This window comes from Hypoxylon trugodes (genome assembly GCF_022578975.1).
Source record: "Hypoxylon trugodes strain CBS 135444 unplaced genomic scaffold F4822scaffold_5, whole genome shotgun sequence".
In the NCBI taxonomy this organism is placed as follows: domain Eukaryota; kingdom Fungi; phylum Ascomycota; class Sordariomycetes; order Xylariales; family Hypoxylaceae; genus Hypoxylon; species Hypoxylon trugodes.
This window is the reverse complement of record NW_026250020.1, coordinates 2,809,731-3,328,139: the sequence shown is the minus strand read 5'-3', so window position 1 is coordinate 3,328,139 and position 518,409 is coordinate 2,809,731. Positions and strand designations below refer to the sequence as shown.

The 518,409-nt window shown below is 46.7% G+C and overlaps 163 protein-coding genes and 4 non-coding genes across 167 annotated transcripts; 84 read left to right on the top strand and 83 right to left on the bottom strand.

The window, feature by feature from the left end:
* Positions 1–540: 540 nt before the first annotated feature.
* Positions 541–1,782, top strand: F4822DRAFT_429785 (NAD(P)-binding protein; the record flags this gene model as incomplete). Its single annotated transcript, XM_051461162.1, has 3 exons — positions 541–1,001; positions 1,056–1,280; positions 1,362–1,782. The coding sequence occupies 3 exons, from the start codon at positions 541–543 to the stop codon at positions 1,780–1,782; spliced, it is 1,107 nt and encodes a 368-aa protein (XP_051314946.1).
* Positions 1,783–2,454: 672 nt separating this feature from the next.
* F4822DRAFT_405224 (acid protease) lies at positions 2,455–4,860 on the top strand. Its single transcript, XM_051458272.1, has 6 exons — positions 2,455–3,327; positions 3,381–3,620; positions 3,675–3,869; positions 3,924–4,032; positions 4,098–4,477; positions 4,537–4,860. The coding sequence occupies exons 1-6, from the start codon at positions 3,042–3,044 to the stop codon at positions 4,662–4,664; spliced, it is 1,338 nt and encodes a 445-aa protein (XP_051314945.1). The 5' UTR covers positions 2,455–3,041; the 3' UTR covers positions 4,665–4,860.
* Positions 4,861–4,862: 2 nt separating this feature from the next.
* F4822DRAFT_271616 (uncharacterized protein) lies at positions 4,863–6,178 on the bottom strand. The gene is made up of 3 exons (XM_051454718.1): positions 5,756–6,178; positions 5,157–5,682; positions 4,863–4,992 (listed from the first exon to the last, which is right to left on the bottom strand). Exons 1-3 carry the CDS (start codon positions 5,977–5,979, stop codon positions 4,933–4,935), a joined length of 810 nt encoding a protein of 269 aa, XP_051314944.1. The 5' UTR covers positions 5,980–6,178; the 3' UTR covers positions 4,863–4,932.
* On the top strand, positions 6,140–7,819 carry F4822DRAFT_271726 (thioredoxin-like domain-containing protein). Its single transcript, XM_051454720.1, has 5 exons — positions 6,140–6,508; positions 6,578–6,593; positions 6,651–6,842; positions 6,891–7,251; positions 7,354–7,819. Exons 1-5 carry the CDS (start codon positions 6,379–6,381, stop codon positions 7,705–7,707), a joined length of 1,053 nt encoding a protein of 350 aa, XP_051314943.1. The 5' UTR covers positions 6,140–6,378; the 3' UTR covers positions 7,708–7,819.
* F4822DRAFT_271656 (putative alkaline serine protease AorO) lies at positions 7,793–10,996 on the bottom strand. Its single transcript, XM_051454719.1, has 9 exons — positions 10,203–10,996; positions 9,988–10,144; positions 9,817–9,923; positions 9,485–9,768; positions 9,309–9,429; positions 9,040–9,257; positions 8,167–8,972; positions 7,992–8,098; positions 7,793–7,927 (listed from the first exon to the last, which is right to left on the bottom strand). Exons 1-9 carry the CDS (start codon positions 10,457–10,459, stop codon positions 7,879–7,881), a joined length of 2,106 nt encoding a protein of 701 aa, XP_051314942.1. The 5' UTR covers positions 10,460–10,996; the 3' UTR covers positions 7,793–7,878.
* A 1,177-nt stretch (positions 10,997–12,173) lies between these two features.
* F4822DRAFT_271590 (uncharacterized protein) lies at positions 12,174–12,931 on the bottom strand. Its single transcript, XM_051454717.1, has one exon. It carries the CDS (start codon positions 12,830–12,832, stop codon positions 12,326–12,328), a length of 507 nt encoding a protein of 168 aa, XP_051314941.1. The 5' UTR covers positions 12,833–12,931; the 3' UTR covers positions 12,174–12,325.
* A 141-nt stretch (positions 12,932–13,072) lies between these two features.
* Positions 13,073–14,752, bottom strand: F4822DRAFT_405212 (P-loop containing nucleoside triphosphate hydrolase protein). The gene is made up of 3 exons (XM_051458271.1): positions 14,385–14,752; positions 13,685–14,328; positions 13,073–13,631 (listed from the first exon to the last, which is right to left on the bottom strand). Exons 1-3 carry the CDS (start codon positions 14,519–14,521, stop codon positions 13,240–13,242), a joined length of 1,173 nt encoding a protein of 390 aa, XP_051314940.1. The 5' UTR covers positions 14,522–14,752; the 3' UTR covers positions 13,073–13,239.
* Positions 14,753–15,292: 540 nt separating this feature from the next.
* Positions 15,293–16,429, bottom strand: F4822DRAFT_429779 (uncharacterized protein; the record flags this gene model as incomplete). The annotated part of the gene is made up of 1 exon (XM_051461161.1): positions 15,293–16,429. The coding sequence occupies one exon, from the start codon at positions 16,427–16,429 to the stop codon at positions 15,293–15,295; it is 1,137 nt and encodes a 378-aa protein (XP_051314939.1).
* A 2,305-nt stretch (positions 16,430–18,734) lies between these two features.
* Positions 18,735–20,339, bottom strand: F4822DRAFT_271564 (histone H2A.Z). Its single transcript, XM_051454716.1, has 4 exons — positions 20,256–20,339; positions 19,833–20,195; positions 19,245–19,376; positions 18,735–19,128 (listed from the first exon to the last, which is right to left on the bottom strand). Exons 2-4 carry the CDS (start codon positions 19,941–19,943, stop codon positions 18,940–18,942), a joined length of 432 nt encoding a protein of 143 aa, XP_051314938.1. The 5' UTR covers positions 19,944–20,195; positions 20,256–20,339; the 3' UTR covers positions 18,735–18,939.
* A 2,526-nt stretch (positions 20,340–22,865) lies between these two features.
* Positions 22,866–23,543, top strand: F4822DRAFT_443872 (uncharacterized protein; the record flags this gene model as incomplete). The annotated part of the gene is made up of 1 exon (XM_051463148.1): positions 22,866–23,543. The coding sequence occupies one exon, from the start codon at positions 22,866–22,868 to the stop codon at positions 23,541–23,543; it is 678 nt and encodes a 225-aa protein (XP_051314937.1).
* Positions 23,544–31,184: 7,641 nt separating this feature from the next.
* F4822DRAFT_437502 (uncharacterized protein) lies at positions 31,185–33,068 on the top strand (the record flags this gene model as incomplete). Its single annotated transcript, XM_051462419.1, has 3 exons — positions 31,185–31,583; positions 31,647–32,196; positions 32,248–33,068. 3 exons carry the CDS (start codon positions 31,185–31,187, stop codon positions 33,066–33,068), a joined length of 1,770 nt encoding a protein of 589 aa, XP_051314936.1.
* A 1,334-nt stretch (positions 33,069–34,402) lies between these two features.
* Positions 34,403–35,502, bottom strand: F4822DRAFT_271217 (uncharacterized protein). Its single transcript, XM_051454714.1, has one exon. The coding sequence runs from the start codon at positions 35,299–35,301 to the stop codon at positions 34,771–34,773; it is 531 nt and encodes a 176-aa protein (XP_051314935.1). The 5' UTR covers positions 35,302–35,502; the 3' UTR covers positions 34,403–34,770.
* A 4,686-nt stretch (positions 35,503–40,188) lies between these two features.
* F4822DRAFT_271141 (uncharacterized protein) lies at positions 40,189–41,269 on the top strand. The gene has a single exon (XM_051454713.1). The coding sequence runs from the start codon at positions 40,461–40,463 to the stop codon at positions 40,887–40,889; it is 429 nt and encodes a 142-aa protein (XP_051314934.1). The 5' UTR covers positions 40,189–40,460; the 3' UTR covers positions 40,890–41,269.
* On the bottom strand, positions 41,270–43,107 carry F4822DRAFT_271140 (uncharacterized protein). The gene is made up of 2 exons (XM_051454712.1): positions 41,908–43,107; positions 41,270–41,831 (listed from the first exon to the last, which is right to left on the bottom strand). The coding sequence occupies exons 1-2, from the start codon at positions 42,876–42,878 to the stop codon at positions 41,651–41,653; spliced, it is 1,152 nt and encodes a 383-aa protein (XP_051314933.1). The 5' UTR covers positions 42,879–43,107; the 3' UTR covers positions 41,270–41,650.
* A 694-nt stretch (positions 43,108–43,801) lies between these two features.
* F4822DRAFT_437500 (actin family) lies at positions 43,802–45,522 on the bottom strand (the record flags this gene model as incomplete). Its single annotated transcript, XM_051462418.1, has 7 exons — positions 43,802–43,867; positions 43,924–44,757; positions 44,810–44,896; positions 44,947–44,993; positions 45,049–45,276; positions 45,365–45,387; positions 45,488–45,522. 7 exons carry the CDS (start codon positions 45,520–45,522, stop codon positions 43,802–43,804), a joined length of 1,320 nt encoding a protein of 439 aa, XP_051314932.1.
* Positions 45,523–46,512: 990 nt separating this feature from the next.
* F4822DRAFT_271108 (N-terminal nucleophile aminohydrolase) lies at positions 46,513–49,253 on the top strand. Its single transcript, XM_051454711.1, has 3 exons — positions 46,513–47,292; positions 47,355–47,554; positions 47,617–49,253. The coding sequence occupies exons 1-3, from the start codon at positions 47,024–47,026 to the stop codon at positions 48,948–48,950; spliced, it is 1,803 nt and encodes a 600-aa protein (XP_051314931.1). The 5' UTR covers positions 46,513–47,023; the 3' UTR covers positions 48,951–49,253.
* A 132-nt stretch (positions 49,254–49,385) lies between these two features.
* On the bottom strand, positions 49,386–51,093 carry F4822DRAFT_405150 (transcription factor Tfb4). Its single transcript, XM_051458270.1, has one exon. It carries the CDS (start codon positions 50,693–50,695, stop codon positions 49,556–49,558), a length of 1,140 nt encoding a protein of 379 aa, XP_051314930.1. The 5' UTR covers positions 50,696–51,093; the 3' UTR covers positions 49,386–49,555.
* A 1,388-nt stretch (positions 51,094–52,481) lies between these two features.
* Positions 52,482–55,018, top strand: F4822DRAFT_405135 (putative actin cytoskeleton organization protein). Its single transcript, XM_051458269.1, has 2 exons — positions 52,482–53,387; positions 53,494–55,018. Exons 1-2 carry the CDS (start codon positions 52,635–52,637, stop codon positions 54,853–54,855), a joined length of 2,115 nt encoding a protein of 704 aa, XP_051314929.1. The 5' UTR covers positions 52,482–52,634; the 3' UTR covers positions 54,856–55,018.
* On the bottom strand, positions 55,019–57,234 carry F4822DRAFT_405134 (S-adenosyl-L-methionine-dependent methyltransferase). Its single transcript, XM_051458268.1, has one exon. The coding sequence runs from the start codon at positions 57,173–57,175 to the stop codon at positions 55,094–55,096; it is 2,082 nt and encodes a 693-aa protein (XP_051314928.1). The 5' UTR covers positions 57,176–57,234; the 3' UTR covers positions 55,019–55,093.
* A 380-nt stretch (positions 57,235–57,614) lies between these two features.
* On the bottom strand, positions 57,615–58,005 carry F4822DRAFT_429766 (uncharacterized protein; the record flags this gene model as incomplete). The annotated part of the gene is made up of 2 exons (XM_051461160.1): positions 57,615–57,941; positions 57,994–58,005. The coding sequence occupies 2 exons, from the start codon at positions 58,003–58,005 to the stop codon at positions 57,615–57,617; spliced, it is 339 nt and encodes a 112-aa protein (XP_051314927.1).
* Positions 58,006–59,044: 1,039 nt separating this feature from the next.
* Positions 59,045–61,982, top strand: F4822DRAFT_270921 (uncharacterized protein). Its single transcript, XM_051454710.1, has 3 exons — positions 59,045–60,379; positions 60,450–61,134; positions 61,233–61,982. The coding sequence occupies exons 1-3, from the start codon at positions 59,349–59,351 to the stop codon at positions 61,620–61,622; spliced, it is 2,106 nt and encodes a 701-aa protein (XP_051314926.1). The 5' UTR covers positions 59,045–59,348; the 3' UTR covers positions 61,623–61,982.
* On the top strand, positions 61,962–64,798 carry F4822DRAFT_405125 (gamma-glutamyltranspeptidase). Its single transcript, XM_051458267.1, has 6 exons — positions 61,962–62,388; positions 62,455–62,636; positions 62,696–63,122; positions 63,191–63,239; positions 63,306–63,361; positions 63,413–64,798. Exons 1-6 carry the CDS (start codon positions 62,385–62,387, stop codon positions 64,441–64,443), a joined length of 1,749 nt encoding a protein of 582 aa, XP_051314925.1. The 5' UTR covers positions 61,962–62,384; the 3' UTR covers positions 64,444–64,798.
* Positions 64,799–64,940: 142 nt separating this feature from the next.
* On the bottom strand, positions 64,941–67,439 carry F4822DRAFT_405123 (glycosyltransferase family 4 protein). The gene is made up of 3 exons (XM_051458266.1): positions 66,546–67,439; positions 65,504–66,491; positions 64,941–65,444 (listed from the first exon to the last, which is right to left on the bottom strand). Exons 1-3 carry the CDS (start codon positions 67,131–67,133, stop codon positions 65,269–65,271), a joined length of 1,752 nt encoding a protein of 583 aa, XP_051314924.1. The 5' UTR covers positions 67,134–67,439; the 3' UTR covers positions 64,941–65,268.
* A 268-nt stretch (positions 67,440–67,707) lies between these two features.
* F4822DRAFT_270846 (uncharacterized protein) lies at positions 67,708–69,304 on the top strand. The gene has a single exon (XM_051454709.1). It carries the CDS (start codon positions 67,888–67,890, stop codon positions 69,046–69,048), a length of 1,161 nt encoding a protein of 386 aa, XP_051314923.1. The 5' UTR covers positions 67,708–67,887; the 3' UTR covers positions 69,049–69,304.
* On the bottom strand, positions 69,233–70,645 carry F4822DRAFT_270843 (t-SNARE). The gene is made up of 2 exons (XM_051454708.1): positions 70,018–70,645; positions 69,233–69,942 (listed from the first exon to the last, which is right to left on the bottom strand). Exons 1-2 carry the CDS (start codon positions 70,312–70,314, stop codon positions 69,418–69,420), a joined length of 822 nt encoding a protein of 273 aa, XP_051314922.1. The 5' UTR covers positions 70,315–70,645; the 3' UTR covers positions 69,233–69,417.
* Positions 70,646–70,766: 121 nt separating this feature from the next.
* Positions 70,767–73,408, top strand: F4822DRAFT_270835 (nucleoporin protein Ndc1-Nup). The gene is made up of 3 exons (XM_051454707.1): positions 70,767–71,086; positions 71,144–71,967; positions 72,025–73,408. The coding sequence occupies exons 1-3, from the start codon at positions 70,948–70,950 to the stop codon at positions 73,036–73,038; spliced, it is 1,977 nt and encodes a 658-aa protein (XP_051314921.1). The 5' UTR covers positions 70,767–70,947; the 3' UTR covers positions 73,039–73,408.
* Positions 73,409–73,924: 516 nt separating this feature from the next.
* F4822DRAFT_270805 (uncharacterized protein) lies at positions 73,925–75,668 on the top strand. The gene has a single exon (XM_051454706.1). It carries the CDS (start codon positions 74,026–74,028, stop codon positions 75,391–75,393), a length of 1,368 nt encoding a protein of 455 aa, XP_051314920.1. The 5' UTR covers positions 73,925–74,025; the 3' UTR covers positions 75,394–75,668.
* Positions 75,669–76,332: 664 nt separating this feature from the next.
* Positions 76,333–76,845, bottom strand: F4822DRAFT_429759 (uncharacterized protein; the record flags this gene model as incomplete). Its single annotated transcript, XM_051461159.1, has 2 exons — positions 76,333–76,561; positions 76,811–76,845. 2 exons carry the CDS (start codon positions 76,843–76,845, stop codon positions 76,333–76,335), a joined length of 264 nt encoding a protein of 87 aa, XP_051314919.1.
* A 3,959-nt stretch (positions 76,846–80,804) lies between these two features.
* Positions 80,805–82,304, bottom strand: F4822DRAFT_270794 (HotDog domain-containing protein). The gene is made up of 4 exons (XM_051454705.1): positions 82,080–82,304; positions 81,953–82,018; positions 81,751–81,899; positions 80,805–81,522 (listed from the first exon to the last, which is right to left on the bottom strand). The coding sequence occupies exons 3-4, from the start codon at positions 81,886–81,888 to the stop codon at positions 81,100–81,102; spliced, it is 561 nt and encodes a 186-aa protein (XP_051314918.1). The 5' UTR covers positions 81,889–81,899; positions 81,953–82,018; positions 82,080–82,304; the 3' UTR covers positions 80,805–81,099.
* A 1,337-nt stretch (positions 82,305–83,641) lies between these two features.
* On the top strand, positions 83,642–86,797 carry F4822DRAFT_270765 (WD40 repeat-like protein). Its single transcript, XM_051454704.1, has 4 exons — positions 83,642–83,890; positions 83,971–84,258; positions 84,331–86,157; positions 86,212–86,797. Exons 1-4 carry the CDS (start codon positions 83,737–83,739, stop codon positions 86,469–86,471), a joined length of 2,529 nt encoding a protein of 842 aa, XP_051314917.1. The 5' UTR covers positions 83,642–83,736; the 3' UTR covers positions 86,472–86,797.
* Positions 86,798–87,330: 533 nt separating this feature from the next.
* Positions 87,331–87,422, top strand: F4822DRAFT_t69. Its single transcript has one exon. It is a non-coding gene; the product is annotated as a tRNA-Glu (tRNA).
* An 843-nt stretch (positions 87,423–88,265) lies between these two features.
* On the top strand, positions 88,266–89,837 carry F4822DRAFT_443838 (kinase-like domain-containing protein; the record flags this gene model as incomplete). The annotated part of the gene is made up of 3 exons (XM_051463147.1): positions 88,266–88,387; positions 88,424–88,673; positions 88,725–89,837. The coding sequence occupies 3 exons, from the start codon at positions 88,266–88,268 to the stop codon at positions 89,571–89,573; spliced, it is 1,221 nt and encodes a 406-aa protein (XP_051314916.1). The 3' UTR covers positions 89,574–89,837.
* Positions 89,594–93,724, bottom strand: F4822DRAFT_405111 (TBC-domain-containing protein). The gene has a single exon (XM_051458265.1). It carries the CDS (start codon positions 93,423–93,425, stop codon positions 90,102–90,104), a length of 3,324 nt encoding a protein of 1,107 aa, XP_051314915.1. The 5' UTR covers positions 93,426–93,724; the 3' UTR covers positions 89,594–90,101.
* A 582-nt stretch (positions 93,725–94,306) lies between these two features.
* Positions 94,307–98,119, bottom strand: F4822DRAFT_443823 (uncharacterized protein; the record flags this gene model as incomplete). The annotated part of the gene is made up of 2 exons (XM_051463146.1): positions 94,307–96,586; positions 96,635–98,119. 2 exons carry the CDS (start codon positions 98,117–98,119, stop codon positions 94,307–94,309), a joined length of 3,765 nt encoding a protein of 1,254 aa, XP_051314914.1.
* A 3,315-nt stretch (positions 98,120–101,434) lies between these two features.
* F4822DRAFT_405107 (glutamate decarboxylase) lies at positions 101,435–103,930 on the top strand. Its single transcript, XM_051458264.1, has 5 exons — positions 101,435–101,852; positions 101,988–102,015; positions 102,178–102,798; positions 102,864–103,484; positions 103,586–103,930. The coding sequence occupies exons 1-5, from the start codon at positions 101,608–101,610 to the stop codon at positions 103,637–103,639; spliced, it is 1,569 nt and encodes a 522-aa protein (XP_051314913.1). The 5' UTR covers positions 101,435–101,607; the 3' UTR covers positions 103,640–103,930.
* Positions 103,733–107,605, bottom strand: F4822DRAFT_443821 (uncharacterized protein). Its single transcript, XM_051463145.1, has 5 exons — positions 107,478–107,605; positions 107,102–107,413; positions 106,465–107,045; positions 105,750–106,406; positions 103,733–105,692 (listed from the first exon to the last, which is right to left on the bottom strand). Exons 1-5 carry the CDS (start codon positions 107,576–107,578, stop codon positions 104,254–104,256), a joined length of 3,090 nt encoding a protein of 1,029 aa, XP_051314912.1. The 5' UTR covers positions 107,579–107,605; the 3' UTR covers positions 103,733–104,253.
* Positions 107,606–110,402: 2,797 nt separating this feature from the next.
* F4822DRAFT_270617 (putative GMC oxidoreductase) lies at positions 110,403–113,179 on the bottom strand. Its single transcript, XM_051454701.1, has one exon. The coding sequence runs from the start codon at positions 112,586–112,588 to the stop codon at positions 110,771–110,773; it is 1,818 nt and encodes a 605-aa protein (XP_051314911.1). The 5' UTR covers positions 112,589–113,179; the 3' UTR covers positions 110,403–110,770.
* Positions 113,180–113,319: 140 nt separating this feature from the next.
* Positions 113,320–114,342, bottom strand: F4822DRAFT_429749 (oxidoreductase; the record flags this gene model as incomplete). The annotated part of the gene is made up of 3 exons (XM_051461158.1): positions 113,320–113,912; positions 113,969–114,217; positions 114,267–114,342. 3 exons carry the CDS (start codon positions 114,340–114,342, stop codon positions 113,320–113,322), a joined length of 918 nt encoding a protein of 305 aa, XP_051314910.1.
* Positions 114,343–114,821: 479 nt separating this feature from the next.
* F4822DRAFT_270631 (heterokaryon incompatibility protein-domain-containing protein) lies at positions 114,822–116,288 on the top strand. The gene has a single exon (XM_051454702.1). It carries the CDS (start codon positions 115,290–115,292, stop codon positions 115,980–115,982), a length of 693 nt encoding a protein of 230 aa, XP_051314909.1. The 5' UTR covers positions 114,822–115,289; the 3' UTR covers positions 115,983–116,288.
* On the top strand, positions 116,288–117,530 carry F4822DRAFT_270669 (uncharacterized protein). Its single transcript, XM_051454703.1, has one exon. It carries the CDS (start codon positions 116,594–116,596, stop codon positions 117,407–117,409), a length of 816 nt encoding a protein of 271 aa, XP_051314908.1. The 5' UTR covers positions 116,288–116,593; the 3' UTR covers positions 117,410–117,530.
* An 879-nt stretch (positions 117,531–118,409) lies between these two features.
* F4822DRAFT_429747 (uncharacterized protein) lies at positions 118,410–118,941 on the top strand (the record flags this gene model as incomplete). Its single annotated transcript, XM_051461157.1, has 2 exons — positions 118,410–118,827; positions 118,886–118,941. 2 exons carry the CDS (start codon positions 118,410–118,412, stop codon positions 118,939–118,941), a joined length of 474 nt encoding a protein of 157 aa, XP_051314907.1.
* Positions 118,942–118,977: 36 nt separating this feature from the next.
* Positions 118,978–120,980, bottom strand: F4822DRAFT_405089 (uncharacterized protein). Its single transcript, XM_051458263.1, has 3 exons — positions 120,097–120,980; positions 119,342–119,967; positions 118,978–119,282 (listed from the first exon to the last, which is right to left on the bottom strand). Exons 1-2 carry the CDS (start codon positions 120,803–120,805, stop codon positions 119,351–119,353), a joined length of 1,326 nt encoding a protein of 441 aa, XP_051314906.1. The 5' UTR covers positions 120,806–120,980; the 3' UTR covers positions 118,978–119,282; positions 119,342–119,350.
* Positions 120,981–123,268: 2,288 nt separating this feature from the next.
* F4822DRAFT_437486 (amidase family protein) lies at positions 123,269–125,391 on the top strand (the record flags this gene model as incomplete). Its single annotated transcript, XM_051462417.1, has 2 exons — positions 123,269–123,728; positions 123,785–125,391. The coding sequence occupies 2 exons, from the start codon at positions 123,269–123,271 to the stop codon at positions 125,389–125,391; spliced, it is 2,067 nt and encodes a 688-aa protein (XP_051314905.1).
* A 2,721-nt stretch (positions 125,392–128,112) lies between these two features.
* On the bottom strand, positions 128,113–130,044 carry F4822DRAFT_270588 (uncharacterized protein). The gene is made up of 4 exons (XM_051454700.1): positions 129,793–130,044; positions 129,510–129,701; positions 129,379–129,458; positions 128,113–129,326 (listed from the first exon to the last, which is right to left on the bottom strand). Exons 1-4 carry the CDS (start codon positions 129,865–129,867, stop codon positions 128,372–128,374), a joined length of 1,302 nt encoding a protein of 433 aa, XP_051314904.1. The 5' UTR covers positions 129,868–130,044; the 3' UTR covers positions 128,113–128,371.
* Positions 130,045–153,461: 23,417 nt separating this feature from the next.
* F4822DRAFT_405059 (peptidase family M41-domain-containing protein) lies at positions 153,462–157,276 on the bottom strand. Its single transcript, XM_051458262.1, has 2 exons — positions 154,715–157,276; positions 153,462–154,660 (listed from the first exon to the last, which is right to left on the bottom strand). The coding sequence occupies exons 1-2, from the start codon at positions 156,743–156,745 to the stop codon at positions 154,181–154,183; spliced, it is 2,511 nt and encodes an 836-aa protein (XP_051314903.1). The 5' UTR covers positions 156,746–157,276; the 3' UTR covers positions 153,462–154,180.
* A 328-nt stretch (positions 157,277–157,604) lies between these two features.
* F4822DRAFT_270415 (glycerophosphodiester phosphodiesterase GDE1) lies at positions 157,605–161,356 on the bottom strand. The gene is made up of 3 exons (XM_051454698.1): positions 161,162–161,356; positions 160,988–161,106; positions 157,605–160,934 (listed from the first exon to the last, which is right to left on the bottom strand). Exons 1-3 carry the CDS (start codon positions 161,176–161,178, stop codon positions 157,714–157,716), a joined length of 3,357 nt encoding a protein of 1,118 aa, XP_051314902.1. The 5' UTR covers positions 161,179–161,356; the 3' UTR covers positions 157,605–157,713.
* A 569-nt stretch (positions 161,357–161,925) lies between these two features.
* Positions 161,926–164,957, bottom strand: F4822DRAFT_270410 (uncharacterized protein). Its single transcript, XM_051454697.1, has one exon. It carries the CDS (start codon positions 164,827–164,829, stop codon positions 162,250–162,252), a length of 2,580 nt encoding a protein of 859 aa, XP_051314901.1. The 5' UTR covers positions 164,830–164,957; the 3' UTR covers positions 161,926–162,249.
* Positions 164,958–165,158: 201 nt separating this feature from the next.
* On the top strand, positions 165,159–166,160 carry F4822DRAFT_405055 (DUF866-domain-containing protein). The gene is made up of 5 exons (XM_051458261.1): positions 165,159–165,237; positions 165,295–165,409; positions 165,471–165,536; positions 165,619–165,741; positions 165,802–166,160. The coding sequence occupies exons 1-5, from the start codon at positions 165,203–165,205 to the stop codon at positions 165,943–165,945; spliced, it is 483 nt and encodes a 160-aa protein (XP_051314900.1). The 5' UTR covers positions 165,159–165,202; the 3' UTR covers positions 165,946–166,160.
* Positions 166,161–166,294: 134 nt separating this feature from the next.
* Positions 166,295–166,819, top strand: F4822DRAFT_429738 (LSM domain-containing protein; the record flags this gene model as incomplete). The annotated part of the gene is made up of 4 exons (XM_051461156.1): positions 166,295–166,300; positions 166,372–166,409; positions 166,493–166,648; positions 166,753–166,819. The coding sequence occupies 4 exons, from the start codon at positions 166,295–166,297 to the stop codon at positions 166,817–166,819; spliced, it is 267 nt and encodes an 88-aa protein (XP_051314899.1).
* A 424-nt stretch (positions 166,820–167,243) lies between these two features.
* F4822DRAFT_429737 (Skb1 methyltransferase) lies at positions 167,244–169,839 on the bottom strand (the record flags this gene model as incomplete). The annotated part of the gene is made up of 4 exons (XM_051461155.1): positions 167,244–167,423; positions 167,500–168,968; positions 169,068–169,656; positions 169,705–169,839. The coding sequence occupies 4 exons, from the start codon at positions 169,837–169,839 to the stop codon at positions 167,244–167,246; spliced, it is 2,373 nt and encodes a 790-aa protein (XP_051314898.1).
* A 746-nt stretch (positions 169,840–170,585) lies between these two features.
* F4822DRAFT_270361 (Prefoldin, subunit 4) lies at positions 170,586–171,560 on the top strand. The gene is made up of 4 exons (XM_051454696.1): positions 170,586–170,693; positions 170,762–170,890; positions 170,960–171,027; positions 171,094–171,560. Exons 1-4 carry the CDS (start codon positions 170,679–170,681, stop codon positions 171,374–171,376), a joined length of 495 nt encoding a protein of 164 aa, XP_051314897.1. The 5' UTR covers positions 170,586–170,678; the 3' UTR covers positions 171,377–171,560.
* Positions 171,561–172,136: 576 nt separating this feature from the next.
* Positions 172,137–174,275, top strand: F4822DRAFT_270345 (uncharacterized protein). Its single transcript, XM_051454695.1, has 4 exons — positions 172,137–172,573; positions 172,645–172,918; positions 172,979–173,391; positions 173,455–174,275. Exons 1-4 carry the CDS (start codon positions 172,257–172,259, stop codon positions 173,951–173,953), a joined length of 1,503 nt encoding a protein of 500 aa, XP_051314896.1. The 5' UTR covers positions 172,137–172,256; the 3' UTR covers positions 173,954–174,275.
* A 5,461-nt stretch (positions 174,276–179,736) lies between these two features.
* F4822DRAFT_270298 (uncharacterized protein) lies at positions 179,737–180,351 on the bottom strand. Its single transcript, XM_051454694.1, has 2 exons — positions 180,140–180,351; positions 179,737–180,053 (listed from the first exon to the last, which is right to left on the bottom strand). The coding sequence occupies exons 1-2, from the start codon at positions 180,242–180,244 to the stop codon at positions 179,814–179,816; spliced, it is 345 nt and encodes a 114-aa protein (XP_051314895.1). The 5' UTR covers positions 180,245–180,351; the 3' UTR covers positions 179,737–179,813.
* A 6,443-nt stretch (positions 180,352–186,794) lies between these two features.
* Positions 186,795–188,336, bottom strand: F4822DRAFT_270263 (uncharacterized protein). Its single transcript, XM_051454693.1, has 2 exons — positions 187,799–188,336; positions 186,795–187,594 (listed from the first exon to the last, which is right to left on the bottom strand). Exons 1-2 carry the CDS (start codon positions 188,062–188,064, stop codon positions 186,871–186,873), a joined length of 990 nt encoding a protein of 329 aa, XP_051314894.1. The 5' UTR covers positions 188,065–188,336; the 3' UTR covers positions 186,795–186,870.
* Positions 188,337–190,379: 2,043 nt separating this feature from the next.
* On the bottom strand, positions 190,380–193,696 carry F4822DRAFT_405031 (pre-mRNA-splicing factor ATP-dependent RNA helicase PRP43). The gene is made up of 3 exons (XM_051458260.1): positions 193,186–193,696; positions 191,244–193,110; positions 190,380–191,167 (listed from the first exon to the last, which is right to left on the bottom strand). The coding sequence occupies exons 1-3, from the start codon at positions 193,530–193,532 to the stop codon at positions 191,051–191,053; spliced, it is 2,331 nt and encodes a 776-aa protein (XP_051314893.1). The 5' UTR covers positions 193,533–193,696; the 3' UTR covers positions 190,380–191,050.
* A 947-nt stretch (positions 193,697–194,643) lies between these two features.
* Positions 194,644–200,085, bottom strand: F4822DRAFT_429731 (uncharacterized protein; the record flags this gene model as incomplete). The annotated part of the gene is made up of 5 exons (XM_051461154.1): positions 194,644–194,976; positions 195,030–195,921; positions 195,973–197,487; positions 197,539–199,592; positions 199,669–200,085. The coding sequence occupies 5 exons, from the start codon at positions 200,083–200,085 to the stop codon at positions 194,644–194,646; spliced, it is 5,211 nt and encodes a 1,736-aa protein (XP_051314892.1).
* Positions 200,086–202,248: 2,163 nt separating this feature from the next.
* Positions 202,249–203,569, top strand: F4822DRAFT_270131 (Alpha/Beta hydrolase protein). Its single transcript, XM_051454691.1, has one exon. The coding sequence runs from the start codon at positions 202,430–202,432 to the stop codon at positions 203,396–203,398; it is 969 nt and encodes a 322-aa protein (XP_051314891.1). The 5' UTR covers positions 202,249–202,429; the 3' UTR covers positions 203,399–203,569.
* A 1-nt stretch (position 203,570) lies between these two features.
* F4822DRAFT_270140 (transmembrane amino acid transporter protein-domain-containing protein) lies at positions 203,571–205,708 on the bottom strand. Its single transcript, XM_051454692.1, has 2 exons — positions 204,138–205,708; positions 203,571–204,075 (listed from the first exon to the last, which is right to left on the bottom strand). The coding sequence occupies exons 1-2, from the start codon at positions 205,476–205,478 to the stop codon at positions 204,016–204,018; spliced, it is 1,401 nt and encodes a 466-aa protein (XP_051314890.1). The 5' UTR covers positions 205,479–205,708; the 3' UTR covers positions 203,571–204,015.
* Positions 205,709–210,744: 5,036 nt separating this feature from the next.
* F4822DRAFT_270078 (NAD(P)-binding protein) lies at positions 210,745–212,465 on the top strand. Its single transcript, XM_051454689.1, has 3 exons — positions 210,745–211,044; positions 211,100–211,639; positions 211,711–212,465. The coding sequence occupies exons 1-3, from the start codon at positions 211,002–211,004 to the stop codon at positions 212,166–212,168; spliced, it is 1,041 nt and encodes a 346-aa protein (XP_051314889.1). The 5' UTR covers positions 210,745–211,001; the 3' UTR covers positions 212,169–212,465.
* On the bottom strand, positions 212,465–216,572 carry F4822DRAFT_270090 (ubiquitin conjugation factor E4). The gene is made up of 9 exons (XM_051454690.1): positions 216,417–216,572; positions 216,068–216,353; positions 215,605–216,010; positions 215,331–215,544; positions 214,526–215,284; positions 214,170–214,468; positions 213,880–214,118; positions 213,702–213,828; positions 212,465–213,647 (listed from the first exon to the last, which is right to left on the bottom strand). Exons 1-9 carry the CDS (start codon positions 216,471–216,473, stop codon positions 212,762–212,764), a joined length of 3,273 nt encoding a protein of 1,090 aa, XP_051314888.1. The 5' UTR covers positions 216,474–216,572; the 3' UTR covers positions 212,465–212,761.
* An 896-nt stretch (positions 216,573–217,468) lies between these two features.
* Positions 217,469–219,000, top strand: F4822DRAFT_270009 (uncharacterized protein). Its single transcript, XM_051454688.1, has 3 exons — positions 217,469–217,988; positions 218,172–218,464; positions 218,574–219,000. The coding sequence occupies exons 1-3, from the start codon at positions 217,750–217,752 to the stop codon at positions 218,690–218,692; spliced, it is 651 nt and encodes a 216-aa protein (XP_051314887.1). The 5' UTR covers positions 217,469–217,749; the 3' UTR covers positions 218,693–219,000.
* An 842-nt stretch (positions 219,001–219,842) lies between these two features.
* On the top strand, positions 219,843–222,501 carry F4822DRAFT_270000 (uncharacterized protein). The gene is made up of 5 exons (XM_051454687.1): positions 219,843–220,271; positions 220,328–220,361; positions 220,416–220,483; positions 220,574–222,254; positions 222,310–222,501. The coding sequence occupies exons 1-4, from the start codon at positions 219,971–219,973 to the stop codon at positions 221,821–221,823; spliced, it is 1,653 nt and encodes a 550-aa protein (XP_051314886.1). The 5' UTR covers positions 219,843–219,970; the 3' UTR covers positions 221,824–222,254; positions 222,310–222,501.
* A 510-nt stretch (positions 222,502–223,011) lies between these two features.
* F4822DRAFT_404998 (uncharacterized protein) lies at positions 223,012–224,216 on the bottom strand. Its single transcript, XM_051458259.1, has 2 exons — positions 223,527–224,216; positions 223,012–223,471 (listed from the first exon to the last, which is right to left on the bottom strand). The coding sequence occupies exons 1-2, from the start codon at positions 223,568–223,570 to the stop codon at positions 223,291–223,293; spliced, it is 225 nt and encodes a 74-aa protein (XP_051314885.1). The 5' UTR covers positions 223,571–224,216; the 3' UTR covers positions 223,012–223,290.
* F4822DRAFT_404991 (uncharacterized protein) lies at positions 224,217–227,029 on the top strand. Its single transcript, XM_051458258.1, has 5 exons — positions 224,217–224,660; positions 224,715–225,093; positions 225,262–225,577; positions 225,631–225,908; positions 225,958–227,029. The coding sequence occupies exons 1-5, from the start codon at positions 224,361–224,363 to the stop codon at positions 226,467–226,469; spliced, it is 1,785 nt and encodes a 594-aa protein (XP_051314884.1). The 5' UTR covers positions 224,217–224,360; the 3' UTR covers positions 226,470–227,029.
* A 1,857-nt stretch (positions 227,030–228,886) lies between these two features.
* On the top strand, positions 228,887–236,210 carry F4822DRAFT_404989 (uncharacterized protein). The gene is made up of 2 exons (XM_051458257.1): positions 228,887–235,062; positions 235,111–236,210. Exons 1-2 carry the CDS (start codon positions 229,590–229,592, stop codon positions 235,740–235,742), a joined length of 6,105 nt encoding a protein of 2,034 aa, XP_051314883.1. The 5' UTR covers positions 228,887–229,589; the 3' UTR covers positions 235,743–236,210.
* A 972-nt stretch (positions 236,211–237,182) lies between these two features.
* F4822DRAFT_404986 (uncharacterized protein) lies at positions 237,183–239,797 on the top strand. The gene has a single exon (XM_051458256.1). The coding sequence runs from the start codon at positions 237,783–237,785 to the stop codon at positions 239,367–239,369; it is 1,587 nt and encodes a 528-aa protein (XP_051314882.1). The 5' UTR covers positions 237,183–237,782; the 3' UTR covers positions 239,370–239,797.
* A 4,923-nt stretch (positions 239,798–244,720) lies between these two features.
* F4822DRAFT_269310 (uncharacterized protein) lies at positions 244,721–246,707 on the top strand. The gene is made up of 2 exons (XM_051454685.1): positions 244,721–245,209; positions 245,268–246,707. Exons 1-2 carry the CDS (start codon positions 244,978–244,980, stop codon positions 246,545–246,547), a joined length of 1,512 nt encoding a protein of 503 aa, XP_051314881.1. The 5' UTR covers positions 244,721–244,977; the 3' UTR covers positions 246,548–246,707.
* A 928-nt stretch (positions 246,708–247,635) lies between these two features.
* On the bottom strand, positions 247,636–249,568 carry F4822DRAFT_269301 (ASST-domain-containing protein). The gene is made up of 3 exons (XM_051454684.1): positions 249,349–249,568; positions 248,500–249,232; positions 247,636–248,447 (listed from the first exon to the last, which is right to left on the bottom strand). The coding sequence occupies exons 1-3, from the start codon at positions 249,462–249,464 to the stop codon at positions 247,758–247,760; spliced, it is 1,539 nt and encodes a 512-aa protein (XP_051314880.1). The 5' UTR covers positions 249,465–249,568; the 3' UTR covers positions 247,636–247,757.
* Positions 249,569–253,698: 4,130 nt separating this feature from the next.
* On the top strand, positions 253,699–254,976 carry F4822DRAFT_404952 (uncharacterized protein). Its single transcript, XM_051458255.1, has 2 exons — positions 253,699–253,929; positions 253,991–254,976. The coding sequence occupies exons 1-2, from the start codon at positions 253,785–253,787 to the stop codon at positions 254,260–254,262; spliced, it is 417 nt and encodes a 138-aa protein (XP_051314879.1). The 5' UTR covers positions 253,699–253,784; the 3' UTR covers positions 254,263–254,976.
* A 1,761-nt stretch (positions 254,977–256,737) lies between these two features.
* On the bottom strand, positions 256,738–258,399 carry F4822DRAFT_404951 (UbiA prenyltransferase family-domain-containing protein). Its single transcript, XM_051458254.1, has one exon. It carries the CDS (start codon positions 257,905–257,907, stop codon positions 256,879–256,881), a length of 1,029 nt encoding a protein of 342 aa, XP_051314878.1. The 5' UTR covers positions 257,908–258,399; the 3' UTR covers positions 256,738–256,878.
* A 247-nt stretch (positions 258,400–258,646) lies between these two features.
* Positions 258,647–260,764, bottom strand: F4822DRAFT_269243 (FAD/FMN-containing isoamyl alcohol oxidase MreA). The gene has a single exon (XM_051454681.1). It carries the CDS (start codon positions 260,455–260,457, stop codon positions 258,733–258,735), a length of 1,725 nt encoding a protein of 574 aa, XP_051314877.1. The 5' UTR covers positions 260,458–260,764; the 3' UTR covers positions 258,647–258,732.
* On the top strand, positions 260,654–261,664 carry F4822DRAFT_269253 (uncharacterized protein). Its single transcript, XM_051454682.1, has one exon. It carries the CDS (start codon positions 261,072–261,074, stop codon positions 261,513–261,515), a length of 444 nt encoding a protein of 147 aa, XP_051314876.1. The 5' UTR covers positions 260,654–261,071; the 3' UTR covers positions 261,516–261,664.
* Positions 261,665–263,623, bottom strand: F4822DRAFT_269241 (FAD-binding domain-containing protein). The gene is made up of 2 exons (XM_051454680.1): positions 262,397–263,623; positions 261,665–262,343 (listed from the first exon to the last, which is right to left on the bottom strand). Exons 1-2 carry the CDS (start codon positions 263,341–263,343, stop codon positions 261,815–261,817), a joined length of 1,476 nt encoding a protein of 491 aa, XP_051314875.1. The 5' UTR covers positions 263,344–263,623; the 3' UTR covers positions 261,665–261,814.
* A 329-nt stretch (positions 263,624–263,952) lies between these two features.
* Positions 263,953–266,939, bottom strand: F4822DRAFT_443799 (cytochrome P450; the record flags this gene model as incomplete). The annotated part of the gene is made up of 7 exons (XM_051463144.1): positions 266,161–266,939; positions 265,906–266,088; positions 265,358–265,829; positions 265,190–265,301; positions 264,656–265,052; positions 264,305–264,581; positions 263,953–264,238 (listed from the first exon to the last, which is right to left on the bottom strand). Exons 1-7 carry the CDS (start codon positions 266,603–266,605, stop codon positions 263,953–263,955), a joined length of 2,172 nt encoding a protein of 723 aa, XP_051314874.1. The 5' UTR covers positions 266,606–266,939.
* Positions 266,940–267,149: 210 nt separating this feature from the next.
* Positions 267,150–269,546, top strand: F4822DRAFT_269186 (putative GMC oxidoreductase). Its single transcript, XM_051454679.1, has 2 exons — positions 267,150–267,547; positions 267,607–269,546. The coding sequence occupies exons 1-2, from the start codon at positions 267,335–267,337 to the stop codon at positions 269,212–269,214; spliced, it is 1,821 nt and encodes a 606-aa protein (XP_051314873.1). The 5' UTR covers positions 267,150–267,334; the 3' UTR covers positions 269,215–269,546.
* A 190-nt stretch (positions 269,547–269,736) lies between these two features.
* Positions 269,737–270,787, bottom strand: F4822DRAFT_429710 (uncharacterized protein; the record flags this gene model as incomplete). Its single annotated transcript, XM_051461152.1, has 3 exons — positions 269,737–270,030; positions 270,153–270,526; positions 270,583–270,787. 3 exons carry the CDS (start codon positions 270,785–270,787, stop codon positions 269,737–269,739), a joined length of 873 nt encoding a protein of 290 aa, XP_051314872.1.
* A 3,290-nt stretch (positions 270,788–274,077) lies between these two features.
* F4822DRAFT_429709 (amidase signature enzyme) lies at positions 274,078–276,118 on the bottom strand (the record flags this gene model as incomplete). Its single annotated transcript, XM_051461151.1, has 4 exons — positions 274,078–274,859; positions 274,987–275,770; positions 275,826–275,928; positions 275,994–276,118. The coding sequence occupies 4 exons, from the start codon at positions 276,116–276,118 to the stop codon at positions 274,078–274,080; spliced, it is 1,794 nt and encodes a 597-aa protein (XP_051314871.1).
* Positions 276,119–276,324: 206 nt separating this feature from the next.
* On the bottom strand, positions 276,325–277,706 carry F4822DRAFT_269140 (uncharacterized protein). The gene has a single exon (XM_051454678.1). The coding sequence runs from the start codon at positions 277,553–277,555 to the stop codon at positions 276,725–276,727; it is 831 nt and encodes a 276-aa protein (XP_051314870.1). The 5' UTR covers positions 277,556–277,706; the 3' UTR covers positions 276,325–276,724.
* Positions 277,707–280,152: 2,446 nt separating this feature from the next.
* On the top strand, positions 280,153–282,693 carry F4822DRAFT_269128 (sugar transporter). Its single transcript, XM_051454677.1, has 6 exons — positions 280,153–280,520; positions 280,575–280,723; positions 280,788–281,128; positions 281,187–281,581; positions 281,640–281,826; positions 281,880–282,693. Exons 1-6 carry the CDS (start codon positions 280,321–280,323, stop codon positions 282,246–282,248), a joined length of 1,641 nt encoding a protein of 546 aa, XP_051314869.1. The 5' UTR covers positions 280,153–280,320; the 3' UTR covers positions 282,249–282,693.
* A 444-nt stretch (positions 282,694–283,137) lies between these two features.
* Positions 283,138–284,052, top strand: F4822DRAFT_429706 (uncharacterized protein; the record flags this gene model as incomplete). The annotated part of the gene is made up of 3 exons (XM_051461150.1): positions 283,138–283,215; positions 283,278–283,802; positions 283,855–284,052. 3 exons carry the CDS (start codon positions 283,138–283,140, stop codon positions 284,050–284,052), a joined length of 801 nt encoding a protein of 266 aa, XP_051314868.1.
* A 292-nt stretch (positions 284,053–284,344) lies between these two features.
* Positions 284,345–285,212, bottom strand: F4822DRAFT_429705 (Frag1/DRAM/Sfk1; the record flags this gene model as incomplete). The annotated part of the gene is made up of 3 exons (XM_051461149.1): positions 284,345–284,408; positions 284,462–284,620; positions 284,677–285,212. 3 exons carry the CDS (start codon positions 285,210–285,212, stop codon positions 284,345–284,347), a joined length of 759 nt encoding a protein of 252 aa, XP_051314867.1.
* Positions 285,213–285,567: 355 nt separating this feature from the next.
* Positions 285,568–288,302, bottom strand: F4822DRAFT_437463 (Six-hairpin glycosidase-like protein; the record flags this gene model as incomplete). Its single annotated transcript, XM_051462416.1, has 11 exons — positions 285,568–285,674; positions 285,732–285,782; positions 285,844–286,276; positions 286,335–286,547; positions 286,604–286,679; positions 286,739–286,866; positions 286,930–286,955; positions 287,012–287,898; positions 287,953–288,017; positions 288,072–288,189; positions 288,241–288,302. The coding sequence occupies 11 exons, from the start codon at positions 288,300–288,302 to the stop codon at positions 285,568–285,570; spliced, it is 2,166 nt and encodes a 721-aa protein (XP_051314866.1).
* A 1,174-nt stretch (positions 288,303–289,476) lies between these two features.
* On the top strand, positions 289,477–290,814 carry F4822DRAFT_269004 (uncharacterized protein). Its single transcript, XM_051454675.1, has 2 exons — positions 289,477–289,769; positions 289,837–290,814. Exon 2 carries the CDS (start codon positions 289,852–289,854, stop codon positions 290,524–290,526), a length of 675 nt encoding a protein of 224 aa, XP_051314865.1. The 5' UTR covers positions 289,477–289,769; positions 289,837–289,851; the 3' UTR covers positions 290,527–290,814.
* A 1,737-nt stretch (positions 290,815–292,551) lies between these two features.
* On the top strand, positions 292,552–294,839 carry F4822DRAFT_268942 (cytochrome P450). Its single transcript, XM_051454674.1, has 5 exons — positions 292,552–293,186; positions 293,286–293,888; positions 293,944–293,968; positions 294,026–294,514; positions 294,579–294,839. The coding sequence occupies exons 1-5, from the start codon at positions 292,773–292,775 to the stop codon at positions 294,734–294,736; spliced, it is 1,689 nt and encodes a 562-aa protein (XP_051314864.1). The 5' UTR covers positions 292,552–292,772; the 3' UTR covers positions 294,737–294,839.
* F4822DRAFT_268934 (uncharacterized protein) lies at positions 294,745–295,892 on the bottom strand. Its single transcript, XM_051454673.1, has 2 exons — positions 295,435–295,892; positions 294,745–295,355 (listed from the first exon to the last, which is right to left on the bottom strand). Exons 1-2 carry the CDS (start codon positions 295,604–295,606, stop codon positions 294,943–294,945), a joined length of 585 nt encoding a protein of 194 aa, XP_051314863.1. The 5' UTR covers positions 295,607–295,892; the 3' UTR covers positions 294,745–294,942.
* Positions 295,893–295,917: 25 nt separating this feature from the next.
* On the bottom strand, positions 295,918–298,457 carry F4822DRAFT_404909 (putative amine oxidase). The gene is made up of 6 exons (XM_051458253.1): positions 298,310–298,457; positions 297,461–298,234; positions 297,192–297,387; positions 296,985–297,110; positions 296,183–296,921; positions 295,918–296,126 (listed from the first exon to the last, which is right to left on the bottom strand). The coding sequence occupies exons 2-6, from the start codon at positions 297,791–297,793 to the stop codon at positions 296,048–296,050; spliced, it is 1,473 nt and encodes a 490-aa protein (XP_051314862.1). The 5' UTR covers positions 297,794–298,234; positions 298,310–298,457; the 3' UTR covers positions 295,918–296,047.
* Positions 298,458–299,959: 1,502 nt separating this feature from the next.
* F4822DRAFT_t68 lies at positions 299,960–300,052 on the bottom strand. Its single transcript has one exon. It is a non-coding gene; the product is annotated as a tRNA-Ser (tRNA).
* A 1,294-nt stretch (positions 300,053–301,346) lies between these two features.
* F4822DRAFT_404905 (uncharacterized protein) lies at positions 301,347–303,017 on the top strand. The gene is made up of 2 exons (XM_051458252.1): positions 301,347–301,738; positions 301,833–303,017. Exons 1-2 carry the CDS (start codon positions 301,676–301,678, stop codon positions 302,850–302,852), a joined length of 1,083 nt encoding a protein of 360 aa, XP_051314861.1. The 5' UTR covers positions 301,347–301,675; the 3' UTR covers positions 302,853–303,017.
* A 1,078-nt stretch (positions 303,018–304,095) lies between these two features.
* Positions 304,096–306,257, top strand: F4822DRAFT_268886 (cytochrome P450). The gene has a single exon (XM_051454672.1). The coding sequence runs from the start codon at positions 304,249–304,251 to the stop codon at positions 305,800–305,802; it is 1,554 nt and encodes a 517-aa protein (XP_051314860.1). The 5' UTR covers positions 304,096–304,248; the 3' UTR covers positions 305,803–306,257.
* On the bottom strand, positions 306,150–306,706 carry F4822DRAFT_429697 (Mss4-like protein; the record flags this gene model as incomplete). The annotated part of the gene is made up of 3 exons (XM_051461148.1): positions 306,150–306,377; positions 306,457–306,582; positions 306,641–306,706. The coding sequence occupies 3 exons, from the start codon at positions 306,704–306,706 to the stop codon at positions 306,150–306,152; spliced, it is 420 nt and encodes a 139-aa protein (XP_051314859.1).
* Positions 306,707–306,956: 250 nt separating this feature from the next.
* On the bottom strand, positions 306,957–309,581 carry F4822DRAFT_404902 (monooxygenase-like protein). Its single transcript, XM_051458251.1, has 4 exons — positions 308,974–309,581; positions 308,800–308,923; positions 308,613–308,738; positions 306,957–308,557 (listed from the first exon to the last, which is right to left on the bottom strand). The coding sequence occupies exons 1-4, from the start codon at positions 309,055–309,057 to the stop codon at positions 307,065–307,067; spliced, it is 1,827 nt and encodes a 608-aa protein (XP_051314858.1). The 5' UTR covers positions 309,058–309,581; the 3' UTR covers positions 306,957–307,064.
* A 33-nt stretch (positions 309,582–309,614) lies between these two features.
* F4822DRAFT_404901 (uncharacterized protein) lies at positions 309,615–312,349 on the top strand. The gene is made up of 4 exons (XM_051458250.1): positions 309,615–309,956; positions 310,018–310,431; positions 310,500–311,695; positions 311,745–312,349. The coding sequence occupies exons 2-4, from the start codon at positions 310,322–310,324 to the stop codon at positions 311,948–311,950; spliced, it is 1,512 nt and encodes a 503-aa protein (XP_051314857.1). The 5' UTR covers positions 309,615–309,956; positions 310,018–310,321; the 3' UTR covers positions 311,951–312,349.
* A 787-nt stretch (positions 312,350–313,136) lies between these two features.
* F4822DRAFT_404895 (uncharacterized protein) lies at positions 313,137–314,786 on the bottom strand. The gene is made up of 3 exons (XM_051458249.1): positions 314,110–314,786; positions 313,824–314,051; positions 313,137–313,763 (listed from the first exon to the last, which is right to left on the bottom strand). Exons 1-3 carry the CDS (start codon positions 314,351–314,353, stop codon positions 313,387–313,389), a joined length of 849 nt encoding a protein of 282 aa, XP_051314856.1. The 5' UTR covers positions 314,354–314,786; the 3' UTR covers positions 313,137–313,386.
* Positions 314,787–315,070: 284 nt separating this feature from the next.
* Positions 315,071–315,866, top strand: F4822DRAFT_404894 (uncharacterized protein). Its single transcript, XM_051458248.1, has one exon. The coding sequence runs from the start codon at positions 315,200–315,202 to the stop codon at positions 315,488–315,490; it is 291 nt and encodes a 96-aa protein (XP_051314855.1). The 5' UTR covers positions 315,071–315,199; the 3' UTR covers positions 315,491–315,866.
* Positions 315,071–317,456, top strand: F4822DRAFT_404893 (glycosyltransferase family 31 protein). Its single transcript, XM_051458247.1, has 2 exons — positions 315,071–316,697; positions 316,754–317,456. The coding sequence occupies exons 1-2, from the start codon at positions 315,720–315,722 to the stop codon at positions 317,087–317,089; spliced, it is 1,314 nt and encodes a 437-aa protein (XP_051314854.1). The 5' UTR covers positions 315,071–315,719; the 3' UTR covers positions 317,090–317,456.
* A 428-nt stretch (positions 317,457–317,884) lies between these two features.
* Positions 317,885–321,412, bottom strand: F4822DRAFT_404890 (glycoside hydrolase family 2 protein). Its single transcript, XM_051458246.1, has 4 exons — positions 320,807–321,412; positions 319,774–320,726; positions 319,296–319,718; positions 317,885–319,246 (listed from the first exon to the last, which is right to left on the bottom strand). The coding sequence occupies exons 1-4, from the start codon at positions 320,941–320,943 to the stop codon at positions 318,165–318,167; spliced, it is 2,595 nt and encodes an 864-aa protein (XP_051314853.1). The 5' UTR covers positions 320,944–321,412; the 3' UTR covers positions 317,885–318,164.
* A 140-nt stretch (positions 321,413–321,552) lies between these two features.
* Positions 321,553–324,116, top strand: F4822DRAFT_268681 (fungal-specific transcription factor domain-containing protein). Its single transcript, XM_051454669.1, has 4 exons — positions 321,553–321,796; positions 321,871–321,906; positions 321,978–322,052; positions 322,158–324,116. Exons 1-4 carry the CDS (start codon positions 321,708–321,710, stop codon positions 323,989–323,991), a joined length of 2,034 nt encoding a protein of 677 aa, XP_051314852.1. The 5' UTR covers positions 321,553–321,707; the 3' UTR covers positions 323,992–324,116.
* Positions 323,812–326,175, bottom strand: F4822DRAFT_268781 (FMN-dependent dehydrogenase-domain-containing protein). The gene is made up of 5 exons (XM_051454671.1): positions 325,774–326,175; positions 325,665–325,723; positions 324,438–325,611; positions 324,301–324,374; positions 323,812–324,245 (listed from the first exon to the last, which is right to left on the bottom strand). The coding sequence occupies exons 1-5, from the start codon at positions 325,799–325,801 to the stop codon at positions 324,159–324,161; spliced, it is 1,422 nt and encodes a 473-aa protein (XP_051314851.1). The 5' UTR covers positions 325,802–326,175; the 3' UTR covers positions 323,812–324,158.
* A 27-nt stretch (positions 326,176–326,202) lies between these two features.
* F4822DRAFT_268702 (general substrate transporter) lies at positions 326,203–328,705 on the top strand. Its single transcript, XM_051454670.1, has 7 exons — positions 326,203–326,784; positions 326,836–326,867; positions 327,025–327,105; positions 327,157–327,821; positions 327,875–327,941; positions 327,995–328,223; positions 328,275–328,705. The coding sequence occupies exons 1-7, from the start codon at positions 326,550–326,552 to the stop codon at positions 328,625–328,627; spliced, it is 1,662 nt and encodes a 553-aa protein (XP_051314850.1). The 5' UTR covers positions 326,203–326,549; the 3' UTR covers positions 328,628–328,705.
* Positions 328,706–329,196: 491 nt separating this feature from the next.
* On the top strand, positions 329,197–329,796 carry F4822DRAFT_429688 (uncharacterized protein; the record flags this gene model as incomplete). Its single annotated transcript, XM_051461147.1, has 1 exon — positions 329,197–329,796. The coding sequence occupies one exon, from the start codon at positions 329,197–329,199 to the stop codon at positions 329,794–329,796; it is 600 nt and encodes a 199-aa protein (XP_051314849.1).
* Positions 329,797–330,715: 919 nt separating this feature from the next.
* F4822DRAFT_429687 (uncharacterized protein) lies at positions 330,716–331,627 on the top strand (the record flags this gene model as incomplete). The annotated part of the gene is made up of 1 exon (XM_051461146.1): positions 330,716–331,627. One exon carries the CDS (start codon positions 330,716–330,718, stop codon positions 331,625–331,627), a length of 912 nt encoding a protein of 303 aa, XP_051314848.1.
* A 1,937-nt stretch (positions 331,628–333,564) lies between these two features.
* Positions 333,565–334,355, bottom strand: F4822DRAFT_429685 (uncharacterized protein; the record flags this gene model as incomplete). The annotated part of the gene is made up of 2 exons (XM_051461145.1): positions 333,565–334,239; positions 334,335–334,355. 2 exons carry the CDS (start codon positions 334,353–334,355, stop codon positions 333,565–333,567), a joined length of 696 nt encoding a protein of 231 aa, XP_051314847.1.
* Positions 334,356–336,548: 2,193 nt separating this feature from the next.
* Positions 336,549–337,579, top strand: F4822DRAFT_268609 (ubiquitin-like protein). The gene has a single exon (XM_051454668.1). The coding sequence runs from the start codon at positions 336,656–336,658 to the stop codon at positions 337,478–337,480; it is 825 nt and encodes a 274-aa protein (XP_051314846.1). The 5' UTR covers positions 336,549–336,655; the 3' UTR covers positions 337,481–337,579.
* A 3,664-nt stretch (positions 337,580–341,243) lies between these two features.
* On the bottom strand, positions 341,244–343,667 carry F4822DRAFT_404864 (uncharacterized protein). The gene is made up of 5 exons (XM_051458245.1): positions 343,044–343,667; positions 342,911–342,996; positions 342,469–342,845; positions 342,314–342,363; positions 341,244–342,241 (listed from the first exon to the last, which is right to left on the bottom strand). The coding sequence occupies exons 1-5, from the start codon at positions 343,234–343,236 to the stop codon at positions 341,817–341,819; spliced, it is 1,131 nt and encodes a 376-aa protein (XP_051314845.1). The 5' UTR covers positions 343,237–343,667; the 3' UTR covers positions 341,244–341,816.
* A 1,500-nt stretch (positions 343,668–345,167) lies between these two features.
* Positions 345,168–347,525, top strand: F4822DRAFT_268478 (uncharacterized protein). The gene has a single exon (XM_051454667.1). The coding sequence runs from the start codon at positions 345,493–345,495 to the stop codon at positions 346,963–346,965; it is 1,473 nt and encodes a 490-aa protein (XP_051314844.1). The 5' UTR covers positions 345,168–345,492; the 3' UTR covers positions 346,966–347,525.
* Positions 347,272–348,997, top strand: F4822DRAFT_268327 (lipase 1). Its single transcript, XM_051454665.1, has 2 exons — positions 347,272–347,840; positions 347,914–348,997. Exons 1-2 carry the CDS (start codon positions 347,578–347,580, stop codon positions 348,953–348,955), a joined length of 1,305 nt encoding a protein of 434 aa, XP_051314843.1. The 5' UTR covers positions 347,272–347,577; the 3' UTR covers positions 348,956–348,997.
* Positions 348,998–349,003: 6 nt separating this feature from the next.
* On the bottom strand, positions 349,004–350,151 carry F4822DRAFT_268370 (putative short-chain dehydrogenase/reductase). The gene has a single exon (XM_051454666.1). It carries the CDS (start codon positions 350,030–350,032, stop codon positions 349,127–349,129), a length of 906 nt encoding a protein of 301 aa, XP_051314842.1. The 5' UTR covers positions 350,033–350,151; the 3' UTR covers positions 349,004–349,126.
* A 531-nt stretch (positions 350,152–350,682) lies between these two features.
* Positions 350,683–352,256, top strand: F4822DRAFT_443788 (uncharacterized protein; the record flags this gene model as incomplete). The annotated part of the gene is made up of 2 exons (XM_051463143.1): positions 350,683–350,786; positions 351,173–352,256. The coding sequence occupies 2 exons, from the start codon at positions 350,683–350,685 to the stop codon at positions 351,744–351,746; spliced, it is 678 nt and encodes a 225-aa protein (XP_051314841.1). The 3' UTR covers positions 351,747–352,256.
* A 28-nt stretch (positions 352,257–352,284) lies between these two features.
* F4822DRAFT_268315 (methylated-DNA--cysteine S-met) lies at positions 352,285–353,277 on the top strand. The gene is made up of 2 exons (XM_051454664.1): positions 352,285–352,733; positions 352,805–353,277. Exons 1-2 carry the CDS (start codon positions 352,542–352,544, stop codon positions 353,102–353,104), a joined length of 492 nt encoding a protein of 163 aa, XP_051314840.1. The 5' UTR covers positions 352,285–352,541; the 3' UTR covers positions 353,105–353,277.
* A 199-nt stretch (positions 353,278–353,476) lies between these two features.
* On the top strand, positions 353,477–353,776 carry F4822DRAFT_429676 (uncharacterized protein; the record flags this gene model as incomplete). Its single annotated transcript, XM_051461144.1, has 1 exon — positions 353,477–353,776. One exon carries the CDS (start codon positions 353,477–353,479, stop codon positions 353,774–353,776), a length of 300 nt encoding a protein of 99 aa, XP_051314839.1.
* A 468-nt stretch (positions 353,777–354,244) lies between these two features.
* F4822DRAFT_429675 (uncharacterized protein) lies at positions 354,245–354,592 on the bottom strand (the record flags this gene model as incomplete). The annotated part of the gene is made up of 1 exon (XM_051461143.1): positions 354,245–354,592. One exon carries the CDS (start codon positions 354,590–354,592, stop codon positions 354,245–354,247), a length of 348 nt encoding a protein of 115 aa, XP_051314838.1.
* A 325-nt stretch (positions 354,593–354,917) lies between these two features.
* Positions 354,918–355,491, bottom strand: F4822DRAFT_443784 (uncharacterized protein; the record flags this gene model as incomplete). The annotated part of the gene is made up of 1 exon (XM_051463142.1): positions 354,918–355,491. Exon 1 carries the CDS (start codon positions 355,467–355,469, stop codon positions 354,918–354,920), a length of 552 nt encoding a protein of 183 aa, XP_051314837.1. The 5' UTR covers positions 355,470–355,491.
* Positions 355,492–356,406: 915 nt separating this feature from the next.
* On the bottom strand, positions 356,407–359,891 carry F4822DRAFT_268279 (uncharacterized protein). The gene is made up of 4 exons (XM_051454663.1): positions 359,734–359,891; positions 359,152–359,314; positions 358,260–358,519; positions 356,407–358,163 (listed from the first exon to the last, which is right to left on the bottom strand). Exons 2-4 carry the CDS (start codon positions 359,238–359,240, stop codon positions 356,515–356,517), a joined length of 1,998 nt encoding a protein of 665 aa, XP_051314836.1. The 5' UTR covers positions 359,241–359,314; positions 359,734–359,891; the 3' UTR covers positions 356,407–356,514.
* Positions 359,892–365,055: 5,164 nt separating this feature from the next.
* F4822DRAFT_429672 (tRNA-splicing endonuclease subunit sen54 N-term-domain-containing protein) lies at positions 365,056–366,510 on the bottom strand (the record flags this gene model as incomplete). Its single annotated transcript, XM_051461142.1, has 1 exon — positions 365,056–366,510. The coding sequence occupies one exon, from the start codon at positions 366,508–366,510 to the stop codon at positions 365,056–365,058; it is 1,455 nt and encodes a 484-aa protein (XP_051314835.1).
* A 418-nt stretch (positions 366,511–366,928) lies between these two features.
* F4822DRAFT_t70 lies at positions 366,929–367,042 on the top strand. The gene has a single exon. It is a non-coding gene; the product is annotated as a tRNA-Leu (tRNA).
* Positions 367,043–368,252: 1,210 nt separating this feature from the next.
* On the bottom strand, positions 368,253–369,968 carry F4822DRAFT_268212 (arrestin domain-containing protein). Its single transcript, XM_051454662.1, has 3 exons — positions 369,737–369,968; positions 368,698–369,582; positions 368,253–368,620 (listed from the first exon to the last, which is right to left on the bottom strand). The coding sequence occupies exons 1-3, from the start codon at positions 369,824–369,826 to the stop codon at positions 368,378–368,380; spliced, it is 1,218 nt and encodes a 405-aa protein (XP_051314834.1). The 5' UTR covers positions 369,827–369,968; the 3' UTR covers positions 368,253–368,377.
* Positions 369,969–372,299: 2,331 nt separating this feature from the next.
* Positions 372,300–373,832, top strand: F4822DRAFT_404833 (cyclophilin-like protein). Its single transcript, XM_051458244.1, has 2 exons — positions 372,300–372,805; positions 372,859–373,832. Exons 1-2 carry the CDS (start codon positions 372,728–372,730, stop codon positions 373,279–373,281), a joined length of 501 nt encoding a protein of 166 aa, XP_051314833.1. The 5' UTR covers positions 372,300–372,727; the 3' UTR covers positions 373,282–373,832.
* On the top strand, positions 373,833–375,844 carry F4822DRAFT_404832 (uncharacterized protein). The gene is made up of 5 exons (XM_051458243.1): positions 373,833–374,575; positions 374,636–374,843; positions 374,894–375,000; positions 375,053–375,168; positions 375,227–375,844. The coding sequence occupies exons 1-5, from the start codon at positions 374,197–374,199 to the stop codon at positions 375,368–375,370; spliced, it is 954 nt and encodes a 317-aa protein (XP_051314832.1). The 5' UTR covers positions 373,833–374,196; the 3' UTR covers positions 375,371–375,844.
* A 720-nt stretch (positions 375,845–376,564) lies between these two features.
* On the top strand, positions 376,565–377,618 carry F4822DRAFT_268104 (uncharacterized protein). Its single transcript, XM_051454661.1, has one exon. The coding sequence runs from the start codon at positions 376,813–376,815 to the stop codon at positions 377,428–377,430; it is 618 nt and encodes a 205-aa protein (XP_051314831.1). The 5' UTR covers positions 376,565–376,812; the 3' UTR covers positions 377,431–377,618.
* Positions 377,619–377,637: 19 nt separating this feature from the next.
* F4822DRAFT_404830 (PAP2 superfamily-domain-containing protein) lies at positions 377,638–380,149 on the bottom strand. The gene is made up of 3 exons (XM_051458242.1): positions 379,647–380,149; positions 378,159–379,537; positions 377,638–378,067 (listed from the first exon to the last, which is right to left on the bottom strand). Exons 1-3 carry the CDS (start codon positions 379,697–379,699, stop codon positions 377,982–377,984), a joined length of 1,518 nt encoding a protein of 505 aa, XP_051314830.1. The 5' UTR covers positions 379,700–380,149; the 3' UTR covers positions 377,638–377,981.
* Positions 380,150–381,515: 1,366 nt separating this feature from the next.
* Positions 381,516–382,713, top strand: F4822DRAFT_268079 (NAD(P)-binding protein). The gene is made up of 5 exons (XM_051454660.1): positions 381,516–381,831; positions 381,934–382,093; positions 382,153–382,239; positions 382,303–382,395; positions 382,540–382,713. The coding sequence occupies exons 1-5, from the start codon at positions 381,595–381,597 to the stop codon at positions 382,689–382,691; spliced, it is 729 nt and encodes a 242-aa protein (XP_051314829.1). The 5' UTR covers positions 381,516–381,594; the 3' UTR covers positions 382,692–382,713.
* Positions 382,372–385,558, bottom strand: F4822DRAFT_404821 (uncharacterized protein). Its single transcript, XM_051458241.1, has 6 exons — positions 385,030–385,558; positions 384,581–384,751; positions 383,522–384,526; positions 383,208–383,469; positions 383,071–383,155; positions 382,372–383,017 (listed from the first exon to the last, which is right to left on the bottom strand). Exons 1-6 carry the CDS (start codon positions 385,096–385,098, stop codon positions 382,735–382,737), a joined length of 1,875 nt encoding a protein of 624 aa, XP_051314828.1. The 5' UTR covers positions 385,099–385,558; the 3' UTR covers positions 382,372–382,734.
* Positions 385,559–386,036: 478 nt separating this feature from the next.
* Positions 386,037–387,856, top strand: F4822DRAFT_268055 (uncharacterized protein). The gene is made up of 6 exons (XM_051454659.1): positions 386,037–386,582; positions 386,712–386,866; positions 386,935–387,295; positions 387,346–387,551; positions 387,615–387,686; positions 387,792–387,856. Exons 1-4 carry the CDS (start codon positions 386,171–386,173, stop codon positions 387,516–387,518), a joined length of 1,101 nt encoding a protein of 366 aa, XP_051314827.1. The 5' UTR covers positions 386,037–386,170; the 3' UTR covers positions 387,519–387,551; positions 387,615–387,686; positions 387,792–387,856.
* F4822DRAFT_429663 (DNA polymerase delta, subunit 4-domain-containing protein) lies at positions 387,815–388,484 on the bottom strand (the record flags this gene model as incomplete). The annotated part of the gene is made up of 2 exons (XM_051461141.1): positions 387,815–387,988; positions 388,056–388,484. The coding sequence occupies 2 exons, from the start codon at positions 388,482–388,484 to the stop codon at positions 387,815–387,817; spliced, it is 603 nt and encodes a 200-aa protein (XP_051314826.1).
* A 1,803-nt stretch (positions 388,485–390,287) lies between these two features.
* F4822DRAFT_404808 (uncharacterized protein) lies at positions 390,288–392,003 on the bottom strand. The gene is made up of 4 exons (XM_051458240.1): positions 391,584–392,003; positions 390,975–391,532; positions 390,808–390,915; positions 390,288–390,723 (listed from the first exon to the last, which is right to left on the bottom strand). The coding sequence occupies exons 2-4, from the start codon at positions 391,507–391,509 to the stop codon at positions 390,608–390,610; spliced, it is 759 nt and encodes a 252-aa protein (XP_051314825.1). The 5' UTR covers positions 391,510–391,532; positions 391,584–392,003; the 3' UTR covers positions 390,288–390,607.
* A 257-nt stretch (positions 392,004–392,260) lies between these two features.
* F4822DRAFT_404807 (glycoside hydrolase family 72 protein) lies at positions 392,261–394,549 on the bottom strand. Its single transcript, XM_051458239.1, has 2 exons — positions 393,807–394,549; positions 392,261–393,747 (listed from the first exon to the last, which is right to left on the bottom strand). Exons 1-2 carry the CDS (start codon positions 394,113–394,115, stop codon positions 392,632–392,634), a joined length of 1,425 nt encoding a protein of 474 aa, XP_051314824.1. The 5' UTR covers positions 394,116–394,549; the 3' UTR covers positions 392,261–392,631.
* A 758-nt stretch (positions 394,550–395,307) lies between these two features.
* Positions 395,308–396,103, top strand: F4822DRAFT_404806 (uncharacterized protein). Its single transcript, XM_051458238.1, has 2 exons — positions 395,308–395,386; positions 395,449–396,103. Exon 2 carries the CDS (start codon positions 395,588–395,590, stop codon positions 395,834–395,836), a length of 249 nt encoding a protein of 82 aa, XP_051314823.1. The 5' UTR covers positions 395,308–395,386; positions 395,449–395,587; the 3' UTR covers positions 395,837–396,103.
* A 397-nt stretch (positions 396,104–396,500) lies between these two features.
* F4822DRAFT_429659 (guanylate kinase) lies at positions 396,501–397,368 on the top strand (the record flags this gene model as incomplete). The annotated part of the gene is made up of 3 exons (XM_051461140.1): positions 396,501–396,510; positions 396,671–396,990; positions 397,111–397,368. The coding sequence occupies 3 exons, from the start codon at positions 396,501–396,503 to the stop codon at positions 397,366–397,368; spliced, it is 588 nt and encodes a 195-aa protein (XP_051314822.1).
* A 561-nt stretch (positions 397,369–397,929) lies between these two features.
* F4822DRAFT_267966 (Septin-type guanine nucleotide-binding (G) domain-containing protein) lies at positions 397,930–399,482 on the bottom strand. The gene is made up of 3 exons (XM_051454658.1): positions 399,077–399,482; positions 398,411–398,973; positions 397,930–398,354 (listed from the first exon to the last, which is right to left on the bottom strand). Exons 1-3 carry the CDS (start codon positions 399,186–399,188, stop codon positions 398,025–398,027), a joined length of 1,005 nt encoding a protein of 334 aa, XP_051314821.1. The 5' UTR covers positions 399,189–399,482; the 3' UTR covers positions 397,930–398,024.
* A 213-nt stretch (positions 399,483–399,695) lies between these two features.
* On the top strand, positions 399,696–400,700 carry F4822DRAFT_404802 (uncharacterized protein). Its single transcript, XM_051458237.1, has 2 exons — positions 399,696–400,267; positions 400,323–400,700. Exons 1-2 carry the CDS (start codon positions 399,898–399,900, stop codon positions 400,364–400,366), a joined length of 414 nt encoding a protein of 137 aa, XP_051314820.1. The 5' UTR covers positions 399,696–399,897; the 3' UTR covers positions 400,367–400,700.
* Positions 400,701–400,857: 157 nt separating this feature from the next.
* Positions 400,858–402,464, top strand: F4822DRAFT_404800 (WD40 repeat-like protein). The gene is made up of 4 exons (XM_051458236.1): positions 400,858–400,932; positions 401,007–401,043; positions 401,136–401,687; positions 401,740–402,464. The coding sequence occupies exons 1-4, from the start codon at positions 400,930–400,932 to the stop codon at positions 402,108–402,110; spliced, it is 963 nt and encodes a 320-aa protein (XP_051314819.1). The 5' UTR covers positions 400,858–400,929; the 3' UTR covers positions 402,111–402,464.
* Positions 402,465–402,789: 325 nt separating this feature from the next.
* F4822DRAFT_267942 (uncharacterized protein) lies at positions 402,790–404,208 on the top strand. The gene is made up of 2 exons (XM_051454657.1): positions 402,790–403,532; positions 403,714–404,208. The coding sequence occupies exons 1-2, from the start codon at positions 402,941–402,943 to the stop codon at positions 403,935–403,937; spliced, it is 816 nt and encodes a 271-aa protein (XP_051314818.1). The 5' UTR covers positions 402,790–402,940; the 3' UTR covers positions 403,938–404,208.
* A 4,035-nt stretch (positions 404,209–408,243) lies between these two features.
* F4822DRAFT_267841 (uncharacterized protein) lies at positions 408,244–408,955 on the bottom strand. Its single transcript, XM_051454655.1, has one exon. The coding sequence runs from the start codon at positions 408,753–408,755 to the stop codon at positions 408,366–408,368; it is 390 nt and encodes a 129-aa protein (XP_051314817.1). The 5' UTR covers positions 408,756–408,955; the 3' UTR covers positions 408,244–408,365.
* A 2,224-nt stretch (positions 408,956–411,179) lies between these two features.
* Positions 411,180–412,846, bottom strand: F4822DRAFT_267857 (uncharacterized protein). The gene is made up of 3 exons (XM_051454656.1): positions 412,586–412,846; positions 411,993–412,328; positions 411,180–411,908 (listed from the first exon to the last, which is right to left on the bottom strand). Exons 1-3 carry the CDS (start codon positions 412,722–412,724, stop codon positions 411,682–411,684), a joined length of 702 nt encoding a protein of 233 aa, XP_051314816.1. The 5' UTR covers positions 412,725–412,846; the 3' UTR covers positions 411,180–411,681.
* A 2,667-nt stretch (positions 412,847–415,513) lies between these two features.
* On the bottom strand, positions 415,514–417,039 carry F4822DRAFT_267804 (S-adenosyl-L-methionine-dependent methyltransferase). Its single transcript, XM_051454654.1, has 3 exons — positions 416,444–417,039; positions 416,165–416,369; positions 415,514–416,099 (listed from the first exon to the last, which is right to left on the bottom strand). Exons 1-3 carry the CDS (start codon positions 416,925–416,927, stop codon positions 415,622–415,624), a joined length of 1,167 nt encoding a protein of 388 aa, XP_051314815.1. The 5' UTR covers positions 416,928–417,039; the 3' UTR covers positions 415,514–415,621.
* Positions 417,040–418,787: 1,748 nt separating this feature from the next.
* On the top strand, positions 418,788–420,783 carry F4822DRAFT_267711 (uncharacterized protein). The gene is made up of 4 exons (XM_051454651.1): positions 418,788–420,017; positions 420,076–420,286; positions 420,359–420,572; positions 420,637–420,783. The coding sequence occupies exons 1-3, from the start codon at positions 418,915–418,917 to the stop codon at positions 420,470–420,472; spliced, it is 1,428 nt and encodes a 475-aa protein (XP_051314814.1). The 5' UTR covers positions 418,788–418,914; the 3' UTR covers positions 420,473–420,572; positions 420,637–420,783.
* A 266-nt stretch (positions 420,784–421,049) lies between these two features.
* F4822DRAFT_267751 (uncharacterized protein) lies at positions 421,050–424,765 on the bottom strand. The gene is made up of 2 exons (XM_051454653.1): positions 423,103–424,765; positions 421,050–423,048 (listed from the first exon to the last, which is right to left on the bottom strand). The coding sequence occupies exons 1-2, from the start codon at positions 424,673–424,675 to the stop codon at positions 421,538–421,540; spliced, it is 3,084 nt and encodes a 1,027-aa protein (XP_051314813.1). The 5' UTR covers positions 424,676–424,765; the 3' UTR covers positions 421,050–421,537.
* Positions 424,766–425,322: 557 nt separating this feature from the next.
* Positions 425,323–425,397, top strand: F4822DRAFT_t71. The gene has a single exon. It is a non-coding gene; the product is annotated as a tRNA-Lys (tRNA).
* Positions 425,398–426,459: 1,062 nt separating this feature from the next.
* On the top strand, positions 426,460–429,848 carry F4822DRAFT_404769 (cobalamin-independent methionine synthase). The gene is made up of 4 exons (XM_051458235.1): positions 426,460–426,862; positions 426,943–427,055; positions 427,136–427,293; positions 427,357–429,848. Exons 2-4 carry the CDS (start codon positions 426,983–426,985, stop codon positions 429,424–429,426), a joined length of 2,301 nt encoding a protein of 766 aa, XP_051314812.1. The 5' UTR covers positions 426,460–426,862; positions 426,943–426,982; the 3' UTR covers positions 429,427–429,848.
* A 2,981-nt stretch (positions 429,849–432,829) lies between these two features.
* On the top strand, positions 432,830–434,641 carry F4822DRAFT_267663 (uncharacterized protein). The gene has a single exon (XM_051454650.1). The coding sequence runs from the start codon at positions 433,078–433,080 to the stop codon at positions 434,104–434,106; it is 1,029 nt and encodes a 342-aa protein (XP_051314811.1). The 5' UTR covers positions 432,830–433,077; the 3' UTR covers positions 434,107–434,641.
* Positions 434,642–436,121: 1,480 nt separating this feature from the next.
* On the bottom strand, positions 436,122–438,183 carry F4822DRAFT_267650 (CENP-Q, a CENPA-CAD centromere complex subunit-domain-containing protein). The gene is made up of 2 exons (XM_051454649.1): positions 438,085–438,183; positions 436,122–438,034 (listed from the first exon to the last, which is right to left on the bottom strand). The coding sequence occupies exons 1-2, from the start codon at positions 438,085–438,087 to the stop codon at positions 436,247–436,249; spliced, it is 1,791 nt and encodes a 596-aa protein (XP_051314810.1). The 5' UTR covers positions 438,088–438,183; the 3' UTR covers positions 436,122–436,246.
* Positions 438,184–438,397: 214 nt separating this feature from the next.
* Positions 438,398–440,267, top strand: F4822DRAFT_404761 (uncharacterized protein). Its single transcript, XM_051458234.1, has 3 exons — positions 438,398–439,161; positions 439,231–439,645; positions 439,701–440,267. The coding sequence occupies exons 1-3, from the start codon at positions 438,849–438,851 to the stop codon at positions 439,771–439,773; spliced, it is 801 nt and encodes a 266-aa protein (XP_051314809.1). The 5' UTR covers positions 438,398–438,848; the 3' UTR covers positions 439,774–440,267.
* F4822DRAFT_267631 (Cnl2/NKP2 family protein-domain-containing protein) lies at positions 439,884–440,686 on the bottom strand. The gene is made up of 2 exons (XM_051454648.1): positions 440,296–440,686; positions 439,884–440,235 (listed from the first exon to the last, which is right to left on the bottom strand). Exons 1-2 carry the CDS (start codon positions 440,590–440,592, stop codon positions 439,972–439,974), a joined length of 561 nt encoding a protein of 186 aa, XP_051314808.1. The 5' UTR covers positions 440,593–440,686; the 3' UTR covers positions 439,884–439,971.
* Position 440,687: 1 nt separating this feature from the next.
* Positions 440,688–443,671, top strand: F4822DRAFT_267618 (MRG-domain-containing protein). Its single transcript, XM_051454647.1, has 4 exons — positions 440,688–441,573; positions 442,852–443,123; positions 443,172–443,287; positions 443,344–443,671. Exons 1-4 carry the CDS (start codon positions 440,782–440,784, stop codon positions 443,511–443,513), a joined length of 1,350 nt encoding a protein of 449 aa, XP_051314807.1. The 5' UTR covers positions 440,688–440,781; the 3' UTR covers positions 443,514–443,671.
* A 5,652-nt stretch (positions 443,672–449,323) lies between these two features.
* Positions 449,324–450,722, bottom strand: F4822DRAFT_404748 (ribosomal protein L30p/L7e-domain-containing protein). Its single transcript, XM_051458233.1, has one exon. The coding sequence runs from the start codon at positions 450,186–450,188 to the stop codon at positions 449,928–449,930; it is 261 nt and encodes an 86-aa protein (XP_051314806.1). The 5' UTR covers positions 450,189–450,722; the 3' UTR covers positions 449,324–449,927.
* Positions 450,723–451,252: 530 nt separating this feature from the next.
* Positions 451,253–453,309, bottom strand: F4822DRAFT_437454 (citrate synthase; the record flags this gene model as incomplete). Its single annotated transcript, XM_051462415.1, has 2 exons — positions 451,253–452,785; positions 452,857–453,309. The coding sequence occupies 2 exons, from the start codon at positions 453,307–453,309 to the stop codon at positions 451,253–451,255; spliced, it is 1,986 nt and encodes a 661-aa protein (XP_051314805.1).
* A 3,286-nt stretch (positions 453,310–456,595) lies between these two features.
* F4822DRAFT_266938 (uncharacterized protein) lies at positions 456,596–459,128 on the top strand. Its single transcript, XM_051454643.1, has 2 exons — positions 456,596–457,251; positions 457,740–459,128. The coding sequence occupies exons 1-2, from the start codon at positions 456,811–456,813 to the stop codon at positions 458,763–458,765; spliced, it is 1,467 nt and encodes a 488-aa protein (XP_051314804.1). The 5' UTR covers positions 456,596–456,810; the 3' UTR covers positions 458,766–459,128.
* Positions 459,129–459,310: 182 nt separating this feature from the next.
* On the bottom strand, positions 459,311–461,158 carry F4822DRAFT_429642 (uncharacterized protein; the record flags this gene model as incomplete). Its single annotated transcript, XM_051461139.1, has 3 exons — positions 459,311–459,392; positions 459,446–460,418; positions 460,447–461,158. 3 exons carry the CDS (start codon positions 461,156–461,158, stop codon positions 459,311–459,313), a joined length of 1,767 nt encoding a protein of 588 aa, XP_051314803.1.
* A 424-nt stretch (positions 461,159–461,582) lies between these two features.
* Positions 461,583–469,413, bottom strand: F4822DRAFT_266746 (polyketide synthase). The gene has a single exon (XM_051454642.1). The coding sequence runs from the start codon at positions 469,266–469,268 to the stop codon at positions 461,991–461,993; it is 7,278 nt and encodes a 2,425-aa protein (XP_051314802.1). The 5' UTR covers positions 469,269–469,413; the 3' UTR covers positions 461,583–461,990.
* Positions 469,414–470,265: 852 nt separating this feature from the next.
* On the top strand, positions 470,266–472,092 carry F4822DRAFT_404737 (O-methyltransferase). The gene is made up of 4 exons (XM_051458232.1): positions 470,266–471,031; positions 471,109–471,290; positions 471,353–471,462; positions 471,529–472,092. Exons 1-4 carry the CDS (start codon positions 470,541–470,543, stop codon positions 472,012–472,014), a joined length of 1,269 nt encoding a protein of 422 aa, XP_051314801.1. The 5' UTR covers positions 470,266–470,540; the 3' UTR covers positions 472,015–472,092.
* A 312-nt stretch (positions 472,093–472,404) lies between these two features.
* F4822DRAFT_429639 (NAD(P)-binding protein) lies at positions 472,405–473,515 on the bottom strand (the record flags this gene model as incomplete). Its single annotated transcript, XM_051461138.1, has 3 exons — positions 472,405–472,530; positions 472,596–473,039; positions 473,117–473,515. The coding sequence occupies 3 exons, from the start codon at positions 473,513–473,515 to the stop codon at positions 472,405–472,407; spliced, it is 969 nt and encodes a 322-aa protein (XP_051314800.1).
* Positions 473,516–474,020: 505 nt separating this feature from the next.
* On the top strand, positions 474,021–476,331 carry F4822DRAFT_443768 (uncharacterized protein; the record flags this gene model as incomplete). The annotated part of the gene is made up of 4 exons (XM_051463141.1): positions 474,021–474,092; positions 474,170–474,448; positions 474,503–475,128; positions 475,215–476,331. 4 exons carry the CDS (start codon positions 474,021–474,023, stop codon positions 476,227–476,229), a joined length of 1,992 nt encoding a protein of 663 aa, XP_051314799.1. The 3' UTR covers positions 476,230–476,331.
* Positions 476,332–477,053: 722 nt separating this feature from the next.
* F4822DRAFT_404731 (uncharacterized protein) lies at positions 477,054–479,552 on the top strand. Its single transcript, XM_051458231.1, has 4 exons — positions 477,054–477,735; positions 477,787–477,806; positions 477,861–477,968; positions 478,031–479,552. The coding sequence occupies exons 1-4, from the start codon at positions 477,510–477,512 to the stop codon at positions 478,868–478,870; spliced, it is 1,194 nt and encodes a 397-aa protein (XP_051314798.1). The 5' UTR covers positions 477,054–477,509; the 3' UTR covers positions 478,871–479,552.
* A 294-nt stretch (positions 479,553–479,846) lies between these two features.
* F4822DRAFT_404726 (cytochrome P450) lies at positions 479,847–481,854 on the top strand. Its single transcript, XM_051458230.1, has 5 exons — positions 479,847–480,039; positions 480,097–480,247; positions 480,312–480,371; positions 480,423–481,046; positions 481,101–481,854. Exons 1-5 carry the CDS (start codon positions 479,962–479,964, stop codon positions 481,727–481,729), a joined length of 1,542 nt encoding a protein of 513 aa, XP_051314797.1. The 5' UTR covers positions 479,847–479,961; the 3' UTR covers positions 481,730–481,854.
* Positions 481,807–483,962, bottom strand: F4822DRAFT_404724 (cytochrome P450). The gene is made up of 7 exons (XM_051458229.1): positions 483,712–483,962; positions 483,118–483,650; positions 482,710–483,045; positions 482,542–482,652; positions 482,318–482,478; positions 482,106–482,219; positions 481,807–482,036 (listed from the first exon to the last, which is right to left on the bottom strand). Exons 1-7 carry the CDS (start codon positions 483,923–483,925, stop codon positions 481,991–481,993), a joined length of 1,515 nt encoding a protein of 504 aa, XP_051314796.1. The 5' UTR covers positions 483,926–483,962; the 3' UTR covers positions 481,807–481,990.
* A 359-nt stretch (positions 483,963–484,321) lies between these two features.
* Positions 484,322–486,643, top strand: F4822DRAFT_266206 (oxidase/Diels-Alderase). Its single transcript, XM_051454638.1, has 6 exons — positions 484,322–484,826; positions 484,880–485,211; positions 485,269–485,421; positions 485,500–485,827; positions 485,890–486,095; positions 486,178–486,643. Exons 1-6 carry the CDS (start codon positions 484,582–484,584, stop codon positions 486,444–486,446), a joined length of 1,533 nt encoding a protein of 510 aa, XP_051314795.1. The 5' UTR covers positions 484,322–484,581; the 3' UTR covers positions 486,447–486,643.
* F4822DRAFT_266355 (glutathione S-transferase) lies at positions 486,644–488,579 on the top strand. The gene is made up of 2 exons (XM_051454639.1): positions 486,644–487,745; positions 487,807–488,579. The coding sequence occupies exons 1-2, from the start codon at positions 486,840–486,842 to the stop codon at positions 487,966–487,968; spliced, it is 1,068 nt and encodes a 355-aa protein (XP_051314794.1). The 5' UTR covers positions 486,644–486,839; the 3' UTR covers positions 487,969–488,579.
* Positions 488,580–488,723: 144 nt separating this feature from the next.
* F4822DRAFT_429632 (amino acid transporter) lies at positions 488,724–490,831 on the top strand (the record flags this gene model as incomplete). The annotated part of the gene is made up of 8 exons (XM_051461137.1): positions 488,724–488,909; positions 488,964–489,012; positions 489,063–489,220; positions 489,328–489,714; positions 489,768–489,841; positions 489,897–490,014; positions 490,078–490,708; positions 490,785–490,831. 8 exons carry the CDS (start codon positions 488,724–488,726, stop codon positions 490,829–490,831), a joined length of 1,650 nt encoding a protein of 549 aa, XP_051314793.1.
* Positions 490,832–491,194: 363 nt separating this feature from the next.
* On the bottom strand, positions 491,195–493,416 carry F4822DRAFT_266417 (major facilitator superfamily transporter). The gene is made up of 5 exons (XM_051454640.1): positions 493,008–493,416; positions 492,769–492,949; positions 492,473–492,705; positions 491,744–492,407; positions 491,195–491,658 (listed from the first exon to the last, which is right to left on the bottom strand). Exons 1-5 carry the CDS (start codon positions 493,287–493,289, stop codon positions 491,291–491,293), a joined length of 1,728 nt encoding a protein of 575 aa, XP_051314792.1. The 5' UTR covers positions 493,290–493,416; the 3' UTR covers positions 491,195–491,290.
* Positions 493,417–497,223: 3,807 nt separating this feature from the next.
* F4822DRAFT_443763 (putative multicopper oxidase) lies at positions 497,224–499,040 on the top strand (the record flags this gene model as incomplete). The annotated part of the gene is made up of 2 exons (XM_051463140.1): positions 497,224–497,592; positions 497,700–499,040. The coding sequence occupies 2 exons, from the start codon at positions 497,224–497,226 to the stop codon at positions 499,038–499,040; spliced, it is 1,710 nt and encodes a 569-aa protein (XP_051314791.1).
* Positions 499,041–499,215: 175 nt separating this feature from the next.
* On the bottom strand, positions 499,216–500,270 carry F4822DRAFT_404698 (uncharacterized protein). The gene has a single exon (XM_051458228.1). It carries the CDS (start codon positions 500,129–500,131, stop codon positions 499,349–499,351), a length of 783 nt encoding a protein of 260 aa, XP_051314790.1. The 5' UTR covers positions 500,132–500,270; the 3' UTR covers positions 499,216–499,348.
* Positions 500,249–502,349, bottom strand: F4822DRAFT_404697 (3-oxo-5-alpha-steroid 4-dehydrogenase). The gene is made up of 2 exons (XM_051458227.1): positions 501,772–502,349; positions 500,249–501,713 (listed from the first exon to the last, which is right to left on the bottom strand). Exons 1-2 carry the CDS (start codon positions 501,850–501,852, stop codon positions 500,937–500,939), a joined length of 858 nt encoding a protein of 285 aa, XP_051314789.1. The 5' UTR covers positions 501,853–502,349; the 3' UTR covers positions 500,249–500,936.
* A 308-nt stretch (positions 502,350–502,657) lies between these two features.
* On the top strand, positions 502,658–506,128 carry F4822DRAFT_266126 (uncharacterized protein). Its single transcript, XM_051454636.1, has one exon. It carries the CDS (start codon positions 503,072–503,074, stop codon positions 505,871–505,873), a length of 2,802 nt encoding a protein of 933 aa, XP_051314788.1. The 5' UTR covers positions 502,658–503,071; the 3' UTR covers positions 505,874–506,128.
* On the bottom strand, positions 506,129–507,691 carry F4822DRAFT_266132 (uncharacterized protein). Its single transcript, XM_051454637.1, has 3 exons — positions 507,529–507,691; positions 507,137–507,240; positions 506,129–507,072 (listed from the first exon to the last, which is right to left on the bottom strand). Exons 2-3 carry the CDS (start codon positions 507,177–507,179, stop codon positions 506,384–506,386), a joined length of 732 nt encoding a protein of 243 aa, XP_051314787.1. The 5' UTR covers positions 507,180–507,240; positions 507,529–507,691; the 3' UTR covers positions 506,129–506,383.
* A 1,266-nt stretch (positions 507,692–508,957) lies between these two features.
* Positions 508,958–512,615, bottom strand: F4822DRAFT_404694 (telomere repeat binding factor-domain-containing protein). The gene is made up of 5 exons (XM_051458226.1): positions 512,421–512,615; positions 511,853–512,286; positions 511,236–511,800; positions 510,718–511,182; positions 508,958–510,661 (listed from the first exon to the last, which is right to left on the bottom strand). The coding sequence occupies exons 1-5, from the start codon at positions 512,476–512,478 to the stop codon at positions 509,505–509,507; spliced, it is 2,679 nt and encodes an 892-aa protein (XP_051314786.1). The 5' UTR covers positions 512,479–512,615; the 3' UTR covers positions 508,958–509,504.
* A 146-nt stretch (positions 512,616–512,761) lies between these two features.
* Positions 512,762–514,037, top strand: F4822DRAFT_266104 (uncharacterized protein). Its single transcript, XM_051454635.1, has one exon. The coding sequence runs from the start codon at positions 513,269–513,271 to the stop codon at positions 513,761–513,763; it is 495 nt and encodes a 164-aa protein (XP_051314785.1). The 5' UTR covers positions 512,762–513,268; the 3' UTR covers positions 513,764–514,037.
* A 2,122-nt stretch (positions 514,038–516,159) lies between these two features.
* F4822DRAFT_437448 (aldehyde dehydrogenase) lies at positions 516,160–517,842 on the top strand (the record flags this gene model as incomplete). The annotated part of the gene is made up of 3 exons (XM_051462414.1): positions 516,160–516,221; positions 516,354–516,756; positions 516,814–517,842. 3 exons carry the CDS (start codon positions 516,160–516,162, stop codon positions 517,840–517,842), a joined length of 1,494 nt encoding a protein of 497 aa, XP_051314784.1.
* Between the last annotated feature and the right edge of the window lie 567 nt (positions 517,843–518,409).

The following is a 518,409-nucleotide window of genomic DNA, read 5'->3' as shown; positions in this document are numbered from 1 at the left end:
CTTCGGGCACTAGCAAGGTCGATGATTCATCACAACCTTCTATCTTACTCGAAGTACCATGCTTGCAATCTCTATGGCTCGTCTCGAATACCGAGATGCAACTGATGAGACGGTGCATAAGCTAAAACCAATCCTGAGCTCTCCTGTCGATCTGGGGTGACAACCCTCAAATTACGTCGCGATTAGTACACAGCCTCGGCGACAAGGTGAATGTACGATCACGTGGGCGGCATTTCTGTCAAACATTCTATCTTCATGTTGAAAAATGCGGGGATTTGTCATCGTAAACCGGTGAGCGGACAAGATGCCCGCTCGATGCAGATGGAGATATCTCATGTTAACTCAGCATAAACGCCGGATGCTACCTATGTACATTACTCCCTGATATCAGATCTGACCGCCATAGATCGCATCGCGTATAAAAGGCCCAGCTTGCCTGTATAATACAAGACGTACGAAGACAGTTTATTTCACCATTCAACACTAGAGTGCATTATTTACCTAGGTGTATCTTTCTTCGTTACCTCGATTGTTCGAACGATGGCGAAAGGCTCCATTCTGGTAACCGGCGCCAACGGTGGCCTAGGCTCGGCCGTCGTTGAACGAATTGTTCGCGATCCGTCTTTGGCACAGGATTATCATGGTCTTTACACAGTACGCAAGGTTGAGACTGCTGACGATGCCAAGGCAGCACTGAGAGGCGCCAGCAAAGCAAAACACCAATACGACCTTGTTCCTCTAGACCTATCAAGTCTTGATAGCACGCGCAAGGCAGCTGCAGACATCAATGAGAAGATAGCTAGTGGCAAAGTACCACCTATTCGAGCTCTCGTTTTAGCAGCAGCATACCAAGAGCACACCACGCATAACTTCACCAATGACGGTTTTGACATGACTTTCCAAGCTAGTTACCTTTCCCACTTCCTCTTGACTCTGTTATTACTCCAGAGTATGGACAAGGAGAAGGGCCGAATAGTCGTGATAGGTAGCTGGACACATGAGTAAGCAATTACGATCTATATCCTAAACATAGGAATATTGAATCTGCGTGTCAGAGTTCCTGACCAATCTGTCACTAGTACTACCGATGCAAGGAACAATATAGGTCCTTATGGCGATATGTATGTGCCTAAGGAGTTCCACCAGATCTTCACCGACCCCGAGGGTAACACTGAGCCGATTGCCAAGGGGAAATGGGGAGCTCGGGAAGGTCGCACAGATAATCCTTGGTCTGGCATGAGGCGGTATGGAGCTTCGAAATTGTGCGAAGTTATGATGATGTAAGTTACCTACCTCCTTGCCTACATATCTGCTTAGGGTAGGTAGGTAGTCAAAATAATTCCAAGACTGACAGTTCCTAGGCGCGAACTTGCCCGGCGGTTCCCTTCTGATCCTACGCTCTCGCACGTCTCAGCTCTAGGCGTTGATCCAGCAGCGATGATCAGTGGTTTGACGCGGCGTAGCAACTGGCTTCTACGCGTTCTCATGCTTAAACTCATAGGGAATCTGCTAGCGCCCTTATTGACATGGCTATCACCGAATGGTGACCTGCGCACGACCTGGAAATCCGCCGGTGACGTTATTCGCGCGTCTTTCGCCGTAGATGCGGATGCACATGGAACTCTCGGAGAACGGCCTAATGGACTCTATCTGAACGGTACGGCCGTCGCGGACATTGGTCCCGAGGCCAAGGACGAAGCAAAATGCCGCCGACTATGGCGTGATAGTCTCGAATACGCGGGCGTCAAAGAAGGTGATACTATACTGGCAGACTGGAAATGAGATGATGATTAGTGATTATTTGGAATATCTGGCTCCTCTGCCCGGTTCCTCCTATGTGTATATAGGTCATTAATTGGGACAAGATTAAAGCGGCTCGGGTGGTCAGGTGGTTTAGTTATATTCATCTCTACTGATCATATGCAAATATGTAGGTTGTATAATGAATATATAACTTACGAATGTCGGCAGCGGATGGAGCTTCAGATCTGCCGAGTATTAAGTGAGTGCCGCCAGGTCGGTATCGAGATAGCTTACAGCTGCCGGAAACTAGGTCGATCGTTCAGGCAGGTTACATACTAAGGTAAATGGTTCTGTAGGGACCGTCGCAATCCGGGACGCACGAAATGCATCACTTTCGCTAGGCGGGGACCAACAACAGGTTTACCGTAACTATAGATTGCTGAGATTGGAGAGAAATGCGGTCATATGCAGCCTTGCCGTGCCATTATGAGAACGTTACATATGTGGGGTTATATATTGCGGCTATATTGAGTACTTACGTCCGTTAAACTGTTTTCTAAGCACCTGTTTGGTTGTTTACTAAGTCTACCCGCTCTTCCGACTAACGGAAGCGCGTAACTAGATCCGTTACGATTCTGTGCGAGAACCAGGGACGATGCTCGTATTGTCCATGGTTCACTAACCCCTAATTCCGGTGTCATAGATGGTTAGGCTGAGTGTCAATAATCCTTTCACGCTTTAACCCCCGGAAGTAGCAAAAATCTAGTAATGGGTTTCAGAACTTTTCCTATTTTGCTATTTACCCGCATTCGAAATTTTATGGTGATCTACCAACATAAAGAAGAGGCTAACGTGAATATAATATTGCGGTTAAAATCGTGGCGCGTGACCGACGACGCAGATCTTGGGGAAGTATGCAATGTAGCCCGTCCTATACCGACTAGGTAGGTAGGACCAGCGTCGTCTCATATATACACCTACTTGGTGAGAGCTGGGCTCTGATGAGAAGCTCATTGGTCTGGACCTGCCGTATGGGGTATCTAGAACAACCGCGTGCAGGTCTGATTCGACACTTTGCATGCTTAGTAGTTGTTTCGACAGATCTTGTTCTAATTGACGGGATTTCTCAAATATCCTCGGAATTATCATAAATCCCCCGTATAGGATTCAGGCCGGAGCTTTCAGCAATGTGATCGTCGGGATACGACTATGATCGGGCGGATGGAAGACCGTATCTTTCTGAGCTGTAAGTTTTCTCTTCGGAGGCGACGGGTTACCTGGCCTACGATCTCTCGACAATGGCGCTCCTTAGGTTGCTCCTCCTAGGCTTGTTGCCATTCTTATGTCTCGCGATCACGATACCGGATCCCTCATGGCCTCCTCGAACGGGGCTGAGAAGTAGACCTTCCAGCGGAGACGTCGATTCCGACGGCGGAAGACACATAAGAGCTAAGCTCCAATCTCGGAAAGTCAATAACGTAACTGGTGGTACCGTATCCACCTATGCGACGTCTCAAATATCAGGCCGGTCGCCACGGGAACCATTGGCGAGGTATGGAGCTGGAATAGTATACATGTTGGAGCGTATGTCTCGCGCCCCTCATAATAATGATACAATGACTGATAGCGTAACGTAGTTGATATCGGAACCCCCGGACAGACCGTCTCGGCCATCCTCGATACCGGATCATACACGCTGCTCGTGGATCCAGACTGTAAGCAAGCGGCCGACCCGCAGGCTTGCCAAACGTATGGATACTATGATACAGCGCAGTCATCTACTGCTAAGAACCTGAATGGATGGTTCTCTGGCCAGTTCGGGACTGGTTACATGGAAGGACAGTGGTATAGTGATACTGCTTATGTCGGACTAGACAGTATGTATAAGTCCTTTTCCCACCAAATCAAATTGAAGCTCTAACACGTGGTAGACCTACCACTACCTGGGTTGAGAGTTGGCGTTAGCAAGTTCAGCCAGTATATATGGGCTGGTGTGTTGGGTGTCGCATATGGTAAAGCATGGAATACTGCATACCAGACTTTACTGGACCTTCTTGTCGCACAAGGTTATATCGCCGTGCCGATATTTAGCTTAGGGGTAGGTTATCAAGGCGGAGGAAGCCCAAGTAAGTTGCCATACGCCTGATTACCGAGGCTTCAAGTGATCTGATTATGTTTAGGCGATATTATCTTTGGTGGAGTTGATAGGAAGAAATTTCGCGGTTATCTTGAGCCTCTCGAGATTTACCCATATCCAGACCAGCAGCTGAAGCGCTACAGCCAAGTTGGGTATGATTTATTCACCCCATCTCAACGCATAACACAACAGGTCGACGCATGCTAATTCAAAAAAGCTATCGTGTCAATTTGACATCATTGGCGGTTACTCCTCCAGGCCAAAACGAAACGAAATTGACGGATAGCGATTTCGAGCGAAACGTATTGATTGATTCTGGGTCTACCTATACCTATCTCGATGCGCAAATGGTTGCCGTCATAGCGCAAGCATTAAATGCATTTCAAGATGAAAATGGTGTCTATCGCGTGCCATGCGAGAGTCGGAACCTAGATGGTTCTGTGAATTTCGGGTTCAACTTCTATAACATCGTCATCCGAGTCAATTATGCTGACTTTATCGTCGATTTCGACAATTGGTGTGCTCTTGGAGTCCAGCCTACGGATAGTAAAGATGAGTCCTGGGTACTAGGAACTAGTTTCATCAGAGCTGCGTACCGTAAGTGCCACCTCAGCATGTTTCCATTTTAAAAGCGCATAGCTAACAATCGTATGTAGTTGTGTTTGATCAGCAGAGCGACGCGGTGTGGATTGCACAGTACTTGCCATGTGGTGATGATGGGATCACAGATCTAACAAAAGATGCTGGTAGACAGCTTTGGTTAGAAGTTACAGGCCTATGCTAAAGAATAGAGGATGGAAAGCCGCCTAGGTATGGGGGGATTCCATAACTGAGACCAATGAATGGTCGCCCTACCTGGGGCATAAGTTAACACCGTTGTCGCGGTGTACGGTGGCCTGAACGAGGCCTAAAATTATAGAAGTATACGCCTAATTATGTATGAACATATTAGCCAGAAATAAAACTAGTCGTTACGCTGGCGGTCCGTGAATCCGATGATTTCGATTTCTAAATGATATGTACGATAGCAAGATCCATTCACTACTTCTTAATTATACATCTGGTCCCCTAATATCCTCACTTAGGGGGCCTTGTCTCGTCCAAATATTCATCTGTGAGGATCAAGTTAGTTTTCAACAAGATCCGGGGACTTTGGGGGGCTTGAAATAGAAGGCTTTGGGTGCGCCGTTACCGTATTCTAGCGGTTCGGCGATTTTTTGAGCAAACATGGAGCACCGTAACTAGCACTTTTTAGGGATATCTAGAAGCCACTCACCCCTATCTTAGACCCATTAGTGACCGGAAGTCCGGCATGTAGCGTCCGCTGATCGCCTGTGCCGTCCTCGTGTAGGTTCTGCCAGAAAACTGCATTCCCAACAATAGGCCTGAACGTAACACCATTCTCCCAGGGCTCGTCGCAGTCAACATATTCGCACCAACGATTATTATGTGGTGCAGACACCACTGGGAAATTGGTGCCACCACTAGTAAGATCATCGCTGGCATCGATATACGCAAAGAATGAGCTCAGTCGGTTTCCGCCAAGTTCAGCAGTTGCAGGCGCTGTACTCGTGTACCAATCTGTATGAAAGGTGTATCGCTCACCCCGCCCGTACTTGACGAGTTGTAATGGCTCAAGGTGTGTCCGCGGTATGTCGAAGCCTTGGAATAATAACGCTCGCTCTTCGATACATCGTACTATAGCATCGCGCGGTACATTGGTCGATTGCGAGGTTCGCGTCCGTCGTAGTCCTTGGACACCGGATTCATCGGCGACGGCTGAGTGCGAAAATGTATCCTTGCTACCGAAATTGTCAATCATGGCCTAGATCTTGGCGAGCAGCCAACACCAAGAAATGGGTTCATATTACTTACGTTGCTTCCTTTAGGTGAGCTCGCTCTTCTGGCGTAATGAAATTCGCTAGATATATAACCAATGGCGATTTGGATACTATATGGCTTTTATAGGCGGGATGTTGACAAGTATAATCATTTGAAGTTATCGGTTTCTGCGCACCATCGCTGTGATGATGGCTATGTGCACTGGCCGACCCAGCAGCGAGTGCTAACAGTAATGCTGACTTTAGGGAGCTCATCATAGACTTAGTAACGCGATAAAATCAAATAGCGGATTCAGGTTAGCAAGGGAAAAGATGAAGATGAAGTTACGTATTTCATCTTCGACGGGAATATTCAGGAGAAGACCCCTCTATCCTAATATTCATACCTACGCCATGGTCAGGAGAACATGCAAGATTGAAACGTCAATTGTTTGTGTAAAAAGGAGCTTCCCCTGTTCAGCGTCGCAATGAACTCCCGTATGAGCTCTTTAGTGGAGGGCTTTAGCGCAGATCCAGGGTGACGGAACCGTGCATCGTCAGATCTACCCCCCTGATCTACAGGGTAGTTTGGCTGTACACAATTGCTTGGTATTTGACCCCGCGAGCTCCTTTTTCAGCTTCAATCAAGAACAATTATGATGTTGTCGTAAAGAGAATATGATGAATATTAGAAGTTTACAGTTACTACTATCCCTATTAGTAGGCTCTACAGTAGTAGCCTGGGAACATATCGATGAAGATGCATTTCGTCGAGCTATAGCAGGTCATAACTATGCTCTAGTTGCGTGTAAGTACAGTACCGCCCGTCCCCCGCCCGCTAAAGACGCCTAAGACTAATATTCCAGCGTGGAAATAGTTATAGAACCCTCAACGTGAGCCACTACCAGTACATTTCATATCGATCACTGATTAACACGTCTTACCTACAGCGCTGCCAGCCAAGCTTTAGAGCCAGAATGGACGTCTGCGTTAGAAAAAGAGAAGAAAGGTCTAATAAGCATTGATTGCTCTTCGGCGCCTAGTTTATGTCGCGAATTCGATGTCATCTCATGCCCAGCGCTACGCTTTTTTGACGGGCATGGCAACACAGCGCCATATAGGGGGCCTAGGAGGACCTCTTCGTAAGTCAGCCGCTCACTAAAGAAGACCAACACTTACTCTTTTACCAGAATTCTCGCATATCTAAAGAGGGCAATTCGTCCAATTATCACTAGCCTAGACTCAGATGCCAAGATTTCGGCCTTCCAGTCAAGCGATGATTATACCGCTATCGCTCAAATCAATCCGCAGGACTCTCATGTCAAGACTGCATACGAGACACTCGCGTCACAATACCGCGACCGGGTATCCTTCGGTTTAGTGGAGGTGACCGACATACCAACAGCTGTCGGGTGCTACAACAACTGCGACAGCTTACAATTCACTATTTCAGACTTCACGAGTATTGATGCCTTGCCTAAACTCATCGAAAATTGTCTGGAGCCCGTTATTGGGGAATTCACCCGGGCGAGTGAAGTCAAGTATCTTCAGGTAAGCCAACCATAAAGCATCAACCAAAGCTCGCCCTTTTTCTAATTCCCCAGGTACAATTAAACCCCATCTATCTCGCCCGCTAACGATATTCTGTAATAGTCTGGAAAGTCGCTAGTCTTCTACTTTACCACATCACCCAAGGATCGCGATGCTTACGTAGACACCATGCGATCAGTAGCAAAGATGTACAAGGAGTACCTAAGCTTTGTAACAGTGGACGCGAACGAGTATGGCGATCTTACGGCACCATTAGGCCTAGCACCTGCCACTTTACCCAGGCTTTCCGTCCAGAACCCTATGTTCGGGCAGGTATTTCCCTACCCACGAAGTCGCAAGATCACGCCCGAAGCTGTGGGTGGTTTCTTAATGGATATTGTGCAAGGCAAACAGAAGCCTTGGGATGGTACGTTTACTGCGGATGAAGCGGGTGGTCACGCACGAGATGAATTGTGAATGAGGATGTCAGACTAGCACAGCGAATGAAGCGATAGGATAACCAAAATGATGATATTGTATTTCATTTCGTATATTTGATATTCCAATGATTCAGATTCCCTCAAGCCTCGAACGAAAGACCCGAAGACTATATGAAGACAGACCTTCGGCCGCTCTCAGGCCCAATCTCTAAGGTAAACCCAAGAAAAGCTCCAAAAGCTTAGGATAATTAGGCGTACTAATGATATCGTGTCAGCTCTCATCTCTAACAATCGCACAGGGTTATTTAGAGGAATACTCACCCCATTCCTGTCACAGGATCCCACCCTTCAATTGCTGGGAATCCAGTGTTCTTACACGCCCTATTATCGCCCGTGACGATGTCGTTAAAGACTTCGGGGTGAGAGTACTACGACGACGTTAGCCAACCACATCCCAAACACCGCATAATTATCTCGTGAAACAGCAAAAACTCACCAGAACCTGATGCACAAATCCAACCGGCTTCTTCCCTGCCGCCAACCTCTCCTCATTAATCAGCGTAATAACCGATCCCCAAAGCGGCGCACTCGCCGACGTCCCTCCAATCCTCAACAATTCACCACCACTCGAAATCACAAAGTGGTCACCATTTGCGGAAACATCGGGATACGCCCTGCCTAACTTATTATACCTCCCAATACCCTTGCGCGCATTACTATAATTGCCACCACCACCCTCGTATCCCTCAAACGTCAAGTTTGCCGCGGCGAGATATTTAGCGACAGCGTCCTTCTGGTAGTCAGGTGCCTCATAAATATTCGAAAACCCGCCGCCGGACCGGAAGCGATCAGTAGCCTCCTCTGGGTCGACGCCGGGAGTTTTATTCGTCTGGAGGACAGTCGATCCAACTGTTAGGATATAAGGGCACGAAGCGAGGAATTGCGGGTTAAACACGTCACGCTCAGGGCCGAGACAACCCGATGGTGCGCCAGGCGAGGGGAAACCACCGACGCCGTCGTCGCCGGATGATATAACGACTGTGGTGCCTTGTAGACCTAGCTTCATAATCTCGGCGCATTGACGTTGTTGGTATGATTCGGGGAGGTCGACTTCGGCGCCACTATATGAGATGCTGATTACGTTTGTCGGTTTGTATACACCACACATGAGTTCACCGCTGTAGCCGCCTCGGTCGTGCGGGTTGGGGTATTCGGGGTCGCGACACTCGGGGCGCTTGCAATTGCCGGTTTCGTTGAAGGCTTCGAATGTGCAGTAACTGCCGTCGATAGCGTTCCAGAGGTCTGATTATGTTAGTTGGTGGATGATTATATAAGTGACATAAGATTCTAGGGGAAGTTTTGGTCCTACTGTTGAAGAATCCGGTATATGCAGCTGGATCGGACGAGTAGACATTCTGATACCATTCATCATCAACCTGATAAAGCGCAGGCTCTTGTGGCCAAATCAAACCATATGCCATTTGGAAGTCGAGGTTCGCCTCTGAGCCGGCCAACCTAAGACTTGTAGTAGCTCCTTGTCCGCCATCAACGGAGAACAATTCGGGGTGGGTTCCATTGGGAATTTCGCTATTATCTGTTAGCCAAATTTCTCTATCCAACAAATACAGGCCAAGGTACCCTGTGAAGCTCCAGAAAAACTTGTCAAGATCGTATTGAGTGTAGTGTTGTCCAAGGGATTGGAATATGCCCATTTTGTTATCCGGGTGCTTTTTGGTTCCTTTCGGGATGTTGTACAGCGCTGCACTCGGTGTTAGCTTACTAGACAGCCACTTAGAGCATAAGTAAATATTTACCCCTGATACAATCCGGAGTAGTATATTGGTCACATCCACCCGGCAGAGTGTAGTTACCGCTCGCAACATCGGAAGGCTTGGCTCTACTAAGTCCTCTACTCCTCTCGCTCATGAGATTCGCGACATCGCTCTCGGAGATCTTTTCGCCAAAGCGGGGAAGCGTTCCTATTTTCGCGTCTCTTCGTCTCTTCATTGGAGGTCCTTGTGTGTCGCCGTAACCCATCAACTTAATACCAGGGGTAATATAATCGATATGTTCCTTAATGTGCTTCGGGACGTGATATCTTTCTCCTTATTAGCGCTTATTTGCATCCCATGGATATCGTACTCACTCGTCACAAGCAATGTTCTTAACTCCGATGTCTACGTGTTCCCAAACGTGGTAGTCCGTCATTAGGAGGTCTTCCACGTGCTTGACAGGAGCATCAAATTGCACCCACTACCAAGGACTTGGTTAAATTATTTCTAGCCCAATACAACCTGCTGATAATTGCGAAGCTCACTTGTTTATTAATTGATTGCGAGATATTCTTCGAAGGAATGCCCGCTTCAACAAGCCAATCCTTGATAGCCTTGAAGCTATCTTCCAGCGGCTCGAAGAATTTAATGATCTCTTCTGCGGAGAGGTGTTTTCCATAGTTCTTCGAATCTGGGTTCGAGCTTTAGAATGATATTAGCCACGTCTTGATCATATATCGGAGTATGAGGGTTGGCGCACATTTCCATCAAAAGGTCGTGTCCCGATTGAAGATTCCGTTGCTTCAAGCCTATGCGAACAGGTATTTTGGCATCAGGCACTGCCCTAGCCATCTTCGTCCAAGACCTCGCTTGTATCTCTGTTCTCTTCTCATGTTGAATGTGAGTATCTGGGATACTACGTCTCAATCGAGTAGACTCCACACCGTGGAAAGGAGGTGCAGCGAAAACTTCCACCGCGACCAAGCCCACCAGGGCAACAAAACTAAGTAACTTCATGTCGACGGCCTCTTGAAGAAAAGAAGGAGATCCCGCGTTCGCAAAACCACGCGACCTTTGAAAGACGTCTAACAGATATTATATCAGCACCATCGCAGCAGCTAAGCTCCGTTCCGCTTCTAGCGATGGCGCAGATACCACAGTGAGCTTCATGCCGAAGGGTCTTTGGGGGATTGCTCTAGCCAAGGCTGGAAATATACAAATTCCCACTCTTACTGGGTTCGGGTAAATGTATCTGTGAGCCAATTAGTAGGACCTTGGTTTTCCTCATAATCAATGTGTGCTTGACAGTTATCAGCAGGGGTCCAATTAATGTAGTGATATTGGGGTATTTGGGGATTTATTGATCGTCATCTCGTGAGCTCAAATGAAAGACCACCGAGGTAGAAAGACGAACACTTGAGTATATTTTTTCTTCAGCTACTTATAGGTGTAGCTATGCCTAATGAAATCCGTATTGTAACTTTCTCAATCCGATCATGAGACCTATCCCAAGTGAGCGATTTTCGGTACCGTATAGAGCTTTCATATCCGAGCGACCGTCAGTAAGTGAGCGATACCTTGACGGGCAGTGAAGCTAGGAACAGGAAAGGAGGGGAAATGCGAGGTTTTGATTAGATATTACATGGTTTGGAGACAATCTACTTTAGATAGAAGATCATGGGGATTGATTAACCTAACCGCGATCTACCGGACCGCATCGTATTAACCGGTACTCACAAGAGTGGTGTAGGTGCCGTGGCGGATAACCCCTCTCACAGACGATGTTTGTCAGGTCAGCCCGCATTCTCCACGGTTCTTGCAAGCGTGTAAGATATCTATCCCCAGATCCTACCCAAATAATCAGGGTCTCCGGGTTCGATATAAGGTAAAATGAATTGCCAATGCTTAACCTTGAGTAGAAGCCGTTTAATGATCGCTAACGAGTATATGCATAGTCCCAATGACTTCCGATGTAACCATGTGTAGCTCTTCGGTTCATGGCGTGCGGCTGAGCGTTCCGTATTGACCTTAAGACTATCCAGAATAAAAGTGCTCATTCAAGAGCGCTGATTTAGTCGTGATTCCGAGCATTTATTCAAAAGAAATATCATGTGCCTTCCCAATCAAAAACTCGCTCAGAGCATCACGTTCTACGTCGTCGAAGGTCGTAGGCGACTCAAAGGACCAATATTCTAGGTCATGTGGAGCAGTTTCCTGCTGTCCGCTTATTGTGCCATATATATGAGCCTCTTCCAAGTTCATCGTCCTGACTATAGGGAAGAGTTTGCTCCAAGATGTTTTTTTAAAGTCGATATCTCGCAGATATAACTTTCTAAGGCTGTTCCTGTGTCTCCCTAACACTGACATCAACTCCTGGCGTTTGCAGGTAATATTTCCCAAGGTAAGACTTTCAAGATGATTCCATCTGTGCCCTAGTGGCAAGATGTCAGTTAATTCGGCGGGGTATAAAGTGGCATCCGAATCCGGATCCGTACTCTCAAAGCTCCAGTTGAACACGATGTAGAGCGTCTTAAGTTGGGTTAACGACCTGATGAACGAACGAAGTAATCCCGTTCCCATCAAATCTCTACAGCGACGAGCCGCAGTACCAACGATTAAATGTTCCGAGCTGTTCTGGTCCTCATTCACTATGCCTGTGTCGATACAAAGTTCCAAGCATGTAAGATTGGAATAAAAAGGAATTAGTTCCGAAGATAATGAGAAGTATTCCCATGAAACCGTGCCGGCAGTCAACTTCTTCAGGTTAGTCTTACCCCACGAGAGGGCGCTGAGGAGAGATTTAAGCTGTCGGGTTCCAGTAGGTTGTAATTGATCGGTAGGCTTGACGAGACAGTCCTCGTATGGATTTTTCTTGTTGTTTTCCTAGAACCAAAAATCCGTCGACATAGTAACTTCGCGGAGGCAGACGAAACGAGGAATAGCTTCTCTTAATATTGCGAAATCTTGGCGTTGGCGAAGCATTTTATCCTCTTCCGCCGCAATACGTTTATATTTTTCGTAACGTCGTCGGAGCTGATCAATATCTAGACGTGCTTCGGCCGGTCCGGTTCGGTTGGTAGCATAATAATTGCGAAATTCGTTGAATGTTTTTTGAGGTTGTCCTATTGTATGCCCGATGTAAACTAGAGAGTGGACATTTCTTGATGCGATACTATGCAGCGAAATATATCGAAGCATATCGAGGTCATCTGGATGAAGACAGAAGACGATTTCACGAAATGCGTAACAAGCACCAATGTCAGCGAGAGCTTTACAAGATAAACGGGCTCTAATTAGATCTTCTATCTCGAGGAATGAGCATATAATGAAGAGTATCTCGGGGATCATAATTTTCGATGGAAGAACGGATGGTGGTTGATTCGACTCCATTTTCGTGTCCGTTAAGAGTAGGCTATGCTTTGTTGAAGAATATTCCACGATTGAGTAAATAGAAGATAAGTTGGTTTGGTACCTAGTATGTCGATTGAATGATGGAGATGTAATGGTAAGTGGCGTCGGTTAGGCGTACGACAGCAGTATATTCTAGGCGTTGTACGCTATACGGGTGGCGGTTGCAGTAGGGGTTATTAGTGATGTTAGGTAACTGCACCTACCTGCCTAGGTACCTATAAGATGACATCGTAGCCAGCATGCAAGTGAGTTCCTTCAACGCCCCAAGAACATCAGGGCAGGTGATAACCTCGGATATTTTATTTTATTTCATTTCTTTATCAGCCAGTTCCTGGTTACCTAGGTAGATAGCTTACTTTAATATCTTAGGCAAGTACTCACATACCTTATCCCATGAGCTCACATCCTTCCCTTATTACACCAACCACTGCACCTGTCTGGATAGCTTCACTTCCACCTGCAGAAACTCTGTGTTCTATCTCAGCCAGACCATCAAGCCACCTTATCATAACTTCAGGCTTGACCTCCATCTTCATTATCTCTTCCGACAGGGCAGTAATAATATCTGCCAATGCAAGGCCATTTGCTACCTTCAATGTATTAATGGTCGAGAGACATGTGGTTACGTCGCTAGTAGCAAGCAATGTACAAGCAATCTTCGTAATCGCATCGGGAGGAGGTGCTGCTATGCAATTGTAGATAGTTTCGGTTGTGATGTTTTCTCTGACAATGTCCTTATCGGGGATCTTCGGTGCGTCTTTGGGTTGCATCGGGGTACCTAATTGTGTGAGGACAAAAACTTGGGATTGAAACCATTGGAATAAGACTTACTGGATGCGTAACAAGCCTGAAGCACATTCAGAGCTCGTCGCATATCACCTTTGCTCAGCTTGACTAGAGCATCCGTAGCTTCACCCGAGATCTTGATTCCCTCATCCAGAATGACTTTGTCTACTAGAACTCGAATATCACCCTCCTTCAGCGGACTAAACCTAAAACGCGTACATCGAGACAGAAGTGCAGGTGATAACTTGTGTGTGTAATTGGCGATAATACAGAATCGTGTGTTCGCCGTGTACTTCTCCATAATTCGTCGCAGAGCCATCTGTGCTGTGTTTGTCATAGCATCAGCCTCGTCAAGAATGATGAGCTTGTAGCTTGCGATTCCACCAGGACGTGATGCACCGCCCATAGTGAAGATCTGCTTTGTCGATGCAAACGTCTTTATTTGTTCTCGCACAACATCAATACCTCGATCGTCCGAAGCATTTAATTCCAAGACCATTTGGCGCATGTTATCCGCTCCGTAAATTCGTCTCGCAAGTGCTAGAATAGTAGAGGTTTTACCCGTTCCTGGAGGGCCGTAGAGGAGGAGATGTGGTAATCGGTTCGTATCGACGAATTTGTTGATAGTAGCTAGGATATCTTGGTGGCCCGAAACATCAGATAGAGATACAGGTCGGTATTTCTCAACCCTAACAAACACTTAGCACACAGCAAATTATACGAAGGCCATTCACAGGAAGCCTACCATGGTAAAGAGTCTTCGGCCTCTACAGGTAGGTTAGCAGCACTACGCTTGCCTTTTGCCGTGTTATCAGAAGAGAATGTGATATCATTTGATGGTGCAGGACCATCAACGTCCATCTCATCTTCAAAATCCGACATATTGAACTTCGGATCCTAGTATTGGGGTTATTGCAACTCGCCGTGAATATCGTGAATCCGCTGAATCGTTGTTGATGGAGAAGTCGGCGCAATTGACAACTGGTAAGCTGCTGAAAGCTTTGGTAATCTTCTTGAAGGCTATAAAACCGGCGTCGGTCAAAAAAGACATGCGACTCTGTTGTTTGGCTCGATTAATATGTGATGATGTAAAATGTTGGAAATTGGAAGACGCGTAAATTGAAAGTTGAACGCGTCGATACCTAGAAGGTACCTATCTAGGTACTAACTAATAGCGGGGTTAGGGTTCACGCTGTCGCTGAGCCAATCATAATGTGGTGCAAGCTAGCTAATCGCCGCCCAATTGCCCCCTATAAACTTCCTAAACTTCCCACCTTCAATTTCACATCATTTCATCGTCCTCCTTCTTCAAATATCCACCAGAACTATTCATTTCGCAAGCAACAGGTTTGATATGAACAATATGAAATCTATTCCAGAATTATTCTAAATCTATTTCAATTTAGAAACACGATATCCAAACGAAAAAACGTTCTTCATAGTCGAAGCCCATAACCACTTACTCAAATTTCGCTCAGATATTTCCCATCACCAATTCAATATCAATCATATTGGTATCAATAAAGAGTGGTATCGTATATCGTAATCGTATGCGACATACTAGATCGCAATGTAAAATCTTAATAACAGATGTAGTCATCAATGCCATGCCATGCCCACAACATTAATACCCAGACAGATATCATGTATTAATTAATCATCCAACAGAAACGACTTCTCAGCTTCGATCATTGCCCGCAATTCTCGGTCCAATTTTTCCTCTTCATCTTTATCCTCTTTATCTTCATTATCCATCTCGGAACCAGATGTCTCCCCACTAGCTGGAACCCATTCTCCATCAGATGAGGCAGATGCGGAGGAAGATTGACACGATAGCGAGGAACAACTATCCGAGTCACTATCTGATGAGTTGTCATGAACCTCCAACTCACCTGCTTCGGTGGAATTCCGAACGGTTAATCTCCTCTTGCTCTTCGGGCTCTTCCGGTGCGAAAGCCTAGATTCGCATCTCGGTTCGGACGTCTGTTCCTGGGTATCGCGAGATATCTTGGCCCCAACTTCTTTCAAGAATTCATACAATGTATCTGAATCCATATTCACTATATCGACACCAGGTGAAGTAACCGCTTCTATCGTCGCCGACTCAGCTCCAGTGAACTGCTTATCCTTCTGCTTAGAGCCTGTCTTTTGCTTTTTCTTCTCTGCTATCTCCTCGGCCCACCATATTCGTACTTCCTCTTTTTGATCGGCATCATCCCAGATGCTGAATGCCTCGCGAAGTGGGCTAGTTGGGCTCTTAGATTCTTCATTTTCATCCGCGGTTTGCCTTAATTCCAATGCCTCGTTCAACGGCAACTCATCATCAGGATTCGACCGTGTGCTCGTGACAGCAGTCGGAGGTGGAGGTGGAGGCATGGTCAACGTAGGAGTAACCACCGGATGTTCCAACCTCTGCCGCGCCCGAAGCGCATCCGCCGTCTGCAGTCTATACCGCTCATGATGACATTCCGAAGGGAAATCACAATCGTACTCACAATTGTGTCTCCCATTCGCGAAAGCTCGATTGCGTGCCAAGGCACCCGCATCCTGCCCTCGTACTCTCCGTCGCCATTCTCCCCAATCAGCCCAACCCTGATAATCAAATTCGGAGACGCACATCGGCGCGTTACGACGGCGTTTTTTGCCCTTTTGAGGAGGTGCGGAGGCGCAATATACGTGCGAGCAGTTGAGACACCGGCGCGTGCAGGCGAGTCGGTAGACTATCATGCAAGAATGGCACCTCCATAGCCAAGGGTACGGGTCGCGAGGCGGAAGTGGTGGTGTAGGCATACTCTGCGGCGAAGCTGGTAAGATATTCCGAAGATGTAAGCGGGGAGGTGGTGTTACAGGAAAAGAAGCTGGCCTCGCGCCTGGTGTTGATGGAGATGTAGAAGTTGGAGATACAGGGCGTTGCCTTGAAAATAAGCAAAGGCTCGACAAGCGTCTGGGACGGCAAGGCATGTCTTGTTCTGGTATTGATGTTGTTACGGTGTTTCGGTTTCTGATGACTACGTTGCAGGAAAAACAATATCGAAACTCTGATTAAAGAGGGTATATCCGAATCCTTAATGACTCGAGAAACTAGCTCGATGTTTGTCGCGATACAAACACAAGCTGTTAGCAATACCTATAGGGTATGTGTTAAGGGAAATTAGGAGATTGAGGTTATATCGTTTTGATGCTGAATGCGGTTGTTTAAATTGTCTCGTAAGGAGTGTCGGCGAAAGAATTATTCGATTGTATAGGGAATACACAAATAATAAAGAGAGACTTAAAGAAAAAAGAAATTGACTGAAATAGGAAAGAAGTTGTTTAGGAGACTTGTATGTCCAGCCGAATCTCTCACGGAGACTGGGCCGTCAAGATGTCACTAACACTTATACAGGCTGTTTCTACTTTGTCTAAGTCACTTAGACAAAGCGGCGGCTCGATATATGACCTGTCCCCCCCCCCCCTACCCTTACCCACGAATTGCGGTGTAAGTACGTCCGAAAACTACGTCCGTACGACCATTCCACATACCTTTGTCACGATACCGTCCTTCCCATTCACTATTTTGGTAAAGGTGCGCATGACAGCAATGAGGTGATAGCCCGGAGCCTCCTCCGTGGCATGTCGACAAAGGCGGGAACGGCCAAGCGGACAAGGCAAGTTGGTCGCTTAATAGTAGTAAAGCAACGATGACTAAGGGACAAAGCAGGAAAGAGGGATATATTATATGGAGAGGCTTTGCTTGTCGAATAATGGGAAACACAAAGGCTCAAATGTTGAGTGGTATTAATATGTCGGCGAATAGAGGTGCGAGTACGAGTAACAATCTAGGTTGAAACTGTCGGCAGCGTGACTGGCGAGATAGAGACCCATGTGCTCTATTAATTCTATATTCAGGTGTCGAAAATACCTAATAATAGCACCCATAATGTGGGTATTCATCGTGTTTCATAACAATAAACCCTCACCTCTATGATGAGATGGTGATGATCTATATATCTTCCATGTTGCTCATTCATATGTTGAACATTGTGCGCCCAATGAATGGTCTTCTAGTCGCGTGGAAGAGATCCAGCATAAAGGGGTTTCATCGAGGTTTGTGCGTTAGGAAAGAAGACTAGTCTTTATGGGTGTCTCTTGGTTTCGCTATTGAGGCGTGATCATACAATTCAACAATTAAACCAGAGTACCGGTAAGTGTAGACAAGGCTATTGTAAAAATACTTTTACTATTTATAACGGGATACATTGACTCCTGTAACTGAGAATCCACAAAGAGATTACGACCTTTCCTAAAATACATATAATTCCCATCGTCAACAAACCTACGTAAAGCTAACCATATGATATCTCTACCTACGTGAAGTCGAAGAGTGAGGCTAGTTACTCAAGCTTATTCTAGTGTCCAAAAGGGGGGGAGAATCCCTCAAGAAACATACAAGATCACCGATGAAGGGGACCTAGTATCTCAAACTATGCTGTCCCTGTAATTCCCTCGCAGAGATAGGGAGATCACCAATCGTGAAGGACCAATGCTGACCAGTAACACATCAAGCGATATGAAGTGTACCTCCTGCTGCCGAGCCGACATGTCTTCCTCAAGCAACTTAATGTGACACCACCCTAAGTTGACATGAGTTGCTTCCCACACATACTTTGAGGTACACCTCAGAAATACATGGCATTATAACCTCGTACCGCATGTTCGAAGTTCGTAGTTATCATACTCACATAAAAGTGATAATAATTCACGGGCAGCGGCTAGTCCTCAGTACAGTTGAAAGCTGCAGAAGGAAAAGGAAAGATATGCAGGATGCAAAACTAGCAGTACAGTGGAGCAAACTGAGAAAGCTTGATACAAGCTTCCTGATATCGAAAATCATCTCACGTAAAACTATCATATTAAGGAGAAAATCGGAGCGATGTAATATTATTTGTTGCCTCTAACAAGGCCGTAAAAAGCTTGCGAGATAGCTAACGCCTCAACTCTCCAGGTAGGAATAACCTAAGCTATTCCTGCCCGGATGCTTCCTTTCTCTGCACCACATCTGGCAGCACCTTTTCCCGTCTGTCTCAGACCCCGAGAGACGTGTTAACGTTCCAGATAAACTCAAGAGCCAGCAGACTTAAACTCGACCGTAATCCATAATTAGGAGCCCGGAAAATTCGTCATATCAACCATCCTAGGTCATGAGACCTGCGCTGCCCATCCCCAGACAGAAAAAACTCGTTCCACGTAACAAGAACACCGAGAAACGAAAAAGCGTAAAGACGACGAGAACGATTCGAATACAGAGGTTGGCAAGTAGTTTATGCCTCGATTGCCTTGTTCTTCTTCTTCTGTTCAACCTTGAGTAACAACGCACGGTTGATGTGGGGTAAGACACCGCCAAATGCGATGGTTGCACGAATTAGGGTGTCCAGTTCTTCGTCACCACGGATAGCGAGTTGGAGATGGCGAGGGGTGATACGCTTGACCTTGAGATCCTTGGCGGCATTCTAGGCAGAAAGTTAGTGTTTATTACACAAAGAAAAAAGCATATGGGCAGACACGTAGGCAGGCAGGCAATGGTGGCAAAGTAACACAAGGCAGACAAAGAGAGGGAATGACTCACTCCTGCAAGTTCGAGTACTTCAGCAGTTAGATACTCTAGGACAGCAGTAACGTAGACAGCAGCCTTGGCACCGACGCGCATCTTGTTTTGAGTGTTTTGCTTCAAGAAACGCTTGACACGACCACAAGGGAACTATAGATAATTATCATGTTAGTAAGATTCCGCGACGACACAGAAGAATAGGTATTTTGAAAATAAATTCAAGAGGCATGGTTGCATGAAATGTTAGGTCGATGTTGCACGAAGTTGACATGAAGAAGATCGTTATCGCATCGCAATTCATCGCGTATTTCGTAATATTCGTAGATAAGCATAAGACGGACATAAAAGTCCAATGAGCAAGGTGGGGGAATTATAAAATTTTGCGCAGTAGAATATTTCGACGTTGGAATCGGAAATCGCGATAATTGTCGAGGTTGTTCGGTGGTACGTGTCGTGAAAAAAAAGGTGCGCGTCATTCTGCGAGTCGAGGGGTAGGACGATGATATCGACGAGATTCGCAAAAATTCGAATACGACGATATTTCGATAAATCGTGCAAAAAGTTTCATGGCAACGCATTTTTAAATGCAAGTAAAAAGAATCTTACCTGAAGTCCGGCGCGAGCAGAATGGCTTTGCTGCTTCTTGGGTGCCTCAGCAGCAGAGGTCTTTCCACCAGAGCTCTTCCCTCCGGCTGATTTGCCTTTTCCGCCAGCCATTGTATGTATTTATGCGCGCGAAGTTGATATTTTTATCTGTATTGATAATTCGGCTAATCGTTACAGGCGACGAAGTAAAGTTGTTGTCGTTTCGGAACGTAAAAATAGGATTGCGCGCGTCGAGGATGTTTGTCGGTGAAAATTGTTTTTTTCGTTGTTTGTGTTTTGATTTATTTCAACGTTCGGGTTCGGGGGAAGAGATGCGTCTGAAAATCAAGAGGCGGCGCGGTACAGTTGGGGAAAGCGGGCTGGCTGGTTAGGTTTTAGTTGTGATGGGGGGGCGGGAAGCTTGTATGTAGGTAGGCTGGGTACCTATTGCTTTCCAATTCTAGGCTTCCCGGGTTGCTGCTGCTGTTTCTTGCTTGCCTAAAGTTGGTTTGGGTGTGTTTTTTGGTGCGAGTCAATAGGGTGACCTTGCTGTATTACAGTTGGTTAGGCTTGCAAACTTTGAAAGTTTTGTACCACTAAGGACTTCCAGGGTTGGCGTTACAGGCACCAAATCCTGCTTTCCAGAAGACTCGGAAGACCTGGAAGGAAGAATCACCCCGCCTAGGCGTTAAAAACCTATGCGACGCTAAACTATATCAGGTTAGATAAGGCTTGTCATTCCTTATTTTTCGGTAAATCTCCGGGGTTTAGGAGTCAGGCCGCTTGCTCTGAGGAGAAACAACTGTCTCGATGAAGCGATTGAAGACTATGATATCACGGACATGCTGCATTAGTCCAAGCCAAAACCGAAGAAGAAAAAACAATAGAGACAATATTTATTGACTTACAAGCATCATTTTGGCAGAAATACACTCGAGGACGGTTAGATGTTTGACTACCATAGTAGCAAAATATCCGCCGTAGAGCGGCGAGTTAGTCGCAGGATGGCAGCATCATGCTTAACAAAGAGCAACGGCAACATACATGCCGCATCTCCAGCAATTCTGGTGCCATCTAGACACTTGAAATTCAGTCATATCATTTGATTTATGGATTTTGACCATAGACAAATGATATGTTGAAGAGATGTTGAAGTATGATGTTATGCAAAAGGGTGGACTTTGGATAGAATTTAGAGATTAACTGTGGTCGGTGCAGGTTGGCGGGTTTGGCTTGGTCGCTTCGAAATGCAAGATCGACGCCAATCTGGAATGGGAACCGGACTGCCGAAACGTCTGTGGCTTACATGCAGCTGCAGACACAGCCACAGCCACATGGGTCTATCGAGTATATTCTTAAACTAAAACTACAGGCGCACCTTGCCGGGATTACTGTTCTATCGCGCTGATGACGTAACGTCTCAGGGGTAATGGACTGCATTTTCCTTGTCAAGACTCGAAGCATTTACAATTATCTGGAATACTTCTATTGAAAGATGATTTGGGAACTAAATCCTGGGAACCCAGAGAAACCTATAATTGAATTTTTAGGGGGAAAATACCTCGTGTTGACCAGATATGATTGAGTGATGCCGTCGTTAAGAATTCCGACTTAGGTATGGACGGGGATGCTTGATCTAGGAGTAACAATAAGGAGTCATTGATTAATTGAATTTGTTATTTGAATACATAGGTACATTTAATTGACGTGAACTAGGAAGTTCTCGTAAAATATGGCGGTGGTCGGGCGGGGGGTGATTCATGGTGCGTTGATGTTGAGATACGTTGTGAAGGGGAAGGGGAAGGGCGAGGGAAATAAGAATAAAAGCGACAGAATATCTTCACGATATCAATTAACCAATGTTTGAAATAGTTCATTGAACAAACTTGCTGGCAACTTATTAAGTACCTGGGTACTTAGGTAGATACTCAAAGGGCAAGGGGTAAGGGGCATGCTTTAGACTAGATTCATATGCTATACCTTGTTATACACATATCTATCATAGATATCTGAGTGATAGTAGCTAAAGCACCAATAAGCACGTGAGATTTCCTAGTATGCATGTGCACAATGGCATAATACCGGGTCTAAAACAGTGCCGAAGAAATTCCTACGGCAACCGACCAGTAGTTTATAGTCGTCGATAAGTTCTCTACCATCAATTAATAGATCAAAGGGTGTGCCCTGGTGGCGACTTGGTGGTCTCACTGGTACTCCTGACTATATATATCGGCGCTAAAGACGCTAATTGGATAGTGTTTCTTGGAGATGGACAGGCCAGTACACCAAGTAGGAGAGTTCGATTCCTCCAACGCTCAACACATTTTTTTTGTCTTTTTTTTTCTCGCCCGCCCTCTTACCATTTGCTTCTTACTATTCAAAGTATTTATTATATGATTCCTTCACGATGCCTTTATGACTGAGGCCCCCCTCCCCTTTCACTCCACCAATAAATATCGTCGTACACCAACACAGACCTAAACATGGGTTCGCACCTGCAATTCTCGTCAACGTCACGATAAACACTTTTGTCATTGCCCCATTGCATATTAATTGTAATTATTAGCCACCAATATATATTTCCCAACACTTAACATCATTATTTCATTCGTAAAACCTCCCACACACCAGTACCCTGACTGACGTCGCCTAGTAAGCTCGTCGCACCCACGTACAATTCGAATACGTCAAGATCATTTAATTTCACAAGTTACATTTTACACTCACCAATTCATTGCATCAAAGTTTGCTGCTTCCCTATCAAGAATGATCATCTCTTGTGTTTCCCCAATGCAACCAAAAGCCTCCTTCATCGTCAGACAATAATACACCCTCATACAAATTCGTGCTATGTATGGAGAACACCAATGCGACCATAGATGAACATGAATACGTAATCTCCAATTACACGAACCAGATATATAATCTAGGATGGGATCAAGCGTGCCACTTGCTTCCTCTACCTGGCTATACATCTGGCAGAGATCGCCGAAAAGTCTCTGAATACATATCCACCTCCCATTCTTCATTCTCGAACTCGAACAAACTACCATAATGATACCAAGCAAGCCACTCTTCGCATTCGCGCTATCCCTTTTCTCAAGGATCACACCCACCCACGCCCTCTGCCGCTCTCCTCCCCCTTCGCAAGACGCCAACAACATCGCCACCTCGGCCGATGGTCTTATATGGATAATTCTTCCAGACAATGCAAACACAACGCTTCACTATAAGCAAGTAAACATCCGCCCGCTCCCCAGTATCCCAGGAGGAGGCTTTCTAGCCATAGACGAGACATCGCGCATCCTCATCACCAGTTTCCGGAACGGCACTCTCTACGGCAATACCCAAAACGACAATGCGCTTATACCGGACTTGAAAGCATACCTAAACCTGGTGGCTAATGGTACTGCCAGTCGAAACAAAATCGAAAAATACGAAATCATCTTCTCGAACACTACTCAGGGGGAGTGGGTTGAGCTGCACACTACCGATGTAGACATGGGTACCAATATAAATACGTGGTGGATCGATCACCGCGACTTCGCCGCTGCCAAAGTGATCGGGCTCACGGTATGTTTTATGGGTGGTTCCGGCTCCAAGAAGTGGTATCAATTGTTCTTCATGGTGAGTTGGACAGGGGAAAGTTGGGACGTGGCTGGGTGTGATGATGTCGCGGTGCAGAAGACGCTGATTCCCGGGTTCGGGAAGAGGGATGGTGAAGGATGTTAGGACTGGTGGTGTGTGGTTTGGGGATATCTTGAGGGAATATTAGTAATGGGAGAGGCCTGGGATGATGATAGGGGAAATTGCTTGTCTGAGTCTGTCTGGGGCTGAGGGGCTGGGTGTAGCTACCTCTACGACGTTCTTTGGGGGTGTTGACCTTTAGAAGGAATAGTTAAGACATCGTTTCCGATAAGCAGAAGCTATGAATGCGTTTGGGTTATGGATTGGACTCTGGAATAAGTTCGCCTGCTTAGACGAGTAATCAACCTGACGGATTAGGTAAGATACATTGTTACCGGCTCACCGGAAACGTTCACGATAGTCTAGAAGCGCGCAGTATTCGCAAACCGCATACCCCAGTAGGTTAAGTACAATACCAATAGGCATAATGCTTGAAGCGTCGTGTTACAATTTGCGGATGCAAGATGCCTATTTAGATCCTGCGAGGTCTTTTCGCACGCGGAGAAAGCTCCGATTGTGATTCATCAGGTAGGACAGTTGAGGGACGATGAACGAGAAGCAAACATATAATGTTCTTTCATCAATTCGTCCGACTGAATTCGGCTTGACAAATATCTTAAAGTGTTACCAACTATTGGATCGTTAATTCTAGGAAATTATTTGCATCTTGTGCTCGGTCGTACGTTGTTTGTCGGGTTTTTGTGTCTCGCAACTTCATGAATTAATAGATTCGACTTTCGATATCATATTAACTCTCCAGGAACACTGTTTATATGTGTTTGTTCGTCCGATTCGAAATGTTCATACAATTTTTGGTTTCTGTATTCCAGAACCACCTATCGACCATAGTACTGGAACATATATCCATGTTATCACTGATGCTTGGAAATATTTGGAGTCGGAAGGAGAATTAATACTAGTAGACAGGTACGTTTATATTACGTAGGGTGTTTGCAAAAGGCCATCTTCTCTTCTCTGGATACTTTTCTTCGTGTATCCGGGCTCGACTGGGATCAATATGGTCAATTTCGAGAGGTTGAAAGTGTCGAGTAATGCTAATTCGCATCAATTCGCCTGATTAGGTATTCAGCATATCAGTCAAATAATGCATTGTGACATATTATGACGTCCTGGAGCAAGCTAGCGTCGACGCATTTACAAAGGCTATGCATATTCTGGTAGCCTTCCAAAGATGCTTGCCAGGTACCTAGATAATTGCGACATAGGAGTCACCCAAAGGCTCAACACTAACCATTCTAGTATAATGTATTCTGAGGACCCAATATTTGTGTCAGCTGCAAGTAACCTGTGCCGTTCTTGAAGATGGCTTGAGCGTCTTCAGCTTTCTCGAGAAACACCCTGTCACAACGGAGAGAGCTGGCGAGTGGTGAGACAGACGGGAAAGGAGCTAGAACACCTCTAGTTATCTTCAGACATGCCACGGCTACCTGCATTGCGCCACGCTTGTTGCCCCTTGCGTCCCTGCCTAAACGTTGCTCGAACAACAAGTATCTAGGCATGGGAAACGAGATGAGAGCACATGCTGACTCTAATAGCATATAGATTTCTGTCAACTGTTGAGTAACATCTTGACGAAATAATATTATAGTCAGAGGTTCTAGACCATGATTAAAATCTCCCAATGTAGATAATGATACAGTACTTGTTAGCCTTCATACTTATTCTACTCTAGCCGAATAATCATGTCATTTCCCGAGGGGAGTAGTTTCGGTTGCGAGGACATCGATGTTGATATTGCTGGTCTGGTTCGGATGAGAAAAAAAGGGGGTCTCGGCTTGACGGATCACTCACCAACCGGGAACATCACCGGTAGTCTAAGATATGAGTAAGAGCCGATATATTGGCCTTGGCAGAAACCTTTGGAAAGTCGTTTGCGTTTCGCTCCTTACGGGAGAACCTAGTCCGGCTGGAGAAATGACCCTATACTCAGGCCAGACAGCGTAGCAAAGCTAAAAAATTCCTTCCAACTGTGACGGTTTTGTTTTGAATGATTAAGTGAGCTTATGCGGCCCATTTCTTCGCCTCACATTAGAAGAACCCCGTCAGATACGAGAGAGGAAAAGAGTAAAAACACGGGAAGTTGCCGATTGGATGACTAGCTTGACGTTACTCTCATAATGCCAGCTCCCGAGACAAAAAGCTTAGTGTCTCTTCCTCCTCCACCGAGACCAGGAAATAGACTCCCAGAAATTTGGTGACATCTTGACCATGCCTTGACCATGCACGACCCTTGCTGGTTGCTGTTGTATTGGTAACCGGGGTTGTTGTTGTCTAAACTGTGTTTACGCCGTCACCTAAACATCCAGGGTTTCAACATTTGGGATGTTCCACTTATCGACTTGCCTAGGGGCTTGTCTATTTGTAGGTACGGCATTCAGCTTTGTCAGAAGTTATCCATACGAACACAAAACACGGTCACATATCGATGGCGAAGAGGGAGAGGTAACTATCGATCGATTTTGTAAAAGAATCCATAGCGGCAGTGAGTTTGTCAGGTCTGTGAGTTTCGAACTCGATGAGAACCATCTCCATACGAATTTTGGATCGGGTGGCTAATCGCTGTCGCCTCCAAAGTCTTTGCGAGAGTGTCCCCTTTTTTGTTTACTTCGGGTACCAATAATCCTGGTTAGACTACCAAGGTAATGTTCCGTAGGACAAACGGAACTGGGACGGAGAAGTTGATTGATCTGTTGGAGCCGGGCATGGGTATGTTCTTAACGGCTAACCTTCCTTGTAGTCGCGGCAACCGGGAACTCATCAGAGGAGAACGAGGTTGTAATTAGCTAACCAACGGCGCTCATGGAGTTGAACGTCATTGATGTGACATTAAATAAGAAAGCAAGGGACAAAATGGTAATGATGGGTAAGAAAAGAAATGACGCAGACCTGGTAAAAGGAGATAACCTACGTAATTGATGAGCTATTGTAATGGAGGAAGATGAGTTCCAGAATATGCCAAGATTCTAGGTTCCATGGAGGGTTGCCTCGATTTTCTCGAAACAGACGCAGAACTGTCTCTGATTTGCTGGCGATGGTGAACGATCATTTCGAATCCTTAGGGGTTCGACGGGGGGAGGTTTGGGCCACCTTGCGATCCGATCTTCGAACGGGACCCTTGGAACTGGGAGTGGTAGACGCACAGACGGTTGGCAGGCTGAAAGATTGATAGGCTGAGGGAACCTGTTTTGAAAAACTCGTGACTTTGAGAAAAGATGCCGATTCCGTAAAGACAGGGATGTTGGAGTCTGAAGAACTAGTAATTTTCTTCTTATTATTGTCATTTTTGTCAATTATTATTCTTGGTTATAAGAATAGAGTCTGTCGTTTATATCTTTGGACGACCTCGAAGCAAGGAAGAAAAGAAACTAGACGATGCGGCTCGGCAAAAGCCAAGGTTGGGCATTGTTTCTAGCATAAGGTTGGACCGAAATGACGGTCCTCTCTCATTAACGAGACGCGGGGAGAGGACTGTTCCATTGTACCATTGTAGGATTTGCAGATTAAAGAACTTGCAGAATGGTGACATCCGCTGCATGTTGCGCTTCGCGCGTTGGCTAGGTACCTAGATCAGCGGGTCTGCCATGCAAGAATGCTCGTGATCTACATGAAATGAGTGCATTAGGCACATTTTATCACCAGATACATCACCGTAGGGGAAGTGAGATTCATCATTTGTCGGGACTGACAAATATTCCCAAGGTTGAATTTGTGGCGCGCTGATCGGATCCGATTGGTGATTTTCTGGAATTATTCTATTATTTGTAGAGTAAAGAGATTTGGCGTATCTTTTTAGTAGAAGACTTGCCGGCAAGACCGGGACTTTGGGGGTGATAAAATAGGGGGCTTGAGATGGATTGGCATCCTAGAAGAACTGGCTGAGTGGGAGCACGTAAGTCAAGATAATCAATAATGATAGTGTTAGTAATAGAAAAAAAAAAAAGGTGACGTAAAGTACTGGAGAGCTTTGGATAGATCGCGAAATCTATCCAGTTAATCTATAGTTAGAGGGAATGGTTGGTCTATCTCCAGGATTGTTTCCAGATGATAGATGAGAGAGGAGATGGATATGAGCGCGGCACGCGGTTCGAATAAAGAAGTAGATTTGTGGGTGAATCTGAATTCGTTCGGTACCCTTGTTGAATGAGGGCTATCGAATTCGTTCGTTGATTCATTGTTCACCTGGGCCATCCTTTTGGGGGGGTGTCAGTATGATCAAGACGCTATGCATGCATGTTTCACCTGTATAATCGACTCTGTATGGCCAATGTAGAGTCCCAACTACGACTCGCAGCAGAATGCTCCACAGGCAAACCCCCCTTTTCAACCAACAGGGTTATGAGCTTTGTCTCCGGTGATGTATGTGTGGTGTATGCGACGGCGTGCTTCGTACATACCTAGGTGCCTATGCGCCGGGCCAAGACGATGAGAGGCGTATGTACATACATTCTGTACGTTGGGTACCTAGGTAGGCAAGTATTCCGTCCCATAGATCTTCATGGCCGCATTAGAAGCGGGCAAGAATCACATACTTGACTTGGCTGCAGAAAAACAAACCTCCGGGTTGATTTATATCCAGAATACTAGTACCGTATTTAAAATTCCTATTCAGTTGTATTTTGTATGTTGTATGGTATCTTTGAATAGATCACTTGGCGTCGCGTTGAAAAGTGGACTGGTTGAAATAAAAGAGGGTGTGCTGAAGATGTTCACGAGGCTTCTAATCGCTGTGGCTTGTGGCCTTTGTCTCGTGATGAAGTTCTATCATAATGATAGTAATAGAGAGACATATAGACATGGGCAGCCTAATAAGAAAGGATAATCATGTTGATAGGAGATATCGGTAGATAGTCGCTCAGCTGAGAAGGTTGGCCTCGTTGCATAAGTAGGTATGGTTGGTGATAGGTAGACTGGAATGCGTATAAGTTTGTTGTATCCATGAATTGCGCACAACACAATAATGATTAACACAATAATAATAGTGCATGTATAAGAGACATTTCGTTGATGGGAGATTGAAAGTGTCTGGGCATTTCAGCTCGTGGATCGGAATATGACTATCTTGGTCCTTGTTAGAAATAAGTTGATTTAAATCAGTTAGATGTCGACAGATTCTAACATTTTTATTTGTAGTCAGATTAATTGAGGGTGATGACGATGCTCGATGATGAAGATGATGATTACCTTTTGTTGGGGTACATATGTATCTTTTCTGTCGCTGTTGCCCTGTGTATTATGACACATTGTTATGACGACCGCCTAGCCTTTCCTACCTAGGTAAATTACAGTAAAAAGCCGCTTTGCGATGCACTGTGTAGAATGACAAGGTTAAGAGGCTTAGGGCTGGCCTATGCACCTTGAGAAATGGACCAATTGATGCTCCGAGTACAGTGTGAATTTTAATTTAACTTTGATGTATGTACGAACTATGAACTACGCCATCTATGTACCCAGCTGTCTAGGTAGGCCCGAACTACGCTATTCGCAAAACTATCTCGACTCCAGTTTCCCCCTTCCCCCCTAAAGCCCCCTAAAGCCCCCTAAAACTCCTTGGAAGCTCCTGCTGTTAAGGCCTCCAAAACTAGTGTCAATAGAAGTTTGGACATTGCGTTGCTCCATTTTGATATTAGAATTGTTATTAGAATAATTAACTACTGCACCAATGAACTTTCTTTAAGCTTCTCTTGAATTTGTTTTTTTTTTTCTATTGCCTTAGTCTATTTCGCTCCAATTCCCCGTCAACCTATCCACGATCCACCTATCCAATTAGCCCCCTTCTCCCCTTCTCCCTGGGAGCTTTTTTATCAAGTGCCAAGTTTCCATACCTACTCTATTAGAAAAATTCTAGCTCGACATATTTTTCGTCTTTTTCGAAATATTACAATACTACCTACTTAATAACATATCACATTTTCAATTCGATGGTCCTCGTCTTTCATTGAGGCATATTGCCATCCATAATCGCTCTTCCATCTTTGCATCTTCGTATCCAGTCCCTCTCTTCCCTCCTTACCAACACGCCCACCTGGGTACCGACGCTATAGCTACATATCCACCGGCCTCCTCCGAACTTGTGCTTGATTGGATTTAAACCTGAACCTATTAGGTATCATTATCTCCTTGCTTTTATGCTTGGAACTTCTGATTGGTTTCTTCCCCGTCTTCGTCTTGTATCTTTCATTCATCCCACTGTACTTGCGCCGAGATCTCTTAACAACAGATCCAAAGGTACATAAGTACGGGAAGAAGATTAAAAGTGAGGCACATAACCGGCACCGGATACCGTTAACTTACCTACATAGACCTACATATTACGTTTCAGTAGGGGGAAGTACCTAACTTATACCTGTCTATACCCGCCTATACCTAGCACCAGGGGTCCCCCTCTAAACAATTAGAGTGGTGGACAATCCCGCAGTTTGGTGCTTTTCCGCCTACCCATCGACCACTTTTTTTTTTATTCCTACCCGTCCTGATAACTCAACTCAGCCTACGCTCAGCCTGACAAGAAAAAGGCAACCTGATTATTCTGTTCTGGCCGACTATCTCACCAATCCAATCTTATCAGTTGTCCATTTGCGCCGAGACTTCTCTTCAACTAGCTGTCCTAGGATCTTGAGAGGTTCTCCCCCAGTTGATGACCCATCATCGCATTTTTACGTACCATCGTACCCTTGCTCGACTTGCCTACCCCCTACAGCCTACATAGTACTTACATAGTACCTGGGAAAGCCGGTTTATTGGACCTAATCGATTTCGCGCGTCGCGTACGAACACAGCCTCTATTTCTTATCCTCCCCCCCCCTTACTAGCCGCCCCGAAGGACTCCTCAGTTCAGCAGGCATACCCGAATTTATTATAATTATTTATCATTATTATTTTTTATATTTTTAAAACATTTACCTCCGACGAAAGCTGTGTGGAGCGACGCAATCAGAGTTTAAGAAAGTTCTGTCAACGTCCCGACGTTCAGGTTAGCCCTTCGTTTATTTTTGGCGGAAGGGGAGGAGGAAAAAATTCAAAATAATAAAAAAATAAAAAATAAAAAAAAAGCGAAAGGAAAAGAAAATCCTAACTTACCTAGGTTGGGGGGTCCCTGCGGTCGAGCCCGCAATTCTTCGCCGCCTTTTTTTTCAGTCTGCCCTCGCTGCAGGCCATTTTTTTTCTCCACCGCAATCACTCCAGGACAGGTCCAAGTCCCCTTTCTAGAGGTTTAGGACCTATCATATATACCTTGGAAAGATTTGGCGACTCAGTACACGAGCATCAACTTTTCGGTACTTGAGCTCCGTCACCCGTCACGGCGTGCTACCCGACTTAATCTCTTCGGCTTCCTGCATTTTTACTGCACAGCCAAAAATCCTGCCTGACATTTCCAACCAACCAGCCATAGCCCTCGCCCTCGTTGTCCCATCGACCGACTCCTACCTATCTTTTTCCCCCGACCTTGCTTTCTGCAAAGGACCGCGATTCTTTCCGACGACGCTTCGTTCTCTAGCCTATTTTCCCGCAGAGACGAAAGGCGAATAGGAGTCTCTGGCTCTGGTACTTATACCATCTACACATCATTTCGGGCATTTCGCCGACTTATATACACGTAACAAGGGAGCCGCAGTCTGCTGGCTCCCCACAGCAGCTGCATCAGCCCTCATCTCTATTGTGGCAACAATGAATCAACAGCAGCAGCAACAACAACACGACATGTATTACGACTATCCGACAGCGGCAAACCGGTCGCCGGGGTCGACGAGACAGGGTTATGCTACCGTTGGCTTGCCTTCTGGCTTAGGGGGTAACCGATCCGGACAGAGACAACTCGAGTCTATCGGCCAGCATATGGGATCTCCCTCTTTATACGGACATGATGATCGGGTCGGTGGCGCTCAAGGCTATGAGTCTTTGTCTAGATTTGACCGCGTCGCACCAAGTGGAATGCAGTCAGGTTACATGTTGGAGAATAGTCAAACGTGGGGCTATAATGGCGGAGTAGCCACCATGAACGGTCCCATGAATGGGAATGGTAGGTTGGCGGTGAGAGCTGTAAATCGACGAGCCGCTTTACCTACTGTAAGTATTTTTTCCGTTTCGTATTCCGATAGAAGAGGGTTGCTAACGTGACGTGTGTTTAAGACTTGGACTGATCAATCTGGGCTTGGCGTACATTCGATGCCTCAACTATACGATCCGAATATGTCGATGAATGGAAATGATCATGATTTATCGAGCGCAGATTCTAGAGGAATGATGGGAACACCAGGAGCATCTGACGCTGAACAGCTTATTCCGACAGCTATTGTTATCAAGAATATCCAGTTCCAATGCCGGAAGGAAATCCTTCAAGGTCTAATGGCATCCATGAATCTTCCACAACCCTATGCTTTTAACTATCATTTCGACAAAGGCGTGTTTAGAGGACTCGCTTTCGCTAACTTCTCGACCGCCGAGGATACTGCTATTGTCATTTCCAAGATGAATGGCTTGGAGGTCATGGGCCGAAAGTTGCGCGTTGAATACAAGAAGATGTTACCGCAAGATGAGCGTGATCGAATCGATCGAGAGAAACGTGAGAAGCGAGGTCAACTGGAAGAACAGCATCGGGCACCGCTTCCTATGCACCAACAGAGTGCTTTACAAGCTCTCGGCGTCAGCGTCAACAAGCAACCCAGCAATTCGCCTCTACGTAAGTTCTCTAACCTCTAATCTATCTGCAATATTCTTGCTAACTTCATAGGTGATGTTGATCTGAACGACCCGGCTACCCTCGAATTCTACACGCAGCTCACCTTATTCAAGAACGATCCATCCCGCGAAGCCCACATTTTCTCTCCCGACGTCACTCCTGAGCAGCGTCGACAGATACATATCCTCGCTCATAATATGGGTTTGGAGCACAGGTCCGTCGGCGAAGCTGATCGAAGACAGATACAGATTATGAAGCGCCCGCAAAACTCGCCTCCTATCCACACTCAGAGCCAACTACCTAATGTCTCTTGGGAAGATCACCGACGTGGTCTTAGCCGCGCCGCGACCTACGACTTTACAGAGTCTCGGATTGGATCTAGTGCCTACCACGCACTCGGACGGCAGGGTCCAACCCTGGAACTCCCTGGCAGTCCCGACAACGGAATACCAAACAACCTGAGAGCTGCCAAAAGCTTCGCAGATTTGCGCACCCACAGTCCTAGTCCTGCGCCCTCCGGCTCGAGCTATGCCGGTCTTGGAAATGGCCTTGGGGCCCGTTATGGTGATTTCTCCCAAACCTCGTTGACCACGCCGCCCAATTTAACCCCGACGTCAGGTCAAAACGCCGCATCGAGCACCGAAGCTTTGCTAGCGAACAACATGAGTTCTATGAGCTTAGGGTTTGAGTCGAACGCTTCTCACATGCGCGCCAGAGAGACACCGGGTGCTATCGGAAGTCAGAGACCTGGAGCAAATGGAGCGGCGAATCGTAACGCCCCAGACAGACAGCCGCGCGGCCCTGAATGGGGTGAAGCCAGTCAGGGTTTTGCTGGGCGTAGTCGGGGCCATATGCAACGAGGCAGTGGTTAGTATCAATTTTGACTTCGAAGTGTATCTTACCGTTAGTTTTGTTCGTACTAACCCTAGTTGCGCACAGATTCATCAGATGCAGGCCGTAGCTCCGGCACTGCTCGTTTCCATTGATCTAACCGGGTCCGATGCGATGTAGAGAGGCGAGCAACGTAAGGAGGAGCGACATCTCGTCAACCATAGGATCCGAACACGCCCCGAACAGCTTCTCATAGATGAATGATTCGGATTCGATATCTGAATTCGGCAGAAGTACACGGCGGTCATAATATCCTGGGGCCTTTTCTTCGTTGCCCCCTTTTCCAACGCCACCCCCTAACGACTGTTAGATCTCCGTCATCACAAGCATATCACAACGAGAGACGATTTATGACATAGATTTATTCCCTTCATTGACCTGACGCCAAGGTTTAGCCTGTCGCAGCACGATTATCGCATTTCGATCGAACTTTTCGACATGCATTATTGCCATTTTTATCTCTGATTCATTTCGCTGATTTCATCCGATAATACTGTTGTAATATGAGATTTGATTTATTTTGGAATATTTGTTTTATTCAACTTCCATCTACGTTTCTCCGGCCGTCCTGGATTGGGAATAACTACACATCACTGGAGTTTGCGATGGTGAAAGGTTGCAGTGTTGCATGGAAACAAAAAAATTTAAGGGGAACAATGATGTACATCGTTCCAGTTTTACAATACCCTCTTCACGATGATCGACAATGAAACCATCTCTGGATACACCATACAGCAATTTTATGGGCGACCATTCACGGCATCACGACTCTCAAACTCCTATACCCTCCGAGGTATCTTTGAAGGTCTTGACGACTTCCGAAGGGGGGTTGTCAAGCCTGGAGGACCTCTTTACGATGGTTACGCTGTTACGACGCATATGCACATCACTAGATGGCAACGCGATGCTGGCTAGCCTTGCCGACTTAGACAATCTACCCTATTAATCATTGTTCCAAAAAAGGAGCATCTACCAGGGCGTCTATGTCGATAATAGGCTAGCTTAGCTTCGGAGCAATTGGAAACGAACGAACGAACGAGGCGATGAAGATGAAGACAGCAAGAGTTTTAAAAAAAAAAAATTCGTTGCTGAGCAAGGAATTTGTTTTCACTGGAGGACAGAACAGAAGAACGAAGGCAGACGGGACACAGGAAGATGAGATAAAATTATTTGCATTTGTATATGGTTTATTTGCACTGTAACGACCGACGCTGTGCTGAGGTTTCTTTTTCGTCTTTTCCTCCTTAAACCGGCATGTCATCGGGACCTCCCCTCCACGTTAATTCAACTCAGCGTTTTCCCATCTAATGAGTTATAGCCATCAACAGGGCGACGATGCATTGTTGTTTGGGAGGTAACGGGGATCTAAGGTCTCGTGCAAGGGGAGAGTATTCAGTTGACGGAATGAGGAGAGACATTCGCTATAGGCGCTCTGCTGCAATACAAAAAGTATTTGATCGTTTTCAATTTGGAATCTTTTCGTGATATGATTATGTGTACTTTGTTTTGAAGAAAAAGGGAAGCAGTCTGGTCGAGATGGGGCCAGGAACTTCATCTATGAGAAACCCCTCCTAGTTCGGAATACTTGGGCAGAAAATATCTATTAATATGGTATATGTACAGATTCTAGTAAACCTTTCGCTTTGCTACTCCCCTCCCTTTACGACTACACGAGTTCTCCGTTTACACAGGTACTATTCTCCACCTCACGACTCCTGGCGAACATGTCATAGACCCTTCGATACCGACTTTACCTCCCGCCGCACGGCTAGCAGTTATTGCAGATCCGAGAATATCTACTACATCTGTACCACCCACATAGACTTGGTCGCTTGACGGCGGCGTCGCGGGCTGAACTTGGAACGCACAGCTTCCTGAAGTCAGCAGCGTGTTGAATGCATTTGTTGCATAATTCGCTAGGAAGAAATCTCGTGGTGCGGACTGTTCGGTTGTGCGCAGAGATGTGCATGAGTCTAGCCAAGACGACGAAGAGGACGTCGATGTGGAGATCGTGTTGAAGCTGCTGCCTCCACAATAGTCGGATGCTGGAGATGTCGAGGCGTACCATGCCCAACATGCTGGTGGATTATTGGGACTTTGGGCGTACTTGTAAAGACCGCATGTTTGGGCGGCGGCGCGCGGTGCGATTGTTGAGGGTAGACTGAGCGCTGCGGTGGGCGCGATTAGAGATATGAGGAGTTGATGAGGATGCATCTTGACTCTTGACAGGGAGGGTTTGGATTTTAGTGGTGTTGGGTTTAAGGAATTGCGTTACGCATCATATATGAGAGCACCTGGTAGAGCCGGTGAGAAGAGAAGGTGTATGGAGTTAGTTATGTGAGAATATCGTCGGTGAAGCTACCAACGCTTTACGTATGTTACTTCCTTGACGGGCCAAGCCGGCTTGAACAAATCAACCGGGAAAAAACCAACTACTTGCATACTAACATGGTCACTTGACCACTTCTAGATCAATATTATGGCCCTTCATATCCCCTACTCTCAACTTCATCATCGTCACTGGCTGAACCCCATGAACCCCCTCTTCTTCCCCGGCTCAAATCTCAACGCACGAGTTCATCACACAAATCAAAAAGCATAGGAGAATAAAAAAGATGAACAGATCTCCGCCACAAAACCTGGAAATCGGATTCGATCTCGGTCGGCCAATCCAATTGCGGCCCAGAGAAGTGAGAAAAAAGCGTGCCTTTATGCTGTCCAATAAGAAGCGTAGAATCGACGATCACCGTGCGCTGGTTCGTGAACTCCGGCGGCTAGAATGCAAACGCAGATTTCAGCACGTTTTTCTGTTGGTGGAATCGGGGATCCAATAATAGACGTCAATTAAGAAGTCTATATCACTTGATGGCCGGTATAGGTTAGGTTAGGTTAGTCTTGTGTGAGCTGTTATAGGGGAGGAAAGGAATGCCGAGACTAACCCCCTGGACTTAATAGGGGATTTCCAGTTGCCTGTTTGGGATTGAGGAAATGTGACATGCTTTGAAAGCCCGCATGATTTTACTTACACCGATATGGCTTCTAATTTTCTTTTTGTGTCTTTCGGAGAAGTCCTACACCTTCCCAAATGTGTGGCTAGCTGACACAGACCAGTCTGAGAATGATTCCGTTCGCCCTATTGAATGTGACACGTCCCAGCTGGACCTCAAGTTAGCTACATCTTTGCAGTACCAGCTCAATGAGCTTGGCGGTTGGAATTAAGGGAGTACAAAAAGGCGCCGATGTATGAATTATTCAATTAGAATAACTTGTGCCAGAATAAGTGGCTTCCTTTACTACCTATATACATTAAACATTGCTGTATTAGAAATCTATATCCCAATATTCTATCCATTAAGCCCATCCCGAACTAGACGAGGAATCTGCATCCACGCCAATTCGCACAGTACCCGAGGAGCCCCTTATCTCGCCAAATTCGTATTTTAGTCCCATCTCGTTAACTCGCCAATCCCTATCTTTACGCTTCATTGTGCTCAAGCCCTCAAGACGGCTTAGCATCCATGAATCGCACACGTAGTATAGGGCACCCGCGACAGTACTAGGGTCGACGGGCATATGTGGCCAAGGGACGAAAAAGGAGCCGACGACGACTAACACCATGATACCGAGGATACCCACGGCGGACCATGTGCAAATGGTGTGTATTAGGAAAGTCTGCGTAACGCGGTAGGGTATGTTGGAAAGGAAAATCGTGAGAAATTCAGAAAGAATGGATGTTACAGCCACGATGGCAAGGAATGCGTGCCGTCGCTTGATTGACGACCACAATCCTGAGAATGCATTGGTAGGTGGCGCTAGTAAGATCGAGCGTCGCGCGTGCTGCGGCGAGCTGGATAGAAGCTGGTAAGGACTTAGGATAGCGATGCCTGGAAGAGTGTTAGATATTTTAATTTAAAGGGATGACAGGGTGGACTTACTGCTGAAGAATGATGCCCAGAAGAAACTGATAATAACACCAACACCGGTGAAAAGGAACCGAACGCCGAAGGACTCGCTATCCATGAACCTTTCGAAAGGCGTGTCGCCGCCGGTATTGTTGTAGTATAATATCAGAGCGAGCAATCCGCATAGGACGAATAAGAACATCGATCTTCCCACGTACCCCAGCATTAGGAAGGGTAGATGATGCTGTGATTTCGTACGCGCAGCATGGTGATCTTGTGGTTCCTTCTCGTCGGTAGACTTCCCATGAATATAGCTGCCCCTATTTCCTTCAGCTAGCATTATTCCATACTCGACAGTCCCATTTGTGCCGTAGAAGTACCCCAGCTTAAAGCAGCGATCCTCCAACACCGACTCAAGCAACCCCTTTGGCATCCTGGCATCAACACCGGCAGGTAAGTCAGTAAACAGCCGGCGCACATCAGGGTTCAAAGCCAGCGATGCCGTTCCGCAGATACTCCAAGGGTTCGTCCGAACACCCGAAACCCAACTCGCTAGAACCACAACAATCATCAACGTCGCGATGACCATAGCACCCAAAAGTCCAATAACTGCCTTAGCTGCCTGATCAAATACACTAAGCACATACGCACAATTCCTCGCTGACTCGCCACCCTTCACACACCCCTCTCCATGTAGATCGAACGAAACCGCCTCCGCAGCCAACGGAATCAGTAACGCGGACGCAAGCACCAGCGCCGAAGTCAAAAACGCCAACGGCTTGCCACCGACAAACAAGGCCCTAATGCCCGCGACAGCAGATTGCCAACCATTGGTATTCAGACACAATGAATCACGCCCAGGTGCACCGCGCACATAATCCGCGGATCGGGCTAACTCATGCCACGGCTGCAGGATCTTGGCATTGACGTCGAGGATGCGGATTGGCACGGCGAGAAGGATGGCTAGGAGCGTGGGCAGGAACATGCCGATGAAGTATTGCCCGTAGCTTATAGCGTAGGTTTTTATTACGACGTTGGGGTTGCTGGGGGTGGAGGGGATGACGGGGTAGAAGGTTGCGGTTGCGGTAGGTTTACCGCTGAAATCTGTTACGATGGAGATGGAGGGGGTTAGGAGGATGTAGGTTTCTTGTGTGGCGGTGGGTTGGCCTTGGGAGTCTGTTAGAGTAACTGTTTGGGGTGTTGAGATTGGCGTGGGAGTGTCCATCGATGTGAATGTGGCTACGCCTTGGGAATCAGTCAAGGTGGTGGCGCTTGGGGTTACGAAAGTAGGCGTCTGGACGGGAGGAGTCGTCTCTGAGATTGTGACACTCCCTACGTCGCCGTAATCCGTAGTCGCAGCGGTCTCTGTAACTTTTTGCGATCCCACATCGCCATAGTCAGTACTACCCTTAGAAGGTGCCATTGTTGGCGTTGGCGGCGTGCTGATCTCAGAAACAGTCACAGGTCCGCCGACTTGACCGAATTCATCCTCTGGTTTAGAGTAAAAAGTTGTAGGCTCTGCATCGTCAGGACTTGCGGGATCGGTTATCTTGGGTGCAGGAGTTGTTGTGGGGTCTGCTTGTTCTGTAACGGTCTGAGCCCCGACATGTCCAAAATCGCTTTGGTCGACTGTTTGTGCTGGCGTCGCTGAAGGAGTTTCGGCGCGTCCACCAAGAGGAGCGGCTGTAAAATAACGCCTAGCATTGGGTATGCCTTGGATTTCTCTTGCTTGCATGCCCTCGGGAAGAATATCGATGTTGTTGTTCACAACCGGCAGAGTGTGTAATGCCCATGCTATCAATCCGATAAACGCCAATATGACGCATATCAAGAATGTTAGAAAAGGCCATCTTAACGCCGATGGTTTGTAGTTGGGACGCTTTTGGTTTGTTTCAGGCGGGACATCTAGAGCGACTTCGTTGTAGGCGATCATATCAGGTTTGTAGCTTGTTGAGACCCTCGTATAATCTGTTTCGGTACTAGACCATGGCCGATCACTGCCGTACTTCGGAGGGCTCTCGTATTCACCCATAGATTCAGCTAAGACATCGGCGTTGTGGCGTCTTCCACCATATGAGATATGCTCTTCGTCGTATCGTCGCTCATGCTCCTGGCTCATATGGCCTCTATATTCGTACGATTCGTCATGATCTTCGAAGTTATCGTTTTGGACATGTGATTGGGGAAGGGCACCGAAGCCCCCTCTCCCACCGTGCGAAGTCGTCGTGATATGTGACATGACGTGGTGGCGCCTCTGGTCAATACATGTAACCACTCAATCTCTCAACTCATTTCCAGAAAGGAATTATGATATTCCAACCAAACTTGAAAAGTCTGAGGGAGAGGATAAAAATCCACCTCCATCGCGCGGTAGGGGACATATATCCTTCATATTTTTATTTTTGATGCGTGGCGGAGCGAAGTTATCGTTCCATCGTTACAATACCAGTCGTCTTGTACATGGGTATAGGCTATCCGCATACCAGTACCATGTAATTTAGTGGCTAGTCGGCCTTGGCAATGCTCAGCTCTGCTTGCTAAAGCCTAGAAATAGTAGAAATAGACCATGGCGTCAATTCCTTTCGCCAATCGAACCCAGTAAATCTGAGATGGACCCTAATAAAGCACCCTAAGTCAAATGGCTCCTTGCCGATCAGCACTACTAGCTGACCGACCCGGCAGGCTTCAGAATCAGAACGTTCCCTTAGCACATGGTTCTTTATATTATCGCCTATAGGAAGCTGCACAGCTTACTCAGAAGATTGTTTCGAAGCTCGAGTTAATCGATCCATACTTGTGAGTAATACGACCATACCTAGGTACTTAAAATCATCGACCGATCTAATGTCTTGTTTTCAAGGTTTTCGAGTAGGCAATCCCTACCTAGAAACGGTCGTAAAATAGCCAAATGATTCAAAGACATAGCTTTCCGTATAAAAGTGAAGGGTTTGCAGAATACGACACGTTACAGCGCTGAGTACCGCGTGTAGGTACCTATGGTGTTAATGAATTCATTCGAAATTAGGGAGACTGAGACGACATGGAATCACTATAAATACGCCTATCAAGCCTGTAAGGATTCTATCTTATGCCTATTATATGTGCTAGACGAAAAAGGTCTAGGCTATTAAAACTGCGCTGGAGCCTGTAGTTCAGTGCCACGGGGTTTTCCCGGGATGAGGTGAGACTAAATTAAACATCATTCACAATTAGTCAGAAGATTCTTCCAGACGAACGACATTCGTTAAGCTGCGGTTTGCGTATTCCGATATAGTTTGACTTTTGGTGAAAGGTAGGTGTAGAATCTGCGAGGATCATGCAATTTCCTCTTGAAGGTCATCGATGGTGCGTTCTTACTTAGGTACCTACCCAGGCACCTATGGTAGGTGTCGTTTGTCGAGGTCCGAATGGCTATGCGGGATTTCTGCTGACCTAAGGTATAGAAGAAGTCCATTACGTTGAAGAAACAAAATGTCTTTCAATCCCTCATCACCTATGAGGTCGCTCTTCTTAACTGAGGGCGTCCTCAAGCTTATCGGCGGATCGATATTCATGATTTCACCTCAAACACCCTTGTCGGTCGCAGTCGGTGCTCCAATCCCACCATCAGCCCTTCTCCTAACTCGACTTTTGGGTACACAGACGTTTACGTTAGGCTTGTCAATGCTTCTCGCATCCTCAAGAACACCAAAAGCTGTGCCAAGCAGACGAATCGTATATTGGACAATATTTGCAAGAGATGCCACCTTGATAACAGTGCTAGCGCTTCAGTTATGGTTTGGTGATAATACCGAAGCTCTGGGTTTCTCGCCGAAAGGATTACGCGCGTGGCTTGCGGAGCTGATGCCCTTTTGTCTCGGCCATTTATGGATTCTCATTACTAAGCCACATTGGTTCTGATACTGGCAACAATCTATCCTGCCGGCTTGCTACACGGGTTGTTGATTCGTATTCAAGATAAAAAGGTTATGATTAGTAAAGTGTACATCTGATTCCCCTATTTGCCCAATTTCCCGAAATACGACCTAGGATATACGGGGAGATTAAGATGTACCCTTGCGTGTAGAGCTAGATTCCGAATTGTATGAGGTTTGTAAATTTAAAATCCAGGCATGACAACTTCCTCCGGAATTCGAGGAGTTCTTCAATTCTATCGACTCACCCAAGACCGCCAGACATGAACACGATAGAGCACCTCAGAACTCTTTAAATCATGTGGATGAAAGCTTAATCACCCTGATTCGTCTATGTGCCGAGTCTGAGTGCGCGCTATTCCGATCTAACTCAGAGCACCTTGGACGTAGCTCTGAGTCTGACGAGGTTGGTGTGAGTGTTAGCTGGGGGGGACTTCCCCTACGAAAAGTCGATGAGAGACAATCCCGGATTATAGCGGCGAGCTATGTCGATGGCATTATGGACGGATAAGCTGCTGCAGAAGGAGCAAAGAAATGTACGATCATCCGAATAGTATAAAGGTAAGACGACTTGTAGTGTTGGCGAACTTTCTCATGCGTCATTTGCCATTTAAGGCTTATCGTTTAGATCAGAATCACAAGAATTTAAGGAAGATATTTGTTTATATCGTACCAAGGGCGATGATGTTTATTTGTTCGAATTTATCATTTGTTATACTACTAATTTCCCATAACACTACCCCCTTATTAATTGTAATCTGGAGGATATCTCTGTTCAACACACTGGGGATAGGTCCAATATATTAATCCAGCCATAAGCATATTGAGCAACCGTCTTTTGAGAGGTAACTGTGGCACGTAATGCTTCGTCATATCGTACTCGTACATCAACGCAATATTGCCGATGAAGTTCAGCAACCTGAACAACCTGCTTTAGTAGTTAGCTCAAGTAGTAGGATGACAAGTCCGGGATTTCCCCCGTCGGAGTAACATAGCGGACTTACACATTAATCCCATAGAATCCCAACGCCGCCATAGCACTCCTCTCAGCATTTCCAGCCTCTATCCCCTTAACCACCGCATAAATCGGCGGCACCCACAACCCAACAATCACAAGCTCCAGAATGCCAACCCAATGATACGTCCTCACGCGATTCCCCCGAAACGCGAGGAACGCCATACACATCCACAACAACGCAAAACTCGCAATAGCCGGCGCGAAAACCAGTAATTCCCTCCGATAATATATCAAAGAAAGCGCCGCCGCCGCAACCCCCACCGAGAACTGCACGAACCCAAGACATAGAAACATCCACAAAACGCGGTAATACCGATCATAACACGCGACATGAAACTGCTCATTCGCCCAACTCGGCGGCCCTGCGATCCCACCGATAGGCCATCCGCACCAGCGACATACCCACGTTGACCGCATATTCGCTAACGTGACTGTGGTTCCTACGCGGAGATCGTGGGATTGGATTGCGCATTGGAAACATTTAGAGCTTGGCTGTCCATCGGTGCCTGAGGTAGAAGTACGTGGTGCTAAGAGGACTAGACTATGACGTCCCGGCCGCTCGAGACATGAACGACAGTGCGAGACCAGCTGGCGTGCTAGTACGCCGCCGAAATGTGCGCGGATGAATTCGGGGTTAAGGAGGTAATGGAAGTGGTGGCATGTTCGGCGGAGACGCTGCATGTCGCCGAAGTTGAGGTATATCGCAATCATGTACTGGAGCTCGTTCGGGAGCTCCAGGAGCCAGGAACGGGGCTCGGCGGTGGAGGAGTGTTCCCCGGAGTTTCGTTGGAAACATGAGTAATCGGTGTTCCGGGCTCGGGATCGGCGGGATCGGGGAGATGCGGGCGTTGATCCATCTCCGTCTTTTTCGTGATCTGTTTTCTCTCGAAAATGTTCGATCCCTTGTCGTACTAAAAGGTCGATCCCGCTGGTTGGTGTGATGGTGTTCATAGCCATGGGGCGTAGGGCTAGGGTCGAAACGAAGATTGTTTCAACTCATGGATAGTCTCGATGCGTTGAATACCCAGGTAATTTTTGATAAGTGTCTGCGTGCGTTCCCCTCTCGTAAATAGCTGATGGCTTCGATGTCGTGTAAGAATAGTTTGGTAGTTCGCTGGATGACTACTTTATCTGTGATGACTCTCGGTTACGGTCTGTGAAGTCGACTTCGAAGTGTTGAATCTATAAATATAAATATTAAGATACGTATTTGTAATCGCGATAAGTTGCGTCTATGTTAGATGCTTCTGAGCTTGCGTTGTATATGCAGGCTCTTCAGCGTGTAGAGAGGCAAACCTCACACATAAAATCGAAAAATTACCAAACAATAAAATAAAATCTTATGATGTTTATCTAATTTTTATTTTCTTTTCATATCTCTTGATAATCGTGCCTTTTCTTCAGACATTTCTGTATCAGATAACGAAACGAGGGGAAATAGTGGTGACGGCCAAGCTCTTGGCTACGAGTTTTAAGAGTCTGAGCGTTGTAATCAACACCGATACGGTAATCCGATGATCGTCGACTGATAGCACACGTATGGTGATCTGCGTTAAGTAAACAATTAATAGGGTTTTCATATTGCTTTGTGACTAGGTGAGATAGGGCTCACCTTGTGCCATATTTGATAAAAACATGTTGAAACGAAACGAAGCCTAGATATAGTGGCTACACTATCTCATGAGTATATCCAGCCTGAAGGACCTTGTCCCTTAGAAATGTTCATATTACCACGATAAAAACAGCAGGGGTTGGAGGAATTGACCATTTGCTTATAATTTTAAGATCAACTTGGAAGAACACTCTTTTGGATACACGTCCAGCTTTTACACTCCCCCTTTGCCGTCTATCTGGTATCGTAATCAATTGACAAATTCACTCTACGAACCACCAGGACCACCAAGCAGAGCAAATCTTCGCACAATTCCGGGTCCGTATTCTTGGTACTGTAGGAAGGTTAGCCATTGCATAGCCGTACACATTATATTCAGAGACAACTCACTTCAGCCTTGGTGTGGCAATATGATCGGAATTCAGGGGTTTGTCCTAGCAAGCTACCGCCAAACCATGGACCATGCCGTTGTCGCTTGTGTGTGATGACCTGAACTTCCAAACCACCACTCTTCGCTCCTCCACTGCGTACCTCACTGGCTCGAATCCTTGCGTCTACTAGGTGCTTAATGTCTCGTTGTAATCTTCGGCCAAAGTCTTTGTATAATGTGCTACCTCCAGATAACACAATGTTCTTGTATAATCCTCGCCGGACATCGATAGGACTGGATTGGATGACGCCGTCAACAACAACAGGTAGAGGTGTAAGGAAGTCGGAGGAGTAGATTTCGGGGTTAAAAAAGATTTCGGGGGCAAGGAATCGTTCGTATCCAACGTCGACTGTGACTTGACGACCACCGGGTTGCGAGACCACGTGTTTGGCGAAACGGCTGCGATCCCGGTCGAATCTCGAGAATTCCTTAACGATATCGGGGCATACGTAGCAGTATTCCTCCTTAATCTCCTGGGCCGTCTTTAGCGAGCTGTCGGGTTCGCCTCGGTCACGTAGTAAGGATTGAACGAAATAGGTGATGTCTCGACCGGCGATAGGGATAGATTTAATCGAGGAACCGATAACGTAACCTTCCGCAACAGGAATGACGTGAGTGACACCATCACCCGAATCGATAACAGTACCCGTCAGGGAGCGATCGGATACTTTGGACGAAGTCCAAGATGCGGCGAGAGCAAGAACAGCTTGAACGGCGATGTAAAGACCTGCACAGTTAAATGACTCGAAGAATATTTCGGCGGTATTTTCTCGATTCTCGGGAGGGTTTAACGGCTGCTACGTGTCAGTAGTTACTCGGGGTAAAAAGGCGACGATAGTGGCATACAGGCTCGGTTAAGAGGAAATAATGGTCTTCGGGTTCGACACGTAGGTACTTGAAGATGGAGTTGGACCAAAACCTTTCCATATGATCCTAACAAACGTTAATAGCCGAATCAATAGTAATGTATCGAAGGTTAATACCCAATTCTCTATTTGACCGTGTCGAATTGGGTAATGTAGCCCATAACCTAGGCCAACGTCAATATTATTGTCGTGTTCGCTAATTTGCTGTCGGTAACAGACCTGGCCCGTTTGATGCGGCAATAGCTTCGTCGCCGATGAAAAAGTCTAGATCTTCGGTTCCTCGTTTATTCGATAAGTGCCCCGTAGGACCAGCACCTCCTGTAAGGAAGGACGGCTTGTTGGCAACGGCGGGTCGACCTGATCCGGTTCCTCCACTACCAGCTGCTGGGCCTTTCGTGGCTATCGCAGTTGGGAAGACGAACGAGGGAGAATCGTTACCGGCGAAACCTATCGTCGTTCAAAAGCGGTGGGTTAGTTGGATCGTGATCGGGAGGCACATGGCGGTCTATCGAATTAACCCTCAAGATTGGCTTACCGAGCTTGGAGAAACCCGTGCCGCTATTAATCCATGGAGTATTAGCATCGTATTTTTACATTTCGAAATTTATGTAGCATTTCGTAAAAGGAGCTGGTGATTGCGGGGTTGGGAAAGACGTACTTGTCCATGACAACGGCAGGGGTTTGGTTCGCCATTGTGAATGGTTAGGAGCTGTATAAGCTTCCTAAAATCTCAAATTAAGACCAGCACAGCGGAAGAATAAAAAATGCAGCTGTTGTGTTGAAGAGAAACCCGCAAGGTACCTAGGTAGCTGTTGGAAATGAGACTCGGTCGATGATGATGCAGCCTGGAAAGTCGGAATTACGTGCCTATCGTGAGGTTTAGGTGCCCGTCAGAGTTGTGGCTGTGTATTAACTAATTTGGCGGGGCCAATGCGGCTGGGGGGTTGTCTTGGGGAAAACCCCACCCCGCTTCTGCAAGGGATTGTATTACATAATGGATGTACATATGTACCTGTATCGTCGGGAACTTCCCGAAATGCGGCTGTCTAACACCTGCGTTGTGTACATCCAGCTCAAATATTTAACTTCTCTCCCCCGATTTCAATTGTATTTTGGGATACTCGGACTTATATATCTCAAATATTCTAATATTATATTGGAAATTTCATAAACAGTATATTTTTGGAATGATGTTATCATAGCAGTCTATCCTTCCCCGTCAACTGATGACGTAACTTTTTAGGAGTTAGGAAAGAGTATAATATTGGGAAGGACTGAAGGAGAGATACTTGAAGTCTATACTATAAGCTGGGAAGGTGCGACGAGTATATGAACCATCTTATCTATATTCTTAAGAAGTAAGGGACATTCGACTCCCTCTTCCTCCCCACATATCTCAATCTTGTTAATATTTCAATCATTCTCATTGGACATGCACCCTCAACTACTTCCACTTATACATACAACCAACATCGTCATGAGTTCAACTTCCATTTTTGGATAGCTTCCAGAAAATATATCACTAGTACATCATTTTGCTCAAGAAGTATCTGCTCCTTAATCTTCCCATCTTCTATCTACTCCAATCACCTCCTTTAACCCTCCCTATTTGTTCTCACTCACTCTCCCGACATCTAGAAGGGATCGATACTATAGAATACCCCTTCGATCAATTTTGTATATGAACATCTCTCGCTTACGAACGCTAGTTACTCTATATCTGCCTCGCTGCTTCATCCATCAATTAAAGGCGTTAGCTCGTCGCTCAAGCCTTGACTTTCTAACTCTTACGTTATTGCGGGCTGAGCTGAGGCCATTGATCCTGCGTACCTAGGTGTTTAGCTCTTTCGATAATCCAGTTCTTCAAAACTCCGAATCCATATTCAAAGTGCTATGAGCTAGGCCACACCTAGATCACGAATGTCACCAACCGCATCCGATCTGAGTGGTTGTAGTAGTTAGATTGGCCAGGAGAGGTTAGAAACCGCGCCCTTCACGTATTCATGATGATATGCAAACCATTGCTGCTGGCGCAAATAGCCCAGAATATACTCATAGCAAACGATTCCCATTCTCCCGAGACGCAGGCTGACTGAATTCACTCACTTCCAGATACAAGGAGATTAGAAACCAGCAACTCAAACTCCCCTCGTAAGATCAACATCGTCTTTGGTATTCGTGCTTACAACGCGGAATGGATTCCGATGATTTTTTGGATAAAGATGGCTTGAATCAATGTGAAGAATATGGTGAAAACGAGGACGTTATCGACGGTTTGCCCTGGGTTACGAAGCGTCCAACATCTCCTACTCCTACAAATGGCGATAACATCCCTTCCTTGGATGGGGCCATAGATCGATGGGGAATGCGCAGGAAATGGCCAACCGGTGCCGTCTTCATTCATGCCGGTGCTGGGTATCACAGTGTTGCTAATGAGAGAATACACCTCGAAGCCTGTAGCGAGTAAGTGTCTCGATTATCCATCCGGCCGAAGAAGTTGGGTGGATAATTCTAACAATGACCAGGGCTGCTCGTGCAAGCATGAAAGTTTTACGGTCAGGAAACTCGGCCGTTGATGCTGTTGAAACCGCTATCAAAGTCCTCGAGAACAAAGAGATCACAAATGCTGGCTACGGGAGTAACCTGGCAATCGATGGGACGGTAGAGTGTGATGCCACTCTTGTTGATCATTTTGGCCGGAGTGGAGCATGTGGTGCCGTCTCGAGTAAGTGGATTTAGAACCCGTAAACAGTTTTTGTTTGAATCATTAACAATTAGATATTGTAGATATCAAGAATCCTATCACACTGGCCAAGACCATCCTCCAACGCAGTAATAAGCCGCTAACATTGCGCCGCGTCCCTCCGAATCTACTCATTGGAGAAGGTGCTAAAGAATTCGCTCGAGAATCGGGTATATCGTTAGTACCTAACGATTGGCTAGTATCGAAAAATGCCAGGGATCGTTTTATCAGATGGCAAGATGATTTAAGGCGGGCTGAGGCGAAGAAATCTCCCACTCCAGTACCTGGTGGTTATGATCGTGCATTCATAAACACATCCTATAATGAGCCAATTCAAGCTGGGCAACCGGATCATACGAATGCGATTTTAACTGGAACTTGGAATGAAGGCCAACCTGATTCACCAGCCGTATCATCCATCCAGATGCCCCTACATCCCTTGCAACATCCTCATTCGTCTGTGCTGATCAATGCCGACATTGCTCCACAGCTTGTACCCACAACTCCAGCCGAGCACAGTCTACTTGGCTTTCTAGGCTCACCTTCGAGCACTAAAACCTTAGGCGGGGAGATCCCAGCGCCAACTCCAAAGCGGCCAAAGTTCTTGCCTGTGCCGAGCAATGAATCTCTAAGATCAAATCCCAGTACGTCCGCACCTATCAATGCGACTGGTCCGACTCTTCATGATGGCGCTGGGTCGGAGAACCTTGCGTTTGGGATTGAAGAAGCCCCTAGCGTTTCGGCTACATCACTGAATCCTGATAAGTCATCACCACCCTGGACTATGGATGGTAGTCGGGATGATGATGATATTGACTGTATCAGCGATACAGTAGGTGCGATCGCAATCGATTTCACTGGAAAAATTGCGGCTGGGTCATCTTCGGGTGGTATTGGCATGAAACATCGAGGACGAGTTGGACCAGCAGCTTTGGTAGGCGTTGGCACAGCCGTCATCCCGGCTCATGAGCAAGATGAAGATGGTATTGCTGTGGCGGCCGTAACAAGCGGCACAGGCGAACATATGGCAACGACCATGGCATCCCAAAAATGCGCAGAACGGTTATATCAAGGTACGCGTTGTGGGCCAGATGGAAGAGACGTAGCCGAGGAAGATGAGACATCCATTCTTCAAGGATTCGTTCTCAAGGACTTTCAGGAGCACCCAGGCGTCAAGTACTCGTCCTCGAATGGGGCTATTGGCGTCATGGCTGTGAAGAAAGGTCCTTCCGGGTATTATCTATATTTTGCCCACAATACCGACTCGTTCGCTCTCACCTCGATGGGTTCCAACGACCTTGCGCCGGCTTGTGTCATGTCTCGCGTGAGAGAAGGCGGTTCCGGGATTGCCCAGGGAGCCCGGAAAATTCATATATGAATCGGCAGCATGGGTCATATTATTGAAGAATGGGATTCTAGATATTTGTTGGCTCGAATTGGTAGAATCCCTTTTGATGGATTTGTCAATTTCTTTTTCTTTAAATATTTCTGCATTATCCTTACTTAAACCTCACATCACTTTTCCTACTCGTACCTAGACTGGGATGGATTATACCGGGTTGGAATTGGTGTTTTTTTGAGATACCCCTGGACAGACACTCTTCAGCATCAATAAGGATATTCATTTTAGTCTTCACCTGGCCTGTATTCATATGGCCCAAATCAGCTATCACCTTTTGAATCAAAGTCAACTTGGGCTAACGGCGGTGGTCCAAACCAAACAACAAAGCAGCGATTGCTTGGCTGATGATGACAAGATCACTTAGACAACACTTAGATAGACCGAGTATACAATGAAGTTTTAAATATCATATCTATGGCAAGCTGACTGGTTTACAACTACGCCTATGCTTTTTTGAATTCGTTATAGTTTTCATTCCCATACCAAACGCCCGCCTTATATGTATATGCAAGTCCCCTAAGTCAGTATAGTACAAAGTCCCTCCACCATATAATGAGAAGTTTCAGCTTTCGTGATCATACTCAAGCAGGCGCAGGGGTCCCCGTGGCACTACCCGTCTCCTCCCTACCCGCACTACCATTAACACGAGCCTTCTTCTTCTTCTTCCTAGCGCGGGGCACGACCGCTGGTTTTGCTCCGTAGTTACCGAGGGCGAGCTTCGTCCCGCATGTGAAACACTCGGCGCCTTCTGGTACTTCGCAGAATATGGAGAGGCATATACTGCATACGAATCCCGTATCTACGACTTTTCGGTGGCAGAAACAGGCTGCGCGGAAATCGACCGAGTCTTGCGTTGGTGAGACTAGGGATTGCCGTGCTTCGGCGTCGGCGAGGAAGCCGAACATTAGGTAGGAGAGGAGACCGCGCGGGTTATTGGCGGCGGAGAGGAAGGTCCCGCCGGTTATGAAGGCGGCTTGTTGCAGGAATGCTGGGGGGGAACCGCGGAGGGAGAGGGTGTCGAGGGGGATGCGCGCGTGTGAGGCTGCGAAGACGGCGTTCATGGTTGGGATGTATTGCGCGGGTTCGGAGTCGGAGACAGAGAGGACGAGGATGCGGGAGTGGAGGGTTGCGGCGGTGGATTTTGTTGTATTAGATGAGGATGTGGTGGCGGTCGTAGAAGGGTTGGCTGGGTCGGAGGATGTTGCTGCTGGCTCGAAGGCGCGCGACATTTTGTTAATGTAGGATAGAGCTAATGTAAGAGCACCTGAGATGAGCGTCGTGGGGTGTAGGTCCGAAGGCGAGGTACCGTCGATGAGGGTGCGAAGAGAGGTCAGGATAGATGTCTCTATTTGTGCGAATTGGGGGAATTTGTTGGCTGAGCCGCTGAGTTCTTGTACTCCTCCTGAACCATCTGTCATCTCGACATCCTCATCATGGCCATTCTGTCGGGCAAAGCGATCCGGATTCGGCGACTCGGGGTATAGCCATACGGCACGATTGGGATGCGCGGCTATTATGGCGACATGGCTATCGTTGCCGAAGGAGAGATGGGCGTTGACAAAGACGAGGAGATTGGCGAGGGCTTTGGAGATGGGTAGGTGATCTGAGAGGGCAACCCACGCGCGTGGATTGGTGTCGACGACGATTGTGAGAAGGGAAGGTATTTGACTAGCCGCCGAGGCAGGCTCACTGTAGTGTTCGGAGGCGTCGATACGATTCATTGTGACGGGATGATCTGCTTGTCTCTGCTTATGGGTTTATGGTTGCTTGCTCTCATAAGTAGGAAAAGGGCTCAAAGGCCGCTTTCTTTGTTGAGTATATTCGTTCCACCATCTAAACTGCCTAGTGTAAACAAAGTGATTATGTCAAGATCGTGAGAAAATCATTGGTATTGATTTCTATTTGTGGTAGTGATATTCCACAGCTATGTCAGCGATGATGATTGTGTATAGGATAAGCATCGAATGAAGCATCAAAGCTACGAATGCTACGAATTAGAATGGAGAAAGATCGATAACGATAAGGTTACCTAGCTCTTCTCACCGGGTTCACCGAACAATGACCCGCCTCGATGGTGTAGGACAAGGGCAGGCGGGCTGGCGGGACAGGAAGGTTGGGGAGGTACAAAGTAAAAAGTAAATTTTGATTAAAAGCACGCGCCTTGCGTTTCAATGCCGCGATGAGCCGGGTATGATCATCCACTAAGAAACACGCCTGCTCACATGACTAATAGCTAGACGTCATATTTGAGCAGCTACTACGGAACACATCCCTGCAGCTACTTTATCAGGCGTTTAAGTATATTGATAACTTTATTGGCGCTCTCGGGGCTTAAAAGTACTAGGGGAAACTTATTTTAGCGGGGCACCTTCTATATCTCCAGGGCTCCAGGGCTACTGTACATCCTACATCCTAGCTTACGTGGGTGGGTGCATATGAGGTCAGTAGCTCTAGCCATTACATGTACCGTTTCCTTCTGTTGATTGCGTCGAAGTTTAAACTCTAGCAAAAACAACTTAATTTAATCGGATTGACCTCATCCTCCATCTTTCTTCCAACCTTCAACAACATACACATCATACCTTACACCCCTTTGACGACAGCTTCCCTAAATTGACCTTAACAGCTATATCTGACCTAGGTAACTAAGCCTTACCTTTTGCGGCTAAGTTAACAATATCGCTGTTTCGAGACAACCATCATCTAAGCTCACATTCACCAAATCGCATGTGACAGATGACCTATTTGCACACTCCTGCTGTCCCGCGCTCCTACACCCTACACTCTCGGATATCGTACCAACAAACACAAAGCTGTATGTTGATCTTCCCCCACATTCTTCTACATCAATTCCCTTGCAGCATATTGCATTTACTCCATGCTTGGTCCCCCATTTTCACTACCGGCCAGTCTAGCCAATTCGCTCCTCTCCGCATTCGTCTTACAGTCTTATATGGTTAGCTTAGGTTACAATACCTGACACCCAATCGAATTAGGCCGTGCGAGTGAATATCTCGAAAGAGCTTAAGCTAGCTTGTTGAGAATCTATTTACACTCAAAAATATTCCCTAGGTTGGTAAAATCCTTCATGATGATCCTTGCAGCTAACTAGTGCTGCATCCCTTCCAGTCGGATCACAAGCCTACATACGTACAGGTAAGTAAGAGGGAGATGAGGGTGCGGGATGTTTGTATAATGTCCTTTGTATCCCAACCTCTTTCACACTCGTCACGGGTCGAACGCAAGCTCACTACCTACTTTCTCGTACCACATCCCCCATATCTATCCGATAAAAGCGACTCTAAGCGATTAGGTCGTCATCCTTTCTGATCTAAAACTCGCTGCCGTTATTGAACGTTCTGATAATGAACCATAATTCTTAGCACAGACATTATTATCCCACGGTCCTCTCGGTCATTACAAGCAATTTACTATATATACCAGCCATTATCTCCGAATATTCACTTCATAGCTACCTAGGTATGATATTCGGCGCTGACTGAGCCTAGATCCAACATACGCCACATTACCACATTTCAATTCATTAAGTCCGTCACGACCCCAACTACTTCTACATTATTTTTCTACTTTTCAGAAGACATCACCATCTTCGTACATACGCCAGAACTCAAGGGATACTTATTCCCCTTTGGTGAAAAAATGGACGAATCACCTATTGATGTTACCTCCAACCGCGAGGAGATGGACAAACTGAACACCGTGGAACAGACACAACTCATTCTTGCGCGATTAATGGAAGGTGGCCAAGAAGATGACGATACTTGTCAGGAGCTCGATCGACTCACCAAGCTTTTAAATGAGGATATCACAAACAAAAACAAGACTCAATCCATCTGCGATGTAATCGACGATGTTTGTGTCGATACCATTCTCGGTTACCTTGACATGAGACAAGCCGATACCGTCCGTGGACACGCAATCTTGAGCGCTTCGGCATATCTGAAAGCTGCCGGAAAAAAGGGAGACGAAGCTCTAAGTAAATTCTTTTTCGATCGTGTGAAAAGGGGTACTTATGATGACTACATCGTCGCTTTCTGTGTCGCCGCCGCTATCTTCCCAATCGCCCCAGAAACAACATCGGCCATATTCCTCACTGAGGGTTTCTTACCTTCCCTTGATCCCTTGATGCGACGAAAATGGAAGAGCAGAAAAGTCGAGACAGCATGCCTAGACATGCTTAACGCCGCTTCTATGAACTCGTCATGCCGTGAGGCTATCCGGAAGTATTGTACCGACTGGCTAGAGGAGGTTGTCGACCAAGACCCGAATGAACTGGCTAGGTCGATCCACGCGGCGGATCCCGAAGTTCAGGTTACCGAAGGTTCAATTGCTATGAGGAGGCATTCCGAGGCGGTTCAGCATCTCGCTGCGGTGATCCTAGCAAAATTGAAAGTAGGCACTTTAAAGTTTCCGTCCTACTCACCACCCGCATACGAAAATCTTCGATGGAAGTGATCTAGTATGGTCAAATGGAGATGGGCTGACCTGAAGGTTTCAGGCTGTGCCCTCATCGGCGCAACAGACGACGGAAGGATCCGAAGGTAGAATTCAACAAGCGACAACTAGTATCGAGGATCTCTCTAGGATGTTCGGTTCGATGATACTTGGAGACCCAGAAAACGAAGACGGCAAACGACATTCAGTAGAGGGTTTGGCTTATGCGACTATCCAACCCGCGATTAAAGAGGAAGTAGCTCACAACAAGGAACTTGTGAAATCTCTGGTTAGGATTCTAGCTGACGCACCCGCGAAAGCACCTCTAACATACGGAGCACTTAGCATTTTTATGAACCTAACGCGATATCAACCAGTACAATCCGAGGAAGAAAAGAAGATGACTCAACTCAAGGCTTACGCTAACGCCAGTGGAAAGCTCGCGCCGGCTAATCCGTTGAACGATGACAATCATGTTTCGGAACGATGCAAACGAGTTTTTGAAGCCGGTATAGTACCAGTTTTGGTAACTCATAGTAGGCACGGTTCTGTTGCCTCATTAAATCTCATCGTATCCATTATTTCAGCATTATCAGTTACGACTGGTTTGCGGGGTCAGCTTGCCCAGCAAGGTGCTGTGAATTTACTTATTGCTGCTTGTACGGCATTACCAGATACCGAATCACAAGCTAAGCGCACTGCTGCTCAAGCTCTTGCCCGTATACTCATTAGTACGAACCCGGCTCTCGTTTTTGGTGGTACTCGCGCACGTCCCCAAAATTCTGCCATACGGCCTCTCACCTATATTCTTTCTCCTGATCCCACAGCGGAAACTCGAGATCTTTTGCCAACATTCGAAGCATTGATGGCTCTGACTAATCTCGCATCGACGGACGACGACACACGAGTTACAATAATTCGCAATGCATGGTCCGAGATCGAAGAGTTACTTCTGTCCTCCAATAATCTTGTTTCAAAGGCAGCAGTGGAATTAGTATGCAACCTGGTTCAATCTGTCGAGGGTGTTGCTCTCTATGCAGCCGACAACCCACAGGCGGCCAATCGGTTACATATTCTACTTGCACTTGCGGATGCTGAGGATGAAGGGACAAGAAGTGCTGCTGGTGGTGCATTGGCTTCTTTAACAGCATACGAAGCTATTGTGACTGGTATTGTTAAGAGAAAACGTGGAGTTGAGGTTGTCTTGGGTCTTTGTGGGGAGGGAAATGAAGACTTGCGGCATCGGGGTGTGTTCGTAGTGTATAATATGGTTGCCTATGAAGGAGAGGCAGGTAAGACGGCACGAAAAGCGATACGGGAGAAGAATGGGGTAGAGGTATTGAAGGGATGTGCAAAGGCCAGCAGGAGAGCTGAAGTTGTCGAGGTTACTATTCAGGCGTTGAAAGTTTTGCTTGAGGAAGATTAGGTGTACGACTTGAAAAAATGGATGAATTGTTATGCTTTGCAAATTATTGGTGCAAGGGACGGGAATATTGAATTGTTGAAATGTGTACTATTTTGACCTATTATCCGGTTCGGATTTTTGAGCGTGCCATCTATATCTAATGTGTATGATTTGACTCTCTGGATCCTTTCCTGTTCTAAATGATGCATTTTGTAGGCCTCAAATAGGTCCTTGTAATCCGATTTTCAATACAACACTTCTAATCATCAACCCGATTCAAAACAGCAACACCCTCCACATGCCCTGTCTGCGGGAAGAAATCAAAGCCGCGAATACTCTCGATAGTATACCTCGTCTTCTTTTTCTTCTCCCCCATTTCGCCTGAAGCCATTTCAACATCACCGTTACTCTTCTCTGTATCACCATTCTGGGCTTTTCCAAATTCACTTCCAATCTCCCCACGCACCAGTATCCCCACATCCCGCGCTTGTGAGTGTACATTACAGGACACGTACACGACTCTCTTCGGCGCGAATTCTAATAATTGATTTAAAAAGCTGGCATCGCAGCCTTTGCGCGGGGGATCGATTACGACGGCTGTTTCATCGGCGGGGTAAGTTTCACGTAGGTTTGGTGTGAAGAGATTGGATGCATCGGCCGCGATAAACTTGGCGCGCTCGGGCGGAAGGGAGTTGGCGGCTGCGTTGCGCGAGGCGAATGCTATTGAGGACGCGGCTACGTCGATGCCGACGGATCCGCCGGGGAAGAGACAAGAGAGGGTTATGGTGAAGAGGCCAGAGCCGGAGTAGGCGTCTAGGAGGTATTTTATTTGTGGTGTAGTGGTGTCCGGTGAGGTGAGTGGTAGTACGTGTTCTCGGATGTAATCGGTGAAAGTAGGGAGGATGGAGTTGTTATTTTGGAAGAATGAGCCTGCGGGGTTGTGGAAGACGTAGGGCCCGATGTACTCGGTTGATGTGCCGTTGTTGTCCGTGACGCAGGTCTTGAGGTCGGTGTATTCGTCTGTTTCGACGCGGATTACTTGGTCTGAGGGGGGTTGTGGGGATTTTGAGCGTTTTGGTGAAGATGATTCGGGTTCTTCTGGTTTATTATCGCTGTTTTTGAAGATGCGTTTGGTGCTTTCCCGTAATAATATTGTAGCACCGCGCGTGTAATTTCCGTATTCGACTTCCATACGGGCGCGTTCATTCTTCATGCCCATACGTACAGCGTCAGTACCGATGGGGCAATCCTCTATATCAATAGTATTGCGCTTTCCCTTGGGCATAAACCCAATAGCGGGACGCTCTTGTAATGGTTTATTTCCTTTTCGCCAACCTCCAGGGGGATCGAAATGCGGTGTTAGCTTGGTGCGGTAGCCGTACTGTAGAGGACTACCGATTGTATCCTGAATGGCAGGTACCAGCTCAGGGGGGAGTTGGGAGAAGTTACGATACGCCTTTTCGACGATACGTTTTTTGTGCTTCAGTTGTTCGGCATAGTCGAGCATCTGAAATTGGCAGCCTGAGCATTCGGCAAAGTATTTGCACTGCACGCGGCTATCGTCCCGAGATGGTGATGGCTTCACGACCGAGATGAGATCTGCGACTGTGTACCCTTCCTCTTCTAGGTGACGATATACTTTCACTTTGACCGTGTCGCCAGGTACTGTGAAGGGCACGATGTAGACCTGTTTAGATCCTTTCTGTACAGCCAAGCCTTCACCCGTCGATGAGAGTTCGACAACGTCGACATCGATTTCAGAACCTCTTTCCGGTAGATCAGTAGCTTCTGGTAATTTGTCCCAACTCTCCTCCGCTGCTGCGGCTTCTTCATCCCGGTTTAATGATTCGACCAGACTTTGTATGTCGAAAGCCAAGACCTCCTCGTTGGAACCATTAACCATATCACCCCCCTTCTTCTTGGCCTTCTTTTGATTTTTCTTATTTTCTCTCTTCATCCCTCGTTTGGATTTCCCCTCATTATGAGGTCTCTTCATATGGTTGGGTTTCTGCTGCTGCCCTGGTTGTCGAGCCTCCATGTTCACTTGTGTATCTGCGGAAGCCATCATGTCAGATGGATCCGATCTGATCATACGCAAAAATTGCTCGGAGGTCAAAGTTTCGCCCAAATCGATTTTAGAATTTTTAGCCTTTGCACCAACACGGACAGTGGAATGATACTGTCGATGCCACACACTTTTTATCTCCGATGGATGAGTGAAATGTCGATTGATGAAGATGAGGTATTCACTTGAAACATGCGACGAAATCTTGGCAACGGCATAACCTGTGAATCTAGATTTTAGAATCAGTCGGGAGGTCGCCGTTGCGTATAATCTCATTGGTATATCCCTCTTCTATCTCGTTTTGAGATTTTCTTTTTTTTTTTTCTTCTTTTTTTATGAAGAATTATATTGAAAAATTAGAAATTGTCGATTTTTAACTGGAGGAAAGTTTGACCCTTGTACCGTATCCGATTACGATAAGATACCGTATACTTCCCCGCCGTATCTATCTCCGTATAAAATGCTACTACCCGATAGTTTAATTTGTGTTACCGTACTAATACTTGAACCTTCTTTTCCTCTTACTTATTAGTCTCTTCCTTGGTCTCTTCCCATCATCAACATTTTACCTTTACATATTATTCGACATTGGAACAATTTGTAAGGCACACGAGGTTTTAACATGTCTTATTGAAGCGACGATAAATACTGCAAAAATGGATATCAAACAAAGATCAAATGGTTATCGGGGCTGGTGATAGGTAATTGGCCCTTCTTAACACCCTCCACCACCGCCGCCGCCGCCACCACCACCACCACCATCACCTCCTCCTCCACTGCTACCTCCACCCCCGTCACCACCGCCAAAAAAGCCTCCTCCCCCTCCATCATGTCCATGGTGACCTCCGTGGTGTCCCCCGTAATTTCCATGATGGCCGTGGTGGCCGTGATGGCCGTGATGTCCGCCATAACCAGCATCCCCCATGTACGCACCCGCTGCTACTCCTCCATCGGCTCCACTGTATCCTGCTCTGTATTTGTTGGGCTTTTGGCCATATCTGACAGGCCTTGGTGGTTGTTGAACCGGGTAGCTTTTGCTTGACTAGAGTTTTATTAGTCGCCATGTCTCAAGCAGTGCTTGTTAAAACACATACCCCGAAACACATATTATCTGATAGTTATACGCTTGTGGGAAAATCGAGTTGGATGTTCAAGCAACTTAATCCTATTATCACGCAGGAACTGACAACATATTTATACTTGAATTATCTGTATTCTTTTCGATTCATTTTCCTTGTTTTTATTCGGATTACAGACTGCGGACTTCACTAAATACCTTCATGGACACCGACGAATTGAGCTGAACACAGCCCTCCGCCCATCGCTCGTCGAGCCACCACTATGACGTAGTTCGGTGAGATTGGCGTCGATACTTAACATTATCCATTAGGCGTTTTTATTATTGACTTCATCTGTATCACAGTCGGATTACATGTGGCGTTTATTAATCTCCGTACACGGAATCAATACGTCGTATATGATGGTGGTCGTTGGGCGGTAGAGGGGTGGGTTGGTATTTAAGTCGAACATTGCCAAGTGCAAGTGTACTTATGTAATCTTCATGACATATCAGATCATTCTCAGATCAAATCTATGGTAAGTGGAGGATGCCCTACTCTCACGCGGTTTCAAACTAAAGCATGCTGACACGTAACCCCAACCCCCTTCATTACGCGCCTGTATTGCCATTTGGGATAGTATTCCTTACATGTAGCGAGCACCCAGACTGCAAGAAATTCGCCTCGGGACCGAGTCAACCCCTGTACCCTGTTGACACGGAAATCTTGGGTGACCTTGTAGCGCTTGTGCTCATTAGTTCCACCAGATCTTCCAGTAGCTGACCATCTTTTCAGTGGATCATTCGCGACATCTTCGACACTTGTTACAGCATTTTTCAGCTCGATGACCGAGCCTCAATTTACAGGACAAGCGAGCACTGCTTACGAAGTAACTATCACGTGCCCTTCAAACCAATATTTCACTTCATAGATACTATTGTATCTGTTGGTAAGGTAGATGCCTAGGTATTCATAATGTTCATAGCTCATAATCTAAAGGTTGTTAATATTTGCTAATAATAATACTAATGCCACCCTTTTTCATGATGAACCAGCTAAGTATACTACTACTGCAGTATACTATACTAACAATAGAATGCGCCGCCACCGCGCATAGATGCCTTATTAGTCAATATCAGTAACATCGGTGACAGACCATATTCTGGTTCAGCTGGGGTAGTTTGGGGGTGCATGGCAAGGATTTAACCCCATTCATATTGCTTCGCCAAGATATTGTTCGCTAAGTCACTGCACGATGTGGTCCAGTTAAAAAATGCTGTGAGACGGGGCTCTCTGGAAATGCTCTTATGCTGCGAGAGCAGCACTTGCTTCCCCGGAGGCTTTTCTCTAGTTCTCGAAATCTCTTCCTGTTGTTGAAATAATCCGTCGTCATGTCTCTCCCATCGTTCCTCTCAGGAGACGATACCGACTCGGGTGCCAATGAGATATCCACTCAGTTTAATATTCGTATGGGGATATGGACGAACTGGTCTCGTGGGAAAATCTTTGGATCAACTGTCACGCTTCGCAGACAAGATGCCGATCTGATTATAGCGCTAACAGCCTTCTTCATTGGATTTGCCGGAACCCGTTTCTGGAGAATCCTGTGTTTCCTAATTCATCATTGTCGATCCTCGCCAAAACCCCAAGATACTCTATATTACCAGAGCCAGGCTATCCTCCGAAACTCTGCGACTGCTGAATCGGGTCTGTGGACTTTCATCTCACTTTTTTGGACATGGCGTAAGAGACCAGGAAAACGATTGATTCGAGCGATTCTTCTTATTCTTACGCCCGCATTCTGTATTGCCGCCTTCATCATAGCCGGTGCTTTATTCTCCGGAATATCTACTTCTATCGGCAACGAAGTGCTTGTTAGTGGTTCTACTTGTGGCGCCTTTGTCAACCCCTCCTATGACGCTTTCCTTTGGATGACTGCTACTTTTACAAGTCACATCACGAGGGCCCTAGGCTACGCCCAACAATGTTACTCGGAGACTGTACCATCTGGTGCTATTGATTGCAATTTCTATACAGTCAAACAGATCCCGACAATCAGGAACTATAACGCACCTTGTCCATTTCAGGATAACATATGCCGAAGCAATTCATCTAACTTGATGCTCGACACCGGTCTCGTCAATATCCACGACCACTTAGGGGTAAACCTGCCTGCTGGTGAGAGGATACTATGGAGAAAAGTCCTTTCATGCGCTCCTCTAGTGACTTCAGGTCGTACAAGCAACCATTCCACTGCTGACGGAAATTACACAAGATATCACTACGGTGACGTCGTAAGGACACGCAATTCCACGGGCACTGTCAGATATAATTTCACGTATTCAATTGATAGCGTGGAGTCACAATATGCGCCTTTCAATTTCACAAATATCTCGTATGATGGCAATACGTACATTCTAGCGTAAGCCCCCGTATAAATCTTCATCACAAACACGTAAACGGATACCATCTAACGCATAATATTCTATCAGGGCTAAAGCAGAAATGACTGCAAATGAAACCACCGCCTCGAGTGATCCTTATACACCTATCCCCGAACTTCGAAGAGACGATGGTGATCTCACATTATTGTTTCTATCCGGAAATTCAATAGCTTTTATGGAACCTCTAGATGATGATTGGTATCGTGCTACGGTCCCTTATAGTAACATCAGTTCAACGGTTACAAACGAGGTAAAAGACCTGTATCGAATGGCGGACGCAGCTTCACCGATGGGGTGCGTTGAACAGTACCAATTGTGCGCAGAGACTCCTAATATCTGCGGACCTTTGGCTGGCTTCCTTGATGCTTACGTTGGAGCTGTAAAGCAGGTCAATATGACGATGACCCCCGATAATGCGGGGACGGTGAACGCGAGCGTGCAGCGCCTAATACGGTTCGGTACAATGCAGACAGACCCTGCGGCAAATACAGTGAGTATGATTACCTCGGTTCTCGGATCCCGGGCCCTGGTTTCACAACAAACCCTTTTAAGCAACCTGCAACCTACCTTGCCCAAAGACCAATGGAAAAACGACATGACTCAGATGTGGAACATAGGGCTAGCGGCCCTTCAAGGGATGTTCGTGGAAACTGTTTCCGAGGGCGTGGACAAGAAAAATGCCAAAGCTCTAGCTCCTGGGTCTGATGATGAATACAATCTATGTCAAAATGTGGTATGTGAGCTCACAGAGGAAGCATGCGATGAAAATTCAACCGTCTCGGTTGGAACTTCGTTCGCGTCGTAGATGATCGTCACTAATCATACTTACAGAAAATTCGAAGTTCTCGGCACAGCTCATTCAGTCTATTCTGGCTCATCTTTACATACGCCATCGGAATTTTTGTTATCACGATATCTTACATACTGGAACCTTGTCTAGCTTGTTTACACCGACGTCATGGATATAGGGGATATCACCGTCTCGAATGGCTCACAAATGAAACACTTCAATTACAACGTCTCGCGAACGAAGATCCGGGGTCGGAGTTTTGGCTTCGTTCCGATGAAGATATTCCGATGACACGACAAGGCGTTCAATTGGGTGGTTATGATTTACGCGATCCTGAGCATCCTAGGGTTTTCCCTCCGTATTTGGCGAGTCCTGTGAATGAAGAAGTTATTTTGCTTCAGGGGACTAAATACACATCTAACGAGGGATAGAAGTCTCCATGGTATATACGGGAAGGTTTATTTGATTTATGTATTATCTGATGCCCTGAGCGATGGTTTAAGGAGTAAAAAGGGGGTATGATTGGGATGGATATTAAGACGATGGTAATTCCCTAATTAAATGTTCTTGGACAAAAAATGTTAGAACGGAACAATTAAATAGTAACGAAACGAAACGGTGCAATTCACCCTAGTCCAGTCCGAGTATAGTACTCCGTAAGTACTCCGTAGTAGATTAATTGTAGATAGATGTGGGGCATCGGAGTCTTATACTATAGGCAGGTACAAGTTGGCTATTAAGCTTTTGCTTGGTAGATGCAGGTAGCTTATCTTGCTTTATAATCGAAAACTAGTTATCTATTATCACACCGAGGCCGAGATATGTATCCGATAGGTTTGGCGCTAATGGAAGGAATGTCCGGATCGTGATGTACTCTTTCCGTATCTTTCGTATCTTTTTTGTATTAATCATTCAAGACACTTTTTAAACTCTTATCACTTACTTTAACTCTTACGACTTCAACTTTATAATTATATTTCTTGTAAATAGATTTAGTTGATTGTCGAGTAAGTCTTGGAATAGTGTTCTTTGTTGGGTTGCAACTGAGGAAGAACCCGACACCCCCCCTCGGCATAGACATGCTCTGTCTTAAGGGTACTTGGTATTAAGCGGAAGATACATTTATAAGCCAGTCGGATAGATTACAACATCCTAAACCCGAATCACAACATTTCTTCCCTCTTACCGATACGATGAGTGAGTGGCTCTACCTGTCACATTCTCTTGATCTTCTACCCTCACCTTGCTAACCTCAACCCTTAGAATCGTTTACGAGGTTACCACACGGCCTTCTTTTGTTGTGCTTATCTGTCGCACCTTCAATAGCAATACCACAAAATATTCAGTATGTCCTAAGTCAACAGTCGAGTTCGGGGAAGCGAGGTGCTGTCGCGAGTGAAAGTAAAGTGTGTAGTCAAATCGGCATCGACCTCCTTGCTCAAGGTGTAAGTAATACTAATAAGCAATTATCAACTTGTTAAATTGCTTATCATCATAAAAATAGGGGAATGCTGTCGATGCTTTCGTCGGGACGCAATTATGTGTGGGCGTGATCGGAATGTACCACTCGGGGCTTGGTGGTGGTGGATTCGCTCTCGTACGGGATAGCACGGGCAACTATACCGTCATTGACTATCGCGAAAGTGCACCTGCAACAGCATATGAAGATATGTATAAGGGCAACATAGTAGGGAGCGTTTTTGGTGGCCTTTCCGTTGGTGTACCCGGTGAATTGAGAGGTCTTGAGTACGCGCACAAGACTTACGGAAAATTACCATGGAAGAATGTTGTGCAACCCGCTGCCGCCGTGGCCCGCGACGGATTCACCGTTACGGAAGATACGGTACGATATATGGGATACGGGCGGAAAGTAATTGGATATAATTTCCTGGTAGACGATCCCTCGTGGGCTCAAGATTTTGCTCCCAATGGTGAGAACCCATATATCCCAACTGCGAAATGCATTAGTGATATCGATGATGGCTAACCTCCAATTCAGGAACGTTAGTGAAATTAGGCGAGACGATGACGAGGAAGCGTTATGCTGAGTGAGTTGAAATCGGGGACAACCTGACTTTACTACATATGTAGTATAGACTAACCGGACAACTTAGTACCTTGAAGAAGGTAGCCGAGCATGGCGCCGATGTATTCTATACCGGTCCGATGGGTTCGTAAATCCCCATTTCCCCGAATACATGCTGGACTAATCCCCCTCAAGCCGAGGCGACCATTAGATACATCCAAGAGAACAATGGCACCATGACCATGAAGGATATGTCAAGTTACAAGGCTGTCATCCGCGACCCTGTCAGCATTTCGTATCGTGGGTATAAGCTGTTCTCATCAGGCGTACCCAGCAGTGGTGCTGTCTGCCTCAGTACTCTCAAGACAATGGAAGGCTACGATGCGGCTGATCTCGCTTCCGACACAAACCTCACGTTACACCGCTTCGACGAATCAATGCGCTTCGCATATGGCGCACACCAGGCTCTTGGCGACCCAGCATACGTTGACGATATGTCTCGCCTCGAAGCCGCAATGCTAGACTCAGCCCATGCAGCCTCGATCCGAAACCGCATCCGCGACGACCGAACCCAACCCGTCGAGAACTACGACCCACAGCATGTATACGCACCTTCTAGCCACGGGACCTCGCATATCTCAACAGCCGATGCTGAGGGTTTTGCCGTCTCTTCGACTACGACAGTTAACTTGCTGTTTGGTAGTCTACTCATGGTCCCCGAGACCGGCGTCGTGCTCAACGACGAAATGAACGATTTCTCAATCCCAGGTATACACAACGAATTCGGATACGCTCCCTCCCCAGCGAACTACGTGCGACCTGGCAAACGTCCCCTGTCCTCCATCACACCCGTCATCGTCGAGCGTCCCAACCCCGCCTCTAAAAGCGGCACATCCATCCTAGCAGCCGTAGTAGGAGCCGCAGGTGGTTCGCGTATCATCAGCTCTACCACGCAAGTTGTATGGAACATGCTAGAGCGTGGTCTAAGCGTTAAAAATGCAGTCGCGGAGCCCCGGTTCCACGATCAACTTATGCCGAACGTGGTGACTTTTGAGTATACGTTTGATAATAGTACCGTAGCGGCAATGAAGGAGAGAGGTCATGATGTCGTGTGGGTGCGCGAGGGATTTAGCGCGGTCCAGGCGATTCGACTCAAAGAAGAAGATGGCATTTTTGAGGCTGCGGGCGAGAGGAGGCAGGGGAGTAGTGGGGGGTTGGTATTGTAGATTTTTGGTTGTACATATTTGCTTGTTGGCCGGTCGGCAGGGCTAGAGGTTCGGTGTACACGAGGTTGAACAAAGAGTGTGTATAGAGTTACATTATTATGAATATGAAGTGTACGAGATCCAAATATATCAACCTAACGATACAGATGGGGGAGAAGTCAAAATCAACTTGGCTCTAGCGCCCGTAGTTGGTATTGAGTACCTAAGGTGTGTTGGTGTGACCAAGCAATTTGGTAAAGCAAAAATCGCACGGCCAAGGCAAGGTGGCGCAGTACCTGGGTACACAAGATCGCCATCTAGCTCGTATGCAGGGCGTGTGAATAATTATTCATTTTTATGTCTACATCAAGTGTCACAATAATTATGAGTAGGTTACTTTAAAGGTCGGCACGATCTCTTTAGCGATATTGACCTCAAGCAATCTGGCGATGTCCGCACATAAATTATGCGCGATTACGAACTGAATAATGTAGAATATGGGAGAACAATAGAAATAATTCATCAGGAAAAATACTTTTATTCATAACTCTACGAGCTCGTGTGTACCTAGATATGGATATCTTGTAGGACCATATCTCATGCATGGCGTCGTTTGTCCGCCTTTTCGCGCAAGGCAACGGGAAATACAAGTCAATACGAGATAGAAAGCATCGTAAAAGCAAAACGCAAAACAAACTCCGAGTCCGCCTCCTGCCGCGCAATCCTGGGGGTATCGGAAGAGTCTATATCTATCTAGTGTGGATGTAGTCGTACTTGCTGTAATAGGGAGTAGGAGTAGGAGAGGAGTTGAGTAAGGGGGAAAACTGGGTTGGTGTATTGATGTATTTACAATTTCATGGCAACGAGCTTTTCCAACTCAGTAAGCCACTTCCTAGCGAATTCCTCTTCAGTAAATCGCTTGGAGGAGAGACGAGCTCTGCGTCGGACTGAGAGTGGGTCGGGATGTGAAAGTGCTTTCTCAAAGCCTTCAGCGAATTCTGATGTGGTCGAAGCATGGAAACCTGGGAATACTTATTAGTCATTAGAATGATAAAAATGCAAACGAAGGGAATTAGCATACCTGTGGGTTCGCCGTCAACATCAGTGACGATGTCTAGCTTAGGTCCTCCACTGTTGTGTACGACAGATATCAAACCAGCCGCAAGATACTCAACCACACCAATTCCGAAGTGCTCATTCCACATGCCATTCACTCCCACGAATGCTTTGCCAAGCCATTGGAGAATCTCAGACCACGGCGCATCGAGTTGAAATATTACTTGGTCCTTGATGTGAAGTTCGTTAACCAGTAAACGAAGCTTGTACACTCGCCTCGAATCGTTGTCATCCCTAACACTACCGAGGAGGACCAATTTAGCCTCTTTTGCCGAGTCAGTACCAGTCTTGACAAATTCTGCGAACGATTGGATGATAAGTTGGTGGTTCTTCTCGGGTCGAAATTGGGCGATGTAGACCAAGTACTTCTGACGTCTCTTTTCACTTTCTTCGGAAATCTCGATTGCCTTTTCAATCTCATTCACGGCACAGGGTGGATATACAACAGCAATGGGATGTTCTCGACCCCTTTGCTTTCGACGTGGTCCCCATATAGACTTGATGTGAGCTTGTGTCCAGGTGGAATTCGTCATGACGACATCGACCGAAGCACCCATCCAGGAGTAAATAGCGGCGAACAGTCTCCAGTAGTGTTTCTTGATAGCACCCTTAAGACCAACCCCTTTTCCAGCATTGACACCCTGACTTCCAACGGCGGTCGTAGGATCGAGAGAATCAAGCATATCGGTAGAGATGGTAGGATAGTGGACATAGGCAGCAGTCGGCATATCTGGGAAAAGGATCTTGCTTAACCCTAGAACGAATGCGTAACCCATAGTGTCGACAAAGATATCGGGTACTATGAGAGAGAAAGCATCCAATCCCATAAGTAAAGAACCAAGTGATTGTCCTAATAGGGTCATATGCGGCCATGTGGAAGAGAGAACCCATGATCGAGTGGATAGGTAGAGAAAATGGATCGTGGGAGGGTGAATATCGATACTGAATGTATTCTACTATGCAGTTAGTAACGTTAGGCCCATATTCACAAGGTATATAGCTCGAACCTTGACGCGAGAGAGCATATTCTCTTTGGAGACATCATGATCACCTGTATAAACGACGATCTTGGCGTTGGGCCATCTTCTTTGGGTGGCTCGAATAGCAGCCCATAGGACACGCTCACCTCCACCTCCAGCATTACAGAAGGGGTGGAAGAAGCCAATAATGCCATCCCAATCGCGACTACCTTTCTCTCCGTTACCAGAAGTTCCTACAATGGAAGCTTCAATATTCTCCCAGCCCTCATCATCGCTGCTAGCATTACTATCTTTTCCTTGAGCTTGGGTCTCTTTGAATTTGGCCTCGTTTTCGGCAGTTGCACGTATAATTAAGGAACGACGACCTTCGGAACCTGATCGTAGACAGAAGCCGCAGAATTTTCCAATCGTGCGAGAGAAGATTCGGAAGAAGAATGGGAGTAGGTAGTTCCATCCGATTAATATCGCGAACGGGGTACATGCGACGGCAATGGCCGTAAAGGCCAAAGTCTTAGGCTCCATACCGAAGGAGTAAGGTGAAGCTCCAGATACGGTTGAACAGGTTGAATCGGAATCGAAACTAGGACTAGATTGTGAACCGCAGTCGCTCGACATTTGTCGGGAAGTAAGGCTGGCGAATTGATAGAGGAATATTGTCCGAAGTATATGGATATGAAGTGAACACAGATACTAGGTATAACTAGGTATACTTCGCTTTCTATGTGTCTCCGTCTTGGTAATTATAACCTAGGCATAAGTGTCAGGAAATAAATATCGTTCGGGCCTTGTCAGGCTACGCCAAAACCAGTCCAGTTGACCCATTGAAAAGTGAGGTGTATGACTTGGAGGTGGTTGTTGTAGGAAAGAAGGTTGCGCTCGTGGGTTGTCCGCTGATAAATTTCAGCGTGTGACCGAGTTGAGTAGACAAGAGACAAGAACGACAAGAACAAGGTGTTCCCTTCCCCATTAATTAATTCACTTAATGCTGCTGTAACATCCCACCAAGCAGGTACGAGGTACTTCATCTACGTACCTACATTCGTCTAGCTACATCCTAGTAATCGGTACGTACCAAAGTATTTCTGCAGGGTAACACAGTTCCGTAGGGTTTAGTACGACACGGTGTTAATCGATACGGTTTAAAGCTGTTATCTTATCGACGGTCTTTCAAGGTCCCCACATATTGCATACAATCTCTACCATAAGTTTAACAAGATTCAATTCACAAAGTAACTTAATTAAGGTACTTTCTATAAGGAGTTAGCTATATAAGAGACAGTCTTATATGGACTATATAGCCTTTGAAGCTATCATGCTACCTTCTATGGAATCACCCCACCAAGTTCACGGAAAATCGACATGATTCATTATGAGTTCAATTCAATGGTCTCATTCTCTTCGAATAGCTAGGCCTTTTGGCTTACTATCAACGACTAGAACTCAACTTCAACCTATACAGTCAAGTCGGATTTCACTACCCCATCATGGACACCAACCTGGAACGAGATCTTTCCATTTAAGATCAATGCTTGTTGTCGCTTCACAAGTAACTCAAGAAACTATCATCCACCTCCATAGTGTCACACATATACCATGGTTCTTATGGATTCCTTGTGTATCACTTGGAATCAGTCTTGTGTTCCGATTACCATCTAAGGTATATACACGTAGGATCACCCAGCGTCGAGCCACATATCTCCCAGTCATACAAGCATGGAGTTGGCGTATTCAAAAGAACATCGCCGAGGAAAAAGTATGGCCGTCGCGGGTTAAAGATGAGATACGGAAGAGGTACAAGGATGTAACCAAGAGGATATATCGCAACGCAGGACTTCAAGAATGGAAATTATACACTGGAATCCTTAGTTTCCCTTTCTGGATCATCGGTATCGATTGCATTAGGCGGATATGTGGTGGTCCAAAGGGCATCGTTGGAAATATCCTCACTAGGCCTAGTGATGCAAAAATTTCCGGCACACAAGAAACTGTCCAGGCTGCTACATCTCAAACAGATAATATGGGGGCATCTATCGACGGTGTCTTGGCAACAGCAACTGAAAACATAAGGAATCTACCTGACCCTAGTATTACGTGGGAAGGTTGCCTCTGGTTTACCGACCTATCCGTTTCCGACCCCTATCATATCCTTCCTACCGCTTTATCTACTATGTTAGTCATTAACTTATTGCCAAAGACCAAGAAGGGGATATGGCAGTTACTTGGTCTCAAATACGAAAACCAACCCGTGATAGAAACGCAGTCGGCCCAGATACAACTCAGATTACGTCGAATTGTTATCTTGCTATCTGCTATGATAGGTCCTCTTACGGCAGACCTGCCTGCTGCTTTGCATCTCTACTGGCTAACATCAGCCGTGATGCACGCTATTACAGACTGGGTGATGTCACGCTTGATGCCAATTAAAGCCAGAGGTGTTGAGAGATGCCAGGGGACGGAATATTCTTACCTACAACCAAAACCCACTGAGAAACAAACATCTCAAACAAAACAGGAAAAGGCTACGAAATGAAGTAGCAAACTAGCTAAAGGGATATTTGAAGTTACGAGTCCAAGGCAATCTTATGAATTGTATCGACAGGTGTAACTATGTAAAAATAGTATATCAAGGCCGATAATTGGGATTTCCCATAATTCAGATCACACTCAAATCAAGGTTCTTGAAGGGTGTGGTTGAGTATTTACCCAGATCCGATCTCAAAAACAACAAATACAGAGACGATCAACTCTTGTCAATTATGGCCTGCAACAATCCTACTATGATATACCGAATGAATGAAATTGCGTCCATGCTAACTCCAAAAACGCCCTAATGCCACCACATGTACACTCTATTAAACAGACAGATAAGTGAGAGTATGACTCGGGTTTTTCGACTAGTTCATCCCAGGAACACAGCCAACAAGACAATAGCCATAATGACAGCTAGAACCAAAAGTAAGCAGCAAGCCTTGCTTCGGGCATTCTTCTGGTATCTTGCGGCACTCCTCAACTCGTAGTCGGCACCGCGCGTATCATCACGAATGTTAACGGCGTTGTTCTCAATGGTCTCGAGAACTTCGCCTTGCTCGCCGACGATTTGCGCGACTTGTTGGAATAGTACGTTTAAATCACCAACACCCTCTTCGATTTGTCGGATTTCTTCTTCGCGCTCGGTAATAAGGGCCTCCTGGAAATCGACCTCATCTTGGGGTGCTAGGTGAACTTGTTCCTGCTGTTGAAGCTGTAGCTGTTCGCCTTCACCTGGAGTCACACCTTCTTGGCCTCCTTCATGGTCGAGGGCGGCTTTGGCGGCGGTAACGGAAGCTCGTTGCTTCTCGATGGCGGTACGCTGTAGAGCTTGGAATTCGCCGAGGGAAGCCTTGAATTCGCGCGATAGCTTTTGTTGGGAATATTTCTGGGTGGGCTTTACGACAGGCAAAAAAGTTAGTGGCGCGCCACCTTAATAAAACATGATATATTGTATGGTATGATTACTTACCGTAGGCTCTTCCCAGGTCTGTATCTTCTTGATGCCTTCACCCACTTCCTTGAACTGTTCTGTAGATTCTTCGATGGTGGTATGAAGTCTCTCTCGCAATCGAGGGTTATCGCGGCGCGTACCGAGAAGGCCAATATCCGTCTTTAGCTTTGATATGTTACCCTGCAGATGAAATAGCTTATTCATAAGACCCTGCGACAGACGAGAGAATTCCGGGTCATCCGTATAGGCGCCATTGTTCTGGCGACGACCATCTCCGCTACCAGATTCTATCGAAGATAACTGGTCAAAAGACATGGCTGGGCGATTGTGGATTCTTTAGAGAGCGACGATGTGGAGTGCGATGAAGTTAGATGGATAAATGAGAGATCGTTCACGGATTATGTTGTTGTAAAGATTGGATTGGTTGTTGACGTTGATTGAAACGGATTGAAATGGCAGAATGGATGTTGAAACTGCGCCTGCTGCTGTTACGTAGCTTCGGTGTTAATCAGAGTCACCTGCGCCGATCGTTACGGAGTAACAGACAAGGTAGCCGAATTGGGGATTTACGTTTAGAGTTGCACATGTACTAGCTTACGTCAGTTGAAGCTACATGTAAGCGTGGACACATACCAAGAACTCCACCTTATGTAAGGAATGCATATAGCATGGCTCGTGCACTGAGTTAGGCTAGATAGGTTTAGCGTATTCTCGGTGAATCTACTGCTAAGCTCTCAGTCTACGATTTTTTATTTACTTTCACCAATAGTGACTACACAATCCTCACCAAAGCAACCATTGCCTGAACCGTCGTTCCTTTCTTCTACACTCATAATTGTGCACACATATTTGCGCACGCCCTGCACCTCCTAAATTTCTCTACTCCCAATTCAACTCAATCCAGACAATGTGTTAATCTCAACATTTTCCTTTTTTGCGGTTGCGAAAATGCCTCCCAGAGTTCCACGCCTTGTGTCTTATAAAGACTTGTTACAGCCTGCTCTACAAAGACGATTCGCCTCGACTGCTGGCGTTTTGCTTGCAGCCGCTTACATCCAGGCTATTACCCTCACAAAATGGGATCATGGTATGTTGTATCAAACTCTGCTCTTATCAATAGCTCGCTCACCTTACCTCTTAACAGCTATCTGGTCATGGTTTCCGCTTGGACTGGCGGGTTTACGAACCCTAGGGATATTCGCTAGTACCCTTCCTATCGTCATATTACGAATTGCTCATTGCCATATGGGCATCCGAACCTCTAATTCACCTTTCGATACATTCCGTCGCTATGCGTTTTCGTTGTCGACTATCGAGACGTTACTTACATTCGCCATCTCTGCCTGGATATTCAGTCAAACTTACCTATTTTCGATCCCAACGAGCGCAAACATTGGCTGGATTACATACTATAGCGGTGATCGCGCGCGATTGAACGAGCGAGCCCTCTTCTATACCGTCAACATCGTGCTTCTAGGGATTACTCAAGGCATAATACACTTGACTCTGGATTTCGACAAGATGGTTTTAGGAACAGTGAAGCCGAATCGTGGCGGGGAAGCGACCACACCAGCGATAACCGGTTGGGATGTACTTGGTGTGTACATTCCTAGCATTATTGTTCGCGCAGGAATGGTTTCGATATCTACCTCCTTAGCCAACTACATTGTGTTGTACCACTACATCCGTCCCTACGCCTGGAGCTGGGCTTTGTCCTTTTTCCGAATATTTTACAACCTTCCAAAATACAACATTCCACCCTACCAAGCACCATGGAGTGTCTGGATGTTAGGTCGATCGATGTGGGCTGGGTTTTTGATGTGTTCGTTATGGTACATTGGGGATAACGTCTTCAAGGTACAGCTCACGAAGGCACCTCTCAAGAATAACAGGCCTCTTAGTGTCGAATGTCGAGATCCCAATGGAAGTCTACTAGCCGGATTAAAGAGCCAGAAGACACGCATAGTAGTAAGTGATTTGAGTGATTTTGCTCGTTATTGAAGGTAGTTGCTAATGGTTCATTAGTCTTTTGCTATGTGGGAATTGGCCTTGATTGCAAGGGATTTCGATGATAGGCGACGAAGCATCTTCGAAGATATCGATCGAAAGGATGGTCCTATGTGGTCGCAGATATATGCCGCATGCATTGGCAAAATTCAATTGCTAGAGAAGAGAGTTGAGGAGTATGGGAAACCTCCTACCCCGCCTGCCGCACAACCAGCCGCTGCTGCTCCTCCCCAGCAGCCAGCCCGAATTGTTCCGCCTCCCAAGACCGATGATATTGAGATACCTGCCCCACAAAGGCGCCTCCAAACTTCTCTTAGCAAGTTTGTTAGTTCGCCGGGGAAGTCGCCCGCTGAGACATACCTACCCGAAGTTAAGAGGAGAGTATTAGAGGCGAAGGACCGCTTATTGGCGGACGAGCAAAAACAGGTATTAGCATCCGTACCCGTTAATACTTTGTTCCATTCCCTGGCATCCCGAGTTTTGCGTACGCCCGTGATCGGCGGTTTATTCCAACAGACCTTCGGCCGCAGAATATCGACTTGTGTACTTGGTGAGCCGTTTGGCGAGGTTAGCATTTACGTAAATGCGGCTTATATTCTTTCCGCATTAGCAGTGTCTAGTTTGACAGAAGACCGATACGGCAACGTACAGAGAGACGTACCGACTATTATACGGACGTTTACGAGAGTGATCATGAGGCTCGAGAAGTTCAAGGATGAGCTACCAATACACTGGACAGATATCGAGGGACGCCGCGAATGTCAGGTGTCGGATGAAATATTAGACGCGTTGAAGGATGGGCTTGACGAGCTCATCACGGCATTTGGAGAGTTTGCTGGTGACCTACGTCTTACCCGGGCGGATATGAGACTAGCTAGGGAAGCAGCTGTGAAGAGACAGGCAAACGCAGAAGAAGGACCAAATGAGAATGGAGCTATAAACGGAGCTGCCAACGGAGCTGCTAATAGGGCTGCTAATAGGGCTACGAGAGAAGCACCGCCAGCACAGCCGGAGATGCGGCAAGTGCATTAGTGGCAGCATGTGCTTGCATCTATCGAGTCTAGTAATTAGGAGATTCAAATATGAGTCGAGTCTCGGAAGATAAATGCTATAACTTATTATGATAAAAGTTTAGTGTAATGAAGTTCTTTTTCTATGGTGTTTGCCTTGTCATTTCATATGGAATAGCGTAATTACACGATGAAGTATAGAGATATAGGGTCATAAAGGGGAAAGGGAAAGGGAAAGGGGTAAGGCTATCAGTACTAGTCCTGGAAGAGCTGGACTGTTGCCTCGTTCACGCCTGCCAAATCGATCAAGATCACTTCACATCTATATGTACTACCTAGGTATGCAGGTTTCCGCAGTAATAACCAATGAGACATCTGAATTGGATTTATAATCTTATCTGAGTTTGAAATTTCTGCACCTTTTCGCAGCTGACTCTCACTTCTATGCATAATGTGCACATATATGTACGTACGTGTACGTATCAGGGACAAGGCTAAAAAGTCGGGGGCCACAAGGCGTCCAATTAAATGTAGCCTAAGCTCAGTGGGGAAACACAAAGTGGAGAAAGTGCATGACCAAGCCGGGATGGTATGCCTTCCATGTTATTTCTATGGTTGATACAATCTTATCTTAGGTAATTGCACTGTACGACAGTACTAACTTTTGAGTTACACGCGCGATAATATCAACTTCGCCCTTTTTTTTATTTATTTATTCCTTACTTTCTTTTATGCTTCGCATCGTCACTCTGCATCTCTTCTCATTATTGCAGCCCTCCATGGATCTCGGAATTAACAGACTCTAATCCCACAAATTACAAATACCTAGAGAATCGCTTCATGAGCAACTTATCTCTTAATATGAGATTCGAATACGCCTCATTTAGTTTTACCTCGGTCGCGCCATAGCCGGAGCCTTACCGTGCTATACCGTGTTGCACCGTGCCGGACAGCATGAGATTATCATATCATTCCCGCCTCTTCTAATACCACACCACCTTGTAATATCATGCCGAACAATACCAATCTCTTCTCTCGAATAGCCTACCATTCAGTTTATGTCTTACTATGTCTTCTTCTCGCCGCCTTACTTCTTGTCGTCCCTGGCGACTTCGTTCGGCAGGTATTACTTTCTAATAATCAGTACATCAATTTAATTCTCACGGCTATTGTCTTTGTTCTTACTGTACTTATTGTTTTATTTGTTTACGCGTTGAGGCTGTATGTCACTCGTACAGTACTGGCCTCTATACCCAAAACCTGGATTCCAATTGAGAAAGGCGATGTAACCAAGGAAGTCCGAAAGATGATTACCAACAGCCTCGGCAGAAGTGCTGCTATCGCACGGGGGGCTCGGCCAAAGGTGATTACGCCAGCATCTCGACCAACATCTCTGGAAAATGCCGCAGGGGATAACGGAGCGGTCGACAGTAATGCAAAGGAACAACGAAAGTCTCTTCAGCTTTTCCGGCCAAAACCAACTGCGACAGCTGAGGAGCAAATGGGTATTGCCTTCCCACCATTACGGCCTGTCTGGGGTGAGATTGAACATGACGGATGGGGTTCACCAAGCTCGCCAGACCTTCCCAACCTTCAGTACAGCACTGTTCTCTCGGAGCTGCCGAATCTTATCGAGGCGAAGGCCGTTTCTCAAGCACCTCCGGATCCCGCATCTCATACAGATCCGCCCACGTTGGATGCTGACGCCGTTGCCTTACTCCAACGTTCTCATACCATGACTATGAGGGATTACGTCATGAATCTCATAAGCCTCGGCGTACTACCTAGCTCGCAGAACGCTTTCGAGTTCCTTGATAGTTATGAACGCGCCCGCTTCTCAACTCGGTCTTTATCCGAGACGCATTTCAGGCAATTGATGCACCTTTTCGCCGAGCTGCTGCGCGCAATGCAACCTCTGGATGCTGCCTCGATATACGAGTCACATGACCCTGATGACGGTTATTCTGAAAGTGACGGACATATCGATGATGATGCTCCGAGGGATACTACCCCTACCACACCCGCCCGCAGCAACTCCAGCTCACTCAGCCTAAGCGGGAGCAGCACGCGCTCGCGTGCTCGGAGGCCAACCCTTCCGGCCCGGAATTCGTCAACTCGGACATGGCACCAATACCGGACAGCACCAACAACACCGAGAAGCAAAGGAGCTAGTGGTGGTAGGGGTCTATCCCATTCGCCTAGTACAAACAGCGGAACTAGTAGCTTCGCACAAACGCGACGGCCCTATTATCCCACCAGCCAGTCATCGAGTTCAAGCTTGCGTTCGACGTCCCAGGCGTCATCAGTTATCCGTCTTGCAACGCGAGAGGACCGCGGCGACTTGCCTTATGTCCTAAGAGTCGGAGAAGCCTACTAAGCTATCGCGACATGCATAGCATATGTTTCAAGGAAAACGGTATAAAGAAAATGGATGGTTGCATCTGGTCGGCGTTAGGGATCACCGGCTCTTCCGATATAAGTTTTGATCTGGAAGAGAACGGTTTGTATAAATGAAATTTTTGATATTGTCTAATGTAATCCTTTTCCCCAATTATTAGGTCGCATCTCACCGGGTCAACAATGACGACAACAACAATAACGCTGCGATATATATCCGACACGTTCGTATAGCATAACGCCGCTCGACATATACATATGCATACATATCTATGGGCACAGTTTTAATACACTGTTGTATATTCGATGCCGCCCGAGATGTATCGAATTATTCGGTTGGCCTCGATCCAAAATGTGACCCGACGAGTACGCCTCCGAGTTCCAATAGTCCCACACGCTACCCAACAAACGCCGTACTCCTTTTATCGTTAATAAATGAGTGACGAGGAATCGAGGCGCCCCATGCTGCCTTTAAGCGAGCACGGGCATCACCTGTTGCAACGTTAGTGTCGGGTACGTATTGAAGATCGATGGGGTTGAGGCGTGGGTGTGTAGTCAATCAGGTGAAGCTCGAATTGGGTTTTCAGCGCCCGATGAAATTCCTAACGGGTTACTCAATTCAGCGCTCGGCGGGTTTCTTGATTGAGGCCCTCGATCGATTATTTGTTCGGATGTTCCATCAAGCATTTGATAAAAATACCTGATTGGACGTTTCGGTTGAGGATTCAAGTAGGCGCTCGATGAGGCACTAAGTGAGGCGCCCAATGAGAATGTCGATACGACGCACAGACTAGCCCGCGGTATCTCCGCGCAACAACGTCAAGCAGCTATATCGTACGACCTCCCAGCAATCGATATATTGGATAATCGAAGGTGTGATATGTAGATGGACGTTCGGGGATGTTGGAAGGGACGAGACCTACTTGGTTGATGCCTGGCTGAACTTGGCCAAAGCGTCGTAGACCTCACGGTGAACCTTATCGCCTCGGGCAGCTATGCTTGACGCGGTGCTCTGGGGTTGCTGGAGAAGAGTGCCGACAGGAGCCAGTCCCGCGGTGACACCCCCCGTGTAAGCGAGAGCACTTTGTGATGTAAAGAGGGACTGATCGGGCTGGGTGTTGGATGGAGTCTCCTTAGATGGGATAGAGCTAGATCGAGGATGAGACAGATGTCAGTTGAAGTGGTCTTGGCTAGATCAACAATGACAATGAGGAATTCGGAGGGTTGGGTATCAATATCCGTGACTGATGTGGGGTGTCCCAGGTTACACGAGGTGATCCTCGGCACGTTCCTTGCTCGTGCACACCTGACACCCATATCTCCAGCCACAGTTAATTGCGAGCTTTGGCCTTAATGGACCCAGAAGCGAGTATTGACAAGGAAAGATCGATTCTTACCCATCGAAAACGGACTCCCTAGAAGTGTTTCCCATGATGAAGGATAAGGACGAGAAGGGTTATTGGTGAGAAATGAAATCGCGATGCGCGACCGATGAAAGAGAATGGTATAAGAGGACGTGTGAAATCGAGATTGATATCGAAACCTTTTATATAAAGAACTTAAAGTGTCTTTACTCGACATGTTTAAGCGATGGAGGGAGGGGGTTGGCCTGGCCTTCTTATAGAAGACCGGCGTGCTGGGTGAACGTAATGTACGATGAAGGTTCTCGTAGAGCCTCCCGACGTACCCAATCATACCAGTACCCATTAAAGAGAATAGCACCGACCCAATGAGGGTGGTTAGCTTAACCACCAGCAACATGTCAACCACGAGCGTTTCGGGGCCGTCCTTGTAACATGGTGTGCTGAAATATATTAGAGGCGAAGAGTTTAGACCCGCTCGGGAATTTCGTCTGGAAGCAGAGACGCTAATAATCGAGTAGGTAGGGAAAAATGCAGAAAATGAACATGGATTTCTGTTGGCCGTTGAAATGACGCCGCTCCTTTGCCGCCCAAATGGCTGTAGATCACTTGATGGTACGCTGTCCACACCCACATGAAGCGGACGTCTGCTAGAAATATTGTATCTTGCAATACGTACATACTTATACCCTGCAACACCTAGTTGCCTTGGATCTAATCGCGATATCTTGCGCGGCACGGTCAACTACTATGAAGGCGCGGAAGGATGCGAGGTGTGGGTACAGTAGCGCATTGAAGTATCAATGCTTCGCAATTCTCACATTTCCCCCGAATCCCTGGTTTTTTGGGCTGTTTGGCTCGCAGGTTCGCATTTTTGTCATGTATATCATGTAGGAACAGTCGCCTCGCCCACATGTTTTCTATACAGTGTATCAATTGGGAAATGGCCCTCTCACCGAATTAACGGGATTTTTACAAGGGGTGCATGTACAATATATATAGTACGTCTGCGCTTGTTTGCGTCTGCCTCGTGGTTCGCGGCGCATCGCAGCCTGACGTCTTCTCACACTGTGTATACATGTCAGCTACGCTTTCGATGCCAAGCACACATTTTCAACATGCAGAAATGCAAGAATGGTTCGCGGACTATAGTAGAGTCCTACGTACGTACACTGTGTAAGTACTTTGTCTTTTTTTCGGAGATGGCATCACATACAGCACATCTCTCCAAAGTTCATAAATGGTTCGCATCCAGCCCAATTTTGCCCTGTACGTACACAATCTTCCCATATACACCATGTAGGTGCCCAATACCTACAGAATTGCTTGCATTCATAAGAGGCCACATACTGTACGGAAACACAAAAGAATCCACTGACGGTAGTCGGCAAGGATAGTAGGCTGGGGTGCAGTACTTCGTCCAGGATGATAGACTATCCTTGTACCTAAGTAACGGATGAAGTCGGAATAGTATCCCAATTTTGATGTTACGCCGATAGGTCGCAGATTGCCGCAGAAAGCTGTAATCACTTGTCATCGAGTTCAGCAGAGATGTTTCGAGGTTTTGCAGTATTATTATTGCTTGGCCTCGTGTTATTATTCAATATACTAGAAATATCATGCGTCTTTTCTATTTCTATATCATTTCAAATATGTATGAGACAGCTATAACTTCAGCTTTCTATACATACTATACGAAGTTCTTAAATTGGGAGACTTCGGGCTCGGAACTCTGCCGACATGCATACCTAGGTATGTATCAAGTAGAGAGAGAGCCTCATAAATAGGTAGATAGTTATTCTGCAAGAAGGTGGGTAGCAGGCCGAAGTGCTACTACGTTAGCTGCCAAGATGCCAGACGTATACTCTGGAAGAAGAGGCCATTAGTTGAGATGTACGATGTGACATATCAACAAGTTGACGTGCAAGGGTCTTAAAGGGCCCAACTGCAAGTAAGCCCTCCACCAGACCTCTCATTTAGGTGGTAAACCCTGATTATCCATGGGTATCGGAGGACTGCTGTACATACATCAGACAACATACAACATACATACCTGAGGCAAAGACATCTAGATGGAGAACTAGCTTGGGTCTGGGGTTGCCTCATTCGAAGGGAGGCACGGGCTGGTACATCTCAGAGTTCCGCCCACGGAAATAAAAGTGCAAGTTAAGGTACTCGATGAACTCTTACTGACGTATGTATGATCAGTTAAAAATAAAGAAAAGAATATTACCTAGATAAGGTCTTATTTTTTTATTTTATCTTTTTTTATTACGACGTATTTCTATAGAAAGTATAGGCGCTTAATTCTTTAATTGTTAAGGTTCTTACTCCTTTCCGTACTTGACCTGTCTGCTTATAGTATCATCTTTCTATACTATACCCGATTTATACATCAGCTTACACATTCCCGTCTGTACTTACAGGCAAATGAGATTCCTTATCCCTACACTTGCATACTACAAAAATAGGGGATATTTGAGGTATACCACGGAACAATTATTAAAAATTGCCTAGCTCCAGTGCCGACGCGTCGCTTTTCATACATCTGTATTTCACGACACCTAGGTAGTCAGAGTAAGTGACCAACGAGAGTCCAGTTGAGGCATCAGGTGGCTGTGATTTGCGAAAATATCTTTTAAATATAGACTTAGAGCAATCGCAAGAGAATATGTCTTTTAATAGCACCCACCGCTTCTAATAAGTTACGAAGTATGATTCGTTTTCTTGTACGATTTATTTTAAGGTAATGTGTAAGAGACAAATTGCGCATTCGCGTTTCTAGGACTTTCTTCTCCTTTTAATGGGCAGTTTTGTTTACTTCGGGTATGCGGGGTGAGTCGCTGTCTACTATTATCATCAGCTAATCATGATGGAGAAATCAATAGTAACATATCTGGATAGATTCTACGGCTTCCTCGAAATGGAAATCCTAAGCGCATGTGAGAAGGGGCGTTTTTTGATCCTGACCGGTTCTAAAAAGTTGCGGAGGTGGAGTGGTAATGTTCGATCGGTTCCAGCTCTCATCATTTTTTAAACCCCAAGGTAGTAGTGAAAGAAAAATAGAATGTTCGTTGTAGATAGTGAGGCTTGTATAGAAATCTGGTTTTCAGCGGCCTTCTAACCCTCCCTGATGGAATTTTCTACAGCGCCCTGCGCCTTAATTTGCTTCGGTCCTTACATGCGCAGAGACAGTGAAGACCCCCAATCGCGGGCCACCTATCCGCATGAATGTGATACTGTCCTCGACCTAGGCAAGTACTTCCACGGACTAATTTTCTAGATGATATCAAAATGAAACCAAAATATCTAGGAGTGTTACATACGAGATTTTCCAAGCTTTCATCGTGCACGACAGATTCTCAGACGCAGGGCACAGGAGATATCGGGGTCGCCTCAACTACGCCACGCCGTAACATAGAACTTTTTGACTGCATCGTGAACTCATATTACGGCGCGGTTTCCGTGACTCAAGCCTCGGAAGCGATCAACATTCGCGACTTCAAATTCCGAGCCGTAGCATTGACTCACGCTGTCTCACATGTTTGCTCTAACGTCATCGGACGAATACTAAGCGCATTTCTATTGCCTATCAACACCGAGGAAACCGGCGAACACCAACCCCGAGTCCTCTCCGACCATCTTATAAATTACCTAGGTATCGTTGGTAATACTGCTGACACTGAAAGAAAAAAGGATAAAATGGGAAGGTGTGAAGCTGATTCGGGGTTGTGAATGTGACACGGCATATCTGTGCATACCCAGGTGCCGCGCAGAGAATCCTACGCCGCGAGGCAGATCGTAAGGCAGCCCGCAGTAGCCACTCCACGGTTTCGAAATGGGTCGATAGGTTAATGAATATACCTACAAACCCATATACTTTTGGATACGATGAATCCGACATACCGCTATATACCTAGGTGACTCCATACCTCGCGGCTCCCACAGCCTTATATTGGAACATTTATATACGATGATGTCCTATATCTAACACTCGCCACAACGAGCTGATGTGAGAAATCCCCAAATCGCCCCATGAATCCTCCCGTCTCCCTAAAAAGGATTGTTTGAACATGGTTCCCCAACCAGGCTCCCGAAAGGGACACCACCCACGTGTCTATTCGCGCCGCACGGCGCGGCAGGTCTAATTTCTAGGAATCGTTATATCTCATATCTCGATCATCAGCCGCGATAACCTCGCGACAATGTCCCCCGAACTCGCCACTACCTACCGCTACTTTACCTAAAGTAGCCACCGAGTGGTAGGTAGGTAGGTAGTGCTCGCGACCACCCGCCCTACGCCCTTCAATCCCCTCATCTTTCCCTCATAATTTCTCAACAGGCGGATCCGTATTCACCTTCCCATGATCGCAAACCGCCAACAACGGGCCCTCTCTCCCGTCCTCACCCACAGCGCGCATTTCCCCGCGCAACGCGCTTTGATTGCGACCTGCGGCCAGAACCTCGCATTTGATGGTGATAGTAGTGCCTACCGGGATCGGGCGGAGGTATGTGACGTTCAAGCTCCGGCTTACGCCCATGTGCTCCCAGAACCCTGGTTTAGCGATTAAGTGGAGCGCGAGTGAGGTGCAGGAGTCGAAGATCGTGGATGTGCAACCTCCGTGCATGTTATTCAACCCATTGGCGTGGATAGGTAGGACGGTCAAGAGGAAAGTTACACTCGGGGTTGGGGGAGAGGGAGAGTGGGAATGGATTTTGAGATGGGGTGTTATGGTTGTCATCCATTCCTAGGAGGAGGTTAGTTGGTGTTTATGGTATTAGTATTGGGTTCATGTCATGATGATTGATATGCGGCTCTTATTTGAGAGTGTAGGTAAGTAAGATTTTACTTATAAATCATTCAGCCCTAATGGTCTGGATTTGGGATACGAGAACGCATATAAGATCGATTCAACGTAAGCACGAACTTGATGACGCGGGGAACGAGAAGGCAGAAAATAGGTAGGTAGGCTTACGTGGTTTTGGGGGTCTTGGTAAGATTCTGATGCCAATTTTAAAAAGGCCTCAACTCTTTCGATACCTTTGAAAGGTTTCAATGCTTTCATCAGGTTTATTATAGGGGTTTTGGCATCTTTCTGAGAGGATGCGGACATCTTGGAGGCACCTAGATAGTCTCTAAGCAAAGCAGCTAGCGAGCAAAACTCAAGGGGTGTATACAGTTGATAAGTGTAATAAATGCCAAACTGTCAATATATGTTTATATATAAAGATAAAATACAATGCCTGGATAATTGATGGTTAGGGAGATGTGTGTCTTTTATTGTAAGATGCGTATCGTAAGTACCTAGGTAGGCTAATGACTTTGTACCTCGGTTGTAATTACCGTATTATCGGAGCCCAAGATAATATGCTTTACTGCATAGCCAAATGAATGGGCATGGTGTTTTAACAACTTTGTAAAGTAAAAGAAACATAGATAAATGAATGGATTACATGTAATATAAAAGGGAATATACCTAGGTCCTGAACTGAGGAATATTCTATATAATAGCGTGATACTTAGACTGTGATATCGGCGCGAAGGTGGTGTTCGTGCTTCTCTTATGTGTAGTTACTAAATCGTTGCAGTCTGTGACTAAGTAGCAGAGAGCTGCAATACCTTTTAACGAACATTTAAATCCATCGACGAATGGTTTAAAATTACTGGCTAGGGCTTTGTCTGGGCAGATCAAAGTGTCAAGACGTTGTTATTTGTTAATGGGCCGTTAATAGTCGGATACTAAGGTGAATATTTGTTCGTATTCTTCTTTCTCGTGGTACATAGGTAGTCAGTCTTCTTGCTAAAGAAAGATAAACCTAAGCCTATGATAGACTAATAAGTATGGCGATCATGAGTAAGAATATCCACGATTAACGCTATCAAAAGCGCGTCAGGGGCTTGTTTGTTGAAGATCTTCTCATTAGATAAGCAAAAATGAAGAATGATGGAAATGATGGGAATGATGAGATTGATGGTTGACAAGGAATTTGGAGATAGCGTGGATAGCGTGGCCCCAAGCTATCTATATAAGGTTAGAATCGTAGATGATGACATGGTCCGTGCATATACAGCAAAGATGCACAAGTTCAGGGGAAGTTTCGCCTAGCCTTGTCGTGGTACGGAGTACATGATTGGTGGGTTAGCTGTACTTGAGTGGCTCGGGGGGCGGCAATGACCTAATTTAGCGCGGTATGGTAGTATGGTAGGTACCTACACACACGTACTGATCCTACTTCTTTCCTCTGTTATGTATGCAGTAGCGCTAGAGGTAAGGGTAAGGAAGGAAGGTTAAGGTTTAACGTACCTAACAGCTTACCCAAATCAATCCGTCGCCCATCACGCCGGAAACTCAACTCCCAACTTTCTGCCAATTTTGACGGAAAACGGCTACGAATTCTCGAGATTCTTTCTCCAAACTCCAAATTTCAATACCCAAAAATCCAAATACCTACCTCACTTCTTCACGATCCGATACGAAACGATACGACAACGGCGGGGAAAAGAAATAATAATTCACGACGAAATTTGTAACTTGCGTCGCATTGTGTTATTATTATTTTTTATCGAGTCAAGTTACATCAATCCTTTCCAACTATCTCGATTCTCTTCACTCATTTATTCAACCCTGTTTAATTTCTTCTTCCCTTCTTTAATCGCCCCACGAACGAAAGCTACAAACCCGACCTTCACATCACGATCGTTCGAGTATTTTGTTTTTCGCACACGAAAGACCTTTTGTCCATCATAGCGTTCCACTTCTCTCGAACCCATGAGACGTTAAATCAATTGATTTTCCCTTGGTCGCAATCCTTCCATTCCGGATACAAGGTCGTATCTCCCGGAGGTGCTTACAACGCAAATGCGCATGTCGAGAAGACAACATCAACCTAATCGGTGAAGACGGTAGTTGAGGGTTGAACACCGTCAATTTGGTAAAACCGGAAAATTTACAAAATTACCCATGAGTTTTTATCAGGTCTCCGCTATGGGAGCCGGTGGAAATGGATCTGGTATTCCGGGCGCGGGCGGTGTCGGCGGCGGACAAGAGATGCCCGGAAACGGTGCACCTGCTAACGCGTCGAATCAGCCGCATGCTACCGAGTATACGCTACAAGGTACGTTTCGATACTCCAATCACGTCAGCCTCGTCGTATCATAGAACCCTTTTCTTGGCTAACCCAGATTTACCTAATAGGAGTAATGCGCTTCCTCCAAACCGAATGGCATCGACACGAACGAGACAGAAATGCTTGGGAGATCGAACGTCAAGAGATGAAAGGAAGAATAGCTGCTCTCGAAGGATCAGCAAGAAGAGCCGACGCTACACAGAAAGCGCTCAAGAGATATGTCACCATCTTGGAGAAGAAAGTCAAGGATCAAGCTGCCCAGCTTAAGGTCGCTTCTACCACTTCCGCCACCGACCATTCTGTGAAGCAACCTCAGAAGATTGATAGGGCGGCTTTGATACAGGAGAAGCTAAAACGTACGTGTGAAGATGAAAAACCCTGTAGCCCCGGAGATACACATGAGTATGTGATGCTAACTTCTTCAATAGCTTTGGGTGATAAACCAAAAGAGTCGGTACCCGGTCTAGAAGGCCTCGTGGGCGAGCGCGTGCACGAAGATGAGGAGCGTGAGAACCTAAGAGTCTTTTTGGATCAGTGTCAAGCTGAATTCACATATCTGATGGTTACTCCTGCCAATCCCATGCCTCCTCGCGAATCGCCACCCTTGCCTCTGATTGACGACCTCAGAGAGGGAGATTTCGGATTGCCTATGGTCCAGCAACCTCTCGATGCTGCTTTTCAAGCAATGAGACTTAACCAGAATCATGTGAAGGACCCAAATTCTCGCCAAGGAGCACCGAATGCGAATAATGTTCATCCGCTGAACTTGGGTCAACCGAAAAATCCAGACCTACAATCTGCACCTATGGTTCGATCAGGCGAGGGACCTGCACCGATGTACTCGCATCCTAACGAATGGGTTGCTTCTGGACAACAGATGGCTCGAATGCAGGAGGATCCAAACGCGAAGCCGAATCATTCAAGCGACTCCGTCCGTACTGAGTTTGGTGAAGGTTCGTTGGATAAGCGACCAAACGATGGAGATGCTTGGGACTTTGGCGAAGGAACTTTCCCCGACCCAACATCCGCGCAGCAACTACAACAACAATTACAACCTCTCACTCATCGTCCGGACACTGACGCTTTCCCTAATGCCGAAAACCTCCCAAAGTCTCCGAATCGTGGTCCTACTTCGCACAGACGAAAGACTTCCATGTCTCGTAGAAAGAGTGCTGACCAGGAGCTTTCTCTTAACGGTACAGCACAGAAATCAGAAAATGGTAGTTTCAAGTTGCGATTCGGGCTTCGTGGTCACCTTAACACGGTTCGAACTGTGATATTCTCTGGTGGAGGAAGTCCTGGCGAGCCTGAGATTTGCACAGCTGGAGACGATGGTCTCATCAAGCGTTTCCATATCCCAAGGGAGAATCCCAGCCATCTTGGAGGTATCTCCTCTGACCTTGACGTACCCGCTGATTTCACTCATCGTGGACATACTGGCGCTGTATTATCATTGACATCATGGTCGCCATCTCCAAACTTCTCTACAGGTGGTCGAGCCCAAGGTGATGGTTGGATTTTCTCAGGTGGTCAAGATGCAACTATTCGAGTATGGGAAAGGGGTAGGGTAGATCCCAAAGCTACATTGGATGGCCACACTGATGCCGTCTGGGCTATTTGCGTGTTACCTGCAACTCTCGGCGCCGTCTTCGGTCAATCGAATCCTCATGGCAGTCCAGATCGCATTCTGGTTGCCTCGGGAGCAGCTGATGGTGCTGTGAAGGTATGGGCTGTTAGCGCGCCCCCGCAACTTACATCGCCGCAACCAGGTCCACCTCGACGTGCTACTGGAAGTGGTCGTGTTAGAGGCAACTCCATGAGCTCTGGATCGCAATTCCCAAGTTCTCCACAACCCAACATGGCTTCGAATTCACCTTTCCATTACACACTTATCCACGACGTTCGACGTTCTAACGGTTCGTCAGCCTCACCCACTTGTATCACTCCGTTATCGCCAAACGGAGAAACCTTCGTAGTTAGTTACTCGGATGCCGGTATTATCGTATTCGACACGCGAACAGGCGAAGAGATTGGTTCCATGGCTAGTCTTGAGACTTACGATAATACAATCGGCACAAGTGTCAATGCTGTGGTTGCAACAACCGCAGGTCTTGACCAGAGCTCTGGACCAGGCTTGGGTGATGAAGACACCAGCGGCCCTACTGGCGGTAGTGGTACAGCCGGCAGTGGAATTGAAGGTGTTATCATATCCGGGCACGAAGACCGCTTCATCAGGTTCTTCGATGCTAACAGCGGTAAGTCTACAAAATTCGTATACTTACAAATACGTTTTGCTAATTTCCTACTAGGTCAATGTACATATAACATGCTCGCCCACCCGGCTTCGATATCGTCTCTTTCCCTCAGTCCCGATGGCCGCGAGCTCGTGTCTGCTGGTCACGATGCAAGTCTTCGATTCTGGTCTCTGGAAAAGCGAACATGTACTCAAGAGATCACTAGCCATCGAATCATGAGAGGGGAAGGTGCATGCGCTGTCGTCTGGAGCCAAGATGGCCGATGGGTCGTTAGCGGAGGAGGAGATGGAGTCGTGAAGGTCTTTGCACGATAACGCTAATCGCGTAAAGGCTTCCATTCGATATACCTGTACGAAAGAAATTTTCGATAATGGCATGCACCTGAGTTAAGGGGTAGATGGAGGTATTCTGAAAGAAAAAGAAAGACACCTTCGCGCAAGACGAATGAATTATCATATTACGATACTCTCAACTATACCTGAGCCGTGTTTTCGATTTGGAAGGGGTTTTACGCATGCTTTCGCGTTTGAGCATTCGAGTCATAGGCAAGACTCGTGTAAAAAAAAGAATTTTACGAAACTTCAGAATAATAGGAAGGCGTTGTTAGGCCGCGACAAACTGTAGGATTGTGTAAATCTATTCTTGCCACCACCACTACTATTACAAGGGAAGGCTAGGATAGGATTGCAGTCCACCTTCGGTTCGATTAAATTATGATTAATGGAAGAAAGGGGGCTCGGACTAATCTACCCAGGATGAAATGAGAAAGGGGGGAGAAGAGGAAAGAAGTCAAAGCACCAGAGAGAGACGCGCAAGATCATTTAGGAAGCATTAGTGTTGATGTGTAGATACGAAGGCTGAGCCAAAGCTGAAGCATTGCTGGCGGGGCGTAGATAGCAAGCTGCCAAGCAAGCAACTTTTGTCGTGTAAAAACTTGTTAAGAAAGAGAATCGAGTTGCATTCTACCTACAGATTTCTATGGCGAATAAGAATAATTATAGCGTTAGTGTGACTGTTATCTGTTACGTTGGTGTTTCTAGCATAGCAAGGTATTAATGTAGGACCAGGTAGGAAATTTATCCTACCCACAAATCTTAGTGGCCAGTATTAACCCTTATAAGTAGTATAAACTTAGCGCCAAATACATAGGCAGACTGACGACCAAAGTTGAAGTCCGAATTGGTGTAGTGGCTAACATTTGACGCTCTCATGGCTTAATACCCTGAAGATCCGTCAAGCCCGGGGTTCGATTCCCCGATTCGGAGTAACCTTTGCCTAATTTAATGATTTAAATTTTTGTTCCTTTTTAATTGAAAACCGATCTTTATAACCTCCCTCCTCTATTTCCTCTATGACATACAACCGATGCCGTCCCTTTTGATTGATAGGTCAAATGATCACAGGAGAGTATTCAGCTTGTTCCTAAAAATTACAATAAGTGACCCTGCCTGCGAACCACAACCATCACATCCAGACCAATGTGTAGTGACACTCATCTTCTTTTAATAGTATATCTTATGAGAAACCAAAACCCGCTCGGTTGATATTCAAGGTACCTTCGTTCCCCACGCCCCTGAGAGAAATATCCAACACCAGATTCATGGATTTCTCAAACAGTGGTTACACATAGTCTGCACTCGATAGCCATTAACGTTATAATTCGGCGCAGGACAAATGCAGAATCCGGTCACTCCAGAACGAGTGCGTCTTGTCTCGCACTTCAAGAGAGATGGCTATGACTAGCAATCATCAAAAAAGGCGCTGGAAAAGAATCAGGCTGCCTAAGCGCTGGGCTGCTAGCTTAAGGTCGCTCTTCAAAGCCTCATCTCGGCCAAGACCGTACATGTTTACCAATCAGCGCTCGAGGTATTGGAGGAGCTGTTGGCTAAACAAATATCAAGGGCCAACACGACCTACTTTCAAACTCTTCCATGTATTGATTACCAGTCATAAACTCGCATCTAGCATGTACTATCGGACTACATATCGACAAGTTCACTTCCCGCCATAGCTGCTTCTACTCTCTAGGCCGGGCGGGCTATTTTACGAAAGAATTAGACTTCAATCCGATTTCAATTCTCATGTGCTCAATTTGACACATAGCAAACATGCTTAATGACGACTCGAAATATTTTTCCCTAAGTGGTGATATGCCCATCGGTGGGCCAACCACCTGGCATGTCACTGATTGGGATCAAAGACGAATAATTTCAGTTACTATGGATGGAGAGTAAGATGACGATAATATCGCTACCCAACATCTTAGCCGCTATAGCAGCGAGCTCCCCCTTAGCGTATATCGTATCTATGTATCGGATAATGGTGAGATTATCACGAAGTTTACAGATGCCAAGGACGACCAGACGTCATATGTACACTACCTAAGTCTTCGTGATGTCGTTCTCCCTGACGGCGTTCGGACTATACGGCGTGACGAACTTGAGGAACTCGATAGGCTTGGTCCTGACACTGACCTCATCGCATATCCCCCCTGTGCAAACGAATCTGCTAAAAAGGTGAGCATACACCGACCATCTTATTTTTCCTATGAGCTAACCTTGAAATAGGTTGTGTTTAAATATTATTTCCTATGGCAATACGCACCAATGTTTTGGAAGGAGATGAACTTATGGATGCGCTTACCCCGCCACCCAAACATAGCCCCTTTCGATAGCGTCGTCATTGACGAGCTTGAGGGTCGCATAATTGGGTTTGTCGTCGATTATATTCCAGGAGGAAATCTAGAGGAGAATACATCGCGCGTTTTCAAGTTAGATTGGCTCCGTCAGCTCATACGGGCGGTAGACGACTTAAACCTTCGATATGGCATCTCTCACCAAGACATCGCTCCGCGAAACCTTCTTGTCGATGAGTCAACCGATTCTATCATGCTCTGTGACTTTAATTACGCCGCTCGTATGAAGCGTCCTACGCAGGATGAGAGCGAATCATATATTAAGGAGCGGAACGATGTTAAAGGTGTCGTATTTACTGCTTATGAGATCATCACGCGAGATGATAGTCTTCGTATGAAGCCCCACGAAGAGCAGATTCTTGAGAGTGTCGAGCAAATCAAGTGGGAGAAGCATCCGGCAGTAAAGTTAGACTACCCGGTCGAAGCGTATCGGGAAGTACTTCGAGAATGGCAGAAGAAGAGGAAGGCGGCGGACTTGACTAATGGTGATACTTCGAAGTGGATTCATTGGCCTCCTAGGCCTAAACCACCAAAGAAAACTATTCAGACAACAGATATGCTTGGGAATCCAACCTCATTTACTATTGATGAGTGGTCTGAGAGGCGACAGGATGTATTGGCTAGGGGAGGAAAGGTCTTAAATTGGGAACGGCCGCCGCAGCAGAGACTTTTGGATGAAGGAATTCGAGTGCTGGCTACTGGCGAAATAATCAATTGTTGAATCCACAAAAGAATGGTAGGATTGTAATAATATTCGTGTCGAGATTTATATTCTATGAGCATTATGCTTTTATCTTTATACCACTGCTCCACCCCAGTGTATTCCGATTGTTTCTTTAGAGCCTCTCTTATTCTAGAATTTTATAGTGAGTAAAAATGATATAATAAATGTACTAGGAAGGGGGTATCATGACATGCATGTATGGACCAATCTCTAAAAAACACCAAACAAAATAGAAAGCACCAAAGGAGAGTGAAGCGAGAACTATCCCGCTTTTGAAAAAGAATGCAAAAGACAAGAAGCCAACCATTGCTGTCACCATCACCATCACAACAACCATCACATGTGTATCCAGTATGAATATTATGCTTGTTTTTTTGTTTGTTCCTTGCAACTGTCTGTCCTCTTCTGACTTGTATTGTACCACCCTCTTCATCTTCTAACGATATAGAAGGGGCTTGCGTTCCACATTGGGTATCTCCCCCTTTCCATACGTATAAGACCACTAGTTTATCACCCAATCATCTTTCATCCCAACCCAAATGCCGCTTCCTCCTCCATCGGCATAGGCGGGCGTATGCTCAAAATACTCGCATTGTGTTCCTGCCCTTCTTCTCCACCAGTAGCATCCAAGGCACTCAAACCAGTGACACTATCCTGCCTGATTATCGGCCCAGCCGCCGGACTAGGTAACGCGGATACACTTGTCTCCGTGATCACCGCAGGCGATAATAAACTCTTCTGACTCTGACTCTGCACTAGACCCTGGCTTTGATTTTGACTCTGCGCACGTCTTAAAGCACCTCTTTCCTCGCGTTCTCTCATTGATTGCCTATCTGCTTCGATTGCTCTATTCCGTCGTTCTTCTACATCTTCGCGTCGGACAACTCGTCGAAGACCTTCGGATGCTTGGATTAAGCCGTCGATGCTGATGGCGTGGTTGGTCATTTGGTGGTTGATGTAGGTGTATATCGCAGCGGGCGTATCGCATAAGAGGAGTTGACGCTCGTTGAGTTTGAGTAGGGCTAGTGCGACTTGGAAGAGGAATGTACTGCCGTCGTTGATGCAGAGAACTACGTCCCATACGCGGAATAGAGCCTCGGCTGATAGACAATCAGTAAAGACGCTGAGGAACCATTGGAATGTTAAGGCCTCGAGTTCGATACTGAGCATATCTAGGTGTTGCGATAGCTTCGGAAGTACTTCGCTGACGTATTGTCGTAGAACGTGCTGGTCCGCGCGAGATGCCATGAGACTGTGGTCGTAGTATCCCGCAGGTAAGATGCGCTCAATAATCGACACAAACACCCAAAATGCATCTTCGGCGGATGGCATAATGAGTAATAAATTTGCCGCGATCAAGTTCATGCCCTGACAATATCCAACTTCAGGGTTGTGTCTAGCATACGCCCGAAGGACTTCATTCAGCTTAGCAACACCAGGACCCTTCCGGAAGAAAATATTATCAGTAAGCGTGCGATTAATATCCATCTCGATCTGTGAAATCACAATCGCATCATCAGCTTCGCTAGGTCGCGATACAAGATCCTTGTAGTAACCAGGGGTTCGCTTAGAAAGTGCGCCGGAGCATTCCGCCCAGATCTTGGGTCGGTTTACTACGGGGATACCGCCGAGTACTAAGTTCCGGAACTCGTTCCATTTCGCGCGACCGACTTTTCCTTTTACTCCTAGGTCTGCGATACCGATGGTTTCGCCGTCGGTGAGTTTCGCTTCGGGGATCATGACGGGTGCGATTTGGAATCGGGCTTCGGCGGCCGCAGCGGCATTAGCGGCTGCGGCCTCACCTTCGCGTCGACGCTCAGCGCGCACTTTTCGGAGAAACTCGTTCCAACGGATTGATTTTTCCCTTTGTAAGTTATCGTGAACATCGCTTAGCTGCTTTAATAATAGTTTCACTGGCTCAACATCCTCGTGGACTAGCGTAGCAATAGCTGATTCTTCCTCTTGTCTTGGACTCGCTTCCCTGGCCGGAGCTGATGTGGTAGTACCTGCGGGTGGGACAAATCCACGATCGTCTGGATTCACCAGTGCTGGTGATTTGGGCTGATCGTTTCCTTCAAGAACCTCTATACCCGATGCTGTAATAGACGGAGTATGTGACAATAATTCTGTCGGGAAAGTCGCAATCTTTAGATAATCTTGCCATCGTTTCGGTCTGATTTGGTCGGATGGACCTTCTATTGAGGTTGGACTCTCTGGTCGGCTATCGTTTTCAATAGTCCGGATGGAACCTGACTCATCATTATCAAGTAAGTTAGGCGACAGGTTGGATCTTCCGCCCGAAAGCATCTCATGCCCTTTCTTCATCTGTAGTGCGACCTGGTTTGCCTCTCGTTGTCTCTTCTTTCGACGCTGATCGTATATAAACCCGAAGCGATCGATCAAGTACTCTCCATTATTATAGTTATTGTATAGTTGCGACAGAGCCGGGGGTTGACCTTCAGGGGAGAATATCGTATCCATCTCAACAGGTCCATAGTTATCCGGTCTATCGGCCGTCGAACTATCCGCATTTGTTCCAGGCCCTTCCCACCTATCCCGCGGTCGCGGGTATTGCGCATTTATAGGCTTCGGAGTCCCGCGTCGCATTGACATAAGTGCCTTCGGACCCCCCTGTGTGGACGACACAGCCCGGTTCGAAATCCCTGTCTTGGTACTAGCATTTGACGATGATCTCACCGAACCCCCCTGGCCCGCTGAATTCGATCTTCCTCTAACAGAATCAGAATCGCGGACTGAGGAGGCCTTTCCAGCTACTAATTGTAGCGCCATACTCGCGAATGAAGCGGATGGTTTCTTGGTTGTGTGTCCAGAGTAGATGCTCGAAGTGCGGCTAGAGCTTTGAACTGAATCTACATCCGGTGGGGTGAACAAGTCATCTTGGAGGGCGGGTCGACGATCCCCTGGTGTCGATGCACGGATAACGGTTCTTGCGATGTCTTCGTTTATGCTGCCCGCTCTGCTGGTCTTCTTGCTTGTTCCACCCCATAGATATTCCTTCCAAGCTTTCATGGTGCCCTTATTCGTATAATTATCCCTTGGCGCAGACAAACCGCTGGCTCGAACCGTACCATTATTCGCCTCGTTGATACCTAGCGCATTATAGGACATCGAATCATGCATCGCATCGCTCATCATGCCCGAAACATCACCACTCAGCGCGCATTTTATCTTATCCTGGGCCTTGAGTTCCGCCTCGACCGATCGGAGTTTCGTCTCGAGGTCTAGACTCGATAATCCACATCCTAGTATAATCTTCCTTAGTGCTCTTTCCCTTTCATCCGCTCTTCTACGTAACCTTGCGATCTCATGGTCACGATGCGCCAGGTCCTCGGCGATCTGGCGCACGAGGTTGACAGCACCATGTTTCGCGATTAATCGTTCGATGTGGTCGTCGTCTGCGTGGTGGAGGGCGCCGGGGATCTTTTGGGTCGCTACGGGTGTATCGTCAAACAGTGCGTTACGCGCTGTCTTGTTCGTCTCGTTCGAGTTTTTCGTCGAGGTTAGACTATCCACGATAGATAATCTATTCGAAACCGGAGCAGCAGGTGGCGGCGGGGGTTTATTCTCGATATTAACAGTCTGTGTATGGGACTCGAGAGTACCGAAAGAATGTTCGTTTCGCGGGGATTGTGGAGAGAAAGACGGAAATGAGGTAAGAGACTTGTCAGATGTAGCGACAGAGGAGGCGGAGCTGGAGGGCTGTGAGATTAATTTCCTTGGTTTGGATTTCGCGCGCGTCGAGTGGCTTCGGGGACCCCTTGCCGAAGCCGAGGTGGTAGATAGCTGTGATGCAGATCGCTCCAATGGCGCATTTGGCTCGGAATCCATTCTGCTGTCGTCGTATTTATCTCTGTTATTATTGTCTCCTTAGGAATCATGGTCTTCTTCTGTCCCTTCTCCTCTGTATGTAAGCGGTTGATCGTTTCTTAGCTTGTAGCTGGAATTTGAAGTGAAGGGTCAAGAAGATCCTCTGTAGTTCCAAACATGAGGATGTAAAGGAAGAGTCATAAAAAGTAAAAAAGTAGAAAATGGGGGGTTCAAGAAAAAAACGACGGTGATGATGCGTTCCTAATGATGATTATGTATGAGAATATGAGAATCGTTTTATGCAAGAATGTTAGTTGACGTTGTATCTTTACTATGTGTCATGTATGGGAGGAGTACGAAGGAGGAGTGGCATGTCCGTTAATAATTAGTTATTAACGTAGGTTACGGCGTTATAATAGTGGCGTATTAAGGTAATAACCCCTGTCCATGTCCATTCCATTCCATCATTCCACTCCATTATTCCACTATTTTTACCCTAGCTTAGTGCTTAGGTACCTAAATAGCTGCTATATTATTACTTGCAGCAACTGTAAGTTTCTTATCGTTATCGCTTTTCATCTGACGCACCTCGAAACCTTGGAACTGAGCATTACATAATGATGGTGAATTGGCCATGATTACATAATGATATATATGATTATGTAATAAAGCGATTCTTACTAAGACCAATTTCCCCTCCTCCGTTTTTTGGTTCTCTCTTCCAAAAAACATGCGTGTCGCGCTTATACAATCCAATCCTCAAAAGAAGACAAGAAGAAAAGCCAGAGAAAAGCCTAGAAAAGCAAGAATATACTCAAGAAATATACCAATTCCTCAATTCTCCAAACCCGCTAGCTCATATTCGTCTCTTAGCCAAGTCCCCAGTATTCGTATCAAGCACCTTAATTCCCTCGTCCCGATCTTGTATTGCGATTCCTATCCTGCAATAACTGAACCAGAGCACTCAGTATATCAGGGATTTCCCTCATGCAGTTCCCTAAAGACGTCATGTCTCGACGGAGGTCATCTAAACGGCCCGAAATCTGATCCAATCTCGCATCGTAGTTTTGCGAGACTTCACTTCCTGATCCACGACTTTCAGTCTGTTCTCTAATAATGGCTTCCAGTGCAGCAATTCGGCTTTCCAACTCATGTCGCCAATTATCTTGGCCTTGTTGGCCTGGTATGTTTTGGCCTGAGGGCTGAGGATACCACACTGTTGGCGCGGGAGTAAAGCTTTGGGGGTAAAGATATGTTGGTGCCAAGTTCAGATTAGGATGCTGCGCAGTGAAATATTGATCTACACTTCCATGTGTAGGACTGTATGCATCGCCCCAATGTTGCCAATGGGCCTGGGCAGCTGGATACGGTTGAGGCGAAGTATAACTCGTTGACCACCGATCTTGGCTAAGGTTTGTTGCGTATAGATCTGTCCGGATTGGGTGATGAGTTGGGTAATACGCCTGGTACCCCGATGTCCCCGCCCTACGTTGATTCCGGTCCCTAGCGGTTGGCGAAAACCTTGGTGGTGCGGACCGTGTTCCTGGAGTTGGCCCACGCGGATAGCGATTCTGCTGCGTGTCAAATCTTGACTGGGAAGGTCTTTGGAACCGCCTACCCCGAACCTGTTGCGGCTGTTGCGTACGTAGAGGCTGTTGGCGCTCTACATTATCGGCCAGCCCTTCGCTCTCCCCATGTTTCGTCTCGGTTGTCTGAGGAGAATCATTCGGTGAAGTTGTCGAGCCACAATCTAGTTGTGAATCTGCTGGCTCAAACTGGTCCATTTGAGTCTGGAACGACGAGGGAGTAGAAAGTCCGGGCTGAGGTACTGCTTGAGTAGTTGCCAGCGATGAAGTATCAGGCTGCTCTTGGGTAATATTTTCCCCCTGCACTCCTTCCGTACTCGGCGAACTAGGCTCCTCATAGTCCTCTTCTCCTAGTATAGGTTTGTCAGGATTCTGTAACTCCTTAAAGAGTTTAGTAGACTCGGTCTGTTCGGGGGAACGCCAAAGCTTGGCGCCATCGAGATGAACAGATTGCGACCCCGTTTGTTTGGGGGGATAATTCTCCGACCATGGCTCTCCGAGAATATTTTCTGTGTGCTTATGGGACGAATCTAGCGGCTCAGGCCGTTGAACTTCAGCATCGGGCGCGCGTTCGATGTTTTCGTCTTCCTGGGGGTTTGAGCTCTGGCTTTCAACTACATGCCCTTCCTGTTGGTTCTGTTTTCTGGGCACATTCTCGGCGGCCTGTCCCTCTGCCTTGTCGTTTCGTTCCAAAATAGAGATTTCCTCCGCCGTACTCTCCGAAGTCACCGGATCCTTGACTACTTCCTGGACTGAAGATGATTCTTCGGATCGCTGAGAACCCGCAAAGGTCACCTTTGTATGGCTAAGGAGGCCTTTTCCGCCGTCGTTTCTCTTCTGGGCCTCATGGCTCTTTGTAAAATGGGTTATGGGCTTCTCGGCTTGGGGCGGTTGGTTTCCATCGTTCGGGCTGGCTTCGACTCTGAGTGTGTTGGTCCGACTAGCATCCTCCAGTGTTCTTTTCTTCTCAGCTACCACTCTTTCCTTCCGCTCGAGCTTTTCTTTCTCTTTTTGAGCTTCCTCTGCTCTCTTCTTCCGCTCGGCCTCCCTTTGCTCGAGATCTATCCTCTTCTGCTCTGCTTTATTTTGTTCCGCTTTTTCCTGTTCCCTCTTTCTAGTCTCCTTGAGCTTCTGCTTGGCATCCGCCGCCTTCTTTCTGGTTTCATATTCTTCGGCGGCCTTCTTCTTTTCCCTTTCTCTCCTCTTTGCATTTCTCTCTCTATTTTTCTGCTTTCTGATTTCTGCGTCCCTTTCGGCCTCCTCTCTGGCTTTGGCCTTCGGGTCTGGCTTTCGTTCGCTGCCTACGCTTGTCGCTAATGTGGTCGTTTCACCTGTAGCTTCTGTTTTCTGGATTGATTCGTTAAAATCAGTCTTGAACTCGGGATTAATCGATCGGTTGGCTATCTCCGAATCGGTCTTGCTAGGTGATGATTCATCAGCAGGTTGAGTTTTCTGAGATCCAATATTATAAGAAGAGGCATTATTAATCGGGGGCGTCGCGTTGGAGGTAGCATCGACGCTTGCCTTTGCCTCATTGCCCACTGCAGAACTCTCAGCTTCATCTGCGATGCAAGTAACTGGGACCGAAATTTTATCCTATAAAACTTCGGGACACGTTTCTTCACGCGAAGCCGATAATCTTACATGGGTTTCGTTGACTCTAGGCGGGCTTTCGGGTCCATTGACTTCGGTCTTTTCCCTTGTTGTAACATTGACTGCTTTATCGACGGCCAACTCTCCCGACTCTATCATTTTGTTCCTAAGGGTCCTCTTTAATAGCGTGGTTGCTTTCGTAGGGAAATCCGAGAGGACAAGAGCAGAACTGGCAGCATTTTCGCTTTTTGGTGCTTCAGGATTATTGGTTGGGTCCAATTCTTCCGCGGTGCCATCGTCGGTCTGGTCACAACTAGGTCGGGACCGTTCTATCCCCTTTACTAGCGCTGCTATTGCACGCAGTTGTTTATCGTTATTGACCAGCTTTAGATCTCCTTGCACAGTCGATGATGTCAGCCTATTTGTAGGCAGCTCGGTATTGTTCACATGGTTCGGAATAGGCGTTATTTGGTTGCCTTCCCTACTTTTTTGCTTCCTGTTTCTCTTCCCCCTTCGTAATAGATTCACTTCATTGGCTTCGGTATTTAGATCCCGATGAATTTGTTGGTCTGGAGAAGGATCGATTATGTGAACCTGCTGAGCAGCTGGTTGCGGATGACTTATTGCTAACAATGGCTCTGGAAGTTGAGGAGCCTGGCTCTTCGCACTCCTTAGCATCGTGTTCTCCTGGTATTTGTCCAGGTTCTCCCATAGGGTCTTGACTACTGATGCCATCGATCCTCCGCCTGGTTCATCCGATTCGAGAGGCCCCCAGTCCTTTCGCCTTTGAAATATTCCCTTGACTTCATCTCGTAAAGCGAATACGGTTAACATAGGCCGACGAATATTCTCAGAGGGTATCCCTATAGGGATGTACGCTTCAGGTCCAGGAAGTTCTGGATGATGCAGAGGACCGATTCTTAATGGAAATAACGCGGCGTTAGGTTGCTTAGGCTTCTTAGACTTGACCTCGGAACTTGGGGGCTCTTGGTCGACGTTTGTTTTATGCGCACGGAGCATCATTGTGTCGTAGTATAGGCGATCATTCTCCGATCGTAGGTCGTTCCCCTCGTATGATGTTGCATTAAGGATATTTTCTAACCCTAGATCGATGCCGGGGATGGGTTCGAATTCCCCTTTAGTGTACTTGTTTACTTCTATCGCGGGCGGAGTATCGATCGATTCTTCAAGATTTCCCTTGTCCGTAGAGGGAGAGTGGTCGCCTCTACGAATATTTTGGTATGAAGTTCCCGAGGGTTGCTGATCCATTGGCGCAGTGTGTGCAGAGTTTGCTTGGTTGTCTGTGGTTGGCTCTGAAGTTGAAGATTTATTTTCATTGGTGGGGTTCGCATTTTCACCAGTTGCCAGTTGGTTTTCCGCATTCTGTAGTTGAGGGCCCTGCGTCTCCGGGGTTACCGTGTTGGTGGGGTGTTTCTCGAGACCAGGAGTTTTCGTCAATACCCATACTTCATTAGAGTATGAATCTTGGGAGGAGGATGCGTAGATTGTTGTACTTTCTGTTGAATGGTCGTCCATCGCTGACATATCCTGAGGAATGAATGACTAAAATGTTGGTGTTGGTATGGGCAAGTAGCCAAAACGAAAAAAAGACAAGCGATTGTAAATATTTAGATATATCGATCTCGGTGGGTTGAAAACCTGGAGTGAATAAAATTCACAACGAAATAAATGATGGAGTTGTCACAGTATATGATGAAGCTTAACAAAATCCAAAATATGACAATTTATCTATCCACTGGAGGTCGTTGGGCGGGTATCACATGGCAAAAATTGGTAAAGGGAGTAGCAGTCGCGTTCTCGCCTAGATGGTGAAGGAAAGAGAAAAGGCGAATAAAAATATATATGAAATCACCGCGCACTTACTTGAAGCAGGAACTGGTTTTCTTTTAGACCTGCTTGTTCGTTCATCGACGGGGAAGGTCTTGTTTTATATATGTAAGGAAACAATACTACACGTTGAGGAAAGAGTAGTAGAAGGATATTGAAGTAGATGTATCAGGTTTTACCGTTCATTTACCTGTCTCTGGATGACATCTTATATAACGACACCGAATATTTGTTGAGCCATCTCTTTGAAGGCGGTGTCAAGCAACTGGGCAGGGGTCAAGGCCCTTTTACTTTGATCATATAATCATGCGGAAGTCTACGTTTGTCCGTTTTGACCTTTTTATAACATTGCTTCTACGAGAGATGAATTCTATTGCAATAGAATGCACTTTGGGGAGCTCCAGAGCCCATCTTCAGGCCACTTAGCTCGTGGAGATGCTTTCTAGTCTCCCTTTCGCCTGGATTTTCCCATTCTCGGGGCTGCCGTCCGGAAAATAGCTCGTGTTAGAGTTCTGTCACGGACGCAGGCACTTAACCTTAAAGAAAGGTTGAAGTCTATCAAGCAGGGATGGCCCGTGGGCAATGCATGGATATTGAAGCTTAAATCCCATCCCGCGTCCAGCCTTATACTTTATAGCTCTTTCTATTTCCGCTAGCATGCACTGACGTAATGAAAGCTTAATTGGTTTGGAATCAACAATTGACGTCAATGAACATTAACTGTAGAATGAAGACGGGGTTCTAGAATGGCATTTAGAACAGTTCTACAAGTTGTCAAGTACAGGATCGTTACCATTCAGTGTCAGCTGCCTAAGGCGTTGTATTTCACCTCACCTATAATATCACCCGCAATATTCGATTGCCATTGTCCCCAGCCTGTATGTAGCCCTTAAAGAAGAGAAAGAAGACTTGAACAAGTCCTTGAAAATTAATACGGCAGAAGATAAATCTGAGAGAGTTATGAAATACTACTCCTTTACTTACACCAAGCCTTTTTCTTATCTACGTACCTACCTAGGTACTGTAGGAAGATGCTTAGTCCCTGTGCCTAGCTTTTTGGGTATTTCCGTGCGCTAGGGCCAACGCTAGGGACTACCATGCAGCGTCTTCAGGGCGGTCCGTGTCGCTGGGACACAACTAAAAGGCACTTGAGCGTGATGTCGTCAGTGAAAATTTCAGCAGTAAACCACCAACCGGAAGCAGGCAGAATTTCACTCGGCATTTTCGGAATAGGGGCAAAAAGCGAATATTGTTAAGCTTCAACTGTCAGGAGAAAAAAAAGAAGAAAAAATCAGATAGGCTTTTCGATAGAGTCCTAACCCAAGAGACATAGCCACGTGTACGAATCGAAGACTAGTCCGTGCCATGGCCCGAATTGTTGCAAGCTCGGCAGATACGGCAATGGGTCCTTCAGGAGTATCCATTTTGTTGTTTAAGTTGACGGGGTATGGATTAGGTAACTGAATGAACACCAGCTGAAGTTGCCCACCACTTCAATTTCGGGTGTCATGATGCGCCAAAGAGGTCGAATTCAGACAGAATATAAGCAGGTAATCTTGAGGGATCTATCTCTAAGATGACGTGGACTCGGTAAGTCTGGGTAGGACGATATCCAATGCAAAAGAGATATTGGTACTTGATGTGCGTGATGTGATGTGACACTTGGATCAATTCAAGCTTTTTTGACACACCGTATTACAGCCCAACAACAGCGCTTGTAGATTCGTCGTCGCGGGTAGAATTACACTGACGTAAGTGAATTCATGCATAATGACCTGTGGATCACAGCAATCCCACTTCTTCACAAGATCTGAAACTTTTAACGAGCGATATTGTGTACTTACGTACACAATTAGATCTCGATGTTAGATGATCGTCAATGTGTATCGTATACTCACCCAGAAAACATGATAATTTTACACTGATTCACACGGATATGTAGTATGTAGGTGATGAATTACCCGTGCTGTTCTCCCTTCGTTGTCTCTCCCTACCAACAGACCTATCCCCCGTTAAACAAAGAAAATTACTGGGACTGGAGGTCGCCATAGCGGGACAAGACATGTACCTATTCTGAATTCTACGGTTGGATCCGCAAGCAACAAAGCCGAAACCAAACTAAAAAGGGTTCATCTATTCTCCCATTCGCTAGGCGTTCGTCGTAGCGGGATCGATCCCCTGTAATCTGAAGCTAGCGACCTGCCCAATCTCTACCAAGCTTTTCTGCCAAGAATTGGCAACGTGAAATTGGGGGCCCTGTTTTGGGAACTGGGGAACCCGAAGATCCCCAATCCTTCCCTGTTCCTTGCCCCTCGTTCCTTGGAGTATCAGTATCTCTCCCCTGAAGAGATCAAAGAGGGGTGATACTTACTTTGTACATCCAGTTGTAAGACTTATTCTATATAGGGAAAGGAAATAACACAAGCTTCTTCTTTTCGACAAGTGAAGGAATTCACTTAATTTTGGACCCTCACGCGCGTCGTCACCCTTTTGGACACTACTCGTGCCTAATGCCTGCTTATTCCCCTAGGTATGTATCATGTAAGGAAGGGGAATGGGTATCAATTGTGGGAAAAGGGGGAAGCGGGAGGCCTTTCAAATCGATCGTATTCACCGCCACATCCCCGTAAACCTGCATGTCATATATAAGGTCGGTGTGCTAATTCCAAGTCTACAGGTCAAGGGTAAGTAATTCACTTGTACAATTCAGGATAATCAGCTATGTCAGCTACCTATTACGTACTATAAGATGCTTCACTTACCAACAAGCTACCCCGCATGATGCATCCTATTTCATCTAATCCCATGTAGACTGTCCTGTCAGTCTACCTTGTAGTCTACAGTAGTGTACATAGATGTGACCTGTAGAGGAACGCTGCGCTGGAACGTGGGGTTCTACAATTGGAGAGCTTAGCTCCCTCCCGCGCCACCTTTGTATATCTTCCTCACACCTCTTAGCTACTTATTTATTATGTAGCGGATGTAGAGAGGTACTTATATGTAAGTAGGTCCGAGTCGATAACAGGTATTTAAGGATAATACGGATCTCCCTCTCCCCCTTCAACGATCCTTCAACTTCGTTCTGACCCTCTTCGCTTTTCTGTCTGTGTAACATACACTCCCTAATTTCATAACACATATACCTAGGTGTTGACGACATTTGCCCTACCGCGAAAATGGTGCATTTAGCAAGGGTACCTACCGAGGTAGAAGTCAAAAACAACAACTTGCCCGAAGCTGTCAAGAAGATCAGTCTCCAACTCAGCAACGATGAAGATAGCTTCACAACTAGCGTCTACGGCTCCAAATTCGCCGCCGAGGATCTCCCCAAGCACGAGATGCCCGAGGGTGAAATGCCCAAGGACATTGCATACCGCATGATCAAAGATGAATTGAGCTTGGACGGCAACCCGATGTTGAAGTAAGTACAATTATAGCCGCATATATGCATAATCTCCTGATTGTGCTTCCATGCGGTCTTCTAGAAGCGTCACCTGAAAAAAATAAGGCGAAATTAGTGGGCTGACGAGCTGACGATTGATTTTCACCGGTGTAGTCTCGCCTCGTTCGTTACGACTTACATGGTACGTGGGCAATTTCTTGGAAGTCTTGGCTTAATCTCAGCTTCTGCTAGTATTGGTGGTGGTGGTGTTACATCACATAGTACCTGCAAAGTGGATGGGATGTACCTATGTAGCCAGTCAGTCATAAGAACAACTTCGCTAACCCCTAACTCCGTCGAATAGGAAGAAGAAGCTGAGAAGCTCATGGCTGAGAGCTTTTCGAAGAACTTCATTGATTACGAGGAGTACCCCCAATCGGCCGATATCCAGAACCGATGTGTGTCTATGATCGGTCGGCTTTTCAATGCGCCTGTGGATGGCACTGAGGGCGGTGGTGCTGTGGGTACCTCATGTGTTGGTAGTTCCGAGGCTATCATGCTGGCCGTCCTCGCCATGAAGAGGCGTTGGAAGAACAAGCGCCAGGCCGATGGCAAGTCCACCGAGCACCCCAACATCGTCATGTCCTCAGCTGTTCAAGTCTGCTGGGAGAAAGCTACACGATACTTCGAGGTCGACGAGAAGCTCGTCTACTGCACACCCGATCGCTTCGTTATCGACCCCAAGGAGACTGTCGACCTTGTTGATGAGAACACAATTGGTATTTGTGTCATCCTAGGTACTACCTACACCGGCGAGTATGAAGACGTTAAGGGCGTCAATGACTTACTCGTGGAGAGGGGTCATGATGTCCCTATCCATGTTGATGCAGCCAGTGGTGGCTTCGTCGCGCCATTCGTCGTTCCCGACTTAGAATGGGATTTCCGATGTGAGAAGGTCGTTTCTATCAACGTTTCCGGTCACAAGGTAAGTCGTACACTATATCTAACCCTTCATCGGCTTCCCTACCAAATCATCTAACAACAAAATAGTACGGTCTAGTCTACCCCGGTGTCGGTTGGGTCGTATGGCGAGATGCAAAATTCCTACCTCAAGAACTCGTCTTCAACATCAACTATCTCGGAGCCGACCAATCTTCCTTCACCCTCAACTTCTCCAAAGGCGCAAGTCAAGTCATCGGTCAATACTACCAACTAATCCGCCTCGGCAAGAAGGGTTACCGCGCTATCATGTCCAACCTAACCCGTACCGCTGACTACCTCTCCGAAGCGCTCACCGCACTAAACTTCGTAATCATGAGCAAAAAATCCGGCGAAGGTCTACCCCTCGTCGCCTTTCGCCTGCCGGATCTACCCGAAGGCGCACCAGAACGGACCTACGATGAATTCGCACTGGCGCACAAGCTACGCGCGCGCGGGTGGGTAGTCCCCGCGTACACGATGGCGCCGCATACAAACGACTTAAAAATGCTGCGTGTGGTCGTGCGCGAGGACTTTACTAAGAACCGATGCGACGCGCTGATTTCTGATATCCGGTATTGCCAGCAGTTGCTTGATCAGCTGGATAAGGAGGGTATTGCGCGACAGGAGGAGTTTATTCGTAAGCATGCTATGAATAGTGGACAGGCTAAGCATAATCATCCCCGTTTCCGCGTAAGTATTCCCTTGCCTTTCCCCTCCCATTCTTTTTGGAGGTTGGGAAGTTGGGTGTGTGGCTTATTGGTGAGATATAAACTAATACGTGGCATCAACAGAAAGAGAAGCATTCGATCCAGGGTAAACACGGGAAGACGCATTCCATTTGCTAGAACCTGCCTCCCTACCCAAGCGCCTGGGGGTATTTCGGTGTCTTCGAATTTATCAGTGGTATGAAAAGGCAGTGATATAGTAGAAGCATGGGCCAAATTAGACGGACATATAGAATTCCTTATGGAAACAATTTCTCGTAGGAGGGTTGCATGATCATGACGGATATTATGACGGATGAGTGGCGATGATGTTTACCCCTTTTCTTATACCTAGAGGGCAGCCGATAAGAATAAGAAAAAAATCTTTTAAATATCAAATAAATACGACTGTCTTCCTGTTGCTAAAACTATATATACTGGGTATCTATGATTCTATTTTCCGCTTAAAAATAACTCTTACTACGATCAAAGAAAGCCTTGCTTCTCCTTACCAGCACTCATGCTGTAAGAACGCCGATAATTATAGCTAGATGAAGGAGTCAATTCACGGGGAGTCGCTCGCTCGATACACCGCTGAAATTTTATATAAAGGGGGTGTTGGTTCAAGTTCGGAAAGTACCTCGATGCAAATAAGGAAGCGTTGGTAACAAGACGCGAATCCAAAAGTATAGGATAATACGGCTAATCAGGGCCTTTGTGGGTTAGATTTAACGTCGTGGATAGCCTGATTCCGACTACTCTTGATTTTCCCTCCATTTATTCATGAAAGATCGCAGATGACTCCTATTCAGAGCTTCCCCTGGTTCTTCACCAGCACCATTCGTATTAATCATCATATCCACCCCCCTGGTGCGAAATATATCTCCAATCCCCAGTAAATCCCTGGACTTGGGCCGTCGTTCGGCTGGTAGGCCTGGGTTGGACGAGTCGCAGGAGTCATTACCTTCGCCGACGGGACCCGTATTTATTCCAGTATCGTTTTCCGCTCCGTGCGCGCCCCAGTCCACCCATCTCCATAGGTACTTCCAGCTGTGGCCAAAGAGTAGAGCTCCCTGTGGTGTTAAGTCGAGGTTTAAGCCAGAAAGACTTTTAGAGTTTCTGTCCCAAAATTGGGACAATGGGGGCGTCGGAGGTGGGTGTAGCTCTTGGATACGTTTGGGCTTCCTTGCGGGGACTATGGCGCAGTTACATGGCTCGAAGGTCTTGTCTGGGGCATGCCAGTAGATGCTACCAACCGACCTCAAAGGGCTTTCGTTTTCGCGTCCCCATTTATCTAGAATATTCTGCCACTCCAAAACGCAGACAGCGAGAAAATCCCTTCCTTTAGGAATTGGAACATTAGCAAAACAAGCGTCACACCCGATTGCCCTGTTTTGAGCCGGACGTATTAAGTCTCCAAATCCAATCCCAAACAATGTGATAGCATTTATTTCTCTCAACAGGTCAACCCAACCTCTGCCGGGTGTTTGTAGGAATGCGACTCGTGGCCGCAGTTGGCCTTCGTCTGTAGCGATGTCTATGAAGTCGAAACCTTCCAGTTGACGGCGTGTAGTAAATTTGAACTTGAAGCTTACTCCGTCCTGTGTAGAAATCTGATCCTGATGCGCCGTGATTTTTTCTAAAGTATCGCAGATACTTTCAATTCTATCTTTCAGACAATAATTCGTCTTTGTCTTGCTAAGCTTACTCGTTCGTGAGCCTGATTCATTAGTGCTTGTTTCCTCCAGGTGGGTGTCCGGTTTCGCATATAAAGGAATTTTCAAGTTTTCCTCATTAGTCAAAATGCTAATCGACGCTGCTTGGCCAGTATGGGGCGTGGATGATTCGTGTAGAGAAGATTCATTATAGAGGCAGAGAGACTTGAAGGGGTCGTTTAGGCTGTGCCTCAGGGATGCACGGACTAGGTGTAGTAAAGCGCTCGCACCATCGACCAGATAAGCCCTCCTTTCTTGTGCATCATACAACGCCACGAACTGCTTCGATATTCGTTTAAGGCGCATGGTGTAATCCTTTTGAGCCTCGGCGCCTAAACTTTTCGCTTTTCTGAAGATGGTGGCAGAGGCGCTAGGAGTAACGTACATCCCAGCAGATATCGTAATTCTGTCGAACACACAGCCGCCACTAGGCTCTTCCAGTCTGGAGCGGCTGATAGCATAGTTAGCATCAGGGGAGCCTAAAAGAAGTGTTAGATCTTTCTTGTCCGCGACACAGTAGGATTATTTATCCCCACCTGCGTAATTTGTAACTTCAGTACACCAACCAAGTATATGTCGGGATCTTTCGATATCATCAACGCTTAGGCCTCTCGGATACTGGTTGAAGAACCCTTTCACCCTGGCATCCGCATATGATATATACCTTCCATCCTCATTGGAGACCATGTGCCAAAACACAAAGCCTCCTTGTCGTCTCGTTGGTACAAGGATGGTAGAATAACCCTTGATGAGCATATGCTCAGAGAAGAAGTTGATCTTATTGGTATTCACCAGCTGCGTCATCATAATTAGCGGCATTTCCAGTCCGCTGTTGCGACATGGACGTCGTGGCGTAGGATATCCCGTGACTAGAACTTCATTTTGGAACATATTGGTCCAGCATTCCCCGGTTTGTGATAGGTCGTCCGGCGTATGCACGTACTTGACGCAGATAGGCTGACACATTCCCAAATTACCCTCATGGCAGACTCTTGCCTGAATATTCATTTTACAAGAAGGGTATTGGCAAATTATGCCCTCGCTAGCTTTGGGTGAGCTCAGACAAGTGCTGAACCAAACCAACACTTCGATGACATCAATGATAGAAGCCGCGGAGCCCGTTATGGTTACTGTGTAATACGCACAATCTTGACTAACAATAGCGGACAGCAGAGTGTGGTCCGATAGGGTGTCTACGCAGTTTATAGTTAACCAATGGTAAGATAAACAAGGCAAGGGACAGGTACTTACAGAGGCAAGTACCCGAAGAGCCTTGGCGGAGTAAGGATTTATGAAGATCGAGAATTTGGGTCCCGATATCCGGCCAGACTAACTGTACATATTGTAGACAAGTCGAAGCCCATGCCTGGTTCACAGCACCGGTTAAAACAACGATATTATCGATTACTTCGTATGGTGGAGCCTCAAAGTCTTGCTTTTGGAAGAATTTAATAATCCAAGGGGCTTGGAACACTATATTGTATTCCGTGCGGTGTTCCCTGTCACTCGTCGGAAATGGGAGGTTTAAACAGCTTTGCAGAATTCGCGTTTGCACTTTAGTTTGTGCATTATGAGAGGGGGCCTCCAGCTGGGCCCCTCTTGATATTGAATTAAGAAGCCATTTGTAGGCTGGTGACTGCAAGACGTTGTTCCTGGTGACATGGAAATCCTGCTGAGTCAGCTCGGAGGCTAGGTATTTACGCCATTCACCATTATCTGTTTCTTTGGCCTTGATCTCATTACGGCCGAGCCTATCAAACCGTTCCTGGAATTCTACCTGGGCTTGGGTTCTCTTGGCGTTGATTTTGTCGATGATGATGTCGATGATTTGTCTAATCCATTGTTAGCTTTTTACTAGTCTACCAATCAATGCGAACTAGGCACTTACGATTCGTATATAGGTATGAAATCTAGGAGGAATTGTTGCGATTTCCTGGTCGCATTTAGGTCGTGTAGAGTTGTAAATGTAGGCAGTAACAGAGGGAGAGCGGATAGAAGTGCACACAATTGGTCTATTTTAAAGTCATCGAAAAATCTAAAATCGAGGGCCTCGACCAATGGTGGAACATCTCGATACAGGCAACGACGTGGGTTGTAACTAGTCGGGGGGCCGGGAAAGGGGAGCGAGTCGCGGAAATCAAAATGCCTGTATATCCTGTCCCACTGCTGTAACACACTTGGGGATTGGTCATGTATTGAGCTGATATGTGAGTAGTTAGTGATCACTTTTACAAATGCGCGCGATGTGGGCTTATTTGTAATACCCGTGGCTCTGCACAAAACTAGGATGTTCTTCGATGTTTTGTGATGTATTTGTATATTGCTGAACGTTGTTCTCTGACCTTCTGACTCGGGAGGAATCCATAATGGGACGCGTTGAACAAAATCATGGAATAATGGTAATGTGAAAATGTGTTGTTTTTTTTTTGGAAAGCTGTAACTGGTCTTATGAGTGCCTACCTAGGTACCTAGGCAGTGGCTGTCGTAAAGTATGCAGGCCATTCATTGCTACCCAATCGAATTGCTAATTGGTGAGAAACCAGTGTCAGACTCGGTAAGCCATCATGGGCTCGGTAGGTTTTCAACTGCTTTTTGGATCCGTTTTCATTATCTACCTCATCGGTTATCGTGATATACCGTTCCGTCTCCTGCCACCTGATTTGCTCCTCTCGACATGATTTTTGAGAATATTCCTGGTTGCCACGAGACTTCGCTTCTGCTTCGACTTTGCCTTGCCTAAAGTCATCATAAAATTTTTCCTACGCGCCTTCTCCTTATTGGTCGAGGACTTGCCCTCTGCCTCCTTTTTGGATTTTCGTATAGCTTGCGTAGACTTATGCTCTTCGCGGTTCGGCTTGCCTTCTTTAGCTAATGCTATCCTTTCCTCTTTGGTGCTCTTGCGTAGTTTGGCTGGAGCTTCGATCTGCTCCGCCGTTAATCCCTCGTCAACATGCCGTGATTCCATCTCTTGCTTCCGTTTTCGGCTGCCCATAGCCTTGTCGATATTGGCCTCCATCCGTAATTCGCGGAGCTTAGCTAAGTCGGCTGGCGTAAGAATTTGAGTCGTGGCCAACTTAAGGAAATCCACAGCCTCATCTCCTACGTTTTCTTTATCGTCTTCGGGATTTTCCGAATCAACTTTCTGCTTCTTCGGCTCAGGTTCTGCCTCATCTTCCGAATCGCTTACCCGAATCCACTCTCCGGAATCACTACTGTCATCCGATGCAACTTCCCAATCGTCAGAATTCCACCCATCCTCTTCGTTTTCACCGTTTGGTTTTTCGGCACCTTCCGTTCCTTCAGGTAATCCCAATTCGGCGCGTTTCCGCTTTTTCTGTTCTTCCTTCCATTTCGCTAGAAGTTCGAGACCTTCAATTTCCCCAACTTCCTCTTCGCCGTATCTTTGTTGTTTTAGGTCACCGCTTTTAAGTCCTATGGTCGCGTCCTTGCCACGGTCTTTCTTCCTTAACATCTCTGCACCCTTTTCACGATAAAGTGAAAGTAAACCTTTCGCAGCCATCATAACTCCCTTATCCTTGCTCTTTCTGTACTCAACCAAATCTTGTAATAGTGTCTCATTCATCGCCAGCGGTTGTCGAGCACAAATCTCACGAATGGCATTGAGACCTGCAGAGCAAACTTCCGAAGCCGATGCTTCGGACACAAACTCGTTTGCGATTTTTTGTATCAAGGGCTCGATCGCATCTGGTGGTACTAGGTTATGCGTTCCCTGAGCGAGCGACGCTAGGAAAGATGAAGCGGATTGTTGCCTTGGAGTTAGGTATTTTATGAACCAGGAGTAGAGGGAGATGACAGTCAACTTGTGCAAACCCACTAGTCGTGTAACGAGTTGTAGAATCAGAACTTTGCTTTCCAGAGATAACTTCGACTTCGAGTTTTGAAGGTGTTTCTCAAACAAATTCTCACTAAAGCCTTGGGGATCTTGTAGAAGATGTAGAGCTGAAAAGTTGAGAGGGTGTGGCGCATTCTTCTTGCGATCCTGCTTTTTTACTCGGTCTACCGCCCTTTCGAGAGCTTTTTTGGACTTTTTCGTTTTTTTGTTGATTTCAACCAAGTGCTTAACTTTTTTGATGTCAACAGTTTCTTCGTCGCTGCTCTCGTCTTCAAACTCTTCTCGCTCCTTGTCTCCCCCAAGGAAGAATCTTACGCCTCCTACAATCACCTTCTCATTGTCCGCTAGACAAGCTTGGCGCATAATATCAACCGTCTTAGCATCCGTCCATATTTGGCGCCTCCATAGCTCTCGTACTAGTTTTACAGCCCACAATGCTTTCGGCGAGGATCGATCCGAGGTAACAAGGTTGTAGAGGACGGTTTGTATGGTTCGATTGACTTTGTGATTCGTTGTTTTTGTGTTCGTATTTCGTATGTCGCTTAGAATCTTCTGGTATAAGATCATTCTTAGGGATTTGGAGGGGGTGCTGATGAGGATGGGAAATAGGGTAGTGAGAAGATAGTTGCTGTCGATGACATCTTTCCGTCTTAGGAGGGTAAGACTAGATACTATCTTCTCTCGTAATGTCGGTTCTAATACGGCGTGGTGTTTGGTGAGGACATCCTTTAGGGAATCGGGAAATGTAGCGGTAATTTGAGGATACAATTCGGCACAATGGGCAACTATTAACATATTAAGATCATGAGCTCAGAGTCGTGACAGAGGAAGTCATGAAATACTCACTGAGATCTATTTGTTCTCGGAAGGTAATGAGGGAATTCGAATCAGCGCCGACGGGAGCGGCTAGGAACTTTTCGTGAGCGGCATCGAATTGTTGCCAATTCTCAATGAATTCTTTTTCATATGCGCTGCAGACAAATCAATTAGACAGCAGAACCAACGTAGTGAAGACAAATATACATACTCTGGATCTTTTCGGATCTTATATTGAAGTCCGGCAAGATCTGCCTCGATCTTCTCGAGGGCGGCGACCTTTCTCTTACCCATCGTAATGCCGACCGTGGTAACAAAACGAGTGTGAAGAGTGTTTGTAAGTGGTGAGGGTGTCGCAAATAAAAAAAAAAAGAACGGTCCCCTGTAGGAATAATTTCTTATCACTATCGTTATCTTATCGTCATTAATTCCCAAAGTTATGGGTCTTGTGGGGTATCTCTAGCGTATTTAGGCTGGAGTTTATCCCCTGGACTTCTTGTCCCCCACCATCTTCAACCACCTAATATTTCGCATTAGAACGCTTGCCCATTATCCGTCCACTCTTCATCATGATTAATCTTGTTGAATGTGTTATAGACTTTTAAGACTGCAAATCGATTCGCATTTCTCATATTCCCTAACTTGAGAAATTAATAAGTCAATCAAAATTTTATCGAAACGACAAATCGGAATCGATTGCTGAGAAGAGCAATGCTTCTACTATATCGCCTGTTGTCCACAGGTGGAACGATATAGCGAGAAGAACACATCAATATGACACACATATAGCAATTTTCTTATTTCGATCCTATATGCAATTTCTCCATTTCTACCTTGTAATGTTTTATCGTGCTTCTATATACTACCAAGGTAGTCCTTATCTTCCATCTAAGTAGAAGAAGAAGCAGCCTTAGCATCCCCCAAAATGTCGTCCGTCGCCTTCTCCGCGAGCATGAATACAGGACAGACCGGGAACGCACCAGGTACCGCCGGGAAAGCAGAAGCGTCGACTACACGCAAATTCTTAATACCATGGACCCTAAATTTCGAGTCTAACACCGCCAACTTATCCTCAGCAGGGCCTATTCCGCACGTGCTTGTGGCGTGGTGTGAGTAAGTCTGCAGCTTCAGGAATTCCTTCTGTGCTTCGTCCGTGCAATTCTGGTTCTCGCCGGGGCAGGGATGCTTCTCATTGAAGGGCGCGATAGGTGCGCCAACCGATGTGATTGCCTTCCGGAATATCTTGGCAGCATCTAACATCTCAGTCAAATCCTCATCTCCATTGTCCTCGAAGAAATTGAAGTTAATCTCTGGAGGCTCTTGTGGATCAGCCGAGAGTAAATGAACATAACCTGCTTGCGATCGTGGGTTCATGTGAACGAAAGCACATTCATATTGCGATGGGCCGTACTCAGTCGGGTATCCGGGCCAGAACCCTTCAAAGGAGAAAGACTTGCACCAGCCGTAAATGTTGCGGTTCTTACGCGCTGTGGGCGTTTTCAGCATCACTGCAATAGGCCCCGCTGAAGATCCATTCAGTGCCTTGCTAGCGAGTGCCAGCACACTTCCCTCGTAATTGTCGGCTAATTTCTCACCCACACCGGGAAGGTCCTTAACAACTGGAATGTCGAATTTCTTCAACTCTTCAGCAGGACCAACACCACTAAGCTTGAGGATTTGAGGCGTGTTAAACGCTCCACCGGAGACAATGACTTCCTTATTGGCGAATAGCTTAACAACCTCTCCTTTGGTGTTATTGTAGCGAGGATCCGCCTTGTATAAGGAGGGACCACGGAGAACTTCAACTCCGATTGCGGTTGGTTCCTTAGCATCCTCGGAAAACAAGATCTTAGTAACGAGACTCTGAAGCTGGACTGTTAAGGGGAACTTGGCTGGGTCATCTAAAGTCGCCCGAACATATGTGTTCGTACCAACGCGATGTCCAGTCGGATCTGCGTGGCTAGCAAGCCCGAAAACACCGGTAGCTTGGTCTCGATCCGGGTCAAGCGAATTGATGTCCCGCGTCACCTCCCCACCGACTGTCTTAATTATGCTATTTGCGATAGCTTGTACATCGGATGATTGTTGCATAAAAGCTGGATCGCTTATTGTCACGTTGAGGTAGCCGGTATATCCATGACCAGGGGTATCGGCTGGCACATATTGGGCCGTTTCTATCCTCTCGAAGTATTGTCGCATATTTTTCGCCAACCAGGTATCATCTCCGGTCTTCTCGGCGATCGCGTCCCAGTCGTCATCGGCGGGTAATGAGCAAACACCACCGTTATGCATCGCGCAGCCTCCAAGTGTAGCCGAGCGAGGGTAGTAAATACCCAACCGTTTCGAGCCCTCGGGAGGGTCCAGACCAACATAGAAGGATCCGTCGGGTTTCCGCCATGTGGTGTGTTCGTATTTACCCTCGCGTTCTTCGTCCGAAGAGTGCTTAACGAAGAAGTCCCATCTCGATTTCTCGTCGTTGGCCGCGAGATTGAAGTTGGCCATCTCCGAATAGTTCTTGTTGTTGCCGAGGTCATCACCCGCTTCTAACAGCAAAGTTGGGTATCCCGCCCGCGCAAGGTTGGCTGCGAGAGGCGCGCCACCAGGACCCGATCCCACGACGATATAGTCATAATCGGAAACAGCAACCGCCTGCGCGACGGCTCCAGTGACGGCAAGGAGCCCTAGCGTCAAGAGTTGCCTTGCCATATTTGGTGTTCGAGTTGCCTCAGGATACCCCAAGTTTCGTGGCGAGTGCGAGTGTGAAGCAGGCCCTTATATACCATCTATAAGAGTACCCTGACCACCGGCCTCGCTCCTTGGAGAAGGCCCAGGCCCATGCCACCTTCATATCGTATGCGGAGTAGTTAAGGGCGTTATCCCCAACGAGATTAAATTAATATGATAATACAAATATGTGATGAGTTGCCATTGATAGCTCTAATTAGGTCTGGCTAAATGGATAGTTGGAGAAGGGCCTTGGGGGGTTCATGAAGAACCCGGTTGGGGGGTCTTGATGGCATATTGATCTTATTAACCGACAGGCTAGATTTCTTGCGGCTGATTAAGAACATGCGAAATGGGAGACTCGGAAAGTCTATCATTATCCGTGTGATCTAGCTCATACGATCGACACGCCGTCAGCTCGGACTAATATATGTGATTATCTGATGAATTGATAATCGCTGACTTTGGTCTAGCCCCTATTTATATGCCTTTCCGCTGGGACTACATTCGTTTCAATGATATTGGGGGCATTGGATATTATAGGCCCTCCCTGATTAGGAACAGAGTGGTTTCAATAAGTAGCGATTCTATTCCAATTTGTGATAAGATCATGCTGAACTCGTATGGCTAAATGATACAGCGATAACCCAACCCAACCTCAGGGTATCTACATGGTAAGCTTATATACACGATTCTCTTTACAGTCTCGCTCCCTATTCTATCCACTTCTCTAGCTCTTTTTCAGTCCAATCCCAGAGCTGACCTGGGAGATCAGGGTCCTTACTCCTCGCCGTCTCCATCTTAGACAATTTGCCAACGGGTTCATAAAACGCACCCGGTTTAAGGGAGTCTCGCGGCGCGCTAATGGCGAATAAATGGTTGAAGGTTCCCTGCTCCGGCGTCAAGACTTGACCAAGTTGGCTCACGTAGACGATACCCTTGTCGAGAAGACCTAAGTCGCTAACGAGACTTGTGCTCACGACACCAGGCGTCAAACTGAAAGAAAGTACCTTCGGATACCGTCGTGCTAGTTCTCGCGCATAGAGTAGGTTGGCCAACTTGCTGTGGCTGTAGCGCATCCACCGGCCTAGGTGGCCTTTTATGGTAGTTTTGAATCGATCAAACGGCAGACTACCACCACCCCACGCTGTGCTCGTCGTGATGATGACGCGCACGTCGGCGCCAGGCAAATCAGCTGTTCGCTCGAGGAGTGGTAGCAGCTTTTTGGTTAGTAGCGCATGTCCTAGGTGGTTCGTTGCGAATTGAATTTCGTAGCCATCTGCGGATAGGCCTTCGGGTTTCGCCACTTGATTGTCCGGTTAGCGATGGCTTTTCGAAGTTATTTGATAGCACGCGACTCACTAATTCCAGCATTGGCCAGGAAAACATCAAGACGATCCGTTTCAGCAAGGATCTTACGCGCGGCTTCATTTACAGACGCCATGCTCGCTAGATCGCATTGTATGAAAGAGACTGGGGCGTTTGGGGCCGCCACCTGGGCACGCTGAATAGTAGACTCCGCAGATTTCGCATTGCGACCCGTGAAGAAAATCCGACCCGGATTGTGCTTTACAAGCTCCACGACTAATTCAGCACCAATTCCACCAGTGCCTACGTATTCGATTAGCATTCATTCATTCCACCGGGAGACGCTTCTTACCGCCCGTGATGAGAATGACTCGCCCGGTTAAGTTCGGGATAGTACTCTTGTCGAACGTAATGTTAGTGTTGGTCATTTTTGCACCTGGTCTATATCGAGCAATGGAAGGCTAATTTCAATTGGAGTCTTTAGGTATCTGAAGGTGAGTTATTTCCATGACTATTATTTCTACGATACTTATATATCTGTGTAAATGTCTAGAATTAAGGAATGCGGTGATTGAGGATAAATCAAGAACCCGAACCCTCAAATAACTATCCGAGCGCGATGTTAAAGTTAGTAACATAATGGTCTCTATATAGAAAATCGCATTACTGATATCCAATCCTTAGGCAACATACCCGGTGACGTGCTCTACTTATGTGGGAAACTACCCAGGTATATTTTAGCTGAGGCTTCCATTCTAAGTGCACTGGAAGAGACCTACCCAGATCAGTAAAGTCTTATATTATTAAGAAAAATCGGATGGATCCCCGTTCCGGTACAGAACATGTCAGTCCACATGTTCCCCGTTTTTAGCGGGACGGGCCAACGTTGAGGCCGACTGTGCCACTATTCAATGATACCCTACAACGGCACGTACTATTTAGCAAAGGAATCCAATATCTTCACCTATGTTTTTACACTTCCCTATTATTGGTTAAAGCATCCTTGATTCTCCTACAAAATGACGGTAGCATTTCCCCGGAAAGGGGTGAGTATTCGGGGCGAGTGGGTCACAGTGAGATTCTTGACGAATAGTCCGACCGCTACAACGATTCAATACTACGCAGCTAAAGTAAGCGATATCTTAACTAAGGTTACGTTAGGAATAAAAAGAATGCATGTTGGTAGCAAAAAAGTCGGCGGGAGGCTGTGCAAGCCTGATGATGCATCATGAAACATAGCGATTTCGACAGCAAGGAACCCCGCCTCCTATCTAGGTATATAAGAACCTTCTAGTTAGCAGGGGATCATATTATATGAGTTTCCCAATGCACTTTCTCAAGAAAATCAGCTCGTTGAGGTTGCCTCGAGGCGATCATGTCCGGTATGGCACACAGTCCGGGGAGAGTATCCATTGGCCCTATTTCAACAACAGCCGGTTCAAAACTCACCCCTGAAAGCCGACGAGCAGTACTCGAGAAGATAGACTCAGCATTCTTTTCATTCCAACAAGAGCCTGTCTATGAGCTGCTCGATGCGCCAACTGGTGAGATTCGGCTCCTCGAGATATTGCCTATACGATATTGGATAAACGAGACAGTACGCTGCCGACTCTATAAAACACGCTTAGTAGATGTCCTATTTCAATATGCAGCACTGTCCTACGTCTGGGGCGATGAGCAGAAAACCAAAAAGATCTTCATCAATGGAAATCAGTTTTATGTTACGGTCAATCTCGCGTCTGCCCTAAGACGTATCCGAAACAGTGAGACTTTACAGGTTCAGAAATGCAGTGGACCCGGCTCGGTTCATGATGGCGATACTTACGAGACGGTACCACTTCATTGCTTGCCGATATGGGCTGATGCTGTATGTATCAATCAATCCGACCCGGAAGAATTAAATAGCCAGGTCCGTTGGATGAAATATATCTACAGCAAGGCCGCTAATGTCATCTCGTGGATTGGCGAACCTGATGAGCGGCGTATGGACCTATGCTTCGGCTTTTGCGCAATTTCAATGAAGTACCAACCTATTCTTCCCACGATGCTGAAGCCCGCTCCGACGTAGAGCATATCCTAGAGAAGGTTATGAACGAGCCCCATCTGTCTTGGGTGGATGACGAAGTCGAGGACGATATAAGAAACCCACATTGGCGCGCCCTAAAATCACTTCTCACCTGCGAGTACTGGGACCGTATCTGGATTCAGCAAGAGGTTTTTTTATCCCGTTCGGATAAGACGAACATAATTGTCTGCGGCGATAATCAGACGTCCTACTTCGAGATTAATAACTCAGTTAATTTCCTCTTGATGGTTCTAGCAATTTATGGCCACTCCTGTCCATTGAATATGAGCCGGAACTTGTGGTCCAGGACGATTTATGGATTTCGCTTCGTCAATCTTTATGTCCCGGGCAAAGACAAGACAAATGATATATCTCGTAAATTCTTAATACACGCCTGTACCTGTAGGGCTACAAATCCTAGGGACTACGTCTATGGACAGGTAGGAATGCTGGATGCTACGCTCGATATTGATTATAAAAAATCGGTCAGACAAGTATACTTGGATTGGGTATACTATTCCTCCGAGAACGGGACATTCGACATTGAATGATACCTTCTCTGGGCGGGAACTGGGCTCCATGATTATGAGAATCGATACAATTTGCCATCCTGGATGCCTAATCTAGCTAAATTGACGCCGATTGGCGTTACGATTAAGGCCCTCGAGGTAGTAGACCTACGTCAAATGTTTCACGTACCTTCATTGCGAATAATGGATGGTATTCTGAACATCTACGGCGCTATATGCTACGAGGTCAGACGAGTTATACACCCGGAGCAATTACCCATCTGCGATATGGAAATAATGTTTATATCGCCCGAAATACTTCAATTTATACACCTGTGGATACGAGTTATAAATAACACGGACGAGATTACATACAAAGGTAGTAAGGTGTCATCTTTCGTGGCCCTTATATCCACGTTGTTTAACATCTTCCCGGACCCATTCGAAAAAGATCAACCACTCATGGACAGTTCATTATTTATCGATCTTTTCCGCGTATTCTTCGTAGATCAGGTTGATCGTGTGAGGGAATTCGTCAACGATCCGGCATTTCCCACTTCCGAGGCTATGCAACTCCTCCGAGATGAGCTGGGAGAAGGAGAATACACTTTCTGTGAAGACCTTGACACTCACAGAGCTTTTAATTCCCAGATGAAAAAGGTAGTTACTAATGCAATTTTGTGTACAAAGCGTTCCATTATCCATACGAGTTGCAAGAATTTAGGTGCAGGGCCACGTGGAGCACTTCCAGGCGACCAGATATGCATCTTGGACCAATGTTCCCTTCCAATGATTCTCAGGAGAGTGGGCGAGAGTTGGCAATTTGTTGGTCCGTGCTACATCTACGGCCTATCTCCGCACGAGGAGGTTGAAAGGGTCAAGAAAGGAGAGTTGAAGCTTGAAGAATTCAGAATCCACTAGTACCGGGATCTTGACTTGCGAGAGGAATATCGTATCTTTGTTGATTGTTGGTGTAGTTCAGCTACCTAACACTCCGGCTATTGATGATTATGATGTGTTTACCTAGGTACTGAGGTATGAATGAATTCTTATGTCCATTTAAATCTACGACGGAATCATCTATACTGGCAGTTACACTGTATCTGTTTGGATAGGTAGTATACAGCCCCTCAAAAGCGGATAAAGATGGGTATAGAAGTTCAATGCATAGCCATCCAAGTAATAGACCTAACGAGCTTTCCCATCAACTATCCAGACAAGCATCTAAGCATAAGGTCAGGGACGATATCCAATTCCCTGGAGAAAATAGCAATGTGCTCTATGGAGCCCACGCAATCGGCCGTCGTATTCGAACCAGTCACTCGCGAAGCTCATAAAGTATAGCTATCACTCACGGATTCGAATATCTAGTTAGTATAAATTTAGAAAATATCTGCTAAGCATCCCATTGACTTGCCAAGCAAAGCCCTATAACAATATCGACTCACCGGTACTCTCGTTTCCCTCGCATTTTCAAGCTTCTCCAATTATCATTGAATTCCATATACCTAGGTCCACCACCTTGTCAGCCAAAGGTGCAGATCATTAACATGAACCGTATCGCTGAAGACAATCAGTCTTGTCTTTTTCTTGTCATTACATAAGGGTTCGCGCCCTACGGAATACATGGTCACAATGAGTCAAAGTTGTTCCAGCGTCGCCCGCAGTCCAGAGTTCAGTCGGTGTTCAGATCGAGATTGATTTTCATCAGCTTGTGACCCCAAAGTGAAGTAAGGCAGACTACGGAAGGACAGAACATAGGGAAATAGGAAACAACGTAGGTATATGCTCAACTATAAAGGTCTCGATAGGCCGCAAGATACTTAGCTATGTTTACTCTCCATTAATAAAAATTCGGACTTCAGCATCTAACGACAGCCTCTTTTGAACACATAAACATCCCGCCCCTATATAATCCAACATGAAGCTCCAAACAGTCCTTGCTCTCACCACAGCCACACTCAGCGTAAGCGCTGGGAAGTTTTTAGACCCAACTTTCTACGCGCGTGAAGTCGCCCCTCGCGAGTCCTCACGTATCGAAGACTACCGGGCTGCCCATGTGGGCAATCTTACACCGGAGCAAACCATAGTCCTCGACGACATCCAAGCTGCGATTCCATCCCCTGCTGATGCAGACTTGCCCGGGCTTGAAAATGCTTGTTTCAAGGCCTTCGAGGCTGCGGAGTGCAAGTTTCTTTTAACTGGCAAAACTGCGGCTAGCAAAATGAAGCGCGATAATAATTTGATCCGTCGAGCTATGTGTGATTGCAGCGATGAAAGCGATTGGTGTGATGATGGCTTCCGATGCTCATATCACCAGGATAGCTGCGGCGTCTATAGTTCGTTCCCTCAATTTCGAACGCAACGCTACTGTAATAAAACTGACTCGAATATTAGGTGGTTGTGGCACTCTAAATGCATATCCATGTGACGGGTTATGTATTGTGCAATAATTTCTCGAAAACTGCGATCCCCCATACCCTCCGCGCGCACACTTTGGGTTGAATGAAAAAGGGGGAAAGAAATGGCTATATGGTTCACTATCATGTATTTACTTGATCGCTCATCCGCTCATTACTTCATTGATACTATATTATTTTCTTTTCGTTGAATTTTGTACAAGCCCCTTTTATCACCGCCAGCTTGCCAATTTGCCCCTATTTTCGTACTCATAACCCAGCCGTTAATACTACACACACGTTAAATATAAAAAGCCAAACCTGTGACACAATAAAAACGCTTCACTCCGTAGAAAAACCCCGTCAACTCGTACGGTTCGATTCATTATATTGATCTGGAAGAATTAGCTCCTCACTCCTCGCTGAGGTAACAAACGAACGACACTCCACTTGCTAAACATTATCATAATTCCGGCGCAGCAGGATCGTCCGTTTCGTTGTGTACTACGAACCCAAGACCCTTGCTAGCTGCACAGTGCTTCCAAGCTTCAGTCATCGCTCTTCCTAGTATGAAGCCCTTAGCGCGTAATACCGCTTTGCCGGCATAGCATTCGTACGTAAGGACGAACCACTCCAGTTGGCCATCGCTAAGTACGTATTGACACACGCGGGCGAATAATAAATCCGGCATGCGACAAGCAGCTCGACCGATTGCGACGAGGACCTTGTGAACAGATGCCAAAGCCTCGATCCTATTGGCGACACGTAAGTACGGCGCTTTCATCATATACGAATTCCGGACATTAAGTCTCTTCAACCGTATCCAGAACGGCACGTCCTGCCCTTGAAGCGACTTTTCTGTTGCGGGACCGACCAAAAATGGTGCGAAGAATTGGGCTGCGTCGATGCAATCGTCGAACTCGAAGGACTCGCATTGTTGACTGAAATTTCGCATATAAACGTAGAAATCTGACCAGGGTTGTTTCGGAGGTGAGGGTGAAGGTGTGAGCATCGGACTTGGTCGGCGGAGGCTTAAAACGCGGACGGTCTCGCCGTGTTGGTCGAGGCCCATAGCAAAATCTAATAACGTTCGCTAGGAGTCAGGTTGGGTATTGCTAACAAATATGCATAATAATATTCAGGTAACAAAACAAATCATGATAAAAAGCCCCCGCGCAAATGAAAAGAAGTAAGAATAATGCCACTGACTGTTCCTCTGTTTCACGTCTCGCTTGCGCGTTGAGTCGTGGTTGAGTTCGACGTCGAGATATTCCAATGTGCGGAGCCGGGATACGATGGCTAGGATTGAGGTAGGTTGTAGATGTCTCCCTGTGCATCGGAGACCGCTGAAAACATCGATATGTGGTAATGAAAGTGTCTCGAGGTCAAGTTTCAAGTACGATGTTAATGCTCGTCCTGTTACCATAGGTCCTCCATTTTTACCGGTGAGTGTTGATGAATCACTCGGTGAGTCGACAAGCAGATGGAGATCTAAGCCGAGGGGTGAAGTATCACTCTTCCGCCAATTGGTCATAACCCGAAAGAAGGATCCGAGAGCTGCGGTCAAGACTTCGGTGCCTCGCCGCCGTTCGGCTGATGATTCTTGTTCACCACCTAGATGCGGCTCATATCGATCGAGAGAAACATGGAAATGAATGGTCTGCACAATGGCTCTCCGGCGGGGTGAGGTGACGATGTGGCTGAAAGATTTGAGACGCTTCGGGGTAACTCGTAATTCCCGAAAGGTGAAACCTTCAAAAGCCTCTTGCCACTCCCGCGAGACTGTTGCATAATGTGCGATGGTTGGTGCCGAGTTGCCGCGCCAGTAACCAGAATCCCCGGTCTGTCGTCCTACGAGGGAGTAAATTGTCTGGCGTATCTCGTATGGTAAAGAGTTCAACGACGGCGTCACGGCCATCTTCGACGGTCAGCGGGATAAACGGCCATAACCAAACCAGTAGGTAAGTGAAAGGGTGTGAAGCCCGGACACGGGGATAAAAAGGGGGTTAGTTTAAATAGGCGAGGGGCAAATGCCCGCAAAATGGCACTTTGAAGAATCCCATGTTGAGAGAGATGGGATTCTTGGTTTTGCCACCCACCTACATATACCACACCATTTGAGAAACCAACGCTACAATATGCGCCCCTCATGGAGAATTTCGTGCGTATAGTACCCGCCCCTAATTCCCGGGTCCTTTTGACACATTCTTACTCGCCACGAATCCTACTAGTTAGTCCGCTATTCTAGAACGGTCGGTAGCAACCGAAAACACTAAAAAATGCCGGAGGCTAATAGCAGAATACTATAGCGAGCGACTATGCTAGAAATACATGGGTTAGATACTATAATAACCCACGCTCTAGTCATGCATAGTCTATCCAACCTATACCTACTAGATAACCTATACAAATGAATAAGAGCGATTCCCCTCTTTCTATTGTCTTATTAGGTAATAGATTTTCTCGTATTGCTCGCAAAAATCAAGAGTATAACCAAATAGAAGCTTGAATGAATAGAATATTTAATTCAAGCTTAGCTGTAATTAATTGTTGGTGAGAAGGAAAAGGGGGCACTTAGGTGTGCTCCCGAGATATCTTAGGTACATATCCGGGGCAGTACTTAAATAATCAATTGCCCAGGCAAATTGGTAGGGGTAGAGACAGCTTTTAGACCTAACTATATCAGCATCACATATAGAGTATTTCTGGAAAGAATTTGTCAACGAGTTTCACATGCTATACAGAAACAAAAATATTGTTCAGGAGTTGTCTTCTAAACAAATTAGTAAGTCAAAGCAGAGAGGCCGCCAAGTAGAACTATTTGATATCCGGGGTGGCAAATCGCGATAGTTCAACCCACTTCGTCTTTCACTACACAATCCCGCGGATGCGGAAAGGAGCGGCCCCGTTTGAAAGTGAAACAAGACATACATCTCAATGCGGTTTTCTTTACCTCGGATATGTACAGCTTCCCACTACGGATCAACGGGATGTATCAACTCGCAGCGGCAGGCTGCTTGGTGGCGCCGTGAATCGCTCCTCTAAAAGGCCCTCAGCTGCTGGAAGGGTAGGGAAAAAGAAATCTCTCGGACTTGTAATTGAATTTTGAATTCAACATGGTGGTTGCGGGAATTAATGTAAATATTCTCAAGTATTCTTGAAGTACCTAACAACGCCGAATTATGTATTTTCCAACATCCTCTAGGTAGGTAGTTCTCCAAACTCTCCTCTTTTGCTGACATCGTGGAATGCGACGAGTCAGGTGGGGTCGAGGCGGGTTTTATAACTGTGTGGGAGGTATTCAATGTGAGACCGAGTAATATTGTGGCCTTGGATCGAAAGCAAGTCATGGTGTACGTGGCTGCTTTAAGTCCCTTTTGTATCTCGACATTGCTGTTAGTTGATTCCTAGATGACCGGGCGTCTAAGAGTTTTCACGAAGCAGCCGGTTCCCGAGACAGCTAGGATATCACGGAAGCTGCCCGTGTCATTAGACGCACTGTCCCGTATCTCTAGAAAAGTAATACAGTACCTAGACATTCAGGGCTGTCAATAGGACATGATATAAATCTCAGGTCACCTAAAGCTTCCACGAATAATTCATAAAGCCCATATAATTAAGTCAGCTCTAAGAATCACGAGACAATTCTCTCAGTTGGATATATGAAGTCCTCCCTCCCTTCTCTCTGGTTCGGATCCGATTTGCAGATGAAAAAGCGGGGGAGCTGGGGCAGTTCTTACAGAAGAACATAGAGGTTGCATAGCGCTGCATAATCTATGCGCAGGTACTCGAAAGGGGCTCGAGGGTTGCTTGGAGGCGGGGAGTACCGAGCTTCAGCAGCAGATAAACACGTTTTTCTTCGTATCTTACCTCTCGTTTCTTTCCGCTTTAGCAAACTCCAAGCGTGAAAGCGTACATACCAAGATCAAAGGCGACCAACGAGAAGGATAGGAACATACCGATCGTCCATCAGATAATCTACATCCATCATCACCCCAGACCGGTGAGGCTAGGATAACTGGCTATGAATACGACATCGGTTTGGGGGTTTGTAGGATTCAAACGGGAAATGGGGGGGCGTTCACGATAAGCCACAAAGGCCCTTCTCCGCAACTCCGCAACTTCGAAAGGCAGCCAAGCTGCGATGGGAAATGAGAAGAATGCCGAAAAAAGATAAGCAGAAATCCCACGAAATCGGCGTTCTGCGAATAACCATGCAACGCTTGTCCAACTATAGGAGTAGTCGGGGTGAGGTATAAATCATGGATGGTCATCATGAGCAGACCGTGTTTCCAACCTCGAATGATTCAGGATTACCGGTCTAGGTCAGCCGTACCAGTCGGAATCGAGGATGGGAATCACGAATTTCGGTCCCCGAGGCATGGCATTTTTATTACTACTCCTCTTGTTCGGCGTGTGCTCGGTCCTCGCTACACCCACGAAACGCGCATCCTGGAAATACCTGCAGACAACGCAACATGGTGGTGTTGCGTTCGGCCTAGGCAATCAAACGTACTTTGCGAATGTTCGGCATCCTAAAGCCATCGTCGATGGTGATTACTCGGCTATAGCGGATCAGTCGAGCGCATTGCTGCCGTTCACCGTTATATTCACTGGTGATGAGATCGTGACGGGCGAGTATCTGCAGAATGTTGTCGCAAGCTACTTGGCGGGCGATGATGTATTCTCCGAGGATTTTCTTGAGGGTGTCTACATCGCGAGCAACGAAACAAGCAACGGCACAAGCAGTAGTCCGACTCTCGATGCGAGCGCATTGGAATATCTGAACAGCCTTGCACCAAAACATTTGCTTTTGGATGCCGTTTTCGAACAGAGCCATCGTAGGTTTACGCCCGACTGCCCTAGCGGTTAGAACACCATATTAATAGCTCTTTAGCTTCCTCGGAGATAACAGCCACCTACGTAACCACCCCAAGTAGTAATCTCACCGCCGGGCCCTATGTCGCATCTATCTCAGCGTCTTCAATAACATTCAACACAGTATACCTTCTCTACCGAGACTCCCATCGCGATTTTCTCTACGGCACATACGACTCCAACGACGGCAATGGTACATTTAACCCGGTCGAAATATCCTACTCCCGGTTCTGGGATCCGATGATCCCAGTACCATCTCGGATCTACAGTTGGAGTGATCCGCGACCGTTAGCCGGGTCCCGTGTCGCTATTAAGGATCTATTCGACATGAAGGGCTTAATCACTTCAGGCGGTAGCCAAGCATGGGCCGAAATAGTCGAGCCCGTGAATGAGACTGCGCCGTCTGTCCAACGCATTGTTGATCTCGGTGGTGTTCTAGTGGGTAAGTACAAACTGGCGCAATTCGCTTCGGGTGCAGATCCTTGGGAGTGGCAAGATGAGCATTATCCTTTCAACCCGCGTGGCGATGGGTGGCTCACATGCTCGGCATCGTCGTCGGGTGGTGGGTGTTCTGTCGCTGCGTATGACTGGCTTGATTTTGCTATTGGTTCTGATACGGGATCTTCGATGAGGCGACCGGCGGCAGTTTCGGGGACGTACGGGAATAGACCTAGTCAAGGACTCATGAGTCTAACCGGGGTTATGCCTCTCGGCGCTGCGACGGATACGGCCGGTGTATTCTCCCGGAATGTGCACGACTGGGTGCATTTCGCTAAGAACTGGTATATCCCCGAGTTATGTCAGGACTCTTCCGTCACAGGTTTAAGCCCCCTTAAGGCACCCGACTCCTACGGGTTTCCGAAGCGCGTGCTTTACCTCACAGATTACTTACCTCTCCGAAACCCAGCCGCAGAAGAGGTTCTCCAGGCATTCATCCAAAACATGACATCAGTCTTCGGCATGACAGTCGAGAACTTCAACCTAACAGCAGCCGTCTACAACACTACCGACGACGTCCCCAAATACGGCGCCCTGGAAAACATAACAGGAGTCCTAGACACCATGACGCAATGGCAAGTCGTAGGGCAACCCCTAATCACAACATGGGCCGAGCGCTACGAAGGCCGTTTCCCACCCATCGACGCAGCGCGGCGGGATATATGGACGAACTACAGCGAATCCTACTTCACCGACGAGTTATACAACCAATCCATCGCGTTCAAGCGAGCGGCCGTAGACTGGTTCGAATCTGAAATCTTATATTCGACGGAAGAGTCTTGCAGCGAGAGTATTATGCTCTGGGACATCGGAACAGGTGGTCTACCAAGTTACCGCGAGGAATCGCTAAACGGCTGGCCAGGCACGACTTCGTTCCTTGCGACTACGCCGCCGACGGCGGGTATTAACGGCGCATACCTGTGTCCGTTTTACGGATGCGTTGATATGACGATCCCGATTGGGCAGGTGCCGTATTCGAGTAATGTCACGTTCGTCGAGGAGATGGTGCCGGTGACTATAAGCGTTATCGCGAAACGAGGTTGTGATTTTATGCTGTGGAATATGTGGGAGAAGCTTGCAGATGAGGGCGTGCTTAAGACTATTAAGACGGGGAGGACCGCATTTTAAGTGAGCATTAAGACGGTGGAAGTGGATGATAGTGGTGACCTACCTAATATAGGTAGGTCCGTCATCTAACCTCGGCGGTGTGGCCGTTTTATGTGCCTATCCAGATCCGGCCGTAACTAGACTCGCAGCGCAGACCGAGATGATTTATATAGGCGTTGATCGTCTCCATACCAAACCGCGATAAGTTACATTCGAAATTATTCCCAAGACCGAACTTACTACGCAAAAGGCAGGTCACTTACGACGTCAACGTATCGACTTCGAAATGCCACCGAATAACTCCGAATTATTCGAATAATGCATTTTGGCTCCGTGACAAACTTATTTTCCATTTTATCATTTTGTTTAACCATCAGCTTTTCGGTGTAAGCGTCGTACAATTCGCCGGGTAAATTCATAGTATTCGTCACCTCTTATGACCATTCACGTCATGAGCGTCGTTAGCATTACCAACCGTAAGATATATAAGTCCGATAAATTTCAATAGCCCATCATCATCATAAGCAACGGCGGGTCTTGGTTGCTATATATATAGAGTATGCATAGAAAATGCAACGATACATGGTGGTATCCAATCCATCGGTTCCTGAATGGATCCATCAATTAATTGCACCTATATAAAGTGGTACACATGGCAAAGGTATGGTATGAATGAAGTATTAAACGCAACACCATCGACCACTTTTGCAATTCGGTATACTGAATTGACATTGACCTCGACGCCTTGACTGTTGTACCACTATATACTTTCAACTATCACCCACGCATTTGTTTACAAAGTCCGACCTCAAAGTCCATGATAGTAAACAATATCCCCTCAAATTCAACCATCACCTATAAATACGTCCTCTACCAATCCAATCCATCACCCACCACCGATTCGCCTATCTCAATCCTCAATCATCCCAACGAAACAATTCTACCACCCCTCATTCGTCGGTCCTCGTTTTCACGTCGCATGGAACGAGTTTCCCAAGCTGCGGCGTCGCCTCGAAGGATGCATGCGGGCATCATGATTCGGGTAAGTGTACCTCTTTTTTTTCAGCTCAGCAGTGGATGCGATGCGACCACGTGTATTACATACGCCCACATACACCATCACCCATACCAAATCTATCCATACCCGTCCCCGAAATGATTTATATTTAGAGTTTCTGGCATGCAAGTCAATAATTAAAAAAGGGGATCGGTAAAGAATACAAATAACGAATAAGAATCTATGAAATATCTAACTGTGCCTTGCTTTTTTTAATTCCTTTTTTTTCTTTGATTTTCTCCTTTCATCCGTTGGGTTAGTCTTCCAGATCCAGAACCAGATTCCTTTTTTAGTCTCCCAAAATCCCACATATGCGCATTCCACTGTCTTCTCTCAGGATGACGCTCTCATTCTTTTCTTTCCAACTTCGCCCTCTAATCCTCCAATCTTTGGAAACCAAAACCAATAGATATCCAAGTGGATAAGATGAAATCCGAGAGGAAAAAAAGAAAAAGCAGCAAGCACGCAAACTGGAAAAATATCAACGAAGTCATACCAAAACTATTATTCAACACATCTCAAGCGAAACTACACGCATAACTATCGTACAAACGCATTTTTTCATGGCTAATAACTCAGCCAAGGCATGGGACAACCTTTTGTCACAACACAGGAAAACTTATTCCATGTGCGACATCGACGCAAGCAAAAATTCCGCATAAGTTCTTGCGCCTCCCAAAAAACACAACCAATTAACAAAAAAACAAGGACCCGATCCTATTATACAAGGTTGATAGCGGATACATACCGCTTCAACTGGTGGCTAGCATTTGCCACATATACTCCTCCAGTCTCCAGTCTCCAGTACCCCTCCACCAAGTAGCTTCTTTTTCTTTTCCTTTCTTCTTTTCTTCTCTACTTCTTGTTGGGCTTGAAACACGTCCCTCCGGTCGAGTGAGTTGGAGGCGGACGGTATGATTACCGTGATCGGCATTATGTCTTGTGTCGTCAAAAGAGAATCGGGACGTCGTTAATGTCAGTTTTCTTCCGGATGGCCAAACCAACGATTAGGAAAATTTTAATATATACGGCATAGTCTGCCGGTCCTCGTCCCCCCTCCCTTGGACTATTTTTCTTCTCCGCCTCCCGCCTAGGTCCGGCTCGCTGCTCCTATGGTATCGCGCGCTGAGTCCGTCTCTAGTGGATTGGTGGCTTCTGAACAGATTATGGAGATATGCCGGAGTTTGGTGTCGTCGCGTTTTTCGTCACTATCTTTTCGGGGATCGTTTTCGTCGGAGCAGTTTCGCGTTCTCCGTCCCCCCTCTTTATTACCGCTGAAGGAATTATTGAAATACAGATGACTGAGAAATTGTTGGCGTGGCCGTTCGTCATACATACTGACTGACTGAAGGAAAAGGGTCAGATGAATAGCCCATACGACCGAGAGATGACAATAAGGGAACAGTGTCATGACATGACGTGGCATCTTAAATTCGGCCGTGGCGCGTGATAAAGGTGTACCGCAATGCGTCTTAATGAGTCCGAGGTTGGCTGTCAAGGTCTCCCGGATTCATATCATTCGAAGTTGCGTCCGTGGTCGAGAATGTCAGGATCATAATGGCTACCCGAAGCACGCCGGAAATGATATATGATGTACTCCAACCCCAAGAACCCAAGAGGTTGCTGCGCGTACAAATCGAAGCCAAAAACCAATTAACTTAATGAACAGCAAGTGAGGGAGACAGCACTGCGCCTGTGCACCACAAAAAAGAAACGGCCCATAATCTGGTCCTGTGAGCCCTCGTGGTATATCCTATTCGACAAGGAAAAAAAAAAAAAAAGGAAAGATGGGTAATAGTACAAGAGCAAGTCGGAGGCTCATAACAGAATTATTAAGGATGCTACCGATCCATTATAAAGGGAATGCGTGCTGTACGGGTATGATAATCAAATTATGCAACAATGGAAGAGAAGGAACATTCGTATGTAGCGGGTAGGATCCCGTTACATGTTGTCGATTCTTGCGCTGGGCATTTGTATCGACCCGTCTTCGAAGTCAGGTTTAATGGCCCATGGATCATAAACTCCAGACCCGAAAGACGGCAGAGGTCCAATAGTGCTAACCTCAACTGGGGCTTGATATGGCACTGCGTTGTACCATTGCTGATCTTCTGGACCCGGTTGTGGTTGGTAATGTTCCTGGTTATGAGGTATTTGCTGTTGTGGAACCGGGGGGTGGACGGACTGAGGCGGATGGATCTGTTGCGGCATCTGATGGGTGTACTGCATCATAGGTTGCTCAACAATAGGCGAGGCGCCATTAAGCGCATACGTAGGCGCCTGCGGAGGCTGATGAGTGTAAAATCCATCTTGCGCAGATGGACTTCGACCTTGAGCGGCGGCCGAGAAGGTAGTCGGACTGCTCTGGAGTGAACCTGTCATACCAGCGTTATATGGAATCTCTAACGGGAGTCGCTCGGGTTGTTGTCTAGGCATCTGATACGGTTGCATCGGGTTGGTATTCATGGTCGCGACTCCAGGGTTGTTCTGCTCCGTTACATAGTAAGGATGTTGAGGCATGCTCGCCGTTCGATGTAGCATATGGACTCCAGGATTCTGCGGTTGTTGTACTGCGTCACCGTGATATTCGTTGGTACCTCCAGCGGACACGCTATGTCGATGGTTGTTATTATACGGCTGTTGGACGTTATAATCGGTCATCTGTTGGCCAAAGTCGGCGAAGGATGAGGCTCGGTGGATGGTATGGCCTTGCAGACCTGGGTGGCCACCAGGTACGAGGTGATTCGTTGTTGGCCATGACATGCCATTCTGGTGTTTCGGGGTAGACGGAGACTCGCCGCCGTCGGACTCGGAAGTGAGGTCGTCGACTTCCGACATATGTGCGCCTCTTTGGTGGGATCGCCTTTGGTGCTTCACCATCGTCGTTTTCCGGCAGAAACTGTTTTGCGACGTCAGCTTTCGTTCTCAGAGGTGCTCTTTTCTCATGGTACCTCTTGAGGCATCCCTCATGGGCGCATTTATACGGTCGCTTGCCGGTATGAATACGTCGATGCCGAGCTAAACTTGAGGACTGTATAAGTCAGCATACTTATCGCCTATCGAAGGTGTCGATGCGTCCTACATCTGAAAAGCGTTTGCCACATCCGAGATGTTGACACTGGTGGGGTTTCTCGCCGGTGTGGGTGCGAATATGGACCGTCAACGCGCTTCGTTGTATGAAGCTCTTGCCACATCCGGGTGTACTGCATGCGTACGGTCGTTCGTTCGTATGTATCCGATAATGTCTTTGGAGGTCAGACTTGCGGTTGAAGCTCTACATTTTTCTCAGTCAGTCGACAGGCGAGCACGGCGACGACGCACGGTCCGGTAAGGGTTGAGCGCCAGGTAGAGGCGTCGGCACGTACCTTGTTGCACCCATCCCAAGTGCACTGGAAGGGTCGAGCCGTCGGCTCATTGTCAACAAGTTCCATCAACTCCATCTCTTTGGTGACCCCGAGATCTAGGACCCGGCACCAAGAGGTATGAGTGTGCGAAAGAGACTACTTATATGTATTACAGTGCGAGCCAACATGGACAAGGGCGATGAGCAGGGTGGACCAGGACCCGATGTCTCTTAAGGCAAAGGGGCAGGGGTAGCGTGGGTCGTTCAAAGGCAGCCCCAAGTGTGGATGATACCCTTGTTCGGAACGGTATGTAAGCGGAATCTGTTCAATGCGACGCCGAGATTGAAATCTATGCGTGGAGACAGCTTGTCTCCAGAATTCGGCCCAGGCCGATATTGAGATTATGAGATATCCAATGCGGATGCTGAATTAGGCATACGAGTCGGATTCTCAATAATGAGCGTCCAGCGCAAAATAATGATGTGAGTAACAACCTGATACCACTGGCTCAACTTTATATGAAAGAAGGATGAGAATACGAGTTGAAGGGGTAACCTTTTTGACGGATGCAAAATTTGAGTAACGAGCGGATGCTTGAGGTATAAAATGGTTAGCTGTACTCGATACGAAAAGTTTGAACATGAATCGGTCGGTCGTGACAGATTTATCAACCAGGGATAGTCGAAGGAGATGATCACGAGAAAGGAAAATTATTAATTTTGGTGAGTGGGCTATAATGAACTTACGAAAGGACTAATAACAACTTTGTCTCGAGGTCGTCGAAGTCAATGATAGTAGCGCGAGTTGCTTCAGCGGGTAGAGTGGGCAATCTGGTGACTAAAACAGACCTATCATTTACAAGCGCAGCGAAATCGACGTCGTAATGGCCACGAATTAGTCAACCGGCTCAAACTTGTTAGGTAGGCTGAAGTTGTATAACTCGTTATCGGCGCACAAGCGTTCCTCTAAGTTTAGTTTCAGGCCCTCCAAGGTGGTCAGTGAGAAGCCAGAGTACTCGAGCGAAAGTTCAGATGTTGAGACCAGTATTGTCCTTAGATCTGGTGTATTGTTGAGGCGAAGTAAATGGGCGTGGGCACAGGCAGTCCAGTTGACCAGGTCGTCTCACTTTTTCTCTCCCCTTAGATGCTTTGCTGCCGGCGCACAGAACTTCTCCCGGGTACTGGCCCACCTTGTTGTATGAGCCAGCGAAAACAAGCCTACCTACTTCGAATATGGATTAGGATCCTTTTCGAAGGGTCGACGTTATTATAGCTATAGTAGGCGAAGTCCAGTTACCAAATGCCTTGGCGAAGTCGAAGAATAGGAAGGCTTATAAACCCAGCAATGAAATCCACGGCGAAAAGGCAAAAAATGAGACGGACCAACGGCAGATGTGAGAGGAAAGGACCAATACGATGTGGGTATTCAAATCGGAACCTTCAGAGTGGCGACGAGGTAGGTTATATGTGAGAGCCAAGTGGTAAACACCGTTCGAGCGACGGTCGTCCTGGGAGGAGTACCTAAGCAAGGCAGGTCCCGTCCTAGCTAAGAGTGGTTTGAATTAAGACTGCTATATTATCGAGGTTGATTATTACTCTCCCTGAAGCGGCCCAGGACGGCCGTACGAAGATGGGATGCCTTCCTTTCCTGGTTGTGGAGTCTTAGGTGATGATCGCAAAAGGGAAAGGAGAGGGCTCGAGCACATCCGAATCGTAGCAACGGGCATGAGCTACAGAAATTTGACGAGATCGCAAGGGGAAGACCAGACCGGCGATCCCCTTCAAAACAAAGAGGAGCCCCCCCAGATGCGCAAAGGAACTAAAATGGCTAGTGTCGATATAAAAATATATAATGGCGCGTAGTTAAGATGTGAGGGTCGTGGTGGTGGCCCCGTGAGTGGTTTCGTTCCTTACTTGCGAATTTGCGTACTTGGATAATAGGCCCGTGTTGATCAAAGTCCGTGGGTATTCCCGTATGTACGTGAGTTGCGTACATGCGAGATTTGCTAATATGGAAACCTGACAACTAGTTCAAGCAAGCCGAATTGGCAGGTCTCTTTAGATTGGCGACCACAAATCCAGCCTCGTTCTATACTAGAAGTTGACTGGGTATACTGGGTATGTCGGGTATATGGGGCGTGGTGTTTTTGTTGGTTATTGTCGTTAGCGGACGTCTCGGTTAGTGTACCGAATGAACCGCAGCAAAGTTGCGACGTCCGAGATAAGATGAAGAATTCTCACTTTCTCACACAGATCACGGGCTTCTATGAGATTTGAAATGTGATGGAATTGTCAGGTGACGGAGCCCGCGGATTGGAGAGACAATAGAGAAAAAAAAAAGGGTATCATATAGCGGGATTGGGTGGTGGGAGAAAAAGATGGTAGCAGTTACGGTAGCAATTATAGTGGTAATAGTGGTGGTAATAGATGGTAGTGCTGGTCTTGATAATGGTAGCAATGGTTGCGTGGTATTGGTGGTATTGGTAAAATAAGTGATAGTGATTGAAGAACAGACGAACATATGAACTGAACAAGACGGCGGCGGATTACGGAACAACCCTTGATGACGACGGCGAGAGAGAGTTTTAGGAGTTAGTTAGGCATCGTCGCTGTTTCCATTTCCATTTTCTTTTCTTTTTTACTTTTCTTCGTCTCTTCCTTCCTCGTTTCTCTCACGATTATTATTTTTTTTCATGTTCAAGAAGGTAAGTACCCCCTCAAGCATCTATTTTACCCCCTGTACTTATCCCCACGAAATAAAAAAAATAACTCTACCCAGTTCGATATAAATGAGTCTTGTCATTTACAGTTCTAGGGGTAGTTCTGTTTTTCGGGTGCTGATGGAGGTACCGAACCGACCGTTGACTACCCCTAGGTCGACTTACAAGATATAACGAGAAACCAGCAGCGGTAGCAGTAGTGGTTAGCGGTAGTGGCAGGCTTGGAAGTATACATCGGGGTTGGTTAGGTACCTAGGTAGGTACTATGCTAGGTACCATTAAATGCCATGGTAAAGTATTGGAGGTACGGTAGGTACTAGAACTGTCGCAGGCATCGTGGGCATGTCAAAAAGAGGAAAGGGACAAGGGTGGTAGGGGTTATGTATGTCAGGGTTCATGGATCATATATACTTGTACCTGCCTAGGTATACTAGTGGATAAGAGGGAAAGAGGGAAAGAACGCGGCCGGCGGTCGGGTTCTAGGATGTAAGAATGCATGCTGTCAGCAACCATGGGTAGTAAATCTCCACTTCACTTTCCTGGGTGGCATGTACTTAAAAGTGTACTTCGCACTTAAAAAGGTTAAAAAGTATGTAAGTACCCATTTACACATACATCTAATGGAAATTGGTATTAAGTTATGAAAGAAGATACAGGGCTATTGTAATTAGACTTGCTGTAAGCGGGCTTCATCGATACCTAGATACCTAAGTAGGGGGATCAGTATCCCATTCTATTTTCCATTATTACTAACTTACCCTGTCGAATTTTCTTTTCTTTTCTGTTTTGAAATTCGTAATATTTCTTTTTGGTTTGCCCTAGTTTTTTTACTTTCCCAAAAACCGTTATTCCTCATTATTAGTGCCTATAAAATAGTCAGTTAAATCAAAGACTTCGGTTAAATGTTACTTCGCCAAAGTATGACATAATATTTGTTACTTAGGATGTATATTTATCACATATGCTTTGCTGATAGAGTTTAACCTAACTCGATTGACTCTATTCTATATAGTGGAGAATCACTTATGCTCAGATAAGGTCATTTTTTATCTTTTTTATTTTATTTTTATTTCCAAGCCTTCAAACCTTCAAACCTTTTCAACTGAAACATAAATTAATTTTATACTAAATTCAACCACATCGCATCGTGTCATTGTTGGTCATAATCATGATATTCTCGCAGGTCACATACTGCTCGCAGCGTGCGGGTGATTCTACATCAACATGCTGTATTCGTATTGGCCAGGTGTAGCTGGCTGGTTGCAATTACATTTCCATTTATCTCCAATTGGCCCTTTCAACTCCGTATCATACCTCACATGTTGACAGAGCATTAAGTATAGAAATAAGATGCAAGATTAGCAAGCATATCCCACCGTGCACATTGAGGGGGGTAAGGGAGAAGAGGGGTAGCATCCTAGCTGTGAGCCAGCACGACATAGCATGCTGCTATGGTTCGGTATGATCTGAATGGCGCGGCGTGGCGTGGACATGGAGAACAATAGAGTGTGATAGGGAAACTAAAGTATACATTGCCCTCCTATTCATTACCTACAGCTCTACGATGACCATTCTAGACTCAGATACGCACGATATAAACTCATATATCTGTATGTCTTCCTTTTTGATTATAAAGCCACCATTGCAATTCTTTATATTATTATTTTATATATCTAGGTCTTAGTTGATTTGAGATGTTAAAGTATAGTTGAGTGAGAATGTCTTGAATCGCAATTGTGATCTCAATTCAGTACATTATCAGTTACCATTTATTGTAAGATAGGTCGACGACGATCAGTGAACCAGCCTCAAGAATTTTTTTTTATTATTATTATATGTCGATATCAGGGGTTGTTCTTGGCGTTATTGGTAGTACCCAGGTATTCCGCTATTAACGACTTGTCGTTCCCTACGTACCTACTAAGGTCCAATACCTAGCAGGTATGTTAGGTACCTAAAGAATTACCCATGGCACGTAAGCAAGCTTGATACAGGCCTTGATACTTTTGGCCGGCTCGTGCCGTAAGTCCGCACCTTTCGATATACCAGGCATTATCAATAATAAAGGATGAAAGGATGATTACGATGACGGGGAGGAGAGGTAGATCTAAATGGCGAAATCCCAGAGGTTTGGTAGCGCTCTTTGGGAGTGGTCACTGGTAATCTTCTATTTCTTACTGCTTGGGTACACATAAAATTCAGCCTCTTTTTTTACCAAGGGACATAAGGGACACGTGGATAAATGAAATTGACGTAATTTGATTCTATTGCAGACGAACTATTTTAATCAAGTATAATAGTATAGAGAATATCATATGTTATAGAATATAATATATCATACCTGAAACATACAATTGTATTATTTCTTCTCATTAACACGAGGGTGGGATTCAAGAATGAGGCCGATGGTAACAGTGACGATGATACCTAGAAGCATGTACGAAGCAGCTCCAATTGATAAACAATTGCTTTCCCCCCCTGCACACTTGTGCCTCCCAAGTCTAAGAAAACTAACCCATAGTCGGATAGGTATCCAGTGTAGCGTAGCATTGAACGTGGGCCCACAAGGGACCGGGACTCCGTTCCGAAGTCGTGGTATCACGCGAAGTGACTTCGATCCAGGCTGTTTCAGGAGAGCAGTCCAAACTCACCGTCAAATCGTCATGAATGATTCTGAAGAAGACAACATATCAGCCCCATTGTTTCAGAGGCCTGAATCACTAAACCTCATCGAGCCTTCAACACTAGGCGAGCTTTTTAGGGTTGACTTGAGAAGGGAAAGGGAAAACCTGACAGCCAAAGACGCTCTGATTCGCTGCATCCCGAATCTTTTACGATGCACAATACCTTAGGTACACGATAGCTTCGCTGACGCCTACGCCCCCCAACATTAGGAACTTCTACCACTATAAGGTATGCAGGCAACGTATTGGTTGTTGGAGTGAACTCTGCCACTTGACTGCATAGGTACTTAATGGAGTAGATGATATATACATACAATGCCATAATGTATGAATAACATAATTTCCAAAATACATATATGTATGCGCAAGTACTCCATCGCAAGATAATAGTATTTTCCTACTTAAGTACCTACCTATGATAGAAAGGAGAAAACCCACTTCAGCGCAGAATCCTAGATAGGATTTGTCCGGAAATGTTCCCCTGTGCAAGCCACCACCGCCTCCTCCATCTTCCCTGAGGGCTTCATCATCCCCACATATGCATTGCGCTACGCCTGCACGCAAGCGAGCAGAAGGGTACCTTTAATCCCTGACGTATCGGCAAGCTCTACTAGCTTTAGGCCCTAGGGACATCATATTGCGAAATTCTTGATCCGAGTCATGGAATAACCCACCAGCGATGGCGACAATATCGCTGTGATGGATCTCCGCGATAAAACTCCAACCCCAGAATTAACGTAACGTCCTCACGATTGATACGAAACGATTGAGACCCGAAAACAGGCCCTTGAGAGTCGCTAATCCACGATAATTGAAAATTTTTATCCCCAAACGGTTAATATCCACGTCCGAGCTACAGTCGATTTCATTGCATTTTAAGGACTTAAAAGGGACACATATTGTTGAAGCTCGTCGGCAGTTGCTGTTTATGGACAATGACAACTTTACCGAGACCCTTAGGATGATCAATTACTTGGAGCTGTCTCGGAGATACCGTGGAAACGGTTTGGAGACAACGTGCTCTTCCCGGTCAATACTAAAGGACATAAGGATACAAGCGATTAAGTCTAGAAAGCTTCGAAGATTAATAACGATACGCAATGGAAGTTGACCTTGCCGCAGCGCAATCTTAATCACCAACTTACCTAACTTACACCGGAAGTAACCGATATAACGGTACATTGAATTAATATCATGAAATTTAAGCCTCCTCACCGGTGACAACATCTTCTTTCCCTGTCATATATAGCCTACCCAGTATCTATATCAACTTTTCCAGATTCGATCGGCTAGGGACACCATGCCTCGATGTTCATTGGAGCGGCCATCGAACCTGAAATTGTGCACTCAAGGGTTTCTACACGAACTCCAACGCCCCATTGACCAATGAACTGCAAAATGGACCCCTTTCGTTTTGAAACATATAAACTATACATCTTAACTACAGGTAATAAGACTGTCGTACACGTAGCAGTGCATACAAGTGGCGGCTCGCAAGCACATGCATATTAGTTTCTATATGCCGAGCACCTGCATTGCAGCAGGTCTTAGGAGATATCTTAAGCATAAATCACACTTTTCTATGGTGGAAATGTGCAGGGTGGTACGAACTTAAAGGCGGCGGCTACTTTCTATTTCTATTGTGCGTAGTTGATCACACACCTACCACGGACGGGCGAGGCGGTTACTGTCTCAAATTCGACTTTGATGATAGGTGGATAGATAGCTGTATCCTACTATTACATATAATGATACATATAATAATAATTTACGACGTGTTTTTAATATTACTGAAAGGTCGCCGATATTTTGACCTAGCGTTATTACATTATTACATGGGGGAAGTAAATACAACCAAAGGCAGTATCGTGGGTCGACGCTAAACTCCGGAACCCTACGATTGCATGTCCCGTAACTGACCACTTCGTTAGCTCTTCGTCCTAATATGTATCCACTCGAACGAGTCAGGAATTCGAAATGCAAGCCATCATTACCTGAAACCCGTCTTAGCTTCTGTCAAGAGCTAAAGCTAGCCAGCTCTACTCTCGATCGTGCCACGCGACACCTCGTGGGAGTCAAGGTTGACTCGCAGGGATCGCCTTGCTCATCTAAGTCCCCCCAAACGGGCGGATTCTACAAAGCCCGTTCCTCAGCCGCCGCCGTCTAACGATCGACATGGTTGCTGACGACGCCGTTAGCCCTTTTGTTTCTTCAAGATAAAAACCAAGTCTAACCAAGTATCAATTTCAACGTTACCGACGGCAAATTCCATACGATCCAAGTAGATGCATATGCAGACATGAAGTTGAGTAAGAAGTAAGGCTGCTAGCGCATCAGGTATGTTCTTGTCATCCGATTGGCCACGCGATGAATGTACCAGGATTGATGTTCCTTTCCGTAGGTTCTCGCCCTAGAGCTTTTCGTTTATTCTCTAAATACAAGCATCGAAGTAACCACACAGGTTTGAGTCTACCTCCATCAGATAACAGACTAAAATGAACCCTAGATTACGTACTTCCTAACTTGATTTTTTTACCTACCTCTGTTGCCCACTACCTACATTTTCCTGAAGCGGAAATGAATAAGCGATCGCTTTCACCGGCTTCAAACTAACAGAAGACTAGAATTTGGCTAGAAAGCTCTCAACGAGTAGGCAGCGCATTATAGAATAGGTAGACGTTTACAATGACGTTTCCTATCTTCAACGAATTCAAGCATTGCGTATTACAAGCTCACACCGAGGAATAGATGTATCCCATCGTCATAACAAGCAATTCCCAACAAAATCATACGATAATCAATTGTCGCGGAAACCCCAGTATGATGCCGCTCATATTCAAGCATAATGCTTTGAGACGAATGATTCGTACTACCGGGGCGGATTACCTTTGAACGGCATAAGGGTTGCCACTCGGCGGATCGGAAACGGAGTCCACAACGGACGTTTATCCCAAGTTGAAACCCAGCCAACATCGAGTCCAATCGAATCGACATCTTCTGCATTCCCCGCAGTCGATTATAGCCAAGAGATCCATCCTACGGTCCGAGTAATGCCCCGGAACCCGAAGTTCATGTGATACGAATGTCATGCTAATCAATGCGAACAGGAACAGGTTTTCCGGTGGGTTTTGAAAGGAGCAGCCCTAGACGGAGATCGGTATCCGATGTTTCTATCAGGGTCCTAAGGGTCCTCTCACGAACACCCCCACCATTTTCGCCCTTACCGTTGCCCTTACAGTAGTCATTTCAAGAGTCAAATTTACAAAAATGGAAATTCTGAAGGGATAGAAAAAGGATTTGCAACGATGGCATCAACTTATTTCCTGCAGAACTAGCAGAAAGTTCACACCGTTAAATTTCCAGCACCTATATCCACCAAACGAGGTCCCTGTACATAGTCGGCAATGCGTGCTGTACTGACCGCCTCCACCCATTCGGAAGGTGACGGCAGCGATTTAAGCCTTTGGATACGCCGTTGATTTCAGAGGCTTGAAGCCATCGACTGATGCAGACGCAGCTAGCTATTACTAAAGGCACCTTAAGCCACAAATCGGTCACGCGTTTACGGCAGATAATGATGCATCTTGCCTTGTGATTGTAACGGACGTGCTGCGGATGCAGATCAGTGTCTGTGCGTATGGGGACAAGTAGTTTGTATCTTATACCAAAAAAAATTAGACTTCCTACTATCATGTCAAATTCTTCAAGCATATAGTTTAGTTATTCCCTGAAACACAAGTGAAAGGTTTCGTAATAGATTTCGAGAATGCGTACCTGGGTATACATTGCGAGATTTACCAACCTCCAAAGGAATCAAGAAATCAAGAGTTCTCCAGTAAGTTCGGGATACCCAACTTACCCAATCCGAGACAGCCGGCTTGGCTTCAAGCCACCGGCGAGTCGCATCTTGAAGAACATGTCAAAAAACGTTGGGAGTTAGAGAGATCGAGATAGCAAAAAAGCAAAATAAATAAGGGGCGTTGATACGATACGCCACATTGGAAGTTGTGATGACAGGGGATCCTTGCGCTTCGCAAACCTCGAGTTGCCTAAACAGGAAATAGACTAGCGCACAAATGAACTTACACCGGTTAGGTACCTGGGTACCAAGGTGTCTTCAACAAGAATATCGTCAATATTCGTCAATGATGCAGAATGAAATATTGAGCTTCCTACGCATCCGAGATGGTTAAAAATGGCATGTGTTACCTCATCGAAGGGAATTAAAAGAAAATTGTGCCTTGACCGATTGTGGTGCAATTCCCGTTAGGGCTAATACCTTAGTTTATATGAGAGTTTCTAATATATCAACGCTTAAAGATAAATTAAGACTACTATATTTTCAACACCGTCCTATCCACCCTCGCGATGAAAGGTATTCGTGTCACCCACAACGGCGATGTCGGAGGATTAAAACAAGGTCATAAGCCTTTCATCTTCAAGGTTCTCCGTACGCCGTTGGGAATATACACCCTTCACGATACGCATGATAAAGGTTACATGCATTTTCATGCTTATGGAACCGGTATGAAACTGAAACAGAACGGATGCCCAAGAACCCTCGGCACCTTTATTTAGGAAGTTTTACTTAGAAAAAGCATTTGATCGCGAACCTCCTATTTTTAAATCTACCGGAGGTTAGAGAAGAGCTTCCGAAGTCTTATAGAATTCTCATCGTCACCAGATTACGCATCGTGCCATCTAGGGAGAACCCAACCGCTTGGATTAGCGACGTTCGATTTTTCCGACTTACATCACAACATCACTTAGACCAGCACCTAGCCGCGCAGTACACGCCGAATGAATCACCCTTATGTTACACTTACAACTTTGTAACTTGATAACATAAAGGAGTTTATAGTCTTTAAAGATGAATAGCTTATGGCCAATGAATATCCTGGTATAATTACTTAGGTACGTATCCGACCCATGTTGTCCTCTCCCATGCTTTTTTCTTCACCGCTAAGATCAAGGGGAGAACAATGCCGAGCCACTGCAGAAGGATACTATCTGATCCAACACCCGTAATGAAGAACCATCCAACGTATCAAGATTGGTACCCCTCTTACTAGGTGTTTGGTCGACTACCGTCACTCGCAGAGATTTCCCATGGTATTACCATCTCTGGTCGTATTCATTAAGTCTACACCAGATTGCATACTACCACTTTTTGAACTAGTTCTCTCCTGTTATTTCAATTGTCTTCAGGGTTCTTCTGCACCTAGGAACCGCAGTAAAGTTCATATATTTCCGACTGCACAATGCGTCATGCATTGCAACCCGGATGCTTCGTATACTTCCTACACTTAATTCGTGATCTGAAGCATTGAAGGATCCTCACGACGTCATTTCGAACGATGTTTGACAATTGACCTTGTCATTTCTTCCTACTTGGATCTTCTACCAAGACCGAAGTCGTGCCGTTGAAAAGCGATTAGGTGGGGAGAATATGCAGAGCACTGACTTTCTCGAGTCTAGACAATTAGTTTCTCCCAATTTGTGACGTTTTACATCCGGTGACAGCATCTAAGAGATTGGCTGCTACATAAGGAGGAGTTGAGACCCACGACGACCTTGTGAGTTCTGTGGGGATTCAATTCAGTGAGGGTCCGTCTTCCCTATCTTCACGGACGATACGACCCTATATAGTAGTGTTATGTAAGGAGCCTGTAGGTACAGAGCCTTAGAGACTACACTACTGCATTATAGAGCTAGATGCCATTCAGTGAACCAATAGGAGATTTAACTCGACATTAGGCCGGAAAAATAGCGAACCGGGTTCGGTAGTTTGCGATACATAGTAACATTCTCCTCCAAAAGGAGAATATGCATTCAGCCCAGCCTCTCTATACCACATATCTCACGCTATTTCTTATTTGTTCGAGGTTACATGTGTCTAGACTTCAAGGTATAGCGTGGTGTTTTCACCTATGTCTATTACTGCGTATTTAAGTTAGTAATTCGATGTAACTACGTTAAGGTAAAACTTGGCAACCCCTCAAGAAGGTTACCATTACATTTAGATGCCTTGGTAAGGAGGTAGATAACCCCATGTCTTTGAAAGGGTTATCTTGAAAACCCATGTTAAGAATATGGGATGAAGAGCAATAATCAGAAAGGTACAATTTATTTTGTTAATCTATTTCGTTAAGGGCCATTGGCTAGGTGCCAAACCAAGCTTTTGGTGATCCTTGACGATCCCCCGCGATTATGAATGTGGCGGCTATAATACAGGTTCTTAGGCGGGGTACCTTGAAAGTGTCAGGCATCGTTGATTCTGTGATATTATTATTATTTTCCTCCTAAAAGAATCATCAACAGTAAGACCTTTGGGGCATCCCCCGCAAGGGATAATTTCAGTTTATTTCGATGGCCAACTCATCTGGATTGCCTGGTATGCTACTCACAACGAACAAATGCGCTTGAAACTAGAATTACATCTAAACAGGATTCCAGGAACACACCAGAATGTTCTCGGCGTGTACTAAGGCTTCTTCGGAGGTTTTGACGGAGGGTCTAGTACGATATTGCCCGAATTTTGACGGACTTCCATTAGACAATTTTACTACGGACGTAGCAAGCAAGCGCACCAAGTAGTCAGTTTCGGAGATATTCCCCAGGAGGCAGATAACTAACTACTTCTAGCTACATTAACAGAAGCCTTCTGAAATAAGGCGGCAGAGCCAACCGAATTCGGCCTCCTGTATTGCTTCGGCACCGATAACGTCTCCGCTCAATTGCTGGCGGGATTATGAAGTCGGTCCCGCCATCCCAGTGGACAACGTTAATTTAGTCCATGAAGTCCGCTCGAAGAACGATTTTAGCAATTTTTTTGTGATCTCAGACCTCAAGAGCACGGTTGCCCGGATCTCGGTATGGCCCGGGTAGTCTAGAGGGTCGATCTTGCTGGAGAGTCTTTTTTAGAGCCATTGAAGCAAACAGTGAGTTTATCCATCCCTGACTGTCCCCAATTCCGGTTGCTTTTCGTTATGAGTCTTATGATACTCTCTTCTGTCGTACGTTAAATGGAATGATGATACAGTACCACGGATAAGAGCCGCAATCACCTTGATCTGTTACATGACAGACTGACAGAACATATGTTCGTGCCGCCCCGCCTTTTCAGCTGCATATTAAGGTGCGGTGCGGTTCCGCTGTCAACCTTGGAAGTTATCTCGACTCTTTTCACACTATTTCCATATTAATCGTACCCACCTGAACCTCCACTGATACAATGGAGGTTCTAGAAAACTAGTAGGTAAGATCTTTTCTAACATCGCCAAAAGGACAGAGCTAATAGTGTCTAGTTAATTTATCTATTCCATACTAAGGTTTATCTCGTTAAAAATGCCTCGACACAGCCATAGATAAAAATATCATGAACCCCCCAAATAGCGATTTTGGGACACACTGCTTTAATTAAGACCCATGGGTTGACCCGTAATTCAATGCAGGAACACAGCTTCGGGGCCCTCCCCAACCAATCATGAGCATCAAAGAGCTTCAGCCGCAGTTCGCTATCCCCTAACTAAAGACCATCCCCGCAATCTCGTCTGTTCTGTTCGCTAATCGGTTGCCCTACCTCTTTGTCTATTTACTGTTAGTGTCGTACTATGAACAAGTACGGCTACTCTCGCATCGTTAACGAAGAATACGAGAGCCAAGTCCAGCTGAAAGCATGGCCAATTCCAAGTAAGATAATTCTAGTGTGTGTTTGAGAAATGCCGCACTATTCTGGGAATATCGGTTCCCGCTATCTGGAACGTGGCTTTTGTTCTAAAAATTCCATGTCGCTAACCCACAGACATTTCGAACTGGAAGCGACATCAACGTCGCTTAAGTATAATTGATGTTTTCCAATTATACGCTAGCACAGTAAGGCGTATTTTCTGCTGTGTAATCATTAATTCTCTAATTGTATGAGTCGTATATGAGGTAAGTAATCTTATACGTGTCGAACGGCGACGGAATTGGGTAGCTTGTGGAATTCGAAATCCATAATGAACCCTAGACCTGTTCGTCGCAGGGAACCGGGTTCGAAATCTTGTCATACAATCCCCATACGTGCGCGCGGTCCGCTGTGAGGGTCTGGTCTGAGCTCACCAACACGGCGTTAACTTCGTAAGGTACATGACTTTTAGTCTTTTCTTGATGACTTCAGAATTCAAGGTGTAACTATTTACGCCAAGTGTCTATCACTTTCTTCTTTTCAACTAATATGCCGATAGATAACTAGTAGATTCGGCTCTCGCTGTTCGGTGAGGAGGTCTAAACTAATATGGCTAACTACATAACACCACGAATTTGTTACCGTATTTGTAAAGAATTCGGATTCACTACCTGCAGTAGGCAACGATCAAATGCCAGTATTTAGTGTAAATGTATAAGTGTGTACACACGCCTCCACCGCCGCTACTGCAACCAGGTCTGGGTTCTAATGGTAGCACTGTAAGGTACATATTGTACATACGGGGGTAAGGATCGAACCCATGGCACAGAAGGTGCATGTCAACAAGGATTATCCATAGATTGCCGGCAGGGGGTGTTCATGGGTTTATTTTTCTCACACCTCCACACCGTACGCAAGGCCTTTCCTAAAAGAGTATTCTTCGTCGTAGCGTAGATATATTTTACCTACTGCAACCATGGTTGTTCTCGTTTAAGGGAACTTGTTGAAGAACTGAGATATAGCAGCATATAGCTTCAAAGTAGAACTGATTTGGATATTCTGGATACTTTGGTTAGTAGGTATAAGCCAATCTCGTTCATGCGGCTTAAGAAATTAGGTGGATCGCATGTGGAATTTAGTCTATTGCATAACTCCGCGTGTAAAATTAAAGCTGAAGATTCTAACCCATTAACCGATCCAGATATTATGTAGATCAGCGATGGGGCCTGCTAACTGTTGAAATTCAGTCTACTTATACAACCCGAGTATCCAACATATCTAACATACGAAATAAAAGGCAAAAGGCGGTAGAGGAGGATATTACATGTCATTATGTATGGTCCTAAAGACTTTATGTATTAACGATGATCGATTGCCTGTTGCGTATGGTATAGCTGCAATGACCTGGGTGCGTCTGCGGCCGTAAATGCGTACATAGTGGTGTACCCAGGTAAGCAACAAAAACTGTAGATCCTGAATTCCTTCCCTAATGGTCGGTTCCCTCACTGAAAATGTCCGATGTCAAAATATACTCTATCACTGTGTATCTAATAGACAACTCTCCACTGGATAATAAGGGAGTCGCAAGTAATCGTTGACCACTTACAAGCTCGGCGTTTCAATTTGAGAACTGTTCCCGCCCCTAGGGCAGATCCGTTGATCCACGTGTTGTACGCATACTAGGTATGCCAAGCTCGCCGCTTAATGCGAATAAAATCTTGAAAATATTACCTCCGTCACAGTCGTCGTCATCCTATTCGGTTCTAGTTACCAGCCCGTGAGACGAAACAAAAATTTTCATGTTTCTCTAGTATCGTCACATTGAGCAGGGTAACACCAGATACGTACGATTCTTGTGTGTATCCATGTAAGTACCTTACCCAAGAAGCTTGCTCCGCTTCCACCTCCCCATCTCACGATGTAACGCTGGAGCGGATACAATTTACCAGGGTCGAGTACATATAGGGCTTGCATGTATAATACACCACGTAATGCCTACCTAGCATTCAATACAACTCTATGTACCTCGGTATGTATATTCCATAGTACACTGTAGACGGGCACATACTTAAGTACCTTAGGTAAGTAAGTATCCAGGGTGAGAGGATGTTTATCAACTAAACTTGGCGTGATCGAGTTTGGCTGAAACAGTATTCTACTCTCAAGTTTGCGAAACCTCACGATAATACCTGAAACATTCCTAGTTAAATTTAACTGAAAAGAATTCGGCTGTTTCGGGTTTTTATCTCCGAAGCTTGTCACGATAGTTTTGGGTTAAGTGTTGGTTGGTTTTTCCTTTTCGTATTCCCAAAACCTTGGAAGTCCAAGGTTTTTGTTCCTCGCTGGTTTGTAATTCATGAGTCAGGTAGGTGTAGCATCACCGAATCTTCCCCGCGAAATGCGTCCGTAGATCTAACAGCAACAACAACTACTACTACTACCTACCATTACCAAGAAGCTTGTTAGAACGGCCTGGCCTGTTTCTCTAAGGTGTGCTGTCAACCCCAGCGTCTTGTCGGGCGTTTTCTACAAGTTCTCACACACCTACATATGCGCCTAGTCACTACCTAATTGTCGCGCTATTAGAATACTTGCAAGAATTACCGTAACACTTCCAACCTAGACAACATCACATCGCCCCGGCCGACTTCCGGTAGTCCCCATCCGTAAGTATACGGCGGTACAGCCGGAGGAATCTGCACGCGCCTCATAATGAAGAGAGGTACAGCAATTCTAGCCAGGCTCGTTGTGGAGTTCCTCTAGATGAGGGGTTCTCTGGCCAACTGTAGATTCAACCGCCGATCTGCCCCGGATACGGCCTTCGTGTGGATTCCCACCCCATGCTATCGGTTTGGGCACAATGGTGACGAGGCTCACAAGTCTCGGTCCAGACCGCGCCAGACTGCTGGATGTTCCCGATGCGGGAAACGATTCACAAATATCGGCCACTTTCCAGGTTTCTTTACCCAGTGACACAATTAAGAGAACCCGAACTTTATGCAGAGACGCATGAAGGGTCAGTCACGGGATACTCAGACGAGCTCACACACTGGAAGCCGGGTATTGCGAGCCGGGTAATGATATATGACTGTTGTTGGTTCTTCGTCGTGTTTGTACATCTCTAAGAAAATGCGAAAACGGATATCCTACAGAGCAAACCCCAAGTTGCTTATCGAGCGAATGAGTAAAAGCCTAATAGGACAGGGTGAGCCTGTACATAGCAGGATTCTGTTATTCCTATGGTCTGGGAATCAAACGTCGATCGTACCCAAGAGCCGCCAACAAATCAGACGAGTGAAACGATATGAAGAAAGGAAAAAGAAAAAAGAAAATTGTTAAGGAATACATCCATACCTTGGGTACGTAATACGATATAGGTACATATCACGATACTTCCAGTACCTACACGACGTAAGCTGCAGTGTATTGTAGGGGATAATGCAGTAGAGTGGGGGAAGCCTTTTTCCGGGGAAGGGATTCCGAGGCAGTACCCGGGAACAGCACCCCCTGGTTTTTTCTTCCTGCAGCTTTTCCAAGTTCGTTCACGTATTTTTGAAGAGAATGGGGATCTAAGCCAGTCCAGCCCCTCGGAAATATATTTCCTCTGGCTCTTTTTGATAACTACCAACTAACTTGGTCTTAGTCTCTCAACTACGGAGGATAGGAAAGGTCCTTGCAATAACAATTTTCTCCGCCGGTACGCTTCCGGCAGACTTATGCAGAGCCCTTTCTGTCATTATGCCTGTTCCATGCAAGAATTGTGCCTAGGGCGCGATCCTCCACTGCAAGCTACCGATTCGGTTGAGAAATGCACCCATAGGTATGCAAACCAACCAACGATTCGGAGGTTTTCTTTTTTCCTATTTTCTTGTGGGCGAGCGAGGCACTATGGATTACATGGGAGATAGCAGAGATTGCTAATACTTGCATTATAGCTGCATCATTACTCTTCCCTGCGTCTGCACAATAAAATACTACTGCAAGGTGAATCACCTATTCCCTTTCCGTCTCTTTTCACCGAAATGTCTCTCCATCTCATCTGCCCCTTTTGCCGCGAAACGGCAACATCTTGCCTATCACAGGAGTCAAGACTCCTCTCTCACTCCACTCAAGCACATTCGGAGAAATATTATCTTATTTTATTGCAGTTCAAACGACGGCAAAGCGCTGCGACGAAGGGTAAAAAGCTCACGGATAACGGATAACTGCAGGAGTTCGCACTCGTCGGCTGATCGCCGAGTTCATGTACGTACGGTGAATCAATCACCTTCGCCGTCCACTAACGGCGCGTAAGGTATTATAAAGGTAAGTAATATAGTCTATTATGGCATTCGCATTTTAATAAGAAAATTCGTTACATTGAGCGGTGTTCTACCTACTGTTAAGTCATCAGGGAATAGATTTATTACTAACGAGTTACGATTGGTAGCTCAAGACGATGCAAATGCAGCTGCAAATGCGATGCAATGCAGACAGTCATTAAGCCCCCTTATTAGATACTTCTTCAACCTACCTATGTATCTATCTACTTGGGTATCTATTAAGCATGGGAAAGAAAAATTAAACATGTTGGTCCGGTTTCGCTCGCCTCTCCCGTACTAATGAGTGAGTGAAGAAGAAAAAGAAAAGAAAAAAAGCACATGGGCGCCCCCGGTGAAGACCCGACGTTGGATTGCATATGCAGGTCCAAAAAGTCAGGGGAAAATGATGTATCGCCTCACCCTTTTGAGAATCTGGTTCTCCCCACCTCGGGGACGTCCAAAATCAGATGTACAAATGTGACGAAAGCGTCCGGGCTGCATTACGCGATCAAAAAGAAGTCTAGTTGAAGTGACACTGGAACGAACGGACTGGACTCACGATAAGTTTGGGAGTTAAGTCGGACACAAGCTCATCCCACAACCCAAAAATTGAGGCAATCTACAATCTACTATTCTTATTGTTGGCGTTATCGCCGTGTCCTGTCTCACTGCGCTATCATCGTGCAGATGCGCACGTTCGGGTTCCTCAGGATCGGCTTGTCAAAATGTCTGTTCGCCAGACCAAACTATTTAGCGCTCCCCCTTCTTGCAGCGTAAAAGGTCCGCGATAATTGGCTTACTGAATTCTCTAATTAGGGCATCTAACGACAAAAAATTCACCTTTAGGTGTGGCAAAGATTCGAGATGAGTTGAGAATCCCAAATTTACACCGCTCTTTGAATGCTCAACGATTTTCAACTTCTGCAGGTCATGAATGATGAATCTGTATGCCCGTCAATCTGTCAGTCAGTCTGTTCGTCAGTCATCCACCCCAGGGGTCACCGCGAACAGACACTTCTGGGCAGTGGCGAGCAGGTCATATGAAACGCAAACGCCGCCACCTACACGGAAATTGGGACTAGTTTACGAATGATGACAGATACTCTTTTGAGGTTGTTGATGGATCTCGAATTTCCATGAGTTTATGGGATATGATGATATGATGGATGAAGAAGTATGGTTCTGTTGTCCATCTTCGGTATAGAGGAGACGAGGTTGGTGAATTGCGCTCAGACGTAGGATTTAGATCTAAATTTTATTAGTCCCTAGCAATTCATGCTCCCGAAATTTCCAATGCTTGAGGTGCCATTATGCATTCATCTGTTCGAATTTGCGTGCGTATTCAGTATCGTCAAGTTGGCATGAAGCGCTGCTGTCATTCATGTAAGGGAGTTCCTAGCCGCCGTGTAATGTTCGTTCCAACACGAAGGGCTGGGATACACTGAAGTTTGCCAGCGTGTCATACTCTATCTCATGCGCAAGGCACTATCAATTGAAGGTCCTCAATTGGCTAACCGATGGCACGTCTAAGAATTCTCATGTTTGTATGGACCTTTCCAAATAACGCCCTGCGTACGATGCTGATATTGGACAACATCGATAGGCGAGCCGGTGTCCGAAATCCTTTACGAGAAACTCAATCGCCGTCTTTTCTTTAACTACCGGACCCGAAAGCCGTTTACCATCTTCTCGGTAGCATTCTGACAGATGTCTTGATAATTCGATCCTCGATGCGCAAACATGCAAATCGCTCTTAGCCCCCTCACCTCCCTCGTATGGCCCCCCGAACGTCCCATAATATCGAGTCGGCCGAGTCCAGTCCATACTACTTAGGTAGCTACGAAAATGCCGACATTGCAACAAGAACCGCATAGATGGAGAGGAGAGTGCCTAGTCTTGCATCTGCTATAGAAATGACTCAAAAACAAATCAGTCTAGCAGTATCCCCTGCCCCTGAGCCTACCATTTAGAACAGATATCTCTCATACATACCTTGGTAGAACAACCTCTCTGATTAGATGCAATGGGGGGATAATTACCTAGGCACTTGGTTTTACGTATTATCAATCTAGACAACAAGACTAGCTACTGTGTAGATAGTGAGTGTCTGGACATCTTCTCCCCAACTTGGCTACGTAGGCATCCAATCTTGCTCATCCGTTTCGTTAACGGGCTGGGTACCTAAGTAGGTACGCATAAATACCAATGGAATGTTAATAGTTGACCATTAAATATAGCTCATTTTAGAACCGTACGATTCTTTCCGTCTACATTTCTAAATTATAATACGTAGCGAGGTAGGACAGATCTTCCTTTCCGGCAGTCAACAAAGCTGTCATGACTTGAACACTTACAACCCATAATACCTTTTTTTTTCCATACTTCTTATTAAATATTTAGAATAATTCGAATATCCCTCAGATATCTTAGGGGGTTACAGATGTCAACAATCTATACCTAAATACATCATACCTCTATGGTTAAGTATTTCCATAATATCATTTACAAGACATTAATTTAGCCGCCAGCGCGTCTATATTGTCATTAACAAGCTAACGTTTACACTCCAGTCCCCCGTATTTCTCGTCGACCTAACGATTCGACCCGGAAGAAGAAAATTCTCAATAATAACTCCGGACCGCCACCGACCTCATATCTCGTCAGGACCTTCCAACAAAGAAACACAAACCCCGCGGAGAACCACCAACCGAAACGCTGTACTACCATACTGCATAACGCCCGCAAACCACTTCGAGCCAACCTACCTACCTACCTACCTAGGTAGGTATCCACGAATGTATTCAAGGATGTACCAGGTAATAAATGCTAGAGATATCACAAAACTTTGTGCTGAGACGCATGTATTGCAACAGAGGGGCGTACAGGGGAAAATCATATGATAGCAATAAGTGATAAATTATAAAAGAAATGGAAACAACTGAGCAAAACTATATTGCTGCCTTGAGCCAGCAAAGCTCTTGGTATTTTCAAAGTATACTGTCTAGTAGATTCTACCCTTCACAGGTGGCGTGTTCTATACTTAGGTAGGTAGTTTCGGTAACGAACTCTACCTGCTGGCGCCAAATCTTGCCGTTCGAAAGCTTTCGTCATATAGATAAAAAGCAAAAATCACCTAGCATTACGTAGCTTGATTACGTGTCTCACGTATTTCCGATGATTTGGTGCACCATTTTGTAGTTGAATTGCCATTCTCTTGCTTCTACTCCCTATACTTGAAGCTAACGATATATGATACCGAACCAAATCCGTACCGGTAGAACCATATGATCATGTGTAAAGACAACCACCAGGCCTGCGGAACGTAACACTAGCAAATATACTATATTTGAACTTTCAAATCACCCCATTTCTTCCCTTTTGTATCGATTAGACCAAGAAATTCAGGTTTGGTGCCTCGTGTTCGTCAGGCACGTAGCCTACCTAAGTAATGAGGCGTTACAGGGAACCCAATACGACGTTTTCCCCTCAGCAAACCCGAAATAGGAAAACAACGAATATGCGATATTTCTCTTATTCTACGCGCCGGTGTATTCTCAACAACCAATCCAATCATGCAGATAGTCATTCCCAAGCTGTCATCATTGTCTAGTTGGGCTGAAGATCACGTAAGGGAACAAGGCTTCATTCAGGGACTTGACGTGAGCCTCGCCCTTACGCAAACCCGATAGTTTGGTACCGTTTAGCCCTCACTTACGACAGCCGGGTAGACTCGGAGCCGAGTCTGCAGTCCACCCTGCAGGATTCGGAAAAAAGAGCCGGTGGAAAATACCAAGTCCAAGGACTCGGGGTACCACCATGATGGGTGAGACGAAAAAAGCTAGGTAAACATCAAAACGTCCAAAGTACGGTATAGATCGACTTACACCTGAACTACACCTTACTACACCTGGCTTCTCTAGGGAAATCTTATGGGATAGGTTTCATTGCGTGGGTGGATACTAGGGTGACCCTATTCCTCGGGAGCCCCGTCAACGTGGATGTGGACAACACATGGCTAACCAACTAGGTAGATGTCATAATACGTTGCGCCATTCATGTAAATCCTAGGTCAGGTGGGCCTTAACAGAAAAGGAGGTAGCCCTAAACGGAATTCCAGGGCAGTGGATGATAGTCCAAGTACCTTAACAGAAAGGATTTAGGTACGCAGAACATTCGGGTATTTCCTTCAACCTAGACATCAATGCCACGTCAAATCATCAACAATACCTATAGCATAGCATTAAGGGCAATATCTAGGGAGGACGTGCAACACCGCTCTTTCGTCTGTCTGTCTGTGAGCCATGGGATAGACGTCGTCGCGAAACATGGCCCACTCGTGGAAATAGCCGCTTCCAAATTTGCCTGCCGGGTCCCTCCTACCTACGTGTCCTACAGAGCATTAGGAGATTTCGGTAGTCGTGATTAGACGACCCAAAGTCTGACAACTTCGCTTTGACGGTCAGGGAAGTCACACAACCAGCCCGCGTTCTCGGACTCTTTTCAACCTTGAGCTGCCTGGTTGTTCGATATCCATCCACCCCTACCATCGTAGGACCCTATTCTAAACCATGTCTCCCCAGCTCCGGCTTTACCCATCCGCCCATCCTTCGAGGTAAAGTACCTATGCCATTTAGGAAAATGATATCGACCACAACATTGGAAACGACAAAGCGCATTCCTGAAATGGGAAGATGTCGCTTACATATTATCTAGGAAGCTACCTAGCCGTGCCAAGATGGGGCGTAAGACGACTAACTTACATAACTAAGGGCGACCAGGATCAAGATGGCCTCAGCTAACGTTCTACGGAGCGGAAAGGGGCGGATGAGTGGAAATTATGCCAGTCAGTTTAGTTAAGCGATGCTATTTCGAACTTGCGCAAGTCGGTGAATACGTGAAAACGGCTATCAATTGGGGGGCGAAGTAAGCGGGAATTCACGTTATTCCAACTCATTCATACTCCTGGTCATTAAATGAGGCTGTTATACATTACTGAGCCGTCACATATCAGTTAGTGCCCCCCTAACCCCTAATGGATCGTTACCTAATTCAACCACCACGTAGTGGGTTAGAATCTTATACCGAAATAACACGACAAATTGATACATACGACCATAGGACTTGGAAAACTCGGGATCCTGTCTGCTCTCCCCTGATAAACCAAATACCGCTGGACTAGTACTCTAGTACTTGGGTCGGTGACGACCAGCGAATCCCCGGTGTTGTATGTTTCAATTTTTTCCACAATCTTTTCTCTTTTTTCTACACTAGTTTGGAGCGGTCATTGAGCTATTTGCGGTGGTTAGTAGGTAGTAAATTTTATCATTGTATTGAGCGTAAATATGTGCCTATTAAATTAATGATAACCTGTGTCATTGTAACCCGTAGCCAGACAAAATAACGCATTGTTCTATTGATGAATAGCTACGAGCTATGGCATTACCTGTTCTCAGATAGTTAGGCTTCTCCCATGTGGTGTGCTAAATGCTGGAAATTGGGCGGAAAAGGGGCCCTCGTAGGCTGTTCTACAACCCGCAAAGCTAGGTACCTAGGTAGGTATACCAACCTCAAGTATGAAGTAAAATGAATATCGATATAATTAAAATCTAAGCGTGTTTAAACTCATGTACGAGCTCGCGGTAGTTGTTGAAGTTATTCGTGTTGCGTCTTATATGTGATTATGAATACGTGTCTTTCTCTCGAGAAGCTATATTCTCTTGGGCGCCTGAACTTATGAATACGTCTCAGGCGTGGTCTTAGATAGATGATGATATCGTGTACTTTCTTGTATTGAATGGGCCTTCATGGTTTCATAGAAGTCGTATTGGACACGAGACTCTTTCCCCTCTATCCGTTTTCATATGAATTAGTTACGAGATATCCTTAATACCTATGGGCTAACGACAATGACCGTGACCATCTCGACCCAGCTACTATGCCGCAATACTCGTGTACCTGCGATACCAATCGACCATAAGACGAGTAGAATAGTGTACGAATGCGTTTAGGCACACTAATACTGCTACAGCGTTCGAGGTGTCTTTTGGCAGGTGTTGAATATGTGTTTCTATCACCACTTTTCTCTTCACAGGCAACCGTGACCAGGAAATGAATATGACCACATCAATGATGATCTAGAGGACTAATACCATCCTAAATACGGTAGTCTACTCACTCATATCACGCCCGCCACCTTACCTAAGGTAGGCAAATCCTTAAGGCGACAGCTCTTACGAACAGGCATTGCTTAGGTAGGATATGAAGTTATCCTCGACCTACAACATCTTCACGAGAACACGTTACACTTCATATCTATATCTGCAAGTACTCCCTTTCGATAAAATACCTAATTTTCTATTCCTTACTTCTCCCCACCCTCTAAATTTACCTCTACTTCTTATTTTCTCTTCCTATGTTCCCCTTTCCTGCAAAACCTCCTACCTCGTTCATATACACATGATGACAATGAATGATACCAGTCACAGCAACAGTACTAATACCAACACCGCCAGCAACACTCACGACAGCAGCAGTGATAGTAGTAACCAGCAGTTAATATATACTTCGTAGGCACTGACTGTACTAATACCCCGCCCCAACCACGTACCTATCTATCCATCCATCCACCCATCTCGTTCGCTTTTTCCATCCGAATTTTTGCCATTTCCGTATGTATTTACTTACTGCCTACCCTAAGTAGAAGTGCCTAAGCAGAAGTAGGCAGAAGATATGCATTAGACAACGCTGAACACAAATGTTTTGCCTGCCCTACTTTTGCACATGCTCATTCTGCCCTTCTTGAAAACAGACTGTCGCTGTGCACCATGCCCTCTATTCCGCCCTGCTCACCATAGTCGTTACCGTACCTCCTATCACATCCCCAACCCACCAACCATACAAGTCTCCACTCACCATCATCACCATCCACGGAACAAACCATCAATAGTGGCGGAGGCAATCGGAAAGGGGAAAACATGATAGACAAGATAGATATAACTCATTCACTGGTATTTCGTATTAAAGGAGACCTGTCTGACTACCTGCTTTCACTTTCCCCACCTCTCCCGTCCGATATCCTCGAGGGAGCAAGTCCACCGGGCGCCGGAGGTACCGGCGGCGGCGGCCTTCCGCCATCACCACCTGGCGCAGGTGGCGCAAGCTCACCTGGAGCTGGTGGCTTCGCAGAAGAAGGTATGGTCATCGGGCCCTTCGGGACCGCGATACGATCACGGAGGGGTTCGCCTCGAATGACCTTCTCAACCTCCTCTTTGCTTAATGTCTCATATTCGACGAGAGCCTTGGCCAGGAGGTCAAGCTCGTTGCGGTGGTCCGTTAGGAGTTTTCGGGCTCGCTCATAGGCCTCGTTGAGTGTTCGTTGCACCTCGGCTTCGACTTGAGCTCTGGTTTCGCTGCTTAGAGTGTCGTATCGGCTTCTGTATTCCATGTTTCCGAGCTTAGAAGACATCCCTAAGCTAGCGACCATATCGAAAGCAACAGCAGTTGCCATTTGAAGGTCCTAGATGATACCATTAGTATGATTGATATATCGTGAAGGAGTAGTGATTCTTACCGATGAAGCTCCACTGGTGACTTGGTTGACTCCGTAGACGATCTCTTCCGCGAGCTTACCTCCCAAACACATATCTATCCTCGCCAGATAATTGCTAATGGTGTAAGAATACTTATCCATTTCTGGGAGAGCTGCTGTATGACCTAGCGAGTGTGCACGGGGAAGAACAGTGACCTTGTATAGACTTGAACCGGAACCCTTCGTTAGAAGGCTGATAAGCGCATGGCCAGCTTCATGGTAAGCGGTCATTTCCTTCTCTTCGGCGCTGATAACCATAGTCTTCCGCTCGGCACCCATGATTACTCTATCTTTAGCCCAGTCGAAATCTTCTTTCCTGACAAAGGAAGCCTTTGACTTGCTAGCGTGGACGGCGGCCTGGTTAACGATGTTTTCGAGTTCAGCACCAGAAAGACCAGAAGTAAGAAGCGCAATAGACTGTAGATCGACGTCCTTAGCAGCTTTGATCTTCTTCGCGTGGTACTTCAGAATAGCAAGACGGCCGCGAACGTCAGGTAGGTCGACGGATACGTGGCGATCGAAACGGCCAGGACGCGTAAGAGCCTTGTCAAGCAACTCGGGGAAGTTTGTCGCGCCAATGATAATAACACTGCTAGTCTGGTCAAACCCGTCGAGTTCAGTAAGAAGTTGGTTCAGAGTTTGCTTGACGTAGGCAGCGTCGCGCGCATTACGGCGGCCTCCAATAGCGTCGAGTTCGTCGATGAAAACGATGGCGGGTGACTTAGACTTGGCGGCAGCGAATAAATCTCGAACTCGCTTGGCGCCGACACCAACGTATACCTCATCGAACTCGCTACCAGACATGTAGAAGAACGGAACACCAGCTTCACCAGCAACGGCTCTCGCAAGGAGAGTCTTACCAGTACCAGGAGGACCAACCAGTAGAATACCCTTGGGAAGCTTGCCACCAAGCTGGGAGAACTTTTCGGGATTGCGGAGGAATTCAACCATCTCTTGTAATTCTTCTTTAGCCTCATCAGCGCCGTGTACATCTGAGAATCGAGTCTTCTGGTGTTCAGCCTTGACCTCACTCTCGACTTTACCGCCGGGTCGCTTCAGCATACTAAGAGTCTCGATAAGCATTGTCACAAGCACCAAACTGAGGTAGGTGAAGAGACAAAACCAAAGAAGGAATTTGACCCAGCGGAAGACGCTACCTCCGAGTGATTCATCAACAACGACGTGGAGAGGACCATCTTTCGCACCAGTGGCTTGACCACCCTTAGCAACAGCTAAGTTGCTACCACGAGATCGAGCAGCTAGGGCCTGGGTTACAGCTTGTACCTGAGTAGGTGTTAGGTTTCCGGGTAGATTTTTGACGGTCTGGTTGACATCCTCCTCTTGAAGTCCCTGACTGCCATTAGGTGAGATCACGCTTAGCGCCTTCTGGTAGGCCTCGGTTGCAGCGGGATTGGTAGCGAACCGTCCGGACTGATATCTCTCAATAATGATGGCAGGCATGTTTGCTCGTAGGAGGGCCTGGTAGAACGCATTCTGGGCAGTGGCGCTGGTCGGATTTCTATTGGCAGATTCCTCCATATGAGCGAGCAGGTTCCTAGACAGTCCACCGGTTTGAAAAGATCTTCGTTGAGGCGTGTTCATGTTCATCGGGGAGAGGCGGTTTGGAAAGAAACGTAGAGCGGTTGACGTAGACATAGACCGAGACGAGAGCAGTTGCGGGTGCAGGCGACGCACCACCGGGTTCGACGCAAGTAGAGTAGCACGCTGCATGGTTGAGATCGAAGAGCGAATATCGAAAGGAGTGGAGATGTTCTTTACAGAAGGGACAGTAGGCACAATCGCATTCGATCGAGCGCCTTGAAGGAACTCCAAGAGCTTAGGTTGAATGGGTGTCGACTGCGCACTTGACTCGGCTTTTTGTGTTCGAGATCTCGGGTTCAACGGAGGTAGAGTAGAGGCTCGGAGTGGTACCATTAGAATCTTTGCGATGGTTGGCCATAATTCCGTTGTCGCCGCCGCAATGCTCGGCAGAGCTGACGTTTGTAACGCCATGGCGACTAAGTTGGAGATCTCGCTCGTTGTCGTCAATTAGTATCGTATCCTAAGGCTGTCGCGGAATAATACTTTTCTTTGGTCGGTGATATATTTCGACAAAGTTATTTATGAATGTGTACGAGAGAAGCGCAACAATCGTCGGCAACCTCAATAAATGATCGAGTGAGGTGTGTAAACCGGTGAGGGAGAGACAATAGACAGAGACAGAAAACACCGCCACCAAATGACTACTGCATTAAATAGAAATGAATTCTAAGAGAGAAGAAGAAAAAAACAAATAGAAGAAGAGCGGTTAGCTACTAATTGATGACTAGGGAGGAGGCCGCATTCTCCTCGGGAGTTCAAGATTCGCGAAAAACTCCCCTTTCGATTTTGTTGTAATGGGGAGGAAGGAATGGGAAAGGGTAAAGGACTAAAGAAAATTGCGGCGAATCTTTGAAGTTTTTGGATTTAACGTTTAAACGTTGGTGATGTGATCACCGGCAGCTAAACTTGCTAAACTTCGCATCGTCCCAGCCGTTTCTTACTACGTACCACCTTTTACCTTATCCAATCGGCCGGTCCTCGGTGAAAGTTTGTCGCCGGTTTATCTTAATTGAACTTACTTAGTCAGCAATTTGCTCAATTATTGGTTACAAGATTATCGACCTTATCATTGGTTATGTCGTCACCACGGACAAGTCACGGAATAGAACCTGCCAGATCTCCCAAAGTGGATCCATTTTGAGATTCATCCACTTTATTTAGACGCTAACACCCCAACAAACTACAAAAGCAATTATCTATTTTATTTCGCAGCTGCATCGGCGATAGGACTGGAGTAACTACCTAGGTAATTAGCTCCCTACTCTAACATATAATGCTATCAGCTATCTGTCAACCCTTGCCGAATAGCAAGCACATTATCCACGATCACAGCATCGATGCCCTCCTTGACTTGTCGCTAGATAGAAAATCGAATCAGTTCAATACTCAATCATCAGCATATTAATAAGGAATAGACTCACCTGTACTAGAGTAGGATCATTATTCTGAACCCCATAACTCACACAAACCAACCCAGTCTGCTTCACCACCTTGACAAGTCTAGGACTGTTGACAAATGGCTCTGCATTACTCACGATACCTAGCAAGTTCCAACGACTTGCAAACCGGACCGCCTCTTGAAGACTACTAGCTCGGATATCACTTACCTCGTCAGTACCCGCGTCAGTTAGGAACAAAATCGGAATACTGGGCTGCTTGAAGCTGAGGCAGAGGCAAATATCCGGATTAAAGCTGCTGAAAATGATGTGACGATTCCGACCCAAGTCATACACCTTATTCAGAACCGTGTCACAGAAGGAGTTGAGCTCGATCGCATATGTATCCATGTCCTCTTTCTCGCTTTCGAATAACATCGGATACTTCATCTCGATGTTGAACCCAACGTTCTCGGGTATCTTTTTGAAAAGCTCTTCAAGAGTAGTGAATGGCGCTTGTACGAAATTGCCACGGGTATTGGCCTTGTAACCTTTCTTTTTGTAGTCGAGAGTGTATTTCATTCGCTCGTCAAGGTTGTCCTTAACACCCTTGGCCAAGTCCACTGAATGTGATCTCTGTCTAGGTCCGGACTCCGTTACGCCATTTCCACCGGTTCCATTTCTCTTTTTCTCCGGCGAATCTTTTCCAGATGTCGGGTGTGACCCATCATTAATATGAAGAAATTGTTCCAAGGTCAAGGTGTGAACCGGTGCATCTATACCAGTTTCACTCACCAAGAAATCGTGGTAAATAACAGGAACATGATCCTTGGTGAGTTGGACGTCAAATTCGACATAGTGAGCTCCTAAATTCGCCGCTGCGATAAATGACGAAACCGTATTCTCGCCCAATTGAAGCGATTTGTTCCCAGGGAAATTCTTTCCAAGACCACGATGACCGAACACCATGGTAGATGACAACTTCTTCCAGTATGTCTGTTGAGAGTTGACTTCCATATTTGGATGCGAAAACGGTGTGATAACGAGGAAATTGAAATTGACGGAACCGATGATGTCTAGGTTCGCGCCTAGAATCGGCACACATACATCGCCCTGAAGATTCATTCGTTTCGCGCCAATCGACGGCCGAATAGAAGATAACAGTGCAACAGCACGGCCTATCTTGTTCTTCTCATCCCCAGAGTAAGTAGGAACAATATCGAATAATAGTCTGACCTTTGAAATATCCGAAGTAGTAAACACGATTGGTTCAGTCGAGATATTTTCTTCCACGGGTAGATCGATGATGGTGGGTTCTCCTTGTGCACCCTGAGCTGAAACCACGATAGAAAGGGCTGTGTCGAGTTGGTTCGTATGAGCCTCCGTTAAGGAAACACGCTCAAGCTTGACAGGTTCGATGTTCTTGCGCATATCCATGGAGCCTAGGCTCACCATCACAAGACTGCTGTCTTTAAGATATCGGTGACCAAATGACTTAATCGGCTCCGTAACCTGAGTGCTTCCTCCTGATCTCCGGTCTTCTAGCGATGACGTTTCCGGAGCTGAAGACGGCGCTTGACTATTTTCTAGACCTTGGGCTTGTGGAACATCGACCATATGCTCTGCAAGGAGTTTTGCAATCTTCAAATGTCCTCTCAAAGCTGCGTGTTCCTTCGGCGTCCACCCAAAAGAATCCATTTTCCCGACTTCCGCTCCGGCTTCCACGAGCAATTGTGCCACAGCAAGATGCCCGTCTACAGCCGATACATGCAGAGGAGTCCATGCAAATGACTTCTCAGTCAACTCTAAGTTTGCCTTCTGGTCGCCTGAACCCGCGAGCAGAATTTTGGTACACTCTACACGACCGAACCTAGCAGCAATGTGTAGAGCGCTTTCGCCTGTCTCGTCTTGCCGATTAATATCGATACTAGCGTTAATGAGTATTCGTAGGATGTCTTTGAAATTGGACCTGGTGGCCAATGCCAACGCTGCACCAGATTTTGACACCAATTTTCTTGTAGCGCCCCCCTTATCTCCCTGCAAGAGGCATTTCGTCGTCAACGGATGGCCGCCAATAACAGCCAAATGAAGTGGCGCATTTCCTTCATTATCCTGCCACTCAGGAGCATCAATTCCATCTTCAATGTTGTATATGCCCCATTCTTGCATCTTCGCTATGAGGATCTGGCAAAGAACGACGAAACCAAATTGTGCTGCATAATGCAGAGGGATGCGACCAAGAGCATCCTTGATGACTAGAGCCTGTCGCTGTTCTCCCTGGAGAGACTCGAGAACATAATTTAATATCTGCACGGTTTCGTCCTGTTTGCTCGATGATTTCGAATCGGAACTACCCTCCCTTACTAACCGCGCGGGCAGTAGACTATTAGTCTGAGTTGGTGCGACGTAGTGGCTGTTGTAATGAGAGTTAATTGGGAGTGAGACGGCATTTGGTTCCAGATCACCCGCTAGGGATGATTTGCTCCGCCCGATATGAATAACTAGGCGGTGGATGCAGTTGCGCTCGTTCAGATCACCTGGCTCATCCAAGGTCTTAATTTGCTGCAGAAGATACGCGATACAAGCTTTTGATCGAGCGGATATAGCGCGTTGAAGTAGATTAAGCAATATTTCTTGTGAGGCCGATTCGAGTGTCACCAAATTCTCACTAGTTAAGCTACTCTGCAGTGTTGCGACGTCGTCCTTGCGAATAGCAGCATCTAGCTTGTCAAGAGTGGGTTGTGGGATATTGAACATGGCCTTGGCAGTCACCCTTCCCAGCGAACGCACTGATCGGGTAGAGATTTCCGATTTGGCATCATCAACATGTTGGGCATCACCCAGAGCCGAAAGCCATTTGTTGATCTCATTGATAAGTCGCACCGTAGTCGTGTCCTTAGCAAACGGTTTAGGGTCAACTTTCGTTGTGATGTATCGTTGCTGGGTAGTTGTATTCGGTACTTTCTTGTCCAATTTCTTTGTAATCTTAACGAAACCCCTGCGATTTATCTCGCCAAACCATTGTAAGTTCCTCAACTGATTTCGTAGGTCGAGCAGAGCTCCCATTAACTCTTCTGTCTCCTGTTCGTCCAGGACCGCGACGACCTCGGGACTTCGGCCATATCTATCTTCAAGCAGCTTGATGCGACGGTGGGCCTCGGAAAGCTTCTTATTATAAAACGAATCGACGTCCTCGAGATTACGGTCTAGGGCGAAGAAGAATTCTGTTGGGGATTGTGTTAGGGAATATTTCCAATGCTGGAGGGGCCAAGCCTACCTGCTAAATCAACTGATTCTCCCGCCGACGCAGCTTTAGTAGCTGTCTTGATCAACTTCTTCAGACCCTTGTAGTCAATGTAAGAAGGTGCCCACTCGGGGACTTGGTTACGAGGTAAACTATTACGAATAATGAGCCACTATAGGATATATAAGTTTCTTTTGAGTACCCTACCTTCTCCCAAATTTCATATTATACCTTGGTCTTCTAGTTCGTTTATGTGTATGGGCTAGATTGCGATTGTAAGATCAACGTACAAAGTAGATTGAACTGAGCTCCGTCGAAGAAAAGAAGACTATAGTTATAAGTGTCGGCAGAATATCTGAATATCTGCTATGACGCGATCGACATATATCATGAATAGCCGGTCGACTGGATCTTTTGCTGTCGGTGGCTAATATTCACAGCCATCGATAAATAGGAGTTTTCTTGCGTAGAACAACCACCACGAAAAAGAAGGATATATGATTAGAAATAAGAGCGGGAACTATTTATTAAGCTACCCAAGCCGCGAAACGTGTTCGTAGCTTGTCCACATGTGTTTGTACCTATTCAGGTAAAGAGTGGGAGGTATTCGGGATATCTAGAGTGGAAGCACATGCAGTAATGACACCCCTAGCTTCAGGTAGCTTAGTGGGATGTAGCTCCCCCTCACCAAACCTTAGAACTAAGAGCTCCATACTAAGTATTTCCAGTGACGCAGTTTTTGCCCTGGAAATAACCCATCCAAGCTCCGCTTTTCCCTTCTTAACCTTTTTCGGGCGGTGAGTTTGGATGGGGCATCCAGGCATCGCACATTAAGTTTAAAGCCTCTTAATTTTAGTTCGTGGAGTTGGACCAGTAAATCCTGGCCGTGGGGAGACGTGATGTAAGTCCTGAGCTGTGATTGGTTAATTGGTGGTACTGCTACAAAAGCATAGAGGTATCAGAGTGTGGTTGAACAAACAGCTCGATTTCAAAAGATAATCCCGCAGACCTGCATGAATTTTTAACATGTGTTATATTTCTTGATAATAAATATCATGCGTGGATAGATACGCATGTAATATGCTATCATATATCTCCAAATCGGTTCATAGACGGTTATACATATACAATGTAGGTAGTCTAATGTAGGTATGTATGTACATGTAGGTACACGTCGTGTCTATATACAAAGACTCGTAGGTCTTCATGCCGAATTGCTCCGGGTCCAATTGAGGCCATTTTCTTCTATTCAATCGGGACAGCTTCATTGGCTCTCCCACTCTTCATTCGTATCTTCATCCCCATGCCGGGAGGGTCAGAGGGGTATTCTCATCGCGCAACAATGACGGATCCGCTGAATGATTTTTACGGATTGGTAGACCTAACCGTAATCTCCTCTCCATCTCTAACCGGCGTAACTCACGTCTTCTCGGGGGGGGATTGTTTGCTTCATTTCCGTCACTCCGCGTCGTTGGTGGCACGATTGTTGATAGAGCTTCTTCGCAATGCGATTCGGCATCCGTTTGTTCGATATCTATGGCTACGGAGGGCTTAGGAAGACGTCTCCGTAGGTGACATCGGACAAGCTTCTCCAGGGGCATGCTGTACCAATCGGGGTATTGGAACCTAAGACTCGACTGCGTATAGCCACCGAGGTGTGCGAAAAGAGTCGCCTTGATCACGTCTTCCGCAACATTGAGTCCCCGCGATACTAACTTCCAACCCTTGAGTTTCGCGATATTTTCATATTTGTTTTTCATGCGTTGTTTGGGTGAGTATAATGATATCAACGCTCGCAATGATAGGTTTTCTAGATTACCGGAGTTTTCAAAACTCCTTGCTAGTACAGCATCTTGTAGATGCCGAATAAGCTGTAATTTGATATCCTCCTGTGTCATCGGACCTTGGCAAATCTGTATTTTCTCTAGAGCATTTAAAAGAGAATCATAGCGATCTCGTTGACAGCGATTCATCGGTGATTTAGAAGTAAGCAGGCCCGATGGATCGAGATCGTAGCCTGTTTTCATTTTCAGGGCAGTAACCTTGATTGAAGGGGTCAATTGTTTGATTTCCTCTTCAACTTGACAGGAATTCCTGGCTACCGCAAGGATTTTTCCTGTCCTGTTGAGACCATCAAGAATTTTCGTGACATTTTGCCTGCCCCACCGAGCAGAATCTAGGATATCGATGGCTCCTTGAAGTCGATTTATCAGTGGACCATCCGAGTAGAGTGCCTCGATCACGCCCATAAAAGAATTTTCTCCTTCTCGTAGCTCAAGCTCGAAACACGCCTCGTCAATATAGAACTTGAATGTTTGTAAGGCTCCAGGACGGGTCTTTGTGAATGCCGCGAAAGTCTCTTCGAATGGAAACCAAGAGAGGTCCACCAAGTGAGAGATACTCATCAGAAATTGGCGAGATGTCGCTATTGACTCTTGGCCAACCACTCTATCGACTAGAGCCATGAACATTTTGAAGTTCTTGACGAATCCCCTGACTAGCTTCCGCGCTGCCTGGTAATCGGTCATGTTTAGACAAGTTGTGAAAAGTTCTTGCATGGTTTGAATTGGAACGGAGCTTTGGTCACGTAGGCAAGCTACGAACGCCGTGCAGGCATTCCCCAGCTGTCCGCAGTATAACCACCCCTTCACCATGCAGTTGAAAACATCGTCGCTTCGTCGTGCGCGTTCTACAAATGCACTTTTCCGCGAAGCGCAACTCTCTGTGGCCCATGCTAACCAGTTTTCTGTATAGATGAGCCCCTTGTCGACAATGCGGAGATTTAGACCACGGTCTCTAACTCCCCTCATTCTCTTGATGATGTCCCGGAATCCATCTACTCCTTTAGATTCACGGTAGTGGGTAAGTAAACATACAATCGTCTGTTCGGTGGCAGGCCAGCCCGTCCTGTGAAGATAGGAATCAATGACAGTCTGCGCGAGATCAGGACGTTGAATCCGGTTGAAGCCAGCAATGAGAGTATTATATGTGTGAACGGACGGAGTCGCAGTGGATGTCAGTATATTGTAGCATATTTTAGCTACAACGTCTTTGTAACTCCCGGCCTGATTGAAAATATGCCGTATTGATTCCCCAAGAAGGGATCGAGTACTTGTGGTGTCCTCCGGATTTGTTGAGGGATGATAATAACTTGGGTAATACGGGCTTTGTAATATGTATTTCAACTCTTCCAATCTATCTTCTGTCCTGGTATAGTCTCCTTGCGTTCCGTCGCCATCTAGATTTTGGACGTTTTCGAAAAGTTTGCCGGTCAGTACGAGTTGATGTACCAGATCGACAGTTGCCGAGATGGTTTTTTCGAACTGTTGTACGTTCCTTGGTTCCCTAAGTTGATTATACGGATCCCGTTCCTCCGCAACGATAGCAGATTCGATATTTACCCAATCTAACTGGTTTTGTATCCATGATGAGCGTGGGAGTGGCCGGCGATTGGTTTCACATAAGACTGCCAATTCTTGTAAAAGGATACTTGTCGCACTTTCGGGCTTTGGTTCTTTTCGTCTTCGGTCATAACGTCGACCGTGCGGGGCATTCGAAGAGCTCAAGTCGAGATCATAGTCCTCTTCAATTTGGCCAGTAGACGAGTCTTGGATACCCAATTTCTCTACCGCGGCTCTGGCCCTTTCCAATTTCTCGTCAAGCTCTCTTTTCCTAATCTCTTTCATATGTGTGTCAATTACAACAGCAGTACCAAGTATGGTACTGTAACACGCGGTGAATAGGTCAGCAGCCGTAACTTTCCGTCGAGGAGCCGCGGTGGTGGTTCGTCGCAAAATGGAGCGACCGGGTTGGAGGCATATTCGACATCGACACGAAGACTGAGCTTGTGTAGCCCTCGAGAATAGCGAATACATAACTTAGGCATATCGTCGGGGATTGTAAGAGCCCAATTGGCGATTCTGAGGCTCTTTTACATAATCCCCGCGCGTTTGGATTGATTTGATGATGTGATGGTTCGATGTTTGTGGATGAAGTCCGGAACATTTGAAGCTAAGCCAAGTAAATTTGGGCAGAGAGTGGATACATGTAGGTACAAAGATATAAGTACTTCTTACATCGCGATCGATCTGACGTATCTTATCGATAATAGAGTTACACTCACACCCAATAAATGCATACACTTAATCTAGATACTCGATTAATACATGATGCCTTCGATATAATGCTGAGTCGTCGAGGTTCAATTTACTTCTCAGGCTTCAAGATTAAAACATAAAAAAGCCCAACATGTATGCGCTCGTATTAACTGCCGAATTAAATGGGTAAGTGATAGTTGAATGGAATAAGTCATTAATACTCGGCTAATAGGAAATCTCTAGGGTCACGAACCTTCGACCCAAGGATATAACCGAGAGTCCATTCTGGTATACCTTCACGGTCCAATGTACCTCATGTCGAGAAACACATGGAAATCCGGTAGCAGTCAGCAGATTTGTAAGACTTCTCATAGTTCGTCTTGTTTGATAGATATTTTAGTAATTAACTCAATTTCTAGGAGACCAACGAACTTAGTGGTAGCAGAGGAGAGGCGAACTTCGTATGGAAATGCAAGAATTGCAAGGTGAGTTTGCGCCAAAGCTCACAACACCTTGCGCAATGTATCATGAGGCCAGACAACAGTATCTAATACTTCGCATACACAGCGAGAATCTTCTTGTTCAATCAAGACAGCCCCCAAAGCATATGAACAAGGCGAACCACCAAAACAGCAACCCATCATCGAGTTCGACTGTCGAGGTTTGGAATTTACATCGTTTAGCCCAGAGGTAGGTTTGAACTATATCCCTCCGCAACAGGATCCTACTCAGTGTTAACTTCTATACCAGGGAGAGTGGCTGGCAGATGGTATAGAGTCTGGTACCAAGTTTGAGGGCGTAGATTTACAAGAAGGGGAATGGTATGAATACGACGAGAAAGCCAATGATGAGGTTTCTATCAAGGACTTGAGTTGGGATATTAAGAGGGCTTGAAGTTGTGGATAAGAAGCCACTCCGTTATTAACTCAAGCAAGCGAAACCCAATGAAACCAAAATAAATCACTGATATATCTAATTACCATACCTTTAGTTGAACGCGAAGTTTGCGATGCTATCTCATCTCGCCTTCGTAGCAGCATAGGTAGAAAGCGGGGCAGAACCCGAGAACTGCGATACCCCATTAGCCACTTAAGACCATTACATAAGCCCCATTAAGTAACTAAATCAAACTCTAGGCTCAAAAATTCCAGGTACAACACAGCTGCCAAAGCTGCGAAGCTCAACGCGAACAAACAACAACTTCAGAATAATTTAATCACGATTCTTCATACCCCCGTCCACCATGAGTGTAAGTCAATTCGGCTACCCATATGCATATCCATTTGATTGCAAAAATTTAACTAACCGAATGTCATGCAGTTCGTGCCAATCAACCCGCGGCCTATGCTGCAAGACCTGTACGTCTCCCAGCCTAACATTTACCCTCCTTCCCTTTGCGACACCCGAACGAAGCGATCGTAATGCTAACCACCAGGTATAGAGTCAACAAGGACATCGTGGTCCGACTAAAGTGGGGCGAAACCGAGTACCGCGGCCGACTCGTCAGTTCCGACAGCTACATGAACATCCAACTCACCAATGCCCAAGAGTTCATCGACCAGAAGTTTACCAGTGATTTAGGGCAAATCCTAATTCGGTACGTTCCTACGATGCGGCAATTATATCTTGATGGAGGAGGAGGGAGTGGGGAATAAGCGGTGTCTTTATCGAAGGAGTAACTGACATGTGCCCAATCTGCAGATGCAATAACGTATTATGGATCAAAGCCGCCGACCAAGGTGGTGCCGACGTCAATATGGGCGGATAACTTGGATTATTAAAAGTCGAATCGAGTGAAAGGCCGCCGATATACCCTTGAGAAGACAAAGTCTAGTACCCTGAAACCGAGGGCAGGGTAGAATACGGAAGAGAGTTTTACGACAAATAGCCAGGCGTCAATGATCGGATGGCGAACACGACGGTATAAAATACATTTATGGAGCAAGAGAAGAAATAGAAGGCAAAGAATCGTCAAGTTATAGTGGTTATCTCATTCGTCGTGGGTTAGAAGAATCTCTACCATCTCTATGATCTCAAACGGAGTCATGCGAGCAAGAGAACTAGGCACGGTCTAAAAAATGCAAATACTTTTTCCCCGGAACCTCAGGTCTTTCTTCGTAACCCCTCTTTTTGGTCCCGTTCCATATCAATGTCCTCAAAGTGAAGACTTTATCATCCTCTAATCAAGCAAATCACAGCAAGCAGGCCACCTTGCGGCTACTGCACAAATCCGAACCTCCAACCTTGACCCTCTGCGTCGGGCCAACCCACATGAACGCCTCAACCAACCATTCATACCATACCCTAGTATCGTCCGTCTGTCGCCACATACTGACTTCCAACTCTGTGTCCGGCGGGAAGTAAAGTGGTTGCTAGGATATCCGTTAATACACGGAACATATGGCTAGAGAACAACAAAGAAAATATGACACATCAAAACACACATACCTTAAGCGGGAAGAAAATCGGGAACCAAGAAATCATATCCTTGCTCTTGCGGTCAATATTATCCGGCAGCGTGCTCAGTTCGATCTTCGTCTCCTCATCTCTTGTCTCTCCTTCCTCTCGCTCCTGTGAATTGGCATCTGGCGTATACAGCACCGCCTCAAAGTATCCCGCGAGACCATGCACGACGCCGCGGCTTCGACATACAAATGTCATATGGCAATGTCTAGCATTATGGTCATTCGCGCCGACAGACCCGGACATACTGCCACCTCCACCACCCACAACACCGCCCTTGCGACGAGCCTCCGCGGCATCCATGACGCGCTTAGGTAGCGGGTGCATGAACTCCCATGCTGTCTGGAAGCGCGGATGATCGGGTACGCCACGTTGTGCGACGAAGTCTATAGCAAACAATCGCACAACCCAGGGTGTATCAAAAGCAGTCAAATCAGCATTTGCCGCGCGTTGACGTATATCAGCGTAGATACGTGGAGCCGAGATAGGACTCGCGTGCGCAGTGTACGACGCCGGAATAGAGATACCACTTTCCGGAGCTAGGACATGCTGAATGCCGTCGAGACACTCAGGACTGAGCTCATTGTCGGCGAAGGAACCTAGGAGCTCCGAGACTAGGATATCGACTTTGCCATAAATAGGAGCGTCGGTGGACGAGGGGTCAGAGAGGAGAGGACCTTTCCATGCTCGCATATCTGTCTTGACGACGGTGACACGACCACTCCATTCTCGTTGGTTTTGTCGGAGCAGGTACACATAGGCGTTGGGGTTCTTCTCGACAGCCCAGACACGTACGGGAACACCGGTGGATTCGCTGGCGCGCAGAGCTCGTGTGACGAGTGGTCCACGACCGGAGCCAGCAACTGCGATGACAACTTCACCTCCTGGGCTGGATGTAGGTTTCTTCAAGGCAGCCCAGTCTCTAAGTGCTGCCGCAATCGCCACCTCATACTGGAAGTATTTAACGGGGTCGCCCTCAAAGACCTCATATGTGACAGATTCGAGGTTGTCCGAAAGTGGCTGTAGAGGGGATTGTAGCCAGTCCTGGAAATTGGTCAAAGTGTTCTGTTCCAAGTCATTTAGAGGCTCCTGTTGTCTCTCGAGGTATCTTAGGTATATGGTATAGTTATTCGGGGCTAGTAGTCTAAAAGTGCCAGTGTTGCTTGAGGATGGCTGTGCAGCAGCTTCAGCTAGAGTTGGGAAATTTGCCTCCGATAATCCCTCAGCTTTAGTGTCTACCGGTACCTCAGGTCCCACATCATACAATAGAAAGTACGGTGTACTCTTTAAACGCATGTAGGTGAAAATCATCTCCTGGTGGTAGCGACTAAGGGAAGGATAACCGGTTTTGTTCATCTGGAACGTTTGTGGCCCCAAAGTCAAGTATTGAAGAGGTTCAGAGAACCATCTTGTTTGAAGTTCCTTCTCCGGGAGGGCTCGTGGAATTCTAAGGGCTTTAATTCTCATCAGTTCGACTCACGGCGGTTGAAGCGTATTGCAGCTCAAGTGTAGCTTGAGTATTCAACATGACATAGTACAGGGAGGTCACATACCAACGAAAAGTCTAGCGTCATAGTCGCAAACAGAACGAATAGTATGCCAGGAGTCCCAAGAACTGAAAAGATCGATTTCTCTTCCCGAAGATTCTTCATTGTCTTGGTCGAGCACGGATAGAGTTGGTACTTTCTCTTCTAAACCAGGCTCGCGATACATAGGAATATGGACCATGATGCTGACCCGTGTACCGATGGAAAGAGCTTCCTGGATAGCTCGAGCATATTGGGCGATGCCTCGATCATTTCCAGTTTGGATTGAGTCATGTCGGGGCCCAGGGATAATAATGCTCCTAACACCACAGAAATTTGCATAGGATACCTCGAGATTCAAAACCTGCCGGGAAATGCTGGATAGAACATGATTTGAAGAGCATAGATCGATCCATGGGCTAGAATAAGCGATGAGTCCACTTGTATATGTGCCTGGAAATAGGTTGGTATCCTCAATGGTTATGGGAGGTACCACTGGGTCAAAAATAGAGCCAGGTTGCTCATCATTTGCGGCATCCAATAGACTAGCTTCCGCGAGCTTCAAAACACGATCATGAAAATTTTCGTTGGCGATTGGTGTTGTAACGAAAGTAAACTAAGAATATGAGTATTGACGAATAAAATTCATGAAATGGCCACTTACACCAGTATTTAGAACTTGACCGTATTGTGTATCGGTCAAGGTTTCCGTCCTTGTTGAATCATGTTGGCCGATATAAAAGATTGGGCGGACTTCGTGGGCGTCCTCAGACTGCTGGTCCACAAGTGTCTGCGACATATTGAAGATATTCTCTTTGCTTTGCTAGCCCTAATGATGTTCAAGGATGCTGGCGTATTGAAGGATCCTCGTTGCTGGGTACACTTTGGGGGGGAGGATGAACCACTAAACCCCACCAGTAACGAGAATTAAGGAGGGTTGGGTATTGTTATTCACTCGAAGATCACAAACCCATTGTTGAATAAGAAACAAATTTAGAGCACCTCGCCTAGGAAATGGATCAAGGTCAGACAGAACCACACCACTCCTTCTTAAGGGAAGAATGCATTGTTATTAGCGATGTGGTGTGATTGATTCATCGAATCGATACGAAAGAATGGGAAAGAGAAAAAAAGTTGCCCAATATTTTACAAACGTTCAACACGCCTATTGGTCTAGAACCCGCTGGACCCGATGTATTATTTCTTCGCACTTAGACCAGGTCGGTCGGGTTTTCGTATATTCCTCGAAAGGATGAAATTGTATATAGTAGAATTTCCATAAGCTTTGGAACTTCCAAGGTCGTTATCAAAGGTTATATTGAACCACGGCCATTCTTTAATAATGGCGATGAATTATTTCAAAAGTTAGAGCTAAGACGGGATGTTCTGCATGTTGTGTTGGTGTAGAAATATCCGTTTCTTATCTTATCTTTTATACGTAAAGCCCACGTGACCTGCAAAATTTACGGGAAGAGCAAGAGCTCCCCCGCAGTGAGTTTGGAGGTACCTAAAAACCCACCTAAGGTTCAGTTCACCCCACCTTCTAAAAGCTTGGAGACTTACAAAGTTGCGACAGCTTTATCTTTTACCGAAACTTGCCATTGCGACAGACGAGAAACACCAAATAATTCAGACAATATGAATCGGCGCATGGTTAGTACTTACTTCACTCACAGAATATCGTGCCCCGGGTTTGCTAACCATTCTGTCTTGTTCATTAGCTTACCAAGGAAGACGAAGCGGCCGGTGACGAAGTCGAAGTTCGCCGCGAAGACCAGGACAAAATTAATAAATTCAGTCGGCTACACCAAAGGGAGTTAAACCTAGAGGAAGAGTTGAAATCCAAGAATGTATGAAAGACGGGTTATAATGCGAAACTATTCCACGACTATGGCTGCTGACGACGTTTTATCTCATAGAAAGAGAAGGAAGAATTAGACGACATCACCATGGAGCTCGAGCTTGCAGACGAAGACGACAAAGTCCCGTAAGAGCCCCTCATATATCTTACCCTGTACAATTGCCGCGAAAGTCCTCCCTTATCTAAGAGAAGAAGCGAATGTACAAATACCCACGATAGCCACGACATCTCCAACAATCCGATCGGCAATGAGACACAACTAACAAATAGCTCAAAATGCAGATATAAGATCGGCGACGCATTCTTCCACCTACCGTTATTACAGGCACAAGAATTATTGGTTTCGTCGACTACACGAGTTGAAGAAGAGGTATCAGCGCTAGAAGACAAGTTAGGGACAGTCAAAGACGAGATGACGCAGTTGAAGGTCGAGCTTTATGCACGATTCGGACGAAGTATCAACCTCGAAACATGAAACTACTATTCAGTATACGGGGAAGACTGGTATTAGGATCGCGTTGCGCTTTAAAACGTGTGTTTAGGGGTCAGCTTCCACGGCACGAGGAAGCCTTAAGTTGGAGACTTCGTCCTAGCCGAAATTCTCAAAAAATTATGCCTCTCAACTTGGAAAAATAAGCGGGTTCGCTGTCACCAGATGGAGATGGTCCCGCGAGATGTTTAAGGCGAGGATATTAAAAATAGCAATAAGGATTCCACCCAACTAGACGACGATAGAAGTCCGAAGTGGTAATGGGCCTGAAAGTGGCTTCGATCAATTAGTACCCCTCAGCCACACCACGAATAAAAGTAATAATACCTCCACGATACAATAATGCGCCCAACTAAGGGACGCTCAAGCATAGAGATAATTCTATAGTCACCTTCGATCCTTCCAATATTTTCGCTGTCAAGGGGAAGCGGGGCCGATGGTACCAAAGTAGCACTCGGGGCCGGCCGCCATCAACTAACTTTATTTGATGGAGATTGGCCGATTTCCCTGGTGCTTTCCACTTGCGCATGCAGGAACCATAGCGACCTAATGATGTCATAGCCAAGCCCCCGGGAACACACAAAGGATTTCCAGTAACAAACAAGGCACGACTAATCCCTCGCATGACGATGACCTACCCCGGTCATTTACATACACATCGTCATGAAATTGGCAATTTAATTAGAAGCAAGCCACTCATCTTACGCACCTACATAGAACTACATCATCTCCCTACCTCAACTTGATCTAGATCCCGTTATTGTCGACCCACCGCTTAAACGTCCTCAACCTCTTCTACAACCGCCGTGACAGTAACGGGTGCCAAATACTACGCTACCGCTACCCTAGATACCTCTTAACCTAAATGGCAGCCCTACTACATCGCTTAGTGCCCGTATGGTTGCTGCCGCTACTAGTGGCCCGGACAATTCTAGCCGTACCGGCACATCCTATGATAACACCAGCTCCAGATATAAGAGATCGAGTTGCAGCACGCGATTTCGACCCAGGCAATTATATAAACAGCGTCTTAAGTGGTCTTGGGAGTGATGTGTCAAGTTATGAAGCATCCGGTGTGCCTCAATTCTTCCAAGACTTTCCTAGTGGAACAGCCGTGGAAAGTTCTTTGGGTATAAAAGATTCAGACCTTGCCGCTACACCGACCCAAGTTTTAAACATTCCGTAAGAACAACCTCATCATTAAGGCTTTCTGCCCTATCATAGGAATAATACTGACCCGTTCTATGCCGTAGGGCATATGCTAATTGGACCGACGACGGATGGAATGTCCGCGTTCATGGCAATGTGTATAAGCAGCCAAATATCTCGGAAAGTAAACTCAATAGCCTAGCCAATGTATTCCTTGTCGGTACAGACATAGAGGACCTCCCTCAGGCACAGCAGACTCAAGCTCGCAACTTGACGGCGGAAATATTCGTCGTTCAACAAGGGGATGTAAATGTTACCGTCAACTTTGAAAACGATGTCGATGTTGACCCAGATGCAAGCGGCGGCGTAATTAACGCCGTAAGTTAATCCATGCCATTATCGTGTATAAGTATAGGGCTAATAGTAATCGATTTGTAGAAAGGGGGCACGCAGTCTCTTCAACTTCCGTACTCAACCACCGTCGAAGGCGACTTCGACGCATTTATCAAGCTTAAAAACACAACTGGTCCAAACGGCGGGCACCTGATGGCCGGCAACGCGACTTCATCCATCCAAGCACTCAATATGTACACCAATGGGACCGACACAGGAAACGCAACGGCCTACCTCGTTCCGCCGACGGGTTTCACGATCATTTCCGATATTGATGATATTCTTCGTGTCACCAAGATCTACGACCCAAAAGAAGGTCTATTGAACTCGTTCGCTAGGGCATTCACACCGTGGATGAACATGCCGGAGATCTATGCGAATTGGTCCGCCACGATACCGAACTTTCACTTTCATTATCTCACCACGACGCCGGAGCAGATCACGAGAAACTACATGGAGTAAGTCCCTCATAGGCTATGATGCCATACTGCCAGATAGACTCAGGTATTAACCAAGGCTAGGTTCATCTACAAGACCTACCCCCTAGGCTCCTTCGATACGCGACCACTCAACTTCTCCGACGTATCCGCGACGCTATCGATCCGTAGAGCGCTACTAGACAAGATCTTCCAGACCTTCCCGGAGCGCAAGTTCGTGCTCGTTGCTGATACATCTAATTCGGATGTCATGAAGGATTATCCTCAGATGGTACACGATTACCCGGGTCAAGTCCAGTGTATCTTCCTACGCAACACAACTGCGACGGACTCTTCCGACTTATTCCCGTATGATACTTCAGGGTTTAAGGACATAGATCAACGCCAGTACATGTTCTTCGTAACGCCTGATGATCTGAGGGACGTGGATATCGTCGGTGGGAACTGCTATAACCCGGCCGTGGTGCAGAACGTGACATTCGGGTATCAGGGTCGTGGGTTCGGCAACGCTGGGTCTTTGATAAAGTGGAATTTGAGTTGGAGTTGGTTCTCGGTAGCGGTTGCTATGTGCTTGTTGTTCTGATATGGGACTTGCGGTTTCGGTTGGTTGGCTCGGCGTCAAGGTAAAACTTTGGGATACTACTAGGCTAGAAGGTTAACGATAGGTAATAGCCCATGCTATCACGATAATATTCGAAGGTATAAAAAAGGAGCATCTTCTTATCGTTGGGCTATTCATCATGGTAGACGCGGACGGTTCAGTTGGGATGGAAAAGATGTAGCCTATCACCTCTTTCTTAGACGGACCTAATTATAGAGAAAAATGTCAAGAGGCCAATGACATTCCCCAGTATGCTTTATATATTTACAATAGCGTGTGGTTGCTAGGCGCTAGGTATCTTGTCTCATCCTTCCAGGATAGGTGTTGGTCTAAGAATCTAAACCTACCATCTACGATAGGGATCTTATGATTCGGTAGGGATCGCTGCCTTCAGTGCTATGGAAATAATATTCCCCTATTACTCTATCGGTGGGATCCGAGGCTCGGTCGATGATAGCGGTATGCAAGCGGAGGTTCGCGTCGTCGCTGGCATCGTATCCGCTTTGGGAAGGATGAAGCTTGGTATAAGATAGGACGTGGCTACCTATGTTGTGCCAGATGTTTATAAATGGGGGATGAAGGACGTCTGTTTTCGAATGAGGAAGTCGCTCAGGTAGGAATCGCGTTTGACGTATTTGCGCCTCGTAATCGTCTTAGCAATCTAACGGTATCTGTTTCTGAAAGTTAGTAGAATAGAAAGCAGCTAGATTTCTGATGGCTCTGTTGATTAACTTTTTGGATTGTTTCGGAAGTTCAACTATACTGTTAACAAGGTGTGGTCTGACCGATATAATTAAAGGAAATTCTGGTTTGGGATATCGATCTGATCGATATTGTTCTATACCCCTGTTTTCTGGTGGCAATACTATCGTAGCAACTTCCTTCAACACGTCACTATGAAGACATATCAGTATTTGTCTAACTTGTTGTTTACATACATCCTGTTTTATTCTTCGTCCTTTAGAGCATTACATGAGACGCCTGGATCTTCCATTATACTCCAGTCTTCCCTATGTAGCTCCATAGTAGTATAATATAAGACAAGGGTCTTCACCAAGCTTTCCCAGTCCCATTCCCCCCGCCATAAACTCCTTTTCACAGCAATTCTACTTCACTGAGTTTCCGACAAGCTCTTACCCAACACTCTGGCTCATTTCGTTATGTTTTCGCGATAAACAAGTTACCTCTACTTCGTCGGTGCGATATTAGCACTCTATCGTATTATGATTCGGAGCTAGAGATTTGCGACAATTATGAAATGCCTAGGTACCTGCTATGGGTAAGCCGCGAAATTCAATATTACGACACAGGAGGTACAAGATACATTACCCAATTTTGATCTACGGATGGAGTTTGGAAACAGTCAACCGACAGTAGATCTTGTAGTCACCAGAAGGGCCGAAGAACGCGAATGAATTCCAAGGATAAGAACGTTCGCGGAGGAAATGTGCCGCTCACGAGAAGTTGATCCCCCGAACAAGGGTGTGATTGATGGGATCCTATCACGGCTTTTCTCTATAATCTATTCCACGTTGCACAGATAATACCTCGCAAGAAGCTACTGAAGTTCCCTGCCAAATAAAAAAACCCAGATAGTTGGCGTGGTACGGTACCTGTAGAGAGCATATTGCGAGCCCCTCTAATTTGAATGTAACTAAATACTGTAACCTCATATATTTGAAAATGATAGAAGTGTGTCGAAGATTTACTCCAAATAAGCAGCTTTCGGCAATGTGAGTAGTCGTCGCCCTTCGAGACCTACCCATCCTCTAGTCGTCATATTTCAGGGCGTGGGAGACGGGTTCCGCCACTCCAACCCGAGATGAAGCCGACCTAGACGGCCATACCTAGGTAAGAGACTAGAACCAACAAGCATATACCTATGTCTCATTGCGCTAGGTGGACCATAACCATTCGGTATTGCATAGTGCCATACCCCCTTTAGCTTGACCCTCCACAAATTAGTTTACTTAGAAAAGCCGTTCCAAGCCGCGAATGATCACGCTCGATACTGCAGAGGCATAATCTTGGAAGTGCATGACTTGGTCGTCGCAAAAATGTGGTACGAGTTTGACATATTGATCGTGAATACGTGGTATTCAGGTCTATCTAGCCGAGATTTGCTCCATGGGACGCTACCAACCTATCACTTCTCTTCATCTAAAGTTAGGGCTGATGGTCGGTTGCAAATATCCCCCTAGTATCCTAAACCGAGTTAGGGGTCTAGTTCTGGTTGGGGGGTTCGAACGACGTGAGCTAACCTCAGAGCATGTCGGTAAACTGATGCAACCATCCTTTAGAACAAATCCATGCAGGAATATTCTGAAAGCAACCTGGCCACTCACTGGCTGAATCATGAGAGGCGCCACCTGTTTTAAACATTAGAGGGTTTATCAGCTCCAACGGTTGTATGGTTCCTATTGCCTCTACAGCAGGTAATGATCAACAATAAGAAAATACCGACACCCTCTAAAAATAATTACTAGTTGTGACTCAGTAACCCGACCGTCTAGAAAGACGTTTGCTGATGCTAGTTCTACGTACGCGAATCCTCGTCGTGGCGAAGGAGCCCGTACCTAAGTACCATTTACAAATCATATCTACCAATCATCTACGGGAAAAGAAGCAATGAACCAAATAGAACGCATTGCAATTGGTCTATTTCAACCCAATCAGCTAATTAGCCCTGAACTCAGGTGCAAGGAGAAAATACATATTTATTCCTCTTCAACTTGCTCGGACTAGGTGTTTGAACCATCCATCATGGGATAAGATTTTCCTTTCCCTTGGATACGCGTTCGAAATGGATCACTTATTCCAGCCTTGTGGGATTTAATAGGATGATTCTATATTTGTATTAAACTTCCAGAACTGTATCTCGTATAACCATGTCTTAGCAAGTTTTTTAGGTATTACATACCTACCTAGGTAGGTACCAAACCAGACTTAAGATGAACGAAACGGCTGGCGATTTGACGGTGCGCTACCGCAATAGTTCTACACAGGAAAATTTCTTTATCGTCTTGAAAATGGTACTGGACTACTAGGCTGAGCGAATAGCGTATCCGCCTCGTTTTATGAGCCTACCTGGGCGGCTACCTGCGTACCTAGGTACCTAAGTACTTTTACAAGTCGGGTAGGCCGCGATGTCGTGTCTTAGTGTTTATGTAGCCGGGGAGACCTTCAAGCTCTAAGCGAGGACCTTGTTTCCACAGGTAACTGCTAATAGGTACATATACACCTATTAGTTACTCTCAAGATGCTTATGTCTCCGTTTGACCACATGGCCACCAATACCAATTGAAGTCAGCGCCGAATTATAAGCCTAAGACATTACGTAGAATTAATAGTAAACATCGTATATACGTACTTGTAACTGGTATTGCGCCAGATCGCGGTAACGGTCGTAGAAATCAACCGAGATACTAGGAGACGTATATGATCTCTTCCCACAGGCATCAACCCAAGCCCACCAATAATAATACCCTATGTAGGTACGGAGATGATCGTCTACCGAATGCAACAGCCGAATCCCGCATTTGGAGAGAAAGTAAAAGTTAGACACGGCATTGCTTTGCTCGGCGCGGCGTGGGACTGGTCGTATCTTTGAAGTATATCGGAGGGAACTCTACGCGGATCTGGGCTTGGGTTGGGTCATGAGCGAGATATTCACACGCATGAAGGGTGGCGCCGAATGAGCAGGTGCGAAGTTCGAGATACAGCATGTAGTGAAAGTCTTAGACACGTAATCCGGATATCCGGGACATACGAATCAAACGTAGTTGGTGAGTATATGTAGCGGTATCACAGCATGAGACATCAATGCATTTGAGGAGTCGTACGAGATTTGCAGATGCCAGATATTTTCCTTACATCCTGGTGTATCGGGGAGCCGGAAGATATATAGGAGTTTGTAGTTTGACATTAGAATGGCGTGAACATTTATTGATAGTTACACGTTCGGTAGTCATCGTTTAAGTCTCTGGTGAAACCCCCAATATTAAACGTGGAGGTAATCGTCCCAACACGAAGGTAAAGTGGTGTAGAAGAAAGTGAGATATGAAGAATTGGAAAATTGATAACTCTTGTGAAAGCGGAAAGGGATGTGGAGACGAAGGAAGTGGAGTTCTGCGGTCCGGGAAGGTTATTCAAGGATCCAAGGGCCAAAGCACGTGGCCGAACAGGGCTCTAAGTACCCCATAGCCGGGCGACCCCCACCTATAATGTCCCCTAATATGTAACGGCTACGGCTAGGTGCATCCTAGCGCTCCCGAAATCCCCAACCATCCTTATCCATGTAACTGACCGACTGGGTCAGCTTGATGGGACCGCTTAAGTATACAAGTTACCGCTTCTGTTCAACTTCATCATTGTTATCGCATACTTTGTAGGAACAGTAAGAATATTGCCTTGGCGGTACGTGATGTTACGTATCTTAAGGTAGATGTATGCAAGGTCTTTTTTTCGTTCTTCTTCCCAACTTGTTTCTTCATTACACTGTGCCTTTCTTACACATATCTATGTACATACACATGCACATATATACATGCACATATCATCCAGTCGTTTGCCTACTATGTACTATAAGGCAGGTACCAGATTCGTAATACTATGTACGTATCCCTGGTGCAGTGTAGTCGGATCGTAGCATTTGATTCTTGCAACACAAATCGAGCATCACAATTCCACGTTATGCAACTCCACCGAAACACACAATTACAACTTTGCCTCGCAGACGATTGCCCTTTTCTTGGATTCGGTTGTCTTAAATCGGTAATATCAAGTTGCATTAACGTTGGAACTTTTCCTTAGATCGACCACCACATATTCTCTTTTGAATCAATCATAGTTTTGGTTCCCACAATCTGGGTGGGTGCAACTAATTCTGTCATATTCTAGACAACGAGATTCGCCTGTCGGCGCTCTACCTTCTTGCAGGGCACTAAATAATAAGTCGCAGCACTGGAGCAGATCAGTCATCACGAGGCTCTCAGCCGACGCGATTGCTAATGCAACAGGCCCGATTGAGGACTCCGAGATCTGGATTGCAACGCTGTCCAGTCTCTTTACGAGCTGGCATTACGCATCGCCGCGTCTGTCTCGCTTATCTTTATCCGTTTAAAAAAATCCCTGCGTTTTAATTCCCCTGCGCGACAAAACAAATAAGGCCCAACCTACATTTTACATGTCCATTTACCGGATGTCATGATATATATATCGAGTACCTACATGCATGGGGGTACAAAGGTACCTAACCTACCCATATTTCTTAACCAAAGACGTATTTAGAATTTAGGTTAAGCATGAAATTAAAGTATCGCGTGGCTTTCGTCATAATTTTTTACTTATTTTCTTTTTCTTTTCTTCCTTATTTTATTTTTTTTCCTTTGAACGATACCGAAAAAAAATTATCGAAAAATGGCGTATGTACGTACTTGCTACTATTACCTACCTAAGTAGGTATCGTGATTTCTTCTCGTCTCACTATTTTTTCGGGTTTCCATTTACGTCAACGGAATTTGGTGGGATGTCGAGTGAGAAATATTATTTTGACGCCAATCTGGGAGTGCCTTGTCGTTACGTTGTCCAATCCATTCGCAGCCCCGGCCAAATTATCCCCATCATAGGCGGAATTGGCACAAACGCCGCCGCTTCCGCCATAAGATCGTCAGTTCGCCCATTACCATAATGGCTGCGCCCCACCAACCTAGTTAGATATCCTTCAAAGCCATAACTCGCTATCTCATGATGCCTAGAAAATGTATCAAATAATCTCACTTCCTCCCCATAAACGCCCAATATTCTTCGATTGCCGTAACAGGCCACGCAAGCCATCGTGGCTTCAGTAGCTAGTTGCTGGAACTGGTGGTCCCGGAGTAGCGTTGGTCGTAATAACGGTAGGGATCTGGCTTTGGTTTACTTTGTATCTGAGCGTCCATTGGTTGCCAGACTCGTCAGTGTTGACAATTTCCATCAGGGTATAGTGTACAACACCGTCTTCAACTCGTGGAACGCAAATATCGTGTGCGTATCTCGACGGGGGCATCTCAGAAGCCCCTCCGTCGGCGTCTCGTCCTTCCGCCTAAACATATAGAGGTTAGTTACCGTGGTATCAACTAAGCTAGTGCGCCATTTCTATAATTCCCCGTTTATATGCGAGTTACTTACACAGCAGTTTGCGCAAGGAGAGTTATTGACATAAACCCAATTAGGACAATTATGGGTATAAAAGTATTTGCATCGGTACTTGTAGAAACCGCCGCTTCCACTCATGATGGAAAGGACCCTGGTGGTTGTCCTAATAGACAGCACCTGGATAGTCGGCTTTAAAAGTAGAAGGACTTTCTGACAGCTTTGAGGACTGAGCTGCGGGAATAAAACATAAGGATAGAAGGTTCTAGACGGTTGGGAGTTAAGGACTAAAGGGGGTTACTGCCCGCTGGCAGCTAGCGACGGGGGGTTTTTACTGACGGACAAGAAAGCCCGAATCAGTAAAAAGAAGTTCTGAACTCTTGGAACGAGTAGGCCTGAGCCGGTTCTTGTTGCAAGGATGCCCGAAGTGGAAGGGAAGATCTACCCAGGGTAGCCGGTGCGGAAGCACCCTTATTTATATTTACATCTCTAGGGCTGTAATAGCACGCAACTGGCGTACACCCAAATCTATATATACCAGCTACCTCGCTACCTCTGCTGGAAAAAACGATTCCCTTTCCATAGGTATCTACAGGTCTTTGGAAGCCGTGTTGAGCATCGCCTCAAACATAAACTACTCTCCCACACACAGGCAGGCGATTATCCTTCTTTCTCACCAACCGCAAGCCCCCCCCCCCTGCACTTCCTGCAATGGAGCATTGAGACCCTTAGATGACAAGGGTCAGTGTGGGTCACATCTATTCTGGAAACATGTGCTGTATGCGGACATAAGTACCCAACCAGGTACCTCCCTAGGTGGTTAAATGAAATACAGAACATCCATTGACATATCATAATACAGTCCACACTGCAACGGATTCAAGATTGCACTCTTTGGCCCGCCTCTTCGTGTAACAAGAACAAGAAACAATCAACCCATTATTGGTTATAAGAACCAGATGCGACGCAATAGATATCTTCCCATTGGCGCAGCAAGCCTTGGATCGGAGAAGTAATTCGGACAATCACACGGGCGAGAGGTAATCAAATCTGAATTCTGACAGAACAGCTCATAAGCAGTTGCCTTCTAAAGCAAACCAAATCATTCATTGGCGTTTTTTTATGCTGACGCCGTTTTTATTGTGGCACACGGCATCCTTATCCTTGAGAAGATCTAGACGGTACCGAAAGCATGAAGCCCGTCTTTTGCGCATATTGTTACACCTACCCCTAAGCATAAAGTGGCATGGTATGCGTACCGTGCGTTGTAATTGTTGCAAAGGCTTAAAGCTTCCCAATAAGGATTCACGAATATGGGATGCCAATATCGGACCCCCAAAACTGCCCACCTATGTGACGTTGCTGCATTTTTTCTTGACTTTTCATAACGATTGTATTTAGCGTAGAAGTACACGTATGGTGGACGATGAATTGTCCAATGCTAACAAAACGTACGACCTTGATTTTTCATGGTGAGGCTGAAGATGTGAAGGTTGGAAACCTTTGGAATTGATAATTGGCCGGAAGAGTCTCCGCGGTGAGTGACGGCGTCAAGTTGATTAATCTCCTTACGCTGTCCTACCTGCCTTCGTGTATGTTGCGCTGGTTAGGTTAAGTTAGGCATTGCATTCCAGTACTGACTGGTAACTAGTATAATAAGTGTGGTTGTCATAATCAGATGGTTTCCCGAACTTAATTACAAACGTAGCTAGCCTACCAGCCTACTAGCTCGCCAACGGGCCCTTGCGTCTTGATTAAACCATGACCATGTGAAAAGGAAGGTGGGAAGCACTGACTCCCGTCGTGCAAGGTCGGGTAAGGACCCCAGTAGGCAAGAACTAGGGGGTCCTAGTGGATACCTCCACTAAAAAAATCGAAGAAAATCTCCGGGGATAGGGGTCCGAACAAGAGCTAAACCTACTTGAGCGGGGGTGTTCCAGAAAACTAAGATTCCTTATGGATACTCCTACCCTTGAACGTCGAAACTCAAATATGCCACACCATTTTTTAAGCCCTCCTTCAATCAAGTCAATCCAGAAAAAAACAACACAAAAACGTAGACACGAATAAAATCAACTTCTATGCCACTACTTTGTACACAGATTACTCCCTCACTTTACTCCCACCTATCATTTCATATAGTCGTACACTTAAACATACCATATCCTACCCTTCTTTCCGTCTATCGGAGTCATGAGTTACAATGGTGTCGTTCGTTCATCCAAAAAAATTCACCCACCTCATTGTATGCACCATGGAATCCTACCTAGCCACTCCAAGGCACCAGTCCATCCCAATTCGCTCGAATTTCATCTATTATTCCTCGAGGTTTACTAATATCGAGTCAATATATGAAGTACTGAAACCAAATGTCTTTCACTAACAACTACTCGCTACGGGAGCCGCCAACACGCATTTGGGACATCTCTTCCCTATCCTATTCGTCAATTTAGTCTTGCCTCTACCGTGATGGGCCTGTAGCGGTACAATATCCCCCATACTAAGACATGCGCATGGGAAGATAATATTCCAGCTCAAATGTTACACCACCAATTCGTTTTCGTGCATATCTCATACGCATGTACATGCGTAGTTGAGGGCTCATCATTTACCGTATCGGGAACGAGGCCTTGGACATCCCGTTCTACAGTAAACCAGGTTACCGGCTTCTAAGTATATAATGTTACCTTTCGATCCCGCCTCATCTGTAAGGACAACCAATCGCTAGCTTGGATTTGAGCCAACTCGATTTCCCATATGTCTATCGGCAACATTACCATGGGCTTTTGAGAAATGGACTTATGACAACTCCGAACTGCCTACCTAGTTAACACGTCGATCTGGTGGTTAAAAACGTCACAATACGCCAAGGCTCTATCTATATGCGGATGCCATTCATTATTCCTACAAAAAGCATCGGGACATTCTTAACCTATAGGCAGCTTGACCGATTGGACCGCCGATACAATTGAGACCTCGGGTTGAAACGATTCGATGTGTTATGCATGCTCGGCCGTGGTGGGCCATGCATAACCTACCTAGGCACTTGAGTCTACTACGGCTGGTCTCAAGGTAGCCCTCGTACCTACTTCTTCTAGAGTACACAGCATAGCATGAACGAAAATCATAAACCCAACAGTACATGACTTTTCACCCGTCCGGCAGCATGGCGAGCGGCCAATCTGCGGCCAACACTACGCCTTAGACAACTCGGTCAGTAGGTTTACTCGGTTTGTTATCCCTCCGGGACTCACTCCACATGTAAAAGTTTTACAAAGTGGCGTCGGGGTTTCCCTTCTCGACGGCTGGATCAGGTGGATTCTCATGATATCATGCGGCTTAATGTTTTAATAATTGCTTAGTCCCCGCTTCGCTACGGCCCGCTGTAAGGAGGCGGGAGGGATCTATTACACGGGATTTGAACGAGTTTGGAAACCCGATTTCCCCAGCCCCCGATGGATGGCCTTGAAAAATTTTCCCTGATAGTCGCATATGTCACTTTTCATTCGCTGGTCTGCAGACAGGGCGTACTCTAGGTCGTTGTTCCAAGGCTAGAGCTGTATTGCGATCCTGACCGAGCTCCAGACCGGCTGGCTACCACCGTCAAGTCACCCTACCGGTTCGACGCCTGTACTCCGCAGATACGGCTGATGGCTTTCAATAGCTCGGCTTGCCAATCATAAATTTTATGCTCCCACGGATTGGAGAATACTAACAAGTTTCATAGCGAGCTCAGCTCATATCGGCAACCGGGTACATGTCGGCGTCCTTTTCTGATAGTACATTGATCTAGGCCTGTCGACCCAAACCGTTGGTTTCGTTACATCATTCATCTATATACCGTCTACTCGGTAGGAAGCCTTGCTCTCCGGGGTTTCATTTCTTGCCCCATTAGCGGCATGCAGTGTAATGTTGCTCGATAGTTTGTTGCGTGATGCTACAACTTAAACTTCAGTTTAGTGATGAAGGTGTATCGGTGGTATTGTGGGTAGAAGTCTAACAAGTAGGAATAGCAGCGGCAGGATGTCCGTCCAGCCTTTCATATCTTAGTGTATACTATACGAGCCCACCATAACGAAAGCCCGGTTTCCTGTCCCAGGTGCTTGGAAATGCGAAGACGACTTACTATGCCGTTTAATATCCACAAGGAACGCCTTCTGGATAGCGGCATAAACGACGGAGGCAATACAAGAAGCTTTTAGGAGGAATCGCCGAAATCTTCCAACTTGGGAGTCTCGCTTACCCATTCTCAAGAAGGGAATTTAACACGTGTGATCTCCAAACCACATTACCCTCTACCGCGAGCCAGATGCTGCCCCTGTGGCACCTAAGAGGCTAGCTATAACAGCACCTCTAGGACCTCGGCGTCCGGTGTCCAGACTGCAGTGCAACACCAAGACCAAGAATTGAACCGCATGAGAATTCTGTCACACATCCCTAGTAGCCTAGGCGTATAACTACAACAGCAATACACGCCAAGCAGTCCCTGCAGAAGTTATATGGAGGTTTTACTGCAGTTTGCACAGCGACGCGCACATTTTGTTGGCTCGACTCCTATTCGTGCATCAAGTTTCGCGGACTCTAGATGTCAATTCCGACATATTATATAGGGAACCAATAATCATACCCTCCCTCCATGCGGTTGGTTGAAAATGGAAACCTATACCCCCGCTTGATGCAAGGCGTAAGTGCGCTGCTGTTTAACTAGACTTCGTTCACACGATTTCTGGTAGAGTGGTTAGGGGAATAGAGGCATATTAACGTGCGAGTCGGTGACAATCCCGTCAGGTGTTGCCATCACCCACCCACAATAGTGAGAATATTGATACTCGGGGTTCTCAGTGGCTAGCTAATAACTTCCCCATATATACTTGGATCGGATTTGTTCCCTGCCAGATAGCTTGCCACGAGGATGGCGTTAAGGGGGCAATTGTGATCAATCAGCTAAGTTGGCATGGTACAACGCCTGGATTGCTCATGGCTGAGGTTCCGCGTGGTAGTCCTTTGACTTGATCGGGGACACATGACGTACGATACCTAAGGGGGTATCCCTACTCGTTAATCCCCAAGAGCACATGAAAACTTTTTATTTTATTGTTGTTGTCAAGTCCCTTTCAATCAAACTCTTGATTTGCGGCAACGCTGGGGGGCTTTGAGATTCTTAAGGATGATGCGACGTTACTCGAGCATCGAGGTAAGCTTGTCGGTCTGCGAAAAGGCTAGGACTCGCTGAGCTTGTGGCGGGCTTCGACTCCCACAGTGCCGATGCCGAAAACTCGATTGCTCGAGTCCCGGGGTTATAGCCTGATTTGGAGAACCTGTATTAGTTTACTCGTTGTGACGAATCCATCGTCAATGCCTAACGTCCCGACCCCCGCCGAGAATAGAGGCTTCGACTCAAAGTTGCCACATAAGGATGTCTGAAACCTGATGGCGACCCTGACGGATGCTTCCCCAGATCGATCTTGGGGCTGATTCGCATCTAGGGACCCGACTGTTTGGCCCTCTCCATAAGTGCTCATCGTCGAACAAGTCATCAATAGGTCTGCCCCAATTTTCCAATATGACCACTTGTATGAGCGGTTTTCCTTCGGACTGATGATCATTTCAGATGCTTGATATGATATCGCCGCACGGGTTCATGACTGGCGCCCCCGAGGGGCAACCCCAACATCAGGGCGGGGAGATCATTACCTGTATGTTGGATTAGGACCGTCCTAGCGAAAATCGAGCCATCACGGGCATTTGATTGTCTAGAAGCAGTCTAGACTGTTCCAGAGCGAAGATCTTCTGGGCGCCAGAGCCTTGTGATGGCCCTTCAGGCGGCCTCGTCAATTGCTACTATGCATGGAAGCCGATATTTTGCGCTGGAGGTGAGAAATGTAGCCGACGTTCGTCACCTCTTGGATCTCATCTATTTTTTTTGGCCAGCAGCATCTTAACCTCGCTGCATGTGATAAACTCACACTTCCCTGGTCTGAAGTGTCTGTGATAAGCATACGCCAGCGATGATCATGGTTGCACGCATATTTTACCTCTATCTCCTCTTTCGCAAGTCAGCAACTAACGTTTTACTAGGTATGAGCAGTAACGCATCACCTCGGTAGTCTCACAATGATCGAATGATGTTCTCTTGAAAGAATCATACTGCCACCAATAATTTTAGAAATTCATGCCGGGCGAGCTTCATTTCCTGATCGGATGTCGCCATGACCCGGCTTGCTTCATCCAGGCCTGCCAGGTGCTCCTAAGATTCGCTCAAGCTGGTTTGGAACTTTCATCTCAAGCCACGTTTCAGCATTCCTCCAATCCTGCTTGTCAGTCAAACAAGAGCATTCAAGGGGAAGTCTTGACTTAGGTTTTGAGGAGCTTCTCTTCATGACTTTCTTACTCCTGAGCGCGAGCAAAGCGACCGCAAAATACTTTGAACCCCCCCCTTTCGCCCTTCGCGAAGACGTTCTCAATCACGCAAAACACTGGAATACAACACCTATAATATTTTCTCCGCCGAGTTTAAGTTATCTGCTCCACCTAATTGTCCAGATCCTACATTTTAGGGTCGGCTTCGCGTTCGAGGATACCTCGTTATTTTACGACCCCCACGATCTTAACTAAGATTCATCAATAATTACCACAGTTAACAACTACAATTTAGACACAATTTAATAGCTTTATGTTAACCCATTGATGTCGTTAAATACTTTGCACTTTGTTATATACTTTGGCATCTAAACTATTATATTTGGTTCTTCATTATGCTGGTTACGTTAACCCCCAGGTCCTATCACCCGGTCTGTAAGCGGGTATTGGTACTGCAGATTCCTACCATCTTTCTCGATAGGCACTTGCTGTTCGGCGCTCATCTCCTTGGGAGGCTCATTCGGGTCCGGGGGTAGCCAATTCACTGTCGGCATATAGTATTGTTGCTGCTGTTGTTGTGGATACGGCGTTGATCCCCATGTCGTCGTACTCTCGCCCCAAGAACCTGGATGCTGCTGACTGTATTGCTCCGATTCTAGTTCCACTAGTTGCTGCTTTCTCTTACGCCGCCTCGACCAGAATAGCCAAAATATTAAACCGACTATTGCTAGGACACCCAACGCCGCTCCGATTCCTATGCCGGCCGCGGCGCCAGCACTTAATCCACCACTGCTCTTGTTTCCATCGCTATTAGAGTCTGTCTCCGATGCCGAAGCCCCTGTTTCGGATGCCACGGCAGAACCACTCGATGTTGACCCCGTACTTGATGTTATTGACGAACTTGTCGTTGCCGTCGCGCCGCTATTTTGGATGATAACACCGTACGCCATGATAGTACCCGGTGCTCGTAAACTCATGATGTCGCCCGCCGACTCGCCTCCAGCTAGTGTTCCCTCGATCGTCGTGAAGCTTGTTTCCGTGTCAACCCTATACACGCTCATACAGCCCAGACTGGGTCCCCATGGGTAGCTGTAGCTGCTGGACGTCGAGGCGCATACGTAATTTCCTTGTCTATGCATAACTGTTAGATATCCAATCAGCGTGTTTATGAATTTTATTTTAATTTTTCCCTTTCTTCATCTCATTCGAATGTCTCTTCATCATTGCCGTGAATCTAGCTAACGTATCCAAACACCCAGCTCCGTACAACCCGCTCTCCACATCTTCCTTAATCTAAGAACTCTAAAATCAGGGAAAATTAAGAAATTGACTTACGGACAACAAGTCGCCCTCGTAGCCTCTATACTTCCCTCGCTATTCGTCGACGCGAATTCGCATGCTCGCGTGTACCCCACGGGACATATCCCGGGTGAGTAGTACTGGTTTTGATACGGCGAGTAGGAGTCGGGGAAGCATGATGATTGTAGAGGTTTGCCGTGGAGCCAGTAGAATGTGGATTGCGTGTTCACCCAGTAGAGTGCCGAGGACGCGGTACAGTCCGATAGCGGCGTGAAAGTTGTTGTTAGGGGACCTAGGGACATCGTGGCGGTTGTGTGGGCGGTACGGTTGTAAAGGGTTCGTTCGTGTTTCCTTCCTCGTTATTCCTCTTGCCTTCTTTTGTTGTGATACCCGAGGATACAGCCAACTGAAACCGATGGGAGCAACCGCGATTATCTCGCGACTATGCAGAATATTATCACTCGAGAGGAGTCGTGTTTCGTCCCACTACCTCCCGTCTAAAAGAGACATTCCTTATTTCATGAGACTAGGTAATATCTTAGGGTCGGTTTGTCCTACGTCTCTATCTCACCGGTTGAGCTCGCCAAGGAAAAGTAGATCTATGACGAACTGGGCGAGAAACGTATTGGGTACCCGTAGATGGGAAGAAGTAAGTTTTATTTCAAGCCTCGTAAGGCGTACTGACTATTATGCATATGATGTTTAGATCCATAGTAGGGCAGACAAGCTTGGCCCCTACTCCCCTTAACGCCGAGAAGCCCCAATAGCAGAAGTTAAAGAAACGAGAAGGATGGACATCCTGGCCTAGTAGATTTGTCCGTGGCACGTAGCTCTATAGTATTTAGTACTAAATCGATATTTCGCGGACTCTTGGTCTACCTGCTTTGGTAATTCTATTCACTTGCCCCCCTGTCGCGCGGTGTATCAGGCGAAAATGAAAAGATCCAGGAGCCAGGATGGGGATGGCCGCCATGTGGGAACTCAGCTTGTAGGCCCCTAGCCAATCACCAATCCTAACGAAGTTTTGGGGGGTCTTTTTACTTGGCCGCGTAGCCTTCCATTCATGCACGCTTGCATGCATAACGTAGCTTGGGTTACATCGAGGCGCCTTGGAAATTACTTATTTAGGTAGATGATCGACGTGGTTTTAAACCTGTGCGAATTGGTAATGAAAGGACGGTGTCTCATACCTAGGTAGGGGCTGAGAACCTCAATTTGGTACAGAATTCTATATATACCGACCTATACTTATGTATGTCTCATCTTATCTCATCTTGTCCCGTCTTTAGTAGTTCATCTGATCAAGCCGCTTGTGTAATTGGCGCAAGACTTTTTGCTAAGGACGGGACGGAGTTCGGAGTAAAACAACGAGGCTTGTTACCCCCTTCTTGCTTCGTATTTTGACAGCCACTTACTCAGTAGATTTACAGCGGAGGAAGACGATATTAGGTAGACTACTCCGATTCAAGGTATAGCGCTTCAATAGTCAGTAACCCGGGGATTTATCTCCATAGCACGGAATTTGCCGTATAGAGAAAAGAAATACAATACTTTAACCAGAAGTAGATGACTAAAACAATCCTATCCTCCTCCCCAGCTTCTTCAACGAGACCGGACCGGACATTAGGCGCTTTACATACACCAAGCGCCCGCCTAGCCAACAGTGCCGTACGCTAACCCTAGCCTTTAATATGCCTATGGGGTTTGACAAGTCCCATGGCCTGATCTAGCCACCACTGCGCAGGGGACAGCTTCGGACCCGAGGGACAAGCCACGGTTGACATAACAATTTTGGTTCTTTCCGAAGCAAGGGGATCAGTAACAGAACGGGAGAAAATGACAAATGCAGAAGAAATCCCTAAGCGGTGTTGAAGAATTGTTCGAATATCAAAACGATCCGGATAGCATTTCTTGAATAGGGATCTTGAGTGATGATATCCGACTCTGAATTTGATACAATTGCGGCTTACGTATTCCTCACCCAGTAATGAGATCCGGGGAAGGATGACTTATCGAATTGATCGCCAACTGCGTTTATGCTTAACTAATTTTTCAGCTGTGATGTTTTATGTAAGGCTTGTAAAACAAACAGGGGTCATGATGCCACCCATTTTGGATTGTTGCCGTACATACGTAGATCTCCGAATCCTACGCGATTACGTCTCTTTTATCATATCCTTTTACCGACCGACGAAGCTGTGGATTGTGAAAGAAATGAAATCTGATATGATATCAACGACTGACCGACGTAGGAATAGTTCTCTCATTCCATGTCATACTACTACACACATACGTCAAACACGCACCCTTTTCTTGACCGTGACGTCGAGCGATCTACTCAATACAAACGCGGGCTGCCCCACCGAGTTTTACAATCCATCCTTCACCGACTTGACACCGCCGCCGCCTCCGTGTTTACTACCTACCTTATTGTATCCAGGTGACGTAGGTATATACCCACCCATCTAAAATACTATACAGATCTGATATCCTATACTCCATACCTAGGTACCGAGCAGATAGAGTATACTAATCCGCGTTTCCGGTGGCGGGATATACCATTATAGGAAATCCTACCCCTTGAAGCTTGAAAACCTTGCGGACGATCCGCTATTATTCCGCTTTCAAACACTCCGCGGATAGTCTATCCGGCAGACGACAACGGAGATATCACCAATACTGGTAATTTACCTCCATGTTACACCCGCTCCCCGGTTTGCGATTTCCGCAACGGCGGACTTACCTGCTTAGAATGTCCTTTTTCTCGGCGAACTTAGGCGAATCTTACAACCTTACACACATGTCATCGTAGGGTTTCTCAAATGTTCGTTGTGCAAGCTCGTCGTGTAAATAAATTGCACACGTAGCAAAATACCTATGAGCTACATAACGTTATGTATCCGAGCCAAACCACCAACCTAACGATGGCTAAGATAGTAGGTAAAGCTGTAGCATGAGCTGCTCTATGTTCTGCCTTTAATGTGCCCTCATCTAAAATATTTGGTCGCCTAGCTTTTGCGACTCTGTAAAATACAACGCCCTGCTGTAGTTTTTTACAATACAACGCCAGAATTTCGTATGCTAGTCGATTGACTCGCAGTTTGGTGTGATCGCGTACCACTATACTTTGATAACCTCGGAGAAAATCCTTTCGTAGATGAGAATACTGGTCGAGACTTTGGCGGCCAATTCACTGGCTTCGTGCCCCATCAGGCCACTTCAACCCTATGGTAAAGGGTCACTCGTGCCGGTCTGCCGCGTGTCGTTTCATATCGATACCATAACTTCTCAACGACCACCCTTCATAGCAGCACGGCGTCTCACCTTATCCGCGACCTGCTTCAACGCCAGCTTGACATCCTTCTCTTCCCAGTTCTCAATATCGTAATATGTTGGCGCAAGTTCCTGTAATAATCCGGTTAGCCCACTCTACCCTTCAACTATAATTTTTTCTTAAAAAGAAATCTCGGATTGAACTTACCAAGAGCCACTCCGGTTTAATCCCCGTAACCGTACGAATATAATTCTTCGATGTCATAACGAACTCATTATACAGCACCCAATCGTATTCCGTCTGGAGCACAGTGCTCGGGTGCAGCATAACCTTCTGACTATTATCCTTGAGCGTCCGGTATATACGATTACTCTCCTTCTTGGCGACTTGCATGAAGAAGCCGCTGACCAGCGCGCGGCGGATGTTGGTATAGTAGTTCTTATCGTTGAAATCGGTACTAACGAGGTCCAAGCCTTGAACTTCCATAATACGTTTGAGCTGAGCACGGACGTTGTCTGCGCTGGAAAGATGACGGAATGATAGGTAGTGTTTGTGACACCACGTCTTCGCGTCATCGCCGCGGTTTAGCACTCCCTTAAAGGCGTGGTACACATTTAGCATAGTTAGATGGTCTCCATCTTGGTGCTTGAAGAGATTCTTCATCTCATCAGCCTCTCGTCTCTTTTGCGCTGGACGCACAAAGATCTGGGGTACTGAGAGAAGTGCTGTTATCGATAATATTTCGTTGGAGCAATAGAATTCGGGACTGGAGATCAGCATGACAGCCAATGCAGGATCTAATGGGAATTCCGACGCCAAACCACCAAGAACTGTGAGCGCACCGTCATCATCAAGACACGCTAGGTAGTTTAGTTCTTCGAGGGCGCGCATCATTGTTTCCGGAGCAGGAGGATCCATGAGATCAAAATGCACCAGATCCTCAATGCCAAGCTTCTTCAGTTCCAGCACAGTAGAAGCAAGGTTAGAACGAAGAATCTCAGGATATGTTTGCTCGATCAACTCATCCTTAAAGGCCTTTTCAGTGTAAAGTCGGAAGCATTTTCCAGGCTTCGTTCGACCAGCACGACCTGCTCGCTGTTGAGCAGATGCCTTTGAGATAGCAGATACGAGTAGCGACTCTACTCTTAGTCGAGGGTTGTAGATCTTCTGTTTACTAAAACCAGGATCAACAACGTAGACGATACCGTCAATAGTCAAGCTGGTCTCAGCAATATTGGTAGACACGATGCACTTGCGACCGGGTCTACCACCTTTCCTATGTGGAGGTGGGGCTGGCTCGAAGATCTTCTGTTGTTGGTGTGGAGGAAGAGTACCGTAAAGCGGGTAGACAACCATTGGGCCAGCATCTGTTTCTCTGGCGAGCTCGTCAACCTCGAGCGAGATTTTTCGGCATGTGTCTTCGATTTCCTCTTCACCAGTGAGGAAGAGTAGGATATCTCCTTCATCCTCACCAGCATGAATCTGAAGCACTGTTCTTATAGCTCCTTCCACGTAGTCCTTTTCCGGCTCGGGCGTGTAAAAGATCTCGACGGGGAATGTTCGACCGGGCACAGCTAATAGAGGGGCATCGTAGAAGTATCGTTGAAACTTCTGGGCGTCTAGGGTGGCAGACATGACAATGAGCTTAAGGTCGGGTCTGCGTCTAGTAACTTGCTTAAGAAGGGCCATGAGGATATCGGTAGCGAGAGTACGTTCGTGTGCTTCGTCGAGAATGATACAACTGTATCGCGACATTTCGTGATCGTGCATGGCCTCTCTTAGAAGCATACCATCGGTCATATACTTCAGCATCGTCTTGGAACTAGTCTTGTCTTCGAAACGGATACTGTAACCAACTTCCTCTCCTAGATTCACGTCGAGTTCATCGGCGACACGTTGTGCGACGGACATGGCGGCGACTCGTCTCGGCTGGGTACAAGCGACCAGCTTTTTGTTAAGATGTGGTAATTCGTCGTATACGACGTATTGAGGGATTTGTGTGGTTTTACCCGAACCGGTTTCACCAACGAAGACCAATATTTGCGACTTCTGATATAGGTCAAGGAATTCCTGTCTGTTAATGATTCATGGTCAATAAGATTGTCCCGCTAGTATGAGAAAGATGGGTAAGAAGTAGAGCTAAATTGACCTTTGCTTATGAACAGGAAGATTACGTCTGGACTTCAAGATATTGAAGTACTGTTGGGAATGCGGTTCACCGGTAAAAGGATTATTGTCGCCATCCTCAGCCTTGGATGCTTGTTTCGCGGTAGTTTTTCGTCGTTCGAAATGCGCCAACGGAGATCCTTTCGGCAATCGATCGCTATTCGCATCGCCATTTCCATTATCCCAATGCGCTAGGTAGGGATTGTATTCAGTAGGCTTCTCGTCATCTTCTTCCTTCTCTTTCTTAATGCGCTTAGTAGGAACTTCGATAGCTGGACTGCTAAGGCGCTTTCGCTCGTTACGCGGGGCCTTATCCTCAGTAATACCCATCTTATCTGTTATTGCGTCGATGGAGTAAAGGAATGACCTGTAGTTAGAAATGAGAGGGATTGTTGGATCAGATCTTGTCGCAATAAGCAGTTGTCCACAAGGCTGACAGGGGGAAAAAAAACGGAAGGATGGAAATAGTTTAAAGTCAATAATTTTTTTAGTCATTGCAAAGCGCCCCACCAGCTGGCGTCGGACCAGAAACCACCGTCGTCTCCACTTTATTTGTGCAACCCGTTGCGTGTGCTGGGCTATCAAACTTACGCATATGTACCAAAGTAGTATCTAGGAGACATTTATGAAGTATCACGTTTAAATTGTGCAGGTTTAGATGAATAGGTATGAGCAGTATATTTCTTTTTATACTACAAGCGCACTTAAAGTCCGGAGCTGAATCATGTCGACTCAGTCCTATATCTAAGCAGTACTATGGAGCAAATGTTCCACTACAGCTCATGAACCTAAGCACTTGCGGACTCAGCAAACCCTTCGTGCCATCCGAGATTCAGCACTATCAAGCGCTTTTTTTCTTTAAAAAGCAAAAATTCCTACAGGTTCCAACAAAAAACAACAGCTCGCCGGCTGCCTTTCCTTAGTATACATCCTTCTGACTCCCCTCAATCCTGTTTCCGACTGTCTCCTATAAATCTCATTCGTGAATGGGATTTAAGATGTGCGAAAAGAAGCTCTGTCGGCTCTGCACCGTAAAAAATCAGGCGGCTAACTGATGAAGAAACAAGCCTATGGAGGCAACACATCTAATGCTGGCACAATCATCTGCCCCGAAGGAATGCATATCTCCGAAGAGAAAGCGGAATCCTTTATCTTCAACGCCGAAACTCCATAGAACAGGGTATGAAGGTATTATAATGCAGCCCCAGACACGTGGCTGTACCTAACATTGGTGCCAAATCTCTTTTACCCTTGGGATGACTCAGAGAAGTCGGGTCGACATTCACCTGGACCTTTTTCTGTGCTTTCATGAAGTCGTAAATAGTCACACGATGAGTAGTAGTTCGTTCCAATATGAAAATGAGAGCGCATATCTCTCATTTTTCATCTCATCTTTGGTATCGTCCCTCATCACTTCGTCGTCTTACACCATGATGGCCATTTATTTACCACCATTTGTGGTATCCCAGTATGTGTCACTTATACGTCGAGCATCTCTTATAATGCTCTCAATCAACTCCATCGATTCATCCGGCACTTCCGGCAGATCGTCTGTCCCTACTGCCGGTGAGCGTGCATACGTCGTTGTCAAAGATTTCGTTGCTACTGCTAGTTGCACGGACCCTAACCCTCCTGAGGTCCCTCCATCTGTAGCCGTGGTTGTTGTAGTTCCCGTTGAGGGCTCTCCTGCTTGAGTTGAGGATTGTCGTACGGTAATTGGCTGTACGAATTGTACGGGGGCTGGTTGTGACTGGTCTGGCTGTAACTGCTGAGACTGCTGTTGTTAGGCACTGTCTGCGGAAACTTCTGCCAAAAAGGTCCGCTTACATTGCTGGGCTGGGGCCCTGGGCTTGCCATGTGCCTCGAATCATCGTATTCGTTGCTCATATATGAGCCTGGTGCATAGGGGATAGTCGTCGGGTTGCCTGCGGCTTCGTTCGCGCCGTTAGGAGGTGCGTCCTGAATTGGGATCTGTAAAGCGGATTGCACCGGATTCTGCGGCTTTCGTATTGCTTCCCACGGTCGGGGAGCGGGAATATGTGTTTGTTTGGAGGGCACAAACGGTACTTTTGTAGGACCCGCTCGGGCCATCGGTGGCGAGTTCTTATCATCGTTAACCGAAGCCGATCGCGAACCATTGTCTCTGTATTGTATAAACTCCAAGCCGGGTGATTGAGTGGGTCTTGTTGTTGGGTCCAAATGATTTGGTAATGATGCTAGAGTAGCAAATGCCGATGGTTGACTTGGTGTTGTAGCTTGTTCGTTGGCATTTGGTTGAAAGTTATCGGTATTCCTCGTCTGCAGTATTGCTGCATATTGCGCTCGGATCGCCGGGTGTAGTTGAGCCGCAGGCTCTTGATGGACATCCGGAATACTCGCAGCACGGCTCATTACGTGTTGGTTAACGGGCGGTGTAGATGGTGCCCCTGCCGAGAACGGGCTGGGAGAAGCAACAGACGGCGAAGTAGCTGCTTGACGAGATGAACTTATACTACCCAGATGCGACGTCAAAACCGGGGTAGCCTTATTCGACGCGGGATTACTAAACGGATTTCGGGGTATGTGTTGGCTAGATGAGCCAGCACCGAAGCCCATGGATCGGTTCCTAATATCAAATAACGCCTCAGGTGATCTCATTAGATGGGCTCGGAGACTGCCCTCATATCCGTTAGTAAACCCACCCCAATGAGCGTAAGGCGTCCTGTACTTCGTTGAATCCCTAATTCATAATTAGTTTACAGTTTTTCCGTGGTGCAGCTAGAAAATATACCTATTGTGATGGACCTGGAAAAAGGGGTACTTCTGGACAATATTCACAGGCGAACGATCAGTAACGTTAACCTGTTGCTGAGCAGTCTGAGTAGTCTGAGCAGCTTGAGCAAATTGAGCAAACTGAGTTTCACCGCCCGATGGTCCTTGAGCCGATGCAGAAGAAGGTGGCCGGATGGCAGACGAGGTCATCGGTGTGTCGTATGAGCGGTTAGATGCGAGCGACCCCGACCTGGCTCTGGCTTGAGCCTGGAAAAGTTGGCCGTTCTGCGGTGATGGGGAGGGGCCAAGACCCGGGGGTTGAGAAAACCCATGTGAGAAGGGTGACTTAGCCGCGGAGTTAATTTGGTTAGATCCATACGAGAAAGGCGGTGTCTTAAACCGATGATCTGATCCAAAGGGTGACGGCTGTCCATTCTGAAGATTAAGTGAGGAGCGATTCCTCTTATGCCCATTCTGCGTAGGTGCAGTTCGAGGTATAGAAGCTGATTTGGTATGTGAGTGTGGAAGAAGGGGAGGGTTTTGTTTGCCCCCTTGTGGCGTAGAGACGGGTGTAGACACAGGTTGATGTGGGGTGGGTTGAGGTTGGACGCTAGGTTGCGGTGGAGAAGCTGGCTTTGGTACCATTCGCGGGTAGGAGTGTTGTCCAATTTGTTGGCCCGTGTAGGCTGGTAGACGCGTAGGCGGTTGCTGCGGAGAATAGCCCGCGATGGGTTGGAAGGCCTGCTGAGGGGGAGTAACGTGGTGGAAGCTAGTGTGCTGAGGAGTTATAGGTGGTTTAGCAAATACTTGTTGCGAGAAATGGCCGTTGTGTTGGTACGTGGGAGGGAGTTTCGGTATGGCTTGCGGCGGAGCAAATTGTATGTTCTGTCGAGGTGCAGGAACAAGGGGAGGTTGTGATTTCGGCGCAGAGGCGGGTTGCGAAGGATATAATGTCGGCTTCGGAACGAATTGATGGGGCGTGAAGGAAGCAGGCTTTGGGACAAACTGCTGAGGGGTAAAAGGAGAACGGGCATATGAAGGTGCAACGGGATCTTTTGGTTTGTATTGATATGGTTTGTCGGGTTTCACTCCTGTGAAACCGGTAGTATGCATCGAGAACGTGGAACCGTACAACTTTCTCGGCTGAACCGGAGGCAAAGCTGGTTTCGGTATGGTATCCAAGAAGTTGCTCTTGACATTATGCTTAGGGTTCTTCGGATCCTCTGTGTATTGGGGTCGCGCGTCGGTCGAATATCTACCAAGATAATGCCACAGTTGATTCTCTTTGCTGAAGTCCACCTTGGCTTGCAGTTTATTGGTGCAGTCATATGTATTGAATTCGGCCCAAGTGAATCCCTCAACAAAGGGCGCATCTGGCCGTGGCGGCTCTTCGGCAACTCTCTTCGTGGCATTAATAAGCTCCTTAGCCTTGCGTGAAGTTGGCATGGGTATGGCATTTGCTGACGCCTTCTGTAGATGGAAGTCGGCCGGATCTGGGAGAAGAAGCCATTTCCATTCTACTTCGACTCGTTCCCTAAAATCTGTTAGTACTGATGCTGTGCAAACTTGACGGAAGGTTTCGTACCCATGAGGAATGACATCAACAAGGAGCATCTGTTCATCAGCCCGATTTTCAACGACGACACCAGCAAATATATCCCCACGATAATATTGAAGTTGGCACATGTCGCCTTTCTTGAGAGCCGCAGCAGCCTGATGGGTCTTAGAGCATTCTCCTAGCGCATGTACATCCATCTTCCTATCCCTCTTCGTCCTGTGGAAGCGACAGCTGAATTCAAAGGTGTGTTCCTTGTATTCAGTTCCATCTTCGCCGAAAATAGGGACATCGGCTTCTTCCACCAAGACACCTGCCGCCATAGCGCATGTAGCATGGTAAGATCGATTGCATTTCTTCTGAGAGCACTGCATACACGCCCCTCTCTTAGAGCGACAATACAAGCATTTGGTGTCACCACGTGCTTTACCAATGCCCTCTGTATTAGCAACAGTTTCTTTTTCTTCAACCGTCTCGATCCACGTCTCCGGTCCGTATAGGGCACATAGGCGGTGAGCCTTACGGCCATCGGCTGTAGGCAGCAACTCTTGGCCCGGTATATCATGAGGACACAAGCAGCACGGAGGTTCGATATGGTTCTTGGCACGGAGGCGAATTTTCTTGACTTTCCTCTCGCCCTTTTCGGTTGGTGCGCGCTTGCGTTTTCTCCCAGGCTGTTTAATCCTGACTGCGTGGGATGATTGCGGCGTGGCGACAGTATCCATATCTTCGTCATCCTCTTCGTCTTCTTCGTCTTCATCCTCGGTCTCTTCGTATTCGGTTTCTTCTCCTCTTAGCTTACGCTCGATCTCGTACACGTCGACCCAAACACTATCTTGAGCTTGGGCACATTCGCACCTCTTGGCAATCCTGCCCATCGGTAACCAAGAATCCAGAGCGAAATTCACGGCCTCGGCGCAGTTATAACCCAAGTTATAACCTGAATGGTAACCATATGGGTAAGTAACCACAAACTCTCCTGGGTAGGAAACACATTTGTTGACTTTGATGTTGAAGTTCTGTAGAAGATGATTCGGCGAAATCAAGAAGGCCTTGTGACGTAGGAACTGATCGCAAGCCTTGGCATCCGTCGGCCAAATACTCTTCATAGCGGCTTCAAAACGGCGTGCATCACCCTGGGATATACTGTACCATTGTTTTGGAGCTCCAAAATGGAGATAGTTGATACTGTATAAATCAACATCCTCAAGATGCCATGCAAAAGTAGCTTTCCACATGCCAAGGTAGAGGTATGCTGTGTTAACTCCAGGTACTTTGGTGCCTAGAACATCCAGGAGATTTGGAAGTTTGTTGAGATTCCAAGAGGTACAGTCTTCATCAAAGAGGGTACCAGGAAGATCTGCACCGTACAACGGTGGTGCGTAAGTGAGCGTTTTCCAGTATATTCGCTCAAGTTCCTCACATCTTTCGGGTGTATAATCGGAGATGTCCATCTGATAATCGAAGTCTTTGAAGGCTTTCTCGTCGATCTTAGCTGATGCTTCCCGCCTCGCATACTTCCTACGGGCAGATGTAGACTGCGTCTTGGGCTTGGCCTGCCTAGAGCCACCCATTCGGCCGACAACGGGAACATCATCGTCGTCATCTAAATCGGCACCAAAATCCTTCTCCACTGATTCAATGATGTCCTCGTTTGGTTTTGGTGAAACGGGAGTCATAGGTCGATCGTCTTCGGTATCATTGTTGTCCTTAGCTGCAACTCGTTTCCCCCTAGCTCGAGGTGGTCTTCCACGCTTTCTGGGTTCCCCACTAGTTGATGTCGATGGTGCAGCTGGCTTCGGTTTAGCTTGAGCTTGCGCACGTCTCTCACCTCTCCTAGCAGGAGGTTGATGCTCGCTCTGGTCGCAGAGTTGTCGCCACTGTGGGATGTTATAAGAACGTTGATGTAGAATGTTCACCTGTCGATAAGTGCCGTTAGAGCCCATAATCTCCTGCTTAATGGGCTCTTTGACTCTAATTTGTTTGATCATATCATCAAGAGGGCGACGTTCGTCCTTCCACTCTTGCGGAGGGATGATCTTGATAATACCAGATTTCATGCCGTAACAATCCACCTTGGTCATCTATAGGAGTGAATAGGTTAGTGTTGTCGGACTCGAATACAAAGGGGGTTACCGAAGGGATAGGTAAGGTTCATACGAATTTCTTAAAGTCCTTGAATTGGTGCATGTCCGGCTTAAAAACAGGCACGGTACCAGACCAGTGATCAGGAAAGACATCGCCGATATCTTCTTCCTCTTCTGGTTCTGGCTCTTCTTTTTCTTTTCCTCCTTCTTTAGTTTCCTCATCATGTATTGACGGGTTGGAGGGGAGAGGATGCGACGAGTCAAAGTCCATATCTACATTCATATCGATAATGGAATGGTCGTCTAGGTCACTTAATTCGGAATCGTCGCTACCGTCCAACTTCATTGCGCTGTTACTATCGGGCGGTGAGTGAAGGCCGGTAGGTTTATTGCCGAGTGCATCGTTGGTAGACGGATGGTTGGCGACTTTGATCTCAACCATCTCAGCCTCGGGCGCAGACGCCATTGCGGCGGTCGCTTCGGCGGACATGATAGGTTTTGAGACTACATGCGATCGACGATTGAATGGAATGGTCCTTTTTTTACAGTACGGACGTTTGGTACAGCAGTTTTGTAATTAAACCGCCCTATTCTTCGGTTGCGTGCAGGACGGCGATAGAAAAATCAAAACGGATTGATAGCAATATATGCAGCTAGGTGCGTCGACAGACCGGTGTCTCCTTGGTCCTTGGTTGGATGAATGGGGTGGAAATGAGGTCGGTCGGGCGGTCGGTGGTAGCAAATTGGTAAGTTGGTAGGTAGGTCGTAGCAGGTTCGTAGCACTGTGGAGGCGTCTGGGTGTGCTAGTAATGGAATGATGGGGGGTGCTGCGTCTGTGTACGTGAGATGCAACTGCCAAAGTGGATGCAGAAAGACTATCAGAACTCAGAGCCTTCCCTTGGGTTGGCTCAAAAAAAGGAACAAGCCGGCTAATCCCCGGCCACCACGCTAGTGGTATGTTAGTGGTACGTTTTTTACGTTTTTAGGCGTCTTTTGGGGGGAAGCGGAGGGTGAGTGTTGGGGGTAAGTTAGGTACATCAGAAGTACCGTACAAATTTTTAGTGCATGTGTCGAGGTGGAGGCCTTTTTTGGACCCAAGGAATGCATGCATGCAAGGCAAGGTCGTCTTTGAGGAAAATGGAACTTGAAGGCTGGGAAAAGGGCAAGGGGTCCTGCCAACTTACAATACTAGTTTAGATTGTTTGTACCTAATTAATAATTAAACTTGAATAGTCTAATTCTAATAGGAACTTAGGTAAACATTAATTAATAAGTGTAGGATTAGAATTCAATAAGGAAAAAAAGTTGTTGGATGAAAAAAGTAGAAAAAAAGAAATAAAGTCAAGTAGAAAAGTTGCCTAGAGCCATCAGCGGCGTATCAATTTGATACTGTGTGTTACCTCCTTCCTAGCCCATAATTTACGAAAGGTAGATTGGCACGGTCCACAAAACCAAGAAATATCCACGTGCGCCTAGTCCTATTTAAGTAGGTAGATCTCTTGTTTAACGTTATCAGATGCTGCACGCACGGGGTTATGAAAGATTCCTATTGGAAGTCGGCGGTCGGAATTTAAGGATTGGCGGTTTAGCGATTGGCAATAGCAGGTGTTAGCAAGCGGAATGTTAGGCGATCATCTTGGGAAAGAGCCTCTCCCGTGTTCGGTAGATGGGATGTACTGTATCTCAGATCTATGTATCTAAGTAACCCCGCAAGTTCCTTTTCTACAGTCATCCATCTGTCGCTTCCAAGTATCTTGGTTTCCCCACCAAACATTCTTCAGAATGTGCTCACAACGTTTTAAAGACGTAGTTGCTTCTTTTACCTCAGCTCAGATACACGTCACAGATATGTCAAGACTAACCTAAAACAGATTAGGGCAGAATAAACTCTCGAGGTGAGAAACTTATTTACGAATTATCCCATGCCTAGCTAGGTACAGACAGATCTTGACTTTCTTTCATATCTTTATTCCAAGCAACACACTTAATTGTAGCATGTGCATCGGCTCAAATAGTAAAGTCAATGCGAATATTGTCTACAATAGTATGGCCTAGTTCGTCCATTTCAGACGACACCCAAAGTATCAATGCGACTCCATACCCATCAAACCCTTACAGCGAGAAAGGCATTACTCGGTCTACTATGAACTGTAGCGTCCTACAAGCTACATGTAGGCGTAATATGTACGCCCAATTGAACCTCGATTAGCCAGGAGAAACAAGACAAAGCCTCGGAGCCAAAAGGCAGAAAGGGAGCTCACGACTGTCAAGCCACGCGGGTTAGCGGATTGAAAAATATCCCTAGTTTCATCAGATGGGTTAGTGGCCGTGTGAAGGCTCGGCTGGTCCCGGGAAAGCCGTCGTGGACCAAATTATCGTGATGGAAAGCGACAGCTCGGACATGACGATACACCGATATCGAGTTCAGCAGCATTGGCGATCGTCTCCCGCATTCTACTCCGGCATGAGTCATACGGTTGCCAATATTCTAACGGTTTGTCCAACATAGGTGTCGATAAGAATGATTTATTCTAGTTAAAATGGCATTCTATTTAATATCTAAAAATGAGAATATTCAAGCATCATCATGTCATTGTTCTATAATTGTTTTTGCGGCATCTACTTCAGCCCATTAACTTATTAACCCATGTAGCAGACAAGCCACTTTTAGCCTAGATCGACACGGCACCGGCTTGTTTTTCCACAACGCCACCTACGCATGTGCCGTACAACTGCATGCGATAGTTACAGACGAAGCAAGACATACATACTCACCGGTCAATTTCCCATATCGCTATCAAACCATCGTCCACTCTCGGGGCACCAGTTCAACCATGGCGCAGGAACAGCAACGCCATGGCTTCTTCCAGTATATACATCTAAAAATCATCGTCACTCTATTCAGGGTTTTGATGCCATGGGCCAGCAAAGAGCGAAGAAACCGCGATAATGCATTGGTCCCTCAGAATATTGCGCGGGAACGGGTGAAAATCCCATCGCGGGACGCCAAACGCCACATTCTTGCAGATCTCTACTACCCGCCGAATTATAGCTCATCATCGACATCGCCGGTACCGATTCTGGTCAATTGGCACGGCAGTGGTTTCATCATGCCCTTATTCGGCACCGACAACTTCTTCTGCTACCGCGTCGCACGTGATGCCGGCATCATTGTGCTTGACGCCGACTATCGTAAGGGGCCGGAAACGCCATTCCCTGGAGCAATCCATGATGTCGAAGATGTCCTCCGTTGGGTCGCCACACAAAATCACCGCTTCGACACCTCGCGCATCGCCTTATCAGGATTCAGTGCGGGTGGTACTCTGTCTACTGTCGCGGCGACAGCAATACGAAAGAAGCTTGAGGATCTCATCACCGTCCTGGTCGTCTTCTCCTTATACCCGCTTCTAGACTTCGCAGCGCCTGTGGAAAGCAAAACGGTACCTAAGCCAGTTAGAGCTCATCCTCCGTTTCTATTGCGTTTATTCAATGATGCTTACGTGCCGGATGAGAGTACTAGAACGGATCCTTTAGTGTCTCCGAACTTTGCGGATGCGGCTGATTTCCCGGAAACGACGGTGCTGGTTACGTGTGAGGGCGATATCTTGAGGCCTGAGGCGGATGAACTCGCTGAGAGGTTGTTGCGTGCCAATGTGCCTAACAAAACGGTTATTCATAAGATGCTACAGGGCGTTCCGCATGGGTTCGATAAGGGTGTCAAGAAAGGTACCGTTGGCTGGGGTCGGCGAGAGGAGCTTTACACCATAGTAGTCAAACTTCTTAAAGATACTTTGGGTTTGTAGATGATATTCTGGCTAGCTGCCTAGTTAGCTATGTATATACACTCTGGATGTATTGATACCCAAATTTCCATAAGAGTGGTATGCCATATAAACTCGTAGTCTTACGATGTTAGACTGGGGTTGACATGAATACTACATAGTCAAGGTTCAACATTGAGCAATGAATCTACCAATCACGAGACATCACGATACAAGTAAAAATAGATTTACCGAATACATTCGCCACGCTGAACATTTACATAAGCAATGAAGCAGCTTCCCAAACAGTAATGTACAAGGTATATGGTCCCACCGAAAACACCAGAATGCACGCTCTCTCAACTCCTGATTTTGCAGGGGCTCCCCATGAACCAGGTTAGGTTTCTATACATCGAGTTGTTGTGTACCTAGGTATCCAGCGCTCTTTGAAAAGAGAAATAAAACCGTTGATTCTATGATAATCCCATGCTCGCGTGATATATGCATTCGCCGTCGCCGAATAAAAGTAGGTAATAAAGAAGTTATCATGATATCATCAACGGGCCACATCCATACCTCTCCTATTTATAGAGAGGGATTACTGAAGGGGCAGTCTTTTGTTTGTTTTTACTTTCGAGGTTATGTAAAATGAAGATATTTTACTCGAATGGGGCGCAGGTGAATGCGCCACGAACTGTGCCGGTCTTGTATCCGTCGATCTGTTAGGTGTTAGTACTTATTTTCGGATTGACAATGTTGGATAATTAAGATGGAAACTTACGATATCAACAATACTGGCATATGTGCCACCGACCAACACGATCATACCAATGATGAACACCAGCCCGTTGAGCAGACTCTTCCAGATGTTCTCTTTAGCATGCCAGCTGCCCTGCTTGATGAGCTTGAACCAGAAGACAGCCGGGAAGTAGAAGGTGAATCCAGAGATGAAGAGCGCCGAAGAGATAGCCAGGAGATCGGAGAAGAAGGGAATAGCCTCGGCAATAACCCACGCGATAATAGTAATGAAGGTGATGAGCGCGACCCATGTGACCCATCCCTTGGTGGTGTTAATGAAGCGGGTAACATCGTTCTTATAAACACGGCCGTGGATGTATCGACCAACAACGGTACCATTGATAGATCCCGAGATGAAGATGACGGGTAGAGCAATACCGAACGCGATCTTCGAGATGAGCGTGCCAGCAGATAGAAGAGACGGGGACTTGACTCCCTGACCAACGAAGGCGTAGATTAAGGCTCCAGTCAAGGTGTAAATGAAAATCTCAATTAAGCCAAGCGCCCAGATCGACTTAACGAAGTGCTTGGGTGTGTGCATCTCATCCATGAAGGAGAATTGGCAGATAGCGAAACTGTAAGCGAAAACAATGTTCGAAACAGCGACGAAAGCCTTGCTGAAAGTAATGCCCTCCTGAGGCCAAGCAGACCAGTCAGAAGCGACCCCGACATCGCCACGCTGAACACCAGTCGCGATGATGGTGATGAAAATGGCGCTCATGATGGATACGAAGTCGATGTAACCTAGAATCGCCACCTCAGCGAAAGAGGGAGGGATGGCGAGGAGAAGCAGAATTATGGCTGAGACGACACCGAATACCAGCGAGCAAGTACCGTTGTTGGTGATGTTGAGGAATGCAATGGTACCAGTTAAACAATGCGATCCAACGAGGAAGACCAATTGCAACACAAACATAGCACCGACGAGCTCATATCCAAATTTACCCATAATTAATCGACCGGCATCCGCATAGTGTTGTACTTCCGGGAACTTCAGCTTCACCTGACCGACGACGTAGCTGGTGTAAATAGCGATGAGACCCAAGAAGACACTCAAGATAACACCAGCTACCATTCCCAAAGAGGCGAACGCAGCCGGCATACTCAGACTACCGAGAGCGATAGCCTCCACAATCAACACAACGGTGAGTCGCTTCCATCCTAACCGTTTGAAGTGCGCATTACCCAAAGCTGCTTTTTGTGCCTCGAACCCAGATATATCGCTCACTTGGCCGACGACCTCGGTGCTGGAACCCGGTTCGTGTGTCGAAGGCTGGTCCGAATCGAACAACTTCTCATTCTTCTCGTTCTTTGTGTCCGCCATTATTTCCGTGAGGTCCGGTTGACCTTTTCCTTTCCGCGTCTATTCGTCGAGGATACGGATACTAGATGGTTATGTATCTAGAATAGAGGAGTGCGGAGAGGCGGGGGAGGCCTTTGGTGAGGAGGTTGACGAACGGGAAGGTTTCGTATTTCCTGGGAAAGGAAAAAGTAGGAAAGACAAGGAAGAGAAGGTAAAAAAAAATATCAAAGCGCCAGCCGCACACACAGACACTATTACAAGTTTACGGGGGCGGGAACAACTTAAAAAGATGTTGACCTTTTCAGGGTTTTTATGACCAACAGACCGAGGAACAGGCGAGACAATGCTGCACTAGGAAAGTAGTCAGGTGGATTAGGGATTCACTATTACTTCTCCTCCTCTCCACCGAACAAAAAGACAGACATACATGCTCCGTACATAATAATGTACCCATATCCGTGGACCCGTACACGAACCAAACATGGGAACATGGGCAGATGGGGGTGGAAATGGGGTGAGCCCCATTGTGGGTGGACCAATCACCGGCACCACCGAGTACTGTACAGTACCCGTTCGTGACGAAAGCACTAGTGATCGACGAGATTATATTACGTTATTGGGTCGACGTCGGTGGCTGAGGTCTCCAACATGCGGTAGACCCCCCGGGATACCGAGTAACAAGTTGGAAATTGTCAAGTTGAGAAAGTAAGCACTGGTAAGGATCTCTTATCTTTCTTCTGCGTGTCTCGCGTGGTCTAAGCGAAGGTTGAGGTCCGTGATGACTGAGCTAATTCCATATTCATCAGAAGGATCGTTGGTTTTCCCCAAAGTTTTATTTTATTCCCTGTCTTCTGACATTTTTCCCCTGGAGGAAGACATGGGGATTTCCAAATTCGACAACGAAACGAGACAATAATAGATACAAGAGTTATCGCCAAGCAAATTACCACGGGCAGCTACCGACGCTAAGCTTTCTATGAACCCATGAACGTCACGATGAACCCCTGGTCTAGTTGGTTCTGGTTGGTCTGGCACACCCCTGGACCTTCTAGAAGGAGAAGAGATTTCTTAGTGTTGCCGATCCAGCAGCTTCGGTGTTACGCTATTCGTCAACAAGTAAAAGTGAGTTCCCACATTGCGGCGACTCCTCTTGGCTCTCTCGTCTTCTCTGGATCCTTTCACCGCCGACACAGGAACGCAACCTGGTTACTAAGGACATTACAAGCAACGAGCTTATCATTCCATTCCTGAGTCTGTCACTGTATTTAGTTCTCTTTTTCTTTATTTCTGCTCTCGTGCTCTCATTCTTTATTAGACATACCTAGGTACCCCGGTTTCGCTCCGAATTAAGCAAACATGTCCCCATTCACTTTCCGCCTTATCTAGGCTTACGCCACATTCCTAACCCCTCTTCACTCCATTTTCATCTCAGCTATCTCTGTCAGGTTTTTATGAGCTCTGTGAGTGGACAGAACGAAGACGGTCCCCATGCGGCATGTCATCATCCGTTTCTGCAGCTCGGAACCCGGTACACACGTAGTGGAGGGTAGCGGTAGTATTATGTGGTGTAGTGTAGTGTACGTATGCATGCAAGGAGCCGCTTAATCCGATTGCCTATTGTTTTCATCAAAATTAGAGGGAAGTACCCGGTAGACCGACGTTTTTACTTCTCTCTTTTCCTTGGGGCCAAGCATCGCAAAGGAGATTAATAAAAAATCTTAATGTTGTAGCTCTAGATGAGTGGGACAGATCTCATCTCGTTTTACATAAAAGATCATGGTAATCGAAGCTCAACTCTAGAGATAACGGATTTGTCTTTTGCGGCTTTTGCGCGACTAGGGCGGGTACCGCATTTATTGTAAGACATAAAATGCATAGCCATTGTTCACTTGCTCAGATGATTGCGTTCGGGCATAAGAGCCACGGTGGAAGAGCCGAGACAATTTTTTTTCATAAAACTTTTCATTCGCTATAATAAATTCTTCCCCAGTCTTACCTTTGGAACAACCGCATTCAACGATTCAATTCTTCTTGCTTACCATATGTTCGTGGGCAGCTGAGTCCTGACTACACTGTCTAGAACGCGGCGCGTGACATCCTAGCTGTCATTATGCCTGCATAGTACATAATAACATCAAGCAATCTGGAGTAAGATCTAACGTTATGCATCATGTACGAAATATGGTGGATATGCTGATCCAAAATAATGGACATCAACCCCGATAAAATCCGTGCTCGGTCCCTTGGCGAAAACGTCACGGTGTAGATATTCGACTTGAAACGTTGAATTCGGCCGGTCTTATTCGTCGATCTTGGAAGGGATTGGCCTTTTCTCTTACATGAGGGTCGAAACTAAGTAACGTTGAAGTGGGACGTCAAACCGATCGTGGCTAATGGGATCAAGTCTCGCATGTTAGGGCTACCCCTAATACATCAACCATTTTGCGGCTTTTTTTTCGCGACCGAGAGACTACGCATTGCTCTACTACGTATAAAGCAGCTATCAGCTAACATCAATCATTGGGCACCTATGCTTCATCCAAGAGCGATGCTATGGCAACTCAATAGCCCCGGTCAGAGCTTTACGCAATTCTATGTTGTCGACAGACGATGGGGTGTTTCTTATCTATGCTCAAGACCTCTCGGTGTGGAAATTGGCATCGTGATCCGAAAACTACCTGAATGATGGATATTTCCGTTAGAACGTCGCGCGAGCGGACCACTATGAATTGCAGCGCAGCTGAGATATCGTGATGATGTTAGAACTCGACATCATATTGTGTGATATCCTCCGGAGTATCTACTTAGATGTTCTCCCTAGCCTTATAGTCGTATCATTTCACGCTAATGCTAAGCAAGGAGTAATCTAGTTGGGCTTTGTCAATTCGCAGAGCTTCTAAAATACGCCAATTGAAATATTAGAGGTTATCTCTGTACAACTTGGTGGCGTTTATGAGATCGCGGTCCCGAGCTTTAGCGCGATAGACTGCCGTGGGGGATCGCCTTCATCAAAGGTTACGACCCGTGCGTATACTAACGAAAGGCAGATTATGAAAGAATATTATAACAAGTTATTAGTTGGTATTGAAGAAGAAAAACAAGTGATTAGTCGCTTCGCTAGGTTGCACGCTTTGCCTATCGGCTATGACCCCAGTCTATCCAACTCAGCATGGCTGCAATTTCGGCATGATCTACTTCAACTCTTCGCCCTCCTCCTCTATAGGGGGCAAGCCGAATCTTTCTATACTTTGCCGCAGTCTTCTCTCCCTGAATATCTGCTCCTCTAACAGTGTATGACGTCGGTAAACCGCTCTAGATTTGTATATTTGCAGCTTCAACAACATCTTTGGGATCACAGCGCGATCCTTGACTGACGTATCCTTATCGTCATAAACTTCACGGAGTTCAATGATGGTCCTTTCTACATCCTGAATGAACCTTTCTGCCCTTGGAATATCCATTGTTTTGCAATTCTTGGCATCGGCCTCAAGGAGAAAGAACACCGGCATGGCTTCGGGTATCGTGAGCGATGGTAGGTTCTTGTGTTGTCTTGGATTTGTTGGCCATTAAGAGAAATATCGCTTAGTTATGTGATACCGAAGGTCTGGCAGCTGGCTTTGGATAAAACGATTGAATGTTGGATATGAAGCCCGAGAAAGAATCTGTTATGTAGGTATCTATAGGTATGTTTGAAGTTGTGTTGGTGGTACCATATTTCCATAGTATATATACGGACAACAAACTTATTGATTAAAGACCAAATCAAAACGAAAGATAATTGCTGTTTGGTGTTGTTGTGACCTTCGAATAGTTCCATGGCTCCTGTCCATCCATTGGTGAAATTGTATGCGAGACGCGTCGTGAGTTCGTTGTGAATGTGCGTTAATCGCAGTGCGGAAAGTAAGATGCCGTAGTAATATCGAGTATCATGCTTAGTTTAAATGATATTACATATGCGCTTGCTCCCTAATCTAAGAGGGATTCTTAATCAAGAAGTTCTAGAGACTCAAAGTCTTAGAAGGTCGTGGCTAGTTAAGGAAGCAGGTAACAACATCCTCAATCTTTCAATCTTATATGTTACCCTCACTTCAACACTTACCTTCTTGGGAGTTCCTTTACCGATAACTGTTTGTGAAACCTCGGAGTGATATGTATAATGCCATCTAGAACCAAAGACGTTGGTTATTGCGACGTGCATCAATGCCTCACTCATAAGTTCCTTATTCGTATGGATAAGCAACTTATGATATAAAAAATACTGTCAATAATGAAAGAAATACTAGCATTACTAGGAATAACTACCCAGGTACGGCTGACAAGTCAATGTCGAATGTCTCTCATACGTCAGTGGCTTGATTCCTTCCTTTCTATTCAGTTATTTAGCATGGATATGTCAACGGCGCACAGTAGTGATTCTAATACATGGTTGTTGCAATGGATTTTTAAGATAGGTGCGACCCCAAAGAATCCATTCATTCTTACTATAATAACCTTGTATTATACAAGAAGCGAGGGCGATGTTGCACAACTGCATCGAGATTGGATGGAGGTTGACTACCTAGGCAAGTTGTTGTCTTTCGGAGTTAAGTAGTTGATGTTATACCCGCCACGTTTCGACATTCGACTCTTAACTAACTTCTTAATAGATTAAAGACCTTGATATATATAGAAAACTCTACGGCGATTAGGTTAGAATCGTGAACCGAAACTAAAGACGAAAACGCGAGGTTTACATATATCTTTGATGATGTGAGACTTTATACCTATCGCCATCGACCCACTCCACGTAAACGCCGAAATCAATCAGTAGTAGACCATTTTACTATACCGCCAATTTTGCCGAAGGAAGACGCCGATGAGGTACCCATATAATGACCAGGGTTACTATCTAGTCCCGCCTAAGCTATTGATGTATCCATCGGTCTTAACAAAGACCTACATAGGACTGATTCATACCGATTCATACCTGGGTATTTCCTTGTCCTACCCGTTGACCACCGAAACATCTTTTGGTCTCAGCAGTGAATAAAGCAATTTAATGGGTACAATTTGAGTCCGGGGAAGGAATCCTAACCATTAGTCATTGCCTAGTCATGATCCCGAGGTCTTGGTTATTGGTGATAAAATGCTATCGCCGAAATAGTCTGGCAGAGGAACTAGCCGTTTGGTGACGTGACTATTCATTCGGCATAGGTAATAGGTAATAGGAGGTACCCATACTATTGGATGTAGCTATTAGCTACTAATCAATGGGAGATTTGCGATCGCATACCTGATGCGTGGGAATTAACCCCGCGATGTTGCCATACTGTCACATTAGTTTCGGGTGAATAGTAGACGCTGAGGAGATCTGAGAAAGATTCATAGACAATTGTGCATAAATAGATCTCGACTGAACGACCTCGAAGTCCATAATCATTCCACATAAACTCATTCATCTCCTCATTTCGCCATAGAATCTGTATTTCCCTGATTCATAGATCATTGCCTAGATCACCGCCCGCCTAGACACATATTAACCGACAGTTTCAACCACACCTCAAAATGCCGAAGGTACTACTCACTGGTGGATCAGGCTTCATCGCCGGTAAGTAACCAACGCAAACACTTCCAATCACCCAACACCCACTAACCCACCCCAGCGCACGTCCTGGACATCCTCCTAAAGCGCGGATACGAAGTAATAACCACCGTACGCTCCGAAACCAAAGCCACGCAAATCCGCACCAAATACCCGAACGCCCCGCTCTCCGTCGCCATAGTCCCAGACATCGCAGCCCCCAACGCCTTCGACGACGTGCTAGCCCAAAACGGGTCCGGGCTCGACTACGTACAGCACACAGCCTCGCCCTTCCACTACAAATGGAAAGACGCGCGCACCGAAGTCCTCGACCCCGCCATCAACGGGACCAACTCGGTCTTCGCGGCCATCGCCAAGCACGCCCCCGCCGTCAAGCGCGTAGTCGTAACAAGTTCGTTCGCGGCGATAATCACAGAGGGTGATTTAGTAAACCCCGCGCGTACGTTCTCCGAAGCCGATTGGAACCCGAGTACATACGAGGACGGGTTAACCGGTGCTCCGGCGACGACATACCGTGTCTCCAAAAAATACGCCGAGAAAGCGGCGTGGGATTTTGTAAAGAATAAACCGGGTTTCGATGTCGCTACTATCTGCCCGCCGAGTAAGTAACCTAACTTACCTCTCTATGCCCCTCGACGACACATAATATACCTAGATACTAATTTATAACAGTGGTATTCGGCCCCGTAGCACACCACCTAGACTCACTCTCCGGGATCAACACCTCCAACTCGCGGTTCGTCGACCTAATCCAAGGAAAATGGAAAACCGAAATCCCGAATTCTGGCGTATTCGTATGGGTCGACGTGCGCGACGTAGCCGAAGCGCACGTTCGCGCTATGGAGCTTCCCGAAGCGGGTGGGAAGCGATTTTTCACCACGGCGGGGTACTACGATAACCGCTCCATCCTACGCGTTGTTTCCGCGGCTAAGGTCCCTGAATTAGTAGAGAAAGATGCGTTACCGACGGATGTCGATGCTGTTAAGGGAGCACCCGGAGCGGACTTTGCACAGGAGAAGGTGCATAAATTTGATAACGCATTCACGACGAAGACGTTGGGTATTAGTTGGACGCCTTTGGAGAAGACAGCGGTAGATACGGTGAAGAGCTTGTTGCAGATTCCCGCGTGAGGGTAGGTCGCACAGCAGGTACTCTCGTAGGTACTTGTTTCGTCGTAGAAACTGGAAGATGGTTAGATGAAGAAGAGAGGTAGACATTGTCACGATGAAACTGCAGCTCAGATATCACCTGAATACAAGCGATTTATGGACTATTTTTTCATTCTTTGATATTGATGTGAGGTCTGCCTGTTATATCTACTTGTGAGGCTTGAGGAATAAGACTCTCTTGGGTGCTTAGTCAGACCGAGCTATATATCATAAAGTAGGAGGGTGGGGAAGTCCGTGACTGGCCAGTGTCATCATGAGGAACAAGGGGATTGGTGTATCTTTATTTCCGAAATCTAAAGAACTCAAATGAACTTCCTTGACCCTTGTTTGGGTATTTACCCTGCTGTCTATAACACACTGACCACATCCCTATGATGCTCAAAAAACGTACCAAGAGCCAAGAGCAATGTCTATAGACGGCTGTATGGCCAAATATGCAATAGCTCCACCTTAGTGTTTCCCTGGTAGCAAGCCGTATGTACCCCCATACGGTTGCACTGCGATGTTATTTGGATTGTTATACAATGAACTTAGGTTTAGCTGGAATAATCTCCCTAACCAGCCGTAGTGTCCATCGCATCCCCTGATGCTTTGGCCTTGGATGCCGCAATACGCTCGGCTTTCCACTCTTCAATCCGACTGCGCAAGTCATCAGCCGGCACTACATCGTCAAGAGTCATCGGGTTTCGTGTAAAAGGATCAAGAGGATTAGATAGTAGTTGCTGGACGATTGTCGAACGATCGACGATATTCTGCGACGGTAGAATAACAGGGTCGGTCATTAGATCACCCATCAACGGATCCTCAAATTCTTCGGGTATCTCGCCTAAATCGAGTTCAGCCTTGTCAAGACGCTCTTTGGCCTGGGCGAATTTCTCCTTCAGTGCGTTCCAAGCAGGCACGACATCGCCTTTATTGACTTTACCGGCTAGTAGTTCTGACGCCTTATTAAAATTTGCTGGTTTATATGAGCGGCCATCAGCTGCGACTGCTTCGATGAAAGCGGGTTTCGACGCCAAGTTTAGATATATGTCGATGAAGTCTGATAGAAGTGCCTTGGGCTCAAAGTGGTACTTCTGAGCATTCTCTACCTTGAGGTTGTTACGCTTCGGCCCGACCAATGACTCTAAGTTGTAGTTAAGCATTCCTGCTAGACGAGTTACTATCTCGGGCATAGTGAATGCATCGCGTAGCGCTTTTGTGAAAAGCTTCATCATTCCCATGGTGTCGTTGACGAGCTGCATCCAGGATTGGCATTGCTGCTCCGCCTGTTCCAGATCTGCTTGCGTCTTTTCCCTATCCTCAGGAGATAATGTCGGGCTTTGTAGTTGCTTTTGGTAGTCATGAATATTGACCAGTTTACTCAGTGCCTCGTCGAGTAAATATGTGGCGTCATTTAGGAGCAGGTTGACAAATTGCACGAAGAATTGACGATTGACTCTATTTTATTGTTAGAAGAGGGCATAGTGGCGGACTGCGCCTGATAAGACTTACTTGCTCTCTTTACTGAGCTGTTCATGGTAGACGTCGTTGTCCCAAATGGTCTTGATAACTTGGAATATCTCGTACCGAATATTGAACCTGTCGTAAAATGCGGAACTGACACCGCTATGCTCACATTCTGCTGTTGTTAGTGCCTCATACTAGACTGCCATTGTAGAGATGGACCTACCAATGTAGAATTTCATGAGCGAATGGAGGAGATGCTCATGCGCGAAACTTGAACCGACCAGGCTGTCACCAAGTACCCCCTTGCTAAGGTGGTATATGGGCCACGTGCCTGAGAATAATAGTGTGACAAGGGAAGACTTCAAGTAAGGGTTCTTGATATATTCAGAAGATCTTAAGAATGTGATGCATAACGTGATCATCTCTTCTCCAATGGCGGACATTAGAATCGAGGGCAAGTAACTAAAATGTGATCAGCTATGAGGGCGCGTAATTCGATCAAAGGGTACCTACCGAAAGGCAAACTTGAAATTCTCAACGACATCCTGAAGCGCATATTCAGGGAGGCAGCTGAATGCTTCAGGTTTGTTGGCTGGTAGTGGAAGCTTGAAACCCTTGCCTGGCTTGTAATCTGCTCCACTCGCAACTCGGAGGAGCCATACAGAGACGTATCTCATAAATCGCAGAGACAATTCTTGCATAGTGGTGTCCAGTACAACACCCTCAATTGCATACTTGAGCGCAAGAGACTTCTCGACAGAATTGACAGCATTTTGGAGATGTTGTTTTGCCACAAGAAGTCTGACAGGATCCTAATACAATGAACACGATTAGGAATGATATGATTTTGGATAAAGGAGCTGACTTACGTTCTGCAACTTAGGCAGTTCGGCCTCAAGCTTCCTAATAATGTCGTCAACATACTTGATATCCTTGTCAAGATCTTTCAATTTTGAGTTGGTTGCCCCCATGCCATAATGATGACCAGCCAGGGCTAAGAAGAAGACTTCTGAGATAAAACTGGAATTTCCCGGAAGTTGAGACTTATAGAATTCATCTGAAGTAGCTTGATCGGCATTTAGCTTAGTCTCATCGCTTATGTCGACTCGAGGGTTACGGCGGAGGTATTCCACCTCAATTCTTTCTACCTTAGAGTAAGTGGCGTCCATAAAGGGCTCACACAATTGATCTATGATAGCTGTCATGTTGACCATAAAACCATCCGACGCCACATCCGTCGGTTTGACTTGGAGAGCACGTCTCTTGTGGTTTGTATTAAGGGCGAATGCGAACCAGTCAAGAGTGCTACTCCGAGCGCCCGGGCTTGCTCGAACGAGTGCATTCGCGATGGTCATAAGGTCACCCTGGTGAGCTTTTAGTGTCATCTGTAGAGCGGTCTGTGATGACTTAATGTGGCCTGGATCGATCGTCCGTGGACTGGCGAAGTAGGTCTTGGTAACTTCAGTTTGCAACGGCGAGATACGGAAGAAAGGTCCTAAGATGGTCTGGCTCTCAGTAGCCCGGGCAAGTTGCTCTTTCGACATATTAGGAATCGGGTTTACTTGGAACCGGGGGTGTTCTACAAGGGCATTGAGTAAGGGAGGAAACTTCGAGTATGTAACAAGACACTATTACTGTTAGTATTACACGCTTCATAAGATTGAATGTACTTACATTGATGTACGGTTTGTAATCATCGTTCATTGTCATCGTCGCAACCTTCCTACTCATTGCAACCATGGCATCAGTGAACATAGATGCGACGGTATCGTCTTCTGGAATACGTGACACAGCCTCGACGAAGAAGTCTAAACAAATACCATCCTCGTTATCGTGGTGGCGAAGGAGGTAAGGTACTAGAGAATCGTGCTTAGGATTCGGGTCGCGACTTTTAGTTGTTAGTATGAGGAGCCAGCCATTCAAGGTCAATTTTAGGGGAATTACTTACCCAAAATATTCGGGCATAGTGAGTGCAAATATGCAGTTGCTCATACATAATCTCTTGGCTTCGTTAAGGACAGCTTCCCTTTCTGCCGGGGGTGGTCTAGCAGGTTTAGAAGCTTTCACAACTCGTTTCCAACATGGTAGAAGATAGTCTAAAAGTGCCTTGTCCGTGGGCACGTGTCTGGCGGCTTCGAGAATGGCCGAGTCTATCGACGATGCAGTCAACTTGACGGGATCGCCGGATTGCTCGAGCTCTGCTTTCAGTTCAGGTAGATAAGTGAACTTGGTGCCTCTGTTATCGGCGGTTCGAGTCTCATCTAACGTGACACGAAATATCTCGCCTAATACTCTATTGGACCATGTCTCTAGATTCTCTTCCTTGGCGATATGTATCTTTTTGGATGGCTGGGCTGTTGTATTGCCTAAGTCAGAATTTAAAAGGGACCTCTTGGAGGTGTTGGCGTTACCTGAATCCCCAGTGGCGGGGCTTTTGCTAGAATCCGTCTTGTTCTTAACACCAAGTTGCGAGAAAGGGTTTGGTGATGAGGATGGATTTGGGGGGTTGGATGGGGTCGAGCTGGCTTGCCGACTTGGTAAAGGAGTTGGTCGGAGATTCTCCTGGTTCGGTGGGTTCAATTTGGGCGTAGGTGAAGAAGCCGATGGTGTTGAGGGCTCGGTCTTAGAGGCTTCATCGGGCTTTGGGTTGGTCGACGCATTCCGTGCATTGAAGGCAGCCAACCGTCTTTGGCGCATCTAGAATCAACGTAAGTAAATTAACATAGGTATGGAAATCCAGACTTGATTGCTGTCGCATACCTGTTCCTGGGGTGGTAGGATGTGCTGCTGTGGCGGCGGTTGCTCGTTTGGATCCATGATGATTACCTAGGATCCAGGTACTTTTAGGTGACGACGATGCGAATGATAGCTACGAATGGCGCGATATACTCCGAACGACGTGAAATGAATTATGTTAGTTCCGGGAGAGAATCGATGGCAGATGGAAATAATGCCAACAATAAGGCGCCGTAGAAATGGAGGTGTCTAGAATGTATATCTAGAATTGTATGTAGAAATGTGGAAGTTCGGCGGCAAGATGAGATGTGAATCTCGTCGAGGTAGAAAGAATGATTACCTAGGTAGGTACTGTACTTTAGGACTTAGGTCGTTTGTCGTTTGTCGATTGTCGATTACCTAGTACCGATTACTACAGGTCCGATAGGTACAGATGGACGCTGATGGAATGAGGTAGTAGCCCCAGTTAGTTTCACGCTAAACAGTGTGATTGGTGCTTTCCCTGTAATTGTATTAGTCAATATCTTATCGATAATCCTCAGCTCTCTAATCAACTGTATGTGTCCAGGCTTTAACGGAGTTTACAGTGGGTGAATTGCGACCGGTCGGCGGGGTAAATTAGGTAGCCCTACGACGCTAACGTGTGCTGAAAGTGTGAAAGTGGGATTATATAAGCCTAACGCTATCACCCCTGGCTCTCTTTTTTCCTCGATAAATTTAACATTCCCTTTTATGACAAACACTTACTCCTTCACTCAACTTCCTATGTTTCCGTTAGGAGATACTTCCCTTGAGTATTATAAAGTAATTAGACGACAGAGTCAAATCATCACTTGGAGGGGGTTATACTTTGCTTCAAGTACTTCAACCATTAATTAATATCGAACGAGCTTCTTCTTGTTGACATTCTAAAATATATGTGAAACCCAGGACCGAATTCCGAGGTCTATATGATAGAAATGGTTATCCTCAGTTAGCTACTAAGTAGCTGATAGCTGCTTAGGCATGGGCAGAAGCATTCGATCCTAAGCATCTATCTAAAGGCTATCCGACGTCCTTATATGAAGTAGTCTCTATTTATAAGACAACATGAACACAACCGCTCTTGGCATCGGCTTACTCATTCACCGAGAAAGTCCATGAGGGTCGGATACAGCACAAAACTAAGCTCAATAGTACCTGGTATCACTCTTCAAAACTTACCAATCGGGACCTAATGACGTCGCAATCCGGAGGGAATATTGATCATCTCGACCGGATTCCGGGACCATTAGTCTAGCCTCATGTTCAACTTCGAATCAAAAACCATTGCGTCGGTCTAAACTCCTGAAAGGAAGGCTGTAATTGGAAAATATCGATGAAAATCTGCCACGGAAAGGTGTTACTAATCTTGGCATCGGCCTCTCTAGAAATGCGACACCCAACAACTTACATCAAAATCTGGCATGCTTCGTATACTATTTTTACATTATCCCATTCGCTTTCTAAACCGAAAAGCCATAATAGAGTCCAGGGATTCGACGACAGAATAAGTCTGCGTTTCGATAGTTTGTCCTTGGAGCGCCACCTCGGAATGTCGGTCGAGACTCTACAGATGTTCGGTTAGTGATCTGTGCCGCGTTCAGCCGAGCTGTCAGTTGAAGCTCATCTCTTCTTCTTAACTTCATAGCGGATGTAAAGAGTCAAACGACTAATCATAAGATTATAAGATTAGGGTGCTCCCTGGTAATTTTATGTTGTCGATAGTATTCCAGGAGCTGATTATTGATATACGTATAGCATCATTTCCTGTCACTATCTCTCACCGCCAACACCATCGTCGGACAGAAATCCTACTAATGCGAAGTCTCGGCTGTACGACACACGAAGGATCCCCAAAATTAAAGCGAATAGGCGATTCCCACATACTTCATCGAGAGCCTCGACGATCTGCGTCGTCATCCGACCATTATCATGTTGGCCTAGTAGTCAGATTCTTATTATATGCATGGTAATTATTTCGAGTCTGACGAACAATCTGCGCGCTACTAAATGCCGACACATTATACCGAGCTATCAACTCGACCTTTATGGTAACGTCTACCAAGATACAAGCTCTTCGTGGGAGATGTAAAGACCATCTCACGAGTCCCTTTCTACCTGCACCTCTGATTTGCACATATGTAACTGATTAATATGCAGGTCGTGTAGCAATAGATCCACTGTCCCCTGTTTTCATCTTACTCAACAAGAACGTATTTCCTAATCAAGAAATCTACTTAACCTTCCTTGCTCTAGAGTCTGATGGCAAACATCTATGAACGACACGAATCTCCTTAGATGTTCGCCATCATACGGTAATACGATGCGAACGACTTTTGTTTTCTAACGTGACACAATATCCTGTGATGGCTCGCCTAAGTACGTCAAGTTATTGGACGGACACCACTCATCCCTGTTAAACCCGATCTTCACCTTCTTCGGCCGACTCATACTCCATTATTCGCTGCTCTTGTTACAGGTGCATAGAGATGGACTGAAGGATGTGCTAGCTCATCGATTCTAGCCGTCGACTTTCGAAAATTTTACACGCTAACCTTCATACCTTACACCGCAGGAGTAAGTCATTCAAGCGTGAGGCAGTGTCCCGGCTAGAGCTTCTTACTATAGACGACACCAATGCGGTCTAGAATGGCTGGGTTGCTATTAATATTACAGCTCATAAATGGAGGGCCTCTCGCCTCCATGGTTACTCATACTAGAGAGATCTTTCAAGAACTTGAAGCCGTCCCACGCCAACCAACCTCGTGCAGTCCTAGTTAAGGGGTATCTAAATCTGGCCCATCGACAATCTAAAGTGATGCGATGGAGATTGAATAGGCCCCTTCAGCTCCTCGGAGACCATTTCGGCTGTCATAGAAATTCTTGTGTTGTTGTATGCTGTTTCAGCATCAAAAAGATTTCCAAGATTTGAATCTTGCAAGGGGCGCGCATAGCTGCTTGTCAGCTCTGCGGCACCTTACGTGGTATGGTGTTAGCGGCCTCTTGGATGCGATCTGCTGTCTTCCCGCTGTACCTACCCATTCTTCTAGAGAAATTCTGCGGATATGTGCAGCCCCCTCAACCCCCCCATTGGCGAAGTCGCACAACCGTTTCCTTGCTGCCATACGAGACTTATTATCGTCCGGCACGGGATGTTGCAGGAATTATGTGATACACACCATCTCACTTGTGCTGGGAACTTGGTCGCCATTTATCCTAAATCGTATTCTCAGCGCAACGGTGTTCCGTTGTGCGAAGCGTCACGGCGTCGTGCTATGGCTTGTAAAAGCCGGGGGCTAGTAACGGGATATATACGTGCGCACATGGCAGATATATTGCAGACGCCACACCGGCAGCCAGCGCTTCGCTAGTATAGAGCATTCTTTCTCTCGTTGAACAGCTGGGCATCCTTTACACTCGTTTAGGCCTCCTTCACCGCTTTTAATATTGATCCTTCCAGTTCACCTTCCCCGAATATGCCTCCCACTTCTTATTCCCGCTCGACTGACTTCGATACATATCCATGATACAAGAGTTATAGCTCCAAACCGCTTATCATGGATACCTACCAAGATGACCTCGACGAGTATGGAGTCAGTATAAGGGAGGACCGCCGTCAAAAGGAAATTAGAGGCGATGATTTAAATTCTGGCAACATTGAACCTCGCAACGCAACGGCATGCGTAAACACATGTTTCGACAGTTTCGTCAACGATTGGTCTAAGTCGGTTAATGGAGGGTTTGAGGATGTTTGCAATTACATGTCGAATGTTCAGCATAATACGGATCTGTGGAAATTATACTGCTGTGATGAAACAAGTTGCGGTGTTTGGATAGATGGTGGTAAAGGGCAAAGTCGTTCGTTAACCCCCATGAGAACTGATCTTGACTATCCAACTGACTTGTATCGCCAGCTAGCGTCGACAAACTCATCAATAAATGCTCTAAGTGAGCCCAACAGGCCAGCCAAGCTTCTCATAGACAGGTACTAACATCCTTCAGTGCTGGCAATTATTTGATTTACGATCCGGGAGCCCCTTCGCCCGACACATGTACTGTGGGATTTAGTAGTGAGTATCTTACCTACGCTCTTAAATATGACCTTTCTCTGATCGAGTCCATTCACCTAGAACCTGGGACTGAGCCTGCAACAAATACAGTAGTCGGCATCTTTACAGCAACGACGACCGCTAAATCTAGTCCGTCGTCTTCAGCAGTGGGGACTTCTAGACATAACTCTACACTATCAGGTGTTACCGCAGCGCCAAGCGCACTGATGGGCCTTACAGAAGGGAGCAAGGCTGCGATAGGTATATGCTCTGGCTTGGCGATAATAGCCATCCTCTTTCTAGTAGGCTTTATGATATGTCGAAAACGACCACACCCCAAAGATTATTCGGATCGCACCCTCAGTGGATCTCGTCTTGGTCGCTCATCTTCTGAGCCGCCAAGCGGTTCACGCACACCTTTAATCTCACCACCATCGGCGTCATCGAAAGGTCCACCATTAACGCCGCCCGCGCGACTAAGCGATCGTAGATTCCTCCCATCGCTACTTAAGCAGGGCGGCACACCGAACTCGTCAGTAGCGTATGGTATGGAGGGGGTAACTTTCCTGGATTCCCCTCTTAGCCCTTCCGCGGAGAAGAAGTCCGCAGTACGGCATGATGAATGGCCTACAACGGATACCGTCACAAAGCCACCTACCTCCCCGTCGCATCCAGCCGCAGTGCATTTCGCGCCATACTTTCTGCGCGATAGTGGTAGCTCGTATAGTAGCGGGCCCGGAGGAGCCTCGACAACAACAGTCGGATCCAATAAACCCGGCTCACTGCATTCCAGATCAGCGACAATCACTGGGACCAGTACACCACCGCTATTACTACCATTATCCCCAAGTCGACCCCAACGTCCCCATGACGGACCCCTGGAGATCCCAAATCTAGTCACACCAGCCGGACCGCCGCCAAACCGTGCTCTTCCAGCTCCGCCTCCGTATCATCCTACATCACCTACATTCTCCGTATCCCCCGTGTCTCCTCCAAGCTCACCCATATTCCCACTTTCCCGGCAATTAACAGTACCCAACGACAACAACCACATCGATACTAAAGGTCCACCGGAACCTTCACCAATCGATCTCGAGGGTTCCCTCCCTGCTTCAACGAAAGATTTGCGCGACCTCACGGAATCGTACGCGCGTGAGACGTCGGAGAGTTGGGGAAGTTGGGGAGGGGCTGGGGGTGGAGGACCGGGGGTTAGTATTAATGGAGGGAAGAAAAGGGGTCATAGGGGGAATAGAGGGTCGAGTGGGGAGAAGAAGGATAAGGATAGGGATAGGGATAGGGAGAAAGGGTCTACGGCGTCGTTGCCGAAGCTGGATTTGGAGAAGTTGGGTGGGAAATATTGATGTTATACGTTATAATTTAGCTAGGTAAAGTACCAACATTGGCAGCGACAGGGGAATCACAAGTTCTTTGTGATGTAGTTAGGGTAGTGGGAATACGGCATGATCTCTCGTTGGGTATACCTATCCTTACGTTGTTCTCAAATGGGTTATAATTGAGAGATAGTGGGGCTATCATATAATGACTACGGGTACGATTATATCTACTATATGCGGTTCTAATAGTGGTATATATGACTGAGACAAGCTGCAATCGGGGACCTTTGGGAATTCATTGCGTGTATGCGAGAGGCCTAGGTACGACAAATTGTTTCGTCGAAAGGTGTGTAAGAGAAGTTAACTCTATCAGATTCGTCTAGACTGATCATCTATTTGATAGAGCACTCAATATCCTAGATAATCGAGGACTTCTGGATGAAGAACCACCATAGAAGGTATGACGAGAGCCTATCCTACCCTCCATGATTCTGCTTATGCTGATTTCGATAGGACCTTGTACGAAATGCGCGCTCGAGTAGTTCGCGACGTAGTACAAAGGAAGCAAAAAGCGAGATTGGATGCCTCGATCTAATATTAGAGACAAACACGAGGCGTAGCTAGCCGCGACGCGTGTACATATACATATCCCTTACTCTAGATACATTCTATCCATTTGCTACCGTACATATTATCCTATCATATAGACGAATGATTTGCGTCGGTCTCCCACCTAGGTAGACTTTTATGATGAATCTGCACTATACTGCGATCTCGTGATTTGTATCAATCATGTCCTAACGCCCGATACATCTTCAGGGCGTATAATTACAGGACATTTCGCTTGTGCTGAGTGAGCTGTAGCCGGCTGCAACCATTGATCATGTTGCACAAGACTGATAGGTCTATCCAATACTCCATTCCAACCCATTAAATAGCAACCGATGACAACAAACCCAAGCCTATGATAACGACCGTCGATCAGGTCCCGTGGTTTCTTAAATTGCTGCCCGAAATGCGGTTTCTCCAATGTCCGCGTCGCTGGCCGTGGGGCCGCGAAACCTATTGGTTGGGAAATTCGGCACCACGACAACAAACGACGGAGAGGGGCCGGGGCGACCTACCACATGCCAACACAATCCTCCGAGTGGGTTAAAAATCGAATGAAACAGCGTGTCGATGATATGCGTAAAATAAGAAAAAAGAGGATTCGGATGCATGAATGGATTTTCGTAAACGAAAAAAAGGGGCGGTGTGGGAAAGATTTCTAATGGTTATGTGTGTATTAGACCGCTCAGACCCAGACTAACAAATAAATCTGGGGGCCCCGAAAGGGATATATTAACAACCACTGCATCCCTATCTTCGTGCGCATTCGTTTTCCTTTCTCCTGTTTCTTCTTCAGGTTTTGTTTATTCCTAGTCTTGGTATCTTTCCCTCGTCTCTAATTATTACACCATATACGCCGAACCAATGCCCGCTTCTTTATGTTGACTACCGAGTGTCTCCTTTGGCTTGCTTTACTAGTGCATCTAATTGCTTCTCCTTCTGCTTCAAGAACGCCTTCATCTCTTCGTTAGACATAACATTGCCTTGGACAAGTCTATCCGTTGTTGTACTGGGGTGGCTGGCGAGGTAATGCTTCATCATCTCGGATGATCCTCCTTGACGGTTCCTGTCATACCATCATGTTAGCTGAAGGGGTCATATTCGGATATTTTCCCACTTACTCATCGCCGGAGACTTGGTTCGACTTGATGGTAGGTTGGGACATGGTAAGGTCCTTGGTCGCACAACGATGCTATTTTGGAATTTGGGTGATAGGATGTTGCCAAGATGCTGCGGTGGACTTCTGCAATTTGGAAAATTTTAAATCCCTGGGCAATTGAGTTGACAGAATATCAATTCGAGCTAAGTTCTTGTCAATCGCGAGAAATAAACTTGACGATATTTCTTTTTAGGATGCTGGTAGATACATTGCACTGACCGAGTCCCGCGTCTTCATTTTATGGACATGACCAACCCCCCGCGCCGAGGCGCGACAGCAACATTGAGGCTCCGTCCAAGTCATTTGCTCGAGTCATCTTGATCGCCTTTGAGTTTTCGATATACCTACAGAACCGATTCGGATGGTTTCCGCTCCGCGCGGTACGACCGGTATACAGTAGTGCACCGATCGGGAATTCGCGGTGCGAATTCCATAGTGCTGACCTCGCGAAGGCGTATCATGCACGATACTAGTAGGTCTCATCGCCCTGCGTCTTAGGGGTGCGGGATTCTAGGCAATCAGCATCGAGCACGTCGCTGCACCCGTGATTGGCAGATTCTCAGCCTGCGCATATCTCCACTTCGTTTTGCGCTTTTGCGCAGAATTGGCGAGGCATAAATATAGTCGTTTTCGGCTGAGGAGAGGGGGGAGATTTCTGGTGAATCCTTGAGATCCCAGCTCCCCCGCCTTTCTCATCACTCCTATTTTTCGAGAAAATATCAAAAATTTAATCAATGCTACATATACACGACTTTTGTTTCTTCAATGCCTCCGTGATGATTGGGTATCATACCACATGAGAGAAATGCTTCAAAGACCTCGGGATCTTGCAATTGCATATGTCCAATATCACCAATATCCGGCGAGTTCTATTGCAACACGGACGCAATCGGTCCCCAACTGCCATATCAACTCTTTTAACGCCTTCGAAAGCACTTGGAACGCAACTAAGGCAAGGCTTGTAGCCAAGTGGGAGAAGATCAACAACGCTCGTCGTGAGCATCGCCTCAAGCGAAGCATGGTCAAGAAATTGACCCCACTTAGGAGCACTGTCACAGAAATACATCTACTAGGACCGACAAGCGTTGGTGATTCGGTAAGACACCCACAAACAGAAAAAGAAAATCCGTCCTTACCATTACCACTTTAGCAGAATAGGGGAGCTAAGCCAGTAGCTTTCCCAGGCCAACTAGAAGCTGAGAACTCATTTGTTGAGAAGACCTCATCTATTAACGAAATCCCCAAGCGATGCCTGACTGAGTCGAACGTATGCATGGTAGAATTGAATACCCAAAACGACGGAACTAAGCTTGGGGAAATATCACAAGAGCAGTCGAAATCAGCCGGTCCTATGGATAGCGAAAGGAAGGCAAGCGCTGCTCAAGGACTCAGCCATTGCCAACTCGACCATAAAGGTGAGAGAAAACTGACGCCAGATCAGTACGTGGCCATTAAGAAACAAGAAGCTGTTGCGCTTGTGATGGCTCACTTCAACCGCTGGTTAAATAAGAGACTTGAGATTATTTCCTGGTCAGTATAATCATACCATTCGTGGCGGTCTGCTATGATCGCCGTTTTGTCATTTTGAACGTAAGCTGATGTGCGTATAGTACGTCAGACAATGATCTCTTATTTCGCTTCTATTTTCTTTATCCACTTATAGTATCAATTTGTTGCAGTATGCTAACATTGAGAAGATGCGTATGAAGCTTCTGAGGCTTCGGGAAACTCCGTTAATAACTCTGGTAGCGTGGGGTCTGGAAGTGGTGACGCCGGACAGGGCCGATCGACTCGTTCAACTCGAGCGAAACGCCGACTGGGTGGGGATGATCAAGATAATTCTTCAGCTGGAGGCAATGAAGGTGACCCGAGTAGGGGTGGCAATAAGCGGGCCAAGAAGGACATAGAGCCGGATCGCAAATTTGCTTGCCCCTTTTATAAGCATGACCCAAAGACACACAGCAAACATCGTAGCTGTGCTGGGCCGGGCTGGGCATCGTTACATCGTCTTAAGTAGGTATCCTAGTACACCAACTAATATTGCTGTGTACTGATGATTGCAATAGGGAACACCTATATCGCGCACATCGTTTACCGAAATATACCTGCCCGAGGTGCAGCGAACCTTTCGAAGATGCTCAGGATTTAGCTGATCATATTCGAGCGGACGTGCCTTGTGAGAAGCTAGACGTCGTCCCAGCCTTCCAAGGAATTGACGAGGCTACTGAAGCTAAGTTAAAGATGCGGAAGAAGAATTGCCCGGAAAAAACCGACGAACAGAGATGGAGGGATATCTACATGATTTTGTTCCCTGGCGCTAATATCCAGGCGATACCATCTCCGTGTAAGTTAATTCAAGTTGCGATGGTATGAAGTCGCTAACTAGGTTGAAGATTACGACAGCAATGACTCTCAGAGGTACTCGAAGAACATCGAGCAGTGGAGAAAGGTCAGGAAGCGGATGGAAAACGAGCTTCCCGATCTTGTGCAGAAGAAGGTTGAAAGGTCTTTCGAGAAGGTGGAAGTTGAAGTGCTAAACCAGTTGCCTAACATTATTCGAGATGGCCTATTTGAGTTCTTCAAGGACTTGCCGCGTGATGATCGGTCGGCGTCGGCTACTCCAGCTGTAACTCCGAGGGCCCATACACCCAGCTTCCCTGTTATCGAGGAACAACCTGCCGCAGCGACTGACGAAGTTAAGGACATTTCCCTAGACCTCTCACAATGGCTCGAGCCTGATATGTCATTCTTCGGTGGATTCGAAGAAGTTAACTTTACCGACTTTCCGTATACCTCATGTGAATTTGCGAACTCAGCCGAGTGTCGGTTGTATGACAGGGAATCAGACTCGGGCTATGCTTCGACCATCGCCGGAAGAGATGGTGCCGTAGAGACGGAGACCTAGGGTTTTGTTTTCCTATTGGTTGATGTAGAGTTGGATAGCTGTGCTTCCACTCCTATTTACAGCTCGTTTCCCATGGGTTCACTATTGCGATGACGTGTTGAATGAGTATATGAAGTTAATTGGTTAACAGTGTGTTGTCCAGCTTTACGTTTTTATGCATGAATTTATCATATCACTTGAATAAATTCATCTGATGTTGTTATTAACTTGCCGGTTCGCTTAAGACCGAGTAGGTACTCGAATACGAAATATGTGAAAGTTTAATGCGTTTATGATTTCGAAGATGACGCGTGTCTTTGGTTATACTGTCTTTAAATACTAAAATCATAGTTAGACTTAGGAGCGAAGTCGTCTGTTTATAGTCCCTGGTGGGGTGATTTTCCGTGCTGGAACAAGGCGTGTACTCAGTTGAGAATCTGGCTGTGTATTATATACGGTTGCTGGCGTTGGCCTAAATTCGATAAGTTTAGACATTTGAATTGTTTAGATGAATGTTCAACTTTTGATGTTTTTCGACGTGATGAATTGCAACTGGTCAAGAATAATAATGATAATTGTTGCGGGATTCGTAAGATGCTCGATGATCATGATTTCTCACTGTTCCTGTGTTCATCTCGGTACTTATCGGGGTACGCTACTGCAGTACATCAAGATCGCCTGGTACCTGTAAGCTATCGTCATCGTATGCGCCTATCGGCATGAGAATGAGCTCTTGGTAAAGCCTATCGGTACCAACCAGAACTCAACTACCCCACGGTACACGGAAGTTCGGCTCTGACTGTACTGTACAGCACCTGGCCGGCAAGGAAGGGCCTGCATATTGGCCACTGCGGGGAATTGGATCTTTGGTTTTCTTCACTTGAGGTACCTGAGCGAGTATGTGGCTTATTGGATCGGTCGTTTTCCGAGCAAGATTTCGTCCAACATCTACTGAAAATGGACGGACTTGTGATCAGCAGTAGCCATATGCGAATCGGAGATCAAGGTCATAGCGTTATTGTGTTGTTGATATGTCGAAATTCGAGAACAAAAAAACCTGTAATTTAGAAATATCGATAGGTAGGTTAGGCCGGATGGTAGACTGGTTAGTATACAAGAACCCTGATTCTATGATGGATGTGAGATATGATATGAGAACTCATATCGAATCTTCAGCTAATGACTATGATAGCAAAAGACCAGTAGACCGGTAAAATGAAAGTGAGAACAAAATCCCAGGCCGTTCAAATTGATGTAGGCATGATGGCTTCAATGTATGAGTGATATGCTCGGGGAAGCCTTGTATTGAAAATTGGACTGGCTGAAATACCTCCCAATGATATGGTCATGTTTAGGTGTGCCTATCAATGGTTGATCAAGGTGTTTTACCTGTCTGTTCAAAGTTAGAAAGGAGAGAATCGATCGGCGACCTAATGCATGATTCACATGTTGGGAACATTATGCTTTTGTGATGTTGTCAAGATTATGCAATGTTGAACAAGACGACACAACGGGTATAACGACACAAGGGAGAGAGAAAGGATGAGAAATATCAAAAAGGGATAGAGGATGAAATGAGATGAAAAATAGAGACGATTGTCGCCTAGGAAATTTGAATGCGTCTTGAATAATTCTCCATATGGGTTTGCCAAGGCCGGTAGCTTCGTAGCTCTAAATGAAGTTCGCATGCGAAAGTGGTACTATGGGATGGTTGGCACATGTCAAGATATCTTGGGTCTTGGGTCTTGGGAGTGTTCCAGTATTTGTTGTGTTCAGTGGGAATGGAATAATTAATTATTACCTAGTTGGAGAAGGTTCAAAAGTTGGAAGAATTGATCCCGCAGCGCCCGCCTAATTCATCTGCCATGTGGGTTTTTGATACGATACATATATGTACATGTCAAGTACCTGGAACGTGCGCATTAACCCATTTAACTGAGATATCTCAAGCCAAGGGGGAAGCTAAGCAAGCTAAGGAATACATAGATACACCGCTAAAGCCACGCTGACTTGTATTGTCGCATCTAAAACGAACCTCTCTAAGCCGTATGAAGCATTAGCTCACTACTTAGGTACTTGAACTGTAGCCTAATTGCCCAATTGGACAATTCTCCAGGTCTTAAACTTTATCATCAGTGGCTCGATTCTCCTGCAACCCCCTGCAAGCTCATGGTCTTGTTTGCTCTTGTACCTTAAGTACCCTGGATAGCGTCAGGGGTTCGTCGACACACTAAATTTCTTAATTTTCTCAGTAATCTGTACCAGACCTTAGACTTTTTAGTACATTGAATAACCCCAACCCCTTGCCTGCTGTACAACATTTATGAGTCTTAATCAATTGTAGGCAGGTACGGTACCAAATCGTGGTATACTGAGGTAGTAATCGACGAGACTATTGGATGGTGGACTCGAACCAAATAATCAAGCAGATGCGGTAGCAACCCCCCTTGTCAAACTTTGTTAATTTTTTTTTTCTTAGTATCAAAGTATTATCAAAGTTCTTCACTGCCTATACGAGAGATAAACCGTAGTACTTCAAGTACCCTATTGTGTGAATACCCTCTTTTTTAACCTTCTGCCGGTTTCTTCGTCTTAACCGTGTTTAACAAGTTTAACAAGTTTAACAACAAGCTTCGACTATCCGAACAATTACCTTCCTTCGTCAACCGTCATTCCATTTGTTTGATCTTTGATACCCCCCATCCTCTTCGCTCCTCTTTCCCATTCTCTCTAAACAATCTTTCTAATGATTTTGATTTGATTCTCTTTCCTCTAACCTGAACACATTTCTCTCCCCTACCCCAGCCGTTACAGACTTAGCTAGACTATCCACACTCACGATTTAGCGACGACTGGGTCTAAATCCAAATTCCTAAAACCACAACGGGAAAGATTCTGTATGAAACGGTCGTTCAAACTATCATTTTCCTTCCTTTCTAGGTCCACCCGCAACAAGCTCCCGCTTGTTCTTTAGTCACCCACAACGATAGAAACGAATCAATTCTTGTGATCCCATTCCTCCGTCGTCCGTCCGTATCCGCGCGCGAAGTTAGACCCCAACTACACACCCTTCTACTCTCTACCGCCTCATGCGGTTGACCGATCCGAAGCCACGCAGCCACGGTGCGACCACCCGTTCCAATGCCCTGGCAACCCTTGCCTCGTATCGCCTTCGCCGTCGCGACCTACCCCTTCGAGACCAAGAACGAAAATGAACTCCCCCTAGAGATCGGCGACGATTTATATATTATTGAAGAGTCATCCGATGGCCAATGGCTGCGGGGGTACCTGCTGGCGCCACCTTCACTTCTAGCAGGCCTTACTTCCGTCAAGGGCCAACCTCTCGAGGCTCGTGTTTTCTCTGGCATTTTTCCACGTAGTTGCGTCGAAATTCGCGAGGTGCTAGGTGACGATGAAAACTCGGACAATAGTAGCAATTACCAAGTCGACGACGATGCGCCACAAGTAGGTAGTGACTCTGGGAAGAGTGGAGTGGCTTCGAGCACCCGAAAATCATACCTTAGGGAGGTAGAGGGTGGAAGTAGGACACTTCGACAAAATGGTGCTATATTGGGTGGGACGGTTGCCCGCATACCCGAACTGAAGATACGCGAACCTGGTGCGCCCAAGCCGGCCGCGCCAGTTCCGATGCTTCGGCTAGGAGACGAGACCCCTACATCTACTATGGAACCTTTGATAGATGAGATCGCGTCGTGTCTGCGCGAGTGGCACTCCACAAATTTCCACGAGCTGCTACTTACCAGGCAGTATTCCAAGCTTGACAAGGTCTCGCAATTAATCCAAACCCTGGATCTATCAAGAAGGCAATTCCTCCATAACCTCCTTACGACCCGCGAGTACAATGCGCTTCGAGAAAAGACAGTTTGGGATCTAGTTAGGGGTAATAAGCTTTGTGGAGGAGAGGTCATAGTACGGGATCCTGAGGAAAGGGGTAGGGTTCTGACCGGTGACGACTCGGTGGTAGAAATTACCAAGTTGCAGTCGGTTATGAGCTTGTTGGACGAACCCCCGCAGCCACACGTTGAATTATCGGCGTTGCACCACTTGATGGTCGATATCAGGAGTTTTGCTGGCTCTTCCAATGAGCCGACGACGTTAGTGTTGTACCTTGTCAGCAAATCGGTTGGAGGAACTTTGACGACGCTTTCGGAAAGCTACATGATTGAGGTTCCGTCTGGTGGCACAATGGGTTATTTGACTAGGAATCCCCAGATGCGCACCCTTTTCACCGATCTTACTTCTGCTGATATCGGTGATGGGCCTTCTGCTGACTCGGAATTATACTTGATTGTCAAGGTCCGCTCGCCACAGCAAATCGTCATGGGCAAACCAATCTCAAGATCAGGATCATTTGGCCAACCCAATACGCCATTTTCGAAAGACAAGCCCCCTTCGTCCAGTGGTCCCAAGACTTCTAGGAGAAGTTTGATGTGGGGTACTACAAGGTCCGCATTCTCTCGAGGAGGCACGAAACTCGACGCCTTATCCGAACAGCCAGAAGAACGACCAAGAACGGATAATCTCGAGAGCAGAGATGGCGGGATGCCCCCTAGTACTGCGGGCTCGAGGGCACCACGACCATCTGTAGATGGACCACAGCCAACCCAGATGCTAGCGGATAGAATGGTGGGTATGGGTGTCCTAAGTCTAAATTCGATCATGAAACAAGACGAAGAATCGGAACACGTAGTGACGGTCTGGTCACCCTCTGCGAAATTCACCGCTGAAAAATACGATACCGCGGAAGGATGGGATGGTCTAGTTCGCGATCTCTTGGAAAGCAAGTCGGGTCACTACGAAAAATCTAGAAGGGCAGAACGGTTACAAATACACCTCAAAGCTTTCAATAGTCCCGATGCAGATGCTCTTATCAAGGCGACGCCTACTTTGCTTGCCGGTATTAGCAAAACTAGCAAGATGGGATTCTCCGGTGCCCCGACAAAACCCCGATCCGACATCTACGTGACCGTTAACGAAGCTCTCTTGGCTCGACAAAACTTGATTTCTCGCTTCGGAGCTAGTGCCACGACTTTATCAAGTAATGTACATGGCACAAATTTAATGGTTTCTCTAGAGGTACGGCGGCAATCAGGAGAACGCATTGAAGACTGCATATACCCTTCCTCAAATCTAGAACCTCTCACAACATGGCGTTCGTTTGCTGTGGAGCGCGGTGAGCATTGGGACCAGACCCTTCGCCTTTCGCTTTTGCCCTCCGACGTCAGCGTGGCTCATGTTGTATTCACTGTTTCTGACTTACCCGGCACGCCTTTTGCAATTGCTTATATGCCACTATGGGACCAGCAAGCATTTTTGGGTGACGGCCCACATTCTTTACTTCTCTATAAGTTGGACGAGTATACACAAACTGCACAAGCTGGTACCGCTGGCCGGGGTGGATACCTTTCTCTTCCTTGGGGTGCCCGTAGTGACTCGAGCGAAGTCACCGGCCCACTTGCTACCCTTCGGATTGAGACGTATCTTTGTAGTACAAGATTTTCTCAGGACCGAATAGTCCTTGGTCTGCTCAAATGGAAAGAAGGTCCACGGGATGAAATTCCGTCACTATTGAAACAGTTAATATTCGTACCCGAGATTGAGGTAGTGAAACTGCTAAGCGATGTTCTGGACGCACTTTTTGGTATTCTAGTTGAGTATCAGGGAAACGATGAATACGAGGACCTTGTTTTCACCGCTCTCGTCCGCGTACTCGGAATAGTGCACGACCGCCGATTCAACCTCGGTCCTCTGGTTGACCACTATGCGGAGAGCAAGTTCAACTATCCTTTCGCGACGCCCTGCCTCGTACGATCTTTTACACGATTGTTAACGAAGCCAACGGAGTCAGAGACTGCCCGAAAGTTGCGAGCCACTCTCAAAGTTGTACGTCATATTCTCAAGTTCATCACGCATGCAAGAGGCCAGCAGAAGGTTAAAGAGGCTGGGATCGGTATCACGGGTAGCACTGCTGGCTTTACTCGACATCTACAAAGCATCTTCAAAGCCCTTGATTCAATGATGAGAAGTACTGCGCCTGTTTTGGTCGGCAGTCAGACGTTAGCTGTACAACATTTCCATACCTGGCTACCAGAACTCACCGGATTGCTTACGACTGAAGAAATACTTCACATTGCCATTGACTTTATGGACTCATGCGCCTTGGTCAAGGGTAAGCTCGTATTATACAAGCTTGTTCTAATCATTAATTACTCCAAATTGGATCTTTTCGCTGGCCCAGAACAACGTTCTGCCCTCAGCGCAAATACAGTGAGATGGATCGCACCTCATTGGGGACGAGTAGATGAGGTTACAGAGCAATGGAAGGAACAAGTTCGTCTCTGCTGCTCGGTACTTGCTAGCCAAGTTGATCATCTTAACTCCGAAATCCCTGATTACATACCGAAGATTGTTGGCTCCTACTTGTCTATACAAGCTACAGAGCTGAAACCCAAGAACCGATTCTCACTTCTCTTCCCTACCACATATCCCTTCCCAAGCAAACAAATACCCGGAGAAGCTGTACAGTTTGACGAAGCTTTGATCGAATTGTCGGCTATCCTATCTGCGCTTTCGAACTCACCAAATGGAATGCAACTTGAGCTAGCTGCGGAGGACCTTACGACTCTTCTCAAAAATACCCTTACCGTATATATGAGTATCCTACAAGGCGAAGCTTTCCCATCAAGTTGGCTTAGCGTGTACATATACCACCATAAATCCACTATGAGGACGCTACAATATCTTGCGAGTATTTTGCTAGAATCATTTCTACCGCATCCCGATGAAGCTGAAGACTTTGATACGGAGCTATGGCGAATGTTTTTCTCTACAATGCTGAAGCTTGTTGGTAGTGGGCACCTAGCACTAGAAACATTCTCAGAACAGAAACGGCGAGCGGTTTGGAAGATCGCGGGCGATGTCAGAGAACATGGTGCCGAATTATTACGAAGGACTTGGGAAGCCATCGGCTGGGAAACTAGTCCCGACGAGAGAACACGATATGGCTTAACGAAGATGGGAGGTTACCAAGTCCAATACGTGCCTACACTCGTTGGTCCTATAGTTGAGCTTTGCCTAAGTGTTCATGAGGGATTAAGGAGAATGGCCGTCGAAGTTCTCCAAACCATGATTGTTAGCGAGTGGACACTGAGCGAAGATCTTTCCGTCATCCAGACCGAGATGATTGATTGCCTAGATGGGTTCTTCAAAGACAAAACTATGACGGAGAGTATTTTACAAAAGCTGTTCGTCAGCGAGCTTCTTGAACGGTTCGAACCACTTTCGCAAATCCCCGGGGACCCACTATACACAGCTCTAAGGAGTTTGATCGAAACTATCGCGGAATTCCTGGATCTTCTTGTCGCCGTCCACAGTGGTGACATCACAAGCGAGGCTTCTCATCTAATCAACCGCCTGCAGCTTATGGAATTCCTCAGAGATATGCAGAAGGAGGAGATATTCATTCGATATGTCCATCAATTAGCAACGTTACAGTATGATGCTAGGAACCATACTGAAGCTGGATTGGCTCTTCGTCTCCATGCAGAGCTATACGATTGGGATCCTTCAAAGTTAACACCCGCCCTCCAAGATCCGGAGTTCCAAGAGCAGTCGCATTTCGAGCGTAAGGAGCGCATCTATTTCGACATGATCAAACATTTCGAAGATGGAGAAGCTTGGAGTAGTGCACTTGCCGCGTATAAGGAACTGCAAGTTCAATATGAGACCAATATCTTCGACTTTGCGAAACTCGCAAGAACTGAAAGGGCTATCGCGACCATATATGAAAAACTCGCAAAGGGCGATAAATTGGTGCCAAAATACTTCAAGGTTATCTACAAGGGTCTTGGATTCCCATTGAGCCTACGCGACAAAACATTCGTATATGAGGGAGCGCCTACTGAGCGTACATCGGCATTTACGGATCGTATGCAGGAACAATACCCAGCCGCTCAAATCCTTACGTCCAGTGACGTTGATAGCGAGGTTGAAGGTCAATACCTTGTCATTTCAGTTCTTAGCCCGCATCGTGACCTGAGTCACCAGGTCTTCCAACGTGCTCGAGTGCCACAACCTATCCGAGATTATCTCTTATCAGCTCATGCTCAAATGTTCTCGGTATCCTCTAAGCGTAGTACCACTGGTCCTGTCGATACACATTATGCTGAGAAGACCCTTTACACCACAGCTGAGCCCTTCCCGACAATACTGCGTCGCAGTGAGATTGTGGACGTGCGGACCATTCGGTTGACTGCTAAGGAAACGGCCCTTGAGCGTATCGTTCGAAAGACGCAAGAAATGACAACAGTTGAGAAAAGATTAGCCGAAGATGAAGACGAAGAGATCGCACAACTAATGGCAGACGCAATAAGCATATCGGTGAATCCTAACTCCGAAAGCAGCGTGGCCTGTTACCGCGAACTCATTCCTATTGCTCAATCCGAAGAGGATGAGGAACCGGAGTTAGACCAACAAGAAAACGCAATTAAGATGGCCCTTGTCGATCACGCAATTATGGTTAAAAGATGTTTGACAAGCTTCGCTCGAAGCTCGAATCCCGTCCTTTTGAAGGGCTACGAGGATTCGTATAAATGTAAGTTGTTTCTACTTGCCTGGTTTTACTCAGCTGACAATGATCCAGACTTCTTGTCTACATTCGCGCCAGAAATTGCCATATTTGCACCTACCCAGCCACCCCGCGATAATGGCTCGAACATGTCGTCGCCAACTTGGCAGTTGGCCCCCGCCGCCGAAAATACGCTTCCAGAAGCTAAGATGGGCGTTCCAATAGCAAGCCCCACCGGCGTAGTTGAGGAAGCGTCGGCGGCTCAGCCTATATCCATGAGACAACGGGGAACCCGATTGAGTTTCTTGGGTGGTAAGAAGAAAGAGTCGCAGCAATCAAATGGTGATGCGTCGAGCCTGCAGCAAGGAAAGGGCGATAGCGATTCTAATAGCCAAGTGAGCCGAGGCAAGGATAATCCAAATCGACGAAGCATCTTCCGCACTCAATCGAGCGATACCAATAACAGTGGAAATCCGTACGCTCAGCCGTTCCCGAATGGTATCGTGGATCCTACCACGCCCGATTGGGGGGTAGACCGATCACGAAAGAGTAAAGAGATAGTCGATGTCCTGGAAAGAGATCTTGATAGACCTAACGAAGGGGTAATGGGACTTAATGCAGTCAGAAAAAGGCTGAGTATCCTCAAGTTGGGAAAGAAGCCTAGCAAACCAAATGGCTTCATCATGGGTGGCGTGAATGAGGAGTAATGGGAGAAAACATTGGAGGATTTTGGGTTGCTACAACGAAAAAAATACAATGGACACTGGACAAGTGAGGTTATACCAAATTTGGTGGAGCAGGATAATGAATACCTAAGGTAGCTTGACGATCAAAACTGGCGTTCTGGACTATCATTTGGAGGGAGAGGCGAAGTAGGCGCCGGAATTGCTTGCTGTATCGAAGCCATTTACCCGCACTGACAGACTATTTAGGTCTTGCTTTCTTCGCGGTTACTATATTTTTCTTCTCCAATAAGGGCTGTTGCTGATGATGATCTCTATTTGGCCCATAGAGAATTTGTAGAGTTATACATTCTTGACAACGAGACTTCCGTTGTTATTTTCAATTCAAAAGGTGTCGGCAGGTGGTCGAGGTTATGATTTTATCTATGTTCTTTTACATGCACTGATGTATATATGGTGTTTAATTAATATTCGACATCTCGATGCCCTTTATTTTCGCATACATCAGTAATACCTAGTATAATTTGATCGTTGATTAATCGTTCGCTGGCCTATGGATTTTGGGTAGATCAGCGGTGTATATTATTTTCTCGCGATCTTCAGACCTCGCTGTATAACCATCCGCAAATTGACGGATAAGTGGTCTGTGATCTACAAACATTTAACTTACCATAGCACCGGACCATATGGACGGGTTTCCCTATTTTACACCGGATAATTAAAGAATAGTGTACCTTGCGAGGAACCGAAAGGAGAGAACACGGTCCTTTTCGGGGTTACCCATGGAAGGGTATAGTGGTGTATAGTCCAATTGCATCGCTGACCTTCCGCTACAGGAGACGATCGCTCGCTATAGTACCTAATGTAGGTAACTAGCATAAAAGTAATATACAGCGTGTCCCGACAGCATATACAGCAGCAATATCCCCTGTTCCTCCACTGTGGCGTAGTGTTTAGTTGTTGGTTTCCAATCGTAAATCTCGTGAAGAATCTCTACTTTTTCTTACCCAAAACTCGGAAAGATTCCCTCAAATGATGTCAATTTGGTCCTGCTTCTGTTTAATCTGCACTATCATATGACATAGTGTGTTTGGTTTGCTCCATGAAACATTCCAGGCCCTCTCTGCACGGGTAATTTAGGGCACTGAGTCCCCACGTAAGCACACCTAAGTAAGCATGGATCTCTCTTCCCGCTGGAGCTTGTTGTTCCTGTAGATCTTATCGTTGACCCCTGGAACATGGTCTAAAGTCTTACTAGTACCTTACTGATTCACGTTTGTGTGGACTAAGGTGCTAAGGATGCTACGCTAAAAGAGATACCGATTACCTGCGCGAAGTCGGGCTTTAGAGGCTCTGGTTGGGTAAGAACCTTCTAATTCGGCATGTTTTAGCTCAGGGGGGAGATGACCAATCCGGTACTTAACGCGATAGCTGGTTGTTTGCGACGGTGGCGCGGTACATATAGTCCATTTTATTAGGGGACCTCGGACGGGCAGCGAAGCAGTTGGCTGAACCCAAGCTGTCGATCCCGGTCCTATCCAGCGAATGAGAGCGGCGAGGTGCCCGAGATGGATATCTCCCGGCTTGGCGAAGTTTGGGGATAAGGATCCCTCATTCAGCACGCAAAATGTTTTTCCTTAGGTAAAGTAAAGGATGGATGAACAGAGTGTCTTGAAGGGGGGGATGTGGGAGGTAGCACAGATGGCTGAAGTTTTCCCTTCCGGCATTCCAATCTTTTTCTATTCGGTCTCTCTCTGGTCCTTTTTTTTCCCTTTTCTACTTTTATCTTCTTGTTTATCCATGTGGTATTCCCCCCCTTGATCGAAATTTCCTCCCTCCTACCTGCGTGTCCTTAATTGAAAACAAACCTACATACATCCATCATCTACCGGTCGGGGTGCCGGTTCAATAGATTGCTTACGTCGCCATTTTCATATAGAGGTTCAAGCAGCACGGTTCGAGAGCCACGATTCAGAGAGCTCCGGTAGAAGGCGCTCCCTAGGCAAAATCTCGACCAATATGCTTAGCAGAGCCTCTATGGTGCGGAGATAGTCACGCTGAACGATGATGCGAACCGTATCGAACCGGGTTTTACCCCTTGGCGCCCGCTACGTCTCTGTGCTATTAGCTGCCCTACTCGTCTACTACGTCATTCGTGAACCCCTCAACTCAGCTGTGAGTAATATATCAATAGGAGGGAAGGGCAATTTCTATACGACTGGTCCGGACAGCGATCAAGATGGTGTTCCTATTCTTGGCGGCGATAGTAAGTCGCGCTACGTAGGTCCCGCTGGCGCGGCGCAAGCTATCCGCGACAAAAATGAACAGCAAAGGCCAATGGGGGATAATGGTCATGCTATCGCCTACGTGAAGAAGTACAAGCCAGACCCGGAACCATATACACCAATTGGAGACCATTTTCCATTTCTCACACATTCCGAATCCCCACCGGCCGTCCTCGAAAATAACCTACCTCCGTTCCCCCACGTCGAAGAAGCAACACCGCTCCTTATCGGTTTCACAAGGAATTGGCCATTGTTACTACAATGCGTCAGTAGTTACATTGCAGCGGGTTGGCCGCCGGAGGATATATACGTGGTCGAGAACACGGGGGTATTCTATTCGAATAAGCGGGGTGAGCTGGAATTGCAGAATCCATTTTTCCTCAACCACACTGCGCTCGCCATTCTAGGAGTTAAGGTCATCACGACACCGACACTCCTCAGTTTTTCGCAGCTGCAAAATTTCTTCCTGCAGACAGCAATTGATCGCGAATGGCCCTTTTACTGGTGGAGTCATCAAGACGTGTTAGTCCTCAGCGACGAGGACGTAAAAAAGAATGATCGCGACCACGATTGGGACCACGATCCCTACGCGACCATCTACGAGCGTTGCGTGGGACTACTAAGGTACCTCAATGGCCCTGATATGCCGCCCTGGGCCACCCACTTCTTCGCCTTCGACCACCTCGCTCTCGTCAACCGCGATGCGTACCTCGACGCCGGCGCGTGGGATACAAATATTCCGTACTATTCCTCCGATTGCGATATGTACCTTCGCCTGCATTGGGCCGGGTACTGGCAACCGCAAAGCGAAGTCGGTCTGATTTTCGACGTCGCGACTGTGCTTGACGATATCTCAGCGCTGTTCCGCGTCCCTGGCGCCCATGCTACGTTCCAGGGCGATCCGGTATATGCGCTTGTGGCGGGCGGCGATGCGAGTTCTGAACAGGAACGCGCGCATCGCGAGGCGGAGCTTAAGCGTGAGCAGGATATGTGGCCGTGGGTCGATAAGGAGGGCGAGACTTTTGCGCATCTCGTGGAAGTCGCTGGGCGCATGCAGGATGCGAAATGGGCGGATGAAGGTATTAATCGCAACTCCTGGCAGGGAAGGCAGACGGGTGGTCAGTCTGATCCGTTTTATCGCGACCCTGAGGGCTTCGCGGCGGGTATTGAGACGTTGGTGGAGGCTGGACGCCGGGTTTTCGCTGATAAGTGGGGACATCGTGGGTGCGACTTGTTGTCGCTGGGTATTGAGGGTAAAGATGCTTGGCGCCTTGAGCGCGATTGGGATATTCATGAAGCTCCTGGAAATGAGGGCGGGAGCTGGGGTAAGGATTGGATGACGGGGGCTCTGGATCTAGCTCCCTAGGTTGCCTTCATACCTTCAACCTAGGTATAGAAATAGGTAAATGGATGTGAATGGAGGGGAGTCGGTAGATTTGAGCAAAACATATCGCTCGGTTATGAGGTGGCAGCGATTTTCAAAACTGCGTGTATATACTCTTCGGCGTTAGATGGACGGATTGGGAGCAGCGTCTCCCCTGGCGTTTCTGAGACGATTGATCTTTCAAAAGCGCTTGCGCGTATATATAAAGCTCATAGCAACGATACAATTGTAGATAATTTACTTATGATTTCGCTTTGCGATTTTTTGCCTAGGTTGAAGATGGGATTCATGTCGTGTAGATCTGCAAGACACCTGAAGAATCAATCATATACAGCTCCTGAGATCTACGATATTAATTGTCTTCATTATACATTAGGTATCATAGGTGCATTCGACCACTGAGACCTCCTACAACCGCTCATAGTTTGAATATTTCAACAGCCATAGCTGATAGGCTTGAGAGGTTATATTCAATTGCTTTTTTTCCATTTCGGTGACCAGGATTGACACACAACACGCCTACGATTTACTGGACATCGTCAATTGAAGCCACGAAAACATGTGATATCTAAACGTGGAAGGTCGGTCAAATAAAACTTGATCTACTCGGTCCGCTTTGCCTTGGCATTGAGATACTGTGCCTTACGCGCGTTCAAACCACCTGAACGAAGAGATAGATAAGGCTAATGATTCATCGAATATGGAAGTAGTAGAAGTAATATCGTCGAAGCTTGAACTTTGAATACAGATGAGATATTACTTACTATGGAGGTAGATATTCCTCGGGATGTCTCGGTGGTAAGATACCAGTCTGGTGCGAGCTTACGGACTTTAGGGAATTTAAGTAATGTCAGCGCTGTAAGGGATTCTTTAGCGATCCCTAAGCCCTATATTTAGTATTTCGTTAAGGCGCATGTGCCGCTGTAGCACATGGTTGTGATGCATGTCGCATCGATCAAGGTACTGTAGAAGGCCCGAATTTGGTGCTTCTCTCTGCACTGCAACGAGATCTTGCAACTAACCCTGCATAACTGAGATACTGATTTACGTAGGAATGCGGCATCAAGCATGTATGATGTGATAAGTTAGGCAGATACCTCTTGGACTTGCCCAGACCCATAAATCCGACCACGATGACTTCTGTCCTAAATGGTACTTTTGCAACTAATTGGCTATTACTTTCGAAGCTATTATCGCATCCAATAGGTCAACCTACAGTCAATCCTCATATCAGCACTTGATCGTGAAACTCACTTATGTAGTTTCTAGGCTTGGCATCACGGTCATATATTGGTGTCCCTCGTCATAGGTAACCCCAACTGGATCAAAATGGGCCTTCGAGCGGTTCAAACGAAGAACTCACGAAGAATTTCTTTACGATCACATATGGAGGGCCATTAGAACTCCAGCCTGTTAACTCGGTGGCTTAATTCGCGAGCACTGCAACTCCGAGCACCGTAAATTTCTGGGCCCTTTTCCAGCATGGGCGGGGTTCGAGCGCAATGCCCATTTCCCCAGTGGACGCCATCGAATGCTGGCTCCCGTCTTTTTAATCAATCGTAGAGGATTTCAATATAAAATTGAGATCGAATATTGAGACATGTGGAGGCAATGGCCATATCTTCGCGGGAGCACCGATGAGTAACTCCGGCTCATTGTTCTCGACCGCGTCGCATTGACGGTGGTTTATCTGATGCATATCAGCTCATCGCCGCTACAGTTCTTAGGTAGATGTAAATAAGAGCCAAAGAATATGAGGCGTAAATAAGACATAAGTAAGAGCATTGGAAATGTAGGATTGAGGTGGTCTTACATGATAGACTATTCTATCTTCCTTCGACAGACGGTAACACATTCTAGAGTGCGCCATGGTGCTCCACACTTCGTAGCCTGATACTGGCCATTTGCTTTCCAGTTGAAAGGACTTGGTAACAGTTGATAATTTTAGGACACATGGTGAAATTAGCTCTAAGCTGCATGGTGTTGATAGAGATTTAAGGGGCTTGGTTTGCTAAAATACGTACATTTGTGGAAGCCAAGCGCGAGGAGGCCGGAATATCAACACAGCCACCGGAACCGAGACATTCCCACATTTGACTTGGGCATTCCATGGCTATTATTGAATCTGACCGGAGGATCGTGATATTACGGTCTCTTCGCAGTAGGTAGGCTGTGGTGATGTTTGAATAGCACCTCGGTGGGTACGGGTTCTGGAGCTGCCGGATTTGAGGCACCCGTGCTACGGCTCACCAGCCTTTGTCTTTAGGAAGGAGTGCATGAATCCTCGGCGTCTGGGGTAAATCATAATTCTTGGGGTTTGAATCGGTTAGGAAACTCGCGACAAATCGTAGACAAGATCTCACGAATTCTATGAAATCATCGCATCAATGCTATAATATGACATTATATCACTGATTCCAAGGGAGAATACACTTAACTGATAGTTAAACGTTATAAGGGTTACTGATGACGATGACTTCATATTAGACACAAGCTATTGGCCATCCTTATTCGACCAGCGTTGCAGCATGTATGGGAGTTTGCTACCACTTCCAAGTTATTGGGGTTACACAACCGCATTCGGATGCAGCACTAGAAATGGCAACTCTGTGAGGGCCACACCATCTAGATTTGATCAATTGAAAATATTATGGTGGCAACAAAAGGCCAGGCCGAAATTCTCAATCGGGCATCAGCTGTGGCGGGAATAGTTGTGCATGCAAGAAGCTGATTTCAAACATATCGTGCCTCATTCGTGCGATGGGCTATGATGCGATAGATAAGAGTTGATGTTATTGAATCACGCATTCATACGCCAAACTGTGCATTGCGGTCGTAATCTCCGTCGTTGATACCTAAGGGAGTGGCTTAAGCTTGATCGAACGGACGATGTGGTTCGAATCATCACTTGGCAACGCTCTTGAATGAAGGATGGAGTCTCGAGATAGCAATATTCTCGAAGGTTATAACTCGTCCAAAAAGATAATTCTATTGGATCCAGCTTCCGAATTCGGTTTAACACCGGTTCTGAAGCTCAACTGGGTATGATCGCCTGGCTGAATAGTAGTCTGTAAGCCTATACTAATAACGCTTACTATGACCTGTTCCTCTAGCGACAACACTAGATGTAAGCAGTGTAGTGTAAGCGTGATCGCGGGGCACCTGGACTGTAGTAAAGGATACTGATCGTGGTCCACCCAGTTGGTGAAGAAGATTGGATCATCAGGGAACCTTTTTTATTTTCCCGACATGTGAATGAGATGTGAACAGTATAGAAGACAAAGTGGAAAAATTAAGGGGTCCAGAAGTCTGAAATTCCTTCATAATGGGTCAATGGCGTGATGTCATTGGACACGACACGGGCGACGATGCAACATTTTCAGCCATACAGTCGTGTGGAAATCAGATAAGGTTGGATGGGTTACAGGCATCGGAACCCTTGCACGGCAGAGAAAGCAAGTCCCTAGAAGCCGGTCGGGTGATGTTGAAGACCCGATTTGTTCGCATCGGTCCATATCGACAGGGTGCTATAGCTTTGCCGAGGTACCTTCAAGATCAAAAGTGCGTGGTAGAAATTAATTGTAAATGAAAGATACAAGTTTAATCCATTTGTCGGATCAGTGAAACCAATACGAACGTGCGTAGAGAGTCAAGGATTAAGCGGGGACTAGAGACCCCTGAGCTGATCGGCTCCTCCGCTACGATCAGCCCGATCTTGTAGGTACCTTTTCTATTTTCTGAGCTGACGTTTTAAGCCGGTCAGCTCGGAAAAGTCATCTCGGTACAGGTCGGATTTAAATAATCCTATAGTTCCTATCCAGGCCTAGAGAGCCCATCAACACTTGTATTATTACCTAGTCCAAATCCTGACCGAGTGATATGCCTAAGTACGTAGGTAGGTAGGTAAATGGGATTATACGCCTTATACCGTACGTTAGGATCGATGAGAATGACTTACTATCCAGCTCTGTATCGGGAACCTTGGCGGTCATGCCAAGTCTTCAACCACTCAACAGCCGTGGACCTCCTACCTCATATGATGGTTTTTATCGCGTAACAACTCTATTAAACTACCATTGCGATGGGGATTCTTGCTTCCCTTGTAACATCATCTGGCACTACATTACCCCTTTAGGTCTCATCCCGAGGGATGCGAATCTAGACAACCATGACCCGCCACGGGCAGAGAAGTCGGATCTTGGTGGCTACAGAGATAACGCTAGACGAACCCTCGAAATTCAGCTATCGAAAGTACCATGGGGAATATGTAGTAAGTAAATGCCTGTGAAGGAGGCGTCCTTCTTAGTACTCGACGCAGCGACATGGGGGGTCATTTGTTGCAAGCCAATGAGGATGTTACTCGTAACACCACAGGGATATAACCCAATGCTACCTGCCAAAGTGGTACCTCAGCCTCAACACTGCATTGGCTTGACTGAGTGTGTCGAACACCAACATCTCAGCCAATGCCTGTCCATTCTGCTAACGTGACTCAATAGCATTGTGTTATTGCTTTATGTTATTCAGCAACCCCGAGCACCCGGAAGGGCTCTAGCAATCGCCTTTAATAAAAAGTAAGGGGTAAGTATATTGCACTCGGGCCTTACTTCCTATTCCTATTCCTATTCTACATATTCTATATAGGTGTCTGATAGCATTCTAGGTATAATCGCCGCAAGCAGTTTGCGGCGCCTAATGTTATAAGACCCATATGTTTGATATTAAATCAACTCTCCACATGTTCGATGTTTACTAGCATTGGGATACGATTATATAATAAACGATTCGACCCATAACTACGTCCAACCCACACCTAATACTGACAAGGTATGTTCTATCAACTATCGTTCTAGTGTAGTAAGTTATAGGCCTCCCCCCCAGCTTCCGATGACTAGACTCGCTCTGAGGTCGGGTACACACCCTTGATAGGGCTGGGCATGTTAATTGTCCCAGTAAACCACCACCTAGACCCTCACCCGGTTCTTTACAATGTGCCGATGTGGCGTGCAGATATCCACAGATATGCTGCGTTGCGTTGCCTCGCAGTTGACGGTTCCTGAGTCCAGGAAGCTCCATCTCCACAACGACACCCACGACAAGCTACCTACCCACGCAAATTCCCCTAGTGAGGGTACAAACAACCTCCGCCGCCCAGTCACGGTCATTCCAGATCACCTTTGAGGCGATATGGACTGGGATAATCCTAGAAGATTTCCAAATATGGTAACTCGTAAGCGAAAGTATACAAGACTTGATAGCTTGGTTGGACCCATTGACGTTGAAACTGGGGATGCACGTAACGCCCATCTAGGCTCGGGGGTTCTGCCATGTAGGAGCAGGTTGTCGACGATCTCTCAGATATCAAGCGAGTACATCGTTCGATGGGCTGCTGATGAGTAAGGTAGGGTCGGGCATATCATGCCTCATAGTCACTTACACACTACACACCCACACACCTATCCCATGAGTACATATATCGCTTCCCGTCTCTCTCTATCCATTCTCTCGATTTCTAGATTCCCTGTGCCAACCAATCCACAAGGACAACGACCAAAAGATCACAGAAAGACATCCATATTCTCTTTTCACCATGACTATCGGCCACTCTGAAAAGGGACAGGCGGGTGTCTTCCACCAGGAGGATCTGACACCGGTCTCGATTGCTACGACGGCTTTGCCCTCACCGGGTCCGTCTACGGGGACAACTACCCCGTCGATACACTCCGTCGGCAAGGGTGGTGACGAGAAGCAAGTTGAGAGAGTCACCGAACGTGCAATCCTCCCGGACCAACTTGGGAATGAGTTGAGCCGGCAAGTCCGCCGTGGGTCTTCCCTTCTATCTTACCTTCTATATGTAACACAGTACTAACATCACATTAGACAAATATGCCTCCTCATACAGGAAAATATTTGGAGTTATCTTCGCCGCTAATTTAGCCGTCTTCGTCGCCTTGATGGCGATTTATAAGGGCAGCCCTAATTCGCGAGACGTCGGTAGTGCCGCGTCCGCAAATCTTATGGTCAGCATTTTATTCCGTCAAGAAGAATTCGTCAACCTCTGGTATGAAATCTTTACTTGCGTCCCCCACTCCTGGCCTATCTACATCCGAAAACGCCTTGCAAAGGTCTTCCACTATGGTGGCTGTCACAGTGGTGCGGGTACTGCCGCCGTGGTGTGGTATATCCTATACACAATATTGGCTACAAAGGAGTGGATTGACGAACCCGTCACCGATGAGTTGGTGAACATGATTACCAGCTGGGTCTTAGTCTCGATGTTCGCGATCATCTTGACATCGGCCCACCCAGACCTCCGCCGAAGGTTCCACGACTACTTTGAGGCTTTCCACCGTTTCGCTGGTTGGACAGCTCTTACTACATTCTGGATCCACAACATCTTCTCCGCTAGAGTCACTGCTAGACAGTGGGACGCCTCTCTTGGCTACGTTCTAATTCACTCACCTAACTTTTGGTGCATTTGCATCTCGACCACCTGCACCATCGCCTCTTGGTCTCGTCTGCGCCACCGAACCGTGTACCCTGAGAAGCTGAGTGACCACGCCACCCGTCTTCATTTCAAGTACAGGGGTATGGCTCCTTTCTACGGTCTAAAGATTAGCGACAAGCCCATGACTGAGTGGCACGCTTTCGCCACTATTCCCGACATTGACCCAGAATCTGGAAAGATTAATGGTTTTAGTGTCGTCGTCAGTAACGCTGGTGACTGGACTAAGAAGCAAATCATGACGCCCCAAGAACGAAAGCTATGGGTCCGTGGCGCTCCTCTACACGGTCTTCTCTACACCTCAAAGCTCTTCCGACGGATAGTAGTGGTCGCTACTGGATCTGGTATCGGACCCTGCTTATCACTCCTTTTCGCTGATGTCACACCCCGTCGTGTATTCTGGAGTACCCGAGAGCCTGTCGCGACTTACGGCCCGCAAGTTGTGGCGGAGGTCAAGCGAGCTGACCCCAACGCTGTCATCTGGAACACCCATGAAAGAGGATACCCCGACATCGTCCGCGAGGTATACCAACTTGTCCACGAAGCTGACGCTGAGGCTGTCTTCATCATCTCAAACCCCAAGGTGACGGAGAAGGTTGTCTACGGCATGACTACACGTGGTGTCCCAGCATATGGTGCCATCTTCGACTCGTGAGCGACTGAAATGACTATACGAATAACCTGGAATGAATGATCGTTAATACCGGTAAGTCCCGCCGAAGTCGCAAAAGGCACTTGGGTGGGCGAAATCATCATGGTGGTGTTGTACGAAGAAAGTATTAAGTTGGTGTTCATTACGTGGGATCCCCAGCCCGAGGAGTGGCATTATCGACGAGAAGTTGAGCTATAAGGTTGAGCGAGTAGCAGAGCCGCTCCTGTAACTTTTCTCTTCACGACGCTCTTTTTCATAACCACACCCTGTTTATCTTTTCTCTTTATTTCTAACCTCTGCAGGATATGATGGAAGCTTCACGATGAAACTGTACATAGATTATTGGATATGCGAAATGCTGCTTCTCAGGTTGGACATAAGATATCAAACCAGGTATCAAAAGCTTAGATTAGAATTTAGATCCCACCACGTAACGAACCACCATGAATTCAATCTTTACCTTCTGGTAGCTGGCTTCTTTTGGCATTTCCTAGTGCGTTCAACCACTGCACACCTAGGTAAGCGCCCCGGTAGGGCTCTAGACTGAATTCGCTTGGCATCAAAACCAAAAGTGACGATATGTCGTAAAGTATCGTAAACTTCAAATCGGCGTGGCCGATTCCGAATACGAATTCCAAATATTGGAAAAGACCGAATTGCCAAGTATCGATTTTGACTATAATCCCTTTACGGCCGTCTAGAATTTTACTACGGATGACGTAGTTTGTATAGTAAACCCCAGCGTTACCTATTGCCTTGTTGGGTATTACCGAGAAGGTGGTGCAAGATATAACACTGGTGGTCGGGTGGGAATAACAGCCCCTTCGGTCCCCATATGCAGAAGCGAATGTTACGACGGCTTCCATGCAGTGGAAACGGTAACCTGCTATGGAGCCTCGACTTCCTTGGCTATGGTCTGGACTTACAGGTTGTAGTGAATAATCTTGAATAGGTACCTTGACGGCAAACACCTTATTCTTCGGACGGGTACTTAATCGAGATCCATATAGTCGCAATTTTGCCTTCTCTACTTAGGTACTTGAGTAGGTAGGTAGGTACTTATCTTATATACATGATTTCAATGAGAATGTGTTTGGAATATCTATTGCTCCCTTGCTGCACAATATACAAGATTATTGCCGTAAGTTCGATCAAATGATGCGTTTTTTGAGGACTTGTTCCATGGTTAGCCGGCGAAGCTTCCCCCTTTTACTCAGCACCCGCTCTGAGTAGACACGATTGGCGACGCGGCAGTCGTCATACCCAGCCCTTGCGCCTGAACTTGTATTTGGGGGGCTTGCCCTGGTATGGTTATTCTGGTCTCGAATCCGGTTTTTTCTACCTCAGCAGCAACAGTTAAAGTAGAATTATTATCTCCTGTCAAAACCTTCCATGATCTATGCTCTGTCGCGCCAAGCCAACTCATATAGACGGTGGTTTCGTTGTTCGCTTTATCGACACAAGCAAAAGCGCTCGGCGACGTCTTCGGTCGACCAATCCATGGGAGACGATACCCACGGTAGGAAAATACGAGATTATCTCCAGGTCCAAACTGAGCAGTCATCACAACTGAACCGTCTGCGTCATACTCCCGAATCTTAGGCGTAGATCCGTAACCCATGATGACGTGACCGTCTTCTAGCTGTTGTACGTTCCCCTGAGAAAATGCGTATATTGGGTCTTCTGGGTCGACGTATTGCTGGTCCAGAGTAGCCCTCATGGTGTCGGTGTCTAAGGTCATTAATACGCCCTTAGTTTGACTTACACCCGATATGACTTCGGAATTGGCGTTGTCAAAGAAACTAATTTGAAGAATATTTTCATTTTCGTATCGGATCCTAGCATCATGCTGGTAAGAGAAAGACAGCTGAGTATCAAGCTCGAAGTCGCCTCCTGTTCGACCCTTTGATATGTCAGTCTAAAGTCCGTAGCTGGAAGCTTTCGATTGTTCTCACGTTCAGGGTCCACTCCACCGTTCCATTTTTAGAAATCCTGAAAATAGAACCGTAGTTTCTCGAGGAAATCAAATATGACCCATCTTCGAATTTGTCTACTGAATTGATGTGGAAGTAACCATATGGAATTGACTGGTTCCTCCCGAAATCTTCCAGCGGATAGGATTGAAGGACATCCGAGATCGGGATCTGATCAGCATGGCCCAGAACACTCCATTTGAACAGTACTTCACTTGTCTTGACGTCTAGTTCATAGAATAAACAGTCGGTCACCCAACCGTCCTCAGGGCCTCCAACGGAGCTTAAATTGTACTTAGTAACGTTGTATGCTGTAACTAGGATGGTATCTTGTGCCGTAATTCGAGATTCGTGTAAGTCGAGGTAAGAGATGAGCAAGTTGGGATCGAGATCTGATATGGTCACAAAATTCTCTTCCTCTGCGGTCAAGGAAACATTGTATATGCTTGTATAAGAGTCGTCGAGAATTTGAATGATGCCATGACCCCATCCCCAGGGCTCTGCCAAAGAAATTCCATTGAAGAACGTCAATACTGGTTTCCCCTCGAATATCTGCGCCCTGAAGTCGGCATAGTCTCCGATAGGACTTTGCCAGACGAGTTCATTGTCGTCCGACATAATGAACAAGCCATACTGGTGCGCGTATTGGCCATTTTGGTCGAAGAAAAGATACCCGGGGGACGTTGGGCCGTATTTTGTTATGTTTAGGGATGAGCTGCATAGCGAATAGTAAGTGACTACATTCTTAGAGGGGTCGGATCATCGGGGATTATCCAGGAGCTCCCGATTGTCGATTGGATGAATTGTTGAGAGAAATTAAAAACTACTTACGGTTCCGCGGAAGAGGATTTATATGTTTGCCATGGCCATGTGTTGTTTTGTGCCGAAGCCAGCAAAGCTTGAAGGGATAATGCTAATAAACACGCGCGATGGTGTGATACTTGCATCTTGGCTAATGACGATTTCCCCGTGGGAATTGGCCTCGAAGCAATGCGAACAATTTGCGGCCTCTCAAGTGCAATACTACGCTATATAAGATACAGGTGCTATATTTCTCAGATAGTTCCTAGTCTCAATTCTCAATGTGGATGACGCTTGTGATCCGATAGCAGTAATGATAGACACGACCCTTACCATAGGCACCTAGCTAACGCTATAGTAAATACGGGCTTCTACATGGGTTATTCCGGGAAACCATCCCTGAGACCGGATTCCATGCCCGCGAAGAGCTACAAGATGAAGTCTTCTCCGTTTAAGGTAGCATACCCTAGAGAAAATGAGTAGTTTTATGCGATGGACTAACGTTTTCATTGGGAAGAAAATTCGCGAGCGTTGGTGGGAGTAATAGGAATATCAATCTCGGCCGTACATCACATGGAGATGCTGGGTATCCGGGAGAGTCACAACGACAGGATCTAATCAGCGGATCTGATAAGATTAATGAAGATCAAGAGCCAATTATCGGTTTGCTGCGAGAGATTAGCGTCGGACTTGTTTCTGTCCTTGGCATACCTTACAAGCATGGCCTTTATTAGCAGAGATATGTTTACGTGTCGGATTCGTTTACCTGATATTCAACTCACACAATTACTTAATTGTTACGAGACGATTAACGCGATAAAACGAAAGATGTGAAGACGGCATCTTGCGAAATTGAGTGGGTGTGTTGATGTTACAAGAATGGCACGAGCGCTGAGACCGCCCACAATACCCAGGGGTAATAGCGTGCAAATGCAAGGGATATTTTTACCTGAAATTACTAACAAAAACGCGACTCATTTCAGACATCCGTTATCACTTTCCTCATCGTCAGATAGCTTTAACTAACTGCTATCAATTCTCGTATGCGCGACTAAGTCGACTCGGTTGGTGACGTTGATAATACCCGACCTTGCCCTATCCGAAGGTTCTCCTACTGAGATTTCAACGGTTTGGAATGAATCTCCACTAGAGTCAAAAACTTTGTCGATATCCCAATTCTCGCTGAGACTCTTGCATTTAGTAGCCTTTCTAGACGCTCCTGGACGATGAACGAGTCGTTGATATAGTGGGCGATATGTATGGATCGACGCAGCGAGGATGCAACTGACGTTTATTAGTAGGTAACGAACTTCCCACACATGTTACCAGTAGACTAACTATTTGCACTAGGTGCTTGTCGGTTGCGTAGATGATATGTTTTCCTATCCCATAGCGAGCTGTCACACCCAAACAAACATCGAAAAACAATAAAAAATACCTATTTCAAAAGGCAAATATAAGCATTCGGATGGCCGCCGAGCTGCAATGTTATGTGGTAAACGTACCCAGGCTACTGTGAGTACCTAGACCAATCACTCCAATTCGGACGTCCGTCGGAAACTAGACGGCGAGAGATAAAACGTAGGGCCAAGAATACAATAGAAGCGACGCCACATATTGATGCGCACGCAATTATATCGGGCGCCATGTCGTCATCAGGGTGGGCGGCCATGTAAGCCATTTTATCATCTGTCGGAAGGGGAGGCATAGTGATAGGTTGTGTTCTAGCATCTCTAGACCTGCGACTGGTGATTTGTTTTCCATCACCAATCTTTTATTTTGATGCCGCAAAACTACCTACCTAGGTACCTATTTACAACATGATAGGATGGTAGAATTGCCCCGCTTACGTTTCTACGTGGTACAGCTACTTAAGAAATTCCGCTCGGGGTACCACAACATGGATTTTGGCCTTAAGCTGAGCTCTATCTTCCAGCCGTGCTGTACGCCTCCTGGATAAGTTAGGCTGTATATCCCTGAAGCTAGGTACACGAGGTCCCTCTCCGGGGACCGGTGTAAGGTCTGGGTTTTTTAAGCAGATTTCAATCGCCTAGTTAACCTGTGCCACCATAGCAGATCCTTCGTTCTTAGCCCCCTAGCCATGAGAGTTGTACGTTTTATGATGGATCAATGAATTAAACCGTTTGTCCGAACGATATATTTGCCATTTACCATAATAGTCATTGTTGTTATATTTTTTAACATCTGAACGGCGTAGGTACAGGCCCCGTGCCACTTTTAGCATTCTGGGGGTCTCTTTCTATGCCTTTACAAGGCTAGTTTACCATAACAGCGAGGACGCTAAAGATCTATTTTAGGCCTCTATTCCACGGGCCACTGCTAGTTCCTGTACCAATTCCCTACGCCATCGCCGCTCGGAGGTATGTTATACACGTTCCTCACACCATTCAGCTGTAGGTAGGATTACTACCCAGTTACACTCCCCAACCGCAGCCTCAACATGCGATCCAGCTCGGTAGACCCGTCCGCCTGTATAACTCCCTCGTCCATATCCCGGAGCAACTTGTCGATGTATTCTCCTGCTGCTGATAGGTGAAGGATATGCGCAATAGCACGATGGACGGCCAGGAGTCGAGGCGATGGGGGGTCAATTGTTCGGGTTTTGGTAAGATAGAGTGTCCGGTTAACAGGTAGGTTTAGATCAGCGGAGATATAAGAAGGGAGCAGTGAGTCGATCCGGTAGGTATGTGGCGCTTCATCTGGAACGGGTTCAAAGAAAATGTCGAAGTTGCCAAAGAGATTACGATATTTCTGGGTAAGGGTCATGGCGTTGTATGGCCGATCGATATCGGCGCCTTCGATGAGATGCGCAACTCCTTTATCAAACATGTTAAGGATTGCGAGCGCCGCTTGCTTCGAAGGGTCCTGAACAAATGTCAGCTGGGAGATCAATGCTCGTACGGATAATAACCTTAGTTAGCGAATGCGGAATTATATGGGCTACTTCCAGAACTTCAAATGAAGCTTCGCTAAGTAAAATTTTATCATCATCTCGAGCATCATTGCCTTTACTGCGGAAGCGGCTACGCGCTTCATCTAGGTCAAATTTTCGGGTCATCACACAACGATGGCGGTTGCGCACAAGACAATCACCCCGCAGAGCGGACACTCGGGCTGACGTTCCTACGAACGATGCTGTTCCTTGTATCTCCCCGAATGCGGATCGTAAAGTCGGGGTGGGCTGTGGCGTCTTTTTGGTAGAAGTTTTTACTAGGGAACGTTAGTAAAGAAGTAGGCATTTCATATATAGAGCCTTACAAGGCAAAAAGGAGTTATCTAGCAGATAATTCGCGAAGTTAGAGAACATCGGGCGAAGCTCCTCGAAGTTAATGCTTTGATGATCGTCGTCCATGGTGAGTGCCATGGCCTAGAAAAAGGCCCGTAACAAGTTATCGCGAGATTCTTCGAACAGCGCATACTCGTATGTGAGCTAGACGAGTAGGGGGCGTTCATAGGGGCCGCTATGGCTGTTGTTACTGCTGGTCTTGAAATACTCGATGATACGATAAAACGTGTGCTTGGCGACGGTGCGCTGTTCTGGTTCTAGGGGCGGCTCTGCCGAAAAATTGATGACGTCTTCGAGGGACGACCGGTGGCGTTGAAGTGGTGATGCCATCTTGTTTTACGTCGGAAACTGGGAGAGTAGAAAAGATGAGAACGAAAGGTGATGATGTACTACTGTACCTAGCCTAGGTAGGTAGTAGAAAAAGCTGGAGCAATGGATGTTGTATTTTTTAGGAGTAAAGGTGTAAAAGCTGTAGTAGGGTGCAGGGTTTAAATACTTGATACAGTGTGCCGATAACGGTGGAGAATTGTACCTTCCCATCTGGTGTTGGGTAAGGGTAGTTACCAAGGTAGGGAATCATACATGTACCGTAACTTCCCTGCGAAAGCTAAGATTATTATCAAGTACGTACCTAGGTATGTATATATTCCTACCTAAGAGATGGGCAGGTACAGCTCATTACCGTTATCGGCGCACTGTATTAAGTATTAAAACCCTAAAAAATACAACATCCTTTACTCCCACTTTTCTTTGGGTACCTATGGGGTACCTACCTGGGTACATATATATGTATGTAGGTACATACGCGGCACATGTGTGCAGTTTCTTAAAACTTTAACATAACCTAAGGTTGGAACCTTTGTATGTACCTATTTAGATACCTAGCACGGCACCTACCTATGTATGTACATACGTAGGTAAGGTAGGCAGGACATAAGGTACATAATGTAGGAGATTTACACATGTAGATACGTACTTGCAGAATTACGTTACAGCACACATGCAGCTTGCATCCAAAATTAAATATTGGGGCTTGTAAAGCTAACAATCTCCAGCTGAACCTAACCTATCTAGGCAATTCCCAATTCCCAATTCTCTTAACAGCATCACGTCGCGTCGCGTTGTTCAAACGTATCCTATCCCTTGTTCTCTACCTGTCATGGACCGGTCAGAAATCATAAGAAACAATCCTATAGGCGAGGGCCTTGAGGCTTTCCTTACCTCGTTCGCGCGCTTGTGCGAGACAAAAGAAATCACTTGGGGAGGAGAAGTCCCTGACCAGCTTGACCAGCTTGGTGATGAAGGTAGGACGAATGGGATGGATGATTATTGTTGTGAGGAGTACTTTTACTTACTAATGGACAGACGTGCGAGACCTTGTGTACGAGCTTTTGTCGGCCCTCTGGAACCTCCGTACCTCCCGACAATTGCCTTCTTCGACTGGTCATGGTAGTCTTCGAACCGACTTTCTAGACCTTGAAGCTTCATTCGAGAGAGAAGGCTTCGACTACAAATGCGTTAAACCTTTATTAAAAGCGGTTGTCGCTAAGAAATCTAATGAGGAGATCTGGGATCAAGTTTACCACATTCTTGTCCCATCTACCCCTCTATTTCGGCCCATCCTCTCAAACCTCTAACAAACATTATGGCTACACAATACAAGCAGCTTTGCCAATTCCTCCAAACATTGAAAATATATGGATGCCATCCTCAAAAAAGAATTGGATACTATATATATTAGGCTCCATAGCTTTCACCAATCATATTTTAGGTCTATACCTGGTCTTCAAGCAGTGTCCAAGGCCACCTTCACGGAATGCTCTCAAGGCAGCAACCCATTTTTTACCGATCACTAGATTGGGTGGCCACCAAAGGCTAAAAAGAAAGATATTCTAAGATGGTTCCAAGATATTATCCCACCATCCTACAACCACTCCAGCACAAAGACTGATTATATAGCCTAACAGCTTTCTCTGGGGCTCAACAACGGGACATAAGCTGGATATAGGTTTTATAAACAACTCCAAGGCCAATAATATTAAGTATAGCTGATCCAAGTTCTTTGTACCAGGTGAATTAAAGAGTAACCCAAACGCCAATAAGTTTAAAACATGGCTTAATATCAGGAGATATGCGAAAAAAGTACTCAAAGCCCAGGATACTTAGCAATTTGTCATGGCTTGTATTCTTTATGGGCCGTTTATAAGGATATGGGTATTTGATTGATTAGGGGGAATTGCATTTAGGTGATTTGATATTAATAAAGATGTTTTTTATTTGTGTTGATGATGTTTGGATTTCTTTGGATGCATGAGGAACAGTTAGGATTTGATCCTGTAATTATTATATTAGGTAATAAATCATATATCGAAATTTCTTGGAATGGTTCACTTAAGTAAATTATTTTAAATGGTATTATACAGTACGCACCTTATATTACCGGCCGGGTAATGATTTGTTGGAAAGTTTATAGTGAGGTAGATCCATATATTTCATTTGTGATTAAGGATTTCTGGTAGTATATAGAACACGAAAAAAAGGCTTATTACTTTAGGAGGCAACTAAAAAGGGTGTAAAGTACATTGCACGGCATTATTATCATTATATTGTCGAGGTATATAACATTATTGATGACGTACGGGGCAATGTTTGAAAGGGGCTGGATATTATAATAGCAGAAAACTATTGCCCAGAACGTTCAGCAACCTTACACACAGCCATGGCCCCGGCCTTAGCTGTGTCGAATTCGCGAGAAGGCTATAGTATTGCTGAGAATCGAAAGCGACTAGCCAGCCAAACTGACATAGTTCCCCCGCCGCCAAAGATGCGATCTTATCTGGTCTCTCTGAGTAAAGCGGAAAGTAATCTGACAAATCAAGTTTATCATCGCGTTATTATTCGCGACTACGGGAAGCCTATATGTTGCGCTAGCTCTCTCATAGCACTACTAGCTACACTAGAAAAGTGCATTGAAAGGCATAAGTTACTCCACGAAGCTGGTATTCTCCACCGCAATATTTTAATTAATAATTTTATGATTAATAAAGATAACAAGGATCTTTTTTGGCTGGCATTTTTAATTAACCTAGACCTTGTTATCAATGTATAGCGAAATGGCGTTTCAGATACAAAGGGAAAAACAGGAACGAAGGCTTTTATGGCGATAGGGATGCTCTTAAACGAACAGCATTTTTTTACCCATGACCTGGAATCTTTCTTCTGGGTATTGTTTTGGATATATGTGTATTACGATAGTCCAGGGAAGGGTAAGGTCGTCCCTGAGTTTGACAAATGGAACTACGTTGGCATGCATGAACTAGCGACGTTGAAGATAGGTACTACATCAGCGGAGCCGTTCTTCGTCGGCACGCTGGAGACGTATTGTAAGCCATACTATAGCCCATTGATACCTTGGCTCAGTAAGCTGCGAGGGGTTTTGTTTGATAGGGGGACGGGATGGAATCGGACATTGTATTCCCGCATGCAGGAAGTCCTTCGCGAAGCTCAGAGCGATGACAGGGTGCAAAACAACTAACTGTCCATTACCTATCACGATACATTATCATGATGAGGATCTCAGACTCGCATGATGCACGGATGTCAAGGTATCACGCGGGTCGGTCGGCCGAATACTCGTGCTCCACACCTGTAACACGATGAGAAGGTTACGGACCATACCTATCTGCTATGATAAATAACTAAAGCCCTCAGTTATAAAACGTTCTTAAGAATAGTTACAGTTGTCGACTTATAACCATATATCTAAGTACCTACCTAGGTAAGGTAATTAATGCGAATAAATAAGCGTAGAGTAACTCGAGGGACATGGAAGATATGGTACTACATCGCAAAGGTCTTATATATGCCTAGGCTATGGATTTATTCACAACCTAATTTGGAGGTTCAATTACTCTGGAAAATACCTGGTAACTCCTATTCAGATTCCTCGCTGTAGCTACCTATCTACCCTACGTAAGTACCTAGGTACGTTTGCTACTAGGCATCCGAACCTACCTAACCACGTACGGAAGAATCGTAAGACAAAATAAACGGTAGACATGATGGTAGCTTTAGTCAATGTTATGCTTTAGCGTATCTAATTATGTGTATTGGTTTATATTTATATTCCATAAATCTAATGCAGAGAATCTCTTAGAGTCAACGAACTACCTATTATATGGAAAGCCCCCACCCACATAATTATATCTCCGATGGGAGATTCCACCTCCTAGCGTACTTGCTTCCATTATGGCCTAACAAAATACGCAAACAATTATGTGCAAGGGCTGAATGTATAGAGTAATAGTCCAGAAACACCACCACTTCCAGGATTTAGTATCCTCTGTAGGGGTTCGGTGGGAGATGACGTTGAGAATAACGATAGCCCCAGGAATTCCCGAAGTAAGATATCCTAAAGGACCAACCCCCCAAAAGAAGGGGCAGACGAACGACCAGAGACAAATGAAAACCACGATAGAAGTTCGTGAAACTATATCCCCCAGTGCAAGAGCCAAGGTCTTCCGGCCCCGGGTCCGGTCACCTTCCTGGTCTTTAAGATCTTGGATCTGCATGGTCGTCAAGATAACCGCGCTGATGATAGCGGCCCACATGACCCCTTTAGGGTTGATCTGTCCTTTTTGGCCTATGGCGATCTCCAAAGAAGCTGTGTTAAATAAACCATAAGCAACTGAGATGAGAGGGTCCCTAATGAGTTCATCTCCGCCTCTAATGTCGTTGTATAGCCATGTTATAATTAAAATAAAGACGCCTTGTCTCCAGACCCCTAGGGCATAGTTGAAAAGCAAAGCTAAGGGAATGGTAACTAGCATCGCCCTGCGAGCCTGCTCCATCGTAATCTTGCCTGTAACTATAGGTCGCCATGGCTTATTGATCTTGTCCTCCTGTAGAGACTCGGGGGATCGTTGGTTGGCGAGGTCGAAGTTGAGCACGTTGCACCAATTGAACAGCACGACGAGGGGAGCTCGTGCTAGAATATCTACCGCAGATGGATGCATCCCATTAGTGAGGAATGGGGAAGCTAAAGCTCCTAGAATCCCGAATGAAGTGTTGGGAATAACAAAAGTAGTGAAGTTGCTCTCGGTAAAGTCCCAAATAAGACGAAGGGCGAGAGTTATTGAGGACGCTAGTGATAGAAGAGCCAGGAGAATCCTCTTTACGGATTTGATAGACGTATCTCCTAAATCTCTTGTCGTGGCTTGGCAGACCTCTCTTTCAAGGATTGCAGGTTCAACCTTCGTCTCGGCGGATTTGTTCTGGAACATGGTTGAGGTATGTTCAATAGTTCAACTATTCGTAAATTAGAGTATCTCATTGCCTTAGAAGTTGTTAACACGATAGAGATACTTACTGATCGGGGGACCTGGTCTTTTTAAGTTAGTGATATTTTTCAAAGGAAACTATACCACCTCGTCGATTAGGTGTTTAGGAGATACCTTGGGTGTGCAACCCCACCTAACGACCACCACTCCGTTCGTGATTGGCCTTATTCATGAAGGCTTTTAGCCTCGTGTCCTACATCTGCTGTACACACAGTAGGATTTCGTTAATGTACACTGGTAGGTAGGTACAAGCCTTCGGCGGATAATGCACCTAAACTACGTAGGAGCCATAAGCATGAGTTGAAATGATTGCCTATAGATTACTCCATCAATACCAACGTGTAGGAACAGCTTACCTAGGTAACGTTGGTAAACTTACTTGCATTTTCGATAAACATGACGAGTGTGCTTACGCATCGCGGTATACCTCTTAATCCCAATGGCAGTAACAGTGGACGTAATCATAAATCTGTTAATATAGTTGGGCATAACCGCAACTGCAATGCAACAACCAGCACAATACTAGCAAGTCGCGATAGGCTGGTTGTTGGAGCGCATACCGAAGGATCTATGAGACTATGACAATGACAATACATGATAAATAAGCGTTGTGTTACAAAAGTATCAGGTCATGGCAGAGAGGCTGCATAGCTGGTCTATATACATAGGTAGGTATACACGTACCTCTAAAGTCCTAGGAGATACTTATAGTATACATTGAAGCCGAACACTGCAGATTCGGGTTATGATTTCGAATATTACCTAAGACTATCCATGACATAGTCTCCCATCGGAGTTTTGTCCCCATTGTTCACTTCCAACAGCCGTTTGAGCATAGAATATGTCCTGCGGGTCATACTGCTGCTTGATTTGTAATAGCTTGTCATAATGGTCGCCGTAGAAAGTTGATTGGAAGTTAGGTTGATGAACGTCGCCTTCACTAAGGTAAGCGCCGCCGCCAGGTGTGAGTGTCTCAAGTTTAGGAAGAAGATCGTCGGTAATGTTGCGAATTCTAGTAGAGGTTGTGGATTTGCTCATGTAGTCAATATAATTTCCTACAGTAGCACTGATAAGAGCTTCGCGGAAGTGCGGGTTAGCTGCGATGTCATCTGGGGATGAGGCACCACCTTCAACACTAATAGCGTTGCCAACGAATAGGGACCCTGCCTGTGTGCTGATGTATCTGATAGCGTCGACAAGGGCGTTCGTGCCGTTATTTTCAACAAGAGATCGCGGAATAAACCGTCCACCAATGTTCTGATCGGAGACGTTGGAGACTGTGGATACAGCGTTGAATGTGCTCAAAAACGTTGGATATGCTGATGAGGTATAATTATATGCGAGGTTTAAGCTATGCAGCTTGTCCAATACAGGATTGAAATGACTATCGAGGTCTGTCGGCTGCATCCCGGGTGCTATTGCAGGCGTGAGGGAGAAACCTGTGGCGGATACAACAAAAATTGCAACAACGCCGGCATCGACAAGTTTCGGGAGTGTCTCTATGAAAGTTCCAATAACGGAGTATAGTTGATCTGTGTTGGTACCATTGTTGGGTATTTGCAAGTAACTCATCGAGAATGAAGTGTCTTGGAATGCTTTAACGGTAACTGAAATCACAATGCCATATGTACTCCCGCCACCCCCACGCAGCGCCCAAAATAGGTCGCTATTGTTATTATCGGATGCTGTAATGAGCTTACCGTCCGAGGTGACAACTTCATACTCAAGAACTTGGTCTGCAGCAAGGCCGAAACGGGACGAGAGTGGGCCATGCCCTCCGCCTTGGATATATCCACCGGCGAAACCCACAGTTGGACAGTTGCCTCCTACAACGATGAGGTTATGCGAATCTGCGAACTCGTACGCCTCAACGACTCGGACCCCCGCGCTAATTTTAACAGCAGGCCCCGTATAGTTTTCATCTTTGAAGTCCTGAATTAACTCCATAGACTTCAGGTTATGAGTCCATATACCGAGGGCGTGTGCTCCAGTGGATTTCCCAAGATAGTCGTGGCCGGTGTTGCGAATAACTAATCGTATATTATTCTCCTTGGCGAATTGAAGTCCCGCCTGAATGTCCTCGACGCTAGTCGCATTGATAGCATAAACGACGAGGTATCCGATTGTGCATGGCGTTTCGGGCCCTAAAAACGGGTTGCAACTGTTGTTGGAAAACATATACGCCATAGGAGACGAAGATGAGGGCAAATGTGTTGTTGGGTAGAACCACGTGTTGAGCAGTGCATCGCATTCCGCTTGATTGAATATAGGGCTTGGTTCGCCGAATAGTGTCTCGTGGCAAGGTGCCGCAATTGGTATCGTAGCAATGAGATTTCCGTTGACAGTACGATTCAAAAGATCCCATTGCTCCGAGGTTGGCCAAGAGATATCCCCCGGAATGGTTCGACAGCCTGAAGGCGTTGAGATACCTTCTGCTGAAGCCGTAAGTACCAAGTTAGCCAGGAGGCAAAGGACGATAGATTCCAACGTCATTGTTTCTCGTAATGGCGTTAACTGACCAGAGAAGTACTTAAGAGTTTAACGGCATACGTCGATAGAGGGGCGTATTAAGTGAAAATGCGACGACTTTAACTGAAATTTGAATATTTCTTTGCCATTTTCATTAAGGTACCTAATTGACTCGACCAGGGCATACGCCATCCTTTGTCTCCCTGTCGGATTTTGAGAATCTATTAATAGAACAACATAACCGAGTGAATGGAAAAAGAGATTAAGTATAAACAGTCCTTGCCGGGTTAGATCTCATCTACTTAGTTCGTAAGTTGACGCTTTCGCTTCACATTATGTTAGGAGCCAGGGGAGCAGGATTTTCGTGAGATTAGGTACCCTATCTCTGGTGCAGAAGCCCACTAGGCATGTGCCTATAGGGAGGTGAGTACCTAAAGCGCCTGGGCTAACGTGCTAGGCAGGGAGGCCTAAGTGAGTAGTTGCATTCGCTACCACACAACGCTCGAGTCATTACTAGGTATAACATAAGCCTCCTTGACTCCTTGTAATTATAAATACGTGGGAAACGCTTCTTTTGGGCGTTGGCGTCCAGAGGTAGCTAGAAGATACAGACCCCTGCCAGCTGAGAAAGAAGAAGTATGACCTATACCGTTGTGGCGCTCCTACGGCGCAAAGAGGGCATATCCTCAACGCAATTCCGCAAGCATTATGATACCGTTCACCTTCCACTCCTCATATCACTCCTTGGATCGGCTATGCCCTTGACGCACACACGCTACTACGTTTCCCGAGAGACGCCAACTATGCATTGGTCTGTCGAGCCATTAACCACACTCAAAAGATCAGCGGCCGTGGGCGAAGAATTCCCTCCGGCAATCATGTATGAGGGGAGCTTGGATGATGTCGCGTTTGATTCGCTGACTGTGATGGTTTGGGAAGATAAGGAATTATTTGACACCTTCATCAGAATCCTTCTCAGCAAAGATGTAGCCGAGAAGATCGGTGAGGATGAAGAGAATTTTCTCGACCGGGGAAAGAAAGTGGTGTTTTCAATCACGGATTCGGTTACGAAACGTGCGTGAGCATACCTGGTGCGGATTAGGGGCCGTTGGGAGTCTTGCCATAGTGAATAATTTAGGTACTGCCTAAGACCTACTTAGGTACGGCTTAACAGACGATCTGAGCTGTCATAAAATCCTCGCAAATTCGTCAGCGGAGGGGGTACACCCACGAAAAGCAATTATGTGTCTTGCATAAGCCACCTGATAATCAAGTAATCTCACCAACCGTCTCCATCTCCATCCAAGGATAAGCCTGGGTTTCAAGGTTATGGAGGGTTATACAGCATTAATGGTACCCAAGTAGCACCAATCGAAGAACTTCAGTGACGAATCCCCGAAGTCAAGTCCGATACATCCGAGATCTTCCACCCGCCTGGGCACAACTTCTGAAAGACTTGTTGCGGGTCATATTTGGCCGCCACTTCCTTCATGATTTTTACGTTGTCTTCTCCATAGCTTCCAAGTACATTCTGGGACTTGTCTGCATAGTTCATATAGATCCATGGCAAGTTGCCTTCATCAACAGTAACGGCCGCATATTCCTTGACTTCCTCGACGGCTTCACGTACCTTCGAATGTGCAAAGTCCTTCTGCGCCGAAGTCTTCATCATAGCCGACAATAGAAAGAGGACGCCGTGGCTTTTATGGCGTTCTAGTCCCATAATATTACCGCCTGTAGCGGCCGAAAGCCCGCTAATTAGTTTTGGTATTGGCTGGAATATGCACTGTGTCCTGAAATCCTGTTCGGGAACATGCAACTTAAGTGTTTCTACGAGATTTTCGTGGGCATCTACGGCTTTGGCAATTATACGCTCATCGTTCTTGAAGCTCGCCGTAAACCAGACGTTGCTACGAAAACGCGATTAGTAAGGTAGTATATCCAATTGCAGGGTCCTACTTACTGGTAGCCCGGAGGCAGCAGGAATTCAAAGGTCGTATCGTAAATAGTGGTCAATTTCGTTGTATTCAACATCATTGGAAGATCCATGAATTCGCTCAGGCCTGGGTCGTCCGCAATCCCTTGAGTTTGAACTATAGCCGCTGAAGCAAGTATGTCATCTTGCTCGGGGACGTAGGTGATGACAATAACCATATTACTGTCCGGATACTTCGTCACTGTCTCTGAGAATCCCGAAGCTATACGGATGACGTTCGGGATCGTGGCCTTAGGGGCAATTGCTTTCCCTCCCCAGACACGATTGCAGTGTACCGTATTCATGGTAAAACTGGTTATAATCCCAAAATTATTACCGCCACCTTTCAGAGCCAGGAACAGGTCGGGATGCTGGTCTTCTTTAGCCGACACAGTGGTGATCCGACCATCAGCCAGGACAACTTCGTATGAGACTACGTTGTCACAACCCCAACCTGTCCGAGTCGTTATCCATGAGTATCCTCCGCCAAGTAGGAAACCAGCGACGCCAACATTTCCATCTCTCGACCCTGCTACCGTTCTGTCAAACTTTTGAAGTTTGTATAATTCTTTCCATTTCTGACTAGGGCCAAGCCTCACTGTTTGAGAATGGGCATCATATACAATGTGATTGATGAGGCTCAGGTCAATGGTTACCCCATCCTTGATGCTACTAACACCAGTAGAAGGGGCATGGCCACCACTGCGCACAGCGAAGCTCTGTCCTGCGTTGATTAGAGCCTTTAGAGCAGCGGGCACTTTCGTAGCAAAGCGAGGTCGAACTACACAAGCTGGGCTCAAGCTCGCAGACCTCGACCAATAGGTTGCTTCACGAACCCTGTAGCCTGGGTCGGATGGTAATAAGATTTGCTCTCGGAGCCCTGCCTCGATGAGGCAATTAGCTTGAGGACAAGACGATTCTGAAGGGGAGGTCATTATTCTGAGTGGTCCTTAGAATCAAATCGCTAGGAAAATGCACGTTGATGAGTACGAAATCGAATCTCTCGTAATCTCTTATTTATTGTAGACCACCTCTAATATTCGCAGGGGGCGCGGTATCCGATGGTGTACAACCTCAATGCATGCCGCCCCCTCCACACCGGCACTATCTTGGAGACATTCTTATGGTAGCACTACCTAAGTACCCCGGATTGGTACTTGCCTGGTTGGATGAAGAGTTAAGAAATCACTCTCCGCATGATATTCACGTTCAAGGATGACATTGCTACCACATCTGCATGTAAGTAAATGGTAGAGGACACAAAGAATATGCAGATTTACAAAACTCAACCGGCATGGTTACACGACATGCAAATGTATCTTTGATGCTGACAACTATTTAACACTGGTTTCACGAAAATGCGCTCCTTTCGGGGACCATGTTAAAAGGGGTAAAATCGACGGACCAATCATCTTATTTGAAAATATTAAAAGGGGTAAGATAAAAGTGGGGGCGTACAGATACCTTTTGGTACATAGAAAATCCCATACAATTACATGTATACGCTAATCACCTACAAACCCCTAAAGGGCACCATCGAGATCTCAACCCACTCGACACAAACGACCGTCAGCTTGGATCTGCCAAGCTTCGCTCCCTACAGCTTTTAGACCGTAAAATATCTCGTTCGGGTCATATTTCTGCTTAATACTAAGCAGTTTATCGTAGTTGGCCCCGTAAAAAATCTCCTGGAAGTCAGGCTGACCGGGGTCAGCTTCATTTAGGTATGCAGCTCCACTCGGCGTTAGCTCCGCAAGCTTCGGAACGAACATGTTGGTGATCTTCCCCTGACTAACAATGTTGACCTGCATGTCATAAAGGCCGTAAGGTCTATAATCTCATGTGTTGGTAAAGAGTACTTATGCTAACAAACGGGGATGGGCGGGAATGACGTACATGGCTATGACAGCGCTGAAGAGTGCGGTCCGCCATGCTGGATTTACGGAGTTCGGAACGTCTGGTAGTTGGGTTACATTGACTGCTACCCCTGAGACCTCACCGCCGTTCTCGATTATGAAGTTCATAGCATCCATCAAGCGACGAGTCGAATCATTTGATGACACGAGCGAGCGTGGTATGAATCGGCCGCCGATATTGGCTTCGGTAATATTGTACTTAGGGTGTGCTAGGTTGTAGCTATCAAGGTAACTAGGAAAATCCTGGGCGGAGTAATCTGTTGTCGCGGAGGTCAGTCTTCTGCACTATGCCCAGGGTAGGGTTCTACAACAGGGCGAGATCTTGTCTTACTGTACGGGATGCCGTTCTTAGAAAGACTGTCCAGCGTTGGCTGTAGGAGAGACTCCAACTGTTGAGCGGTCAGGTTAGGAGCCGATGCTGGCGACAATGTGAACGACGTATTTGTTAGCAGCCAGATACATACAACCCCTGAATCTGTGATATTGGGGAGAGTGGTTAGAAAAGTTTGTATGACGGAATTGAACGCCTCGGACGATACTCCTTGACTCGAAAAGGTGAGATTTGCAGCAGAGGTTTTTACATCCGCATATGCCTTCACGGTCATTGAATGCACAAGCCCATACGTTCCACCTCCTCCTCCCGAAAGTGCCCAATATAGATCCTGATTCTCAGTCGGTGTCGCTTTTAAATATTCACCCGCGCCGGTAAGAACTTCGAATTCAAGTACCTGACCATTTCGTCAGTAAAAAAAATGCTCGTGACCCCCTCCTTCGTAGTCTTTCTAGCTCCACCTGAGAGTAAGACAGGGTAAAGTCGTGATGTTTCATTGATAACAGCATTAAGATGAGGTAAGTGATTCAATACTTTAAGGTCGTTGACATCAATTTCTCGTAGCTCTTCGTAAATCTTCTCCGTGTGATGAGGATGTTTTGCCAACTCACAGAGGATTGCGAGAAGCACGTATGCCGTTGGTTCGCTTTCGTCCAACCGTTGTTAGCTATACAAATTATTTTTGGGCCATAATCGACTAACCTTCCTGCTACTACAGCGAGTAGGCTATCACCATGTACCCAATACAGCTTTTCTTCATAACCCATAGTACCTCCCTGCTCCATTAGGTAATGGGTGAGATCGATTTGTTTTTCATTGACTTGTTCCATTCTCGTCCGCATTTGCCCTTTACCCCATGCTACCGTGTCATGCCAATCTCGGATAACCCAGACCTTGGGACTAAGTCGTAAGCCGAGCTGAACAAGCCAAGGCGCTGGGGTTAGAGGGCCTAAAAGAGAGAGGGCATTTTGAAGACGGGTCACAATGGAATGCCATTTCCGATCAGACAACATGTCGAAGGACTTGCTAAAGATGAAGTTGCCCATAGCATCAAAGCCAAACCAGAAGCAGAGATCCCTCATTTCCGATTGTTTGCGGGACAGAGCATCTTTCTCAAGACACTGGTCTAGTTTATCGATATGTTTGAGGATCTTCTCCTCATGTTGGACAAGGGCTAGATAAAACACAATGTTAAATATTCCGTTCTCACTCCTACGCCAACCTCCAGTGTAGCAGGGGATTTAACAAACCTTTTGTTGTAAATCCGCGAACCCATTCACGGCGCCGGCTTGCATGTATTGATTTGTCCCTCGAAGACACAAGTGCGCGAAAAGGGTAAAGGAGATCATACCACTCCGACTTAACGCACTGTGATCTTGGACCATCGACTGCCGAGAAAACTTCAGGATGGAAGACGGTGATTTCGGCCGGGCCTCGAAGATAATCAAAGTTAGCTATATCCTATTCTTATTCGAAAACTGAAAAGAGAGGTGGGCCTAGTTTACCTGTCCTCACAAAATCACCGTATTTCTGGCGAAGACCTTCTAGGAGTAGGTAGTTCCTAGAGGTTCTCACTTCCCAGACATGACACAGCTTAGACAAGCGCAAGTACCAAGGCCCGGGGAAGCCATCCCTGGTAAGCCTATGAAACCAGAGGCGGTACACCACGATACTAACCAGGAGAGCAGAAACATAGCAGGAGAACGCATATAGAAGACCCTCCAAGAGCAAGCGATATTCCGTTGAGCTACCCAGGGTCTTCCCTGCCAAAGCAGATGTAAAGAGGAGGGTATGAAAAATTAAGAGCTCAGGAGCTCGAATATGCCATTCTCCGTGGATGAACAGAGCGAGGTGCGCAATGATGCCCGTTAGGATACCGCCACCACAATAGAGAAGAATTGGCAAAGAAAACATATTGAATTTTCGACAATTTTCTACCTGGGTACTCATACAAAGTGAGAAACAGAAGATGGCACTCAAACGGACTCTCTTTCAACATGATTGCTACGGCTTGCTTCTATAAGAAGCCCTGATGACAACCGTAACGCAAGTCTACCCCCAAGGGGACTATACGTGTATGGCATCCTGCAGAGATTTTGAGGTGGTGTCCCTAGACAAGTGAGCGTATCCTGCTCAAAATGTTGGCTGAAGGGGGTTATCGTATATCGATTCTTGCATTATCTCAGTACCTGTGTACTTTCCAGGTACCAAGGTAGCATTTTGTGTTATAGGACTTCGGTACTTCGTAGAACAAGTATGAACGCGTAAAATCTGGGGACTTGATATGTAGGGCTGCGGCTAGGTGCATGTATGTAACATTATACGCGGGTAGGCGGCGCCCCGAATGAATGGGTGTCCACCTAGGTAAGTACTAGATAAGCTAGACACAGTATCTATACTGTCATATTGGAATCGGTGAGATCGAGTTGTGTTACACAACATTTAATCTAAATACCCCCGTGCAGGTGCTTTGATTGCGTACAGTATACTTTTCGAAAGTACAAAGAAACCACAATATGTGACCGAGAGGCGTGAAACATCCGACCAACAGAATGGTCCCCGGGCCATCGTTTCCCTACTAACATTAGAAGAAAAAATGAATTAAGAAACGCATCAACTAAACTTTCTCATGACTCCTCACCTCTAACACCATTCTCCTCGCACACCAAATCACATACAATGGTGTCAGCAGACTTCGACTTCGTTATTGTAGGCGGAGGCCTATCAGGCCTTGTGCTAGGCGCCCGTCTCTCAGAGAATTCGGAAATTTCGGTGTTAGTAATCGAGTCCGGACCGGACTTCAGAGATGACCCTAGGGTCAATATCCCTGCGATGTGGTCGTCGTTAGTGGATGATCCAAAGGCAGCCTGGCAGTTCAAGACACGGCCCCAAGTAAGTTTCTAATGTCGCCATTGAATTCATTAATACATGACTTATCTTTAACTTATTAGGATGCCTTAGAAGGCCGTGAGATTGGCATCACTCAAGGTCACCTTTTGGGGGGCTCTGGTGCACTGAACGGACTCGCATTCAGCGCCGCTTCCAAGGCAAACATCAACGCATGGGAAGCCCTCGGAAACCCCGGGTGGAACTGGGGCAACTTATCGGCGGCTACGACTAAATCATTTCGCCTCGGGGGTACTAAGGATGCAAACGGCCCATTGCAATTGACTTTTCCTGACAAGGATGAAAGTGAATGGCCACGGGCCTGGAGAGACACCATAAAGGCTCTCGGGTTCCCAGCAGAAAACACCCCGTTCTCAGGACAAGTCCTTGGAGCTCTAGCAGTTCCCGATACCATCTATCCCTCCACCAAGCAAAGAAGTTATTCCGGTAATGCGTACCTCAATTTGGCAATAGACCGACCGAATTTCACTCTATGGACGCAGATCCCAGTGAACAAAGTACTGTTCGACAAGCCGAAGAGCGATGATGGGTCAAGTGCTACAGTGGCTTCCGGCGTCGAGTATACCACCAGTAGTGGCGAAATCAAGACAGTGCGAGCTCTTAAAGAGGTGATACTCGCAGCTGGGTCAATCAATTCGCCAAGGATCCTTGAGCTGTCGGGGGTAGGTGACAAGAACCACCTAGATTCACTGGGTATTTCTACTATCATTCACAACCCTTTCGTCGGCGAGAACCTTCAAAACCATCCTATGTGTTATTTGAATTTCCAAGTCAAGGGAGATGAAAAGGGGTTCGAGACATTGGAAAAGCTCACGCGGGGTGATAGCGACATGATCGCCGCCGCCATGAATGCCTACCAAACCAAGCAAACCGGGCCATTCGCTAAGAGTGGTTCCAACAATGTGGCACAGATCCCATTCCCCGGAATTAAGACCGAGGAAGGAAAGCAGAAACTTCACAAGATCCTACAGATTGCGAAATCCGAAACTAGTACCTCGGGGCCATTCGCAAAAGCTCTAGAATCGTTCATACATTCCGTTCTGGAATCTCCTACGGAAGCCTCCTCCGTTTATATCTCAGCTCCCGTATTTTCCAATTCCACAAGTGACGGGGCACGAGCATCCACGTTGAAGCTCGAAGAAGGCGAGAGATTCTTCACTGTCGCGATTCTTCTGGCCCATCCAGCGTCCCGCGGCTCTGTGCACATTACATCCAAAGCTGCGCCGACCGCAACAGACAACGTCGCAATTGATCCAAAGTACCTCAGTCACCCTCTTGACTTGGAAATTCTAGCAAGCCATCTCCAATACGTAGCTGAGACCCTAGCAACCACGGAACCACTAGCAAGCCACCTCAAGCCCGGCGGGAAATTCAACCCCACCATGCCACAGACCGGAAGTTTCGCGGACATTGAAAACGTCAAGGAGTACGTGCGCAAGACAGCCATAGGCGCCATGCATTTCACGGGCACTTGTTCTATGATGCCGAGAGAAGTGGGTGGTGTTGTCGACCCCGAGCTGCGCCTCTACGGCTGTTCGAACCTGAGAGTTTGCGATGCTAGCATCATACCGATCACTCCTCGGACAAATCCTCAGGCTACCATATACGGCGTCGCGGAGAGGGCGGCTGATATTATTAAGTCTAGCTTATAAGTAGACGGAAGCGATACCATGTGGCTTGCTTAAGACAGTGAGCATCTGCTTGGAGAATCTAGAGTCTTTAGGGGTTGCCTTGATTCCTGGCGATAGTCAATCATTATGTACCTATCTTCAAGGCCCATATTAAATCCAATAAAAAGTTGCGGGTGAACCTTGCTTGAGTCATGGCATGATACAAGTAGGTAAGAAGCTACACTCGTGTAACAGGATACTTAACCCCCGCCTCCATCTGTGGTCGCCAAGCCGACGGAGATAAGCAACATTGCTCTTGTGAAGATGTCTTCAAATATAGATGGTCAATCGTAAGTACATAATAAAAACCAGGTGGGTATCATCATCTATCCGTATTTCCAACAGCGCCTAGCAGTTAGCCATCCTTCCGTATCCCATTTCTGTATGTGACCATGTCCCGAACTTCTCTCAATATCCACATAACCACCCATATTAACCAATTCCAATAACATAATCATGATTTATTCATATCTTAACATTTTCATGGGACTCGTCATCCCATTCTCACGACTCGAGCTTAATCTCGCGCCTCAGGTCCGGGGGCGGGTTCGGAGGCGTAGAACATATTTCCCTCGTCCCCACGGTAGTCGCAGCTTCGCTTTCGTTATTTAGCCCCTTATCAGACGGAGCTTCGTTCGACATGTTATGATAGTTCTCTTCCTCGTCACGGGATTCTTGAGCGGCGGGCGTTGCGGGTGTGGGCTCGACTCGCGACGGCGTTTTCTGAAATCGCTTGGGAATGAATTTCGAATACATTGTCTTTCGGAATGTGCGCGTCGTTCCGAAAACGATGAATACCTGTAGAAGGTTTTGTATAAGTCAATGCGCATAGGCAAGTAGTGGTCAAGAACCCCTACTCAATCAATCCCATGTAGGCGGGCCGCCGCGAAGGGAAAAAAAAGGAAACCCCGGCGACTCACCAGCAAGCTCGTCGAAACACCCGGAATGAAAAGTAGAAAGTCATTCTTAGCTCTCCCTGCCGACAGATCCGCCGAGTCCCCCAACTTCTCCTTAGTGTGGTTGGACAGCTGAGATATTTCCGACAAAATCGTAATAAGTTGGAATACCGCCAACACGACGAAGCTGATTGAAAATCGCAAAACCAACCAACGGTCGTAGATACTTTGACGGCCGTCGCCTCGATCTAACACGTTGAGGATTTCTCCACCTGCTTCCTGCGACCTCCTCGAGAATAGATAGCGAGCGTTCCATGAAACGAGTTGATGTCGAGTATAGATGTACTTGATAAGTATTGCTATTAATAGTATGCTTCCGACCGTGAGGCTTATCATTACTACCTTGTGTTATAATTGGCATTCTCGCGATGTTGATTGTGGTGGGGGTACGTACTATTGAAATTGGCGATCGCCAAGAAAGCTGCGAGGGAACTTTGGATCGCTTTCAGACGCAGGAGACACATAAGAATAGCGGGTAAGATAATCGCTATGCCTTTCGCTATCTGGTTGATTCTATGGCGAGTGCGTCTGAAACTCGATAGATCTATGAGCTTGAAGACAGTATGTGTGAGCGCAATCGCCCAGAAGAGAGTGAGCATTGCTTCCGCGTTGTATGTATAGTATTCTAATACGACAGTCAGCAGGGTCTAGTTGCCAATTGAAATTTGAGATACTTGCGTATATAGAATAGAACAAGATCCAGGCCTACCGAAGGCCCCGCGATAGCTATCTCCGGACTGCCGACATGCGCAAGAGTATACTCATATTGTTGGAGTTTGACATCTTTCCACCATATAAATGTGTGAAATTGCTGAATTATGCTTGCGGCGGTTCCTAACAACGTGAAATAGGATAGAAATGCAACATCTAGATACGAGCGCGGTCAATTGATGACGTTCGGGAGATTGAAATAAGGTATCAGACCCTTTTCAACTTACAGCTGTCTCTTTCGTGATGCGTCCAGACCAGCCAGATCATAATAGAACTAGCAGCCAGACACAAGAATGAGTAAATAAGAACAATAACGGCGACAGGTACTACCTCATGGAGGAGTTGAACCACCATGTCGGCTCGACAAGAGGTGATTGAGGCATTAGAGAGGCCAGAAAAGTCGACGTTGGGAAACTCCAAGACTTAAACACCAGACCACTTCGGAAAACAAGCTTTGCTGCCCAGGGGTTTCCCCGATCCCGCCATTTAGTCCAAGAGCTATGTGACGACTCAGCACTGCCGCCGGCTGGAGAAGCCAAGACGCCGGTGAATGTCACCGTTACAACGCTACTCGGGTGTGTTACCGAGATAATCCATGTGAGATTTCCTCTAAGATCGACGTGGGGGGACACTCGCCGCTAAAGAGGGTCCACGGGGCTAGAAGACTTTAATACGAGTGGGAGGTGTTCCTAAGCGAGAAAATCCGCGTCGGCCAATTGAAGGAATGAAACTCTGCCGGTAGGTGTTTTGACATTGGGGTCATCTACCGCGCTCTGGACGCTGATGAAACTTCAACCCCACGCCAGGGATACCTTGGAAGAGAACCTTGCAAGTCTCAGGGCATGATAGATGGAAGACCCCGAAGTTCGTCGACCCCGCCATATTTTGAAGTCATGATCTTAAAATCAAAAGCGAGAGATATTTGATACCGGGTTATGGCTTGAGTTAGCACGAGGCGAGCATATGACGATGCTTACTACGATAAGAGCCGCTTTCTAGGAAGCCCTCCGATCAGCGCATCTTGCCAGGGTCAGTAAGCCCGGTTTTCGAGATCAAATACGGCGATCGTCGACAGGTTTGACCTAAAAGAAATCCATTTCATCCCTGGTACAGGATCTAATCAATTGTGGGACTGTCAGATCTGATTTTCGCTACATCTCCTGAACCGCCTTTGGTGTTGTGACTAGGTGAATTTATGTGTCAGGTGTAAGGAAGTAAGATGACTAAGTCGCCTAGGTGAATGGAAATGAACATTTCCTTAATAAAATCCGAAAATACCTATTAGAATATACCTAAATGCTGAATCCTCGGGCTCCGTCAGAGCGCATCGGGCGAAATTCATGATCAGTATTACATAACATTAGTCAGGGGTATGGAAGTTCAAGGACGGATGGTCTGGATGCTGATCATCACAAAATTTCCTCTATTCCGTAAAAGAGAATAGCATGTCTTGCAGCAGGTGTGGTGGGGCTGCAGTGATAGGTAAGTCTATCATGAAAAGTACTACCTAAGAGTTATAGTCTCCTATAATAGATCCGACGAATAGGAGGTCGAATCGGCGTATACCCTCAGTACATCAACACATTGGTTGTTACGAGAGGATCTCCGAGAAAGCGACGTAACTAAATGACGGGCGGCATTCACCTCGCTGACTTGCATGTTAGTCTTAAAGATCTGCAACAATTAGCTAAGGGTTGCAGAACTGAGTGACATAAACCGTTCTCGTGACAAGGGTTAAACGGCGAAGAGTATACCCAAAGGCTCTATCTGAAAGTAATACACAAACATACCTCTTGTTGCAATAAGTTTACCTAATACTTAAAGTATCTAGGTAGACATTTATTCAGATTTCTTGTGATACGAAAGCCGGGTATCCATCAGTAGTGTGACATTACTGGATCCCCTTTCCTTGCTGCGACCAGAGCAGACCCACACCATTCGCAAACACCACAAGAAATTCGCTTGGTCGAAGTGAAAAGAACTCACCTAGTTCTCCAGCTCATTACACAGGAGAGGCTCGATCCTCAAAAAAATTATCCCGTAGTATCCCGTGCACTCTGGGGTGCAGAGGCGAAAGCGATTATGGTGTTACCTTCCTGTTAAAGGAGCCCGTGCTAACAGATTAGTATAGAGCCCCTACGCAGACGCGGTCGATTTCATAATCTCAAAACACATGATGTGGGATGTAAACCATCTTATTAGCAACAGACAAGCTCCCGGCAATTAAGAACATGTTACTACTTCGTGGTTAAGAATCGCCGCTATGGTAAGAATAAAAAAATAATCGACTGGTTTCCTTATTTACCGAAAAAACTGCTTGCGCGTCGCGTCGCACTCCGTGTAATGCGTTCTTTAGCCGCCTCTCGAGAGTGAGAAGTCATATCTCAAGAATGGAACTCTGGGAGCGTTACGTTATTGACTCGCGAATTCAGGGCAATTGGATGATTAAGTTGCACCGGGCCGATAGGTACCGGCTCGTCTGCTTGCGTAAGTACGTGGGAGTAGTGGCACGTGGTGGGATTCTGGAAGGCAACCTCATCTAGTCTTCGATACCTACCTCTAGGTATCTAAAGTTGGTAGATGCTACGTCCTGATTAATCCATATCGATGTGATATTAAGGTGGGTATAGCTTATTTGATTCCCCTTTGGAGTCGAAGGGTGTATCATAGTGTTAGTCATTGATTGAGCGTCCAAGGAGCGTGTGTACGCAGATGCGCGGGAGGGTTGGTGACCCGACCGATTTGCATAAACACCAGTGAGCTTTGCGACCCAACGAGTGAATAATATATCAACTCAACCTTCTCGCCCCGGGCAAATCATTAGGCAATATCATTTACCAAAATCACCACGATAAGTCAAGCTCTAGCAGTGATGTCGAATGTCCTCACAAACAGCGTGGGGTTGTCTGAATAGCTTCAATAACAAGTAACGCTCGTCGACCCCCTATACACCGCTAAGTCTTAAACGGTAAGTGTTGACAATAAAGCATCGTAATCGAAATACTTGTACATACCAACATCTTCACCCCCCATGTCTAGTACGGTCTAAGCTCTTGAAGTCTGAAAAACCTAGGGACCTTCCATCGAAAGCAATCTCTTACTATTGCATTACGTCTGTCATCGGGCTCCACGACGATGATATGCGCGCAATCGCCATCCTGGAGCCTCATCCCTGAATCTATTTGACGTCCTTGGCGATCTTCACAACATCAGCCCACCCCTTAGGCCGATAACGGCCTCCCTCATAAACACCGTTCAAGTACGCCTCAGCTTCTTTGGCCCAGCCTAGGAGCTGCTCCTCGGCGCCCCACTCTCCCATAGCCATCAGGCCAATCGGTAGCCTACCGTCGCCCTGTTCAGGCTCGGCATAGCCCACAGGCGCCGTGACGGCAGGGCAGCCCGTCGAGTTGGCCAGCCAGATGTACATCATGTTGCGGAAGGTCAAGTTTCCGTCACTGAACCCATACGCCTGGTCGCCAGGGTGAATCTTCCAGCCGGCCTCGGGAGTCGTCGGCGTCACAATCAGTAGGCCGGGGTATTTCTTCCATAGGTATGCAAGGTGCTGCATGTGTAATTCGCGCAATTGTCCGTACTTAATCATATCAATACCAGACGTGTAAAAGCCACCCGTCATCAGAAGTTGGTTGCAGTAGTTAAGACCCGCGAACGGGTTATCCGGATCCGCGGCGCGGGATCGCTGGTGGTCGGCACCTTCAGTCAGTGCCCATGCACTATGACCATATTGTCCTTCTGGTAGGTACGGGATCTCGATATCAACGACTTCGTATCCTAGCTTGTCTGTAAAGTAGGAGACCGCTTTTCGAGTAGCGTCGAGGACCGCGGGAGAGGCTTGGTCAAACCATTCCCGGGGTATGCCAATTGTTTTCTTAGCAGTAGGGCTAGGCGGGACGGACAGCGCAAAAGAGCCCTGAATTGGATCTTCTGGGTTGGGCGCGCTCACTATAATAACAATTGTCAGCATGCAAGGTCCACGAATAATCGGGTCATTGTGAGTGTTTTCAAGTTCATCACCCGAAGGCGGCTAGGTTGGAGAGGTTAGAAGAGGAAGAACAGCGGGAAAACTCACTAATACGATACGCAATAGCCAAATCATTAGCGGTCGCAGCTAAGGGACCAATAACACAAATCGACGACTTCATCGTGAACACACGATGCAGCGTAGGCTTAAGCCCATACGCGCCGCAAAACGACGACGGGACGCGAACACTTCCTCCCGCATCTGTGCCAATTGAAATAGGTACCAGCCCAGCAGAAAGCGCAGAACCCCCACCAGATGTCGAGCCACCAGGATAATACGCTGGATTGTTCCAATTTATTGGTGTTCCCCATGCGGGATTACAGCCGCTGACGTCGGAGCCGAGTTCATGCATGACCTGTCTGCCAATGACGATCGCGCCAGCAGCTTCCAATTGGGCTACAGGCCATACTGTCTTAGTCGCAGGCTTAAAGAACGGGTTGGATGCGTCGAAGGCGAGCCCCATGTGAGCGATGTACCCCTCAACGTCTACATCATCCTTAACTCCTATCGGAACTCCGTCCAGAACACCTAAGGGTTGACCGGCAGCATACCGTTCAGTAGACTTTTTAGCAGCTTCGAGTACGCGATCCTCTTTAGTGACAGTCCAAGCAGATTCGTATTTAGCTGGGGGATTCTGTCCTCGAGTGATTAACGGGAGCAAGGCCTTGGCCACTTGAAGTGGTGTCAGCTTTCCAGATTTGAAAAGGTCATGATAATCCGCGACGGAGTAGAAACGGCCAGCTAAATCATCAGGTTGAGGTTCATAAAGATCTGGTGTGATTTCCGCCTTAGTTTGAACAGCACCATCAGGTACGAGCGGCGTGACAATTGGCTGAGAAGATTGTCAATTGCTTGATGTTTCATAAATGTACGTGAGGGCGGCACACCTGAAGACGCCAATCGTATTCTTCTAACCCTGGAATATCCTTGACGCAGCCGAGCTTCGCATTTTTCCAAGTAGCTCCAGCGAGGGTTGGAGAATAATTAATACTAAGGATCGTATCAGTGAATGCCATGAAGATAGAAAGAATATCAATTGATGAGTCCATACGTACAGCTTGGCTGCGATGATCAAACCCCATCCTCTCAAGGCCGGATTCTTATCGACGGTCGGCGTGTACGCCACCTTGGGACCCTCTTTAGCGATCGGATAACCTGAGAATCGTTGCTTGGAAGCCATTGTAAATGCAACGCTTCTTATAAATCAAACGCGATGAATTGAATCATTGAAATAATAAACCTGATACCTAGTAGTATCGAGTGGTCAATTGGCAATTAGTTATCTTGGAAGAGGAATTGACAAATTTACAATACCACCAAATAGTTGGTGTTGGTTGGTGTTACGAAGCTTCTTCGCTCGGTCCCTTAACATAAAGCAAGGGAACAGGGGAGGTGAGCGAGCAAGCCACCTATCCCACCTCGGCACGGGAAAACTCCGCTAAATCCTTCAAAATGGAAAGGGAGGAACCTTGAACGTGTCGGGAAGGCCGGTCTCACTTTGATTGGATCATCCTTGATTACCCACCAACTCAGCCAGCCACAGATGCAAGCCACAGGAGAGTTACTCCGCTTGTACTACTCCGTGTGTAAGTATTTCGTCAAGGTACTTAAGTACCTAGGTATCATCCAGAATTATCTTGATTATATATAACAGTCCAACGTATTAAGTAATTGAAGGCTAGGTGCACCATGAAATTAATCGTGGGGGAATGATGAACATCTATGTCACAATCTGGCTGTGTATTCCATCCTAATCGTTCTGCCGTTTCGTTAACCATTTTCCCCTTTATCGCCATCCTAAAACCAAAAGTGCTGGCCGGAATTCGGGCAACCGCCTCCACTGCTGAAGTATCCACGGATGATCCGAACTAATGGGTGTATTCGTAGGGAATGATCCCCTGGCCGCATCTTCGAGGTGTCTGCCCTGATGTAATAATCTCTCATGGTAACCACGAATCTCGTCCAATATGACCTTATCCAAACTTGATCTGAGAGCGAGTTCCACCTCGTCACGTCGAGGGAATACAGGCGACATCTCCTGGAAGCGAGCCCATGTCTTATATGCATCGATTTTCTTTTGATCCTCGTCACTGCATAAGTCAAGAATCGACCCTTTTCCCTTGTCTTGTTCGGTTATATCTGGTCTAAATCTAGGCCAGTATGCTGTCTCAATTTGATCGACTATTAAATAAACCATCTTCACGCTGTGAAAGCGGTGTCCCTCGATCAAGTCTCTAACAACCACTTCAATTTCCCCTTCGAAATCGCCAGCGTTAATAGCTATTCTCTCCGCTGCAGAGAAGAAGGGTTCTGGATTCGATAATGGATACGGATAACCGCTATGGAGTTCGAGGATGTCTCGAGAGCCTATGAACCACGTGGTAGTCTGAACGTCCTCCGCGGTTGGGAAGCCTCGAACAACTGAGTTGTTAATAGCGACTTCTCGTGATTCTTGGCTGACATGAGCAATAAGTGGCGGTAATAGACGCCAGTTTTCCCAAGGGACATTCTTGGCAAAGAGTTGGATACGGCCTCTAGGTAGGGCATGAATCCAGATTAGGCGTCTAATTTCTGCAGGAAGTCGGGGAAATTGGGGAAAGGACTGATGGCTGGACATTTGGATTACTCGTATTGGGGGTATATCTTGGAATGTGGCTGATTCAGGTACGGGAACTAGTAGGGAGGCTAGCGGCTAGGCGTCTCTCAAGCAGGCTATTTCGACACAAATAGAGTGTCCGTGGCCACTCTTGTCGTAGAAATTCGATCAAAATGCTGTAAGTTCGAGACTCGATCATGACTGACAGGACGTAAGACTCCCAGGGTTAGTATGTTGATGTTCCGGCATCCGGGGAAGGAGAATAAATACCAGAGAGGAGCATGGAAACGATCGAGGACGCCGCTGGATGGATGGTACCCAAAGTTCTTGGAAATCCATCTGTGGGTATTGACATTTGGTATATATACCATATACAATTATAATAATGCAGGAGTTGGAGAGTGTTCGACTGTCGTGATTGTACGGCGATGGTTTCCATTGCGTAAGGCTGTATGGCCAGACTGGGACTGATTGGAATTTGTGGATCCAGTAAAGGGCACTGGAGTTGACGTGATTAGTTGGGCTGATCGCATCATTTGCTCGTTAGTGGTGGTTCTCCAATGTTTTGATGCCGCAATTCTACACAACTTGATGATATCTTCACCTAGTTTCGCATTAGGAAATCGAACACCAACTCCTCTCGATATGAGCCTTTCTATGACGATCAATTGTCTAGTGATTCTTTTCCATCCCTAATAACGATCTTCTCCGCCTATACCCTCATTCTTCTCACGTCATTCAACGTGTGACCATGATGAACTGAGTTCGTGTTTTTAAATTGTCGTCATTGTCGCCTTCTTTCTCTCCAAGACGCAGTTTTATGGACGTAATAATTTAATAGAAAATGTTTCCCAGTGGGGGATGATGAGATTCCTTGGCTCGTCTGACTATTCGAACGATGCAGTCAGGAGTGAAGAATCATATACTATAAGCGGACTGGCGTATGGGAGCTTCCGCATTGTCGCTTCATTCATCATGCCAGGAGGTATCGAAAAGGTAATACAGGAATAATGGGTAGTACCAACCACACGAAGCCCCCACGAACACGATCACCTTTCGTTTTCAGATTCGTCTCTCCTAGCTTTTTCAACTCTCCATTCGGCCCATTTAAGGGCTGCTTCGGTTCCAACGTAAAGACCAGGCCAGAAGATGACAGCTCTAAACATGGCTTTTCTAACGGCTAGCGGCGGAGTCTTGAAAAACCTCGTCTCGACGACAGAATGCCATAACGATTCAAGCAAGAAACCGCCTATACATAAACGTCCAAATTGGTCTTTTCCGGTTGCATTGTGCAAACGCTCAGCTATTTGAAGCGACAACGGCTTAGATGATGAAAGCATTATTTGATCACGAGCTTACTAGGCTTTGATGTGTAATTCGCAATACATAAATGGTAGGAAATTGTGAATGTTTTTTTGTGGAGTGCACGGTCCCATTCCTAATTCCAGACCTTGGGAATTATGTGTGAAATTTAGTGTGGACTAGAACAAGCTTAAAAATATGGAGCATTTCCGCCAAGACTTCCAAGGTTGGATCTACCGCATTGTTACCCTATTAAGCACCGCCACATACGTCCTTATAAGCAGCCACATATGATACCTAGGTATCGGTACCTCTAGGTACTTTAACATTTTCATGCAACTCAATGAATCCAACTCTCAAAATATTCAGAGAAGTCTCTGAAGACCGCGATGGACTCAAGTATAGACGCCAACAGGATGATGCTCAGACCCTATAGAGCTTCTCATAGTCGTTTCAAACCCGAAACGCACTACATACTTTTCTAGAAATTAAAGTGCCTTTTTTTCAGCGCCCTCCTGGAGTTTACAGCAGCATAAGCTCGACAGTCGCAAATTCGCGATATCACATCCACGACTTTTCATCCATATGCTTCCATGGTGACGACTACAGCAACTAGTTTCTAAACCGTCGCCATCAATTCGCGTTCAATTTTTTCTTCATAGCCCGATAGACTAACCCTATTTCGCTATTTCGGGCCGCATCTCCAGCGACTTGCCCTGATGTTGCTGGTCTTGGTCACGCCCCGCTCGTTAGATGGGTTATTGCTAGTATCAAAGAAAGCTAGCATTTTCTTCTCCAATTTACTAAGTAATTGGGGTATCCTGGTTATAGAGTATACCTCTTTTCGCGATGCTGTTGAGAATGCGAGTGTAGATATTGTTGTGACCTCTGTGGGCGTGTTACTCGGTAACACTACTTCATGTGTTTACATAGCGACGTATGGAGCACATCAATTTGAAGGAGCATGCAGCCCTCAATTCCTAATCTTGTCACATGGAAGAGGTAGATTTTGGAGTAGGATGGTTGATATCACGAATTGCTATCCGGCGAAGGACAGAAAAAACTCTAGCGTACACTAGGTTACGGCACGTCGCCTTAATGGTTTTCTCGGGTCGGAAGTGAAGCATTCTGAATGGTGGATTAAAGTCAACAGTATTCGACTATGCTGGGTAAGGTGGCACGATGGACATGGTTAGACCAGAGCGGGCATGGATACCCAGATCTAACTAGTTCCCCAGACTTCCCCAACCTCCGCATCTTACCCCGATCTTACCATTGGTCGGTCCCTATTGACGCGGCCATCGGTTCCATCGCCATGGGGAAGATGGGTCTTCTAGTGACATTCATGTTACATGGGAATCGCCCAAGTGTGGTTCAATATAAGACCCCCCTCCCCGGCCCTTGAACGAACCTCAATGTTCTCTCAGTACGCCTCACCCGACGAGGCAATTCTTTCATTGGAGTCAACGCCATAATAGCCCATCATGGCGGCCCAAGTCCAAGCTGGTAGCGCCCAGAAGGTTGCCGACCAAGAGTTGGAAGAGAAGTTGGGGCACACCGCCATCCTCGACGCCAAACAAGCCACAGACGATGAACATGCGCAGACTCTCTTCCAGGGTCTGCGGGAGAACCGTAAGGCCGTCTTCTGGTCTATATTGCTCTCTATGACCATTGTTATGGAAGGGTAAGTCCATAAGCATTTGTCATTGCTGTTGGAGATGTGTACTTACTCTAGTAGATATGATACTATCCTCATTGGTAACTTCTTCGCCTACCCCGAATTTCAGAAGAAGTTTGGGGAGTATTTCGGCGAGAAAGTTGGCTGGCAAGTGACGGGAGAATGGCAGACCGCCTTGAACATGGGTAGTACTGCTGGTGCTGTTGTTGGTACGTTATCACTGGACTCCGTCCCGTCAATCGGGAAAATCCTGAAGTTAATAGACTTCTATAGGTGGATTAATGAACGGTTACATGGCTTCCAGATTTGGTTACAGATGGACTATGATCATATCTCTAGCTGTGATCAACGCATTCATCTTCATCGTTTTCTTCGCCCCCGGTCGAGAGGTGCTCCTCGTCGGTCAAATCCTCTGTGGTTTATCATGGGGTGTATTCGCGACGCTAGCACCTGCGTACGCGTCTGAAGTCTGCCCTACTAATTTGCGTGGTTACTTGACTACCTATGTTAACCTATGTTGGGCCATTGGTCAACTCCTTGCTACCGGAGTGCTACGCGGATGCCTTCACATTGAAGGAGAAATGGGATACCGTATTCCTTTCGCTATGCAATGGGTACGAACCATCCTTCAACTTGTTGATTCTTATAGGCAGTCCATCTAACTTTTAGCAGTTATGGCCCATTCCCCTAATGGTCGTCGTATTCTGCGCGCCTGAAAGTCCATGGTGGCTCGTCCGCGCTGAGCGCCTAGAGCAAGCTAAGCATTCCATAGTAAGGCTCAGCGGCGAGAAAACTCAGGAACAGATCAACAACCAGCTTGCTATGATGGTCCACACAATCCGAATAGAGGCCGAGGCGACAAAAGGCGCAACATACCTGGACTGTTTTAAGGGCGAAAACTTGCGGCGAACAGAGATCGTTTGTGTTACCTTCATGGGACAGATCCTCTCTGGTAGCAGTTTTGCTTACACGCCAACCTACTTCTTCACTACCGCCGGCATGGCTACCGCGCAGGCATTTAATCTCAGCCTTGGCGCTAAGGGCATCGCATTTGTTGGGACAGTATTGTAAGTTCGCGTTGCGATTCACCTATTTTTGATGGCGTTCTAACATTCTCGGCCATAGGTCATGGTGGCTCATCACATATTGGGGCCGACGTCCTCTATATGTCGGCGGAATGGGGCTCCTTTCCATAATCCTCTTCCTCATCGGAATTCTAGATGTCTCCGCTGGCGGCAAAGGCCTTTGGCCATCGGGAGGTCTTTGTGTGCTTTGGTTGTTCGTGTACTCCCTTACAATTGGCCCCCTAGCAGTAGGTAAATACAGCGCATCTAGCCCCTAAACCCCACTAACAATACGCTGCAGTACAGTATCATCGCCGAAACATCTTCTGTCCGCCTCCGACCCTTATCCGTCGTGCTCTCACGCACATCTTACCAACTCATCAACATTATTTCGCAATTCTTACAAGCATACATGATGAACCCCGTCGAATGGAATTTACTAGGAAAGACGGGGTTCTTCTGGGGCGGCACAGCGTTTTGCGTTTTCATCTGGGCGTATTTCCGTCTGCCTGAGGTTAAGGGTCGTACTTATGAGGAATTGGATATTCTTTTCATGAATAAGGTCCCGGCACGTAAGTTTGCTAGTACGCAAGTTGACCCGTATGCTTCTAGTGCTACGGCGCCGGCGGACGACGCGATGGAAATTGAACACAAAACCTCGTCGGGTTAAGGTAATTGAACTCGAGCCTCATACAGAAATCTATGTACCCGCAGTCATAATTCAATCAATGCGCCTCTGTTTATTCATCCACCCTTTAAATAAAACGATAAAAATCGCATGAAGTTTTTGAGATTGGCTTGGTAGCCATATTTCGTGGCATAGCTGTCGTGTAGAGAAAAAGGCGTTAGATTGTAGAGGTTATTGGGGGTTCAATAGCGCGTTTATTGCCCTGAAAGACCTATGGTTTTAGCGGCGTAGCGCCCGTAATTACCGACCCCGATCAACACAAAGCGCCTACTACCAGGTAGGTAGCAAAATCTCCAGTAAAACTCGCAAGGCTTTCGTCAACCACGGGTTGGGGTTCGTATTCTATCATAATATGCTTCTATGCTTTCTCTTCCATCCTCTGTGAACTATATGATACAAAAGATGTAAAAAGTTCGTACTACCGTACGCATCTCCCGTGTAGGCACCTTAACAAATTCCTAGTAATGCTCCACTAACTCCATTGTCTTTAGTACGCCGCTGATCCTCAGGGACTAGGATTTTTTCAACGTGGTCGACGCATGTCGGTTGGCGGCGTATGGCGTAGCCAATTGGCTATTCTATGGTTGCCAATGAACTAAATGGTCCGTCTAAGTAAATGACATGATCCACGACCCTGTCGTATCTCTTCCCAATAGAAATCCTTCCATTAGTCGTCGCCAGCTATTGTGTCGTAAGTCCGTGCATTGGCCAGCGTATCCCAGTTTCAGCTGAAAGATAGGAATAGCTTTATCTTCAAACGGTTTCCTCGATTCTGTAGTTTCCCGAAATCTTGAACATAACCACATTCACCACCACCTTAGGTAAAGTTACTAGATCACTCCAGTAACCATCACCGACTACCAAATCCATCATGACCACGAAACCTTCCGACGCGCCGTGGGCGGATGAACCCTTTCACTTAATTAAGACACCATCAACCTACCTTACGGTACGTAGACTCGGATAGTTCATGGCATATCCAGTCAAACAACTAGGCTAATTCATCTCTAGGACTCGCATTCCTATGTTCACACAGCCTCAGAAATGGCCCATTCTCATAACGTCATCATAAGAGGACTGAACGCCATAATCCAACAAGCCCCTTATGTGGCCATTTCAACGGACAAGAACTATATCGCCCAGGACGTAAAAGACCTCCTATTCTACGTCCATTCATGGGCCAAAATGATGAACCACCACCACTTCACCGAAGAATCGTCGATATTTCCCGAGATCGAAAAATTCAGCGGTAAACCCGGGCTTATGGAGGGCCCGAAGCAGCAACACGAGGTCTTCCACGGCGGGGTAGAGAAGTTGTTAGAATATTCGTCGACTACGAAACCTGAAGACTACCGATGGGAAGGGCCGAATGGGATGAAAGCTATTATAGATTCGTTTAGTAAAGATCTCACGGACCATTTGTACAGTGAAATTGATCTCTTCCTCGGGTTTAAGGATTTGGATAATGATGGTTTGAGGAAGTCCTGGGATAAGGGCGAAACGGTTGCCAAGCAAAACGGGAATCTTGCCATGCTAGTGAGTTTGACGCATCCGACCTTTGGTATTATATGGGAATTGACTTGTGTAGTATGACGTGTTTCCTTGCGTGCTCGGATGCGCCGATAAAACCTATGAGGTTGGGCACACGTTCCCTCCATTGCCTTGGGTAGTGCCCTACGTCATCCAGTATTGGTTTGCTGCTGGGAACGGAGCATGGAGGTTTAATCCGTGCGACTGGTGGGGTCGCCCGCGACCTCTGACCTTCGGTCCGCAGAGTGGGAATTGAACGGGTGCGGTGTATCAGGAACGCGCTGAAAATGAGAGTACAGGGTAAACACGATTTTCTCCATATAAGACCCCGTTGATGTGCTTGGGATTATTCTCGTGGCGACCCTAAGAATGCTTCGAAGCGTACGCGGCTGTTGGTAACTGACGATATACCTAAATCGTTTAAGGGGATCATGCATATGCCTGAGGTTGATGGAGGAACTTGAACTTGCTTCAAAAGTCGATCGTGTTAATATCACAACTTGGTTAAGCCGACCCGTGTTCGAGCCGTTCCTAATCGTACAGATAACTTAAGCGAGCAAGGGCTGTCTCTCGTTCTCGCCCTCAATTATGGGCTCTTCGCCTTCTCGGAACCTATTTTACGTGTTAGCTTGAGAGCCAATGTCTCTACAGTAAAATTGACTTACATCGTATATCCAACAAACGACAGCAACCAGAAAGAGCCCAAATAAGTCAGACACCACTCAAGGATTCCCGACGCTTTGAACTGGCCATCGTACATTAAAATCACAAACGCGAGCCCACAGCCGAACTGGCAAAGCACCAAAAACGTATTAAAAATACACCTATCATGATATTAACGTTAGTATCCCTTCAGAGGGCGCAGTTACACAAGACATACCATTTCCGCAGCCCTTTAAAGACAGTGGGGCCCGAAAGCTGGTCCCACCATACCACAGTCGTAATCACCGCGCTCACGAACAATCCTCCAAACGTGCCCATGAGAAGATGACGGTGGCGTTTATGCGCATCATCTGTATCGAATATACTAAGATTCGTCAAACTTATCGCGGCAGCTAGACCTGCTATCTGAGCAACAAGACTAGCAGTCTGTCTCCAGGGCCAATCGTCCGTCAACCCATAAAACTGGGGCGAGTAACGGACGTGGTGGACCGCGAACATGGTCCCGATGAATGTGATTCCTGTTGCGCAGCATCCTATGATGAACACAGGTTTGAACTGATGCGCAGCAATGTCGCTAATAAACGGTACGTAGGGATTCATTTGTCCGGGATATTGAGGGCGGCCGATAGCTAGCCAGCGGACTAGCAGGATAGTAAGAGTTAGAAACCAAAAAGTCCCCGCGAGTAACGGGAAGAGCCACAGTCGACGGATAGAGAAGAAATCTCGAAACGTGCGATACCATATTCTCGCCATCGTGACATTAATTAATTGGTAGAGCCAAGATGCTCACCGTAGCAGACTATGGATGGATACTTCCAGTCAGTGGCTTCTCTTTATTAGAAAGAGTGGAAGGAAATTAACTGGAGACGCCGGAACTTAAACCCCAAGATCTCCAACTTAAGCAAAGGGTCACGAGTTTGTCATAGCTGCGGGCTGACCCGAGGGATGGCGGGGTGTGTGGGTACGTATATGTTTTAGAAGATTTCATTGGATACCAGCAAGGGAATACGAGTGTGGAGAATTAAAAAGTAATGATTTGATTGGCCGATTCCTCTAAGGATGAACACAATAATGTTCCCCTTTTTGGTTTCATTATTCATAGGTAAGTTTAGAGTGCCTTTAATAAACCTTCATGCTTTATAGTCCACGTCCCGTCTTTAGGGAAACCAGGAGCATCAACTTTCGATCCATTCCAACCAGCGACCATGTACGCAACTAGAAGAATGTTAGACTGATACTGATCCGAAACCAATTTTGTGGAACGTTACTCACCGGCGTAGAGGAAACCTGCATTTCCCGGTATAAAAGGGGGCGGGGTATCTCCTATCCGACAGTTAGTTAATCATGAGTTTCTTCGTTTCTTTCCTCAGCCAATGCAACTCACCATCACCTCCTCGCACAGCAAAACCCGCATCATCAAACGACCAATAGTCATATGCCGTCAAATGATAGATAGCACGCTCGGGGTTTCCAATCCTCGCGGAGTTAATAGCTAGCACGGGTCTTCCCCAACCACGGATTTTATCGTCTGTCCAGACTTCCCAAATCTTATCCGCAGTCTTGAGCGCGACATCGGGATCGACAGCAGGTGTATCAGGGAGAATTCCTTGCAGCATGATAAGACTACGAGGATCGCCATTGAGCTTCGAGTTTTCCCACCACGAGCTGTTCAACCCCTCGTAAACGGTGTAGAGCCCGTCTACTTGAGGTGGTGGGGCGAGATTCTCAGCGACGGTTGTCCATTTTTCGGGTACGGATTGGCCTAATCGTCTTTTCCATTCCCGAGCAACGTCTAAGCCGTACCTCCAGTATGCGATCTAGAAAATCAATCTTAGCCGTGCGGCACCATCGGATTTAGTAAATGCGCCAACTCACTTCATAGGCCAAGTTCAACGTTTCTGCTGGAGGCGTATTTTCTGTCACGCCGTAGCTAGGCGGACCGAGATCATAATGGCCCGAACTCTCATTCTTCCAAGCATAAGATGCCATATAATCCGCCGACGCGCTCAGAACCGTATCCCATTTTTTCAGAGTCCCTCGAGTGGGCGAAGCTTGATATGCTAGCTCTGCCAAGTACATCAGGTGGGGCTATTGGGGAATGACCGTGTTAGTATCATCCGTCGGTATCCGAATGTTTCACGTACCTGTTGCCATAAGAGAAGCCCATTAATGCCTCCTGGCGAGCTGACTCCGGTGATAGTCTCAGTCATCTTCGGCCACCTAACAATTATCCCGTTAGTATCGCATGAATCTTCTAACACGGGATTCAACATAATTACCTTGCGCCTTCCCATCCCATTGACTTTGCTCTTGCCAGGGATGAGGGTAGAAAGGTCTCGTAAAGCTCGGGGAAGATATTGTCGAAGTACTTCTGTCGACCCCAAGTACTCCAATGGGCATTATGCCACTATAGGGTCCATTGTCAGCAATACTTCCATTTAAATTGGAGGGAACTCAAGGAGTCACATACAACAACCATTTCCATATGGAATTTACCTACGGGTTATTAGTACCACCAGCGATGCAGCGCTATAGAAACCGGAGACACTTACCATACCACCCATTATTCATGAGTCCACTTTCTTGGGGCGATTGTCCCTTAGCCGCGCTATTGACTCGGACGTGGTACATCGACAAAATGATACGACGCTGCAACTCATCGGCTTTCGAGTTTGACGAAGATGTGAGGTCGACGAAACCACCCTCATTCCAGTATTGGTTCCATCCCTTGGAGTTGCGCTGTCGGATAGACGAAGGGAATTCCGCCGTTCGTTTATCAGGGGAGAAATGTGCCGTGAAGTCTATGGTATTAGGTCTGTGACGCGACTTGGATGCAGCCGACAGGGTATATCGGTGGGCTGTTATGGCAGTTGAATTTGCCGGCTCGACTCTGGACAGACCAAGGACGTTATCAACGGGCCACCTCAGATTCACGAAATATTTCGTCTCTTGCAGTTCATGGTAGATATGCGCCTCGTCCACTCGGCAATTCTTGACAATCGAAGTGGTGTGATTGAGCGGGAAGTCATAGACTCCTGCGAATACTTCATACTTGTACTTCGTAGTATGGATTGGCGGGTAAGGGAAGTCCAACTCAACCTCTAGATCACCTGAAGCTAGTAGCTCGGATTCAACACGGAACGCTACGGCATCCGATTCAAAATCGCTTTGAGTCACGACGGTAACACTCTCTCCGGCGATTTCAAAAGTCGATGTTATGACTCCATTCCATAGATCGAGCTCCTGGACCTCGTTGGTAATTTGGAAAGCCGACAAAGTGGCACCTTGGTATCTTAGGCCGATGCGACCCAAGTTGATACGATTGGGATTCGATATGAGCCATTGTGAGATTTCCGGGAGCTCCGGGTCGGGAATATCATATGAGACATTTCTGCCGTGAGTTATCATAGCTACCCCATGATAATCGCTGAGGCTTTCACTAGATCTGGGTTAGTCATTGAGTTTATACAGGTAGGTTACACGACTGACATACCCATTGACAGGTAAAGTATCATTATGCCAGGCCCAACTCGACAGTGTATTGAATGGTAGGAAAGTCTTGAGATATTGTTAGTGAACTTTCCTTAACTCGATACACTAGGATATCATTACCTGCATCCCCGTATTGTCGACATTGAAGGCGAAGTTACCATTGCCGACTTGCAAGGGGGTGGTTTCGTTGTCAATTAACCTTTCCCTCTTGACATTGTACTTGGAAACGATACTCTGCCTTTTTGGCTAAGTTAGGATTCCATTTTCAATTATGAGTATGCGTACCTACCTGTCGATCTTTCCAAGGGCCAGATCTGACAGTAACACAAGGCCAATCAATAAGAAAGCCATAGCTAACCACGAGATGGAGCTCAACGGTGACTTGAACAAACACGAATAGTAATCTAAGAGACATCATGATCCAATTTATTGGGATATCGACTATTTAGCCAAGACGAAGACCGGGGCAAATGTAACCGAACTCATGCCCCGATCGCTTCTAGCCGATACGTTCATTTCAAGAGAACGTCGAACCCATGTTAAAGGTTCCCCGCAAAGAAGAAAATAGCAGCATAGCAGCATCGTTGGCAGGGACTAGCTTCATTATAGAAATGAAGTCTACGATCTAGCAACGAATTTGGGGTAACGCCAAGATTCTATACCTGGTCATCCCCATGGGGCTATTGACTTCTCGGTAGGAACCCCGAAAGCGTAAGCGAGGGTAGCCATAATGTGGGACTAGAACTTCTTTGTATCGAAATAGCCGAGCATGATATTAAGGCCACCGAGAAAGCGAGTGTAAAAGATGTAGGTAGGCATAATCGATCATAGTATTATTCTATGTTAACAAGACAAATACCTACCTAGGTACCTAGGTTTCAGGCTACCCCACCCCGAACCCATAGGTTGCTTTAGGGCGTTGTACCTGCATATGAACACTAAATTGAACTCTACCCTCTACCCCGCCATCACGAAAAGCGTACGCTTCTTCACTAATCTATCTGACTTTTGCCTAGAACATCATTAAGCGCCAACCTACATGTATCTAAAAGAGATCCTAAGATACCTATCTGATACCTAGGTACTGATAATTTGAAGGCTTCCCGAACTTCGAAACAAAGGTTGAAATTTCACATTACAAGCCTCCTTGCTATGTATTCTTTATGTTATATAAAGTTACAGGCCCTGCACTAGTACTTTGTAAATAAAGAGATTAAATAAAGGAGATGTGATTTTATACTAGAATCGGTCCAGCATTTAAGGGGATCTATGTCCCTACGAGTAGCACCTAGATGTCATACAAGCCTCTATACCCTTTGAAACTTCTTTTTTCTATCCGTTTTATTAAATATACAATTGTATATAATAAAAGCATTGTTAAGATTTATTGGTGATTCGTTAATTGAACCAATTGATGGGGTCATATACCAGTCACCGTGCGCCTCATAATCCCATATAAAAATCCTATATATGATCAATCACATTAAGACACCCTTATATAATCTTTCGAATATCCACAACTACAAATTCACTATTCTATTTCACTACTACCTGATTTCCACCGATCGTAGCACGCATATTACGGACTGCCGTCAGCAACATCGTCAAGGGTTGTCCTCTCCTTCACCTTCACACATGGCTTCTTGCACCTCTACTATGAACCCTAACGTCGCTGAGGACGTTAGATATATACCGCCCGCGTACGAAAACGAGAAGTCAGCTAAGAAACGACGTCGTAGCAGTTCAGCATCCAGTAGAAAAAGGAACTCTCATCCCCATCAACCCGAACCCGAAACATTACCAGAAGCGCAGCAAAATGTAAGTTAATTTAACTTATCGATGTATTATCTTATCTGTCTGATTATGAAGTTAACATGTAATAAAGCAGCCAAGATAAACAATGCAGCAATTCATCGAACTCGAACCTACACAACTTGAACGCTTCATATTCGACCAAGTTAGGTTTCCTCCCGATAATACGGAACTTGTCCTCGACCAAAAACGATTAATACGCGAATTCTATCGAACCGAGGAACTACGCTTAGAGAATAACCGACGACATATTCACCGTAGCGAGAGTGACTCCGATCCCGAAATGGAAAAAGTTGACCCCATAACTTATAGGAGAGTCCTTGAGGCTAATGGCATTGAAGAACTTGGACAAACAGAATGTCTGGCTCGCGCTCCAACTTTTGTTAAAGATATTCTAAAAACGCTTGACCTCGTTGATAGTGGGAACCAGACTCGTCGCCGACATTCCCATCCTAAATGGTACATTGAAGAAGACGACCAAACGGCAAAGAAATTCCTATACTACGAGAGCATGCTCCGGTCCATACGTAACGGGTCCAAGAAAACTATTGAAAACATTGTATACTCCGCCCTTGCCTTGGACAGCAACGAATGTGAAGCATGCGATGCTGCTATGTGTTTAGCAGCTGATCAGAAGTTCGGACGAGTGTTTCTTAATCACTTTCAACACCCTGACCTACTCGTTGTCCCTCAACCGGACTTATACTTTGGATACGAAACAGATGAATTTCTCGACAACGACCAATACATACCGAAGAACTAGCAAGATCTTCCAACGGAGATATATCAGCCCTACTGCGAAATATCGGAGCCAATTCAAATCTGTTATCCTTGTTTAATAATGGAAGCGAAATTCGATGGTCGGAGCATAAACGGAGCTCAAAGACAATACATCGGCAGCTGCGCTACTACCTTTGCAGCATTGCATTTTGCATTCCCGCAAGAGAAGGAGTTCGTTGTCTTCGGTCTCACAGTTTCACATATGACTGCGGAAGTTTTTGTAACGTAGAGAACGCTCGGCGAGGACGGTAGGGTCCATTATTATTTTGGACCCGTCAAGGGGTTTAATCTACAAACGAGATCCTCGTTTATCGAATGTAGGAAATACGTGCGCGCAATTCATCACTGCGGGGTAGGAGATCGGAAAAAACGAATGAAAGAACTGTTGAAAGAAGCGTGGAAAGAGCTCGCGCGTTTGATTAAGCCGAACCCAGATGAAACCGAGTCGGCTTCTTCTTGTGAGACAAGAGAGTATGTCAGCTATTAGTTTAGTTGATAATCATCATGGCTCTTCAAACCTATCGCGCTTGACCCCTTCGTATCTAGAGGACGCGGAGGATGGCCGAGGGAGCTGAGAAAGGAAATTTTGGAGTAGTTGAAAACGGAAAAGGAGAAAGTAACAACATTCAATGGATCGAAGAAATCAGTAATGCAATGGATGATAACGGCGAAGGGAACATAATAAACGGCGCCAATTCGATAGCTATTTCATTAGTGATAGTTTAGGAAATAGATGTATTAAAATTAGGGATTTATTTTCAATCTACATCTAGCACAGCTCGTAACTTATACGTGAGTCTATTTCATTAGGAAGATATTCCGATACATAGTTCGGATCGCGATCAAAAAGCGAAAACGCGACCCGGGCGCGTACCTAGGTGTACACATAGAATTTGTGCATGGTAATCCCCTTGATATTTATTTTCCATGTTAGGTTATCATAAGGAGGTAAGAATTGGGCTTTTCCTTGTGATGGAATAGCATACCCGTGAATTGAACGTAGAATACCACTAAAAGTATAGCGATATTTAGCGCGTGCCTCCTTATAGTTACAACAGCTGAATGAATGGATAGGACCGAGGTTAGGCCTTCCAGGGCTAGTGGTACCTATAACGTAACGCAATTCTCGATATAGTGTTAGTGGATGACTGTGCTTCGAATCATGACCTCGGGAGGTTTAGCTGTGAGTAGAGCGCTGCAGCCCACTGCAATTATAGTGAACATCGGCGTCTTGCGCCCCGTGTCTACAGCGGATAGTATGCTATAGAAGCTTCGTGCGTAGAAAATATTGTCAGGCTTCAATTCCATCGTCACTTTATCAAGCTTTCTATAACCGCTTGCTGTTTCAAACCATCCCAACATCAAATGATGAGTTGGTTTATGACATGTCATAGGAATCAATAGGGTTGTGAAGTGAGTTCCACATGGTCCGGAGAATACCTAAATGTCCCGGGTCGTCGCCCCTAATTCAGGGGCAATCGGGGCAATTATAGTGGGACTGGTCTCGGCTTCGGATGGTGGGCCGCTCGCGTAGCGAGACGCGAGGCGACCGGCGTCCAGTTGTGCCTTCCCCTAATCCGATGCAACATCCAACTTCTTCCTAATCCAGTGAAGTAATGCCAATAATGTATCAACTAAAGCTGGTTACTGATGAGAAATTCGTCTATTTTCTGATTTGAAATATTTAGTTATCCTTTTGTCAGTGGGATGATTGCATGAGAAAAGTATTGAGGTCTCATGCCTTAGTAGAATTTCCGATCCAACTTCTAAGGACGGAGGTTACTGCAACATCCCACATCAAAGGGGTACATTATTACTTGAGGGATGTCGAGATGAATTGGTGGTTCGAATGAGCTTGCGATATCCCTAATATTCCCCTGAGGCCGGATCGGGATACGTCTGAAGGCACTCTGCGATATTCATGTATCTCAATGTAGTTAGATATGAAATAGCTACATTGGTCGGGTGAAGCGGGCTTCAATGTAACTCTATGTGCATAGAGCTATATACCCCACGAAGCATACGACATACGTGCATGAATGTGGTCCCGTATGATATTCATAGTATTTCTAAGCCACCAAGTTACTCCCCAACAGCTGTTCCGAGTTTGCCTATATACCTGGATATCTACTAACGCTTAGTATAAATACACCTTCCGCCTCGCGGTGCCTCTTCACCTTACCCAACTCTTATTTATCCACTACGAAGTCCCGACTTTGTATCATACATATGGAATCCCCTATTCTCTTTGGCGGCGTAGTGACCGCCGTCCTTCTATGGACCTTAATTCGAAGGTTAATCTACCCTCGACCCCTACCCGGCATTCCCTATGATAAAGAAGCAGCCAAGAAGATTACCGGAGACCTCCCAAGTATCGTGAGTACATACAAGGAATTGACCGAATGGTCAATACCTATCGGCCGCCGCTCTCTCCAATATGGATCACCAATCCACATGGTCTTTACAGCCCCGTTCACGAAGCCGTATGTTATGATCGATGATCCGAGAGAAGTGTCCGACATTGCGGTAAGGAGGTCGAAGGAATTTGACAAGAGCACGAGAGCTGGTATTTGGCAGACCTTTATCCCGCATTCGACTATTGCACAGCTGTCAACGCCAGAATGGAAGGCCCAGCGGAAGACGGTACGCGATATTGGACACATTTTGCTCTCTTCCAGCCAATGCTTTTAGGACCCATCTGTGAACCATATCTAAAGACTAGCTGCTAACCCTTCACCATAGTGGCAAGATGCTATGCACCCAGACTTCCTCCGACGCGTCGTAGCGAAAAATATCTACGCCGCAGCCGGAGACTTGATAAAGCTCTGGGAAGTCAGATGTGCGCATTCGAATGGCCTTCCAGTTAATGTCAGCAGTGACTTCTCCTTCGCGGCCCTCGACGCTATCTGGACTGCGACTTTCGGCGAGCGCTTGGAAGTGGTCAAAGCTCAGATACAAATGCTAGAGACTGGAGAAAAAGTCGAAACCAAGGGCCTTGATATGCATAATACTGTCCAGTATATCAACCACCTTGCGAATACTTGGCGAGGTTCCTCTTGGCCGGCTCTGACCCGGTGGAAATTGCAGAGAAACCCGGCATATCGCAAGTACACAGAGGCTAAAGACAAGGAGATCGATCGTATACTGCTAGACGCGACGGCCCGTTTCCAGAAGATATTGGATAAGTCTGGCGATGGTAATGACGATGGTGAAGAACATGATACATGCGCTATGGATCTTGTTCTGAGGCGTAACATGGTAGCTGCTCAAAAGGCTGGAAGGCCTATTCCGGACCCAACTAAGGACGTGGGAATGAGAGATGAACTACTCCTCTTCATTTATGCTGTAAGCTGAATTGCGCCACATAAAATTTGGAGAATATCAGTTAACGTCACGATAGGGTCATGATACAACCAGTATAACTTGTACGTTGATAGGTGTTGCCTATTTTTTCTCGTTGCGGGGCTAACTCTACCTTGCAGTGCAATGGTTCGTAAAGTACATGACCAACAACCAAGAAGCGCAAACCAAACTCCGGGACGCCTTGCGATCCGCCTTCCCTGGCGACTCACTGCCCGATGTTTCAGAACTCCTCACCAAGGATATCCCGTACCTAAGCGCGACCATCGAAGAGACGCTCCGATGTGCTGGCACGGTAGGCCGCATTGTGCGCGTCGCGAAAACTGACACAGAGGTATTCGGACATAAGATTCCTGCCGGGACTGAGATGCTTTGTCTCACGACGCTTAAGTGGCGCCCCGCACCTGTGCCTGAGGAGAAACGCAGTGCGACAAGCCGTGCTGCGCTTGAGAAGAGTGGTGGTGTCGACTGGACACAGAAGCCTAGCGGTCAGGACTTGGACAAGTTCGCTCCTGAGCGATGGTTCAAGACTGACGAAGACGGGAATGAGGTTTTCGACGCTAATGCACTACTTCAGATCGCTTTCGGGGGTGGCAATAGAGGTTGTTTTGGTAAGTTCCCTTGGGATTATTGGGGATATTGAATAGTTATAGAAAATTGCTGACTTTTGGGTAGGGCGACGATTGGCCATGATGGAACTACGCATCATGATTACCTTGGTTGTGATGAGTTTCAAACTCCTTCCAATACCGCCTGAGCTCAACAGTTTCCAAGTCACTGAACAATTGCTTCGGAGTCCTAAGCAGTGCTTCGTGAAGCTTGAGGCGGCTTGATATTACATGAATGGGTCAAGGATTGATGTTCTGCGAGTCAAATGGTAACTAGATGAGGCGACGCACCGTTGTCAATTTCGTTATTCACCTAGAATCCCATGTCCCAATCTTAGTATACCGGTAGTTTCATTCTCAACCATATAGCCAATACGATTCTGTCGTTAAAGATCTCTAGAGCGCCCTAGTAAATGATTTATGCAGTTCACCTAATATCCATTGGACCAGCCCTTCGCCTTGTTGATTGCCTCAGTCGGTAGAGATTCGCTTAGTTCCTTAAGCTTGTCAAGAGGAATACTACCCCACCACTGTTCTGCAATCCCTCTAAACTCAGCCATGCACATCCCATTCTCTACACTGCCCCGCGAATCATCGTGACTTTTGAAAACGTCATTTAGCGAACACTCTAGCTCATCAAATGAGCTGGATTTGGAGGATTCGTTCGTCTTACTAAATCTCGATTTTAAGGCAGCGCCGATTGCGGTGGCCGCGCCTCCTCCTTGAATGACGCCGTTGACGACGGCGAGACCGTATCCACCCATGCCAGCGCTCTGCAGTGTGGCGAATACGCTTCCTGCGGCAACATTGCCTATTCCGGCCTGGGTTGATGCTGCTAACGAAGCTGTGGGAATTATATTTGTGTTAGCAAAATGCCCTCGAGTTATTAATACACGAAAAACTGCGAAATTTAAGAAACGTACCCGCTACAGGCCCGGAAGCACCAAAGCCGGCTGCTGCCAGGGCCGGAGCGGCGACCACCGCTGGCACTAAAAGGAGGGTGCCAGCAGTGGCGTACGCCGCTGTATTTCTAGGGTTCTCAGCTACCCATTGGGCGGCTTGATTGGCACGCTCGGCGATAAGATCGAAATTCATCTTGACGTTGTTTTTGATGAACTTTAAGATGCAAGACTGTAGTACGTTTTTTCGCCTCTGATAAAATAAAAGATGAAATATCGGAAAATAAAGACTGGGAGGTAAAGAATACACCGGGCAGACTTTATTTAAGCGCTTGCGATGGCCGACTTTTATGGTCGGCGGGATTCGTTATGGAGGGCCTGAGGCACCTTGGGTTGCACAACAGTCGGCGGCCTGTGGTTCGCACAAATCTGCCTTGCCATCCATTTACACCCAACACGTTAGATTAGAAGACCAACCGTTTGCATTGTCCATGGCCTTTATTAGGTAGTTGGTCTGTTTGAGTTGTTCAACGTGTCAAACGAGGAAGCGGACTAAAGTCCCGTTTACGTGAGTGTCAAAAGTGACGTATCACTTTTTAGCTGGGCTGGTGGGTATTGACTCATTGACCTGCTACATTTATTTTTCAGAAGCTGGCCTTGCAAGAAATCCGGGATGAAACATCAGAGGAAAGCCCCAAGAATCAATATGTTTACATGTAAGTAACACTCCTAATCCGTACCGTTCCTGTCGATCCTAACGTGAATTTTTCAGATATCACGTAAACGCGCGATTACCTCATCCGCACCTCTCTGACCCGAACGAATCGCACCGTCCATATAGCCCTTCCAAACGATAGATGTCTCCGTACCAACGAAATGAATATTCCCCACAGGTTCCCGCAGCACGTAGGACCCGAGCGACGTAAGTACACCCGGTGCCATGATAGGAGAGGGTGCGCCAAGGAAATACGGCTGTTCTGACCATCTCTGTTCGTGAATGGCAATGGGCTGGGGAACGGTCACAGCGGTAGAGAAGACCGAATTGAATTGTTCGAGTATCGCCTCCCGACGCTCCGCTTCCGATAACTTGTTCCAAACACGTCCCATTTCACCCACCACAAAACAGCTTATAGACCACTGGTCGTCCTCGGGGGCGCTGGTGTCGCGCGTGAAAGAGATCGGTCCCTTATAAGATGTCATTACACCTGATAAATCAGTTGCGTGCCACCATGGCTTGTCGAAGACTAATACTACTTTACTGTAGTATCCGAGGGTGGTACTTTCGCCCAGCTTTCGCTTCTTCTCTGGAAGTGGTGGGGTGAATTCAATCGAGCCGTACAAGCTAGTCGGGACGGAAATGATGATATGCTTGGCCGTGAATGCAGTGCCAGCTGTGGTCTCTACCTCGTAAGATTGGTCGTCCTTTTGGTGAACAGATCTGACTACAGTGTTTAGGTGGAGTGAGTCTTGAGCCAATTCACCCGCGAGCCCTTTTGATATAGTTTGCATGCCTATGGTATAGAGCATCTGATGTCAGCCTTTGGAGTTTCCATATAGCTCGATTCCTTTCGTACCTCGTCTGGCCCGGATATACTGGCCTCCGTCCTTCTTGTCTGACGTTATAACCTTCAAACCGCGCCCACTCTTGATGTAGTTAATAATGAATAGAGCGCTGACCTCGTCAGCCTCTACCCCCAGCACTGCAATGACGCTAGTCAGAAGCTATTCCTTCGAGAAACCTTTGTGGGTGAAGAGGAGCAAGAACTTGGGATATTACTCACGAGCAGCTGTGACTGCCGAGGCTGCGACGGCCCCGATGTTAGGTCCGACTTCCTGACAGAACTCAGCAAGTGTTATGCTGTCTAGCTTCTGGGCCTGCGGACTAGCTTCGGGATGCTCGAGATCCGATGCTTCTACGGCTTCGTGGACAGCCATATACACCCGCAATAGTTCTTCGTCTATATAGCCCCCTTGTCCCTTTAGACATAGTTCAACATCAGTAGCCATTCGCTTACGGAGACAGTGCCTCTCAGATGGTTCATTTACTTACCGATGACTCATCATCATATGGATGAGCTACTGTGCTGCCATCCGGAGCTTGTCGAAAACTAGTACCGAAGGTCCTCTGAATTTCGGCCCCGAGGTTGTACTTCTCGAAAAGCTTCCATATTTCGGATTGGTTGGTGTCGTTTACCCATGCTGCCCCGATGTCATTCGCACCAGCAGGTTTGGAGCTTGACTTGATGCTAAGCGTTTTGCCGCCCACGCGATCGTTAGCCTCTAGGACTAGGCAGGAGAACCCAGCTGCCTGGATTCTCACAGCTGTTTGAAGTCCACTAAGGCCTGCTCCCACCACGATCACATCCGCAGTTTTGTTCGACATTGTGGAGTAAGGATGTTTGGACGATTGTAATGACGGCAAATGAGGTGAGAAGGCTGTGTTTAGATTAGTATTCGCGTAATGCTATAGTTCGTCTGCTATTTTGGCTCTAATGCCGTGACAGTGAAAGTGACATATTCTACTAAGCAGTGAGTTTTCGCGCGGCTCATAAGTAGTTCTTGTGCTTCGTATTGCGGGCCCCGAGGAGGCCGTCCGAACAACCCGGATCCCGCGCAAAACAGTATAATTCCCAACCGCACCTTAGAAAAACTACCCTTACACCAGATCGGCAGGCTGTGTTAAGCACTTTTGAATAGCGGCAAACAAAAGTTCCCTGCGTTCATTCACATTACGTATCCTGATATAGGTCTCTTTTGTCCTTGGGAATGCAAGGGTTAGGTGGTGAATAGCTTCTACTAACCAACACTTATCATCCAAGCCAGTCTAAGCATACGTCAGCCAATGCTTCTTTGAACCAATTTAAGACTCAACAGGCTAGATTTTGGTAATAGGACTTACATTGTGAGGCAATTTGGCTCGTGTTATTTGATATTAAGATTCCAGTTTAATGGTGGATTAGTTAGTGCCCAAGTTCTAATTACTACAGCGATCCTAGCGAAAATTAGAGGGGAGCTGTTTAGGGCTGCAGGGATTGTTTCAATGGCCTGTCGCGGCGAGCTGTAGTGGGCTTAGGGACCGTATTTGCTCTTCTAGGTGCTAAATTCTCCCTTACTACCCTGTAATTTATTTACTTAGGGATGTGCCAGCTAGATATTGTTTCGGCATATGCTCTTCTCTAACTATTGCTCATAATCCCTTTCTTTGAGTCAGCGCCTAGGTTGTTGAAGGGAGATGACTTGACGACTAAGGACGACATTTATTTTCCAATACTATGAGCAAGAGGCAATTGAAAAGGCAACCGCTATCATCCACTCGACATGTTACTCATTGAAAGTGGCTCTGGCACCCCACATTCTTACAATGCCGACCGACAAGGTGATTAGATTCACATACCGCAGATCAGAAGGATAACTACATCTAAAGAAGACTCCAATGATAAGCTTAAGCCTCAAGTACGGGGAGCATTAGGTACATAATATCGTGATTCATAAGCTCGACTCTCAATGATGCGTTCTACTGATATACGAAAAGTAGTCTAAAGTCACCGATGACGCCTATCTAATAGAAACTCGGGAGGTCGTGTTGTAGTGGTATCGAAAGATCTAGCTCTCATATCTTAGGTCTAGGTCTATCGCCTCTCCTCCATTCATGATTCTCGCGGGCTGCTTTGTATGGGTCGACGTGTTGATGAATCGCTCGAACCAGCATACTGGAAGGTTCTCGACCGCTGTGAGCTCGTAGCTGGCGAACAATCTGATCCGCAGTAAGGGTAGGCCGCGCCCTGTGGAGAAGTTGAATGTACTCGAGGTCCGCCCGGTTGTTCTCGCTAGGGCGGTTAAGTCGTGAATTCATTGTGGGCGGATGAAGAGTATGGTTAATATGTGTTCTTAGGTGGTTTTCTTGTGGATAGTGGCGAAGAGAGAATACTGAACGTTGATCGAATCTTCATCGCTTATATATTTTCTGGCCCAACTCAGCCTTAGATCTAAAGTAAGTGAATTGGTTCTTGACTGATTCATAAAAACGAGGCGGATATCGAATCGCGATTCCTTATTTGACTTCATCATAAGGATATTACCTTATCTCACTGTAAAACCATCGCCTGAAAAGTCCCGATTTAGCATCTCTTGTGAGTCACTTAGCATAATGCGGCGTCCGCGATAATACCGGCGTTGGGCGGCCCCACTCGACGCAGTATACCGGCCAAAACCCGCGCTTACTCCGTTCCGTACATTGAAACTGTAGAGCTCCTTCCCTTAAGACTCAATTAGGAGCGTGCTGTACTAAGTATATAATAGACCGTTTGACATCGGAGTACTCTGTCACCGCCGATGTAATATGTTCGATGGTCTGATTAAGAACCACCCATCAGCAGTTTTGTGGGCTAGTTAGGATTGGATTTCTAGTGATGAAGTGAAATTGCTGTTACTTCGGTGGTACGTGGTGTCGTAAGAAATATCAAAAAGAGGAGAAAGTAAGGGAGAAAGAAGAAAAAAAGAAAAAAGAAGTACAAAAGGAATAAATTGCTGAAACAACAAAAACTGAAGACGACGCAGGCCTGATTCGAACAGACGCTCCCGAAGGAACAAGATCGCAGAATGCATTCTAGTCTTGCGCGTTAGACCACTCCGCCACTGCGCCTTTGTTGGTTGATGATAATTGGTCTTTTTCTTAGCCTATATACTATGTTTTTCACGGTGCTGATTGAAGATGGTGGATATATACTGTACTGCTAGGTTCATCCATTGGTTAGGCCATTTCTAGTCAGGCGAAAACGGGGCGAACGAGTAGTATCGGCCCTAATCCGAATTCGGACGAGATAAGCGACTAGAAATACTATTATTCTGATTGGATATATAGGGCTGATGACGAGATATTTTGTGCTGCTGGGTCAGGATACCTAGGTATTTCTTGATATATCTCAGAGGATGGTAACACGACAATATGCATGCATACCGGATCATGTATTAGACATGGATTCTTATCACATAATTTACCTCAATTCCTACACACAGAGTCTCGACAATGGCATCTACTTACCATCTTAGGAAGTCTCCCAATTGTCTCAATGTCAAGAAATTGACTAGAAAAAGCCTCGAGCTAATAATTAGTATGATGCTACTCGAGTTGATAATAGCGCTTGGTCTTGGTATCGAATTTCATTTCAGACTCATTCACCTATACGCAGGGAATACAGTTTATATTATAGCTAATTGGTAGCAAAGGCAATGTCGAAGAAAAGAGATGATCAAATAAAATAAAAATAAAAATAAAAATAGAAGTTATGGTTCAATGTCACATCGGTCCTATTGAGTACCTAGGTATATTCTTCTGATAAGATAAGGGGTCCAAGTCGACTTGCATATGCTGAGTGAGGGACGTGGCGGGGCACTTTTTTTGGTTTGTATGGGACCATCTGCAGCTGATGACGAAAGATACTCCGTAATTGACTTCACTTTGAAAAAGATCCATTATCATTACCACTAGACCAATTCATGTTGATGCAGCTGTGCATGAGTTTCGAAAATGCATTGACTCGACATTAAAGATATAAAATAAGGGATTGGATTGAATTACTGGAGTTAAATGGTAGAATTGTATCGATGATTCGTCGGGTTACCCCACCATAGGTTCCCGATAGAAAACTGACGTATGGAGGGGTAAAACGTCAAATTCGCCGGCATTTCACCTAGGTAGCTTTAAAGAAGCTCAAGATATCCGTCCATTGCTCCGTAACAATTGAAAGTAAAGTAAAGTATTCGGAACGGCAGATGCACCATTAGAGTAAAGTCAAATCTCAGGTACCTACCTAGGTAAGCACAGGGATACAGGGGAGGAGACGTAGGTGGCTAAAGAAATAGGAAGTTTTGGCCCGAAGTCAAAGATGGCGGGATGCATACTACTGCATACTTGGTGCATACAATTCACTCTTACGAAACAATCCGGGTCGCTACATGTACTTACAGCACCTCCATAATAAAAAAATAAAATTCTCGGGCGCTCTGCGTCACCGTGGATCAAATCTTACCCAACAACCCCTCCAAAGAACCAGGGTCTCCCCTCTTCTTAGACTTTTACGCTTTTCGTCGTTACTGTTTTAATTCCCTCAGACTTCGCATCAATTTCAAATCAAACACTACATCTTTATCATTAACACCTCCAACACTCATATTCCCTAGTAGCGTCCTAACGTAACCTACTTCTTTTCCCATACCAAACAAACATTACCTACTCTCTCAATTACAATCTATAGCTACATTCACAATGGGTTTAATGGAGAAGCTGAACCTCAAGCCTGGTGTCATCTACGGCCAGGATGTATTGAAGGTAAGCTAACCCCATCAGCTAGCTATTCTTGCTATCCACGTATAATCTATTAGGAAGAGAGAGAAAAGAGTCTAACATGTACGCATCTATATAGGTTCTTCAATATGCCAAAGAGCACGAGTTCGCTATCCCCGCTGTCAATGTGACCTCTTCTTCTACCGTCGTTGCTGTTCTTGAAGCGGCCAAGGACTCGAAATCCCCCATCATCCTTCAAGTTTCCAATGGAGGTGCTGCTTTCTTCGCCGGAAAATCCATCCCCAACTCCAACCAAGAAGCTTCCGTGACTGGTGCCGTCGCTGCTGCTCACTTCGTCCGCGCTATTTCTCCTATCTACGGTGTTCCCGTCATCATGCACAGTGATCACTGCGCCAAGAAGCTACTACCGTGGTTAGATGGCATGATTGATGCTGATGAGGCCTTCTTCAAGGAGCACGGCACCCCTCTGTTCAGTAGCCACATGATCGACTTATCAGAGGAAGACGTCAAGTACAACATCGAGACAACAGCCAAGTACCTTAAGCGATCTCAACCCTTAAACCTATGGCTAGAAATGGAGGTTGGTTTGACTGGTGGTGAGGAAGATGGTGTTAACAATGAGGACGTCGACAACAACTCTCTATACACACAACCCGAGGATATCCTTGCCATCTACGAAGCTCTTAGTCCCATCTCAAACCTCTTTAGCATCGCCGCTGGTTTCGGAAATGTCCACGGTGTATACCAACCCGGTAACGTGAAGTTACACCCCGAATTACTCGGCAAGCACCAGGCCCACGTCGCTAAGAAGCTAGGTGACGGCCAGACCAAGCCTGTTTTCTTCGTCTTCCACGGTGGTTCCGGCTCCAGCAAGGCGGAATTCCTAGAGGCTATCTCTCACGGTGTCGTCAAGGTCAACCTCGACACAGATCTCCAGTGGGCATACTTGATTGGCCACAGAGACTACATCCTAAACAACATTGACTACTTAAGAACCCAGGTGGGCAACCCAGAGGGACCCCACAAGCCCAACAAGAAGAAGTACGACCCCCGCGTGTGGGTACGAGAGGGCGAGAAGACGATGAAGGCTCGTGTGATCGAGGCCTTCAAAGACTTCAACACAGCTGGACAGCTATAAATACCTAAGTAATGATATGGGAGCATCGTTGGGCGTGATTAGAGATTTTACGGCGTAGTTCGAGTAGCTAAAATATGATATAGTTCGAGTCGAGCTTTTTTTTTCCCTCTTACTCATTTCTATGGATCAATTAGACTACAATTACCATATTTTACAGAACACTACCTACGCTTGATGTCGTGAACCGTAATGACTTTCCGTATGTCCTTGTCGCCAATAACGTAGCGCGTTCGAAATTGCCCCAATGCTAATAACCGAGGCCCGGAATCGTCCACAATAGCCAAGAATCGGGTCGGGAGAGATTATCCCGTCAATTGAGGAAACGCCTCGGGATGAAAGCGTTAGATTGCTTCGGAAGTTCCTCTACGGCATAGCTAGCTGTTTATAGCTAATTCTATTAGCTTCTAAGTTAGACGATGTAGAAAAGATCCTACGTTGGCATCGCGATATATGAGCCCGATCCACTTATGCTTTTGGCCAATATTATCGTTTACTAAAATAAGTATATTCATCGAATTATATAAGTATTTATGGAGGGGCGACTTCGATTCGAATGCGGGGTTCTGCAGGCTCATAAGAGTTTTCGTCTTCACCTGCGGTGAACGCAAATGCTAAATTCTTAGTAAAACAAGCACAACTTTGATGCGCCGTCCCTCGTGAACAAGCACAAGAATCTTTCGTATCGAGAAGAAAATCAATTCATTTTGAAACTATCGACCTGGATATATTCAAAATGCAATGTGTTTGAACATTGAGTGCTGGGATTATTAGGAACACCATGAGACTAAGAACGACATAAACCAGGGGTACGACTTCTATTCACTTCATAAGTATACCGGATTGGAACGGTCACAAACCTTTAGTGAGTCGATCGATGCGGGTAGAGGTGAGTAATCCAAGGATATTGGTTCGATAAAACCCCTGTCCGTTTGGTGTAGATATCCAATCCCCTCTATGTAACACTCCTAGTGGCCTTACAAATGCCGGAGTGCTCTCCCGCGATGGAGGTGAAGGCATAAACTCCTCGAGTTTATGTCATCTTACATTCCCTTTTCTAGTTTGTCGCTTCAAGATTATTCGTTGTTATTAGACGTTCCTCTTCGGAGGGAACCTTTCTTTACCACCTCTCACTACCGATGTGCCAGCTGGAGGGGCTCCATTGTAAGATCTCCGCATAACGTGCATCAATCTCACCCTACTTAAGTTGATATATCATAAAACCTGATGTATATAGGCCGTCGGGGCCTCCCCTACTTGCGGTGTGTAACGACGAGATGAAGAGCGGCTTCAGCGGTGTATTCGGACAGACAATCTTTTACGTCACCTAATAAACATATCATCAGCATTAGACTCACCTATTCGATTCGGCACGGGTAACATCATACTTACTGCCAAGATGGCAATACTCGACCGTATCCCATTAACTTGGGCAGTGGTCGCCGGATTTATTGTCATCGCAGCTTACTTCGTTTATCCATATTTCACGACCTACGGTCACCTCGGAAATATCCCAGCTCCCTTCCCAGCACAGTTCACCAATTTCTGGCTACTTTATGTATGTAGGCGAGGAAAACGATATCTTGCCGTAGACGAGGCCCACAAGAAGTTGGGCCCTATTGTGCGGATCCAACCGAACCATATTAGCGTCGCCGACGATGAAGCCATTCAAATCATCTACGGCCATGGCAATGGGTTTCTAAAATCAGATTTTTATGATGCTTTCGTGTCGATCAGACGGGGTCTCTTCAATACTAGGGACCGAGATGAACATACTCGGAAGAGGAAGTTGATCTCTAGCACCTTTGCTCCGAAGGCCGTGCTCCAATTCGAGCCTTATATCCACCAAAACCTCGAGGTATTCGTCAAGAGGTGGGACGGATTAGTCGCACAATCAACTGGAGAAGATAAGGCCGCGCATATCGACTGTCTGAAATGGTTCAATTACGTCGCCTTTGACACGATCGGGGACCTAGCCTTCGGCGCACCATTCGGTATGCTAAAAGCCGGGGCTGATATCGCCGAAGTGCGTATGGCCGTCGACGCTCCACCTATCTACGCTCCCGCCGTCGAGATCCTCAATCGTCGGGGCGAGGTCTCGGCTACTCTCGGATGTTACCCATCACTCAAGCCATACGCAAAATATCTCCCCGATCCATTCTACAGCAAGGGTCTCGCCGCCGTACAGAACCTAGCCGGAATCGCCATCGCGCGCGTCAAGGAGCGTCTCGAGAACCCACCAGATGTAAACCGGAAGGACCTCCTAACCCGACTACAAGAAGGCCGCGACGACAAAGGTGAACCCCTCGACTTCGAAGAACTAACCGCCGAAGCTCTAACCCAACTTATCGCTGGCTCTGACACTACATCCAATTCCTCCTGCGCGTTGTTATACCACGTCACGCGCACACCCGGTGTGTTACAAAAATTGCAGCAAGAACTCGACACCGCCATCCCGGATAACGAAAACGTTAAAGTGCCGGAGTACGAAACAATACGTAACCTGCCGTACCTCCAAGCCGTAGTCAACGAGACTTTGCGCATTCACAGCACCTCCGGCATCGGACTCCCGCGTATCATACCGCCTAACTCCGACGGTGTATGGATCCGGGGGTACTACTTTCCACCGGGCACCGTACTCAGCGTACCCACATATACCATGCACCACTCGCGCGAGATTTGGGGCCGGGATGCCGACGAATTCCGCCCTGAACGATGGCTTGAAGACGAAGGTCAAGGTGGATTAACAGCGAGGCAGAAAAATGCGTTTATACCGTTTAGCACCGGACCACGCGCTTGTGTGGGAAGGAATGTGGCTGAGATGGAGATGAAGATGATTGCGGCGACTTGGGCGAGGAGGTATGATGTCTTTTTAAGGCAGCAGGGGATGCGTACTAGAGAGGGGTTCTTAAGGAAACCGTTGGAGTTGGAGATTGGGCTTAGGAGAAGATGAGGGGGTGGGGGGCTGGGCGAGGTATGTATGGTAGAATGTGGGTATGAGGGAAGGAAGTGTGTGACTTTTTACGACGATATGATATTTCGCTGGGCTTTACGAAATACGCCATGGGTTTCATGTTTCATTATTTCATGAACAAGGCATCGGTAGGGAGGAGGATTGATCGGCTACCCGCTAACTTGTTGGCGGACGCTTCTCTTTCGAGCTCTTCGAATATTACGTTACTATATCTCTACTCCGGCAGTTAGAGAATCCGGCTTTGGAAGTAAAGATGACTCAACCATATTATCACCAGGAGTCTTAACATATCCCGTTAGGGTTTTTGGTAAATATCACTACTTATTCTATTGAGAAATGACCTCATATTTCCCATTCAACTGTATTGCCCCCTCAACCTGCTTCACCCAAGGCGGTCTCCTCTCAACATAAACCTCAATAGCAGGAGGCCTGTCCAGGATACTCTGATCATCCAGCACACCAGCGCGGATGCCGATTTTATCATCGTTAACTGCCGCGCCACCAGTGCGGTAGAGCGTCGTGCCGCAAGTTCCGCAAAAATGATTTGAGATCTCCTACATAATCGCCGGCATTAGCACTTCGGTTACAGAGGTTAGGATATGGATACGTAGACTTGAGGTAAGGAGGACGTACGTTTCCGTGATCCGATACTTTGGTGAAGACCTTCGGCTCGCCCTTGGTCACGGAGAAACCGCTCTTGAGTACCTGGAACACTTGCATATTGGCCATCTTACGGTCATCATGGCAGTAACATATCGCCTTTATCTCTTAGCAAGAATATTCGTCGTAATGGGGATCTGTGGATAGGATAACTCACCCTAAACGCAGGTTCGCCCTCATACGCGATCTGGACCTCGCCGCATAGACAACTTCCCGTCGGCATTGTGAAAGAGTATTAACAAATAGTAAAGTGTTTCCTGGAAATATCAACATCTTCATTGCAAATTCCCTCTTATTTATAAATTTAGATCGTCGGAAGTGCTGTGCCGCCCGGGAGATCCGTCCCAGGGCTCCACATATAGAAAGATATGGATAGTATCATCTTACGCAGGGATACGGACATTAGCAAGGGCATAGATGAGCTAAATGCAAGGGCTTTACATGATCTTGGACGAGTATATAATTCTAAATTGCGAGTGACGTGTATTATTCCGAAAGACATTCTATCAAAAGCTATGCATACGGATCCCGATTATCGACATGAACCTTAACTCCCTATGCGAAACATTCCGAGAATATCACTAGAGTTGGATTTTCAGTTCCTCGAGGCATTTAACTAGCCCTTCAGTATCATCGGCGAGAGCGAACGTGTAGAAGTCAGATCGTACAAGAACGAAAGTCGTAGTAGGCTCAAATCGTCGGAAGTAGTTGGACCCACAATACCCTGGTTTGATAGCAACCCCTAAGTCGGTGAGACTCTTAGTCGACGCGGGGAAATACACATCATCCTCGTTATCGTTAGCTTCAGGTGGGTCGTTGAGGGTAAGGACCCGAATAGAATCATCTGATAGGATCGATTGGTCTAGGCCAACTGCTCTGAGAGCTACTTGTGCCTCTGCGACTAATTTCTTACGGTCGTCCCTCGCTAGGACAAGTAACGTCAAGGCTGACCTTGTGCGTTTTATCAACTCGTCCGACAATATTGGGCTTTGGTTCTTCGACTCAAAGTATACCTGAGCGAGGCGCCCCCCGCCATTAAAATCTGGTAGAAAGAAGCCATCTTTAACAGATCGGAAACCCTTCACCTCAAAAGGAACGACCGGATTAGGCATGCCAGGGATAAAAGATAGATACTTGAGTAATCGCATGAACATGCGAAACAGCCAGAAAAACCAGTCATCGCCTTGATTACATAGTCGTCCATTCATACTTGTGAACGTCGCGGCATCTTTAATACCATGGTGGCGCTCTCGTGCCCAACCCCCAAGGAGACGTTCGCGGAGATGATCGTCACTTCCGGGCATGCGTTGGAGCAGAGAGATACGCCAAGCAAGCTGGTGTGCGTCGCGAAAACCACATGCAATTCCCTGCCCGCCGAATGGTGGGAAAACGTGTGCGGCATCGCCGATGAGAATGGTGCGGCCATCATACCATTTATTAACAACTTTATGGGTAAACCGATAGGGGCGACATCGAAGAATGCGAATGCAATCGCGAGGGTAGGTAACCTCGCCAAAAGGGAATGGCTCGCCTGAGCTATCCCTTCTGCGCGTAATCATAGGTGTTATATGCTCCCACAAGAGGGCTTCCGCGTCCATAGAATCGTTCCAGTCGCCCTGTTCAAGCTCGTGGCGCCACATTCGCGCGTCGTGGGGACCGAATCTCCCGGAAGCTGTCGCTTTTCCAGGTGGGCTGCAAAAATGCCAACCTTTGGGCCAGAATAAATCGTAAACAGCCTCGGGAGTAAATCCGAGTTTCCATAAAGGGAACTCGGGGTGCGTTTGGGGTGTTGGTGGGGTGAGTTTGAAATTCGCGGCAATCCACGTCCCATCATAGCGATAGGTACTATCTATTTGCTTGATACCGGCGGATTCCTCGAGGAAGTTCTTTCGTACTACACCTTTCTTTCCATCAGCGCCAATGAGGAATGACCCAATGATGGTTCGTGTGGCCCCTCTTTCATCTTGGTATTCGACGACTGGGTAGTCTCCGCTCTGTTGCTTGCCCACGACGATACACCCACATCGTAAGTCGCAAAATGGAGACTCAATCACTTTCCGACGCAACGCGCTTTCTTCTTCGTATTAGAGGGAAGTTACCTAGAAGAGTAGGATAATCGTGGTTCTTACCTAGTCGTGGCTGGATATGAAGTATCGCATTAGGAAGTACTTGCCAAAATCCATCATAACCGATATCTATTTTATGGAAAGGTTCGTTCACGAATGAAGTCGTATGGAAATTTACGGTAGATAGCTCTTCAGTTTTCTTGTCAGTTATCATTCTATTGGATATAAGTTCATACCATTAGATTCGTACCGTGACCAATCTCCTGCATAGAATCACCGAGACCGAGGTCCCAAAGTATGCGAATCGCATCATTAGTGAGATATACGCCTCTTGGGTCCTGTGTGATTTCTAGGTCCTTCTCAAGAATGACAGACTATCAATTGTGAGCAATCCCCGATATCTAATCCTTTGGAAGGGACCTACATGAATATTAAATCTAGCTAGAGAAAGCCCCAACGAAAGGCCAGCTGGGCCAGCGCCAACGATGATAACATCGGTCTTTTCCATCGTCGGCTTTTGTGAGGAAGTTTGAGTACGAAATCGAGGAAAGAAAGTAGCAACGGTGGAAATAAAATGGTACTTATAAACTGTTTGTTTGCTTCGCAAACAGGTCCAACGTACGTGTATCCCACTCGGCAGTGACGGTGGTCCCAACAAATCTCATTGGTATACCAGCCGCACACTTGTCTTCTACCTGGGTAATTCTTCCGAGCGGGGATTGGCAGTTCCTCCGCGGAGAAACTTGTCATCATATGGTCCACGTTGTGTGGTGGTACAACATACAGCTAGGGCGAGGGAAGTGTATGTGTGAGTATAATAGGGATGAGAATGTTGAACTTTTTTCTAAACTCTAGACCCTGACACCTCCTAGACCGTACCTACCTGAATGGGTAGTCGAACCTACCAAAATGTGTGCATGTGGCTAACTTGGCCATTACATATCAATGAAGGCAGGAGCATCTCTTAAGATGAACTTTAAAAAGTTCAATATCATCCGATATTCATTCGCAGTGACGCGTTTCTCTTTTGCGGGTCATTATGGTGTCACGGGAGAAAAAGGGGGGAAGGAGGAATGGGCGAATAGGGGTACTATTATGGGTCTGAGGCGTATTACGTGAGCAAGCCACAGTTACGTAAATCCCTGGTACCTAGTAGTCAGCCAGCCACGTCTTAGTGAGGGGCGGTCTGCAGTTAATGACAAAGTGGCGCTTCTCAGAATTTCGGCACCTTTCAACTGCTGCTGTATCTTAATCGCAACACGCGCTTCGAACACTCATGAAGGTTCATTATTTGTAAATATGGGTTTGGGGACCGGTTTTGCGTTTTGAAGTTATATCACGGCGTAATTGACGCGCCTGCGCGATCATCATGCCTCCTAACAGTCGCGTCTGCGACAGGTGCATTAGGTCTGTTTTCAATCTCAAGTTGCACGATTCTCACGGGCAAATTGCTAACGCATCATTGCAGGAGAAAAGTCAAGTGTGAAGCAAGAACCTGAGCGAAAATTGGTAGTGTACGACTAACAATAGCACTAGGCGACCAACAACGGCCTCATTGTTCTCGTTGCTCTGAATCTGGTTTCCCCTGTACATATTCGAGAGAGAAGCGAAAGCCGGGCCCACCTCGTGGACTTCGGTCAAGATTCCGTCCAGTTGCGCCAGCTAAGGAAAATCTGGTCAATGTTCGGGGCCATGAATCCAGCCATAACGGCCCACCACGCGAGGAGGTTCCTCTGCGTGAGACTCCCTTGACTCTTGGGACACAACAACTCATGTCATGCTGGGACACCGGCTTGTCGCTGCATACACCACTGATGCTACCTGGCGTGGATCAATCTAAGTTCCTGGGCTACTACTTAAATCCTTATCAAGAAAGAGAGACGTGAGTAGTGCAATCAATTATTCTCCCATAAAGTAGCTTTCTTGACTCATTCCTGACTCTTGAATTAGATTATCACGCTTCTTCGACGACATACATACTGCTATACCAATACTTCAGAAGGATCGGTTTCTTAGGTTATATGACGAAGGTAGATATGATTACGATCTAGTCGTGGCTATAAATACGATTACAGTCAAGCTACTCGGGCCAATGGATTTCTGGCCGTCCGAGGATGTAGACATGTGCATAAACTCGTTACTCATGACGACAGCGTATGAAAGCGACTTTTCGGCCTCTCAGACCAGCCTCATCGACTTTCAACGGGAATGCATGCTTGCATACTATGATTTTCATGAGTTTCCTGGGCCTTCGGCTTGGATGAGAATAAGCCGATTGACACGCCGGGCCTACGCGATGGGACTTAATCAAATAGAAAACCCCGAATTATGCTCAGCGTACGATGCCGGGGTAGCGACGGAGGACGAGATCGAAGATTGGAGATATGTATGGTGGTGTGTCTATTGCTTCGATTCCTACTCCAACATGTCATTGGGTACACCCTTTATAGTCGACACAGAGAGTATAACGACGGCGCTTGTTAGGCGATCATCGGACGATGACCACGTACCACCCCTTCCGAAGTTATTCTTACCCGATGACATTGGTGAATTGTGGAGAACGACACAAGAGGTTATGTCGAGCTCTGGTGAGACGGAGTTCAATCTAAACATTCTCACTACCACCGTTCTTCGTCAGGCCGGAAATATCTTAAGATTCAGATACACGAAGAAGCAAGTCAAGAACAAAGCCGAAATCTTAACTAGTAATCTTGCTTCATTGCGACTCGCTCTACCTCGGCACTTCCTCAATCCAGCACGTAATGCTCTAATTGCGGAGTCGAGTCTTTGTCACCACATCCGACTTACAAGCCTCTTCCGTTTACACATGACTCGCCTCATTATATTTTTACCTCAAGATTTTGCGGCCGACAAGACGGAGTGGTTGAATAACTGGCAACAGATCCTCGGAGCTTGTCAGGATGTTGTCACAGTAGTTGAGCAGTGGAACAACCAGTTCTCATCCCACGTAGACCCCGCAATCTGTCTCATCGCATTCGTGACGCTCTGGATCACGAATCTACACAGACGGTGCATTCCTGGTATAGTTTCACCACTCATGAATAGTTTACTGCGCGCCGAGAACAATCTGATCTTATTCTTGGAACAATTCTCGAGGATGTGGGCGTTGCCTAAGCTTTTACTTCGTGAGCGCGCTATCCCATATTCTGTGGATAAACATCTAACATTGACTAGAACTATTCAAAATCTCTTCAAACGAAGATGCTTTGACGTATTCCGACGTTGATCAAGTTTTAAACCAGATCAGAATGCCGTTAAACCCCAAAATCATGCGCCGAGCATGTGGATTGGCTCCTGACGTACGTGGAGGATTTGAGAAAAACGCTGCCTTCATCGATATGCGATCTTTGGAAACACAGAGTACGGGCGTCTGGACATAAGCGAATTTTTCGCATATTGTCACTATATACAGAATCAATTTTGATCTATCATACATGTAATTATCTCAACAAATTTCTCTAGCGCCGTTTTTGGTCAATTTTGATATTCTCGGAACTATCCGATGCAACTACCTAAGGTAAATAGCACACATTGAAGCGCCCGGGCTTGGGCTCTGCGACTCACGGCTAACCGTTAGCGGGGGCGCGCTATACTTATCAAATCTATAGTACTCCAGGGCTCCAGGGATATATTAGTAGCGTATATACCTAGGTAGTGTCAACCTGTCAGTATGAACGACGGTTGTAAGATGTTTAAATTGTTGTCTGTATTCATGATTTTTCTATTTCTAGATTCAGTCAATTATATGGTAAGACATTTCGATTATATAATTTATTGTTGGTATTATTATTTTATCGTGTATTTTATCGTGTTTGTGTTAGCACCTAATTTCTTTTTATAGGTATTTTTTCCTGGCTTGTTTCTTTTTCGAATCTTTCCTTCCCCTTCTTTTTATTTTCTTCTTCTTCTTCTTCCTCTTCAAGGTCTCTGAAGGGAATAATAATTATTATATGTTCTACAACCGTTTTACTAGCTCATAGATTGCAATCAAGCAGACAGATACGCCATCAACGACCCCGGCAAAGAGAAAAGCGGATGCACCACCCGCTGATGCCGTCGCTAAGTATGGCGACGAGGAAGATCAAAAGGCGGCCGGTGCTGACATCGCTGCCAGCAAGGAATCTGAGGATAAGCAACCGCAAAAACGTGGACAAGAGCGTCCTCCAAAGAGTCGTGGAGGACGATACGGCAAGCGTGCATAGATGGCTCCTTTCTTTTCTTTTGTGAAAGGGGAGATGTGATGCTTCACATCACATGATGTACTATGACTAAACTCTCTCAGACCTTACTATGTAGCTCATCCTCCACATCATAGCTTTACCTTAGATTCTTGACAATTCATCATCATTCAACACATACTTGACCGTCTCAATTGGTAGCACCTCACGCTACGGTAGCTCACTACCCGGGTAGATGGTAGGGTATTCACACTTATAAATCTGATTCGCTATTGTAGGCGCCTTATAGGTCCTTTGCTTCAACAGGGTGTGTGCTGTCAGTCACTATATTTATAGGGCTGAATGGTGCTATGCTTATAATATTCCGCTCGCGCGTTATGGCGTACCTACCATCATAGGCGCCTAGGTGGCTGGGACCTAGTTTATTTAGGAGAATAAGCACTATTAGGCGACCTAGCCGGAATTAAGGGGCTTCGCACTGCGACGCATATGGCGCGCTGGCACCGAAAGGACCGGTAACCACCAGAGTCACTGGCTAAGTGTTGTACGAATGTATGTCGTCCATTAAATATAAACAAGATAGGCTATGCATTCTCCAAAATCATGGGTATCCTAAATATCGCAATCCTTTAATCCCATCATCCTTGAAGTTCCGCTCTTTGTGCATTGTCCGAATAAGCCTCCGGTGTAAATCCATATCCCTGCCCTGCGTCCAGTTCAGCACCTCTTCCAGCGGGCTTATAATATTCGCTATAAGGTTGGGTACCGCCAGCGCCCATATAAGCCTGTGGTGCGGGGTGGAACGCCTGAGGGGAATAGGGCTCCATGCTGTCAGCCGCCTGTGTTTTACTATTCCTCGACCTCCTGTAGAACCAAATTCCAGCAATTAGCGCGATGATACCTAAAGCACCGACCCCGATTCCGACTCCGACACCAATTTTACCACCCTCTGATAGGCCTGGCTGGGGTTCGCTTGGGCTTTCGGTGGTTTGAAGTGCTGCTGCGGCAGTCGTCGCTAATAATCAAATGTTACTTATCAGTTGAGAACAATAGAGAACAAAATCCTGTTACTAACCAGATGTTATAGGGGCAGAGGCGGACGTCGATATATGGGATGCAGTTGAAGATATTACTGAAGAGGTAGTCTGCAACCCATCGATCCAAAAAGCCGCGCTCAAAAAACCGCCGCTCTGTTGTTCTTCCTCCGTCCCCGTCGCATTAACCACGCGGAATGCGTATATCTCGGAGGAATTCGTCGAATCGGTTGATACTTCCCACTGATACCAGTTCTGCCCCAAATTTGCTGTTCGGTCGCGATTTAGTACCTCTCCACTAAAACGGTTCTCTTTACCACAGCTTACACGCAAGTTGTATCGGTGAATTAAATTCCCAACCAACGATTAACCATAAATTTGAAGTTTCGAATGTCGTATGCCAACTAACATTCATCGTTGCTCCCATTCTATACGTGGATTGCGACCCTCTTGGCTCGGTGAATCCGCCGTCGGTGTAGGTGTATGCTGGTTCGCCCGGTCCTGGAAGATCATCTTGTCCTAAGACGATAGAACTCAAGCAGATGAGTGCTGCGAGTGGTCTAAACCACATGACGAATACCTTGTTTAGTTGTATTGAGGTCTGGGAGTATGAAAAAACGACGATATTACTACCAAAGCCCAAGACTCGATGACAAAAGCAACGAGAAACGAAAGAGCTTTCGAGACATGATTATACGAACTAAACGGGACATCTGAAGACATCGTGGGGGGCAACCAAGCCATACTGATTGGGAGCCTCTTAGCCGCGCTGGCTATTTAGGCGTGCGTCTCTTTTTTGATATTTCCTGAATAGGGCATAGTATGATGCGTAGATCTGATTACTGCAATGTCACAGCAGAGTAGTTTATTTTACCCTGGTCCAAGATGGGTCAGGCTGATCCTACGGTTGTGTTGGGGTGACCCTTGGCGCTTATATATGACGGGATTGCATGGGTTACCATTCTGTCGGGTCCTTTGTTAATTATTGTTACCTTTTTGAGCACTCGTTGCTAAAGAGTTTGAAACATATAAAACCATAGACGCCATTCTTGAGAACTACATTTATGAGGATATTTTGATAATGTTCTCATCGTAAAATGCAAAGTGGATAGCCTATCCTGATGCTTTAAAATGAGAACTGGGTTCAGGGGTTGGATTTGAAAACAGCTAGGGGCTATGGGGCTGTTACTCTAAAAGAAAGTACCCTACATATTAGGTACTTAATGTACCCCAAGCCCGCCCGAAAAGACTCAGACTTTACAACTATTTGTCTTATCAAACTCGTAGGAATACCTATTCAACACGTTAACAGCCAATTTAGAGTGGTATTTCGTAATCACGAGCGGAACTGAAATGTATGTCATACGATTATTCTTAATTGAAACCAACAACCTACTAAAACCAGAAATCCCTTGCAATGATTGTTGATCTACCTGAGGGACCTATTACGCAATTAGGAAAAGTGATGTGGGCTGTTGGTTTCTTTTTCTCTTGCGGGCGCGTAACCCTGATTGGAATGTCTACAACGGCGCGTAGGATGAAAATCAAGGATCGAGTAGTGACTAACATAAATAGTGTCCTTCCTGTTGGGCTAATCATCTGGGTCTTCACAATTTCGACTAAGCCACGATTTATGCTACGAAATTACGTGGAATATCCAGACACAACTATACTTATTTTGTATTCTGGCCCTTCTAGTCCTTCCTAGTGTGATCGTTTTGTTAATTTTCCATTTCCAAGAACAGATATCCTTTATTCCAGTTCTTCTTAGACTTTCTTAATCCAACCTGTCTATCTGGAATGAGGGCTTGCTTTTGTTTCGCTTTAGCGCTGAAGGGAGCAACGAAGCTCCCTAAAGTCCCTTAGCTTACTCGTTGTAGGCAATTCCATTCATTTTATCTACCTATACAGAACAACTACCTAGGTAGCTTTATACCATGTTATCCCGACCGATATCTCGAAATTTTACGATAATCTGGGTTTTCATTTTGGCCTTATTATATCTTTTATTTTGCAGGTCAAGTTCCATAAGTGGAAATTATTTTCAGGGGAATTTTCAACCATCATGCGATTCTCTTTCAGGGCTCGAGGATCTTTTTGTGATCCTTAGAACTGGGGCCACCGAAGCCCCTAAAAAACTCCCTGTTCATTTTGCGACCACTTTGCGCTGCGTTCCCCACTATGTCATCTATTCGGATTATGAAGAAGACATTGAAGGTCACCACGTTTATAATTCCTTAGATGAAGTTAATCCCGATATAATAGCTTCTCATCCCGATTTCGAATATTACCGCCGCCTGCAAGCGGGAGGTCGAGAAGCTTTTACAGCCGAGGAGATTGCGCAATGGGCAGCTGTTAAGAACACTAATAGTGGACGAGATAGCCCTGGTTGGAAATTGGACAAATGGAAGTTTCTTCCAGTAGCGGAGAAAGCTTTTGCACAGCGACCAGATGCGAAATGGTACATCTTCATTGAGTCGGACACTTATATGCTCTGGCAGACACTATTAGAATGGCTCTCGAAATTCGATTCTTCTAAGCCGCACTATTTGGGCATGCAGATGCAGATTGGCGACGTCGTCTTCGCTTATGGTGGAGGAGGATTCGCCATCTCTAATCCTGCAATGCAGAAGGTAGTAGCACAACGACAAGCGAACCTGAAACTTTACGACGATTTTACTGCTGTGCATTGGGCAGGCGACTGTGTTTTGGGAAAAGCATTGGCGGATGCTGGCATGGGGTTACTTTGGTCCTTCCCGACTCTGGCTGGCGACCAGCCTGGTGATATCGATTTCAATTCTACGTTTGGTGGACAGGATAAGAAGCCATGGTGCTACTACGCTACGAGTTATCATCATATGCAACCTGCGGAATACACGAGATTCATGAAATTTGAAGAAGCTTGGAACCAGAAGGTAAATACTACCCAGAAAAAATCCAAGGGCGCTCGCTAACGTGAATATTTCGACAGAACACCTTTCGGCTACGCCACCGAGATGTATTCCGGCACTACATTTTACCACAGCTCTCACCGGAGCGCGTTGACTGGGACAACTTGTCAGAAAATGATCAAGGTCCTATTGCTTCTTTCGAAGAATGCCGCAAAGCATGCGAGAATCAGCGGGATTGTGTGCAGTTCTCCTTATCGGGAAACTCTTGCAAGACTTCCGCGACCCCTAAACTGGGGAATCATGTTTCCGAAAATTCAGAGGAGAGTGTAAGATGTGGATGGATTCTTGAGCGAGTAGAAGACTACGCCCAAAGCATGGATGAATATTGTAGCCACCAAACCTGGATATTACCCTGAAAATAGGAACTTAGGGCTAAGCCCCACCATCTTACCCAGTCGCCGCTTCGACCAATATGCCATCATGTCGAGGTATAGACTATTTAGGAATCTAGGCAGGTCAGTCGGACATATAATCTCGTCGTCTCTGGGCGATAACGGGGTATCGATCAGAGTCACATCCAGTCATCGCATCATCATATGGGAAATCCTGCCTAGAGTGTGTGTTAGATATTCACGGCCAACAGCATTTAGACGGTGGCATTTTATGATAGAGGGGTGACTAGATAGTTTCTAGTTGTGTTGAATTTTAAAATTTATAATCCTAAAATAACACCCTTCAACGTCTCAACCTTCATCCCCTATTTTCTACATTACATAATCTCCTCCTGCTTATGTAAATGATCATAGCTGTAGCTCATGATTATGTCATTATCCTTATGTCATCATTTATGTTATGTCATCTATAATTATGTCATGTGTCAGCAGTGATTCAGTAATGTTATCTGCTATTCTATAATCAAATATTAGATAATGTAGTATTATCTAATCCATCGTCTTTTGAAAGGTGTACGAGTCGAGATTAGCATGCACACTGAGCCTACAGAGGGAGAAAAACTTTCTACGGTGTATATATAACCGTTGGTTTTGAGGGTAGAGCGTTGGAATTCGGTTCGTATTTGAGCGTAAAACGGATGTTTTGTTGGTTGTTGGTCGATACGGTGAGCTGGCGACTGATCATAAATATAGGGCAAGAAGCGTTATATTTTGGGATACCCCGCCAAATAGAGCGAGTTGTTCAAGCCTTGAAAATCCGCCCAGCGACACCACTAATATGAGCTTTCGTCGTTCTCGCCACTACATTTATAGCGGGGTGTGCCCTAGAGCTCGTCGCAACTTAGCGCCCGAGTCACTATAAAAACATGAGTTTTAGGTGCCTAGGTACCTACCTAGATATTGGTTTAGCTGAATACTCGCTGCGCTATCAATATGATAAAGATGAGAATTATAATAGCATTACGCGACAAGTAACAATATAATCACAGAATTAAGTCCATAGTCCAATTCTCAATATCGGCCATTTCAATGCTCCAGATCATAGGGATACTTCTAACGACCCCTCCGACGCTCCAATGTACGTGTATCGTAAAGACTTCAATTCCACGCCCTTAACATCCACGATCTTCTCCTCACCTGGGAAAAGGTCGAAGCCATTATCGCTCAACTTCGTCTTCTTAGTTTCCTCAAAAACGAAGCTCTTCACCGGACGAGCTACAGAAATAGCTATTTTGTTGGCAGACAATGTCTTGAAGCGTACCTCACGATTGGAAAAATCTAAGTATTTCAAAGGCTGTGGCCAGGCGCTGTCGGTTGAGACAACCTGATCTCCTTCCTTGATGGTCGCGTGTATTACGAATGGATCGTATTTCGTTAGGTCGAAAGGTTTGGTGGTATCCTTGCAATGCGAGTCATCCCTTGAAACAATGAGGTTTTGTATTACTTCTGTTGTGCTGTTCGGCTCCGCCAACGTCTCTGTCAACTTCAAAGGTTCTTTCACATCCTGACCCGTCCGGATTGAAATGAAGCGCACTGTTACAAGGACTGTGGCGGGGTTTCTCCTGCTACTGGCAATCCATAGATCAAATTTGGTGTCCTTGACCAGCTCGGTGGGATCAGCATGTCCAGTTGTCCACTCATGATAAGGTCGTGATACGCCCACAGCCAATGGTTTCAACGCGTTCGCAATAGCGTAGAACGCAGGTTTCTTAACAAGATAATAGTCGACTACAGCCCAACTCATCGTCGGCCAACAATCATTCAATTGCCAGACTAGCACGCCTCCGCATTTGCGCGCCCCGGGTTTTCCCCATTCCCGACGCCATGTCTTGTAAGCGAAATGCATCGTCTCTGCTTGAACCACTTGCGTGAGGTGCGTATAAGATGGAAGATCATATTTCACTTGGAAGTTCTCCGTGATGTATGTAATCATACGACGCTCGTGGTCGATAGCCTTGTTGCGAAAATCCATCATCATTGATCCTGGCTGCTGTTGGTGGGGGTCTCGGATCATCCCACGGGTCGTTTCGAGATGCGGATAAGCCTCCATACCAAATTCACTGATGAATCGCCCGGATAGTAGATGGGTCTCTTGATATCTGTTCATATTTCCATGCCAGACTTTAAAATGTTAGTGTCTGAGCGGAAAAAGGTGAATCATATGACTTACTATTCCATTGGTGAATATCTCCTACTGTTTTGTCTGTGGTATGCTTCCCGTCTCCCCATGGACTACTTGGATGATAGGTCATGGAAGGGTCCTCTTCTTTGACGATCTTTGGTAACAGGTATTCGTATGTGTATCGAGCCGGGAAACTTGACTTCAGCCATGATTGAGGGTCTTTGTCGCCTTCATAGTCATAGTCAAGATGATAACGCTCTTGTACTTGATAATCCTCATTATTCCCGGCCCATATTACTATGGATGGGTGATGCCTAAGCCGTCGTAGATTCTGCCTTGCCTCTTTCTCGACGGATTCCAGATAGGAAGGGTATGTGGGGTAACTTGCGCATGCGAATTGGAAGTCATGCCAGACGAGTATCCCCAATTCATCGCAAGCATCAAAAAGAGCGTCATCTTCGTAAATCCCACCTATAACGACGTTAGACAAAGAGATGCGAAATGATTATTCATGTCAGAAACTTACCGCCCCATATTCTGAGCATATTCTGATCCCCCTCAACCATAAGCTCTATCCACTCGTGATATCGATCTGCGGTGATCTGTGAAAGGAAGCTGTCGGCAGGGATCCAACACGACCCCCCCGAGAAAATATCAATCCCGTTAATACGGAAATAGAACGATTTACCGAATTCGTCCTTCTCCTGAATCAATTCACTTCGACGGAAACCAATTAATTTTAACTTATAGTCCGACGAAGGTAAAGTTGCCCCTAACTTATATCGAGTTTGCGGCCCATAGCCATGTGGATACCACAGCTTCGGATTATCAATCTGGAAATCTGATTTGACTAAACCATTAGCTTTGACTAGTAAGTCCTTCATCCAGAGAATTTTTCCTCCCAGGGAGATAGAAAGCGTTATAGGCTTAGAGGTCCGGCCCGCAACAGTCGCGAAGATTTGCCCCGAGCATGTCTTCAGGTCCTCGCTGAGCTCGTAATGAACCCAGACATCGTCGATTCTCGAAACATACTGGTCGAGGTAAATAGGTCGCCAGGGTCCAGCTGTCATCAAAATTGGGCCCCAATCCCAACCCCAATTGTATTGAGCTTTTCTCACAGGAACTCGACTGACTTCCGTTTGTCGCACATAGAATGTGTGTTCATGGCTGTGTTTCTTTACCAACTCCCGGCCTAGTAACATAGCTGAGTCAAATCTGATTTCGAGAATGTTGTCATCCATAAGATGCTTTGAAACGTCGACTCGATGACTCAAGAACATGTTATCTGACTTCAGAATCTCGGTTCCATTGAGGGACACGGACGCAAATGTGTCCAACCCCTCAAATACCAAGTCTCCGATGACTTTTTTAGCGGTTTTTGGGCCCACGGGCCTCTTGAAATGAACTCTATACACCCAATCTTTCTCGTTAATCCATTGTACCGCTAGTTCATTGAGATCGATGAACGGATCTGGGATTCTATTGATAAGTAAGCTTCCATATTATTTCGGGGTGATGAACCCATGCCTCATTGGTGAGAACAGGGTATTTCTTCCTACCTCCCGTTAGCAAGCAGGTCTATATGAACCTGACTTGGGACTTTTGGCACTTTCAGCCATTTTTCGGGATACAGAGGATCGTTATCGATTTGCCTGAAAAGCCATCCAGTCTCGAGGTTATATCTCGTGAAAGCCATGGTGAATGATACTGTGGGTACGGTCGAAGAGGGCAAGTTAAGGAAGTTTTAGTTCAAAAGGCAAAGTGAGTGGAGAAATGAGTGTCTTCGTGATTGCTTGACCTGTTCATTCCACATATAAATAATAATGTGAGAGACGGAAGCTGTAGTGGACGTCTAATTGACCCCCCCTTTCCCAACACGGTGGGATGGTAGCCCCATATCCCACTGGGATGTTACCGTCCACTCTGCCACTATAAACATCCCTGTTTCCGATATCCGACTTACAGATAGATGGACCAGCGGATCGGTACCTCAAGCTAAATAGCTTGGGGATATTATTAGCGACATCTTCGATGACGGACTACATACCTATCACGGCATGTTGCGACGCACCAATTTAGTAGTAGCAATGACCCCCAATATCAAACCACATCGAGAATTAGGAACTATCATGCGTCTACAAAATAGTAGTAGCGGAATGTTTGATGTTCTTGGGAAACGGAAATTTATTTCTTCGTGCGGGGAAAACCGTAACAAGCATCATTTATTACATACCTCTTAATGTTACATAATCCAGCTTCTTCTTTATCTTTGTAAGCCATCGGATCGGACTAGGAAGAATGCCTTACACTTGCATAATGCGGTTCCTGCAGGGTTTTCACGATATCTCCGCCTCGTTATCCGGATCCTCCCACTCCCACGGAACATTTCACCTGATCACATCAAACAGCCTTCCCGAAGAATGAGTGGCCATAGATCGTTGGCCATGTTCCATAGCGTTGATGTTCCACAATTTCAGCAGCCACAGGAAAACGAGCCCTTCACCGCCAGCGCCAGCTCGCCTTAACAAGTCGTGTTCCGAGTGCACGAGGTGCGTGTTATTTACCATTTGCCAAGAAGAATTCCCTCGAGACTTGGTTACTAAGACTGGAGTGACGACACTAGGCGGAAAGTCAAGTGTGATGGTGGCCACCCATGTAGGCAAGTGCTCATAACCCAAGTAACCCTATCTGCTTATATCTACGCTGAAACTGATATATGATATGTCGTAGCTCATGTACGTACTACAAGGTCTCACACTTGTGTAGCTATCGTCAGCGTAATAAGAGGAATGCTGTAAGCAGAAGGTACATAACTATTCTCACATCTACTTGAATCCCGCTCATAATAATCTTCATAACTCTATTTCTCAGAAGATATCTCATGTACTCAACTAATCAGGTCAATTTTAGCACACTCGAAGAAGTGTCAGAGCGATTGAGGTCCCGAACCGAGATCCTTGAACAGCTCTTCCCCGACACAGCCCTCGATGAACTTGTCGGCAAGAATCGCGATGAACTGCTGGACATTCTTCGCAACGATTCCGTGCCCAAGTTGACGGCGGGCGGGCTAGTTAGCCGTCCCGCCGAAGATCCCGAAGTGGCGGATGATTCAGCTCAAGTGTCTGAAAATGGAGAACCCACCGCAGACCGGCAATGGGACGAGTCAAGTAACCAGCCACCTGTACTACAGGCCGGCGACGATATCAATGCTATCAATCTCGCAACAGATCACCACCGCCGTTCTTATTTGGGCGTGACATCCATCAGCGCTATTTTGCGAGCCGTTTTCCGCCTTTGTCCTTCCGCGAAACATCGCGTTGCTGACCAAGCGAAGAGATGGCCCGAAAATCCTATTCAGCCCCGATCTGCACCATTTTTGACCGGGGATCCAAATGCTCAAATCCAAAAGGAACAGCGTTGTATTGATTTCTACTTTGAAAATGTCCACCCGATTGTTCCCATGTTAGATGAAGATGATTTCCGTACTTCATACTCCTTAGGTCAACGAAGGGACCCTGGTTGGTTTGGTCTATTAAATATGGTGATAACTATTGGCTCCATAGCTGCTGGGAGCGACACACTCCATGAGCAATATTACGAGCAGGCTCGGAATTTCGTCGACCTTGACAGCTTCGGCGCAGGAAACCTCGAGAGTTTACAGGCTCTCTGCCTGCTTGGTGGGTTATACTTGCATTACCGAAACGCCCCCAATATGGCATATTCCGTTCTTGGTGCCGCACATCGTGTCGCCATCGCCCTAGGCCTACATCGAGAATCGCGACGTCGGAATACCAACAGCACCTGTGCCCAAGGTGATATGACACCGACCAAGGTAAATCGACTTGAAACTAGGCGGCGAACTTGGTGGAGTCTGTTATGCCTTGACACCTGGGCTAGTATGACTCTTGGTCGACCAACCTGCGGACGATGGGAGCCTACCACCATGGATACTTTGCTTCCTACTTCAATTACCGAAGATGATCATATGGCCATGTCACTCTGCGCTAGCGTTCGTTTTTGCCTTATATGCAATCGAATACAGGGTCGCTTCGCGCAATTCAATCGATTAACAATATCCGAAGCTGTCGCATTTGATAACGAATTGCAAGCTTGGTACGCATCCTTACCCTTGGTTCTTCGATCGCCAACAAACTCACCATCACGTCTTACGATTGCGCGGGAATTCATGCGAAATCGATATCTCAACATACGCCTAATTTTAATGCGATCTTTAATATTATACCTTGCTCATAGTCGGATCCAAAAGGCCCAGCTTAATACAGAAGAGCTTCAAATAATCGACACATGCCGAGTCGTAGCGAGCGAAGCTATCGATTCAATCGCGCTCTACTGGACACCAAATCGAGTCCATGTATGGAACTCGGCTTGGTATCTCTTCCAAGCTTGTATGGTTCCTCTTCTTTCAATCGTAATTGAAAGTTCGCAAGCCGATCCGAACTCGGAGAGTCTCACATCGGCTCGCGCAAGCTTGGTCAAAGCTCTGGAAATTTTCTCTGAAATGAAACCATGGATGCGTGCTTCCGATCGGGGACCGGACATAGTCGCCGCGATTTACGAAGCCATAACTGGTGATGCCGAAGGCGCCGGACGCACCCCTTCACAAGATGGGGACTCGAATTTCTTTGGCTGGTATGATGAACAACTCACATTCGGTACAGAACTGGACTGGGGCTCATTTTTAATGGATGATGATTTCCAAGGGGCATTGTTTTCAACACAATAAAAAGTTTTGGTTTTTGGATTTATCGGCGAGGTGTATGGTCATTATATTCAATTGCGGCAACTATCCGCTATTCGGGTCAATTAATTAAAAATTTGGGTTTCGGTTAATCCTCTTCTTAATATCACATCCTGCTAATCGTTACCGTCGCACCTCTTAGTAGAGTTTCACTATAATTTAGACCGCAGTTCCCTTTCGACTTCCTCAAGGCCTGAAGGACCATCAAACAAACTCGACGCTAATGCACTCGTATTAATCTGTTAGGTACGTGTTAGCCAACATCACCCAAGCATTTCTTACTAGGCAACTTACATGTCGAGGGCCAAGTTCCGATACATTCTTTACACCCAACAACCTCATCGCTGTCATCGTCTCATCAGCTAGGACTAGATTGCGAATGTTAGTTACAGTCACATACAGACAATCACAATTTCTAACTAGAGACTTACTCTTAAGAACCCTCTCGACACCTTGCTCTCCTCCAACCGACAGCCCATAAAGAGCAGGTCGGCCAATACCAACGCCTTTAGCACCCAAAGCCAAGGCCTTCACAACATCCGTTCCACGCTTAATACCACCGTCAACAAGTACTTCAACTTTACCAAGTACTTCCGGGCAAAACTTCCGAATCTCCAATAAAACTTGAATTGGCGGAGGTGCAGTATCAAGCGCCCTTCCTCCATGATTCGAAAGAATAATCCCCTTCACAGCCGGAAACAACGTCGCAGCATACGCATCCTCATGAGTCTGCACGCCCTTAAGCACAATCGGTAAACTCGTATGCCTGCCCAACCACTCCAACGTCTTCTTCCACGCCAATGCAGACTCCGTACCCCAGACTCCCGGCGGTGCACCGCCCGCCACCTCCGCCATTTTGAAACGTTCATCTGCTTCACGCTTACCGGGAAACGGTGCATCGAGCGTCAACACAATAAATTTGATCTGCGGAATTTTCCGAATTTGCGCGAGCGTTCGTTCGGTCGCGGCGATGTCTTTGAGCACGTATAACTGCCACGCGAAAACTGCGTTTGCACCGGCGGGTACGATAGAAGAAGGCGACATAGACGCGTTTTTGCTTATGATTTGGAGCGCGTTGAATTTTGAACACGCGCTTGCTATTCCGGCTTCACCTGCGGGATGCGCTAGGCGTGCCATTGCTGCTGGGGAGACGTAGATCGGTAGACCGACCTTGTTACCGAGGATTGAGGTTTCGAGGGTGCATTCTGTGCAGTCTATGAAAACGCGCGGTCGCAGGAGGATTGACCGGTATATTAGCCCGTTTGCGGCTTTTGTGATTTGGTCGTCAGAGGCTGAGACGTAGTATGAGATTGCCTTCGGTGATAGTGTTTTCATCGCATACGATTCGATTTCCGCGATGCTGAGAATTGATTCTAGAGGAGGCACTGCAGCCGATGCTAACCGCAGGCCATCGGTATTTTCTGTTGTCTTTTTGACCTCATCATCGCCACCCGACTCAACATTGCCTAAGATTTGGTCGGGAGTTAGGTATTCCTCCAGTATCTCAACCGGATGGACCGAATCAAACGCCTTTGAAGCATCCTGCCCCGCATTCTTCAAGAGAATACTTCGTCCTCCCGGATGTTTTGGTACGAATGAAGTTATCTGCACAATCAGTCAATTGACAGAAGATTGAGTATTGGATTTGATGGACTCACATCGTATACTTTTCCGTGTAAGACCATCCAACAACTATCTTGTGTCTTATGCTCGCTCACTATACGATGTCAACACGAAGCCAGGCCATTCTGTACAGTATTCACCCACCTTCGGCCAATTTCCATGTTCGGCTCATCGTCACCTAACTTTCACTTCCTCGGCTAGAATAGACCGAACTTCTCACCTCTAAGTAGGTGTGAAGGTAAGGGAATCAGTATTCCATAAACACCCACACTCTTAGCGATATTTCCAATAGGGGCTATTCGATTGATGCGTAAGCCAACACCAGCTAGATGCCGACTATTCCATAAATTCATTAGCACCCTTTCTCCACGTGCCGTTTACCTTCTGACGCCGAAAAGTAGACGGATCTTGCACTTGTCAAGGTCCACAATACTCTAGACCAGTCGACTCAGTCGACGATGGGTCCACCCTCTTGGCAACCCACGGCATTTTAAATCACCGTGTCCTACTTCGAGTAAAAGGGATTTTATCATACCGCCTCCCAAACGGAGCCAACGCAACCAATGGAAAACCTCGTCCGATCGTCATACCGGGTTTCTGGGCCATTCAGGCACCTGGTAAATCAAATCCCCGGCGGCCAATCACATTTTGTTTGATGTCGCAACATAACCCCAGATCGCGGTATTAGCTTCGCTGGGGGGAAATTGTAGACCCCACGGGGTTCCCCCATCCCGGGGCTTACGTACGGCGCGGAAAGCTGGAGATGGTCGCGAGGCTTTCTACTTCATACGTATCATATTATAAGATGCTGGCCTCTTGCATACCCTCCCTTTGAATCTTGATCACCGTTTGAGTCTACCTAATCAGGAGTGTGAACATCGCTTAGGTACCTACTTATCGATTGTGATCTTATCAGAGTCATGGCGGACGAAGCCAAAGATACCCAGGCGTCGCTAACCTCAAAGGTTCGCTTGAGTCACGACACCACGGGTAAGCGAGACCATCATGTAGGCCTCGACGACGCCGATGGGCTCGAGCCTAGCCCGGAGACGTATGCTGCTATCATGGCGACGCATAAGCCAAATCCTCGAGGTCCTGGTTACATCAAACTTTACCTATTAGCGGGAATGGTTTTTCTCTGTTCGACCATGAACGGTTAGTATTATTACCCTAAGTGTCTGTTTCGTGTATATTGACGGAATTTAGGGTTTGATAGCTCATTGATGAGTTCAGTTAATGTATGTGGATACCCCTGAAGGAGGTTCACATAATGAACGAAAAGTTACCCATAAGCTTAACGAACACTATGCAATCACTCTTCGTTTATTCCACCTCCTTCATTAAGGCACATTTTCTATCAAAATTCACCTATCTAACATATCTTACCGTTCATAGGCTCTCCCAAACTATACGGAATATTTCGGGCTTCCGGCGAATGGAGATGCCTCGACAGGAATCGTATTCGCTATATTCCAAGTAAGCATGCTGATCAAAGTGGTGGCTAACTCTAATGACTGACCGTATCAGGTCGGTCAAATGTGCGGCGCTCTTTTTATTTGGATGACTGATTGGTACGGGCGAACGTGGCACATATTCTTCGGTTGCCTGGGCGTTTGCATCGGGACTATCATCACGGCCCTGTCTACAAGTCTGCCAATGTTCATCGGCGGACGTTTTCTCCTATCATTCTTCGCGACATGTGCGCATACAGCGGCCCCTCTGTACCTTGTTGAGATTTCACCAGCCGCATATCGAGGTACAATTGCAGGAGCGTACAACACTTTTTATAATGTCGGGTCAATTTTAGCTACGTCTTCCGTTTACGCTTGCCACCTCCACTTGTCAGATAGTGGTGACCTCGACTGGCGTATTCCTCTATGGTTACAAATGGTTTGTCCTGGGATCGTGTGCTTTTTTATCAAATTCTTCCCAGAATCCCCTCGATATCTTATTGCGAACGATCAATACGAAAAAGCTAAGAATATTATCACGACCTACCACACAAACGGGGATCCCGACCATCCTCTTGTTACCCTTCAAATGAAAGAAATGCTTGGAACTGTGCAAGGTGTACCCAAAGCTACTTGGAAAGACCTCCTTGATCTCGGAGTACTTGTTGAAACTCGCTCAAGCCGATATAGATTAATGCTTAACGTTGCTTTCTCTTGGTTTGGCCAATTTAGTGGAAATAAGTAAGTCATTAGAGCCCAAAGGGTCGGTACTGAAGACTAACTCGATCTACTAGTATTATTAGTTATTACCTTCCTATCATGTTGAATGGCGTCGGCATCACTGATACCAATACGAAATTAGTAAGTATTCGAACGTGTCTTCCTATAAATACTCTATCTAACCTTCCAAAAAGATTCTTAACATAGTCTATTCCATTATTGGATGGGTCTTCTCCGTCGCGGGCGCCCGCCTTCACGATATCGTAGGACGCCGTAAGATGTTGCTGGGTAGCACTTTTGGGATGACTATCTGCCTTGCTCTGGTGGCTGCTGGTGCTGCTGGAAAAGTCGAGTACGGCAACAGCGCCGCCGCTACAATGTCAATTGTATTCATATTTGTCTTTGGCGCTGTTTTTGCCACCGGTAAGTTTACGCAATTACGATTGTATCTAATAAATAACTGACATCGAATAGGTTATACACCTATGCAGCCCATCTACCCGGCGGAAGTCGTATCAAATAAAATGCGGGCCAAGGCAATGGGGACTTTCAAGTTAACAGCCGGCGCCGCTGGCTTCTTGAACACTTTCGTCGGTCCGATTGCCCTTAGTTCAATAGGCTACTGGTTTTATGTGTTCTTCGTATTTTGGGATACGTTTGAAATGGCATTCATGTACTTTTTCTTCGTTGAAACTAAGGGAATGACTCTTGAAGAGTTAGATGTCATATTCGAGGCAAAGAATCCGCGGAAGGCAAGTGTCGAAGCAAAGAAGACACAAAAGAGAATCATCAAAGAAGAAAAGGGGGCCGAACAGATAAATGTATAATAGACGCCTATGCAGAAGAGACATGCTAACCCTAGAGCGTAGAAACCGCTGATTTGAAGAGTGTTTATTGATCTTACTGGTGATTGCTCATTTCTTCATCTTCTTCTCGGTCTTCATTCTGCAAACTTACGAATTACTCAAATATATGAGTCGTCGACAAGTTTGGCGAACATCCTATGATGATTCTACCAATAAGCCAATCCTGCGCTTTGTGATTAGCACAACTCATGCGGATATGTCTAAATAAGCAGCTTCTAATCGCAAATGTCCACATACAGTTTAGGGTGGCAATTGTCCTCATAGAGGTGACCTCATGAGTCACACAACGCTTTTGACTAAGTTCGAGGCAATGAAATTGAGCGGGGCGGAAGAAAAAGGGGACCAGAGATCAACGCATCACGACGTCTTTATTCTGAGCCATCGAATCAAAGCAGCATAATCATTGTCTGGAGGTCGCGTATTGCTCCGCTATGCCAAACAGGAAATATTGGGAAAATAAATAACTACAGTCTTATCTTACTTATTATAAAAGGAATTACAAAGGATATTGCAATAAAATAAGCGTTAAAATGAGTATAAACAGACCAAGCAGATTACGTGAGGCGTCAAGTGTGGAGGACCAGGAGTGTAACATTGAGGACCAGACACCAACCGAGGAGGACCAAGTTGGTTGCATAGTTACTACATGCTCCGAAATAGCCAATAAAGGGAAGCGTGGATGCCCTCTCCACGAGGAAGACGCACGACCAGCGTTTCGCTGCTTGAAGTGTAAAAGGCAACGCATTTTCGGGAGGAATTTATGCATATACCATCTAGGAATCCATGGGCGGAATACGCAGGAGCAAAAAGGGCTAACGCACAATGTCAAGAACCGATGCCAATGGGGGGAATGTAAGGATCCAGTCGGAAACTCAGTCTATTGTGAAATACACGCCAACGCATGGTGGCTTGAGTATCGCCGGAAAAGAGGGGCAAAGGTAGTAAAGACAACATCTAAAACCCCCCCAAAGGACGGAAAGGTCGAGGAAAACACTGACATTGATAGCACGAAGTCACCGGCCCTAGACGGTAATGAGAGCGATACCGACCGCGAGATTTCTCAAGAGAAGAGCTCCAGTAAAACGAAGATATTCAGATTTATCGAATACAAACCAAAGGAGGAACCGTAAGAGAAGCACTAATGATGATAGAATGGAGGATCGAGATGATAAATCGTTTCAATGCATATAACCAAAAATCAAGGTATATACCAAGAACTATGTACACATATAATAACGGAGTGGGGATGTCTAAAACCCAGGTATGCTTGAGTCACCTGCTTTCCCCTGTCTACTAAATGCCTACCTACCAAGTGATACTTGGCTTCTTTTGTGGAGTTTAATTGCTTTATAGATCCGAAAATGACCTGGATATACTTAGAAATTGTGTTTAAAGATGGTATATCATACTGGCGTCTGCTCCGAAGCTACTTTTGAGACTACTCAGGTATCTACCTAGGTACCTAGGTACCTACCTAAGGTAAAGGATTCTCGTTAGCCTTCGTCGTGAAAGCCCAGATACTATGTATTTAGGTACCCTGAAAGGATCACACGGTCGTAGACATGTATTATTCAAAGTAATCGTTACCGCCATTATAGTGAGGTCTACAAGTAGGCCTATAGAGCAATATTCAGAGATGGGAAGCTATTCTAATATGACTGATGTCACAAAATCAGGCGTAATAAACCATGTTGAAAGTTCTTCGCGCCGTACCCGCACTTGTGAGTATTGTTTTATCAAGACCTGACATAAACAATACCAACAGTCCTCAACGATTACTTCATACGAAAATAGAGTATAATCAAACATACAAGTTTAAACAAACGATTCGTATAGAAAACACGACTATGTTTTGTCACGATCGAAAACAGGAGTGTTATCAACGGCCGAGTGATGCCTATATAATCGTCGATGGCCTCGATATCTAGCAAAGAGGCTATATACTCATTTGCCCTATCGTCTACATTAAATACAACTATCATCGCTACTAGGAAATAATCATCATTTGTACCTGAGTACGACCGTCTCCTATAGGTAAATACCAGCATTATGAATCCTGGACCCAAAGCAACTGGTACGTCAGGCAGGAAGAAGGTTGCAGATATACCCAGAGACGATCCACTTTTCTTCCGTTACAGAGCCCGTATAGATGCTGTCATGAGGCTATACTACCAAAGAAAATCGGACCATGTCTGTACAAAGTGTGGCGGAGAGCTTGACAGCCGCAGTACAATATTATGTACTAGGCACTACACACAGCGTCAGGAACATAAGAAAAGTGAAAAGGCCCGAACAGCAGTCCGGCGAGTAGAACGAGTGATGGAATCAATACCAGCATTGCGAGAAAAAGTCGGTTTGGGGCCGGTAATAATAGAGCCGGCGAGACCAGAGACACCGCCAGCAAATCCAACGACAGTAAAACCACCACCAAAGCCGAAGACAAAGAGAACTAAGCCAATAGTAGGAAAATCTCAGCGAGTATTAAGGTCGATGCCGCCAGAAGCGCCGGTGCAACTTGGAAAACGAGATACTGTTGTGTCACAATTTGTAGACTTGTCAGACTCAGGAAGTGACACAAACAACGATGGCGATGACAATGGCGATTATAATGACGATGATTATTTCGATGCTTTAGCCACAATCTCGAATGATGAATTTGAGAAACCTAATGAAGACCACGTAGTCCAAACCCTCCCAGATTTGCGGCCACAGCCTCTTATTCAAGCTGAGGAACCAATCACCAGCGCTGTTGGTAGGGCTGAATACGTATCAGCAGCGACTCAGACATCAAATAGTCTGATAGGTGATATAGAAATAAGAGAGGCAGCTAATACCCTAATGAGCCTTAGGAATCAGCCCAGCAATAATATCACACTAATCAATGGTACGGCAGATAACAGGCCGATTAACCTTACGATCACCGAAGGAGAAGAAGGAAGACGTGTTAACATTACATTCTAGTAAGGAAATAAGATCATTAAGGACGTACATATTTATACCTAGATATAGGGATAGTATTGTATGATTGTTCAAGAACTAGACCGGTTATTTGTTTCCTTTATTACCAAAGTTCTAACGACGATAGAATATTGTTTGCTTAATCTCTGGTTATATTCAGCATTTAATAGAATAAAACTTAATATAAATCTGAATATTAAAAGAACTTGAATGTGTGTTACACCCCTTTCGGCATCACTTCCGATCCTAGACCCGCAGAATCGGATCTATCCGTCTTGGCAGGGGTGCCCCAGTCCTGGATCAAAGATCGGAGCTATCCGAATTTATCTGTCTGAATTTCCCCTGAAAAACTTCGGCGAGAACTAATGGACTTTTCAAACCCAATAGGGCACCAGTGAACTACGTCATTATGGACGGCCTAGCTTACTATTTTAGATAATATCGTAAATTTAAACAATTGAATTGTCCGTAGGCTTCGGATTCGCTCCGAAAGGAAGCGGTCGCCGGATTGTGCTTAGATTGGCTACGCCGGCATAGCTGAATTCGACGCATAAAACTTGCGTGAAGACGTAAATTTTCCTTCAATAGCTGGATATAACGAATTAAGTCGTAGATACAGTAAACTTGATTCACCCCTTACGTTGGGTCGTTGGTGCCCTCTACATGCCTCAATGCAAGGACCAATCTTCCTTACATGGCACTATTAGATTCCACCCGTTAAAAAGAAGAAAAGAAGAAAAAGAATAATCCAAGATCGGTGACTTGAGTGAGCTGAATATCTACACATATTCAACAGCGTACTACTCCCATCATAGCAGCACTGCATACTCTAAGACGTCATGTCGAGTCTCTTCTCGGTACACGGTCATCTACAATCAATCTGGCTTACTTTACTCCGGGTAGGGTTGGTGTCAGGCGTAATTATCTACCTAAATACGACCTCCTCCGTCCGGGTATAAAAGGGGGTTGAAGCTCCTTTCAAAATAGCATCTTCAAACCAAACTATTGCCAACCAAAAACGATAAACTTGAGCTCTTTTACTACCAACTCAACCTTTGACACCTAAAGTCATCATGTCTACAGCCACAGGAAAAATGAAGAGCCATGACGAACAAACATTAATCGATGTATCCACTATCGAAGACAGCTTTCGGCGTTCTTTCATCATAACAACGGACAGACCCATACCACGGTTCAAGACTAAGAGCGCCACCATTAATTTTCTCAGCGTAGATGATTTGAAAGGCGAACATCGCTCCGAGATTGTCTTCGGGACCCAAGATTTCGAGATCATAGCGGGCGATAACTGCATGATCCAGGGAGAACTCGAAGAACCCGGAATGCCCGAAGCCAATCCCATGCAGATATTTGCCGAGGGTATTCTCGGCTGGTGGACGAAGTAGGTTAAGCAAGCCTATTTTAGACAAGGAGTATATAATCTAACCTCCTCCAGAATATCTGCCTAGAGAGTAGGAAGCCACGAAGGATCAACAGGGAAATAGGTTACTTATGTAAATACCTAGATAGCTAATGATACCTCATACGTAAAACAACTTCTATCTCCTAATATTCAAACTTAACTAGCTACTCGCGAAACTACTAGTCGTATAACCCATAAGGCCAAACTGCATGCGGTTCGTGCTAAGTGATCTGCTTAATTGACAACCTGGAAGTCATAAAATTGGTGTATTTGCTAATGGGTATTGTTTGATCAAGTAACGCCTTTAATTACTTAGGTAGGTAAGTACAGAAGCCCTCAATTCCTTGCACATTCGAATCAACGCCATGAATACCTAGATACTCGTGCCCTATTCTGGATGTCACTCATTTTAGGAGACATTGTCAATCCTAACCACCATCAGAGCCATGGCAAAGTTCAAAGCCGTAAAGCGCCAAGAGTGAGCCTATGTTTGAAGCCCGTGAAGTAACAAGCTGCGCCTTTATACGTCGCAAGGATCCTTGCCAAATTCCGTTTTTAGGAATCCGGCGAGCTCTTCGTTTAGTGACTTGGCAGCCATAGCAGCCTGGGCTCGCCAGGAACCGAATCGGTACTCAAGGCGTCCAAGGGGGCCGCTATCCTCGGCAGTAGTCGTACCATGGTTGATCACTTCATCGATATCGTAGACAAACTTCCCAGCCCAGAAACGCTCCAAGTATTCCCGATTAACCACTTGTAAGTCACCTACAACTAGTAGAACACGACTGACGTATTCGGTAGTTTTTGGCTCAGCAACTCTATTGCGATTCCATCTAACTCGGGGAAATTGACCACCTATCATTAGTTTCCCTTCGTCGATGGCATGGTATAGGACTTCCGCTTCTTGTCGTTTAAAGAAGCTAATCGACGCGGCTGCGGTAGCCGTACCTTCATTGGGTTGGTTGATTACTGACGAGCGGATTCTTCCAGTCTTGGTAATCGCACCAAGAAGTTCATGGTAGGTGATTGACCCAGGGAGCCCTGTAATCCACAGGTTGGTATTGTCCTCCTCCTTGACATCCGCTCCCGTGTTCGAAGGGAGACTCATGTCGCCTCGGTAGTTTCCTTCAGTTTGGTTGGAACCTCGAGCTCTTTGGCCCAACAGTTGCTCTGAGGGCTTGAAGTAACGGTGCTCCGTCTATATTAATATTGTTAGAAACTATTCAAAAACGAAAAAGGGAAGAATATGCGGGCCAATAAACCGAAAGGTCGCACAAGCAATGGAATACTTACTGTCGGAATCGAGGAAGACATTTTAACGGTTGTGTGAAATTTGAAAGAATGTGCGAACTTTGGTGTAAGCTATTTAGGTGGATGAATCTATTGCCGACCAGTTTAAGAAATGATAGCTTAGAAGGGTTCTCGTACTTATTGGCAAAGTTGCGGAAAGAAATGGTAGAGTTGCAGGAAAGGCAGGCTGTATTTATGTTGTTCCCGGGATTGGTAATGGAAACGACAATTCAATCACGTAGAAATGAAGCGGATGAAATAAAAAGTGAATTGGAAGCTGACCTAGAAAAACAGGTACAGTCACTAAATTACAAGGGCAAAAAAGAACTAATGTATTCCACCGCGGCTTCCCTAATCCGAGTGTAGGATGACTTTACAAGCTTCTTTCCCAAGTCAGAAGGGGGGTTTAATCCAAATTAGGTCGGGCTTTAGAACGAGATCGAAGTTGCGAGTTGCTCTAACCCTTCCCGTTCCTTCCCATTGAGAGCTTCTGCTTGAAATAGCATAATCACATGAGTTTTTTTAATAGCACGCTAGAAACAGATGCTTGTCAAACAACTGTAAAGCCTTGTAAACCCCCTGACAGCAACCAAGTTATATGGTAACACATAATTGCGTACTCAAGCATGAGGCAGGAGTGTTAGGATCATAAGATCTGATAATCAGGAGCAATAACCCATATTCTACATAATATAGAATAACTAAGTCTACTACAAAGATATTAAGGGGATACTTGTGAGTGATAATTCACACTCTTTAATGAAGTTACAAATATATATACCTACATATGTACCTAGGTAGGTAGGAGGACGCATATGGAAGGGCAGTGATGTGAACTTATCAATCTACCAGACAACGTGTGCACCCCACTATTATCAGATAGAGTTGCCGTAGTAAATTGAAGGTACCATGGGTGTATTTGAACTTTCTCTAGTATACGCACGTCATACGTGCATGCTAGGTTTAGGGGGGAGTCTAGCTGAGTCACTATTGTTTGCGCGACCACATGGACTGTTCATGATCATGACCCACAATGGAATTCATCTGGTCGGTGCCTCAATACTAGGTAACTAGGTAGGTACGCGTAAAGATAAGACTGGATATTATAATTATCTACATTCACTTTTTCGCAATTAGAACCTTGAAACCTATTCAACATTAAATTAATATTAGGCTGAGAAGCTGTACAGGACTAACATGTTTATACCACCATGTTCCATTCTTCTTTCTCGTTCTCTACTTCCCATCTCACCTTCGTTGGATCTTGTTTGTTTCCGGACATCACCTAGAAATGGTCAAAATTTTGATATCTTCATCCTGACCTGTCACTACGTCTTGTAGTCACATTTTCCCTTTGACAAACACTTGACTCATTCCCTAGTGAGTATCCCAGTTTTCTTAGTAGCTACCATTTCGGTCTCATGCTCTTAACTTACTGTAGCGTTAGTACAAGTCAATTGAGAAAATAGGAATAAATCTAGCTTTGCTACAATCGCTAAATCGGATAAAGGCTGCGATAATCGGCGTGAGCATGGAGGGTCTCTATCCTCCGATATATGGAAGTATGTCAATGCAAAAATAATGCAATACGAAAGCCGTAAAAAGCCGGTATCGTCTTCTCGGCTTACTAACGCAAATATCCGATATTTTCGAACATGTTAAGGGTCTCTACGATCTGGAAGCTGAAATCATACGACTGCCCTGTACGTATAAGGCCCTGGTCCACTCCCTTAAAGCGCCCAACAACATCCGTTAGGATGGCCGTCGTCGACGGTTTATCGAGAGGGATGATATACTATTAGGCTTTAACTACCTATGTAGGTAATACCTTCATCAATATGGAATGCCTAAGGTTGGATACTTGCCACCTAGATGACTACAGCCATCAGATCTAGAGTTCACATATGCTAAAATACAGTAGGGTTTGCTAGAAACTTGAAAATTTAAGCGTAAAATCCGCCTTTCTTGTGGTAAAGTTAAAGGAAAAGATGGCATGAAACGAAACAAAGATTTCATTTGTGTTGAGCTCGTCGAAACTGATGTTTTGAGGTTAAAGAGAGTAAAGTTGGTGGGGTTAGATATTTTAAGGGGGGAAGTTCTGACTAATCAACTTTCATTACGTAATTCAAAAAGCCGCCCTAGATAGCTTATGTAATCAAAATCTGACGTGACGTCGCCCTACCAACCCGCCAGCCTCGGAACCTTTTCTTTCAAATCGTTTACTTAATTTTCTTTTTCCAGCCCCAATCTTTCCAGCTTTCGCAATTACTTCCACACAATTGAACCTATTAATACATTCGTGAACTTGAATGCGATAAACTCCGATGTCGGACAAACCTACATCCCCGCGTCCTTCGCGAGGCGACTCACCACCGCCTCGGAAACGAAGCAGAAGCAATGACGATCGAAGCCAATCTCCACGCCGCGAACGCGACAGACGAGAAAGAGATAGCTACCGAAGAAACGACAATTACCGTTCACGCGACAATGATAGAAATCGAGATTCGAGACGCGACTCATGGAGAGACCGACGAGACCGTGATAGAGACGATTCCGATCGAGTAGGACGAGGTGGCGATCGCGAAGAGAGGGACTCGGATCGAAGGGATACAGATAAGAATGAGGGTAGAGATCGAGACCGGCCCCGGCCGAAGAAGGGCTTTGGAGGTTTTAAGTACAAGGATAAGCGACGGGACGAATTGGATGATAGGAATGACGATCGTCGCGGTGGCTCGTTCCGTGGATATCGAAACCGCTCGCCATCCCCGCGTCGCCGAGATAGAGATCGTGACCGCGATCGTGCTCGAGATTCCGGAACCTCTTCGTCTAAGAAGTCCAAGTCTAAGTCCAACACCGAGGATACATCTCAACCCCCCGTTCGAGCACCCGCTGCGCCTACAGGCGGTGGTGAGGAGATGATTATTGTCCACGTCAACGACCGCTTAGGCACCAAAGCAGCTATCCCGTGCTTCGCTTCGGACCGCATAAAGGAGTTCAAGATCATGGTCGCCGCACGTATCGGACGAGAGCCTCACGAAATCCTATTGAAGAGACAAGGGCAACGGCCATTCAAGGATATGCTATCCCTCGCCGATTACGAGATTAGCAACGGAGTCCAGCTGGATTTGGAGGTCGACACTGGCGATTAAGTACGAGATTAAGTCACCTGGGGATTATAAGAGTCACAATGGAAGATCGAATACGGCTTATGTTATCATTGCCCTTCCACTCTATAGATACCCGTTTTATACACGAAACCCCGTTCGGTGCCAATGCCATATCGAATATTTTCTAGGCCGTTTTATACCTTTTGACCCTATATAATCCCAAAATAGTATAATTACTTGCCTAGGCGCATTTTCCACATCTCGGAGGAGGGTGACAACATCTCCTATACCTTCGTAGTTCATCGTCTTGCTCTCGAGAACGGATATCCATACATCGTCTATGGGATCTATTCTCTTCAACTTCATGTCTCAAATTCTCTCTTTCATTTTCCAATTCTTCTCTTTCTGTCTCCCAAAGCCTCCTCTCGTTCTCCATATTCGTGGTCGCATTTCTAGCGGCTTCTCTCACAGCGTCTTCGCGCCAATCTAATGAAAGAGTCAGAATTTTGTAACCCACTTCATTGGAAGTAACTCACGGGCTGTGCATTTTCTATCTAGACCTGGGGTCGCCTCCGTCGGACAGTTTGGCCGTGCAGCGCAAACATCTACCAAGATCGATTTATTAGCAACCTATTCCGATTAAACGGGTAGGCTCCACTTACGCTGATCGCAAAAACGCCTCGTCGGAAGGGCCTGCCGTGGACAACCGTTGCTATTACAGAAGTCTAGTTGTATAATTAATCGTCATTATCCGCAAGAGAACCCTACCAGGGAAGAAAAAGACTACTCACGAAGTTGACAGAATCCTCTGCCTGGTGCTTTTTTAAGTGGACAGCCCGGCGCCGGGCATCGATCTAATAGCGTTTACGATTAGCAGGCGATATCTTAGTTACAGGGGCAAGATCGGGTTTTACTAACGATGGTCGCAATATTCGTTGTCTCCAGACGAATTATCGCAATCTCTTTGAGCACAACTATGCCTTCTACAGTGTTTCGAGTTTGGAGCCTTCGGTTCCTCGCAAGTGCCGGTCTCACACCTAAGATCTAGTCCCGTCAACTTTCTATATAAGAGGCAACACAAGTCGGCATTACATACGAGTCTGGCAAAATATGAAACCGGTCTCCCTAGGTAGAGCACAACAATCGCATCGATTGTCTAACCGAACCAAGTTAACCGTATTGACCATATCAATTCAGTGCGGGGAACTTACGGATTTCACAGAACAGGCAGTGTGGTGCGACTATTCTCACGCAATCTGGAACTCCGCACCGATCTGCCTGTCGGGTCAAAAGCTGCGCTAATACGGATATAAATGTGTTACGCACGTCGTTGGCAACACGGCGGTGAGGACCCCGGTAACGCCTGGTTTTGGCAATTATATTCGTCGCAATTATCTTCCTCATGATTAGCCTATCGTCCAACATCCATTGTTGGAAGGTCGCAGCTTACGCTCGTTGCAAAAAGGGAGATATTGGCCTTCAAGGCGCATGAGAGCGCGAAGGTTAGGACACTCTCTTAACGCGCACTTGTCTATGCGACTTTAGTTTCCAACCCCGACGGAGCATTATTTGGGCGTTTCTCACGATTGCAGCAGTATTTCTGACGCTTGTAATGCGGTGTTCTTAGCTGGGCTCGTGGATCCAAGTATTGCATCCTCCCGTTCGTACAACTGGTCTCTTGGCATTCTATGTCTTCTCAATTATTTAGTCGAATCCCCGGCTTTTTCTTGGCCGGTTACACTCACGTTGGGAGCATACTGAATCCGAGGGCGGCTTTTGTCTCGGGCAACGCGGTCCATTGAAAAGGGGTTCCCAGAAATGCTCGCAAGTGTCTAGAAAAACAGCCGTTAGTTCCCAACCCAACCCCATATTCCTATCTGAACACAATGTGCAAAACTCACGCTTCCTACAATATTTAGAAGAGCAATGATCTCTCCTCTCCACTTCTATCCTACAGCTCGAGACATCACACATCTTTTTAGTACGACAACTCGGCACTCTTGTGTGGCATCTCATATTCCAACGTCGGGGGCGTAATATCGAATACCAACCAACCTAGGTTAAGTCTTCTTGGTACTGAATCCTTCGAACAATGTTGATATTTTTGGTTTTGGATGAGGTAGGGATGGTCTGACTATTTTCATTTTCATCTGATCTACCTGCCTGCCTAGATAATTACAGATTCAACCGATTTTTCGGTGAAGATTAACGTATCCCATCTCCGCGTAAGATGCAGTGAACATGCATTTAGCTGACTGCGTATAGCCACTAACCGCGGGTGACGGGGTGAGGCTGATTCGGCAACAGTTCCCCTTCGTCTGAGGTCGCCGATATAAAGACCACCGTTCCAGCCCCCAAACCCTCGATCCATGACAACATTAACAGTCTTATTATGACTACACTGCGACATGTCTGCATGGAAATTCATAAATTATGCATTGAAATTTTTTCTTGACTTACGTTCATATGTCGGCAGACACGATCTTAGATAGCACCCGGGTAGATCTATCCCCAGAGCCTCGTCTCTGAGGTATTTTTTTGCAGACTGGTATTGATTCCTAAGCCACGACGCCACCATAACTAATATGCGGTCCCGTAGCCTGCCTTGAGCTCTCCGCTTCCATACACATATTTTCTATTTCCATATTTCCCCAGGTGTATCATATCGGTATTACAAGTCGGAAATCCCGGTTAGCCATCCTGTAACGTGTCAGCAACCTGAATAAATGGACATAGGCTAGTATTCGTATCCGTTTTAGTAGCTTAGGCGAACGACTTCCGAAACCTTCACGATCCATACTCTGATGGCATATTTCACCAGTTAACTATTTGGTTATCTTGTATACCTAGATGGAGATATTCATTCAGCCCTCATTTGGACCCCCCTTTCCAAGGCAAGAGTAGTCTTGGCATTAACGCCGCTTATGTCATATACTAACTGAAACTATTAAACTATTGTTTACAGCTTTTAAAAATGGCTAAGTATTTCATAAAATGGGAATGGGTCCATCGAATATATCCGACAATGCCACGCGAGCTTCGACGGCGGATCCCGATTCACCGCATTAGTGCGGTGTCTCCGTCGTCTTTGGATACAGTACAGCCTCCTCTTAATTAATCATACCACATCAACACTTAAGCTAAGAGGTTTCCAGGAAAGACCTATTATGAATGGATCATAAACGAAACTTAATATCGTCGATACCACGCACACTTTTTCTACCTTACCGAAATTCAGAGACCGACTCTAGAGTTTACAAACCGAATTTTCACATGAGTACTTTACTATGTAACCAACGCCTTCAGTTAACACCCTGGCGGGTACTTCCATTCCTCTTACTCTAACAGAGAGGCTGCGTTGGTGGGTAGCATTAACACATACTCGCATAACTCGTATAAAAATTTTACGTCCCAGCCTACCTATTCCAACATTGAACATTTAGCTGTACTAAAAACATTAACCTAAGACATATGTCAGTTTGGCAATAATTTTCTCATGGAAGATGAGCCAGCAAACTCCGGGAATCACGCAATAATTGCATCACGTGGCGTCCAGGCCTCTTACCAGTAACCCGGCGCATGGCGTCGTTCGTAAATTGGGGAACTCTGATTGTCACGCCTCAAGGATTGAGTCCATCGAATTCGAATGAACTATTGAAGTATATGTATGTTCCTGGAGGAAGGTAAGTAAAGCACGAGTCGTGTTATACAACCTATAACCAAGCCATAGGTTCGTATCTTCAGCCACGTATCTCGTGTCCTGGCAAGGGCGCGCGCTCTTGCATAAGATAAACGGAGTTTCACACAAGAGCAATGCATATGTAGTTACTAATTCTTATAACAAAATAGACCGGTTTGATGCGCGTCTATATCTAGGTAGGCTGTAAACTTCGACGCAGAACGAATGCATATCTGAGGCATTACGACTTCATTGGCCGACCTTTTTACAACGCTAAAATATCTGTAGCAGTGGCCGATCTATCGACTCGCCTCCCCTCTTTAGGCCAGTGGCGTCAGTTACAGGAACTTCCACTAAACAAACTTCAACCAAATAATCCAAATATGCAGGTCAATATGTACGATCCTTCACGATCCTGTGCGGCTCGGCCATCACGAACTCAACTCCCTACGAACATTTGTTTCAAAAAAGCAAAAGCAATACTGTTGCGAAGCCAACAAAGACGAGGTGGGGTAGCAATCTTATTGTTACACGATGAGCATGCAGGCAACTCCAAGTATGCCTACATCGATAGCCACTTTATTCTCTCGTCTTCGGCTACGGTCTTCTCATAACATATAGAGAACTACTACAACAACGAAATTCCCCTGCTTACCCCCATGACGTAAGCCTTTCCCAAAGCTAGACCGCTAATAGTTATTATACAACCTCGACCGTCCTATCGACCCGCACAGCCTTCAAAGGTATACTACTCCCCGCTTCCGATACTCCATCACGATCCTCTTCCGCTCGAGACACGTATACATCCACATGCGACGCCTCCACATCAGTCCAAGCGAGCGCCGAACCGTCGATATTCATCCATCTATCGCGCTGGTTCCTCTCTAGGGCTCGAGCTCTCCCGGGGGAGAAGCCACGCGACTCCGGACGTCTCCCCGGCTCCGAAACTGCTCTAGAGTCTGGCTTTTCTGTGTTGGTGCTCCCTATGCGTCCGGTCCACGACTTCAGCGCTTGGATGAAGCCGATGTCCGTGGGTATCAGGCTCTTGTAGAGCGGTGCGCAGCAGCATAGTAAGCTCGTTGCCATTTGAACCTCGTCGAATATAGATTGTCGGAAGTCTCTATCTATTCAAGGGTGAGGGTAAGGAGTCAGCTTGCTTATCTTTACTCTAGGGTTGGTTGGAGTTAGCGACTTACTAACGGCATGCTGAGCCACACCAACTTTTACGAACCCAATAGCACCCGAACTGAGAAGTAAACACGGGTTAGAAGACAGATATATACCTATGTAGGCAACATATCAACCATTAGGGTAAGGGATAAGGGCCGACCAGTTGGTATTCGGTACTTACAAGCCACCAATCAAGAACAGTATAGCCAGCTTGAATTTGGAATTAGTACCCATTCGAAGCGATTTCAACATCCATATAGCCTGACCAGCCATGATGAAATCGATGATCGAGTTTGGGGGATCGGAAGCACTAAAGAAGACAGTATCATCTACGCATTTGCCATCTCGCGCTATGTCCCAAGCCTTGGAGATGGGTTTGCAACTATTGAGGTACGCAACGTATACGCCAATGCCCCATGCGATCTGCAGAGCAGCTACAATCCAGACGCCGATGACGAATGGGCGACTGACGGAAAAGAGGCGGTAGTAAAGCGCTAGTAGGCTGAGCTTCGCGAAGGTTTGCTGCGGCCAGAAGAAGCTAAGGTTGACCCATAGTATCTACGTAAGTTCGATGCCGTCAGTCATTGCATCAATAGCTATCATGCTTTCAGATGGACTGTTACCTCTAGAAGTTGCATCGCCTTAGGGTCTCGCTCCATAATAGCCATCAGGAATTCTTGTGTTGGACGCCCATCGTTGCTGACCATGACTATCATGAGTAAGAGGCTGTATCAACAACTAGATGGTTTTACTCACCATACAGTAGCGCAACAGCATATGGCAAGAAGGTCACTAGAGCCGCTAGTGCAAACCAATCCTCAAGACCGGGTTTTCGGCCAGAGCGATGGGTGGCTACAAAGCGAAGACCAGTTGCTAGAGTGCATATGGGAAGTGTTATAACGCACGTGGCAAATGCCGCCTTCTGCTGAGCGCCATCGAGGGCCACCATTGTTTCGAGAGGAGTTACCTAGGAAGAGGCAAGATGACGAAGAACCGCCATAGAAAAGATAAGCGACAGCAGAATCGTACCTGCCAGACTATCCAATGCTTTCAAATCTTGAAGTCTCGAGATAGAACAATTAGTAAAAGCTAAACCAAATCTCTAAGAATCAAAATCTATCGACGGAAAGATTATATCGACCTACATCAACCCCACCTATAGTTAAGTGTATTTCCTAATTGTGATACAATCATCAAACAGGATTTCACTTTCTGCTGAAATTTTCCTATTGCTAGTATTACCATGAGCACACGAGCATCCACCACAGCTATACGCAATGTGTCTGTAGATCACTACTTACTTAAGACATATCTAGATAGAATAGCAATGTGTAACCCTCCCTCTTAGGAGTTTTTAAAGACCGAGAAGGAAGAATCGGATCATGGTGAAAAGCCACAGCTGAACTAGGTGAGACAAGTCAATTATAAATCCGAGACGACGCGGTAATACGAGCCATGTCTTCGTGCTGCTACCCGACAGCCGTGTAGCATTATCCGGTGGTGGGGGCATCGAGGCGTTCTTCACCCCATTTTGGCTCTTGAGAGGAAATGCAAGTTAACGACACCTGCCCGCCTAGACGTAAACACCAAGGCACTTACCCAAGTGCTGTGGGAGTTACTAGACTTTAAGCTTCACACCATTTCTTCTAAAGTTCAATACGTTATCAACGTTCAATAGCATAGTTTTAGACGAGGAGACTACGAGGGAAAGTCTAGAAAGGCCAAGTCCCCAACTTCGTCTATAAATACCCGACAATCTCCATCCTCATCATCTAATCACCCAAACATTCATCCTCCAATACACTCACTCACCAACTCACCCACTAATTCATGTATTCATTGACACCCGTACATACTCTCTCTTGTTTCTATTGGATACCAACAATATGAATAATGGTAAGAAGAAAAATAACAGAAACAAATCCAACAGCAGCGAAACATCTAACGAGACCTACAAGGGGAACTTCAAATAATCCCGCGCCTGCTAGGTTTCGCTCGGAGACACAAAGGAATAATAGGCCTCTGCCCGATCTGGCCTTTTTTGCAACGGCGGCGTACCTACAAGAAAAGTATCATTAGAGGCGACGGTACTAGGCGAGTTACAAGTCGAAATTACGAAGGTGCGGCGCGAGCGACTGTCGGCTCAACAGTCCGCGGATTCGCGAGAGCCTTGCAATGACGCCTAGAGAATCCGTTCAAGGGGTTGTCGTCCCGGAATGGTTCATTGACGGCTGATATTATGTCGGAGCAAACAACGCTACTGTCAGGAGGGGGGCTTGCGCCGGTGATAGACCATTCAGGAAACGAAAGAACAAAAATAGGAGGATGGACCACCGGATTCCTAGCCTTGATAAATCCCCCGTGTCCCTTTCACGCTCCCTCTCCCCTACTCTCTTTTTGCGACTAGCGAGTACCCGTACGACGACCCAACTCGGATATGTACGAAGCTTCTTTCAGGAAGTCGGCTTTTACAGTTATATGCCAGCAAAGACAGGAAACGAAGCCTGTCTACGAAGGGCAGCGCTTTTTACGGGGGTCGCTAGGCAGTATGGCTGAGGAGTGCTCGCAAGATTATTACGTAACGCAGACCAACGATACTAGGCCGGTCTGTACTTAAACCTACGGTTTATTTAAGTAATGGAGGAATCAATCCTGTATGTCTTTGAATTTCAAGGCTTTAGTCATGTTATCGGGGGAAAAGTGGAACTAGTTACGAAATAGGGGTAAGCTCATAAGGAATTGTGTATATAAGGAACGCACAGCAGAGTAGAAGGGTCAGCGCTAATAAGTCACTATATGTTTTACACACAATATAGGCCCTGTCGGGCACGCGTGTTGCGATAGCATGCGATTAACCTTCGCATAATTTTCTCAGCAGCTCAACAAGATAATTATAAAATGAATCTCCAATTTCCACACCTCGAGAGTGGCGTTGCGTATTTATTATAGCGATTTGCCGCGTCAGCTACTACCCGAAACATCATAGGACTAAGAATCCCACTGAGACATATCTAAGAGGGGATTAAGGACTGCGCCGTCGAGTGTCACCCACCCTATGGCACGCCGTGGTCAGCCGTGTTTCTTTTCTGGGCCCGGCTCGGCAATACTCCCCACTGAACCTTCTTCTAAGAAACCTCTCCGTTAAAGACAAAGAAACGGAAATGACCACTAACCGCGATCAGAAAGCTATAGCCATTCTTCCAAGATGAAGGCCACAGATAGTCTAAAATATCCGGATGTTATGTCCCAATTCCCCGTGCTAAACTCTTATACAAATTACCTAGCTATTTTCAAATTAGACGACGACGATTCCCGAGAAGCTGTCACTTCGGCATTCCGAGTTGCCTTTGACGAAATAAAAGACAAGATTCCCTGGATCGGCCATGAAATTGTTAATATTGACAGTAGTTCTAGCAACTTGGGCCGCATAATAGCCAAACCATGGCCCATTGGTGTGTCCCGACAGGACTTCTTTGTGAAGAAATACGACAATATCATGGCCCCATTCAAAGCCCTTGCACAGGCTAACTTCCCAGCTTCGATGCTGCCTGCTGAGGATTTAGAGCCCTGGCCCTCGCTACCCACACCACCTGCAGCCAGCCCCGCACCTGTGTGTGCTCTGCAGCTAAACTTCATCGAAGGAGGCGTTATCCTCACGATTAGCACAAACCACACCATGATAGACGGTTCCGGTATTATTTCCTTACGGCGCGTACTCGCGGCCGTCATGAATGGCGAGGCGATACCAGACAACGAACTCTCTATACTCAGCATGGACCGAACGCGAGTTATCCCACTTTTAGCACAGGGAGAGCCTATCAAGGACCATAGCCACCTTCTGCGACGTGCCCCGACGACACCACCACCACCACTGGAAATCCCCCCAGCAAGATGGCGCGTGTTTCGCATCTCGCGCGAAGCCGTCGAGGAAATCAAAACGCGGGCTAGGACGCGCGACTCCTCATGGATCCCCACGGTCTCGCATATATCGACAAACGACGCCCTCTCTGCCTTCTGCTGGCAGCGGTTTTCGGCCGTCCGACTACCACTGATAGTACAACGTCGGCGGAATAAAAACAATGATGAGACCACCGATCTTCATGAGCACTTACTAACTCGTTTCGGCCGCGCCATCGACGGGCGCGTCGCCATGGGAGTACCGTCTTCGTATATGGGCCACATGGTATACCACGCAACCCTCTGGCTTCCTATGTCAGCCGTAGCTACGGCATCACTCCCATTCCTAGCGACAGCGTTACGCCGCGCGTTAGACGAGGCTAATAATGCGTGGTCGATCCGCAGCTACGCGACGTTTTTATCGCGACAGACCGACCGCTCTCGCCTCCTGTACGGCGGGCCGCAAAATCCGGAAACGGACTTCGGCGTTAGCTCCCTTGTTACGGCGTTTGATTGGGAGCGGAAGTCGTCGCTACGTTTCGGACCGTTGTTAGGTGAACCTGCGGTATGGCGGAAGACGGATCATGCACTGATTTCGGGGTGTCTGTACTTTTTAGACACGGAATATGAAGATTGTGGAGGTGGTGATGGGAACGTCGTTCAGATGGTTTTGCTCTGCTTGCCTGAAGATGAATTAGATGCGTTAGGGAAGGATAAGGAGTGGACGAGGTATTTTAAAGAGGTTGTTGAGCCGGAAGTTAATGTGCGGAGTAAGTTATGAAGCTTTAGACTTGGGTGCATAAATAGGGGTAACCAGACGCTCATGGTCGCGATAGCTATTTGAGTTATGAAATCATGTCCTCCAGCATAAAGTTATATTCTTTGTTATACACCTGAATTATACAAGTGATTAACCCATTTCGGTCGGAACTCGGCGCTCGGAACTAGGGTTAATCAAGGGTCTAAAAAAGGGGTCCCCATCATACAGCGACAACATGTGCAATTCTTAAGTGGGGGTTATGTGCGACACATCCTCGAGGTTCTATATAGTACCTCCCATTTCTTTTTCTAGTCCCAGCCGAGAATCGCTCGAATCGGACTATGAAGTGACGCAATTGGGTCGGTATACGGCAGACCCGATGAAGCCGAAAGGCGGCTTCCCGCCCTTAAATCCTTTCTTTACGCGGCACGACGCATAAGCAGCCAAGCCCCTGTCTTTCTGTACAGCAAGTACAACACTATATACCTTGCAGCAAACGTTAATTCCCAAGTTGCACAAGACGGGATAGGGAAACCGGAAACTCCGTGTCCCTTACGCCACTTACCATAGATAAATAAAAAGCAGAAGCAGTTGCAGCTGCAATCAGTAACTTAACTTTATGTAGGTGTCTACATGGTACGATACATACGTAGCTCAAACTCAAACATGGCTTCACCAATACCGGAAATTACTTCAAGTGCCGGATCGAATCACCTATTGCCCACTAAAGATCCATGGTATACAGCCCCGCCTAACCTTGAATCATCTACTCCGGGGACTATCCTCCGGATTCGAACCGTTCCAGGAGACCCCACCATCTTCAAAAACTCCGCCGCCGCATATCATATTCTATACCGTACCATCGGTTCACGATACCAACCAACATGGGCAGTCACGCAAGTGCCCTGAATATTCTTTTTGTTCTACATTCATAAGTTTTTATGTCTAGCCATCTAATTATCTCATTAGATCTCTAATAATCCCCAAGAAGGCCTCCGAGTTCTCTGGATACAATGCTCTCCTTTCTTACCAGATAGCCTACAATACACCCACCATCAATTGGGGACCTTCGTACCGCATCTTTCAGCCTCCCCTCTCTAACAACTATGGCATCCCTACCGACCATGAAAAGATTGACATAATGCTTGGACGTGGTTGGTTCGTCACCACTCCGGATTTCGAAGGACCCCGCGCTGCTTTTGGTGCTACCGTCCAAGCTGGCCATTCTACCCTTGATGGCATTCGTGCCGTGCTCTCCCTTACGGGTCACTCCGGTATCTCATTGCCTAGCAATGCCGACAAGTTAAAATACGCAATGTGGGGGTATAGTGGCGGCTCGCTAGCCTCGGAGAAAGCTGCCGAATTGCAAGTTCAGTATGCTCCTGAATTGGCGACAGGTTTCGTAGGCGCCGCAGTGGGCGGCCTAGTGAGCAATCTAGGAGCTATGTATACTATCACTAACAAAACGCCTTATACGGGCAACCTTATCCTGGTGTTGCTGGGTGTTATGAACGAATACCCAGAAATTGACGCCCACCTACGCAGTCGTCTCAAGTCTGAAGGGCCCCACAACGCAACTGCTTTCCTGAAAGGCCGCGACATGGACTCACTACTGGCTTTTCACGCATTTGGAGGTCACGACATTTACGATTACTTTGTCGGCGGCCAAGCCGACCTCGAATCGTGTCAAGCTTTACGTAAGATCGAAAAAATTGAATGGTTGCTCGGTTACCATGGTGCACCGGGGATTCCACTCTTCGTCTACAAGGCAATCGGGGACGAGATGACGCCTATTGCCGACACGGATGCGCATATAGAGCATTACAAGCGATTCAATGTCTCTGTTCGATATGATCGCAACACGGCTGGCGGCCACGTGGCTGAGATCGTGAATGGCCAAGACCGAGCGATAGAATGGTTAGCCAGCGTCTTTGATGGGACATACGATACCACAAAGGGCGTTAGAACTCAGGATGTTACAGTAGACGTCTACAAGCCGCCTTCCTTTTAAACTCGAACAATCTCTTCCCTTGAGAGAAGGTAGATGATCTAGTTCAGGTGCGCCACAGAGCCATGAGCATATAAATAAACACATTTCCACGTACTTCTTTATTCATAAATAGTCTCTAGGTCCGTACATTCATATTGCTATCAACCATCAATCAACTACAATGCCGTCGACTCATCGTACCGATCGTAAGTTCTGCGCCGCCTCCTTTTTTATGTTTTCATTATAGATACCTCGATCATTATGCAACATCCTCTCAAATACTCTTCCTGGTAATAGCCAACTCGCTACGCTAGCGAAGCCGGCATTTCCTCCACGCCATATCTTACCCCGTTTCCCACCTAGTGTATCGGTGACGAGATTCCGTGCCGTCACGCGAGGATCCTCATTATTCACCTGGAATTGGCCCTGACCCTGCGTCCGAAGAATATCCTCGACCGGTTTGTACCACGATCCTTCGGGCAAGGAAGGAGAGTAGTCAGCTCCACCACCGCCGCCACCATGGCTGTATATCTGCGTCGCCATCTCGCCGACCATAGCCGTAACGACGCGAACGCCGACCGGCGCCAACTCAAGACGCAGCGTCTCGGAAATGCACGTCATAGCTGCTTTGGAGCTATTGTACATCCCTTGCCAAGCCATAGTCACCGCGCCAGCTAAAGACGAAATATTAAGAATGACCCCCTGGGCCCGCGCTAGCAATGGTGTGAAAGCCTGCGATACGGCTAGCATGCCGAATACGTTCACATCGTAGACCTTCCGAGCCTCATCCATGGAAGCGTGGACCAGAGGCCCCATCATGAACGTGCCCGCATTGTTGACTAAGACATCTAGTCTACCGCCGGTCCTCTTCTGCACGTGGGAGAGGCAGTTCGCGATGGACTCGCTTGATACGACGTCGAGAGGAAAGGTCTCGATATTGGTGTCGATTGTCGACGACGACGCGAGGATTTTGTCGGGGCTCCGGGCTGTGGCGAAGACGTGGAAGCCGCGCGCTTCGAAAGCTTTGACGAGCTCAAAGCCTAGACCGCCGGGCGTACAGCCTGTTACGAGGGCTGTTGGTTTCTTGATTGTTGACATTCTCGTTGGAGAGATGGCGTTAAATCGATACGACTCTTCGGGGTGGTATGGGTGGGCGTGCTTGCATTATGAGGGCGAGTCCCCTCGTTAAGAATGGCTATCTCCGTCGCCGGAGTCACTAGCCGGAGTCGAAGTCCGGGAAAGTCCCGATGTCCAGGAGATGCGTAAGGGCGCACTTCCATATAAATAGGAGGTACAAGGACTTTCGAATGTCCGGGGCGGGGGATATCATTATCGCATGGTACGTCAGCTCGAAATTAAGGGCATCATCCCTCAACTCCTAGTTGGGGTCTCACCGTGGATCCTCTCCCCATTTACATCATCATCCCGTTTGATTCAGTTGAATAATCCTAGGCAACCTGAGTGTATGGTCTCACGAGACGTGTGGATTGTCGCCAATCCAAACAGACATGTTAATTCGATTCGATAATGCACTGCCCATGCCCTTTGTCTCATCTTCACATCACTATACATACACGAATGTCTTGTTTGTAGTTGTTTCCTAACAATATCATCAACATGCAATGTTTTATCCCCTTCCTTTTGCTTATATATAGCCGAGCTACTGCGGCGTAAATATGAAGTGACATACCGGAATAAACGCACCGATATTCCTTATTCGATATTCGATATTAGCATCTTCAGACACAATGCAGAATATTCCTAGTTCCACTAACAGACTTTCGCACGATGTTATCCAATACATGTGCGAGCAGACCATCAAGCACATGCCAGTCCCTGTTGAGATTATCACGTACGTGCCATCAACTCTCAGAACGTCTAGACCCGCTCGTCTATAGATTGGACGTCCTCCAGGTAAGGGATCTCGAGTTGAAATACAGAACTCTTGAGCAGGAGTACGCGTCCTTGGAACCACTCGACATGTGCGACATGCGGGGAAGCCCTCAGAACCGCCTTTTTCGGACGTTGCCTAAGTATGACGACGAAAGACGCGTTTTGACCCCAGCGCTCCATTATGCATCTCGTTCTACGCCATGAAGGAGTCGCAGCCCTGTGATAGCCCGTAAATCTATTCAACAAGCACTAGCCGTATGGCCCGACTATCTTCGCATGCGCACTACGCGATTGGGGGGGGTTTGAATTCAGCTACCGCGACAGCGCTTATCGCCTTACAGCAAGGCTCTACTCGGCACCGATTGACCTAGCAGCTGCGAATAAGGCTAAAGATGTTTTTGTAGAACTGGTAACAGTCTTCGAAAACAACAATGCTAGAATCGAGTTGTCGGACCTAATTTTCAGGGATGTATGCGATGCCATTGGCATTTTTGATATGTCCTACTCGCCCCGCTTCGTCGGCCCCTTTGTTGGTGCTATCCTAGCTGGGTTTGTCGGCGTTGCTCAAGTCTATGCAAACCGTATGATCCACCTACCAGACACTGAAGAGTCATTGGATGACCCTTACGACCCCCTCAAATTAGCAGCCCTCTGCGCGATGCCGTCGGTCGTTAAGATATTATTAGATCGTGGTTACAAGAGCCGCGATTCGATCCACTACGACGGGGCCACGCCCCTTCATTTTGCAGCTTCCACAAAAAAAGACAACAGTGAGATCATTCAAATGTTGCTTGATAGCGGAGCGGACGTTAATCATCATACCGTTAATCATCGTACCGTTAATCATCATACCCCATGCGCTGAAACCGCCTTTCAGTGGGCCCTCAAGAAGGGACTAATGACAACGCATTGTTTATGACAAGGTTTTTTTCGGATAGCGAGTGGCCAGAGATGGCTGCTAGATACATCCCTTATTTCTTTGAAACGGACAAGTGTTTACCGACTCTCAAAGTCATGCTCGAGGGAAGGCAGTTCACCGAAAAGCAGAATGAGTTGATTGTGTCGCAAATGATTATAAGAGTCGATGGAATGACTTATATTTACTTTTACGAGTTTTCGACGGAGACCGGAGAGTATCTTTTTATGCATCCCAGTCTTCGATTTCCGACGGAGAATGTCGCTTTCAAGAGAGTTGTAAAAAGGTATAGACGCTATCCCTACTTTTATTCCGACTTTGAGGATCTCAGCGAGGATAAAAATGAAATCTTTCATAGACGACTGCGCGATATTAGGGAACGATTTCCCCAGACCGCCGATTCAAATCAGAAGCCCGTACGAATAGCTAGCTTACATTACCTTAGAGTACTCAGTACATAGCACAGCCCCAGTATACTTAGATACCTCAGTGAACTTCAATAAAACTGTGGCTTTAACTTTCTTTTCTCTTTTTCTCTTTTTCTTGATCATGTGATTTGGCGTCGCGTTTCGGTGATGTAATACGGTAATAATATAAATCGTAAGCGTAGACGCGCCCTTTTCATGGCAATCCCTGTCCATTTATGGATCACCATTGCTTTCGATGTTGAATGACTCCACATATCCTGGTTCTTTCCCTTAATATATAATTCCATCATCACCTAGCTTCGCATAATACCCAAATACATATATAGTTCCAACTTACAAAGGCTCTCATTCCCACATAATACTTAAAACAATGGCTGTCGGATTAAAACGCAAGCGCGCCGACGAAGTCGCAGGCACCGAGATCCCATCACCACCAAAAAGAACCAAATCCACATATCCCCGTACCCGACCGGACAAATCATCAGTGCCCGTGCCGGAAGACATGGAACCACAACTCCAGCGCATCGCAGCATCAAACCGCACACCTTTCGAAAAGAAAGTAGTAAGTCTTATATCCCCTCCCCCACAACACTACTTATGTATCATCCCTGACGTGTGGATCTCAAATTATAGTGGAGTCTACTTTGTCAGATACCGCGGGGTTCGGTATCGACGTACGGTCTTATGTCAGCACATCTAGGCTCATCCCCACGAGCAGTTGGGAATGCGCTCCGGCGGAACCCGTTTGCGCCTGAGGTCCCGTGTCACCGTGTCGTGGCGACGGGAGGTACGTTGGGTGGTTTTAAGGGCAAGTGGCCGAAGGATGGCGAGGGTATTACGCTGGATGAGAAGCGCAAGTTATTACGTGGGGAGGGGGTTAAGATAGATGAGAAGGGGAAAGTATCGGGGACACCGTGGGCAGGATTTGTGTAGCTGTGTTGAGGAATTGAGATGAAAGGAGTTGTGAGGTAAGTCTTCCTGGCTCATAATCAAAGACTCGGCAAATGCAGTTCAGATCGAGGCTCATTCTCAACGAATAGGAAATAATTCATGTCTGTCTACGTGCGGCTGGGAAAATATTGGCGCCATTTCGGCAAGACTAGTGTTCAATGTGGATTTAAACTGTTTCCGTGATTTTAACAATACCTAGCTACCAACGGATACCCTCTTATTTTCTCAGGAAGACTCCTCGTCGCGGTATCCAACACGTTCTTGCAAAAAATTGCTAGTTATTTCCGCCAGCGCAGCATCACAATACGCAACCCATCCCTCACACCTATGTCTACGCAGAATAATATACACACGATGCCCCTTACAAACACGAAGACGGAGACCACAGCTAAAGTAGTACACCTCACAAACCCGCAAAACAAGCCCGATATCCTAACCATATATAATAACAATTACAATCACACTTATTTCGGGTTCGTTAACCCCTCCGGCTGCTGGGATAACAAGAGACGTAGCGATGTGAAACGGGCCATCGGAAGGCAAGGCCACGCCATGAATCAGGCTGCGGTGATCAATTACGGAGGAAACTCGATGCTGGTTCTCGGTATCATCATCGGGGCATTGGCTTCTGCGTTATTCCGAATGCGAAAGTGATAGATACATGGCAGGATGAAGTTATGAACATACGGTATGGTGAGGAATAAGGCATAAGGGATAAGCATGGGGTGTATTATGAATCTAAATCGAGCACCTAGGTACTTCTGTTAGCTTTGTAGGCAGGTTACTACGTTCATATGCCAACCTTGTCTTGGAGGCATCATGTCAGGAACAACAAGGAATGAGAAGCTGCCTCGTATCGAGATAGTATGATTAACTCGGATTTCAAGTTGGCATAAAATCATAAAGAATCCACCGCATTTCCTCGTTCAAATTGAACTCATTCACATTCAGCGTAGCTCACCCCACACGCACCCCAGTATCATGGCGAAGTTTCTAGTGCTTCTAGAACGGCCAGCACAAGAGGATTCCGAACACAGCGCCGAAAAAAAACCAGTTGATCAACGTCCAACCTTGCCATTCCTCCCTAATGATTACTTTTGCGCCCAGCGAAGTGACCTGCCATCATATCTGCGTATTACCACGAATGTGTACAGTGTAGGTGAGGTTGCCATCGATTACGGTCATTTCCGATTGGAAAATTTGTGGACAAATATATTCATCTCTGGGTCCTTGGGCACTTGAAGAGTGTTGGACTCGGGAAGGGTCTTGGTTGTTGGAGACGCGGTTGCTGCTCGATCCGTGCTTGCGTGTGGTGTTGCCAGTGAATTGCTGCGCTGATTCTCGCTGTCGGCGTATCTCATCTAGAACTGCGTTCCAGGCCGCCCTGGCGCAATCGCAGAAAATGTAAACCACGAGTCCCAGTACGTAGGCACAGATGAGAAGGATGAGGTAAAACTTGAAGTTGGACATGGTTTCAGTTTTTTTTGGTCTTTCTTGTGTGGTAACGTAGAATGAATGGGCGATTAGAAGGATGAGTTTTAAAGGTTTCGAGAATTTCGTTCTGGCGTTCTGGGAGGGAAAAAGTGCATTCAGCAAGCAACACACGTGTTCATTCGACCTTTCATCCCATCTTAAGTGTTCAGTGCGCCATGGGCTGCGTTTGTATAGTTGAATTAAATTTCATGTTGAAATGAAGAAATCACTAGGTACCCATCGCGCTTTATCGTCAAGACATTGCATTCAACGTAACTCGCTCCACATGTATCCTGGGTGTAGTATCCATCTTGCAAAGTGTCTAGCTCTTCCAGAGCAACCAGCCCAATAAAACCACTATTGCCGCCACGATCAATTGCGCGAATACCACCATGAGAATCGAAGGCCGTCCTTCTTTGTAATTCATTGTACCTCTGTTCCCTTGACCCTGGCGCGGCATCTCATTGCGGACATATCTCTTGTAGGTCGAGTTATCATGAAGTATGACTTGCTTCGGTTCGCACTTCTGAGAGCATCCGCCTCTGCTATTGGGTTGCTCGGAGCTGGGGGCATTTCTTTCGAGTTGAGGAAGGGTGTGGTCACTGGCTTCGGAATCACAGTTACTCGCTCTGCGAACAAGTTGCTTTTGCTGTGGGGAATCCATCTTGGAACTTGATGCCTCGTTTATCTGGTCGATGATTCGATCCATGAATGAAGGAAGTTTGACAGGATCAATGAGTTTGGCAGCGAATTTGACACAAATTTGTTCTCCGGATTTCTGAAAAATAAAGAGGAACACTGAACCCACCGTTTGCAACACCCAGGCAACGAAACCGTTTAAATTCTCTGTTAGCATATTTCTAGATATTTCCATAGCAACACATGAGGAACAATGAAACTAATCGAAATTTGAACATCTCCAGGTTTCATTCTGAGGGGAAAGGTGCATGTAAGTGTGTGTAATAGGTAAGATATGTGCTCATTCACTCCTTTCATCCCATCTTAGACCACGTATGATTTGTCAGCGCAGATGACATTCTACATTAATCATGAACACAGGAAGCTGGAGTAGGTCAATTAGAACTTACCAAAGCGTGTAACTTGAAAAATGTGATGGCAATTTCCATGGTTGTCAACACTTGAACATTACGCAAGGACCACATAGATATATGCATTTTTCTTTATTAATATCTTAATGTCTCATCGCCGATTAGACATGCCTGGTTCTTTGCTCGGTGCTCGACGCCCTGCTACCCAGATCGCCCGGCATGGCATCACGCACCTATCCACTGCTCTGAAAACGAATATGCAGGCTTCCTGAATAAAAAACCACCGCGAAAAATCAATGCGTCAAGCATCCTTGCCGAGCCGAAAATCCAGCCTCATACCCCTCCTCCCCCCCCGTCATGCCAGACCGTAAGAATCTCCTATCGTACATTCGGTCGGTTCTCGTTCGTGCGCGCATGCCGGTAGAAAGTAGAAAATCATGAAGCAATGTAACCCCTCCCTTTTTTCCGTAACCTCATCTCCCCTAGACTGATGCGAAAAACGGCTCGGGATCCTCCCTATGAGAGGTGTGAGAATCGCACCCCTGGGTATCTTGGTCGGATCCTGGGTCGTTGGCGATCGAAAAATACCATGGAAACATGGGGTTGGTTCCATTTGGTGTAGAAAACATATATTATGTGGAAAGTGAAGTAGCATAAGAATCGAATTGAGAGTTTTGAGAGTCGGGATATTAGAGTGTCGTGTCGATTTGATGTATTAATCTCTAGATTTTGGTTGTATGGTGGGGTTGGCGAGTAAGGCGAATTAAGAAGTTTGTGTTGATCAATTTGTGGTTTTGGGGAAATAAGGTCAGAGTAATAGCCTCATGAGGCTTGCGAAACCACCCGTAAGTGTCGTCATCATCACTTCCTCTAGAAGAAGGATGGTTTCGTAAGAACACGGTACTCAACGTAATCCTCGCCGTCGATGTTAATGATCGTGCCCTGGCTGACTAGACGGTCCTTGAACGGGCCATTCTGCTTCCTCTCGTACTTGACACCCTGGTGCATCATGACATCACCATTACCATTGCCGTTACCGTTACCGTTGCCATTGTTACCGGGGTTGCCATTGTTAGGCTCCGGACCTGCACGCATGTTCTCTTGAGCGCGCCAGACATGGTTCATTCTTTGTACGTTATCGTTGAAGTCGCGTCGGGTATCATGAGCGTTCATGCTATGCACGCTGTTCACGGGACTGGCCAAGGCGCTCTTATTGGCCTGGCGACGATCTGTGCGCAACTGGTTTGCCTCCATTCGCCTGACTTCGCGGTTGGCGTGTTCCTGAACACGTCCGATGGGGTCGTTACCGCCGCCTCCGCTAACTCGTCGAACATCCATATCAGGAGGAGCATATCGTGTTGTTTGGACTGGTTCAACACCTCGAATTCCTACATCTCGTCTAGGCTGCCTCAACTCGTGCGCGTCGCGACCCTCTTGGGGCCAAACCTGAGAAAGGGTGGTCGGTGCGTTAGACGGTGCGTGTCCCTGGTTGAAGGGTCGATTAGGACTCGCTGCCGCGATTTGCGCAGCTCGAATTTGGGCTTCGTGAACCGCTTTGGTCTCATTCGCAATCTGCTCGTCTTTCGTCTCGCCGGCATCAATCTGAGATTGGCGAATACGAACATACTCCTTAACCTCCGGTCTAGAGAGGTGTTTTATGTGATCCAACATCACAGCCTCGTCGTAAGCTATCCATAGAGCGCCTGCCCCACTAGGGAAATTCCCATCCAAGAAACGACCATCCTTTGTCTCACGGACAAGCTTGACACGGAACATATCATTCGCGCCAAGGATGCCATAGACCGCATGCTTGTCGTCATCATTCGGGGAACTGGACTTGCTCCAAACACCAACGAGAATCCGGGTAGGCTTTCTAGGCACTTGGGGAGGCTCAGGTGTCGGTAGTACACGAGAGTGTTGGTGAATGTGTTCGATATGACTCATCTCTCGGGATTGTTCGGCTTGATCGAGGTAATCAGTAGGGTCATTGCGTTCCGAAATAGTACCGGAGCCACTACCGACACGTCGTCTCTTGACATCTACATAAGGCGCCATTGCCTGCTCGGGAATCTCGCGACCCCATGCTACGGGAGGCGGCTGATTAGTCTCGGGGGGAGGGCGAGCCTCGATGCGGCGCTCTGCCTCTCGTAATGCTGCCATATCCGCTTCTTTCGTGCGATCTTTGAGTGTCTCGGCGCGTACCTTAACGTATTCTTTGATTAGGTTGTGGTCGTGACCAATGAGATGGTCAAGGAACACGACTCGTTCGAAGGTAACCCAGCTACCACCAGGACCGGGAGGGATACGGAACAGTCGACCATTGATAGCCTTCCCATCCAGGTTAATACTCCGGATCCGAGTCCGCAGACGGTCGCGAATATCAATGAAACCCACAACCATGTGCTTTCCTCCTTCCTGAGGAACAGGAGAGTCGCGCCAGTAACCAATCGGAACGTGTTTGTTGTCCTCACCAATTTTATGTCGCGGGTTACCCTTGGTTGAACTAGTATCGGGTTCATCTGTGTCCTTGATGAGACTACTATCAAGCTTGTCGTCACTCAAATCGGTGTAGATAGATGTGCGCTTGCGCTTCGGATAATGAGAAGCTGGTTCACCTTCCTCGGCGACATCGGCCATGGCGACGTCTTCTTGCTCAAGAGCAGCTCGATGAGCTGGAGATTTACCGCCGTTCGCACGAGTGCCAACCACAATCTCATCACCCAGCATATCCGGGTTAACACTGGAGACAGAACTTGTGTCGGGAGGTGAACTTAGATCGGCGTCATTGGCGATATCATCGGCGACGTTGTTGGTGGGGGTGTCGCCTTCGGAAGGTTTCGGTTTCTGAGGTTCAACACTGGCGGCAGGAGCAGGTCTGCGCAGCGGATTAGTGGAAAGAATATATTAATTGAAGGCTTTTGGTTAAAAATATTGGAGAGGAATAATGGGAAATATTGATGGTGATGAATGTTGTACAGAAGAGGCCGGTGAAGTAGATGTGATAGGAGGAAAAGATGAGTAGAATAATTGAGAGTTAAGTAGAGAAGCCCGAGTGATTGAAGGTGGTTGCTATGAGTAAATGTGGATAATGGTTTAGAAGCTCTTCCCTGTAAAAAGGTGATTGTGTTTTTATCGGACCAGTATAAATAGGAGCTAAGACCTTCGACAAGGTAATAACAACTTGTTATTACTGCGAATAGCAGGCCGTGTACGGGAAGTAGTGATGATTAGGAAACAGCAAACACTGTTATAAGGACTGCTAGACTAAGAAAAGGCAGTCACTAGTACGGACAGTGTAAGAGTAGAGATGAAGTTGCTCGTAATACGCAGAAGGCGCGCGGGCCATAACAACCAAAAGATAGAACGGAAGGAGGAAGGAGAGTGGGGCTGACCACGCCCTGTAGCACAGGACTCGATAGCAAGCTATACAACTAGGAAAAAAGTGAAGTGATGTAGGGTTGCTGTACAGATATAGGATAGAAAGATAGAAGGTAAAAAAGCACATACCGTTCAACAACAGTGGTTGTATTTTTTTCCGATTTCTCCTTCTCACCAACCCCAACAAGAGACGGTTTCTTGTCTTCCTCCATACTCATAAATAGTTGAGCAATAACCTATAATTACCAAGGAAGGAAACCGCACGGTATATGAGGGGCAAGATGGTAATTGTCTGTAATATTATTAGCTTGGAGAAGTCAAGTGGACCTATCCGGTTTCCATAACGATTATACGGTGTGGGGTACAGATTAAATCTCAAGAGCGTTTAGCACAATAAAAGAAAAGTGTTTCACAAAAAAGTAGAATACCAAAATGCTGGATACTCGACGAATAGGTGACTACCAACTTAAGATATCAAGTTATCAAAGAGGAAAGTGGGGAGTTCTTCGTGTTGATAAAAATGGAAGTCACATGATAATGACGGGTCCGGGGGTGTTCAAAATAAAAAATAAACATAAAAATAAAAACAAAAGTAAAAAAAGGACGCCGTAACTACCTCGATAAATACGAGTTGTATGATATTGTAGTGCGTTGCGTCGTGACGTTTCGAAACAACCAGCTGGGGGGGGAAAAAGGATATTCGATGCTTACATTTGATGGGACGAGCTCAACTCGAAAAGCCCTCGAGAGCGAATTAAGAAAAAACTTAAGGCTCCGCGCCCGAGGCAAGACGAAAAAGAAGACTTGGCGATCTCCTATGACTTGTTGACGAATTGGCGGGTGATATCGTTCTCTTGTTCTCAGCGATTTTCTACCACGAGTAGGTATATAGCGTGGAGAAAGTTGACTTAAAGTCAAAGAGTAGCAAGAGTGGAAGGATAGCTATCCCTGAGCATAGAGTTAGTCAGGAAAATAGGTAGAAAGATAGATGATTGGGGGTGTTCCCAGACAGAGTCAAAGTGTGACGCACGGACAGAGATGCGACTCAACCAGGAAGATGATTCGAAACCTCGGAAAACTAGCCCATCAATGTAATCGCAGGACTTAAAAGAATTTTTTTAATTGATGGTAAGTTTGTTCGAGTTACCGAGATTTGACCACTTTCCAATTGGGTGCATAGGTTTGTAATGACGAAAAGAAAACACGAACAGCGGAGAAAGAAAAAAACGAGTAGCCTTTGATTGTTGATTGTATGCACTGTATGTACTTACCGAAACAGGGTTTAGTTTTAGTAGATAGCTACCGTTGCCGCCAGATTTACACTGTTGATAAGTATCGAGAAGGATTATTAAACTAGCGTTTTGAATTCGGGAATTAAAAAGGAAAAGGATTTTCAAGTGTGATAGATCATATAACCCTCGTAGTATGAATTATGCGCGTTGGATGAGAGAAAAAAAATTGAAGAAGGAAAAGGTCGAGGACGGAAAAAGAGGTAAAAGGTTAAAGGTGGAAAAAGGGTATTATGAGGAAAGCTATCCGGCAAAAGTAAGCGTTCTCAATAAAAGATTAAAAAAAAAAAAAAAAGTTGTCTGACCCAAGGGGAAACCAAACCAAACCAGAACAGGGGGGCACATTAATATTCGTGCAATACAGGCTCTGTCAACTAAGGCCCGACTAGGGGCAAAACAAGTCGAGAATTAGATAAAGCTGATTGGACCAAAGCTAAATCTGGGAAACCCATCCACTATCTAAAGTGTCGACCTTAGCTAAATAAATGCATAGTGCGCGTACAGTACCTACATACATTACATACATAGTGCGAGGGGTACCTACCTAACCCAAGTATCTATCGATAGAACGCAGTGGGAATTTTCGAAATTAATACATCAAGTAGCCATGTCGTGCTCGTACAGAGAGCCACGAAACTAATGTATATGAAAGTATCTACTTATGTATATATGTATGTAATCAAGGCTACCTGCGATGCGGTAAGGGGAATATACGAGCTTCAGCTTACATAGCATCATTACTACAACCGACCGCCATTAGTCAGGTTGTGAACCTATATAGGTAGGTACCTAAGTAGGCAATGAAATGCTAATTATATACACACATAAGTCTGTACTGCACCGTATACCTCCTTATTATTATTATTACCTTACCTTACCTATTTAGACTGAGGCAACCCAGCCATCTCTCTTCTTCCTTTTTTTCATTATTTCTCTGCCTGCCTATAGATCTACATATCCTCTCACCTACTTTTTTTTCCACTCTATACATTCGACCTGATTAGGTAGACTACGTACCGGATTGTTATGCATGTGGCTAGCTGGTTTGGAGTCGCTCTGCATTGTGTAACATGCGACTTATTAGTAGAATATCCATCCTACTCAATCCTACCTTACCTACCACCAATCCGTTCAATTGAGCAAATCAAAGGTAGATAGGGACTGAGTTATTAATCTTCCCTCCGAAGTATTGAAGTATATCGACTTAAGGTAGCCAGTAAGATGAACACATCGCAAGGATGAAATTGGGTGATAGTAAAAGATCGGCCCGGCCGGAGTTGCGCGGCAATCAACTAACCACAATATACAATACATACAGAAAGGATTCCCTAACACCAATTATTTGGTTGGAAATCTAAGAGGAATGAGTCAAATGAATAGATGACTGTTGTTCATTAATCATTAATCACATTTGCATGTAAATAACATGTTTTATTAGACGAACTAGATAAAGTACCCTGTATATAAGAAAAAGTTGGCTTGGCTTGGCTCACGATGTTGGTATTCTCGAGTTGCACGATGTGGCGCAGGGGTATAATTTACCATATTTCCATCTTCATTATTATTGATGATCCCCGATTCCCTCCAACATTTGTTTTTGATAAAATCCAGTTTCATGTACTTGAACAAGCAAGCCACATGCGAACCACCTACGCAACATCACTATTGTATTCCGTTATACCTATGATACCAAGTAATAATACGATGGGTACATTGTACTTAGATATAGCTATCCGTCGGCTTTTGGAGACATCTGGGCCTAAGAGCGATGTTGCGCTTATCATCGTCCAACGTACGTACGCACGAATAGGAAAATCGGTACAGGGATCAGCATTGAACCAGCCCCCAGCAATAGTAGAGGGTTTCTAATAATTATAAATGGATGTCCATTTAGCCCCGGCCAAGACTATCAACATTTTTGGTTAATATATAGTGTATAAAGATAGTGAGTGGTAGGCAAATCGACCCCATGACTCTAGTGTATATGCATTAGGTATGACAAGTTATTAGGGGACTAGAGACCAATTGGTTATTTTATGACTTTCGATCATTTGATTGATTGCGCATTTACGATCGCTTCAGAATTTTTCTCTTGAGGACCAATTCCCTGAGTCTCGGGTTAAGTAAGTGGGGGCCGTCGCAGAAAGTTTTGAAAGTCGGCGAATGATACTTGTATTAGGCACAGAAGGTCATGAAGCAGGAAGGAATGCAACGTGGACACAGTAGACGCTGCCCAGGTGCTGCTAGTACTTGCTGCTGCATGTCTAAACTAGACTTAAGTCCTCGTTCTCTCAGTAATCGACGGGCCTAATAGGGTATGATGATACACCAATCTTACGCCATCATGTCATCACTTAACTTTTTTGGCTGATAAAACGTACATTACGTGCTTGGTGCGACGGGGGGATGGTTGATTTAACTCGACAGACATACGGACAATACAATACAATCGATTAATTGAGCGGTGGAAGGATAGGATAGGATAGGATAGATAGGCAGATAGATAGAATTTAACACTTTTTTTTCTTTTCTCTTCGGCCTGACCGAAGGGGGTAGAGACACAAGGTGCCGCCCACGCCAGCGCCAGTGCCAATGCCTACCTACTACCTACGGAGTAAGGTAATAATAAAAAAACCCAATGCTCCCTCCCCCCTCCAAACTGCCTAAAAGCCTTGTCTCAAAATACCTAGGTATATACAGTTAGGTACATATAGGTGTATATACGATGTTTGTATTCTCGGTAGTACTCGCAAAACATTGACTCTTTCGGGTTTCGCAATGATAACTCGAGGTTAAGATTGACAATTCCAACAACATGATCGATACATCTAGGATTTAACTCCGATTATGGTTGAGCTTTGACCATAAACCCATTCTCTTCTTATTATGCCAGTATGCTCAAGGACTTATTTAGTTGATTGCTTAGTGATGGTTTGATTTGAATTGAAAAGAAAGGAGCAGGGGTTAAATACTATTGTCCCTATTGTTTTACGACCGGCAGCTCATCCCTGCAAAGTCCGGGTGAAGTCACCAATCTGGAAATAGAGAATACTTCGGTACTCTCCGTTCCCTGCCTCCTCCAAACCCTACAGATTCAGGTCATGTATCTTGGTACAGTATCGCCTTTGGAACCTTTGAATTTACCTTGGTACTCGATCTAATAATCATGTGATTATCCTATAAATCTTATTAAAATCTAAAGTCTTTTATGACTGTTGCGTCACTCGTGTTCCTTTCTCTTATTACCGGCTGTAACTTTAGATGTTATTGATGACGACGACAATTTGTTTCGGAATAAATAATGATATTCACAAGAAACGAGAGGGAGAAAGAAAGAAAAGAAGGAGGGGGTAAATTAGGTATTCACCAACTTCGATCTCGTGGATTTCATCATCGTGGTACAAGGACTTTTTTCTTGTGCAACTATTCTTTTTTTTTTTTTTCCCTCGTGTCCCAACAGCCGAGACATGATGCTGTTGCCGTCAACGTACCACGATAACTCACTCGGCCCCACAGTATTGTAACAATCTATTCATTCTTCTTTCATCTTCATTAATAGTTTCGATCCAAATACACGTATCTATATTTGTGTACGTCTCCAATTGATACATAATTCGTGATACGTACAGTATGTGGTAGTATTACAGCACCAATAGAGGAAAGTTGTTGCGACAATATGAGAGTTTTTTTTCGTTATTTTTTCCTTCTTCGATCCGCTGCAACACCCCCACGTTAAGTGGAAATCGTCCGGGCTTTGCATTGAATTCTGGTAGGTGGGTAGATAGTTATACATGGAGTTTAACCAACCAACGAACAGACCTACATACGAATGCTACAGAACCAAATAGCCTTTCATTTCCATAATATCCTCTATATAATGTTAGTTGAGCAAGTCAAGGGCAAGCAGTTGTATTGTCTATGGTACTTGTGTTACCAACGTCGAATTCGCGCCTAACATTATCCTACGGTCCTACGCTCCTACTATATATCATACGAGTCTTCTTCCTTCAGAGTCAAGTGAACAGATCCCGGATTACTTCTACGAGAAGATATCACATGCACTAACAATTGCCCCTATTCTCTGCCGACGGATATAACATCGGCCTTACTAACACCTGCACCACGGGATTCCTACGTGTAGTATCGGGATAAGTGCTGAGGAGGTGGCAATAGTCTTAAAGGCCGAAAGAAGCATTAGGACTATAGCACACCTTGGAGACATAGATAAGGGCTTAGTTAGACTAGAATGAAATGATTACATATCCTTGCCGCATATGAGGGTGTATCGGTATGCGTCAGCAACATTATACGGTATTGCTAGCTAGGTATCTCAATACACACCAAAAACGTCAGCAGTGCAGTATATAATTAATCATCACTAGAAGTAGGAACAATCTAGAGTATCGTAGACTCAGCAAGGCGACAAGTGAGATGACGGCGGCGAGTTGGATTGAATCTTCATGCGGTGAATGCCCGCATGTTACCATCTAGCTACGTGGCCGGCTACCGGTATATCTCATGGGCGAGATGATAAGTCGTCGCAGCCTAATTAAGCTGATGATATCTCAGGTGACCGGTGTTTTTATAACGTTCTGAATCGGGCAACCTAATAGTGACAATTTACTCTTCGCTGATGATTACCTTGGAGCATAGATGGCATCCTCAGAACACCGCCCTTCCATGTATTTTCGATATCTAGGCCCAAACCTAGATGTCCATGAAATATTGCCTCCTCGCGATATCTTCATCTCCCTCTTCCTCTCCCAGCGCCACCACCCCGTCCTCCTCTCCCCCCTCGCCCAGGCCTTCCACCTCTCTTCCCCTTCGCTCCCCTCCCACCACTTCCAACCTTCTCATACAACCTCTCCTCACCAAACGCCATCTCGCCAAACCTGATATAACTAATCAACCCACCATCCACAATCGCAACCACCGCATTATGCCACGCATGCTTCAACCGCTGATACATGGGTCCAACTCCTCCTTTCTCGCCTTCTTTCTTCGACGCTGGTAGTTTGGGTGGATCCCATGGTGTGCAAGTCTCTAAGAGCGCAGTTAATTCCTCGAGCGTAGGCACGGACGAGGTCCGCGCGTCGGCGACTGCGATGCGGAAGTCGGGAGATGGGGGTTTGGTTTTCGGGAACGAGGTACTGCTTTTCCAGACGTGAAAGTGGATTCGGAAGGGTTCTTGCGGTTCTTGGTATAGTTGAGGGGCTGGTGTAGGCTGGTGTCGTGGGATTAATGCGAGTTGCGTGAAAATTGGGTTGTATGATCGGTAGAGACCAGGTCTGACGAGGGGTCCGTAGGATGGTAGGTTGTTATGTGATTCGCCTTGGAAGAGAGAGAATAGCCATTGCCATAGTGTCTGAGATGCTTTCGTCGGAGGTAAAGGCATCTTAGTCGCTCGCATGATTTTATACCCCGTTCTTCGTAGGTTAGCGTAAACCTGATATTTCTCCAAGCTAACCTTTCCCCTCTCCCCGTCCTCTCCGATTAGAAGAGCATACGCCGCTTGTAAACTCAACGGTATACCCAACTCATGCTCCTCAAACACTCTCCCCTCCGCATCACTACTTCCATCCTCCCCCTCCTTCTTCACGGGAAACACATCCTCAATCCCCCTCGCCGGCCACCACAAATCCAAAGACCCCCTTTCAACAAGATACAGCGCCTCCTCAGGTAGTAACCACGTCTTCAACCAGCCAGGCGTCATCTTATACCCCTCAATCCCCGTAACAACTCTCCCCGTATTCTGACCCAAAGGTCCTCTAATCTCATCCTCAACCGCAACAACCCTCTCTCTAGCCCAAAGTCCCGCGCCCTTTTCCCCTTCCCGCTCCTCTATAACCGGTACATTTGCCCATTTCTCCGGAAAATACCAACCCCGAGTCCGGTCGCGCGGACGATGCGATCGCGTGTAACTTAGTACATCGCGCATAGCACCACGACTAGCCTCTAACGCAGAATCTTGCGCGCGCGTGCCATGGGGTTCGAAGTCCTTTTCGCCGCGACGCAGGGCTCCTCTGCCACTTGCTGCGGCTTGGCGTTTGTCGAATAATGAGGCAAAAAGACGGAAATCCTGGGTTTCGTCGCCGAGGGTGTCTTCTAATGAAGGTGCATCTTCACCGTCACCTGAGCTGTTTGAGATAGCAGCCAGGGTTGAACCCGTAGGGATGGGGTCTTCGTCGTCGAAGGGCATTTTGATAAGTTGTATTTGATGAGATATCCCGGTAATTATTTGAGGTAAATGGTGTGTTGAATCCCAGTAGATTTAGAGAGTTTGCGATGAGATAATGGCAGCCGATGTAGGTTTTACATGCTGAATTGGAAAATAAAGTCCGAACTGTAGTATTCGACTTGCACTAGATAGTTTTAAACTTTCTCAAACAATATCCTCTCTTTCAATTCCGCATTCCCATAATCATAATCTTTAGCTTAGTACTATAAAAATGCGTGGTACACATAGTTTTTTAACTATCAACCCAAGCCCCACATCGACTCACACCATCAAACTCTACACCAATCAGCACCAACATTCCCGTCCGACCTTCGGCAAAATCCTCCCACACCACACACAATATAGTCCCCAACTCCCAATCATTCTTTCAACATCTACTGGGAGTTTGGCCGAGTGGTTAAGGCGTTGTGTTTAGGTCATCCTTGATTGTCCCTGACGATTGAACGGAGCCCCGCAATGGGAAACCGCGCAGGTTCGAATCCTGCAGCTCTCATCACATTTCTCTTTTGCCAATTTGATAGACTTTATTATCGTTCATTTTCCTTTTTACTTTTATTCTTATGATATGATCGTAATTGTATGGTAAAATATTTTTGCTTTTGGTTCCAAAGACGGGGGGGTACTTTGTATTGATGCAGGGAGATGACGACGATTCCTATCCCGATACGCATACCTAGGCACATAAGGGATTGATTGTCCTTACATTTGTCCTTTAGTCCTTTGACGAATAGATCATTGGCATTAACAATCATACTTATATTGAATCACATTAATTTTAATAAACACTACCTTACACAAGTAGCCTTGTATCATATTACATTCGCAGTGGGTAACTTGAGTCGAATACTTGTAACATTGAATGCATACCTGTATCTTTACAATCATATCTGTGTGCCTATCCAATGCGAAAAGTCGCCAAAGGCATATACAGCATATATACAAATAAATGCAATACCAACACTCAAATGCTTCATCAGATTGTAACAACTCCTCCTAAGCAGGGGGATAGGCTAGAGAGCGCGCTCAAAAGGTACTTCTCCATTCGCCTCGCTACATCTCAGGTGGTTGATCCGTAGGGTAGGTAAACGGCGCATATTAGCGTGTGCTACCCATACGGATCGCTAAAGGTGGAGAGAACATTAAGTCCAGATGTTCGGATAACCGTATTCTCCTATAACGCCCGGGATCCGCAGTGCTGGTATAATGTTATCCGATCTCGTGCCGTCCCTTGGGGATATCCCGTAACCCATAACGCCGCAAAGTCCGTCATGACGGAACTTACGCCTGACAAACACAATGCAACAACATCCCAATCGAACCATGGCACCGTAAACTCCGATATTCGCACCATCCCACCCATAGCAATTATGATTCTTCGAAGATCCTATCCATGACCTACATCCGAATCTGTAAGATCCATCGGGGCGTAATAATACGGATTGTACCAAGTAAGCTGTAGAAGGTCAGGATGGTGTTCTGGATCTCTGTTCTCTCGAACAAATGTGATATGGGTAGACCGCTTCGTTGTTCCGTATATCAGCCCGGCAAGTGACTCCATCCGTGGTAGTAGCGCTTCCATTTCTCTCGCCTAGGGTTGAACTAGTAAGCAACCTCGGAGAATTTGTGATCCTTCGGATGCATGGAAGCTTGTGGGCTAGACAGGTCTTCCCAAGTGCCGGCCGCTGACGAAACAGACTCGCATACACGAGATCTCGCAAGGCACATGCGCAATGTATCTTCAACTCAGGGGCCATGATGCCTTGATTACGGTCTCGTGCAAAGAATGAGGATGGATTCTCTCCCTCGTCGTATTAATAGGGCGGTATTTTCATTCGATTAGTGGTTTCTTCTGTCCTCCTACAGTACAAAATCCTAACGTCGCTAGGGCGTTGGCATCATTAGCCAGGACGATGGTTCTCGCAGGTAGCATAGGGTTATTCGGGTCCACGGAGGAAGCATCTTTAGCTGCTTGTTCGATAGCATCCATTTCTTCTTTGCATGCTTGGTGATCTAATGGGCATATAACGATGGGTTGTCGGAGGATAATATCGCGGGCTGCCGTTAATTGTGCCTGTGATCGAAATATCGTCAGTAATCATTCCCAAAAATGACCCCTTTCGCCGACTCCATATCTCAAGATGCGCATACCTTAATAGTTAGATAAAATTCGATCTTATATAGTGTCGAGGTTGTCGTGAATGATGTGACTTCGTAATTAGGAAAGGCTGGTTGTCCTCTTCGAATGATTCCGTTCGCATCCCTTAGGTCCTTGTGAGGAAATATGATACCCATATTGGTCACGAAACCTGCTTCAGGCAATTTGGTTCCGACGGTTTGGGTGTGCTTCTGCAACCTGTTGATCTTCTTGGTTGGTTCGTCTCCTTCGGGGTTATAGGTGATCTCCTCTTCGATCGCAAGCGTGATCTTCTGTATTGTGACCTTCTTCGCCTTGGCCATCCAATCTAGATTTGGCGCGAGCTTGATATATACAGTGATCGGATCCATAGGTCCGTAGCTCCATCTCGGAAGCGAAATGCCGAGCGTTACTATATTGTCTGTTGTCGCAACCTTGTGCTCGGGTCGATTGTACATTCCAAAGGTCGATAGTGTATCGTATCGTTGCAAGGGTACGGGGAATGCATATTTATTCTGTACACTCTGTCCCTGTTGTACGGTAACCACTAATTCGTAATATGTTTCTGCGGTTCGGCTCGGAAGTTGCAATGATGCTGGGGGTATCCTTCGATTCGTCTCTTCGCCGCCTCGTCCGAAAGGGATGAATAGTACAAATGGTAGATCCATCGCTACGACATTCTCGGCCTCCCTACCCGTCGCGCACCGGTATAACAAAAGTTCCTTTCCAACAACATCGGTAGTATCGCGTCGAGGTGTACCGAGATGGCGCTTCGCTACGTTTTCGGCGGCTGGGTGGATTGTTTCTCTTCTCTGTAAGCATATTCGCACTAGAGAGATAGCGACGGGAGCGGAATATCCTGACGATGGTCTTATTTCGACTTTACCCTCGATGCGCGGCTATGTACGTATGTTAGTCGAGTTAGAAAGCTGGAAAGAGGCATCGTGCGACTTCAGCTAGGTCTTAATACTGGACCCTGACCGACACCCCCACATTGAGGAGTCGGAAAGCAATAGGCAGACAAATACGAGAGCTTAGGAAATGCGAACCTACCAATGTAGCCGAAATTCCCGGGTATCCAACTAGAAAACTGCTATTCGGAGGGCCAGAGACCCGGACAAAAGCTTGTACTCGTTCATTCATCTTCTTCGCGCGCCGTGCACCGATGGTGGGAGGACGAAAGGTAACGGATCAGCGTCGGCCGGGCGCATCTATACCTCGTCGACGGCGACAAGCCGACGCTTCCTAACACAAATGCGATTTTCGGACAATTCCAAAGCGAAATATGGGGTTCGTTACATGTCATGCGTATTTTCGTCGTTATAGTAGCCAGTCGCCCAAAATCGTAAATGAGATGCAAGTCGGTGACCAAAGTATTACAATCGTCCTAAGGATAATGTGTGGTGCGCTCGGTATAGGCTATCGTAGATGGGCAAAAGGGTCGCAAAAGGCGGGACGCAAGCAATTGGGTCTTGGTTGCTGATGGAGACGGTGGCTGAGAAGCCGGGACGCGCGAACTCAGGTCAGGTCAGGTCAGGTCAACTGGCGGTAGGGTCACAGCCCGTCCGGTTTCCGCTTTCCTCTTAGGTCTTGGGATTAAAAAGGGTCGGTAGGTCGGTCGGCGGAAGGATAACAAAATCAATAATTATGCTGATCTCTCTCTCTTTTTTGGTGTTACTCCTGAAATTCGAACAACAAAAAACGTTGAAGTTGGTAGGTTTTACAGCTCCGCAGTCAAAGTTTCCTTAACCTAGAAATCTACCAAGGTAGAGGAATTCTAGGACTTTAGGTTACTTAGGTTTGATTTGGTCTGGTTAGGTTAGGTTAGGTAACCAAAGTACAGGTAGCCGCTATAGATTATGCACTGTATGTAAATGGGTTATGAGCAATGGGATGGGATGTATGTACCTACCTTGCATTCGCACCTGCAACTCGCACTCGCACGCTGTAATCCACGGGCAGCCGAAGAAGGTCTAACGTTGGAGGGGAAATTAAGGTTATGGACGATAGCCCGATTGTAAATTCAAACCGAGTTTAGTATTAGTACCTAGGTATCAGGAAAAGTATATTTAATAAATTTAATATTTTTAACCATTAATTTTGAAACGAAACGATAGAATTAATTGTTTAACCCCACAGGTTTCTATATGGAGATAGGGTAAAAATTCCGGTGGTAAAACGAATGGCAAGGCTCTGGGAAAAGCTGGAAGTAGTAAAGTAGTGAAGGTAGAGAGAGTCTGACAGATACCACCTGCCCGAAACTTTGAAGCTGAATGGGGAAATTGGCAGCTTGTAGCACGAGGATTTGGGGAAACTTCCACCATCTGAATTCGAAACCAATCGACGGTCGTTCCGATTCGGGCGCCAGGGAAGTAGGTACATCCCTACAGGTACTTCAGGTACATGAGTCCTATTATGTAGTGCGATAAAGTCTATACCCCACCAGCATTTTCCTATTTCCCCTACTGCTCTACCGCTTCATAAATCGAACAATCAGGCAGCTATATAACCATTTACATACCTGTGTAAGGCACAAATCATATTTAACATACACCTGTCATTAACAGTTATTACTTTTATACATTTAAACCCAATCATTTCCTTATGAAATGAGGTATAAACGTGTATGAGGAAATACCTACGCTTCTATGGTTTAAAATGTCCCGATAGGTGACGACAGAGGGTAACTAATTGACCGTCGGTCTTCGACTTAACGCCCTAGGATTTATCTAGCAGCTTAGGTACGGGCAGTTTTGTTCTAAGTTAGCTCAACGTCACGGTACCATAACTACCGCTAGGGTGACCTGTCATTGTAACGATATACGACGTAGACGATGCGCCGTCTCATCCACTTATAAGGTAGCGTCGCCAACACCGACATTCTTGTTTTTTGTTCTTACTTTTGTTGTTCGTAAGGTTCAGATACTACCAATTAATACCTCGGTAGCTATCTGATATAGCTTAATAATGTATAAAGAGGGAAAAAAAGGGGTTTCCGAATGACACCATGCACGGCCACACATTCGGGTACTACTTCGGACGGGTGCGACAAGATCATCCCAAACATGGAGGCCTTTTCGGGCGCAAACGTATACCCTCCCCCATGGAGATTTATGTACAGAAGGGTCCATGATTTGGGGGCCAGACAGGAGCTCAAACCCTGGCAACGTGGATGAGGCTGACGATCCTCAAGATTACCCCTGCTTCAGAGTGTCCAGAAGTGATCGCCGTCTTATAATTATTAAGCATTCATTTATAATTCCTACACAGCAGACATGAAGAACAACTTGATCCTCTACCCCCAAGAACCACCGAGAGATAGAAGCTATTTGCCTAAGGATATATAGCCAAGGAAAATAACAGCTCAAGAAGAAACTCGATTCCCTACTAAGCTGAACTTCTTCAAGATCATCAGCTACGTTTAGCGCTTACAACAAGAAGCTATTAACGTACCACACACACCTACAACTGCAAGATGCAATGCGCGTGCCGCTATTACCGCCGAGCAATGCAACCCTTTGGGTGTGCCATCACATTTCACACGGGGGCGGCCCTTATTTGAAAATGGGTTGTTTCCCAAGAAAATGTTGGGATGATTCGCAGGTAGGTATTTAATCCCACGTGTTTTGCCTTTTTAAGACTTCTTTTTTAGAGGTTGCAAGAGACGAGAATAGCAACAAAGTACAAAATAATAGGCCAAGAAATGCGAACCTGCATACAAGTATCGTCACTGCTACCCACCAGCCCTAGCTAGCCCAAGCTAGCCCTGACCCAATCAATTTAGGGACGTAATAGCCCCGCATCAACCCCTGGATTAGGTCGGTTTTTTAGTTTCCTCCACTATTTGACCCCACAAATCTTTTATCATGGTTCCAGATTGAATCGCAACTTTTTTTAAACCCTTCAACGTCATTTCATCCACCATACGCGACTCCACGCGACCTCGTGATATACGATGAAGCTGTGGGAAGATACATCAAAATCGTGATACCATTTCCATTTTAATAACTACTCGACTTTCTTTATTGGTGGTATTCTAGCGCCATGTCTGTCACTTTACATACATCGCAGGGCGATCTCAAGATCGAGATCTTCTGCGAAAGCGTGCCTAAAACCGCAGAGGTATACAGCCATCCGCTACTTGCGACTATACTATATGCTAACATATTCAATAGAACTTCCTAGCTCTTTGCGCATCGAATTACTATGACCAATCCCCACTTCACCGTTTAATACCAGGTTTCATGGTCCAAACCGGTGGTCCTGCGAATCCCACGCCAGATAATCCAAAAGGAGGACGATCGATATGGGGCGGTACATTCGAGGACGAAATTCGACCGGCGCTTCAACACAATGCACGAGGGATCGTATCCATGGCAAATAAAGGCCCCGGGACCAATGGTTCGCAATTCTTTGTCATATTCGACAAGGCGCCACATTTGGACGGCCTTAACACAGTATTCGGCAAGCTCATAGGTGACGATAGCCTTGTTACTCTAGCGAAACTAGAGGCGCTCGAAGTAGACAAGAAGAATCGACCGAAAGAGAAGGTATTGATTGATAAGGTTACTATTCACGCCAATCCGCTAGCGGGATGAATATAAATGCGCCTATTTTGCGCCATAAAACCAACGGGGTTGAAGGATCCGGTTTCGGTAGCATGATGCCTTAGTTCCTAGAGCGAAAGTTCTAGAGACCGCAAGAACTGGATATAAATGCCAGAGCAGCCCCGAATAAGCCACCCAACCTGCTCCCTTCCGAGTTTGCGCCGCATCAAACTCGGCTCAAGATGGATTAAGGCGTAGGAAATTGTGTGCGTGCTCCATGAGACAATGAGTCTTATAGAGAATAATCGGAGGTGAGCACTATATATCAATCGTGACTGAGATAAGGTGATCCGAAGATATGAAACCTAAGCTCTCCAACTGCAAATCATTTCATTCCTAGATGCACCGGTTAATTCCGGAATTCGCTTACGCGGGGTAATGATTGTTATCACCTATGATTTAAGATAATAATGGGAGAAAAATAAGCAAAATGCAGGAATTAAATGGGCACCAAGGAATAACTCAGCACTTTAACGTATGTGCATTCGATATATCTCGATACTAATACCTATAGGTATACACATAATAAAGCACTTGCTACATATTTTATGTAGGCCATAAAAATAGAAATCAACAGACATTGATCTGTACCTTGAAGCGCGTGCTTTCCTACAATGAATGCCAACGATGTTCTAGGCTACCAAGATAACCATTATAAAGGCAGGTACATTGGAATTACGAAACGTTCACGTCTGTAGCAAGAACGTGGGTAGGCACCGGAATATCACAACTCAAATTCGAAGGCTTTCCTGCCCAAAATCGTCACATTTCATTCGTAGTTAATTTTATCGAATTCACAGAGTTTCATCCCAACTCTCTGCATCCTCTACTTTTTTACTACATCTCAACCTGATTCTTTCCAATCCAGCCTAATAAATTCAAGCTTCCGAATACACCGTTTTCATCATGGCCATAATTGAAGGTATTCCCGGAATCAAGGTCACGGTCCGTATCAATAATGTGGACTGCGCAGAGTACGATGATCCCAACCCTCCAGAGGAGGAACCCGAACGTCCGACATCTACAAAATATGTCGAGTCGCACGACGATACCGAGTTCACTGTCCATGTTGCAGTGAACAATGAGTACCAATGGGGTCATAGGAACCATCTTCTCTTGGCTCGGTTGTACGTCGATTCTGCGTTCATCGGTAATGCTCTGATGATGGAGAAATATCTCGACATCAACAAATGCTATGAACGCACCATCGAAGGTAGAAAGGCAGAATCCAATGAGGCTAGATCTCTAGTTCTACAACGGCTCAAGTTTTCCACAGTGAAAACCGGTAAGCATCTCACGTCACAGGGCTAAGAGACGAAGGGTTGCTAATACAAGTATATTGTAGTCGACGACGCGACAAAAGAACGAGTCAAAAAGGACCAAAAGATATCTAACAAGCTAGGGCTTATTGTAGTGGAAATACGACGCGAAATAAAGCTAGGGCGCTCTAAACATAGACCCAACCGCAATCTGCAAACGGTGACTCCAACAGCGACTTCCTTTGAACTGGCTGAAAAATCCCTAAAGGGGAGAGCAATCTCCCACGGCACCACGTAAGAAACAAAATACCCCGTCCCATTCACACAATATCCTAACTCTATAGTCTCTCCGCCCCGGAATCGATTCGGCGATCTACCTATTGTCACACGGAGCCGGTACCTGGAGACAGCGGTCCTATCGCAATTTTTCGATTCCTGTACAGATCGAAAGGTCAGTCATTCGCTATAACGACCACTCCTCTTTAATTACTTATTAGACATAGGTGCCCTACAGCAAGAGCTGGTGTTGCCAACCACCCCACCTCCTCCGGCTACTCTAGATAGGATCTCTGAGGCCGAACTCCATCGACTAGCAAGGGAAAGACTCGAACAGATCAAAGTAAGTTTCGCCACGTAATTATATACTTGATGCCCTAGCTCACCTTTTTTTCCTCCAGGCAGAGAAGCGCATCAAGGAAGAAGGACCCGCCAAGCGCGAGTTCGGCGAGGTTTTCGACCCGACGGATGACGGCTCGGGAGCCCGATCCTTCAAGGCCCCACGACGAGCTATGGGAGTGATAGACCTCACTAGTGAGGACTAATTACGTACGAAGTAAGGGATTAACGTAAAAGAAGTACCCGTGGATTGTGTACACGACTCTGTTCTTGAGTCATCAAGTCCTACCAGTCCGCCACCCTGAATTAAAACCTTGGGTTTCAGCTTGATACACATCTCTTCACATTCCAGCTGGTCGTTAATTTGCGATGATTTGCGATATTGCGGAGAGTGGCCGGTTACTTCATCTACTGATGGCAGGCGCCCGTACTTTCTGCCTACAAATCAAAGGCCATGAATTCGTGAATGCCTTGTACCAAGGCTATGGGGTCGAATGGAAAAGGAGGAGTTGTTTGCGTTGACTTTTTTCTTTCGGGAGAATGCTGCTTGCCTTATATATGGTCAGGGAGATCTGGAATTAGTAACGAGGGAAATAAGAAAAATCATTTGTAGTTTACGCAGACTATAAACCACCATACTTGCACCAGTACCTAGGTAATTGAGATGTGCTGTGCTTGCAGATTCTTAGCGTCAACTCGATCTCTTCGTCCCCTTCGTCCCTCGCGGCCGTCCTCACGAACACCATCCATTCTACGTCAAGAACAATTAAGCTGTAGCGGTATAAACAAGATATCGCTGGGTTTAAATCCAATAGAGAAAACCTCTAGTTAATAGGTTCGATTGATCTCATTCCTGGTATAAGACCAGAGCACCAACCATTAAATAACCTAATTCTAATATGATATATCCTCAAGTTCCAATGCCAATTAACAACGGGGAATGGCAAGATTATAGCTGTATTGTCGTATAGGACGATCTATCCTAAATCTAAACAGTAATTGTTGTTAACATTCACATCTCACATAAGAAAATACACCCGTATTCTATAGCTGCTGCCTAATGCCGTATCAAAAACCGCACAATACGAACCGGAGATTCGGCAGTTCTAGTAAAGTCCATCCGAATGCTACTCTACTCTAAGAACGCAGCTCGAGTCCTATTCCATTGAACTCTCCTGTTAGCCAACTATCTACTCCCTAGCACCCCTGTACTCGAGTGCTCTACATCTTAAACTCGAAATAGTCGTACATTGAAACCACCTAGTCATAGCTCACGGTTGCGAAAGTTCGATAATCATGGCGCTTATGATGATAGTTCGTCTGATCGTAAGTTCAGGCCTGAACACCATATACTAATAGTGCCGCTCAACTCTTGGGACGCAAAACTCTAATAGCTATGAGAGGTCCGGGAGCCTCATGGTGGTTGAGGTACATCGACGAGAGAAGAGAAGAACTCGCCCTGATCATTCTCCTCCAGACTTAACCTCGTAATCTACTTCCTGTCTACTTGTTCACATTCCAAAACACAAGATATACCATCATCAATCTATCTATCAACTCACGATACGCAACCTATAATCATATCCATCATCAACCACCTCACCAACAAAACCAACTCCTACAACCATCCACAATAACCACCACCAAAATGATGGACTTCTCCCCTCTAGCAACCCTAAACTCCCCAGGCCTGCTATTCATCTACATAGGCATAGCATTCTACCTCTGCATATGCTCCGCCATCGGTTTCCTCGCCGCACACAACAAACACAAAGGGCAAACCATATTCTCCCTTTCGCCGCAACTATCCACCGTCCTAATCGGTATCTTCTACACCCTCTTCTTCATAATCTTCCTAATCCCCTTCATCCTCGGCGCCGCTTTATGGACACTCATCGGCGCGAAGCTAGTCGCTGCGTATAAACGCGCAGGCGAGAGGAACCGGAGACGGGATAGTTTGGATGGGAGTAGTGTGTTCATTGGTGAACGCACTTTAACACGCTCTAGCAGCGGTGGGGAGGGGGGCGGGGAGGGAGAAGGATGGACTGTGCAGCAGATCCGCGCTGCTGCTTTGGCACCGCAGGATCCGCCTGGGTATGATGGGAATGGGATCGGTAATCCACCGGTAAATTCAGACGTGGATGTCGAGAGGGGCGAGGTCGTCGTCGTCATACCCCAGGAGCCACCGCCGGCGTATGTGCCGACTCGATATACTCCGGCGATGTTAAGCGAGTTGGCAAGGAATAGGGATCAAGCAGCGTCTTAGGTATTGTTGGTGATATCCTGTCCCTGAGCAACGTGGTGGTTGTGCTAACTGATGACAGATTCATCGAAACTATAATTAGGTATTTAATCTGGGAGTTAGGTGTGCATTAGCATTGGGCATTATGGGAGTTATTTATGGCATATTTAACTAGGGGCATAATGAGGCGGGTTTATACGCATACCTGAGTTGGATATGAATGTTGAATATTGGATTATATAGCAAGCTCAAGCATAGTTGAATTTGATTACTTTAAACCAACTCTTCACAAATCCTCCGCCATGAATGTGACTCGTAAAATAATATTATCAATACCAAAGGTATATACAAGAAATTATACAAGGCAGGCAAACATCCAGACCATCCTAATAGTGGAAGGGGATTTGAGATATGCCAAGCCAAGACCGAACCGGATCGAACATAGCGATCACCAACCAACGCCACAAGATGAAGGTTAAGTATTATAGCGCATCTCAAGACACGCTTTACATGCATGCATAACCATAATGAACCAACGTATGCAACTGCTGGTCTCAGCCTCATACTCATTAACCTCACGATACTCGGAGGTGTCCGGCGCCTAGACCGGGGATGAATTCGTATAACACGGGTACGACTTCGACGGCTAGCCAGCCAATCCCTGTGATTTCAAGTCAGCATGATATTCATTCGGGTCCCTTTCGATTTCTTCCAGACAAATCGCTGGACTGAGCTGGGCCAGAGGAACTTACCGGCGTAAACAACAAGCTTCGTAACAACCTCCACATCATATCGTACCCTAGGCTTAACCAACTTCGAAAAGACCTCGCTCTCACCCAACTCATCCTGCTGTCCCACATACACATCAGGCTCCTCTTGGCCCCTACCTCTGGAATCATCACCAGGACTCGTCGGGCTTATCTCGACCGGCGAGACCACAACGGTGCCCTCTCCCATTAACTTCTCATAATCACTCGGCGTGTTAAGTCTTGGCGCCTCGTTATTATTTCCGCCACCAATAGCAGAGCTCCTCGCTGCGTGGAAGTCGTCATTTTGCTGTTGCTGTTGTTGCGACCACCGTATATCCTGCACACTCGCCCTATTTCTCAGTCCCCCGGCACCAACAATAGGGCTAGGGCCAGCACTTAGACCACCGGGACTATTCCCAACATCAACACTCTCCCTACGTCTCCGTTCACGATACGCCAGTGTCTCATACGCATCCGCCGCACTCTGCGGTCCCACACTCACGGACCTACCGCGACCAGGATGTCGAACCGCCGTAATTAAATTCGGCAAGTCACTCACATTCGGCATAACATTATCAACACGCAGACATAGGGGGATATTCTTATACTCAGAAGCCGGCATGAAGAACCGTCGGGGTAAACTCAGACCCTGATCCTCGATAAGTCGGAAAAGATGCGGTAATCCCCTAAGTAGAGACGGCTTAGCGACTTCTCGCCAAGCAAAAATAACCAAAACCCCGAACAGAATCCGCGCAGCCACAGCACCCCAGCCCAAAGCTTCGAGGCTAAACGGTATATCCGCAAAGGAGCTACGATCGAAGCGCCAAGTACCAATCTCGAGCCCCATCATAACGCCCGCGAACGCCACGCTGTCGTCGAAACAAGGGCAGTCATCAGCGGGTTCGGGGTGTACTCGTATAAGTATAATAATAATAAGTAGGAAGAAGCATAAACTAGTCCAGCCGCCGGTCTGTAGATAGTTCTCGAGGGCAGGGCCGTAGTAGAATTCGACGAGTGAGATTATAGCGCCTAAGGCGGACCCGAAAATGACGTCGACGAAGCCGTGCATGCCGCAATATAGACGGCCGAAGATGATGCTAATCGCATAGAAATAAGCAAGCGCTTCGAGGGCGAAGCGGGACGGGATAGGACTAGATGGGTCGGCTTGTTCGAAGGCGGCGTCGGAACTATGTAAGCAAAGGATGCCATAGACGGCAACAGAGACGGCGTTTGCGGAGTGTGTTGACGGAAAGCCGTATTCGAGGGCGGCGGAACCGGACATGGTGATGCGGTGGAGAGGTGGGGATAGAGGGCGCGGGAGGGAGAAGAAGTCCTTGATGAAGCCGGTGAAAAAGACTCCCGTGGCTAGGATGTGTACGATTCTGTTTTGTGATTACAATGTCAGTTGCTTTTGCTCCATCATCACAGCCTTATGTCTTCCTCTTTGCACATAATTCCCATGGTATTTGTAGTATGAAGGCTTATGCGTACCCTTTTCCAAATGAGCCATTGCCACACCAAAACATTATAGGTAGACCAATCATAAAGAACGTATGTGTGCCGAGGTTGGCAGTGATGGCGAAGTAACTATCGAGGGCGGGCGAGCGCAAGGTGGCTTGTAGCCATGCTAGGTAGGGTGTCTCCCATCGGACGAGGGGTAGAGCCTGCTGTCGCAAGTTGTACCGCCATTTTGGAAGAGCGCGCTTGTCTATATGACATCAGAATAGATTAGCACGTATGATCTGATATTATATGTTTGTGTGTATGTTTGTATGTTGGCATGTGTTGACATATGAAATTCCCCACGTGCCAAATGTTGACCCCTCGAAATATGTATGTCGTATGCGTACGTGCGTAAAGTAGCAATGGTGTCTCAGTTGCGCAATAGGCAAACTCGAGTATATCTAGCCTCATTCCTCTTACACAGCCTCTTCTCCCCGCTTCATGTATTCGTGTATTCGCAAACATATGAAAAGAAAGAAAGAAAAAAGAACCAACATACAATGATCTAAGCTTCGTAGCCCGGCGTCGATCACGGGGGGTTTCTTCTCTTCCTCTTTGGCCCCTTTGGCATCGATGGGCCCCGCAACGTCATTGGCGTGGCGGTTATTAGTATTATTCATCGGATTCGGGGATCAGTTCTCCTAAACGTAGACGGCGGCATGAACGTGCGGGAAGAAGATATTGGTATTGTTCCAGTCCCGGCCGGTTTGATTATTCGAGTCGAGGGTGTTCGCAGACGCTGTGGAGGGTCGCGCATCGAAATAGTAAATCGTGGTCGTTATCATCGGTCAATTAATTTCCGCCGTCTTCGATTCGTCTGCGATCGAGGTCGAATATAATAGAATAGGAATACTAGAGAAGGGAATAAATATGATATAGGTGCATATACGCAATATTCATTTAAATATAGGTAAAGAGGAATAATGGTAGTAGTAGGCAGAAGGGAAAAGGAAGAAGAGTAGAAGTATGGTAGAGTAGAGTAGTATACCAGGATACGTATGTAGGTAAGAGTAGGATTTGGATTTGGCTTTTGATAGATTAACCCTTTCTTCTCAGCCACAACCCATCGTGTGTTTTTTCTCTTTATGATTTTTTGTTGTCTTTTTCTTTTTAATTATTGTCATTTATTTTTGTTTATTTTTCTCATATATGTGTGTCGATACGTGATGCGCATAGAGTTTCCCTTACACCTGTGTGTTAAATTGTTTGGAAGGTAATATACTATGTATTTTTCAAAGCTTTTTTCGTAGCCTGGTTTGGCTTAGCTGCAGTTGGTTGGTTCAATGTTGCTGCTTCCCTTCCTCCCTGTAATTCAAAATGCTGGCTTCAACTTTAAATCGTAGCCATTCGCAAATCAGACAAATCAGAATAGACATGGCGTCTTCTTAAAATCAATCCCCAAAAAGGTAAAAGGTAAAAAAAGGTAAAGGCCCCCCACATCCCCCATTCTGTGTCGTCAGTCTGAGCCCATACCTGCATTGGCTTTGCTGTGCCGTTGGCTTATCTTTTTTCTCGCTTTCTCTCTTCCCTTAGAAGCTAATGTTGCCAGGGGTCGATGTATTCCGAAGAGAAAAAGAACATTGAATTCCCCCCACTAGGAAGAAAACGATTGGAAGAAAAGTCGAGTTTTTCAGGGGAAAGTTGCATACAACATGCAGATAGAACCACTAATCGATAGGGTCTAAAGCTAACTCAAGCTTAGTGATATGCACCTAGGTACAAAGAGCTACGGGAAGCTACCTCGGACAATTTCGTATTTTATATACGAATTGAGTATCAATTGTCTCAAATCTCAAGCCTCAAGCCTCAAAACGAAACTCCACGCACGTGATCGAACAGCATCCGAGCTGAGCCCAACAACAAAAAAAAAAAAAAAAAAAAGAACAAGGGAGAAAAGCAACTTTATAAATTGGATTACATATGTTAAAAGCACACTATGTCCCTACTTGGTAAGCGGTGCATCATCTCCGGCGGCAGCCGCGGCATCGGACTAGCCATCGCCCGGCTCTTCGCCGCCGAAGGAGCAACATGTACTCTCATCGGGCGGAATCAAGAAGCCCTCTCCACAGCCGCCGAATCCCTCCCACGCCATAATTCCCAGGACCACGAGACAGTACCTTTTGACGTTTCTAATACAAATTACTGGATGAAGATGGTGGCCGATAGGAAGACTGTAAGTAGTAACAGTAGCGAAGCAATCAATATCAATTTACACCTTACCTTTCAGTTTTAATCTCAGCTTCACAAACTGATATGTGGGGAGCGCATGAAATAGGTAAAATGCGATATCCTTGTCAATGCGGCGGGCATCTCGCAAAATTCCTTTTTATTCAATACTGCACATGGCGATGTGTCCAAGATCATTAACACCAACCTCACGGGTACCATATGGGGCTGCAAATTTCTTGTACCCAAAATGATGAAACAAAAAGAAGGTTCGCTTAAAATTTCCCATATGACAACGTATTGTTAGAAGAGTAATTAATAAATTCAGGTTGTATCATCAATGTATCAAGTTTAATGGCTATTCACGGGGGACGGGGCGCAAGTATCTACGCTGCCTCGAAAGCCGGTATCGTTGGTATGCAGACCTTCAATTCCTTTTGCTCGTCATAAGCTCAATAGCTAAACCTGTCTACCCTAGGTCTAACCCGATCCCTAGCCTGGGAGGTGGGAAGATTTGGCATTCGTGCCAATGTTCTCTTGCCTGGATATATCCAGACCGAGATGACCGAAGGTAATGATATCTTACCCCCCCCCCCCCCCCCTATGGCGTTTCGTTTTTTTCCCTATCCGTCCTAAAACTTACTCCTAACCAGCGAACCACTCCGTTCCCCTTCCTACAAAGTACACAATTACTAATATACAGAGTTCGATGTAGGCATGGACAAGAACGGCGAGCTCTCTACTTTGATCCCCATGGGACGTCTAGGTTTGGTCGACGAAGTCGCAGACGCCGCATTATTCCTAGCAAAAAATAGCTACGCACACAATTGCGTCCTCAATATCGATGGGGGTTTAAGCGCAACGTGAAGTCTGTGAAGTTCGATTGGTGCAATACAAACTCGTCAATCGGTCAATCATCAATGATCTCGATGGCTCCGGTGCCAACATCGTCATCAATAATAACTATATCGTCGTTCTTCGACTTCTTGGCTGCTGGAATTGGGCCGTCATCATCTGTTCTAAGACGTTTCTTAGGGTCCTTGGCTGGCGGTTCCCCGTCGATAGCACGTTTGCCGTTGATCTGGCTAACTCCGTTGCCATTGCTCTCTACGGGGAGTTGTTTCTTCGGCTTGCGAGGGATGGTTGGCACTTGACTAGTCTCGAGGCCTTGAATAGGCTTATCGGGAAGTGTGCTATGGGGATGAATTAGCAATGAGCACATCATGTACGAAATACTACGACTTACGCTTCTTGGATGTTGATAACGACGTTAATAAAAGGGTCTTCATCATCTTCATCAACAATTGTTACGAAGTCGTTGTGCTTGATACCTGTAGAATTGTTAATGCAAACATTCATAGGCTTCGGGGTGATGAGACGAACCAAGTTCATCAAGGTGCTTATCAAGATTTTCCGTCTCGTCCGGGTCGTAAAGTAGACCAGCACTGCTGTTAACCGCGAACTCCTTTTCGCCGTAACCCAACCGTAACTTAACAATATCATCTACCAGATCTTTAAGCGTAGCTCTTGATAGATCAATAGACACGCTAGTATTGTAGGCACTACAGACAGGGCAAGTTGGGTTTGGAGGTCGAGGGCTATCCACTCCTAGTAATCTTTGGGGCGCGAATGGCGTCAAGAAGACCTGAAAAGTTAGTAACATGTGCAATTCTCTATTACTTCTTTTCACTACTCACCTCTCGTGCTTTGTCATATTCTCCTCGGAGAACTTTGAAGGCCTGGAGAACACAAAGCCCAGCTACGATTGCATTAGTGGTTGCAATAGCCGGTATAATATTGCCAGCCATTTGCTTAATATCGAAACGGGATTTGTCTTCAATTCCAAAGATATGGGATCGAATGTTTGCACTTGCAGCGACAAAGTCAAGTGTGTCATCATCGTCTTTGTCAAATGTGATAGTAGGTTTGGGCATATCCTCCCCTCGCGCAGCTGTCAGCTTCAACATACGCTTACTTAGGCGGTCTAGACTGTCATTGAAAACCACTAGGTTCTCTTCTAAACTCCATATTCGCTGCCCGTCTCTAAGGACCTCGTCCTTCGATGCAAGGGCGTTGGACGCTTGGGCCAGCAACGCTTTGTATTCAAGAGGCTTAGGTGGTGCTCTCGACTTCCACATATCCTTCATAGAACGTAAGCGAGCAATATCCGCATTGAAGACCTTGTCAAATAGCATCTGCGCAAATTGTTCTGTTCCAACTGATTCCCTTATCTTTCTCAGCGCTTCAGCCTCTTTCTTAAGTTCAGCAATTTCACTCGCATTATCTTCGTTCTCGGAAACATCTAGAGTAGCCTGATCCTCGCTCGTACCGAATATTTCGTTCAGAAGGTAGCTTTTGCTCCAGACTATGCAATGAATAGGTTGGCTAGGTGTACTTCGGATCGTGCATACAGGGAAAGTCTTGGGCGTCTCCTTGGTGGTGCAATCATAACAGGCCGTAACACCCTTCTTAATGACTTGGACCTGACCGTTGAAACCAGTCGTTCCACTCTCAATTAGGGGGACGTCGGCTGCCAGGCACATTCGGTTCACGTGTCGTCGCGCCTCGAGGTTATCCAGCGCATTGAATACCAGTTTGAAACCTCGGAACCATTCGGCGTGAAATTGTGCATCTTTGATGTTGCCATGGTGCGCGACAATCTCGACTTGGGGGTTGAATGCCGACGCTATCTCCTTGGCGACCTGTCCGAAAACGTCAGTGAATAGTTGTATATACAATTTCCAGTATGTTCATACCAAGGCTTTCGATTTGCCAATATGCTCTTGTCGAAAGAGGAACTGTCGGTTCAGATTGCTTAAATCGATCGTGTCGAGGTCGACGATGTGAATCACACCAAATCCAGTTTTGACGAGATCTTTTAACAGTTCGCAACCGATCCCACCCGCACCAACCATTAGGACTCGAGCCTGAGAGACTTGTGTTAGCTGCGCGAATTTGAGCTCGATAGACGATTGTAGTTCCATGACTGGATCTTGGCACGATTCGATACGAAACAGGGTAGGTATTGATGCACAATTATGGTCTGGGAATGCGGGGGCAAGATGTTATCGCGCAGAGGTGTTCGTGTTGTTGTGATAAATCGCAAACAGATTTCATGGTATCGAATGGTTCGATCGGTGGTGCGCCGAGCGCAAACGGGATCGTGTTACGTGCAAGGCAGCAGTCATGTAATTCGGGAACTTACCTGCTTGACATTCGCGTGCAGCGAGGGGCCGAGCGACCTTTGGTTGTATGTATCTCGGGACACGGCCATAGCGAATAGCTAGCTACCCGAATCACTACGCAGGTAGATCTCTTGGTCGATACATATACATAAGATGGTGATGATGTAATGAATGATCGAGATATTGTGAGTAACTAGTTAGATGCGAGCGAGCTGCAACGAAGATTAAGTTTGTTACCGAAGAACGGCGATGATGATGAAAGAAGTTTAGAAAAAAAAGCAACAGCAAAAAGAAAGAAGAAAAATAAAAAAGCGCGGCCGGAGTTTAAAATCGACGTGAACGATGGGATTACAATATTAGAGTTAAAAAGAAGGTGCTGCCAGCCTTAGGAATGCTCGCGCGGTAGTGGCTCAATTGGAACCGGAACGAAGCAGTGTGTGACGCTCCTGCCTTTGCTGGTATGACCTCGCAACCTCGGGCAATCGGGGTGCTAGACCACGCTAGACAGGGAATGCATAACGCTTACAGGTTAGCTGGGCGATAGGTGCGATGTAAAGCTTAGGCAGGTATAAGCATGGAAGCAGGGAAGGAGGTAGGTTGCAGGTCGCAGGTTTTTTTTGGTACATGGTTGCATGTACATGTGTACATATGTACGTACAAGTGCGGAATTGCTTGATGGACTTCTCCGGGAACTTACGCTATTGGCGTAGGAGATCGTCATTATCCACTAATTTCCAAACAGGGACTATAGGTTGCACATCATTTGGATGGTTCGTGCTTTTCTATCACGGAGGGTCCTCCTTAGCCCTAGGATCGTCGAAAAAAAGTACAACTTCAAACAAAGAATTAAGATACTTTCAGCTCGGCGGGTCAGCAACGCTATGGTAATGTAACCCTTTACGCCGTTGAACTTTTCAAAGTGTAACGGTTTCTTTTCAATTTCAAATACGGAATTATCCTTTTATTTGAGCAGGATACACGAATAATTAGTACATTGAGCTTCAACAGCTCTTATCCGACGTGGCGCGACATCCGACTTGGGAGTAAATATTTCGAAATTGGGTACAAATCTCGTTACTCATCAATGTCTGAGACAAACCTTGACTAGGGGACCGACCACCAACATAGATCTAGGCCCTTCGAACAGAATTTCTCATTATCATGTCTGACGACGAGGCAGATCCGGAGCTTCTGGCTTTATTAAGACAACATTTCCAGGGGAAACTAAACCTAGATGAAGAACCCGAGACAGGTGTCTTGGAAGGCGCCGAATATGTTTATGACAATTCCATCGATGTCGCCCTAAATATGAGAGCAACCAAAAACGCCGCGACCTTGATTTACGAGCAGATGCAGCAGAAAGAATTTTCGACGGCGAGCTGGTCCGAGCATGAATTACATCCCAAGGCCAAGGATGAATCTACTGTTGCCTTCATATTCACCATGGATCTTCTGAACTTTTCATTCTGGTCCCTGCGCCCTGAGGATGAACGATTCGCTGTGTCCTACCGAGACAAAACTTGGACCGGGTATTGGAGTTTGGTTGCTTCATTGCAGAGGGCCTTGGAAGAAGGTAGGTAGTAATTTGCTCAAAAAACACTGAACTGATTTATATATTTAAAGTTACTTGAAATTTTATTATTTGATTTGATGTCGATGTCTCGTATTATTCGATGCGAGCATAGTTAATTCCTATCTAAAGATATTCCCATCACCGATCCCCATTACTGGCAGAACGAAGAGGAATGCAACCTCGACTCCCTAAGATACGTCTTCCGATCATCTACCGATGAAGAGATACCCCTATTAGAAGCACGACTTGCTTGTCTGAGGGAGGCAGGACAAGTTCTATACGAAGTAGGTTAATCCAAAAAGTATCACAATATGGAGATAACGCATCGCCAACCCACTTCGGCACCTTGCAGAAATACAGCTGCAGCTTCACGAACTGCATAGAAGCTGCCAAAAAGTCCGCTGCGGGGCTAGTCAACCTGCTCGCGCAGGACTTTGATTGCTTCAGAGACGAGTTCCGGTTTGAAAGCCGACGCAAGCCGATTCGCTTCCTCAAGCGCGCCCAGATTTTAGTAGCAGATATCTGGGCTTGTTTCAACGGCGAAGGTTATGGAGAATTTCGAGATATCGATAAAATCACCATGTTCCCCGACTATCGTGTTCCACAGATACTAGCTACGTTGGGCTGTATAGGCTATAGTCCGCCGCTCCAGGCAATGGTGATGAGGGGAGATGTCCTTGAAAGCGGGACCAGTTATGAGCTCCAACTCAGAGGTGAGTATCAATGTTATCATCATTCTCGATCAATACTGAAAATGGGACAGCTTGTAGTATTTGGTGCGTAGAACTCATCAGACGTGAGATTAAACGGGAACATCCAGATACGAAAGTCAACGCCATCTTAATTGACTTCTTCCTATACGACACGATGAAACAATTGGAAGCTCAGGGGAAGGAGACTATACCACATCATCGGACGAGGAGCATTTGGTACTAATCCATTTGGATAGATGGATTGCAATAGTTGTCGGTATTTCAGTAACCGTAGTGTAGTTCCTTTGTAGGTAGTCCTGGCTGACTACTCGCAAAATAGATGATCGATTTCACATACAGCCCAAGCTAAATGCCAATTGATCTTAGCAAATCTGCATAGCCAAGCCAAATCGTAAGCTCCCCAACGCCAGCGCATAAATATCATGAAGCATTGCAAAGTGGGGAACTCCGAACTCCCTCTCCGTTCATCATACACACATCCATTGACCAACCGTAGGCTTCATTCCATTCCATCACACCTTAAACGGAACCAATAGATGTCGAATTGAGGATCTCATCCATATGAGCCTTCTCAATACCTCCAGTGCCTTTGGCCTCCTCCTTCTGGAGCACAGCGAGGACTTCTAGCGGGGGGTTCAGACCCAACTTGTCGGCACGCATCCACCGTTTCATGCGGCTAATTCCGACACATGGCTACCATCATATGTTAATCCTTAAGCGCAACAAATAATCAAGTAGGGAAGAAGGAATTGAAACTTACCCCGTACTGCGAGCTAACATCCCAATACCGCAACACCTTCTCGGCTAACGTCAGGTCCTCCTGATGGACCCTTGAAGCAATGCGCTCACGCTCCAGCTTACGCCAGTACTGATCGATCTGGCAATCAGTAATCTTATCCGCGCGCAGCTCCGCTTCTGACTTAGGCTTCTCTTCTGGCCGCGGCCTTGCCTCTACTTCCTCTTCGTCCTTAATTTCCTCTTTGATAGAGTCTTCGTCTTCGGGAGTTGGCGAGGGCTGTGCGGAAGAAATGTGCTTTCCCAATGGGCTCTGCTTCGCCGGCTTCGAGACTAGGTCTTTGGCGGACTTGGGAACGGGTTTGGTGACTCGGTGGTTGAAGGATAGCGTCGATTGTCGACCTGTGGCAGTAGCACCACGGCCGCCGCCACTTGAGCGTCGGGTGGTAGGCATTGTAGAAATCAATTGATCAATCGGTTTAATTAGTATGAAATACTAGGCGAGTTATCGATATTGAATAATTCAATTCACCAATTTACCATTGAAGATTAGAATTAGTAAATGATTGATGATGAATGGAGTGCCTGAGAGGATTGTGGGTCGGAAGATCAAACGAGTGGAATGAGTGGAATAAGAGATGGAAGATGACGAATGACGTGGGGGATTTCGATTTACCCCCAACGGTGGCTTGTTTAATATTGGCGGGGCAACACGAAAGACGAGCGCCACCACGTGACCGGTCCCACTTTATCGTCCCCCCTTTATCGATCTAGGTACTTAGGTACATATATAAATTACTCTTTTCTTCCAACTACAACGAAAAAATCAGGAGCGCATTTACGCCACTTTCACGATATCTTCACAACGATTATTTGAATCAATTGGGAAATTTGTGATATTGGTAAATCAACCTTGATTAAAGGGTTTTCGTGAGGACTATATAATAGGTCTTTCTCCTTGGCTAACCGACCATGAGTGCAGAAGAAAGAAAACACATCTCGTCTATAGCCTCATCACCATCCCTAATCCCATTTTCCCGAATTCTCGCATTTAGTGATAAGCCATTCATTGGCTTTTAGTCCATCTCGTCTATCCGGTGAACCCAGCACTCGATCGCTCGCACTTTATTCGTTTCTTCCTACTCGCTCTAGGCGCTGGCCCTGGAGGTCTATCATGTGAAGTATTAGTCTACCTACTCTGTTATTCTTTTAATGCGTAAGTGATGAAGAAGTACTCACCCTGAAAGCCAACATTGAGGAACGCCCAAAGGAGGAGCTCGGGGTGATGCTTGGTGAGAAGAATAATCGCACAGATGTACAACTCGGTGGCGTTTATTCTGAGTCCCTCTCCGGTTATAGCGAGGCCGGGGTCTTTGGTTTTTTGGTATAAAATTAGCACACTTTCAAGCTTGAGAGAATACGTGAAAGGTTCACGTACCGAAATAGTAGAGACGAGCAAAGTTAGCGAAGGTGGGATGCTTGCCGAACTCTTCGATGAGGTCGTAGCAGCGCCACTCAGCACGAGTAAGCCGAAGAGGAGAACCAGCCATCGTGAATGATAGAAGCACAAGTGTAGCGTAGTGTGGTATGTTGCGGTATTGTCGGTGCAGATAAGTCTAGTGAATGTGAAGTATGAATGATGTGTTAAGAGATATAGACTGAAAAGATGGCTGTTATTTATAGAAGACACAGCTGGTATATAAACGGGTCCTTCTCTATACCAGGGAGAAGGGTGGCCGCCTGTTTTGGATCATGTTTGCCAGGTTGTGGTCAATTTGGAGGTGGTCTCGCCTTTTTGGAGGACATTCTGTTAGTTAAGGGGGGAAACCCAAGGGTAGACACATGCGTTTGTGAAGGCCAATCCTCGTTCCAGGGAAGTTTACACGCGCTCCCGTCAGATTAGGAGCATTTCTCTTCAAATTGAAGACAATTTAGGGAAGGTCTACTTCCAAACGTAAAATAATACAAGTTAACAGAGCAAACTCCTCAACATCTAGGAACTTACTATCATTTCTCCTCCAGGAGAGACGTTACTTGTCCCATTAAGGGGGGGGACCCCTCGCTTGCCATGTTTTCTATCATCTAGCAAGCGGAAGCCACCTAAGGTAAGGTCGAGTAACGCGTAACTCGACCTTCAGCTTTGACTGGGAGCACCTATGTACCTATGTATCTAAGGTAGAAACGGATAGCAAGCTACTCCGAGGATACCCAAGGTTACTAGAAGACAGTGACTACCAAGAACGAGGTCATTAATATTCCCAACCCCGTAATACCCGTCGTTCTAGGACCTATCACGTAGTTTAAAGGGTCAAGTTTAGCATGGCTCATTATCAAGCTGCCTAGCTTTACGTAGCTGATAGTTATCTTCAGCATCACATAAAGGAACTTGCCAGGAATTTATTTTTTTCATTCGCCATAGATCACGACGACCATCAATTCGCAATCAATAATCAATGATTCACCCGCCATTATGTGCAAGCCCTCCTTTACGCCCTTTCCATTCACCATCTAGGACGTCCACTTGGCTAGCATATGCTATGGTTCTCAGGGGGCCTGGCGATCCGACGCACTTTCCGCCTATCCGCGTTCCTGCTCCTTTCGCGCCGCTTCCTCTCTCTTACGCCTAGCTTCCATTTCCGCCTTTGCTCGAGCTTCCGCAGCTCGCTTCTCTGCAGCTTGGTGCAGCTGTATTTCTATGAGATATAAGATTAGCTTCTTACGCACACATGCCACCCAATTACCAACTTGGTGCTTATGAGTGATGTGAAAATTCTTACCTGTGTTAAGCTCCAGCTGGCAAGCATCCGCAGTCTTTCCCACCATAGCCGCGAGTACATCAATCGGTCTAGCACGCATTCTTCCCGCCATGCCATGGGTAATAGGATCTACTCGACACATTAGCCAACCTCACCCCAAACCCAGTCCTATTCCAGCGAATACATACGATCTATGATGAACTCATAAAGTCCCTTAGCGGATGTATCTTCTTGATACAGCTGATACAGGAGATCGAAGTCGGTAGGCGAGACGCGGTATCTTCCCGACATGGTGGAAATATGATCTTTGGTAGCATCAATAAGATCCTGCACCAGCCGTCGAGTCGGCATGGCGTAGAACGGTATTTGAGTAGCAGCTAGCCTACTCGCGATTAAAAGCGTACTAAGACTGTTTGCGTAGTATGCACTGCCGGCAACACAGTCTGAACCATACGTGGGTCGAGCCGTCACTGTGCGATTCACGTCTGTGGTCTGAACTCGTGGGCCTTGGTCACTTTCTGAATTACGTCGGACTGTATCGCAAGCTTCTTTCGTCCCTTCACACGTTGCCCGGTTGTTTGCCGCACCGTCCGCATTTGTTGCTGGTTGGTCAATCGATATCCCGCTCCGTGTAGCTATACTGTGAGCCCGCTTCATAACAGTATGTTTTGATTGACTAAATTCCTTCCAAAAGCCATTCTCGTAAATAGCTGATAAGAGCATATCTGAGGAATAAGTTGTTTGCGCTGTTAACTCATTAGCAACAGATGCTTCTACAACACTTGAATTGTTGTTACCTCGAATAAGCAGACTTGGTATTTACGAAATCGGATGAACCAATGAGAACGAGTGAATATGCTACCTATGACATGTTTGCCTCTCAGGTCTTTGTTCTCGAAAAGCTATGGCCAGCTCGATGAGACATGCAAAAGATTCAATAATGGGATACGGTGCCTTTAAATCTATTCATATTATAATTGAAATGTTCCCGCAGCCTTCAACTGAAGAATCACGCTATTGGTCTGATTACCGCTGTTGCGTTATTTGGCAAACATTGGTGGCTTAAGTGGCTTGGAAAGGGGCAATTTCATTTATTCCATCGGGAATTAGGGTCATGTGGGTAGGAACGCCCATATTGTTTGTCAAAGAGCGACATTTACTTAATGTAGGCACTGGAATTCTAAGAAGGCGATGATGATAATTACAAGTTGAAAAACTGCGACGTGTCAGCCGCTTTTGAGGTTGAATAAAATGTTCTCAATACGTGGCATATGCGGTGGCTTTTGGAAGTATACAATGTAACGGGTTGTATGATTCGTTAATCTTCCTGTAAGGCACACATGGTGAGTAAGTGGCGCGATGGTATATTTGCTTTTTCGGACTTACCTATCGGAGTTGGTGATGATTAAGAAATGCAAGTGGGTAAGGTGACTTGATCTTAAGGGAATCTCCTAGAATAAAAAGTGTACTGCCCAGTGAAGATCGGTGTTCTTTAAATCGATGGGGCAAATCAGACAGGGAAGCGAATCAAGATCTATGGATCTAGTAGCCGAGCCCCCTTTTCCATAATATCTTACAGTTGCACGAATCACGAAACGATCACAGTAGCCATAATAATGATTGGTAAAATGTCAAAGTTACTCATATGTACTGCACAACTGCGCATATGCAACCTAAGATACAAAGCTGAAGCCTTTGCTCCCCAAGCCATACGGACCGAAAAAACATCAATTACAAAGGGGGAATAAAGCGCGTCAAAAAAAACACCATCATGCCCCGGTGCTATTCTAAGTGGGAATGCACACAAAAAACAATCATTATTCAGTGGACTATTCAACTGACTGTCTAGATCAATGAGAAACCCGCTGTGAAAGACAGTGCGACAATCGCTGGGACGATGATAGCTGCCGCGGATAGAGCACCTTGGGGCGCTAACGTGGCAGCAGCGTTATGGGTAGAGTCGGAGCTGGAAGAGCTAGTGCCGGAGGCGTTCGTCTCGTCATCAGCAAGGGGCTTGACAGCAAGGCCTTGGATGACGTTGCCGCTGGCATCCTTAACTTGGTGGTTGACGGTGTAGTCGCTGATATCGACAATCTTACCGCTGGGGGCGGGGGAAACACCATCGTCAATGAGGGACTGAGCACCTGACGGAACAGCAGGGATGTCGAAGTCGTTGGCGAATCCCTTCTCCTTGATCAAGCTAGACTTGCAAGTAGGGGCAGTGACCTTGGAGTTGGCAGCCTTGACGCTCTGGACCTTGGTGAAGTCGACCTTCTTGTACTGGTCCTGAAGAGTCTTGTAGTCGCTCAAAAGCTCAACAGTGCCGTCATCGTTGCAGGTAGCGAGACCGTAGTTGTTGTCCTCCTGAGCCCATTCGTAGACAACACCACCGGAAAAGACACCGGCCATCTGGGAACCGTAGATGGTACCAATCTCAGTGAAGACACGGGGAGAAGGAGTGTTGCAACCAAACTCGGAGTAGAAGACAGGGACGGAGGTAGTCTTGAACATGTCGACGAGGGTGTCGTATCCGGACTTCTGGAAGCTGCTGTCACCGCACCACGAATAACTGTTTAGAGCGAACATATCGGCACGAGACATGTCATCGGCGTCGCCGTCGATGGCGCACTGGAAGTAGTTCCAGGTATCCTCGAGGACATCACGGACGTCAGCAGCAGAGTATCCAACGGGAATAGCACGGTCGGCATGGTTCTTGATGTAGTTCTTCAGGTCACGAGTGACGGCACGGACGTAAGGGGGAACGGAAGACCCAGTCTTGACGTCGTTGATGACCTCGTTACCGGAGAAGAAACCAAGGGTGTTGGGGTAAGACTTGAAAGCCTCAACAATGGCGAAGGTCCGGTTCAAGTATCCCGAGTTATAGGATTGCTTGGGCTGGTCACTTCTGAGGGACTCGCCTTCCAAGGGCGAGTTGACGTCGATGATCATGTACATACCCGCCTGCACAATACTGTTAGACAACTTATAATTATGAATTATAAAATGACGTTAAAACTTACAGCGTTGAAAACACTGGCGCAGTCATCGTGGTTTAAGTTGGGGTCCAAGTTGTAAACTCGGACAGTGTTGATACCGAGTTGTTGCATGAGCGCAGCATCCCGCTTGCAGATGTCACCATTAGATAGAGGGTCCTTTCCATGGCTTGGGTCATAACCGGCACTTCCACCGATTTGATAAGCCATACCGACTACCTGGAAGGCATTGCCAGTTTTCGAGTCGACAAACTGGCTACCTTGAACCTCGAGAGGGGTGACGGCGGCCGCAAGGGTTGCGCCGCCTAAAGCGACGAGAGCAGATTTCATAAACATGGTTAATCTGGTGATCGATCCAAAGTTACTGTAGGTTTCTATAGGCGTAAGTTGATTCGCGAGACTGGTGTCCGTTTGGTAGATATAAGTCTCGGGTTGCTGTTTATAATAAGATGTGTCGAAAAAACCGGTTTTTGTTACCACCTCTTGTAAGACAGCGCACCTTGCCAAAATGGATATCTTGCGATGAGTGAGCGACGAGAAGTAGGCCTAGGGCCAAAAAACGATGGTTGATTTTAAAAAAGGTCTAAAGAGAGCGATTAATGAAAGAAAGCGCAGAAAAAACAGAAGTAAGTTAAAAGTAACTAAGTTGTTGATGTGGAAAGAGTGACGAGAGAGAGGTTGGGTGCGAAGGAGGGAGAAGAAGTAGATAGATCAATGATTGGAAGAGGGAGGAGGGAGTCGCATTGCAGCATGGTGGCATAGTAGCATGGTAGCATGGTACAAAGTGAATGTGAATGTTACTTGGGTACTTTCCACACACTTGCCGCACACACAATGCCAATCAGCGTAGTGATTGCCCATAAGGTCAACATTTGCGAGGGGTTTTTTTACTACTCTACGTACCGAAGTACCAAAATATCCTAAGTATCCTCGGACTAGGGCGCTTCAGTTGCAGCAATCAACGGCCCAGCGGGGGCTGTGACTGGTTAAGTGGACATGACCCCATCCAAACAAGGAAATCTTCCCCACAAAACGAACTTGGTAGCTGCTGAACTGGAATTGGTTTAATCTTCTAATAACTCAATCTCACTGGAGTCGCTGGATTAATTCGGCCTAATTACTAAAGGTATAACCCACTCACACTGTACTTCTCTACCTATTGTGAGTGCAGCAATACCGTATCTTACTCTGATGACACCAACCAAATCACACTGTCGAATATTATGCAGATTCAACTGATTGATCCCTACCAATTTCATGGTTTCACCGACCTATTCTACGCTATGTACACTATGTGCACATCCCATAGTGTACAAACTCCTGATGGATTAAACGATATTATGTTTTTGTTCCTGATTATTTAGAACTATCTGTCATAATTTCGTTTTCTTGCTGCATATTGATGATGATGGAGACGTTTGCTCGTAACTTTGCCATCAGGTGCAATCACGAAGTGGCTAATAGCCTAGTTGCCTCTCTAGAAAAAGGATAAAACCATTATTCTGATTGGTAGTTCAGACTAGCCTGCCTTTTAAAGAGAACAATACGAGGTTGTCAAGAAGTTATACTATTGGCGGGTCTCGGCGAACCCTCCATATACTACCTACCTAATTGTCTGCTGTCAGACATACGAGGGTTCTGGCGTTGTTACATAGTGGCATACCCTGACTTTCACGAAGTACCTCACTAACAATTTTCACCAACCATAGTAGATCACTTAGGATATAAAATGTGGTGCGAGGAATAGGCTATGGGATTCCTTAGCCCAGGAACAATAGTACGGTAAATAGGGTTAGCCCAACGCCTCTATGCCTCTCGTGCCTCTCTGTCTCCTCTCTGTCTCTCCATTTATCCCTAGCAAATGTCTCGGTTTCGAAGTGTTCTACAAACGACGTCATTACCGTTATACGGGGCTCGCGGGCGTTGGCTTAAAAAGAAAACTTGAGGAACTTGGCAGAGATGATGAAACAGGGTCCGGTTTCTGTGCGCGTGGGTACCAGGCGACAATCGCAATTCGCACACCCCGAATCCATTTGGTCCATTCTTGGTTCCCCTGAAGATCCATTCTAGTTGTAAAGGAAAAAAAGAAATAAAAAACTCCGGGGTCTATTTGGTTCCATTGGCTGTATTAGGCACACCCCTGCCTCAGGGGTTACCCCCTTATTATTTCTCGTCAATCTTGACAATTGGATCTTAAACAATCTAAAAAATGGCTCGGCTTCGAGACGGCGTCAAATGATAAAAATCAAAATGGATTTAATGCAGAAGTAGTGCATAGTGTCAAAGTAGTAGCTGCATTAGCCACTCTCTTGCATATCACCAGCCCCTCAACACCAGCCTCACAATTTTTTGACTCTAGATTCTGCAGAAGAGATGTCCTATATCAGATTAGGTTTAGGTTAGGTAGCGGCGGGAGGTTCCACTACCGACTCCGGCCTACGCCGGCCGATTTTCTGTCCACTGCTACTGCAGTATGCTGTGCGACGTTAGGAATAAAAAAAAAATAAAAAATAAGTGGCGGTCCGTAAGAAAATTGACCGAAACAAACAAAAAATAAGTTGTTTAGCTACGCATCTTCACATGCATAGCTCGACAGCGTCATTTTTACGTAGTACACTCACAATCAATAAACCCGTTATCTCTCCCCGCCTCTTTAGTTCTTTTGCATCTTCTTCGTCGGCGGCCCACATCCACCCCTCCGTCCCAAGAAGCGCGATCAATATGGCTTCTAGTACGTGCTTCTTTTCTATACCCCTCGTCACGGGGTAAGGGTCGCAAGAAATCATGTCTTTGGTTTACGAGTCCTAAGACTGCATCATGCAGTTGGAGAATAGACAATACGAAGAAAAATACGAAGCAACATCCCACTAACAATAATGCTCCTCCAACAGCCCTCCCCCAAGACCGCCGCCCCGTCGTAATATCCGGGCCCTCGGGCGTCGGCAAGGGCACCTTATTCAAGCGACTCTTCGATGCGCATAAGGACTGCTTCGCTCTTTCAGTATCGCACACGACACGCAAGCCCCGCGCTGGCGAAGCCCATGGCGTCGACTACTACTACGTATCGCACGAAGACTTCGAATCCCTAGTTCAGGCGGACGGCTTTGTCGAACACGCCAAGTTCGGATCGAACCGCTACGGAACCTCTAAGCAGACTATCGCGGATCAGTCCGCAAAAGGCCGTGTTGTTGTGCTGGACATTGAGATGGAGGTGAGTTTTCTGGTTTATAATATGTACAAAATAGGGGGGAGAGGGGCTTGGAATATTCTTAAGCACAATGATGTTAGTAAAAAAAGTGAATAAATGCTAAATAGCGCTGTGCGATAATAGGGTGTGAAGCAGATCAAAAAGAGCGGCATAGAAGCGCGCTACGTCTTCATCAAGCCCCCAAGCTTCGGAGAACTCGAACGTCGTCTACGTGGCCGCGGTACCGAAGATGAAGACTCCATCAATAAGCGATTGGCTCAAGCAAAGCTCGAGCTCGAATTCGCCAAGACACCCGGTGTCCACGATATCATCATTGTCAACGACGACGTTGAAAAGGCCTACAAGGAATTAGAGGACTTCATCTACAAGCCCCTAGCGTAAAGTGCGGAAATATAATTGAAAAGCATGTTGGCTGCCGGTTTAGAATAATGATAAACGAAGGTCATAATCATCGAAGTTAGATACCAAGAAGCAAGATTAATATCCTGTCAAGTCGATAATGGTCACAAGGTCTAAAGAGTTGGGCATAAGTCTCGTATTTATTCCATCAGGTATCAGAGCGGACTCTCTATTAGAGTACAGTTAGAGGCTTGACCACGGATTAATCTTAGCAGCTTTTAGAGAAGATGAACAGAGCATTGGGGGGAATACTAAAAAGGAAATAATAAGAACGTCGAGTAGTCGCCAGACTGTGTAGATGGAAATACTGCTTGCTCAGACAACAAACACACATAACAAAGCTTTAAACAACCCAAACAGGTCAACATATCGCCGACCTTAGTTTCAAATACGCCTCCTCTCGCACCCTCGGGTGTCTTCCACGTAGACATAAAATTTTGGTATTCCATCCCAGGTAAACTTTTGGGTTGTCGTAGCCATTCTCGAAATGAGTCGCCCCTCCAATGTTACGCCATAGCCATCGGAGAGCTGCTCGTTGTAATAGTCGTAAAAAGGGGTAATATTAGAGATCTCTCGCAAGGGTGGAAAAACCTGTAAACCCGAGCAACGCCTCGAAAGCATATATCGAAGAGAAAGAATTAGTAACCATTCATGGTCATCCGTTGAGAGCTTCTGCTGATCTCGCGATCTGCGGCGGGGCTGATTGGCCTGCTTCCGTGGCCTTGTGCGCTGCTCTCCTTGAGCGCCAACAATTGCTTGGCACGGAAAGTCTCGTAGTGGATTTGCGAAGTCGTTTCGATGAGGTCCTGCAGGTGTGTTCGGAGCAGGAAGTTTCTCAAGTAAACGAATTCGCAGTGGTTCTCATCTTCGACGTTGATGACACCCCATCGGTTTTGACGTCCGCGGACCTGCTTACCGTTCACGATGATCGACTTCTCCGAACCGACGACAGCGAAAGGAACAAGGCTCTATATGGATTATCAGTATGAGGTTCCACTCAGTTGCGCAGAAAAATATAACATACCTTGATGTTAGTGTTAATCGAGCGCTCTTCCTCATCAAGCTCGTCGTTGTCATAGGGGTACATCTTAAGGTTGTGGAAAGCGAATTCCTCCTTAATTCGCTCCTTGAAAGCTTGTCGCTCTTCCAGAGTTAGGGTATCGGCCTTAGCAACAACAGGCACGACGTTGACAACATCGGAAAGCTTCTTCAAGACGACAATGTCGATGGGCTTTAGGGAGTGACCCGAGGGCTGGATGAAGAACAAGCAGCAGTGAATACGGGTATCCGGAATGTAGCGCTCTCGTTGTGCTGTAAGCTCCTTTCGTAGGTACGCGGAGTGCTGATCCTTGATGTACTTGACGATGGGGTCCCAGCAGCGGTCGTTGTTAACCAGATCACCATATCCCGGAGTGTCGACGATGTTCAACTTCAAACGGACACCGTTCTCCTCGATAACGTGCGACACGGGGTGGATCTCGGTAGTAGAGCGGATCTGCTCCTCGGGTAGCAGCCTACCCTTCGAGTCGATAAGGTGAGATGCGAAGATGGTGTTAATCAGAGTTGATTTTCCTAGACCGGTTTGACCTATAGTATGACACGAGACACGTCAGTTACACGAATCAAGGTACGATATTTAAACAGCTACGATTAGGTAATTAAACTTGAGAATATGGATGACAATACATACCAACGCAGATGACGTTAAATTGGAAACCTCTTTTCAAGAGCTTCTTCTCGATCTGGGAGGTGATGCTGTCGAAACCGACATGGCTGTTAGGGTAGATGGTTTGCGTCGCCATTGCTCCTGATTTTGTCCGATCAACGATAGATGGAATAAAATGTCGATTCCTATTCCAAGAAATAGCCTAGTGGCAATTGGCAGGGAGAAGGAATATCGGAGTAAAAAGCGAGGCGAGCTCTGATATGAGGGTCGGGGTTTGAAGTTGATGGTGATGGGGAAAAGAAAGGTTGAGGTTCGTGGCGTCTGGGAATATTTTTTTTTTCGACGTGAAGGGGATGGATCCTCTCTCTACGATTGCTCCCTGCGATTTCCTGCCAAACAATAATTTCCGTAAAGAAGGTGCAGGTTGGGTTTGGCTTGGTTTGGCTGGCTGGGGACCAAGAAAGGGGGAAGGGGGTTCATTTCAGTTTTTGATTGGTCAATGAAAGTCCGTGCATAGTGGATACGAGCTGGGGGTCTTCAGGGTCGTACGTGCTGCATGGTGCCGGCTGATGGGCAGATGGCCAGCCAGGATTTAGAGCTATCGGCCTATCAATTGGATTTTCCGCGCTAGAAACTTTTAAGACGACGGCAAGCTCTTTTCTCTTTACCGGCAACGTGCCTTACCCGTAATACGTTTACAACTGCGCATTACGGCAACCAGCATTAAATCCAATATTAATCTTATCGGTATAAGACACGAGAAGGCTCCTTCAATTCCATACCAACGAAACTTCCCCACGAGTTAGGATCAACGAGTAGTACTCTGGCCGTCGAAATCGCAAACCATGGCCGCCATACAGCAACTACGAATAGCCTCAGTATTCTCTTCCCTCTTCCCGAGATTAGCGTCGACAAATTTCAATACCTCTTTCCGATCGACCGTCCTTTACACACAACATGTGCAAGACTCGCGGTTGCCATCGATAGCTTCGCTTGCCATCGCTATCCCCACTGCCATTTCGAGTATACCATCAACATTAGGTGATATATGGGAAGGAATACTACGAGCAGTGCCTAAAAAGAAGACATCACACATGAAGAAGAGACATAGACAAATGGCAGGCAAAGCTCTGAAGGATGTCACAGCATTAAATAAATGCCCGGCGTGTGGAGGAATTAAGAAGATGCATACCTTATGCTCAAGTTGTATGGGTCGTAAGTATCATGTCTGTGTATCTCATTTACAGCCCACTAATTCTAGTGCGTCTAGGGCTTGGAGGTATGCTTGAACGTGATTTCAAAGGAAAGGCATGAGGAATGACGGATTGGTACAAAGGAGGGGACTTTCGAAGCGGAGTCTCACAGTTGTACAGTTCATCAAAGCAAGTGGAATTTGTGCATACCACTGGCGTTTCGGCATAGGAATCAGGGGTCTTACAGTGCATAGATATTGATTATGAAATACATGTACATTGGAAGTTGCAAGAGGTTGGTGAGGCTTTCCATACTCAATCTTCTCATGGCGTGATGATTCCACTCAATCAAACGTTATATTTAAGGTTGTACATGGCAAGAGTATATGAAATTAAATAATAAAAGATTCTAAATACATTAAATGATAAATTCTAAAGTCTAATATCCAAGCGAGGTACATATACAGGTCTACTCCAGGGACGATTATGATGTAATAAAGGATGTAGGAGACCTACGTAAATGTGTGCTGAAAGAAGCCAACGAACCACTAGAAGTCTCCATTTATCGCCTAACCCCACCATAGCTCAGGTACACATCCCACTATATTCTTCCTGCCATCATCAACCCCACCATCTCTTCTAAAGGGCAACATCACAAGAAATTCGCATGGACCGACAGCAGCCATGGTACGTAGGAACAAGAGTGGCGGCTACGTAGCGAAGTTATCTTTCTCCTTTCAAGACAGCTAATACATGGATAGTCGAAACAATACCTTACCACGCATACGATCGATAACGGTGAGCATATCCTTCAATTCATAGCTATGCGATTCAAAGCTTCAAGCTGCGAGTTCTATGTTTTGGCAGTTCGCTGTACTGACACATACCAGCACATTTAACCGACATATTCTCCCTAGCAGCTACACCAACTGCGCTGCTCTCCGCTAGCGGTTCCTCGACCATACATATACATTCAACCTCAGACCCGACCATCCCTCTCGCCCAATCTCTTACCAACGCACACAAACTCGGTTGCCACCATATCGCTGCCTCTCATAACGGCAAGGTTGCGGCATCGGCTGGATTCGCCGGCGAATTAAAGATATGGAAACTTGCTGAGTCGGGCGAATGGCAGCCATTTGGAGAACTTGACCCTGCAAAGACGGGAAGCAAGAGTGCTGGTGAAGTTTGGGCTATCGCCCTTAGCGAAGACGGCCAGTACCTGGCTTCGACTACCTCCGACGGCCGAATCAATGTTTGGGATCTCTTTGGAGATAGGTCCGAGAGGATACGAGAATATGAGACTGGCAATGCAGGCTCGGGTTCCTTTGGGATGTGTGTGGATTTAAGCTACGATGGGAAGTATACCGCAAGTGGCCATGAAAGTGGCGCTGTCTACGTTTTCAACAATGATACGGGTCGACTGCAATATTCGCTTCCTGGTAAGTCCCGCCCCTCATGTGTCGACTAACATTCTAGGCTCACCAAAATTAGGCCTCGTCAAACCCATCCGAGCAGTAGCCTTCTCACCAGCCGGCACACGCCTAGCCGCTGCTGGAGATGCTGGCATTATCGCAATATACGATACCAAGCATGGAGAGCACGTCGGTAACTTCACCGGCCATACCGCGTTCATCACTTCAATTGACTGGAATGATACGGGCGAATATTTGCTCAGCGGCGCATTTGATGGTAAGGTGAAGGTATGGTCTATCGATCGGGGTGCCTGTGTTGCAACACACAGCGAGACCGACAAGGCGCTTTGGGCTGTCAGGTGGTTACCGAAAACCGGGCGCAATGAGATGTTCTGTACGGCCGGTGCTAACCGAAGCCTTACTTTCTATCGCGAAGCTACCGGTGCATAGACGATTTACGATATCTTGAAATTTGGCCCTGGGGAAGGCATTTGCTTGTTCGGAGTTTAGAGAACGGGATGGGAAAAGGGGATTCGGCTTACATGGCTATCATATTTGCGCTTTATTCATCCCTAAATTAAGTTATTTGCAAATGGGATGAAAAATAGATGAGTTTTGTAACATGAATACTCTGCAATATTCGTGTATTGTGCCATGCGTTGCTGACCATTCTGCCAGCTGGCCATTGTCATTTGATTCTCGCAATGAGCGCCGCCGTTCATCCCCACGATACATTACACAAAGAGCATGTATAATAATACTATATCACTAATATGATAATACTAGGCCTATAGAGAATTTCCCTACCTGATCCCATTTTCAGGTCTAGTCTAGTAGCGATTCTATTATGACCTACGCAATATAATTGGGTATAGTATGTCGTTATACGTGGTGCTCTGATGTTACTTAACTACCAATGGTGCATTTCAAGTCAAAAATTACGACTATACGTCATGTATATAGTATGCCATGTATCGATCGTATACTCGACCCATATGCTGTACCCAATCACCGAAGTCGGTACGGGGAATGAGTCAAGTTATTGACCCCTGAACACCCCCTCATAATAGCCTGCCGAAGGGCGCAATCCTCCCAAGAGCTTGTCCCTATACCATGTTTATTCTGTTTTCCATAATATTATATAATGACAATCCGTCTAGGGCAGTATCTAGTTGTTTGCATCTTCTATAGAATAACACCCGCAGAGAGAATTATGATGTCCTGTTAATTAGGCGCCTACCAACATTATTTACTAAACTACCACTTCCTCGATAGAAGCAATGGCAGATACCCCCATAACCACAGGAACAACTCCCTTGCCTCTCCCCGTGGACTCGCCAAATGCGCCATCTGCGACTGCAACCGCAACTGCGGCAGCAGCACGGGAGACCTCTAAAAAGGCCTCAGAGCTCCCGCCCGTAACAACGGGTACATCCCACAAATACATCCACCGTCTAGCGAGCGCAGTCTCGCGCGCGTCATCTACAGATTCCCTAACCGTCCTCTTTCAAAGCGAGAAACTACCACCAGGCCAATCAATCACAGACATAGATACACCCGCCTTACAGCGCATCATCTATGAAGCATCAAAGGAACGCGCGATTAGGAAGTTAGGAGCCCCTGGCGCGTTTATAGTGGAAGCGGCAAATTTCGCGGCTGCAGCGTGCTGGGAGCCTGCGCGCGTGGGTGGGCCGCACCTTACTGATGAACGATCGTTGGATCAGAGACCGATATTTAGGGGCTTTGGGCAGGATGTTAGTGCGTTGATGCGCGAGCACTTGTACCCGCTTGCTGAGAGGGTTAGTGGGGGGAGGTACTGGAAGTTGAGTCTTATGGCGAGGGATCCGGCCGTTGAGTATGTGCCTGGTGCTGGTAAGTGCGCATTTCTGGTGTTTATTTTTTATGTCGTCGAGTTGGTTTATTTTAGCTTGGGAATAGGGGGTTTATGTCTAGAATACGAACATGCTACTCGCTATTCGTGTGAATACCTATGGTCTTTGCTCACTTCTTTTATTATTTTGAATGAATAGACTTCTAATTCGGATATTTTTAGTGAGAGTTGTGTTAGTCCCGTTCATAGAGCGATTTACGTCGGAACAGAACGAGGGTGGTCCCATGCCTGTGTGGATAGAAGCTGGTAGTGAACATGCCCGCGCAATCTACGCTCACTTCGGGTTCCGCGAGGTGGGCGTGATAAAGGTTGGGGATATTAAGACATGGGGCATGATATACACTGGGAATATTGACACAAAAGGGACAGATACTGACGTCAAATAATCAATTGTGTCCCTCTTCCTAGGTGCCCATTTCCATTGAAGCTGTGAATATACCTAAGTTTAGAGCGAAAATAGAGGGAGTCTGGGATTAACAGAACTAAACAGTTAACTTGAGAAGATAATATTCGACAGAGCCGCCTAGGACGCGCCTTGTATAATTATTCAATATGTATGAGTGAACAGGGCGTTTTGATCTCTTTTATACTCAGGTCGTGGTGCTGGTTCCAAGCGCGTAGCGTTTGGTGTTTGCTGGGGGGGATTCTGCCATGCCCTACGACCGGCCGTTAAATAACCAATTCCGCATACTTCCCAATAATAAAATATAAAGGAGCTAAGTTTTACAAGATCATAGTAATTTTGCCTTTGATGATCTTAACGCCTACCATATTTGCAGATACGTGTCGCCTTAGGATGCAATCCAACTTTCGACACCCCCTAAATCCCACAAGCTGCCACAAAGCGCAAATTGTCCCCTGGAAGGCAATAATCATCTAGACCTTGAATTAATATTGATTATAACGTGTATTGACTTTTTATCGGCGTAAATATTTTGTGGGTTTCAATAAAAATTCGTAGTGGCCCAAGAGCTCGATTCGCACCCCCTGAACTGCCGTCTCCCCTATTTTAGAGCAGCAATCGTTTGATTATATTCAATTTAAAGTGATTTCAGCTTTCGCACCATCGTATACATCCTCTAGATAACATGTATTTATGTATACAACGCCTATTTTACTGAGTTAAAGCCTATGACCTGAGGAGGCCTGGATGTATTCCCCAGGGCTAGACAAAGTCAGATACGAATATATGACGCCATTTACCATCAAAATACAGACTTTAAGTTATAAAAGTCGGAATTTCGGCTCTCTATATCCTCCGGAAGTCTATTGTCATGGTGGATAACGCCTAATTGCCTCCATAGTGCTCTACCATAGCCCCTATACCTTCACAACAGGGAGAATATTACCAACAGTAGTTAGCCGGGATTCCTCTGCATCAACGACAACGTTTATTCGGCCCTGAACTTTGAATATTGACGCAAAAGTGTAATTATTAACTGAACGCGTCTTCTGACAGCTTGAGGTTGGTGTGTGATCGTCGTTGTTCTTATATGTCACTCGTCCGGCTTTATTCTGCGGCCAGTACAAGACCAATACATGAATAGGTACCCCTTTCCTTTAAAAATAACTTCCGAATAATCGCGTCGACATCATGGGACATTCAAGTCGAGTCATCTCTCGTGTCACCTGGAGTAACCGCCTCGTGCATCCTTTCCCTATAAATACCCGCCCTCCCTCCAACCAAACTTCTCGTCCTTCTCATCCTGCTCATCATTCACCAAGCTCTAAGCTCTTCAGCCTCACATTGATAACGCAAACCACCCTTCGCCAAGTGTTTCACTCTTTCTAGGCTCTTGATCGCCAGGCGCATAGTATCTTTCGTCTTTCATCGAGCCTCTCATCTTTCTCATTATTCACCAACATTCATCCTAGCCTTTCTTGTCACCATAAATATTCACATAGTCTACTCATCATCTACCAAGATACGCGGCCATCATTCCGAGGACTTGCAAACGCTGGACTTCTTCTATCGGCAATGGAATATATCTCTTTTCAACATTCGGCCTAATTGATGTCTACTCCTTCACTCGCCTTACCCGCATGCCCTTTGTTATCTAAATTTCTGCATTTCTTATTTGCCCTTTTGCACAGCTAATAGCATATATTCTTCCATACTTCTACCATTTTTTTCTTTCGTCTAACACAGGACGTAAACGATTCGAAATAGTCTATATAAACGGCAAATGCCTTGCTTCGTCCGAAACGACTCTCTTAGGAGCAATCGAGCCGGCTATCAATAACACCTTACAACAAAACGTTGCTTCGAAAATGTAATCTGACGACATGGGCCCGGCACAGATACGCCTTATGCTCGCCACGTGCAGCAAAATCAAGCACATGAGTAGCCACCTCGATCTAAGAGCATGTCCTTAACCGATTTCCTACCTCCGGTAAGGTGTAACAGCTACTCGGAAGCTCTACACCCCCTACGCCCATCGTGGGTGGCCTCATGTCTTATCATTCCCCAACATCGGTATTCATTCAACCTATTCCGGTTGATGGTTAGTACTCACCAGTCCTTTTTTTCTATTTCCGCAGTGAAGTTCATGAACTGGACTGCCCGTGCGTCCTAGACACGACGTAAAAAGGTCTATGGGGTTATCCCTACTGTTGCTCATATTGATGGCACTTGTCAATAACGAAGAAACGAGATGGCCTATCGCAATATTTACCAATTCTATAACCTATATCTATGCCCTCCTTCCCGCTTTCTTCCTCGAGGCAAGAGAATTGGCCAGCCCTTGCAGCCCTTGTCCCATTCTACCACCCTACCAAGATGCCACGCCAATAGCTATTAGCTTGGATCGACCCATGGGCCCTACCTAGGTACTCGACCTATTCATACGTCTAATCAATCAACTTACGCTTTTCCACACTTGGCACCTACTCGATGGGTCCTTCTCCATCGCTCAACCTACTCGAAGAGCATTTTCCTCTCTTCACCTTGGGGTTTCAGGGGGAGGAACGATGGATTCTAGACGCCATATCACTCAGTGACAGCTCCTGTGCTACCTAGGTGATCGGTGTCCTCTCGTCTCTCAATCGCAACTACCACTTGCAACGTGTCAAAGAGGAGATACATCAAGTAGGACCAGATAACGCGGCCCTATGCGACAGCCGAGAGGGCCATCGAGAACATTAGGCTGGTCCCAGCCATAGGCATACCATGTTTCCTAGCAGCCTTGTCCACACCCAACCAGGGGTCTTGGCTTATACCCGCCCGGCCGACCCTCTACAACGGGCAAACTATGCAACTCTCATTCATCAACATGATCGCTTTCGAGAATGAGTTATGTCCCGTTCGCCGTGGTCGCTGCGCGTAGCATGTCTTCCCAGAAGGGAATCACATTAGGGTCCATCCCTGAGTTGCAAGCCAGGACCGGCGACGTGTCAGAGGGGCCACATTGGGGCTGTTCCTGGATGTAAAAGATGGTGATCTCATTTATTCTCAGGGAAAGGGAGTAATTGATGTGGTGGTGCTTGATTTGGGAAGAAAGGTCGTAGTTGTCAGCCTTGGGAGAGGCGCTGGATTGCTAAACGCCATAGGAAGGGGTCACATCGGAAATGATAATAAGGGGAAAGAAAGCAATTGACGTGATGGCATTTTACCTGAGAGACAGTAGATCAAGTTAAGTTGGGGTCTACCTAGGTGATTTTGGGAAAGGCACCAGGCCCAACTCAATTGTCATAGGAAGTGGTCACAGTAGTGGAAGCAGTAGTAGTAGTACAAGGAAAGGGAGTAATTGAACATGTATACTTAGGCTTCAGTAGCAGTTACTTGCGTACCATTTGCGCAACAATAAGACATCTACTCGTTCATTTACATTGACTTTGTGACATGGTGATATTTGATGAAACCCCCTGATCGGAGTAGGCATATGTATTTATGATTGTAGGAACTATGGTTTGTCACTTATATGTTTCAGATTGGCCTACTAAGCTTCGGCATACATAGGGAGTTGGCTGAGTTAACGTAGTGATCCTACCAAAGTTTCAACTCTTATGAAAAAAAAGGGGCTCGATAGGAGACTCGGTTACCTAATAGCCACATTGAATCCTCGGGCACCATCTGATCCTACGAAAATTCGCTTAATAAGATGGGGCTACATTCTTCCCGTTTTCCAAAGTACCTGCTCCTCCTCCTAAAGGGGACTTTCGGTATATCTTATTAATCACGTGTGGGGATAGGGGGTGGCATTTCGGTAATGCGGTACGCTCTTTGACGAGCCAGTGTTAGCAGAGCTGAGGATCCAGTTTCGGATCTCGTATAGATAGACATAATATATATAAGTATACGCGTGTATATATGTACGATGTATACGTATCAATCAATACACGTATTGCCATTGCCACCACCAACAAATACTACTTACTTACCTATTTTACCACCTTGCTACTACTTACCAACCAGTCATACCCCCTCCCTCTTTTTCTATCTATCCGTCTATCTATCTATCAGCCATCAACCCACGACGAACACTTCCCCTAAAAAGACAGAACGGAACAAGCTTCCCATAAAGAAACTACTACACGCCGGCGTGTTTAATCAAAAAAATAGAAATAAATAGCGAAGATAATAAAAAAAAGGGGGAGAGATTGAACGAACCACAACCATACACACGTATACATTGGAACCTAGATTAGGCCAAATTACGACCAGCTTTTTTGTTTTTTGTTCCGTTGAGATGTAACGTTGATTATCAAGGACAGAGTGACGGAGGAAGAGAGAGGGTGTTATTGTGGCGTACTTTTTGCCGGAGATGCGAATGCGAGCGAAAAGGAAATAATAATTGATCCTGTGTCACGTCAGATTAAGGGGGCACATTTGCGTATGGAATAGGGAATGGATCGATGGGGGGGATATTTTGGTAAAATTTATTTTGGTGATACACGGTGGACGTGGGAATAGTGATAATATAATAAAATGAAGATATGAATAATATGTGGTGGCGAGGTTTTATGTATGGAGTCAAGATAAAATTGAGGGAATTGAAATGAAAAATAACGAAAATAAAAAAAATGTGCTCAGGCATCAGCGAAAACAAACGCACACAAAAAAGGGACGACGACAGACTTCCAGAATGGGGAATGTGCCGGTCCGAATCATTTTCGGGGTCCGATCGGGTGGGCGAACCGGTGGTCCCGAACGGCTCCGCACTCTGTCCTACGCAAGGGGTGCGTTGCGTGCCCATTTTTAACATGAAGGATACGGAGTCTTGGCTGCCGAAGGGGGATGGAAGGATGGAAGGAGAGGGGGCGAAAAAAAAAAAGAAAAAAAAAAAAGTGAAGGGGTAAGGTAGTAAGGTAGCAGAGTGGTAACGGAGGTAATCGTGGTAAAATAGTGGTAAAGAGTGGGTAGAATAGGTAAGTAAAGTAGTAATTTGTAGGCAAGTAAGTGAATGAATGGTAAGGTAGTGTTCTTGTTCTTTTTTATCATTGTTAATATTATTATTATTTGTCCTTCTCTTGCTTTTTTTTAATTTCCCATTTCCCAGTCTCGACTAATCTTTCCTTTTTTATCTTCACCCTCATGTTCATGTTCATGTCCATATCCCTTTGTCTCTCTCCCCTTTCGCCTCTTCACTCTATTTTTTATTTTTTTATTTTTCCTTACTCAAATCCTGCCTTGCCTGCTTATCTACTACTACGGCTACTTGCTACTAACTGCTACTGCTACCGCCACCACCACTACTACTACGTACCTTAATATTGTTACCCATACATATATACAACGTACATACACCCATGGATACATGAAATGACATACATGACCTACATATACGGAACCCGGTTGCGGGTTTTTTCACCGAAGCTAGTTTTGCCCGCCCCCGTTGCAAAATGGACATTCTTATTCTCCCGAGTCGCACAAGATAACAAACTCGCCACGAATCAGAGAGAGGGGTTTGAGCGGGCAAGCTTGTAAGGTATATGCACGAAGTGCGGGGGGGAACGGGTCCCCCTCGCAATCATTGAATCAAAAATTGGAATCGAGTGCGGGAGTCAGGTCTGTTCTGTGGGAAGGGCCACGATCCTTTTGGCTAACAACAAGCAAAAAACGCAACTCGCTACTTGGGGGGGGGGGGGGGGTGCGTCAACGTCAACCCAACCGCCCAATGAGAGCCGCTCCATCCTACATAGGCGCCGCGTTCCTGACGTACGAGGCATACAAAACGTCTTCGAAACAAATTTTGCGTCGTTTTTTTCATTATTATCTCCTCCCACCGGCATCTCTAGCTCGCTACCGCACCCGCGAAAGCAGTAGCAGCAGACTGAATCAATGATGCATGGCGCTCTCTGATCACCGGGGCTTCCGCAGCCGCAGCAGCAAGCAGGCATTGGGTCCTATTCTCGGTACCGCGCAGGAATGGGCAAAAGTAAAAAAAAAAAAAGGGCTTGAGGGATTCTTTTTTTTTTTTTTCCAATGTCGACATCTGGATGGCCGGCCCTGCAGAGCTCGACGCGGCCTTTCTATATGTAAGTCGTTACTCACCCAAGACCGAATCCCGAGCCGCGGAGATCAAAGTCATCCGTCCTTCTTGATTCAATTACCGCAAACGCCCCACGAATTTGAGGACGGTATTTGAGATTTCTTTCTCAACCATGCCAATTGCCGTCCTGGTCAGTATGTAAGTAGGTGGCTTTAGGTAGGTCGCCTGCGTTTCTTATTGCGCGGCCGGCCATCTGCATCCTCTTCAAGCATACACGGCTGCAGGGCTGGATCACTTGCTCAAATCCTAGACGTCCCCCCGTTTATGGCTCATGTTCCACCGATTGATTTTCTTGCGTCCACTCAGCTAGCCGAAAATAGCCCTAAATTTTTGAATGAATGCGTTGTGCTGAATGTTGAGCTCGGCTGCTCGGATGGACATTCCTGGTGTTGCTCTAAATTTGGGGCTGCAGAGGATTGATCATTTCACTAAATGCGGCGATGGCATGGGACACGGCTGCTGCTACTTTTGCTGCAGGCAAGCGGTCGATTGTCTGGCTATTATCCCCGGCGACGTATGAACACAGTCGAATACTGTGGGGCTAACCCCGGATTTACTAGACATGTTCCCAGGGTAGGTAAGCAGTTAAAAAATAAAATAAAAAAAGAGGATGGCTGGGATAGATGTAAGCTATGATTGTTGCAGATCGTAAGCACTTGAAATAACAGAATGGCCGGCTGGACTAAATTGTTTGGCTGCTGCCGCTACCGCTGCTGCTGGCTGAGGTTTGACAAGAAAAGGCGGGCTGTTTGTTAGAAGAGCCGTTAGGGCCCTGAGCACTGAAAACGGTTATTGAATGGCTGCGGCTGTGATTACTGCATCCGCAGGTACGTAGCTTATATAATTCAGAGATGACGTCCAATTCCTGTCCATAACACATGTTGATTATACCCCTAATCCCGGTAACAGAGAGAATATAGTTGAATAAGCTGCTGTAGCATAGAGAAGGAAGATGGGTCCAAGACTCGTGGACGTGGTGGTGGATGGATATTGTGCTCTCATTGCACGATTATCAGCTATATACTAGTTCCTCCGAAGTAAGGCATCCGCTTGTATTGCTATATGCCTAGGCCGTAAAGCTCGGGTATCGTCAATCTTCGTAACACCCACTCCTGAACGACGACGACGACGGGAAGTGACAAAACCGCTCATGGGCTCGAGCGATGTTTGGTATGCGAGAAATTCTCGGTGATGTTGGGGATGAGTTAGGTACCTAGTCCTTAGTCCTCCAGGCAATATTTTGAGATGTGGATAATAAGGGCGGGGTGTGAAATTAGAATGGGGGAAACGGGGTCTGTCCTCCCAGTTGGGTATGTAGTACAAGTAGGATGAGGAACAATTGATCCGCAATAAATCAGCGGAAATATCCTTCGCTTCCGCTCTAGTCACCGCTATGACAGCAATTTTTACACTAATACGATATCCACCTTTAGGTAGGATATGTCTTGTCGTTTTTTGGCGACCACTGTTTTCTGATTTCAGCAGTATCCACTCCGTGTAAGTCCCTCCAGGTGACCAAAAACTGCGATAGTGCGCGAGGCTCTGGAAGGTACGGAATAGTAAAATGGCGGGGGTTTCAATCGTTTAGAGTGACGATTGTCACTTGAAGAGGAGTCGCTCTTGTATTCTGCGACTCCCACTAACCACCCCATTCCTGGGCGGCTGATGACATCCATGTATTGTAGGCATGGACAGGAAAATTGTCGTTCGTAAGTGGTGACGATACATCAGCCATTGAACCTCGTAAGGCAGGATCTACCATTTCCTGGCCGGCGCCGTCCAAGTAAGTATTCCATTCCGGTGGTAAGCCGTCAGGGAAGTTGTGTAAGTCCGGGAATTGGTCAAACGTCGGAAAGTGTTGTCCTACTGAACGCATGAGCAATCTGACAGAGATACGGGAACACAAAATAATAAGAGCCAGTAAAATATCCCGAGGTTTCTCAAACTTACCGTTGAAGAATTCTTGGTCTGTGGTTAGCTGGTGGTACTGCTGACTGACAGGGTGGTTATGGATGGCAAAATCGTGGCTTGCGTTGGAATACTGGGTCTGCTGAATGTTGTGGTTCATAGACATGTCCGGCAACGAAGCCGTTGATGAGGCGGTAGCAAGGTCCTCGGAGGTCGGATCCGAGTCTGCTGCTGCCAATTGATGATTGTCTTCCGACGTTGGGGCGTCAGGCGACCTTGGCGATAGTGTTTCATGGGTAATGCGTTGGTGGCGGGTCAAGAGATCCCTTCGAGAATACGCCGACCCACAATGGCAGACGTAAGGTTTCTCTTTTGTATCTGTGACTTTGAGTTAGCTATTTTGTCTTTTTCTTTTACTCATTTCCCTTTATTAATAACTAGAATGATTAGAAAAGACATGACCGTGTAAAAACATAAAATATTATTATAATAATAATAAAAAACAAAACATGGTGAAGCTGCTTTGGTGGAGCTTAGAACAAAAAACACAGAGAGCATGGCATGGCATAGCATAGCATGGTTGTGCAGATCGAAAGAAGGGCAATGCTCGAAAAGTTGGGGTTGGGGTAACCAACGGGTTCGAACGTGGCGCTCCAGGTGCTCAGACCTCTTGAAGCTTCGTCCGCAATGCGTACACAAACGCTGTTGTACGCCGGACGATCCATCACGTCGTCGCCGGCGTGCTTGGGACTGATCCATTTGGTTCTCAGCCATTGAGTAAGAATGATAGTAGGTATTAGGTATTAGGTTAAGATGAAGGGGTGCAGAAGTTGGAGAAAAGATAGAACTTTCATCGTCAAAATTGTGGGGGCAAAAAAATAAACCACAAGGTCTAAAGTCCCAAGGTCCCTTAGGGAAAAAGCATGTAAGTCTTCGAACGGGGACTGGAACTTTGTGTGTGGAAGGGGTGGAAGTGTGGTGGAAGGGGGGGTAAGGGGAGGGCCGGCCAAGTCGACCACTAAGAAGGGGGGATTATGGTAGGCGGAGGAGAGGGGGGGGAGACGAAGAAGGCGGGGGAGATTTTAGAGACCACGGGGCCATGAAAGCCACCTGATTTCTGATTTTGAACTTCTGTACATCTGTAGTCTGTAAGGTTAGAAGGGTTTAAAGTAAGAAGAGGGTCCTGTCCTGTCCTGTCCTGTCCTGTTCTGGGATGTTCTGGGAGGGTTAACGTATGTATGCGTGTACGGGTTGGTACCGATTTCCCCATAAGATTAAATGTACATGTATCCAATGTAGGCACGTATGGGCAAATGTGTACTAGCTGGAAGTAGGTTCATGAATGAGCAACATTGAATGTTCTGTGGATGGATAGCAACTTCCAAGGTTACTAGCATTCACTGGCATCTACTGGCAGTTTGGCAGTTGGTCCCCGTTATTACCTAGGTAGTTATTACTCGTTATTACTTATTACTTATTAGTACGGAAAGTACAGATGATTGATTCCCCACCATCGCACACTGCATCTCGCAGGCGCTCTTGCTGCATCGACTGGTGCATCGCTATCAGGGATTTCCAGGGATCCCGCAGTACGACAGGGGTTAGCTCGGAGGGACGGTGGAGGGGGTTCTTTGTGGGGTAACCAACCCAATCTCACCAATCTTGCCCGGCAGTACCGTCGCAGGCCGTAGCTACCGACCCGGACTGAACCAAGGTTACTCCTTCGTGCTACTCTCAGCCGCCCACCCCCCTCAAGACCAGTCAAGGAAGTCAGGCAAGTCAGGGAAGTAGAAAGACCCAGTAAGTTCAAAGCCAATCGAGAAACAAACGGGTTCACCAATGGGAGCATCAACTGTCCACATCATCTTCGTCAACGCACTTGCTTATTTCGACGATCCGAAGGTTTAGGCGAGCTCCATTAGCGAATCTCGCCGGCACGTTTCATTCTTTTCCCATTTCAATTCTCTTTTCTGTTTCTTTTACTTATCTACCTCTTTCTTCCCGTTTAATCAGAAATCATTTGTTCCGAGACTTGTTCGTTACAATCTCGTGATTGGCCACCATATTGTACCATTTATTCTTTCGCTTACTTTTCCGAAAAAGCAAATCCAATGTTGCATTTTTGAGCTTCGCTTACCCGGCTGAGGACCTATCCAGCGACGAACTACTGTACGGCAAACCCTAACAAGAAAGACTCACGTATCACAAGGAACTGCACGTATCCTCTATAGATTATCATATAAGCTAGAATGTCCCAGAACGGTGCTTACGTTTCTATTATATGATTTGACTAATACCATTACATATAACCGTTCCGCTTACATCCATACGGCGTATTGCTTCTAAATTACAGTGGGTATTGGGTTGATTTTCAAACTTATATATAATCAATCTCTAGTGCTCTAGATAGTAACAATCAACTTCATAAGATGTTGCCAATTAGTATAATCAATTACTTCAGCATTCGTGTTCCTCAATCTTACCAAAAGTGCGGAGAATCTTACAAGACATCGTTCCACAGAACCTCATATAGAGATACCTGGGTATAAACCCGAATGAGTTCTAGTTCATACATCTATTTATAAATACAGATCTAATACCTTCAAACTAGGGGAAATCCACGTTGCGACCTGCACGAGGAATGTGGGTTTCCAAGTTAGAGCTATCTACCTAGGTATAAATAAAAAAGGGGCTTGTACTGAGGAGAAAAAAGGGGGGACGGCGGGGGTTGACCGAAACCACGATTGGGGGCCAACACCATCGTGATCTATGATCGATATAATGCTATTGGGAATTGTTCTGTTATAATTGCTTAGATGAATAGATATTTGTGAGGGTTATAGTCTAGGAATATTTGTTGAATACTTACCAAAGTAAATAGCATGAGTGAGGTATCTCGATGTCGTTGACACGTAGTGTAATAATAATTGCTCTATGACTGATTATGGTTATAAGTTTCTTATAAGAGTATAACCTGGGTTCATCGTGATTGAGTTCATACTTGAATACCTAGTTAGGTACGCAGCATGTAAGGGATAATCTCGTCCCTGACATAACATACCGAGCTATTTGCCATTCGGTTTTGTAGAGTTAACCGGATACAATAGTCCATATTTTTGATTGTATATCCACTCAATATGGATGCACTCGCTAGGGCTAGGTCGCCACATGAGGAACCAAGGGAGTATACTCTAGAGCTCTTTTTCTATGGTGCATGTGTGTTAGAGCGTATAGTCTTTACATGTGAAACTCAAATACGATTCCACCGTAACAAGGAACTGAGATATGAAGATCAATTGTATTGGGATTTCTTAGTTCTGTAAGACCTGCTTGAAGACGTATCGTATAACTGACTCCGACATAAATACACTGTGTCTGCCTAGATGAATATGAACAAACCTTCATCCTACCCCTATCGACCTGAATGAAGTCTGATGGTATGAGTAACCTAGGCATGCTTGAGCACCACCAAAAGAAGCCAGTAAGAAAACGAGAAAATTCATCTATGCCCGCCTATCCCAAATGCCTTTTCTAGAATTGCATGTTGAACTGTCGGTAATGTTCCTGGTATCAAATGAGATTAAATCATAGAGATACGCCTATCCGCAAATCGCCGGCGGACCCATGAGTTCATGCAGGTATCAAATATCACGTTATCATAAAGGAATGTTTCATTCGGCGCTTCTCGTTTGTGGCGTCAATGGTTTCTGTGCGTATACGACATGGAATGGAAGGTATATATGTGCCGTCGTGTTTAAAAGTGCTTTTCGTACGTCGACGAGGTAAACCTCCACCTCCTCCGGTGTCCATCCTAAGCCATGAGTAAAAGGCTTGATGCTGAAACCGTGTAAGCCGTCGTATATCATATTTCGACTGTATAAGCCGATTTTCTGTTGGTGTGGATCTTTCGGCCATGTCCCTATTGGTGTTTTTAGTACCGTATCTCGAACGTTGATGAAGCCCGCGTCTCTCAACCATTGTCGGCAATTTGCTATAAAGCCAAGACTATCGATGCCAAGCCTATGCAACGCCGCCATGAGCGTCTTGGCATACCCTGCGCAAGCATCATCTTCGGACATTGTACCGTCGTCGCATTTAACGACGCATTCTAGCTCTTGGAATTCTATCCATCCGCCTGGCTTCAATGCGCTAAATTTCAGGGGTTAATGATCATATTGTGATGGGTGACAACGCCGATGGTGTGAAGCTCTTACTTGTACGCCTCGGCGATCATTTTAGGCCAGTTCCGTATCGATGGTGCCATTTGGCGACCGTGAATAAAATCTAGCGAATTGGCTGGCTGAAGCCAATCTTCCTCTAAATTGTCGACGAGGAATTGTACGTTACGCGGCACCCATAAGGGCTGAATCGGGCTGAGATCTATACCTAATACCTCTGATCCGGGATACTCGTCGCCCACTAATGGTGACGAAAGTGAATTTATCAGTACTAAACGAGGTGGTGGCGTTTTGTTCAGCTGGACACTAGCTTACTATCTATCGCCCAAATTCCTGTCCCGGTGCCGATGTCTAGGACGGCCTGGGGGTTTTGAAGAGGTGCAAAGTGCAGTTTGCCGTCGCATAGAAGCATTGTCATAGCATGTTGAAGATCCTCGCGTTCCTGTTCGGCGTCGTCGTTTGGAAAGTGATAGAGTCCCTCATTGTACTTGTGATAACGGCGTGAATTCTCGTAAACGTAGTCGCGGACATCCTCGGACATGGATATAGAGTCAGCAGAAAAGACGCCTGAGAAGGCATCGCAGCCGTTATCGTCAGCTGATTCAGACAAAACCGAGTCAATGTCATTACTATTCGGGACATCATCCCCTTCCGCTGCGCTCATCGCAGACAATGGCTTACCGGGAGAGCTTGGGTGTGATCCAGAGGGTTCCGTCATTGGCCCGGTTGGTCGGTTACCTAACCTTTGGGATGAGGTTGTGTGTGTGTTGTTGATGGCGGCGTCGAGGGAGACATTCATTCGGACTACGAGATCCCTACTTTCTGGGACTGGGAAGATTAGGAGGGAGGGATCTATGGTAGTGGCGGTAGTAATAGTGGTGATCAGCGCGATCACGATGGGTTCCAGCGCAACGGAGAAAAGCCCCGCCAGGGTGGCTACCAATATCGAAACGACGGTCTATTGGCTGCTACGGGGACGATCCCCGCTTGCGTGCAGATGGAGGCGTCGAGACCTTCAATGAGATGCGAGCGAACCTTACCGGAAACGCAATGATAATACGCTTAGGACCCCAAGAACAGGATGGTGCTCGACCCGGCAATTTGGATCTCGCCGCAGCCGGGTGCCTTTCAGTCGGTGAGCCTGTGGCACCGAGCTCGGCTTGGATCTGGCACGATCCTGGGGGATTCCATTCTATATGCACTGTCTAATCTAGTATGAACCGGACCAACGGGTAAAAGGAATCAGGAAGGGAAGGGGGAAAAATTGTTGAAAAAAGGGGGAATCAATCCAACACTTTTATGTGTTATGGTATGTAAAGAATAAAGGGTAGCGGTGTACTCGGACTGACTGGAGTATTTCCGAGGCTATATCCAACCCTTACTCAATATAGGAAAAATAGAAAATAATACTAGTAAAGAGGAGGAAGTTGCTTGCTTACGACCTTACGAGGGTCGCTGAGGGGCACCTTTCTAGTGTAGATAAGGTTAGCGGGTATTATGGGTCTTTAGTCTTTAGCGCATTGGTCAATTCACAGGGAACATTTGATTTGAAGAGACTTCAAACTTCTATCCATGTACCCAGCACCTAGGTGTTAAAGTCACCTTAACCTACACTAGACCAAATTCAATATCCACCTTCGGTGGACACCGTATACAAAAAAGGTGCATAATAACGCTTCGAATTGTCAAACAAAAGATATGATAATTATAATTATAAAAATTATTTGTCAAAAATGATGTGATTATCGTCAATTTCGGTGAATATATCAGGCTACAAAGCCCGACCCGGCCATCCTACTTCATACATACCCGACACATGTATGTACTGTATGTACATATGTGGTGTACATGAAGGTAGGGGTTTATGCTGTGTAACGAGGGCTTGTCCACGCTGGCGGGAATGTCCAAAAGTAAGACATGGGTATCTTTAGGCGTCCCGTCTGCCCGTCTCTTGTCTCGGTACACCTTTCCCTATTCTTTTCGTATCTCATGATGTGTCATATTCATCTCTTATCTCTCTTATTCCGCAACTTTCTCAATTTTCACATGTCGTGTCCTTTTCTTAATAAATTCAACAAGGGATTGAAGCTACATGGTCAGCACTGTTCCATGTACATAAAAGGCTATTAATACATGTATTATTGAACCATTAGAATATATTTTTTATTCACTCTTTTCGGCCCTTACTTCGAACTTACTCGGTAATCCGAGTGAAAACTTCGGAGAACGACATCTTGAAAAATGCAATTTTGAATCCAAGAAAACTATGAACCCGAATGTCAAAATATTCGTTGGCGACGTACTACATAAGTCCCGAGGAATCAGTTCGCACCCAAACCGTCGGGTCCGGAGGAGACCTGGGTACTATTCATTTGTACTACGAACCGCTTTTGAACTGCTAGCCAATCAGAGTTGATGATGAGAAACAGGGTGATTGATGATTGGTCAACTTCAGGGACTTGACTAAACTGCTTATAGACTAGACTTTCCGGCCCCCATGTTGCAGTATAAATCCAAATAAGGAAATACATACATCATATCGATTAAGGGGTTTCGGATGCTGATGTTTTGGAATAATCATAACGATGATCTGCATCATCGTCAAGAGGACAATAGCCTCACGTCGCTTTCTAGAGCGGACGAGGTCATAACACTCATTTAGGACGTGCTATTCAAGTGGGACCAACGGTAGTGATCGATTTTTGGAGTTGTGAAGTTTTAGTTTAAATACCACTATCACGGTACGGCACGGTCGGCGCGTCTGACCGACTCCTACGATTGTCAGTATGGCTTCGGACATGTCTCTCGCCGCGAATAATCTAGCATGTGATGTGGTCGAAGGCAACCCGGATCTTTACGGTATCGGCATCCGAATCGGTGTTTATCTACAATGGATCACAGCCTGGATCAACCTCCTCGTCGATCCCCTATCAGCACAATCGGTCTACGATGTCAACTCCGTCTTCGTGTTCGCGATTCTAGTAGCCACCATGATCGCGTCTTTTACCACCGATTCGCCTATACAGCCTATCGAAACGCATATAATGTTGCAGATTACGCTAGGCTTCTTTATCACTACATTAAGCACCTTTGGCTTCAGGTTGTATTTTCTCCAGCCGGCTTCTATCGCCGAGTCAAAAGAGCAAGTGAGAGGGGTGCTAGAAGCGTTGGCGGCAGCGGGACAGATCATTCTTACGCCTGGTGGGATTATTAGGCTGGTTACGGGAAAACTAACATTCCCATTGCATCTTTTCGCACCGCTTAAGCCATCCCACTTGTCATGGTCTGGTGTTTTCTGGCGAACATTGACTGTCGTTATGCTCGCAGCCGTCAATATCTGGCTCTGGTTCGCCTCGGAGCCAAATTACCGACTTACCGGTCAGAACTGTGATCCGCCATTCATATTTCTCTTCTCTAGGCAACAGCTGACCGGTCACGTTGTCGGGTTCTGCAAAGCTGTGTCGATTCTGATCGCGGTAGTTGTCGTCCCTCCATTTTGGATACTACTTCAATTAACCAAGCGGTTGATTTACCATTCGTTTATGGCTCTGTACAGAGACCTCCTGTATATGGTAGCCCCTGAAGCACCGGAGCGACTGAGAACATCAATGGAGCGTATCAATTCATTCCTGGATAGGAATACGATACCTCTTGCTAGGGTACCTCGGCGTATTTTTGTGGCCGGTACTGCTTTGAATACTCCTGCCCTTCAGTTCAGAGGAGCTCTCGATCTGATCGAGTTCATGTCTAAGCCGAAAGAAGAAACCATCAGATTTTCCGATATTCTCAAAATAATGGTGTATCTGGGGAGAGGAAGGGTTGAAGAACACCGTATTACTAGTACGGAGACGGAAAGCAAGGAATTACCATCTAAGAAAAAAGTACCTGAGTAAGTTAACTCTGTCCGTTTTCCTTTTCAGCGAATTAACGAAATTGCCGTATGATAGTTACGAAGATTACTGGTTCTGCTTCCTTTGGAATGTTGTCGTTGTTTTTGCCATCGTCTGGTTTATTCTCAGCATAGAATTTACTTTGTTGTGGAACAATGTTGAGGGTATCAATTCCATCGCAAGTACGGGGCAACTCATTCCCCTTGTGATCGGCTGCGTCAGTACGGGACAAGTCATAAAAAAGGTCATCCTACTAGGTCTCGCAAAGGTAAGTTACTTCTCATTTGCCTCCCGTTTTCCTTGTTTTTACTCGAATGTCTCGTTCTAACGTTGAATTCAGAAATACGACGACTGGGCGGACATGACAGTGGATGTGACCACAGATTTCGTAGGAAAACAAGAAACCCTCAAGATCCGCAATACCAAGACAACACTCGGGGACGAAGCTCGGTGAACACAGAAACTCGAACACGGGAACACCAACATTAAAAAAACCGGTGAATAAGGCTCGGTCTTTCTCATGGCCGAATAGGAGGGCGCGCATCACCGAGTTGGTAAGCCACCTCTGGGCCGATCAAAAAGAGGCCGCCCAGTTAACAATCTTGGCTTTCCCAGCAGGGCTATCCACACGAAACCCATCCAATCAAGGCGAGGGAGTGACAGGTCATGATCCCGCGATGAGTCAGCACTCGATGCGACCACCATTATTTAGCGAAATCCGCTGCCGCCCTAAGGCGCGCCCTCCTACGGAATTACTTGCACTTTTTTTCTTTGCCCCCTCATTCCCCATCCCCCAGCCAAGAAAGGCCGAATTCGATCTACGGTCTACCTCGATTCGATGACTTGCATGCCGATTATATAATATCTCGTCTACATGAAACTACGTCATCATATGAACACCCTTCCGTGGCCGAAAGATCACAAGAGACCATCTCTTTAACTGCCCGTGGTCGGGAAGTGATATTATTGGGGAAATGGTACGGAATGAATTCCACAACGTGATGCGAATGGGTTACCTATGCATCTTCAGCCCCCTTTTCAGACAGGAACATAACCATAAGTGGATATAATCTTGTTTCTGTCGACGGAGCAAGCTTTCCAAGCTCCAGTTATAATATACTACTGTAGTATAGCAATTACTGTAAGGGCGGGGAATAACACGACGCTCGTACGACCTGAATTTGAACAACAACATAGGCGATCGAGATGCGGGTAAGGTAAATTAGGATCTCGTTTCTATTATACACCTACCACCCTCGTACAGCCAATAGCAATGCCTATTCTGTTCCTCATCAGCGGCATATGTCAACAATGCACTAATTACATCCCTCTCGGCAATAGTTTACGCTGTATTAGTGTAACATGAATCTAACCTTCTTAACCTCATTCGCTATGATTGCTTTGTCGATAGCTCTAAAGTAACTCCTTGGAATACGAGGCCATATACCTCGGTGTAAGTCACGCTTCAAGCGTGCCTTTGTTATGCCATGCCATCCAAACTTGACCCAACTATATGATACTAAGTCGCTTGTGTATCATGACCTTCCTTCGGACCTTCCTCCGTATTCGCAGTACCGCTATCGACCGACGGCTCATCCTCGAGCATGTGCGTGGGAACGCAATCCTCGTAGCTAACGGGGGATCCTCGAGTTTCAGATTGACTGCCGGCTCCGGACGTCCCCTGGGGAGCTAATAATAGCCGTGTAGGCGTTTTAGAAGCCGCCGGCAAGGCCGAAGTAGCACCCTGCTCATCCAATACCCGATGCTGTATCATATGAACATCCTCAGCAAGGCGCGCGCTCAGTGGCCTTTTCGTCCTCGTCTTAGCACTGTCCCGAACCGCTTGACTCTGCGCAGCCTCATAATCAGGTTTCATCCTATGAATCTGTCGCTCAAGTGCCTCTAGCTCCTTGTAACCTCCCTCCATAGGGAAGATTTCGAGCTCCGGGTACTCCAACTCCCTGGGTTTTCGGCTACGGAATGTGTCCGAAGAAGTGCGAACAACTCTATTCAGACCCTCTTTCATAACTCTACCCAATTGAGCTGGTAGAGTTCGAGACGAAGGACCAATGTTATTCTTCGCCGATGCGCCAAGTTTGTCTGTCAACCAGGTGGTGTTATTATCATTAGATTCTCGAACAGCGAAGTCCTTCTGGATCACATTGTCATCCTTGCCAGCCGGTCCTGTCCTCTCGGCACGTGTATGTGAAGGCCACTTTGCCCAAGATGCAGGGGGCGTCCTTAACTTCTTAGGAGTCTGGCTTCGGGGTTCTAACTTATGTTCTTCCTGTGGTTGGGAATCTTGATCGTTTATCAAGTTTACCCATTCTCTTAATACGCTGTTAGATATATCTGATGGATGGCTGCTGTTATTATCGCCACGAGATGGTGGTTTGAGTGTTGAATCTTGTTCAATTTGAAGCTTTGGATTTGATACCTTGTTCGAATCTTGGTTTGTGACGCGACTGCTTCCTGGGGATTCCCGGAAGCGGTGGTCTTCGAGAGCATCTTCACGGAATATAGCAGATCCTTTCATAGAGCTTCCTACGTTAGATGATGTTGCTTGCTGTTCATGTCCTTGTTGATCGGGATGACTGATCGTAACATGCATATTTTCTCCACCGGTACTCTCAACCTCGTCTGCATTAGATTCTCGTGTATCCATCACCGGGAGTTTTGGCCTTCTAGGCATCGTTAAACGCAACTTTGAAAATAAGGAAGTCTTGGTGATCATCGAAGCCCTGGGCTTATCAAACTCCTCTTTGAATTTGCTGACAATTGGTGTGGCTACGTCCCGACGGGGTTGGGCTTGTGTGAATCTCTTTTCGACCGACTTAAGTTCCTCTTCTCGCTCTCTAAAGCTTGCTGTATCTGAGACTACCATTGAATTTGTCTCTGCCGCCGGACGCCGTGGCTGTCGGACTTCACATAGGCCTGTTAAATCCAACACCGAGTTGTTATTAGGGGCCGTCTTGTATGAGCTGATATCTGATTTTCCAGCCTCTGTCGTACGACTAGGTGATATGATACCTAGGTATTATAGTCAGAAGAAATAGAAACCAATTATCAGCAGATCGTACTCACGACTGAAGTTGGGGAATGGCGGTACGGCCTTCTTCCCTCCAAGGAGTTCAATAAAACTTAGGCGCGATTCCTTTGCTGTGCCCTGGCGACTATTTGGCCTAGTAGTATATCGCGAGGATGCATAGTAAGATGAGGTTTCTCGGGCATGATCCATGGAATCCGGAGCCCCGTCGCTATGGAACTGCAGTAGGTCGGAGTTAGGTAGCCCGGTTGCGTTGACTTCCGTCTCCACATGAAGGCTGCTTGGATGAACCCATTCTCTAATAGAATTCTGTTCTTCCGGGGGTAAATTGTGAGAAATCCCATGCACTAACTCCTCGGTCACGTCGACATCTCCAGCTCGATTTAATCCGGCGGCAGTGTTAGAATTCTCTGGGGCTACCTGAAGAAGCATGTCACTATTTCGTCTGCTTGAAACGATTGAAGCTGATTGGAACTCTTGACTTCGTAGCCATATATCCAATGGCGAATTTCTATCAAGATTTTCATCGTGGATGTGTTCCGCGATTAAATCTTGCTGCTGACCATGGTTGTTCCGGGATAAGTCGTCCGGTAACTCCTGGTTCTCTCTGGGCCCATTGTAGTTTGAAGCTATGCTCTTAAGTCGGTCCTCTTCATCGTTTCCCTTGAGGATATCCTGATTCTGTACATCTGGTTCGGCGGGTGTAGTACTTAAGTCAGGAATCGGATCGTCTGAGATTCCAATATAGTTTGCGAGCTGCTCGGCGCTGTACGAAAGCCTCCATGAGTAGAGTGATTCCGAACCTCGAGTACTTGGTAAACGGACAGGGGCTAGCTGTGGAGAGGATGGGAATTGTGGTAAGGAAGCCTTTTCTTTAAGTGTATTGTGAATGTCATGAACGGAACTATCGTGTGATCGGCTCGATGTTTTAGGACAACTACCTCGACGAATGGAAGTACTTCTTTGAGAACCGCTAGTCGGGAGTCCGAGGAGAGCAGCATCTTGAGAGCTGGGGTTGAGGTCTTTAGGACCAATATCGCCCACTTCGGAGACGCAAAATTCTATATTGTCTCGAGGACCGCTCCCAGACACCGCAACACGAGAGGGACCGACTGGTTTCAATTCTTCAGGATGACTCGCCTTCACCTCGGGTTCATCCTGTTCTTCCTCGCTCTTTAGCTCTTCCTGAATTCTCTTATGCATCAGACGTTTCAATTCAGCACGTCGCGCAATTTCTTCTTCGCTCGTACCAAGAGATTGTTGTGAGTGCCTCCTCGACTCGGATTTCTGGGATAGAGGTCGAATAAATTTAGTCCTGATGACATCAAGCGTGCCGGTGCTGGAGTTTCCGCCACCGCGAGCCGGTTCATCGTCATCCGAATCCTCCACTTCAAGTGTAGCCGGATCAACAGTGGCCTCTGGTATCTGGTTGTGTGAAATTGACGGCGCCTTCGTGACCGTGATCTGTGATTGTGGTAGTTCTAGCTCGGATGTAGTGAGCTGTGACTTAGATAGCTTCGCATGAGGCAAATGAATTGGAAGTTCGATTGCGTCTTCATCATGGTCTGGACTTTTTGTTCGCTTGCTGCGACAGCAACAGAAAAGGGGCATCTTCGGAGATGTTTAATTGAAAATGAATGTGAGGATTGCTAATATCTGTCATGTATTTCCAAGAAAGACTCCACCACCATCCAGCTAGAACCAAATAAGAGCCCGATGCTTCGAGGTTTCTTCGATACATTCAATGTCAGACCATCTAACATTAGCCTTTGAGTTGGTTTAATTGAGAGTTATGTCAATGTACGCAGGTGGAATGTTCTCACGAGATGGAAGCCGCCATGGTGTTTTGCTTCAGGTGAGCATTAAGGCATGCATATCCCCTTTTACAGTTACGATGCCCCAATTCCAATTCTCCATCACTTACTCTTTCCTGTTATCCAATATCGATGGTAGTGGCCTCCGAATGTCAACTATATTAATCAACTGCTCTAATTTACGTATGAGCGAGCACGTAAGGAGGCATCAAAAGCCAGAACATAGCTATATTGCCAACCCAAGCTGGATTCATCCGCCATATGTTGCCGTAGAACACAAAAAGCCTACCGTGATGTATGTTGTGGAAAGATGAGTAGTTAATCCAGTTATTAGCGCAATTTAACCTGGAAAGCATTAAGCCGTGTAGCGCTTCATAGTAAAAATATAACGACAGCCCGCCATGAAGCAAGCAAAGTAATGATTCGAGATATCTTGCCTCGGAGGCCCGCGTAGTTCAATCAACTTAGAGCGTCAGACTTTTAGTCTGAATGTTGCGAGTTCGAGTCTCGCCGCGGGCGTACTTTTCACCCTTGTTTTATAATCATTATTCCCTACCTCACTTTTCCCCTCTTTCTTGGTCGCATCGCCAACAAAAGATAGAGATGTAGCTGGTATGAGTAGTGAGGAACTTCGTAGGTCCATTTGTGATTTATTTGAGGAGCTGTTTGAATAATAATTATGAATCGGCGTTGGGGTTTTCGGCTGTAGGTCTCGGACATTCGGGTTCGGCTTATTATCTGGCGGGAACTATCATGTACATAGCTCCCAAGAACGACACTCCGAAGGACCCGGGAACCTAGAAGCTTTTATTCCAATGGAACCAGCATATTTATACAGTGAAAACGATGATATAAATGTTGATGTTGGTTTTAGCAGTTCGTCAAAATCCACTTATTCGGGCCAAGCTCGATGCGGCTGTCGGCTGGACATCAAGTTAAGTAACTAGTCCGGAAGTAGTCTGCGAACTAATACGACTCTAATATGAAGAAATGTAACGGGAAGATAAGGTACGCATCCAGGGGCGTGGCTCGGTCACAGCGGAATTGATTATTGTTACATGCAGAAGAAGCATGGGTATATAAATTCGACACTGTCCAGTATTCAGCACATGAATTCACTATTCACTCAGGTACATATATATGTATTTGAGTACATGAAATAGATATCTTACCTAAGGACTAAAGAAATACGCAGTCCGGAGAAACAGAGATGGACGATTCGGCGAATTCCTTACGCGGACGGGGTGAAATGATTCGTTATGAGCGTTCCGAATGCGCCGATACCTGCAGGGCCAATAAAGAGCTCGCCATTGCACGTGCTTTTTGATAGGAACTCCGAAGGTATAAAGTATAGACACCGTGTACTTCCACAATTATATATGTATGTACCTTTAGAATTGAATGAATGGCGTAATGAGACATATCAGTATGTACCTACATACTTGCGGTATTAACTCAATCTTTATCTATACGAATGTACTTACCTGTGGTAAGCTATACATATGTATTAGGATGGCGGGGCACACATGCAGTAAAAGACAAGGAAGGTGTATACCTAGGTAGATTTTTACCAGCCTCAACCCAATAAAATAATGGAAAGGGCACTAAGATGAGCAAAAAGTATACTTGTATTTGCTGGAGTATCTCTTACCCCCCGCTTTCGGACCCTGAAATTCTGCATCCCGCTGGATTTCTATTAGCTCCTGGTTGGTTAGCTCATAGCACGACAAATTGGAAAAAATTGTTAACCCCTCATACCTTGACACAGACCACAAACCAAAGGAGCTTTCTTCATAAGAACCCCTCCACCGCCCTCTCCTTGCTTACAACTTATACCTTTCTCCTCCTTCTTCCCTCTTCTTTTTCTTTCTTCTTTCTCAGATATCTTCTCATTCTTACTCTTGACAATTGATATTTCGAGTATCAATTAGTCTAACTCTTCAATTAATAGGGAGAGAGTTGGAAGAAACAATCTGTTATTCTCGTATGTCCGGATTTCCCCTTCCTCTCTTAACTACCAAAGCTCAAGAAAGCTCTTAACTAACCAACACACCTGTACTACAGAAAACCCCTCTTTTCCCAGATACCTCGAATCACCGTCAAGATGGTTCAATCGGCTGTTCTGGGTTTCCCCCGTATGGGTGTGAACCGTGACCTGAAGAAGGCCACCGAAGCTTGTAAGTACTATGCCGGTTCTTCCGGGGCGACATAGATTACGATAGTCTAAAAGAATTGGATTGCTAACTTTCAATCCTAGACTGGGCTGGCAACATCTCCCAAGCTGACCTCCTTACCGAGGCCAAGCGTCTTCGTCTTGCTCACTGGAAGATCCAGAAGGATGCCGGTGTAGACATCATCCCCAGCAACGACTTTGCTCTCTACGACCAAGTCCTCTCCCACATCCAGGACTTCGGTGTAAGTTTCTTAATATTCTTAGTTATCAATATATCTGTCATTAGCTGACGATAAATTTCACAGGCCGTTCCTGAGCGATACTCGAGCGCTAACCTTGATCGAGTCGATGAATACTTTGCTATGGGCCGTGGCCACCAGAAGGGCGGTGTAGACGTTCCCAGTTTGGAGATGGTAAAATGGTTTGACTCCAACTACCACTACGTCAAGCCTACTCTACAAGACAACCAGACCTTCAAGCTCACCGCCAACCCCAAGGCTGTCGTTGAGTACGTTGAGGCCAAGGAGGCTGGTATCAACACCCGACCTGTTCTAGTCGGACCCGTATCTTTCCTTCACTTGGGTAAGGCCGACCGTGGACAGAGCGTCAACCCCATTGACCTTCTTGACAAGCTTCTACCTGTCTACGAGGAGCTCCTCGTCAAGCTCAAGGAGGCTGGTGCCGAGTCTGTCCAGATTGACGAGCCTGTTCTCGTCTTTGACTTGCCTGCCAAGTCCAAGGCTGCCTTCAAGCCCGCCTATGAGAAGTTCGCTTCATTGGCTGGCAAGATCCCCAACCTAGTATTCACCACCTACTTCGGTGACATTGTCCACAACCTTGACCTCCTTCCCAAGGACATTTATGCTGTCCATATCGACCTTGTCCGTAACCCCGAGCAACTCGAGGCTGTCCTAGGTGCCCTCGGACCTAAGACCGCCTTGTCCGTTGGTGTTGTCGACGGCCGAAACATCTGGAAGACCAACCTGAAACGTGCCATCGAGGTTGCCGAGACTGCCATCCAAAAGTTCGGAAAGGATCGTGTCATTGTCGCTACCTCCAGCTCTCTTCTCCACACCCCCCACACCCTCGCCAGCGAGAAGAAGCTGGACCCCGAGATTGCTGATTGGTTCTCATTCGCATCTGAGAAGGCTGTTGAGATTGCCGTCATTGCTAAGGCCGTTACTGACGGACCTGCTTCCGTGCGTGAGGCTCTAGAGGCTAACGCCAAGTCCCTAAACGCCCGTGCTACCTCGAAGCGAACAAACAACCCCCAGGTTAAGGACAGACAATCCAAGATTGCCCCCTCGGACTACAACCGCAAGTCTGAGTTCCCCTCCCGAATCTCCCAGCAACAAAAGAAGCTTAACCTTCCTCTCTTCCCTACCACCACCATCGGCTCTTTCCCCCAAACTAAGGAAATCCGAGTCCAGCGAAACAAGTTCACCAAGGGTGAAATCACTGAGGCTCAATATGACAAGTTTATTGAGCAAGAGATTGACATGAACGTCAAGATCCAGGATGAGCTCGAGCTGGACGTCTACGTTCACGGTGAGCCTGAGCGAAACGACATGGTTCAGTACTTCGGTGAGCGTTTGGACGGCTATGCCTTCACTACGCACGCCTGGGTTCAGAGCTACGGTTCCCGATGTGTGAGACCTCCTATCATTGTCGGAGACATCTCGCGCCCGGCCCCCATGACCGTTAAGGAGTCTAAGTACGCCGTGTCGGTCTCTAAGAAGCCCATGAAGGGTATGTTGACTGGTCCCGTCACCTGCTTACGATGGTCTTTCCCTCGTGACGACGTCCACCAGTCCATCCAGGCTGAGCAACTTGCTCTTGCCCTACGTAACGAAGTTGTCGACCTTGAGAAGGCCGGCATCGACGTCATCCAGGTTGACGAGCCTGCCCTTCGTGAGGGTCTACCCCTCCGAGCTGGCAAGGAGCGTCAGGCTTACCTTGACTGGGCTGTCAAGGCCTTCAGACTCTCCACTGTCGGTGTTGAGGATTCTACTCAGATCCACTCTCACTTCTGCTACTCTGAGTTCCAGGACTTCTTCCACGCCATCGCTGCTCTCGACGCTGACGTGCTTTCCATTGAGAACAGCAAGTCTGACTCGAAGCTTCTAGGCGTGTTCGTTGACGAGGCCTACCCTCGCCACATTGGACCTGGTGTCTATGACATCCACTCGCCTCGTGTACCCAGTGAGCAGGAGATCAAGGACCGCATCGAAGAAATGCTTCAGTACCTCAAGCCTGAGCAGCTCTGGATCAACCCTGACTGTGGTCTCAAGACCCGTCAATGGAAGGAGACTAAGGCTGCCTTGGTCAACTTGGTCAACGCGGCCAAGTTCTTCCGTGCGAAGTACGCCAAATAAATGGCTCGCTCATAGCGAGACCAATGTTTTAATTTTTCTTAAGAAAGTTGACGACGTTAATTGCATGAGGTGTGGGGAGTTGCCTGTCAAAATTTCTTTCGGAGCTGCATAATCGATTTCAACATCGGCGTTTTATAAGGCTGGGTTCTCAAAGGGGATCTATACCAAAAAAGTTCCACAGGAAAGATTGGCGGGAAATCAGGAGCATTCAACATTAAGCATTTTACAGGGCGGGAAAGAATTATACCCGAAGGTCCATCAACCGGACTTGGGAGTAGGTGGCGTTCTTGCATTTAGTTCCCTCTTACACAGAAGGGATTGCATTTCGAGATCAGATGGGATGCAATGTAGATGTAGCATGAGTAGTCAACCCAATTCAACTGGGCGATGACTTGGGAAGAATGAAAACTTCCAAAACAGTACACTTTTGGTGCCACATATTAATTCAGTGTGAATGTGAATGGATGCAAACATGCTTACCTAACCCAAAGGCCATCTTTAACCTATACTCATCGCAGTATTCCTTCAAGCTGATATGAGGGCGTCACGAACCGAATACCAAGTACCTTAGCTTCAAGTTGTACTTATTATTACCTGAAGATCCCGGCGAGTATTCCTAAATTGCACATTCTCAGGACATTTCATGTCGAGAGTATCCAATCAAAATGCGGCTTACCTTTCAAAGGAGCCTATGCGGGTAACCCGACAAAATCAGATTAGGGCATAATTCACAGTGGGCTGAGTGGTAGGAACGGCCTTTTCTTTCCCTTTTTTCCAACGCCTAACGAATCAGGGCTTAGATGCCGAATTAGTGAAACGATTCGCCGGCCCCTTTTTCTTTTCACTTTTTTCTCCTAATGTGCCCGGCGCTCCTTAGTGGAAATAAGCATGCCCACTTGGGCGGTTCCCTCTTCCGACTTTTTTTTCTTTGGTGATGTAGAATTAACAGACCTGGCCCTAGTCGCCGCGCTTAGTTCCATGTGTCTGTCTCGTCCCATAGGGGGCGCGCGCACTTGAGGTTAAGCGGCATTGGAGGGGGGTTGGCAGTGCCGAAAAGCATGATGGGAGTTGTTTTAGTATTGGTGTAGCGTGTATCAAGCGGAAATTTTGTGTTTTGAGGGAGGATGCGCTGAGCCCTATGAAATTAATGGAAGATTGGAATACTAGTTGTCATATAACGAACGACAGAAGAAAGAAGGCATTTAGAATATCATAAGTTGCTTCCACTATGAAAAAAAGAAAGAATAAATAATATTATTATAATTAAAATAATGGACTAAAAAACGTGGCATGGGTCGTAGAACATTCTACAGCAGTTCAGGATCCTTGACGCTGGTGGATTCTTATATATTGCAGAGTCGTGGCGCCAAGGATGGTGTTTGAGATTTCTTTCGATCTTTCGATGGTCGGGTTTGGTCTAGAAGTTCTACGTCTTGTTTCTGTCTGTGCTGTGCTTGTTAAAGACCATCGCATTACGTGGGACGGGACGTGGGAACATTCTTTTTTTTTTTTTTCATCTCATCCCTTGATTCCTGCTCCCGATATTACATGGTGGATTGGGCGGATTTTGCGAGCCGCGCCCCTTCATGCGTTCCAGGTGGCGGGAATGGGGATGCTATCCGGAGCGCGTTCTGTATTGACTAGCACCCTGCATGGCGGTGTATGTATTGTGTGTAAGGCGTCATGTCTCGGGTCCGTGGTATTTTCTTTAGAACGGCTGAGAAGAAAGATAATATGATTGGGTTTTCCTTTTGTTCAGCACATTGAGGCGGATGCCCGCACTGCTTCATCTGTGTGTTGTTCCACGGAGTTTAGTGACGTTGGTTCGTTGGTAGCTAACCACCCAGACAGTTGGTATTACAAGAACTGCGATATTTTTTCTCTCTTTCATGCTCAATGGTTCTGTGTATCGTATCGCAATTCTCGGATTCTGGATTCTCTAGGCTGCAATAATTACGGCCTTGTACTCATTTAAAATGCTGACTGTACTTGTCCGTACTTAAGTAATAGTATAATGAAGTGTAGTATTGAAAAATCCTTGGGGCGGTAAGGATGGAGGAAAATACCTGGAGTAGCTAGGTAAGTTCTAAATTACTTCCTCATCGGGTTTCTTGGTATTTACCAAGGCAAGGGAATACGGCCGCTCTCTCGTTGTTTGGTAGTATAAGTACGTATTTTTATATTAAAAATGATGTCGCCGTGATTTATGAATTGGTGATGGACTCCAAGTTGGCAGTTGGGCGCTTGCATCGCAGATCTTCAACTTAATCGAAGATGTTGTCGATCATCCAATGTCTGTTAACAGATTAAAATCCCGCCCATCTTTAGTGTATCGCGGTCACTTGAACTTTGCGTCGATGATCTTACCTTATCTTTCTTAAACGATCAGATGAAAATATGTGAGATATGTATGTATGTGTTAGGTGAGAAAACAAAAACGTCACTCCTCCAATGCAGAGAATATGCGACGCGCCGCTGTATGTACAAATAATGTAGTGTATAATGTAGTGCGCTATGGAGAGTGCTGTGTTATTGTCGCACTAGCTGCTATGGATGTACTCACCTACTATACGTACCCAAGTATCTTATAACAAGGCCTTGCTTAATGATGGGCTAGGCTTTAGTCCTGAACTTTGATTTTCGACTCTTCATTGGATGGTTGGCGGTTTCACGATGTCGTACCTGCGTCTTTCTGGACAGGGGTCTTTTATAATGGTGCGTGGGGCTCAGGGGCTTCCACCACTTACACTTCTCACACCACTTTTACACTACAGTCTAAGCTGGCAACTCGCTTCGTGTTCCTTTTTTCCCTTTTCCCCCCCTTGAAGACTCTTTTCCCTAATCCTGGTCCCCCATTTCGGTCCTGGCGATTCTTGTTAGACAGCTTCCCCGTTGGATCAATCTAACCATGTCATGGTCCGTCATCGTCGGGTGGGTCACTGGCGGTCCTCCCCAATAGAATGAACTCCGTCAACAACATGACGGGGACTAGGGTATGTGTTTTGAAAGAGTGCCTCTTCCCGGGAAACTCCTTCAGGGCTCATCCCAAAGCCAGCCCAGCTTAGCCCAAGCTCATTTCAGAGCCCATCAAGGGAAATACAAGGAATTACAGGGAATTACAGGGAATTGCCAGGGCTCTTTTTTCCCACGCTAACCGCCAAGGTAAGGAGGGTCCAATGGGTACAATCCTGTAAAAAAGGCTCTCTACCCTCCATCGTCGCGAAGTGTCTCTTTCTTTTCTCCCTCCTTTCCTTCATCACATTCGCGTGTTTCTCTCATTTTTTCAACGAGTCTTATCTCACAGTCCTTCTTTTTCTCTTCGCCGTTGTCGGTCCATATCCCCAGTCCATTTCAGCGTTCAATTCTCCAACGCACACAACTATCGTTTTCATTCTTTAACAAACGGCAACTGTGTCTGCTAAGCCTTCGCGGAATCGACTTTCGCTCATTGAAATCTGCATTGCATATTTGCAAACGTCCACTCATTCGACATCAACGAAGTACATATCTATCCGAGATCAGGCTACCTTGAAATAGAGTAAAATACATATCGAGGTACTCCAGCAAGGAAAAGCAAACAGACAAGCAATATAAATCCATTTGTCAAGTATACCCAGACAATTGTAAATTTACACAAACAAATCCATCAAAATGAAGTCGGCAACTGTTGCGTTCGGCCTTCTCGCCGGTGTGGCCTCGGCCTCTTACAACCACCCGCGCCACTTCCACAACCCCCACTGGCGACGAAATGACACCGGGGCCTCTACCACCCTAACCGTCGCCATCACCACCGTTCACACCATTACCTCCTGCGCTCCTACTGTTACCAACTGCCCGGCTGCCACCGGTGGTAACAGCACTGGCCCTGCTATCGTCACCGAGGTCATCGATCTGACCACGACCGTCTGCCCCGTCACCGCCATCGGCTCCATCTCTAGCTCCGTCGTCGGGGATCACAGCAGCGGTCTCATCTCTGGTACCACCCGTACCGTCACCGTAACCCCCACCTCCACTGCTTCCACTTCCCCTGAGCAGTCTAACGGTTCCGGTAACTCTGTTTACCCCTCCATTGGCACTTCTGACCAGACTGTAACCATGACCATCGGCCCCGAGAGCTCGCGGTCCCTTTTGGTTACAACCCTGAAGTCCACTTACACTGCATTGGTTACCGTTACTGCTGTCCCTACCCCTGGATCTAACTCTGGCAGCGGCAACGGAAACGGCAGCGGTGAGGACTCTAGCAGCGAAGCTACCACCACTACTACACGAACTTCCACTGGCACTCGCACTGTCACCGTTGCTCCCTCTAAGAGCTCCGACGTCGGTTCTGAGGACACTGGATCTGGCAACGGATCCGGCTCTGGCGAATGTGTTGCCAGCACCGTCACCGTCACCGAGACCATCCCTGCCAGCACTATCTACGTCACTGCTCCTGCTGCTGGCCCTACTGGCGCTAAGGAGGTTTCCTCCCCGGCTGCCTACCCCACTGGCTCTGACAACAGCGGAAGCAACACTGGCAGCGGCAGCGAAGACGACAGCTCCCCTGAGGAGAGCAGCCAGAGCAACGTTGTTACTGCCACTGCTACCGCCACCGTTGTCCCCTACCCGACCGGCAACAACGGCACCATCCCCAAGCAATCCAGCGGCGTCGCCATCCCGACTGTCATCCTACGCCACTAAATTAGCGGCTAGACAAGCCATGCATTTTTGAAAATTCTGTTCCACCCACGTACATTATACCCAGACACTTGTAGCATACAATAGCATGAACGAGGGATGACTGCATACGACCCAACAACCATTTTTGCTGACGCCCGGTAGCGAGATAAAAAGAGAGAAAAAGCAAACAGGCTTGCATCAATTACATTTGTTTTGTTTGTCCTTTTGGAAAGGGGGAAAGGGGGGCGGGCGGGTCAGCTTTGGATGGAAGAGTATCTTGGATACGTCGATACGAACGCGAAGCCGATATCTTGAGTTGATCTTACTGCTACTTATCTTGGGGGACGCCATTTTCTTCTCGTCTCGGTCCGGTTGCCGGGGACTTGGGGATAGAGGGCGCGCGTTTATTCAGTTTATCTTGTTTAATATCTATTACTATCTAGATGTGGATGAGATGGCTGGATAGGTGCGTGTTCTCGTTCGATTCTAGTGTATGTAGTGTTCTGTATCTATCTAGTTTGGCCATCTTGAATGGAGTTTTATGGTGCTTATAATATGCTTGTATTTTGTGCTTGTGCTTGTGAGATTGAAGATTCGATATAGTGCGTGATACAGGTGTGAGGTCGTGCTATAGGCTGTTCTACAGTGGCAAAGCCATAGCTGAGACATACCGGGTAGGTACCTAAAGATTAGTTTCTTTGGCGATTGATTTGGTAATGTGAGATTTTCTATCTTTCTTTTGGTGCTTACCTCACCATCATTCTAAGTCCTCCCTTTACACGCCAATGCGTTGGTAAATGAGTCTACCCATTTTCGCCTCGTCTTGATCGCGTTATGATGTTTGTTTAATGTAACTCAGTTGATGATCTTTCGGCAAACCCGTATCTCCTTTGTGCTGTTGGCATCTACTAGCACATCCTCATTGAGTTTGCTGCTATGGCTTACATGATGGGCACGGGTAGTGACAGGTATTGACGGGCTTTAGACTCTTCTCATATCCCGGTGGTTTGAATGGCACGCGGACTTCTTTCTGAGGATTTACTTCATGACACTACCGTTGGCATGGCGTAAAGCGAAGGATAGAGGTTGGCTTTGGGTATAATCATGCTAGGGCAGGCTACTCGGTATAGCTAAATACTGATCTACAGCGCTTCTCTATCGCTAACGTGCTAACTCTCGGGGCTTCTTGGCGGCGGTAGTGTTGCTATCTTAGTGCTATCTCTCCGTCTATCCCACTACCGACGCCAGTACCATTAGTGGCTTGCGATACTGACCGAGGACGTCCACTGACTGTCAACTAAAAAGGCCTATAATTTAGGTCTATATAGCGCACTACTCCCCCATATGATCGTCGCATTTTTATTTCTTAGTGCTTGTTAATATGCCGAGCGGATGTTAGTGGTTCACTTAGCACTCTTGACATTGCCATAGCGCCCGACAAAACCCGAATTCAGTTTCCCGACTTCGGCATCGGCTTGGTCTTAGTATCGTGAGAAGACTCTAGTCGGCCTGGATTTCGCTACCGAAAATTATTTCTTTTGGGTATGTTGGTGATTGTGTGGATATGAAGGATGGTGTGTTGGGGATGGGGGTATATATCCTCTAAATTGGCGATGATTCGTTCCCTATGAGTTAGGTGGTTCAAGCCCGGTCGGCGGGCTTATAATGGTCCTACGTCATGCCACGATGCGCTAAGAGGCTACTGACAACCACTACGCCCTCTAAGTTCTAGGGTATGGTACCTAAAGGTGCTCCTATCAGCCCTGTCGACGCTCTATATTTCCACCTCTTCTTCAGCGTGCCGAAAAGTCTCCTAATGCTTCTATGTTTTCAGGAGTTGGCCTTCAACGGGTTGATTTATGTGAGAAAATATGTTCAATCACAACTACGTAGGAAACAGGACTTGGATTAGGAAACAAAAGCACAGTTTGAGTCTATAATCATCTTATAGAGGTGCATCGCGAAGTAATTATCGCAATTCGGCATAGATCTAGCTATGCCTATCATCATCTACACCGTGGTGTATTTCTCTGAAGTCAATGCTTATGGGTATGAAGACTACCAAAATCTACCAGATGCCGCGCGAACGTCCAATTCATTCTTCCCAATGCCCAGTCGTGCCCCTATTTCATCACGAGGTCATATACGACCATCATAGCAGTCAACCAAGAATAACATTCTCCAACTGCTCACGATCCAAGCGCCCCTGCAGCGCCGCCCTAAGTAAGCCCTGACTCCTCGCAATCGCCGGCACCACGCCATCGATCTGCTGTAGATTCCCTTTCATGCTCTCCATATGATTCGCAATCTGTCCCGCCAGACTATTCAATTCCTCATCTTTAATATCAGCGAATACTTTTCCACTACCTTCCTCTGTCGTTATAACTTCTCTGGTATTTTCATCGTGGTGATCGTCGGATGTCTTCTTCTCCGGCACAAGGACATGCATCCGTCTAACCCTATCCCTTCTCTGTCTAGCCTCCGCATGCGCATTCGCACCCAGTCGCGCGAGTACCTTATACTCGCGCTCGAGTTCGCGCTCCGCGCGTTCCTTTTCACGGCGTAATAACTCGACACCATGTAACAGTGGATCTAACTGCGATTCTAGAGCTTGTACACCAGCGACCGCACGCTCGAACTCGAACTCATCTTCACGTTTCGCGGACGTAGTGGCAGGCGGGAAAGGAAGGCCTTTAGCGATTTTGTTGCGCAGACGATTTCCTACTGCGTTCAACGCAGCCGCGGCTTGCGCGTGGCGCTGTTGGGTCTTGGTGCTTGTTCGACTGGACCGGAGGTTGGCGGATGGGTTTGCGGTGCTGAGACGTAGGAGTACGGGCCGGGAGGCGGATTGGAGGAGTGTGGTTACGCTGGATAGGGCGGGGGGTCCGAGGGGTGTCCATTTTGACTCGATTACATTGCGAGGGACGCGGCGTGTACGGGTTGTGAGATGTCGGTAGCGTGGGGGAGAGGCGGATGTGGATGAGGAGCGGGAGTGGGTGCCGGAGGATCGTCTGTGGGTTCTTTGGTTAGGTTGGGAGTCGTTGGAGCGGCGGGGTCTGCCTCTTCGGGGTTGGGTTTCTTCTTGTATTGAGTTTTCCTGGTCGTTTTCTCTTGTAGGTGAAGCAGCAGGTTCACCGGATGATCTTGGGCGATTGCGTTGCCTTCGTCGACCTTTAGGTTCGGGGTTGGCCTCTTCTGCTGGTTGTTGATCGGTAAGGGAGGGCCGGCCTCGTTTCTTCTGGGGCTGGGGCGCCGGTTCTTCTGGTTCCTCTGCAGCTTGCTCTTCTAGCGATGGTCGACCTCTTCTCTTGCGCTCTTTTGGTTTTCGTTTCTTAGACGTATCTCCTTCAGCTGGCTCAGCTGCCTCTTGTGTACCCTTATTCAATGAGTTAGGAGACCGGCGAATTCGACCACTACGTCGTAGGAAGCTCGAGTTCTCCTCATTCTCATCATCGGCTTCGTTCGCTTCGGGTTCTTGCTCGGCGTCGCCAGATGCTTTGGGTGGCCGGCCGCGCTTCTTTGGACCTGCGTTTTCGTTTGTATCATTTGAATTATCCTGTTCTGCTTCGTTTTCTTCGTTATCCTGCGAGACTCGGGGTCGACCACGTCTTTTACGTTCCGGAGGTACAGTATTGGCTTCTTCATTCCCCTCGTCTCCGTTATGATCGGCTTCTACCGCTGGAGATTTGCCGCGTTTTTTCTTAGTTCTCTTTGGCTGTGATGTCTCGGGTTCTGGTTGTGTTTGGGGTGCGGTGTCGGTGTTCGCTTGGCGCCCTCGTTTTCGGGGACGTGAAGATTCCTCCGCATCTGTTTCTCTAGTACTTTCGGGTGCTGTAGCTAGTTGACCTCGTCTCGTAAGTCTGGTTTGTGATCCGGACGCGTCGCCATCGTCGCGTAACGCGTTTGAAGGACGGCCTCGTTTTCGCTTTTGGTTTGCTGTTTCTGGTGCCTTCACATCATTAGTTTGAGTATGCCATCGTTTCCTGTGACGAAACATACCATGTTGCGAGAATACAACTGTCGCCCACCACACCGTGAATTGTTATGAATATGTTCCAAGTTTGATGGCCACTTTACACGGCTACGTATCGCTTCATTATCTTATCGAAGTTTACAGTATTGTTATCTTATCGTCAAATGTGGCTAGTGTTTTGGGGAACCCGGGGACTTTTAAAAGGTGGAGAACAAGTCTACCAATAGGGGATGGCGGGTTTAGCATTCGCAAAAGTCCGGGTGTTAGGTACTTAGGTACGTACTTTATATACCTGGGTTAGCTTCCCACATGCTCAGTCAACAAAATAATAATGTACCTCTCTAAGTGGGGAATGGCAAGCTTGGCTGAGAAATTGCAGGGAAGGATGGGATGTGCTCATCTCACCTGGAGAAGCTGCTACTGTTGCTGGAAACGCGTCCTATCAAGTACCTAGCCCTTAGGAAACCGTCGCTCGATATTCTTTTTTTTTTTTTTCCTTTTCCAACTTTAGTCGAGTAGAATCTGCCCTACTCTACCGCAAGTTCGAGATACACTATTGGCCATCATAGCTTTGAGCGCCATCAACTTTACTTGTTTTTAGATATCCTTCTATACCCCTTTCGTTTCAATTAATCGATCTAAATCTGCCTACTTCTTGTTGGCGCGGATTACATCATTCTTCCGATTTGTTTTGTGGCTTGATCTAAATTATAATCTAAATCCCCCAAATTCACCGCAAGGCTCGAGCTCTTATCCATTTTCCACATTTCGCAAACTAATATCAAGCAAAATGCGCTTCTCTACGACCTCGGCTGTCCTCAGCTTGCCGCTGTTGGCAGTAGCAGATGTTCCTGAGTACCAAGCTCAGTTCGACAACTACCTAGGCCAAGCACAGAGCTTTCTAGGCAAGGTCGCCTCCAAGATCCCTCATCCTAATAAATATGACCCCGTCGCTGCCGCCGAGGCCAAGGCTGGATCTCTAAATGTAGACATTCTTGCCTTGGATAACTGGAAACAGACCTTATATGCGCCCGTGAAGGAAGGGAGCACTACACCTGAGGAGTGGTGGGTCCTGATCACTGGTGGAAACAAGACTTGCTTTGGTAAGGCCCTCCACATCACAATGTTGAGAAAATGGCTCGTGAATGATCTTCTAACATCTTATCAAACAGGCCACTGCGGTCCGATCGAGACTGCCTTCAACGAGACCGCCGGAAAATGGGCTGTTACGCCCGGTTCTCCGCACACCGCTATCGTCAATTGTGAGGACCAGCCTGTCCTTTGCAATTCCTGGTCCGCTCCAGTCGGCGCTGTTTGGATCTTCGAGATACTTCCCGAGCCTGCACCCGTCGATATCTGGACGAAGCGATTCAACATGACAACCGTGACTTCCGATGATATCGTCGCATTGCAGAAGGAGGGCCACAAATCCTCCACCAAATTGCACGATGGATTCTTCCACCCTTTCAATGGCCCTCTTGCCAAGAACGGTGTCGCAACTCCTGTCGGATGGGTCCTATGGGCTTTCAACCTTCTCCCTAGCTGGGCATTCATGGTCCTTGTTTCCATCTTCAGCCGAACCATGATGTAAGTTGACCTAATTAAACCACCCATAAGCGAATAGCCACTAATAGAGTTCTAGGTCCAACCGCATGGCCGGTACATCGGACAACCGACGACCTGCTGCTGCTGGCCAAGCCGCTCCCCGAAGATAATGATTATCAACCGAGGGGCTAACATTGGGGTATCTATGGTACTGACGGGCTGGTCATGTTGGGGGGATATGGGTGATGTGCGGCTGGGTATAGGGTTGCTCAAAATCGCTCCACTTTGTTCCTTTTCATAGAATTAGGTATTGGGTCGGAATCACGTAGTTAGATAATGATCTAATGAGTTGGGTTTGCGTCGTGCATTCATGTTTTGCTTTCGCATACGTCTTGGATACGCTGTAGACCATCGAGAACTTCGTTCTTTAATTTGGGATTGGCAAATCGACCGTATCGCAAGTCACTCATGTTGCCCACAGCTTGTTTGATAGATTCGAGGAGACTGGCTTCTTCCTGCTCCATGGTTTCTATTTCCCGTTCTATATCGGTGATTGCATTGTCCATGTCGGGTAGAATGGTCTGGAGGGTGTGTCGCTTCGGCTGCAATGTATTGGAAGTAGAACCGAATAACTGTCAATTGAGTCAGATGCCACGCCCCTAAACTAAACTAAATTTCGTGAAGCAACATACCATTCGCTCTATTTCAATCTCGTCATCTTGTTCTTCTAGTTCTGCCTCTCTTCTTGCCTTGATTACTTCTCGACGTAGAGCCTTGCCTTGTCGAACTTGCGCATCAATGTTTTGAGCTACCCCGTCGACTACCGCATTTCGTTGTTGTTGGAGATCTCGATATAGGGTTCGAATATGCGGCGATGCTTGCTGTGATTTAGGAAATAGAGTCGTAAACTCTTGTAAGGAAAGAATGGTAGGTAGACGAGCGGGGAGGAGTAAATAGTTGCGCAGAATGGTGGCTTCGTTTGTTGCCATTGTGTGAGGTGGTTGGGGAATTTAGAAAAGAGGAATATTTGGGGTACACAGTGATAAAATAGGCGTTTAGTAGAATTGCACCACGTATAAATAGTGCAAATAACATAAATAGCCTCAATTGATTATTCCTATAGTGATAGAGGTTATTTATGATAAGTTGCCCAGGTACTTGGAATAATTAATTAGGCGATGACGGCGTACATGTACCGTTCTGTTACGCCGGGGTGTAAATGTACAGTGGGTAAAAACACTTTAACCAAAAAAGAAAGCGCGTTAGAAAACGCGTCCGAGCTTTGGTGGGCGTTCCGCCGTAGTAACCTACCTTCTTTCCTACGCCGTGTGTCAACCACATACGATAAGATCAACCTTAATAACCTTGTTATCTCCCTAAATTCTCAATCTGCTGGCGCCGTCTCTTCTAAACTTCACTTCAAAACACACCATTCATCTATCTTTCTCTTTCCGCCGTGCCCAGATTCATATCAATCCGCCGATTTCATCAACTTAAATAATTCTTACGCTCACCTCTCCTATCATCAATATTTAAAGGTGACCCTAAGTCCGCCGATCATGGCTCCCTCACGACAGAGTCAGGTGCCGCCGTACGCCAAAGACGAGCGTGTTCTTTGTTTCCATGGTGATTTGATGTACGAAGCCAAGATTCTCGAGGTCTCCGTTAAGTCCGGTCAAAAGGCAGAGGATGCTCAGTATCGTATTCACTACAAAGGCTGGAAGAACACCTGGGACGACTGGGTTTCGCAAGATCGCATTCGAAAGTTCACCGAGGACAACAAGCAGCTCGCAAGCCAGCTTCAGGCTCAGGCTAGAATGCGAACTCAAGGTCCTAAGGGGGTGAAGAAGGGTGGCAAGGCCAACGGTTCGGAGATGAGCTCCGCTCGGGGTAGTGAAGAGCGCGCCGCGGGTTCCTCCAGCTTCGGTGGCCGAGGCCCTCGACGAGGTCGAGATTACGAACTTGAGACTGTAAGTTTTCCCTTTTCTTTTCACCAGGTTTCTCCCGCATATGGGGGACTAGGGAAGTGCAAGGCTTGAATACATCAAGACGACTACCAAAAATCTCTATCACGGAACGGCATTATCATCGCTCACTGGAATTTGGAACGACATGGTCCTTTTCGACAAACCCAATTTGCACATTAATTTTGTCCTGGATTTACATCACACCTCCCCGTCCATGTTTGGTACATCAGTGGTGAGTGGTACTTGACGGAATTCCTTGGAAAGAACAATCAAATCCGAATTTCAAGGGGATGCGGGTCTGGCAGACTAGGACCAACCGAATACCAGACACCAAGTTGCCCAGCAGCTCGCCCGACCCCTCTTTGCACAGAGAAGGGAAGAGCAACGAGATCGTCTAACTACTTGTTTTTTCAATGTATAAGGTGCTTTGGGGAAAAACACGCACCCTTCGTTTACTCTGCGTGCTGTCGTCGCCAGCCTAGTCGCCGGGCTTGTCGTTAGGGAAAATTAACTCTTATCTACTTTTTGGCCCAGAGTTGTTGTTTTCCCAGCCAACCCGAACTTTCCAAAACCTACAACCTTTCCCCCAACCTCAACACCCACCTCTGATGCCCATCCTGTGGTACCTCCATAATGGATATTCAAGCTCTGTTACAGGTTAGGATTCCCCTACCCGGTGTTCCTGACTGGGATGATTCCCAAAGCCCGCAAGCTACTTTCGTCCGAGCACATTCGTGCCCACCCTATTCTAAGGAGGAATCGCATCAGCTCAACGGCAACATCGCCAATTCCGGCACTCAGCATTTTGGAGATTCTCGTAGCAAAAAGCCTTGCGAGAATCCCACGGCACCCGTCACTTCAACGCTTGCCATCGGTAATCGCGAAGCTCCTATCGAGATTTGTTCTAACTCGGAAGACTCTCACGCCCCGCACCCAAAGACACCGCCTCCCAATAAAAGTCGTGAAGTCCCCATCGAGATTGAGCCTGGTTCGGAAGACCCTGACGAGCCTCCTTCGAAGCCCGCCGATTTCTATTCGGACGAAAGCATCAAGGCTCGTATGAAGATCTTCGAACGCAAGACTGATCCATGGATACAAGCAGCGCGGGCTAAATGCCGCCTCTCGCGGCGCCCGCCCGAATACTTATTGGACAATCCGGCTGCGTTCCTCGATTACTACATGGACTAGGACCCCACCCCGGGGCTGTAGTCCAACAAGCCTTGCACTCCCTAACCCAGCAGCTCATCGAAATCGGGCCTCGAAAGTGCTAACAACTTCCAGGAAGATGCATTCCACACCAGACCTTCTATTAAGATCATCATTCCCGATGTTTTGAAGGCGATCCTTGTCGATGACTGGGAGAATGTTACGAAGAATAATCAGCTGGTTCCTCTGCCCCATCCTCGCCCAGTCACCAAGATCCTAGAGGATTATCACGCATACGAGGTCCCGAAGCGTCCTGAAGGTTCATCTCATGTAGATATTCTTGAAGAGACCCTAGCAGGCCTCAAGGAGTATTTCGACAAGGCGCTTGGTCGCATTCTTCTCTACCGGTAATTTACCTTCCTTATCAGCCGAAGAAAATTACTAATTGTTATTAGATTCGAACGTGCTCAATACGCCGACATGTACAAGAAGTGGATGTCCGATGACCCTGAGTACCAAGGCAAAACCGCGAGTGAGACTTACGGTGCCGAGCATCTCATGCGCCTTCTAGGTAAGTCTCTTATAGATAACGCCGTAATAATCGAACCGATGTCTAACTATTTACAGTTTCCATGCCCGAGTTGGTTGCTCAGACGAACATGGACCAACAATCTGTCAATCGTCTACGAGAGGAGCTTGTCAAGTTCTGTACCTGGTTGTCTAAGAACATCACCGAATACTTCGTCAGCCAGTACGAGTCTCCTACTCAAGAGTACATCCAAAAGGCGAAGGAGTAATTTCATTATGTTTTCTCTTTTGTTACATGGCGGCGTTTTCTTTAGTCGAGGTCTTCAAAGCGGACGAGGACTTTGACTTGCTCAACACATGCCCTGGAATTTCGGAATGGTACGCATATTCAGTTCAGCTCCCCCTCGTTGTGAACACGCTGCCTCGTCTGGGCATCTGGTGTTCTAGCATGATTCACCGAGGGGACAGGCTTGTATTTGACACGAGGGAACCATATCTGGCTATCGACTGGCATTATTGCTCTTGTTGTTTATACCCGGCAGAAAAAAGTCTTTAGAAGACAGTAATAGGGAATTGCATTGTTTTTAGTTATAAGTCTTGATTGCACGTCCCCGAGTGAACTGACTTGACTTGATATCCAATTGATTGATCGACACCCAGCATGTTAAAGACGCCAATGGTGTATCATCTTCGCCATGATTCCCACAGCACTTGGCATACATAACATGGTAAAATTATTTGATGATATTCCCACCCACTAAATCATTTACATTCGCCCAAGAGCACGGCTGATCAATCCACCAACTAATGTGACCACCCGCGATACTTAACTCGGTCCGAGGTGATAGACACGATTGCGACTTTGGCATTTCAATCGCTCTAAGTCCCACCCTACATACTCTACCATTTTCCCTTCAATTGATATCATAGGCAGTCTGCGACCGTCTTAAGTTGCTTCAAGATTAATTATTTTGCGCGCTATCTCCTCATCTACTCATGCACCCATTGTAAGCGATATCACTTATCAGTTCTAATCCTACAAGTCTAAAAGATCAGAGTATGTCGCATGCTTACTTGATTACTACTATCATATATCCTATGTTCCTACGGTCACAATCATGCGAATTCTTCTAAGTCAATCAAATTGGAAATCAAGTTAGGTACCTAGGTAAGCAGTTCCGACAACTCATAAGATATCCCTCTTGAAGTACTTGCGTGATACATGAAGTAGAATCCCTATGAAAGCCACCAAGCCACCATCATCAACTCATCACGCCTGCTCAATGCCACGAACCACCTCCCACCCCAGCTCCTGGATTTTCTCTATGCCTCAAATGGCAGCCCCCAGGCCACAGTGAATTGTTGTGGGCCCGGGGGGGCCGACCATTCCCCCTTTGCTCTGTGAGTGTTCCCCCTTGAAGAATCCTATAGCATAACCCTGGATGCCCAATACCCATCTTCCAAAAAGTCCCAAGAAACACCACATCGATCACGATTCGAATTGAGATCGGCCGTCAATGGGCACCTCGTTGCCCTTGTTGCTGCCCGGCCGGCCCCTAAGTCTCGGATGTATGCATTCAGGGGCCGGCGGGCGCTCGTGGAGCGCGGAGCGAATGAATCGCCCCCGCCAGGGGTGGGTGCTGTGAGGCGTACCGGGCGTGGGTGCACCCGAGGTTCGGCTCGCCTCTCTTGTCTCTAGTACATCGCTCTGGTGGTAACGTTAGTATGGTGCGAAGGCAAATGGAAGAGGAAGCGGGATCTACTTACGGAGAAGGCCCCGAGAGTAGGAGCAGCGAGGGCGGCGCCCCGTGAAGCAAGCAGTTTAACGTCTTTACTGAGGACGCGCTGAAGCCTTTTAACGTCTTGCCCAGGACGCACGGGAATTCCCCTGGGTGGAAAGCCATGCCGTAGTTGAGTTCGAGATACTTCGATATGCCGGGATTAGACATGTCGGGGCTAGTTGAAGGGGCCTGGGTTGGGTAGGTCTTTCCCAACCCCTATATCGTCTTCGTGCTTCTTCTGTAGGTGCCGTAGATTGCTCGCTTGTCGGTGAAGCTCGGAGAATACCTCAAGGTTCCCCAAGGCGGTCAGTATTACGCCAGTTGTAACACGGTCCCGCCTCGGCCTGTACTGATTCGGTGGGGTCCTGTGACTTGATCTTGATGGATGTGGTGGAATTCAAGGGAAATATGGAGGAGTTGGGTTGATTGGAGAGGTGGATGTGGGAGGTACTAGAGCAAGCACCCCCAGGCCCACATCCATCTCATCCCCTGAGGGCCGAGTACCACAACCAATTATTAGTAAGTTAGGCTCTCTAGCAGCCAGTGAAGCCTTTTAACGTCTTTGCTTAGGACGCACCCCGGCCCAACAAGACTTGTGACCCAAGGGAGGGCTAGATTCCCTCGAGGGGAGGGGGGGTACATGGGAGATGGGGTATTGGGGGTGAAGACCAAGTCCATGATTAGATGCTGCTGGGTTCGAACGGATCGCGAGCCTCATCTGCCGGCGGCGCTCTAGAGCTTCGGTGGCCCCGGTGGGCATAATTTAGGGGTAGTAGGAGCAGCAAGGGCGACGATAATTGCGTAAGCGGTGGTTTTTGCCGCATCAGCAGCATCGGCGGTGTTGGGGGTATCGGTAGCATCGGTAGCATCGGTGGCATAGGCGGCAGATGGTTGGATTAAACGTTGGAGTTGTTTCCGAGAGGAGTGCACCAGCTATCGTGTTTCTGTGACATGTCGACAAGAGAGGCCCTTGCCAAGGCAGCAGAGTTAGGATCATGGTTAGTTAAGGTCATGGATAGGGGTAACTTACTATCACCTCATGAGAGTGAGGCAGCTCATGGCGGCTAGTGAATGGATGTACTAGGGTCTATCAGCACGCGAGGAACCGGGGGACACAACTAGGAATGTCGGTGTACTTGATGGCGATGAGCTAAAAGATCAATGATACTTACTAGAGAAAGGATGCTTGAGGAAGAGGGGATCTACTATGGCTGGTATTCCGCGAGTGTTGGATTGGAATGTAATGAAGTGCCACAAGTGAAAAGGACAGAAGCCTAGTTAGGATATAATAAGTATGGATGATGGTTGAGGATATTATAAGTGTGGAAGATGATTGAGAGTATGATAAGTATGGATGATGATTGAGAGGAGTGAAGGATGAGTAGAATGAGAGGAGTGAAGATGGGAGATGGGCCGGTATTTATAGGAATAGGTGGAGGGAGAGAAAGTATATTTCCAGCCATGATTAGGAAAGGGGAACGGAGTGTTTAGATGACTAGAAGTCGTGAGTGTCCAACTGACCTACGTGCCTTCGGAACTAAACTGTGAACCTTCAAGAAATGTTAACCTTGAGAAGTCTCGATATGGGATATTAGGTCAGGAACGTGCTCAGGACATGTGTAGAACTCGTCATAAGGAAACCCCGATAGACGTTAGGGGTAGGCCGCAAGGGAACATGAGAAGGATAGGACGAACCCAGAAAGGAACTAGGAAAGATCGTGGGATAAAGACATAGGACGAAGGAAGTTTATCCTGTGTGATGAAGGAGATGAAAGATAGAATGGAAGTCAGGGGCTCACAAAGCGAATGGGATACTGCTTGCTCCTACAAGAAATCTGAGAAAGAACGACGAGACGTTAAGGGGTATGAGTGAGTTTTAGAAGCTTGGTGCTGTTGTGTGGTATTAGAGTGACAGAAACGGCGGAGGCAGGGGAAGTGACGATTGAACGTACCCCTACAGGATATGAAGGACACCAGGCAGACACCAGGCAGCTACGGAAGCAAAGAGTGTAGAGATATCATCTTGAACCATATTCAGTGGCGATGGGAGGGCCTAAGCAGGTACGAATACCAGTTGAATCAAGATTAGGGGAAGGCTCGGCGGCTAGCAGCCTCAGTCACCTCGCCCTGGCCAGGGAAAATACGACGAGTACCTACTTACGTTACAAATTGCCTGAAACTCTAAAGATACTCGAAAGCTCGATCTACGGGCTGAAGTGGCTCAGGAAAACGTAGCTATGGATGCTTAAGTTTTCTATGCAAGAAACTTAAGATTATGGATGATAGCTGTGAGAAATTAGAGCTACATGTGGTACATGTACATAATGTAGTTACTTACATGTATTTACATAGTACGAATGCACACTCCAAGCACAACAGGCAGCTAAATAGTATTCCAATATCATACTCAAGTCAAGGAGATTGGAGTAGCCCCATGATGCATACATAGGTACCCAGGTAGCTAGTAACATAACTGGACAGGTTCTATTAGGGATGGTCGTGACATACCTGGGTACTCATGGTTGAATCCCATGAGGAAGACTAAGAGTCGACGTAGTCTCATATTAAAATATGACCATTCATAGCCTTGTGCTAAAGTTCATGCCAAAATTGAATCGAACTATGAAAGGATTGGCGTAGAAAGGGGTTTGAGGCCTCATTCCGTCTACCTAGGTACGTATCATACATAGAAACATGAATGCTCTTAGGTTTGCCCTAGGAAAATGGCAGTCTCTGATGGTATCTTGCTCGCCATAAATCCCACCTGCTAAAGACATGTAAAGTGCTGGTTCACAAGAATCAGTAATGTTCTCCTTGCATGAAGGTACCTGGGTAGTAAAGCAATCAGGAAATCAGCTACTTTGATGACAGAAGATCCTGCTGTGAATTGACTCACATCATACTGAGGGAAGGGGGCAATGCGCCTGTTCCTTACTAGAAGAATGAGGTATCTGGGTACAACTCGCCTGACAACCCCTACGTTCGCCGTTACGGGAGGCGGTGACTTCCTTATTATTTAGAGTTTCGGAATTTAAGCTTTGCCCCACTCCGTTTCGGGTTACACGATCTATCACTAATGCGGGCGCTAGTCCTAATTGGGAAAGGTCAAGCGGACGGGGTCCGCTTTTGATCGCTCTTTCCCAAGGAGCGCATGTATCTTCTTGGTGGGTGAAGACTGGAGGTAGGAATATGAAGTACACAAGCAAATTGGGAGGCTGGGGGCTACCAATATTTTAAGATTTGACACGAACCTTCTCGGAAAGCATCAGAGGTAGATTGAAGTCATAAGGCAGCTTGCCATCTTGGTGAGAGAAGTAGCGAATCTTCAGAGCAAGGCGTGGGTAGGTACTTGGGGACTTGGGGACTTGGGGTAGATACTCCTGAATTTCCATGGTCGCTGCTTGAAGGTAATCTGGTTTGAGGATGCATTATTTGGAAGATCGTGAGTATCTTAGGAAGTGGGTTCTATGGACTTAGGTATGTCGGAGATTAGTGAGGGGATCGAAAAAGAAATACCGAAAGTGCTAGATACATGCGAAAAAGAAACTCCGAATTAAGCCACAGGCGTCACCATCTAGGATTCGCTTGTACTATCCCAGTTTCTGTAACTATGGGAGATGATCTGACATCGTTGGTGGTACCTAATCAAGCGACATTCGTATATAGAGGCTAGAAGATGCTTGGTAGCTATATTGAATACTAGAATGCACTACGAAGAAGCTATGATAGAAATCCTTAGCTATTGGTATCAAACACTCCGTAGAGAAGTGCCAATTCAAATCTTGCAATATTGCTAAAGTCACGTCGATTTTTGGCCCGAGGGAGGGTCGCGACATAGAGCGCACGTTGCTGTCTTACGTTATTAGCGAAGTAAAGCATTTGCGATGATTCTTTTCGGGGGAAAGCGAGATCCCGCTTAGTACTACCAGGTCCCCTCCTCCGGGATAGTAGGCGACATACAACCAAGCCCGATAATTTCAATGGATTGGCGAAGCGGCGTTTTCCGCGCCATAGGGTAGGCACTTGAGGCATCAATGCGTATGTATGTACTCGCGGAATCGGAAGCGAGGCATTTGATGTAGATGGCGTTGGAGCTCGGTCAAAGAGGAACTCCGAACGAATATTCCCGCGGAATAACGTAGAAAAAAAAGAGGAAAATGACGATATGCAACTACCTCCGGTGTATGAATGCGACTGTAGTGACATGCTTGGCTGGCGGTCGTTCCGAGGTTCAATCTCGTGTGTACGTCTTCTCTAAGGAGGCGTCCTTGTTCGGACCTTGAATAGTACTTCTGCACACTTCCCTCATATTAAAATGATTTATCTAGGTTTATTTTATCTGTTATTTTGTATGGAATTGATAGGTCGGGAAACTGGAAAAAGACCGCCGATTGGCGAATTGACCTGATGGTTTAGGGGCCACCACTAAAGCGATGCCTCGAAACTGTGCTAAATGGAAGTTCAGAGGAGAAAGCGGGATATCTTTCCCACAGCCAATTATCCGTGCCATTAGGCCTGATGATTACAATTACGCTTCGTACGCTTCGTCCATACCATAAACCATAAGGTTCATGAAATACAACCACCGTATTGCCCGCAGAAGCAAGATATGTGTATATTTTACAGTGTTGATCGTATATACGGCGAGAACTCTAAGACCCTAGGCGCCCATATTCGCGTCTACAGGTCTTGGTAGATGGCCTCTGATAATAGGTAGCAGTAAGCCGGACTCGCGTGGTCGCAAACCTGCTAGCTTGCTGGTCTCTCTCAACCACACCCCTCCACAGGATTCCCCCTTTCCAGATTCCCTTATTGAATAACTTCATATTCCCTCTAGTCATAATAACCTCCCACTCCACCCCCGACCTATCTCCCCTTCAAACACATATCTCCCCTCTCACCCTACCGCGGCATAGCCTTCTCCAACCAAAACCCCGGCTCGGGGCGTCTCTCAGCACGCATCTCCTCGGGCGTCAACGCACGCTCAACCTCCTTCACCTTAACCAATTCCTTAACTTTCATTATCATACCCGCGGATTGCGGGGATACCGGGTGAAACACCGTTTGTGAACGCTTGCGAAGACCGAGGGCTGCTAGGACGCCGCGGGTTCGTTCTGGAAGACCGATGGATGAGCGGTGCAGGGTTATTCGGAAGAATGACATTTTGGGAGTAGTTTAGGATGTGTGTTCTGCTTCTTGACTTCTGCCTCTATGTCTGGTGTGGGTAGGTTGGTCGATTCGAATTGGAACAGATCGATTCGAGGACTAGTGGTAGGTTCGAAGGTGCCCTAGGCGATATGATCGTCTAATCGAGCGAAATAGGTGACTGTTTGATCTGTTCGCCTGATCGGCCGGGAGGTCTGTAGTTATACCCTTCCCCGCGTAAATCGGTCACCGTCTCGACTATTCGCAAGCTGTTAGTTGAGGGCTATTAATTTTTGAAAATGTCGTTGGGTAGCTAGACTGGTGGGATTGCCGGTCGGAAGTAATTTGTACGATTAGCAAAGACACCACATACGCTTTATTAATTAATTGACCCGACACTGTAATCACCCCCTCGTTGATATGGCTTTGCGAATCGGATCTCGAAATCGTCCTTTTTCTATTTTATTGCGAAGTCAAACGACAACCAACTTTTAAGTGGGGCAGAAATTGGCTGAGTTAATGGATTTGCTTATCTAATCAGGACCCTTAGACCCTTACCTATGTACAGTAGGTACCTCATAAGTTGACATACTTGAGCTTGATGACCTTCATGAACAACGTTCTAGTTTCAATATTTTAAAAATCTATATTCTTTCTATTTTGTTAATAAAATAGAAGAATTACACATTGATATACCACATCACAGCGGCACCAAAAGGTTGAATTGCGGGATTACCTAAACTCTTATGCAACCAATTAAGCTTATCGCAAATGACATCTTCAGGACCGATTTGGAAAGTCGTCACGAGTCTATTGTTTCTATTCGCAATTTGTAGCATCTAAAAGAAGTAACAAGTTTATACGACTGGTATTTTGCTTGAATCATGCGCCGACTAAACGTCCCATAGGACTCCCATGTTAAATCTTTTTCATACAAATCAGTAGACACAGCTGAATTCTAAAGGTTACCACCTCCGTTCCAGTCCAAGTTCTTGAAAAGCAAGATCCGTGTTTCCCATTTTCTGGAGCTAAATCGCGAAGGAATGCCTCTAAGTACGCCTCGGAATGCCATATCCGTCTATTTATTTCACAGAAACCTCCACTCTAGCCTCACCCACCGGTCCAGTGTTCGACAGAGTCGGGAGCAGGTAAGTAATGTCATCCCAAGGATGTCTGTACAAGCTGGTGCGTAGTCTCTTCTGGTCGAGGTAGTGAGCGATCAGACCGATGCTGCGACCCAATACGAAAAGACCGTTTAGGACACCCATCTTCATGTAGTCCTCAGCTTCTTCTTGGCTGAAAGCGCCGCAGCTCCTCATCAAGTCAACGAAGCAAACGGCAACACAACCGTCGACGTTGAGGATAAGGTTGTCCTTCTTGGAGGTGGTAACAGTCTCCACAGCCAATGCGTAGTCCAAAAGCTTGTGGCTAGGGAACTTGGCTAGGACGTATTCCTTGACCAACTCGACACGAAGATCCGGGTTGTTACGCGACTTGATACGGTGGCCAATACCAGGGATGAGCTTGTTTTGCTTGCGCATGCTGTCGACGAATTCACGGGGGCTAAGACCGTTGTCGGCAGCCTTGGTGAACTCCTCGGCGGCACCATCAAGAGCACCACCGAATCGGGAACCAATGGTCAAGAGACCAGAGACCAAAGAGCTGATAAGATCCTTACCAGCTCGGGTAGTGATGATAGTGTTCATGGCACCAGAGACCGCAGGACCGTGGTCAGCTGTAAGCATGAGAACCATCTCAAGGAACTTGGAGGCGTAGTCGGGCAGACGGCGGCGGAACCATAAGAGAGACATGACACCACCAATACCGATATCCTCTCTGAAAACGTCCGAGATGGGCATACCAGCGTACAGGAGTTCCTGGCCACGGTCATCGGAGATAGTGGAGATGAAGGCAGCAGGCTTTCGGATGAGACCAAGCTCCTGGGCCCATGAGTAGTCGATGGGGATCTTGGGAACGACGGGCTCGGGTTGGGGAATGATGGTCTTGTCCTGAACAAGCTTCTGGTAGACCTGGGCAAGAACCTGGGGAAGGTCCTCGAAGGTCTCGGGGACGTGGATACCAGCCTCCTTCATCTTCTTGTTCTTCATGGCAGCTGTCTCAAGCTGGGAGTTGGCGAAGGAACCAGCGTGACCGAATTGGACCTCGGTCTTGAACATGCTTGCGCAAGTACCGATAGCCCATGCGACAATGGGCTTAGTAATAACACCTTGCTTCACGGCATCAATGACCTTGTATTCCTCGACACCACCGACTTCACCCAATAACAAGAGAATCTTGCATTCGGGGTCGGCCTGGTATCTCAGCATGTGGTCAATGAATGTGGTTCCCGGGTATCTGTCACCACCAATGGCAATACCCTCGTACACACCGTCGGTGTTTTGCGAGATGATGTTGTTCAACTCGTTGGACATACCACCGGACTTGGAGACGTAACCGACTGAACCCTTGCGGTAAAGCTTGGAGGCAACAATGTTGTCCATCATACCACCAGTGTTACCAATCTTGAAGCTACCGGGCTTGATACCACCAACAGTGGCGGGGCCAATGATGGTGACGCCCTTTTGCCGCGCGACATGGGCAATTTCTCGCGCACGCTACGTTGTACAAATGTCAGCATAATCTATAGTACCCCAACGTGTTGGGGCAGCTTATCATGGTTGCTTACTCGTTCAGGGACACCTTCTGCGATAATGGCGATAGTCTTGATTTGAGGGAATTGCATCAATTCCATAGTAGATTGGTAGACACTTCGCGAGGAAGCAAAGTTGACTACTACGTCGACATCAGGGTGCTTGGCCACTGCCTTAGCCGTCTCCTGGTAAACCGGGAGAAGAGTCTCGCTGGTTCCCCAGTACATCTTGCTGACGAACTGACCACCGAATGTGTAGATGATGCCGGCGACTGAGGGGGTAGGTCGCTTGCAGATGAAGTCGAAGTCCAGCATACCCTGGACGGCTCGATTCTGTAGACCGTAGACGAAACATCTCGTCTTGCTGTTGAAGATGGCATGGGCGGGGAGAGGGCTTAGGGGTCGGCTGGGAGCTGCGAAGCGGGTGATGTTGTCGTTAGCGGACAACCCGCCACTCGCGGCGCCATTGACACCGTTGGTCGAAGACATCGTGGTGGTGGTGAATTGTGAATTTCGCAAAATTTCTCTAGAAGTTGATAAGAATTGAAAGTTAGCTTGGGGATGCTGTCATAATCTTGTTTTTGACACAGGCCATGAAGGATGCAGCTTCACGAATGGAGCATAAACTATTAACACGAATTTAGGAATTTAGGGCCAGGACGAGGCGGTGCAATTGGGCTTTCCTAGTAGTTTTCTAGAAATCCAAACGACCCGAGTCCATTGCTATATTCGAAGGATTTAGGAAGCCCTGCCAGCACCGGAGCTGAACAAAAGCAGTCGAATCTGACCACCGTAGGATCGGACCAACATGGCTGGCGCTGCGAATAATAGACCCTAAGGAATAGTGCCTGGAAGATGGAATATGGAATATGGGGAAAGGAAAGGAATTGGTTTCAATCCGACATACCTCGGAACGGATTAAGGATTCAGTCGACCACCTTGAAATCTAGTCGCACCGGATACTATTCAAAGTATTAGATGAGGTTGCGAACACGATGTGAATGGCAGCGTCGCAAAAGAGAACGAGGGAGAGTATGTGCAATTGAAGGTGTAAGATAGTGGGAGGAAAGCGGGAGGGGACGTTTTTGGTGAGCTTTGACATTAATGGGGATTATTTTTGCTTGGGTAAGGAAATAAAGTGAGCGAACCCAGCTCGATATGATCCAGTAGGTACGACCCACCCCCAGCGAATGCTTAGGTGCTCTCTCCAGGCTTTCTAGGCTCAGCAAGAACACCACAAAAACGCTCTAAAAACGTGCTTCTTTTTAGAAGGTTAAGGTTGTAATAACACACTAAACATAACTGAGACGTTGATAATGAATTGGATAACTGTAAAATTATACGTACCAGGTTATTTTGATTAGTATCAAAATTATAAAGATAGAGAAATGGGAAAAAAAAGTAGTAATGGCAATTGAATTGCTTCCTCTCTTTTTTTTTTTTTTTTCTTCTTTCCCGTTTCTCTGCGGCGGAATAATTTTTTTGTGGTTGCTATCGCGACGTAAAAGAATCCACAAGAATGTCCGGTAAAAAAAAAGGTCTCGATCGGATTAGTTGGGGTAAATTTTATGAGTTCGTTGAATTGAATTGGGACCCCTTTTTCTTTGCCAGCGTCGACGGGCTGCAAACTATTTTGTCGGTGTTGCCCTGTTGGTCTAAATGTGGTACATTCTTTGGGCAATTTTTGGCTTCGAACCGTCTATGGCCCTGTTGATCCTGCACAATCCTGCTCTATTGTTGACGAGGGGTGGACAAGGTGGGCATAGTGGGCTTTGGAGGGGCATTAACTGGTTGGGCGGTACCAGGATTGTATCCCACCCCACCCCACCAGCCCGCCAGCCCACCTCAGCATCGAGCATACTGACATATCGAAGAGGTAAGGAAGTACCTGGCTGATGTTTCCCGTCCCCGCTCGTTTTCGGCCCCATAATCTCATTTTCGCGTACCGGTACCTCGGGCCTTAACACATCAGCTTTCTAATATCGAACCCTCCATCAACAATCGATGTGGATGTACATCTCGTCTCATTCATCTCACATCATCCTACCTGAAGAAACAGCACGGGTGAGTCGGCTTCTTCTCATCTTCTTCCATATCCATATCAGCAAAATGTTGTGTATCAATAACCGTGAGGTATAAGACGGCAATTAAACCAAAACAAAACCCACGATAGTCATTAAAAACTATTGGGAAAAATTGAAACAATATCAAACCCGGACTCTCATCAAGTCTCGTCTTGGGATGGCTTACCAACTACAGCAATTCTTCGTACCACCTTCAACTCGAATGTGATCTGCTGTAACCCCCCTTAATGATCGGCCCACCCCTACTGCTATGTTATCCGGAGAATAACAAGTAAGAGCGTCGTCAATTGGCATATTGGCATATTGTCATCCATGGATATTTTTGCCGGATAGTCCCCAGTATCCAACTCCGAAGCACCTGAGCACAGTTGGATCACGGAAGTTTCTCTCTTTGTGCGACATCCCACGGCCGCTAGCTACCTAGGTAGCAACCCTTGGATGTGACTAAGATAATAGGATGTAATATCGATGGGTATTCGCATCATCAATTACTCCGTATTTAGATACTCGCCGCCTGCACTAGCAATGGGATCTAGGGGATCTAGGACGATTAAACGCTTCCAACCCAATCGAATGCTAGCATAGCATTAACTTATGCTATGCTGTGCCTCGAAATAAGCCGAACGATAAGCCTGATTTGCCAATAATAATAATTCAGGATCGGTCCAGGCCTTGATAGGTAGGAGGATGTATTATGTAAGATCTGGCCGAAGAACAACGATGAGGATGACGACCGATACTACTATACTACGCTACACTAGTAGGTAGTACTATAGTATGTATCTCGGAAGTTGCTGCTTCAGGAAGTCAGGCTCATTTATTCTAAATGATAGCGGGATGTTTCAATGATCTGAGGGTTATCTTTTCAATAGTGAATCTTCCTAATTGAAAAGGAGGCGTACGTGTACGGCTGCGTTGATGTCTCAAATTGGCAGTATAGTGTAGCGTAGGTAGCGTGCGTAGCGTGTTAACGTTGTAATAAGTGAGATAAGAAAAGAGAGAAAGGCATGGAGATAAAGTGGGATAGGTACCGCTGCAGGTACCTTGGTATGAAAGTACCTGACTATACTCGTGTGGATACTGGTGTTGGATGTTGGTGTTGGGGTACCAGTACATCATATCCTCCGGTTGCTGACGGGACCACCAGGGTCTCCCCAAAGGTTTTGATGTGATAGCGTCTCCCCGTACACTACCATCGTTTAGCGCCCCTCCAAAACTCAATTCGAGTATCCACACGCACCAAAACGCACCAAAAGGTGGCATGTCCATGTAGAGTTTAGTTGGGTGCAGCCACAGCGATACCTTAGCCTTGTGCCGAAAAAAAAGTTGAAATGTCGGGTAGTTTTCCAGGGGTCTTGGGAGTAAGAAAGGGAAAGAAGCACAGAAAAAAAAAGAGGGAACCGGACCTGGACCTAAGACTGGTGGGAGCTTCGTTGCTGCACCACCTCCACTAACTGAACCACCACCGCACCGCATCTCTCAAGAATTTCTAATTCTTGTTGTTGACATTGTCGCCTTTGCCAATTCAATTTCTCTTAATTTTCTCGTTTGAATCGGAATTTCGAAAATCCCACATTCGAGAGAGATTCAATTGCGAAAGAAAAGGTAAGCAAGGAATAATAATAAAAAAGAAGAAAATAGAGGAAGAGGTGGGCATTGCTCAATCCCTCACTCCCATAGGGCCTGGTCGTTGGCACCAAATCCTACATGTATCCTCGCCTTTCAGCTCCGGACCTTGATAATCCAAATTTGGTCACTTCCTCTTCCACACTTGTGATTCCAACTTGGAATTATAGAAAAGAATACAATTGCTGATTTTCCCTGTTTCCTAGCAACGATTAACAAAGGACGGAACTCAACACATACCTCTCTCGCATCATAACTTTTTCCCCTCACCACCACAAGAATGTCCGCCAAGTCTATTTTCGAGGCCGACGGCAAGGCCATTCTCAACTACCACCTTACTCGTGCTCCCGTTATCAAGCCGAGTCCTCTTCCCAAGCCGACCACGCACAACCCCCCGCCGAGATTAGCCTCGCTCTACTTCCCCGAGGACGCTGATGTCAACGCGGTGCTAAACCAAGCCGAAATCACCTACCCGTGGCTGCTTCACGCCGGCGCCAAGTTCGTTGCGAAGCCTGACCAGCTGATCAAGCGACGAGGCAAGAGCGGTCTTCTTGCTCTGAACAAGACCTGGCCCGAGGCGAAGGCTTGGGTTGCTGAGCGTGCGGGTAAGGTGCAGAAGGTAGAGCACACAGAAGGTGCTCTGCGCCAGTTCCTCGTCGAGCCTTTCGTGCCTCACCCGGAAGGTACCGAATACTATATCAACATAAATTCAGTCCGAGATGTAAGTGCAGCTTTTTTCCTTTTTATGAATGCATATGCGTTGTTTTGTCGAGCTTTGATTTATGCCCGATGCATTCCCCCTCGTCGGTCAAATGGTTTAGTCGCGGTTGGCCCCCAATATGGGGTAAAATGTCCGTGCAACTCATGGAGACGAAGACGACGAAAAGGAATAAAAACAAAATTTGGAGTGGAAAAGGGAAGAATGCGATATGTTTTGCAGCAAGTTCGGATGGGGGTGATGTGTTCTTATCTCGAGGAATGTGTGCACCCGACTGGTAGCTGCCGCGTTTTTTATTCGATTCGGGAGTTCAAGACCGATCCGGTGCTCACGGGCGAACGGAGGCTAAACCACATGCACTTCTGTTGCATCCACTTTCACCCACTTGCCGCAACCATACAATCGCAGAGTTACCCCTAGATCACTATCAACAGCCAATCATTTACAAAATATTGAATACTGTTTACTGACTTTGCATCGAAATTTGATAGGGCGACTGGATTCTATTCACCCACGAGGGTGGTGTTGATGTTGGTGATGTCGATGCTAAGGCCGAGAAGCTCCTCATCCCTGTCGACCTTTCACAATATCCCTCCAACGAGGAGATCGCCAACACGTTGTTGAAGAAGGTTCCCCAGGGTGTTCACAATGTTCTGGTTGACTTCATCACCCGCTTGTACGCCGTCTACGTGGACTGCCAGTTCACCTACCTTGAGATCAACCCCTTAGTCGTCATCCCCAACGCCGACGCCACCTCCGCTGATGTCTTCTTCCTCGATCTTGCTGCTAAGTTAGATCAAACTGCCGACTTTGAGTGCGGTGTCAAATGGGCTATTGCGCGATCCCCTGCTAACCTTGGTATCACCGCTGTCTCGAGCGCGGGTGACAAGGTTAGCGTCGATGCTGGCCCACCGATGGAGTTCCCTGCTCCTTTCGGCCGTGAGCTATCTAAGGAGGAAGCCTACATTGCTGAGCTGGATGCTAAGACTGGTGCTTCCTTGAAGCTTACCGTACTAAACCCCAACGGTCGCATCTGGACTTTGGTTGCTGGTGGTGGTGCCTCCGTCGTCTACGCCGATGCCATCGCATCTGCTGGTTTCGCTGACGACCTCGCCAACTACGGTGAATATTCCGGTGCTCCTACTGAATCTCAAACATACTACTACGCCCGAACCGTATTGGACCTGATGCTCCGCGCTCCCATGAGCCCCAAGGGCAAGGTTCTGTTCATCGGTGGTGGTATTGCCAACTTCACAAACGTCGCTTCCACATTCAAGGGTGTCATCCGGGCACTCCGAGAATACGCCAAGCAACTTAACGAGCACAACGTCCAAATTTGGGTGCGTCGTGCTGGTCCCAACTACCAGGAGGGTCTTAAGAACATGAAGGCCGCCACGCAAGAACTCGGCCTAAACGCCAAGATCTTCGGCCCTGAGATACACGTTTCCGGTATCGTCCCTCTTGCGCTCGTCCCTGGCCGATGGGAAGAGAGCAAGCTCCAAGAATTCCAGGGTTAAGCGCCATTTGAGTTGTATAAGTCATATTCCCCTGCTTACTTAGGTGTAACGGACGTGCAAATATCGCAATGACGGAATGGTTTTATAGGTGGCTACCTAGTCGCGGTTATGTACACTGAAAATTAAAGATTTAGATCTAGTTAACCTAGGCCTTGATCATTTGAGCATGGAGCCAGAATGGGTGGCTAGTTCAGCTAGTTATAGAGGCGTCTTCAAGAGAAAAATAAAATAGAGTGGCGTCATTTCTGCCTTCCTTTACTTCTGCCTACTTGCGATCAATCATGAACAACTTGAATGTTCTATTCAGTAAATACTAGAATGTCACCTACGTGAGCTTGTTAGTGAGTGGCACATATGACATATCTTCTTTTCAGTCCTCAAAATACGACCGATCTTTACACTGAACGCTACAATCTCACATTGATACGTCTATAATGGCCACAGGCATTACTTCAACCTACAAGTCATCAAACACCATACCATCATAACAACAAAGCTCCAAAAGTTACACGCTATATTATGATGCGACTACGTACCTGGTTACCTCAGGTAGTACCAAAAAGCAAAATGCAAAAAAACGCCATGGTTGTGAAAATTCTCAACACACCTAGCAGACCTTTACCCCGCCTATAAAACACGTTCCCAGTTCATATACATAATAAGAGACGACGCCGACCTACAGCATCAACACTCCGAACACCAGCGCGATACTCATCGAAAATACACCTATCGCTGCGCCCGTCGCGGGTCCGCAGTGATCGTGTCTGGCTTCGGATTTCGTGTTCGGGGTTCCTGCGCCTGTAGATGAGGGCGAGGGAGAGGGTGAGGATGTAGGTTGATTTGGAACGCTTGTGGGTGACTGCACTGAACAAGAACCAGCACCGCCGATTTTGCTCCCGATATTCGCGACTACGGCTTCCGAATCTCGTAGTGAAATACTGGCTATCCCGATACTGGCAACTTGAATCGCATGTCCGTTATCCGCGACCGTCATCGGTGTGCCGTTGGGGTCGTGCTCGAAGCTTAGACCGTTCCATGTCGTATTCGATTTCGCGTCCGCGCCGGAGTTCGATAGATAAGAAAGATATAACGCTTTACCGGCGAGGGAAGGGGGGAGTTGTAGTTGGACTGTGGTGGTGTCCCGCTGTGCTTGTGTGGAGTTGGCTATTTTACCGTTGATAATGACGACCGAGGCGAGGGTCTGGTTTGCGTATACCGGGTACGCTCTGATATAATCTTGGTACCCAGACGGGATCTGCGTGGGCTGGAGCTGCGCGACGGAGACTTGGCTAGGGCAGGAGGATCCGATTACTTGGTCGAACGCCGCGATACCATAGTAGAGTGGTCGCACGTGCGGTTGTTGCCCGTACATAGCGATGGGCTGCCACGCGCTGGCGTTCGAATTGTCCGTCATGTGGAAGCCGATCGAAGTGATGTTGAGACTCGCGGTGTAGAGAAGGAAATTCAAAGTCCAGATCGCGGCGCCGAAGACATCGGTTACACCTTCCAAGCCGATAGGCCCGACGACACCCATTTCGCGCAATGCGTAGGAGTATGAGGTTTGCTGCGCTTGGCTGACTTGTTGTGCCCACGCTGCGAATTGGTCCTCGGTTGTGTGGAGATTCACGAGGTGTTCTAGGGATACTGGGTACCCTGAGATTGTCAATCTGGAAATCTGTACCTATTGTGGATGCGGTAGCGGCGGCTTCGAAGAAGTCACTTGTCATGTTGCGGGGCTGAAGGACCTGTTTGTATATCGCGGAGGCTCTGTCCAGCCACTGTTGGGTGCACACTTTTCCTCCCCAGCTACCGGTCTGAAATTCGTTTTGTAAGTACAGATCTGGCTCGTTACCTATCTCGAATGAGGTAATGGTCAGATTTGAACATTTGGAAAGAACTTGTTTCGCCATCGTCGTGATCTGGTCGATATAATCGCTCTGTTCATACGCTAAATTTAATCCCCAGGTGACGGTGGCTCCTTTTGGGAACCGGTTTGCCGCTTCGAAAAACCGAGGCCCGATCAACATACTATCAGGCTTGAAGGCTCCCTGTCCAGCCGGGGCTTGATTCTTATTCCACGCCCAATCACTTTGACTTTCCCTGTAGATCATATAGTCCTGAGTATTCCCTCCGATTCGAATATGAGGCGGTTTTCCCGCATACCCTGCGAGGTTATTAAGGAGGTTGAGGGTGACATTGTTTGTTTTCTCTTCACCCATAAATGAAAATAGGTTCGAGGGCTCTATGCCGAAACCTGCAAATGCGGGATCTATCTGCATAGAAACACCCTTGGGAGGACTTGCTGAAGGTTCAAGCTTGATGACGTCCTCTGTAGCTGCAAGAGCAGCGCAAAATAGCAGGCGAAAAACAATCCTGATGCTGGTTAACCACATTATGGTTCCGTGTTTATGCATGAAGACAACAAAAAGAGTGATGGAGCAAATTGAGATACTGCACTGCAAAATAAAGAATGAGGAAGATAGTAAGATATCTAACAACTCACAAGATATATGGTCAAGTCTTGTTCTTCATAGCGCCTTATAAGAGACGCTACGCAAGGGGCAAACACGTAGAATTCCCTGTCAACATTGTACAAGGTAGATTTGTCAAACTCCTCGATGACGTTGTGTCGAGATGAGACATGGATCCCATAATTCATGTTAAAGTGTAAATTTCCGGGAATTGCCCGTCGGTGGCCACGCATGACTGCATCTTCAAGGAAAATTTGTTCCGAGATAGCTGTCGTTGTCAACGGGATGTAATGTCATACACGGGAAGCACAGACAGTCAAGAGGAGTAGAGGGTGAAAATATTGGCCCCTAGAGTATGTCAATAGCACGAGCAACATATGGGTTGTCATAACTTTGGATGATCCTAATATATGAGGATGTTAAGACGGCAGGAAAACGGAGTGAAACGGTAATTCTGCTTAGAAACTGAGAGTTACGGTCGCACGACTCACTACCTAAGCACGCTCCACTACCGTGACTAAGGTGGGATAAAGCTGAATTCTCACGGTTTCTGACTGTTAAAGCAATCCTAGAAAATACAACACCATTTACACCATATATATCATTCATTGCAACAGCCTCTTAACTTACCCGCCTCAACTTTTGTGGCACTCATCTGCCCTGAAATTGGCCTTAGCCCTTGGTCCATTACATAATAATAACTACCGACGAATGGTTCATATTAACTGAATGGTATATTTATGTCGACCTCCCGTCAGGCTTCCAGAGCAGAGACCACAATCATACCCGCAAGATCCTTCATACAAATGCTTGTATCGAGTAAATCGGGCATGCTAATATTAACACCGAATGACTTATAGAGCCAATTTCGCAGCTCAGCTGCGATGAGGCTATCAATACCGTAAGCGGCAACTGTCTTGGTTGGGTCAATGTCTATGATGTCAATCAATAGCATCTTTGCTACCGCTCCTGCAATGGCGCTGGTGACTATGGTTTCAATATCAATGCGATTCTCTGGGCCCTTTGCAATTGCGTCATCAAAACTTGATCGGAGTTGCGTGACTTCATGACTCCCCGTCTTTGCCTCAAAGTTGCCGTCCTCCTGAATTCTTTCAGCGTCACTGGCAGCGCGAATTATTTGAATTACTCGAGGATCACTGTACCAGCGCGGAGTAGGGTCCCCAATGCTATCCTGTTTAGCATATCCTGCCTCTCGTCTTGCGTTGGCCATACGTCTGGGATCGAGGCAAGTAATAATACTGGCACCCGAGAGAGGATCGTCATGAGCGCCGTACCAATTTTCTATCTCGTCATTAGTGGATCCAACATGGTCATTGATGAATGCTAGTTCTAGCAGCCGCAAAAAGTCGTACTCGGTTATACTAAGAACTCTATTACGAGCCATGAGCGCCCGTGCCACATCGTCCGTGCTTAACGGTCCTACGTCGGTTACAAGTCCGCAGGATACAGTGGAGGCTTTTAAGCCGAGCCTTCGTCGATAACGAGCAAACATCTCCTGGAAATTATTGGCTGCTGTATAAGCGCTTTGGGTAGCGGGTGCTACTACGGATGACAACGATGTTATCATAATAAAATAATCAAGTGCCAGAGCCATGGTACTTTTATGCAGATTCACTGTTCCTTGAACCTTGGCTGCTAGGCCTGCTCTCCACTGCTCCCCAGTAAGCTTGTCAAATGACAGGTCCTGAAGGGAGACAGCAGCGTGGACGACGCCTTTGATGTTTAGCCTCCGTGAATACTCCATCACGACTGACGATACATCATCAGCAATGCTGATATCGCATTGGACGGCGTGTACTATGACTCCTATAATTTCTAGCTCGCATACAAGCTGCTGGGCTTCAGGAGTGTTGGTTCCGCTTCTCGAAAGGACGAGGAAATTTCGGGCACCATGTTGCGTCATCCATCGAAGTATGCTTCTCCCAAGACCTCCCATGCCTCCAGTGACTAGGTAGCAAGCACTAGTATCGAAGACAATCCTGGGAATGGCCGGTACTCGTTTAAGAAGCGTATCTGATTGTTGGAAGGTGATAACTAGTTTTCCAATATGGATCCCTTTAGAGAACTCAAGTAGAGTCCGGTCAAGAGTCGATATATCTGAAGTTGACATAGGCCGAATAGGACTGATGAGCCCCTTTCGACGATACGCCTCTGTTGACTCTAAAAGGTCGTGGCCCAATTTTGGATTAGTGTCGATGACATCTGCTAGATCGAAAGAGGAAAAGGAAGCGCATTTTTGAAAAAGCTCTAGACCGATTGACATAGAGTTCTGCACATCAACTCGGCCCACGTCTATATACGTTCCCAATGGAGCAACGAGTTTAACCGATTCGTGTAGCATGTCGCCTATTGCAGTGCCGAGTATCACGTCGAACCCTTTACCGCCGCAAGCGTGCATAAGTTTGGGGAATTCCTCAGCGCTGCGCAAGGAAAATACGTGACTGGCTGAGATGCCCACCTCATCGATGAGATGACGCATCTTCTGAGGCGTTCCAGCTGTTGCGAAAATCTCGGCCCCCTTTAGACGCGCAATTTGAATAGCGGATAGCCCAAGCCCGCCCGTGGCCGTTTGGATTAGGACTTTATCACCCGCTTTCAATTTTTTGATATGGTCAAATGCGTAAATGGAAGTTGCATATACAATCGGGATAGTCGCCATCTCAGCAAGGTCGTCGTCTGGCTGTAATCGCTGAATCAATGCTTCTGGTGTGCGTACGTAATTGCCGAAATGACCCTTAGCAAAGCCATACACTCTGTCGCCCGGTGATAGTCGTGCTACCGCCGGACCAACTTTGTCGACGATGCCTGAGAATTCGGATGAACAAAAATTCCTGTCCAACTGACCAGAAGCCACAGCAAGGTCTTTCCAATTAAGGCCAATAGCGGCTACTTTAATTTGGACCCAATCATCCGCCGGAAGGGGCTTCCATGATTCCTCGTCAGGTTTGAAGTATAAGGATGTCAAGATTCCTGGCGTCTCAAAATCCGCTCGGACGGGTTCGTTGCAATCATAAGATAACATCTCTGTCCGATTTGCAGGCGTTTCGATTATCTCGTAATAGTTCCTCATCTTGTTATCTGGTACTATTCGGCTGGCCCAGAGGCACCCTTGTTGCCAAACATACTCGCGCTCTATCCTCGTGTCAGCATCGATTTCTTGGAGGGACAACTCCTGGTTAACGATTGATTCTGCTAGATTTGGGTCCCTGGGATCGCTATCTGGATCTATATCGATGAACTGGAATTTCGCGGTTGGGTTTTCCGTACCAATGATGCGCAACAAGCCGGCTGCCACCCCAGCACTAGGGTCAAATCCTTTGACGATCCCGCAACTGGTTACGCATATCATCGTTGAGACATTCCTAATAATATCCTGGAAGATTTCGATGAAATTATCATCACCATTAATAAATGGAGCACCAGCGTCTAGGAAAGCGATGATGCGGGGACAGAGTGGGACAGATCCATATGTGGCGAATCGAGTTGGTTTGAGCTTGACCTGACGCCGTTCGAACTCTTTAGTTAACGGAATCAAAAACTCAGGCTCATTTTTCCCATATAAAAACAGAACCTCGGCTTCGGGCTCGTGGAAATTGGTGTTGATATCATCTACTGGTACAGATGTGGACATGATGGTACAAGTGGTCGCATATGGAGCAGGATGGTCGTTGAGGACAATATCTGTCCCAGAAAATCCGGCCGCCTTTAACGACATGTCCCAGCCCTCAAGACTGAGGAACGGGCTCTCAATGCGCCCGTCTGAGATTCCGCTCCAGTATCCCGGGAGAGTCCCGAGTACTAGACCATAACCAGTTACCGTTCTGATGTTCTCAACCAGAACTAATCGTCCATTGGGTTTCAAAAGCTTTCGGCAATTTTCCAGTGTCTTAATGATGCACGAGGTAGCGTGAAGGCATTCTGATGCAACGACTAGGTCATAAATTGGTTGAAAGCCGTTGGCGAGAGGGTCCTCTTCAATGTCCAAAATAGAAAACTCCATATCCTGGTGACTTGAAAGTGACTCGTGGGCTGCTGAAAGGAACCCCTTTGAAATGTCCGTGAAGGTGTAGTGGCTATAATGCTTGATGCCATTGGGGCCGGTCAAAGCTTCCATTATGACGCGAGTGGCACCGCCCGTCCCGGCTCCAATCTCAAGGATGTGCAAATGGGGCTCGACGTAGGCAATGGATTGGAATAGTCTATGGACCTGTGTATAAGCACCAGTCATGAATACTCCCTCTTCATACAATGAGGTCAGTAATCCACTTTCGACAACCACATCGAGACCGGATTTGTTCCCGTGCAAGATATCGCCGATATTCTCGAAGACTTGCTTTGCTATTCGTACCTCCGCGTAGCAATCGGTTTCTCGAACAATCTCCGCCAGCTTATTCTGGCGCTCCGATTTCGACAGTGTTTTCGCCTCCAACATGTAAGCTGTTTGATCTGCCATACGTTGGCGGACCCATGACGTGAAGTAATTTATGTCTTCCGAGGTATTTGGTAGTACCTGTCCTGAGACATAGGTATCGAATATTTCAGCAACAATTAGGTTGCATAGTCTGTCGAACACGTCGAAGAGATGAGTCTGGTTTGCATTCTTCGGCGGAGTTTGAAATATTACCGCAGCCTGCGAGTTGTTCATGGTGCGGATATCGGGCTTCCAGGTCAATCTCGTTACTGGAGCAGCAAATTTTGTGTTCAGGGAGCTAGCTAACGACGTCTCTCCGTGTCGGGTGCAACATAATTGCGTTATAGTCATTGCCACATCACCGGAATCGTTCCGCATCCGCAAGTTGGCGTAAGCCCCTCGAAGACCTCGTAGGTCGCCGGTAGCTGAAGCAATCCCAGTAGAGCCGGATATGTTACTCTGCAGATACATTTCCTCTATGCGAGTTGGCAGATATGCGCTTTTGACTAGGTCGATCTGGCCACCGTGACAGGCAATGAGGCCCAATTGGAGGATAGAATCTAGCGATGCTGGGTGAAGCGCATACCTAGACGCCTTCTCGCCTACATTCTCCTCTTTTGCGGCATCCAATGCGACCTCGCCCGCAGCAAGCTTCCGGACAGGGTCGGCCCGAACCGTATGCAAACCCCGGAATGATGGGCCATATTGCAGCCCAACATTAGCAAAAGTTCTATACCATACGCCAGTATCAAGGAGTCTAGCGTCCACCCCGACCGCCGGCTCTACGCTAGGTTCTCTAATACGGTTATACACTCTTATTCTGCCTGAGCAGCATTCGGACCATTGCTCATTGTCCCGAGAAACCGAAGTAATAGAAAAGCTCATATAAGTACCTTCGGTAAGGTCCAGACTGGTAATTACTTCCACGCCGTAGTCGTCTTCCGGAATCCGCAACATAGTATTGAATATAACATTACTGAGCAAGAATCCTTGTGGTAGACGTGTATAATTAGATTCGGAATACACTTGAGAAGCTACTTCGACCGCCATGCTTATATAACCGGCGGCAGGGAACACGACATCTGACGCCAAACGATGGTCGCCCAGCCATTGAATGTCTTTTAGACGAATTACATTGCGCCATTGCGGCTTGAGGTGGGTGCATCCAGGTATCTTTGAGCCGACTAGATCGTGCCTTGCAATGTTACGACGGCGATACTCCCTACTGGGTCGACTTTCGTAATACTGTATGGGCCCGTACGAGTACTTATACGGTGGGAGATCCAATGATGTACAGCCATGTACAAGGCTTAGGGTGCCATTAGGATCGATTTCGTCGGTTGAATTGACCAGCGCCATATCGATATGAGCATTCAAGCAAAATAATGTTCCTGCTAGACGCAGTAGAGACATTTGGCAATCTTCCCCTCGCGTGAGACATGGGATATATGGTATCTCCAATCCATAACTCTTCATGGCCTGGGTGACGGGGCCTTTGAGGGCAGGATGCGGCCCAACTTCGATGAAGGCGTCTGTCGTACCACTTTCCGAACTGAAGGTTTTCGCTATTGCTTCGAGAAACCGTACCGGACTTTCCAAATTTAACCTCCAATATTGAGGCATATTGTTGATATCTTCTATATTTTTCTCAGGATAAACGGACGAAATCCAGGCTGCTGCCTGGTGTTTCTGTCTCCCGTCAACTAGCCCAAGGTTTGCTGCGCGAGCAAGGGCCTCGGATAACATGGTCTCGTATTTGTGCCCGACTTGGCGCATATGATGGGAGTGGTAGGCTGCTCCACCTGTTCGAAGCAAGCGATTGAATATTCCCCGGGCATTGAATTTTATAGCAAGCTGTTCTATAACCTTTAAGTCGCCACTGAATGTAACACTACTAGGGGAGTTAATAGCGGCTATTTGTACTCCGTCTTGTGTTTCCCGAATATAGGTCATAGCCTCATCAAATCCCAGGCCAACTGCAAGCATTGCACCGTCGGTAATGCTCGCTAAGATGCTTCGACCACGAGTAAATGCTGTTAGGATAGTCTCGGTGAGAGTTGTGCGGCCGCATGCATACGCGGCAGCTATTTCACCCGATGAGTGGCCAACAACTACGGTTGGTCTCACACCCCACGATGCTAGTAGATCCGTCGCGCCAACTTGCACAGCAGTACAGACAGTCTGTGATATTTCTGGCTCGTGGATGCGTTCAGGTTCGCAATCCCCAGCAACGATGTTTTCGATCTTCCATGCGGGTGGATCTGAAACGGTCGCGAGGATGTAATCCATATATACAATGGATCTCCGGAATATTTCGTATTGAAGCAATTGGGCCCCCATAGCGTGCCACTGTGTGCCTTGCCCTGTAAATACGAATCCCAACCTTGGAATATCCGATCCAGAAACACGCTGGGAATGTTCGCTTTTAAGAACTAGCCCTGGTTGCACTTTCTCCCTTTCCACAATGCAATAGGCTCGCTGACCGAATATGGTTCGCTTTGCTGATAGTGTATATGCTATATCTGCGAGACATGATCTGTCTATGACTCCAGATAAAGCAGCGATGTTTAATTTCAACGAGGCATCGTTATGCGCTGATAACGGCAATATTGTGAATCGGCGAGTAGCAGCATCGGCCTTTTGAACGACGTTTGGGACAGCCGAAAGGGGGTAGTGTATCAGCATATTGCCGGGATAGCAATTAGTGCCGTTGGCGTTGATGCACCCAGCAGGGCTGCGAGTAGCCACCACTCCGGGTTTCACGTAATTAGGGAGCAAGATGTTAACATGGTCGATGATACAATGGCCGTTGGCACCGCCATATCCAAAGGAGTTGATGGAAGCGCGGCGAAGTTGGCCAGCAGGCCACGGAATAGCGTCCGTGACCACGACAGCCCTGGCCTTCTGAAAGTCGATTTTTGGATTGGGAGTTATAAAACCGACGCTGGGTGGTATAACTCCCTTTTCAATAGCCAGTACTGCTTTCATAATTCCAACAATGCCACTCGACGCTTCCGTGTGTCCTAGATTGGTCTTGACAGAGCCGAGAAGGAGATTGTTTTCAAGTGTTTTTTCGGAGGAAAAGGCGTTGCCGATAGCAGAGACTTCAATAGGGTCACCCACCGGGGTGCCAGTCCCGTGGCATTCAAAGAAGGTGGTGTCTCTCAACGCAAGCCCCGCGTTATCATACGCGCTGCGGATAACAGCCTCTTGGCCTTCCTTGCTGGGGTGAGTAATGCCAGCAGTTCGTCCGTTAGAATTGACCGCAGTACCCCTGATGACGGCTCTAATAGGGAAGTCGCCGTTGACGGCGTCAGATAGCTTCTTTATATAAAGAGCTACAAACCCTTCTCCGCGGGCATACCCATCTGCTGACGCGTCAAAGGTATGGCACGTCGAAGACGGCGATAGAACACCAAGTGATGTCATCATTATATGCTGTGCTGGGTCCATTATGCAGTTACATGCCGCTACGATTGCCGAGTCGCAATCGCCGTTCCTGATTGCTGCGACAGCCATGTGTAGAGAGTACATAGAAGATGAACAAGCCGTGTCCATAGTTACACTGGCGAAGTCGTCAGTACGTGTTCGTAGCATCATCACGATATAAGGCAGTAAAATTATCCCTCACCTCGGACCCAAGAGATTAAAGACATAATTGATACGATTGCTCAGGATGTTGTTACTGCATCCCGTTGTAGTGTACTGTCGGGAGTATTCGGGATCTCTACCTGTAATAAAGATATGATCTGTGGCAAAACTCCCCACGAAGACTCCTGTGCGAGACCCAGAGAAGGAGTGCCATGGTTCTCCTGCGTTCTCAAAAGCCTCGTATGCTACCTCAAGGAGCTTTCTTTGGCTGGGGTCCATTGTTTCTACTTCTGAAGGTGTTACGTTGAAGAAGCCGGGATCGAATAATCGCGGATCCTCGGCCAGCAAGAATCCGCCTCGAGTAGCCATAGTACCGGGTCGATCAGGATCCGGATGATAGAAGCCATCAGAAGAGAACCTATGGTCGCCGAACTGTCGGTAGCCTGTTTGTTTGTTCTTGAGCAATTCCCATAACCCCGAGGTGTCGTGAATATCACCGGGCAATCGGCAACCTAAGATTGACTGGTAAGACTTGTATTTGGTGAGCGTGATGCATTGTCAGCCAAAAGACTTACCCATTCCCACAATCGCAACGAGATCGGCGTCATGGCCACTGAACTCTTGGCCCATCTTAGGGATGTCTGCGGTGGGCGTTTGGTGGGCCATGCCTCTAAATCTAATTCAAAAGTCTATAACAATCGCGGGCCAGTTTGAGGGATAAGCAAGAGGCGAAGATGTGAACCTGACAGGATATTATCTTGCCAGAGAGTCTTACAATTCTTATCGTATAGATCTAACCTTATAAATAAAGCTTGGTGGTTGCTCATCCTGGGCTAGCATTTAATGGAATCCCGCGCGACTCGGTGGTAACGGCGGATAGATACGGTAGGACAAGTTTCCTTGAACCTTCGGTGCAATTGTTGTGGGGCTCTCACCGCGTACGACATCTGGACCGAAGGCCATCGGCCGACGAGACAGTCGGGCGGAGAAGGTGGCTAGCTGCTACGACGTCATAGTCAGAAAAGGAATTGTACCTACCTGCCTGGTAGCTGATGGCGCGTGCATTGTGATACCACTAAATAAATGGCTTGATGCTTCAATATAACTTGAGGTATGAAACGAATAGTGCGTGCAGTGTCAAAGTTGTTATTGTCATGAGAATAACGGATAATCGGGATCAACCATTATCGCAGGATACTCGCAGTTATTTTAATATAATTGATACAAGCTATTCAATTGCACTTTTACCACCTCATCCCGATTAACTCAGACTTCGGCAACATGGAGCCCAGCGCGAACGTACTTGTCGCTCTGGCCGATCGCATTACCAAACAAGTCGCAAACCTTAGCAAATACCTCGAAGACAGTGATATTGGCATGTCCGACTTCACTGTCGAGTCACGCGAGAGGCCGAATACTGGAGAGTTCAAGACCCTTCATAGCGATCTTACGTCGTCTCTTGAGGACCTTCAGTATCTTATAGATGGGCCTCGGGCATACATGCGCTCGTTCATTTGCAGTGGCAACGACCTCGCCGCTTTCCAAATCGCGTTTGAATTCGGCTTCTTCAACCTTGTTCCTACTGACAGAGCGATCCCAATCGCAGAGCTTGCGAAGAAAGCAGGTATGGATGTGGATAGAACGGCCCGCGTCATGCGAATGATGGCGACCCGTCGAACTTTTGAGGAAAAAACCCCCGGGGAATTTACTCATACTGCAGCCTCTCTCGTTTTCCACGAAGATGAAAGCTTCCGATGTGCTGGGCATTACATGTTTGTAGCTATATTTCTTCGGACCCAGAGTCTTGAAAGTTGAATTGCCCACTAATAACTTTGCACGCTACGATTAGGGTAGATGAAATGTGGAAAGCTGCAACAGCGACGGCGGAATGTGTCAAAGCGTCGCCTTATGAGTCCGATAGCTCACATTCACCATTCAAGACAAGATTCGGTATTCCGTTGTTCGAGTATTACGCCAAAAACCCGGGCTATGCAGCTAGGTTTGCCAAGGCTATGGCAGGAGCAACTAAAAGTCTGTAATTGAACACTTACTCCTCGTAATAGCTGATATTGACGTCAGTATGAACATAATAGTCGATCGCCAGGTAACAGAGGTTGTTGACGGCTTCCCATGGGATGGAATTCGGGGAACCGTCGTTGATGTAGGCGGGGGGAGTGGCCATTTATCTGTTAGCTTAGCTCGAGTAAGAGTTCATATTAATCCCCGCATTACTAACACATTAACATCGCTAATCAACGCTGGAAACTAGGCCTTTCCTCATCTTTCCTTTGTCGTACAAGATAACTCGGCCTCTATGCTAGCCCAGGGCAAAGATTCTGGTCTGCGTGACGTCGAAGGGCGCATATCTTGGATGCAGCACGACTTCTTCGAGCCTCAGCCATTACGTGGGGTCTCTGCCTTTATCATCCGTCAGTGCCTCCACAACTGGTGCGACCGTGATGTAGTCAAAATATTAGAGGCACTCGTACCAGCGCTGGAGAAGTGTGATGATGGAACTCCGTTGCTTATCAACGAGACGGTGCTCCCACAGCCTGGTACCATTCATGCCCCGGAGGAACGTGGTTTAAGACAGATGGATATGCTTATGCTTGTAACCCTTGGCTCCAAGCAACGAACCAAGGAGGAATACGAAACTCTTCTAAAGGAGGCAGATGATAGGTACGAAATATACAGCCTACATTCTACTGGGAGCATGGGTTTGCTTGAAGTCCACTTGAAGGTGGAGAGGAGCTAGTCACTTGGACCCGCGGTTCATCACAACAAATAAGCTCTTCAAGAATTCTAGGGTTCACAGGCGGCTCTGAACTTGATCTACTTGCTTCATTCATCGTAATAATTTATTTCTTCCTGCTTGAAATAAAACGCCTTAGAACCTAGATAATGTTGTCTTCCCCCGTTATGAGTGATTGTGAAGCTTACAAATTGGTAATAGGGCTCGAATGAGTAGTCTGGTGATAGGATTACAACGTGCTCGATTCTGGGGGATTTTAATCTGGCGCAGATACATAAAACTAGACCACAAACATAGGAATAATGATACTAGACCGGCCTTAGTAATGTACCCTAGAGAGTGGTCGATGTCCCGGCATACGTCATGCAACCTGTTGCATGAAGTAATTTTCATTCAAAGATTAGATAACAGGTCTGATGAGGGGGCCTCTTGGGTAAGAAGCTCGATGGTCTCATTCCAGATCTTGACCTGCGCGCTGTGACCTTCCTTGGAGAGAACGAATGATGATGGACTGAAGAGCTTATGTTAGCCTGTTTCTTGCCAATTGATAAAAAAAAAGGTCGGATCGCGACGTGCCTCTTGACCGTCTGCTCACTGATGTATGCCCCATGATCTTGGGGGTGTTGAGTTGCGGCATCCGTTAGGGCATGCCCGCCTTGAGTAGCCGTCCATCCGACCATGTTAGCGAACGAAGCTCCGCTAGAGTGGCTTCGATGCAATCCACTCCGACAAAATCCGGGGTTGACAGCGTTGATAACAACATTCCTGCTGGCCCTGGTGCTAAGTTCGCGCATCCAAAGCACGTTTAGTAACTTGGTTAGGTTATATCGATCCATGTCCTTGCCGAAGGTCTCCTTATCATCCATGCGCGCCAATGTGTCGGGCCCTTTAATCACCTTCAACTTAACCCAGAAGTGATTTTCTGAGCTTACGATAGTTAAACGCGCCGGCGTGCCTGTCGCATCACCAGTTCTCCGGAGCGGGCCGAGGAGTAGAAGCGACAGGAGCGCCGTACCGAGGTGGTTGACCTATAGTTCGTGAATTGAATTAGGCATCTGCACATGGCTGACCTAGCCCGTTTAATGGCTAGAACTGACTTACATACCTGAACGTTGAGCTCATGGCCGCCCTTAGACGACTTAACGTACTCTACATTTTTGACGCCAGCATTAAGGATGACGATGTCCAACCTATCGAGGCCCGCAGCTCGGTCGGCAAACTCTTTGATACTTGCAAATGATTCCTGTTCGATTTGCCATACCTGCACATCGACGTTGGGATTTTTCGCTTGTATAGGTTTCGCGGCGTCGGATTTGGATGGGTCGCGGACCCCTAGAATGATACGCGAAACGCCGTGTGCGGCTAGCTCGAGGCAGGCTTCCAAACCGAGACCACCGCTGGCACCAGTCACCAGAGCCGTCTTCCCTTTGAGGTTGACAGTTGTAGGAAGAGGCTTGGGTTTGAATGTAAATTGCCTGTACAAGAATCCCGTGAAGCTGCCCATATTGACTGAGATTAACTTGATCGTCGGTGGGATACCTAGGTAGATTTCAAGTTCAAGTTGGTTTAAACTCGACATTTGGTGGGGGAGGAAGGGGTCAAATGAAGGAAACGAAGCGGAGATAGACAAAGAGACTTTTTCGCACCGTGCGGCATCCCTTATTCAACTTTCAGGCTGAGACCAGCCCCGTGCGTCTGCTGTGCGACTCCAACCCCCCACCCCACCCTTTCCTGCGACAACGCCAAAGAGCAGGCTGGTCGGCGCCATATGTTGCCATACGTTACCATACGCTGTTATACGACGCCGTAAATTTCAAAATCAAGATGACTCCGGGATGTAGGCAGTGCTGTGCCGCCTGCAACCACTGTGGCAACATCATGACTTACCTGGGCTAGGTACCTACCTAGGTAGGTAGGTATTGAATATTGACTCATTTAAGTATCTTTCATCGAGTCTTCCTCTATGCAGTTCTCCGGGGGTCCGATTTCCTTGTCCTGAGTCCTTCGCCATGTCATCAGTCTCTAGACGTAAACAACGTATCGTGTCATCGTGCATCCCCTGTTATACTAAAAAACAGAAGGTAAGTACCTATGTTCAATCCAAGTCGGCCGCCTAGCTTCCCCCCAGGAACACTGACCTAATCGTGTATTGAGTTAGTGTAATCGACAGTACCCATGCAATCATTGCACGCGCCGCCATAAGGTAGAGGAATGCGCGTATATCGCTGATCCTCGATCGAGTCATTCTCCACAGGGGCAAGGAGGCGTCGCCGCTGGCGCAGGTCTGGCACAGTACAACAACCAGCGACAAACACCATACGTAATCAATGATGGTGGTGATGGTGAAGACGACAGGGCATCAAATCAAGAGACCTTGGCGGACTGTTTTGGGTATTTTGAAGGTAGTCAATCTAACACTCTTGAACTTCTGCGACGGGTGAGTTGGCATTCAAAATGATCTGTATATGTTTTGGCGTCTGAAGCGAAGCAGTTTGGTGTTGAGCAAAGCAATAACCTATACGGCTATCGCAACGACGAATTATGCGCAGAAGTCTTGGCTACGGCGCGACAAGAGATCGAGAGCATGCCCGACAGACTAATTCTTGATTTCCTCGTTCAATATTTCTTTCGAGAGGTCAATTGGATGTATCAGCTCGTGCACGCCCCCACTTTCTTAACGCAATATGAGGCCTGGTGGAAACAAGCATCAGTCACTCGAGTCCTTGACGTTGAATTCGCGGTTCTGGTTCTTGAAATCGGGGCATACGTCACTCAATTCCTTCCCTCCCCTTCCTACATGGCTGATGTGATTCGGGGTGTTCCATTGGCTGATATTAGGCTACATTGCACGGGATCAGCCCACGTGCTTGGAACCATATGTTCCCAGGCCGATGTTGCTGGTTCTATAATACGTGTACAGCACCTGTGCTTGGCTGCGCTGAGAGGACAGTGTGAGGGGAATATGAAGGCATCTTGGCAAAAGACAGCCTCCGCTGTTGGGGTAGCACACATGATAGGCATTCATAGGGAGCTACCAAACTCTGTCTCTGGAGAAAAAGTTGATTTTGAGACGGAGATGCGACGTCGACTTTTCTGCAATCTTTATATCATTGACTTGTAGGTTCTTTTAGTCATTCCCTCCCTTCTTCTCCATAAACCTCGTGCGTTTTCGGCGTCCGCTAGTACTGATCAACGATTCCAAGTCATTTTGCCGCTTGCCTCGACCGACCTCCAACTTTATCAGACAGGTTCTGCACAACAGCCCCGCCGAAAATGCATGTAGCTCTAGATGTTGACAATGATGGCGCGCCAGCCGCATTTATGGAACGAGTCTTGCAATTCAAACTAGCCCAATTTTGGAACCGGCAGACGTCTATGTCGGGACCCCAAGATTCTTATGAGCCTGGCACAGCCGAAAGCCGTTATGAGAGATTTTGTACAGAGTTTCTACCTCAAGTACCGGCACCGTTCGCTCTTATCCCCAATGAAAAATGGGATCAGGTTATTCCCAAAATTGACCAACAGCGACAATTATTACACATAGCCATCTACAGTTCCATCTGTAACAACTTCAGATCTCTTCTTTTCTTGAAGTCTGCACATATCCGTATCTTTCCTGAGTACCAGCAGGGCATTATCCACCAGCAAAAGAAATCTTTGACTCGCGCAGCACTGGGCACATTAGACGCTGTGAAGAGGCTTCACCAGCTGCTAGGCGCAACCCAGACACGTCTGTTTCCTATCGTGTTCCACACATTCGAGGCGGCTGTTCTCCTTTGGGCTCTCACACACCTCAGTGGAACCGGTCGAGATGCTGATGCTAGGTCTAGGCACGAAAGATCGGACATTGATAGCCCGGAATATTCGTCTTTCTCCCGTCCTATCGATCCACTGGAGTTAAGTCAAACAAACATCAGTCATTCTAGGTGCGTAGAGGCAATCAAAGAGGCACATGAACGTCTTGAGGCCTTAGCTGTTTCCAACATTGTTGCAGCGGCTGGTGCAAGAACCCTAGCAAAGCTCTTGGAGCAGGACAATGGGACAGCGAGGCTCAGGAGTGAGCCAGCAAGCGTCCACACATCACCCTCGAACTCAACTATATTCGATGCTAAGGTCCTTGAGCAGGTTTTCGACCTTCCCCTTCCTAGTCCTGCGCTGATGAATGAGGATATCATCTGGTCTCCCAATATGACAACCTCTGATATCAACATGAATTGAGCCCTATATGCTACTGGCGGGTGGGCACATGGCCTATAGGGTTCAAAGAAGCTAGGTACAATTTAGAGACTTTACAGACTACGCGGCGCACTGAGTTTCATACGTGCTACTGACAGGAATGCCAATGCTTCTGATTATGTCCTGTCAAACCTGCCAATTTACGCATATCTCAAACTAGGTACCTTTTAGTGAGACTTTATTTCCATGTTTCCACGGCTGCCTCTTCCCAATCAAACCATCAAAATCATTAGGATAGTGAGCGGCCCCCTCAAGCTTTCTTGCCTTGGGGGCTGGGTAGGCGGATCTGGCCACCTTCATTGGAAGTGCCACGCCGCGAGATCCTTCCAGGATACCCTATTTTCGGACACAAGCGTTGAACTTATGTTGGGGCTACGGGACGTCGTATCAACTGGAATCGAGAAGTCTCGGTAGGCTTGAAGATCCTTATTGACACAGTATAACCATCTCGTTGTCGTAGTAGTGAGGCTCTGTGTTCTCAGCTTTTCTAAGCGGGTTAGCCTAATATTCTTACATGATAATACTTGGAGCGCGCGATCTGTCGGTACCCGTGGGTTAAGGGGCGATCTCAATTCGTTGAAGGATTACTATGATGGTTGGTTAGCTGTAGGCTGTATGACTATTTGGTTACACAGCAGCAGTAAATATCGGATGCGGATGTCCGGCGGGATGGGGGCGGGGCATCATCCATCCAATGCGTGAAGTTAGGTAGCCTGCTTGAACGATCGGCCGAGGATTCTCGGCTTTTTGGTGAGGCTACCCCCCTAGATACCTGGGTACGTATGTATTTCTCGGGGCTTGCTCAAAGGATCCTAATTTATATTGAAGATCGACTTAGGATGCGATGAATACATTAGTCTAGCCATTGGCAGCCCGATCCCGTTCACCCCGGGTTCCAGATATTTCGAAGGTGCATTTCATCCTACTGCTGATCATCCCGCCCGTGTCCTACCCCAGGACCAACCTTACCATCCATGTTTTAGGTATAGAGTGCCATGCGCCTCTATAGGCATAAGCAAATGCAGGCTGGTGTCACAGTAGAGATGGTGTCATTTACGCCTCAGCAAGTTTAATCTAGGTTCTTCACCAACTCTTTTCCGAGACACTGGCAGGCTTGAACCTCCCTTAGATTTACGGGTTCTGTCTTTCTTCGACTTAAGATTCGTGTTAGCTTTTCCGCACTCCCCGACGTCGCTCTTGTCTTAGTCCCCGAGATCAAGTTTTCAAATTCAGATTATCTGTATCCTCCATCTTACAAGCTCATGATGTCAAAATTTTCATCCCTAAGCCCCGCTCAGCAAGAGGCTGTCCTCAATGGTGCCGCGCTCAATCCACCAAAAGGATATACATCGAACTTCGACGATCCGCCGAATAGGGAAGCCGCGACCAATGCCTTTTTCTTCTTATGCTTGGCATTAGCGACACTAGCAGTTTTCGGACGTCTATACTGCCGGTGGATATTGCTGAAGCAGTATTCGCTACCGGACTGTAAGTCCCTCGCCCGCTTTGGGTTCCGATGACAGCGCTAAACCTATGCAGTCCTTTTCATTGCCGGATATGTAAGATGATCTGGAATAGCATTTGACTTAGAAAATTGACATGCTCCCCAACAGGCTCTTCTCATTGCCGATATTGCTCTCGTCTACCGAATGGCTCCCGTACCAGTCATGTTTGTTCATCTATGGAACATTCGTCAGAGGGATTTCATTATATATTTACGGGTAGGCTTCATACGTCGGGTTTTATTCCTATTTCCAAGACGATTTGTTCTGATTATGACTAGAGCGTATTTATCACGTCCGAAGTATACCTATTCAACATTACATTCATCAAAGTCGCAATCCTCCTCGACTGGATACACATATTCATGCCGCGTGGCACTCGTAACTTCCTTTTCTGGGCAGCGTCCATCGCCATTTTTGTTAACGTGGGGTTTTATATCGGTATAATTGTTGCCAACCAAGTCGCGTGTACACCATATGAGTACGCATGGAACAAGCTGATAGACGGTAATTGCGGTCGCGCCAACACCCTCGATGCGACTGTAGCCGCAGGAGCATTCAATATTGTCTCTGACGTGGTAATCCTGCTCATTCCTCAAAGAGTGGTCTGGAAGTTACATATGCCGAGGCAAAAGAAATTCGGAATCTCCATTGTATTCGCTTTGGGACTTCTAGCTGTCACAACAGCTATTCTTCGATTTGTCTCGTCTCTTAAACACGCCAAGTCTCCCGATTTTACATATGATTTCAGCGAAATTCTCATTACTGGTTGCGCTGAACTTACTTGTGGTATCCTGGTAGGATGCGTCCCCAGTCTCCCCAAAGTCTTCGCTTCTGCGAACATGAACGGAATAAAACATAAGCTCAGTAAGAGCAGGTTATGGTCGTCCTTTAGTAGCTCCCAAAAGAGATCGAGCCCGCGATCGATGCACTCGAGACCGCCTTCTCTGGAGCTGGTCCCGCGGGGCCGAGCTGGGCTCTTCCATAAGTTAGATTATCAGGCCACGGGCTTTTCGGAAAGTTCGACGGACTCCCATATCCCAGTTATCAGTGGACGCATATATCAAACCACCGAGTTTCATACCACAGAGACGTGCGGCCCCAGTACTTTTGAACATTGATGCAGGCATTGGAATGAGTAGATTGGTTATTTTAAGGGGGGAAGGGGGAGGATGCACAAAATTATGGGTTATATCCATATCTTTAGTAAAGTAGCCCAGTGTCGTCTATTCACCAAGGTATGGAGACCACCAATAGAGTCTAGATAGCAACATATGCATTATAAAAGTCGAGAATGCCGCATTTTCGCCTTTTGCCTGATTGCGACTAAAGTATAGAAATACATAGAGCAATTCATTCATGGCTCTTTTTACAAGTACACACGAATTTGCTAGCTTGCGTGGAGTAGGTGCGCACTTTACGGATAATGACTTAGCTATCAAAACTCGATTTCCCACCGCCTAAGGCATATTCCGCTATCGACGTTATTGGCACGCTCATTGGCTATTTACTGGATAAGCCCCTGAATCACGGTGTTCTCGTCATTTCTGGCGATCGTACTATTTAGCTCAGTTTTGGAGAGGGAATGCAAAGGAAAGGAGCGCTTGCATCTCTCTTCGAACTCTCTTCAAATCTTTCGATCTCTGCCTGTTGTGAACGTAGCATTTTGGATAGTAAAAAACGAGCATGTAACTGTTAGAGAATAGCGGTGTGATACCCATTAAGAAATAAGACATGAGGTTTCTTTATTCCTACAGTCGGACCAACTAGAGCTTAGAACTAGATTAAGAAGACACCCTCTTGCAAGTATAGAGGAGGTAGGTGTTACACAGCTTTATCCCAGACCATTAACAGGTCTCGCACAGTATAAATACTCCTTAAAAATACTACCAACACGAGGTCAGCGCCCCCAATGCCACCGATTTATTTATAGATGGGACATACCGTACACATACTGTATGTGGTTTCAAATTGATTGGCGCTTTGACCATTTTCAGGCTGCCATCCGCTGTCGAAAGCCTATGTCCGACGGCCGAAAAGCGTCGGCCGTTTGGCCAAATGTCGTTCTCCGAGCTGCCCTCCATTCTGTAATGGCCTAGGCAGGTATCTAGTCTAACCGTCAAAGCCTTGTAGCCCAAACAGACACCATTCAACCCAGTGATTCATCCAAAAAGATCTTTTTATTCTGTTATTCAGTGCTTCACTTGCTTCCATGATGGTTAATATAACGCCAATATGTTCTCAGGGGTTTGCAGCAGTATGCTGCGGATTTGCTGCGCTGATAACTTATGTAAGTTCGCGACGTCTCCCCGTGTCCAGTGTCGCAAATTGACGAAAGACCCCGTAGCTATCCCTGCGCCTAACTTATAATGTCTTCTTTCATCCTTTGAGCAGTTACCCAGGACCATTTGCTGCAAAGTTGTCGGACGCCTACAACGGCTATTATGCTTTCAAGCGGCAACTTCACATTATAACACGACAGAACCATCTCACGTATGGTACGTGCGTGGTGTATCGGATCGGTTTACACTTTAGCAACAAGCTAATCTATCTCCGCTTTAGGTACTATCGTGAGGCAGGGGCCTAACAAGCTCGTGTTCAACTCCGTCGCAGCTCTACAAGGTAAGGTGTAAGACTAGTTTAACTGCATTTTGCTGACACAGAAGCGTAAAGATATATACAGAAATGATAATACTACTAAACCTAAGGCGTATATTGCCTTGGGTCCTAGACTATCAATCCCGACCATCTTTACAGCGCAAGATCGTCAAGTGCACCGAGCAAGGCGACAACTTATTGGTCGAGCCATCTCAGAGCGCTCCATGCGTATATTCGAACCTACTATGCATGACCAAATTGATCTCTTGATTCGGCATATCTTCCATTCCATCAAAAGGCCTCAATCTACCACTATCAATATGACCGAGCGCGCTAGACTTCTCGGATTTGACCTTGCCGGACTCCTTGCATTTGGCTATGATCTCAACCTTCAGACACAAGAAAAGAACAGTTTTGTATTACCAATGCTGGAAGCCGGGTTCTTCTGGAGTAGCGTCTTCCTTCATTGGCCTTTGACACGCAAATTTTCCATAACGTTAGCTACATTAAAGGTTTTTCGCCGATTAAGGAGCCAATATCTTTCTTTAGTTGAACACATCATTAGCTCTCGTACTAAACAGGATAAAAATGCCCAACATGATCTCTATTCGATCGTTGCAGATGAACTAGACTCATCTGGGCCTGATGGCATACGGGCGAGTGAGCTCTGGGCCGAAGCTACTCTATTCCTACCAGCAGGTATGTCATCCACAACTAGCTGTAATTGTGTACTATACTCACCAAAATAACCAGCGGGGGATACAACGAAAACCGCACTAGCAGCTATTTTCTTCTATCTTTCCCAAAACGTTCACTGTTACAACACGCTTGCGAACGAGATTCACTCCAAATTCACAAGCGGGAGCCAAATCCGCGGCCCATCCTTAGCGGGCTGCCAATATTTGAGGGCCTGTATTGATGAAACATTGCGAATGTCCCCGCCGGTCGCCGGCATCCTTTGGAGAGAAGCGTATCCGAGCGAGCAACCCTTCATTGTAGACGGACACATGATTCCCCACGGTACCGTTGTCGGGGTGAATATCTATTCGATCCACTACAATAAGGAGTATTTCCCAGACCCATATACTTTTCGCCCGGAAAGATGGTTAGATGATGCGAAGACAGTGCGCGATGCGTTCGCTCCATTTTCGGTAGGCCCTCGAGGATGTGCGGGTAAGGCCATGGCATATTTGGAGATTTCTCTCGTTGTGGCTAAGATAATGTGGTACTTTGACTTCAGATCTGTAGCAAAGAGTGGTAGTCATGGAAGCGAAAGCACGGGGGTGTTTGAATTATTGGACAATTTCACTTCAAGCCATGAAGGCCCTCACTTGGAATTCCAACAACGGGGAGAGCACTGCAAAGAGTTAGATAGTACATAAGTAAAGTCGCGAACAGACTGGAGCTTTTTCTGGAGAACCTTGATGAGCTGAGAATGATGGTGACTGGACCTACGGTTCCCTTGTGGTAGATACTCATGATAATAAAATGTCTATTGTTAAATCAACGATTGGATTACTAGCGCCCCTCGACTATTAATATCATAATTGTCATTATAGCGAAGAAATCACCCGACGATATATTAGATCACCAACTAACTTAGCGAACTCCATGTCTATCCAGCATCCTCCCCCAGTTCGGCTTCATAGAGTTCTCCTTTCAACAGTTGCGAGAAATTCCTTTCTGTAACTACAAGGATATGGATGTCAGAATGCGCCTGTTAGCTTCTCTTGTCAGGGCTTAAGCTCATTGACGTACACTACTAAGATAAGATCTTTCCACTCCATGTCGTGATCAGTCGTATCGTACGGTTCGATCCGAAAACGTCGGAAAATATTAGCTATCGCGACTAAAAGTTCGCACCAAGCCAGTCTATCACAGAGAGATCTTGTCAGTTGATAAATCAATTTGCAAGCTAGAAATATAGCAGAGGAAACGGGTATGCCGCTGTGGCATTGACCCCTGCTTACTCTTTACCTAGGCACTGGCGAGGCCCTTTGTAGAAGGTTGCTAGATGTTTATCAAGCCTCGACGAGTGGGTAGAAGTCCATCGATCGGGGTTAAATTCGTTTGGCTTAGGCCAGATCTCGGGCTGGCGATTAAGCACATAAGCAGATGTGTGTATGTTCACCTATGAAAATGTCAGCCCAACTGATGGCGCCAGTTATCACCTATAGAACCTTCTCCTCCTCACCCCTGGCTGCAGGAAGCGACCATGAAGATAATATCCTTCAGCTGGCACCATCCTGGGGAGACGTCCTGGAAGCGGATTTCCGAGTCTCAATATCTCCTTGATTGTTGCTGTCTACCCAGGTATGTCGGTTAAATCCATCTTATTAGGTTTGATGTTTATTCTGCTTACTAGGTACGGCAGCTTTCTTACGCGGTCGTAGGTGATCTCTTCGTTGAGTGACGGGAATTCTTCTATGAGCTCATGTGTCAAACGCTGCTCTACTACGGGGCAGGTACAAATCTTGTAGATGCCGAAAATTAAGGCGGTGGAGGTTGTATCATTCCCTGCTATTAAAAGCATTACGAGTTCATCGTTCAATTCATCTAGACTTGGGGGGACGTGGCCTTTAACGGCATTTGGGTCCATTAGTCTATCAATAACCGGTATTCTTGCGATACCTCGAGAATTGGGCGATTTCTGAACGGAGCTCTGTGAAATATATTGTGTTGTGATCCTTAGGCATTTCTAACCAAACAAAGAGACGGGTCAAACTGCTAATCTCAATCCCAGCTTGCAAGGACAGGAAGGGTAGCTTACACGTTTCAAGCTTGTGATCGGGAGTGGGAAAATAACGGTGGATGTTGCTGAAGCGATTTTTAACGACAGTGCTGAAAGCATTGGAAATGCTGTGGCTGTCCAACCTATCTTGAAGGCTGCCTCGAGATATCTGGAAAATTCATTGTCAAAGTTTGGATCAGTAACACATCCAAGCTCCTCCCCGAAGACAATCTTGGAAATGATGTCCATGGTGAAAGCTTTTGAAGCGGCGGTGATGCAAATCGGTGTTGACTGAACGGACGCTGTTTCAAATCTCGCTACAAGCTGCTTGGTCTTCTCTAGCACATCTAGAGCAAGCTCGTGCACCCGGTCTCCCATGAAGGCAGGGCTTAAAACCTTCCTCCGAAGGCGGTGGCGAGCGGGATCTAGTTCGCCGATCAAGGTACCAGGAATGGATATAGCTTGATAAAATTTGGCGGGTTTCACGAAGGGCGAAGTGACACGGGCTAGGTCTTGAAAGACCTCTGGATCATTAACGTGTAGATCGTTGACGCCGATTCTGATCACGGGCCCTGTAGGCATGAGACTAAGCTGCCATTACATAACAGTGGAAAGACGTCGGAGTACGATTACCATAAAGATTGTGAAGCCTCTCAATCTCGAATATTAACTCGCCATTTCGATAGTAATTCCAATAGAACTCCCACCACGAGTTCGATACTACGGCAAGTTTTGATCCGGGATAATGTCGCAAAGGATGCAGATATACTCTATATATCGCTAACGACAACCAGCTGATCAGTGTGCCTACACAAGCAATCGTTGTTATGGTCGCCATTATGCCCATAGACGAAACTGATAGAAATTGGATTTGCAGATTTAGATAAAACTCGGTAATTAATAAGATTCTCAAGCCATTAAACACAGTCCCGGTATTTTGGGCAGTCTTCCAGCCCCGATCATATTCGGCCGACGCAGAGATCGGCCGACCGAGTGGATTTATCAGCACTGCAGCCCGCGTTGTTAGTCGGCCCAGCATGGTTTCAACACAAGCCTTCCTGCATGTATCTAGCTAAGTACCTTAGATTGGTATGTATTACCAGCGAGCCTGCGTAACTAACTGCTAGCCCTATATTGAGGCTGGAGCTGAAGAGAGGGTAAGCTGACGTTGTGACAAGCCAAATGCAAGAACGCCTCAAGTTCCCAATATATTGCACATGCCGCGGATATAAATATACTCATCCTTTAATTACCGGCACTCAGCCATTTGCAGTAACCACCGAGTCTCAAGAAGGATTATGGGGCTGTATATGATGCAGTGCGGCGGCGGCAACGTGAATAGTAGCGCTGTGGCTTCTAGGCCCCCATTTCAGATTTCTAAATATGACTTCAAACTATCAGCCAGTTTAGGAAATATAAAGTATGCTGTGACTTGACCTCTTTAATCATTCCATTCGAACATCAGTTTCGTTGCATCCACGTTGCACTACACCTAAATTCGCAATGGACCTGTTTTGGCTTCTTCTTCTGGTTTACGCCGCCTATGTAGGTGGGAGTTCAGGCGCGGATCCCGTGGATCAATTTCTAAGCTCGCTTGGGCTTGATCCCGATAATGTGTCCCCTGAAGCAAAAAGTCAAGGTGGTACTGAGCTTGTATGCGCTGCTCTAGCCAGTGTGGGTAATTACTCAGCCACCACCACGACTCAGGCAAACGGAACAGTGTATATTCAACAAGCGGATGCTCATTGGTAGGTCTAACAGTGCGCTTCAAAGCTCAGACATGATAACTGACCACTCACAGGTCAGCAACAGCGTATAAGCAACCCCTCTGCATTTTCTCCCCCGTTGACATCGATGAGCTTCGGACTGCGATTCTACTCAGTAACTTCTCGGGCAGTCAGTTTGCCATCCGCTCGGGTGGTCACTCGCCACTTCCCAACTGGGCGAACATCAATGGCGGTCTCCTCTTGTCCATGACGCACATTAGCGATTTGAGTTATAATGAGACCTCTGAGACTCAGCGTTCGGGGATGGGGAATACTTGGGGTGATATATATAACTACTTAGTGCCGTACGGACGTGTTGTAGATGGCGGGCGCCTAGGTGAAGTTGGCCTAGGCCTAGCTACTGGCGGTAAATACGAACCGAGAAACCCCTGAAAGTGTCTATTAACTTATCTGGATCACACAGGGGGGCTATCGCACATGTCGAATGCGAATGGTTGGGTGTCTCAGAATGTTGTGTCTTACGAAATCATGCTATCGAATGGAACGCATCTTACGGCGAGCCATGATGAGAACTCGGACTTGTACTATGCTGCCAAAGCTGGGTCCAACAACTTCGGTAAGTTCTGAAATTCTGCGGGTTGGCTCGTTTATATGTTTCGAACTCGTGTTATCGAATGTGCGCTCATCATGATAGGCGTTGTCACCCATATTACGCAACGGACTTTCCAAATGGGCAAGGTATGGGGCGGTATCATGCAGTTCCCAGGGAATTACTCGACTCAGTTCATGGAAGCGATGTTCGAATACCAAACGGATGGACAACTCGACACAAAATCTGCAGTTCTTCCGTACATCGGGATCAATAATGACACGATTATTACGACCTTTGTTTATTTTGACGAAGTACAGCGTCCAGAAGCCTTCAAGCCTTTTTACGACATCCCTACAACAGTAGACCAAACTATGGTATGGGACAACTTCTATGAGTTGTCCAAGGTCGCAGTTGATTTCGCAGTCCCTAGGTATGCTATTTCAGGTATTGGGCAGCCCGGCCTAAGGAATCATTCTAATAATTGGACTGCAGATGGACATGGGGGGCGACAACTCTCGGTCTAGACAAAGACACATACGCTGGGCTGATAGCAGTCTTCTCAGAGTTTGTCCCGCGCATACAAAATATCACCGGGGGCACCTTGGCCCCCATGATACAGCCCATCTCCAAGACGATGGTCGAGAATTCGAGGGTCCTGGGAGATGATCCGATGAATGTAGATCCTGACCCTCAAATATGTAAGTGCTATTGAAATAGCGATAATCGCAGCTGAACTGCTGCTAGATTGAACTTTTATTAACTTCGTGGTCTTAACTCTAGGGGTCAGTATAGACATAGGATGGTCGTTGGCGGCGGACGATGCGACTGTCGATGGAATTCTGCGGGACTGTCTTGCGGCGGTTGAGGATTACACCAGGTCTCGCGGCGTTTACAAGCCTTTCCTCTTCCTTAATGACGCCCATGCCTCTCAGAACCCTTTGCAGAGTTACGGGCAGGACTCTTTTGATCGACTCAAAGTCGCGAGCCTCGCATACGACCCGACCCAAATGTTCCAGACCCTTGTTCCTGGTGGCTTTAAGTTAAGTTAGAGAGTTGCCTTTTTTTTTTTTCAATTTTTTTTTTTCATAACTATTGTATAAGTAAGTTGACCTGGTTTATGAAACTTGTTGGACGATGAATCTCTGGGTGTGAGTTTGGAAAGGCAGAAATGCGGAATAGCACTCAAAAATTAGGTTGGGGAATTTGGGAGAATGATAGTTTCAATTGATTTCGTCGTCGTCTTAACATGGGCTGTGAAATAAGTGTGGTTAATTGCACCATTCAACCTATACGGAGTTTGTGCTCGTGATTCGTCAATTTTATTTGAGGTACGTGATTATTAACTCACCCAAGGGAAAGAGGAGAACATGCTTTACTTAAGCCGAGATTCCCGCAAGACGTATCCCCATCAAACTAAACATCGGATAGAATAGCATTTCAACATGGTAGCAGCACAGTTTGGTTCCGCTTCAGTGCACGATCCGACGAAGCCGGTACATGCTGGCCCGGAAGATGGTTGGCATGGCGTCGTAGCGCCAAGATCACGCTTTGCCCCGGACTCTGGGAGGTACCATCTCTATATTGGCTACTTTTGTCCCTTTGCGCACCGAGTCAATTTGGTGCGATATTTGAAGGGACTTGATTCAGCGATCGACATTTCCGTCGTTAAGGCATATCCAAAGGGAGAAAACGGCTGGCCTGGCTGGGCGTTCCCTGGAGCTAACGGTCCTGACGATACATACGAGGGGTCGACTCCGGACAAACTCTTCGGCTCGAAATACCTGCACGAAGTCTACTTTAGAACCGACAAAGACTACAAGGGAAAGTATAGTGTCCCTGCACTTTGGGACACTAAAGAAAACACCCTGGTGAATAACGAGAGCTTGGAGATGCTGCGATGGATGCAACGAGGATTTGATGAAATATTGCCCGAGAGGAGTCCGGAGAGAAAACTCACATTGTACCCAGAGCATTTGCAGGCGAAAATCGACGAAGTTGGCGAATGGTTGACGCGCGATCTCAACAGTGGCGTTTACAAAGCGGGGTTTGCGAAGGACCAAGCCGCCTACGAGAAAGGTGTGATACCTGTCTTCGCAGCGCTGAACCAGCTGGAACAATTAATCCACAAGAATGGCGGGCCTTACGTACTCGGAAAGGCAATCACGGAGTTAGACGTCCTGGCTTATGCGACCGCTATTCGATTTGATGTTGTGTATGTGCAGCATTTCAAATGCAATCTAGGCACTATCCGTGGCAACTATCCCGTTATTCATGAGTGGTTGAAAAACCTGTACTGGAATGTCTGGGGATTTAGCGAGACGACGAATTTTAAGCACATTAAGGAAAACGTAAGTCGCATTGATCCACGGATGAGTGTTGGTATAATTCGGATCGCTAACATATGATTAGTACACCAAAAGCCACCATGATATCAACCCGCTCGCCATTACACCCCTGGGTCCTTACCCGGATGTTGAGGAGGGTGTGAACCTAGACTTCAGCAGTATTAAGCCTGGAGTTATAGCACATCCAGCAGTTCTGGAACAGCAGAAAAACCTCCCTGCAGTTTAGACGATGGTGATTGGTTTCGGACGTCCGTGACACATCTGTTGTGCTATGCTGTGTTATGCTTACTAAGGGAACGGAATAGTATAAGACTTGTGGTGGATCCTCTGTCAAGCGCATGTAGAATCTCGACCTCTAGGACTCCTTGAAAGATCTAAATTCAATCCAGCTAGCATCAACTAGACACCTGAATGGAGGACGTCACAATCTAGTAATGTGAGGGGTAGCATGAGATTCATTACATATTTCAGATTTGTCTTACATTCTTATCTAACCAGCCATCTTTGAGTGGCCCGTTATCTATTATGCGTCTTCCTATGCCGGGAAGCTGAACCAGGGAGGTGCTGTAGGTAATAATGATAAGGAAACCATGCACCGCTTGCCAAGAAATGACGAGGACACGCACGGTACTAGCTGAAGATCGTCATCAGGGGTAACTCCAAACTAGATCTACCATTTCAAGGTCCAATGCCTTCTTCGGGGTACATCTCTACAAACGCTTATCTCTACTGACTCTCCGAACCCCCGCAAGCGGCACAAGAACGATACGGTGAGAACCAATGCCTACTTAGGTAGATAGATCTGATGTGTTCATCTACGATAAGAAACACAATGGACAATTCAAATTCATCTCAATCCCAAGCTTCATTGCTTTTGGAGCTTGGAGCTTCTCTATGGGGCATTTCGCATCGTAAAAGGTGCTTGCCTTCCATCTAGGTAGATCACATAACCCTTAGAACACAGCTTAGACACCCGCGATAATGAGTTCTATCGAAGAGAAGAAATCCGATGGCGGATTGAATGCTACTGTCGATTTTGAGCACGGTCGGACCCAGCTTGGAACTCATGATGATGTACAGAACCTCACAGTGCTCGGCTACAAGCCAGAACTACATCGCAATCGGTCGATGTTCACATTACTGTTCCAATCCCTAGCAATCGCTGCTGTAAGTAAAAATGACCTTTCGAGTTTCAATTGAGTTGTTAATACGATTGTCAAGATACCTTATGGATTTGGTGGTCCGTTGATTAGTGCTATCTATGGAGGTGGTGAGTGAGAGTACAGTTTCTTCGCACTCCGTCATATTAACCCCTTGCAGGACAATTACCAATGTTCTTGGGTTGGATCGTAAACTTGATTCTTGCCGAATGCATCGCTCTTTCGCTTAGTGAATTGGCTTCCAGATGGTACGTATATGAATATGACTTCTTTATTCCAACTCATTCCTCAGACTTGCCTATGACTGACACTCGCACAGTACGTAACACCACACGTCTCTTACTCATCCCCGAATCCGAATATACTCCAAGCTGGAAGCCACCAGTCTTTTAGAATATGCGGTATTGATCTACTAACATTTCGAGACATTAGACCCGACATCAGCAGGGCCATATTACTGGTCTTTCCAACTCGCCAGCCCAAGATATCGCACTCTTCTATCCTTCATCTCCGGTTGGACATGGCTCATCGGCAATTGGACGATTACTCTATCCGTCAACTTCGGTTTCGCATCCATGCTCGCTGCAGCCGTATCTCTCTTTGAACCTGACTTGACCTTGGAGGCTTGGCAACTGCTCTTGATCTTCTATGCTATATGCGTCCTCACATTCTTCATAGCAGCATTCGGAAACAAGATTCTGCCTCTAGTTGATACGTTCTGCGCGATATTCACTGCTATTAGTATCTTGGTTACTTGCATCTGCCTCTCTGTGAAGGCGGATGTTGGGAGACACTCTCCGAATTACACTCTGGTAAGTAAACCCCGCTGGATGGGTGTAGAAAGTAAGCTTATTCTTACTTTTAGGGACACTATGATACATCCCTTTCTGGTTGGAATGGGTTTTCATTCTGGATCGGTATCCTACCCTCAGCTTACACGTGAGCATCGCGATACCCAATCTGGTCTCAACCGTAGAAGCTGACGATAGTCCAGGTTTTCCGCCCTCGGAATGATCTCGTCGATGGCAGAAGAATGCGGTGATCCCACTATAAAATTACCGAACGCCATATCCCTTTGCGTACCAGTTGGCGGTATTGCGGGGTTGTTCTTCGTAAGTAGACCCCTTCCTCTCCGTCAGTTGCCAATCCGCCCCTAACCATGATTGCACGGATAGATCATCCCAATATGCGCTACACTTCCGGATTTAACGGACATACTCGACGCACCTGTAGGTCAAGCACTACCATACATATTCGGTAGAGTGATGGGAACCCCTGGAGGCGGCCTCGCTCTAACGGTACTCGTCCTGGTCATCACTCTCTTCTGCTCCATCTCCATCACCGTCGCTGCCTCACGATGTACCTGGGCTTTCGCGCGGGATAACGCGATCCCACTCGCCCACATCTGGTCCAAGATTGACAAGCGTCACGGCACACCCATATTGGCACTAGCCCTCACGACCCTCATCGAGATGCTCCTTGGTCTAATCAATTTGGGTTCTTCGTCGGCTTTCCTCGCCTTCGTATCGGTGGGTGTTATCTCTCTTGCCGTGTCATACGGTATACCGATCGTGATATCGCTGTTCCACACCCGGAAGGAAGTCAATAGTGCGAGATGGACTATGGGGAAGTATTTGGGCTTGATAGTGAACCTCCTCGCTGTCGCGTGGATCGCGTTTGAAGTGGTCTTGTTCTCCATGCCTACTGCGTTGCCGGTGACGGAGGCTAGCATGAATTATGCTATCGTGGTCTTTCTTGGGTTTATGATGCTTAGTGCGATATGGTATGGGGTTTATGCTCGCAAGGGTAAGTGTCGCGACGATTCAACTCCCTCCGGATCCTTCTACGTTGTCATGCAGCTAACAAGGCGCCATGTTTTCAGTTTATCGAGGACCCCCGGAATCCGATGGACTTACCGTCGATTCTTAATCGTGCGTGGGATTGAATGCCTAGTTAGGCTTGCGTGATAGGTTGATACCCTAGGGAAACGAGGTCTCGCTTTCGTGATCGCTCCGATACAACATCATCGTGCCCATGCGCAATGTATGGCCCTTTTAATTAATTTCGAAGGAATATTCAAATATCGCCCCCCAAGTCCATGCCTTTTGATTAACCATCCACTTGCCTCTAGTCGTTCATCACCCCCTCTCCAAAGACAGCATCCTTGCAGCGTGCCAAAAATTGCCCTCTCTTTCATGATGGGAATCAAAACACAACACTAATAATCCCCACGAAAGTGCATAATTATTATATTATTTTTATACTATGAATTTTGAACCCTTTGCCTCATTAAGCATTCATTCCTTCGTCGTCAATACCCATGCAATCACACCAGTCCAAGAGGACCATCTATCTTCTAATACATAGTGCAATGTAAAATACCTACGCTCATACTTCAGTCTCTTTCTCCAAAGCCCCGTTGGCAGCAGCATCTCTAGCTCTTCTCCTCTGCTGCTCCGCGGCCCTCCGTTCCATCTCAGCTTTTCGCTCCTTGAGAGCGATGCAAAACTTAGATCTCGCTCGAATCTCTTCGCCTTTCCAGATGAAAATGAAGGGGATAACGCACATGAGTAAGCTCAATCCACCGAGCAAACTGCAAGCGCCGTCGATTCCAAGGCGCGCAAACATAGGCTTCGTCGCAAGCGGGAGGACGACTGCGAAGACGGAACGGCAAGAACTAGCGGCTGCATTGGCGCTCGCGGCGAATATCTCGTATGCATCTGTGATATAATTAAGCAGTGCCATAAAGATCAACACTGCGATAACCCAATCAGCAATGTTCCACTACAGATTTCCTCCATAAGGTAGCACTCGGCTCCCGGCGGACAATGGGGTACTTACTAAAGCCTCCACCAAAGGGGATGCCAGCCAACATAGGCACGACAAATGGCACACCTGGGCGGGACGACCAACCGAGCCAGAACAAAGATATCACGAACAAAGGACCACCAAGAGTAGCCAATGGGACCCGACGGAATTCTTCTTTTTGCGCCCAGGCGGATCCACGGGCCTTAGCGTTAAGGAGCACGCGATCATATGCGAAGAAGATAGGCACGGCGAGTACCGCACCAGCCCCGACCGGTAGGTAGCACAAACCGGTAATTCCCGGGGATAAGCCATACACATTCGAAAATATGATTGGAAAAGCCTGGAAGGACATGTAGAAGATGGCGTATACCAGTGAAAGATAGAGGCACGTTGCGGTCACAATAAGTTCGGTCAATATCATGCGTATAGGTCGAGTTAGCACTCTCGTGAACAACTGTTTGAAATCATTTGCCTCAAGCTCCCAGGCGGAGTAAACCTGAGCCTTAGGGTCCGCCTTTCGAATCTTTACGGCGCGTTTCGTAAGGAGAACGGGGGCGTAAGTTTCTGGGAGGAATAGGGCTAACACCAGTGTCGCTCCGGCAAACATCAAGCCGACCCAGAAGGTCCATCGCCATCCGATACTTGTCGAACAGAAGCCGGAGATAATCGGAGCTAATAGCGGGCCAAAGACAGTGGTCTCCGCGCATACCAAATTAGCTTCGGGTATAGTATCACTATATGGGCATAAATCGGAGTACTCACGGCCATAAACCAAGCCATCGCTCGGCCGCGTGTGATTGGGTCATTGAAGATATCCGCAAGTATTCCCGTAACAACCGCAATCGGCGCCGAAGCACACACTCCACAGAAAAACCGGAACACAAGCATTGCTGGCCAATTCGGAGCAAGGGCACAAGCCATAGTCCAAATTATGAACATTAGGAAACTTGCCGTGGATAGGTTTCGACGTCCGACATACTCGCTCATTGGACCCCCTATTCAATGGTATCAGCAAACAGTCCCACTAAAGTAAACAGTTATAATCCAAAACAACTCACAAATCATTGGCCCAAAAACATAACCCATTAAGTAAGTCGAAATTGGTAGAACAGACTGTATCTGAGCAGTAACCCCCCATTCTGCCATCATGTAAGGGATAGCCATACTTGGTAAAGAACTCCCCATGGTACTATTCGCAACCGTCATCATCGAAGTTATAACGATCAGAGTTTTCCGCCACTACAATCAAAGTCAGTGTTTTCGAGGCATACTATAATTAGGAAGACAGTATTCCAACCTGGGGCCAATTATATGGATTCTCTTTGTCGTTGGGTTCCCACGATATGATAGTTTTCCCATCATTTTCTTGAGATTCGTTTGACCCCGGTACATCGTCGTCGGTTGGTATTCGGTTGTCCGCTTCCTCTTCTTTGTATCGAGCTTCTGCATCTTGGTTACTGATACTCTGGACTAATTCTGCGAAATGGCTTAAACCACCATCAAATCTTCTCGAGACATTTGTAGCTTGGCGTTGCAATTGCGGCCCAGGGCCGTTTGATGGAACATCCAAACTCGACATAGTCGTGTCGTGCTTGTAGGGGGCTAGTTTTCAAATTGGTTCACGAAATCCGTTAGCAAGGTGGTAAACAGTCAAGCTCTAGATAGACCGAGAACTAGCTATTAAACGTAGGGAGGCGCTAAAGGTAGCGGAAAATCGGCACAAAGAGGAAAGAAAAAAAAAATCCCAGAGAAGCTTTTACCGGTATTGCAAAATGGTCGACCGACTTTTTAATGGGGCGGCCTTCTCGACCCTGTCGGTCTATAATGCCGACGCATGGCGAGCGCGAAAGCCGGACTGCGAGGGATCATCTTACCGAACATGGGGGACATACGCTGCCTGCATGTAAACACGGCCGGGAATAAGCAAACCTACGTATACGACTACGCCTTTTCCACAACGACATGCTATGCGGTAACCCAAAAACCTAAAGCAGGTCCAAATCGCCGGTACCCATAGCTTGGCGCTCGGACGCCCTATAGGACCTATTCGGGACTTATGCTTGTTGGAATAAGAAGCTATCTTCTTCTCCCCGCTTCTTTGACCTTGTGCCCCCCTCTTCTTCCCAACTTCCTGGGTCCCACTGCGGCCGGTAACCGGTTGACGGTGTAAACACCGACCTAGGTACCTAATATTTTGATTTAAATGTGTGTGGACTTAATCCAGGTAGTATCACAATACCCTACAATGTATAAACCGACGTGATATCACCTCATAATGCGCAAGCTACATATCTTAGCGGTAATGTTTCCGCAGCCGGAAGGGATTCCCACAGGAAGAACCGAAGAGTATTTCGAATAGGGACCCCTGTCCGATGAAGTGGGGAATCCTATCCGAATTCAAATCTAGCCGTCATTTTTATGTACGTTTATGAAGTAGGAAAAGCCTCAATGAAGAGGCTGGGGCTTTGTGATTTGCTAGCTATCTCGGGTTAACGTGCATCCGTCCTCTACATAATTCTCAGGTATAAATGATTGGTCACCTAGCTTAATCTCCTAACACCGATCCCGGGTTTAAGCAGAAGAACGGTCTTCATTTTTGTCATTCCCGGCGTGTTCATATTACATCAGACCGCACACCACGATTTAAAATCTATTGAAGTCAGGCAGAAATTGAAAAAAGTATCCATCCGAATGGGACCATCATCACTAACCGGCCTAGTACGTATTATTCATCTACATCCCTTATTATCGCCGAATAATGACCCATGACTAACATGTTACCTATACAACAACGGTTATGGATGGCCAAAATGTGGATGGAGTAGTATTAATAATACAGGATTTTTGATATAGAACTGAGAACTGACTGATAACACAGACGTGTTGAATAACAGGGAGTATTCGTGATACGTGCGACGAAATGTTCAACAACATACGGCAAACGTTCCGCAGCGAATGAAAAAGAATACCAGGCCCTTACATCTCGATCAATGCATCGATATACCGAGCTGCGTAACCCGGAAACCACATTTGATCTTTTATACTCAGGTGGACAACAAAAATAAGACGTTGGCTTAAGGAGGTGGCGCATCGCTCGGCCGTATACCCTCCCTATTGTCTTACACCTACGAAGACCGCGAATAATGTTATCACCCAATTAAACAACCTTACTCATATTTCCCGACATCAACTGACGATGCAATGACAAATGAAATTAGCTATACTAGCCTCACACGATCGTGCCCCTGTACTGATCAGATCATAAACGCTTTCCCCTGTTTAGGTCCGATGCGAGGTAACAATATGCCAAATTTATATTCTAATGAGTGTCTAGGAAGGGCACCCATCATGGTGGCATATAGACATGCTATGTCTGTTGTGTACGGTGAAATTGACTATCCAATTGTCACCTTATAATGCTCACCAGAATCTATTACTCCTAAACCGAGCCGAAATATCGCCATCGACTGTAGCTACTGTCGTTATTGATACGTCAGAGGGGCCCTCTTCCGACCCGGACTTGTTAATGCCTAAGATTTATCGCGACGGATATGAGCCCGATCGAGATGGTCTGAGTACGCTCACAAATTCATCTAATGGTGAGAGAAGAGTTTAACTGGGGAGTGACACTGATAAAAAGTAAAATAAGAGGTATAACGGGAGTTTATCGGTCATAGGAAATAACATCGGCGTCGTCGTCCCCCAGGTTGTTGAAACAAATGGGAACTTAGTAAGGAATTAAATGGTATTAAATCACCCGGTATTATGGTAGATCATATAGAAATGATTGCCTAACTGAGATGTGAACCTCACAACTATTGGCCATTTAACCTGCTTACTGTGGTCCAGCTGTCAGCGATGAGATTTATTGTGGATAGACTCCACGCAGTTGTTTGATATTGCGGCTCAGCAAAGATCTCACCAGGGGCGGGACGGTTATAACGTCATCATGTAAGTCATCGGCTTTAGTCGGTAGGATATATCGCGGAGTTTCCTCTGTCTTGTCAAAATGGCGGTATTAATATGGTTCTGACACTGCTTACTCTAGCGGCAACCTGTGATGGTTAGCCCCCCTGCGCGTTGATCATATCGCCAACCGACCGTTTGACCGGAGATGCCGTGGTCTAATAATTCAATACTAATTATTTTTTGGGTATCTTCAAGTGGGTCGCTAACAGAAACATGCCATACGATATTATCATTATCAAAGCACCAACATCAAGCAAAGCTCGAGGACGCTCGGTTAGCAGCCGAACATCGTATGAGGCTTAGAAGATAGTGTAGATTCTTTCGGAACTAGCTAATATGTCTTATTATAGGTTCTAAGCACAGGGGATACGTACGCTCCACCCTAGCTAACTCTCAGTGTCACTTGTAGATATCTCTAAGCTAAACATCTATAACCCTCAGGAATGAAAGCTCAACGTGCAAGGCGGGAGTAATTCCCATCCGATACTTCATTCTGTCGTATCAGCGGAATATGGTGATAAGGACCCTCAAGAGTACGTCGGGACTTGGCCCTGGCCTCAATAAGAATAGAAGTCGATAATAACTTCAATTCTAGAGTATTGGTATCGCACCCCCGTCCCGAGAAAATCCCCCATCTTCACACGTTCCTGACTTAAATGAAGTCAAGATTCTAGCGCGCAAGAAAATTGGACTCCCGCTAAGGATGTTCAACATTGGGTTAGACAGATATGCCAAGAGCTGCCATCTTACCAGGCTGCTTTCCGAATTTGAAGCTACCTACCCTGCTAGCTATCAACGCCAGCATAGTAGTTTGAGGCTAGTCCACGCGAAACCCCTTATACTACCTCCTTTTAGGAGAGCTGAGAGCTTTCTAGTGCTATTGGTAGATTTTCTCGAAAGTCAAAATTCGTCGTACACGAGAAAATTGTCAAGCTATGAAGCCATACTAATTACTAGATAAACACTTTCAAACAGTTGGTATGGAATTTTCAGCCGACGAAAGACACTACGAACCGTAAATATGTATAATGTAGAACTAGTTAAATTCTTCTAGCTTCACATCTAACCCCTTTGCAGATCATATCCCCGCGGCTTGGACCGAACCCAAGCAGACGGTAACGATTAATTGTCGTTGTATTATCGCTTAAAATGCAAGTCTGCGATCAAAGCGTAGTAGCGTTAAACAATTGCGGCTTAGAGCTCTGCCATTCGTTCGACCGCCGTCACGATAGCTTCGGACAGGGGCCCTGAAGTAGCATTCCGGTAGGTCTAGATCTGGTGGTTAGACCTCGTTATTGAACCACACGTAGGCTTGGAGATGGAGCTATAGCAAGTACTTCGTATGTTCTTTTGTGTTGGCATTTACGCCCATATAATAGTGATTGTACATTTATCGTCTTGAGCCTCCCAACTCGATGGCTTCCTTTTTTTACGGGTTTTGGTGGTAGCAACAGCCTCAACTCTCAGCACCAACTAGGACGCTTCTATGTCCATAACATTCGTTTATTTCCTTTAATTTAATGTTAATATTGTAATAATTAATCATGCGGCCGACGACTTTATGGTCCGCGTTTACCACGCTCCTTGCTACATCCCACGTCTCTGCGTCCTCACTTCACAATCATAAGAGACATTGCCACCACATCGGCAAATGTAAATTCGATCCTTCCAAAAGCCCTAAATGTTGGGGCGACCATTCTTTAAGCACAAATTGGTATGACGAAGTACCGGATACTGGAGTAACGAGAGAATATTGGCTTGAAATTCAAAACAGTACGGCGGCCATTGACGGAGTTGAGCGCGTGGTTCTAACTGTCAACGGTTCGGTACCGGGACCTACGATCATTGCGGACTGGGGAGACAATGTCGTTGTCCATGTACACAATGCACTAGAGAATAACGGCACTAGCATTGTACGTATAGAACTCCCTACAAAGCCCTTTTAGCTATTCAGACTTTATAAGAGAGAACGGTCCTAGCCGAGGTGCCGGCTTCTGTAACAGACACTAATAAATCGCAGCACTGGCACGGCTTAAGACAGAACCGCACGACACAACATGATGGAGTAGCATCTATCACCCAATGCCCAGTAGCGCCTAAAGATACCATAACCTACAGGTTCAGGGCGGAACAATACGGTCATTCGTGGTATCACAGTCACTTTGCAACACAAGCATGGAACGGTGTCTTCGGCGGTATTCTCATCAACGGGCCTTGCTCAGCCCCTTACGATGAGGACAAGGGTGTCCTCTTGCTCAGCGACTGGTTCCATAACACAACTGACGCCCTTTGGAGCACGGCGTCGGCTGGATCACCACCAGTAGCTCAAAATGGATTGATAAACGGAACCAACATCTACGGTAACGGCGGAAAGAGGTTCGAAACGACCTTCGAGGCCGGAAAGCGCCACCGAATTCGCCTAGTTAACACAGCTATTGACACTCATTACAAGTTCATGATTGATAACCATAAGATGAAGGTCGTCGCGGCGGATTTAGTCCCGATTCAGCCATACACGACTGAAGTTCTGAGTATCGGTATAGGACAGCGTTACGACGTCATCGTCGAGGCAGACGAGGATGGCGGCGACTTCTGGCTCCGCGCATACCCCGACATGGCCTGCAGTGCTGAGAATGAGATGGTGAACAACATCAGGGGTATCGTGCGATACGACGCCTCTTCGCATAAGGAACCAACTACCTCAGCCTACGCCTACACCGAGGACTGTCTCGACGAACCAATGTCAAAACTAGTACCCTACGTACCCCTCGACGTCGAATCCCCAACCGTAAAGAAAGACTTCGGTCTAGGCTTCGCCGTCGATACCCACGGCCTCTTCAAATGGACACTCGACGGCACCGACATGCTCTCAAACTGGGGTCTTCCCACCCTACAACAAAGCCTAATCGACCTCTCCGTCTTCAAAACCTCTAGCAACGTCGTAGAGTTAAACGAAAAAGACGCATGGGTATACTTCATAATCGAGAACGGGCCCGCAGCTCTCGGCTTAACACACCCGATCCATCTCCACGGCCATGATTTCTATGTCCTCGCGCAGGAGGCGAATGCGAACTATACCTCGGCTACGCCGTTACAGTTGAAGAACTCGCCTAGACGGGATGTCGCGATGTTGCCCGCGAATGGGTTTTTGGTGATCGGGTTCATGACGGATAATCCGGGCGTCTGGCTTATGCATTGCCATATCGGATGGCATGCCTCGCAGGGTTTCGGATTACAAGTTGTTGAGCGCGCGGCGGAGATACCGCCGTTATGCGACTCGAGTAGTATCGACTCGACGTGCGCGAAGTGGTCGAGGTATGTTGCTATGAAGAATATCGTACAGGATGATTCGGGCATATGATGCATTCTTTAATGTAAATATCGGTCACTCGTCAGCTCCAGTCACAAGAAATCGAGATCACGGCCAAACGCATGTTATGGGACTAAGATATAATAATACAGCTCGTATTGAGTACCTAGGGTAACTATAACTAAATGAAACGAATCTAGAAGAAAAATTCGCCTTATTACAGGCACCGTCTAGTGTCGAAGGGCCAGGAATCCTCTAGCAAAAGGGGGTCGCGAGTTAAGCACAATAAAGAAACCGACCCACCTGTAGCATCAGGGACGAGCAAAAAGCTCTCTCATATTCGTCACTCAGATACCAAGTTAATGTGAGACGAAATTAGGCGGTGCGAATGGAATCGGGGAGCATTGGATTACAACATGATTGGACTCCGAGGGTTTTTTAGTTACGTCCGGTTGAATGTACCCCTGGAGTATGATGTTGGTATTATCGTAACTGTTCTGGACCCTGCTGTAGTACTCATTGAGCAAATTCTCATTGAACTTTTTCTGGGCGGGCGTAAGGTTGCCTTGGTTAATGAGTGTCTCTGGGGGAGGTAAGAGTGGTGGTGCAGGTGGTTCTCTTCTTTCAGTCCTGTCTGATTGCTTGGCCGCCCCACGTCGCTGAAGACTTTCCTGAGTCTCGAGCAGCTCCGGTGGATCTGCAGATATGTTGGAGAACTGGTACGACCTATACTCAACGTTTCCGAAGCCGCGAGCCTCTGGATCTGACAGTAAGTAACGTATAATGTGGCCATGAGTGACGATAGCAATATGAGGGTTAGGATTGGGGTTTGGGTTTTGTGCTGTTGGAGTGACGGCGCCTTTGACCCATTCAAATATTCTCCTTCGGGCTATAACTCCTCGATAGTCTAGGTCGCGGGTTTTCTCGGAGTCGCCTTCCTGGCTAGCGTACCAGTCTTCTGTCATGCCATAAACGGTCGCATCGACAATATCTCCGAACTCATTCTTGATTACTGAAAGGGGTGAGCCGATGTGAGATGGCTTAGTGCCTACTTCATGCAATTCTGGCATTAGGATGACACGGGTACCATTCCAAATTGACGGCCCGAAACATAATATGGCAGTTTGAATTGTCCGTTTCATAGGTGAGGATATAATCACATCTAGAGGGTGAGGGAAACTTCTCTGTACTGCAGCGCATTGGTAGGTCCCGAGACTTGTCAAATATGGGTCGGGAACTTTATCTCGACCCGCTTTATCCTTAGCAAGCTGATGCAGACCCTGTGCGTGGCGGATGATGTGAATCGTTGGTGCCATGGTAAGAGTTAGATTTCTGAGTGAATATTATTAGAGTTGTGTAGTAGTTGTTGTTGAACGTATAAATATATTGTCTAATCGTAGTGAGTTATTATCGCTGTGAGATGGCTGATAAAACCTTGTGAGAATCGGCAGATATTTATATCCGAAATCTCCACTGAACATGCTTCATTTTCAGATCTTACTGCATGTTTTCAATCAATCAAATATGTTCAGGAACCATCCATTGTATGAAGGGGGGGTCAACTTGGGGAAAGGATGTGTTTGTGCTAACAACCATGTATCGTAAAATTGTTAGTCAACAATGTCTCGACTTATTTCGGTCCTAGAATACCACAGAACAGTTTCGATCAACAATATTCGAGCCAATCAGATCGCGGCATAGGCTTAGAAATGGAATCGTTGTACGCTGGAACCACGATGATAATATAGCATTCGTAACACTCAATGTATTAGGTACCTATATCTACGTCAACTTCGTGAAGACTGTCCACGTAAAGGTTCCCACGTCAATACGCAAGAAGGATTAAAATTATTGATTATGAGCAAACCCACTTGCCCCCATTCTCAAGAAGGATTATTGGGGTTATGAACCCCCAAGACAAAGTCGTCCGCTAGACTGTCCGCATAATTAATAGACGCCGGGGATGATGACATATTTCCCCTTAATCTTATCTTCCCCAAACTTCTCTTTGTACCACTTTCCGCCGGACACGGCGCGGGGGAGCATAGCAGCGAATTCGTTTAGCAAGAAGGATCTCGCAGGGACACAGGTAACACCAGCGGCGATCCAAAATCCAAGCCATTCAATCCACTCCGAGAAGTAGTGGGGGTAGAGCATGTACTTGAACAACCCATTTTGGGGTACTTCGTAGTGTTTTTCGACAGTCTTCCCTTGCTGCTTCAGCTTCGCCTGACGTCGTAATTCGCTCCGGCGGATCTCTCGCAGTTCCTCGTCCGAGAAGTAGTTGGCAGCAAGGCCGACATAGAAGAGAACGAGACCAATCGAGAATTGCAGAATAGAGCCGTTCTGGACGTCCCACTCTTCCTGGGTAGTTGGTCCATATGCTGCTAACCAACTGCCTATACTGATGGCGTTGGAGAGCTGAAAGTTAATGGCACTAGCCCAGACCACGACGTGAATAGGGGACATGCTTGGCTGAATGAAGGGGAAAATGATAGCTCGATATGTATAATGGATAACAAAAAGAGCAGCCAAGACTTTGTTCTGCCATGGGAGGTCGGTAATACCGTGCTGAGCGGGTAGGGTGTTCATGATGTATAGCAGAGTAATGAAGCCAGGGCTCTCCATTGTAATCCAGGCAATCCTGCCGGGCAAGTTGAATTTACTCTGGACCGAAGTCTTTCCCATGCCATACCAGGAAGATAGCCATTGGAACGATGCAAACTACGTAATTGAGTTAGTTGGTTGCGCGTAAGGGTGGATAGTGCGATATAAATCGTACCAGAGGGTATAAAGTCCACCAAAAGAGGAGTTTGTTGTAATTTTCTTGGCTCGGAGGAAGCCAGTCTTGAACAATGGCCATGTTGAACTATGAAGGAGCTGGGGAAGGTGAATCTTTGGTTGAGAGTTTGTATAGTAAAGGGAGTGTGATATTCTTTATGGTCACAGAGAAAAACCAGGAATTTTGTTAGAACATGATATTTACGAGAAAAATAGATGGCGGGTTACTTTTTATCAAGTGATCGATTGATTTCATTAATGTAACCATGACATAGAATGGCCATGAATTGCGGAGGTAACTCCATGGGGTAGGCCTACTACTTATTTAGGTAGGTGAGAAGACAAGGGGGTAAGTAAGGGTAAGGGTAATGGAACGGAAGAATAGATGTCCGGTGACCATGTACCTAGGTATCTATTCAGTGTTCTAAGATAATGTTGAAATTATGTACCTCAGACCTATTCTTGTTCGCCAATTAAAAGCTTGTTAATTGTCAAAGTACTCGGTCAAAGAACAAGACTTTTGTTTGGTTAAACTAAGTTGTGACCGAGGGTTAGAGATTGAAATAGATCTAATGGCATTGTGTTGTTAGCTATAAAAATGGGATAAACCCGGCGAAGAGGGAGAGATACTACGTCATTAGCTAAATATCGTATGGTAGATTGTGGCTAAGTCGAAAAACTAATTAACCGTCACTGCCTGAGTGGATAGTAACGCCACATTATTTCCTTACGCCTGGATTTCTTGGCAGTCGCAGTGATACAAAAGAAACAACGCTAACAACGCTAGCTCTCGCTGTGACGTTGATTGGTTGGGTGTTTGCTTGTCAGCTTCAAGGATCCGGGGTTCCAAGGTTTCTTCCATTATAGTTAGCTCAAGACGGATCGAACCCACCTAAGACCTTAAACCTCAAGTACAACCAGTACAACCTTTGATATTCTGCTGCCTACCTACCCTTGCCTCTCACATACACGGCCGATAACCTCCCATTCTCCCCTCTAGATCTTAAAACCTCTCTAGAAAGTGTTTGTAAAATTTTACAATTGCGAACTTTCGGTCCACTCGTTTGTCCTTTCTTTTTTGGTGCCACAATTATCCTACTTAACTATCACGTTGATGACGCAATCCCAAGCTATATGATTGTTGCCTTCGTACTAGAACCACTAGCAACGATTTTGAACCCGGAAGGCCTCCCATATAGTCATAACGACTCCAGAGTATATACCGGATCTGTGGGAATATCTGGGTCTTTATGAAAGATTGAGTACTCGCTCGGCCGTATTCACCTCGCCGAAATACCACCATGGTCTCACGAAAGCCGCTTCCCGACAATGCCTCGGTGAACACCAACACCCCTCCCCCCGCCGTTAGTATACAAGGTGTAAGACAGGAATTGTGGTCTGCTAGCGACTCTGAACCAGATCCAGAAAGAGTCTGGGCTAGGGAAAACTCGGTACCAACCCAACATAGTGGTACCGATGCTACGGAGAACAAGAGTGGGTTGTCGAATGTGTCAGGCGTATCGGATGTGCCTGATGCGCTTCAACCCGGCACCTCTTCCAAGACGTTAGGCTATTACCAGGAAGAAGGAAATCCCTGGGACGAACCTGACGAGAAGAGCGGCGTAGAAACTACCGCGACCGAACCCAAATCAAAGCTAGACGAGATGCCGAAAGCTCTTTGGCCCGGAGGGGCTAAATTCGAGACGAATCCCTTCAAACGAAAACCCGTACAAACTGGTTCGACGGACCAAATTAATCAGGATACCCAAGAACCCCCGACCGTCCCTACGAACCCTCCACCTCCGCCTCCACCTTCTGTACCGACGGTCGCATTTTCCCAGTTAGACATCTCCGAACCCGAAACGAGCACAAACCCCTGGCAACCAGCATTTACCGAGACTAGATCTTCTAGTACGGCTCCGCCTTTGTCCGACCAAGAACCTAAGAGCAATGTCTGGGACTCAGGCTTACCTTTAAAAGTTCCCTCTGCAGGTCAAGTCTCAAACCCTCCCACCGTTTCACCTTTATCTGTTGAGGGCGAACCTCAGGCCTGGAGCAATACGTCCCCGAATCCCCCTTTACAACATCCGCCGGAGAGATCTCAAGACGCGGGCGAGATATTTGATGATCAAAACGCATGGGATGACATCGGATCGAATAATAAGGGAAAACAACCAGACCTACAGACTTCACAAGTACAAACCGAAACTGTCGACGGTTGGAACTTAATCGACCACGAGCCCATGCCAGAGCCAGTACCAGGGACTCTATCAAAGCGAAGTACCTGGGAAAATTTTATGGATGCGGACGACGAGAGGCCAAAGGACACAACAGAGCCAATCACTACTACTGAAGAGCCGGCACCATCTTTACCACCCCGACGAGCGACGGAAGAACAGGCACCGCTTCAACCACCTAGACCGCAGGCTCTGGACGGTACAAATAAGTCAGAGACATACCAAATCAAGAATATTCATTGGTTTGACGCGACGGCGGCTAAGAACCCCCGAAGGTCGCCGATACTTGTGCAAAACGCAAACGGGCCCTGTCCTCTTGTTGCGCTCGTGAATGCGCTTACACTTACTACACCTGCCACTCAGAAGAATTCAAATCTAATCGAGACCTTGAAATCTCGGGAACAAATTAGTTTAGACTTCCTTCTCGAAGCCGTCTTCGACGAACTCATGACCCATCGTCACCCCGAATCTTTACCAGACATGTCCGAGCTTTACGTCTTCCTAAAAGGCCTTCATACTGGCATGAATGTCAACCCACGTTTCATCCCTACTCCTGACACCGTAGCCACCCAACCTTCAGCCCCTGAAGCTCTTATCCCAGGTACCTTTGAAAGTACGCGAGATATGAAGCTTTATGCTACATTTGCCATTCCTCTGATACATGGTTGGCTACCTCCTAGGAATGATCCAGTCTATGACTCTTTTAGCAGACAAGCCTCGTCGTATGACGACGTACAAAGCATATTGTTCCGAGAGGAAGAGCTTGAGGACAAGCTCAGTAACTCGGAGACAGGTCTTACTGAGCAGGAGCAACAGCTTTACCAGGATATCATCATTATAAAGTCCTTCCTCGCTACCTATGCTACCCAACTCACACCATGGGGACTCGACGTCATCACCAAGGCCATTCGTCCAGGGACAGTATCTATATTGTTCCGTAATGACCACTTCTCTACTCTATACCGGCATCCCCAGACACTCAAACTCTTTACTCTGGTAACAGATGCTGGTTATTATACTCACGATGAGGTGGTGTGGGAGTCACTCGCTGATGTTCGAGGTGAGCGAACTGAGTTCTTCTCCGGCGATTTCCGCATAGTCGGCGGCCCTCAGAATCAGCGACCGTCCGGTAACGTTCCGGGTTCTTGGTATAATGATGAAGGGTCAAGCAGCAACACAAATGATGGCGCATGGCAGACAGTCCAGAACCGGCGAGGACGAAATAACCGCCAGAACGAGAGCAGCACCAGCGCACCCAGCCAGAAGCACGAGCAAGAAGACCGAGATCTGGCCCTAGCCCTACAGCTTCAGGAAGAGGAAGAAGAGCGCCATCGCACGGAACAAGCCGCTCGACGCCGGGAAAGCCAACTCTCGGAACAATTCATCGAGCAGCAAGGTCGCCAAGGCACTCCAGCCCGCGGGGCCCATGGGCGTGGTGGCTCTATTAGTAGGGGTGGTGCCAACGGTAGCGGTCCCCTACCCCCAGCTAGAGGCAGCTCGGCGAATCAGTCCACTAGCACATTGGCCAGCCGCGGCAGACCGCCGGTACAGCAAGTTAGGAGCTTGATCCCGCCGGCAACCGGGACGACTACTCACCGCCCCACGAATGACACGGTGGACGATGCGCCCCCCAGTTACGAACAGGCTTCTAAGTCAACTCCGTATGTGCCGCCTGCGGGCCATCCAAGTCATCCGGATAGTAGCCCTAGTAGTGCAACGCCCAGGCGTAGATCTATACTCGGCGGTGGGAGACAAGATAGTAACGCAGGCCCAAGTACGCCAGCTAGAGGTCGGCAGACGACACCCGCCGTTTCGGCGACGGGGGGCGCGACGCAGGGAAGAGATAAGGATTGTGTTGTCATGTGATGAAATGATATTGATATGAAGGAGGGATTCGCATTAGGAATATGAGAGGGTTTATGCATGCATGGCATGGTCATTAGAGATGGTGTTATTTGGTTATTTATGGCTATGGATTGCTTCATGGAAAGGATCGGTTGGGTTACGAAGCGTGTATTATTATGACTATGGAATGATTAGGGAAGCACGGGGTGAAATGAGTATTTGAGGGCTTAGCAGGTAGCTGGAATATAGAATATGGTCTTAAAATGGATTTTTACGTGAATGGGATTATGTATAGTGTATTTGATGGGCTGTGTTGTGATATTTGCGGCTGGCTGTAATTCGGTGACGTGCTGAAGATTGGCCTTGGAATATTAGGAGGGATCGACGGGCAGGTATTTCTCCCGTTGAACAGCAACTCGAGGAGGCTTGCTTTAAGATGGACGAGAAGACGCCCTATGAGTTTGTCTACGAAATTCAACGTATTTTTGAATCTATCGACAATACCCACCTCTACCCGATTTACCCTCACTACTACGCGCACTTATGACAGCTTTTCTTCTTACCATGGCTACCACAATCACTGCCACCACCAGCACAATGCACACACGTCCCTAGATCTACACTAATAGCCCCACCGCCCCCACCGCCATCACCACCGCCACCCCCTCCACATTCATCACCATGGTCTGTTACCGTATCATCGCCATCGCTATCATCGGAACTATCAGATCCACCCCCACTATCTCCAGGCCAGCCACAACCGCCACCTGCAGACGCTCTGAAACATAGCCCGTGGTGGTGGCGGCAGGTCCGGTGGGGATGTCCGTGTCTATATGTGTGTCGGTGGTTTAAGCGATGGGCGTGTTCTATGCAGTACATCCCACCACCTCCTAATCCTGCTACACCGGCTGTTGTTGTTGATGTTGTAGGTATGGTTGTTGTGGTGATGGCGTTGAGACTGGGATTATTACATCCGGGTTCGATACACCGATGCGCGTCGCAGAATGGAGATGATGGGGCTAACGCAACGGCGGGGTTTGTTGCTGTTGTTGGGAATTGAAGGGGAAAGTTGGGAGAGGGGATGGTAGGTGTGGAGGAAAAGAGAGCGGGTGAAAGTGTTACGAGACAGCCGATGGCGCGGCATACGTGGTACTGACATGCGGTGGCGCTAGGTAGTGTCAGGAGGGTGCAGGTTGGGAAAGTGCATTTTGTGGTCAAATCTAAGAGACGAAATAGTAAGTAAGCTTTTCAGCAACGAATAGGAAATAAAAGAGCTATACATACGTTCCTCACAACGTCTCGACCTCTCTCCCCGCCCCTTCATCATACGAAAGGCCTCACACCCAGGTTCTTCACATGGCTCATGGTCGGCACAATGTAAAGGATTACTCGCGCTACCCTCACGTCTGTTGGCGCAGTCCTCACGACGGGTTAAAGCCGCCATACACATGTGGTCGGCGCACCATTTGCCTTTTTCGCCTGTGGCGATGGCGCCCGAGTCGTAGGTCTGCTTTCGACATCCGGAGTCGGCGCATTCGTGGACTACGCAGAAAAGGCCCCGAACGGGGTCGGCGCGGGGGAGGGGGCAGGTTGGATATAGGGCGCAAGTGTGGTCGCGACACTAGAGGGTTAGCAGATGTTCTACCCAAGGATAAAGGAAAGGGGGTAACATACACCCTGCGCGCCCTCGCTCTCAACACGTACCCCGCCGCACCCTGGAGATACCGCGCAGTAATGCTTAAAGCAGTACTTCGCCGCACGATTCGCAGCGTCGATCAGCACGAAAGCATCACATCCATCCGCTTTGCATATTTGGTGGCCGTAGCAGTAGAGATGCTTGCCGGGCGATGGTGACGAGGAACGGGAGGAAGAGGAAGAAGGGTCGACGCAGTTCGTGCATCCCCTGCCATGGCAGGTGTGTTTCTTGCAACATTGACCTGGGCTCTGTCGAGGTTGATCGCATTCCTTTACGCTGCAGGCGTGCTTTTCGCAATACGATGAGTTCTTCCTCGAGCGTGGTTCTTTACAGTGGGACTTGGCGCATCCGTCTAGATGGAAATGTTGTTAGCTAGAGATATGGCACTTCTTAATGTGATGCGGCGCAATTATATCGAATAGAGCAGAAGTAGGGAGGGGAGAGGGTTGAATGAAAGTGAGACCAACGTTCGGCGCAGAACGGGAAGTGCGGATCGTGCCCCTTTCTCCAACCCCGACACCTCCGGCCCGCACAGATGTGTTCGCAACGAATATCTGGAAGCAGAAATCAAATTGTGTTGGTAATTGGTTCTTGATCTTGTCTTCCCATCGCCTCATTCCATCGAACGCCCGCTCTTAATTTTCCCCGATACGGGGATGGGAAGTAAAGGGACCAGTCTACTCACGATGATGGCATATCCTATCCTCGCCATGACCACGCTTGACGCACTTATGGCCCGCGGTACAGACATGGAGTCTACAATACGGCGAGAATACGATGCCGTCGCTGATCCTCTTATTGTTGCAAGTTTTCACGTAGCACTTGAGATCCGCGTGGAAGCAGAGCTGCCAGGGTGAAAGTGCCATGATGGTCGTTCCTCGATTAATAAGGTCTATGAGAAGGCGACGTATTCCGAATTTCTGAGAAATCCATACGAGAAACCGAGGGTCATTCTCTTCTCCTTTTGAGTTCGAACAGTCAAACTTCATCAACTAGGCAATCCCTTGAGTCAATGAGGCTCAAAACCGGCCACGGCACCTTGGCGGCTCTCTGCTCATCATCGAAATATCCCGCGGGTAGATAACCACCATGCTGGCAGGTCCGAGCCAAACACGGCTTGACGTGGTCAAGGGGCGTAGGATGGTAAGGCGTAAGGGTCCTGGTTGGATTTATCAAACATGAAATATGCTTCCACAAGGGTCCCGTAAGGCTGATGGTTAGATGAAGAATCGTGATGTAGTTTGCCACGTTCATCGGATGATAATATCTTCCTACGACGGCCGGTAACATATCAAGAGATCCTGGTTATAGGCCAAGAATGCTTCTCAGCGCGGCTTAATTCACGGTCTTTAACAGCTGTAAAAGAATGCCAATATACCTAAAATTTCGCTAATGTGCGTATTAAGCCAAGTCTCGGGTACCATATATTGCCTCCAGAAACATAAGACATAATTTTTATCGCCCAAATTCGGGTACCCCCGAATTGACTCCAACATAGTCACAATCCAGATACCCGGTAAGGTAATTCCAGAAGCCTCTTCACGTAACACGGCTCGGGCCATTACATCAACGGCAAGCAACCGCAGATTGGGACCAGGACAACTATCCACTCTGTTACTTTACGTACGATCCAACAGGGCGGACATAGGCGAACTTGTATCACACAATCGGGGACAACTGAGATTCATTCATAGCCACTTTTCCTATTTCCTATTCCACTACCATTCATAGCTACGCGTAACGCAACGTTTGTCCAGCCAAGTTTTCCTAGGTACCTTGCTACACCTACACCAAGGCTAGAAAGCCCTCCCCAACCATCAAAACAAAGACCGCCCTGGGGTATCAATCATGCATGCCATGAAAAAAAAATCGTAACTTCTGACCAAGAGAAGAATAATAAAAAGAAAAAACAATTACTAGGTGCGCAATCCCTGCGTTCCTTTACCAATACCAATCCTATCGCATCGGCGTGGCCGCGGGTGTGTTTGAAGTTGTAGTCGCGGAGTGTGGATCTCCCTCGGAGTTTGCGGCTTGAGATGCCAATTCCCTTTCCTTTTCTAGAGCGTCTCTTAGACCGAGTACCGCGGCATCTACACTGCTGAGCTCGTTCTTTTCTGGTTCGTGGTTTTCTACCGCTGGAGCTGTTACGGATGCAGTCATAGGCGCGGGAGGCGCGGTAGTTACTGGTGCTGCTACCGGAGGCGTCGTAGTGGTTGTAGCAGGTGTTGTATGTCGCTCCGTATGTGAAATAGGAGATGATTGCGCGTGATGAGACATTGATGTAAGGGTGGGAAGGCTAACTGGCTGTGGTGCGGGTATGACTGGGCGTGATAGAGGTACTGGTGTGTGTGCGGGTGTTTGGTTTGGTTGTTGAGGGACCCTTGGTGTTCCAGGTTGTGAGTTGGGATGTGACAACGGCTGATGAGGTGTCGCGCTTCTGGGGGCTGTTGCCGCTGGGCTTTGTCTCGATGCCGCGTTATTTTGCAAACCACCCGCTAGGGTTAGGATTCCGTTGACATGAGCTTGCTGCTCCTCTGAATTAAGTCTCGCCTTCTCCTCGGCCTCTTTTCTCGCAGCCTGGGTAGGGGCCCTAGTCTTTAGCTCGCCAGTTACACACTGGAGATAATAAGGCATTTCGGAGTTTGTCTTGAGGAAGAATAGCTTCAGATTCCTAGCTTTATCCTTAAGTTGGACTTGGGTACGATCTGCGAGGATATTGCTGATGGATCCATTCGGGCCAAACAGTGACAAAATCTGTGACCAATGAGGACCCTTCACCATATCCAATCCCATCATGAGCGCTTTTTCCTCCTCGGCACTCCAAGGTCGGCGGGTTGAATGCGAACCTTCGCGACGTGCATGGGTGGATGATCGAGCCGCTGCAGCCTGCCGTGCTCGTTCATAAAGCGCCGGCGTCGAATCACTTTGATTGGGAGGGAGATGATCATTAGCTGTTTGGTATACGGGCATTCCATTGGGGGGATGTTGCTGATAGTGATAGTATTGCTGCTGCTGCTGCGGTTGTGGTTGCGTTTGTTGCGTCTGTTGTTGGGGCTGAGATTGTGATTGTTGAGCTTGATAGTTGTTATGATTGGAAGTAGAATGAGAAGAAGCTATATATGATTAGCAAATATCGATACATACCCGGGTATTAAATGGATTTGCTTACTACTAGATTGTGGGAGTGCTGTCGGTTGATATTGGTTCTGTTGTATACTTTGCAAAGCTAGCATCGTAGCTCTCGAGGCGCTTTCGGCCGCTGATGCGATGGCAGATGGCAATTCTGTGTTTGTAGCGCTCTCTTTCGCCTGCTCAACTGCCTTGGATACATTTTCTGCAAGGAAGGCAGAAAGTTCATCTAACTCATGAGACTCATGGACCGTTTCGCCGCTTGGCTCCAGAGCGCTCTGAGCTGCTCTTGAAGCTTCCGCGATCATAGCATTGATATCAAAGGCATCATCTAAGCCATGATCGACATGACCGTTTTGAACAGGATCCTGAGCGGGATCCTCCGTAGATGTCGTCGTCTCCACTTTACCAGTACCTAGAGACCTGATACTCTCTATATTATCATTGAGGAATGTGCTTAAACTGTCAAGAAAGGCCTCGTAGGTAAACTGTTTACCAAGTGTTTCTAGGAAAGGGTCAGCATTCTCATTCTGTATTCATCAAATGTTTCACACGTACGAGTATTATTAACATCGGCGGACTCATGCAACAGCATGGTCCGGCGCGCTCCCACGCTTGCAATAAACTCATGCTCCGCCGTTGTTAATGGAAATGCCGGGTGGTGTTCTTGTATGGTATTCTCAAGACCTGCTGTTCCAGTGAAAATCTCCTCAAGCAACTGGTCCTTGGCTTTTCCCTGTTCACTTTCCAAAAGTGCGAGGAATATCTGAGTTTTCAGGCCCAGGTATAATTCTGCTGCATCTCGCGGCACTTCCTGGTTCTCAGGGACAAATATTCGTAGGAAATGGTCATTAATCTCCTCCAGTCCAAGTTCGTTTGTACCGAACACACTTGCGCATGCCGTCGCAAGGTTAACTATTCTGATAACTTCTCGTGTTTGATTTATGACGTTTAATTGTTCGGGATACAAGATATTCGAGTCAGACAATAGTTTTCGCTGGCTATCGAATGCGGTTTTTAGTACGGTATATTCCTTAGCAATATCCGAGTCCGAATCACCGCTTAAAGTAGCAACGGTATCTTCTAGGGACTGTTCCGACCACGCGGTGATTATATCCACGGCCTATAAGGTCTTAGTCGCTCAAGTATGGCCAACAAATTTATATAATGCTCACCAAATTACCAAGCGCAGGTATAATATGTTTGCGACGAGTAAAATCTCGAGGATTGCTCCAAAGAGATTCGGGTCGCGCTTCCGTGTTTTCTACAGGAGTATGCGCTTGTGGTTCGAATTCAGTTTCGAGGTCTGGCAACTCGTGAGAAATGTGGTGGATATGTTCGTCATCGTTAGGTGGAAGGCCATCATCAACGCCGTTAGGTTCTGATTGGAAATTCTGCATGGCCTCAGCCTGAGCTTGCTGGACAAGGAGCGCAAACTCGTCCATCTCATTCCCATCGCCGTTCTCAACCTTTGGTCGCTTCTCGTCTCTCAGTTTCTCGCCATCTTCGTTAGGAGTTCGCTGTCTTTTGAGAGGGGAAGGCGGCGGATCGGAGACGGCGTCTATAACCATGGGATCGCTATGAGATGGTTCGGCTTTAATCTGAGGACCTTTTCGCATCATGTTAGCAATGAACTTATTGTACTATATAATTACTAGTTGGTCACAGTAGTAATAAGAAAGCTACTTCTCGCCCGGCGTGAAAAACAAGCAAGCAGTAAGAGTGAGGTCATTCGCGACTTACTAGTTGGCGGCACGACAGCAGCCATGGCGGCCGCAATAGCCTCTGCGACATCAGCCATAGGTCAACTTATTTTACGCGACACTAAGTACATCGGCGTGGAAGGTCAATTGGATGTTAAAGGAGTGGAAAGTGAGGTAATGGTAAAGTTATCGCCGTTTACAATTCACAGGTACCTATGATGGGCATGGATAGGTAAGGTACTGTACTGTAAGTGTTGATATCGGCGAAAAATTTAGTCAAAGCGCCGCGATAAGATTAGAAAAATTGCCCTCTATTCTTGCCCCAAAAACTTTGGATCCTTCCGATACACAAATATTTTGTATTTTTTAACTAATTTCTAAGTAAACTCATTTTCCCTCTTTTTTCCTAGCAGAAAATCTTGAATTTAGTCAATTTTTGCTAAAATTTATTATATATTAGTATTATCAAACACTACATGTTATCTATATTGCAAAATCTAAGTATAGCACGTTTGACAGTGGGAGACCGGATTTTAAGAAATACCTAGCATCCTTAGGTAGTGCAGTTACACACATATCAGTACTCTCCACCGAACTCCGACGTTAGTCAGCAATCGATCAGTAGTAGTTTACAGTGCCAACCGATTACAGTTAACTAAAAGCTAACATGCATTGGATCCATCGGTTCCTGTATACGCCGTAGCCAGGCATACGGCATGTAGGTTACCGGCACAATGGTAGGAACCAAAGTGTAGTTATGAGTCAACTTGATGAAGCAGGGGTAGAACCGCTTCGAATTATGATATATGAAGAGGATAGAGTCTCTCCATTTACTTAACTTATACTTATAGTTGTCCCAATCGCTATTCCGAATAGACACTTACCAATATGGCATCTTCCGCCGACGAGATCCGTGCCACGATCGAGGCTTCATTCACCGCGTTTCTTAAACGCCAAAATGTCTCACCCGGTCAAGAGAAACAACCACCGTGGTCAAGTTATATATTACCAGACACATTGTGGTACGTGAAGCCGGACAGCTTCATAGCGGAACACCCCTTCTTCAAGGGTGTGAAAACGATCGCTGAGCACGAGGAGCATGTGGCGCAAGAAGCTGGTGTGATCGAGGAGTCGCGACACAAAATCCTACACAGTGTCTATGATTCCTCTGCACGTAGGGCCAGTGCTATCGTCGAGCATTGGACGAAGCTTTTCGGCAAGGAACCCTCGGCTATAGAGGTATGCTGGTACGTCGACTTCACGGAAAATGGAAAGATGATCTCGCGGGTAACTCAATTCATCGACACAGCGCTTGGTGCGAAGATGGTTAAAGGCCTGGCTGAGGGAGGATACGATATGGATAAAGCGGACACTAAGAAGTAATTGAGATTTGCTCGGTCTCTAATACCTGGTTCTGTCTCTGAGATTGCCGATAATGAAAGCAAGCCCATGTCTCACAGCCACTTATAACCCCAACCATCAAAATCGCAATAAATCATTTCAGAGGTCTTATAAGCATGAAGGGTCCTAGATGCGTAGTAGTGGACTGAGTCCCTACATATACCGGAGTTTTTAAACGAATCTATGGCTAGTTTCTTGCGCGCTGCTCCTTGACTCGTCAATTGGAACTTCAACGTCGGTATCCATTGGCCCGTAAACTACCACGTAGAAATCGCAAGTAAATAGCATTATCAGCGAACTTCCAGACATGCAATGGGTCAATAAGAGCCGTGTTGTACCTGAGACCCTCAAGGTGCGCTATTAGACTCGCTGCTTGTTAACCCGAAATGACATTCAAGCCACCAATGACTGGATCCCTGCAACAGTGTATACTATCTACTCGATATTGATGTAATTGTCTACATGTATAGAAAATGATTCCAAATCAACTGATTATCATTGAAGCGATTGAGTAACCGATGAGTGAAGAATGAAAAGGCGAATACACCCGACAATTCCAATCACTCCTAAAAGAGACTGCTTCCTGCAGTTAACCGCCCTGTCTCACATTACGTGGGGTTTTCTCCCATCTCCCATCTCCCGGAGGAGCGCGAGTACAGCAGTAGAGGATACAAGGTGGGGTTAACTACCCATACTACAAGTGGACGAAGAAGAATAGGAGAATACATACTCCTATTCGTCCCACTCGCATTAGTTGCAGATTTGTATGTATGTTTCGTAGGTAAGATCGTATACAGTAAACCGAGAACCGTTCGTCCGTGTAAGAATCATAACCCAACGTACAGTTCTGTTGAGAATTCGGCTGGATATATCGTATGTTTAGCAGGAGGTCATCCAATCCTAAATAAGTCGCCACGCTATAAATGTAAGAGCCGATGCATGTAAGCCAACGTAGATAGGGAAATGATTATAACTTATATCCGAAACAGGAAATTCGAAACCCGATAACGACTAATAACAGCTTCAAGGGGCGATGAAACTCGTTGCGGCTCGTGTCCGTTTCTGTAGAATGAGTCTTCCGTTTGTCCGTATGGATTCTTTCACGGACACTGGTCGATGATGCTGCAGCTTCGTCTGCATATACCAGGATGACCAATGTCCAATACCATAAGCACCTAAATAGAGGACGAAAATATTCCTCCGCAATGCGGGGAAGACAAGGTCTTCATCAAAGCTTACATATGATATGATAGATGTGTGCTAGGTATGCATCGGCCGATTTTATGAGATGGTTGACTGGTGTGGCAATGGAAGTCTTCTGCAAAGTGATTAGGTTGTGTAATACCGAAAGTTGATATCCATTCATTCCCTCCATGAATATAAGAGATAATTAAGGGAAATATGATTTCATTATGATATCTATCACATACATCAATAGTATGAGTGGACAAGTGGGCTACAGTAGAGCTACAAAACTACTGCGCGTACAGTAGCTGAGTATACTAAGAGTATATAATTGGTTGATTGAAAACCCTTACATAGAAGAATGATCTTAGAAATATCCTGCCGTATAAAACGCTTTGCCTTCAAGTAAAATGCGGGGAAGCAACAGAATAGACGCGCTCTGAAACCCACTTAAATTCTCTAGTTCTAAGCAAAAAGTGACGATATGCGGAGCTAATTCTTTCTAAATGACCACCTGCTACATCACCTAACCAGGCAGTACCTTGCTAGTACGAAAACTCCAACATTAGGTCAAGTTAAGATGCATTCCTATATACAAACTATCTAAGGCAGCGTGACTGGTCTATTGTCCGATTGACCAATCAATTAGACTCCTTCAACTCCTGCTCCTCCGTGAACCAAACAAACTAAACGCCTCCTGTTACCCCGAGGAGAGAAAACAAGAGCAGAGAAGAAAAAGAGCCCCATGTGTCCGGCAGAGTGGAAATCCTCCGTTCCACTCACTACAAGCACCTAAAGTAAACTAATGTATGTACATATGTACGAGTACGACGATGGTGATACATCATGTACCTTGAAAGTTACCTAGGTACCTAGGTACTATATCAATTGGGGGGGAACGGGTAGCCCTCACCCTCCCCCATCGCCACGCAATGACACCGTAGAGTAATTACCCCGCCTTTTGTTTCTCGTCGGGAAGCAAAGAACAATCATTCCTGGCCGTACAAAAGACTTTGAGTAACCCTCCATCTTCCCACGCATCTATCTACCTCACCTACATATAATATCTTCCAAGCCAACCCCATCTCCAAGCAGGCTCTCTCATATCACTCTACATAATCCTTCGATACAACAGCAGATCCACGAAAGCCTAAATAACCCCCTGCATCGAAACGAAAGGACTCGTTGACAATATGCCTCTTACTGTGCAATTAAAGACACCACTCACTGGCGAGTATACGCAACCCACAGGCCTGTAAGTCAGCACTAAAGTAGCATCAACCACAAACCCCCAGCACCTTTCCACCAATCGAGGATCATTCTACAACGTCTCAATTACCCTTTTCGTCCATTTTCAGCTAACCATTTCTCTTTTCGATTTAATTAGGTTTATCAACAACGAGTGGGTTGAAGGCGTTGACAAGAAGACCTTTGAGGTCGTCAACCCCACTACCGAGGAAGTTATCTGCTCGGTATCCGAAGCCACAGAGAAAGATGTCGATATCGCAGTAGCTGCAGCCCGAAAAGCATTCACCGGCCCATGGAGGCATACCATTACTCCTCTTGAGCGAGGTCACATCCTGACCAAGTTCGCCGATCTCCTTCAAGCGAATTCAGAGCTGCTATCCGCAGTTGAATCTCTCGACAATGGAAAGTCTATCAACATGGCAAGGGGTGATGTCCAATCCGTCATCAACTGTATTAGATACTATGGTGGTTGGGCCGACAAGGTTGAGGGTAAAACCATTCCCATCAACCACGAAACTTTCCACTACACCAGACACGAACCGGTACGTCATAATTGCGGGGTCAAGCGTAGGCCCAGACGAATCACTAACGATCTCTAGGTTGGAGTTTGCGGTCAAATTATTCCCTGGAACTTCCCGTTGCTAATGTTGGCCTGGAAGATTGGACCCGCCCTCGCTACAGGCAATACTGTTGTTCTTAAGACTGCTGAGCAAACACCCTTATCTGCACTTGTTCTGGCAAAATTCATCAAGGACGCGGGTTTCCCGCCCGGTGTCCTGAACATCATTTCCGGTTTCGGAAAGGTCGCTGGTGCCGCCATCTCGTCCCATATGGACATTGACAAGGTCGCTTTCACCGGCTCTACCGCTGTCGGCCGTACTATCATGAAGGCAGCAGCTTCGTCTAATCTCAAGAAGGTAACCCTGGAGCTTGGTGGCAAGTCACCCAATATCGTGTTTAACGATGCAGACATCGAGGCGGCCATCTCCTGGGTTAACTTTGGTATTTACTACAACCACGGCCAGTGCTGCTGTGCTGGTTCTCGTGTCTACGTACAAGAGGGCATCTACGACAAATTTGTAGAGGCTTTCAAGAAGAGGGCACAAGAGAACAAGGTTGGCGACCCCTTCGACGAGCAGACATTCCAGGGTCCCCAAGTCAGCCAGCTGCAATATGACCGTATCATGGGCTATATTGAGGAGGGTAAGAAGGAGGGAGCTACCATTGCAGTAGGTGGTGAGCGCCACGGAAACAAGGGTTACTTCATTCAGCCTACCATCTTCACCAACGTCACTTCCAAGATGAAGATTATGCAAGAAGAGATCTTTGGCCCTGTTGTTGCTGTGGCCAAGTTCAAGACTGAAGAGGATGTTATCCAGATGGGCAACGATAGCGCATATGGGTTAGCCGCCGCCGTCCACACTAGCAATATCACCACCGCTATCCGTGTAAGCAACGACCTACGCGCGGGTACCGTTTGGGTTAACAGTTACAACATGCTGTCGCACGCTTTGCCGTTCGGCGGTTTCGGCGAGAGTGGTATCGGTCGCGAGCTGGGAGAAGAGGCCCTTTACAACTACACCGAGACTAAATCCGTCTCTATCAGGTTAGCAGGCCCGATATACTAAGTGCGAAAGCCAAAAGAAAAAAAAATCAAAATCAATGTATTTGGGACGATCCGGTATGCTGCTCGCTATGTACCTAAGAAGAACCGCGATTTGCAGGTCGATGATACCAGCATGGCTGAAGAAATGGCATATGAGTTCCTGTGTATATCAATATCAACTTTAGCTAGGTAGCTAGTTCGTTATGATGTATATTCCCCTGTCTCTTGGCGAACTGTATTGACGATCGTGTTTTCTTGTCGTGTTCTAATTTTGGCATCTGTTTGGTTTCTTCGATTGACGTCTGGATTGTTCCTTCGATTGTTTAGCCGCACTATACCTTGTCCTGACTATAGACAAGCTCGAGGGTAATGACGGAGAGGGCGAACGAATGGGCAGATTTGGGAAAAGTTGATAATATTAAGAGGTACGGAGGGGAATGGAGGCCTCTTATGTAAAAAAGGTCATCCACCACGTTTCCGCATTTTCTGGAAAAAGGATTCAAGGCCTGGTAGGAGTCATATCATGGTCGTGGGGGCCGATGACCTCGAAATCCTCAAAATAAATCCGCCTTGAACGAACCTGGGTGGC

Bases quoted from the DNA above. Each gene is read 5' to 3' on its own strand.
- F4822DRAFT_268079 (XM_051454660.1), top strand. From the start codon at position 381,595: ATGTCCCTACTTGGTAAGCGGTGCATCATCTCCGGCGGCAGCCGCGGC. The intron at 381,832-381,933 runs GTAAGTAGTAAC...CGCATGAAATAG, and splicing joins TGGTGGCCGATAGGAAGACT to GTAAAATGCGATATCCTTGT. The intron at 382,396-382,539 runs GTAATGATATCT...AGTTCGATGTAG, and splicing joins CCAGACCGAGATGACCGAAG to GCATGGACAAGAACGGCGAG.
- F4822DRAFT_270078 (XM_051454689.1), top strand. From the start codon at position 211,002: ATGCCGAAGGTACTACTCACTGGTGGATCAGGCTTCATCGCCG. The intron at 211,045-211,099 runs GTAAGTAACCAA...AACCCACCCCAG, and splicing joins TGGATCAGGCTTCATCGCCG to CGCACGTCCTGGACATCCTC. The intron at 211,640-211,710 runs GTAAGTAACCTA...AATTTATAACAG, and splicing joins CGCTACTATCTGCCCGCCGA to TGGTATTCGGCCCCGTAGCA.
- F4822DRAFT_268478 (XM_051454667.1), top strand. From the start codon at position 345,493: ATGAAGGCCACAGATAGTCTAAAATATCCGGATGTTATGTCCCAATTC.
- F4822DRAFT_271726 (XM_051454720.1), top strand. From the start codon at position 6,379: ATGATGAATATTAGAAGTTTACAGTTACTACTATCCCTATTAGTAGGC. The intron at 6,843-6,890 runs GTAAGTCAGCCG...CTCTTTTACCAG, and splicing joins GGGCCTAGGAGGACCTCTTC to AATTCTCGCATATCTAAAGA. The intron at 7,252-7,353 runs GTAAGCCAACCA...ATTCTGTAATAG, and splicing joins GTGAAGTCAAGTATCTTCAG to TCTGGAAAGTCGCTAGTCTT.
- F4822DRAFT_404731 (XM_051458231.1), top strand. From the start codon at position 477,510: ATGATGTCAAAATTTTCATCCCTAAGCCCCGCTCAGCAAGAGGCTGTC. The intron at 477,736-477,786 runs GTAAGTCCCTCG...AAACCTATGCAG, and splicing joins GCAGTATTCGCTACCGGACT to TCCTTTTCATTGCCGGATAT. The intron at 477,969-478,030 runs GTAGGCTTCATA...GATTATGACTAG, and splicing joins ATTTCATTATATATTTACGG to AGCGTATTTATCACGTCCGA.
- F4822DRAFT_270361 (XM_051454696.1), top strand. The intron at 170,891-170,959 runs GTATGAAAGACG...TTTATCTCATAG, and splicing joins AAGAGTTGAAATCCAAGAAT to AAAGAGAAGGAAGAATTAGA. The intron at 171,028-171,093 runs GTAAGAGCCCCT...ATCTAAGAGAAG, and splicing joins GACGAAGACGACAAAGTCCC to AAGCGAATGTACAAATACCC.
- F4822DRAFT_270805 (XM_051454706.1), top strand. From the start codon at position 74,026: ATGCCGAACAATACCAATCTCTTCTCTCGAATAGCCTACCATTCAGTT.
- F4822DRAFT_267711 (XM_051454651.1), top strand. From the start codon at position 418,915: ATGGCTTCGGACATGTCTCTCGCCGCGAATAATCTAGCATGTGATGTG. The intron at 420,018-420,075 runs GTAAGTTAACTC...GCCGTATGATAG, and splicing joins TCTAAGAAAAAAGTACCTGA to TTACGAAGATTACTGGTTCT. The intron at 420,287-420,358 runs GTAAGTTACTTC...CGTTGAATTCAG, and splicing joins TCCTACTAGGTCTCGCAAAG to AAATACGACGACTGGGCGGA.
- F4822DRAFT_268609 (XM_051454668.1), top strand. From the start codon at position 336,656: ATGTCGGACAAACCTACATCCCCGCGTCCTTCGCGAGGCGACTCACCA.
- F4822DRAFT_405150 (XM_051458270.1), bottom strand. From the start codon at position 50,695: ATGAATCGTATCGACGCCTCCGAACACTACAGTGAGCCTGCCTCGGCG.
- F4822DRAFT_268702 (XM_051454670.1), top strand. From the start codon at position 326,550: ATGGCGGACGAAGCCAAAGATACCCAGGCGTCGCTAACCTCAAAGGTT. The intron at 327,822-327,874 runs GTAAGTCATTAG...TCGATCTACTAG, and splicing joins GGCCAATTTAGTGGAAATAA to TATTATTAGTTATTACCTTC. The intron at 327,942-327,994 runs GTAAGTATTCGA...CCTTCCAAAAAG, and splicing joins CTGATACCAATACGAAATTA to ATTCTTAACATAGTCTATTC.
- F4822DRAFT_404748 (XM_051458233.1), bottom strand. From the start codon at position 450,188: ATGTCATTCTTCCGAATAACCCTGCACCGCTCATCCATCGGTCTTCCA.
- F4822DRAFT_404808 (XM_051458240.1), bottom strand. From the start codon at position 391,509: ATGCTCTTATCAGCTATTTACGAGAATGGCTTTTGGAAGGAATTTAGT. The intron at 390,916-390,974 runs GTATGTATTCGC...TGTGTCGAGTAG, and splicing joins TTATGAGTTCATCATAGATC to ATCCTATTACCCATGGCATG. The intron at 390,724-390,807 runs GTAAGAATTTTC...TATATCTCATAG, and splicing joins CCAGCTGGAGCTTAACACAG to AAATACAGCTGCACCAAGCT.
- F4822DRAFT_270631 (XM_051454702.1), top strand. From the start codon at position 115,290: ATGTCCGGTATGGCACACAGTCCGGGGAGAGTATCCATTGGCCCTATT.
- F4822DRAFT_271656 (XM_051454719.1), bottom strand. From the start codon at position 10,459: ATGAAGTTACTTAGTTTTGTTGCCCTGGTGGGCTTGGTCGCGGTGGAA. The intron at 9,430-9,484 runs GTAAATATTTAC...CACCGAGTGCAG, and splicing joins TACTCCGGATTGTATCAGGG to CGCTGTACAACATCCCGAAA. The intron at 9,258-9,308 runs GTACCTTGGCCT...AACAGATAATAG, and splicing joins TTTTTCTGGAGCTTCACAGG to CGAAATTCCCAATGGAACCC.
- F4822DRAFT_270131 (XM_051454691.1), top strand. From the start codon at position 202,430: ATGGCGCAGGAACAGCAACGCCATGGCTTCTTCCAGTATATACATCTA.
- F4822DRAFT_268327 (XM_051454665.1), top strand. From the start codon at position 347,578: ATGGTACGATACATACGTAGCTCAAACTCAAACATGGCTTCACCAATA. The intron at 347,841-347,913 runs GCAAGTGCCCTG...TTATCTCATTAG, and splicing joins CAACCAACATGGGCAGTCAC to ATCTCTAATAATCCCCAAGA.
- F4822DRAFT_405031 (XM_051458260.1), bottom strand. From the start codon at position 193,532: ATGGGTATTACTGAGGATAAGGCCCCGCGTAACGAGCGAAAGCGCCTT. The intron at 193,111-193,185 runs GTCAATTTAGCT...AATCATTAACAG, and splicing joins CTTCCTGTTCATAAGCAAAG to ACAGGAATTCCTTGACCTAT. The intron at 191,168-191,243 runs GTAAGTTCAATC...GGATTATTACAG, and splicing joins TTAAACCGGAGTGGCTCTTG to GAACTTGCGCCAACATATTA.
- F4822DRAFT_404952 (XM_051458255.1), top strand. From the start codon at position 253,785: ATGGACCGGTCAGAAATCATAAGAAACAATCCTATAGGCGAGGGCCTT. The intron at 253,930-253,990 runs GTAGGACGAATG...ACTAATGGACAG, and splicing joins TGACCAGCTTGGTGATGAAG to ACGTGCGAGACCTTGTGTAC.
- F4822DRAFT_405059 (XM_051458262.1), bottom strand. From the start codon at position 156,745: ATGGCGTTACAAACGTCAGCTCTGCCGAGCATTGCGGCGGCGACAACG. The intron at 154,661-154,714 runs GTAAGAATCACT...GGTATCATCTAG, and splicing joins TCACCAGTGGAGCTTCATCG to GACCTTCAAATGGCAACTGC.
- F4822DRAFT_268370 (XM_051454666.1), bottom strand. From the start codon at position 350,032: ATGTCAACAATCAAGAAACCAACAGCCCTCGTAACAGGCTGTACGCCC.
- F4822DRAFT_270140 (XM_051454692.1), bottom strand. From the start codon at position 205,478: ATGGCGGACACAAAGAACGAGAAGAATGAGAAGTTGTTCGATTCGGAC. The intron at 204,076-204,137 runs GTAAGTTTCCAT...AACACCTAACAG, and splicing joins ATGCCAGTATTGTTGATATC to ATCGACGGATACAAGACCGG.
- F4822DRAFT_404989 (XM_051458257.1), top strand. From the start codon at position 229,590: ATGCCCTGGCAACCCTTGCCTCGTATCGCCTTCGCCGTCGCGACCTAC. The intron at 235,063-235,110 runs GTAAGTTGTTTC...ACAATGATCCAG, and splicing joins CTACGAGGATTCGTATAAAT to ACTTCTTGTCTACATTCGCG.
- F4822DRAFT_271108 (XM_051454711.1), top strand. From the start codon at position 47,024: ATGGATTCCGATGATTTTTTGGATAAAGATGGCTTGAATCAATGTGAA. The intron at 47,293-47,354 runs GTAAGTGTCTCG...AACAATGACCAG, and splicing joins CACCTCGAAGCCTGTAGCGA to GGCTGCTCGTGCAAGCATGA. The intron at 47,555-47,616 runs GTAAGTGGATTT...TAGATATTGTAG, and splicing joins AGCATGTGGTGCCGTCTCGA to ATATCAAGAATCCTATCACA.
- F4822DRAFT_404951 (XM_051458254.1), bottom strand. From the start codon at position 257,907: ATGTTCCAGAACAAATCCGCCGAGACGAAGGTTGAACCTGCAATCCTT.
- F4822DRAFT_267966 (XM_051454658.1), bottom strand. From the start codon at position 399,188: ATGGCGACGCAAACCATCTACCCTAACAGCCATGTCGGTTTCGACAGC. The intron at 398,974-399,076 runs GTATGTATTGTC...GTCATACTATAG, and splicing joins ATTTAACGTCATCTGCGTTG to GTCAAACCGGTCTAGGAAAA. The intron at 398,355-398,410 runs GTATGTTATATT...TAATCCATATAG, and splicing joins CGATTAACACTAACATCAAG to AGCCTTGTTCCTTTCGCTGT.
- F4822DRAFT_405123 (XM_051458266.1), bottom strand. From the start codon at position 67,133: ATGTCGAGCGACTGCGGTTCACAATCTAGTCCTAGTTTCGATTCCGAT. The intron at 66,492-66,545 runs GTTCGAGCTATA...ACTGCATAGTAG, and splicing joins ATATGCTCTCTCGCGTCAAG to AATACATTCAGTATCGATAT. The intron at 65,445-65,503 runs GTATGCTAATTC...AAGTATTCCCAG, and splicing joins TGTTGACGGCGAACCCACAG to GTTTCCATGCTTCGACCACA.
- F4822DRAFT_268886 (XM_051454672.1), top strand. From the start codon at position 304,249: ATGGCAATACTCGACCGTATCCCATTAACTTGGGCAGTGGTCGCCGGA.
- F4822DRAFT_405134 (XM_051458268.1), bottom strand. From the start codon at position 57,175: ATGAGATTATACGCAACGGCGACCTCCCGACTGATTCTAAAATCTAGA.
- F4822DRAFT_268212 (XM_051454662.1), bottom strand. From the start codon at position 369,826: ATGAATGAACGAGTACAAGCTTTTGTCCGGGTCTCTGGCCCTCCGAAT. The intron at 369,583-369,736 runs GTAGGTTCGCAT...ATACGTACATAG, and splicing joins CGGGAATTTCGGCTACATTG to CCGCGCATCGAGGGTAAAGT. The intron at 368,621-368,697 runs GTATGCGCATCT...TTTCGATCACAG, and splicing joins AATTTTATCTAACTATTAAG to GCACAATTAACGGCAGCCCG.
- F4822DRAFT_404901 (XM_051458250.1), top strand. From the start codon at position 310,322: ATGTCATGCTGGGACACCGGCTTGTCGCTGCATACACCACTGATGCTA. The intron at 310,432-310,499 runs GTGAGTAGTGCA...CTCTTGAATTAG, and splicing joins CCTTATCAAGAAAGAGAGAC to ATTATCACGCTTCTTCGACG. The intron at 311,696-311,744 runs GTGAGCGCGCTA...AACATTGACTAG, and splicing joins GTTGCCTAAGCTTTTACTTC to AACTATTCAAAATCTCTTCA.
- F4822DRAFT_404893 (XM_051458247.1), top strand. From the start codon at position 315,720: ATGTTATCCCGACCGATATCTCGAAATTTTACGATAATCTGGGTTTTC. The intron at 316,698-316,753 runs GTAAATACTACC...ATATTTCGACAG, and splicing joins AAGAAGCTTGGAACCAGAAG to AACACCTTTCGGCTACGCCA.
- F4822DRAFT_270263 (XM_051454693.1), bottom strand. From the start codon at position 188,064: ATGTCCCTAGGTCCCCTAACAACAACTTTCACGCCGCTATCGGACTGT. The intron at 187,595-187,798 runs GTAAGTCAATTT...AGTTATGCATAG, and splicing joins ACGAGGGCGACTTGTTGTCC to ACAAGGAAATTACGTATGCG.
- F4822DRAFT_266206 (XM_051454638.1), top strand. From the start codon at position 484,582: ATGGACCTGTTTTGGCTTCTTCTTCTGGTTTACGCCGCCTATGTAGGT. The intron at 485,212-485,268 runs GTAAATACGAAC...TGGATCACACAG, and splicing joins CCTAGGCCTAGCTACTGGCG to GGGGGCTATCGCACATGTCG. The intron at 486,096-486,177 runs GTAAGTGCTATT...TCTTAACTCTAG, and splicing joins AGATCCTGACCCTCAAATAT to GGGTCAGTATAGACATAGGA.
- F4822DRAFT_270090 (XM_051454690.1), bottom strand. From the start codon at position 216,473: ATGGATCCAAACGAGCAACCGCCGCCACAGCAGCACATCCTACCACCC. The intron at 214,119-214,169 runs GTAGGTACCCTT...ATCACATTTTAG, and splicing joins AATTTCAAGTTTGCCTTTCG to TTACTTGCCCTCGATTCTAA. The intron at 213,829-213,879 runs GTAGGTCCATCT...TAACAACAGCAG, and splicing joins GCTCATGAAATTCTACATTG to AATGTGAGCATAGCGGTGTC.
- F4822DRAFT_404902 (XM_051458251.1), bottom strand. From the start codon at position 309,057: ATGGAAAAGACCGATGTTATCATCGTTGGCGCTGGCCCAGCTGGCCTT. The intron at 308,739-308,799 runs GTACGAATCTAA...AGAAAACTGAAG, and splicing joins TATGCAGGAGATTGGTCACG to AGCTATCTACCGTAAATTTC. The intron at 308,558-308,612 runs GTAAGAACCACG...AATACGAAGAAG, and splicing joins TCATATCCAGCCACGACTAG to AAAGCGCGTTGCGTCGGAAA.
- F4822DRAFT_405055 (XM_051458261.1), top strand. From the start codon at position 165,203: ATGTATGCGCTCGTATTAACTGCCGAATTAAATGG. The intron at 165,410-165,470 runs GTAAGACTTCTC...CTCAATTTCTAG, and splicing joins CGGTAGCAGTCAGCAGATTT to GAGACCAACGAACTTAGTGG. The intron at 165,742-165,801 runs GTAGGTTTGAAC...CTTCTATACCAG, and splicing joins TTACATCGTTTAGCCCAGAG to GGAGAGTGGCTGGCAGATGG.
- F4822DRAFT_404864 (XM_051458245.1), bottom strand. From the start codon at position 343,236: ATGGTGGCCCTCGATGGCGCTCAGCAGAAGGCGGCATTTGCCACGTGC. The intron at 342,997-343,043 runs GTGAGTAAAACC...TACTCATGATAG, and splicing joins TGCTGTTGCGCTACTGTATG to TCATGGTCAGCAACGATGGG. The intron at 342,364-342,468 runs GTAAGTACCGAA...TTTACTTCTCAG, and splicing joins CTGTTCTTGATTGGTGGCTT to TTCGGGTGCTATTGGGTTCG.
- F4822DRAFT_266417 (XM_051454640.1), bottom strand. From the start codon at position 493,289: ATGTCGAGTTTGGATGTTCCATCAAACGGCCCTGGGCCGCAATTGCAA. The intron at 492,950-493,007 runs GTTGGAATACTG...CTTTGATTGTAG, and splicing joins ATCCATATAATTGGCCCCAG to TGGCGGAAAACTCTGATCGT. The intron at 492,408-492,472 runs GTGAGTACTCCG...GTATGCGCGGAG, and splicing joins CGATGGCTTGGTTTATGGCC to ACCACTGTCTTTGGCCCGCT.
- F4822DRAFT_269310 (XM_051454685.1), top strand. From the start codon at position 244,978: ATGACTATCGGCCACTCTGAAAAGGGACAGGCGGGTGTCTTCCACCAG. The intron at 245,210-245,267 runs GTGGGTCTTCCC...ACATCACATTAG, and splicing joins GTTGAGCCGGCAAGTCCGCC to ACAAATATGCCTCCTCATAC.
- F4822DRAFT_269140 (XM_051454678.1), bottom strand. From the start codon at position 277,555: ATGTCCAGCCATCAGTCCTTTCCCCAATTTCCCCGACTTCCTGCAGAA.
- F4822DRAFT_268279 (XM_051454663.1), bottom strand. From the start codon at position 359,240: ATGAGTATGGAGGAAGACAAGAAACCGTCTCTTGTTGGGGTTGGTGAG. The intron at 358,520-359,151 runs GTATGTGCTTTT...TCCGCTGCGCAG, and splicing joins ACAACCACTGTTGTTGAACG to ACCTGCTCCTGCCGCCAGTG. The intron at 358,164-358,259 runs GTGAACCAGCTT...TCAAGGACACAG, and splicing joins GGCCGATGTCGCCGAGGAAG to ATGAACCCGATACTAGTTCA.
- F4822DRAFT_267942 (XM_051454657.1), top strand. From the start codon at position 402,941: ATGGCAGATACCCCCATAACCACAGGAACAACTCCCTTGCCTCTCCCC. The intron at 403,533-403,713 runs GTAAGTGCGCAT...GGATATTTTTAG, and splicing joins TGAGTATGTGCCTGGTGCTG to TGAGAGTTGTGTTAGTCCCG.
- F4822DRAFT_404890 (XM_051458246.1), bottom strand. From the start codon at position 320,943: ATGGCTTTCACGAGATATAACCTCGAGACTGGATGGCTTTTCAGGCAA. The intron at 319,719-319,773 runs GTAAGTTTCTGA...ACGTCGTTATAG, and splicing joins TATGCTCAGAATATGGGGCG to GTGGGATTTACGAAGATGAC. The intron at 319,247-319,295 runs GTAAGTCATATG...AACATTTTAAAG, and splicing joins AGATATTCACCAATGGAATA to TCTGGCATGGAAATATGAAC.
- F4822DRAFT_268055 (XM_051454659.1), top strand. From the start codon at position 386,171: ATGTCTGACGACGAGGCAGATCCGGAGCTTCTGGCTTTATTAAGACAA. The intron at 386,867-386,934 runs GTAGGTTAATCC...GGCACCTTGCAG, and splicing joins CAGGACAAGTTCTATACGAA to AAATACAGCTGCAGCTTCAC. The intron at 387,296-387,345 runs GTGAGTATCAAT...AAAATGGGACAG, and splicing joins TTATGAGCTCCAACTCAGAG to CTTGTAGTATTTGGTGCGTA.
- F4822DRAFT_267841 (XM_051454655.1), bottom strand. From the start codon at position 408,755: ATGTTAAAAATGGGCACGCAACGCACCCCTTGCGTAGGACAGAGTGCG.
- F4822DRAFT_269186 (XM_051454679.1), top strand. From the start codon at position 267,335: ATGGTGTCAGCAGACTTCGACTTCGTTATTGTAGGCGGAGGCCTATCA. The intron at 267,548-267,606 runs GTAAGTTTCTAA...TTAACTTATTAG, and splicing joins AGTTCAAGACACGGCCCCAA to GATGCCTTAGAAGGCCGTGA.
- F4822DRAFT_270669 (XM_051454703.1), top strand. From the start codon at position 116,594: ATGCCTAATCTAGCTAAATTGACGCCGATTGGCGTTACGATTAAGGCC.
- F4822DRAFT_268934 (XM_051454673.1), bottom strand. From the start codon at position 295,606: ATGAATTTCGATCTTATCGCCGAGCGTGCCAATCAAGCCGCCCAATGG. The intron at 295,356-295,434 runs GTACGTTTCTTA...TAATTCCCACAG, and splicing joins TGCTTCCGGGCCTGTAGCGG to CTTCGTTAGCAGCATCAACC.
- F4822DRAFT_268681 (XM_051454669.1), top strand. From the start codon at position 321,708: ATGTTCCACAATTTCAGCAGCCACAGGAAAACGAGCCCTTCACCGCCA. The intron at 321,797-321,870 runs GTGCGTGTTATT...TGACGACACTAG, and splicing joins TCGTGTTCCGAGTGCACGAG to GCGGAAAGTCAAGTGTGATG. The intron at 322,053-322,157 runs GTACATAACTAT...GGTCAATTTTAG, and splicing joins AGGAATGCTGTAAGCAGAAG to CACACTCGAAGAAGTGTCAG.
- F4822DRAFT_404724 (XM_051458229.1), bottom strand. From the start codon at position 483,925: ATGGGCATAATGGCGACCATAACAACGATTGCTTGTGTAGGCACACTG. The intron at 483,651-483,711 runs GTAATCGTACTC...TCATGCCTACAG, and splicing joins GAGGCTTCACAATCTTTATG to GGCCCGTGATCAGAATCGGC. The intron at 482,653-482,709 runs GTAAGCAGAATA...ATACCTGGGTAG, and splicing joins TAAGAAAGCTGCCGTACCTA to ACAGCAACAATCAAGGAGAT.
- F4822DRAFT_404806 (XM_051458238.1), top strand. From the start codon at position 395,588: ATGCCTCTCGTGCCTCTCTGTCTCCTCTCTGTCTCTCCATTTATCCCT.
- F4822DRAFT_271564 (XM_051454716.1), bottom strand. From the start codon at position 19,943: ATGGCTGGCGGAAAAGGCAAATCAGCCGGAGGGAAGAGCTCTGGTGGA. The intron at 19,377-19,832 runs GTAAGATTCTTT...AATTATCTATAG, and splicing joins CTGCTCGCGCCGGACTTCAG to TTCCCTTGTGGTCGTGTCAA. The intron at 19,129-19,244 runs GTGAGTCATTCC...CTTTCTGCCTAG, and splicing joins AAGTACTCGAACTTGCAGGA to AATGCCGCCAAGGATCTCAA.
- F4822DRAFT_268104 (XM_051454661.1), top strand. From the start codon at position 376,813: ATGATGGACTTCTCCCCTCTAGCAACCCTAAACTCCCCAGGCCTGCTA.
- F4822DRAFT_405089 (XM_051458263.1), bottom strand. From the start codon at position 120,805: ATGGCCGTGACGCCGTCGTTGAACTCTTTACCATACGAGATACGCCAG. The intron at 119,968-120,096 runs GTCAGTGGCATT...GAACGTTATTAG, and splicing joins AGACGTGAAACAGAGGAACA to ATTTTGCTATGGGCCTCGAC.
- F4822DRAFT_267631 (XM_051454648.1), bottom strand. From the start codon at position 440,592: ATGGCAACAAACGAAGCCACCATTCTGCGCAACTATTTACTCCTCCCC. The intron at 440,236-440,295 runs GTATGTTGCTTC...CTCAATTGACAG, and splicing joins AGATTGAAATAGAGCGAATG to TTATTCGGTTCTACTTCCAA.
- F4822DRAFT_268781 (XM_051454671.1), bottom strand. From the start codon at position 325,801: ATGAGCCGAACATGGAAATTGGCCGAAG. The intron at 324,375-324,437 runs GTAAGTCTCTAG...TTCGCAATCTAG, and splicing joins TGTCGAGAGGGTTCTTAAGA to TCCTAGCTGATGAGACGATG. The intron at 324,246-324,300 runs GTAAGTTGCCTA...CGTACCTAACAG, and splicing joins CGGAACTTGGCCCTCGACAT to ATTAATACGAGTGCATTAGC.
- F4822DRAFT_268942 (XM_051454674.1), top strand. From the start codon at position 292,773: ATGGAATCCCCTATTCTCTTTGGCGGCGTAGTGACCGCCGTCCTTCTA. The intron at 293,187-293,285 runs GTACGCGATATT...CCTTCACCATAG, and splicing joins GGAAGGCCCAGCGGAAGACG to TGGCAAGATGCTATGCACCC. The intron at 293,969-294,025 runs GTACGTTGATAG...TCTACCTTGCAG, and splicing joins TGATACAACCAGTATAACTT to TGCAATGGTTCGTAAAGTAC.
- F4822DRAFT_270617 (XM_051454701.1), bottom strand. From the start codon at position 112,588: ATGGCAAGGCAACTCTTGACGCTAGGGCTCCTTGCCGTCACTGGAGCC.
- F4822DRAFT_267804 (XM_051454654.1), bottom strand. From the start codon at position 416,927: ATGAATGTCTCCCTCGACGCCGCCATCAACAACACACACACAACCTCA. The intron at 416,370-416,443 runs GTAAGCTAGTGT...CGTCACCATTAG, and splicing joins AGGAATTTGGGCGATAGATA to TGGGCGACGAGTATCCCGGA. The intron at 416,100-416,164 runs GTAAGAGCTTCA...CCTGAAATTTAG, and splicing joins ATGATCGCCGAGGCGTACAA to CGCATTGAAGCCAGGCGGAT.
- F4822DRAFT_267751 (XM_051454653.1), bottom strand. From the start codon at position 424,675: ATGCCCCTTTTCTGTTGCTGTCGCAGCAAGCGAACAAAAAGTCCAGAC. The intron at 423,049-423,102 runs GTGAGTACGATC...TATAATACCTAG, and splicing joins GCCATTCCCCAACTTCAGTC to GTATCATATCACCTAGTCGT.
- F4822DRAFT_404830 (XM_051458242.1), bottom strand. From the start codon at position 379,699: ATGATTGGTCTACCTATAATGTTTTGGTGTGGCAATGGCTCATTTGGA. The intron at 379,538-379,646 runs GTACGCATAAGC...ATCACAAAACAG, and splicing joins AATGGCTCATTTGGAAAAGG to AATCGTACACATCCTAGCCA. The intron at 378,068-378,158 runs GTAAGTTCCTCT...TTGAAATCACAG, and splicing joins GAAGCTTGTTGTTTACGCCG to GGATTGGCTGGCTAGCCGTC.
- F4822DRAFT_404998 (XM_051458259.1), bottom strand. From the start codon at position 223,570: ATGTCCCAACCTACCATCAAGTCGAACCAAGTCTCCGGCGATGA. The intron at 223,472-223,526 runs GTAAGTGGGAAA...ATGGTATGACAG, and splicing joins AACCAAGTCTCCGGCGATGA to GAACCGTCAAGGAGGATCAT.
- F4822DRAFT_404895 (XM_051458249.1), bottom strand. From the start codon at position 314,353: ATGTGGTTTAGACCACTCGCAGCACTCATCTGCTTGAGTTCTATCGTC. The intron at 314,052-314,109 runs GTAAGCTGTGGT...GCGACCGAACAG, and splicing joins TTCACCGATACAACTTGCGT to CAAATTTGGGGCAGAACTGG. The intron at 313,764-313,823 runs GTTAGTAACAGG...TTTGATTATTAG, and splicing joins CTCTGCCCCTATAACATCTG to CGACGACTGCCGCAGCAGCA.
- F4822DRAFT_404769 (XM_051458235.1), top strand. From the start codon at position 426,983: ATGGTTCAATCGGCTGTTCTGGGTTTCCCCCGTATGGGTGTGAACCGT. The intron at 427,056-427,135 runs GTAAGTACTATG...TTTCAATCCTAG, and splicing joins GAAGAAGGCCACCGAAGCTT to ACTGGGCTGGCAACATCTCC. The intron at 427,294-427,356 runs GTAAGTTTCTTA...TAAATTTCACAG, and splicing joins CCCACATCCAGGACTTCGGT to GCCGTTCCTGAGCGATACTC.
- F4822DRAFT_404894 (XM_051458248.1), top strand. From the start codon at position 315,200: ATGATTGTTGATCTACCTGAGGGACCTATTACGCAATTAGGAAAAGTG.
- F4822DRAFT_270843 (XM_051454708.1), bottom strand. From the start codon at position 70,314: ATGTCTTTTGACCAGTTATCTTCGATAGAATCTGGTAGCGGAGATGGT. The intron at 69,943-70,017 runs GTAAGTAATCAT...CCTGTCGTAAAG, and splicing joins AGACCTGGGAAGAGCCTACG to CCCACCCAGAAATATTCCCA.
- F4822DRAFT_271590 (XM_051454717.1), bottom strand. From the start codon at position 12,832: ATGGAGTCGAATCAACCACCATCCGTTCTTCCATCGAAAATTATGATC.
- F4822DRAFT_267618 (XM_051454647.1), top strand. From the start codon at position 440,782: ATGACGGCGTACATGTACCGTTCTGTTACGCCGGGGTGTAAATGTACA. The intron at 441,574-442,851 runs GTAAGTTTTCCC...AACAACTTCCAG, and splicing joins GAGATTACGAACTTGAGACT to GAAGATGCATTCCACACCAG. The intron at 443,124-443,171 runs GTAATTTACCTT...AATTGTTATTAG, and splicing joins GGTCGCATTCTTCTCTACCG to ATTCGAACGTGCTCAATACG.
- F4822DRAFT_266938 (XM_051454643.1), top strand. From the start codon at position 456,811: ATGTCCGCCAAGTCTATTTTCGAGGCCGACGGCAAGGCCATTCTCAAC. The intron at 457,252-457,739 runs GTAAGTGCAGCT...GAAATTTGATAG, and splicing joins ACATAAATTCAGTCCGAGAT to GGCGACTGGATTCTATTCAC.
- F4822DRAFT_404832 (XM_051458243.1), top strand. From the start codon at position 374,197: ATGGCCATAATTGAAGGTATTCCCGGAATCAAGGTCACGGTCCGTATC. The intron at 374,576-374,635 runs GTAAGCATCTCA...AGTATATTGTAG, and splicing joins GTTTTCCACAGTGAAAACCG to TCGACGACGCGACAAAAGAA. The intron at 375,169-375,226 runs GTAAGTTTCGCC...TTTTTCCTCCAG, and splicing joins AAAGACTCGAACAGATCAAA to GCAGAGAAGCGCATCAAGGA.
- F4822DRAFT_404807 (XM_051458239.1), bottom strand. From the start codon at position 394,115: ATGTTTATGAAATCTGCTCTCGTCGCTTTAGGCGGCGCAACCCTTGCG. The intron at 393,748-393,806 runs GTAAGTTTTAAC...AGTATTGTGCAG, and splicing joins GCGCCAGTGTTTTCAACGCT to GCGGGTATGTACATGATCAT.
- F4822DRAFT_404761 (XM_051458234.1), top strand. From the start codon at position 438,849: ATGCGCTTCTCTACGACCTCGGCTGTCCTCAGCTTGCCGCTGTTGGCA. The intron at 439,162-439,230 runs GTAAGGCCCTCC...CTTATCAAACAG, and splicing joins TGGAAACAAGACTTGCTTTG to GCCACTGCGGTCCGATCGAG. The intron at 439,646-439,700 runs GTAAGTTGACCT...ATAGAGTTCTAG, and splicing joins ATCTTCAGCCGAACCATGAT to GTCCAACCGCATGGCCGGTA.
- F4822DRAFT_404833 (XM_051458244.1), top strand. From the start codon at position 372,728: ATGTCTGTCACTTTACATACATCGCAGGGCGATCTCAAGATCGAGATC. The intron at 372,806-372,858 runs GTATACAGCCAT...CATATTCAATAG, and splicing joins GCGTGCCTAAAACCGCAGAG to AACTTCCTAGCTCTTTGCGC.
- F4822DRAFT_404821 (XM_051458241.1), bottom strand. From the start codon at position 385,098: ATGGCCGTGTCCCGAGATACATACAACCAAAGGTCGCTCGGCCCCTCG. The intron at 384,527-384,580 runs GTATGAACATAC...GTTTTCGGACAG, and splicing joins TTGGCAAATCGAAAGCCTTG to GTCGCCAAGGAGATAGCGTC. The intron at 383,156-383,207 runs GTTCGTCTCATC...ACAATTCTACAG, and splicing joins TAAGCACCTTGATGAACTTG to GTATCAAGCACAACGACTTC.
- F4822DRAFT_404991 (XM_051458258.1), top strand. From the start codon at position 224,361: ATGAGAGAAATGCTTCAAAGACCTCGGGATCTTGCAATTGCATATGTC. The intron at 225,578-225,630 runs GTAGGTATCCTA...TGATTGCAATAG, and splicing joins GCATCGTTACATCGTCTTAA to GGAACACCTATATCGCGCAC. The intron at 225,909-225,957 runs GTAAGTTAATTC...ACTAGGTTGAAG, and splicing joins CCAGGCGATACCATCTCCGT to ATTACGACAGCAATGACTCT.
- F4822DRAFT_404800 (XM_051458236.1), top strand. The intron at 401,044-401,135 runs GTGAGCATATCC...GACACATACCAG, and splicing joins CACGCATACGATCGATAACG to CACATTTAACCGACATATTC. The intron at 401,688-401,739 runs GTAAGTCCCGCC...CACCAAAATTAG, and splicing joins ACTGCAATATTCGCTTCCTG to GCCTCGTCAAACCCATCCGA.
- F4822DRAFT_269128 (XM_051454677.1), top strand. From the start codon at position 280,321: ATGGCGGCCCAAGTCCAAGCTGGTAGCGCCCAGAAGGTTGCCGACCAA. The intron at 280,521-280,574 runs GTAAGTCCATAA...TTACTCTAGTAG, and splicing joins ATGACCATTGTTATGGAAGG to ATATGATACTATCCTCATTG. The intron at 281,827-281,879 runs GTAGGTAAATAC...AATACGCTGCAG, and splicing joins TTACAATTGGCCCCCTAGCA to TACAGTATCATCGCCGAAAC.
- F4822DRAFT_405125 (XM_051458267.1), top strand. The intron at 63,240-63,305 runs GTGAGTTGAAAT...CGGACAACTTAG, and splicing joins ACGAGGAAGCGTTATGCTGA to TACCTTGAAGAAGGTAGCCG. The intron at 63,362-63,412 runs GTTCGTAAATCC...ATCCCCCTCAAG, and splicing joins ATTCTATACCGGTCCGATGG to CCGAGGCGACCATTAGATAC.
- F4822DRAFT_405135 (XM_051458269.1), top strand. From the start codon at position 52,635: ATGGACGAATCACCTATTGATGTTACCTCCAACCGCGAGGAGATGGAC. The intron at 53,388-53,493 runs GTAGGCACTTTA...TGAAGGTTTCAG, and splicing joins TGATCCTAGCAAAATTGAAA to GCTGTGCCCTCATCGGCGCA.
- F4822DRAFT_404694 (XM_051458226.1), bottom strand. From the start codon at position 512,478: ATGGCTGATGTCGCAGAGGCTATTGCGGCCGCCATGGCTGCTGTCGTG. The intron at 511,801-511,852 runs GTGAGCATTATA...AAGACCTTATAG, and splicing joins TACCTGCGCTTGGTAATTTG to GCCGTGGATATAATCACCGC. The intron at 510,662-510,717 runs GTAAGCAAATCC...AATCATATATAG, and splicing joins AGCACTCCCACAATCTAGTA to CTTCTTCTCATTCTACTTCC.
- F4822DRAFT_404726 (XM_051458230.1), top strand. From the start codon at position 479,962: ATGATGGTTAATATAACGCCAATATGTTCTCAGGGGTTTGCAGCAGTA. The intron at 480,372-480,422 runs GTAAGGTGTAAG...AGAAGCGTAAAG, and splicing joins CTCCGTCGCAGCTCTACAAG to ATATATACAGAAATGATAAT. The intron at 481,047-481,100 runs GTATGTCATCCA...CAAAATAACCAG, and splicing joins TACTCTATTCCTACCAGCAG to CGGGGGATACAACGAAAACC.
- F4822DRAFT_269004 (XM_051454675.1), top strand. From the start codon at position 289,852: ATGCAGCAATTCATCGAACTCGAACCTACACAACTTGAACGCTTCATA.
- F4822DRAFT_270588 (XM_051454700.1), bottom strand. From the start codon at position 129,867: ATGGAGTTGATGGAACTTGTTGACAATGAGCCGACGGCTCGACCCTTC. The intron at 129,459-129,509 runs GTAGGACGCATC...TGACTTATACAG, and splicing joins GTGGCAAACGCTTTTCAGAT to TCCTCAAGTTTAGCTCGGCA. The intron at 129,327-129,378 runs GTACCATGAGAA...GTCGCAAAACAG, and splicing joins CATGAGGGATGCCTCAAGAG to TTTCTGCCGGAAAACGACGA.
- F4822DRAFT_271140 (XM_051454712.1), bottom strand. From the start codon at position 42,878: ATGGCTATGAACACCATCACACCAACCAGCGGGATCGACCTTTTAGTA. The intron at 41,832-41,907 runs GTAAGTCCGCTA...CTACTAAAGCAG, and splicing joins GGATTCTATGGGATTAATGT to GTTGTTCAGGTTGCTGAACT.
- F4822DRAFT_266104 (XM_051454635.1), top strand. From the start codon at position 513,269: ATGGCATCTTCCGCCGACGAGATCCGTGCCACGATCGAGGCTTCATTC.
- F4822DRAFT_268315 (XM_051454664.1), top strand. From the start codon at position 352,542: ATGGCTGTCGGATTAAAACGCAAGCGCGCCGACGAAGTCGCAGGCACC. The intron at 352,734-352,804 runs GTAAGTCTTATA...CTCAAATTATAG, and splicing joins CACCTTTCGAAAAGAAAGTA to TGGAGTCTACTTTGTCAGAT.
- F4822DRAFT_405107 (XM_051458264.1), top strand. From the start codon at position 101,608: ATGGTGCATTTAGCAAGGGTACCTACCGAGGTAGAAGTCAAAAACAAC. The intron at 101,853-101,987 runs GTAAGTACAATT...TCACCGGTGTAG, and splicing joins GACGGCAACCCGATGTTGAA to TCTCGCCTCGTTCGTTACGA. The intron at 102,799-102,863 runs GTAAGTCGTACA...ACAACAAAATAG, and splicing joins TCAACGTTTCCGGTCACAAG to TACGGTCTAGTCTACCCCGG.
- F4822DRAFT_269243 (XM_051454681.1), bottom strand. From the start codon at position 260,457: ATGACGTTGGAATCTATCGTCCTTTGCCTCCTGGCTAACTTGGTACTT.
- F4822DRAFT_269241 (XM_051454680.1), bottom strand. From the start codon at position 263,343: ATGACCTCCCCTTCAGAATCGTCTTGTCCTCAAGCTAATTGCCTCATC. The intron at 262,344-262,396 runs GTAAGTAGGACC...GCGTTTTCGTAG, and splicing joins CTGCTGCCTCCGGGCTACCA to CAACGTCTGGTTTACGGCGA.
- F4822DRAFT_404909 (XM_051458253.1), bottom strand. From the start codon at position 297,793: ATGTCGAACAAAACTGCGGATGTGATCGTGGTGGGAGCAGGCCTTAGT. The intron at 297,111-297,191 runs GTGAGTAATATC...GCGTCATTGCAG, and splicing joins CTCGGCAGTCACAGCTGCTC to TGCTGGGGGTAGAGGCTGAC. The intron at 296,127-296,182 runs CTGAAAAATTCA...AGTGTTACTTAC, and splicing joins ATCGCGCGTTTACGTGATAT to ATGTAAACATATTGATTCTT.
- F4822DRAFT_404986 (XM_051458256.1), top strand. From the start codon at position 237,783: ATGATGCGAACCGTATCGAACCGGGTTTTACCCCTTGGCGCCCGCTAC.
- F4822DRAFT_404802 (XM_051458237.1), top strand. From the start codon at position 399,898: ATGGCCGCCATACAGCAACTACGAATAGCCTCAGTATTCTCTTCCCTC. The intron at 400,268-400,322 runs GTAAGTATCATG...TAGTGCGTCTAG, and splicing joins ATGCTCAAGTTGTATGGGTC to GGCTTGGAGGTATGCTTGAA.
- F4822DRAFT_266355 (XM_051454639.1), top strand. From the start codon at position 486,840: ATGGTAGCAGCACAGTTTGGTTCCGCTTCAGTGCACGATCCGACGAAG. The intron at 487,746-487,806 runs GTAAGTCGCATT...ACATATGATTAG, and splicing joins TTAAGCACATTAAGGAAAAC to TACACCAAAAGCCACCATGA.
- F4822DRAFT_270921 (XM_051454710.1), top strand. From the start codon at position 59,349: ATGTCTCTCCCATCGTTCCTCTCAGGAGACGATACCGACTCGGGTGCC. The intron at 60,380-60,449 runs GTAAGCCCCCGT...ATATTCTATCAG, and splicing joins GGCAATACGTACATTCTAGC to GGCTAAAGCAGAAATGACTG. The intron at 61,135-61,232 runs GTATGTGAGCTC...TCATACTTACAG, and splicing joins ACAATCTATGTCAAAATGTG to AAAATTCGAAGTTCTCGGCA.
- F4822DRAFT_269253 (XM_051454682.1), top strand. From the start codon at position 261,072: ATGACCTATACCGTTGTGGCGCTCCTACGGCGCAAAGAGGGCATATCC.
- F4822DRAFT_266132 (XM_051454637.1), bottom strand. From the start codon at position 507,179: ATGATGAAGGGGCGGGGAGAGAGGTCGAGACGTTGTGAGGAAC. The intron at 507,073-507,136 runs GTATGTATAGCT...TTCGTCTCTTAG, and splicing joins GTCGAGACGTTGTGAGGAAC to ATTTGACCACAAAATGCACT.
- F4822DRAFT_270835 (XM_051454707.1), top strand. From the start codon at position 70,948: ATGCCTCCCAGAGTTCCACGCCTTGTGTCTTATAAAGACTTGTTACAG. The intron at 71,087-71,143 runs GTATGTTGTATC...ACCTCTTAACAG, and splicing joins CCTCACAAAATGGGATCATG to CTATCTGGTCATGGTTTCCG. The intron at 71,968-72,024 runs GTAAGTGATTTG...ATGGTTCATTAG, and splicing joins GCCAGAAGACACGCATAGTA to TCTTTTGCTATGTGGGAATT.
- F4822DRAFT_270765 (XM_051454704.1), top strand. From the start codon at position 83,737: ATGAGTTTTTATCAGGTCTCCGCTATGGGAGCCGGTGGAAATGGATCT. The intron at 84,259-84,330 runs GTACGTGTGAAG...CTTCTTCAATAG, and splicing joins GATACAGGAGAAGCTAAAAC to CTTTGGGTGATAAACCAAAA. The intron at 86,158-86,211 runs GTAAGTCTACAA...ATTTCCTACTAG, and splicing joins GTTCTTCGATGCTAACAGCG to GTCAATGTACATATAACATG.
- F4822DRAFT_267857 (XM_051454656.1), bottom strand. From the start codon at position 412,724: ATGGCTGAGAACCAAATGGATCAGTCCCAAGCACGCCGGCGACGACGT. The intron at 412,329-412,585 runs GTTGGTTACCCC...TCAAAGTCACAG, and splicing joins GGAGCGCCACGTTCGAACCC to ATACAAAAGAGAAACCTTAC. The intron at 411,909-411,992 runs GTAAGTTTGAGA...TCATGCGTTCAG, and splicing joins AGACCAAGAATTCTTCAACG to TAGGACAACACTTTCCGACG.
- F4822DRAFT_266126 (XM_051454636.1), top strand. From the start codon at position 503,072: ATGGTCTCACGAAAGCCGCTTCCCGACAATGCCTCGGTGAACACCAAC.
- F4822DRAFT_270846 (XM_051454709.1), top strand. From the start codon at position 67,888: ATGAGTTCAATTCAATGGTCTCATTCTCTTCGAATAGCTAGGCCTTTT.
- F4822DRAFT_270345 (XM_051454695.1), top strand. From the start codon at position 172,257: ATGGCAGCCCTACTACATCGCTTAGTGCCCGTATGGTTGCTGCCGCTA. The intron at 172,574-172,644 runs GTAAGAACAACC...TCTATGCCGTAG, and splicing joins ACCCAAGTTTTAAACATTCC to GGCATATGCTAATTGGACCG. The intron at 173,392-173,454 runs GTAAGTCCCTCA...AACCAAGGCTAG, and splicing joins ATCACGAGAAACTACATGGA to GTTCATCTACAAGACCTACC.
- F4822DRAFT_270009 (XM_051454688.1), top strand. From the start codon at position 217,750: ATGAAAATCTGCCACGGAAAGGTGTTACTAATCTTGGCATCGGCCTCT. The intron at 217,989-218,171 runs GTTCGGTTAGTG...ATATACGTATAG, and splicing joins TCGGTCGAGACTCTACAGAT to CATCATTTCCTGTCACTATC. The intron at 218,465-218,573 runs GTAACGTCTACC...ATTAATATGCAG, and splicing joins CTATCAACTCGACCTTTATG to GTCGTGTAGCAATAGATCCA.
- F4822DRAFT_270298 (XM_051454694.1), bottom strand. From the start codon at position 180,244: ATGAGTGGAAGCGGCGGTTTCTACAAGTACCGATGCAAATACTTTTAT. The intron at 180,054-180,139 runs GTAAGTAACTCG...CTATATGTTTAG, and splicing joins CTCCTTGCGCAAACTGCTGT to GCGGAAGGACGAGACGCCGA.
- F4822DRAFT_266746 (XM_051454642.1), bottom strand. From the start codon at position 469,268: ATGATGCTACGAACACGTACTGACGACTTCGCCAGTGTAACTATGGAC.
- F4822DRAFT_270794 (XM_051454705.1), bottom strand. From the start codon at position 81,888: ATGTCCGCATCCTCTCAGAAAGATGCCAAAACCCCTATAATAAACCTG. The intron at 81,523-81,750 runs GTAAGCCTACCT...ACCTCCTCCTAG, and splicing joins ACCAAGACCCCCAAAACCAC to GAATGGATGACAACCATAAC.
- F4822DRAFT_271616 (XM_051454718.1), bottom strand. From the start codon at position 5,979: ATGATGAGCTCCCTAAAGTCAGCATTACTGTTAGCACTCGCTGCTGGG. The intron at 5,683-5,755 runs GTAAGTAATATG...CAATTTCGGTAG, and splicing joins GCTCACCTAAAGGAAGCAAC to CAAGGATACATTTTCGCACT. The intron at 4,993-5,156 runs GTGAGTGGCTTC...TGATCCTCACAG, and splicing joins CTAATGGGTCTAAGATAGGG to ATGAATATTTGGACGAGACA.
- F4822DRAFT_405212 (XM_051458271.1), bottom strand. From the start codon at position 14,521: ATGTCGGATTTTGAAGATGAGATGGACGTTGATGGTCCTGCACCATCA. The intron at 14,329-14,384 runs GTAGGCTTCCTG...AGTGTTTGTTAG, and splicing joins GCCGAAGACTCTTTACCATG to GGTTGAGAAATACCGACCTG. The intron at 13,632-13,684 runs GTAAGTCTTATT...TCACACAATTAG, and splicing joins TCAGGCTTGTTACGCATCCA to GTACCCCGATGCAACCCAAA.
- F4822DRAFT_405224 (XM_051458272.1), top strand. From the start codon at position 3,042: ATGGCGCTCCTTAGGTTGCTCCTCCTAGGCTTGTTGCCATTCTTATGT. The intron at 3,621-3,674 runs GTATGTATAAGT...AACACGTGGTAG, and splicing joins TGCTTATGTCGGACTAGACA to ACCTACCACTACCTGGGTTG. The intron at 4,478-4,536 runs GTAAGTGCCACC...AATCGTATGTAG, and splicing joins TTTCATCAGAGCTGCGTACC to TTGTGTTTGATCAGCAGAGC.
- F4822DRAFT_404905 (XM_051458252.1), top strand. From the start codon at position 301,676: ATGGGTTTAATGGAGAAGCTGAACCTCAAGCCTGGTGTCATCTACGGC. The intron at 301,739-301,832 runs GTAAGCTAACCC...GCATCTATATAG, and splicing joins ACGGCCAGGATGTATTGAAG to GTTCTTCAATATGCCAAAGA.
- F4822DRAFT_270410 (XM_051454697.1), bottom strand. From the start codon at position 164,829: ATGTATTCGCTATTCTCGAGGGCTACACAAGCTCAGTCTTCGTGTCGA.
- F4822DRAFT_443821 (XM_051463145.1), bottom strand. From the start codon at position 107,578: ATGGATTCCTCCCGAGTCAGAAGGTCAGAGAACAACGTTCAGCAATAT. The intron at 107,046-107,101 runs GTAAGTGCCTAG...ACAATGGATTAG, and splicing joins TTCATACCTATATACGAATC to ACAAATCATCGACATCATCA. The intron at 106,407-106,464 runs GTAAGTACCTGT...TAAACTGCGTAG, and splicing joins CTCTTCGGGTACTTGCCTCT to ACACCCTATCGGACCACACT.
- F4822DRAFT_270415 (XM_051454698.1), bottom strand. The intron at 160,935-160,987 runs GTAGGCTTGGCC...AATCCCCAACAG, and splicing joins AGAATCAGTTGATTTAGCAG to AATTCTTCTTCGCCCTAGAC.
- F4822DRAFT_269301 (XM_051454684.1), bottom strand. From the start codon at position 249,464: ATGCAAGTATCACACCATCGCGCGTGTTTATTAGCATTATCCCTTCAA. The intron at 249,233-249,348 runs GTAAGTAGTTTT...TTCGCTATGCAG, and splicing joins AAATCCTCTTCCGCGGAACC to CTCATCCCTAAACATAACAA. The intron at 248,448-248,499 runs GTGAGAACAATC...GACATATCAAAG, and splicing joins CGGTGGAGTGGACCCTGAAC to GGTCGAACAGGAGGCGACTT.
- F4822DRAFT_267663 (XM_051454650.1), top strand. From the start codon at position 433,078: ATGAAGTCGGCAACTGTTGCGTTCGGCCTTCTCGCCGGTGTGGCCTCG.
- F4822DRAFT_271141 (XM_051454713.1), top strand. From the start codon at position 40,461: ATGTCTTTCAATCCCTCATCACCTATGAGGTCGCTCTTCTTAACTGAG.
- F4822DRAFT_404698 (XM_051458228.1), bottom strand. From the start codon at position 500,131: ATGAAACGGACAATTCAAACTGCCATATTATGTTTCGGGCCGTCAATT.
- F4822DRAFT_404737 (XM_051458232.1), top strand. From the start codon at position 470,541: ATGGAGCCCAGCGCGAACGTACTTGTCGCTCTGGCCGATCGCATTACC. The intron at 471,032-471,108 runs GTTTGTAGCTAT...CGCTACGATTAG, and splicing joins CGATGTGCTGGGCATTACAT to GGTAGATGAAATGTGGAAAG. The intron at 471,463-471,528 runs GTAAGAGTTCAT...GCTGGAAACTAG, and splicing joins TATCTGTTAGCTTAGCTCGA to GCCTTTCCTCATCTTTCCTT.
- F4822DRAFT_404697 (XM_051458227.1), bottom strand. From the start codon at position 501,852: ATGGCCATTGTTCAAGACTGGCTTCCTCCGAGCCAAGAAAATTACAAC. The intron at 501,714-501,771 runs GTACGATTTATA...TCAATTACGTAG, and splicing joins GGTGGACTTTATACCCTCTG to TTTGCATCGTTCCAATGGCT.
- F4822DRAFT_270000 (XM_051454687.1), top strand. From the start codon at position 219,971: ATGGATACCTACCAAGATGACCTCGACGAGTATGGAGTCAGTATAAGG. The intron at 220,272-220,327 runs GTTCGTTAACCC...TTGTATCGCCAG, and splicing joins TGGTGGTAAAGGGCAAAGTC to CTAGCGTCGACAAACTCATC. The intron at 220,484-220,573 runs GTGAGTATCTTA...CAACAAATACAG, and splicing joins ATGTACTGTGGGATTTAGTA to TAGTCGGCATCTTTACAGCA.
- F4822DRAFT_271217 (XM_051454714.1), bottom strand. From the start codon at position 35,301: ATGCATCCTCATCAACTCCTCATATCTCTAATCGCGCCCACCGCAGCG.
- F4822DRAFT_405111 (XM_051458265.1), bottom strand. From the start codon at position 93,425: ATGGATTCCGAGCCAAATGCGCCATTGGAGCGATCTGCATCACAGCTA.